Here is a 537,022-nt window from a genome sequence, read left to right on the forward strand (position 1 = left end):
AGGTGGCTATTGTGTCCCTGCATTAGTTAATGACCTTTTACAATATATCTGTTCCATTAGATCCAGTAACTTCCAAGTTGGAGCCAATAGAGCAGAGCAGTGAGCGTCCTTGTAGAGCAGCTCTGGTTCTGGAAGTAAAATAATTTTTGTCTATCGACGTTTCCTTATAAAAAGATTTTTAAGCCTGGAGCCAGGCCGAGCAGCTACGAGATGAATCGTGACCATTACACCTGGGGATTGTGGGTGGTGTAGTATTTCTCCTTGACACTGCAAATAAACCGATTGATATCATAAGAACTTGTGGCTTCTACAGGAGCATGTAACATAACTTCACAGTCTCGTAGCTTGTGGCAAGTCTTGGATGATTAAAATATTATGGCTGATAATCAAAATCTCTGTTCAGAGAACGAATGCAATGGTTTCTGAAACCACACTGTTGAGCTCTGTTCGTGTTGCAAATGGAGGGAAAAAAACAAGAGACAATAGCGATCATTGTCCATATCAGAGAACAGGCTTATCCCTGCAGCGTGCATGACTTCACACTGGGGCTAAACAATAGTCCTACAGCAATGGGAGAGGAAGTAATAACCCATAAGCCTGGAGGAAGTTATCCCCACTGCCAAGTTAATGGGAATGTGCTCACCTACTGGCTGGGTTACCTATTTAAACTTAATGAGGCTTTGCCAGATTTCTCCCACAGGTCTGTTCGCCCCTCTTTTCTTCCTCCGCAACTCTTCTGCTCTTTCATTTTCTCATGTTCTTGCCCTTTCCCCGCACCTCCAGCCTCAATGTTCCCCCTCCATAACTCTGCCCCCCCCCTCCTCCTCCACTGTATCCAGGCTGGAGTAATAGGCCTCAAGTTTTGGCTGTATAGAGGCTGAGAAATGCCGAGTTGTTGCCAGGGAGGAATCGGCTGATAGTTCGAGGAATCAGTTTGAGGCAAGCCCCTTTTTCCATTGGTCAAAAAACCCACCAACACCTGCCAACATCTGGATTTTTTCTGCAGTGAGAATGGACACAATCAGCTTTCACTCTTGGGTGAAATATTAGTTTTTATCGGCTCTGGCTTCGATTGGCAGTGATGGAAACATGAATGAACTAATTTGGCCAGACAGAACACTGACCTATGCCTTTTTTAAGCAGGTGTTTGAAGTTTGGTTCAGAAGACGTGTTTGATCGTGATGTTTGGGGGTTGAATCTGTCCTGGGGGGGGGGGGGGGGGGAGTCACAGTTGGAAGGGAAAGATGAAGACGAGACAATGAAGAAGTACAAATATGTGAGTAAGAAAACATTGTGCAAGATGTGAAGGGGGAGGATGAGCAGGAAGAAGATCGGGGCCCGGTCTCAGGCCTACCAGTGCTGTTGCTACCGGAAACCTGATTTATATGATGTCCTCTTGGCCGCTTTTCCACCCAGGTCCTGGGTTGCAAAAGAATACAAAAAGAACATTGCCTTGCCCCCCTCCTCTTTTCTCTTATAACTACTTTTCTTTATCAAAAGCGTAAACACACATTCGTCTTGCCGGTTAAGCCGTTGCTCAACGTTCAATAGGAGGTGAAAAGGAAAACAGCTAAATCAGCCCAAAAGAGGGGACTATAACAACATTCTCTCAGGGGGGGTGCTCTCCCTCCCGGTCTTGAGGCCTTCTCTGGGTCTGAAGCGAGTGGAGTGCAAATCTAATGATTGAAGTCCTTTAAGTGCCCTTGGAAGTCACTGAGGCATTAGCAATAAAACATGCTGGGCCCACGGCTTTTCCCTGAAAAGCTCTGAGTGTGCAAATGAGGGGGATGGCGCCCTTCTCTTCACGTCCCCTGTCTTTTCCATCTCCAGCCGTCTTATGCAACAAGGCTTGGCTTTTGTGCAGCAGCAGTGGGACGGGACCGATAGATTGTGTCCTTGGTCTTGTGGACTCATTCTTCTCGTGTTCCTCTGATGGTTCTTTGCCCCAGAGGAGCTGGCAAGTGCTGCGTGCACGCTGCACTGTGGCTCCACGCTGCACACCAGCGAGCACGAAAGTGGCAACAGAGTAACTGTGGAATGTACTTGACTGTAAAACAAGCTAATCCACCGGGGCGCAGATTGAAAGAAGAGGTCCTCATTTGTCAAATGAGAAAAAACGTGTTTGGATTCAAATAATTCAAATTTAAAAACAGTATTATTTTTCTCTTTTTGTTGTTTCTTTTACCTCTCTGTATTCACTCAATATCTTTTTGTGGTCGTTTCATGTCTGTTAAGCTTCATTGTAGTCTTTTGCATCTCTCTTTTTAGTTGTTTTAAATTGAACAAACTCAAACCCAAGACGAACATGTAGCTTAATGTATTTATGTTTATATTATATTGATATGTTTCTATTATACAGATTCAATTATAAACACATACTCTGGGTGAGATTACAAATTCGAGGCGATACAAGTGTTTCTGTGTGAACTCAGAACTTTAGCCTTGTCATCCAGAACCATCTCAGTCAGGATGCAAACTTTAAATGTACACATTTCAAAAACAGAGATGAGTTTCCTCCTGTTTAAAATCCTCTTTTGTGAATTCTTCAGTTTTTTGCTTTGTGGAAGAGAAGAGCGCTGCACAAACGCTGCAAATGCCTGCCACCCAGTGGATTGAAGTTGTACTACTAAGGCATGCATCTATACATGTCACGTCTTTATTGCACTATTCACCTTCCTGAGGAAAAGAAATCAAATTAAAAACTGATGATTCATATGATGAATATATATACATATATTAAATCACAATGAGGAAGGAAATCTACATATTTTCTTTTGTTATGTTCAAATCACCTAATCAGATACATGAACAAGAGTGAAAGAAATCCCAAATATATAAATAACGTTTATACATTGAGATAATGTATGTTTTGGTTTAAAAAATAATAAAAAATAATTGGATTTATATAGATGCATGAAGGGCAACATTTCCAATCAGATGATTAGAAGAAAGGGATCAATAGGTGACTGCAACTTTCCATTATTACAGGTTTATTATAGAGGTCATTGTTAAAGATGATGTTGTATTATATTACATTATATTACTTTGACCATTTATAAACATTAGGAAATACCTGTGAACATCATGCAGTCAAGTACAACACTAACTATTATCTCAAAACATTTAACTGATTTAAGCCAAATAAAGAATAAAAAAGGAGGAGGCCTCAAATGCAGATATCAAGGTTTTTACCTTAAAAACAAAAGTTTGGAGGGAAATGTTGTACTATTGCAATATTTTCATGAGTCATATTCTTACGTTTATGGGTAACATGAGGCAACAACTTTCCACTTTTTTGTGCTATCTACCCTGATGTGCCTGCATGGACTTTAGCAGATGAGCTAACAAGAATGTATAAAGTAAATTAAGCATAAAACCTACCCCAGTGGCTCCACATCCACAAACTGTCTCATCAAATGAGCTATAAAATCATCCAGGAGACATCTGTGATCCTGGATCAGGTGCTGCTGCTCCGGTAGGTGTCTCTCCTAAAGAAGTGCAAACTGTCCTCTGACATCACTGGCTGAGCAGGACGTGGGTTTGAGTTATAACACGGCGTGAATGATAAATATTACTTATCAATGATATTTCATAGTTACTAACAAACTTCAAGTTGCAGATGAAATAGCACACAGCATTTTGAAGTAAAAACATTTCAATAATATTTCGAATTTAAACAAACAAGCCACGAAAAAATTACAGGGTCAAAAAATAATTTTCTCAGTGTAGTTTTACTCCTAATAATAAAATGTCAGTAAATGGCATGTAATGTTTTTGCCTGTAATATCGCTCTGTTTTTATATTATTCTCCTTGTCAACAATAAGACAGATCCCAAATGTATTCACTTTACGAGAACAGATTCATCTTCACGTTTAAGAGTCAGAAAATTGTTCAGAAAAATAATAAAGTCAAAGAGACAAAGATAGTTTGAGTAAATTGACACGGCTTTTGTGAATATTATTGTGTTTACAATTAAACAAGAATAGTTCAATAAAAAAAATACACAAATAAAAAATTGCTATACTTTTTACAGTATTTTGATAAATTCAATGTTTATTACGTCTCATCAAATTTGAACAACTGGTCATTTGGGGCATAAGAAGATTCCAGGGTTTCACAATGATGGGACTGAGGATGTAGATCTGTGTGTGTGTGTGTGTGTGTGTGTGTGTGTGTGTGTGTGTTCTATGGGAAGGGTTCATCAGGTGTGTAGTTGAAGCTGGCATCTAAGAACATGGCCAGAGTTCCCAGGGTGGTGATGATGACAAACAACCACAGGAAGAGACGGTCCACAACCAGAGCAATGAACTGCCAGTCTCCTGTCATCTGCAGGGAAATACACACACACACTGTAAGAAGAGTCAGTATTGCACTGTACAGTATGTTTGCAATACTCGTGAACATCACTGGGACCTGTTTGAATCTCAGGCTCAGGGGCTACAGAAAGACAGACTTGGATAACAAGCTGCCTGACAGCCTGGGTCATGTCACGCCATGTTGTGCACATTTCTCACCGTGTCATCCGTGTCCTGCTTCTTCAGCTGCTCGGCCATGTATGTCACGGCAGAGATGGCCGACTTCAGGTTCGGGGGGAGGATGAGACAGTAGCTGTCAGTGTTCGGGAGCCGATGGAGCTGCACCGTGCTCTCACACCTAAAAGACAGAAAGAGAGGAGAACTTTGAGAGCAGGAGGCAAAGGAGCAGAATGAGCATGGAGACGTGGACACAGGCTGCAGAAGATATTTAGTCTATAAACACTACGTTCACATAAAATACTACAAATAAAACTGAATGGTGATAACTCAAGATTGATGTAGGAACTTTAAGGAAGATTTTTCTCAATTCATAAGAATCAATTAACTTCAAGTCAGAGTTGGGACCAGAGGTGGGGCCAAGTTAATTCTGAATCATTTAAAAATTCAATAACCTGTTTCCTTCATTCAATAACCTTATTTTAAACTTAAGTTCCCCAGTTTACAGAGTTACTAACTCAAAATTTAATATACAATTTGTAAAATAAAATGATGTACAATTATACATGCAAAGAAATAAGGCAGATGAAAATGACAAATGATGGTGAATGGATTTATGTGCAGGCTAATAGTTACTTTATCTTTTAAATTAACAGTAAGGAAATAAAACAGATTCAATGATCACTATTACAAACCTTACAAATTTTGGACTTAAAATCATGGAATATTAAGGGAGAAAAAATGTAATAGGAGACTAAGAAAGCCAGGGAAAGCCAATAGTGAAATCGCAAAACAATATGATAAAAATGGAATAACACATGAGAAAATATTACATTGAATATATTTTTTAAATAAAAGGTAAAAACAAAAGTAAAAGTATATATAAAAGGGTAAACAAATGAGACCAAAACTAGATTAATGAGGGAAATTAATAATAAAATAATAAATAAAATAAAATAAATATATTGAGACAAAAAGAAAACATTTTAATGCATATCCAGACCAGCAGGGGGCAGTGAACTTCTCAGTAAATTTTTTTATACAAGCAATCTTAAGTGTAAAAACTAGTTTAAAAAAATTCTTGAAATCACGGCATCATACTCTCAGATTGGAGCACCTTTCAGTTTTATCATGGGTGCTGTGGAGAGATGATGTATTTACTTTAGTTTCTCTTGTTTTTTCACAAACATGCAGTTTGTGTTTTACAGAAATCAAAACTAAAATAACACTGGACACATTGTTGTTGGAGAACTCATATTCTAATCTGGGAATGTCCGGCGAGTCTAGATTTTTGATCCACAAACGCTAAAATTCATGTTGTGCAACCTTCACAGCGTCGTTCACACACCAGCACTGACATTATCTGTCCCGTGGAGGACGTTCAGTATGGATGCAGGTGTCAGTGTTGCCTCTTAGTCACATACATTACGTGTTGTGTGCCCTCTGGTCACTGACGAGCAGAACTGTTTGAAGGCTCTGAGCTCTGACTGAAGGCAGCACACTCCCTCCACAGAGGGGTGACATTGACACAACACATGGGTCAACACTTGTGCGACGCTATGACCTATGACCCCATCATTCTTACCCTCGCATAGTTGTTCCATGAAGCAAAACATATGAGCGGAAAGTTAGAGGCTCTTATTGATGGCATTGTTGTAGTGCCAAGCCAAGATGCCTATAGAAAGATAGATGGATGGATAGATAGATAGTAAGGTAAAGTATGTCATAGTATAGTAAGGTATAAGTATGTCATAGTACAGTAAGGTATACTTGTGTCATAGTATAGTAAGGTATAAGTATGTCATAGTATAGTAAGATATACTTTTGTCATAGTATAGTAAGGTATAAGTATGTCCTAGTATAGTAAGGTATAAGTATATCATTGTATATTAAGGTATAAGTATGTCATAGTAAGGTATAAATATGTCATAGTATAATAAGGTATAAGTATGTTATAGTATAGTAAGGCATAAGTATGTCATAGTATAGTAAGGTATAAGTATGTCATAGTATAATAAGGTATAAGTATGTCATAGTATAGTAAGTTATAAGTATGTCATAGTATAATAAGGTGTAAGTATGTTATAAGTATGTCCTATATAGTAAGGTATAAGTAAATCATAGTATAGTTAGGTATAATTATGTCATGGTATTATAAGATATAAGTATGTCATAGTATAGTAAGTTATAAGTATGTCATAGTATAATAAGGTATAAGTATGTTATAAGTATGTCCTATATAGTAAGGTATAAGTAAATCATAGTATAGTAAGGTATAAGTATGTCATAGTATAAAAAGGTATAAGTATGTCATAGTATAGTAAGGTATACTTTTGTCATAGTATAGTAAGGTATAAGTATGTCATAGTATAATAAGGTATAAGTATGTAAGTAAGGTATCAAAACCGTTATGAGATGCTAGTGTGAACAGATATATGCTCAGTTATCCCATCATTTGCTCATGTGTTCTCCTGCATCACAAGCTGAATATCTTCACAAGCTGTGGTTTCATCCCCTCTCATTATATCATTAGTCCTATACTATATCTATATCCCTGAAACATTGGGATTTCAAGGATACATATGTGTCACCTTGTGAAGAAGCCTGGCTCGGCACCACGTCCACCTGTCGTATTGACCCCTTCACTACATGTCTACATACAGTCCATGTCGTGTACACAGGTGTGAAGTGTGTATAGCGTGTGTGTAGTGTTTATCACGTGCGGAACCCGCGGGAGCTGTCAGAGACGGAGCAGGACACGTTACCAGTGTCACAGAAAGATGGCGTGACAACAGATGGATTGCAGGACAATAAAAATGAGTGACCACAAGCTGTGTGTGTGTGTGTGAGAGAGAGAGAGAGCCTGAATGTGTTCATGTCTGTGTGTGTGTGTGTGTGTGTGTGTTGTGTGGTCCTCGATACACATCATGCATGCCATCTGCATTCCAGAGCTTGTATTCATTACCAGACACAAGGGGCACCTTCTCTCTGTGACACTCACACAAACACAGTATACACACATATGAATATACAAATACTGACTGATACATTGTCATAACACTGTACTCCCTCAAACACACACCATTGGGTATTTAAACTGATTTTCACACACCAGTTAATACTAGTGATATCAGTTAAATACACACAAGTGGTGACACGTAAGAAAGTAGCTCACATCATCAGACATCCGGAAAATTCCTATAAATGTGTTGTCAAGGGCAACAGCTGCTCTCACTAACCCTCAGAATAACAAGATGAAGAGAGGCGGATGAGGGAAAGACGTCCACGTGGGTTGGATGATGGCTCCCGGTAGTCCCGACCGCCATCTCTTCCATATCAAAAAAAATGACAGAATCCTCCCAATCACTCAGCACTGGTCTTCCCTTCCACTCATCTACCCCCTATCTATTGTTCACCCCTCCGCCTCCACTCTGTGGGATTACCCCCTAATGCCCAACCTAAACAGAGGCTTAGTGAGTGGCGACTGCGGACGGGGGCGCTGGGCTTAGCTGGGGCTGAATGTGATGCCTTTGGAACGGGATGTGAGATGCCCAGCCCTAGGACTGGTTATAATTCCAGGGCTGGGTGGCAAGGCAGAGGCCTACCAGCACATTAACCAGAGTGAGGCCCTGCCCCCCCACAATTTGCCTCATTGGGCTTTAAAACGTTTTCTACGCTTAAACCATTGAGTTCAATCGTTCTATCAAGACTGTTAATACAATGACTGAATCAGTGTCTTTACTTCATGTTGCTGTCCTGTCAGATTCTCTGAGCTGCTGTGGTGATGGCTGCAATTCTGCCAAGACTATAGCACACCGTGTACTTTACTTGAATAGCTGCTCTGGCATCAGATCCAACGTTCACACTTTGGCACAGTCTACAAAGAAGATTCATGACTGCGCTGGCTTTTTATTAACATTAATAGAAGGAGCTTGCCCCCTGGTGTAACGTCGAGATCAGCACATCTTAGCCTGGAAACGACTGAATCAGGATGGACGATGCTCGTGCTCATCACTTCTGGTCTCTGGTTTTTAACAGTTTTAACAGGTAACAGCTGCTATAACTTTTTGGCTGTTTATCTTGTTAAAGAGCTTGGTTTGTTTTGGAATTGAACAATGTAAAGTATATTGTATTTTGTATGTGCATTGACATTGTGGTGTCACTTAATTGACAGAATTGACAGAATTGATATAACTGAAAGAATTTACTTAAATTGATAATGAGCGAACATTTTATGACAGTAAGTATCATTAACGTTGATGCTTATTATTGTTATATTACTGTGATGATGATAATAGTAATGGCTATTTACTGTTATTAGAAGTAAGCATTAAGTAGTATTTTCTCCCTCTTTTTAATTAATTAATTTATCTTTATTCTTTTTATTTTCTCCAAGATTATTAATATCATTATCGTTATTATTTGTAATATCACTGTTGTTATGAGGAGATTATTGTTGTAATAAGGTTATAATTTGTGGCTGGATTATTAGCAATAGTAGTAATAAGATAGTATATATTATTTATTATTATTATTATGTAGTTGGTATTTCTCATCAAAACTTATTTGCAAATAATAAGCAGTCTTCTTCCTCCATACCCATATTAGAGCATTTGTTGGGATATTAATGCCACCAACTGTTGATCAGCAGAATAGCTTTAAACTTGGTGTCGGGATATTAAATTACATAACAACCGCGCCGCGGGTAAAAGAGTTTACTCTCTGCAAACAAAAATTGGAGCCACTTGCAATTACTACTCCATACTTTTCTTTGACCCCTGCTCGTAACCGGGTGATACTCTTGGTACCCAGGGCAAGATGAGGTTTCACTCTGTATCTTTTCAATTGAGATAATATGAGACAAAATGAAACATGCCTCGAGGAGACTCCTTTTTGGTAAATGTGTCTTTACCTGTCTCTCCAGGGCATGACGAGATCAGGGTTGATCTTGCGAAAGAAGTACTCTCCTCTGGGCTGCCGTCCGTTAAAGCTTTGGATGGGCGTGTCATCATCAGGCTTCGTTAACATTGGTTCTTCGGGGTTTGGCCTCATCATGCCGATGTACTTGGGCAGGAAGTGAATGAAAACCTGGACATTTGACATTCATTAAATTCACGATTCTCAAAAGTACAAAAAATATGAACGGTGAGTGAATCTGGACAACTGTTACGCCCACACCTCACCATTCGAACCCAGTTTGGCATGATGTGCGTGCTGGGTGAGCGGTGGTGCAGATTGAGGACGACCACGCTCAGGATGACAGAGAAAGTGACCAGGATCATGGTGAACATGACGTAGTTGACGATAATTGGGATGGCGAGGGAAGTCTCAGGGACTCTGTCCGCCAGCAGCAGCATGAAGACAGTCAGAGCGATGAGGACAGAGATGGAGAGAGTCATCTTCTCTCCTGCAGGGAACAGAGATGGAGGATTAAATATGACAAGAGCAAGTATTACTCTGCTAGCTTCTACTACATAGAAGTAGAAGCTAGCAGGTTTGTGGGGGGAGCTGCAGCCAATCCATTGGGTGAGAGGTGGGGTACATCCCTGAGGGCCAACGTGATTACTTACACATTTTTTATATGCTAGATTATTTGTATGTATATATCTATATTTCTATAGTTAGGTCCATTACTGTCTTTTTTGCTATTATTATTTTTACATATTGAAAATAAAAATAATATTAATTACACATGCTAAGTGTGAATCTAAATGTGTTTCACATACAGACAGAAAGACACTGGCGGCATTAGTAGACAGATATTACAGAATAAAAACCGACCTGAAGACACGTCTACATGCACCAAACATTCTGCACTTTCTTTGTTTTCCACGGAATCTACATTTTCCACGTGTCCCCTGTCAGAGACGCATTACTCTGAAATCTGACCACACAAGGCCAAAGATTGACAAAGTGGATTCCTGGTCAAGGTCACTTTCCTTCAATCCATAATTAATCAATAAAACAGCTAATCCCTCAAAGTTGCTCCGGTCTGTATTAGACACATGACTCTTGCTATGACATTAGACAATGAATCAGACTCGTCTCACTCCCTATAACCCCCTCCTTGACAGTGATGTGTAGTCACACTGTCTGAGCATATCAGATGTGCAGACCTGCTCCGGGAGGCAGGTAGAAGACAAATATGGCGAGCACGCTAGTGAGGATGCAGGGCATGATGATGTTGATGATGTAGAAAAGAGGCTTCCTCTCTATGATGAGATAGAAGGTGATGTCCTCATACAGGTCTTCCTTCACGTTCTTCCTTGAGGGTTTGTGACAGATGGCCCATTCTCCGTTCTCTGCGGGGAGGAGGCAAAAATAAAACACCCGACATTAGTGGATGATATGCAACCCCATAAACCTCCAGTTGAGAGGTACTCTATATTCCATAAATTGTTATCAACCTCTATAAAACTGTGCACCATTTGGGATCGGTTAGCCATGGCAGCTACTGAGGACGATAAAATTATAATAGCTAATAAGAATAAAAAGTTATTGTGTTTTGACAAGAGAGAAGTGACTTTACATATTATAGGCTGGACGATAAAAATGAACTGAAGTTTCTAACCAGTGAAAGCATTCTCATCTATGACAATCTCGTGGATCTCTTTGCCTTCATCATCCAGGAAGTACTGCAGGTCCACCTCAGAGGCGTCATAGGTGTAAGAGCTGAAAACCATGCTGCAATTCTGCCAGTCAAATGGGAAGTACGCCACCTGTGGGTTGTTGGATGTAAGCAGGCTATGCATATTTACTGTAACATCAGCTATGACGCGTCCTCTCTATGATCCCAACAAAAGAACGAGGTTGACTGTACCTCTATTGAGCAGGAGCTGCGGTAGATGGCTGGAGGAAGCCAGTTGACCGTCCCGTCGCTGTAAACCAGGACGTTGACGTACAAGGCCACGTCAAACTGACCGTCATTACTGTGGGGAGGAAAACAGAAAGACAAATGTGACGCTCAAATGTCACAGAAGTTATTTACACATTTAGTAAGTTATTGTAAATGTAGTTATTACCTTTTTCATGTACATGAACTTTAATCAAGAATATTTTTTGGGGAAATATTTTATTTTTACTCTACTACATGTACCTACTACTCCACTACATTTTTACAATGCATTTCAAGATAAGCTAAGATAAGTTAAGTCCTTATTTATCCCAAAACCGGTGAAATTTGCCATGTTACAGCAGTAAATAGACATTATACATACAGTACAGTGTAAACAGAATGTATATATTGTAAATTGCATGGACAGAAATGAGTATTGCACAGTTAAATAAGGTTAAACGGAGTTTATAGTAGACTGTGCATTAGCGAAAAGGCACAAAAGTATATTTAAAACAAGCACATAGAAAAGTTAATGTGGTACATTTTTGTTACATTATTATTAGAAATACAACTACTGCTACTACTACTACTAATAATAATAATCTTACCACTATGATACTATCTTATAATCATATTATTGCAAAAATAATCACATGTAAAACAATAATATAATAGCATTATAGTTATTATGAGTATTACTTTTATTAATAATAAAATATTGTTCATTAATCTTATATATATATATATATATATATATAGAAAAGAAATACAAACTCTCTCCCCCTCTCTGCTTTGTCATTCCATTTCAGTAACTGGCCTGTATTCACTGCTCTTGTCCTCCCTGTATTGTTCTGTCGGTGTCTTGTCTCTTGTCTTGTAAAGTAAAGTACAAGTGCTGCAGACACTCACTTGTTTATGAGGTAGATGTCGGGGCGCCAAACCTTGTTGGGAGGAATCCTCAGAACATCAATGTTGTCATATTCCTCTGGCTTCCATGACAACCTGTAGTCTGTCCAGGCCTGGAATGGATGGAGGAAGGAAGAAGGAAGGAAGGAGGGAAAGAAGAAGGTAGAATGGGAGATGGGGGGGGAAAGAACATGAATATCCCAGCAGACAAGAAGTGAAATCATTGCTGTCTCTGTCGTTTACATCCTTGTTGCCCCTGCCTTTGATAAGTCGCTCAAATCCCACTCATCTTGTCACAAACACTCAAGCCGCACTGAATTCTGATTAGTCAGGGCGAGGGACAGAATTGAAAGAGAGAGTCCGGATGAAGCGAGAAATCATTTGTGGTTATAGAAAGTGACAAGTCCATTTGAGGGCCGAGCGACAGAGCAGACAGGAGAGAGGAATCGGAGCAGTGGAGCGAGGCTCGGTGATGAAGACGAATGTTTTCACCCTCGTACCAGATTCATGAACACGTTGGTTGTCATCTCACCGTTCTTCTCATTCTGTGGCGGGATAGAGAGACACAGAGAAAGCGAGAGAGGGGGATAAATATTAGTGATGCCACCATGTTGCATGGGAATAAAGTCTGTGTGTGTGTGTGTGTGTGTGTGTTTACCAAGCTGACAAGTTGAGAGAGGGTCATCCCAATGCGCACCATCACCTTCTCCTCCCAGTACCGAGCAGGTCTCACTTTCATGTTGTAGTTCTGGAAGATCCTCTGATGGAGCCTCCGCTCGGTCTCTGAGGCTCCTGGATGGAGTGAGACAGGCTACAGTATACATGTATATGCTTTATGATGATGCTAGAACACGATTACTGACTCCAGAATAGAACTTTCACTCCAAAAAATGTTTTCAATTTAAAATAAATGCACAGATGGATTCCACATTTTCACATCCATCCATCCATCCATCCACTCATCCATCCATCCGTTGTAGTTAAAATTAGATGAGCATCAACATTAGAACACCCCATGTTGATGTGCAGATTTAAGCCTCTGACACGCAGACAGCAGCATATTTGTTGCCAGGGCAACAGTGTGTCCGGCCTGCAGTGGTTAGGGGTTCAATTCCCTCCAGAATGATCTATGCTAAAAATAAACTGTATTCTTGGTATGGACCGATTGATACTAGGGTTTTGTGATTCTAACAGTGAAGAGCAGATAGTGGAGAAATCGTTAGTAATTAATCTGAGAATAAATCAGTGCTAAAAAAAAACCGTGCCCTGAGGCAGAGCAAGAGAAAACATTGTTGAGACAAATTGGTTTCTCTTTAGTGCCTAAAATTCCGTCTTGGGAGAAGTAGACAACTAACATTTTATCACTTAGCAGAATTAAGCTTCTGTCTCCTATAATGTCTGGATGGTGGACTGACTGACTCCCATTCCAAATATGTGACTGAACAAACACGTGGAAAAGACAGAGAAGGACAAAAGAAGCAGGGCAGGTGCTGGTGGTGTACGATGGGTAGCAAAGGTGACTGAGCTAATGTAATTGATATGCAGCAGGGGGAATGGGATCAAAGGGATGTCTGGGATACCAGCTCCATCAGGGACGAAAATAGACTCTGATTAACAAACAATGATCTGTTAATATGATTCATTATATGTTCTCACAGCAGCCTCCTTTCGCTTCCTCAAAACAGGACTTCTTTCTGTGGGATTTCCCTCTCTCCGCTCCGTCGCTCTGTCCTCTGCATGCCGCTCCCTTCTCTTTGGGGAGAACAGATGTAGAATCACCCCGGAGAGGAACAATCCATCACAACCTCTCTGGAGGTCACAGCCAATTCAGGGAAGCCGTTTTGCTTTCCGCTCCCACTGAGGGTCAAAGTCAAAGCCCTTCAGCCGAGCACAGATAAGAACTAGTCATCGCAAGTCGATTCTAATTATGATTTTATCCGAAAGAAAAACACAGAGGGAGCGGAATCAATAGCAGTTTAACTGAAATGACAGAATGCAGAGGGATGCTTGTCTGTTATCTGATTATAATGTAACTGTCCTGAGAGCCTCAATCCCTAATTGTATATGTTTGTAAATGGAGGTGGAGAGGATTGTGTTCTAAGGTAGCAGTGTTAGGACAGACAGAGGAATGGAAACATTGTACAACAGGTCGCCAGCGAGCACAGGGCAACGGTTTGTTTTCAAATCCCTGACTCGAAGGGCTGGGACAGGTCAAAGGTCAAAGTCAAAGGCTGTCAAATGCTTTCGTTTTTTTCTTCCAAAGTTATTCCATCCCTGACAGTCAGTGCACTATTCAACATGTGCCTCCAAGTTTAACATTTTAATTTCATGTGCAACAGATTAACTCTAGTTATCTGAAAAATCATCCACAAAAACACATCCACCTTCATATGAAATGTCCTTACCTGTGAAAGTGAGACAAATGCTGCTGCATAGGATGAGAAGTGTGTTCAATCTCAGGTTAATGTTGAGCTGCATCTTTAGTTGTCCAATCATGACAGCTATGACATCTTCTTCCACTTTAATGTGCCAGTCAAAGGCCCCTCCCCAGGTTTTTATACAGCCGTCCTGGCACCTTCACCTGGAACCTACTGTAGATACTCTAAAGCACGGCTTCCTTAGCTCAGGAAAACAAACACACACACTGGTCAGCTAAAGGCTCTCTCTCTCTCTCTCCTGTCTCTTCTTCGCTCTGTGCCCACGGCTCCATGGGTAAAACCACGGCCTGATTGGGCGCGCAGCGCTGGGAGTGACGAGAGGGCGGAATGTTTTTGTACTGGGAGGCCTGTGGGCCAGGCACCTGTTGGTGCTCACCAATGTGAGGTTAGGAAGAAGAGGAAGTGCAGGGGGGTGGGACGGGGGTAAAGGAGTGGCAGTGGGTTACGGGTTGTGACAATGGAGATATTTTTGGGAGGGAGGGGGACAAGTGGGCGGGTGGAGCGAGGAGTTCATCGGTAGGGGAGGTTGCCATTTTCTGTGGACGCAGAATGATTGGCAGGGGTTTGGAGCTGAAGTGGTTGATACATTTACTGCCTCGCTCATCCTGTTATTGAGCTCTCCTCTCATTCTTATTCCCCATTAGATCAAATCACCTCAAAGTTCACCTTACCTTAGTCACACTCCTGTACTGTTTCTTCAGGCTGTTCCAAACAATGCCAGAATTCAAGCTTTGCATGTAAATCTCCAGGTTCAGTTGTATTAACATTTTATGAATTAATTGTTTCATAAAGTCAGATCTGAATGGGGATCCTTTAAAGAGCTGTGAGAAAAGTTAAGCCACTTAATTATTTCTCCCAAGTCGGTGCCTTTCAGTGGTAGAATAAAAAAGGCACTGGTAGACAGTACACATGCAGAGAAGGGGTGGGATGGGGTGAGGGAACAGCAATGATAGTAACAATGTCCCATGTATATGGTTGTCTATGTGCTTCTTTCAGTCAAGCTTCAGTGGGGACAAGAGTAAGAAATCGAGTAAACGTGAATATTGGAGCAGATTTCACTCATCGGTGAGATGCAGAAGTCGTAACATTCGCTTGCTTGAAGTCGGGCTGTGAAAGTGAAAAGTTGTCGACTCGATCATTTATCATCAGAAGCAAGATAAACGCTTTCCATAGAGGTTTAGCAGGTTGGCCAAATAATTCAACATGATTCAAAACTGCATCATTCAGCAGAGCGAGCAGAGAAGGAGCATCTCAGTCTTGCTGATATTAAACTTGAAGTGAGCTTGAGGGAAGAAATTAATGTCAAACATATAAAATAGAGATGGATGTTGTTGCCATAGAAATGGTGAGGCGAGACATTCTGAAAAAACATATCAATGAAGCGAGGGACCGTGAATGAACGTCGTGTCGCTTTTTATGATGTCATGCAGTTTTTTTTTATCTGTTACAGGAGATAAGAAAAAAATATATACACATGGTCCTGTCTCAATTTTCTTTTACCTCTTTTTGTTTGTATCTGAGGTCATACTATCTGATCTCACTCATCCCCTGAGGGTCTCCAGTGCACAAACACAACATAAATCAGAACCACATTGAGAGTTGAGAAAAGGAGAAGGTCTCTGACTTGCCCTGCTGCATGCCGCCACTCCTAGTATAAATACATCAGCCGGAATGGCCCCCTTGGCGTTTCCGTGCATCTGTCGAGCGGCCCATCTTCTCGATGCAACGGCTTCATGCAAGGTCAGAGAGTGAGATAATAAGCTGGGGATAGAAATGAAAGTAATTCTAAGCAGTACTGTGGCGATGCTGCTGCAGTCAGGTCTATATTATTGAAGCACTGTTGCCACAATGAGCCGTCGGGAGTCTTCGAATTCTTCGGCTGAGAGAGCTCACGATCCATGTATGCATGAGTGTACTTACACACAGGGAAACGTCAGGGAAGCCCATGCGGCAATGACCAGTGTGTGGTTGGTTATTAATAGCAGAGCGGGCAGGTGACGGAGCGAGGGTCGCAACTCTCACGGCAACAAATCTGACAACAGATGGAGCTTTTAATATCCTCCCCTCAGATCTTTATTTAAAAAAAACAAACACAAAAAAATAAAAGCACAAGATTAAAAGGGCAGGTGTGTGTTTGTGTCATGTGAGAGAATCAGTAAGGGGACATGTGGCACAGGTCTTCTGCATGATGGGAATTCCAGAGGCCATCGGTGCGACTGGTGAATTGAGTTGGCGTGCTGCGCCGCACTCACACACATACACACCGCTGCCGAAAATACAAAGAGGATTACTTCAGTGGCCAAAATATCCATGGAGCATGTGCCACACTCCAGCACATTCTGACACAGGGAAATGAAAGGCATACAGCCCGCTCATTATAGCATCTGGTTTGTCTTGGTGTTTATGTGTTAACACTTTGTATGAGTATCAAACGCAAGATCCACTCTCTACTGAAGGTAATACACTGGAAAACTCACCAGTAAATCAGATACATATTTCTACATGTTAATTTCATGCAACAGGCTAATCAATGCTATTGGATGTGCACGTCAGTTTTTGCTTGTTTAAATGATCAATGTGAAGCACTCACATTTTCATGTGGTTACGTTTTTGTGCACAGTTGCTTATTGGGCTGAAAAACCTCAAAATGTCCATTCATTTGCATCCTCTTGCACTTTCAAGTGGTCAAACAACATATGTCCCATCCACTAACATGGAGGAGGTGCGATCTATGACCTATACTGCAGCTAATGACCAGGGGGCGATCAAGATGCTTTGTCTTCACTTTTAGGGAGCTGTAATGTCGTACATCTTTATCGTCGCTATGGTTTTATTTGAGACAAATGTACGCACAATGTAAGTGTGTTATGTATATATATATATATATATATATATATATATATTATATATTCATGTTTTAAGTTATGTCATGCCTGTGTTTAGTTCATGTCTAGTCATATGTGTTTTGAGCACTCGGTGTTAAGTTAAACTTCACTCCTGTCTAGTCTCGTTGTGCACTTCCTGTTTTATTTTGGCACTCACCTTTTCCCTCTCATTTCAGACCCTGACTTCCTCCCTTTGTGTGATTTTTCCCGCCTTGGTGATCATCTTCCCCGCCCCTGATTGGTTTCACCTGTTTCCTCCTTCCTCATGTATAAATAGCCCTCGTCTCCCTTTGTCCTGTGCCAGTTGGTCTTGTTCTGTCCTTATGTGTGTCACTGCCAAGTCAAGTTTGTGTGCTTATTCATGTTTACTATCTTTTGTCTGATTCATGGTTTTGCTAGTGTTTGGTTTTGTTACTTTTTGATCCTCCTTGAGAGCGCCTTTCGTTTATGCACCTTTTTGACCTAAAAATAGACCTTTTTGTTGTATTCACTACCTGCCTTAGTCGTGCATTTGAGTCCGCCAGGATTCGTGTCTGAGGTCGTTACAAAGAGAGTATACTGTGTACACGTGTGCTACACGTATATGTACAGACTGAAGTTTCCAATTTGAGACACAGCAATTTTCTACCCTCTATTGGTTTTGTATACAAGATAACAGTCTGACACGATTTCAGAATGTTACCAATATTCATCTGCACCATCTATGCTACATTCAAATGAACATGAGAAACATCTTGAGGTCGTTTGGCAAACACCCTAGAAGCTAAATAGGCAATGTGAGGTGCACAGGGCACAATGGGCCTGTGGTGAACTACACAGAGAGAATTACTAGCAATAAAACAATGTCTCCTACATCAAGAGGAAGATTGTTGAAGAAACTCAAAAGTTCTAATGATTCAGGTGAACTTGAAAAGGGTCAGTGGGCGTGATGTTGAATTTGGCGTCGGAGAAGATGGCCAAGGTTCCCACGGTGGTGAAGATGACAAAGAGCCAGAGAAACATGCGGTCCACCACCATAGCCACATACTGCCAGTCCTCCTTCAGCTGGACAAGGCCATCAGATGGTAGAGATGGTGATAGGATGGATGGGCAGACATAAGCATAAGAAGGGGGATAAAAGAAATTATGGCCTGTGAGAAACAAAGTTACCCAAAATCAAGTTTTTTTAATTAAAGTTATGAGACATCAAAAACGACACTTACAGCCTCATAGTCTTTCTCAGCCTGTAGAGCCTCTGCGATATATGTGATGGCTTCTATGGCTGACTTCAGCTCATCTGGTAATGAAAGATAGGTACTGGGGCCGTTGATAAATTTTCTCAGGTCCGTGTACATGCCCTCCGGCTGAAACCTGCACGTCACAAAATGCACAAAACATCATATGGTCGATAAATATAACATTGGTTCAGGAGCAGTAGAGCGAGTCCACATGCAGTGTCAACACCTGAGCGGAACAAATGCACACGGGCCTGTGGAATGTGGCAACGTGCAAGCAGGCGTCAGTCCGCGCTAATTAAAAGCTGTAAAATCGTGAAGTGTGCACGAGCCAGGCTGCATGTCTCCTCTGCACTCCTCTGTCATTCAGGGAGGAATAAAAGAGAGAAGGTCAGAGGAGCTCCCGGGGCTCGCTGTACCGGCGTGGGAGTCACCGCTCTGCTTCTGCTGACTGCGCTGTTCTGGCTGAGAAACCCTGTGTGTGTGTGTCTGTGTGAAAGTGTGCATGTTGCTGTGTTTACTTGTTGACTTCCGTTACCAACTGTCAGCTACAATTGGGTGCCAGGGGTCGTGGGAGGTGATGGTGGGGGGGTGGCTGTGAAGAAAGTTGCTTCCTATCTTTGTCACTCGCAGGTTTTGCTTTTACACCAGAGTTAGCAGCTGTTTTTGTGTTTTTAAATTAAGGTAAACCTGCTAAAAAAAGGCAAAATGATTGTGTTAACATTGGTGTCCAGCACTGCCGATGGGAACCAGTGCTGATTAAAACCTGCGTCCACTGCAGAGTCAGTTGACCTGGTATTGTCAATGGAATCCATTATCATTGCATAAAAAAAGCCAGATGTGACTTGTTTTTTTTGACCGGTGGAAAAGACTGTGCAGGCAACACATTGCTGGAAACATGAAGCTTTAGGCTGGCGGTGAGGCCGACAGAGCATTAGCTTTAGTCTGAGATGTCATTGTTACTGTGAGGCAAAGAATATTGAAATAACCTTTAACAATTGGTCATATCAGACCAGGAAAAGCCACATCAACAAAACCCCTGAATGTGATATGTGATAGTAGATTAAACTTTTCATTTCAAAGAAGAGTATTTTAAAAAAGTAGTAGTGTTGCTTTAACACACAGCGACTGAAGAAACTCAAAGCATTGCTCATCAGTGATTTATGCTCTGATTTTCCCTGCTGCATTTCCATGCATAGCAGTGCGGCATGTCCTTGAGCAATGACACATGGATTTCCATTGGCTGCGTCTAACGCTCCTCTAACATTAAGTAGCGATACAGCACGACTCAGTCAGCGGGACATCACAGATAAAATGTCTGGTAGAGAAATGACTTTGTCTCAGGAGCAGAGGAATATTCTAGTCTCACTTTGAGGTGTGTGCCATCACATCTGTTGGATATAATATGGTCCTGGATCGAAATGGATCTGGGAATTATTGCAACCGACACTATTTAGTGTCCTCTGCAGAATACTTTTCTCTGTTTAATGTATACCAATTACATTATTCCATATGTATGTCTCTTACTGTGACCTTCTTCTATTTCATATATATATATATATATATATAAAGTATGAATATTTCTGTATGAAAAATATTTCTTTGTGTGTCAATTACGTACTAATCTCTGCATTTTTTAAAATTTCTTTTTTATTGTATTGCCTATTTAATTCTATTTTCATACTTTCATGTGTTCTCTTGTCTACCTCATTCTGTCTTCTGTAACGAGTGAATTTCCCTGACATGGGATAAATAAAGTTTCTGATTTAATTGCTACGATCAGATCTAAACAGCATTATCTGTTCAGTCTAAAGGGAAAGTTAGTCCACCTGGTGATTGCATTCATCGGTTATTGTGCTCTTAAAAAAATTATGATACAAAAGGAGTAAAAATCTCCAAACAGTCACAGATGAACAGCATTTCGAGCAGTAAAACCTTTTAACAAAGTTTGTAAAAAGTTATCTGCACTTCGTCCTTTGTCAAAGCAGATGTAAGTGAATCCTCTTGCAGAACAGCTGCACTCTGCTTATGAAACACCTCGAGTATGAAACACCTCTAACACATGCACTTTTTAAAAGTTGGGACATAAGTGAAGTTTGGATGAAATGCAGGTCAGGCAGCTCGACACAAGAGGGCAGTGTGGCACCATGTCTGCAAGGGACCATGAAGGGACCCATGCAGGGGACTGCTTGGTATGCAGGGGTGGGGGCTGCCATCGTTGCTGCTCGTGCAAGTGTGGCAGGTGAGGAGGCTGTGACCTGAGAGAGGTGGAACCTCATCATAAAGAGAGAAGGAAATAAGAGAGGGGGGGGAGGGAGAGACACAATTTGGCCTCTTAACCCATCCTCCCCTTTCTCTCCTGCCTGGCTCAAAGTAACACTTCATCAGCGAGAAGTAAATGACTGTTCAGGAGACTAATTCAACTAAAACTGGCTGCGTCTGGTGCCAAGACATGCACTAAACCCAATTAAGGAGGTGTGTGTGTGTGTGTGGACTCAGGAGAGAATCTGCTGTCTCATCAAACTGCTCTAATAGAGGCCCTCCCCCTCCCTTCCTCTGTCACCTGTTCTTTCACCTGGACACACAGCGTCCCGCTCTATTGTGTCAGAGTTGATTTGCGCAGGTCATTATTATTTTAGCAACGATTCTCTGCCGCCTCCCATCTCCCCCCCTGGACGCACTTCAGTTCTCGCAGGAGGTGACGGATGGAGAGGTGGGGACAGCGACGCACGCCGTGAGGGAGATTTTTTGGCGGTGTATCAATAGAGCAGGGGGGGGGGGGGGGGGGGGGCAAGCTCGTTGAGGATGTCACAGAGCAGACGACTTCCTGCGAGGACCAAAGTCTACCTGCATGCCAAGGTCATCTGTTTCCTTGTGTCTAGCGCATGGAGACCACAGTTAGACTGATGGGACAGTTTGTCACCGATTTGTGTGCCAGCATTGGCCCACATCCAGCTCCTCACAGATCCAGCTCCCTACTCAACAGCTTCAGGGACAGCGCTCTGTAAAACCTTTAATGAAACTCATCAGTCTGGGTTTCACTGGGGGTGTTTGGGAATTCAAGTCTAAATACCCCTTTTAGGTGTTTTTCTATGCACCCAAGCAAAAAAACGTCCGCACTCTATAGTTCTGTTCATGCATGATGTTCATAGACTGTGTATAAAGATGGCTGACACCTCTCAGTTTTCCCATACTATTCAGAAATGAAGCCAAAAGATAGAAACGCTGCCTTCTTATGCATCCTGAGCCACAGTCTGTGCAGTAGTGACTGAGGTTGGAGACGCGGCATCAATGTCGCGCTGTCACGTCCGCTTTTCAGCCTCTGTCTGAAACACTCTCACCCAAATAGCACAGGGGTCCAGCCACCAGGGGACGATCAAGGCACATCAGCACAACTTTATATACAGTCTCTGAATTTCACACCAAAGGTCAGAAAGTGAACCTCCAGCTTTTATGTCTCATATGACTTGTTCCCTGATCAATTCCTGGCTTGCACCCACGTTTTGGCAGCTAGTGCAGCTTTTACTGCGATCTAATAAAAAGTGACACTGTGATATTTACATACAGCGAGCGTAATATTTGACTGTGACTTTTAGGAATGCGTGCAAGTGTGTTTGCTCGACACATTTAAAGGCACCGCTCGGATGTCTGAGCACATCGCCTCAGCTTCTCATTCTGCAACAGATGAGAAGTGAGATACGGGGACGGGAAAAAAAAGTTGAGTAAATGCACGGTATTAATTCTGTCTCTTCATATTTGAGGCAACTGCTCTGCCCGGTGATTTTTATGGAGAGTTGACTATTAACAGGAAAAATGCAAGCTGTGGGGAAAACAGAAGGTGCTCAGGCAGCTGACTTCAAAGATAACCTGCTACATGGACTTATACATGAAATTCAATGAATACTAAACACAGGACATGAAAGATTAACTAATGTATTTCACTTTAAAGTGCTATCTATGGAAACACATTGGCAGTTTATTTTTAATGTGTTTTTAATCCCTTAGATATTATTCCTTTCAGAAACTGTGGTAAGATCTGGATTATTGTCATGGGAATACCATCGAAACACAAAACACAGTAGGAGGCTAGTATTAGTTACACATGCACATATAAAAATATCCACATATGTACACACACAAATATGAGAGGCCGTATGGGAGAAAACCATCATACTCTCTCAGAAACACTACTATACTCTTTTATGTGTGGAGCTCCTGCGTATTCTGGGGTAAATGTTCTGCAAATCCAGAAATAGTTTGAGTTCAGCTCTGAGATAAGTCAGAGGCTGAGCTAACACTGGCACAGTCTGTACTGCAAAACCATAAAATCACACAACACACAAGGCAAATATGTTTTCTATCATCCCAAAAAATCTGCAGGCATTCAATTACTGGGGCTAACATGCACACTCACATGCACGAGCACAAATACATACACCTTGAGGATGCCCTGGCTCACCTGTGGGGCTTAGGGAACAAGATGGATGAGTCTGGTTTGCGGATGAAGTATTCATCGGCCACTTTGCTGATGGCGACCTTGGGTTTCTCTCGGCGGGGCAGGGTCTCCAGACAAAGGGGGGTCTCCACTTTGGGACGCAGCATGCAAAGGTAAGGAGGAAGCATGTGGATGAAGATCTAGGAGGAGAGCAAAGGAGTTAGATCCACAATTTACAGTTCAGCCAAAAAAAGACAAAACAAATACCCATTCAAACGCACTGTATTGGGTTACTGTACCAATAAACCACATTAGTAAACAGAAGGTTATTTAACTGTACTTTCCGCTCTCAGTCGATAGCTTGTTGGCTCGCTCCGACCTCCCAAATCCATCGTCTCTCCTGGTATTAAAAATCCATTTGTTTGGCTCCTCGTTTTATGATTTATGGGAAAGCTGAGATTTACTCGCCTCATATTTGCCTATTAGGGTGAGAAATGACTCAAAATGTGGAATTTAGCTGTGAGATAACCTTTGAGAACAGTTGCTGCTGAATGCTGTGGGCGGGGAAACCAAATGGGTAATGCCCTCCAATTCCTCAACGTCTAATCTCAAAGTGTCCTTGAGCAAAGATCATAAACTCCGGATGCTCTAGTGGGGCTCCTCAGTGAAGAGTGTTGTACTGTGAGATGTGTGCGATTAAAACTGAAATAAATGTTTCTTAAATCCTCCGATTTTGTCTTTGTACAACCATCAGCTGGAATCCCTTGGATGTCAGACTTTCAAAAGGAGACTTGAAGATAAAACTGGACCAAATATCAGACTTGATCAATATCACGATGCTGTAAAATGGCTTCTTAATCTGCACTTTGAAGTGCTTTGATATCTATCTTTGGAAATAACTCTTGGCTTGCCTCTATTGACACATATATATCAATAATATCCCACTGGCAAGGAAAACGCTGTAGCTGCAATAGTGAATGTAACAAGAGGCTTGAAAATTAAATGTGGCTTTTATAGTGATTTTTCTTAATTCAGAAGTAATGGCACTGAGTCAAGTAGTCTCTTATGAAATCACGTTTAAATTCAACAGATCTGGATTTTAATGTGGCGGTTCATTCATTCAGATAGTTAATACACCTCAGATCCCATCCAACCACCACCAGTGTGAGGAGTTCCCTACACTACGCACAGCATCACCCCCTTTCAACCTTGATGACATCACGAGGGGGCCTAATAAGCACCAAATGGACTCTCACGTTCTGTGCACAAATCTCTCCTTCCCACGCCGACGCCGGACATCTGGAGAGTAGGAGCGCTAAGAGGCTGAACCTATAATGCTCCTGTCACCGTCAATCCAGCGCTGATCCCCCTTCACTTCACTTAAACCATTAAACCTATGTGAATCAGCCGTATGAGTCAGAGCCTTGTCACAGTGAACGTTACAGAACCAAAGTGTAGAGCTGCTGTAATTAGCTTCACATAATGTGCAGTGAGGGCAGCAGCCAGTGATGGAGGTTAATGGTGCAACATGACATTCAGGGCGTTCAGGACTGTGTGGACTTCATTCAGTGGAATGCCCGATCCTTAACTACTATAGCATACTACCAATTTAACACTCAGAATTAGCAATACATGAATTGTTCAGGCCAAAAATTAATGTCAATGACACCACAGTTACCATAGACCGTACAAAAGAATGGACAGATTCAGTTAAATTAACTAACTAATTAATTAAAATTGTCTATACTCTGCATAAGTATTTGGTTAGACGGTTGCATTGTGTGTAACAGACTTATTTCTATTTGTACCTAAAGGCAGCATAAATTAGTCTTTTATCAAGATATACTAAATCATCCAATATGCCACAGAGCTTGGTTACACACCAGGAACCCAACAAACACACATAGAATCAAACCAAATCGTTCCACCTCACCCTTCGGACCCACATGGGCATCAGGTGGGTGTTGGGGGAGCGGTGATGCAGGTTGAGGACGACCACACCGAGGATTACGGAGAAGGTGACGAGGATCATGGTGAACATGATGTAGTTGACGATGATGGGGACGCCCAGGGACGTCTCAGGGATCTTATCAGCCAGCAGCAGCAGGAAGACAGTGAGGGTCAGCAGCACGTTGATGGACAGACCCATCTTTTCACCTGGTCAGGACAAAAAAAGAAAGGAGAGTTTCATCTGGACAAAATTTATTTTCCCCCTGTGTGGGAGATAGAATTCAGCAGGATCTGGCCCATGCAATGAAAATCTTCTGCCATGTCACATGAAGATGACTGGACATCGATAGACTAATAGGGCCTAGCATGCTCCCTCAGTGAGTAACTGTCCGCCACTGACTCCATCACACTGTATCACCGGAAAGTTCAACATGTTCGAATTCTTCCTCGGCTGACAAGTTAATCCAAGAAAGTGCAGCGCATAAAATTATTGATCAGCAGCCAAAAAAACCCTATTGGATTATTACTACTTAAATGTCCTTGACTTGTCTGTGTATCAGGGATGAGGATCATACTTTATGATCAGGCACACATGTCTACAGATTGTGCAGGAGAGCCAACCTTGAGCTGTCCCAGCAGAAACCCCGAAAAGATGGGAAGAATTAAACCACAGAGACTGGAGACGACTTTAAAGAACCGACGCCACCTACAGCTAAAGGGTTCCACTTGTCCTTGTGTCATGCACTTAAATGAGCCATTTAACATGAAAATGCTATATGGCAAATCTGAACTGAGACTAAAGGAAGACAGAGGGATACCAGGGATTCGCTGCTAAATCCACCCTGAGAATATCAGAGAATGAAGGGATGATGTGTTTCTCCTTCCGAAGAGCAATCACGCCTGTGTCAAACGCTGAAGAAAAAACTGCAAGTGGCTCCAGATTTAAAGGAGAGATGAACTGCGCCGACACAAGAAGACAGGAGGATTTGGAACAGAGGCAGTTGTGTCAAGGCTGATAACTGATGAGGACCCGATTGAGGCCGACACAAGGATAGTTCCAACAGAGTCTTTAATCTAGGTTACGAGTTTTGGTATCGGTAGGAAGTCTGAAGTCTGGTGCAGGTAGTGGTTCCCCACGGATTTTTTACACCGTGATCAGGCGATTACCACGAGTGTGAGGGACAGAGTAACACAAACTCACTGCAGCTTTTATTTACTGCATTGGACTCTGGTCGGGTTCAGACAGAAAAAGCAGAATGTCTTTTTGGCTTGGATCGAACTGGGTTCAGATGGGTTTGGACAGAAAAAGCATCCCAAGGCCGCTCAGTTTTTTACAACTGATGTCCACTGAGGCGTTTCACCTCCTCCAGCGTGATGTGTCATTCTGTAGCAGGATGACACAGCAGAGCAGGAGGATCAGTCAGACTCAGCTCCTGTTCCTCTGTGTGTTTTTTTTTATTGAATGTAGTTTGAGGTTCAAAAGATCGCATTTTTAAATTTTTGTCACTTGTTAGAAGCGTCATCACCAGCTTCACTCAGGCACATCCAAGGTTGCTACTTTCACTACCATGGGAGGTGCACAGACCTAAACACTGACGACTTGATGAATCAATGTAAACCAGATTGTTGGAGAAAGTATATTGAAAGCATGGAGGTACAGTGAGCAGAGCTGATTACTCTCAGTAGTCGGTGGGCTGATTTCTACCGTTTTAATTTTCGAGGTTATCGATTCAGCTGAGTGCCAGGAAGCAGCTATCTAATCTGAAATGAAATCCCTTCTGTTCCAGCGATTGCACCAGTGTGTGACTGCCCAATTTAAACAGACCACACAAGCACGATCAGGAGAGCGGTTAAACTGCAGAATTACTGTCCAGATCACCATAGTGACGCTGCCAGGCGTTCAGTCATCTTTACCTCAGGCCCTTAACAAATCGGCTTGTGTCGTCGTACCTGCATCAGGTGGCAGGTAGAAGTTAAAGATGGCGATGATGGTGATGAGGATGCAGGGGAGGATGATGTTCAGGACGTAGTACAGAGGCTTCCTCTCGATGATCAGGTAGAAGACCATGTCCTCGTACATGTCGTCACTCACCACCTTCCTTGCCGGCTTGTGCTTGATGTGCCATTCGCCACCCTCTGGGGGAACATTTCAAAACCCCGCTTTTACTGGACAGAGCAACAAATCTGTATACCCCAGGGGGCGTCCCGAACAAAAGTGAGGAAAAACACTCTGGTGACTGATGACAAGCAAAATCAAGGGGGAAAACAGAATAAAGAAAATTAAAAACATGGAAGAACTGATTCAGCATTTACTGTTGTCTACTGTGCATACAAATATAACTTACTTTTTGCTCTAAACTGAGAATGATGAACACAGAACTGTTGCAATCAACTGAAAGTTGAATATATTCATTAATTTAGAAATGTTGTCAGTGTGTCATCACACCTTTCCCTTCATTTCAAAGAGCTCACTATCCCCTTAATTCCTCCATCCATCCATCCATCCATCTTCTCACCACTGTAGCTCTCGTCCAGTAGGATCTCCCGTATCTCTTTGCCCTTTGAGTCCAGCGCGTATTGCAAATCAATCTCCGTCGAGTCATACGTGTAAGAGCGGAACTGCATCGTGCAGTTCTGCCAGTCGAAAGGGAACAATGTCACCTGGACGGAGAGACAGGGACGTGAGAATAAACACATTAGGGGAACAATTTTAGGAGGAATTGAATGAAAAGCAAAGGAGGGTGCGTGTGTGCGTGTGTGTGTGTTCACCTCAACTCCACAGGAGCTGCAGTACAGTGCAGGAGGGGTCCAGGTTACTCTGCCGTTACTGTAAGCCTGGACGTGGACGTGCAAGGCCACATCAAACACGCCGTCATTACTGTGAGAGTAAAGCAAAACTGATTAAAAGCTTTGAATCCTTCAATCGATGGTTTTGCGTCTGTATCTTCACTCCATGTTGCGCATAAAACTTTTCTTGGGATCTTTATCTCCACACACACTGAAATCGGAGCAGCATCACGTCCCAGTCCACCACTTGTGTTCTGCGCTACATGAGGTTGCTGCTCCTTTCTCGACCTCACTGAAGCTGCACATGTACAACAAGCGCAAACATTGGACAGTCATCAATATTGCATCAAAGAAACAAGACGTAATCGCCGTCTGGCAGGAGATGTAGCCTCATACGAGCAAAAAGAGTTTGCAACAGTTTACCATAAGACTGTTTAACTCTCAGTGAGCACAATAAGCTCCCTTTCCTTTAATACCACTATTTATTAAACCTACTATAAGGTTTTTCGAAAACATTTTCTTTTAACTCAGTTGATCACACTTTATGATTATTGTTCCTATCTTTAAAAGGCCTTCTCTTAACTGTTTGTATGATGCTGAGAAACACATGGGGGGGGTTTAAGTTTTAATTGGCCATTGGATGATCACTGTTCCTCCTCTACACTCTCACCGAGTACATCAACATTTGGCTGCAGTCCCGTTCTGAGAGACCTCCCATTAAAACATTTTAATCGATGCTGGATGATAAAAGGGAGGAACTCCATACATTTCACATGACACCTCAGAGTGCAGCACTACTGCACACAAAGCAGTTTTCCCTCACAACACAACACACAACAAAGACACAGAGTCAATTAGACGCAGATTAAGTCGTCTGTCGGGATGTTGTGTTTGGTTTTTATGGCTCTGGATGATTTAAAGGACGGAGAAGCTTGCGTCCTTCATGTAGGGCCCCACTGAAACCCTCGTCCCTGTGAAGAGGCTGCATCAGTGACAAGCATTGATCACACACACACACACGAAGAAGGTTTGACATGTTTGCATTTGTGTAAGTCGGTACTTGTGTATTGTGGAACGACTCCTGAGCTGAAGAACCTGAGCATCAGAGAGTTTTAGTGTCTCCATATTTTATTTAAGGGTGCGATGTCTCAGTGCTACAAGCTGGTCTGGTGAAATAGCAGCATGAAAAGCAGTGTCGTGGAGAAAAGTGCTGACGTAGCTGTGACCGGTGGACATCGAGGGTGATGGGCCGTTAAAGCTTCACTACACTTTTACAACTCAGTGCAAACGTGTCTCCCACATCACCTCAAAACCAAAACAATAAATAGTCATAAGAAGTGATTGTGACCTTGAGTAGAGGTGGGAATTAAAGCAGACAAACACGGATGGATCTCTGTGTATCGAGAGCAGTGGAACAAGCAGCACACATCTATACTGACTCACATTCCTATACATAACATTCTTAGCTTTTATATTAATTTATAGATATCCTACTACAAAGTATTAGAGCCACTTAAAGCAAGTATAAATCATAATATTACAAGAAGAAAATGAAGTCATAATTACTAGAATTACTAGAATAAAGTCAGAATTTCAGGCTTAGTGTAAAATGAGGATTGAAATTGCCTCTTTTTAAATTTCTCTATAAAAGGTTTTGGTTCAAGATCTTGGATCCAGAAGGAATAGAACTCAGATGAGCATGTGCTTTTTTACTCAAAAGATATTATAATCTATTCTTTTAATATTAGAACTTCTCTATCACTAAGTTACAACTTTATTCTTGTAAAAGTACAACTTTTTTCTCGTATAATTATGACTTTATCCTCATAATATTGCACCTTTTTCTCATTCATCTATGACTTTTTCGTACTATCAAGACTTTTTTGCATTAAATTATGATTTTATTCTCGTAATATTATAATTTTTAATCTCATGATTTATTTATTCTTGATATCTGAGATCTTTTTTCTTTATAATGACCCCATTCCACAACTTAACATCATATTTGAAAAAGTATCTCCTCTCAGTTCATACTGATGAATGTCCTCCTGATTTCTTACTTGTTGATGAGGACGATGTCAGGCAGCCAAACCCTCGCAGAGGGGATACGCAACACCTCAATCCCATCATGCTCTTTGGGTTTCCAGGACAACCGATGATCTGTCCATTCCTGTTTGGAAAATGAATAAGAATTATTATTATTTGATATTTATAAATGCAGGGATGTGGATATTATACAGGAGTATGGGCACCGGGCTGCACACGCAGAGAAGCTGATGTGAACAGACTTACCAGGTTCATGACAACAACCGTGCTCATCTCTTCATTCTTCATATTCTGGAGGGAAAACACAAGTATCCGTGTTATCGAAACTTCTTTACTGAACCAGAGCTGATGGCAGCACCACGGTCATGTTTCACATTCACCTGTAAATAAATCTGCTCTGTTTTTCTGACTAAACACGATCATTTTCAAACAGCTGAATATTCTCCTTGTGAAAACATATTATCTAATTAATTCCTAAAAATCATAATTCTGAGGTGAATTAAATACCCATTTGTACAGCACATTTCTCATTACAATAAATTCAGTGGCAGCTACAAGTGTCTGTTAAAATTACAACAGGCGCTAGAAGCTGCTAGTGGATTTATTGCTCTTTCAACTCTCATAAAGCACTTAGGGATCTTCTGTGCAGCGTGGTCATGTGAACTCAAACTCTGGGAGAAATTCCAATATATTTGTAATTATTCTCATAATAATTGTAGCTGCTCTGATTTTGATTTCTGCACTCTGACAAAACTCTGCCACACTTGAAGTAGGTACTGACCCACATGCAGATGCACACAGGGACTTGGTGTAAGGACTTGATTAAGAACTTGTGATTTTACTTACAATGCATTAGCAGGATCAAATGTTGCTTTTGTTGCTTGTTTAATATGTTTAATAGGAGGTATAAAAAATTAAACTGAAATATATAAAATATTCATATAATTTTTCATGTGTTCTTTGAAATGTCCCTTTACATTCACACTGCATGGTTCTGCTGGTGGAGATCTCCCTGCACATGGCGGGTTACGATGCAGACGCAGGTAGAACAGCTGATAGCAGAGACACTGGCTGGTAGGCGTGATTGTCCGGCTCGAAGGAGACCGGGGCTGCTATTTAAAACGTTGGGAGGAATGTCAGGGAGACAGCTGGGGCAGGGGCTGGGAGAGAGAGTGGGGGGGAGCAAGAGACGTCAGCTCATTCCACACACACATGCACACAAACACCAAATCTCATCACCGGCCTATTGCCCACTGATACTTCCTGTAACTGTGTGAATTTCCCTCCGGGCGGATGTTAATAATAACGCAGCGGTTATCCAAAGTGGGTCCGTTTTCAAGACCGTTGCTCTCGACAACTTAAGGACCGCACGTGACTTCCCCTCCAGAGTGAGAGTGACCTTGAGCGAGACATGTTCACTGTATGTTAATGTGGCACAGTGTGCACGCATTATGTGCATCTGTTAGATTTCATACTCAGGTTTTACATTCTTACACGCAGGCACAAACACTTTAGCTGTTGCGAGCGGCTAACACACAATTTCCAGGCATGGATGAATAGAAATACAGATCTTCCCATCAGGAGCATGACTCTATGTGCTATCTGACTCAGCAGGCCAGCAAGCATTGGATTTAGCACCATATGGCTCAGATGTTTTAAAGAACATTTGCAGGTCCTGTCGTGCGTGACTACAAGGATGTGGTTCTCAGCATGGGGAGCAAGCATTCTGCTCAAAACCCTCGTAGAGAGTTAGTCTGAGTCAGATTTTGATTTTTAAGCACTGATTTTCTTCAGAGGCAAAACTACATTTTCTGGCTGACGGCAGTGAAATGTGGAGTAAGAGAGCAGGGTGGGAAACAGACCCCCAGGAGATTCTGTGTTCTACTGCTACAGGAAACCCTTCAAGAAATCTTAATTTGAATCGTCAGTTAGAGTTTATGAATTTGATTTTCTTAAAAGTAAAATGAGCTGATTTTTTTCTTTATAAAGAAAAATTCAGCTCGGTTTTTCAGGATTAACAAAGTAGTCAAGTCTCTCTTTCATGAAAGCAAACATGTCCCCTCTGTTTAATCCATTTTTATTTTGGTTTGGGGTTTGAGACATTTGGAGATACTCGTGTCTTTCCTCTGTTGACATCGTACTTTTGTCACCAACCAGCACTGTGAGAGAGTTTCTTATGGGTTGGGCTATGCAGCAACTTTAAAACATCCCTTCAACTTCAAAACATGAGCAGAACCCTTTAGTGGTGTCATGATCATCAAAAGTCCTGGTCTCTGAAACGTGTCTGTTCATTGCCGTGCAGTTGTGGATCCTGAACGTTCTCATGAACAATGTTAGACTTCTGTCGCTCACCAGTCCAACGAAGGAGGACAGGATCATACCCACGCGGACCACCACCCTCTCTTCTGGGGTGGGTGCTGGCCGGACCTTGAGGTTGTAGTTGGTGAAGATCTTCTTTATCAGAACCTGCTCCATCTCCGAGGCGCCTGGGTGACACACGGAGAGAGTTTGGGTCACGACTTCAGGCATCAAGCTGACTCATCAGTTTGATTTGTTAACGGTGGATAATCAGAAACAAAGGGCTTTCAGTCTTTTATGTAAATGTCACTGTTTTTAAAATAAAATGAATTTCCCTTCTCATCTGTGCAAGCAGCTCATCGTGACACTTATTTGTGTTTTACTGTTAGCGGCTGATGCTGTAGTAATAATGACTACAGGGGCTGAGAACAGCTCTCGCCCCTGTCTATCATGAGTCAATAACAAAATATTCATTTGTGTAACCATGACAACTTGTTTAAATGTAAATCACATTTTTCCTGAGGCTTACCAACTTGTTTTTGTGCCCTAATGTCCCCGATGGACCTTCTCCACATCCTTAACTGTGTATTTGTTATTGTTTCTATTCTGAACACAACCTTTATGCCTGCAAACTGTCAGGATGTGTAAATCTGTGTCGTTGCCTGTTAGCAGTGACAGAAATCGCTGCCAAGTTTAACTTCTACTCCATTTTTATGCAAAAAGCTCCTGTTTTATTCGCAGCCGTTTCCTCCTCTGTGCTGGAAGGTCAGAGGCATTTATAATCAGCAGCTCCGGCGACGCAGCATTCATCACGTTTGGCACCGCCGTGGCCCCAGCAGGATCTGACCTGACAGGAATAAATGACAACGATCACCCGGCGTGGCACCCCCATTAGCTAGGCGCGGGGCTGCATGGCTGCTGATGGGCTGGAGTGGGAGGTGGTTGAGGGAGGCTAAAAATGTTCTTCTCTGGCTGGTTCTGACTTGGTAAATAAGTCAAACTCGTGTATGAGCCCAGTGAGATCAGATGAGGTTGGACATTGAAGGATCATGTTGCACAGAGGAAAATCGGAATGGTCGTTTGCGAGCTTTGGTTTTCTGTAGATACTCTGATAAAGGTCAGGGGAGGAATTTATAACCCCTCCTGAAAAGACACTTTAATGTGATCACAGCCGTTTTCCCCACATGATCACTTCAGAAATGTCAATACAACACAAAGACTTGACCAGACCTGCATTAAGCTGAGCCAACTGTCACTATTACACCTTTAACACAACAACAATCCAACAATATGTTTTTTGATGGCTTCCACTGGTTCGTGCTCATGGGTTTCTGGTGCCATCAACTAGGTGTGATATCATCCACAAAAGAAGTGTTACATGACTATTACAGCTCTGTTATAGGACCTGCGTATGTTGTGTCGACTTGTCGCTTACCTCCCAATGTGCCCAGGCTGCATAGGCAACATGTCAGCAGGAGCAGATCCGACCGTTTCATATTCCCCCCCTTCTTCAAAAACAGATCGTCACTGGGTTATTCCAACTTCTGCAACTTCTCCCTCTGTTTTCCAGTGGAAGTCGACAGTGTGAGTTTTGGTTTGGACTGTTGTTGTCTGTCAGTCAGGTCGGCCTGGCCAACTGCTGTCTGCTCCAATTACCTCCTGGAGGGAGGGTGTGTGTGTGTGTGTTACTGTCTCCCCCCCACCCCTCAGTGTGAGTCAGAGAGCGGCAGCCCCCCCTCATGGTTCTCTGTATCTGTAGCTGGAGTCCCTGTGTGGGTCCATGAGAAAAGGAGTAGAGATAACATTACTTCAATATTTCCGTGGAAAATAACATGGAGGGAAAAAAGACTGGTTTGATAAAAGGGTTCAGTCATTTTAGTTCAATACAACACAAGTCAAAACATGAAAAGCTTTGAGGTTGAGATATTTTACAGCTCCACAAATCGAATCTGACTCACCAAGAAGATATGTTTGTAAGTAATGTCCTCACCTCCTTTTCACGGCATCAAGTAAATTCAAACCAAACTTACTTGAGAGAATGAGCTCTTGAACATAGAATATCTGTATGATAACAAGTACCTACAATAACAGAAACAATCTCGGAGAAAAAAACTATCTGACATGTACTTTGAGAAGCGTGCCCACTAAACCAGGCCAGAATTGGAATAACCAGACAATAATTCCTGCTGATTCCTTTATTGCCTCATATGAATAGAACAAATTGAGATATTTCACATAGACTTGGTGTTCTTGTCCATTTTAGTTACGATATAAGATTTGCTTTTACATGAAGATTTACATGGCTGTCTTCCACATGCAACCATTGTCCTAACAGGACATTTCGAGGTGAAGCAGGGGCCACTACTCTCTTTGTAAATTACTTTTATTTTTCAACGCTAAGTTAAAAAAAGTTTGATCGCCAAACACTGCTGTATTTTCCGAAGGCCCCCGCTGTAAAACATCTCCATCCTCTCTTTTATATCCTGCGTTCTCATCTCTTTATGCCGCTCCGCTCTCGCAGACGTTTGTCGGCCGTCCACGCCGCATTAATTTATGATCCACTGTCACTGCCATTTGGCCCGCCGCCAATTTAATTACCATAGAAGCTAACTATTAAAAGCTAGCGGCCAGTGTCGAGTCACACATCAAATGGTCAGGAGGGAGTGTATAAAGCGCCTGTTGGCAGTGACTCAATTTTAGTGATCTCTCCCACAGCAACTGTTATAGATCACTGTTTAATATCAGGAGTAAGACGTCAACTTAAATTACACTGATTGTTTACACAGGTAACAAGCGATCTTTGTTTGACGTGGGAGATTATCTTTAAACTTTATTCCAAGACCGAGTCGAAGTCCCCACTTTATTTCCTGCTTTAATTACACTCAAATGAATCTGTGTGACAACATGTCTGTTTTGTTTACTCTGTTAACAACCTTGGAGATAAAAGTCATCTTATCTGAGTTCTCAAATTAGAAGTCTGCCAGTTAAAATGTGTTTTCAGACTTTAATTGAAAGTCATCAAAAGAACGCTATGTCACCAAAAAAGTCACATGGTCAATACGGGATTCTTGAACAACTTATGCCCACAATAATGACATTAAAATGGTGCGGATTCTGGAATCTGGCAACTTGGATTTGATCCCATTGATAGTTAATGTTTGATTCCCATTTAGCAATCCAGCTCATCCCAAAGGGAAATCCACCTTCTATTGGATGCTCTCTGTTCCTGTAGTGGCGTTATGGAAAGTAGATATGATATTTTCTACTGTGAAACCCATTGATTTCTCTTAAACTCAAGAGAATCTCCTCCCTGTCTGTGTCCAGTAAGACGGGGCCTTCCTCAAGTGAGATTGTAAAGTAATAATGGCCGAAATATCTTATGATCCTATTCGTCCCAAAATTTTGAGAAAGATAAACCCAAAGCCAGGAAAATGTCAGTGCGACACAGAATACAAAACCATGAATATGCTCCAAATATAGAAATGTGCAAAGCAAATTAAATCAAAAAGCTGCATAGTTTACTCTGACTCAACTGATGATGTGTCCCTAACATCTGCTGGTCGTCGGAGGACCTTCATAAAAATATGTTTTTCAAATCTTCTCAGAGTCAAAGCTCAGGTAAATTTCAACACAAAGACAAACAATCATAGAGACACCCTTATATTTGACCTCCATACATTTGCTTGCAAAAAAAGATGCTCCTAATAACTCCAGAATGTTCCAGAGAATCACTACACTGGAGTCATAAGACTTTTAGAAACACGGCTGTAACTTTTTATCCAGAGGGCGATCACTGCGTGTGGGAGTAATGATCAGATGTGAGTCTGTATGTCGTCTTTGTACCACACAACTACCTTTTAACAAATCTTTGGCCTCAGCTGGAGACACCACAGACGAGTGGAGCAATGTCAAGCGATCAACCTCATCTGACTGCAATGAATTGCATGTCAAATTCCCGCAAACTGACTCTCTCATATTTTAAAAAATGTCGTTGAGGCTGGGTGGGCGTGGTTACGTATTACAAAAGACAATATGAGACCTGCAAACACTTAAATGTAAAAACGCACAGCAGGTCGTATGTCGAAGGAACAAAACCAGAACACACGCCAAAAAATCTCTCAGGAGACCAGTGTTACAATCATACAAATATATTAGTTTGTTTTATTCAATTATATCCAATAATACGTCTCTGTTGACTTTGTGTAAGTTATTATAGAAATAAATACAGATCATATTGCAAATGCAGAGACAGGGGTTTGGGGATAATCAGAGTGTCGAAGGGAAGAAGGGGGGGTGGGGGGGGTTAAGGGGTTAAAGAGTAAATATTGGGTAATGACTGTTTCTTCAGAGGTGTCCAGTAAATGATTGGCGCATGCATGCTTGTAATCCCGCCCATCAGAGACCATCTAACCCAACCCAGGAGTCTCAAACTGCAAGTCTCTCTTCGCTCCTTTCTCCAAGTGATCCATGGTTCGGATGGCGTTAAGTTGTCGTGTTGTTCCACCTAGTCAGCAACAGGGGGAGTTATTGCACCCCCCCCAACCACTCTTGCATGGATATATTTATATATAGAGATATATAGATATATTTTTTTTTGCCCCATTTGAATACAAAAATAGTGTCATTGTGGCTTTGATAGCTGGAAGACTGAAGCACTCTTTGTATTTGGAAGACAAGAAGGAAGATTAAGGTGATATCCTTAAAATCTTTTCGGTAAGTCGGATCGTCCATGCAGTACAAAGAAAGAAAAAGTCCCAAAAAAAAAGAATCCTTCAAGGATCGATCACAGAATCACACATACACACACACAGGTGGAAGAGGTGTGTGTGTTTGAGGGACGGTCGGACGGCGAATGAGCAGTCCACATGCTGCAGGTGAGCCAATTAAAATCCCGTTAAGAGATCAGAAGGGGGAGGCTGGCGAGTGGTGGGGTTTTCTGGGTAGCGGGGGGGGGGTTCATGAGGAAGAGGTTTGAGGCCCATCACTCCCGCTGCTCTTTGTCGTCCTTTCATTTTGTTTTTTGAAATCCCACACATCAAGTAACAGGAAATAACAGACACGTATATGCATTGAAATAAACACGTCAAATCAATAAAACACACGTGAACGGACTAACAGTGATTCGTAAAGGGCGTCACAATGAATACTAATAATAATTAGATTTCCCTCACATCATTTCATTACATGTCACAGTACTTCCACTGAGAAACACCCAAAACACAATCCACACTTTCTCTACTTTCTGAGAAAGAAATCGATACATTTTTTTAAGCATAGTTTACAGAGTGAAGTCCCCACTAACACATTTGAGGTGCATTAGCTTGGAAGAGGTGAAGTCCCTCCATGATCTCATTGCAAAGGTCACCTCTCCCCCCAAACCCCTCCCCGCTTAGCCACATCTGTACGTGCGTGGTGCAGGGTGCTGTGTGCAATGCAGATGTGTCCAGGGATTGTGGGTGTGTGCCTTTAAAAAAAAAAAAACAGCCAGATTTTTACATGTGAAGTTAATGTGTTGGTTTGTAATATTAACATGAGGTGCTCCCGATTCCAAAGTAAAAAAAAAATAGTTATGAAGCAGCTTAGGGGGAAAAGTGAAGGAGAGAGAGAAGAGAAAATCCGTCCGCGAACGGCGTCACTCTTTTGTCGGGAGCACGTGAGCCTCTCTCTTCCTCCCTCTCTCTTTTTTTTGTGTTTTCTGCTGCATTGCAGATGTGGTGAAGGGACTCCACCTCAAAGTAACACACTCACACACACACACACACACACACACACATAGACACACACTAGCAAACTCAGCTCCAAAAAAGGGGGAAAAGTGTTAAAAAAATAAAAGCTCTAATAAAACACACAGTTGGTTTCTATATCAATATTAATATGCCCCCCCGCCCACCCACCCACACCCACACACACACACGCACACACACCCTCTCCCAGATAATGTGGCTGCACCTTGTTAATGGAGTTTATTGCTTTCTGCCCAAGGACTCATGCTCATTGATTTGGCCTCTGATTTATGCTCTGTTTTCTTCTCTCTCTCTCTTTCTCTCCATCCTTTATTCTTGGATACACATAATGGACACACAATGTCATTCTGTCACAGTTACGCAGTGACAAAGACCAAAGCTGATGAGTGTGGAGCGTCCGTCTGATCTCTCCACACATGCACATGCAGCACATACATACATTCTGCCTCCGGGTTAAAGGGAAGTTGCAAAAGTGATGGTAGAGAGGAAGTGAAACTTCAAATGGAGGCTGTGAGGGCAAGAGTTAGCTACACTACAGTATGTGAGGGCCAGTCGCTCTCTCTCTCTCTCTTTCTCCAAGTCCTTCAAAACCCTGGATGACCCTCTCTCTGCAGTTGTAATCCGCTCAGTAAGTGGGGAGGGCCCTGATGAGGGAGGAATGGGAGGGAAGGGAGTCCCCCGGGGAGAGAATGTGTGTGTGTGTGTGTGTGTGTGTGTGTGTGTGTGTGTGTGTGTGTGTGTGTGTGTGTGTGTGTGTGTTTGTGTATCTGAATCAGATATACTGTACATCATTTAACCCCCTTCGATACACACACATATTCACACCGCTTTTCTCATACACACTAAAGAAACGGTGATGCTGAGCTCTCCAAAGGGCCGATATCTGACATTAAGATCCCAATCCTGAGACGTTCATCAGCGAGTTAAAGTTAAAGCGTAATGGCAAGGGTGCGTGTTTCACTAATCAAACACGAGCTCGGAGAGAAGGGCCGCCGACTTCTTCGCACGCTGTAATTCATGCAGAATCGTTTGAAGTGAGGCCTGAAGCCTGGAGAGCAGAAGGGCTCGAACAGAGAGTCTGATTTCACACTTCACAAAGGAGTTACGGAGAGAGAGAGGGAAAAAAGAGGTAGAGCATGAACATGGCAAAACACACACACACACACACACACACACACACTACCACTCAACCTTTTGTCACCAAAATCAACAACACTGCAAACTGATATTTCATGCTTTCCTTTTTTTAAAATGTGAAACCGGTCTCTTGAAAGGAATCCAAGAATAACAGGTTGCATCTATTGCTATTATTTAGAAAGATAAAATGTGTTGCAGCTCCTGCAAAAACACAGTAATTCTATTATGGCTGAAAAAACAGGTCATTATGTGCAGCAACATTTCATAAATAAAGAAGACGTGAATCCTGGTTGATTGAAATGACTCGACTAAAAAAAACAGTCTGCAAGCTGGTATAATAAAAAGCTCATTTATCTGCATATTCTACAGTGGAAAAGTGAGATAGTGGTGATTGATGCAATTTAAAGTGTCAGATGGATCATCTGCGATGGATTGTATCGCCAGACATACTGTGGTATGAACTTCTCAATCGAGAATCGCTCGCTGGGCGTCAGTGTCGACTGACGGCCCAGTCGCTAAAATCAAACAGAGCTTCTGATGGCTTGTTTTCAACAAAATCGTGGCTGTCGTTTCCTTAAATAACTAAAATTATTTAAAAAACGAGTATGAGGCAGGTGATGAGACTGTAACCTTATAAATATCATCTTTTTTGCATCTGTACAGGCTTATGCATCAACAAAAAGTAATACTGCATTTATCTTAGGGTTAAAGAGGCACTCCAACTATTTAGTATTTCACTTCCATTGACAGATTTTATAAATCATTTTTAGAATCAAAGCAGCAGAGGTTGGGATTATGTTTTTTTTTCTCTCTTTATACACGATGTGGTCTTTAAGTTCGAAAGCAGGACTTGTTGTTTTCAAGTTCAGATTTTGTAATGCTTTCATTTAAAACCTTGCGTTCGCACTCAAATAGCCGTTGCTTGGGCTTGAATTTCCTGTGCTCCAGCTTCAGCTCTCCTCGTGCTCACGCTGCTTCTGTGCGTGTGTGAAACATTTTTGATTTCTTCTTCTGCTCTTGGATTTTGGACTCGCTGGAAATCTAAACACAAGCAGAGTATATTTAAGTTTGAATGAAGGGTTTTTAGTTAGAGCGTTCTGAAGATGAAATCAATAACACCTGCTCTAAAACTGAAACGAACGCTCTTATAAGATGTTCAATATAAGATGTTTCAACTTTTGGTTTGAAATGATCTGAATTTGCCATAAAGCAACTCAAATACAATCTGTGCATCATAAATGCTTGGTTATTTTGAAAGTGGAAACCATAAATACCAAGCCAAAACATGACCACGGTTGTTTTCTCACAATAATCCAAAACTGTGTTGTCAAATTTAACAACTTGTGCAAAACGTGCTTCACTCTCTGTTTGAACGCATCTTTAGAAAACATTTTTCTACAGTTCTCAGCTGAAATCTATGTGTTAAAACCGGAGGAATGCCCCTTTAACTACCCTTGTGCGTATTCAAGCATTTGTTGCATTAAGCATCGTCTGTATTTTTGTATCTGTATCAAAGCGCACAAACATTTGTCATCAAATTAATAACACACTTTAACTATTTGAACTATTTTAGCCCTTAACCACTTTTTGTCTTTAAATTGAAAGTCTGCCTAAATTCTGAAAAAAACAAATAAGACGCTTACGTGAGAAAATATATCAATGTAGATTTTCAAAGCCCTTAAAATATAAAGTAGGAGAATTGAGTGAAGTTACTGCTACATCTGTTTGCTGACTTCTTCCTCTCCTTTCTTCTAACAGTATCTCTCCATCTTGTCCCACGCGCTCTTAATTCTACTCCAGCAGGCGGGAGCCTCATTTAATTAAACATTTGTGTAATTACTTTGCGAATAATAGTCAAACACTGTGTTCTGGGTTTAGTGATCCATAGGGGGTGACTGGTCAAACACACCAACCTGAAGGTCTATTTAACAGCTTAATTAAGGTCTTTGGTGTGAAAGTGAGGTTTTAATAGTAACTTGTTTTGAATAAATCTGAAACACAATGGGAGCAACTCGCTAACGCGTCACCAAACAGAAAGTTGCTTTTCCTCACCTCTCCTCCTTCCCTCTTTCTTTCTTTCCTCCATCATCAATTTCTAACACTCTCCTTCCTTCCTCACTTAATTTGTTTCTCCTCAGGAAATCAGAGGTAAAGTTTGCTTCATCATCTCAGGAAGCAGATTACTTTGCTCAGCAGCTCGCCTCCATTCTGCACCGGTTATCAGCTATTATTATTTACAACCACAGGTTACAGGGGCGCCGAGGATTATGCATAGAAGGTGAAGTGTGTGTGTGTGTTCAGGGGACGGTGTTCTCATTACCATAATTCTCTCTTAAATCTGTCTTTGTTCTGCTCATCATCACAAATTTTCCCACAGTGAAAATCTCTTGTTTCCTTTTTTGCATCGACCCTTCTCTTTCTCTCTCTCTGTCTCTCTTTCTCTCTGACTCCTAATCATCAATCTATCCTCGTCTCTACCTCCGCTACACACGAGACTCCCTCGCTTCCAACAATACATAAACATTAGGGCAGAAACAATCACCCCCGCCCGGCATATTGTAATAAATGATTACTTTTCCCACAGAATGGAAACAACAAATGGAAACACGCAAAACAGGGTGTCCTGAAAGAGGAATATGACATTTTAAAATTGCTAACTTAACTTTCTTCAACGAGAAGAAACACGAACAAAAATGTGATCGAAAATAAATATATAATACATCGATCTTTCTGTTTCTCTTTTTAAGAATCACAGTACGTACTTTAGCTGTCAGTTTCATTCTCTATACAAGACTTTGGTTTTCGTTATTTTCCTCCAGACAGAAATCAAACTTGAAACAGCACAGGAGGAGTAAATAAATAAATAAATATAAATAAAGACTGGAAGGCCTGATCACTTTTTATCCCAAAATTCATTCAAACGTGGAGGGAAAAGTTCATATTCATGTAATGACCTGTTCGATTTCAAAAAGCGCATCAGAGCCTCTGAAGTCGTTTTTCTCCTGATCCAGCAGAGGGCGATCATTGTCAGCTTGACCTATTGCCTGCCCTATCGAGCTCTCAGTCAAGTAAAACTGCAATGTTATGTTGTTCTGCAACAAAAATGGTGGATGCTACAAAAGCAAAGTCCTCCTGGGCAGATGATCACGACACCAGAGCATCTGAGAAGCTGTGTGGAAGGCAGAGTAACGTAAGGTGTAAGTAAGGTGAGGCTGTTTGTCGATTTTGTGAAACACACCTGCCCACCTGAATGTTAATGTTCAAATGTGTCATGTAAACTTGTGTAAGTTTTAGTAGCAGAAACTCAGTGCAGCTTACATTAACCACATCAGGCTGAATCTCCAACACAAAAATCCAAATGCAATGAAGGTTTGGGTTAGGCCAGTTTCTTTTGTGCTCCGATGGATTCTAAAATTGTGGCCCAAGCTGCACAATATCAGCTTTTCCTCTATAAATTCACTTTTTGCAATTGTGCATTTCAATTGTGGGAAGACATTTTGGTGTTTCCCAATGCCATTATCTGTACTGCACAGTAATTGTTTTGGTATACGATGAAGCAATTACCATGTCATTGCTAAAGGTTGAGAATCAAGCTTCACAAACCCAAACATGAGTATGTTTGCCAAAGAATCTTACTTTTTGGGGGGGGGTAAATGTTTGACAGTTGGATAGCTCCTCTATTTCCTGTGTGCACAGCTTTGTGGGTAAGGTGTGTACCATACACTCCAGAGTCAAGCACGTCTTAGGTAAAATTCTGATGTTTTGAGTATATATATTTTGAGTGTAGAAAATCATCTGAATTGAATATACCACATTAGTCAACACAGTTTTAGCAAAGCCGGTGTGTTGCATCAGCCTTCAAGTCAGGAACGAAAGAAATTAAGCAAAAAGTGTTTGCACAGGGTAATTAGCACTCTCCGCGGCATGTTTCCTGACTTCGACATATGGTGTGCCCTTTTAAAAACGAGTGAACATGAGAGGAATACAGTATGCAGAATATTTCAGGAGAAAGTTATGGTAGTAGCCATGCAGCTGCAGCAACTACTATCATATGCACAAAATGACTATATATGCATATACTTATCAACAGAAACATCACACAGGGTGACGGACAGCAACAGATACTGTGTGGGCATCAGGTGTTTGTGCAATGCATGACCACCAACAGTGAGATGCTATTGCAGTGCAAGCTACACAAGTCAGGCTCCATCAGCACCACATCTCACTGATGATGTCCTCATCATCTCCCAGAACCTGCACACACACCTCCACGTTACCATTTGTGTATGTGTGTGTTAATGCATATCATTGTGAGATCATTTTTTCGGGGTTTGGGCTTGAGGATATCAGGGAACTGAAATGTGGGCGACTACCTCCACGTGTGTGCGTAAATGTCAGAGAAATAACAAATGTGTGTGTGTGTGTGTGTGTGTGTGGTTATACGGGGTGTCAAGGGAGCTCTTGGCCCCTCGTTTAAGGGTCGAAAGATTCTGATCAGCCCCAGACTCCATTAACAGAGCCAAAGAGGACGGGAGGGGTTTTATAGTTCCGCCGAGTGGAAAATTGAGTCCATGTCACAAACTAATAAAATCGCGCCAAAGGTGAATAGAAGAAGAAGGGAACACACAGGCACACGCACACACACACACCCCCAAACAAGGCTGACAAGTATCCAGGCCATCTCACTAAGTCGCTGACACACACAGAAGACGTGGACGGAGCAGATGGCTGCAGAACAAAAGTCTGCGAGGGTCTGTGTGTCAGCCTCAGAGTATGCATGGCTCAGAACATTAGCTCAGAACCCTACAGGGAAAAAAAACACAACCCATTTTTAAAGTATGTGCTGCAGGGGGATGGATTTGACCGCTACACCCGCCGTGGTAAAACCAGGGCGACTTTACTTCAATATTTGGTTGACTGGACGGATGTCGCTGATGACACCTCAAGGGTGTGTGGGATTTCCTCGCAGCTGGTTAAACACGCCGCGGTGACATGCTTTACGATGCTCGGCGACCGTCCACCTCTTTGTGGAGTTATTGCTTTTGCGTCCCAGGCTCGGATAATCATGGAAGTTATTACATAAGAAGGTGGCGCGCTGGTGTGGAGGGTGGGGGTCTGTGAGGGTAAATGGGGGCTTCCCATTGGCCAGCTGCACTCTACCCAGGCCTGATCCTTTTTCTTCAACGTTACACTGGTGCATTGTGGTATGCAGAGTTTTCATGGGGGTCAGTGTTGCAGGCAGTAGGGGTGGTGGAGGGTGGGGTAGCAATAACAACCCTTTTCGGGTTTCCGCCGGTGCCCAGTAGCCTGTGCGCTGCACCCCGACCACCCCACCCACCACCACCAGCACCACCTCCCGTGTCTCTGAGCGCTAGGAGGAGGATGTTTTGGTTTTGGATTGAGGGTCTTTCTTGCCGTTCTGAAGTACGGGTGAGTCACTGGAGGTCTTCGGCGTTTTCCTGGGCGGACTCTGCTCAGCGACGTCGTGTAGAGAGGGCTCCCTGTACATGGCCACTGGGGAGAGAAAAGGTGACGCAGAGTTACATGAGGCCGTTCTTTTGGAAAACTCATCATTATTTCCATATCAAAGAGTTTAGAGTTAAAAATCTGTTTATGGCACAAGATGGATCCTGGTTCCACTGATAAATGGCTGTTAGCTGATCATGTGGTCGAGTGCCTGTATCTGCAGGGCCTCGATCCCGCGGCTTTACTCCGCCATCACTACGACACAGACTCTGGTCCCAAATAACGTAGATTGCGATCGGGATATTTTGTCTCCAATCTTGGATATTGGGATTAAGTGGAGACCTTTCGTCCATCTTTAAATACAGTCTATGGTACTGACCTGCATTTCTGCCAGCCAGTATAAAAATATACGCAGGGGCTTTGACGATGTGAACATGAACTTCTTTCACAATGTAAGTGCGCTTTAAATAGATAGGGAACCCCTGGTAGATAAAGCAGTGTAGAAGAATATTATGGGCTGCGGTTAAGGTTCAGATTTGTATTATCTTTTAGCATTGGTTTATAAAAAAGGTCAATTTATCACTGATTTATTTCACCAGCTGCTGTGCAAGTCACACACTGTGTTTTAATAACGTATGGGTCGACATCCACATGTTGTCTGCTCTGAGATGAGACTGTTTCATTCATTATTAATAAATACTGTGACACTGAGGTGCACATTGTCCTTTTCATCTACAGATCATATTTGTTTCATCGTTTCTGATTAATAAAAGCGTGGCTATGCAAAGGAAGGCAGCTCCATATCTGTACGTGCAAAGCCTGCAAAATGCCTTCATGCACCCAAACTCCAATTAACGATCTCACTTATTCGAACATGACTCACCTTTGCAGCAATGTTTGTAGGAGTAAATAAGGCCACAAATATCCTGGTGGGCCTTTGTTGACCTAAACCACCCACCTACCACCCTCTGCAGATTGTGTTCTTTCCCTGTTACGCTGATGAGTACAGTGAGTAAATAATCCATGGCAGCTTCATTATACGCCAAGAGGCCAGCGTGACCTTCTATATCAAAATGCTTGATAAAACTCAACTTTATTTACAGGAGCATGCACCAAAAAAAAGAAGAAGAATCATTCAAGTTTCAGCAATATTTTGACACCATTATACAAGTCAGGGAAACATAAATTAACTATCAAACGTGGATCTTTATACTGCAATTTAGTTTCCTCTCTGACCGGCTGATACTCTAGCCTTGAGCCATAAGGTCAATGATTTCATTGTACTGGACTCACCTAAAGGAAATGTAACTAGAATTCCCGCACTGTGGTTATATGCCTCTACCAACTAGTTTAGTTTCAGTCAGCACACGTTTCTTTTTCCAGATTCATAAGAGAGACCTTTGTCCTTTGGTCACTGAAATGTAATCAGTTAATCTTTGTGCCAGATCTGAAATGGTTCTTTGTAACATGGGAGCGTTTCTTGAGGTTACTGTGACCTCGACCTTTGACCTCCACTTTCTAATCAGGACATCTTTTAGTCCAAGTGAATGTTTGGAACTGAAATTCCATTGGCTTCCATCACTAGAATGGACAGACGCACAACCTGAAACTATAATACCACCAGCCACTGGGAACAATGTAAACTAGCTCAGACAGGAAGTATGACAGTACTGTACCTTCGATGAGTTTGGGCAGGAAGTGTGCAGCTCCCTTGGTCTTTTTGACGCGGTTCCCCTTCATCACCTGTCCGTCCCGGTTGATGCCGATGTACCACGCTCGGCCCGACTGGGTCTGTCTGTACAGGATGGACGAGTAGGTCACGTAGTAGTTCTCGAACACGCACTCCTTAAACTTGCACTCTGGCGTGAAGTGTTCCTGAAACACACACACACAGAAAACAGCCCCCATATCAGGTCAGAGGAGAAGAATAACACCTTTGGAGTGTTTGCCTTTTTTTTAAATTATCTGTTCTATTATTTATATATTTACTTTCCAATTCCACAGGGCTCAGCTGGGAATGGGAGGAAATGGGTCCCACATTTCATTGTGACAGGGTTACAGGAGCATCTGTGGCTGTGTCAAGAAACTGCACCGACACGCACACACACACACAAACACACATACTCATTCCAACATGTGCACACGCCCATTCACCACACGGGCAAAGTGCTCTGTGAGTCGGGATGCCATAACTCAGCTGATTCGTCTTACCTGTAACAAACAACTATCAAGCGGATCCTTCACCCCCTCCATAGTTTAACGACCTCGCCGCCGGCCTTCAGCTCCCGCAAACATACAGACGCACACACATGCCAAAACGCATTGCTCTGCATCAGACAATATGTCATCAACAGGACACCCCCCACCCCTGCTCATCTCTTTCTCGTTACAGCTCGCACATATTCCCTCTCAATCTCATATTCTGCCTCTCCTTCCCCACTTCATTCCCTCCATCCCTCCGTCACTTGGTAACCTTGTCAAGGAACAAACCAATTTGCAGGATTGATTTGGAGCCTTGATATGACGGGTGAGCAGAAAAGGCCTGAATAAGGAGTTTGCTTTCTCTTTTCCCTCTCGTCCTCCTCCTCCTCCCGTTCTCCATCTTCTGTCTCTTTTCCCTCCCTCCCGCTGCTCGTCTGCCACTGCAGGCACAGGGCCATCGCTGCCCGCCTGGATCCATTGTATCACACATAAACAAGCTAATTACATTGACTGTATCACCCATTCTTTAATTACACATCCATTCACTTAGGCAGCCATTCATTTCCTCACCCACCTATTAACTTTGTGCTATAATGACAGGAATCCAAAGGTCTGGATCGTCTGGGGAGGTGTTGCTATCATTAACAGTGTTTGCATGGCAGTATGATACAGTGCATCTGTAGCCTGCGTGTGTGTGTGTACAACTTTACAGGATTAAAGCCTGCTTTGTAAAGCCTAATCATCACCTTCCGCACCCCTGAGACAGAAATGCTCAAAGTTAATTTATTGAATAATTACTTCAATTATACCAACATGAGTGTGTATCATTATCTTTAACTAAAGAGGGCCTTCTGACCAGACAATCTCATCGAATCAGGGACTCCAGCCTAAGTATCCAACTGAGGAAAGATATGCCAAAGTCTGACTATCTGAGGGAAGCAGAACATTTTCTGTGGCCATCAACATTGTTCTGCCAAAACAAAATCATTAAGGACAATTCAGGTTATTGCATGTGTTTGCAGATTGAATACCAGATATGAAAAGATCAATTCCACATGTATGTTTAAGGCGTGCAAGCTAGGAGGTGGTAAAATATAACTTCCAGTCAGTATAGTAACTGGATGAGCAAGGAACATGAGTGCAGAATTATGATTCCATCATGTAAAATGCACCTTGAGTGTGTAATGTCAGAAGAATACTTATATTATTATACTGATATGTGCGGAATTATCACATTTAAAAATAGATTCTAATTAAATACGTATTTGTTTTGGCCAGAAGCCACTTGCTTGTACATACTTAGTCACAGAGGTGCAATCGCCATCGCTGCTTTATAGGACAACACACTGTTAGACAGTCATTTACAGAGGCACATTATTCACACAGCAGACACACAGGGGACGGATGCACATCTGTCTGCAGAGTGTTTAGTCTGACTGCACTTCAGGCTGATTTCTGACTGATGGTTTCCTCTTTATCATAAACTGCAGAGGCCTGACTCAGTTGCACCTCTGCACCCAAAACATCCGACAAGCTACTCAGGTAGAGCCTCCGGCTAATGAAGACAGTCGAAGCTATCGGTCACCCGAGTCCAATCACTCTCATCTCCAAGAAGAGGGGGGGGGGGGGTCGTCTTTGTCAGGAGTGCAGTTCCACGTGTGTTCAGCAGGGGCTGCTCCAAACACACAGGCAGTACGAGGCTCCTGTCACTGCCGCTGACGCTGCTCCAAAATTAACTTGTGTCCACTCACCACTCCATAATACTCAGCTCTGCCCCAAGGACCTTGTTTTGCACGCTGAAAGCCACTCCAGCTGTACAACAGCCATGAACGCAGAGCATTATTTATTTTGGTGCTGCTTTCTCTGCACCAGGCTCAATGTCATTGTGTATGTTTGAAATGAAACTTGCTGAAATGTCCTGTCATGTTGCATTCTGTGATTTAGGATCATATCATTGATTTTTAAAAACTGCCGATCTGCCACGTCAACTTCTGCTTTGAACAGGTTTAACAAATTTTTTTTTTTTTTTTTAACTAATAATTTTTTTGTTTTCAACTTGTGTTTGTCCTCGTACAGATACTGAGAAAACAGTGAGGCAAGAATATGGACACAGAGACAGAAAAAACTCTCTTCTTATGAAGAGAGAAAAAACACAAATCAATTCAAACACTTTTTGACACTAAACAACTTTCTGTTATACAGTTTTAGAGGAGACAACAGTGTTCTGTGTGTGTGTGTGTGTGTGTGTGTGTGTGTGTGTGTGTGTGTGAGAGACAGTGTGTGAGGGTGTGTACATCCACTCATGCGTGTCTGCTGTTGTGACAGGGAGACATGACGGATCCCTCTTACATCAGTGGGAGGCCACCGGGCACCAGATGACATGCATATACACACACACACACATATACACACACACACACACTCACAACATCAACAGTGACGGATGGAGCAGTCGCCTCCCTCATCACTCACAGACAGAGGGGAGAAAGAGGTGTGGAAGAGAAGAGAGGGAGCGTCAGGGGGGAAAGAGGGGACGAGATGAATCGAGGGAGAGAGAAAGAGGTGGAGTAAAACAGGAGAAGAAGATGAACACACGAGAGTTGAAGGAGGAGACGTGGAGATAGTACAGTGGGATTATTCCCCAGCAATGACACACACACATTAATGGCGTTGTCTCAGTTCCATCCGTTGACACCCAAAGACATTATTCAGCCCCGCTCACGGGCACATAGCTGTCATTAACCACTGAGCCTCACATGCTCTCAGCTGGGGAATTGATTCCATGTAAGACCTCTGCGAAAAGTCAATAGGCGTTAGGGCAGAAAAAAACCTGGATTAGGCTTTGATTGGACGAGCGACGCGGCCATGCAGCCGATTGTGAAGAACTTAAAACGACTTACAAGCTGCGATCGGGCAACCACAGGTTAATTCAGGGGCTTCCAGTCGCAGACACTTATCGACCACGTCCCGGGGGACAAATGTATATCGAAGCGTTGATAGGCAACCTGTGTGAGCTGAGTGTGTGTGTGTGTGTGTACTGTACATTCGATGTTCTGGGTTTTTACAGGTTTCAGCCAACGATTTTTTTAGCTGTTCCATGTGTCAGCAACTACAACTGCTCACAGGGTGGGATGGCTTCATTCAAGCGAAATGTGCTTTTGTAAATGAAGTCACTTTGACAGACATTGACCAAAGGGCTGTAAACTAAAAGTAGGGGAGAAACATGAAAACAAAAATAATAAGACACTGAATGATGGACAAATACATAACTATGGAAGGATGCATTATGGGTCATTCAATGTTGAGTGTGTAACTTCAGTCATAAGATACATGATTCAAGTTTTTTAAGTCAAGTGACCTTCATCCACACGCTTGATATTAAACTATTGATTCAAGCAGGTTTAAAGGAGGTATTTAACCGTGTGATGTCATAGAGGGGAGATACATTCCCTCCCGGTGGCTGCATCAAGGACTACAACCCATCATGGCCTCCATTAAAGAACTACAAAACCCACAGTCAGCAGGGCAGTCAGAACAAGGATCGTTGCCCAGCTGAACATATTTAGCTGATTGTCCCAGGGAGGAGGCTGAGAGTGAAGTGAACAGAGCAGATAAAGAAGAGACTCTGTCTGAGGTGGAGAAGGAGGGAGTTCTTTTGTTAGTTGACAATGAAGACTGTAAACGAGAGTTTTAGATTCAAATACGTGTTTTTTTGTTTATCTGCTGACTGCAAGAGTTAACCTGTTAAAAAAAGACTGAATACAATGGATTTAAGTTGGAAAGCAAAGCTGTCTGTCTTCATTTCCTGCACCCACACCTCAAAAGCTCCAAGAGGAAAAGATCCTGACCTCTCAAGACATCACAACCGTTTGGACCTAAGGAGCTTAAAATGAACACACTAATTTAAGAGTGGTTACAAAACAACCCCTGGCTGAATAAATGACCAACATTTACAGAAGCCTACATTTTGTGGCCTTTTAAGCAGCTAGAGACATGAAAGGAGTATTATGTGATAGCTTAAACATTTAGCTTGCACTGTAAATCATTGCCGTTTCACAAAACTTTATGAATTTTCTTTTAAAAGTCACAACAAATAATGTTAGCCGGCTGCCTGTCTGTAAGATCACAGCTTCAGCCTCTGTCTCTCTGTCCTGCCTGTCGCTTCACTTCACAGTTCAATAAAACAGCTCTTCTGGAAACTGCCATAAAAATATCCCGCAGGGGGAAAAAGTTTAAAGTGATTGCCGGTGTTATAAAAATATATTGAACTGATCGAGAAGGGAGAAATGTTTTCTTTCTTCCAAAAATTGCACGCGTTAATATTTTCTCGTACAATACTGCAACTTCCTCTTCACATGTGCACTCAGTCAATAATAGCCAGACTTCTGTCGGTGCGGAATGCTGCTGCGAGGCTGTTAACCAAAACTAGTCAGTGATATTGCTTATATAACTGAAATTTTAAGGCCCCACTCTGGGGGTCGGCCGCTCCGATCATCTGATCAAGGCCTTGTATACCTGTACTTATTTTAAATCCAAAGTTGACCGGGCATTTGCAGTTGTAGCTCAAACTTAGGTACAGCCTTCCCCAATCCATCAGATCTGCTGAATCTTTATTTTGTGTCTTACCTGTTATGGGAAGCATTTTGTGAATGTATCATCAAAAGTTCCTAGACGAACCTGTTGTTGTGAATGTTGCTTTGTCTTTCAATCAGAACACAATAAACCTGCGAGTGAAATAAACTTTATGTTCTTGTATAATGAACGACGGAATATTTACCTGCAGCTCCCATCAGAAGGATACGAATCAGCACTAAAAGCACACAGAGCAAGGTTAGCCTTGCAAGAGCGTGTTTACCAGAAGAGCTGATTATTATCTGAGCAAATGAGCAGGAAAACAACTTTAATTGAGGACAAACAGCTGAGGAAGCATCACAGGAGCTCGCAAAATAATTGTCTAAAGATAGGAGTAATTATCATTTACTAATATATGCATGGACAACATGTAGCCCCCCTGGCATTCTCTGTAGTGTTATCATCAGCAATGTTCTCTTGTAAATTCTGTCTAAACAATCACTATGCATTTGACGGAAGAAAACTCTCCAGAACGTGCATTGTATTCTCTGGTAGAAGGAATGACCTACGCCCACGGTGAAAACATCAACTTCTGCAACCATCAAATCCCGCAGCAAATAATCTGTTCAGTCTGGGTTTAAACACCAATGTTTTTCTAACTGACTCGTGCCACAACTGGTGGGCAGTGCTATTCAGCCTTATCATTTATGTGTTCAACCTTCCAGATTACAGATTTACTTTGCATACATGGTGTGATTGAGTTTGCTTATCATCCGACATTTACAAAAGTCAACGATTTCAAGACTTTTATTACGAGTATTTTCAGAATCAGAGTGAATTGAGAAACAGATGTCTGCTGTACTTTGAAACGCACCGTACTAAGAGGATTTAATCTTGAAGCAATCATTTGGGCTTGACAGTACGAGAGCGCCTACATTTTCTGTTCAGTCAGTTGCTGTTTTCAAAGTCGAGAATGAACTTTGAACCTGAGCAACGTTAGTTTCCATCAGGGGTCATTTCATGGGCCGTTTTTGGCTCTGTTTTTGGGCTCCACCACTCCTGAGGGAATGTTTTGGTATTTAGCTAACTGCTCCATTTTGCTACCAACGTTGGCCTGCTGCTGAACCTAAAATGCTCTGTAGAATAGGGGGATAACTTTCATGTAAATTCATCTCTGTGAGCACACCCTTTTCACATGCACTGCATTTGATCGTTTGTTATGATAAAAAAGGTTGAATATACCAGGCTTAATAGGCTCAGAGGAAAACATTATTTGAAATATCCCAAGTTGAGCAAACACCTCATGTGACACAATCAAAGAACAGCTCACATCTATAGGTCCTAAAGGTCTTTTTTCTGTCTGCCTCTGAGTGTCTGAGTTGCTGACTGACAGAGAGGAGAAAGAAGTTTTTAGTTTAGGCGGAGAGGGAGTCCTCGTCTGTGCCAACATTCTGGCATTTACAGGCGCCCTGAGGAGTGCTGGAGCTCGACCAAGGCTGATGGACTCACAGCACACACACACACACACACACACACACACACACACACACACACACACACATATGCACACACACGCACAAACACGTACATGTAGACCTAAAGGCAACTGACACACAGGCAGGCGAGGGAAGCATCATCCACAAACACAGAGTGTAAACACATTCATGATGTCTGGCTGCACAAAAGGATGAATAAACAAGATTTACGCATGAAACAACCCCTTGACACAAACACACGCAGACAAATGAGTGGAGAAGAAACACACACACACACACAGAGTGTAATGAGAACAGCTGGAGAGGGTGCAGGCGGGTGCACAAGGGGGAAGAAGCAGAGAGGGAGGGAGGGAGGGATGTTCTCTGCTTCTCACCTTGACTCTGCCAGATCACCTCATCGCACATTTGGGGTTTTTCCAAAGGGAACCAGAGATAACCTGCCTCACCTCTACACTACCTTTTTCATCTCTCCTTCTTTCTCATCTTTCTTCCTCCCTCCCATCTCTCTCCACCTCCCTTCCTTTTTTTCCTCTCTTTCAGTATCCTCCATCCTTCCCATTCCTTTCCTTCAGAAGAGACAGAGTCACACCTTTATGTGTGTGTGTGTGTGAGAGAGAGAGAGAGAGATGAGGGAGGGAGGTTAATCAGAGTGTGAAAGAGGGAGAGAAAGACCAGAGAGTGAAAGAGGAAGAAAGGCAAGCAGAGGTAAGGAAACAAGAGTGCTGACTCAAACAAAAAGAGACAAGCAGTTTCTGATTCGGTGGGTGGATGAGGAAGGTCAGAGTACAGGAGCTGGAGCGGTGAGCATGTGTGGGGAGTGTGTGTCCATGTGTGTGTTTGTGTGTGTAGTACAGTAGTGCTTTTATATATTATTCTTACAGGGTATACACTCATATATTATTATATGTGGCTGTTATTTGGGTATTACACACCATTGTATTCCATGAGAAAACACAATCTGAATCTATAGTACATGTGTACACAAATATAGACAGTCAAATTAGTCGTGACTATATTATAATATATATTATTACATCTTTAAGTTAGCTTTGTATCTGTCCGGCGTTGTAGTCGAAACCTGCAGGATGCAACTGTAACTGAACTGGAAGATACCCAGTGTAGTTTTAGGGGAAAAGATGCTATTTGAGGATGATCTCAATGCATGTCTTATCCTGAATAAGGTCGATAGTCAGAACATTGGTGTCCATGTAAACATTTACACAGGAGATGATGTCCATGCTCTACACCTGCATGAGTAAAATTGGATGTTAGGTGTCGTTATAATGTTACCAGGAAAATACAAATATTTCTGAACCAATAATTGTGTAAAGTATTTTTCCGACAGCTGATTAAAAATCAAGGCTTTAGGTGCTCTGGCTAAACTTCAACTGTTTTAATTTCCTTATTTCAAACTACCCAGGACTTTGTGATGCAGAGCTCTCCAAGGTGCTGATCCCGCTGCAGGCAGCAGCTCAGAAGCTACCCTGGGTTTCCTTTCTCTCTCTCTCTCTCTCTCTCTCTCTCACCCATCAGTACTGAGCAGTACTTTATATGTGTTTGTGCAACTACATGCAGAGAGTGGTAGGAACGGTGTGGTGTTTCATGCAACTTCATATAAGTGCAGCAGTGACAGGTAAGGGCCAAATAAACCAGAGGGTGTGGTAGTGAATAAATGTCAAATCACTTCTCTCCCTGCATTAAAACAACTTAATCATAGTGATGTATGATTACAACAGCTCAACTAATAGAAAGAGGCTTCTTATTGAAATTAAATAGCTGTCTGGAAGGTGTCGAGCACTAGGATTATATGGTTTACATGACCATATTAATCTGATGCGGCTGCCATCGGATGTTAATGAACAAAGGAGAAACTTAACTGTATGTTACTGCATACTACAAAAACAACATATTTAAGTTAGTTAGCAACTAGCTGGTGCACACAATGTCAAATTCAATAGCTAAACACTTGGATACTACTTCTGGTGGACAACAAGACAGAGCTTCACAGTTTTTACTAAAAATGTAAAATACATCTCTCTATGTTACTTTGCCAGTTTGCCTTTTATTATTATTATTAACACTGAGGACAATGACTTTGATGATTCTGTTTTCATAAATGAACAGGAATATATATCCTCCGTCCTGCATCATATGACCTAGTCTTCACAGAGGCACTGCAGGAAAACCACTGAACTACATGTCTTGGAGAAACCATCCCCACACACTCTCCCTCTCACACACTTAATCTCTTCCAGTCTCCACGGAGAAAAGACCTGCTCACTGTTATGCAACACAGCGTGATGATGAATGTGGTAACTCTCTATATCACAGACGACCATCCATCCCAATTAAGTGGTTTTGTAAGACATGGCAGCCGAATGGCACCGCACGAAATGTATAAAGAACAACTACACTCATAGGAATTCATTTAGAGTAAAAAGCTTGTGTACTTGAACTTCTTCTATCCATTTATGTCTTTGAAAATACCTCTACGCAGACACCTGCATATGCAGCACTGTGACGCTGTGTGTTTATGGATTGTTTGCACTGATCAGAATGCAGAACGGGGCTCTGCCCTCTCAGCTCGTTGGGACAGCTGTAACTCTTGTCAAAATGCAGCAAGGCTATTGCGTTGGCTCTGGATGCAGCTGCGGCATTTTAAGGTGGATATGAAATCCTGGCTTATATCCCCTCCTCCTCCTCGATGCCCCACATCTATCTTTACCCTTTCCCCTACCCTCCCTTTTCTCATCTCTTCCCCATATCACACTTCCCTTGCTCTCCTCCTCCTTCCCTCCATCCCATCTCACCTAAGTTGGTCATATGAAAAGAGGTGTTCCCTATTTAGCGGCCGGTGCCTCCATGCATCCCTAAAGGATTCCCCAGTGGAGCGCTTAGAGGAGGCCAAAAACAGAGGACAGGCAGGGAGGTGAGGGAGAATAACAACAGAAAGCTTCTTCTACAAGCTTGGTGATGACGTGAATACTCAGAGGTCGTTGGCACACTAGTATAGCGGGGCAAGATAACGACAGCCAGCCAGGACGGTGCATATGTTGTTCACTCTGGCTTCTTCCCAGACAGTTCCTGCTCCTGGCGTTTTCGTCTCAAGAGTCTGCATTACATCATTTAATCGAGTTTCACTAAAGAGGAGAAAAAGGTTGCCAACTGCAGTTCACACTGTTTATTGAAAATACCAGAACAGTGCTTGTTGTAAACCTGCCTGTTTGGAAGGATCTGTTCTTAATGCTCCAGTGCTAATTCAGAATTATTCCCTGTCATTAGTGAGTCCTCCTCAAACAATTCTACAATATACTGTCACTTAATTATTGTTTGTACGCTGGACGTTATGGTGCAGAGTTAAGTAAGAAAACTTTTGTTCATCCTAGCTGGTTTATCTGCAATGAAGACTTTATAGTCAAGGTTTGAATGTTGTACTTTCACTTGCTAAAGAGGAAGCGATTCTATGAATGTTGCTGCTACGATGGAAATCAGCACCGAGGACTCTTGCGAATATCTGTGTCAGTGGGGAATTATAATAATCAGATTATCCTTATGATCTGGTCGTGATTTCACCTACAGATTAATCCAGTTGTCGACTGGTGCGCAACGTGGAGGAAGTCATTTTCCACTTGATCTTCAGACTAAGAGACTGACAATAGACAGTTAGCAGGTAGATGGCTTTAAATCCTCCCCCTATGAGGACAGAACAGTTTCTAAATCACAGCAATGACAGCAAAAAATAAAGGTCAGCATGGTTAGCTTGCAGGATCACTTGCTATTTGTCAGCAGCGCACATTTTTCCCTAATAAACTTATCCCAAATTTACTTTTGCCCTTGTCAATTGTCATCAGGGGATGAAAGAGCAGCCTGGCATGCAAATGTTGGTGATCTCGTAATAAAGAGTCATAATGTTGGTGAACTCACTTTTAAAAACAGTCTGTGCAACAGGGCACATTAATATACAAACTGTTTCAACAACTCACAGGGTTGCTATTTTTGTCTCTCCCCCACAACTGCTTGTGAGAAAATGGGTTTTATTTCTGCCTCCCTTGCTCCCCATCAGTGATTCTCAGTGCTGGGTCATGAGTGGAACTGTTTATCCTCTAAGAGTAAATCCACAATGTCATCTGGCAGAATAAAGTTTTACTTTTCCCAACTTTCCCCCTATTAACTGCAGAGAGTTTGGCCAGAACTGGTCCCGGGTATCGGAGTCCGGCCCAATTATGTCCGCCTGCCTCTGTCAGATTGTTTATACCTGGCTGAACATGTGTGTTTGTGGGGGTGTGGAGGGGGTTTAAATTGCACAGGGGAGTGTGTGCTTGTGTGTGTGTACCGGTTCATTCTGTGTGTGTGCCTTTGACTACATATCACAACACCATGCAGACCCCCTCCACCCCACCACCACTCCATCCTCCCTCACCACTACCGACCGTCTCTGCCCGCAAGGCTTTTCCAGAGCACACGGCTAATAAAGTGGGCCAGGTCCACGCCTGAGCTCTATTTTTATCAGAAAGCAATTTTCAGGAGGTGCCCACAGGTAAGCGGGTCCCAGTGCGCCAGACAATGGAGCCATGACAAGGAATTTCCCCCTGCCATTAACCTCTGCTGAGCTCCACACTAACGCCCTGGTACTCCAGGAGCACTGCACAGCGTCCACAGAGGCCTGCATGGATCTGCACCAAGCCCCTGGATTAAAATCAAAAGCCATTTATTTCTCTTTAAATCACCAGGACAATATAGATACATAACTGATGACCACTGCATGTCTGTTATCTGCTCTTTAGGTCTCTCTGTGTCCGTGTTGCAGATTTGTAGAGCGTTGAGACGTGATGGAAACAGAGGCAGTAGGTGGAGAGTAAAGACAGATGTATAGTGACCAGATGAATAGAGGTACTGCAGAGGTGAAGGCGACAGGGGAATGATGAAGAGGAGGTGTGTATTATCGGGGATGTGTAAAGACAGATGGATGCACACAGTCCATCTGGCCTCTTTCTTCATTCAGCTGGTCTTTCTGGCTGCACTAAGTTTCTTGTCATCACAAAGTCGCTAATATCTGATGAGTTTCATTAACTGCAGCAAAGTGAAGATTTTAAATGTGTAGATGCAGGTCACTCAGTAACGTGAACAGTGGGGAGAGTATAGAGCTGTGACAGAAGATTGTTTTATTATTTTGCTGAGTCAGCATCGACATGGCAGAAATCAAGGGGCATCATTTTACTGGTAAAAAGCAGCAATGCTGGAATACCTCTATGACTTTTTTCTACATTTGCTTAGTAAAGAAAATGTTATACAATTTTATACACTGAGTTCATGTTATATTTAAATGTGAAAAAGAAAGGGTCTCAGAATAAATCTGATTTTACTGAGCACTGATTCTATAAAGAGACAGGGTGCAGTTTGAGGATTGGTGACATAAAACAGTGGGGTGAAAGTGCGAGAGGGTGGAGCTGACTCGGTAAGGTTTTAGGACGACGAAGCGGAGGACAAAGGGAGAGTGGGGAAAGGAGAGCAGAGAGGTAGAGGACAGAGCTAGGACAAGGACACCAGATAAGGGACACAGGACGATGGCGATATATATTCTGAATAAAAGAGGTTCATGGGGTGACAGAAAGCAAGGGAGGAGGGACGTGGTGATGGTGGCGGGGAGAAAAAAAGGCAAACCACAGGAGAGGCCAACAGACACAAATGGCTGGACAGGGAGCAAGACAGACTGACAGGCGAGTAAAAGCTGTACAAGTGAGACAGAGGGGGAGAAAGAAAGATGAGCATGGCGGTGGTTGTTGCTCCCAGCGGAGACGTTATGTTCGGTATGAGTCTGGGCCTGTCAGGCCATCTTTCTCTCTCTCCCTCCCACTTCCTCCCCTTTCTCTTCCCCCCTCTCAAGACAGCGACAACAATCAGCTCTGTTTGTTATTACCAGTGCTAAGATCCAGCACGTCCTGTCAATCATATTGCCCCGCCACGCTCTTACCCTCAAGGAGTTTGACGAGCCCTGGCCTTGAATACAGATTTGCATGTGCACTGTATGGATACACGCCAGCAAGATTTACATTTCATGTGTTGGAAGGTCAGAAATGTTTTATCTGCTTCATGTCGGTTTATTTTACACCAGCTTTTCATTCCACTTTAAACAATTTTTTTATGTTTGGCTGTCAGTGGGTGCCTCGTTTGAAAGAAAACTCCAACCCTGTCCCGCACATTTTTATGTAAATGCAGAAACGCCAATGCTTCGCAGTGACTCACTCCCCCTGTTCTCCTCCTCACCTCTATTATCGTGTTGTTTTATCCTCCCGAAACAAGAGGCTCATGTGAGGACAAAAGGACATTCGCTCCATCATTTAGCCTGTCACTCCCACACTTTTATCCAGCTTGTGCACTCACAAATCCACAAACATCCTTGTACATCTCTCAAGGCATGAAGTGAGCTGAGCGGCTCCCTGCTTCTTCACTAGAGGTAAGTGAGTTTGTTTTTTTTTATCTTGTGCTGGCAGGAGCTACTCTGACTGCTGCAATGTCTCTGGACGTTTAAGTTTTGTCGTCTGGTTAAACAACACCAAACAGGGGAGTTTGGGGATTTACTACTTGCATGAGATCAATTATTCATGGTGTGTGTTTGCAAGGGAAACACAGCTGAGCCTATCAAACTTCATCTGCATTGATATTTAGTGTGTGTAGAATTGTTCTCTTTTGTAAATAAAAAATACAATGAATGCAGCTAATGCGCAGATATTATATTTCATTTAAAACTTTTAAAAATGTGTTTCTTATTGATGCTTAAAAAATGCAGTGATCCCCTGAGGAGGTAAACCCAAAATGCTGCAGTTGCTTTGTCATTGAGCGAGGAGCTAAACCTTCACCAGCAACAGAACTGCTAATCTGAGGCTCCCCTGACCTTTGACCTCCTCACAGCCGAGAAGGGGAAAAGAGAGTTTCTCTGTGGGCATCGGTGACCTTGACCAGAAATTTCTTATGAGATTTTGTCATCCTCTCATCATCTTTTCTTCCTTGAGGCCAGGTTTACTGGATAACTTCTTCTGGCCTGCTTCAAGGCGCTAACGTCCAAATCGGTACTATTTTTTTATTTAAAACAATAACTCCTAATCCAAAACTAATCGTTATGCATCAATTAGTATTAATGGCTTTCAAAAAATAATTTAATCAAAGTTTTTGTGTGTTACTGGTCTCATTTTAGTTTTCAGCAATGATACAAAATGCCCAGAAGTCAAATGTCTAGTCTCTATAGTTTCTGAATGTGGTTCAGCAAAGTAGAAAAATCATCTTATTGATTAGGTCACAAACATACATTCTGAAACACTTCCTGTGCATGTTTCAAAAATTCTCCATTGTTTCTGTTGACTGAATCATGTATTTTTTTAAAAAAGGTTTTTATTCTAGGTGACACAGTGGCCCAGGTGGTAGGGTTGATACTGGACTCAACTGAGACAAACAGACAAATCGCAAATTCAATTTTGCCCTTGTCTCTCTCTGTCTGCTGCCCCAGCACCACCACTTCCACAAATATTTGTATGTTCGTAAGAGGTGTCTTGATGAAACTAGATGTGCTGATTAAATTATATTTCCGTCACTCTCACGAGGCAACTGCAGATGATGCAAAATGAAAAATTATAACAAAGAAGCATCGAGTGAGAATGATGCAACTGATAAATAAAGATAAATGAAGGGTCTTAGGAAGGCCGAGGCAGAAAAACTACTTTTCCCTTTTCCCTCAGAGCCATTACTGGCAAATGTACAGCAGGGAGAAGGCACTTAATTTTCAAATCCTTTAAATAAGTGTTGTAATTATCTGCTTGTGTGTGTGAGGTTGCAGAGCAGAGAGGGAGGCCCGTGAAAGATTAATGCTGAGTAGCCACTGGAGCACTGCCGCAGCCAGGGTGAGCCTTTTGTTATTGCTACGAAAAAAGAACTATAGGAAACACCTCTCAACCTTGGTCACACTTGGACACTGCAGTTGGAGAATCCGCTCTTTGATTCGAATAAGTGAAAGCAAATGTCAGCTTTGTCTACTCAAAATCATGTTCTATCTTGTACTTTGCAATAGCGTATACATTTTACAGGAAACATTATACCACTTGTTTGTTTTGAATCAATTATTGAATTGTTATTGGATTTAACGTCACAAAAGTGTTTGCAAATTATTCATTAATAATAGAGTTCATTTGTTTCCCTACATCCCATGATAGCAGCCATAGCAGCATTTAAGCCTTCACAGTTACGGTAAGTTAAAACACCAGCTTCAAGGTTAAATACTGAAAAAGTCAACAGTGACTTGAAGCAAGGACAATATTTTTTCTATTAACATTTAACATTTCAACTACAATGTTTTTTAATCAAATATTGAAAACCCTCAGGAGTCAAATCAAATGGCTGATCTGAGACTTCATGGTGTAAATGTCATGGTTATTGTATTTTTGTCCTCTTTTATAAAGAGGGTTTTCAGTTCAAGTTTAAACTGTGTTTGTCTTACGTTTTGAATTCATGTTTTAAGTTTGCTCTATGTCCCCTCTGTGTATCACTCTCTTTGTCCCTCGCTGTGTTCATCTATGTGTTTCTCTTTCTATGTTTCACCCTGTGCTTCACCCCATGTTCATCTCAGTGTTCCTCTGTTTCCTGTTTTATTTTGTAGTCCCCGCTCCTGTTGTGTCTTCCCCACTAGACTTCCTGCCCTCATCAGGCTCACCTGTTTGTCCTGTGCCACCTGTCTCCAGTTACTCATCAGTTCAGTGTGTATTTAAGTCTTTGTGTTCTCCTGGTTCTGTTGGTTCGTCCTTGTCATGTTCATGTGTCTGGTTACCACAGTTTTTTTTCATGTCTTTCCCTGCGCTACTCCTCTGTTTTGTCTGAGCGCAACTTTTGTTTTATTGAGGATTTCTTTTGTTATGTTCACCAGATTTGACTCTGTGTTTTGGTCCACCTGCTCCCTTTTCCTACCGCATCCCCTCTTCCTGACATTAAACGTATGGAGCGCTGGTTGGCCAAGTAAAACAGAGATATGATTGTATACATTTCATGTATTTACACAAGTAAAAGCATAAATGATAGGATAGTGCAGGCGTTTCATTTAACTCAATATCTTTGTCATTTTTTGATGTATTGAGAAAAGGAAAATTGTGAATCCTCTGATTCTGCTCTACAGACTGAATATAAAGGGAGGGGCAGGAGAGATATTTTTTTAATGTTATATCAGTTTCACAATCACATCTTTACATTTACAGCCTGCATTTACATTTTCAATTTTGAAAATTCTTCACTGTGGTTTTAAAAGTACAAAAACTTTTTCCATTTTATGTTTCCTGTGTATTTTATTACCATATGTTGATATACTATATCAAAGTGAAGCCAAAATAGGCCAGGACCCCAAGGTATCCAGGAGGAAATCTCTGACTTGTTAGCAGTTCAATTATCCACCAGGTTAAAATATTGTTTTTTTTTATGTAAACAGCCGCCTACTGAGTGTGGAAAGTGAGCCAAGAGAGCAGGGAGATTTTAGTACAACAGTAAAGTTCTGGGCCGTAAAACAAAAATGAACTGAAGTGAGCTGCACAGTCAGGTAATAACTCTCCATGAGTTTGTTGCCTTTTTTCTCTCTCCCTGCAATGCAGACCAAACAGCCACCCGCCAACCAACAGCCATTATCTCAAACGTCCTCCTAATTATAAAACTTTAAAGACGGCACACATAAAAAAATTAAACAACAACAGAGTTTCCTCTCATCCCACAGAGCAGTTTCCACTACAGGCAGCTGAAATCAGTAACCATGACCCAAAATGGCACATGCACCAAAATCCTCTTTAAGTATTCAACATATTCATGTCAAAATATTACCTTGAAGTTCTGTGAACCTTGCAAACATTTCTCTTACACGTCAGGGAATGATGCAAGGGCCTAGTTCCCTGCACATATACCACTTGCATAACAGGGTGTAAAGTCTCCGCGCTGCCTCGCTCAGGACCCTGAGGGCAGCACAAAACATGCCTTCTTTCTCTATTTCTGTTCTCCATCTTCTTCTCCATCTCTCACCGTGGTGCTCACATATACACAACAATGGCAGACGGTGGTAGTTGGATTTTAAAGGGTGAAAAAAAGCTTTGTCCTCCCTCCATTCTCATCTCCGAGGGATTCTCTCGAACGTTTCTCTTCTTCCCTCCGCTGCCTCTCTCCCTGTGGTTCTTTCCCTGTGTGAAAATGGGTCACCTTTCTTCTGTCTGGAGAATGCCTAGGAAAGTATAACCTCTAAATCTGTGTATAGGTGTGTGTGTGTGTGTGTGTGTGTGTGTGTGTGTGTGTGTGTGCATGCAAGCTTTTTACTGTCTAGAGGGGTTCCAAGCCCTGGAAAAGTCATGTTCAAGGACCACTTTCTGGGGCTCATTAAAGGGGAAAAGTTGATGTTTCATTTGGGGTTGCAGTCACAGTAATATTACATTTAGGTTGAAATGTGGATCGAGGCCACATTTGAACATTTGTGCAAATTCTAGTTGATACTTTAGATTTGTTTGCGATGAAGAGGGAAATTTCATTATTCTAAAACCTGGGCTTTGTTCTGATCATCACAGCCAAGAGACATGACTGTGGTGTAATGCCATATATTAAGGCAAACAGGAATCCTTACATTCACAAACAAAATTAAGATTAAGAATTTAGATTTAAAGTTAAGAAAGAAAGTAACTGGAAGCCTGCCCACTGTGTCTACATATGCTTCCCCTTGGGGCATCCCTCGGAGGGCACAGCATGAGTATGGGGTTTCAGGGACATTGTTGTGAGCCCTGTAGTTTAAAGTCATATTAAAAGAACATATTCTCAGCTGGAAGTCAAATATGTTTCTATTGGGTGATGCTTTGTCACTGATTTTGTTTGATTTTCATCCGGAAGGAACTCAATTTGTTTCTGGTTCAGGCCCCTCAGAATCATTTGAACTTAAAGGCACTAGAATTCCCTGGTTGGGGGAAGCTGTTATAGGACAGACATTAATCAAAAGATGTTCACACACTGCACACGAGGCAGGGGGAGGACTTCAGTGTATGGGTTCTTTCCAGGCAGAATTTTGATTGTTCCACCTGATAGAAACCCCGTGTCTCCCCTCCGCGTCTCTGCCGCTATGCGTGTAGTCAGCATTAGACGGACTTTGAAGTGAGGGTACCGATGCACTTCAAACAAGATCTCAAACAATTTGCCTGTGTGCCAAGAAGAAGAAGGCTGAAGAAAGAGCTTTTCTGTGCATCCTGACAGAGTGCACTCTGATCCATGCCTCTGTCTCCATCTACTCTTCCATCTGCCTCTCAAACGTGCGGCGCAGCTCTGCCTCTTCTCTCTGCACATCAATGCAAAACAACTCCCAGGAAACATCATACGAGCTGTTTCAGAAGTTGTAGCATGCAAGTGCTGCTGTGACCGATAGCAGGACACTGTTTGATGCACAGACGCACACAGACAGTACATGTCATCGCCTCAGCTTTTCACTTTTGTTGTTGTTTGAGCGAAAAGAAACCAGGTCGGGATGAACAGACACAGACTCAGACAGATGACAATTTGTCATGTGATGCTGCGATGTGTATCAGTCCCACTGTGCTTAGGTGCGTGCGGCTGCTTATTAGGTCACTCAATCGCTGATATTATAGTTATAACAAAACAATTACATTATATAACTTTTGAGTTTACCCCATTGAGAGCTTTTCTTTCTCTTACACAGTGTACAGTGCTTCCAATTAATTATAAACGCCATTTCCTGATTTGTCCTGACACTGTTTCACAAGGAACCACTTTTTTTTTTACATTTCTCCCAAAATAACAAAACATAGGAGATCTCTAACTTGGTGCGTGCAGCGCTAAGTGCCGTGTGGTTGCACTAGTGTGAGCTCCTGACTGCTCGCTGGTCCGTAACATTTTTACCGTCCATGCAGTCCGTCAGACCTCATAGACTCATCATTCACTCTTTAGTCTGTGTACCTGTCTCTGAGAATCTGTTGCATATGACTGCAACCTTTGTGCACATGCACCCAAAGCTATAGATCAGTAGATCTTATAATCACATCATCATTGAGGCATTACTTCATTGCATGTGCTGACCGTACCGAAGTGTAGAGGTAGCCCTCGCTGTTCATGGCGACATAGAGCCCTGTCTTGGTGCTCTGGATGGCCACTATCCTGAGACCCACAGGAATCAAGTTGAACTGCACTGTAAAAAGAAGTAGACAGGGAAAAGGGGTGTTAGAGCGATCATTCTTTCTCTTAAAGGTTCACAGTGCTTCCTTGTGGCATAAAAAGACAATTGCTTTCCAGCTGTCTCTTATTTCATCCTCCCTGTCGTACAGTATATCTGTCAAACACGGAAATGGGAAGTGGGTGAAAAAGAGAGGGAGAGAAGGAGGGAGGGATTAGGTAAGGGGGATTTAGGAGGAATAAAGTCTGATTGCTGGTACACTGGAAGGCAGACAAACTCGGGAGTGGCTGTACGGAGAATTCCCCTGCAGGAGAGAGAGAGATAGAGACAGCACAGCTTAACCGAGAGCTTTCGGAATACAGTACATTAGAAAGTGACATCTCCTGAGCCTGCTTTGAATTCATTGCCTCCATCCCGTCACAGTAAACAGCACTTTGCGATGGACTTTGCAGAATTCCCTCCAGTGGAACCTTGGATTTCTTATGTGCATAGCTCTCCATATAAACTATGTTCAACCTGGCCACTGGAGCAGCACTCACACAGTGTGTGTGTGTGTGTGTGTGTGTGTGTGTGTGTGTGTGTGTGTGTGTGTGTGTAGGCTACATGCATTTCTAAACTTGTCTGTGTAACATGTCCAACATGTATTTGTTTAAGTATGTGTCAGTTTTTTTTTGTTTATCTCTCGAGTGTGTGCTTTATGAGATGTGACATTCTAACTTGAGTGATGCTGAGAAAATGTTGGATGGATCCAGGCTCACGGTTTCGCCCTATTTCCAGGTGTTATGCTAATGTTATGCTTCAATCACACTTACCTAATATTACATTTACCCTATGGGAGTTCCGTATTGTATGCTAAGAGCAAGGTTAGAGGTGCAAAGGCTGATAGGTGTGAATAAATTTCAACTTGTGCATATCTGCAACTCACCGCTGAGTGAAGCAACTCTGAATCAGTATCAGGAAAGGAGTGTTAGGTAGAAAATTAACTGCTGTGCCCCACACCAACCAGTCAAAGTGAGGAGAGAGGAAATTCCCTGCTCGACATAGATAATTATATTGTAATGCAGGTTAAGATTGGCATTTGATTCTAACCTGGGTTACATTAAATTAACAGGCTATCTGTTCAAGCTTCATATTGAAAGAACAGATATGAGAGCAGAATTGATCTTTTTGCCTAAATCTCAGCAGAAAGTGTATTTCTAAATACTACATTAAATAACGTAGATATTTAACATTGAAACTGTCGGCAGAAAAACAGGAAAACCAAATAAAAAAAAGTTAAAGGTAGACTTATTATCTTCATTTGAGCTTTCTAATTCATGTCATGGTCTTAATTGAGTTTATATATTAGTGAGGTTGCTTAACTGCCATTGACAAGCTCTGCTTATAAACTCTGGAAAAAAATTCAATGTTCAAACTCCTTTTGTAAGTATACATAGCCTTTTCTGTATCTTTATCCCATTTTTATCATCACACGATGCTCGAAACAGAAGTTTAATTTGTCGTTTTTTTTCTTGGACAAATTATAAGTGTGCATTATAAAGTGGCAGCCTTCTTGTCAAAATGACAGATCTTTCATACAGATGAAAAATGTAGTCTCAAGAGCATGTTTTCAACTCTTGGAGCCATTAGTTGCTATCTGACAAATCAATTTCAAATCAGAAGTTCTGCCAACATAATGGATGGAAGTGCGGCTATCAGAGGGCGATAAGGAGCCAGTGCTGGAGATAGAAAGTCAAACTCCCAAAAAGTTTTTTAAAGAAAAACTAAAGCCAAGATCCGGTGCCACAGATTCTTCCCAAGTTACATTTCTACTTTCTTAATGTTGTAAAGCGGCAGAAAGTCTTAATTACATTGTCTCCCCACCGGTATAAACCACAAGCTTCTCCGTTGTCAATCACACCAGTGTGAATTAAATAAAACATTCAGGACAGTGATGTGTGTCCAGTTTCAAGGTTCAAATGTCAGAAATAAAAACTGCACACACATCTCACCCTCTCTCTTTCTCCCTCTCTATCCTCAGGGCCCTGCTTCTATTTGCTCGATCGATCGCTGCATCTCAAACAGTTGGTTTCGCAAATGAACAAAGTGTCACCAAAGACCATGGCTGGGATGACAAATAGAGCAGGATGCGTGCACACACACACACACACACATAAACCACTTCCCTCAACACATCAAAACCTTCTCTGTGGTGATGACCCCACATAACCCATTGCGCACCAAGACACAACCCAGCAACGACACAACAACCCCTGCACTCCCCTTGATTATAAAATGAAGATTTCTCCAATGTTTTACTTATGAAGCTGTAGTAAGAGCGATACTTTTGTTCAATTTTTTCCTCATGCTCTCCAAAACCAAAACACAAGATCAGAAAGTGTAAGACAGGATTGAAAGGTTCGTAAAGTGACCCACATTGGCCAAAGAAAGAAAAAGAAAACACCATACACAATCATTGGAAAAGGAGCAGCTATAAAATGGTAAACTAGAATTGCACTCAAGCACATAGCTCCGCCAAGGCCCATTAGTCCCTTTATGAAACCCCATTTAAATTCACTAGATCCAGAATTTTATTTAGATCTGCCCAAAATTGCAAACACTCATTAAAATCAGTCCCCTAAGCATGTCTGATCTGGTTCATTAAGATCCATGAATTATTCTCTAAGACATCAAGGAAAATGTTGAAAAATTTGCAATGTTAAAGAAAGTGTGAGAAAATTCATGGATCGGGCTCCAGGACCGGTTCTGCACCGAAATATGTAATATATATACGTATATTGTTTCAATATGTAATTGAAACAATATACGTATAACCTCCCTCTATTTGTCCAAGTATATATGCTTTAAATATTAAATGTTGAAGATGTTTTAACTTTTAGCTCAACTTAATTAAATAAACAGTACCTAACCCTGTTATTTAAGCAAACAAAGCAAAGACTGGGAAATATATTTTTCTACTGTTGACTGACACCAAGTAAAATCTGAAAAGTACTAATATTCAATAACAATTTTGCCACTTCTACCAATTTCAACTGCGTATGTAGTGGGTGATAAATATAGCACTATATCACAAATGGCTTGGCAACCAATTACTTTCCTATTCTATTATATCTTTTTCTTTCTGTGTCTGCATATATCTCTTTGTATTTCCCCTTCCAAGAAGAAGTTTGCTTTGCATTCTCGACCTCAATCAAAAAGAGCTTTGCTTATCATATAGATCACATAACTTTGTGCCTGGATAACAGCGGCATGCCACCTTCCTTTTGTCCTCCCGTTTTCCTCATCCCTCCCTCTGTCCTTCCGTTTGACTTCCTCTTCTTCTCTGCGCTACTCAAAGTGGCTGCTAGATTAATCAAAAGTCGAGGGGGAGACAGAGGGAGGGGAGAGCAGAAGGGGGGGGGGGGGAGAAATGAAGGGGAGGGAGAAGGGTGTTGCCAAATCAATCCCACAAGTCAATTTGAGACTTCAGATCATCTACACAATAAATAAACAAGGAGGAAGTGGCGGCGGGACAAAGGGGGAGGGGGGCACAGAGGTAAGCTGTGCAGAGGGCATCTGCAGGCGGGCACAGTGCACTGCTGCTCTGCAGTGTTGTATTGTGCAGCCCAGTTGGTCTCAACTGGTGTGAGAAGAGGATTACAGTCATCTGTGGGAAGTCACACAGAGTTTAACTTCTGGATAGGCACTGGTAAATCTTTATTCACTTTCCTGTGTGAATGGAACACACTGGATACGAGCACTTCGATGGGATACTTGCACGGGAATGGAAGTCTGGTGACGCAGTATATAAAGGAACCAAGTCCACATTGATTTAGTGGTGGATGGATGAGATGCCAAAATATGGGATGTTGAAATTCATGGTCAGTGTTTATCTATTTCCATAACACAGACTTAATCATGGCTTTATTATTTAAATGCAAAACAACTGTCACTGTCAGACAGGGGAAGTGGTGTTTACAGACAAACTGTGGTCTGGTCTTATTCCAGAAGCTATCGTTATCTTTGGCACCTCCCGACAACACACACTCTCTATGGGAGACACACGACTGCAGCGCCCACGCACACACACACCTGGGTAGAGGACATTATATGAAACCCAATGCTTCCTGTTTGTATCTGTGGTATTATAGATTCATTTCTGGATAGTCGTGGGAAGTGGAGATGAATCGCACAAACAAAAGTAATCTAATATTCTGATATTTAATCCTTTTAGCAAATACCAAAATCATTTTGATTTTATTATAGTTACAAGTCAACTTAAATTAACACCTACGTCTTAAAATGAGATGGTTGATTTGCATTGGTAACCAATGAAACCAACTCTGCTTTCACACGCCGTCAAGACTGAATGGTAGATTAAGTGATTTCTAGCAGAGCTTCATGCCTGATTTCCTCGGTGGTTGATGACGACAACTAACCACGGTTTCCTGTTATTTAACTTCCACCTCTTCCCCCGGGCTTTTCTCATTCCTTATCGCTCTTCCTTTCAGTCCATCTGACTTTCCCTTCCTCCTCCTCGCCTCTCTCTCCCTGGTGCTTCCTGGGCCCTTCCTTATCTCACTCTCTTTTTTAATACATCTCTCCATTTTTCTTCCTTATTTGTTTCCATTCAATTCCCCCGTTGCCAGCTGTCGTTCCCTCACACCTCTGAAACCAATACTCTTCCATCCGCATCCATTCATCTCCGTCCCTCTTTGCCCTGCAGCCTTCACTGTCCGTCTCTTCATCACTCAATCTTATTGTCTCTGCCTCCCCCCTTTTGTATCCCTTGTCCTCACTTCTCCATCGTTTGGTATTCCCCATGCTCTTCTTCACATCCTTATGAGCCTGATCGGCTACTCTTTTACCTCTTTTCCTGCTCATCTGGCTGAAAGAGCATTTCCTTTCTGCATTTGTTTCTCTTTGAATGCCGCAGCTCTCACACAGCGCAAACTTTCCCTCGTTTGTCTTTTAAGTCTTTGAATTTCTCTCCTCTGCCCTTTGTGGAGCAGCATTATTAAGCACTGAGGAAAGTTAAACAGAGAGAGAAAAACACGACTTGTTCCAGAGCACAGAGAGAGATAAGTCAGAATTTGCTCCAACAGTGGGAGATCGTAATTACAGTGCATGGAAGAGAGGGAAATCACACTCCTCCTCATGGCTTTTCCGATGTTGAGTCTACAGCTTTCATCTCTCTCTGTAGCCATCTCTCTTGTCCTTCATTTTCCTCCTCTCTTTGTCTGTCAAACGCTCAGTGCATTCTTTCTCTGTTTCTTAATTCATCTTTTCTTCAAGTGATTTCCATTCGGTCACCTGTGTCACTGTTTTTTTTCTCATGTCTGGGCCCCATCCTACAGATTAACAGATCTATTAACTCCCATGAACATACACTCCCAGACAAACGCATTTAAACATCATAAAAACCCTTTTTTCTCTGTTATCTTATGATGAGCTGTGGGATCCTACATGAACACAAGAGGATCTAGTTGTTTTAAAAATGCAATTTTGATATTTTCATACTTCTCTGCTGTTTTCAGGGGTTTGAAGTGGGCGGGCATCAGTGGGGAAAAAAAGGTCTTACTTCCATGCACCAATCAGAGCAACATTAAAATCAGTTGTTCAGGGTTTCCAGAAGTGCCAATCAAATCTCTTAATAAATAATAACCAACTGGCTTTGAGACTTTCTTATAGTCATGAATATAAAAATCCATAGAGAAGTTTTGAAAACAAGTTTTCATGGGCTTTTAAGAAGCGATTCCCAGTCCTGGGGCAGTGAATCCTCCAAAGGGGGAAATCTGACAGGTCATTGTATTATCACTGTATGTTATCATATTTATAGCTTTTTAGATGTCTAGTCGTTTCTTTTCTTTTTAAATATGAGATGTGGGGGAAATGGGGAAATCATCACTTTTCTCACTTGAAGGGAATGCCATAATACTGCGAGTTACTTGTCTTTTTCAAGTGTATTCAATCCATGAAACTTCAAGACAGAAACATTTGTACTCATAAATAGCCTACTAACCCGATTGGAGGGTGCTATAATCGTATTTATTTTCCTGATAACTTCATTTAATAGCATATGCAGACTGAAATATCTCAAAATCTATTAGTTACAGTGCCATTGATTGTGTACAGACAGCGAAGGCCCCTACGGGATATCTGTTCAAAACTACGGCTTTAGCAATGCCCTGATTTTTCCTCTAGCGCCACCAACAGGGTGAAATTTGTGTTTAATAAAGGCAACTGATAGATTCCTGTGCATTTTGTTGGGTAAAAGTTTCAATATGTCAAATACTTTATTAGTAACAGGTTGGTTTCATTTAAAATGATATAAGCAACAATTTGAGTATTTGCAAGAAGTGATTAACAATATACTGATATGCATAGAAACTTATAGCTGCCCATTCAAAAACTGCATTCAAGTGTGAAACTCAGGAAACAATAAAGAATGAGTGGTTTGTAATAAAGTAGCTAAAATGTGCAAAAAACACTAGGACAGTTCTTTAACAAATCCCTCTTCACACTTAATAGTCAATTAATCCCTCCTCCCTCACTTGACTCTCCTGTCCCTCCTTCATTCCTCTTCCAGCTTCATTACATAACAGCCTGGGCGAGCCAAGCCAATGGACGGAGGGGGGAGAGAGGAGCAGGTGGGTGAGAGGAGGGGGCAGGTAGCCTCTCTGACCTCCCACCAGAGGGGGGGAGACACAGTTGTCAAGGCGGAGTCACATCAGCTCCCTGCTCCTACTGGCTTCCCTCAATCCCTCCCTCCCCCCTCCCTCCCTATTCTCTCTGCCATCCTCACATTTCCCCTCTCCCGCTCGCTCCCTCTCTCTCCCTCTTTCACTGCCAACCCATCTTGTCTCGCTGGCTCAGTTTTTTTTCTTCTGGCATGTTCCACTGTGCCCTCTTTCTCTTCCTCTTCTTGTCTCTGATCCTCTTATTCTCTGTTTCCATCCCTTTGTCGCTTTTCGCTTTAATATTCAGTCACTTCCAGCTTCCTGACAACTTCCTCTATCGCCTAGTTATGGAAGCCCTGAGGGAACTTGGTTAAAAAAAAGTTAAAAGTATTGCAAGGCCATACAAAAAGCCGCTCTTGTCACTTTTTGTTCTGCTACATCCCCTCAGGGCTTCCACACCTCCTTCCAACGAATGTCCTACATCAGCTATAGCCCTTCAATGTCCAGCCTTACCGACAGGAGAACCAGGAGGTGAACAGGGCTGGTAAAGATATGCCAGGACAAAACTGGACCAAAGGGGTCCAAGATGTAAACATTCCCTTTGTTCATCCATACTTCCTCCTTCCTCCTGGAGGTAGATCTATCTAATAATTCCAATAAATCTCTGTTTGTCTGTATATGGAAAACATATCTTGAGGATTGTTCATCTAATCAGCTTACAATTTGGGATGTGTATTAGTCAAGGACCATCTGGTGCAATTTGGACATGTGATACATTCAATACTAATAAACATTGAATAGGCAAACGGTGCTTTGCAGTGGGGGCAACATGCAGTCTGCAGACTGAGTTGGATGACCTACAGTGATGGCAACAGTCAGACCGCAGGCCAAAGTGACCTGCCAGATTATTTTGATAATTTGATTATTTTTATTCACCATATCGGACTGACAGAGACATTTACAGCTGTTGCAGTGCTAATCTCCATCATGGCAACAACATTCATAGAATAACTTCCTGTTACGCAATTTGTCTACAGAGTAAAAGCTGCAATGCTTTATATGAAGCTGAATTACAGAGTTTAGACTTGGACTTGGATTGTGTTGATTTCTTAACAGACCTCTGAAATAGTCCTCATGCACTGTTTGAAAACACTATAAATCATTCAGAAGTGCCACACATGAACAGTAACAAGGCAAATTCGGTTTTATCTCATGAAAGAAACATTGAATATAAATGTAATACCAAAAAGAAGGAATTTACTTGATAATGTACACATGGCTTTATTGCAGACCAGGTAGGATGAACGCAAAGTTCTCCACCTTCCTGTCCGCAGCCAGTCTTTACTTGCCGCGGCTCAATTACTGCACTTTTGCAGTTTCACAAAACATTATTTATCATCCCAATAGATCACTTTGCTCCTTTAATACAGGCTCACTTGTTGAGCCTTCAGCTACTAGGTTCATCTCCCCGTAGAACCAGCTGTGTTCAGAAGCAGACACCATCTCTACATTTAAGGTTACACTTCAAACTTTCCTCTCTGATAACGCTTGTAGTTAGGGCTGGTTCAGGTGAGCCCTGAGCCAGTTGTGCTGCTACAAGCCTAGACTTCTGTAGGAAGTCTCACTTTCTCCCCCATGTATTTATATCACACAACTGCATACCATTTACTTTGTGTCTCCACTCTCACATAACTTCCTCTCACCTTGTCCTCATTCTGCAGGTATCTCTCACTACTCAATACTCTCCCCCATTTCCCAACTTTAAACCCAGCTGATTGAAGCATACAACCACCCACCCTGAGTCCAGCTCTGTCGGAGGTTTCTCTTGAACTCTTGACCTTACAATGTAAAGTGACCTGAGTAAATGTATGGTATAATTTGGAGCTATAAAAATAAAATTGAAATTGAAGGGCACTAAGCGTTATTACCTTTTTTTCTGAGGCTAGTTTTAGGCTTTCTATGTTAATGACCTAATCTGCAGTGGTCAATTCAGACCAAGAACTACATTACAGCTGATGGTTTGCTTCCAAATCTCATATTCCTAAATTGGTTTGTATTCAATCAAAATTGCTCCCAGCAAATGTGAGGTGATACATAGAACAGGCAGGAGGAGGAAGAACCAGCGTTTTCTGGGGCCCAGCGGCTCATTTTTGCCCCATGATCCCCAAAGAGGTTTGTACAGCCATCTTAAAGTTATCAGTGGACTTCTTGACGACATTAAGAACCACTTTAGTGATACAGTTAGATCAAAACATGATCCCGTTGGCTGTAAAAATAAAAAAAATGAGAATAAAGGGGAAATTTAAATTGAGTGAAACTGAAAGCAGTCTGGTTCCAGGCCACTTTGCATTATAGAGCAAGTTACGGTTACCAGGGAGACTACTGAAGATAAGCCTGACAGCTTGCGACACACACACACACACACACGCTCACACAGCAATTCTGACTCTTTCAATGTTCTGCGCAGCCAGGTATATGATTGTGCTGCTGATTGATGCTAAGTTACACTGATGTCAATCACTCAACAATTCCCGCTTGAATGAATAAAATATTTAAATGTGATTTAAAAATGTGCTCGATTTATGACTTTCACAGGACTTGCCTGTCAACTCCCCCTCGGACTGTCCACTGACAAAGCAATGAGCCCAGGACAAGATGAAACCACCTACTGGCATTGATGGAATTACCGTTGTAATAAAATGAACCATTAGTAAGAGCCACGTAATTATTTTGTGGATTGACCGCATGCTGACTGATGTTTAATACCCTGACAAGCCAGAAACACTCTTACATAACAGGAGTCTTTACATCCGCCTGGAAAAGAGCCCTGTTGGCTTTCAGATTTGCCCTGAAGTATTATGCGATGAATATTTCAAATTGGACAAGAGACTGTTTAAAGTTCAGTGTGTGGCGATGTTTGCCTCAGTGTAGGTGTGCTGTTACATAAGCAGGAGAGGAGAGAGCAGGTCTGATCGGTCATGGTGCCGCTGTGGGCCTAATTTAACCAAACAGATGTGGTTGGTGGATTCAAAACACCAGGGGACATGTACCTGCTTCCTCTTACAAGTTTCCCCAACATTTACTCATCCAAATCTAAATGTACACTTTGCACAAGCACAACTGCAAGTTTGCAATTTGTGAACACGAGTGCAATGGTCGTTCAAAACCTGCCTGTTGGAATGGGCTGTTCTCTTGTCCTGTGCTAATGATCTGGAGGTGGTTAAGAATTATTCCTTTTCATTAGGGAGTGCTCCTCAAACAGTTCTACAAAATTCTGTCACTTGTTATTGCTTGTGTGCTGGATGTTGTGTGCAGAGCTTTTTATTAACAGTCTCAGGTGCAGAGTAAAGTTTGAAAATGTTATGTTCCTCCTACTTGGTTTATCTGCAGTGAAGATTTTATATTCTATGTTGCTAATAAAGTTAAACAGAATTTATTTTACTCTCACATCTGTGGATCATATGATAAATGGCTGAAGAGAAAATGTTCTTGCCATGACGGGGAACAGCATTTTCATCTGTGTCAGTGTGATGTGGTGAAATAAAAATGATAAAATTACCAAAGTGATCTTGCATCAATTTTGACCTGTGATTTGACCCAGTTGCAAACCACTGCTGTACTTTATCTGGGGACAAAGAAGAAGATGATTCTGGGTCCATAGACTGTAGACACACCGTCATGCCACTGACTGCCACTGACTGGTTTCCTGTTTATTCAATTTTAGATAATCCAGCGTTCAAGTAACACAAAACACACCGCTGAATTTCCTTTCTTAGGACAAATACCAAGGGAAAACCTCAATATGAACACCTCAAGGTCAAATCCAGGTTATTCTTACCTGGTGCTCCTGTTGCTGTATTTATTAGTATTTTGACACCTCATTTAAATGCTGAAAAACCAACTTTACACAGGGAGCCACAGCTGAGAGTCCAAATGGAATTTTTTCCCTACCGTCCTGTAGATTGCAAATCCAAAATTGTGCTAACTCCATGTTTTCCATCCAAACTGGGGCTTTGACAGAAAAAATGCTGTCTTGCCACATCAGGGATAAACTATAATACACTATTGATCTCTCCGGGAGGTTTGGAGAGAGTCCAAGAACTCAAGGGGTATCATGGGATATGATGTTTTTGGTCAGTAATCACCCAGGTGATGACCCCTAACAAGGTGAGGTGTGTGCGTCCCACCAGCCACCACCCTTCTTCTTTAGCCATGCAAGCTGGCTGCATGACTCAATGGAAGGCAATGTCAGTTACTCCACCGCTTTAATCCAGACTGAATTATCTCAACAACTATTGGATTGGACTGTGTCAGGACATTATATATGATACTGTTACCAGTTAAACTTAAACTTCCTTTATTGATCCCACAAGGGGAAATTCTTTTTACACTCATGTTTTTTTCATTTTTTAATACATGCATTAACCCACAATCCCACACACACACAGACAGGGCTCAAAGACATGCATATTTTGGAGAGAGATGGTAGAGTGATGGGCAGCCCCCAGGAAAAGCGCCCTATGAGCAATTGGGGGGTACGGTGCCTTGCTCAAGGGCACCTCAGCAGTGCCCAGGAGGTGAACTGGCACCTCTCCAGCTACCAGTCCACCTTCCATGGTTATGGTCCATGCTGGACTTGAACCGGCCACCCTCCGGTTCCCAAGCCAAATCCTTATGGACTGAGCTACTGCTGCCCCTAAACGTAGAACATCACGGCAGCTGTTTTGACCTTTTATCCAGGATCATGGAGATTACAGGGGGCAGCAGAAGACACCAGCTGGCTCCGGTATAATAACACCTAGAGTGATATTAGTACACTGTTAAACAATTCTATAGGAATCACGATGTAGTACTCACATCTAGTGTCTGAGATAAGCTGGGATGGTGGGAACATTGTCTGCCACTGGCTGCTTTAGAGCACACAGCCACTAAAATACATCCGGCAGGATTTAAAGCACACACACACACACACACACACACACACCTTGACTATACTGAATACACTCACACAGACGAGTTATTCATAGACACATGAAGCTTGTACCTTAAAGGTCAGACTGATTGTAAGCAAAACAATTAAAAACAGTGTCTGAGAAGATTCATCCTTGCCAAGGATCTGCTGTGATTTATTGCGTAACGCGAACAAATCCCATTTAGCTGGTGTTCACCGAGCGCACTTTGCCAAGTGTGCATACATTTTCTGCCTGACGGATCAGAGTGTGAATAAAACCAGAAAGCGTGGCTGTGTTGCGGTGCAATCGTGTGCTGTTGAGATGTTCAGATATATGATAGTCCTGCCAGGAAGTCTCCTTTTAAATGTCCCTTGGTGTGGAAGCATGGGGAAAATCCCAGCGTAGCATGTGCCGCCTGAGCCAAGAAACACACACCTTCATCAAACTAAGTGACAATACCTCTGTGCGTGTGACTGTTCACTTACAGAAGGAGCTGCTTTCGTCCTTTGTGCCTTCCATGGTGCCATCCGGCAGCATCTGGAGGTAGAACCCGTGTCTGCAGTAGAGCCGCGTGACGATGCCCTTCAGCTGGGGCTCTGCAGAGCAAACACAGGGTTAAACACATGTTAACACTTGTTGGTGAGTGTATGTTAATTCGCACACCTTCCTACGGATGTGCACATTGACTAAACAACAGGCAGATCTTGATATTTACACTGGGAAATGGTCAAACAGTGAAGAGTGTGCGCTTGCATGTGTGTGACTGTGGCTTTCAGAAGGATTGATGGGCCCTGTGTGTCTGCACAAAAAAAAACATCTTTCACAGATGGATTCAAGTGATGGAGACACGCTGTTCATTTTGAGTGTCGGTGTTGCAGCAGCTGCACATCACACAAGTAGGCAAGCACTTCAAAATTGCAGACTTTGAGGGTGACCGTTCGTTTGAAGTTGACGTTCGTGGTAGCTTTCAAGTACAAACTCACTGATCAACCATTAGTCTGAACTCAATCCACTGCCTCAGACACAGAACAGGGTGTTGGGCTCTTACACATGAAATGCTGGTGAAATTTAGACACCTTCCTGGTCACAGCGAAGAGGAGAAAGTTCAATATCTTGGATGCAAGATGGCAAAAGCTCAAGAAACAAGCAACAACACGTTCATCGTCATGCTGAAAGTTTAATGAACCTTCTCCGGTCGCCTGTTTACCCCACTCTCAAATACCAACTGTCGTCATTTACTCAATGCACTCTGAGGCACCAGACTACTGTTGGTTTCCGTGAACCAATCAGGCACTCCCATCCACCGCTGCTCCAGAGTTAAGCTGACGTGTGTTTCTCTAACCTTGTGTTTGTCTTGGGGTGTGTTTCTCTTTCTCAGGCTGCACACACATGACTGCAAGGGCTCTTCCACTGGGAAGTGCTGAGGGAGGCTAAATAGTGGATCAGAGGGAATGTCAGAATGCTCAAGTGTTTCCACAATCAAGTTTTAATGATACGCATCAAATATGGATGAAGACAGAGAAGTACGGGGGCAGCTGGCAGTTGGCCCTCGCTTGACAGCAGGGATGCACGTTTGTGTGTGTGTGTGAGTGAGAGAGGGGGAGAGACAGAGAAAGAGAGACAGAGATGCACTGCAAGATATTCAGGCTGTCCCTATACAGTCTAATTCTCTATACAGAATTTTATTTTATAGAGTTTTGAAAACATTATTCATACTTCAGTATAGGCTTAACACTTTAGTTTCCAACTTTTTTATTGTACCTCAACTGCAATTTGACTTAGAGGATACTCAAGAATAAGCTCCTAAAAATCAGACTAACCTGTCACCTGTGTTTGTGTGAGGAATGTGGAGGATCTTAAGTTATACTTTAATACAAGTATTTCAAATAAAAAACATAATCAGCACCACATTTTCATGAGTATCAGGACTTTGAAAAGATTATGCAAGAGATGGAAGTGGAGAAAGGCTATCGTTGGTTAAAGAGTATTCCTAGTTTCTCAAGAAACAATGAGTTTGGTCAAGAGTTTTTGGATCAAGACGGAATTTGAACGAGCACGTGTTCTCCTTGCTGCTTATTTCCTAGAAATATATAAATATGAAACAGAACTATGTCAGATATCCTGGTGGACTTTTGGATCCATTTACAATAAGTGAAATATGTTCAACTAGGGATAAAACTGCAAAAACAGTTCTGCATAATGTCTCAAGTTGAGGCTCATTAGGATGTGAGTTAAGCCTTGATGTCTGTGAATTAGTCGAAGAAATACCAGTGTGCAAATCCTTCCTTTCATGTTGACAGGGTGACCCAACATGTTTGGAAGCTTTTCTTTGGAGGTGCTGGCCTCAGCAGCCAGATTGAGTCTATGTAACTACTAAAAGATAAAAGCTCATCCATCCATCGTGGGCTGACTAGACACAGAAGGTCAAACGTGGAGTGTGGTAATCTGTAATATCCTGAGTGTTAATCTCAAATTAAGCCTCAGACACACTCCATGCCATGTGCTGCTTAACACATCTGCCGCAGCGCGGAGCAGAGTCTAACAACGAACACACGCAGGGGAGGCTGATGTTGACCTTTAGCATGACTCCGCCCCCGTTCTGTTTGGGAATAATGCTATGATCCTGAACATTGAGAGGAAATACAGCTTGGACACAAGGACAAGCAAGACTACGGGTGCAAGTGCAATGCCAATACACACAAAATACACACACACATAAACGGCATCTCGTACTTGATCCATGTAGAGTGCCGTGGATGCCTTGAGTCATACCTGAGGCAGGATATAAAAGCGCAAGGAAAGATGGTCATTGGCTATAAAATATCAACATAAGTATAATGATTTCAGTTAACGGATTTTTTAAAATCTTTTATAAATAACTGAAGTCAATTGAGTTATATTTCACAGGGTTATAGCCTTGAGTTAACCTCAACAACTGCAGCTTCAATGCTTCGCAAAAAAAAGGCCAACACAGCATAAATGAATCCTCTTATTTTCTGATATGCTCAAACTCTGGTCAAATGGTGGCACTGGATGAAAGCTGTGTCCATCAAAGACATAGATAGCTGGGCTTTAGGAGAAGTGGTTTGCATATGATACTCTGTTAGGGCAGGATGAGAAAGTTGCACACTGTCCAGTTAGTTTGAGTTCAGTTCGAGACATGTAGCACGGTTACTGTGTGGTGGAGGGTTCTGCTCACAGAGGAAGCTTTAAAAGAATCATGGGTAGTGATGATGGTTGTGCTCGGAGAACTAATAAACCATTAATAAACACACAAATATTAATTTGAGGTCAAATCAGAAACACCAGAGGCTCAAAATACAGTTGAAGTATACCCTCGTGGTTTAAATGATATGTAATTTAAAAGTATAATGGGCATTAACATTGGGGTATTAGAGGAACCTTTACGTTCAGCTGGTAGCCAAGGAGCTAAGGATACAGACTATTAGTGCAAGTGTCTGGCAAAACACCAGGATGCCACCCACTGGTTTGTGAACTGCCATTTAAAGCTTTTAGCTTGGCATTTTGTCCAGCACCATCTTGTTTTTTTTTAAACCATATGTAACCATATTACGGGGAGAGAGGGGTGGAGCCTGGCTGAAAGCTCAAGGACACTGCACACCCTCCTTCACCTGCTGCCTGCACCCATTGGGCGGTACAAGCTGTCAGTCATAAGGCTAACATTCCTGTTAATGTTTACTCACTCTATAAATAAAGTATGAAGTAGGATCATTTTCTCATACACTTAAAATTATTTCATTTGCAACCAGAGGTGCTGCCCTCAGAGGACACAGGTTTCACGATCTGAACACACGCTACATCAATTTTTTATATACATTCCATGGAAAATGTGAATTTTTCCCCTCCACACCTAAAGTTTGCAATGCTGGCTTTTCCGTTATTACATCATCTGAGTTGTTTTCTCAGACTAGATAAAGTTCCTCCTCAGCCACATGAGCTGAACTTTGAAGTGTGAAATGACTTTGAAGTGGAGTGTTGCTTGGACCGCCCCCAGAATCATTAAGAGTTTTACCTTTCACTCAGCCCTTGTTCAGAGGGGTTCGGAAGGAAATCATTGATTCAGGGGTAAAGTTTTGAAGGCTTTAACATCAGTTAAATCCAGTCTTTGTTTTAACTGAGGGAAGCTTTAAATGCTCTTACTGACATTTGGAATTAAAGCTGCCATTTTCATTTTCACATTTTTCAAATATTACAACATTTCCCTTGGAGTTTTACTCTTGAAAGGGGAGAAAAAGCCTCTGAAATGGCATTAGGCCATGGGGACAATAACAAGTTCATGCTCGTGGGGACTGCAATCCGACTGTCACATTAGAATGTACCCTGGGAATATAATAGCATTTGTCAACACACAAAAGATTTATCAGACTGCATCGCATCCTACAGCACAAGAGCGAGGGACTGTGTGTGTTTATGCATGAGGAGGATTTGTGCTCATAATCCCACAGACATTCAACGCTAATTATGGAGTGACCTTAATAAAGAGCAGGATTAATTTTACTTATTGAGAATTTAAACCATTTAAGTCACCCTGAACCCTCCAGCTGCCTGATGCCTCATGGCAGATGACAACTGGGCAGCAGCTAGTTATTTTCACCCGCTTTCCTCACTGCACGTCTTAATGTGTGTGCATACTGGACACCCGTATAATGGGCTTGGCTGAACAAGCAGATGATCGGCCAAGGACAATATCAGTATGTCTGTCATCACAAACACACAACAGACTCACACGGTAGATATATTTTTGTCTCCTTACCCCTGTTCAGCTCAGTCTTTCTCCTCTTAAGTGTCCTCTAACCATTTACAGTCTGGCCTGGGAATAACGTCCACATTGGACAACTGCAGAGGTCGAGATTTATGTTCAGTGCCGATGTTCAGTACCAGTGAATTAAGTAGTGTGCCCTATGTTGTATGTGGTGATGCAGAAAGTAAGGGTGAAAAGGACAGGATGGTAAATGGATGTAGTGTCTTGTAAAAAGACAAAAATAGATGCCACATTTACTCTTCATGCAGTCTTATCTATTCAATGTGCTTTATGGTTCAAAAAGTATCAAAATATTACATTTTCTACATTTGATGTAAGACCTGATGAGCATACTAATATATTTATTTATTTTGTGGCCGTGTGTGGTGCACATCAATTCTGTACAAGAACACATGTAATTATAGCCGCAGGCACTCAACAGAGGGGAGCAGCTCAATCGTCAAAAATAGATCCTTGATGAGTAATGAGTACATTTCAGGTTTGAGATGGTTAGCTTCTGTTATAAACACAGTGTTGAAACAATTACACACTTATTTCATATTTATTAAGCATTTATTTAATTGTACACACAAAATTCCATCATCATCATCATTCAGTAGTCCCCCAATGCTGCATACCAATCCACCCATCTGTTATCTATCCTTTAGGGGTCTCTGGGGGACGTGTCATTGGGTGAGGAGCAGGTTACACCCTGGACAACTCACATCAACGGTCAGTTAAGAGTCTGACTGTGGGAGGAAGCCGGTGTGCACACAAAGACCAAAGTCAAGCTGGGATTCAACTTTCTGGCTGTAAAGCAACTTTTCTATTCCAAATTGAATAGAAATTGCCAGAGCGACTGCTGTGACAGACAGACAGAAAAAGGCCAATGATAACAATAAACCCATCTACTAGCATGTAGCTGGGGTATAATTAAACATCATTGAAAAAGATAAACTATGCTGAATGTCAGACATGTCACTCAGAGGAAGAGCAGGAGAAGGCAAAACGGGGGTAAAAGAAAAGAAGACAATATAGAGTTATTGAAGACAAGATTTATGATTGTATAAGTATGGATATACGTGTTTCCCACAGGTAGTCAGATCGCTTCAGCTACACTGGGATACACAAACGACTTGTTATTGATGTTTCATTTAGAGAGCACAGTAATTCATTTCTTTCTCAGTCGCTAAAGTCTGTCAAAGCACTTGAAGCTGAAGGCACTGCGACAATCGCAGATTATTACACTTCCATCTGTTTGTCGAGACGTCATATAAAATGGTCTCTGTTCAGTCTGTGTCAGCACCGACGCAGGAGTAAAACTCCAGGGAGCCCAGATGTGCTACAGCACTGACGCATCACTGATGAATTGTGGTCATTGTAGTTCACTAACTGTCTCAGCGCTTGGCAGAGTTAAAGCTCCAGCACTTCATTGGAGAGAATCAGCAGCTTCATGCATCACGGCGCCCAAAATGATTCCACAACAAACAGCAGACGGGACACTGGATATATTGTGAGTCGACATGAAGTACTGCACTTGCACTAAGTGCACCTCAAGGAGTTTTACTGCACATTGCCACCATAATAAAAATGATAATAACTTTATTGACTGATGCAGTATCAAGCATCATATTAAGAGGTTAGTATTTGTTGCAAAAATTGGTTCTTAAGTGTACAAATATTTTGTATTTAATATTAAGAAACATATTTTGTGGTCTCTTTTAGTTGGCAGAGGTCCACAGCCACAGTGGCATCATATTTATGGCATCAGGAAGAAATAGGGTCTATGACCCAATTGCAACAAAAGCTTTATAATATTCATGAAGGGTTTATTGGAGAACTGTTGTATTAGATTGCATTAGCTTTACTATATGTTCCCTAATAACTGGTAGCAGTGTGTATTTCTTGTATCCAAACCTGAAAAAACATTGTACTCTAAATACATATTACTGTAGCTTTACTATTTGTAGGAGGTATGGAATTGGGAAACTGTTTCTTCCTGTTCTGATGAAGTTGATGCAACAAGAAACTCCTACATCAGTCTCAGGGTTCCAACTCGATGATGCATGTCAGCTGCCCTAGTGTTGAGTGTGATAGAGACTAACAATTGTAAGATTTATTAAAAGTCAAAATGATTACTTGTTGGTAAAATTCCTTCCATACAACCCTGTTTAACACCAACACTTCAGGAGCCTTTCATTGTGTTCCCCTGGTGCTGCTGACATACGTTAACTTCATCAATAAAAACTCTGAAGAAACTAAAGTCACTGACATTTTCTGTGGCAATTTATTTAGTGCTGCAATGGCAGAGGGTACGAAGCCTCTACTGAATCTGGCCCTATAGTGTGCACCTCCGTCTGAGTGGCAGTAATGTTAAGGGGGTAGTCGGTGTTGTCTACTATGGCGAGTGCTGGGCGTGTGATGGCTCCGTCGTTCAGGTCTGGGATATGGGTTAGGAAAGTTCAATGATTTTAGAAGCGGTCTGATGGCGGTGGGTTTGTTTTTGTTGGTGACAGAGGGCTTGTTGTAGAAACAGGTGGAACAGTACAGCAGGATGGGTTGGACTAAAAGAGTTAACTGATGATATGGAGTCTTTGCTGTGATTTATGGATGGAAGTGATGTGCTGATCAATGCTGAGTTCATTGTCAATACTGAGTGTGAGGTATTTGAAGTGGTGAACCTGTTCTACCGTTATAAATATCGGGTGGTTTTAACTTTTAAAAATAAGTATGGAAATTAGCAGCACGAATTATAGGATGCTCGCCTGCACAAACAAATTCTCTGTCTGCACACACAGCACTCTTAGGGGGTGAGGGCTGAGAGCAGATTGCGATATTGTCAGGTTATCAAGGAGAATGAATTTTGATTTGAAGGGGATGGCAACCCCCCTCATCACCCGACAAATTGCCCACCGGTTATATTGTAACACAGGACTCTCAGTCAACTGGCTGACACGTTGTTCTTGGTGCTGCCTGACAGGTGGAAACGCAGCACAGTTGCATTTTTCAAGTAATTACTCCTTGAGGCCGAGCAACAGAGCAGCAGTAACAGACTGCGACCTTTCCAGTCTGTCTCTCTACTACTGTCACTGTGTAGCATGAGGACATGTGTGCAAACTCACAGTGCATTCAGCTCTGGTATTATTGTATATATTGTATGTATATACAGTTTATAAGTCAACGTCTAGTTAAAGCCATATGTAGCTGTAATTCTCTGTTATCAACTGCAGCACTGTGGGTAAATTCCAGCATGGTTGCTCCTTAACATGCCATGTCTCTGCACACTGGTCCGAGAAAGACTTCTCAGCTATCTCGAGAGTTAATAAGCTTGTTACTCCCCACTGACTCTAATATTGTCTTTCTCACCACTAGTGTGAGAGCCTGAAGCTATTAATCCATGGACATATGGATTTTACAACTGCTAGTATTTCATCTCCCAGCAGACTTATTGCATCCAATGGTAAATGCTCGGCGGCAGCCACAAAAGCAATAACACATCCAGTATCTAGATGAGAACAAGGAGTGTGATACTGTAGGAGGACTCTTAACATATCACAGTGAAAGCAGAGATTGTGTTTTTCCATATTTGCACTCTTAAAAACATCTGGATTGGGGATGACAGCTCTGAAAACATTTTCCTATTTTTCATATTTCACATTAAGTGCAGAGCTAAATTGCATAAAATTGGGGGCTCATATTGGCCCCAGCTGACAATGAATAATGGGATAAAGGCTGGGGAGAACGTGCATGGTAATGGCCATATTTACAGGGACCATCAATCATCTCCAATCCGCCAGCAGCCTCATCCCTCATAGGATGAAGAGAGAGAAAGGGGCGGTACCCCTTCAAAACAAACTGCTTCTCCCTCTTTTCCATCCAATCAGTTTTGTCTCCCTCCCTCTCTCTCACTCTCCCTGTCATAGTCCAACTTTAGCTTTTAGGGAAATCAATAGCGATGAAAGTTATAAAGTGCGACCTTGCTAAAAGTTTACCAGCCTCCCAGCATACTCATATTTTTGGTGATGGAAAGGATCATGTGAATGACAGAGCAAAAAGGAAATTCCCAGCCCTGGAACTGGCCAAATTGGAGAAGAAAAATAAGCGCTTAGTAAGGGAAGATCAAGTTGACATTTGTGAAAATCTAATTCCAGTGTGTCAGGGTCTGTGATCCAGAAGAGAGATCAATGTCAACACACATACAGCAGCGGAAAGACTTGAGAACTGAGAGGAAGCTGAGAATGGCCAGAGTATTCACATCAAGCTTGAGGCTCCGTAGGCTGTATGTAATGAGATTACAATTACTACACAAAAAAACAGAATGATACAACCTAGCTTCTATAGTGAGTTTATTATATGTGACAACATACTGTGAAGCAATAGGGTTTAAATTGGCTCTGAATGATCTCACTCAAGGCTGGTGTGACGGCCCATCACGTGACTTCCTGTTGATGATTGAAGGAGCCTGGGTGGGTCGTCAGAGTAACTGATTGCACCTGAGAGGTGGGAGCAGCAAAAGGTTGCTTCCCCAGTCTGTGTGCTCTCTCCCTGGGCGGCTGCCACCTGACATCATGGCCGCTGTCTTGGTTTAGTTTGTTTCTACATTTGTTTCAACACTCTCACCTACACTTCCCCTCATTTAAAAGCGTGTCTTAATATAATGAGCCACATTTTCAGATTGTGACCTAACAAATGCACTTTTAACATAAATTCAACACTGCCTACCTCTTTTTCATTTGCCTATTTTCCTCCCCACACTCGTCCATGCACTGCTGAAGTGAGTGAGCTTATTGCATTGTTGGTTAAATATATTAAAGTAAGGGGACTGTGTTTTCAATGTTCATGGTTTAATACCAGACCAGAGAGTGGGTCGTCCACTAATCAGACGGTCTGTGGCTACATTCATATTGACGATGGATTGAAATCACAGTGTGAATGTAAATCAAAACTACGTCTCACAGCATCACAGCAAATCTGATTTTTACAATGTTGAAGTGATCATACTTTAAGAAGCATCCACGATTCATTGAATATATGAGAAAAGTCTTCAAAGGGAACAAGAAACCACTTGAACTAGAAGTGACACAACATGCTGACACTTCAGGGAAAGTAAAAAGTGGTGGATTCATTAGAAAACCGACGGTGAACGTCTTCAGCCTGTGCTCTAAAGCTTAATGATTTAAAGCTCAAATGAATGGCCTGATGATTAAGTCAGAGAGAGAGTGAAAGAGAGAGAGACGGAAACAAAAGCAGCTGTCTCAGAAAATGAGTGAGGAAGCGTATATGGAGAGGAAGATAAGGAAAAGGAATAAAAAAAGAAGAGAATGGGATGAGAGGGAGAAGGAGGGAGGCAGAGATGGTGAGTATAAATCACGACAGGAGCCAAGACAAAGGGAGGGAGACACTTCAGCTCAAGAGAAAGGAAAGTTACCCTGGGGAGTTGCTGTCGAATGAGGGTTGTTTGTGAAGTGTGAAAAAAAGAAGTGGAAAAAAAAATACTTTTAAGTTTACAGAACAAACATAGCAAAGATTGAAATGAGCTGGTGTACCAGAGTACACAGGTCAGTACACAGGTCAGTACACAGGTCAGTACACAGGTCAGTACACAGGTCAGTACACGAGTCAGTGAGAGTCAGCTGGTGCAGAGGTTTTCAATATCCCAGGACCCTTCTTCACTGATTAATTACAGCAACAATCAGCAGGCAGACCCCGCCCACCCAGTGTGGATCAAGGCCCGAACCTGATATCACCTGAGGGGGAGGAAGGATGAAAGGAACAGGAGGGAGGGAAGCATAGTGGAGAGGACGGGCGAGAAGGTAGAGGAAAGGAAACAGGAACAGGGGTAAGGCAAGAGGAATGATAAGGGTGGATTGAGAGTGTAAGGGGGGAAGAAGTTGGAAGTCACTCCAGGCAAAAGAAAAATACAATGGAGGTTCAAAAGAAGCAAGGGAAAAAGAAGATGAGAAGAGGAAGGGTGGAGGGAATTAGTAAGAGACGAAGGAGTGAAGGGTGATTACAGAGGGAGAGAGAAGGGTGGGAGGCGAACGGATAGATCAATTACCAGTAGCCCTAGTGTTGAACCACTGAAAAGAGTCTATGGCGAATAATCAAACTTTCCACCCACACTCTGTTTTCACTGTTCATCAACAACATCTCTCTTTCTCTGGAATACTGTCCGTCTCCACACCTTTTCTCTGCTGCACATTCTCTCAGTTTATCGCTTTCTCCGCTAAGTGTTGACCTATACAGAGAAAAATGGGGACACTCCCTTAAGAGTCGTAAAATGTGAACACAAGCCTATTCTCTATCTACAAATGCTCTCCCAATGACAATAGCATCATGTCATCATTCTCAGTGACGCACAGGTGGAGGACGTAAACGTCACACACGAGAATGTGAAGGAAATAACACACACACTGGTCAAATTCTCAAAAGTTTAAAACTCGTGCTAGACAACAGACAGAAACGGCAAAATGAACAATGCATGTGTCATGGCTAGTGCATTATTCTCCTCTTTTATAAAGAGTGTTTTCAGTTCAGTTCAAGTTTAAACTGTGTTTTTGTTAAGTTTGCTCTATGTCCCCTCTTTGTCCCTCGCTGTGTTCATCTCTGTGTTTCTCTTTCTATGTTTCACCCTGTGTTTCTCCTGTGCTCATCTCTGTGTTCCTCTGTTTCCTGTTTTATTTTGTAGTCCCCGCTCCTGTTGTGTCTTCCCCACTAGACTTCCTGCCCTCATCAGGCTCACCTGTTTGTCCTGTGCCACCTGTCTCCAGTTACTCATCAGTTCAGTGTGTATTTAAGTCTTTGTGTTCCTCCTGGTTCTGTTGGTTCGTCCTTGTCATGTTCATGTGTCTCGTCACTGCTCACTAGTTTTTCATGTCTTTCCCTGTGCTACTCCTCTGTTTTTCCTGAGAGCTACTTCTGTTTTATTGAGGATTTCTTTTGTTACGTTCACCTTTAAATAAAGGACACTTTTTGTTACTTGAGATTGAGCTCTGCGTTTTGGTCCACCTGTTCCATTTTTCTATCGCATCCCCACCCACCTGACAGCATGATATGAGATGAGAAATTACAGTTCTTGTTTCCTGCACATATAAAGTTATACATACTATGAAGACCACATCCAGTTTGTTTGATACAAACAGGATATGTTCACCCAAACCTGATGTGCATGACATATCTGGGATCTGAGGAGAGTCTCCTCTTTCATTTGGAAGGCAAGATGTGAAGTCCACACACACACACACACACGCACACATCTAAAGGTCAAGATAAAAAAAGGGTCATCACACTTGCTGCTGTCATTTTCAAATGGCTCACATGAGAGTAAACAAACAAAAACAAGAACACAACATTCATGTGGAAGTGACACCAGCTACTTTGAGGATACTCCATGTGCGTGCGTGCACATGAGCATGTGTGTGTGTGTGTGTGTGTGTGTGTAATGAATTCATATATGTATTTATGTTTGTGTGCACATCTGAAAACCGCATAATTATCGTATCCACCTGAGAATACCTGCGTGTGTGTTTCTGTCTATGCTTGTGTGTGTGTGTGTGTGTGTGTGTGTGTGTGTTCTTGGCTGAGACTCTGACAGAGATGGATGAGGCAGAGCCGGCCCTGCGAGGGACTGGTGCGCTTTTGCGTCAGTGACCTCTGACCTCGGCGAGGCCGGCAGCGACAGACACGCTCTCTACCACCGTGCATTAGTTAATGACCAGTTGCTGTCTCCCTGAAAACACACACACACAGGGGGGGGGGGTTCAACCTCAGGAGGAGATAGCACAGGTGTGTTTGTGTGTGTTTGTGCACAGATGGGTAATGGGCTGGAGGGAAAGGGTGATTCGACAATGACTTGACGAATTTAAACAACCTAGAAGGACTCTTTGCTCGATCCTTCACTTGGATCCCACCCAGAGTCTCTGAGAGAAAGAGGACGAATCAATTCGCTTCAACATTATTATCAGAAACACTTCACAGCTCTATATGTGGTGTTCTCACACACCAGACTGGCATTAGGAAATTAACTGCAATATCTTGGCGTTAGGGTCAGACTGATACAGTATTTCAAGCTGAGTTATGATATGTTTACCATTGATTTTGTCTTCAACGTGTTCCTTTTCTACAATGATAATGAGCATTGAACTTTGCTTTGACTCTTAAGAAAACCAATATTAGCCAACAAATTAACTAGTTCAGAAATTCAGAGGTTTTCAGAAGTGGGATGCCAGTGTACAGGTGTGGGGCTGAGGTTGACATTATTTATTACATCAGAGCAATTAGGATTCTGCATAAACTGAACGGATTTCCACAATTTGGTGGAAGGATTGAACATGGGCCAAGAAAGAACCCTTCCTTGTATTTTTAGGAATTTCCTGGGAATAGTAAATGTATCTTGATGAAGAAAAACAGGTGCAGAAGCTAATTAAAAGCCTCAAAACTACTTTTTACTGTCTTATGAGATTTTATCATATATTAATATTATGCACTTTTTTATTTTTTAATTTGAGAACGTATGGGATCCAATGAATAATTATAGGCATCAGGAATTTGAGCGTAAGACAGGGCCAAGCCTTTTTAGCAAATGATTTTGTAAAATGAAATGATACTTGTAACCTGTTTTTAAGTTGTTGATTTCACGATGAAAAATATTTTAATCAAATGTTAAAACAGGGGGGAACAGTGCATTTGTTAGGGATTATTCTCAGTAGAAATTGGAGAAAGGAAACTGAGAACCTGGGAATGTGTGTGTGTGTGTGTGTGTGTGTGTGTGTGTGTGTGTGTGTGTGTGTGTGCTCTTACATTTTACAGGTCAACTGCATTCTACATGATGCAAGATGGTCTCGTAAAAAAGATCTTGATCTACGTCGGACTATGCAACCTCCATTTCAGGGCATGTCAGCTTGTGTGATGAATGGTGGTTCTGGGTATTACGATGTAAATAGAATGAAAATGATCCGTTGCACCGTTGCACCACTCTCATGTTTGTGAAGGTAATCTTAATTAAAAACAAAAGAGTAAGAGGGAAAGTCCTCTGCATAATTTCATGCACGTCTTGCGATCTAGGACAACAGATTGCAGTGTGTCTCGTGACTGTCGACTTTCATCTGGGACAAGTGTGCCGGGGCCTTTTAGACCATGTGACTAAGGAGAGAGACATTGAGAATCAATGTGTGTGTAAAAGAACTTCTCCAAACCTGTCTTAATATCTCTGTCCTCCTCTCTCCTTTCTCCTGCTTCCTTTGGCACAGTGCAGAGTGAGCACTTCTGCCTCCTTCTTCCCTCTCTCTAACTCCCTCCCTCTCTCCATGTCACGGCAGTGGAACATGGAGTACAATGCTAATCAGGCTCTCTCACTGTACATACATCTCCCTCCCTCGCTACCATTTGCCCACACGGACACACACACACACACACACAAGAGAGAGAACGCCGTCTAACGAGTGTCAGGAGTCGTAATAAGGAAACGAAACTTTACCTTTCATGTGCCTCACTTTTCCTCTGCCCCTCCCTCTGTCTCTTCCTCTCTCTTTTTTATTCGTTTTATGTCAGCGTCAGCTCCCAAATGAGGCAATCAACAGTCATGGAACTATAATGCTGTCTTTCTTTTCCTCGGGTCATATCCCTTATCAAGGTCCAGAATAAGCCGAATGTTAGTAAAATTATATGTTGGTGAAGAAAATAAATGAGGTCAGTGAACATTGGCAATGATTAGGCCAACTTCCCGACAAACGTTATTCACTACAACACTTACTAGCTCGGTTGACTGACCTTGTTTCATATTTCTTTGACTGACCTTTGCCATCCAACTTCGCAGTAGTTTAATGCAATAGATGACAGTGTTTTAATATAACGGCCCCAGTAATGTTTGCATAATGAGATTTAAAACATCAACTGTTTGAAAAAGATCAAATTAGCTTGTGTTAGGCTGGAGCATGCACTGTGTATAAAGATCAACACTGTGACATCTTTAATAATTCAAGTTTTCTTCATCACAGTGCTAATAATCTATTTGGCAAACTACCTAGTCACAATTTCAGGAAAGTAAATAAATAATTGACTCCAATGTCCCCGAAAGGTTTAACATTTTGATTGGTGTAGCTCACCAGCCATAGTTTCAGTCTTTTAAGATCCCAGTTGTAGAGACGTGAAAATGCTACCAACCTTCTCATCCAATTTAGGACAGGGAATGGAACAAGTCAAACTCATAATCAAGTCTGACGGCAGGTCAGTTAAACGCTTCCTAGTGTTACTAACAGCTTACCTGACACTGATGTGAACTGGCTGCTGGTAACCTTCACTCTGAAACTCCATGCAGGTTAATTCAGGCCAGTGACAGTGAATCCAGTTTCCAAAACACTGAATCAATGTAAACTGGCAATGCTTTTTATTTTCATGACATTAAAATATTTGCCAGGGATCTGAGAATTTTTGATCTGAGAAAGTGTGACGTGGAATTCACTGTTTTCACCAACAAGGACAGGGGACATAAAAGTTCTGTGGATGTTTTTACCTGCAGCAGTTGTGCGTCTTGTCACCAGAGTCTGTATGGCACAACTAATTAGGCTCTCAGCAGAGATGTTATACACACACACACACACACACACACACACATGCAGACACATGCAAAAGGTGCTGCATCGTCAAGACACAAAACGCCGTGGCAGCCAAAGAAGCACCATGGGACCGGCATGCTGTGCATCGCCACAGGCGACAAGCACCACTGGAGTCTCCCGCAATATGGTTGAGTTTCCTTTCAAACCTCTTGCCATCATTCACTCGCTCCCTTTGTCTTTCGCTCTCTTTCTCCATATCCAATCTGTGTCTCTCTCACTGTGTAATCATATCCTTTACACCATAGGCTCCCAATCTAATCTCATGCATCGGTACTCTTTAATTAAACTGATTTGCGGAGACTCTCTCCTCCAGTGTGTCCTCAATTCATTCATGCCCCCATACCAAAACACACACTCTCACTCTCTCTCTCTCTCTTTCTCTCTCACACACAAACACACCCTATGTTGTCGTTGGCCGCTCTGCAATCAACCGAAATGCCACGCAGTTCACAAAATGTTACTCCTAATTTGTTCTTGATCGCACTGAAGCAGCTGCTCCCCATCCAGTACAATTGCTCTTTGATTGGTGACACCAAACAGCAAGGACTCGACAACAAACAGCCAACAAGAATGTCCTAAAATGGCACCTCGGGGTGGGCGGAGTAGTCAAGTTATCGCTGGCCATTGTGCGCGCAGTTCGTTTGTCAGCTGAAATTGGCCCGAGCGAGACGGGGTTATCCTCACGGAGCAGCAGGCTGCAGCTCATCATGGAGAAAACAAGAGAAAACAGTTGTACAGTAGCCCCTGCACCTCTGAGGCTAATTTGCTGAACAGAGATAATAGGAATAGAGAAGCTACAGTACGCTCTTTTTTTCCTGCTCTCCCTCTTCTTATAATTTCCCTCTTTGTTCACCTGCTTATCTACCTCCTGCTCCTCCTCTCTCACCGCAGTACTGAGGGATTCAATTTCCCTCCAGTTAATAAACTGCACTGTAATTATACAAGCCGTTTTATTGAACTGGACGGGGATAATTCCCTTTATGCGTTCAGAGACGGGCCTTCCCCTTAAAACCCATCCGGGCAACCCCATCTTCCTCAGCTGGCTCAGTGATTTCCTCTTACATCCGTGCATCTGCTCATCTGTCGTTTGTCTTCTCCCAGTCGTCCCTTTGGTACCGCTCTTCTTCCTTTTCTGTCGGCAGGTCAGCTTGTCTGGCTTACTGCTGGTGATTCATTTATTACTGTCATGTATCTCCATTACGCTGCAGCAGAGCGGGGCTGCCTGCGAGGGTACAAAAACCCTGTGATAAAACTTGGCACGCAAAGCTTGAATTGGCTTTAGAGAAGTCTTCTGCCTTACTCACTGACGGTCTGAAAAGACTTCAGCGTGCATGTGTGAGGGAGTTACTGAAGCATTCAGGTGATATTTAACCAAGGATCAAATTAAAAGTTAATCCTGGGGATGCATTGCCTCATTCTTCATTCATACTGTATGTGCTGAAAGTTGTCCAATTATACATGTGATTATAAAATTCACACTCACATAAGTAAAAACATAAAAACGCAATCACGCATACAGACCCACTTTGTTGCTCGTGTCACTTGGAGAAATCTGACAAGCAGCTAGACTCAACATCAGCGTGCCTGCACAGGATGTCTGTGTCTGCTGGCTGAGGCAGTTAGACAAAGGCCGATGCACACATCAGACAGGAGGAAACTATATCAGATATTTTTTACACAAGTCTTGACTGTTGACTCTAATTTTTCTCAGTTGTGTTATATCTTACACATCAGTTTTTAAAACAACAACCAAACTAACAAGACAAAAAACACATCACTATGTTTGTCTTTTTAGGTAGTTCTTATCACAAGTGTTCAATTTCTGGTTTGGTTTTATTCAATTATTTGATGCTATTTAAGTGGCTGAAATGTCACAATTAACAGTTGAGATATGTCGACCTCAATGCTGCAGCTGCTTCCATGGATGGATGGGTGGCAAATAGGTATAGCTATCTTGTATATGCTGTGATGATTAATTGTACTATACTTTTTTAGTGAATACAAAAAGAAAATCTTTTTTCCCTCACCCCTCTCCACTGGGAAGTCAGAGGTTAAGGCCAGATACAGAGGGCATTTCTGGGAGTGGCCGTATTCTGTTTTTCTGAAGGACACGCAAGGTTGATGGTTCCCCGCCGGGTGGCTTAACGGGAGCTTAACTTCAGATCATCTTCCAAAATCCTCAAGAGCCAGAGATTCTTCATTGGAACAGCTCAGTCGCTGTTTAAGGAGGAGTATGCAAAGAATCTGGCAACATGACAGGCCCACAACAACATGTAAAGCCATAATGACTATCGTCAGGCCAATCATTACTGTCATGCATCAGGGAGGCAAACTAAGACTAAGAGGGTCCTTCTAAGGTCTCGGGAGATTCACTGTGTACAGAAGTGACGGCTTCTAAAGGGGTGGGGCAGGGGGTAGAGAGGCAGGTTTTCAATAACCTGATCAACTCTTCCATTTTGCTTAAATCTCTCACTCATTTTCTCTCTCTCTCTCTTAAGTTTAATTGGAGAGAAGGTGAGGCGAGCAGGGGGTAGTGGTGGAGGGACTCCTCAGCCATTTTTCCTCTCTAATTGCTGCAGGGTTTTTGCAATGACAATTAAGTCACAGCCCCTTCAGGCTGCATGAGGATTGAGAACTGGGAGGCTGAGATATGTGGAGATGGAAAGAATAATAAACGCTCACATTTAAAAGGTGAATGTGAGCTTTGAAGTTGAGTCAAAATAGCAACCAGCTGGTGTGCCGTGAAGATGGAGTTAATACCTGCATGTACACAAAATGATTTGTAACGGCAAGAAGGTTAAATAATTAAAACAATATTGCTCAGTTAGGGATGTCCATTGGTCACTGGTTTCCATTTCAAAACACTTTGATAGCTTGTGCAGAAACGGGCACATTAAGGAGGAGCATTCATTTTCTCTAGCGTGCACTTCACGTGCAAATAAGAAATCAAATTGGGTTTCAGTGAAGGGGAAAAAGACACCTCCACAAAGTTTTTTTCCCCGATGAAGACCGAATATGTCCTAGAAGTAGTCTTAGCTGGTCTTGTCATCACTCCATCTACAAATGTCTTGAGTAATGTCCCTAGCTGAGGACTGAGGAGATGAACTATTCCTTCATTTACCAGCTGCTAGCTGCCTGCCTGCTTCCTCGCTGGTTCGGAACAGTCTTGCGCGACTTTTATGTCAGCAGATGCATTTGCTTTCAATTCAGTCACAAACCTCACAACTCTGGAGGCAGTTCCACCAACCAAATCACATTCCATCTTCAATGGGTACATAAGGTCAACAACTATCAAATTTAAACCAAAAACAAATTTTAATAGCAGGTATGATTGGTGTATGTTTTTCTACAGCAACAGTCACTACTAATGTTGTCACCTATAAGATACAGGTTAACCATGTGCTTCAGGTTTTTACCTCAAAATAAAGTTACTAATTATTGGCTAAAATTAGAGCTTGTAGCTCATGTTTCTTTGCAATTGGGCTATACTTTGAGATCTCATCCATGGCGATACAGCATGTATTTGCTATATTGCTAGTTTTCCATTAAGTTGTCCACAATCTAAATGTAAGGGTCAGTCCTATTGGCTGTTATACTATAAGAAATAAAAAATAAACTAAACACATTGAGAAAGCCAGTCCTCAAAGCAATCATCTCTGTGGTTCTATAGACATTATTATATGCTATAAAAACAAATCATGCCAATAAATAGGTGAATGTGTGTCCTATACATAATCAACTTTTCTGGGTGGGTGGCCAGGAAACATTTAGCATGTACATTTATTCATTAGACTGTCTGGCACAGGACAACACCCTGGCAACGTCACAGAGGCAATAAAAAGTACTTCTGCTTTCGGCGAGATTAGAGTACTACAGCAAAGAGCCTGTTTGGATCGACAGTGTATATTCAGACTAACGCTGTGTGAGTCCACAAAGTCATAGTCGGTGAACAATCTCCAGGCTGTACATCATGTTGACAGTATAGATTACAGTCTGGGTGCCGTAGCTTCAGGCCCCCAGAAAGTAGTTGCTCGAGTGTCCAAGGCTATAACTATAACCAGGGAGTGTTCTTCAATTGAATGCCAGTCCCTTTTAAATAGCATCCACTGTGCAAAACATAATATCTGTGTTATAGCCATCTCCATTTTTTAGCTGCATATGTTATGTCCGTGTCTGAGCAGCTTCCAAGGCATTTGAGTCCACAAGCGCTGAAGGTAATTTCCATTTTAAAACATTATGAGCACGGCAGCTGGTAGATGAGTAGCAGGCGATAAAGCAGCACGAGTTCCAGCTCATCTGTGCACGTGCCGCAAGTTCAGTGGCATAGTTTGGATCCGTCCCTCTCCACAGAGGGATTCTCCTCTTGTTCCCTTTCTACCGCCCGGTGTTTTCCACGGGTGACTCCCTGCACGCAAACCTCTGTCCCAGTGCTTCGCTTGCTTAACTTCACACATGCTCAGATCTAAACTGTGATTGTGGCACACTTCAACTTCCTATGTCGCATCCCTCTCTGACATAAGCACTCCCAAGGTCCCTGACTGACAGTAATCTAACATTTATACTTCCGCTGAAAGCCTCAAATACAACCATGAGGGTGTGTGTGTGTGTGTGTGTGTGTGTCTCAGCTTCTTAATATTTTAAGCTGCTGTGTCTAAGGCTTGAGTGTTCACTTTACCTTGACATGTACTGGGAGGAGGAGGGCTCTACATTGATAAACTATGCCCAGTTTATCTATCTACACTTTAAAGTGGCTTTATATTATGTTCCACATCTTAAATGTCTGAAATGATGTACAAGATCTTTTTTTGCTCACTTTTAAACCTGAATATTTTCATCCTCAGATTAACCCAGGATTACTTGTCTTAATGCACATTGCTGATTTTCAAAGATATTAAATAAAAAGATTCAGCTCAATATGACCCATGACATAACAGCATTTACTATTTTCACCATTTTTCATTTTCTCTATCATCGAATGGGGATTCTGTAATTTGGCTGATCTAATTTAAGGCTTTGATTTATTCTATATTCAACTTTTGGGATTTTTAGTAAAATCACGTAGGATTATTGATCCCACAGGCGACATACACAGATTACAATTTATAATTTTAATTCTGTATTTAAATTTAAAACTCAAGGTGATGTAGTGATTGAATCTAATTTGTACATGGAGACATTAACCCTAAAAATAAAAGAGGAGTGATGGCACACTGTCTTACTTGAATTGTTTTCTGTGTCCCTGGATTATAATAAGATATTGGAAAAACCTATTTCTGTTAAATTAGTGGGTAGTTACTTGCACAGTATCAGTCAGCACACTGCCCTTTCATTAATAGTACATCGTTAGTGTTTAAGATTAGCATTTGAAATATTTCAAAATAGATTCCCCTTATATCGAAACTTGACTGTATATGTTAAGCAATTAATACATTATGCATATGCGAGTGTGTGGCGCACGTTGACTGTCATTGAGGGTACAAGGGCATCGCTAAAAGCCCTCTTTTCGCAAATGGAGAGAAACGGAGATGACAGTGTGTACGTGTCACAGGCAGGACATATCTTATAATGATAACTTATCTCAGCAAGCAGATACGCCCGATATGGAATATAGGAGACACCCACTGAGCGAGTGTGTCTCCTCTCTCTGCTTCACACACTTACACATGATCTCTCTCTCCCTCTTTCTCTGTTACATGGTGTGCTCATTATCAAATTTATTAATGGCCACTTAATTATTACGGCTTATCTTCTGCTAAAGCCGCGGCGCTGCCCCCAGACTCCAACCAGCACTCATGTACATGTTTGCACAAAACCTTTCTCACACAGCTTATGTTGTGTGTGTGTGTGTGTGTGTTTTGTTATCTTCCACGTGGTGCTGAGAGGGTGCACACACACACACACACACACACACACACTGAATTACTGGCATTGTTCAGACTATCAGAAGAAGATTCCTATATGAGAATCAAAAATCCTCTATCATTCATTCATTTCACTCTCTCCTCTTCATCTCCCCTTCTTGAAATAATTGAGCAATTCCTGTCTTTATCTTATATCCTCCTTCGTCCCTCCATCTTTCAGCCATCCCCTTCATTCCCTCTCTATCAGGCCATCTCCCCTCGCTCCTCCTGACCCCTCTTACCTCCCTCCCCTCCTTGCTTCCAGCCACCGACGGACTCCTTGCTCCTCTATATCCTTCCATCTCTCTATCACACCATCTCCTCCTCGCCATTTTAGAGCTGCCTTTACTTCCTCATCCCTATCTGTCCATCTCTCTCTGGCTCTATATATAAGATATATGTTATGCTCCCTCCCAAAATGAGCAGTTTTCTTTTTTTTCTTCCTGTCTGCCAAGAACATTGGCCTTAAAATAAGTTTTTAATAATTGTCTCAATCAATACTTTATTGTAAATGATACATTAAGTGGTATTTTTCTTTTTGTAGCATTTCTACTGAACAAAATTAACAATTAAAAATAATGGTCAGTATGGGGCCATTAATTCACTGAATTTCTACCACCTTCTAGCACTGCCACATATGGAATACACAGCACACACACACACACACACACACACACACACACACACTGCTGCTGGGTTTTGTTATGCCTCTCCAAACCCCTTAATAGACGTGTCTTCATATCACAGCCAAGTTAAAGTCATCCAGCACTCTATGGTTCAAGAACAGCTGACAAAAAGTTGATACTCTCCACGGGCCCCCACTTTGTAACACAGACACCTTCATAGTTCGGACATGACACGAGATGCAACCAAAATAGACTCGTGTCCAATTCATGCTCAGTGAGGGGATGCAGATTCATGCAAAAACAGGTTAGGAGGAAATAATCCCTCCATCAGCCTAATTGTCATGTTAATTTAAGATTATAAAGATAATCTAGTAGGATAGAATATTATCTAGACCTGCTGACCTGTGGCATCACACTTATATATCTCTCTCCTTCCTCCTCCTCCGCCTCCTCTACGTCTTTCGTCCTCCTCTTTTCACTTGGTTACCTCTGGCTCGAGGTCAGACTTCAGTCTGTCCTTGTCTGCTCTAATCACACCATCACCCAATTCACTTTGAGTCCCAGAGGGCTTGAGGGGGGTGAGGGTGGAGGTGAATACTTTGCTTCAAAACACACGTGTCTTCAAAAAAAAGTGCTATGTGAATTATTTACCTCTGTACGCTTGTTTGAATAAACTCAGCAGTTTCTTTTTCTAGTGGTAACTAAGAAAAAGGCCAATTTACACCAAATATTGGTATAAACATGTAAACATGCTTATCTATAGATGTTGTATCCTATAGGGCTTAATATTTGATATTAAACAACAATGCATTCACAGTAATCAGGGGTTAATTTGCCATGCGTGACGTACTTATCTATGTACTGATGTTGAATATATGAAAAATCAAGACAGCAGTTAACATGATACCAAGTCATTAAATTCCAAAACGCCCCATCTCTCTGCCAGGAAGCTAAGATGGCATCCTGGCACAGAGTCCATGTCCCTCATGGGTCGAGCAGCCACGAGGCCGACCACTGCCTGGTGAGAGTAGGTAGAGCTGATGGACAGCTGGTCTGGAGTAGGCAGCGTATACGGGAGAATCATGACTGGAGTCATTTACGCACAACAGAGTCACACAAATGAAACGTGCGTGCACATATGAATCTGAGACCTGTCTAATTGTGATTCAGCTCTCCGAATCCAGCTTGTTCTCTGTCACATCCAATTTCAGCCACTGAGCCGCTCTACGTTTCTGTCAGCTCGTCGTTTGTCCGTCCATGTTACAGCAGAGATCTGTGTTCCATCTTCTGCAGAAGCAATGTTTACGATGAACATTTAATTCCTGTTGTTTCTGCGGCATATGGCGACTTAGGTGCCGCGCTGTATGTTCGCGTACAGCCTGATGAAAGCGGTGCGTTGAGTTTAAAAACCGATCTTCTGCAATGTTGAAATGGTGGGCCTTGATTTAAGAGTGTGACATGAATTTGTGATGAGGACTGTTTGAATAAGTGATATCATCTGGTTTCATTATAAGGATTTAATGCTGCAGCCTTCTATCTCAGCATGTCGTTCAATGAATTACATGACACACACTGAACATAAATACATATGATAATATATCTATTTATGCATTGAACATGAACTAAAGGGGGAGAGCTATAGATGTTCTCTAGATATGAGTCATCAAACTAGACAGCATCATGGGTTTGAATCTGTCTTGTGACCTTTGTGAATGTCAGCGCCCAACCGCCGCTCCATCCCGTCACTTACCACTTCAAACCGTCTAATAAAGCTGCAATGGTTTAAAAATAATGATGATAAATATCTGTGAATGGCTGTCCTTCATGGCCCAACGGCCTTAAGGGGCTTGCAACGTCTAAACTCACAAAGATTTCGATCAGGACTTCCTCCCGGCTCTGTCTCTCTACAAATCCATCATGAAACCAAAAGCTCTCTAATTTGACGTAAATGGATGAAAATGATTTGAACTGACTCCCTGCAAACCTACAGGACTTTCATCTTGAAGATAAGAAGGATTAGTTGAGGCCTCTCACTCTCTCCCAATATCTGTCAACTGCTGTCAACCAGTAAATACACCTTCATGATGAAAATGATCTTAAAAACGTACTGGTTTTGTGTTCACAAACACTTCATAAAAGTTTTTTTTTCCCTATAAAGAGCTGCCAAATGTGGAAATTGGGTTCATGAGACAAATGGGATTAAAAACAATTCTGTCACAGCCCACAAAACCAAAACAATGAGCCTAAAGGTGCTAAAGTGTATATCTGTATAAATGAGGTATGTGTGATCTTTCTCTGTGAGCAGCCACTTCTATTTAATTAGCGGAGCTTTAACTGTAAAAAGGAAAATCTGTCTGCAGTCATTTGGTCTAACTTTCACTCTTAAGGCCTATTTTATGATGAGCCTACAACAATCAGGGTGGTGATAATTCCACTTTGTTTCCAGGGGCAAACATTAAACTTTATCTTGATGTTACTGTAGCTTATTATTTCATGATATAATCTCTTGGTTTAGGCAAAAGCTTACAGTAAAATAGGTTTAACAACAACAAATTTTACTTGACTAATAAGATGTTAGATTTCGAGCCAGACTTGATGAATGGCTCGAGGTGCTTTCTCTCAGTCTGTCTCTCTCTCCCTCTCTTCTTCTGGCTCCCTCTCGGCAGAATGGGAGAGTAATTGCATGATGGATAATTTAATGGCGGAGGTAGAGCCCCAGTTTTAAAAAGGAGCTTCTCCTCTCATCTGCACACAAAATCTCTTCTGAGAGCGCAACAGACATTTCTAGAGTACAAGTATGAAACGTCCTGTGTGTGTGTGTGTGTGTGTGCTGGCATGTCTCCAACTTTACAGATTGATAGCACATTAAAGTGAAGGACACATCACGCACCTGTGCTTGTGTATCACAGGGGAACAACACACAGGTAGACAGGGTGCTGCAATCAGCAAGGTGCCCCGTGTGCACACACACACACACACACACACACACACAAATGTACAAACGTGCATTTTTCAAAAAGCATCAAACACATGCCAAATCCTGACACAAAGAACTCATGTACATGCTGCAGGTCCTGATTCAACATGCACACATTTGCTTCTGAAAGCTCACCATGCCCCGAGGGGGTTGATACAGTATAGTTCACAGCTCTGTTTGCACCATGTGCTCTTTTGTCGCCACTGTTTGCGTTTACATACCGTGTGTTTACAGTCAGTGTGAGACAGTGAGGCGCTGTGAACTGCATGTAAACCGCATGCCTGTCCCTGTGATTTCCCACATTTCTCTCCCAAACAAGAGAAACTGTTAGTGTTTGCATTTGTCTACGCAGCCTGTGTGCATGTACGTTATGTGAACGCCTGAAGTGTTACGTCTGTTCCGTCTCTACACCGCAACTTAATGGATTTTCCCTATATGGCGGGAACTCTCGCCTCTGCTGTCTGTCTATAGATGCACGCAAGTTACATTATTCAGTATTATTCATGTTCTGACTGGGTGACAGCACTTTAAGTACAGCCACTGCAGCGTGCGTGTTTGAGGGCTGCACAGGAAACAGGACAGAGGGGAAATAAAAGAATGGTAGAGAGATGACCAGGGATAGGCTGACATAATAAAAAGGTGAATTGGCAGAACATGACGTGGTATGAAAACATATAATAACCTGGTCCCCTTTAAATACATGAATAAATATCTATATAATGTTGTATATACTTTAAATATTGTGTGATTGTGTGTGATTATCTTTTAAAGCCAAGAAAACTGTGCACGAGATAGATTTTCCTTCTGTGCCGCTGCACACAATAATATAATAATTTTTGCTCCATTAAGATGGTCATACGCTAATGCACTATTATCCGTTTGACGCAAACAAAGTGCACTCCCACAGTACATAATATATATTTTTACAAAAAGTGAAGCAGTAGGGGTCAAAGTCCTGGATCCTACATTTTACAAAGTGCTCTTCTTTAGTATCTTTGAAAATACCCTTTTTAAAAAAGTTTAGGCTGTGTTTTTCCACCACAAAGACAGTAAACATACTTTTTTTTTCTCTACAAGCAAAGAAAGTTAATATGAGGAATGAAAAATCTTTTGGGCCATTTGGACATGTTACCTGACACGTGTTGTATGCATAATAATTTAAAAGGGAAAGTTCAACCAAATTATATAAAAACAGCCTATATATAAGAGCCTTATATAAAAAGAGACATCCTAATATAATGGAGGTGAAAGGAAGTTTATATGTGGTGCTCACAGCAAAATAATCTCTATCAAACATATTTCCACTGATAAACCTACTTTAGCAGTTGAAGCATTAGAATTTCTGAATTCAAAATCACGACTTTGTTCAAAAACGTACACTTGCTTCATCTGAACTACAGGACGTGTATTTCAGTAAGTCACTGAAGAAGTCTGGCCAGTTTCTACTCGATAAAGTTAACCAACCATCCACTTTTACAGCTGCCAGCAGCTAATGATCTCCAATTATGCCACACACTAAAGGCTCAAGAATTTGTATTCTACTGGAGACAATTGTTGTGAGTTTCTTCATTTCTTTACAAGGAAAGTCGTATTCATAATAATAATATTTCAAAGTTCATATAACAAATATGTTTTTGCAGGGTGATGTAAGATACGTTGGATCTTTCCTGTCACAGACAAACATGGGGACTGAGGCACAGTGTGCTGAGCTGTCGGTTTGGAACACCTGTCAGTAAATCCTACACCACCCTTGGGTGCCACAGTCCCTGTGATCAAAGTACATTAACACGTAATCAGATACAGACGCAAGCAGGAAAGCATGCACACACAGGCTTTTCCCATTAGGCCGCTTTATTCTCGAGCATCACTCAACTGCAGGTTCGAAATGTTTAGGGTGGAGTGTGTGTGTGTGTCTGTGCTTATCTGTTTATTGCTATCGTGGATATATATGCTGTTTCATGCCTCTATATCGTGTCTGGAATCTAGTGAGAAGGCTTTCATGCTGTCTGTGTTTTCGCAGTGTGTGTGTGTGTGTGTGTGTGTGTGTGTGTGTGTGTGTGTGTGTGTGTGTGTGTGTGTGTCCTGAATCCCGAAACCAACATCTCCATGTGACACACGTCCAGCTCAACTCACGCAACGCTCACAAACAAATGCGACAAATTGATTGCATTAAAAAAAAATGCTAATGCAGTCTCTACTGTCCTCAGCATGTTAATATTGCGATTTGAACATCAGGAATTGATTAAAGGGACAATGCGCTCTTTCTGTGGGGAATTGTGACATTGAGGAAGGCAAGGTTGAGCGGGTGGGGGGCGGCCGCAAGATGCTGACTCAACGCTTGCCACTCGTTTGTTACTTGGATTCTCATGACAGAAAATCCCAGCAGAGTGGAAATTGTCTGATGCAAAATAAGATGTCAAGTGCCATCCCAGATAAATAGATGGGGTGTGTGTGTGTGTGTTTGTGTGTGTGTGTGTGTGTGTGTGTCAGCTGGAGGTCATTTGAAGAGCAAAGTTTCCAGATTTGAAACCCCTTCACCCTCATTGCCCTGCTCTCATTACACTCTGGTGTTCCCGGCACCGTGCTGTGGCGTGCCGTGCCAAGAACGCTCCACATTGAGTCCGAGCAGCTAACCTCATTCCTACCAGGGCACTGCAGCGCTCATAAACCCAGCATGTCCCCACCAACTCTCTCTCTCTCTCTCTCTCTCACACACACTTATTAAGTCAAACACACACAAGCAAACTTTTAGCTCACACTAAAATACAACAGAAGACACACACACAGAGGTGCTGCCACCAGAAATATTCTATTCTCTCTGATAATGATGATTGATGCCCATCGGAAAAGTGCCGTGCAGCAAAACAAATAGTGGTTGGCTCCATAAATCAATTGGTTGGGAGGGCCGACACTGAAAGTCCACATTGATCATCACAGGCTAAATGTTAGCATCTCTGAATCATTTACTCCAGGCCCCATTTCATACACAACATCTGTTGCATTGGCAGAGACAGAGACCTGCTACAAACAACAGCGGCTGTCAAGCTGCTGCACAGCGAGAGGACGTGGCAATATTTCTTTTAAGAGAGAGATGGGTCAGATCCATCACCGAAGGTTTGGTTATTTGTTACACTTCAAAATATTGACAGTGTCCTTGTGATAAAGGTGATTTCTATTGGGATCTTAGACAACATAGTTTCCATCTAGTCAAAGGTACGAGAATTACTGCCCTGAGGTTTATGCCTTTGTTTACCAGTGTTGTTTCAGTTTGCATAAATTCTTTCACCATACCCTTTATCTTTGAGTACTGAAATCAAAATTCTAGAAAGGCAGACATGAGAAATCATGTTCAAGAGACCAAAACCATGTTTTCTGAGGCCACCGTGACCTTTGATTACTTAAATCTAACCAGTTAATCTGTTAGTCGAAGAGAACATATGATTCTTGAGGCAAAAAGGGTTTTGTGAGGTCGCAGTGACCTTGATCCTTGACCTCCAAATTCGAATCAGGTTATCCTTTAATCCTAGTGAATGTTTGTCCCAGATGTGATTTAATCCCCTTTGGGTGTTCCTGAAATATCACATTCACAAGAGCAGAATAGAATAAGTCTCTGACCTACAACCTTGAAAAAAAAACAAAATCCCATCAGTCCATCTTTGAGTTAAAGTGAAGATTCGTACCAAATTTTTAAAAAATCCCCCCAAGCGTTCTTGAAAGATGGTGTTCACAAGAATGGGATGGACGGACAACCCCAAAACAGCTAGTGAAGCAGCAACTGAGGCATAAAAGGAGAAGGAACATTCTCTGTACTGTGTCATTTGTTATCTGGGTGCTACAGAGAAGACAACACTGAACAGCCAATGCATGGAGTGAGTCAGCGCAGCATGTAGAGGTTTATAGTACAATCACATCATTATTCCTCAGCTACGCATGCTGCACATTGTCCTTTTCAGAATATGTTACACAAGGCAGTAGGCCTGTGTGGTGCTACGCATGTTCATCAAAGTAGACACGGTTCGGTTCAGGGTGGCTGACAATCATCACACACACAATACAAGTTTAAATTATTGATATGTTATGATTGAAATTGCAGTTTTGTGAATAGACTCTGAAATCAATCAGCGATCAACTAGAAAGACGATGTCTCACTCTGTTGGATTTGTTGGAAATAAAGAAACACTCAGTTAATTTGACACACAATGGTGTCACAGAGTGCTGTTTAGAAATAGTTCCGTTTCTAGGTTTGAATTTGTTTTGACGCCCAGAGGAACAGGTGTAATTTTGTTAAAACTGAGAAAGAACTGAAAAAGTACTCTCTGTATATATATATGCTTCTATAATTTGATTTACAGCTTTCATGATTCCAAGAGAATTAAACAGGAATCAAAGCACAAGGCATCAATTTATCATCTAGTCATCATCAGGTTCTCAGTGAAAGTTGAGTGTCAGGTCGTCAACTCTGCAATTTACAAAGCATTTATGAAATTAACGGATATGTTAAAAAAATATTTCATCAAACGTTATTAGTTAATAACACTCACACAAATTCCATTTTGTTTCCTCTCCCAAAACTACGCTTTTCATCCATAGACAGAAAAATGCATCTCGCATGAGAAGAACAATAAACAAACTACCCTCACGTGCATCACGCTAGCTCCTGAGCCATTAACAATACAACAGCTGTTACGTAATATGGCTTCACAATAGCTACAGTATCTCTGCCATTGTATCATCCAGCGAGTAAGTGACTGGCCCAAAGACAAGATGATTGGAGACAAGGGGGATATACAGCAAGTGGAGAGAGACGGGCAGTCACACAGGTGGAGAGAGACATTTACAAGAAAGCCAGATGTCCTTGAGAAGACAAGCGTGTGGGGTGGCAAGGGGACGGGATGATCAAAGCTGCGGGGGAAAGGGAGGTGAGATAGGGAGCGGAGGAGAAAGCTGGTCAGAGGATGGACTGAAAGGAAGGAGGAGAAAGGGAAAAGCTGAGAGAGAGAGAGAGAGAGAGAGAGAGTGCAAGATATAGTCCTCCCTTGTGGGGCCTGTCCAGAGTGTCCGGTCTATGAGGCAGTAAATCGCCCCGGTTCAATGTGTGCTCTCCAAACGCTGCCACACATTATTGATAAATCAGTGTGTGTTAATGAGAGGAGCTGATGTGTCCTGATGAATCACGGCACAACAATGAGCCTCACACTCTCACACACACACACACACACACACACACAATCTCAGACTCTGGCCGAGGTGGGTGTGCTGACTACTGTCACACTGTCATTTGTCATTTGTCTCCGACTCAAACGTGCACATATTCTCTCTCACACACACACATACATACACACACAAACCAATTTGCAGGAGCTGGATGAACACTTGGCCCCGTGCTGCAGTAACAACTCAGAGTGTTATTCTATCCTGTTAACAGAAGAGAGGGGGGCTTCCACAGCAGCTCCAGCAGGCAGTCAGAGGACAACACAAGCTATTTTGGTTTCACTTTGATACCGAATAGGCGGCTTAACATCCTCATTAGATCATATCAGGGCTACCCCAACACACACACAGAGCAAGCTACACAAAAAGCCGGGGCAAAATTATCTCCCCTCCACACTCTCTACCTATCATGAAATCTCATTATTTGTTTTTGTCGTGATATTGTGAATATGAATGTGTGGGTGTATTTGTCTGTTTGTAATTGTGCAAGTGTGAGTGCATTCATAATTACACATACAAGATGTGTGTATACCTAAACTTGAAATAAGTGTGTGTGTGTGTGTGTGTGTGTGTGTGTGTGTGTGTGTGTGTGTGAGTTTGCAGGGCAAGCTGACCTTGTTATAAGCTGAGTGGACTGTAATGCTGGGGCATCATTAGTATGGGTTAGGTGAGGGTTAGAGTTTGTGTGTGTGTGTGTGTGTGTGTGTGTGTGTGTGTGTGTGTGTGTGTGTGTGTGTGTGTGTGTTTGTAGAGGTGAGAGATGGGGGATGAGAGTGTAAGAGAGGATGTTAGATGGGAAGGTATGTGGGTCATGCAGGGACACATAAAGGTGGGTAGAAAATGTTTAGGACACACACACACACACATGTTTTTTGGTAAAATGTCCCCCCTGGCTAGCCTCACACATTCAGACATCCATGATAATATCTACACACACAAACACATAATCACTGTGTTCCAGGTGGACATAAGTTTATGCAAATAGAGTGTCCAGATTTTTAAATCTGAGGCCCAGCACATGTGAGCAATTCTCAAGGTTTTGATTCTTATTCAGGTTTGTTGTCAAATATGTAATAAGTGACTCCCTGTTGTCAAGGTGAAACATTGACGTGTAGCACACACTTTATGCATTAAAATACAAAGACCATCGGATTATCTCTGCAGAATTCTCAACCAAAAAAAACCACAGTGTGTGATGGGTGGAAAAAAACAAGGATGGAAGCGTAATCTCTAAAGTGTAACTTCGCCCCTACTGAGACGACTCCAATTACCACTAGTACTACGTATACTGGTATTTCACTGACCTAGAAGGCTGCCTATTCACTACTGGTATATGGTAAAACTTTCCATAGAGTGCAGTAATATTGCTCTGGAGCTATTAAGTGTGTTTCTCCCAGCAAACAGTGAATGACACGGCCATTTTAGTACTTACTGTAAAATACTATGTGTAGGTCCCCACATTATATCATCTCTGTCCTTATTGTCATAATAAAATTTGAGTCAAATGTCAACATCAGCCAGCAGAGGGTAACCAGATCCACAGTAAGAGAATGGAGGCCATTTAAAAAACAATGGCAACCAACCAAAATACTAGACAATGCAAGAGACTGTAAGCCACCGGATGCAGAGAAAGCCAATAGAAGCCAAACAATGCTAGTAGAGACAATGGAGGCAAGCTGGAGGCAAAGTGAAGGCAAGCTGTAAGCAGGCCACTCTGAAGCCCTGCCAGGAGGATGAGGAAGAGGAGGAGGAAGAGGAGGAGGAAGAGGAGGAGGTGGAATATTTGAGTTGTTTATTCCCGGCCAGGGGTCAACTGTGGCCTCAGGCTGATGCTCAGAGAGGGAGGGAGAAACTCACACATGATGAGAATGTACACAGAGATACACCAGCTCTAGCACACATAATCATGGGAAGGGGTCAGCAGTGCCCTCCATCAGATGAATGCACAAGCAGACACTCCTTGAGAGAAAGATGAAGATGCACGTCACAGGCAAGACTTTCCTCAGACTCCTGTGATGGTAAAAGCTTGAAATCTCTAACCACAGACTCCACCTCGTCACCACAATTACCATAAAAGATCCACAAGAGTGTGAGGAACACTGAGGCCATTAAGATGAAAATGGTTTCAAACAATGGGTATGGCACAGGAGTGGCCTTTTCCCAAAGAGCTGGCACTGCCATGACCTGTCCAACATATTTTACAACCGTAATTACAATATAGAGTGCAGTAGCCTCTATGGCAGATGTTGCTTCCCACATTAGAGGTTCCCCACATAATTATCATGATGAACTTGGCACACAAAGGCATCAAATATTAAGACACACACACACACCAATTCACAGAGGTTGTGCATGTGGGTTTGCAGAAAGGCAGATGTGGGACAAGATCGTTCAGGAGGTACAGAAATAAAGATAGCTAACTTGGCAGATGCCGCTGTCACTGTGTGGGTTCACCTAATAAACAAACAGGTTTCAGTAGCAGGCAGATCTCGACCAGTCCTGCTGTAAGAGCATAACGAGCATACCATGCAGACCCCCCCACACACACCAGTACACACACGTAATCGATTAGCTCCAAAAAATTGTTATCTGGAGATACCCACCAACAGAATATTCCCACAGAGCCTGGTGAAAGTCCATCTATTGGTTGTTGTTATATTGTGCACACACACACAAAAACGCACACACACAGGGGGGAAAAAAATAGCCTGTGTAACAGAACAGAAGAAGACTGCTAAATGTGTTTACTGAATAATGGCTGCCAGCTGACCATCGGCGACCTCGCTGTTGTGTAACAGCTGTGCATGAATACACATGTCCACCCATCGAGTGTTTATTTTTGTGACTGACAATGGAACTCCACTTTCACTTGTGTTCAATGTTGCTACAATGCGTCCCTGACCTCCTCGAGGTGGTTTGGTCAATCACAATGCGATCGCCCAAAGTTGATTGAGTGCAATCCAATCACTCGGCTCTGCCCACTCATATGTTTTTGTGTTTGTTTACTGGTCAGTCCTGCCTAACCATAACTAAATATAGATATGCATTTCAAAATAATGTCAGAAAGTTTCATTGAGCCAAGAGAACGTCTGAGGAACAACATTATTGTTACGATACAATCGATACAGTATATTTGTCTGTACTGTATATGGTGATTGTCATTTTGAGCCAAATTCTACATAAATCAAATGTAATTGTCTAATTTAGCTTCAATGAACAATTGTCCAATTACATTTAACAGACAAACACACAAGATAAATTAGGCCACACCGTGTTCCACTTGCCTTGAGGGAAGCACAGGGAGAGTAATGGCTCCCAGAATTGCAAATGAGGCGCCTCTTGACGTTTTTATATCACCGTAAATCACCGTATGTATGAGACAACTTTGTTTGTGCTCACCCGCTTGTGTGTGGATGTGTTGACATGTACCTCAACAAAGTCATCAACATAGTCACAGCTCAGGATGGGTCATGCCGCTGGTACAGATCTGTCTGTAATAAAGCAGGAATTCGCTCTGTCTATTTCCTGTACTACCATAAATACAGGACATGTTGTGTACAGCCACCGGGAAGATGGACTGGGATGTTTCCCAGATTCAGATTAAGTCCTGAACTACAAATTACAAGCCGTGGATGTTCTCCATTAAGGCTTTACAGTTGAGGATTAATCTGTAGTCTGGCAAGTCAACCATCAAAATCCAGTTATCCAATGCAGGCAGAAAACGGAGCAAAGAAGAAGAGAAGATGAACAGCAAGCAGGACGGAAGGGAGAAACTGGAATACATGAGAAGTTAAGAGGAAGGCCTTCGGGAACTCACCTGGTCTTTTCTCCATTTTTCTCCCTCGACTGCCACATAGTCGAACCTTGGATATTAATATGAGGATCTGCTTCTGGCAGAGCGACTTGTTGCTCTTTGGGCATGGCTTGCGCTTGCTGGCGATCTGCCGGTTTGCTTGGGGGTCCTTGACCTCCCTGCGCTGGCGAATGAGGGAGCTGGCGAGAGCGGCCATCTTCCCAGCGCTGACCCTGCCGCCGCCTCACCAGCCTCTGGCGGCTCGGTGGCGCCCAGGTGTCGGGGGGTACCGTGGGCCACCCCCCTTCCCGCTCACCCAGGGCGACGGAGCACCGCTGAGGGAGGGGTGCAGAGCGGAGGAGGGGGCTTCAGAGGATGGACCGTAGCGGAAGGGAGAAAGGCAGAAAAAGAGGGAGAGGAGGGGAGGAAGAGAAAGGGGTGGAGGAAAGAGGGGTGGATTCCACAAAGGCCCACCCAAAACAGACAACTCTCGCTCTTTGAGGGTTGGGTGATTTGCCTTTAAATGTCTCTGGGTTTGTTTTCTGGTTTGGAGTCAGGTTCAGGTGAAGCCTTGTTATGTCGCTTTTCCTCTTTTCAGACAAGTCATGTCGTCATCAACCCGAAAAACAGTGCAATGTAAATGCTGTCCTCTGATGCCTCTGTCCCAGTCCAAGTCTACCTTCCTCTTCCTCTCTTGGCTCCTCTGAAGTTTGACTCAATCCTGTGCCAAAGGGTTCAGCAACAGAACCGAGCACCACATTGTGAAACAAAAAAGAATGAAATAAAATATAATCACATTAAGTCCTCTTAGCACGCTCAGTCCTTCAGATCAGAACCTGATCCGGTTCAGTGGGATAAAAAGAAACGCCTCAAAACCAACTCTCCAAAATAACTGTCGGGACACACTGCTGCTCCTTTTCTTTCTCTTCCTCACCTGAAAAATGTCTCCATTCAAAACAATGTCACAGCGAAAGAAGTAGAAGAAGTAGGGACCATCCGACCTGAGGTATCAGCTCTGCAAGCTGGGACAAGGATAAAGGGTTGCGGACAGTCTCTGCTGGACAGAGTGCGGCTCGATTCCTCTAAGCTCTCCTGGCATCACCCTTGTGTTCACCCACACCCTAAGAGAAGAGGGGAAAAAGACAGACGGCTTGATAAATCCAGCATTTCCCAGAGATAGAGGTGACATTCATAAACGAGAGAGCACAGGAATAGAGAGACAGGGACACTGAAAGGAAAAGACAGAGGGAGGGAGTGCAGTGAGTCTATCTATCCCCTCTGTCGGCTGGGGCTCTCCAACTCTCTAGGCAGCGCGTTACACCACAGCAGAGCGCAGCGCTGTGTCCTTCAGCCAGGCATGCCACCTCGCAGTTGGGAGAACGAGGGATGAATGAATGGAAGGAGACAGAAAGGGAGGGGAGAGGAGATGAGGTGAAGGGGGAGAGGGGAGAGAAGGGGGGGGGGATGCTGGCAGGTAGCCATGCCTTACTGTAGATGGTGTCCTGCCGGCGCTCATGTGAGAGTCTCCACCGGTGGGTGACAGTCGTCCGATCTGGTTCTGTGGTGTCCGGCTGCACAGTGTGCGTCCATGTGTGTGAGGGGAAAGTGTGTGTCTGCCCGGAACAAGACACCTCTCAGCCTCAGCGCACACGTGTGAGGGAGTGTGTACATGCGTGTGTGTGAAGGAGCAGCACAGTGTGAAAGTGTATGGGTGTGAGAGTATGTGACAGAGGCAGCATGTGTGTGTGTGTAAATGTGAGTGTGTGAGTGTGCGGCTCTCTTGCCTGTCCCTGTTCACAGTGTATTACAGAGTGAGCGCTGGCAGTGTGCTTCACACGCTCTCTCTCCCTCTTTCTCCCTCTCTCACACACACATTCTCTCCCTCCTTCTCTCAAGTCTATTTCCCTAAACCCTCCCCTTTGCTCTTCTTTCTCCCTCCCCCTCTCTTACTCAAATCCCTCCATCAACATGCGTGGTTCAAAGTCCCCTCCTCCCCAGTCTCCCGTATTCTCTTCATCACCCCCTGCAGCCGCACCAGGCAAGGCTGATCTGGGCCGGGTCGGAGCTGGGGTGATGCTCCAACATCCCTCCCTCCCGCCACACCCGCCCCAGCATCTCTGAAGTGATGTTGTCTTAAAGAGACAAACTGAGCGAGGTTGTCAGTGCTGTTCCTTCAGCGATGACAAGGACGTACAGATGCTGTGACACAGTCTGAGTCAGTCAGGACCTTGCGTCACTGCCGTCACATCACCCCTACATCTGTTACAAGAACAGCCAGTCGCACACACTTTTACATACGCGGCACGTGCAGCACGCAATCAAGTCCAACAGTCAGAATGCAGTTTGGCAAGATTACCTCACAGAACGTGATTGTGTGAAAAATTTGGAAAAAAACACATTAAGCCAATGTCAGCATGGAGGAGGTAGGACATTGAGATCCTATCCCGTGGTCACGACTTGTTTAATGCGTGGGAACGAGATGATCATGAGGTGGCCACAAATTAATAAGACGTTGCCACGGGAAATGTTTGTCATTTCTTCAGTGAGACTGTTGACTTTCTGGCATCAGTAGCTTCAGCCGCAAACATGGACAAGTTTGATCTGATTTCGTTTTATTTTAATCTAGGGATGAATTACAATGATAGTGTAGCGACCCTGCTTTCCAGCTGGACTGGCTGTCTGTCTCTCGGCCAATCAGGGAAGTTGAAAATGCTGAGTATGGGCGCCGTCGATTGGTGGGTGTGGCAGGGCCGTTGAGATACGTCTCTGTGTGCAGGAGTTCACAAAGTTTGTTCGTGGTAAAAAGAACGAAAATAAATGTCCTGAAGACATCACGCCCTGTCTCCTCATTACTTCCACCAGCGTTACAATATCCTGAAATCACTTGCGGCTCGACATGGAGTAATTCTGAGCAAGAGACACTTAATTCGGCTGCTCAAAAAGCACGGGCTCAAACGTAAACAATATGCTGACCTCTGGGACGTTATAGATTCCATCATGCGTCTTATTAACTGGTGGCCACCTAATAATTAATGTCGTTCCCACGCATTAAGCAAGTCGTGAATCATCATTTCCACTAGCTCACGGCCCAATTGAATCTGTGTAAGATTCAAAAAGTTGGGACATTGTTCCAGAGTGGGGGTCTGGACAGAAAAGGCTTGGTCAATGTGTAATAGGGCAGAAACAGCAGGTTTTCAAAGTCTTTTCCAAAGCAAAGCCGAATGTGTTCCATGTTTGTTTTATTTGTAGTTGTATTAGTGTGAATACTGTATCGTTGAGAAAGAACTGCAACATAGGGAGACATTACCAACTATGCATGCTGCCGAGACATTTCTCTTAAAAAATATATTTCTAAGTAACATTAAAATGCTAAAAAAAAGCATTTTTATGATTGAGTGCATACATTTAAAAACGTAATTAAGACATTTTTAATTAAGTATTCAATTTTGCACCTATTAAGACCTTGAAGAAACCTGATACTGCCTCTGAATCCAATTTATATCTCCATAGCTTCTCAGTTGGTGTCTATTCAAACTTCAAAATGTATAGTATTCCATTAGTACACCATCAAAACCAGACTGGAATGGTGATTTCACTTGATAAACTGCCCACAGCACTTCAAAAAAAGAGAAAAAGAATAATCCCTTCCTGTTTGTGATACAAGGTTTACATTTAACTGTGACGACAGCAGAGCAACAGTATCTCGGCCCGACAGCACTCAGCGTTCCCCTGAGAGAGCAAATGTAAAATGACAGTGGGATTCTGTGATTGCAGGCAGACCTGCTACTGGGGCTCCCCCTCTCCATTTTTGCTGGGTTAGCAGGGAATAAGAAGAGAAACCCCTGCAGGATTTCCCCTACGCACACACACACACTCACACACACACACACACACACACACACAAAGGGTCACCTATCACCACCGTATTGCAGTTTCCTGGGCTGTTAAATAATGTAATTACCTCTCTCCCTGTCCTGTCCTCTTACTGCACCATGGCCATCTTTCCCAAACACAACCCAAGGGCATCCCTCCCCCCCACAAAGCCAAAAACCCCACAATCCCCAGCTCCAACTCCGCCTCTTAATTGGCAGTCCACTAGACTGTGGGAAAAAACCTAGCAGCTTCCCTGCAGACTCACACTTCAAAACTTTGGTTTAAAGGGGTATAGGGCATGGATGTCCACTGTGTGTTCATAAATGCTGTGCTAGCAGACTTCATGGATGTATAGCAAGACTTCTACCAACAATGAAGAATATATTTAGAAAAGTTAGAAAGTATTAAATGCCCAAAAGCATTGATATCATCAATTCCATACTCTGTATAAAAAAATGGATGTTGCATCTCCACTTCCTACCAACGTGATCGGGGTAAGTAGCCGTCAATACATGACCTGACCTGCTGACCAAGGCTCAGTAGGTAAGAGATTTGAGGAGGAAGATAAAGAAAACAGGGGAATATCAGGCTTTGTTGGTTTTTAAAAGATGTTCATGAAGTTTAGGGAAATGGGAGTTAGAATGAATGCTAAAGGTTTAACCTCATCATTTGTCTATGCGCTTCAGAGGCAGAGGAATTAAACATTCTGTCAGCTCTTCAGAAAGCCCTCAGGTTTTAGGGGGTCATTTTCAAACAATGCTCAGGTTTTGGAGCGTGTTTTTATTCATCTCCATGCGCCTTAATGGATTACAGACAGGGAAAAGTCCTGGATGTGCTTCAATTTTAATGGGTTCCTCCTTTGCTCAGGTCCCATCTCTCCACAAAATATATATATATAATATATATATTTATGATACAAAGAGATAGCATCATTAGAATGTAACAGAGGCAACAAATAACTTTTAGAGTAAGGTTACCAGAGTTACCACAGACCCCCTTAATGGCCCTTACACTTCTTAGAGTCTAAGAAGTGTAAGGGCCTTCATCTCTTCCTCTTCATGTTACACATTTCATTGTCTCCACCTCCTGCCATCTCTCTTCACGCTCTTTACTTTACTCTCTGACACTGTGGAGGTGACTGGTCCTGTTTAGCCCTACATCACTTATCTGATGCTTTCCGTTTTAAAATGAGGGTGTGAAAACAATTATCAGTTGAAACTGCACGGGGGGAAAGCATAATAAGGAAATTAGGGAAATGTACATGAAAATGCACAAGAACCAAAGTGATTATTTTCTTGTGTCTTTGCTCCTTTCAGCCTCAGCTCACTCTGAAACTCTTTCTCATTATCGGATTCAAGGATCCACTTTCTACAGAGAACAAACATGCTTGTGCTTTACAAAGACTTTATAACATAGGGCTCAGGATTTGTCATCTCGACATCAGCTCGCTCATGTGGGGAGCTGAGGGCGCCAAGACATTATGACTTCATATTTCAGCCTATGTCCTGCTGAGACCTGGTGTCACAGATAAATACCCAATAAAAGGAGAAGACACACACAGAGTGCATCCATAAAACCACAAACAAAGCTGTGTCAAAGCTGACAAAAGTGCATGGTTGTCATTTGTGTGTTTTATGAACTGTGTTGACCTGAATGGGTGAGTTTGTGTGTGTTTGTGTGCATGTTGCGCCATCTGTGCGCTACCCCCTGCTCACCTCCACGTCCCCTGATACAACTGTGGATTAGAGGCTGGTAAATTATGCGTCAGCGGCGCTGTGCTGCCTCAAATAACACAATAATGCAGCGTCCCTATGTGTCAGTCGGCGCCTGATAACCGAAACAAGCCTGAGACAAATGAGCCCCAAATTGGGACTGATATCTTTCAGTGGGGAACTTTAATGAACACATATTGCAGGTGTCTGCAGCTTAGGCCTCCATAAATGCTGCAAACAAACCTCTAGGTAACAGCGAGTCAATCTGGAACAGGATGCTAATGTACGCTTAGCGTTTTAGTGGATGTTCACCGTCACACTTCTCAGATGTCAGCTAGCTTGGCCAAAAGTGGATGTGATTTTAAATACTTTCCCTTTAGTGTTACACCTTTTAAATGTACTAAAGTATTTCCAGTGAAAATTGGCAGTCAGCGCCCCCTGGGATTAGAGCACTTTTACACTTTATTGTGATTAGAAAGGTGAAAAATAAATAAGGGAAAGATTGGAATGATACAAATATCACATTAAATTTAAGCACAAAAGTTAGAATTTTTAAATACTTTTTTGATCCTTTTTATCCATAATAGCCCAAGGGCAAAATGGATACTCTAAATTTGTATTTTCTGAGGCAATTCAATTTTGCTGCTGTAGTTACAGAGATATACTCTATCCATTTTGAAATTGTAATGTAGTTATAATTTTCAACTAGGCCTCGGAAAAGGCCAGATTTTACATCTGGACCACACTGGGTACATGTGCCTCTCGTGGCGGCTGCATTGCTGATCTGTTGCGTCTTGTGCAAGTTCACAGTGGGAGAGGGAAAGGTTTCTGGTATGACTGCTGTATTTCCAGGAATAAATGTAGCTCTCAACTAAATCTCAGAACTCTACGCCGTGCATCTCACAGCAAATATTTTACAATAAAAACCATGTAAAACAGAAATAATACAGTAATTTTACTTTGAAACAGGTAGAAGTGTTGCAAATATTTATGTTTATTCCACAAATAGAAATTGACACTGAGGTGAAAGATCATTTTCATTGTCTGTTTTGCTCTGAACTGCACAGGCCATGCAGAGAAAATAGGCGAGACCCCAACTCTCTAGAAGAGAAGCGCGGCTCAAATGCAGGAGAAGTGCCAGAGACTTGCGGTGTGGGCACCAAAATCAAAAGCAAGACGTTCCACAAGACACACACACAGCACACGCATCCAGTGTGGCCCGGACGTAACCAGCAGAGTCCAATATTCCTGCACTGAATTAAGTTTGCCTGCCGCTTCGCAGGAAAAACTATGCAGCAAGCAATCCATCGCAATTTCATCTCAGTGTCCACAGGGTATACATCACAGTTGAGCGAGCTGTGATTCCCCAGAGCAGCAGATCCAAAGGCCAAGAGACGAAAGTTTCCAAACATTTCCTCAGTTCAGGTATGAAGTAAACCAAGAGCAGTTTTTTCCTTCTCCTCAAACTGCTGCCACACCACAGGAAACCCATTAGAAATAAGCCTGATTGAACATCCTCACAGCCGATCCTCTAAAAAGTTACAAAAACTCTCTGTGATTAACTCTGACTTCAGCCAATCGTAGAGCCATTCAAGCAGTCAGCCAATTCAACATCCAGAGAGGGAAAGTGCCTGCCCCGAAAACACCCCACTGGAGCCAGACCCAGCAGAGCCAGGGCTGTTATTTTAGCCAAATCCAACTCGTCAGGCCTCGCAGTTCCACTCGCAGAATGACACCACATTACTCCGCAGTCGAATGTACACAAGAGGTGGTTTGGTTTTATTGCTTCTTGTAAAGATGAGAAAACAAACATTTTCTCGCACATTTTCTGCACATAAAATGATAATGTGAGTGCACTACAGCAATCTGCTCCTCATTTCTGTGTCTGCAGTACAAGACAAGGAACAAGACAGAGGCACACAGAAACGCATGATTGATATAATGAACAAACTCATACTTTGCCATGCTGGACTGGAACCAAAAATGGCAACTAATGTGAGAACAGATAGAAATTTAGTGCGATTTTTTTTTGTCTCCTATAATAAATTGTTTTTGCGTGTCGAAACAAAAACTCTTTAGAGTAATTAATATTGCAGATATTAAAACCAATACAGTTTCAACAATAAGATGTCGTATATTGGGGTTGCGATGATGTGAAGATGATGAAGGAATCTCCGATGACACCGACTTGATTGTATATAAAGGTTTATTACAAAAAGTTCAGCATCAGTACAAGCAAAGCAATCTGCCTGGAGAAAGATTCGGGGCCAATGTGAATCTTCTCTTCTGCCTGGAGAGAGATTCGGGGCCAATGTGAATCTCTTCTCTCGAAGCAACTTCATCTCCTCGTTTATATAGGAGGGTTTGCGTAAACCTAATTAAAACACATCTAGTTACTTATCCAGCTCTTCCCGGTTATCCAGTAACGGGAAGAGAGATACTATCTCAAATTTTAGTGTTTCCCTTTGAAGTGTGTCCTAACACCCTACTATTTATTCAGGCTTACTCCAAATTCCTCAGGACCGGTGAACCTCAAACCCACATATACGTTTCTTTTATGGGGAGGACTACACATAGCATTTCAGACACCACATATTTCCCCCCTTCGAGACTACGCAGAGTCTCGAAAAACAAAAATAATATATATGTTTAAATTTGTGATTTAGCAACATTAAGTAACTTTATGGAGTGCGAGAGTGAAAAACCTGTCAGGCAGCTATCTTTCCTGAAACATCCCTCAATCAATCTAGACAGGAAAATTCTCTCACGGCCCCTCTGCCTTAGGCGGCCACACGTAGTACTCCAAACCCATCAAAAAAATGAAGAATTTAATAATCTGTATATGAATATTACTTAAACAAATATATATGGAAACCTCAGAAAAATAAAATCAAAAAATGTCCAAATTCAGGCTGGTCGACCCATCGCACCTTCCAATGGACCTGTCCTTGCCTAGCCCCAATATCCCTAGACATCAAAACAATCAAAAAATCTGAGGTCCCAATATATTCACCCAGTAACAACATCATTCTTATATTTTACTAAGATTATCATTAGCATTTTCAAAGATTACAACAATATACTCAAAAATATATATGAAAAGACATAAAAACGTATCACACTGCAGCTCCTTCGCAGCGTCGACTCTCAGTGTAGTGTCGATGGTGTGGTGACTCTAGACATGTTATCACAGTGTCCTTGCTCAGAGTCCTTCAGTCCATTCTTATTGTCCATGTTTGAGTGTCTTAATCCCTTCAGCATATCCCCCAATATTGTTCTAGGAGGAAAGAAAAGAAAACACCAAACAGTATCTTTTGCAGAAACAATCAAATGCATAGAAATGTATAATTCATAACATCATATTATTCCCAATTATGAGTCACACTTTCCATTTCCCCCCTTTTATAATAACAGTCTATATATAAAAATTCCAAAAACACAGGGCGGATGATAGACTGCACCGAGACGTTGTTTAATTCCTAGTTTTTGCAGTATTAGTTTTATCGTCTTATCCACGAACTCTTTGCCATTATCTGAAGAAATTCGGTCTGGAAGTCCCCATCTACTTATGACTTCTCTACACAAAAATTTAGCTACAGAGTGAGCATCCTTCCGCTTGGTTGGACAAGCTTCAGGCCATCGTGAAAATCTGTCCACAACAACCAGCATGTATCTTTTCCTTCAACTGGTTTTATCGTGGCATGCAACAGTTTCATTATTTGATCGTGATGTTGTATTGGAGAACCATCTGTTTTCTTAAACCCTCGGTTCTTCCACACTGATCCAAACAAATGACACACATTATGTGCATACGCAGAATCTGTAAATATTGTCACTCGCTTACCTTCCGCCAACAAACATGCTTCAGTTAGCCCTACTAGTTCAGCAAGTTGCGCTGATGCAGGCTGTGGCACTGCTTCAGCCTTCTCAACAACAAATCCCGTTCCTTGGGCTTTTACCACTGCATAGCCAGCACTCAATTTATCACCCACACGATAACAAGATCCATCAGTCCAATACTCAAGATCTGCCTCACGCAAAGGGAGGGCTTGCAAATCTGATCTAAGTCTAGAGTATTTTTCTGCTTCATGCAAACAGTCATGTGGTTCACCATCCTCTGGGGTTGGCAAACTCTCAGCTGGATTCACCGTGACACACCTGGCTAGGGTGACATCTTCCTGCTCTAAAAGCCTATGATAGTCTCTTAGCCTAGACATAGTCAATGTGTATTTACCATAGTTCAAGAGGTTTCTGAGACTATGATGTGTAATAATTGTTACCGGATAACCCATTGTGACAGATGACGCCTTATCATACATTAAAGAAACTCCCACCATTGCTCTGTAGCACAGTGGTAGTCCCAGTTCAATTTCTGAATAAGCAGTGGAATAGTAAGAAATAGGTTGAGGAGCTGAGTTGAACTTGCTTTGGTTGTCGACTCAACCATTCTTCTGAGTTTGATTTGGCATCATCCTTGAAATACTTAAGCGTACAGTGTAATGGATACTCTGGAGGCTTCGCATCAGGCATGTTTGATATGATAAACTTCTTCCACAATTTAGCTAGTTCCAAAAAAAAATCTGGACTGAGATTTCCAATCCAAAAGACTGAAGAGGCATCAGTCTCCGTTGTCATCGGTAATTGGTGAATTGCATCATCTGGTACTTCCACCAAACAACCTTCCAGTGTACAGTTTATTACACAGTTCAGTCTACATAGAGCATCTCTTCCCAAAAGTGCAATTGGTGTATGTTCTGATACCAGTATGGGTATTGTAGTTTTCAAATTTTTGTAGCAGAGCTCAGTTGGTTCTGTAAGAGGAATCAGCTGTTTCACTCCCTACCAGTTTGATTTGATTAAGTTTTCTGAGAGTCTCTTGGTCCTGTTCCTTCTGATCATGTTCCTTTTTCCTATATAGCTCCACTTGATGGGCTATGTGATCTGTATACACACCCTTTGCCATGCTTCCAAGTCCAACCACCTCTGCTAGTTTGCTCCTCACTGGTATGGGCAGCCCCTTCTGTAACTTGGCTCGCAAAATTGACTGCTCCATCTGATTTAGGTCTGGATCGTTTCCTGTTACATTTCTCCACACTTGATGGGCTCTTGACACATAGGCCCTCGGGTTCTCTTCCTGTCCCAATGGCTCAATTAGAATATTGTCCGGATGTACATTTGTTGGAAATGTGTCTTTCAATGCTCTCCACACTCGACCTCTTCTTGCAGCAAACAATTCTGGATCATTCACAGCAGTCCCCACATGTCGAGTCAGTCCTGCTTTCTGTAAAATCTCTTCCATAGCTGGGACCCCAAGGAGATTAGCCAAGAGTCTCTTAATGTCTCCTACAGCAGGTTGCGTTCCCACCATAATCTCTTCCAGCTTCGAAATCCAAGGATGTGCTCCATCTTGAAGTGTAGGCAACTTCTCAAGTATAGCAGACATATCTGTACTCTGCCAAGGCTTGTACTCCAAACTCTGTCCTCGGATTATCACCGGACACATCTTTTCAGGTACCTTCCCTTTCCTTGAGCGCAGTGAATATTTCTTTTGGGGTTCTTTTTTCTGCAAGTTTTTCTTCAGTATCTGCAGCTCCTCCAATTGGTTCTCCAATGTTTCTCTGCTCCCTGGTCTGGTGGATTTATCCAAATTTGAAAGGCATTGGTCTATGCTTCTTTCAACTTCATCCAAAACTCTTCTGTGGTCTTCTATTCTAGTACTGGATGTCCCTGGAGAAAACCCTCTTGAAGATGAAGCACCTCTGATTTCCCACTCTCCATCGCTGTCTTCGTTCTCAGTTTCATTGGAGCTAGCATCTCCCAAGTCCTTTGTCCTCCAGGTTATATCACCTCTCTTTTCCGCTCTAGCCAGCATCCGTCTGACTTCAGAGTCATATCCACCTATCATCCGCTCCGAGTCACTCTGATCATCATCACTTTCAGTTTCCATCTTTCTCATCCTCAATCCACCTTTAGCTTCCATACTTGTTGTTTTCCTCTTACTTTTTGGAACTTTTGGATACATTCTTATGGTTGTTTCTGCTTTTCCCATCTCTATCGTTCGGTCATCATCATCTCTAACACAATAGTTTCCTTCCTGACTGATCACTGGGAGCTGGGGATAGACATCCTTGAACTTCACCTCCTTCTCATAAGGTGGGGGTCTCTTTACTGGATCCTTATGTGAGAAAGGTGCGTTGATTTCTGTCATCAGTTTTTCAGTTCCTTTAGCATTTTGCCCTATTTCTTCTGCTCTTCTGTTTCTGCTATCCTTTGCAGCTTGTATCAGTTTCTGTCCCTCATTTTCAAACAACTGAAGAATGCCGAGCTCCATTTGTCTCTTTTCTTTACGTTTTGCCCCTTCTTTTCCTTTCTTTTGGTTTGCCTTATATGTAGACACAAGAACCTGCATTGTTTTAATTACATCAGGGTTAAAAGTCCCCTGAACTGGCCATGGTTGGTCAATATCAGGCCAACGCTTATGCCATTTCTCTGATAACTTTACAATGCCTATGCCTTTAATTAAAGGGTTATTTTTCTGTACTATATCAACCGGAGTGATTGCTTTTGAAGTTTTAATGTCCTTTTTAAACATTGTAATGGTGCCTTTTAAATCCCCTTATTGTATTTTAATTGGATTATTAAGACTAAGACAATTTAAAGCTAATTGGATCACTTTTTATTTTATTTGTTTCTTTAAATTTAATTTAATTCATTAATTGATTTTTAATAAGCCACTAAGTTATAACAATCAGTGAGAGAAAATGAAATTAATTTGCCAACTCTAAAGAAATCAAGGACTTATTAATATTATAGCAAGATTACCACAATAAGTCCACATAAAATGTTGACTCAGCACACAAACAATCTATCAAATTGTAAACACAATTTTCTCAATATTTTGCAAACAAGGAAAAGCCAATCAGAATTAAAGCTAAAAAAATCTAGCGTTCCAACAAGGGACAAACTATCAGCAAATGTGCTCCCACTCACAGCCAGACAACCACCTAATTGTCATCAAACTCACACACATTCACCTCAAATCACCAAACAATCACAAAATTGAATTATTTATCTAAGCCAATTTAGTGTACGAGAAACGCATGATGTAGGAGAAGTGACAGGAGTTCATAAACAAGCCATACAAAGCCAGATGCTCTACCATTAAATGTTTTAAAAGTCAAGCAAACACCAGAAGTGTCACACAAGCATCAATCACAACCAACTCAGAGCTATAAAAGTAACACTTTAACCAACTCCCAACTTGCTCAATGTATCTTCTCACTTTACTGAGGTATTTCTCCAACACCCCCCAAATTGAGAAATATCTTTATAAAAGCATTTAAGTCAAAGAAAAATAATATCTATCAATAATAATGACTATAAATGAGTGGACATACATATATTTAAATGCAGATATAAGTTAAAGAGTTTGTGGATAAAACTGCACTGGCCTTAATCAGATTGGAATCAGGAGCCACACACAGCAAGTATCGCTCCGTGGGACACACTGGTCAGCGTCTCCGCTTATCGTCTGTGTCTCTCTTCTCTCCTCTCCCTTACACACCATAGGTGGATAAGGGAAAACACAGAAAGAAACTTAATATCCCACTAAGTCCTTATAACAGCAAAAATAACAATTCAATACAATTTACGCACATCTGCCAACACATTAGATCTGTTTTATCTATGACAGGAGTCATCCACTTTTCAAACATCAGTGCACAGTCACATACCAGACATCATCAATATAAAATTTAATTCACCCTAATAGCATCTCTAATTTTAATAGTATTTTTATTATCCACAGACAGTGTTTCCCAATACTCTCTTGTTTTATCCATGCTTATGCACACAAAACATCCTTACTGATTTCTTTATTTCTCTTAATAGTTATAAACGTCCTTTTTGGGGCTCATGTTTAACCAATCATTATGTCCCCCCTTTCAGAGGCTCATTAGGTTTATTAAAATATTTGAAACGTCCCCAAAGAAGGCTCATATAATTAATCAAATCATAAAGTCCCTTTATCATCTATAGGGCTCATAAATGTATTTTAACAGATTAAAAAACCAAAATATCTTATATTATAAAATAGTAAGTCTCTTTATTACTCAACCACATGTCTTTATTCAATTTAAACCAACACAGCAACAAAAACCACTCAGATCAAGCGCTCTCAACTGATCTCACACACATACACACACAGAACTTTGGTATCATTCCAAAGACACAGACAGCATCCAATCCTAAAGTTTTAAGTCGACTCATTCATACTTTTCCTATAGCATGCTTTCAGCCGCTCCTTCCTTATCCTTTTAAATCTAAATTTATGCTACCTTTTGAGGTGTAGTTATTCAATGAGAGGTTAATTCAAGCATCTGTTCGTCAACTATTGCTGAAAACTTACAATTGAATGTTATTTCTACATCTCCAGTTTCTTGAACTGACCTGAAATTCACTTAGTGACTTTCTAGGATTTAGGCCGATTTAGAATCGCCTCCCTGAGGGCTTGGTCAAATCCGCGGCTTTTTCTTTAATTCTTACCTTTATTCCTATTTGCTTTACAAGCATTTACTCTTATTTCATCCTTTTACTTGATTCCTTTATCTTTATCCTTTCACTTTATTCCTTATCTTTATCCTTTCACTTTATTCCTTATCTTTATCCTTTCACTTTATTCCTCTTTTACCTTATCCGTTTTTACATCTTTTTACACATTACCAATTACTCCTGGGCCCAGGATTGTTACTTACTCTTTTTAAACCAAATCCGACTATTCCTTAAAGTCTATTTTCACGCAGCGTCTAATCTACACATGTCTTACCGTTAAGAAGATGAGGGCCCTTTCTTCATTAATCTCGCATGATGTTATTTAGCTCACCTTATCGTTACTAATCAGACTATTCTACACCTTTACTTTAACTCTTTACTATCTTCGGTACTTCACATTTTCTTTTACTTATATTCCTTATATTCCTTATATCCTCTATTGTACTCCCCCCTGTTGCGTTGTGCACTACGCAACAAAATCAAATTTAGAACGGAGCTCCACTCAACAGCAACACATCATGACATGCCCACACAGATGAGTCATTTACGGTGTGACCAAACAGCAGCACACAACAGCAGCAACGAACGTACCAGCGCCCAATAATGTGAGAAATGCTCACCCTTTTCATTTGTCGACGTGGTGCGGGAGCAGGTGCGCTGAAGTTGTCGGCGACGCCGCAGGACACAGCACGTCCTAAGTTCGTGACGCCAAGTCTTGTCGTATATTGGGGTTGCGATGATGTGAAGATGATGAAGGAATCTCCGATGACACCGACTTGATTGTATATAAAGGTTTATTACAAAAAGTTCAGCATCAGTACAAGCAAAGCAATCTGCCTGGAGAAAGATTCGGGGCCAATGTGAATCTTCTCTTCTGCCTGGAGAGAGATTCGGGGCCAATGTGAATCTCTTCTCTCGAAGCAACTTCATCTCCTCGTTTATATAGGAGGGTTTGCGTAAACCTAATTAAAACACATCTAGTTACTTATCCAGCTCTTCCCGGTTATCCAGTAACGGGAAGAGAGATACTATCTCAAATTTTAGTGTTTCCCTTTGAAGTGTGTCCTAACACCCTACTATTTATTCAGGCTTACTCCAAATTCCTCAGGACCGGTGAACCTCAAACCCACATATACGTTTCTTTTATGGGGAGGACTACACATAGCATTTCAGACACCACAAAGACAATGTGAAATAAAATATCTATATTTGCACAGCACATCCTTTTGCCTCTAGTCAACATTGTGTACTATTAAGAGGTTCATTAGGTTCGAGGTTTGGCAGGACTTGTTATTTTCGTGTCATAAATATTCCACTACCCTCTGTCACCATTCGTTTTAGCGAAGCCAGACCTTGGACCGTTTCTGCAACATAATACATTTACTGAGAGAGGAAGGTGTGATCACGCCTGGTCAAGGTTGTTTTTCCTGCCTGTGGCAAGGAGTTACCTGGCCAGCCAATCAGCTATCAGGCTGTGAGAGTGAAGATATGATGATATGATGTGATGTGATTTAGGATTATTTTTCTTAAGTACCGAATGTTGGCAGTGAATGTTTACCGATGCGATTTGGTCAGTCAGGCAGCGGACAGAAATGAATGCGGAAGGACGGAAAAGGACAGAGCACAGGACACAGGAGCCATTTAAAGACAGGAGGACCTTCCTTGAAAGAGGACGTGGTGATACGTTAAACAGGAAATGACTCAGTGTGACTTCGACCCTTTCAAAGAAAAATCACAATCGAATATAAAATAGTTACGTATATACGTAATAATGTAAACCAAAATTTGTAGGTGATGTGCAAGTGACTGTTTTTATTTAATGACCTGGCCCTTTACGAGAGCCAACTTGCAACACCTAATCCACAAGAATACAATTTAATCTGTGATCCGAAATCAATCTGATACACGGCTGCAGCTTTTCAGACCAAAAAAAAAGTATTAAAACCACATCATGGCTTTAGCTTCCTTTACTGGTTTTTACCTAAAATACAACACTTTGCATCTTTGCTCCCTTGAGGATCTCCTTAATACACACTGAAGAGTTGAAATACCTAAAGAATCAAGCCAATTAAGGCAAACGCTTCTCCACCAAACCTCTCCATTACAGCAAAATGAAAGCGCCTCACATCAGACGGCTCTCTGGTAATTCCTGAAACAATACATGGATCAAGGAACAGCCCTTTCCTCTCATCTATATTGCTGTGTGTCTCTGTGTGTGTCTCTGTGTGTGTGTGCCTCTGTCGGTGAGTATATACGTCCCAGAGAATTTACTCAATCCATGGCAGTAGCAGGGGTGCACGTGCGAGAACGCTGCTCTCACACACAACAGATTACAGGTACACAGATTTGAGAGAATGTTGCTGGTCAACTCCAAGCGAAGCCATGCTTCAGATACGCTTCGCCACAGGAAGGAATCGTTTTATTCACCCCCTTGCTCTCGTAGATTAAAAGTGAATGTTAGGCAATGGTTCGACACTGCTGCATTCACGAGCAAGCACGCGGACAAATAGCGCTGCACACAGCCATACAAATCAGCAACAGATGAGAACACCAAGTCAGAGATCTCTTATGTTATTACATGACATTTTTTGGTTCATTGTGAAAGTGACAAATTAAAATATGGCGGGCCGTCACAGTCTAGATAATTAGAGGGAAACACTGACGTCCAATGTGTTGAGATGAACAGCAGTTATTCTCTGTCAGAGTCACAGATGCGGTCTATATGTCTCTCTCTCACAATGAATGTTCAGATTAGAAGTCTAGACTCCTGAGCAGGGGTTAAATACAGGAAGGGTTCATGGAAGTTTTATTCAGGAGACAGGACGAAACATGACGTGACTGGACAACAAAGAAGCAACGCAGACATTATAATACATGTTTTTAAAGGACTAAGCAGACAAGAGGATATACTGACATTATGCCCACAGACAGAAAAGTGCTGATTAAGGGAAGAAGACATGCAAGGAAATGAAAGATGAAAAAAAAATAAACAGAAAGATGAGGGGAGGAAGCTGACAAGGGACGGAGCATTAGACCCGCTCAATCTGACAGAAGAGAGGAGCGGAGGAAAAGGCGTGCAGCTTTAAATACTTAAAGAGCCACAGCGGACTGAGGAAGACGGAGAGAGAAGCAGTCAACTGACCCATTGTCTTGCAGAGATACAACACCCAGTCGAGCAAGGCGGACAATCTCTCTGCAGCACAGCTCAGGACTCGGCTCTGTGGCCTCCGCCTGCTCCACAGCCTTCATTCTGTTCATTAGAAGTTTCTTTGCTTCCTGTGAGAGATGTAGGAAAAGTCAGACACATACTGTACAGCTAGTAAAACTCTGTTCTCTCACACCATTGTCAGGCGTGTCTGTATTTCGTACTTTTTAATGAAAGTGTTGACGACCTGGCGCAACGGCAGCGGCGTGCGTCGATGCATGGTTTGGTGATGTTTTCTCTCCTGGGTGATTAAGAGGGTGATGCACAGCTGCAGTGATGCCATCAATATACAGTGATGTGGGGGGTGTTTTCATAAACAGACAGCTGGGGAGACGGATGCAGAACAGATTAAATACAGGGGGGAAATGAGGATAGTTTTATGGGCTCTCTGCAACAGTGCATTTCCCTGTGGGAAAAGGTGGATCACATATTCTCAGTGCCACAGACAACTGCTGTTGTTGGTTAAGCTCCCATTGAGGGATGATTCAGGTTTATTGCAACTTGGGTATTATTGAGATCTGGGAATGCAGCGACAAATCTAAGAGCTTATTATCTATTTGGCAGTAAAATCAAAAATGTCAGTTTGTTGGTATTAAGACTTTATTGCCCAAGAAAACGGCGTGCTTGCAAATATACTAGGTCAAAGCAGAACTCGGAAGTTGGTTTAGAAACAGTGATGGATGAAAATAAGCCCACAGAATAAGAAAAAGAATAAGAAAGTTCTCGAACTTGACAAAACTTCACTAAAGAACAGTTTTCATGGGCTATGCATAAACAGAGAGGTTATTACAAAGAGACCAACTAAAGGATCCTGAATATAAAAGTCTGAAACAGCAAGACGGCTGACGATTAGTGAGACTTGCATGTAAAGACTCCTGCTAACTGATCTAAAATCAGTAATGATCTACTCTAAGCTGTCATGGTTAAATTAGAAAGCAGTGTGATAATGACTTTGAACAAAGTCATCAGATCTAAAAAAAAATAATAATGTAAAGTATAGATACCAGAACTGAAGAAGGACAAAAATTAATTGTGGGTAACCCCCACAATTAATCACACACACTCGCTTGAATGTGTACCCCAAACATGCCACTACCTAAAAACACCACGGTCATGTAATGAGAAGAATGATTAAGAGAGAGGAAACACGATGAATACCTTCAGATGGTGCCACTGCTCACTGCGATTGATTCATTGTGATGAACCCTGAAACGAGATGGCATTCTAAGAGGGAGAGAAAGTAGACACATTAGTGATTCATCAAACTATTAATTTATCATTGATTCATCGTGATTGTGGAAAACTTGCATGATCGAACGTGACTTTAGAAGAAAACCACACATGGAGGAGGAGCGAAGTTGTGTGTCTGTTTTGCCGCGAAAAACAAAATGGAAAAAAAAAACTCTGGATGAAGTAACGGCTGAGGGGCTAATACATTTTCCCGATCCGCTGTGGGTTTCTGTTGGAGCCGATCTCGAATCGTAAATATCCGACATGTTTGACTGAAACATCAAAGGTATCTTGAAGTTTTAAACACGTTGGCTCAAGTCAAGAAGAAGATGGCCTTCTCAGCCGACATAGCTGCAACACTTGCATATCACAATAGAATGTTCCCTGCACCACTGCTTATGTTTAAATATTTTGTCATTTGTCATTATAGTAGACTTTCAAATTAATGTACAGTGACTTCCTCTTTGTGGCCCAGATGCAGTTTTATGTGTGAGAGGAGGCCGTTGTTTATTTCTCCACTGAGTCTCCCACCAGCCAGTCTGTGGCAGTTCTATCCCACAATATTACCTTCGCCTGACCATGTTCACTGAGTAATTTCCACTTTACGACACACTATACAGATAAGGGGGGGAAATGAAGACAACAAAAGGATGACATGTAATTTAACATGATTTTTTTTTCTTTTGCAGTCTTCAGTGTCCTCATCCAGGGGTCAGGACAGAAATGATAAATCTCCCAAGATAAGAACAAGGGTAGAAAAGCAGGAAATATACAGAAAAGGATGTGACTTTTCTCACACCACACCTTAACACTGAACAAGACATTGTTTTAAGTGTTTACATATATTACATATTCCATTCATATCCCTGTTTAAAGACTACAGAGCATGGCTCGATTATGACTCCTGTCATTAGATCCACAACGGGGTTGATGTTTTAAAACCTCGACCTTGAGGTGCAATGCTACTGAATCCCACTTTGGGTGTAAGCTTGTTCACACTCAGAGCATGTGTCGTCAAACAGTTGGTAACTGCTGTTAATTGATGAGGTTGCAAAATGCTGCTCCAATCACATGTTTTAATGTGATTTAGACGTACACATCTCCACATAATTAGACTGAGGTCAGAACACACCACATATCTTAATTCGATTATTGCTTATTGCTTGTTCATGTATGAAAATTCTGTTTACATGGCTTTTTCAGACTATTGGCTTAATCAGGTTAATATTGAAATATCGGGGTTCACAAGCAAAAAAGGAAGTGAACCTCGTCTTACATTTTAAATAGAGAATAATACAGTGACATTATGCAACTTAAATTCAAAGTTTTTAAAATATTATAAAGTTGCAGATTCTTGGTGCAGTGGTTAAAAGGATTTTAATATAATGAGCTTATCATAATTATGTGATTGTGTTCTAATTATCTAAAAAAGCTGTAATTTCCTTCTTTCCAAAAGTTCAATGTAATTAGTCTGCAGTGGTCAACAGCTGATAGAACATAAAAAGAAATTAAAAGTGTGCACAAGTGGGAAATCCATCTGGGGCCGTTTTACAGACTGTGCTCACACTTCCAGTAAGAGACAGCCTGGATTGAGACACACTCACACACTGACACACACACACACACACACACACACACTGTAACATCTAATTAAACGGGTTTAAGCAATTGTTCACAGAGGAGCTCCCATCAAGACCTGGTTCACTGGTGATGTATTAACAGCGGCTCCAAAAACGGAAACTACCTCTAAAAACATTTTGAAAATGTATCAGTTCCAAATGTAACCCATCAAACCACATCACCTCCTGCCTGCGTCTTCATTACTGACGCTTGATCACGTGCAGTGCTGGTAAATGTACGTTCCCACCAGAGGCCGGCGTAAAAGACGTCTGCTTATTTTTTCTTAATTGATTCGGCTTGTCTTTGGGAAGTGGAGCGTGACACCTCAGTTTAAGATGCACTTGAAAGAAAACAAAAATTGGAAAGTGGCAGGAGCTGAGCGTTTGGATGAACTGTAATGTAGCGTGTGCATGGAGCGCCAGGGCTCATGAGCCAGTGCCGGCTATAGCAGACAGCCAGAGCTGGCACAGGGGGCCGGCGAGCCCAACGGCCTGGCACGGCCACAGCTGTAGAACTGTTGTGTGATATCGCAGCGAAACAGATTGAGATTAGCCTGCCATGATCCACAGAGGAGGCAAGAGAGGGACGCAAGCGGAAGCAAGGGATGGGGAGGGAAACAGAGATAGAGCTGTGGAGCGGCTTTCATCATTTTGGAGGGGTATCCTCTGAAATAGACACGGAGAGAAAGATCTTTTCCTCTCCTTCTTTTTTCTGCATTCTCCACAAACACAATGACACTTATGTTGCGGCCCAGCGCTGCCAACATCACTATGGTTGGACGATATCCACTGTATCGCTGCAGCACACATATTCATAACTCTATCTCGCTCAACTCTTTCTCCAACATGCCCTGTTCCCCCTTATCTCCCCGTCCTTTGTCTTCCTCTCGGGTTTTGCCTCATACTCTGCGTCTGTGTAATCTCACCCCTGTGTTACCTTGACAATAACGATACGCCTCCCAGTCGACCCTCTGGGTAAATTAGCCCTAATTGCAAATATGGAAGTGTCTCCCTGCTGCTCAGCGCGTCTTCGTTTTCTAAATCCAACAATTATGACGTCTCCTGGTGTGAAACCTTGTCTTCTTTTCTCTCGCTCCCTTTGCTCTCTGCTCCCCTCATGTCCTATAGGAGGCGGTTGACTGTTTTCCAGCCTGCCTGGCACATGAAGAGAGACACAGTGGCCTTTGATGGTATTAGCTCTGCGAGTGTGTGTTAGTTTTCCACGCAGCGTGATATCCTATGTGTATTCTATATTTATGTTCCATACTGTATGAAGCGCTGTATAGTTCGAGTTTTTGACAGCAGGGACTTGTTAAATTGGATTAGCCATTATCACAGAGGATTACAAATCTGATGGCAGCAGCCAGGGGACAGTCCTCTATATGGCATGACTGACGGCTCATCAGCTCCATCACATAAGGCCCACGCGGAGTGGGCGGTGCCCTGAGGCCACTGGCAGCTGATTTACTGGCTGATGAGGGTTGTAGCGTCTTGATTATTCAGGTCAGGATGCAAAGATATAAAGCTTTTGTTTTTCCTGTTTACTGAACGTATTTGTTTGCTTCGTTGCTGTTTGCATAGATTTTATTTAAACTTTTTTATTTGGATCAGATATTTTCAGTATCATGAAGAAAATAAGGGATAGTGATGATAACATTGGATGTCTATACATGTGTATGTATGTATGTACATATATATATATATAATATAAATAATTGTAATATAAAATATATATAATTTTCAGTGCATACAGAGAAATACCCTGACAAAAGGGAAACAAACTGATTAAATAATTTACAAGTGACCACGGAAAGCAACCAAAGACCAATGGAAGTCTATGGAGGAACACACCGTATAGATACAGTGTGTGAAAGTGTTGGGATGAGACGTCTTTTCGTGCAGATTCCCAATATTTGACTGTCCACTAACACTAATTACTGGCAAAATGGGAACTGACATAAAAGAGTGCATTAAAAATTGGTATAAATATATTCACAATTAATTAATAATATAAAAAGAATTAAAAGGACATTTTCATCATAATATAATAATATAATAATGGCCCATCCATGCCTGTAATGGCTCTATATGTCTATTTGGCAAAGAAGAGATTAAGTCCAGCCAATAATGTCAATTTTATTCATTAATAAAAGAACAAGGTTGGCTTTTATCGAATTTTTTAGTTTATTTAACTTGACCGGGGACCGTTTAATAAAGCTGTGACATCACGCCGCTGTGTTGAGTGTTGCCCGGGGGTTGGGGGAGGGGCTGGGAGCTGTCTGGCAGTTAAGGAGGTAATAAAAGGGTTGGAGATGAGGCGCGGCTGTGACCCCTGTCAATCTGCTGCTTGTTAGGGACGGACGATTACGGGGCGGGGTCACGCTGTCAACCTCAGCTGACTCCTGCGAGCCCTGAGTTATCTCCTCTGGTGTCAGTGTGTTATTGGGTCTGTCGCAGTGAGTGTGTTTTTATCATGCTACAGGGCCTGTATATCATTTTATACGTGTGTGAAAACAGTTGTTGGCGTGCTGGAGAAGGGTTGACTCAATGACATCACGTGTGTAACAGAGCAGCTGTAAGAAGCCAAAGGTTTTTCTTCACGTCAGTCTGGGCTTTCGTCTCCACAAATCTTCACTGACTACCACGCACTTAATATCCATAATGTGTTAGAATCAGTCGAGCTAGTCCCTAGGCGTCTTCGGGGACAAAGGTTTTGTATAGGGAGGGCACAGGTGACCCAGTGGGAGGGTCTGGGCCCTTAACACACATCCACGCAACTGGGTGGGACCAGAGTCTTAAATCATGCAGCCCCCGGTTGTCAAAGATAAAATGTGTGTGTGTGTACTTCTACCTTATTGAGGACCATTTTAAACACAGACCGTACAGAGTAAGGACGTTTTCACCAGTCCTCACTTTCTCAATGGACTGTTTGAGGGTGTGCACTTACCCTCTTGGCCAGTGGAATAAATATCACTTCTGTTTTCCATGTGCGTGTCACCTTTATTTGCTTAACTGTCTTTAACTTTGTGGCTGACACACACACAGAGTCTTCAACCTTTTACTGAGATGTTTTAACAGCGGGGTGCTGACAAGATTGAGAAGTAAATTACAATCATCACAGCAAAGTCCACCCGAGATAAAAATTCACACAAAACTCAACACAAATATAAGTCTCATCCAATCACATGGATCCACCTCTGCTGTGTCTACCAGTGAATTAAACCAATCACTTAAGAGACTATTTCCCCGTCGCAGAAGTAGAAAGTTCACTGCTGATTCACAGGAAGAGGGTAAGGGAACTTTAAGATATAAGATATATTTGCTTTTAACTATGCGTTCACATGCACGTTGTGCTTCCTGTCGACGTTCATGCCAATGCGCACAAATGCGACTAGTTGTTCAATAACAGAAGATAAAAACATGTGATTGCCCTAACATGCACCGGCTCCATCACCTCCAACCCTGCACCACCTCAAGGTGCAGGTGTATTCTGGTTGGTGTCTGATAGAGCCGAATAATTTCCATCGCAACATACTTTCAACTCCAGTGGCGTTCAGTGAGTACTTTTCCGATTCAAGTGCACAATTTAACAGCAGTACTTGGACAGTTTTGGGACTCAGCATTGACAATAGTCGATCTAAGGTGCTTTTCTACCAAACCTCCAGCACACACCCTTTATATCCAACTAGTTTGCCAAAGCTAAGTGTTGATATGATTACAGCATGGGACAGGTATTCTGCTGGAACACTTTTAAAGAGGCTCAGATGACACAGAACTATAGCAACAGACACACACGCCCTCATCTATCAAACTGACATGCTTACTGCCTCACACATACTGTATTTCATTCCGTGAACAACCCTCCGCTCGCCAAACGTAATCCATTTATAACAATGTTCAGGGAGAGAAGAGGATAAAGTGTGTGTGCCTGGAGGTTTTAACTCTCATAAAACATTGATCGACTTTCTTTTTTCCCCCTCGTGGTCTTCACCGAGAGGAGGAAGGAAACCTCGGCCCAGAGACCGAGGGATCTGTGGTACCACGCTACACACACACACACTGACCAGCTGCTGCATTTCCTCGACTTTCTGACAAAAACACACATGAAATGAATGGCTGATGAACACAGAGAATCCAACTGAGAATAAACACACAATTCAAAGAAGTATCATGGATAATATGCATGCACACATACACACACATGCAAATAAGCAGGCTGCATAGGCAGATGCCCCACAGCAAGTGACCAGCATCATGAATATTCATACATTTCCATGATTGCAGGAATGTAAATAAGTCAACAGTCGTGAAATTGCTGGCATCTGGTCACTCTGGGAGGGGGGAGGAAGAGGAGGAGAGAGGGAGAAGTGAAGGGGGGAGGTTGAGGATGAAGGAGGGAAAAGAGTTGGTGATGAGAGAGAAGCGAGTGGAAAGGCTGAAGAAGGTGTGGTGGGGTGAGTCAAATCACCCAGATTATTTTCCACTTCCAGCGTAATGACTCTCGCTCGGATTCGCGTGCAATTACTTAATGATAAATATCCTGGAGAGCCCATCCATTCTGTATTCTTCGGGCGGAGAGCAGCAGCTGTAGCGAGAGCTGAGGAATTGGGGGAACATCTGTTTTACATGAAGAGAGCTAATGTGTTTGCGGGCGCTGGGAGATCACAGGTTGGGATCGGCTCTCTCGCGCTGGTCTGGTGTCAGTGATGGTGCAGTGCGAAGCCAAAACACACCTACCAGCCTCCTGTAGAGGGAATCCATGGAGGATTATTAAGACTAAGCACTAAAAATATATTTTAGCTTTTGAAAATAAAGTTGAGATGTTGAGATAAACTTTAAATCGTTTCCTTTTTTTAAAATGATCCCTTGGCTTTGTCTTCACTGACTTTACATGGACACCAAGATTCCGACTATATAGACATTGCTTCCTGGAGGAGCCAGAGCGAGAGAAGAAGAGTGAAGCTGGCAGATGTGAGATTGGCGAAGTGGCTCGGAGCCTCTCTCAGTTTGGATCAAGTCTTTTGCTTGGTGTTTGCGCCATTGGAGACGGACTGTGTTGTCAACCAGTCCAAGTCCTTGCACCAGATGGACGATGATCGAAGCTGTTTTTGTCTCATCCAGACAGACTGGAAGCTCTGCCGTCCAGGACACTGGACCACAGGGTGCAGATGCTTCAGCCAGGTCAAGCTCTCCTTCACTGCAGCTCCTCAGATGGAACACAGCTTCTCCAGAGAGGTCTCCAGAGATAAGGAGGCAGTCACTATGCAACATGCTGATTAAGGGCACATCCTCGGCCAGACCGGACGCCGATGGGACCGTGTGCATGGATGAGAAGGTGGGAGCGCTGCAGTAGGAGATGCATGAGACAGAGGAATCCCATGTTCAGGACTGTGATTTTGACTTTGTGGAATCTAATGACTGCTGTGTCTTTAATTTTTCAAAAAATAGTCAATTTAATTTATCTAAAAAATACCCTCTGTATAACATACTGATTCTCTGCTTTTGTTTATGAGTTTAATGCATCATTTCCAACATTAATTCCAAATATCTTTAGATTTTAAAGAACATTTGGGCTCAGCTGGACACTTCCCTGCATGGCTCACATCGCCAAGAAGTGTGGATTCACAGCGCAGTGTTTGTGTGTCTCTGTCAGGGTGGGGATTTTAAGAAAAAAAACTTAACTATGAATTACCATAAGAGTATTTGCCGTTATCACGAGAAGATGGCTTCTGCTTCCGCTAAGCAGAGGCAAACTCGTCTGTGCAGCCCTGACCAGACTGTGCATAAGTAACCACACCACTGATAGTGACCTGGAAGGCACAGAGACGACTTATACAGTAGAGAACAGAGCTTTTATTACTGGTGTAAAGATTTAAAGCTCATGCAGCCCAGTCCACAAAGAGAGGTTTTGTCCTCACTGTGCATCCTTTCTTTATCTTTTGATTTATTTCCCAAATGGTTTTGAATAACATTTGGGAAATGTATTTCTCGCATGCTTTTCTCAATCTTTACCTCCACAAAGAGGGTTATGTTTTTGTTCTGTCTGTCTGTAAATTAGCAGGATTACGCAAAAACTACTGGACCACAAACCTAGCATTTTAGTTGTGTGGATCCAAGGTTTTTATTTTCACTTTCTCTGTAGCGTCACTCATAGAATTCATGGCAGTGGCGCGTTCCCACGCACACAAACGTCGCTCTTATGTGCAACAGATTCCGACGGTCAGCCAAACAGTCTCAGGGCAGGTCACACATACATGAATGCAGCAGAGGCAATCCCTCGCCTCCCATTCACTTCCAACCTGTGTGTAGTGAAGCATTGTGAAAGTAGTCCAGCAAGACTCCTCCCTAAGCCCCTCCCCCTGCCCAGGTGCAGTATAAAAGGCCTCAGCTGGCTCAGTGGGGCCTGATGGTGATTGCTTGTTGTTCTGTTCTTGTTAGGTTTGCCTTTGTTTGTCTGTTTTGCTCATTTCTGTAGTTGTGCTTTGCTTGTTGGTCCAGATTTATTAAGGATGCTTAGTTTGGTTCATTTCTGTTTGACTGTTTGTTTTGAGTCTGTATGTTTCGGGATTTTGTTCAATTAGCAAATGGGTTGTTGGTTTTCTCAACGTTTGTTTCAGGAAGTTTCTTTGTTTCTTTCTTTGATTTTCAGTGCGGACTCAGTGTCATCAGGTGGGGGGGCTAGGCACCTCACTCCTGTTGCATGCTGGGGAGATTTTTTGTAGTGTTGCACCCCAGGCTTGAGGCGAGGCACTTCTCCAGTAATCTGCCTCCCACTGAGGCCCCAGCCCACTGATTTTAGTTTTCTGTTATAGTCATTAGAGCTTTTAGCTTTGCTTTAGCCGGCTTACATTTTAGATATTGTGTTCTATCAATAAACTAATTGTCATTTACTTGCCTTATATTTGTCTGAACAATTTTTTTGATTTACATTATATCTTGGGGTGCAAGGCCCCAGGTGGCGTTGTTGGTCCCTAAGTTATTGTTACCTCATTAGTTATTTCGACCTTTCCCCTTACTTAATTTAAAACAACTCCACTCCTTGCCACATGTGCAAAACTATTACTGTAGAAAATTAAACATAATTTAGTTTTTATTGTTTTGTTCGGTGCCCTTTTTTGGCTCGCAGTTCCAACCCTACTTCCATTGTCCCTGCATAAGATGCATTCATGTTTGATATTTTCACGTTTTTAATTCGTTTTTTAGCTCAGCTTAACACTTCAATAATTCAACGTAAACTGATTGATCGGAACCTACGATGCTACGTCTTTATTTTAGATTTTTTCGTAAAATCTTCCACATTTTGATCTTAACAAGAGAACAGCTCTCAGAAATAGTAATATATACGGTGATAATATGTTTAATGTAATCATAAATACCTCCCCTAATTTTCACAGCATTAGCAATGCACAATGAAAAATCAGGACAAGTCCTTTGTGTCATTGTGCTTAAAATATGAAAGCATGTGCAGAGGTTATGGTGACAGATGAGGATGTCAAAAACAACCTTGATCTCTATGTCAAATGCTATGACATTCTCCCCTCTCAGGTAATATGGCATAACTCGCCCATCACCTCATATGTGGCCATACATGCTAACAGCCTAATCTTCAATAACACTGTGTTTACTTGCAGCTTTGGAAACAAGAGGATTGCATCACACATGATATAAGAACACAGTGTTTAGCCATGAAAGGTGACTGTTATAGCACACTATAGTACTATAGTGTTGAAGTGGAGGTGTGTGTTCGCTTGTCCAAGGTCTGTGATGATTGATGTTCCTTCAGAGGCCTCTGGGCTTTGGGGACCACAGTAATGACCTCTGCAGAGGAGAGTGGATCAGCAGCTCCGCTTTGACTGACTGCCTACCTGGAGGAACAGTCCAGATGCCTCCTGTGACCTTCTTCGCTATGGAGAAACACACGGGACACAAAAAGGTGAACTGTGCTCATGAGTGTGTGTGTGTGTATCCAGACACACATGTCCTGATGCACTGGCAGTTAAACACCAGTGCACACACACACACAAAACCAAAAACACCCGTTATCTTCCTGTGTAGGGTAATGGACTGATAACCAAAATGCACCGCATGCCCTCCTGCGTATATATGTAAGCCTCTGAAACGAGCCAATCACAGCACAGCATGTCCTCTGTGATATAATTCTAACCCAATCACTCTGATACATCTCAGGCTCTACCCTTGAGACACACATACACACACACACATTCACAGCATTTGGAGATTGTCAGTAATACACTCAGAGATATGCAAAGAAGGGGACAAATAAAAAAATTCATCACAAATTTGAACAGCCCCCCTCTTTTTAGTTCATGTGCATGTTGACACACACACTTTGAACGTGTGCGTGTGCAGCATGAGAGGCTGAGAGGCAGTCTGCATATATCCCAGCATCCCCAAGGTCAGCCTGTGTGTGTGTGATGTTAGATAACTTTATAAGACTGTGACATCTGCCTTTCCCAGTGTGAGCATCCATTATACTGGTGGGGGGGGATAGACAAAGACAGATACAGTAAAGCAAGTGTTAACAGAGAGCGCAGGGAGAGGCACCAACCCACCCACAAACACACACACACACACACATATACACCTGGGGGAGGAGGTCCTAAATCTTCATCAGCTGTGCCAGCTTGCCCGAGGATCAGCGCAGAAAAACTCACTGATGAATGGCTTTATATTAGAGAGAGGGAGCGTGTGGAGAAGAGGCAGTGGAGTGTGTGTGTTAGTGTGTGTTAGTGTGTGTGTGTGTGTGTGTGTGTGTGTGTGTGTGTGTGTGTGTGTGTCTCCATGCAGTCATCTGTATGAGGATGTATGTTAGTACTAATGTTCCCGCAGGGATTATAGCTCCAAACCAATCAGGACAGCATGGTGTGATTAACACCAGTGTGATCCAGCAAAGCAGGAGCATGTGCATCCACAAAACAAACATACTTTGGAGATGATGCACACATACACACACACACACACACCTTCAGTCAGGTGCAATATTCTTCAAGGTCTGGCTGCTTACTCCTTAAAATCTTGACCTTGAAAGCGCAACAGCCTATTCCCATGATATTTCATTCCTCTAAGATCCATCAAATCTGAAAAGCAATGACTACAATTTTTTTTAATTGCTACAAAGCCAACATTATCAAATTTGTTGAAATCTTATTTAAGTCCAGATAGCTATCAAAAAATAAGGTTTTCTGGGGGTGTATACTGTTTACAGATAAACTTTGATGATTTGAATTCAGCTTTGGGAAGCTTTTGGTTGAAAGTCAAATAAAACTACTTGTTTGATCATGTGACCTGTTTTTTTGCCTAATTGTAACAAACAGGAATTATCCCTCTATCACAAGCTGCATCATGCTTCAAGGTTTTCAGACCAGCAGTGACTGAAATGCCATTTTTTAGTCCCACACAGCAACACAGGACTGGTTACCAGAAAACGCTGAGTGAGCAGATCTTGGACGAAGCTTAATCTCCAATGCCGTCAGCCCTTCATTCCAACTTCAAAGAAATCAGATCCATAGATCTTAATCCAGCTTCAAGTTGTTGACCAGACCACTGGCTCAGCAATAGCTGTCGATTCCCCCAATTGATGCCTCCATTGTTTGTGATTTTGTCTTTGTCCACCCTGACAGATGCTACCATTGGCATTCTGATATTGACAGCTTTGCTTTGATTTATTTGAATGCATAATAGCACCACGGTATTCATTTGACTTTCCTTTGCTCTTTCTCCCCAACGCATGTTTGGAAGCCTCCCTCTTTGCAATGGATGAGAGGTGGTGAGCTGTGACAAATGACTTAACAAGTGATTGGGTCAAATAATTGATTGATGGGTTGACTGACCCAGTCATTAACCTATAATTAAAACTGGTGTACACCCAGAGGCTAAGCGTCTTGACATAAGAAAACAAAACGGCAGAAAAATTTCATTAGAATCCAGTGAAGATTTGAGTCACTGCAACTTCATGCACACTGCAGCCGTATTCGGTGGAGGACCTGGTCTATGCATCCTCCATCTGGCGAAACAGAAATGAGACGGTCTGGTTTACCAATTGCGTCACCAGCTTGTCCTGCCATTTCAACTGTGTGCCGAGCAACATAGCTAAAGATGAAAATGTTCTTTGGTTGATTCAAAGTCTTGCATGTTTTAACTGTTCAGTTGAGCGTTAAATAAAATCAATTTTAGAACAAAATAAATGTTTGCCTCGCTTCTGGCCGCCATTACCTCTTTGAAAAACAGTTTGTCACAAGTGCAATGAATCATGGGATATGTCGGGCCGAGAAGGATCCACCATTGTGGTTGTTTGTCATGTTTGTCTGCAACATTTATCGGAGCCTTTGAATTGGGACTGTCTAGACGCGACGCAAATGGTCTAGGAATACAGCCAGTGAATTGCGACACAGCTTGTTAGGCCCCTCCTCTTCACCCCCACCTGCTCTGATCTGCCTGACGTCATCGGTGAGGCACAATGCACAGTCATCAAGATGGATGACATGGCATAGCCCCAAAAGTGAAGCCACATCATCTGGTAACTGGTTGTATTATAGAACACAAAGTACATGTTATGAGAACGTTTCCCCAAAGATGATTCTGGTCATTTTGGTGGTTCTTATCACACTGATGTCACTTTGGTATTATTAGCTATTTGATACTTTAAAAACAATAACTCAGCTCCACACATTAATCACTACTACGTGGACTCAAATGACATCACCATTTAGGTATTAAGAATATACAATATAAAACTATTATTTTTGTATATATTTATTTTTTATTATAACTTGTTGCTACCTGTCAATAACTTGTTTATATGGTGTTTGTGTCGTGTATTCACTTTTATAGTATTTTGGGTAAAGCTAAAGGTACTGATGTGGACAGTAAAGTTTATCTATCTTTTTAGACACCAAAACAATGAGCCGAAAGATGCTAAAATACACCTTCAAGATGAGTTGACAATATCCTTGTGTTCCTTGGGTCACTACAGCAGATTGTCATATTTTCCATCGTAAATATAAATCAATGTGTTAGTGCGTTGCAACTGGCAGCTGTGCACGACTGCGTCAGCACATAAATGCCCCTCGATGACTCCACGCAAGTCCTGTTCTCGCCCTCCTCCCTGTGACGGCAACTCTTTCCCCCCTCCCACTTTCATTGATATAATGTGAGGTAGACGTCATGTGGTTGTGGGGTTTTTTTTCCCTCTGTGAGTGTGTAAATTAGTTTCTCCCTCTTTCACACACACACACACACACACTCTCTCTCTCTCTCCAGACACTCTGCAGGTGTCCCTCCCCGTTCTGTTTCATTCACAGCGCAGTGCCAAGCGAGATGACTCATCCTACAGTGTGAGAAGACGTGAATGGCTCTCTGTGTTCACCCCCCCCCCAGATCTTGGTTCTCTTCCAGTCTCACTGTCCTTACCCCCCTTCTCCCTCCGTCTACGAGGCACTGTTCCGTAGCTCGGCTCCGTCACATGCAGATGTTGATGGACAAGAAGAGTAAGTGGCTGTGACAAAGGAGCACATGTTATATATGCAGCTCGGGCTGTCTGACAGTCGCCTCATGTCACCTCGCCGTAGCTGACAGTTACTGTTCACATCACTGGAAGCCTCAGAATCGGAGACGGGACCAGAGCAGGGGTCCTGACTGAGAAAATCTCCTAAATAGAATTCTGCATTGATAAGAAGGATGAAATTTTACACGATATAACTTCAACAATGAGTTTGTGTCGAGAAGCATCACAAATAAATAGGGATAACTGATTTCTTAAATTGTTTCTGTGTTAGATTTATATCATGAAGTAGTGTCTTATCACTTTCTAGGGATGTTTAAAGCAAGTAAGAAAAAAATAATTAGTTTAAATAGAAATACAATAAAATGGGTTCATAATTTAAAGGTTCAATGTGGCATAAAGTGAATTAAATATCCTTGTTCCTCTTGTGGCAAGGAACTCAACGCAAATTAACAATGGTGTATTTTCGCACTGTTCACTGTGTGTGTCTGTCGAAGTATGAAGATTATTCAATGTCACACAGTCTTGTCTAATAGGTTTCAAAGAGTGTATGTGCCCTCCCACACTCATTCATATTCAATTGGTGGGATACATGTTCCTTTCTATTTAGGGGATATGCTTTTCTTCTGCATGAAAGCTCCATCTCTGCTGATATGTTCGTGTTTGATGTCGCATAATGCATCACGCTTGACTACAAAGACAAGATTGTAGGAAGCTGCCAGTCCATTACAGGGCCAACATGCAAAGACAAACAACTATTCACTCTTACATTCACAGAGACGGTCAATCGACAGTCGAGAGAACCTGGAGGAAACCCACACAAACACGGGTGGAACATGCAAAGTCCACTACTACTTGAAATAGGAAAAGGAAAACATTTGGTCCATCTAATCCTGAGACACAATTAGGAACAAGAAGTTAATCTTCTGACCAAAGAGCATGACACGTATGCATACACTACTAGTAACACTGCACATTAGAATTAAGAAAACCGACTGATCCTGAACAGGAAGAAACGCACACAAGCGCTTTAACAACTACAACCATACAAATCTCTGGAGCACCTTTGATGGAAGCAAAAACTCAAACCTGTTCCAAAACTTAGTTAACGAACAAAAGTTTTGGAGTTGGTTAATTAATTGGACTCCAGTTGTGCTAATTAACACTCCGACTAAAGTCATTTTTCCATAAATCCTTAGAACCGTGGAAGCAGCAAGGACCTACAGGGTTTTTCTTCACCTACACTTGCACAAACTGCAACATATCAACGCAAAAGTGTGTATGTCACATGTTCATGTCAGTGTGTAATCCCAAGAACATACAGTACAAGGCAGTGAGTGTGAACAGCATTCTGCACTTAGGACGCCTGAACTCTGCGGTACTGGAACAGTGTGTGTGTGTGTGTGTGTGTGTGTGTTCATAAGGGTGAGACATTGTGAATTTCTTATATCAGTGTCGTTGTGGTTTTCACTGTAATTTCTGTGTATGTTTGTGTTGTAGGAATATTTTATATTGTAAGTACAAGATTCTAAAATGATGGATTACCCACAAACAAACACAAAGAGATATGTATGTGCACACACACACACACACACAGTTATTTTATAATCATTCCTGCAGAGCTTCTATTTGCTCACAAAGAAAAATATGTTTCAGAAATAATCTAGAAAGCCAGGTAATCAATTTTTGCACGCAGGTTTTTTGGGGGGGCCGTGTGGAGGGTGGAGGGCAGAGCGGGAAGGAAAGGAAGTGAAAACAGGCTGATCAGAGGAGAGGTAGAATATAGTTCTGGGAGAGATAATGAAAACAGATGAAGGGAACAAAGAAGAAGGTATGAAATGGAATAACCCACTGAATCTAATATAAGATTCTATGTAAAGGCTAGGATGTGGTGTGAACTCAAGAGTGTGTGCACATGCATATGCAAGTATGTGCTTATATTTCTGCATGTACATGTACATGCACATGTACACAAGGGCACACAGGACTCACACACTCATTCCCTGGGAGTGAGGGTAGAGGACATCACATTAGAAATCAATTTAACTTCACCGTGTGTTGTATTTCATTCACGTGCATGTGTGTGTGAGAGAGAGAGATTTATTTATTTATTTCATTTCATTTTTATTCAATTAGGCCCCATAGTTCCCATGGGATGGACACACACACACACACACACACACACACAGGTATTATCCAACATTTCCCATTAAACTAAGTGCAATAATAAATATCCTGTTGTAGAAGTATTCATGTTGTCTGTTATCCCATGGCCTGAGTGGTTCACGTCAGAGGAGAGGGGGATGGGGGGGTAAAGAAAAGAGGATGGCCGCAGCAGTTGTATTAGTTCAGTCTGAGACCTCTATGAGTGAGGGAGAAGGGCAGGGGGCTGTGATGTGATGACTGACTCTAGAAATTACACTTTCCAAAGCTAGCGGCTAAAGCTGGGTGAGGCCTCACACCAGTCCAACCCTACAGGAAGTCAAGGACACATTTTGGCCATGAGTTTCTCTTGTCCTGCAGGATTAATGCCTCAGAGCTACTTCAGAATTATTGCTTGCCATTAGTGATCCTCTTCAAACAGTCCAACAATATATTGTCACGTTTGATTGTTCCTGTGCTGGAAGTTGTGTGAAGAGATTTTGATACACAGTCTATGGTGCTGGTTTATCAACAATGTTTTTCATAAAATGAAAGTGAATTTGTTCTACTACTGTTCAAATGTGTGGTTTATATGAGTTTGGATAATTTATTTAACCAGTGTTATTGCATGTCGACAATGTCTGTCAAGCATTCAACACAGTCTTCAGACCGAAGTTCACAGTTTTCAAAATAAAAGCTCTATAATTCAGCTCAGAATTAAAAGTCCAATGCAATTTGGAATATTTCAGCTTAGTCATGGTTCAAGTCATTATAGAGCTTCACATACCAGTCCCAGTAGCAGCTGATGAATACTTACAACCAGTATAAATGATCCAAAGAGGCTAAGGGGAAACATTTGCTGTAAGGTCATGAAACAAGGACAAACCGTGTTGATAAGCTTCCGCAGAGATGGATCAACACTCAGTCTTTATAGATCCCTATGTGGGCAACTCGTCTCTATCTTCTCAGCCGTCTCGATTTTCGCCCTCTTGTGTTGCGACCACAACAGGTGTGTAACCCAGGTAAGCCTAGTTCAAAATCTGCCATTTTCCGGGTTAAGATTTTAAGCCCTCACTTTTGCCTTGTAGCCATTACAGCGGCAATAAACTTTGCACAAGTAATTTCACTTCAAAGATACAGAGGCCGTGACCAATTTGCCTTCGCTCGCCTTAGATTCCCTTCCCAACGACAGTGATTACACACAGATTTAATTAATGTGGGAACAGTGAGGGAGGAACAGGAGGGTCTTTGAACTGTATGCTTGGAGTAGACAGAAAAAAGGATGGAGAAAAAAAAAAGAGATTAGCGAGGGGAGGCAGGGTGGGATATTTTAGATCACAAATGTGTGTCAGAGCCAATAATCTTTATCGGATCCGTAATACGTCTGTCTCTTTTCTGACTGTGCCTTTATCCATCTGTCCCCTCAGTGTAATATTTTCCTCGTTGGAAGTTTAATGTGTCCCGTGCGCTGTCCTCTCCGTCACACATGACTTTGTTAGCACGCCGTTACTCTCTCTATACGAGGCCCCTCTGGGACGATAGCTTCCCTCCCTCTCCTCCTTTCTTTTTCTCCCAGGCTGCGGAAACAAGGACAGAGAGGAGGGTGGCGGGGGGGGCAGACGGCACAAGACAACTCCTTGGTGCTGCGTCAGCACCGGCGGCCTCTGGAGAATAATAAAGCGGCGGGACAATTCAACACTGACGAAAGGCTAATGAGGGATGGAGGGAAATGAGGGATACGGAAAGAGGAAGGCGGGTGGGTGGTTGCAGGTGGTCTGTCATTCAGGTGAGACCACAATGTGAAAAAAATATTGTTGGAACAGTACAAGACAATCATTGGATTGTATTTTGGATTTCTTATTTTGGTTCAAAACAATTCATTCTGCTATTGAGCATTTACAATGATGTAGACACTACATAATGTAGACTGCAGGAGTAGGGGATCAAACCACCAACCTTGTGGTTAATGGACGACCCTCTCTCCCTCCTGAGCTGAGCAGAACCTGTTCTACCATCTGAGCCACAGTTGCAGTAATTAATAAATCCCCTAAATGCTCATTTTTCCTAAGATCTGGGTTGGAAGTGCTCTTTAGGTCTTTCCACTGAACAAGTCCTCTCTCAAAACTTGCAATCAGCATTTTTATTAGGAATTGATATGAATCATCATTATCAAGTATGATATCAAGCAATATTCTGAATTGCATGCTCACATAGAAAAAGAAAGTGTAGGTAAAGGAATGAAACATTTCCTGCAGCTTCATGCAACGATTTTCGACCAGTGACTTTATCTCCTTCACTCTCTCTCTGTCTCTCTCTCTCTCTCACACACACACACACACACACACACACTACATCTGATGCCAACAACAGCAGCGTCTGCAAAGTTGAAAGGAGAGTGAAGGAGAGGAGGTAGAGGTATAGATGTTGATCAATAAAAGTAATTGTGTCCATCCAATGACAGACATGACCACCAGCATCACAAACAACAGTGACATCATCAGGCACCTTCTGCAAGGGACGTCCATACACACACACAAACACACACACACACACACACAGATACAGTGGATCTTTCAATACCAGCAAACTAAGGACAAACCCGACAGTAAACATTCAGTGTGGGGACGACCTGTGTGCTTGTGTGTGTATGTGCGTGCTGGGGATTCTTTCCTCAAGAGCCTGAACACGACAAAAACTTGAGGCCGGTGGTTTTACGTTCCACTGGCCGAGCCACAAAGTCAACTGTATCGACTACAGTGTCAAAAATCAATAGGCACAAAAATCATTTTGGCGTCTCCACTTCAGCTCAGAGCCAAACATATGGTGGGCCTCATTTGGATAAGGCATTCACGACCTGTCACAAGGAGATTAGTTTTAGCTTAGCACGGACAGTCAGTGAAAATGTGACCCGTCGGATATTTCACAGCACTCAGGGGCCGCGGCTCAGATGTGGCCCCAGACGTCTGAGGAATTTAAAGCTGAGTGGACCTTTGATGGGACCTGTCGCTACATGGCAACGATTGTGTCCAAATGTCGACCATCTTAATCAATGCTTCCTGTGTTAAGTTCTCTTTGTGTAGCATTAGCCTGGAACAATGGAGTTTGGGGCCATTGACAGTGTTTGTTTTTAAATACACATATTTAACGTCCCCCTCTTGTGTCAGTGTTGAGGATGTGTTCTGTTCTGTTCCTCTGTTTTCTCACTCACTCAAACCCACCTGTGTCCAATCATCCCACTGCCCCTGTCTGACCAATCAGAGGGCGCCACCGCCACCTATATATGTGTGCTGCGTTTCTGTGTGAGGCCCCTTTTTTGAGAGAGAGAGAGCCAGAGAGAGAGGGAGGGAGGGAGAGGTGCTGTTGTTGGTTGGCTTGTTGGTTTTCTGTTGTTTCTGTGTTGTTCGCTGGAAGGTGGTGTGTGTGAGTACAGAGTTGTGTTGTTTCTGTTTCCTTGTTCGGTGGTCTGTACTCGGTGCAGTGTTTTAGTTCAGTTTTGCCTCACGCACAGGGGAAAGGTGAACAAGTAAGACACCCATGGGTTTACATTTCCACCAAGTAGCCTTACACTTGTTACAATTCACTAGGTAAGGGGTAGGTGCCATAGAGTGTTGCTGCACTAGATCAGGACTGCACGTTTTGATTTATGATTTCTTTGCTTGGGCACCGCTCACAGTTCCCTTGTTCCCTGTGGCGTTATTTTGTATGATAAATTATTGTTCCTTTTACCCGAACCTTAGTTTGTTTACTTGTGTTGCCACACCACACACCCTGCTCAGCGCAGTGTTAGGCCCTTTGAATATCCCTAGACACAATACCATCAGAACATAAAATAAATGGGGGCTCGCTGGCTGCTAAGTGCTTTTTAGTTAAATACAGCTAACACTGTATACCATGAGTAGCATTTTATTCAGGAGACTAACAAAGCTGGTGTTTCCTGAAGAAGGTCAAACACTTGAATTGTCAGTAGACGAAGCTCTTTACCTTAAGCAGCTCTGCAGTGGCAAAAGTAAAACGTGCAGGAGACAGTGTTGCAGGTGTAGAGGAGAAGAGTATGTAAATGAGGAGCTTCTACAACAACTTCTCAGTGTACCGGTCAATCAGAACTGAGAACTATCAGCTCAATGATGTGAGATTTACAGTCGGCTACAATGGGGGGGCTGTAATGAAGAGTCGCTGTTTTCCAGCTCAGCCAGAAACACCCGGACACCCGTAATGTGTGATCTGCACGCAGAGACAGATGCAGGGCTCTCTCTCTCTTTTTCTCTCTTTCTCTCCCCCCTCATATTACACGTGATTCAGTAATGGAGATTAATGCACACTGGCATTGGAACAAGTTCGACAAACACGTGCGTACGCACACACACACACTGATGGTCATGCAGGCAGAAAGAGAGCGTGCGTATAAAGCAATAGTGTGCGTTCGCAGGGGGTGTCCTGAGTGGAAAGAATTAAAGATTCATAAACAGGAAAGTACTGCACTGACCAGTCAACAGAAACTAGTAGGACACACACACACACACACACACACACACACACGAAAACATTATGTGTGAAGTCCGTTAGATAAGTGATGCGATAAAGAGGTTGCAGCATCCAGCTTTTCCGCCTAAACGTGTCTAGGTCAAGGTTATGAATTTATGATCGCTGCGCTGAGAATTGTGGGATTGCTTTTCTAACAATACTTTCGTGGGGGGGTGGACACACACACACACACACACACACACACACACACAAAACCTCTTAATTTATGCAGGAAGTGACTAGGAAGACAGGGTGAGTTTACAATGACCCACTGGCACTGAATACTGTTACTGTTTGTGTGTGTGCGTCTCAGGTGAACACATGTCCTCGTTCAGCCCTAGTTTCTCGGTGACAGTCCACTGCTAAGGGGTTACAGCCTGCCCTCATTCACACCAACACACACACACTGTGTGGCCACAAATGCAAACTAATAGGCTGCCCGAGGGCTGAGGTTACAGTGGCCTATTTACAAGGGAGATTAGGTCGCAATCACAGGCAAGAGATGATGGTGAGGACACGCTCAACAAGCAGGTAGAGGAATAAGGGACACACATACTTTTTTGCTGTGACCACAATATTGACATATCAAGTTTTTATTTTATTTAGACTAATTAGAGAGTGAGGGCCGAATCAGAATGAGACTGTCTTACGTACATAGAATTTTCCATTTGCGTTACCACCTTGACGCACCTTTACTATTGCGTTGTTAGCTGCTTTGAGCTATGAATCCTGCGACAGGTTTTGCAAAGGGTCCACCTGTTGAATCCTTGGTTGCTCGAGAATGGAAGGACGCATCTGTCAGCCACGTTTTAAGAAGCCTTCGAAATGAAACAGCCATAGACAGACTTCAAATTCAGCCTCTGAGGGATGTGGCCCCTGAATGTGGGTACAGCTAACATGAGGTTGTCAGCGTAGTTTCTAAAATATAAATCACAAAAAAAAGTAGTCCAATATTCACTTGGAAGTGAGTGACAATGAAACAGTCAGTGCAGTCTGGACTAAAGTGGAGGATTAGTCCAACACCCGACTGGCCAGCTGCTAAGGTTAAAAATAAATCATCCTGAAAAAGATCTAGGTTTTGCCTCGCTGCTTTCACTATGAACAAAGACCAAGAAGCAACTTGTTTAGCTCAAGCTTGAGCTTGACTCGCTCATGAGGTCAGAGCATGGACCCGTAACATCTGTAAGTCAAACAATCCAGCAAATTCCTGGTTTCATAATTGGCTTAATAGGCGTCTACAGATTGGTGCTGTCAGCGTGTGCAGCGGCAGTCTGGATTGTGTCCTCTGTGTCTGCACGGCACCTCATGAACTTCCTCTGATGAATAAAACACACAACAGCTCTTTGTTGAAGCTTCTTTCAAAAGAAGAAATCTAAGAAGGCTCAAAGTGCAGATTTCTTTATCGAGAATGATACCAGTGCTTTTTTGTAAGGACAAGTAAATGATGATCTCATAGCTGTGTTGAACTTCATGAAATCAAGCACGCAGCATTAGTATTCTGTATTATTGAGTGTGTGTGTGCTGTCGTTTACGCGTCATCAGCGATTTAACTCCCCGAATAATGAGCATGGTGTTTCATCTTGAGCCATTATGCAAAAGCAGAGACCGCCTGCCCCTGATTTAAAAGAAACAACTGATAAGCAATGTAGATCGGAAGAGAGGCTCCCTAAGTCCATAAATACTGGGTGATGCTGCAAAATATCACAGTGTGATAACAGGTCAGAAAAGATCAAGTAGGAAAAATTATTTTACTCATAGATTAGTTGTTTAATAATGTTTTTATTTTAATATTTTAATAATGTGAAGGCATTTTCTTTTGGTGGCTATTAAAAGAATGTGGTTCATTTTTAAGAGAGAATGTAGTGGTGTATGTGTAAAAATACTCTGTGGACAGATTTTGTCAATGCGAGACACAACAAAGACTTAGGTACGTAGTTGACATGAAAATGAAGGCTGAGTTTAAAGATGGACATAATCAAAGTTCACAAAAGCAAGTCTCATCACTCGGCAGCCATCTTTGTGGCAACTGGAGAGCGATTACCTCCATAAATCAGCATCTTCCATATACGTGTATTGTGACCAGAAAGACTATATGAAAATGAGGTATTATTGAGAGCTCCAAAATGTAAAGCCAAAGTATCTTGATCCCTCCTAGTGGCTGGTTTCAATATAGGCCATAAATCCCTCCTTTTAAAAAGTCAAAATACACGTCAAATACATTTTTCTCAAAGATGGGTTATCATTTTAGGAAGTTCTTATCAGACATTTGTCCAAGTGCCAGTTTTTTTCAGTAAGTTTGGTTTTAATTGAGTTATCTGATGTGATTAAAACAGGGTGAAGACATTGGTCTTGAAGTTAATGGGTTCTCTCCTGGCCCATGCACCACCCTTCTACTAAGTGTCAAATGGATTCTGTAATTTGAATGTGCTATGGTAATACAGACGGTGATAAACTTCCTGTGGTAACGAACAGCTCAATCCAGAGCACAGTGATCGGACGCCGTCAGCTCCTCCCATCATGCACTTGATCAAACGTCAGGCTAGTTCACAATAATGTGGATACAGTAACAAACGCCGCATGAGCTCAACAGTGTCACAAACCGTGTGCTTGCGAAAAAGTGCAAACAAAACCATTGGGCAGATTGTGTTTCCTGTTCTGCTGTTACAAAGCAGACAACTGGCTCATGGGTCACTTTTCCATTCAGGGTTCTTTAACTGACTTACATCATCTCTGGTGAGGGCCGGGCCATGGATCCTGACGACTCTATGTGATGGCGCAGTGATGACGAGTGAGTTCTCCTGCAGCTTCACTCTAGTTGTCCTCAAGCAAAACACAGATCCTCATGCTGACCTATGACCTTTCCGTGAGCGAGAGAGGGTATTTTATTAGACTCACATTTTCAGAATCAGCTCTTATCTACAAGCGGTGCAATTGTTGTAACTCTCTCTCGTTCAAGGCAGTTCTAACACTATCAAAGTCTTTATTTTCATACTGACAGCATGTGTGAGACATGGAGCATCCTCTTTCTCTCTGAACTGTGCAAGTGCAGAGCTGACTCACGTGCAGTGCAAACACTGTCCTGGAGCGCCCTCTGTTGGCTCAAACATGTCTTGCAAACTTTGACATAGACTCCAGCCCATCGGCAACTGTGAAAGTGCACAGAGCAAGAGCTTTTTGGACAGTGCAAAATTTAAGACACACATGATTCCCAGACAATATGAATTGAAATGCAGTGATTTATTTCATGCTAAAGCTTGATCAATATAAACCCCCAGAAAATAACAGTAATAAATACAGCAAATCATTCGTGATACAGAGCAAATTATTATTATTTTTCAAAAAGGGACTCATAAAAGAGAAGAGAGTGTAAAGTGATTCCGTTACAGATTTTTATCTTAGCACTTCCAGTTCCTCTGTGGAGATAAGGAGACTGTTCTCCGTGGGTACATTCATTGGATTTAGTCTGGTATTTTTCCCCAGCGGGTCAATAAATCGTCAGTTTAATTCGTCAGAAGTTGCAGCACATCAGAAAAGCTGTGAGAATTAGAAACTGGGCGAAAGCTGATGTTTTGGAGCCTTCTTTTAACAACTACTGTAAATCTACACACTGAAGCACAAATGGAGGAGGCGTTGCAAGTGACAGGCCTCTCCACAGGGGGCTCTGATTGCATATCTATAAACCCACGCAGGATACTCGCCTCAGCGATTTCATGTGTACAATTCCAAGAAGAACATTGATTGTTTCCAGTGTCTAGTAATCTCTAACTAGGCCCATTTAAGGTACGAAGTGAGACGCACTGCTGACACATTCTCAGTCAAACACGAAAAGTACCTTCACATTAACAACTATAGTCTCCAATAATAAACACTTGTGACTTTTTTTTTAAAGTTGTACAGTTTGAGGAACAACAATCAGGCCCGTCTTGTACAAAAGTGCTGAGAACGCCACTCGATCCTCTGACACCCGGCAGCTGGATACACACCCTCAACGTCACACTTTGGTTTCTCCTCGGATTCGAAACTCACTCGCACTCTCACACACACGTATTCACCAGCAGCACAGACAGATGCTCTAAAAAAATCCATTCAGTAGTAAGAGCATGACATTTGCAGACTCACAGCAGTGAGAGACAGAAATTCATACATGTCTGAAGGAAAAACCTTCCAACGGTAGCTTCAAAATAAAGAAAGAAATAAACTGAACGAACCCACATCACCTTGTGTTCTATGTAAACCTTAAGTTTTAGTGTTTTTTGCGGTACATCCAAGTTTGACCCAACGTTTTGTTTGCAGTGTTTTTAGACAACTTTAAGTCTCAAATTCATGAAGTAAAACTAATGTGAGAAGAATAAAGGAAATGACTACTTGTCTGGTTATACTTGTTGTCGCCACTACATCATTAACTAGCAGTACAGCTTGTAATCAAATTAGCTAAGTGGCATTAGTAGTTTGTAAACATAAGGCTTTCTGTGGCGACTACAGGACAGATTGCCTCTGTTGAGAAATGTAGATGGGATGAGAGAAGGGAAAAAATTGAATAAATAAAGGAAAAAAAATGAAATGAGAGAAACCAGCAGAGGAAAAAAAAAAAACTGGGGGAGAGGAACAGCAGCAATCCCCAAGAGAGGCAGCTGTCCAGGCCCCGCAAGGCTCATTCTCCCACTTCAAAAGTTTTCAAAAAGAACAGAGAGGCGCCCATCTCCCTTTATCCATCCCTCCATCCCCCCATGGGTAGCCTCCGTCTGCTGAGAAACGATAGGGCCCAGTGACTAACACACACCCACTGAGGGGATAATTCGACGGGCAACATCTGGGTGTCTTGTCTGCGTCCTGCTGCGTGGTTCGTCTCTCGTATTTTCGCACACAAACACACGCACAAACAAAACTCATTAAAACAGACCAACCAAGCAGAGGAGATATGGGACAATTATCAGTCAGAACCAGACACAAACTTTCTTCAACAGAAAGCAGACAAGACAAGCCGTTTGACTTTCTGGACCTTTGCTTTGTTTTAAAGGGGAAAGTACCTCGACTTAGTTGTGACTATGATGGATAAATAGACCAAAAAGCAGTGGCTCGACAGATTTTCTTTTTGCTCAATCCAGACAATGCACTACTGCTAATTTAATCGTTTCCATACACAGCGTACTTCTTTGTTCAGTATCAGCACGTCATTCTGTTGTCTTACAATTAACCATTTTTATTCACTTACGTCTGCAATTCTTTCCTTCTTTTTAGTCATGACCTGTTTCCAAAGCCCAGTTGCACCAGACAGTGGCAACATGATATTAACCTGCGGCTGTGTGTGGGACGTGTGTTTCTAGAAGCTTGGGGATGTAGTCAAGTGGGCTGAAACTGATGATATTCTTCGTCTAGTGTTTGGCGGTCTTAAGAGCTCTGTGATGGTCTGCTTTACTCGCTCAGTTACACAGTATTTTGTTCTATATAAATACTGAAAAGGGGAAAAAAACTGCCCCATGATCGTTAAGCCAGTTTGAAGGCTCAATAGTTTATTCACTGACAGACAATACGTTTATAAGACATTTGTACCATCGACTCCAGGCTCGTAACTGTAAACCATCTTTAGTGGAGCAGTTTGTACCTGGATGGTGCAAGACGACGAACAAGCTCCTCTATGACTCTCGAATTCTCTGTCCCCCTCAAATGTCGTCTATCAGTCACCAAGATGAACTTGACGTGACCGATCTGAGTTGGTGTGACCGGGCCTTTTGCAGAAGAGAAGGCAAATTAACATTCTGGCCATGATTCAAAAGATCAATCCAAATGAAGAGGTTTAGGATCACGCAAGACGCGTTTTGCAAAACTGCTCAAACATTTGATATAACTTTGGTACATTCAAATACCCAATGAAATGTAAGTGGCATTGCAACTAGTGAAAGACCTTAAAATGGAATCATACAAGTAAAAAATGATTAGTACTATAAATACCTGAGAAAGACAAAAAAAAAAGAAAGAAAAGGATCTCATTAATTGAGGCGTGGGGTCAAAGAAACAGCTACACTGTAGTTGAAAGAGCAAAGACTCTTTGTTCAAAGACTCCTCACAACATTACATTCAGTTACATCAGCCACACCTTGGTTTTCCTTTCTAATTCAGCCATCGCCAATCTCATCTGAAATAAAAGAGAAGAGAGATGCAGCAATCTTTAGAAGTTAATATGTGAAATGTACACACACACACACACACACACACACACACACGGATGCTCGCACGTCTTCTTTCTGCGTTGATCTCAGGATTTCATTCACATGTCTTAAGCCGGCCCTCGTCTCTGTAGCACCAGCTGATAAGTCTTGTTAAGGCCAGCTCGTTAGGAGAGGGCCGTCTCCGTGGCAACAGCTCGGTGACATCATGTCTGTTGTGCGATGCCCACTCGAATGGACAACATCTGTCAGTAGTAGGACATGTTTTATTTTTTGGTTTAAAGAGTCGAGCAGCAAGGCTTCGTTCGGCCTCAGGGAGGTGGTGAGGAGGAGGAGTGTGCTCAGTTTCAGGCCGCCTGCGTTTTGAGGCCCGGCCCCTCTGGTGTGACGTCTCGGAGTGTGTTTGCGAGCTAAACGCACACGTTTTTAACACGTCTTCTCTGCAGCGCGTGTGCCTCAGTAGAACTTGTCATCGATCCGGAAGTGCGGTCGAGTGACATCGTCAGGGTTCAGGAAGACAGATATGGATTTCCCAGGGTTCTCTGTGACCAGCTGCTGCAGCCGCTGCGCCAGCTTGTCCTCTGAGGGCGAAATGATACCATTGGTTGGGTGATGCCCGGGGGAGCCGTGGCCGTTGGTGCTCGCTGATAGGTCCTTCTTCAGCTGGCCTGCCTGCTGGGCTTGGTCCAGAGCCGCCCGGAGGTGCTCACTGGGATCTGAGCGCACGTGCGCCAGTTTCCTGGCGACTAGCAGCGCCTGGCTGTCAGTCAGGTGCTCCAACATGTTGCACTGGGGCAGGAAGTAGTTTGGGCAATTTTTACCAAGGATGCAATGAGCCAGGTCGTCCAGGAGACCAAGGAGGAGGCGACCAGTGGTGTCGGAATCGGAGCAGGACAGGTAGGCACCAGGAAGTCGGTCACAGGCCCAGAAAAGGAGGGTACGCAGGTGGTAGAGGCTTAGGCCTGTACGAGGACGAGCCAGGATTCGAGACAGTACTGCCTTGGCTGCTTGGAAAGCCTGGGCCATAGGGAAGGGGATGCACTTCTTCAACTGAACCTGGTCATAACAGAGAAACAACCAAATAGTTAAGTATTCACTATGAAATAGAGTGAAATTAATGGGGAAAGAAAAGAAACAGAAAAATGGCAAAAGAACACACAAACAAAATCAGATGGAAAAAAAAAATATCCTGATGCCTAAAAAGCTATTCCAAGTAAAAAAATGGACGATTCACACCTCGCTGCGTGAGAATGCCAGCCTCCACTCCCTGTCAGGCCGGCCACCCAGCGGGGAGCAGCACGGCAGCAGATAGAAGCCAGATATGGCCTCCTCCTCTGTGATTTTACCATCCCAGAAGTGGTTGGCAGTCAGCCAGCCCTGGGCCACAGCGGGCCAGCCCCGGAACGACACCACAGGAAGCAGATCATACAGCACCCGGCTCGAGCCCGCCTGCAGAGAAGAGATGGTGGGGGAAAATAATCCTCCTCCTTAAAAAATATTTTAACATTTGGCTACAATACTACTCCAACATTGATTTTGTTCTAGAAACATTCCAAAAAGAGAGTCCAAGTGTCTTTAATCATCATGTCAGTGTTCATCTGTACCTGGAGGATGATGGTGGTGAGGGGTCCGTTCCTCTCCAGTCGGTCTGGAGAGGGGATGCCTCTCTGGGGGCTGCGTCTGAGCTCCTCGATGGCCTCGCTCACCACGCCCCAGAACCAGTCAGTCACCAGGGTGGGAGAGAAGTAGCATCCATCCAGAGAGTGAGGAGAGCCCAGGGAGGGGATGGAGTCTTTATCTAAAGGGGGAGGTAAGAGACATAGACATTGTGAATAACAGCTACTGTGACATATTTTTACTGTGACGGCTTGTTTAGTGTTTAATTTGCAGAACTATTAGGATCTTTAAGAAACTATCTTCCAGGACATTTTCCAGGATTTTTATCTGAAAATTCAGGTCAGAAATCCGTGCGAACCCTCATTATGTAGTGTACTATGATCCTGGAATGGTTATTTCTTTGTTTGTATGATGGGTGATCAATATCTCTTTGCCATGCTGTCGTTCCCATAATTTACAAATGGTGGCTGATTTGGGGCCAGCCTCTTAAATCATCATACACCAGCTACAGATCCAATAAAATCTTTAATGCAACAGCCTTTTGTGACTGTGTTTCACTAAAATAAAAACACTGGCCTGTTGTCGCAGCCTGCAGTCAACCTGGGAGTAAATCCTGTGCTGGCTTTGGCATGCAGTTATTTACGTCACACACTAAGTTCTTGGTTCTGGGTGTGATTGTATAATAGTATCTTGATGATGTGGCAGCACTGGTGCAGATTGAAAAGTCAGGTTTCATTTTTGTTGAGCTCGCCTGTCGAGGCTGATGGTTCACTCTCCTGCTACACCAGCTATGTGGCTCCCTCTCTATACGACATATCCCTGCATTAACACTGCCCGTTATTGTGGCGATCTGCACTTGTTTTCCATTTTGGACGTGGATTTAGGATGTTTAGACATTATGGCTTCCACTAAAAGTGACCTCAGAATGTTTTAGAATTTAAGTAGACTACAAAAATAATCCATGTTGAATGATAATAACTATTTTCATTCTCCATTAATCATGTGAGTGGTCTATCCAGCGAAAATAGAGTTGCTGATTCTACCAAATTGTGAGATTTGTTATATTTTTTCATAGGTATTGCAAATAAATTATATTAGGATTTGGAACTTCTGAGAAAAAGAAGTATATAGTTTACTTATAATGCTGAAGAAAGGTGAAGAAAAAAATTGATTTCATAACACTTCTGCCCCCTTTTCAACCTTTAAGTCGCATTTGGGTGTGATGCGTTTACACTAAACCACCACTTCCCCGCCACCACAAACACAGCAACATAAGATCCTGTGGGAAATGTATTACACCAATTGTTAGAAATTAAAAACATTAGTATCAATAAATGTCATTACTTTTTCTCATCTTGCAAGTTTCCCACCCACCAGCATGTGGTGGATTGATGTTGTTGTGTAATAGCGGAGCTGCTGTGTAATCTTGAACTTTTGATTCTTCAACCCACAAATGCTTTAGTGATCATTTCCAGTGGGTTTTTTTTTCCCTATCTGAGGAACAGCGGGTCCCCTGCTGCAGTGCACAGGGCAAAATTGCAACCACAACATCATGCATCAAATTATCTGAGTGAACCATGAACGAAATCAGAACGAATCAGTCCCCCACCTCCCACCCTGCACTGCTACAGTACCCTCAATGTTGTCTGCTCCACTCCTCTTTCCTGTCTGCACCTAATCTTTATATTTTACCCTTTCACTTTGTCCTTTACTTTTCTTCCTATCCCTGCAGCTGTTATTTCAGTTCTTACGTCCTTTCACTTTTTGTCCCCCCTTTTCCTCATCTTCCTGACCAATTTCTCTGTTGCTGGTCGTCCTCTGTCCTTGCATTCATTAGCCCACTTTTTCTCCTCACCCATTTCGCCCTCATCCTCCTCATCCTCCTCGGGGGGAAGTCCATTCTCTTCCTGGCAGCAGATGCTCCAGCGGGATAAGATGTTGGAGTCGCAGAGGCGGAGGCTGAGCCATGAGTGGCAGGGTGGGGAGTGTCTCATGTCCAGGGTGACAGGCTGGTTGCGGTCATGGAGCTTCAGGGCAGGCACCAGCAGGGTGAAGTCCAAGTCAAAATCGGCCCCTTTGGCATAGTCCCCCAGGTCCTCAGGGTTGAGGTCTAGGACTCCCTCCCGGGCCCCGCCCGACAGCAGCAGGTACTCGTTGGCGATCGGGAGGCGCTGGTCCACTTTCTGGACTAAGCCTGGATTAGAGGATGAGATAGAGATACCAAAATATCAAGCGCACAAATCAACATTTATATATAGATCTGTTTTGATGTGTGGAGATGCCAGCAGAACTGTGGCAAGGTGCAATGACTGGAAAGGTTTTGAGAAGTGTTGTCTCTCGCATATTTTCAAGCATAAGAAAGCAGCTCAGGCAAATTCACGAGGACAAAAAGCAGCAGGTCCATAAGCGAGGGAGCCTACAAAATGTTGTTTTGAGAGACACTGCATATAGTTGTGAGTTTGAGCCAAAGGAATACTGAGAGTGAAATTGTCCAGGTTAGACTCTTATGATAATTTCACATTTGTGCCCAGCCAAGCCTTCATATCAGTTTCTATACCCTCTCTACAAGCAGGAAAGAGGCAAAGAGAAATGACTCAAAGGATAATTCCAGCTTATAACACCTTGGGTGCTATTTTTGTAGTTTTGTTACTTAATTTCCAAGTACTGGGAACATTGCAATATCACTTAAAGGAAGTCTGATGGGGCAAGAAATACGAGCACTACAACAATTATCTTATTATAGTCTTATAATATTTTAAGCCTGGCTGCACCATCATTTTCCCAAGTGCTAAAAAGCCTTCCTCGCTCTCATCTACAGCTGCCTCTACAGTTTATATGAAAGAAACCTGCCTTCAAATCCCTTTATGGCTACTTAGCCGTGTTGTAAACTTCCCAGGCTGTAGACCCATGGGAAACACAGCACACGAGTCAAGTATGTTATGTTTTGACTGCGAAAAAAGAGCACTCGAGAAAGGCATGATCCTAAAGCCAAGCCTGTGCTGGTCCAGAGGTAAATGCTAGCTACTGCAGGTCAACTGTAAAGCATTGGCACTTCAAAACACTTTGCAGGGAAAAGATTGTAAGAGCCTGAGCTTGAGTGTTTATCCCCTCTGGGGCAGTTAAGTGGCTGGAACGGCGGTATCAGACCAAGCCGGCAGGACATGGCTGGGGGTTCAAAGCTACTAACATGATTCCTCTCACCCAATTACATGGGCATCCAACCTTGTTGGTAGGACGCCATGTGATGTTTTCATGTGAAGGCATGTGTGAGTGAGCAAGCACAGACATTTTTTGGATGTGAAAATGTGTGAGGATGAGGTCTAAGTAGAAATCTAGATCCTGGTCACACAAATATCTCATCGATCAGCAATAGTGAGCAATTTACAAACAAAACATTCAAGACTTGAATTGTTCATCAACAAGCCAAACATGTAGCCAATGTCTTTTTTGGATTATAGTTTCTCGTTTGTCTGCATTTATGATATGAATGATAATTAACAAGTAGAGGCAAGATTTAGTTGCATCAAGTACATCACATTTAACTCATCTCTCCTCTGTCTGAGGTGAGTATTTGTGCATTCAATGTGCGGAAGAAATTATGGCCAATCGAACATCAGAACTTGATATCTGTTAGGCTGTAAAAGAGGGAGAAATGCTGAATGGGAAGATCAAAGCGAAGGAGAGAGGGGAAAAGACAGCGTCAGAGAAGAGCGGATCAGACGCCAGCCAAAGGGCAGCGAGTTTGAAGCTGTGACTGCTCTGATTTGTTTGGGTTTTTATCTGCCACTGATAAATTGGGTCAAATAGGCAAGGAAGAGGAAAAGAGTGATGGAAAAAAAGAGAATAAAGAACATTTTATCTCTGCAGCAGGGCCTTCAGTTAGAGGACTGAGGGGAAACTGTATCAATTAGAAAGGCCTTTCCAATCTCCACACTGGCTCACAGGAAGTTTGAGGTTGTTCCAAGGAACACAATCTACTTTTTAATCCAAAACGCCCAAATCAGCAGTCTCATGCTGCTTAACTGGGCATGGGCAAGCAAGCACGCACACACGCATGGATGTGCACCTGAAGACAATCCAACTCATATGCCTGTAGACAGACACAGCCTGAGAATAGAGCCGGGTTCACAGCGTCAGATTAAACCTAATCCTATAAAACAGGTCTTTTAAGGTATACTTCCATTAGAGCGAAGTTTTGGTTTGGAGCTATTTTCAAACTAGACCCAATTTCAGTATCTGTGAAAACAACTATTGGTTTCTTCATAGGTCTCAGACTGGGCGAACAGGAAAGCCTCCAGTGTTTCCAATAAAACAGACAAATGTTGCAGATGTGGGAGCGGTTTTCCTTCACCCATTCATTGTCGGGGTATTTAACAACTGTGATGATAAAATAAAAGCTGGGGGAGGTTTGTACGGTCTGATGGCAGGTTGGCTGAGGAAGTGGTATGTCAGAAAGGATTTTAACAACTTTAAAAAAAGGCATAGTCCAGTAAGTGTTAATTTCTTTTAGTGTATTTTATTATAGTTAGAATATGATTTGAGGAGTTATGGCCAAAAATCTGCTTTGGGTCCTTGACATTTAACTATCAAAATTGAATTCTTGATCCTTATTCATCCTTGAGCCTTAATGAATGTTTGTACTAAATTTGAAAAGATTCCCTGAAGGTGTTTGATTTTTGCTCTTTCAGGCACGGGTAAATCCCAAATCAACCTTTCAAGGTTAAATATCATGTGTATGCTGCAATCAAGGAGCAACCACGATCCTGTATGTGTCTTTGAAATGACCTGCTCCAATAAACCACCACAACCTAATTTACTGTACTAGCAATTCTACTAACGGCAAATAATGCGACATAACAAGAAGGTCATGTAAAACACATGTCATGGGCAATGTGGTCCAAACATTGAGAAACAAATGCATTTAAATAAAGCATGACTTTCTCTTTAACACATTCAGAAGGATTGACCAACCTGTCACTCTCTCCCCTGCCTGAAAAATACCTATCATGAAAAAGTCATTTTCTTTAAAACTAATTTACTATGACTTCAAAATCAATAAGTTTGTTTGCACAAGAGCACTGTTTTATCATCTGTCTTGGGAGTGTGTTGACAACTCAATACATCATTGTGATATTACAGACCAATGTACTGAGCAGCATCAATACAACAGGGACTCATATATTCGACTGTTAAGTCTGAATTCCCCAAAAATTAAGCAACTGCGAAACACCTATAATGAACATGCTGAGAGATCCCCTAAAGCAATCATGGGAAAGACGTCCTCTCTCATCAAAGCCAGAGCAGAGCAAGAGTATCTTCACACACCTCTGGTTTGATAGACTCCAAAATAGCTCCGTAAATCTCCCTGGAAAATGGGATTCCTCAAAATAAACTGATGACTTCTATGTGCGGCTGTTGAAGGGGAAGACAGAGAGAGGGAAAGAGTCTGAAAGCTGACTTCTAAAAACTAGGCTGTGTTCACAATTGTGATGTGAATCTAATAATCAGTTTATTTCATTTATTTCCTTGTGAAGAAAGTTGAGTGTCATTGTCATTTGCACAATTTCACACCCTATGCTCCACCTAACAATATATAGCTAAGCTTAAAATAAAGACTGAAGCCTAACTCTGCTTAAAAGTTTTTAAAAAACAATCTACCTACCAGCACCTCTACCGCTCACTAATTATCACGCTAGATCTGGTTTATATTGCTATATCTTGAATTTGAGTGATGATCCCTGCCCAGCTCTCTGGGCTGCTCCCTTGCTCATTAATGGTTCGAAGGCTCTCTACTGTAAAGATTCTCGATTAAGCAGCAAGGACAGAATTGGCAGATACTTTGGACAGATCCCCCAGAACAGACGCCAGTTCTTGATTCAGGGCCTCTTGAGGGAGGGCATGTCGTCTGTGTGGAAATGAGACTCGCAATTGTTATTTCACATGGCCTACCTCTGTGTGACCTCTTTCTTTTTTTCCTAGACAATGAAACTCTGATAGAACAGCGGAGCCTGCCATAACAATAATCTTAAAAGCAGCCAATTCCCAAAAGGAGCTATTCAATCCGTTACAAATGACTCCTGACTAATATCGTCTCAGCTGGATGTTATCAGTGCTTTCACAACCGGCACGTCTCTGAGGCTCACCTCGCACGCTAATAGCAGGATTAATCCCAGTCAGCCGAGTTGCTGAAAGGTGAACCGATTCGCCCGCTTTTTGCTTATGATTTCATACGAAGGCAGGAGATTAGCTAAATAAAGGTCTTTTAGAAGAGGAGGAATGGAGAGGTTCCAATTCAATCTGATTTGAGGGGAGGTTTCACAACACTGAGCCAGGTGGAAAATCCAATAGCTGCCCTGACATGCATTCATCAGTTAACTTTACACGGTTATCAACAATATGCACATGGTATTTATTAAGTAACAGTTAATGCATGGTGAAAAACGCAAAATACTTAGAGTTTAAAGTGAAGATTACTTTATTTAGAGTTAAGCTCACTTGCAACAATAAGAAGCCAACACAGTCTCACTCCCACTGCACATTCACAGAAGAAGAAGAAGTAGAAGAAGAAGAAGAAGAAAAAGAAAAAGAAGAAGTAGAAGTAGAAGAAGAAGAAGTAGAAGAAGAAGAAGAGTGCATGCGCAGTAGCAACATTCAGTCTCTCCCGCTCAGCAGCCAGCACACACGCCGGGTCACTGAGGGCGGCCTGCTGACTCCACTGCTGCGCCGTCTTGTTTATTCTTTTGAAACATAATGAGGTAAGTTATCAAGCAAGTGTTTCTGTTCATATGTTTTAATCACTGCCACGGCTGTTAGCGTTCGCCGGCTAACGCTAGCATTCGGTTAGCTAGCATTCGATAGCTAACTCTAGCGTTAGTTAGCTAGCTGACGAACCAAACATAACGTTAGCCTGTTCAGGCCATGGCAGAGATGGGGGACTCGAGTCGAGTGACTTGACTTAAGTCAGACTTCAGTGGCCAGATTGAGGACTTGTGACTTGCTTGATTAACAGTGATAAAAGACTTTCCTTGACTTTGACTTGCTGTTCATGACTTGAGACTTGACTTAGACATCCATGAAATGACTCGACAAGTCATTGCTGATATTTTTTTCCGTGGCCGGATAATTTCATACGTCTATAATTAATGGCCCGCCGGTAAATCGCACTCCCACCACTCATACTACAAATCCCACAATGCACTGCAGCAGCTGACCCACAGGTCAACCTGTTACCCCCGCTGCTTCGTTCTTTTATTGAGGCTGTATATTTAATGAGAAACTAGAGATGACAGCTTAGTAGAGAAGCATGGACAACATTTTCAAATGTTAACAACTTTAATTGATTTTGATGAAAAAATATTTTAATTACAATGTTACCTATGTATTTAATGGAATACTATGTAATGAAAACATGAGCCATAGACATGGACATAGAAGTCATAGTTGTTCAAGTTCATTCTATGATGCAATGTTTTATGATTATAGCATTTATACACAGATAGACTAGGCAGACAAAAAATAACTATGACTATAACATGACTAAGGGTTCATCTCCAGGAGGTTTACTGTACGACCAAACATTTGTTTCAGTGTCAGATGTTGGTAACTTGTTTGATTTGTGTAAATTGCTCAGGATGCATGACAAGAGCCAACTACACACTACACAAATTTTTTGGGGGGCCACTACATAGAACATTTCCATCCATTTGAATTACATTGTTTTAATATTAATAAACTAACAAACTTAATATGATGCAAGTAATAAGATTAATGTAAAAGTACTAATAAACTCAAAATGACTGCATTCATTTTCCATGTTGGGTTAGGGCAAACAAATTGTCTTTATTAATATTGAATGCATAAACCTTGATTTACATAGCTGGCTCTGCCTTTTGACCCTCACATCAGAGAAGAGAAGGAGAGGAGAAGTAGTTTTACAGAGTACTTTTACCGAGTACGCACTGACAAAAAATGTATTGATCATGTTGTCTCACTCTGACAATGATAGAGAAAGGGTTAACTCCCAAATCGTTGAAGTGTTCCTTTAATGCACAAGGCTGGAAGGCAGTGTCGGGCAGGACACAACAACTACCAACAACATTTCCCTGTTGTAATGTAATATTTTTGTTTGGTTTCATCACAGGAGTGTGACACTGATGAGACCTGGGCACAAGTATCTGTCAGCGTGCTGACTGTTCTCCGTGAAGATCTGCAACTCCTTCCAAATCAGCTCCACCTTCACCCAATGTCTACTGCCATCATTGTTGAAGGAGGTATTGTAATGGATGATCTCCAGAACTTACCTGAGGCACTTTGCCTTTTGTTTGGACTGTCATACGCTTTGCATTTAGACTACCCTAAAGCCATGAAAAACACTTTCTGCTCCATTCAGAGAGTGATACTTGGCTTGGGAGAGAACAAACTCCCACCAAAATTGCAAAGTCTTAAAAATGTCTTGTTGAGTTAGAATGCAAATGTATGAGTGGATTCAGTTATTTTTTATTGTTCACTAAATTAACACACTCCACTCAAATTGTCAGCCCATGGGTTCTTCAGCAAGTTACTAGAGGCTGTAAATGTATTCATTCACCCATATGTGAGGTCCATTGCCAGTTATTACCCTGTCAGGTTTTGTCATTGAATAAAGCCACTTTGCACTTTTTTTTTTTTAAACACCAAAATGTTACCAGTGAGTAAATTAACATATGTTTCGCTAGAAATAAGGTCCATGTTAAAAAAATGTGAACTTTCCCTTTAAAGCTGTGTTTGTGGATGTCTTTCAAGGCAATCTTTAAGAAAAAAAGTTGATATAAATGGAAGAAAAATAAAAATTTTTTGATATAATTGAACTTTCAACAGTGTTATTACCTTTTATTTATTATGTTTAATTGTAATTCAGATTATTTTAGGAGATTGGAACCTGAAAAAACCTGAACGGTGCCAGGTATTTAGTGTCGAACCCACCTGCAGAGAGAGTGAGAGCATGAGAGCGAGAGGATGTAGGAAGCTGTCAGTGTCTTCCAGCTCCTCACTGCTGCTTTGATGCCAGCTACACTGTGATACCGTGTCAGCTAATTATCACTTAAAGAAAAAGGTGTCACCGCTGCTTTGCTCTCACATTTTACTCTTTCTGGCCTGCAGGCCACCCTCGTCTTTCTCAAAGAACCTTGTACAAGCGGATCCTGACTTTTGATGTTCTGATTAAGGAGAGGCCAAAGAAGTGAGCAAACAGATCAATTAAGTATCACTTTAGGTAATTAATAAGTAATTAACCCATACCCTTAATTTGACCTGGTGCCCAATTATTGCTCCATTATAAGCAATTAGAAGGCAAAGCAGCTGTAGAGGTTGCAGATCAGAGGCTGGAAGAACTATATCACCATTATAATTATCAGTTCTTCAATTACGCTGAAGGTCAAGGACAAACAAACTCTATTTCAGTTGATTTCACCTATTAATACATCTGTAGTGAGGAGGTATAACACATAATTGACTGCTGATTAAGAAGAGTTTAAAACCATAGCCTTTAAACTTAGAAAGAATAAGTTACATTTTCACATGTGATGATTATCGTTATCAACTTAAATAGACATTTTCATGTTGATGTAATTTGTGTCCATATGGTCCAAACCTAAGCTTGACTTCTTCCAGTTTTGTAATTCAGCTCAACTGTTTCACATCCACAGTCATAGTTTGGGTTCAACAATGGGTGAGCAGGTACAGACTGAATGAGTTCAGTTAGTTGTGACAGATGCAGAAAACAAACCTGAATTTTACATTAAAGCTTAGTCACACTAACACCCTGCATTTGTAAATGCTGCTATTTGAGTGTCAGATTCTGAGGCATGAGGAAAAGCTTTATGGATTCACAGACAGTTGGTGAATGCAGAAAATAGATTGGTCAAAATAGCAATGTTTGAACGGGGAAATGTGCGTCAGTTTGTGATGTTTTTTTCCGAAACAGCCACAACCTGCACACAAGATACTGTTATCAGTTGACAACTACGACCAAAAGGATTCCTCCCATTTTGCCCCAGGAATAGAAGTGTGATTGTGAAATTTAAAAAATCACCACGTCAGCCTGGGTTATTGAAATGAGCAGGATGGCAGGTAACATGTCCTGCAATGTCAAAACACTTCTCATTTAACATGCCATATTGGCAAAGTCATATTTAATTAACAATAATTAATACGATGAAAGATGCTTAATGATTGGTACCATGTGGCGTAAGTCTTTGGCTGTGTTCAGGTCACATGACACTGTTGGGTTTAATAGCAGACAGTTGCTGGTTTATTTGTTACGGAGGGTGTAAAATAAACTTCAGCTAAATTATGTTTCCTTCATTTCCAACAATTAAGAATAATGCAGCTAAATGTAGCAAAATGGTGTCAGTGAACAACAATGACCAGGACTTATGGCAGGCAAGATGCTGCACATCTGTGCTGCTTGGCACTGGCGTCTTTGCGCAGATGAGAACTGAAGACAAGCAGAGCCTAAGTAATCAAAACATTTCACTCTACTGTTGCAGAGCCATGAATCTGGCCCGGCTGCCAGATGAAGACAGACTCTCAAATCCAAACAGGCATTAACAGAGAATTAGTCAGCCACAGAAGCCATGCTGGCCCCGAATACGAGCCCCCGCTAAAAACTACACGTCAGCTCTGAGCATCGGAGCAGGGGGTGCTTCCAACAAGCAGGAAGTCAACGCAGCGGGAACAGCATGCAGCGAATCCATCACACATAAGTCTACCAGTGTTAATGGGCTGGAGTGAGAGAACGGCCAAACACTGTTTCCATCCCGAAGGCCAACAACAGTCCAACGGCTACATGAGCTGCTTTCCCAAAAGGGATACAGTTTTACAAATTTCACGACAGGAGCTTCATCAACCAGGGTTGGACAATATGACGGTAAATACCATTAAACACTGGAAAATGTGTCAACTAGGAGAGATTTTTCTGTACCATTCATACCAACGCAGCTAAAGCATTCAAACGTCATCACAACAATTCATTATAAAATAACCCATGTTTGCAGACAGCATCTCCTTATTTTGGCAGGTTAAACCAAACGAAAAGTCAGTCTTCACGAGACAAAACAATCACAGAAGAATCTGAGATCCTTTTGAAATTAGAGTCAAGAATACCGGAAAACAAAAGGGGGCTGATGAGAGTAGATCAACAGGAAAGCACAAAGTGGAGGTTTCTGTACATCTGTGTCAGGGGCGGCTCATCTTTTATCTGTTTTCACTGATCAGCCACTGACAACGTGAGTGAAATGCTCCGTACAGGTTATTTTTTCAAGTCTGACAGATAAAATGTCAAAATCCGAGCTGAGACTGAACAACACTCATGACTCTTTAAACTTGGATCAAAAGTTTCTCTTCCCCCTGACATCAGGCAGGGGGGTGAACTCTGAACTGAACTCGGCTAGCAAACTTTAAGATCTGAAAAGTTGGGTTGAGGCTATATCTGGGCCTAGCTCCAGATCTTCTGCTTCACAGACAGATCTATTTCTGCCTTCATCTGACTTTTGTTTTTCAAAGGGTATATACAGTAGCCCCCACTCCGCTTGCCTGAAGGCAAACCACAGTATTTACTCAAACGCAGAGTAAATAAGAGCCTCTTCTTGGATCTATCAGTGTGTAAAAAAATTCACTGGGTACACTTGTGTGCATGTGTGAGTGTTTAATCTCTCCCTTTCCCTGACAGTGTGCAAAGCCCAGTGGGGATCCCTCTGCAGCTCCCACTTTATAAAAGCCTGGCAAAATACATCCACAGCCACTCGTGTCACACACAATAACACTTGCAGCAGTGACGAGGCTCCTTCAACCAGGCCGGCCTGCTGTAGCAAAGCCTCTCCACCAGGAGGATATTTGCTTTCCAGTGCTGCCTTGACATCCTCTGCAAGGCCTCGACAGGCACAGAGTCGCAGCAACCACAACATTCTTAACTCCATGTTCCTGAAATCCTTCACGTACCATCTCCTTTTGCTGAAAGTGCCAATCTGTTTTTTCTCCCTTTTTTTTTTTGCAGTTGTCACAGTCACAGCAGGCGGGGAGGCACAGGGGATGAAAATATCAGCAAACCAAGGGTGATTATGCCGCCAGAAGCAGCCTCAAACACTGAAAAAGCTACCAGGAGACTCTCAACCAAGAGAGAGGGGAAACAGACAACCGAGCATTGGGGCTTTGCACAGAAAGCAGCAAAAAAAACTAACCACAAAGGTAAAAGTTTGCACAGAAAAAGAAATCTGTTTTTGCATGTGGTGATGGAAAAAATAAGGGAAAGAGAGGCCGGGGTACTGTTTTGATTTATGCGAATTCTTCCCGAGGTAGAGGTGGCCTTGTTTGACGAAGCGACTGCATAGTGGTGAGAAGACTGAAGCAGTGGAGAAGCATGAGCCGTCTGTCAGCCAGTGCACAGCGACTATTTTGACAGAAATAGTACAAATGTGTGACAAATGGAGAAAGAACGAGGACTTGCGAAAATGTGAAACCAAGATATTTTTTTAAAAAGTGAGCCGAGATAAAAATACAAAAAACTTTCAGGACACGGACCAAACATGCTCCGTTTTCAGCTTTCAGGGGACATGAGAGCAGGGACGATAGAGGACAGCAGGGAGGGGGCAGAGTGCCACCTATTGGACAAACAAACACACTTCACTCTTTGCTCACAGCTAACAACAAAACAGCCACCAGTTTGAGCTGGCCTTGTGTGTCACTCATTCTCAGCATATCAGATCACTCGTGCAGAATGAATATATGAATTATATACAGGATGTTCTTGAACTCAAACAGTTGCATTTGAAAGCCTTCAACTATGCAAGGTACACATCGTTGCATCCACAGACTGGAATCCTTGCATTTTACATTTAAGACCTGAAAAAAAACCAACTGCCTGACAATGTGTTTGTCAGAGGATTAAATTTAAGTCTTGTGTTAATTGCGTTTGTCACGCATGCCGTCTAACACAGCGAGTCATTGAATGGGTCTGTTAAAAAGAAAGTGTTTCATCTCATTTGCATTGGATCTTGTAGCTTTGTCCTTTTGCCTGAAATAAAATTCAGTGTCAGGAATAAACACACAGAAATGTCACATCACATTTTGTTTCCCTTTGGCATCAGTTTGCATTGAGGATCATTACTACATATGTTTCATTCATTCACTTAAGGATACGATAAAGGCTTCATGATAGAGAAATACAGAGGGATTTAGTTTTCCCCAAACATTTGTTGTGTCCCTGGATTAAGACCTGCCCAGTAGCAAATACATTGGACTGTGGTCGTACTGGGCAGTTTCCAGGTGAGAATGTGTGTAGTACTTTTGAGAAGGGAGCAGGGCGTTCCTGGAAAACACGGTTCATTTATCCCAGTCACATGGCGCTCTGTAAATAGATGTATGTGTGCCTGCTGACAGCAGCAGTGTCAAATCTATACCGGAGAGAAAATGTGATTCATACTGTAGCCAATTTAGTTTTATCTGTGTCAGGACGGAAGGATAGATCTTGTGTGTATGGTGAAAAATAATCCTGGCACTGCCCCTGCACACAGATGTACACAAAGCATCAGCTGTGAAGTGGGATACACCCTGAACTTCCATCATGCAATTCTGTCTTCACAGCCACTGTCAAGTAAATTAATAGTTAATTGATAGTAACTTTAACTCCAGGCAAAATCCTGTCCCATAGGCTTGTACTGCATTAAAATCACATTCTATTAAACTTAGGATGGAATATACAGATATGATATAATGTAACACACTGTTAACTTCCAATATCCAAGATACACTGTGATATATTATGTGCTTGAAGTATTGAGGTCTGAGGTCATGCTGATGGTCTATAGTGAAAAATGATCATCTACAGTGAGAGAATGTAGTGGACCAAGTTACAAGTTTCTCATCATAGGCTTCACTGCATTTTCTGTGGTTAACATCCTACCGGCCATCATAACACTAAAGTTAAAAAAGCTGGACTTATCCAGTGTGATTTGTTTGTGGGAATACCTAGCATGTTGAAGATAAAGTCCTTAGCTGTGTGAACCTCTAAGGCGGTCTGGTCTCCAAACTCCCCTTGCTCCGCCACCACCAGCTCCGACACCCGTGCCGACAGCTGCTCCAGGGTGGCCCCCGACCGGAAGTCCACCTCTGACAGCTTCTTGGCGGGGGCTGGGGAGCGCGGCGCCACCGCACTCATCAGGGAGTCCATCTCTATAAACCTGCAGCACGAGGTCAAAAAACAGAAATTAGGTCATTTAGGTTTGTTACATGTCTGGCCCTATTTTAGAAAATAGGACACTATGCTGTCACAGTGGTATTAGTAACTACTGGTGTGGTTGCTGAGCCTTCATGTTTTCATTACTGAATAATACTTCCCTTGTTTTCAGCAACCTTGTGTGAATCATGGGACTGTGAGGGGCACTTGTAAAGGAGCATATGACATCAAAAACGTTCACTGTTAAAAGCAGAGAAAGGGACGCTGATGCAGCAGAAATTACACTTGATTTTCAAGAATATAGAGTAGAACTAGTAAAAACCCCAAAAAGCATTGATTAATGAGAGCATGTGTGTGTTATGCATGCCATTAATCTCTAACCTAAAGTAACACCACACAATCAACACTCAAGAAAACTACTGTAAGTATTTGTTTGTTCACATGCACAATCAAAAAGTGTGCTATTAAGCAGGATGATGGGAGTACATCATAGAAGTCTGAGTCATGTGTCAGTGTTTTGTCATTGATGCTTGAATCGCAGCTATGAACTACTGCTGCAACAACATTCCATCAGTTATCAACTGCCACATTTATCGCCATTGATGATCGATTAATCAGATTGTAAAACATCAAAATTCTCCAATTTCAGCTTCCTAAATGTGAATATTTCTATTTCTTCACTCCTTTAATTACAGAAAAGTGAATATCAGGTTTGAGGACAACACAAGATGTTTTGAGAGGGAGACTTTTTCTAAACAAACAACTAATCAATTAATCAAGATCATAATCAACAGATTGATCAACTATGAAAACAATTGCAGCCCTACAAACCAAGGGTAAGGGTACGTGTTGGTTCAGTCAAGCTTATAGAAAGGAGTTATTATAACGTTACAACTTTAGGGAATCTGTTGCATTCCAGAACCAGAGTTTTAAAGCATTTCGAATTAAGTGTTAGGGTGCCCTGCTAAGTAGGCTAATGATTTAAAGTGACTTGTTTCTCCAGGTGTTGAAGTAAAGGAGTAAAACGCTGTGTCCTTAAAGTAACAAACCAAGAAGTTGCAATGTAAACAAAGTTGAGTGGAGTGGAACGACAACATGGCCTCTGCCCCACCAAACTGGGTCAATTACCCAGCGAGCTCCGCTGCCACTAGCTGCTAAGCTAATAGCCAGGCAAATTAGCCTGCCTTCTGTCTGACAGCTAACCCTAGATTATGATAGAACTCATCACACATGAACAAGACACCAGGGACCGTCCTGGACAGATTCATATAAACCGTGTAGTCGGAGCGTTACACTTGCAGGGGGGGACGGGGGTGAGGTGCCTCGCCCACGCTCAGCTAATTTGTTTTATTAGCTAATATTAGCCGACTAGCTTGATCAAATTAGCACGCTAGCTAGGATGACAGGTGGGGACGGAGAAGGCAAGTGCAGGCACGCACGCATACACACAAACATACACATTCACACTAAAATCCATACGTACACACTCACGCATGCATTCACCCACATGCTCTCAGCTCGCCTCTCGTTAGCAGCGAACCGTTAGCCGTCGAGCTAACAGCTGACAAACATCACAGAACAGACACACACACCCTTTCCGCGGCGCAGCGAGGGGGCTCCTCTTCGCTATCTTCTCCTGCGTTTACTGTGACTCCGATCCCCGTGTTTGTATCCGCCTTCTCCAGCTGTCATTTCCAACAGGTCCCAGACGCCACTTTTCCCCCCGGCAACACCGTCCCAGTATTCACGGTCCTACTCAGAGGATCCAGGGATTAGTGTGTGTGTGTGTGTGTGGCACGCACCGCCCAGCATTGCAAAACTACAAACGGATTTGTGAGGTCATGTTTGTGATTTAAAAAAAAAAAAAAAAAACTGTGGCCGTGTCCTCGCAGAGAGAAGATAAGGCGGAGTGGTTTCAGGATTCACCGCTGCACAGTTGGTGCATGAGCATGGAGGCAGTGCTGTGTGATCCCTGCAGCAGAGAGAGGTGAGTCCAGAGCTGCTGCTCTTCCTCCTGCATCTGCTCCTGCTTCTGCTCCTGCTCCTGACCCTGCTCTTGCTCCTGTTCCTGCTTCTGCCCCTGCCCCTGCTCCTGCTCCTGCTGCTGCTGCTGCTCCCTGCTCATCCCACAATAACAATCCCTGTGGCTACACAGTCAGGTTATGTACACACACAGCTGAGAGAGGGTTGCAATATAACAGTTAGAGGTCATGAAAAACATTTGCTAGCTCCAGCAACATGTTATCTTTCACTCATCAGTGGTAATTATTACAAACAAACATTGTGTAAATCACATTATTATTGTTGTAGTTCGAACATACATACACACTTGGTTTGGTTTGACACTACAAGTCCATCAAAATGAAGCATGCATGACACTACAAGTGTGTGTGTGTGTATGCATATATTCATATCTGTATAAATTGTTTATTTTAAATATTGAATCCTGCAGCAAATATATATATTTTTACTTTTTATTTTAGATACTATTCATGGGCCTTAGAAGTGTCCCTCCACCTGATAATGTTTAAACAGAATGAACAGCTCCGAACTACATGTAAACGGATATTCACGCATGCCCTGTTGCGGAGAAACGTTTTTACAGTGGAAGTAATTGCCGTCCTCTTCGGACAGCCTGGGATTCCCAGCTGTTCCCACCGTAAAATAACCATTTGCTGTTTAATATACATCCATAAACCTCCTTGATTACACTCAGAGTTATTCATTCCTCGCATCACTGCTGAACTGCTCTGAGCTGTCAGGCCTCCTTCTCGGCCCTGCGGGTGGATCATTGCTACCTTACACACTGCAGTCACACTGACTGTGAGAAGAGCCGTCCATACAGTGCCATATACTGTGTCTGATCCATCAGCATAAACTGTAGTGTAAGTGGGACATCTATCAAGATAATGCTGTACCAAACAGCCCTTAATGAGCAAGTTGAAGGAGCGATGCTGCCCGTCTGCCAAATGAGATGTAACAGACAACCCTGGTCCTCCGCAGACAAAGTGAGACACTTGGAGAAATGAGCTCAGCGTCTCCTAAACTCGTTGCTTTTAACTTGCCTTCTCTGTCTTTGATCTCATTTTAACCCAGAAAGGGGAGAAATGGAAAAAGATTGAAAATTCTCTCCACATCCCTCCATGCATCACCCACTCCTTAGAATTGGTGCCGCACCATAAAAACGTCCCCCTTTGAAAGTTGGATCGTGCTGAAATTGCAGCTGTTTGGTTAAAATGTTTCAGGTCAATTGATGGTCCGCTGGTCGGATATCCAAAGATTCAGTCTCTGGCACCAAGTCAGTGCTTGCTCAGCAGAGTCAGTAAAAGAAAAGTGATAAAAGAATGAAATGCATGGGAGGACATTAGAATAACGGAGGTGAAGGGAATATTAAGTAAGGGAAGATGGAAGAGCTCAAGGAAGGACTTATATTTATTTATATATAAACCAAAAGGTTTTCAACTGTCTTGCTCTGGTTAAGGTATTATCTGAGGTTGTAAATTTCATATATATAATATTAACTCTGATTATATATATTTTTTAATCGTGGAAAGGAAAATCTAAAACTACATGAATGTTATTTCTGATTTCTGAAGATTATAGGATTATATGTCACATGATTAGGTTCTTAGTACTGATGTGTTGAGGCAGAAGCCAAATTCTACTGTTTGTGTGATATTGGATTAATTTGAACTCTCTGGGCATCTGGTAGTTATTTTGGGATGGAGAAATAGATAACAGGCCAAGAAAGGTTGAAACCCACTGGATTCAATGCACTGTGTTTTATAAGCTCATTATATGAGATAAGATAAAATAAGATAAAACAGGGTAATGTAGAAAATAAGGCCAATATGAGAAAATATAAAAGACAATATAAACACAGGTAAATATAAAATATAATGGCAATATAAGCATAAGGAAATATTTAAAAAAAAGAATCAGGCAATATAATAAACATATATAAATGTAAAAAAAAATACGGGCAATATAAACATAAGGGAATAAAAAAAATTAAGGAAATATAACAAACCTAAGTAAAATTAAACTAAGAAAATATAAAAATACAGGCACTATAAACGTAAGACAACATTACAAAATACAGGTAATATAATGAATTATAAATAAAATACAGATATCATAAATATATGAAAATATAAAAACTGTTACTGTACTCATGTGCACACTGTGTCTGTTCTCAAATAGCAGCGATGAGTGCAGCACTAAACTGTCATTGCTATGGTCACAGGAGAAAAGGTTGTTCGTCACTTCTAAATGTTATACTTCATTGTAAACTTTCATGGTGTCATTATAGACAGATTGTTTCATGTCACTGTCTAACCCCAGTCACTGTCAACCATCTCCCAGCTGACTGTCGACGGTCCTCAGACGTCACATTACTGAGCAGAGACGGCTGCTGCTGATAGTGGTTATGGCCACATGGTAACAATGGCGGGTCCCTCCGGTGTCCTCGCCTCGGCTCCTGTGATGCGCGGGCCGTCAGGCGCTGTTTCGCAGATTGAAGCGAAATGATTGGGTGTAAAGCTGTGAAAAGTGGGCCGCAGTGATGGGGCCTCAGTGTCCAATGAAGTGAGGGAATAATCTATCTGAGGGTGAAATGGCACTGACCATTATTTAAGTGGCTTGAAAGGGTCAGCCGGAGGACCGGGGATGTGGGAACGCTTGGGTCGGCCATTACAGTCATTCCGCTTCAGCGTGCGAGCTGCCGCCGCCTGATTGATGCCTCGGATGGGGGATTTGATGCTGCCGTGGTGCGTAGCATGCACTTTAATATATCGCCAGTGTGTGTGTCTGTAGGTGGATATCTGTGCATCCCCTGGTCTGTGTGACAGAGCGGGTGGAGGCCCGGGGTAATCATGTGAGGAGGCCTGGGCAGAGTGTTTCATTCCAGGTCTTCAGGAGAGGATCTGGAGAGGCCTGGCCGTCCACAGTCCAGTCCATCAGCCCCCATAAGCTCTCTATCACCTTTCTCGTTCATGAAGGATCTCTCTCCCGCACAAACACTCTGTTCATCTTTGACTAAAACAGACTCCGGAAAATCCTCTGAAGAGGCTGATGTAATTAAATCCGTCTGCTGGGTAAGACAAGAAATGGGCAAGAGAGGGAAAAGGGGGGAAATCTTTAACTAAATAATATATTCTCAAGTGGAGAAATAAAGGAGAGGAAGGCTTGTGAAGTGCAGGGGAAGTCCCTGGAGGTATAATTAACAATATCTACCGATAGTATCTGTGCTTCTTCTGGCTCTGGAGCTCACAACAGTGCAGACTGAGGCAGAGCAAAACCCCCAGACAGACTTTCTGCCAGTGGGTCTGCTCCTGTAGATCAAGCTGCTTTAAGTTCTGTATATTAAACAGCAACATACAGTGCTTATAAAATGATATTCATCACACTTCAAAAGCTCTGTGTTTTACTGTTTTTCAATATTCAAGTCGATTTAATGTGCTGATCACTCAGCACTTTGCGAAAGCCCCTTTTTTCTAAAACCCACTCCAGTTGGCAGTGAAGGAGACACGACACCCGAGTGAATGAGCTGTAAAACTATATTTTTCAAGGTCAAGAATGAACTCATGTGTGAAAGTTAGTTGAGATTGTGTTTATGTGATGTGTGTTCCTGAATGAATTTGGGATGGGGTGCAGAACAGGGCCTGGAAGCATTTTCTTGCTTTTTCTTCACATTACCTCAACCATTAAATGTGACCCTTGATATTGAACTTGTTTAATGAATGTTATAGAGTTATGTGGAAATGTAATATCTAATTGAAACATTTTAAGGTCTAATAGTTTTTTGAGTATCTGGAGAAAACACACAGACACGGGGACAACATGCACACTCCACACAGAAACACTAGGACCAACTGTTCAGTTTGTGATCTGAAACACACATTGAAAGTGTATCCCTTCTTCTCACTTTCCATTTCTCTGTCTCTCATGTGCTCACAGATTAAATGTGGTCTGCCCTGGCAGAACATCCTGATCCCGTTAATGGAATTTTACAAGGAGGTGACATGCTGATGGCAACAGCATCCACACATCTGAGTGTCATCCTAAAATAAGACAAGTTTTACTCCTCCCAACTCCCAATCACATGACGAAGCTGTAAATGAGCCAAAGGCCCCTGTAACCTTTTCAGTGAGTTTTCTCCCACAAACTTGAAAGTTGAGAGTGTGTGTCTGGGTGTCAGATCTTTTTCTGCTGCGTGATCGCTTAGTGCCGGTGTAGCAAAACGCGTCCCAATAGCTACTTAATTCTAATGAGGGTTTTATGAGTCGTGATCAAGAGCTCATTGGCAACGTGATCAGTCGATAGCGCCTTCTCATTTGAGCGGAGCCTCAGCTTATGCGCCGACCCCGGCAAATTGACCCGCAGATTTATACAGCTATTTTCTAAAGGTTCCCGTCCGTGGGCCTACAGTCAGGAAGGCGAATTAGTGGCTCAATGGATTTCACTTTCAATTTGAATGCCGAGTGGTTGGAACACGGCCCCGGCTAAGGGGAGGCCACGGGTAATGAACTCCTTTGTGTTCTGCCACTTAGAGGATCAAATGCTCGCGGCTGCGAAGACATTCAGAGCTGCAAGAAAGATGATTTCCTTCAGCTGCCACAGGTGGTGAATCCTGTGGGTTTAGCCACCCTTCGCTGAAAACCACTTGCTAAAGTGGGATACTTAGTTTGTGGTTTGTGGCACTGACTTTATTCAATTGTGGCCTGTATGCAGTTTGGTATTACACTATCTGTAAATCCACCTAGGAGGGATTGATTTAGCTAAATGTTGCTTTATTTGCTAAAAGTCAAGTCAAGGGAACCATTCAAGAGAAGTTTCTTATATAAGAGGGTCTAATTAGTGGCTATTGGCAAGAGCTGTGGTTTTACAATAGCTGAACAACTGAGTGGGCCATGGCATTCAGATGAAGACACAGCCACAGTTAAGTAGCCTGTACATATATGAAGCACACTGTGTTTGCCTTTGCCTGTATGAAAAGTGCAATGTGAATAAAGTCTGATTGGTTGTTGCTTGAATGGAGAAACAAGCACAATATTTTCAAGTGTAGTGGAGTAGAAATATGGAGGAGCACAAAGGTACTTAGTATCTCTACAGTCCCTCCAATATCTAGAAATACAGTAAACACAATGTAAATAATGAAATAAGAAGCAGATTATAAAATTGAGATAAACTTGCGTTTTCTTTTTATCTGCACCATTTTTCAAACTTTTGTCCTCTTTCTGGTTAGAAGACATGATCCGAGATGGATCATTTGTTTGCTGTCTGAAATCATGTTTGTCCTCAGGAAATGCAGGAGCGACCTTGAATCTGATGGAAAAATTTGGCAGTTTTTGAGATTTGGTCATGTTCTTACTCACGGACATTGAATAGATGGAGATCAGGCTCAGTATGTGCGATCACTTGAGGACTCAAACAATCATCAATGTGAAAGAATCAAGCAACAGAATATAGGAAAGACTTTTTATTTTATTCTATTTTAAATCCCTTACATTCCTTTCTTCATTGTTACTGCATTTGCCACAACATGCATTATAAACATAAAGAAAAACTGGATTTACTGCAGTGGGGAAATGTTGTAAAAACAAAGAAATACTGTATCTTTCACAGTCCCATCAATATATTGATGTTGTGACAAAATGCGCTCATTAGCTTAACCAGTTTAACTCAACAGTCAAGGGGCAGCGGTCAGAAACAGACAGCAGTGGCTTAAAAGTGATAATCCTGTTGTGACCTTATCACCTGCTGACACCCATAACCCGACGCAGGGAGCGGTTCGAAGGATGACATTATATCTCGGCACTTCAGCACGACTCCTCAGACAACTTTCACAGGCTCATCAGTTCTTTCTTTAGTAGTTTGACAGTTGACAGGCCGCGTGGAGGTGACGGGACGTGATGTGAGCCGTTTCACTTCAGAGAATTATTGCCAGCCAGCCGGCGATCATAGCCATGCCCCCCATGGGAGCCACCTTCCGCAGACCAGGGTCCCCCGTCATAGCCTGGTGGTACAGGGAGCCACAGAACATCCCCATGCCGGCTATAAGGAGGGTACCAGCCTGTGAACATGCAGAGAAGGGAGGCACAAGAGCATTTAACATAGAGGCTGTTCACACATTTAGTTTAGACTTCAAAAATGAGATAAACCTTCCCTGACAATTTTATTTGTCGTATTGTAGTAGAACCAACACACATATTAATGTGTTTAACAATTTCAGTGCTTAACTGCTGGCTAGAAGGAACAGTTCTTCTCCAAGACATCATCCTCTTTAATTACAGCCTAAAGAATAATGATTTTCTCAGTGGGACGGAGAGGGAATAACAGAGTGACACTATCACACTGGTTCCATTTTAAAGGACACTCAAGTGCATCCAGCCTAGAGAGTTGCTATTAAGCTTCCATACTCACCACAGCAGGTTTACCACAGTGGGCAGCACCCAACAGGGCCAGGCTGTGGTAGAAATGGTACTTGTTGGCTGTTTCAAAGAGCTGGAGAGGAAAACACACACACACACAGCTTTCAGAAAATAATACTGCACTCTCCAATCAGTCTTCATTTCAGAGGCTCCAAGACTTTCTGTAAAACTGACGAAGCGAGAGGATATTTTATAAACCACTAGTGTGACAGAGGATGGGCAACTACCGAGTGCATCGTTTTCGATCAGGCTGAGTTCTCCAATGGCACAAGGTAAAGTTTATCAGATCCGACCACAGACGGTATATAAAGATGGACGATGCATTTCCATCCATTGTACGAAAATGAAGCCAAAGTATCCCGGATACAGACATTGCCATCTTGTCAACTATGACACCTCACCCCCTATTTTATAGCATAAAATAACTAAATGAAACCAAATGAATCTATTTTATTGGGTTTTCTTGTTGCTCATGTTTAATTGCTTGTTGCTGATCGGGAATGTTTCTTGTTCTCAGGCCTCTCTTGGAAGATAGATCTTCATCTCAATGTGGCTGCCTGATTAAATTAAAAAAAAACATACTTTAAGTAAGAGAATTAGACATTTATGAGTATTTACATACCACTCTCTGGTAATCATCAGGATCAGAATGTTTGAAACCTGAAAGGAAAGATATGGATCAGAAAAATAACACATGCAGCTCATAGTATATCGTATTTATCTTAACTACAATCTGAACATGACATTACGATTGCAGTGGCAATAATGACTTCACTTTTATGATGTTGTGAAAATCACCATGACTCTGTGGAGGCGGGTCACCTTCATTACAAAACGGGTTATTCACATCTGTTAACGCACCGAATTAACCACTAACCTATGGAACACTGGCAGGATGTGTTTGTGTGTCTGTTTGAATAACGAGAAAGCATTAATAAGGGAGTGAATCTTAAATCGGCATGTTTTGGGACGGAGGCTGGCGCTGACATAACAGTCCTCCCAGGTTGTGTTTACTGTTTAGCTGAATGAGAAGCTAAACCGGGAAGCGAACGGAGAGTCCCTACCGTGAGCCCCGTAAGCCCCGGCTGCCACCGCCGAGGCCCCCGACACGGCCGCCAGTCTTCGGACGATAGCAGAGGCGGTCATGTTGTGTGTCTGAGTGTCTGTGTCAGTGTGTGTTTGTGTCTGTGTTAGTGTGTGTTTGTGTGTGTGTCCTTCAGCCGGAAGACTGACGGCTGCGCTGCCTTCGCTGTCCCTTTGCTAAACTTCCACTTCCCGGCGTTACAGAGTTTGTCTTCCCCCCCTGCGCATTAACGCCAAACTAAAATAACTCCACAAAAAAACAACGGGGCTGAAATCAACTGCTGGTTATGCTGGAGGGAAAAACGATCATTGTCCTTGATTAATTCCAAACTCATCCCCGTCACTTCCTTCCTCCACTTCTGTGTGCCGTCCCGTGCGTTCTTAAAGAAATTACGACATTCCTTGTAGTACCTGAAGGCAGCTGCGCAGAGACGTGAAACTGACTGTGCGTTCAAGTGCTGTCGGAATAATCGGAAAAATTAAATACAGACTGGGAAAATTTTCGTGATCAATTTAGAGTTATACAGATATTGTAGAAATGTGCACGACGAATGCATAATGTCCAGCTAAAGTGAAAATACAATTAATTTAGATGAATAAATAATAATTCGAAAAAATACAGTGCATGTAACAGTATTTAAAAAGGTTATATTTCTCATAGCTATAAAGGAGAGAAAAGGAAATAAAAGAAAATGAGGGAACGCTAAACTCAAATATATGTTTTACAACTACAAATATATATATATAAATATACAACTGCTCAAATAAATTAACGGAACACATTCAGCATAGTAAATTTAGTTGAATTTAACTTCTGGGACAGCAAACCTTCCATTTAGGAAGTATAAGCGATATTAATTTAATTTCACCTGGTTTGGTGCGAATTGAAAGTGACATGTGGACTGGAGAGGTAACAGCAAGACAAACCACACAAAGGCCACATTTGATCCTTTCAAATATTAAACATATTGTTTACAGCATCCATATTTTACATCCATACTGCAAAGCACGTGAATACACCTACTTCAAACTGGAGGTTGCACGTGTATGCAATGTAGGTCTCTGGGCTGTCAGCCTCTTTCATTACCAGGCCTGAACCAAAATGGACACTGCCGTGCAGTTTCTGCCCACTGGGCAAATTTCACGGCTCTTCCAAATGGATGTGACACTGACATGACACCTCAGTTGTCGAGGCATTGCTCAGACAAGTCCATGGCTGGTCAGCTGTGACGTTCGAAGCTCATGTAATAGAAGACACTGCACCAAGGTAAAAAAAAATCACATTCATAAATCTTTTTTGTTGGGTTAGTTTGTGTTGAATATGCTGATATTATGGCTATTATGACATTATTCTGAGTAAGACATTATTTCAATTATGCTGTTGTTGTTTGAGTTGTACAGTATTCCATTCATATTCCTGTTTACCTGTAACAGAACATAATCAAATGATGACTCCCGTGCACTACACCATTACGTCTGACATTGGTTCAATGTACGATGCTACCATTTTAGTTGTTTTCTGTCTAATTTGGCAAAAGCTACAATCCTCCTTTTTATTATATATATTTTTACACCCAGAGCATGTTGCATATGTCGAATTTCCAATAAACCAATGAGATTAAGACGTATACATGTCTTCATAACGCAAGTATGACTTTATTTGGGTTAAGGTGATCTGAAAATACTGTTTACATCTATTTTACCTATTTAGACTCTTGGTTAATATCAGAATATTGCTGTCCATGTAAATGTAGTCACTGTTACACTGTACCTCTGCTTTGTTCACATTTGAAGTACGTTATTCTCGACAGGGCTGAGTTATACTATTGTGCAGTTGTTTTAATGAATAATTGTTTTTCCCATAGAGAGGTTACTTGGCTTTGGTTTTCAACTACACCACATGCATCAAGTTGCCACATAATTGTGAGTGACAGGCTCGGCGATGCAGAGGGTGCATTAGTGTGTGCAGCGCTTTTGCAATCTGTCCATCAGTGCAATTTGGGGAACACTGGTGGGTTTCTCTGGCGGATTTAGTGAATTGGTTGTAATGTTTGATGTATTTTTCTGCAGGCGGTTGTTTTTCGAGGGCTCATGTTGAGTTACCCCTTTGATGGAAATATGCTAATCCCACCAGAGATTCCACCAAAAGGGGGTGCTGTATTTCTTTCTTATCAGCCAGAGTTTGTGCAGAGAGGGGGTGTGTGTGTGTGTGTGTGTGTGTGTGTGTGTGTGTGTGTGTGTGTGTGTGTGTGTGTGTGTGTGTGTGTGTGTGTGTGTGTGTGTGTGTGTGTGTGTGTGTGTGTGTGTGTGTGTGTGTGTGCATGGAGAGGGCAGAGGGACTTCTTCCAATTATCATATTGAAATTACACAGGGTCACACTGCATTACTGCAGAATCGCCAAAGCACAGTTTCCGCCGAGCCTCGTCCTTAGCTGACTTTGACATTGCATTAACACAATGCTTACAATTAACACATTTTAATGACCATGTAGCCAATTAAGAATAAGCCTTATGAGTCCAGGCTTCATCATCAACTGTGAACTGAACCTGTAGCCAGTGTGGGTTTGTTTGTGTGCTGGCGTCTGTGTTATGGTCCTAGTCTGCCTCCATGATATATGTACTTGTGCTGTTGTAGACTACGCTCTGTCATGATGACATGTCAGGTTGTATGCGGGAGGATGCAGCCTTAAGCTGTACACTGAGTTTTTAGAAATATTTTTACTCATACTGCATGACTGTATGAGTACAATGTCTGTGATGGAAAACACTGTACGATCCGATCATCTGGTCTGGCTATTGTCAAAGAAGAAGAAATCAATTTGTTTGCTTTCACAATACGACGTGCAATTCTGTGAAGCTGACATTTCATTCTGGTATGGTTGGTCTGAATAGGATAAGGAGAAAATATCAAACAGGCAGGTATGTCGTTGCCTCAGCTCAACCAAAAATGGACACAAATTGTAGATAAAATGCAAACAATTCATAGGCTGTATTTGCAGATCGATTTGGTCATAGCAGCACAACTGTCCCATTTTGAAAGCTTCAAGTGAAGCCGACAAATGTGTTCTTCAATCCCAGAGAAAAGACAAATCCAATGGGTGGGTCCTATCCCACAATTCATAGCACTTTGGTGATGACCCGAGGTAATGGTACCATCAAGTCACAAGATGTCCGATGCTTCAGTATCAGGCTTCAACTCGATCAAACAGCTAACATTACACATACTTAAAAAAAAGAATAATTAAAACTTTCTCATCGTGTCCAACTGTAGCTTCGTTGCTAAGCGACAGCCTTAAGGGCGGGATAAGCTGGTCATTCCAATAATGAAAAAATCCTCTGAAGACCAGACCGTCTCATTTTGGTTCGGTCTACGCAGCTCACAAAGACCGGCTCCTTCGTGGGTCAAGTAGACCCCCCCCTCTGAAGACGGACAGCCTAACCAAAACCTTATCCCTTACCTTAAACTTAACCAATCTAAACTTAACCTTAACCAGGACCTCAGAAATTACATTTTGCTTCATTAGGACCACACTTTACTCCCCAGAAATCTCCTACAGAGGTAACAAAAACAAATACACATATAAACCATAGACTGTATGTAAAGATATAAACTCACATACACACACGCACACATTAAAACACACAAAGGTCATTTTCATCTCGGCCTGTGGCAGATGGGACCACAAGGACAACAATTAAGTGTGGCTTTACATCTTGTTTTCACAGACAAGCAGCAAATTATCTCAAAGTCCCAGCAGCTGTGTGCTGTGAGGTTCCTCCAAGAGCAGACATCCATCTCACTTCAATCGGCCCGTCCGCCTGTCCTCTCCCCTGCTCTCCGGTGACTGTTTCGCTCTCAGCCAAACCGCGCTGTGTTTCAGCAGAGGCCTGTGCATGTACGTGTCTGATCCCCTCAGATTGTTTGAACCACCCAGCTCTTTGAGAAGACAGCCAAGCGCTCCGAATGAGGAGAACGTCGCTCGCATTAAACAAGGGAGTGAGTACACCTCCTGCAAATTGGAGCTGGTACGTATACATGACATTTACACGACGGTTGCATGCTCACACTTCAAAACTAATGTATGCACACCTGTGAGTTTCTTTCAACTTAATGTATCGCCCTGGGTTGTTTTGAAAATCCAATTTCCTTCTCTTGTTAGCGACAATGTCAGGTTTATCTGTTGGCAATGCATCTTTGTTCTGCGAGGGACTTTTGAATGCATGGCAAGAAACAGCCTGTCTCATGTTTTTCTGTAACTGGCTGCAGGATGGATGGAAATCACCACAGCCAGACATCACCATTTTAAGATATAAGCCTAATTCTGAATGATGCTGTGTGAAATGGGAAACTTGCATGGGAATTTCAGCTGTCTGCTTTCTCAGAGTGAAAATGCAGCAGGGGGAACAGCAGGGATGGCTATTCCTGCAAACAACGGAATATCATTTGTGCGCCCAGAGCTTCGCCTGCTGGGTGACTTGATCCCCTTTCCCCTTTCAGATTTTGTGGATTTAAAAAGAAACCAAGCATTTCTGAGACTCCCCATTTACTGTGATGTGTTTTGACGGTTGCAGCCCTTCGCTGTCACAGCCGTAGCCAATTATCCATCTGTTGGGGGCGCTTTCATGTCTCCGAGGTGTTTAGTCCACAAAATGTTGGTATTGTTTGCCCTGGTGTCGCAGCGTTTTTTGCCGCGGAGAACGAGAGGGTGAGGAAGGGAGCGAGGAAAGCAAGGTAAAGGGGGAGATATACAGAGAGACGGGCCTGTCGAGTGACATTTTGTCTGGGCGTACAAGCTATTGTTGTTGGGGGAGCAACACCAGTCATTTCCATTACACTGGCTGGCAGACCCACACACAAACACACACACACACAATGGTATTTGTCTCCACTCTCATGTCAACACTGAAAAATATTGTTCCGTGGATGTTTTCTCCAAAACAGCTCCATTTTCTCCCTTTTGTTGACAGTGTGGCAGGTCGTCTCTGAAACTGAGTCGATTGTGTGTAGCTCGGAACAATACACTCGCAGCACATTCCGCCTCCGATTGGAACTCAAGTCACTCTTGTTTTAATGTCAAGTTGTTTGTCCCCGGCATTTATAGGTGAACAAAAAACAAACACTCGGGCATGCACAGGCGTAAGATCTCAAATATGCATGCACACACACACACACACACACACACACACACACTCACACAAAGTTGCAGGAACAGCAGGCTCCCCACGCCGAGCGAGCATAATTAGCACACTCGTTAAGCTCATCTGCATCTCTCTTCAAAGGAGATCGATGCAAATGGATGGGATTTAGCCGCTGGCAGCAATTAGGCCAAAAAATATCCTATCTGGAGAAACCTGGTTTCGGCGAGGCAAAGTCGATTTCGTCATGGGGGAATCAAATGCATTTTCTGCATTTTCTGCCCCTGTGCAATAATATAATAGTCAAATTAGGTCGTGTTTAATCGGGTTCGGCAACCAGCATCACCACAGACCAAACAAACAGCCCGTTCCAAACAGGCTGATGTAGAACGGCCACTGCACTTGTTTCTAGTTATAAGAGCTAAAACATGCAAAAAAACATTCAGTCCACTTAAATATGTCATCAGACATTCAGGCACTCATTCATTACCGTGTCATTGTATGCTTGTTAGCATGCTGACGTCAGCCCTACAAGGCCTCGCAGAAACCGAGCTCTGCATGTAAAGTGTTGTCGATTCTGGCTGAGGGCTGCTGAGACATCCACTTCCAGCGTATTGCTTGGGTTCTTGTTTGTGTGCGAGCGTCAGAGAGCGAGACGCAGAGCCGGAGCAGAGGCAGCCAGCGAGCATCTTAATCAAAGCTGTCACACAACATGTACAGCAGTCACATCGCAGGCGTCAGGAGGACATCCATCTCTCTCGCTTTACCTGGCTCATTCCTCATGTCTTCTGGCTCCATCAGTCTGCCTTCATGCACCTAATGAGTCCCCCTCTGAATGCTTGTTTTTCTACCCCCACGCTCCTGATGGAGACTCACATGCTAAATTCAATGCAGAAAGTAGGAGCGGAGGGATGCAGGCTTGTGTCCAGACGCTCAACAACATCACACGGCCTATACTATTCCAACAAGGAGAGTGTTGGCTCATAAAGGTGATCAGCAACCACAATCAGCAGTACAAGGCTTTCAAAATGTCCCAACCAGTAGAATGCCAGGTGTTCTGTCCTCATTGGTGTGTTAGCTCTATGTCTCTTAGAGTCCTGTACGGGCGAGTATTTATATGTCAGTGTATGACACCTTTATGGCGCAGGAGTCCAGCAGATTGATGAAACATGGAGTGGCAAAGCCAAGGATCTCATGTTGTTTATGTTAAATGCACACTGTTGCGAGCAGCTATAAAAACTAAATAGAAGCCGCCCAGTTTCCTTTCCTCTAGTATTTTATGGGAAAAGCAAAAGTAAACAAAACAAGGGAGGAGCAATATCATTTGTCAACACCACTCGTGGCATTCTATTGGTTGGGGAATTTTTTGCCAGACGGAAAAGAATCCAAGCGCATAAGAAAAAAACGTGAGCCTGAGGAGAAGAGCTGAAGCTGCACGCAGGAAATCTAAACACAAGCAGGGGTCTGAGTGTGAGTGCAGGGTTTTGAGTGAGAGCATAACAAAATCTGAACGCAAAATCAATAAGTCCTGCTCTCAAACTGAAACACCACACTGTTGAATAAAGATAAAAACCACCACAGTAACCTGGTGTCTGTAAAATGTAAAGACGGCAGCATCAGGGCGTCTACGTCCCACTTCTCTTTGTCATGAAGACAGCAGAGCGGAGACGAATGAAAGAGCAGCAGCAGGTTTAATGTGATTCTGAGCTCATTAGTCATTAGCACCTGAAGAGAAGTTACATTCATGGTGGAACGTCTTTATACATGAATGAATCAGATCCTTACAGGTGACTGGCAGGTCCCTCATTTAATGCTGCTCTGCTTCACATAATGGAGAGTGTAATGACGCCTTTTTTTTTTTACATTCCAGCACAGTCAGATGAAAGCAGACAGGCTTTCATCTGGAGGAATACTGTCCTACCTTCATTTTCATTTTCGACACTCACCTCAAAAATCTGCCTTACCTGAGTTAATGTGAATGCAACCTTCACAGTAAGGGTATGTTCTTCACTATGATTGCAAAGGAGAAAGGAAATAACTAAAGACGTCTCTTACTGTTTACTGTTGTAAAAGTAATATTTACAGATTTGTTTTTGGGGACACAAGGGTGGGAGGTTTGTGAATGTTTTATGAAAGCAGAAGAAAAATATGTCCCTCTGCATTATTCCGTATTACTGTAAATAACCAGGGAAGCAACACTTTAATGTTAAAATCATCAAGTGACAGATGAGATTTCTGTGTTGAGTTTGATCGTTTGTTTGTGAGCAGGAATCCGCAAAAACGGATTTCCACAAAACTTGGGGGAAGGATGGCGGGAAGACAGTGGCAGACATTTTTCATTACTTTCTTTTTCACCAATTTCCCAAGTAATAATTCACGGAGCTTGATTAAAAACAGGCATATTTACCGACACTGTATCTATGAATGTGTGCACTGCTGAGCGTTGGCTCTGCTGAGTTAGATTGGCTCTAGTGTACTTCCACTGTTGTGACCGTATCTTTTCTTTTCTGCCATTTCCATTTTCCTTTCTTTTTAACAACAGAAAAAGTTAAACCTTTTTTTGAAGACAAACTTTCTGTTGTAACCCTTTGTGTTGTTGCCTTTGGTTCCCCTCCTCCTATAGAAACATATTTTTACATCAAGGAGGTTATGTTTCTGCCTTGTCTATTTGTTGATTTGTAATCAAGATTATGCAGAAACTACAGAAATGATGGATCTTGATGAAAAACAAACTCAGGCACATTTAGAGTGAATGAGTTCATGTCAGTGTGTTGGTCCTGTGATACCCTGCCGACCTGTCCAGGGTGCACCCCGCCTCTCGCCAGGGATTGGCTCCAGCACCCCCCACTATCCTCCAAGGATATAGATGATGAATTAATATCTATGAGTGTGCACAGATTGGTGTGCTCTCGATTTAGGGGCATTCTAGTTGGAGGATATCCTATAGCAAAGCTGTTTGGTCTAATTTGCTCTTGTTTTGTCTGTCTCTGAGCTTCTTGCCTTCACTCCAGTGCAATGGAGGAGAATGGATTCTGTGGCGCTCTGAGCATCAAAGAACGTCCCTTTAAAACTTGACAGCAAACTCTCTCTTCTGATGGCGAACATTGCGTTGGAAGGCATCAGCGGCATCATTTGTGCTTGTTACTGTTCTGCGTTACAAAAGTTTAAAGTGGAATAAAGCCCCAGGGGAGGTGTGTAGATGGAGAACCACAGCTCTCGACATATTTCCTGATATCCACACCCTTTTAAATGAACTAGCTGCTGCTCCATCTTTCCGTGTCCATTGCAAATCAGCTTAGTAATCTGTCAGCCATTATGCTCACTTGTTCAAATTACAAGTAGCATTATCTTCAATACCTTCTATTTGTGTAACTCTGATCAACATCCTTCTCCTTCCTGTTGCTGCAACAAACCCAGTTTCCCCACGGGGGCCATTAAGGTTCCATCTAATCACCTAATCTAATAATGCTGAAAAGTTCAAGTGTTGTGCACATTGCAAGCAAAGTACTGCTCCACGTCACCCATCTGGAACAATGATGTTGCTTGTGATAGAGTCAAAGAGATGTCTTGTCATTTGGATACTCCTCCCAGAGGATCCACTTTCCACTTTTCCATTATGTTGATTTAGCTGCGTTCCTCATGCTCCGTCTCCATTTTCAGAACGCATCGCCCACGAGTCATCGTATGGAACAAAAACAAAGGGAATGTGGTTGAATTAAATATATTGAAAAATAATTACAGTCAGCAAAAACGTCAGGCTACGATAAGTCTGCCTAATAACCTGTAAAATGATGTCTCCTTCGGGTTATTATTTATAATGGAGCGCACACGGGGACGCAGACACACACAGAGATGCAAGCACACTCACACTCACAAGTGTTTGTACCGGTGCTGGTGTGTGTAAGATAGATAATGATTGTTGTGTTGAGTTTATGGATAATTCTGCTTTATTGCAACTTTGATTTTGTAGTTTTGGCCGTCACTTTGTGTGTGTGTGTGTGTGTGTGTGTGTGTGTGTGTGTGTGTGTGTGTGTGTTACATCACTAGTAAAAGGAGGGCTCATATCAAAGAAACACATTTTCCCCTCCTCACCATGAATAATACATCATACATCAGTCCCCTCGACACACACACACACACACAGTACATTAACCTATTACTGTTAAAAATGACTACACGTGTGTGTATATGACAACAAGCTCATAAAGCCAAAGTTTCTGGGGCAGAAGAAGTTATGAAAAAAAAAATCCCCCATCTTTCTTTATACCTCAGGGTGGCAGCTTGCATCGAAGGGACATGTGGCACCGCAATTAGCACTGGCCGATTCATGGATGTGGAGACCATGCAAGTGCTCAGATGGGTACAATTTAAAGCAGATGCCACTCCAGCTAATGGGCTGTGCATATGTGTGTGTGTGTGTGTGTGTGTGTGTGTGTGTGTGTGTGTGTGTGTGTGTGTGTGTGTGTGTGTGTGTGTGTGTGTGTGTGTGTGTGTGTGTGTGTGTGGTACGGAGATGCTGAGTTATATAGACAGCAAGAGACGGGGTGGCATATGCTGGAAACCAATGCAAGTGGAGCTACTTTAGCACTAATCTGGCGGGCACCCTGCTGCGACAGATCAGAGGAGAGGGTTGCGATGCCCTACCTCAGGGGGCTGGGGGTTTGCTGAGGAGTAGAGATACCGAAAAACAGGAAGGAAGAGAAGGAAGGAAGGAGGGAGGGAGGGCAGCAGATATAACTGTGCGAGTATAGTGCGGAGTGGGAGAGCCTGGGAAAACAGAGGGCAGGCTTAGAGTAAGTAAACAAGTAGAGAAGGGATGGAGGTTAAAGAGCAGGCTTACTGCGACAAGAGAGTGGATGTAAAACAAGAGGAGAAGGTGGAAGACGTCCACTGGGAGAGATTTGCTGAAGCAGGTGGAAGGGCTGGTGCGTGTTGTGGACGTAAAAGTTTCTCTGACAGGATGTTGATCATCTCGGTAAATTATCCTTTTTTTAATTTGGAGAAAATAACTTTACTTAACTACTATCAACTACTAAAAAACTGCGTCCAGCTCTGTTCTGTATATACTCTGCTATTTTCTATTCTTTCAGTTCTCATATCCCTGAAGGAGGATTCCCTTTAGAGACACAAGTGTTATAAAGTTGCAAGTCAGTAAAATACCAACAATCTTTACATATTTTAAACGTTGTGGATGTATCACTTGTGACGAGTGAATCAAGCTGAAACACTGATGTGTTGTTGATACGCTGAACGTGTCCGTGACAGCAGACATGAAGCAACATCATCAGATTTATCTGGATCATGGATTGTGTTTTTGGCCAACTGATCAATTGTGGTCCAATATTCGCTCTCCCTTTTAGCGCTGTGTTTCTCCGCAGCAACTCCCAAGTGATATATCTGGCTCTTCAGCTGCCAGATGCTCCACCATGTTCACAACCCGGTTCGTCAGCTGTTTGGCGCCAGGCAAGTCTCGTACATTGTGTTAGAGCTTCATAAAAGAAAACAGCTGCCTGCTGCAGAAAATGCGGTTGATCAGAGTGATGAGATTGACACTTTTCACAGTATGTGTTATTATTTTGATTTATTTTGATAAAAAAGAATAGTGATAAATGCAGATAAGTAGACCTAGTGAATGCATTTGGAAATGTTACTCCTGCTGTGAATAGAGAGAACGACAGGTGTAGTGTTGAAAAATGAAATTGGAGCGTGGATAGAGGAGGAGAAACAAGCTGGCACAGTCAACAGTCTAACATTAAACACAATTTTGTATGGAACAGATGTGATATAATGTCTGAGTTTGTGAATTGAAGTGGTATTAGCAGGAAGATTTTTCTTTGAACTTTCTAATCTTTGAACAGACGATGGCTTCGCTAACTACCTGCAGGCTGAAGCTTCATATAAACAGATGTGAGAGTGACAGCCAATGTTTTATCTAACTTCCTCTGAAAGTGATAAACTTGCTTCAATAAATACTTTTCAGATCAGTTAAAGCCATAGTTCTAATGCATGACACAGGTAATAAAAGGAAAATGATTTTTTTTTACGACTTCTTAACATTTACAACTGCAGTCTTGGTGGCTTATTGGACAGTGATAAACTGGTTTCAACATTTAACAGCATGGAGGACAGACCTACACCAGCTAAGGGATCTACTACTGCACAATGAACAGTAGAATGAAATATGAACTTGAAAGAAGGCACTTCAGGGGAGCTGCTCCAGAGACGATAATATATCCATACTGAACAAAATCTGAACTTTATGGACTGGAAAACCAGCAGCACCTCCTGCTGCACCTCTCTCTAACAAGGAATAAAAAGAGGGGAAGGAGGTGTAAAGATGGATGGAAGTGTCTGACCACTGCCATGAGTGGGCATGCCACAACAAAGGGTCAGGAGGTGGCTTAACGGGTCAAGGGGTCACGATGTGCAAATAAATCTTTAAATCTCTACATAGATATTAATGGCTGTTTGGTGTTTTGCTAAAAGAGTTGGAAATAAAAACTTAAAATCATTATGTTTCCTCATAGACAGCAGCCATCATGCCTTTTTTTTTGTAACAGAACATGAGAAATGAGATAAAAAAATCTGCAGCCTCGTTTTGCATACCTCAGCTCAGGGTAAAAAAAAAACATTGTGTTAATACGGACAAAAAACAGCAATTTCTTTTCAAATCTGATTACACACAGACAGACAGAGAGAGAGAGAGAGAACAAAAACACATTTTCAGATTCCTGTACACATTTGCAAATCTAAGCATGTATTTGCAGATTATTGGACACATTTACAACCTGATTACACACACGGATTGAGATACAGTCACACAGCTCTCCATAAACACACACACATAGATAATGTAGCTACAATATTGGTCCCATGTGGGATCCTCAGCTGTAATTGTTTACCCCTCAAATAAAGCTTCATGAATATGTGGCTGTTGTTTCAGGACCATGGACAGCTCTGTTTGTTGGCTGTGGGATGCACCGAACACAACGTGGAAAAACAAGAAAATGAAATATCCAAGATAGTTTGTTTGCTCATAGTTCAACCGATTGCAGATGTGCATTACCTTTTAGTTTGTTTACTTAGCTTTAGGTTCGCCATAAAATGCAATGGAATAAGAATGTGCCTGAAGGAGATGTGGGGTTCAAACAACAACATTCTGAGGTGGTGGGTGACCAACTCTACACCCTGAGCCACAGCTTGGATGTAGAGTAAGGTAGTGTGCACAGGAGCTGTTTATTATTTATACAGAGGGGTGTTTCAAACAGGAATTAGAGTGAAAATAGTAATAATGCAGCATGGAAACATGAGAAATGTTACAGATGAGAAAAGAGTAAACACAAGATAAAATAAAACCTTATTAAATGGTTAAATAAGATCAAATCTAGGTAAAAAAATACACAAATAAAAAGGTGAATTCAGACTCTAAGTTCAGAGAGAACACACCTATAAACATGTGCATGTAAGTGGGATTTTAAAGAGGATAAGGAGTTTGACTTACAGAGAAGGCCCTGTCACCCTTGGTGCTCAGCTGCGACTCTTGAATGGAAAGAACGGCCGTCACCGAGGACTTTAGGTGACTGAAAAGTATTCAAGTGCAAGTCCAGATATTATATATTCTCTCTTTGAGAAGATTTAGTGGGAAGTCTGGCTTCTGCGTGATATCATGATGACATCATTCCAACATGATTCTAAATAATTTTGTAATCTTTGTATATAACATATGAGCTTTAGGTTGTGTCTACAGTCTTATAAATAAATACACTACTCTAAATAAATACATGATGTAATTTTCTGACTAGTTTGTTACTTCATTGTGTCACAAATCATATAACATCATATGACAAGGAATAATTTGATGATAAAATTATGATTATATAATTATATTTACATAGCACCTTTTGAAAGACAGTTACAATGTGCTTTATAAGCTAAGACGATAAAGATGTTTTACATTCTCTCTCTAGATCTACTATTAAATGTTGTTTTTGGACTATATTTAGTTGACCTTGACCTTAGACTCTTGACCAATGACCTCTGAAAATGTATCCATGTGTTGTTCGTGTCGTTATGTTGCACACACACACACACACACACACAGAGAGACAAAAACAACACCATGCACCCTGTGTGGCTATGCCGGCGAGCAGGGCAATAAATAAAACTGCTCACACATAAATCCAACCTCACAGTGATAAGTGGGTTATGTGAGAAACACAACACGATGCCAGGAGGTAAAGAGCGAGAGAGGGGGAGGAGGAGGGAGTGATGTTGGGAGAACACTAGTTACTGACCTCGCGGGCAGATGCCTTCCTTGCGGGCCAAGGAGGTATAGAATGAGAGGGAGAATAAATGTGAAGCTACAAGCGAAGTCAAGAAAGATTACTAGTGAAGAAGTTTGGGGAAATCAGCGTGAGAAGCTCAGACATGGTGCGATGGGTGAGAGGTTGAAAGGTGCAAGGGTGAGAACCAGGAAGACAAGATGAGGGCAAAGTGGGGATGAGAGTGAGCACATTCCATGTAATGTGTATTTGTGCCATGCAGTTCCTCTCCCTCTCCTGGAAAGCTACAGTCCAACTATACCACAGCCCAAAACAACTTTGTAAAATAAAAGCTCCTGGCATCCGCTCGCTGGAGTTTGTCCCCAGCTATTGGGAATAACGTCTTTGCAGGTGTTAACTTTGACGAAGAAGTGATAGTCTTTAATTATGCATATAATGAGGATATTGGGACAGGTTAGCGTGTGCATTAACAAGGCCCTTGTAATTAGTCCTAAACAAACAAATAATTGTTTCTCTTTGATATTCTCCCTTAATCTCTGCAACAGTGCTGGCTCTCATCGTCTGCAAACACAGGGGGATTTGTGGGCATGCTCAATAGGTCAGGTTTCCAGAAAGTAAATTAAGTGGAGAGAGCGTGGCCTTTCTGCATAGTGTGGGTGCCTCAGACGTAAAGGTTAATGCCTTTATGAGATTGCGATGACATATTATTTCAAACACCTCAGAGCAAACGAATGATTTGACTGTATGATTGCAGAATGTAGCTGTTGCAGCCTGTTGTTGATGGAATATTAAAATCCACAGTGTTGGTGTATGTGTACATGTACTGCACATGCTTATGCTTATACAGTATATTCATTTATCAACGTTTGTGTGTGTGTGTGTGTGTGTGTGTGTGCACATATGGAAGCCTTGACCCCTTACCTTCAATTGCAGGGTGCTCTGTTGTATCGTTTTGGAGCATGTTCTCATTTAAAGAGCTGAGAGTTAGGAGCCTGGGGCGAGTACCTGGAGGGCCCCCGGGGACTCTAGGGCCACATCAAAGGGTCTTGTGACTGGTCACTTACGTGCAGAGCTGTGCTTATCATGCAAAGTGAACAATAATGGTGTTCTGGGGGCGTAAGACCGCACACAAACACAGCAGACGCATTCACCACAGACCAGCAGCCCCCCCTGGGGCTCCACACAGGCAAACTGGACTCTAGCGCAACATACAGCATATCTTTGTGTGTGTGTGTGTGTGTGTGTGTGTGTGTGTGTGTGTGTGTGTGTGTGTGTGTGTGTGCGTGCGTGCATGCTTACCTCTACAGGACCTTTTCCAGCATAAGTGCTGACCTTGTCAGGACCAGTGTACCTCATGGGGACCAAAGCCCGGTCATTTCTGAGGTTGTGATTGAGGTTAGAGGTAAGACGTGAATTGTAGTTAGGTTAAAGGACCAGTGTGTAATATCCAGTCCTCCCCTCACCCGTGCCTTTCCCAGTGTGTGGGAGAATATACAGTGGCCTGCAGGTAACATTAAACGTGAGAGGAGCAGTTCGGAACCAGTGTTTGGTTTGTCCCGTTTGGTTTGACCACAGACATGAAGGGCTCATTCTATGGTAACATAGGGAAACCAATTCTTAGCTTTCTGCTGACGTTACATTTGTGAAAACACAATAATGAATTATATTACATAATCGATTTTTGAAAGTAGATCCTCCTAAATTCTACACACTGCACCTTTAAGGTTAGGGTTTGGCATGAATTGGTCATAGTAAAGGTTAAAGGGATAAGGTTGTGGTGAGGCTGTCCATCAATGGAGGTTAATGCAAAGTCCAAATAAGGATAGCTGTGATAGCCTGTTAGTGTGTGTGTGTGTGTGTGAGAGAGAGCGATAAAAAGAGTAGGGAGGGAAATGGGTCATGACATATGTGTTTGCAACTGTGTATCAACGTAATGCATTAGGGACAGACAAGAAGGAGTCATGTGAAACAGGCAGTGATGAGTGAGTGTGTGTGTGTGTGTGGGTTTGTGTGTGTACTTGAATGTAGATGCATATACTGTATCTTGGTCTGGAGGCTCAGGTGGTCCGGGCTCCCTTGTGGGCCATAAACCTCTGATGCTTGGCAAACGTCTATCAAGTGGAGGACATCAACATCACCCCTGAACAAGCACACGCACACACCACCTTGGGCCGATGGGATATCACATGGAATGCACATCCACCACCACACAATTTGTCTTGATAGCTGAGATATCGCAGCCCCACAGCGGCCTCTCTCTCTCTGCCTCGTCTGTGTCCCTCAGCTAGTGTGAGGTGCTCAAAGGTAAAAAGGCAGGAAGTGGCCGACATAATGTTTTGGCTGATATACGACAGCCCGGCTCACCGGCATGAGAGAAGAAGCAGCCTGTGTCTCTGCCTGGGGTTTCTAGTGAGTATAAAACCGGCACATGGATGTTAGGGCAGTAAATCGTCTCCACAATGAGATGAGACCTGGGAGCATCATCTGGACGGGCCAGGGTGGGATGGTGGGGGGGGGGGGGGTTACTGAATCCTGCTGTGAAGATCACATGTTTTGTGGAGGATCGCCGGCTCTTTGGGACATTCTCCGGAGTTTTTACTTGGGGGCTGGCAGGAGAAAGCATGGAGCCTCTCACTTGGAAATATGCGCTCTCACGTACAGCCCCTCTGGAGAATATCCGGAGATTACCCGGAGTTCAGTTCATGTCTGAAAGCAGCTTTAAAGTCACAGCAGCAAAGTGGTTTTTGCTTCATGTTTTTTTTTTTTTTTTTTAAATCCTGCGAGCTGGGACTTCCTGGCAGGCATCCTCCCCTAGCGTGCAATGCCACAGATAGATGGCTCTGCAGCGGGAGAGTGACTGAGGCAGATGTTTGGCCGTGTTACGACCCGGGTAATAAGACAGACATGTGGCCGTGTGGCAATCGAGAGGGAGCAGGTGCTGCCTCCGCACAGCCATTACCATTAGCATTGATGAGATTGGGGACTCGGCCGTGGTGGATGTGAGATGCTCAGTGTCCCTTAAAGCAAAAACATAAATAAAAGCTGGCCAACACTCCCTAGGAAAGTCAGAAGGCCTATAAAAGTGTAGTGGAGTGTTGCATCCTCAATTCATTGTACGGTGAATCATTCTTATCTTCTGTGACACCACTATGAAATTCTTTTTAAAGCCCCATTTGGCGCTGAGAACAGTGTTGTGATATTTATCCTCTGGTGATTAACATGGTTAGCCTAGCGTGGGGGGGGATTAGAGAAACAGAGAATGACATGCTCGCCATGTCGTGAGGTCAAACCACACGATGGATGAGGAGGTGGAGGGCAGCGGCGAACGGAGGGCTGCTTGGATGAAAAGGTGGCGGCAGAAAGAAGAGATGCAGGATTAGAGGAGGAGGAGGAGGAGGAAAAACACAAGGGGTGGTATCACTTTAACTTCCTGTGACGTCATGCTGATGCAGACGTGGAGGAGAGGGATGCCGAAAAAAAAAACAAAAAAACATGAAAGTCCTGAGCAGTGATTTCTCCACATCCTCCTCCTGCAGGAGAAGATGGAGACCCAGCCTCTGAGGAGACTCACACATGTTCTCGCTGCGGACGTAACGTGACGCTGCGGAGGTGAACGCGTTTCCTCTTTTATTTATTTCTTTTTTTTAAAGAGATATTGAGGTCAGAAGAAAGCGTTGCCAAGGCAACCGGCACTGCGGCGCGCGTCCCCGATGTGTGACGTGCTTGTTGCGGGCGCGTGCAGAGAGAGAGAGGGAGAGAGAGAGAGAGCCAAGCGCGGTCACGGTCGCCGACCACAGCAGCGGCAGGCAGCGGCAGCAGAGGCGCAGTCGTCCCGCAAAGACTCCACCGGAGCACCGCGCCGCGTTCGCCCGCCCCCGCACCGAGGCTGGAAGCGCTGCTCGGCCCGGAGCTTCCCCTTCATCCGCAGGGATTTAACGAGGATTTATCGAGCACGAGAAAAAACACCGAATAATTATCCGACTGCAGCTGCGAGCCCTGGCCCAACACAGGTGCCACGAGCCGGGTGATTTCGTGGATAGAAAGAGCAGACTGTCATCCTGCAGAACCGAGCTATCGGTCCCGTTTCACCGTGTTTCACCGCCTGCTTCCCTCGGATGGGGGATCTCTCCGTGTCCTGCTGTGTGTGATGCAGCAGAGCAGCTTTGTTTTTAGAGAGTCTGCCTCCACCGGCTGCATGGACTGAACCAGCTGCAGCTGCAAGCGGTGGCATTTTTTGGTCACTGTTATTATTTTTCTTATTTTTTTTAATTTTGTGCTTGATTTTCGTCTTATTTTTGGTGAATATACGTGTTGGCACAGTTTTTGCTCACTTGACATTTACTGGACTGCCCTGAGGAAGGTTTAGTGAAGAGGAGGAGGAGGAGGAATTGTCAAAAAGGAAAGGAAAGGGGAAAAAAAATCCAGGAGGCATCAGTGGGAATCTGGCATCCATCCACCATCCAGTGGATCAGGAACAGGTAGGCTGAGCTTTAAACATGGTTCTTATTGGAAAATCCAAGTTGCAAAATAAAACAGTGTTTCTGCATTAGATTGCATTTTGAACAGGATTAAGACATGCAAATGTTTTTTTACACACCTTCACTGTTTTTGATTTATTTCCCTACACTGTAATCTATGTTTTGGGGAAATTAATGGACACATATATTGTCTGCAGTAGCACCTTAAAAGAAAATGCATTTTCAGTTGCCCCGAACATGCCATTATTTCCCATTAGTTTCCTACATTTTCATTCTAAAGTAGATTTTTTGGGGGGGAATGCAGCAGCAGCCTAAAAGTTAAAGCATTATCAGTTGCAACATTTTTATTTGTTTCCGTTTTAATCCTAACTTAGACTATATTTGTTCGGAAAATAATGGAGGTAAATGTCGCAGCTGTAGCACCCTAAAAGAAAATGCATTTTCAGTGGCCTGTTATTATTTTGTATCTGTGTCCCTACATTGTATATACTTCACACTTTGTCAGGAGCAACACTAAAACAAAATGCATATTCAGAAGCTCCAAAACCCCTGTAGGTCTACAGTAGACTAAATAAATGGAGATACATGTTGTCAGCAGCAGCAGCACCTTTAAAGAAGATGCATTTTCAGTTGCCCCAAACACAGTTTGTTGTTCTCTGACAGGTTTTCTTTTTGCACCATGTGTTTGTGTGTGTGACTTTGCTGAGTGGCGATGTTAGAGCTGCTGTGAATGAGTCGTGCTTCATGCAGGCAAGCCTCCATCCTGTCTATGAGAGAAGATGCGCCCTCCCTCCCTTGTACCGCTAATGAGGACCCTGGACTCGGAGCTCCTCTGGTGAAATGAGACAAACAGAGGCTGCTATTCAGTCAGGCCCAGGCTCATTTCTCCGTGCTCCTAACAGGCAGACTTTGTAACCCATCAATCAAAGGCCCTTCGCTGAGATTGCATTGATGCTCGGATCACTAGCTGGTGATCATTTCTGTCATTGTGTGCATTTGCCTGGAGTGAGAGTGGAATGGACAAGAGTGAAAGGGAGATTTTGCAAGCAAACCCGCCTGTGTTGCAGACAGATGTTGGGAGTGATGCACAAAAGTCCCCCTTCAATGGTTCAACCATCCCTCAACTTAATAGGAGCATCTTTCATGGGGTCGTTATACTCAAAAGACCCCAGGAAACGCCATGGCCATGAGAACATATTCCCCTAAAAGCAACCCTACACACACACACACACACACACACACACACACACACACACACACAGAGCAGGAAGAATGGGCCGCATTTATATGCTGTGGCTGGTGTTGTGGGGCATTCGGATCGGCAGGCCCTGCTAGATGATAGAATTCAGCAGGGACAAGAGGACCTCTGTTCTTATCTGCAGCGACGAGAAAGGGAGGACAGCTTTACTCAGCTCAGCTCAGCTCAGCTCAGCTCACCTTCTCTCCTCGGTTTAGGCAGTGAGCCTGTCCTGTAAAGCAGATAGGGACATCTCCTCTGTGGGGAGGAAGCAATTTAATGGAGAAAAATGTGCGGCTGTCCTCGTGCTAAATAGATGTTGTCACAGAGGAGCTGTTATTTATCTTGATGGCGGCAGGCTGGAAACTTTGAGGACGCGTGGAGATGTTTAAGGGGGATGAAGATGGCACGCTCATGCATTCGTGTCTGAAAGACAGAGGGGATAAAAGATGGAAGAGGAGGGGGGACATTGTAGAGTAAAGAATTTCTGCAATAATAAAATATGCCATGTTTGGTTAATATATTTGAGGTCAGTGGCTGATCTGCTTTAAGATTACAAAAACTCAAAGAACGGTTAGCCTCGGTGAGGAGGCCTGAAAACACCATTCGATGTGTGTGCTTGTGTGTGTGTGGGTATGCTGCATGCAAACATTTGGTCATTTTCTCTGTCTCTGTGTGTCCAAACAAAAATGCACCCATGGCCCCTGAAACCAGTGCAGAGTGCCATCCATCCTGGGCAAGGTGCAGCAAAGCTGGAGGCAGATGGGGCCGAGGCGTTCAGAGCGTGTCGTTGGGTAGATTGATGGCTCCCAGCACGGGTCACTAAGCAGTCAACAGATGCAGGACGGTGTTGTGACAGGATGGGATCTAAATGGTCATCACAATCCCACACATTCACACTTCCACAGTCGTCAGCAGCCCGACTTTACTGCTGCTAATTTTGTCCCTCGCGATTTATTTTTATCGCAGGTAAATCAGCGACAGCAGGTTCCCGAGTTGGTCAGGATGTTCTCTGACTGTGGAGCTAATTTTAGGCGAGAAATGTCAACCGGTGTAAAAAAGATAAAAAATCCTCAGGATAATGGCAGCTGACTTGTTGACTGGAGACTCATGTGATAAATGCTGGTGAAATTAAATGTTTGTTCAGCAAAGTCGAAATGAATCAGTAAAGCCAAGGCTGGCTGAACATACAAGTCCTCAGGGAGGCGCTGTTGATCACATCTTCCCTCTGTGACACAAATCTGTTTGAAGGTGCAGAAATGTATTTCCAGAGCTGGCAGGAGAATTGTATTTTTTATTTCCCCCACCTGCGTGAATTAGTCTTCTACTTTTCAGCTGAACTTGAAGGATCCAGTGTGACAAACTGCACAGTTAGCACTTGTATAATTGGCAGAATATTGAGTATTTGTGGGAACCAGAATTGAGGGATCTGTTTAGGAGAGGTGACTGGGAGCAGTGTGTTAGACAGACACACACTTAATGAACACACAACATTGGGAGAAAAACTTTTCAGTGAGACTAATTTGGCTGTGAGTGGATGTTTAATGTTTTGGCAGAATCTATGACATTTGCTTGTTGCTGTGAAAACATTTTAATTTTTTCTGCTTCACAAGTAGAAAATAAAGCAAATTAAATCTTAAATATATGAGATTTTACACAATAATATGGCACTAAACAGCTATTTTGCATGTGTGCATGTTAGCACATGTGAGTCCCTCCCTGTGAGTCCAGTGTGAAGTTTCCTCCACTATTGTAATTCCTGATTTGAATGAATTGCCAAATTTCAATTGTTGCCTGCAGTGTTGTGGAGCAGAGCATGGCAATGCTAGCACAGGCTAATGGCTGTGGCTTATTTTTTTGGCTCTCGTTCTACTTGATTCAGTCATGCACAAAGAAAGCGGGGAGCTGTGGCCTTAGAGAGGCATTTGTTTTGGTCCAAGACGCTGTAGTGAGACATCTAGTGGCAGTGAATATCAGGTGTATGACCTTTAAAGATATTATACTTAACAGTTCCTTATTACGACTAGACCTCGGTTACATACTTTTTTGACTCTGGGAACTTTTATTCAAGGTAATGGGTTTCATCCGTCACTCGTAATGGTGCACGATTATTCATCGCTGTCTGCCGCACAGCATGAATAAAACTTTAACACTCAGGCGTCAGGTAGATTTTCACCCATGCTGCTTCACCACATCGTCAATATGAGTCTTCTGTTATTGTTTTGACTGAGAAACCCTTAGTGGCTGAAGTTATACATGTACTTTAATGGAATAACTCCATAATAGATGCTCCTTTTTATATCGTACAGCTCAGGTAATTGACAACAAGCTGTTCTTCTTCCTTTTGGCCCAGTGTCCCCATGTAACCATGTAATTGCCCAGTCTTTTACATGTGTTTGTTGTAATGTGCAAGAACCAATCTCCCCCATTAAGTTTAATCGACTTGTGGACGACTTCCCTCCACCGCGAAAAAAAAAGTGTACATGCTTGTTACACCATATACTCTGCACGACTCCTTTATTGCCTTTATTCCTCACTCGTGTATTCATTTGTCTCTCTTCACTATCCATTTGTGGCCGACTCATTTATTTGGTTCAAAGGAAGCCTGGCAGCTTTTTTTTATTGCCAGGAGTGTGTGTTGTTGCTATGGCAGCATCTTTTTGGACGGATAAGCCCTGCAAAGATGCTAAACCTCAGGCTCGTGTTTTGTTTTTATTGGTTTGTGCGTGTGCTCCAGCATGTTTCCTTTTATATTAAAGCTGCAGAATTAATCAAAATACAACTGACATCACCATATCGACTGCTGCAATGTCCAAATTGCTGGAGGATGCATTTTTTCCCTTCATGATAAAGCCCAGTAAACAATGTTCTCTGGTGCTGTGCAGAATCCTGACGTGAAATCGTTATCATCAAATATTTTATTACTGTCACAATCTGCAGACCTAAGCATTTAACATGTCTTATTTACTTTTTCTGCAGTGAGGAAAAAAAAGCATTGGGAAATACTATGTATTCTTTGCGTATATTGCATTGAATGCTATTGATTTGCTTTTAGAGTTATTGAAAGACGGAAGCTAAAAGATTGTATTATATTGTTGAGGATTGTTGTCTGAGACAAGTACCTCCATCTTCCCTGCTCAGTCTGTCAGTGTATCTGTTTTGTTGAGATTCTCTTAGTGTGCTGGTCTCCCACAGTCCCTCCACAGTGGCCCATCTCTCCTCTTTTTCTGTGCCTATTGAATGAGATCTTTGCTCTCTGGGGCGCAAGATGGAGACGAGGGGTTAGAGCCATTACTTGTTTCGGCTCCCTCCTTCCTCCCTCTTTCTGTCTGCCTCAGTCTTCCTCTATTCTGTGCATTGTGGTAGTTTCTCTGCTTGTCGCTCCCAGTTTTTCTTAGACACTCTCTCCAAGCATTTCTGCAACCGTCTTCTTTTGTCTTCAAACTCCCTTAGCGTCCCACAACCAGAGGTGAACAGTGCTGTAGTGTCCCCCGGGGGCTCATTAAGGTTACCTCAAGGTCGAACGCTTTCTGACACGTTTTGATTAAAAGGAAATAAAAAGAAACACCCCCGATGTTTGCTTCCAGGCTCTCCAACCAACTGCAGCAGCAACCTTCACATCACCACCCCTCCCACCCTCTGCTAGAACCAGGCTGACCACCAGCTAAGATCAATGAACATTTACTCTTTTCTTCAAAGCGATAAAACTAAAGGAAGACACAGAGACGGTGAGAAGACGAAACCACCCAGAACATCCACCAGCTGGCTCAGGACTGCTTTAGCTCCCTTCTTAAGTTTGACATTGCACGATGTTGGATACAGCGCCACACACAAAACCTGGAAAGATTAAAATCTCTGCTGGGTGATTTTTTTTTAACAAATAATTCCATTTATAATAGAGGTGCAAGGCTTCAATGGGATTTCATGCTTCTGTGTTGCAGAGTCTGGCCCTGAATAGAAAGCAAGATATAGATTTGATGGAATCAACAGTGCTGGAGTCAGCAACAGCCGGGATTAAATATATCCTGCTTTCTGGCAAGTCCGATTGACTGACAGTCAGAATCCATGTTGCTCTGAGTGCTGCAGCTCATCCCCCTGGCATAGTGGAGGTCTTCCCTGCATTTCTCTTGTGCATCCGCAGGAAATGTACCTGTGTGCTTAATTTTCTGCCCTTAATCCCCGTCTGCAGTCCTTTTTATAGACCAGGGATTTTATACTCAAAGCTCACAGCAACATAACTTTGGAGATCAATGCGTTTATGAAAAAAAAGTTTATATTCCTCTTGTGTTGTTATTACGGTGTCTCACAACACAGCATTGCGGTGCATCTTTGACTTACAACCACTCACCGCATGTTACATTTCACCATAGACGGGGATGCAGACAAATTGAGTGAGTTACAGCATTGACAGCATCTCAAGGTCAGGAGTAAAGTACACAGCAAACCCTCAGCATCGCAAACAAGCTCCGGGTCAACGTGGCTGGAGGCGGGCGGCCTGGCGAGCCACTATCCCTGCCCTCTTACCCCAGACACTTACACAGAGAGGAGGAGAGATTGTGCTCTGAAAGGCAAGTGGCTGCGGATGTCACAAGAAAATCGAAAAGAGCGGAGGAGGCGAGCCGAAGAGCAAATAAGAGGGTGTTTCAGAAACGCAAGCTTTTGAAGGAGTGTGCCCGAAGAACAGGGAGAACGAAAGGGAGAGGGAAGCCACAAACATTGCAGCGCCATCTCTATTTTCTACTCCTAACATCTGCTGTATGCTTCCTCTTCCCTGCTGTTGCACGTACATTAGTATGGGCTGACACACCGCCACACATATTAGTATGTGCTGTCAGCAGAAGCCCTAACAACTAGCTAGAAAAGGAGCAGTTTAATGGTAATGCTGCCAAAGGAAGTAGCAGCAGTAGTGGCTGTGCTGGCCAACAAGCTGAAGTGTTATCACTGTGGCTGCACTGTATAATGATGAGGGTTGTTATAAAACACAGATATCCACACACACACACACACACACACACACACACACACACACACACACACTGAGCGCTGGTCTCAGTCAGTCAAACATAATGAGCCTCCGTGGTGATATAGCCAGTGGCTGTCCCATAGTACCGGCTAGGCTGTTATGCATTTGATGTCCATGTGTTGACATAAGTGACGGTGGGTTGCAGTGGTTGGGTTTGAGGCACGGCCAGAGCTGCCGGCTAATGGCAACACTTGAGGATGCTGAGATACTCGTTGCTGCTGTCGATCTCCCAGGGGTTAGTGCCGCTGTTAAGACTGCAGCCCGGAGGAGCTATGGATGAGCTGTTTTCACCAACATACCCCTCTCCACCTCCTCTCCTGTGCAGATATTTACTGTGAAGGCATGCATGTGAGTACAGTTACACGTCACCTCTTCAACCTTGCTTTAATAATTGAGCTCCGGCCCCTCCTCTCGACAAATGGAGCGTTTCAAGTACTTCCGTATGCCGTCTAGCTCCAGTTGATGCATTGTTAAGCTGCTGGGCTTTAACTGTCGTGATGGCTGATGCTAATGAAAAGAATAAGGTTGTTCTTATGTACTGAATTAGGATGTCTCGTATTTGACAGGCCCTTACGAGACTATGGATGTGTTTGTGTGTGTGTATTGGTTTGGAAACGAAAGCGCGACAGTGATGAATGAGCAGCCGAACGGCGGTGTTACGCTTTTGCGCTCGATGATGCCAAGCAGGCAATGATTGTCCCTGTTACTGTCGCAATCAAACAAAGAAAACATGAACCCTCCGGATGAGGAGCGTCACACACTCACATGTGCACATGAACACACACTGCAGGGAGAGGTGCTGCAGATACCTCAAACCTTCGCCACGCCTTTCTCCTATGATTTATTTTAACTACAGGGACTTTCCTTTTGTCTCAATATTTAAGAATGCAGCTCTTGTATTCTCCATCCTTCATAGAAAACAATGCATGCTGGTTGAATCATTCATCTGTGACTCTTCACACTGTCTCTCAAGGCTGAAGCAATTCTTCTGCTGACAAATGGCAGCAGCAAAGAGGGGCTAATTTCCAATCTGTGTGGATCCCTCCTGGGCCAGACACCCCACTTGAGCAGATTTTCAAAGGCTATACTTTCACAGGTAGCGGCTCACAGCACTGTGGCTATAGGATATAACATCAATGACATAAATGTCAGTGTTCTGACTTGTACCGAACTTTATTGAGTGCACTTATCTGCCACCCTCAGGCTACAGTATCTTGGTGAAAATGACTCACCCTCCCTGTGCAGTGCCCTTCATATGTCCCCTCGGACTGCCTGGTATCTACCTTAGGAGTAAGAAGGTGCAAAAAAAAGAAGACTGCATGTTTTGTGGTAACAGATGTGTGAATTTAGAGGGTAATATATGAATGTAAATGATTTGAAAGGCAAACTATCATGTATTGTTATTGTAAATAATTCAGGAATGTACGGATGTAAAGAAGAGAACTGCTCTCTATTACAGGAAGAAAAATAGGGTCTTGTAACTTTAATAAGCCAGAGTAAAGGAGTGTCACCTTGATCACACACTAGTGCTAAAGGCTAATGAGTGGTGAGATTGCTCTGCTGGAATATATGTTTGAGAGTATTGCTTGTAGATGGCTAAATGGGGCGGGCTGCAGTTGTTTCTGCAAAGACCTGGGAAGAAAGCAACTGGTGCTCCCCTGGTACTGACATGAAACAATCTATTTGCATTTGGGCTGAAACTCCAGGGACTTGGAAATAAGACAGGGAATGGGAGAATTGGGTGTCGATTCAGAAGGCTGCAAGTCAGCAGGATTTCCTGGCCCTATCTTTTCCTTAACTGCCTCATCCTCCACTTTTGAGGGGAAGAAATACATCTCAAGGGATGAGTTCTGTATTCCCCAGAACTGCTACAAAGGTGTGTGTTGTGTCCGAACCGTTGATGGGTATATGTGAGCTTGGCACATGTATTCCTCGTATCAAGATGTTGTTGACGGGTAAATATCTGAATTGATTTTCCAAAGGTCTCTGCTGGACTGAAACATAGATTGTGCTCTGGATGTCTTATTTAGAAAGACTTTGACAAATCTGAAGAGGTGGTGTTGTATTGATCCTAGTAGGTGAGCCAGAAGTCCAGAATCATCACTAACTTTTCATTACCAGATGGTCAATCAATCAATTCATTTAAGCAGACACCAGGGAATTTGAGTCCCAGTGGGCTCCACATCTTAAAATCTGTTTACCTCTCTTATTGTCACCCTCCTCACCTCCTCCCACTTGGCCTCTCCCCCCTCCTCCTTCCCTCTTGGCCACTGGCTGCTCAGACCAGCCCCTGCCCTCTTCATTTTGTCCTCGCTCCACTTAATTAACCAATTGATCAGGATGCTCATAAATTAGTCCAGTGGACTGGCCCTCATAGAGCACTCTTCTCTCACACTCCTCACCCAGAGCCAGTCTTTCATTGGCTTCACTGTTACAAATAAGATCCCTGGGCCCCCTAAGCCTCAGTTGTGTTATCGTCAGAAGCCAAATATATTTTTGAAAATTTCAGTCGATTCAGCCTCAAAATTTACAAAAGGCTAACGCAGGCCAGAGTGTGGAAAGACGAATTATGGTGACTAGGGAGCGGGGAGTTGGGTGGAGGTCAATACTGCTCTTGTAGAACCCCTCAATTCATTAGACTCACAAAGCTCAACCTTTTCATGGCACCCCCCTTGTGTCTGTAAATGTTTCCCCCTTCCTGCTCTCTGTCTGACCTGTTCTCCAGAGCACGGGGCAGGGAGCCTGCTCAGAGATTTGCCCAATTAGGAGGATCTCTGAGATCATTATAGAGGGAAGCCTCTAACACCATCACCCCTCAGCATTCTCTTGCCTATTCCTTCCCTTTCCATCCTGTCTTTTGACTCTTTTTCCTGTTTACATCACTTATACCCCTTAAAATTTCCGTCCTCTCATCATCCTGTACCACAACCACTTTCATTGTCCCTCCTTCTCATTTGGCCCCGTCACGCTTTATATTATCATCAGACCTTATTTCTTCCATGTTTGTCCCTGAATCTCGGGGTTGTCCTCCTCTTGGCAGCCATTGCTTTACTTCCTCTGTGCTTACTGTAAATCCTCCTCACCCTCATCCTCTCCTGTGTCTGTAATGTTTTATCTGAGCCTTGCCTCATGGTGCATCACATCCTTTGCCCCCTGTCGAGTTTTTTTCCTTGCCTAACGGAGTGTTTAGCAGAGCTAAATGGATCTGAACTAAGAACATGTGCTAGCAATGATCTGATTCGGGGTGGGTGGTTTTATTTAAAGGGTTGGCTCACTGGTACATGATTCATTCACATCCCAAGGTGTCCTGCTAGGGCCACAGCCAGGGATGGGAATATCTGCTGAGCCAAAAGCTATGTTTGTGCTTGTGGAGGTCAGTTAAAGACAGAAAGCTTTGGCAAACTACAGGGTGGAATGCATATATAAGAGAAATATTTTATTTCAAGAGTACAGTGACAAGAACATTTACACTGCAGTTTGTACTAACTGCAGTGTTTCTGCTGGTAACATTTAAATGTAGCCGCATGGCAAAGTCCTAAGTAATTGAAAGACAAAACCAAACCTGACTTAAAATACAAGGTTTCCACTACAGACATTTTGCAGCTGCTGCTTTAGGATTAGGGCAGAAGCATATATAATAAGGCCCAGTTGTCTTTGAATGTGGTGAGTGTCCTCCTTCCCCACTCCCCTGCTGGCCAGTGCACAAATTGCACCTTAACAATAAACACCAACACTAATCAGAAGTTATTAGTACCTGAACTGTTCTGAAGAGATACTGTGTTCAATTCTCTCCAAAATTTACGAAGCATGCATTTCCCATACATACGTATAATTATGGTGTGGAGAAATGCACCTCAATGCAATGAAGAAGCTGTTCACTTGCAGGTGAAAAGAATAAGGACTCCATGTGTATATATGTATGAGCCCCACACACAGCATTCCCCCTAATGCACCCAATCTAAAATGTCTAAATCACGTGTGTGGTTCCTGAGTCGCTTTTATCACCGGCTCTTGATATCTGGGGGAGTTTCAGAGCTTGAAGCTCCGTGGAGGAAAATTGTTCTCATTGTTTTCTGCCCACACTGTGTTGTACAATACAGGACGTTTGACTCCAGTGTGCCCAAGTGGCTCCCATGGCTCAGCCTGTCATGCACATGCACACACGCAAGCAAGTTTTACCAGCCTGTGGCGTATTTCACTAAATCTGTCACTGCACTTTACATAAGAATAAATATGTTTTAGGGAATAATCTGATCCTCCAAGTACCCTCTCTCACTCACAAGTCGTCTCTGTACAACTGTTATAATGCTATTACATTTCTCTTGTCAAAGCCAGACTTCAAGGTCGGTCACGACAGACAGGGATTTAGAGTCAGAGCCGTGCAGCGAACAAGTTTAACATTGTGGTTCTGCGTATTAGAGTCAAATTGTTCCCGAGGGTTCCACAAGTCAAGGTCAGTGATAACACCGTCACATGGGGCTTGTCGGGAGGAGGGGGTGCCGCGTTTAACACCGACCAAATCATCCCGGGGTGACAGAGTCTACAGAGAATAGTCAGCCCCTCACCTTGTCAGCATGTTTGTATGCATTCTAACCTATAACGAATGTTATTTATAGCCATTATTTACCAGGTCACTGTTAGTAAGAGTTATCCTAATGACATCCAATGTTTTCATCACCTGTGCAATTTTGTTTCCATGGAAATTATGTCCTTTTTGCACAGCTCTGCAGATTCTGTGATGCTCAGAGCTGTAATGATACTTCCATTCCTCTTGCACCAGTTTAGTTTGGTAAGCAACCTCTTTGATTGAAGACCCCATATGGAAAAAATATAGATTTATTATTTTACAGTTAATTGGCACATAGCAGAATATGAATAGCAGTAATCATGTAAGATTCACTTAAAAGCCCAGCAGTGCAGTGCATCCTTGAAAAATCTAGATTATCTCAAAGCTGCGTTTTTAGGAAAGAAAGCATGACCTTCAAAGGACCATACATATTGAACCTTTGCACTACTGGAAGGTGCATATAAAGAGCTTATCTCAAATAAGACCTTATGTCATGTGTGAGCTTCTGTATGAAGTGCCATGAGAGATCAGGCTTCAAGACGCGTGATTCTTTGAAAACCTTCCCCCTTCATCTGGGGTACCTTAATCCCCACCATTATCCTCAACCTGGAAGCAGTGAAGCAGTGGTAAATTATGACTTGCAGCCAGTCATCATCATAAAGCTCAGTTCAGCTGACGTCAGCCTCACAAACTGAGCTGTAAGTGCTGAGCATCGGTACAGGGGGAAGGGCTTATTCATTGCAGTCTTTTCCCTCTGGTGTTCCCTATTTTTCAACACATCTGAGAATATCCTCTCTCAAAACACCCACATTAGCAATACAGTAGCATCTGATTCTTATTTCTCTCTTTTCTTTTGTTCTGCCTGTGTGGATTTCATTCCTCTTTGTTTGAAGAATATCACTCAACTTATCATCTTGACTTTTTCACCCTGAATCCCATTCACACAGTTTTAGAGTCAAACCCACTGTGTGGTTACGTAGGAGATTAGATAGATTAACCCTCTACCACCCCCCTGCTGTGCTCCACTGAATGGTGCCACACTAAATTGGAAACAAACATCCACTTTACCATGTTATCTAGAACTAATGCATGATGGGTACAGACCCTGTTAGAAGCCATGAATCATCCTTCATTTGATGGAGTAGCTGGTGTGAGACAGTTGTCGGCTCTTTGCAGCCTATTCTGGACGACAAGCAAAGCACCATCAACATACAAGGAGACTCTGTATGTCTGGATGGAGGAATGTATGAAAGAATCCTTGTGAGAATGATGGAAAGAAAGGAGAGCCAGAGGGAAAGCGATGGTCGTCAGGCTTGAGGGATCGATGTCTAGGCCGGGTTTCGGACAAAAATTTAGAAATTATGTTTTTGCTCGGTCATGTCTGCCGAGCTGCCGGCAATAAATATTTGACTTTTGCATTTTAAATCAATTCACCTGGGGTGTATAGAAAACAATCAATTTCACTGTCATTTACAAGATGCCCACTGGTGTAATCAGGAAACCTGTGACCACAACTACTGGATCATTTCTTTGCCGGACTTGGGTCAGGTTTAGACATAAAAACAGAATCCCTGTTGGGTACGGATCAGACTCTATTACTCTCTCAGGAATATACATGGGTAGAAATTCCCTATCGATCACATGTACTAACATGCACTCTGACAATCAATGCCATGGTGTATGATTTAAATCACACCCTTCTTTCTGCACAAAAGCTCAGATGCATTTAAACACCATGATTTCCAAAGTGCTTCCATGAGATCATTTAAGAATTTGTGAAGAAACAAATGAGCGAGGAACGTGTGCAGACGCACAAAGCATGCTCGCACACAGTCTGCACACATTAAACTCACTCAAGCAGGAACGAAGCTTTCTGCAAGTATTATATGATGAAATTACCATGTACACACACACACAGATGGATGCACTCGATGGGCTAACACACTTGACACAGTTAACCACATACCTTCACATACACATTTTAAAACCACATTACAACGATCTCTTTTCAATGCTTTTTAAGTGATACAATGAAGTCATGCATCTCTATTCACCGCTTTGCGGGATAAAAGTCTCATCAATGGCTGGTTTATTAAACATTTGCATGAATAGCACTGACAATGCATTACACCTCTGTACTTTTGTCATCAAGGAGAAAATCAGCGTTCTCTCTAAAAAAAAGTCACTTCCAAACCTCCACCTGATGTGAGGCGGAGTGTGTTAGCACAATCACACATGTTAATTCTGGTTGACTGTGTGCATTCAGGTTTGTCATCTTTGCTACTACCACCGCTCGTTATCCATCTGTGTTTGATATATCGTGACCGTTAATACAGTACGTCACCCTGCGAACAATCCGCAAAGAAATGAGCCAATTACGCAGCAATTTTATCGAGTGATGAAAGATGTAAATGCTTCGTCTCAGGAGGTAATTTCTCCAATGCGAGACTGTCCTCACTTGAAAAATGACAGCATTGGACTTTGTTTCAAACACTAAAATGAATTTTATACCATTATGTTTACATTATTTACATATTTACAAAGTACTTTGCAAATACTACGACTTTTCATGCGTTTGTCAGAATTCCTTCCATATTTCTTTGTGATTCCTTCATACAAATGTCCTGCCTGTTTATGTGCCATGTGGAAGAACACAAACAAATGAGAGTACAGGATATTAAATGATAGACTTTTATATGCACAGTAATACAGCATCATATTGCAGACTCCTGGTAACGTGCTCCACTCTGGCTCAGGCTATATATTCCCTGATCCATTTCGCCTCCACCTCCTCCATTCTAGCTGCTCGTTTTTTTGTGTGGTCTCTGCTTACAGTTACATAAGGCCCAAAGCAGGTGTTGCAGAGAGATTGTGTTTTTCAAGCTATTTCTGGGCACAGGTGGACACGGAGAGTCAAAGCAACACATCAACACTCCCCAGACGCTGCTGCCATTTGTGGGCCCAGATGTTTCAGCTCGGGCAGGAATAGATCAGAGAGTGTGTTTTGTGTGTAACTGTGTGTGTGTGTGTGTGTGTGTGTGTGTGTGTGTGTTTGTGTGTACTAGCATAGGTGTATCAGGGTTATAAACACTTTACACTGACGCTGCAAAAGCCACAAATGCACGGCTGGAAAATAATGTGAGCGTATCTGCACACACGCTGTCACAACTGCATTTATCTTGCACTTAAAGATGGATGCGACTGTAGTTTAACGGCCTCGGGATGGATTTCTACCTTCTGCAGTATGTACATTTTTTGCTCTATCATGCCACACAACATACATGCTTCTTGACAAATCTTCAGTGAAGATAAACATCCCATGGGCTACATGTTAATCTGCAGGTAAATGCGGCGCAGGAACATTCTGTGATAGCGGCCCTCAGCCGATAAGACACAAAATGGGATCTGGAGTGCGGCTGGGCCTTGACAATGAGACATTTGGTCAGTCTATGGATATATATATATATATATGTGTGTGTGAACATTTTGGCGCATGAATGCTGTGTGATGCAGAGATTAAAGCCCTATTTCAACGATAAGGATGGCTTTTAGAGAGTGACGTGTAGCCTGACTGATGCAACCGCTCCGATGTAAAGGATTATCCCATTACTGAGACCTGGGCATTAGCACTCAGCCACTCACCTCAGGGAATGACAGACGGACAGAAAGGAAGAGAAAGGGAAGAAAAGGAGGGACATCTGAGATAGAGAGGGGAGGAGGGGAGGAAAGGGAGGAGGAAGGGGGTATGTATGTTTGCTGTTGGATGAAAAAGATGAGGAGGGGTGGCTGGGTGAGGAAGAAATGGAAGAGAAAAGTGAAAGTGATGGAAAAGGGAATGAGAAGGAGATAGGAGGGGGGAAGCATAAAAGAAAGGGTTGAAAGAGCAGGGATGAAGTGAGAGACGGAGCTTTGCTGCATGGATAGAAATAGAAAGGGGCAAGACGCATGCAGCAGCAGCAGCAAGAGAAACCAAGACAAGACATTACAGGGGGGGGGTGAGGAGGGGAGGTGGGGGTGAGGAGGGGAGAGCTGGAACACCAGATAAAAGCCGATGATGAAGATTTGATAGTGTGGCTGTGAAAGAGATCCAGAGTGCATTAGGGAACAAAACCATGAATGATGCATCAAAGAAAGGACTGTTTGAATTATTGGGGCTGGAGCTGGGGTTGCTTGAAAAGAGAATTTTATAAAAAGGGAAAAAGAAAGGCGATCTGCAACAAAAGAGCAATGAAGGATGAGTGTGGATGGCAGTAAAATGAAGAAAGGATGGAGCGAAGGGGAAATATGTGAGATTAGAAGGCAAACAGAGAGGAGTTATTCCTGGACCAGTGTGGCAGGACGAGGGAGAGAGAGAGGAAAATATGAATACATGAAGGATGACTGAAGAGGGAGATGTGTGTACGAGCAGAAAAGGAGAGCCAATGGGGGGAATGGAAACAAGAAGAGAATATGACCACAGAGGGAAAGAGAGAGGGAAGGCTGATGAAAACAGAGGACAGGTCATTATTCTGTCAACCTCTTCTCTCTGTGGATTGATCCAGTGATCAGGCGCACACACACACACACACACACTCACTCATACACACACGCAGACACACACACGCACACACCTGCATTGATTTGATTGGTGTCCTGTCTGGTCCTGTGTTGCCGTGTTGTTTATGATTACTGTGTACAGCACATCAGTGCCTACACACACACACACACACACACACACAGCACTGTGGTTTACAGCTTGACTCCAGCATTGCCCTTGAACGTGTCCACATTGCAAACACAACCTTCTATCAGCCGTACCGAATCTATAAATTTTGGGCTCTTATTTTGAAAAAAAATGCCAAGTAGAAGACCTTAGACGGACTATAAAACCACTGGTCAAACAAACATAAGATTATGGAGGTGTTTTATGGAGGATACTTACACAAGTGTGGCCTTTGTCACTAAAGTAGCTAAAACAATTTGTCCAAAAATAGAGCAACAAAAAAAAAAAAAAATTAAAATATAGTAATGTCCACAGTCAATGGTAACATAATACATAACAACCATTAAGTACAGCCTGTAGTCCAGTTATAGTGAATATGAAACGATGAGTGGCTTTGGGCTTGGCTGCGTTAGGAGACATCATGGGGATCATTAGGGTTTTCTATTTTTTTTTTTTCAACAAAGAGGAGAACTGAAAAATGCACACTGAAGCTTAAATTGACTTGAGTGGTTTGGGCCTGTGCCAGAGCAGTAAAAGTCAATAAAGTAAAAGAGTAAAAGTGAATACAATAAGAAAAACGGAGAGGAGATGAAATAACATCCATTTTCTCTGATGATATCTTTACAAAGTAGCGTATCAGAATCTCCCACCCAGACATGAGTGGGAGTTTGTGAGTTGAACAGTGGCAGAGCACAGAACATGTCACTGAAGTAAGAGGCTGTAAACATCCAAGAAGCTGTGACTGGACATGATTACAGGCAGATTCATTATATTATTATATTTACTGACATTTATTTTGCCTTTTTGGAAATGTTGAATTTCTAGCACTGAACTAAAAGCAACATGCTTCTTTGCATTTCCTTTAGACCCAGAGCTTTAGATGTAATGTATTAAGGTTTTGCAATTCATAAAATATCACAGGTTGTTTTCTGTTTAGGTCCTGTCCAAGAATTTGCATGTCCTGTTCTTCCCTCTTCCTCATTTTCCTCAGGAACAGGACATATTCACAGCATTAATTAACCACAATTTATTGTCTTCTAGATTTAATTTTACATTTAGAAAATTGACATTTTCGTCCCATTAATCTACAGTCCATACTTCATAATGCCAAAGTTACGTTTTTTTAAATCTGCACGCCTGGATTTGGGCAGATTATGTCATTCTTCCTGGAAGAACCTGTCAGGCTCTGTCATACTGGATGGGAAACGTCTGAATCTTCAGGTCTCTCCACAGATGCTCGATCGGCTTTGTCTCGGACACTCAGGGACTTGTCCCTGAGCCACGTAAGCGATGTCTCGGCAGTATGCCTCAGGTCATCGTTGTGCAGAGAAGAGAATCGTTGCCCCAGTTTCAGGTCACGAGCACTCTGGAGTTGTGTTTGCCTGCATTCGTCCTTCCCCTTATTCCAACCTTTCTCCCTGTCCCTGCCCCTCCACCGTATTATGATAGTCCCACTGCCATGCTCGACTCATAGGGATGATATAAGCCAGCTGATGAGCAGTGCCTGGTAAGAGTTCTGCTCAAAGGAGAAGCTATACCATCAGGCCACCACAGTAATCTTTTTCCTCAGTCTTTTATGCACTGTTTAACAAACTCCAAGGAGGCTCTCATATGCCTTTTACTTAAAGCACCTATCTAACCACTTTACCTTAAAGGCCTGATTAATTGAGTGCTGCTATGATCATTCTTCCAGCAGGGTCCCCCACCTCTGCAGAGGACTTCCGAAGCTCTGTTACTGCGACCATTTGGTTTCAATCACTTCCATTGTTCTAGGAAGAATCCGGATGCTTCCAAACTTCTTCCATTTCACAATTATCGAAAACACTGCGCTCCTGGGAAAACACCCACAGCTTTAGTAATGACTTCATAACCTTGCCCCAGTCTGTGACTTACCACAATTTTATTGCAGTGGTCTACAGAGAGCTCGGTGGACTGCAGGGTTTGGTTTTTGTGCTGACATGCAGTGTGAAGAGTGGGGCCTCAGATACACAAGTTTGTGCCTTTCCAAACTTTGTCCAATCAATTCTGTTTGCCACAGGTGGACTCCAGTCACATTCTAGACACATTTCAAGGAGAAGTAGAGGAAACAAGACCACAATCTGTTGAGCCACAGCAAACGGGCTGGAAACCTTTGTGAATGAGAGGTTTGATTTTCACGACAACATATTTTCTCTCTTTCATTGGGGGCAAACATTTCAATTGAACCATTTTAAATTAAAATCTACAATCGAGTAAGTGAATACTCTCTGAAGACAGTGTACATTGGACCGTGACATTTGATGAAATGGCGCATAAATACTGAAAAGCAAATAATTACTTTGCATAGGACTGAATATAACATTACAACTGTACTCTCAGTTTTTCTTCTGGGCTGTAACAACCAGCACTGCTGTGCCTGCATGTGAGGGCAGAGGGTGCTGATGACAGAGAGACAAAGAGAACATGTGGCAGATGTCAGGCCCGTGACGATGCTGCATGTTGAACCGCACATTAGTAAGTCCATATGTAAAAACAGTAACAGCTTTGAAACAGAGGCCCACGTGTCATCTGCTAGTCAGTCCAGCGACTACCAAGCAGGATGCTGTTGTTTAACCCCCACCCACCCATTGCCACATCCGCCTCTGCTGATTTTCTGAGAAAATGACAGAGCCTCATTTGTCTCAGAATTATCCCTCCCAGCCAGCGCATGTTAGCCAGTTCAGAATTTGGTATTTTTTCCCCACAGAGGCAGTGAGAAGGGGAATGGCCCGGGCCAGTCGATACAGAGCTGATGATGCTGGGGCGTCCATCGTCCTATGGGGTTCATGGAATTAGTGTCATCACTTGTCTGTGGATCAATTAAGCCATCTAAGGGACCAAATAGAGGGCTGTCTCAGGGGTGGGGGTTCTGGGTACAATGCAATCAGAAAGTGCCAGGTAGAGATTGACTGGAGACTACAAAGATTGAGAAACACTATCCCCACCAGCAACAACTGCATGAAATAGGCACATGGCCATATCACCGCCCTATAAACTGTTCCGTCCTGTTTTGTCACTCGAGTAATATTATGTCCATTCTGTAATCTCACTTGTGACAAAGTATTGGGTCTATTTTTTAACTTGCATATTTCCCAGGAGACAATTTAACATCCAAACGTTTCAAGAGTTGAAAAGATACACAAGGAGCGGAGAGATTGCGATATCGAGGTGGAGTTAAATTGCTTTTGAAATAGCTTCTTTTTAAAAAAAATAAAATGCAATAACACGTTTAATGGAGAGACAAACTATAGCAAGATTGCAGTGAAACAGCCAATGTTGCAAAGAGAGCAGGTAATGTAAATGTTATCAAAAATAAATAGAGGCATCAAGTGGAGTGCATGTACATAATGTGAAAGGCCACATTGAATGTATTAAGAGAACGCTTCCCTTCATGCTGAAGTGGAACACGTGGAACGTGCAGCACATTTCTGATAACGCGGAGCAGTGGAGGTTTATTATACTGATGTCGTAGAAGAAGAAAAAAAACTGCCGGGAAGAGCTTTTAGATGTCGGTGCAGTGAAACATCAGGTTGTACATGCTGTAGTTTGTGATCATCAGGTCTGTCCGCACAGTGCAGATGATATTTGAGCAGTACGATACAGCTCAGCATCACAGGTTGATTGTTATGCGCTGTGAGCTTAGCATTTAGGTACAGCAGTATGGTTCTGTGATGTCAGTAAGTGAGGGAAAAAGCAGCCATGACTTAGAAACCGTAAAGATTGTTTTTAACTGTCCTGAACTGGCACACAGAAAAGAAAAGATTGCTTTATGGATTACCTCATCACGTGGGCCTGCTTCTTCATAACACTTTTATCATCACTGATATTAATTGTTCTGTTTTTTATGTCGTTTTACGAGTTGCAAGGCTCTTTGTGGCTCTGCTCTATTAAAATAATTGAGCAGCATGCTTTGTTTATGAGTTTTGGATGAGCCGACCGCACCAGCTCGTCACTGTGGCGCCTGGGCGACCAAATGCTGGTGGCTCCAACAATAACCTCACAGTCAATCAAAGTGTTAGGGGATATAGACAACTGAGGAAGAGGTGGTTGTATAAGCGCAAAACACACACACATTTCTACTGAGGACATAAAAAAGCCAAATGTGTGTAACGTCTTCTTGGCCTCTTCTTGGCAGTGTCACGTTTGACTTTGAAACATTTTCGGTGTCTGATTAAAATTGGGCCACATAAAACAGATGTCTCCAAATTGCGGTGTAGTGACCAGAGTGCTCTCATGAAACCAGCTCTGCCTGCCAGTCTCTGCGTTAATTGAGACAAAGCTCTGTGTTGCTCAGCTCAGACAAGGAGAGAGGAGCTGGATTCATGAACACTCGTATACAAGACGCACGCATCCATGGCACATGTACAAACAGAGGCATCCATCTATCAATTATGTGGGGGCGCAGGGGCGGCTGATAATTGGGCAAGAGGAGGGGTACACCCTGGACAAGTCGGGCCAACATGCAGAGACAAATCTAACCAGAATCTGCATGACCTTGGAATGTGGGATGAAGCCAGGGTCCTCAGAGCAAAGCTACGCAGACAAATCGTAATGTGGTGGAAGGGAGACAAAGAACAAATACTATACTCACCAAAATACCTCTTACCCTGCTCTCCATGCCAAACCTGTCGATCCACAAGTGGCTGAGAAAAAGAGTTAGAGAGGCACGGAGTCAAGATGGCCCCGGTTGATTAGGGAAGAAGCAGGCGTTTACCTCCTTGTGTAAAGATGATAATGACAACTCCAGCAGCCCCTCGGTCACAGTGGACTGGTATTGAGGACCTGTGGATAGGAGCCAGAGTGGCTGGTGGGCGGAGGTCTGGCTCTTCAGGTTTAAGGACGCTCAGCGACAGCAGTGATACAAGCTTGCTGTTACACCAACTGTGGGTTGTTTGGGACTGTCCTGGGAATAGCGGAAAGAGAGTAGAGGAGATTGCAAAAGAAGTCTGATGAAAACCTGATGAGGATGCTTTAATTACTGTGTTTTCGCAAAACAATTCTTAAGCCATTGAGTGCACGGTGGCCTCCTCCTCCTCAGCTCTGACTAGTTGTTATAACACTAAGAGTGATAGTTATGGTTGTAAAGATGTTATTAACGATAGCTGCAATGAATCATACGATCACAATAATAATAATAATAATAATAGATCATCTCAAAAGTTATGATCTGCAGATATCTGTATAAAACCGCATCTGTATTTCATCGTTTTGCTTCTTTTAGCTCTCCATCAAGTAAAAGCAGGTCAGATATCAGTCCCTTTTTTCCTTTCCTCTTCCCCATAACTTTTACAATGTCCAGGTTTCTTCACTGCCATTATATACTCTTGAAACAGAGCTAACCATTTGTACAGCTGGTTGCTAAATCTGGCTATTAGCTCCTTGGGGTGTTGGTCAAGGTGCACTGCACGATACACTTAAGTAAAAATACAATATACTATCAAAGTTATTGTAAAGATGTTATTTTAAGGTAAACAACTACATTGTGTTGCTTTACAGGAGCACTCAACTGAAGTTTAGTTACTTGTCATGGAGAGCACTGCTCAGGCTGTAAAAAAAAAAAAGTCCCCTAATGTTGTCTGTTGCTCTGGAGGGAGCTTTACAGAGTCTGATAAAATATGATGTATTAAGGCTTCAGAAACATGCATGATGTGCAGTACATTTTTATTAAGAACTTCTCATCCATTATCTCTTATGGTTATCTCTCCCAAGGGAGATACCATTTCTTTGATATCCTCTCCCTGGCAACTATTTCCTTTCACATAGCAGCATCTATAGTTTTAATTTCCAAGAAGAAAGCTATAAGAACAGTTGGTTACTGTAAAGTAAGTAATGCCCCTTATAGCACATTTTCATCCATCTGATATCTTTTCTTTTCACCCTCCTGGCCAAATGATGGCCCATGTTTCTTTTTGATAAGGTTCTTAAGTTTATGGTTCTCAATAAAACAGAAATAAATAAAATTGTTGCCATGAGTGACTTTACCTGCTCCTTAATTCATTGTCATAGATATATAGATGTTTTCATAAAACATCACTGTCAAAAGACTCATAAACTTGTCTGTCTTAGCAGTGTAATGATTCCCCATATGGCTTAAACGTACCCGGGGGGGTCTGCAATATCACGCTTATTATCCATTTCGAGCTAATTACACAAGCCTAACTTTTACTGCATGTTTGTTTACTCTCTCAATTGGACCAAATATCAATGTGATAGAAAGCAATAAAATAGGAGTATTGTGTAATATTTTCTAAATGTAGTTTCCCTTAACATTACCTTAAATAATAATGTGATTATTATAGCGAAAAATGAGCTCTGCATAGTACTAGGAGATCAGCCAGTGATGCTACAGGAAGTAGAATGTGTCCAACTTGACAGCAGACATTTTCTACTCCCCCCTGCAGCCACCGGCTGCTCATGTTGACCATCACCTCAGTGCCAAAGCCAAACTTCAACTAATATCTGTGCCGTGGTGTCTCTCCTCTCGTGACGGACAGCTTTTACCTTCTCCTCTCTGGATGACTTTATTATTTTGGCAGCCCTCTCTCTCCCTGATGGCTTCCATTTCTCCTGACTCGGCATCTCCCAGCCAGATATAACCAATGGTCCCTGTGTCAGAGCGCAGTGTGGGAGTGAGATAAGCAGATATTAGCCGGTCTTGCCATCAGCAGAATGGGCCTGGGGGGGGGCGGCTTGTGCAGGGCTTGGCTGGGCATCATTAGGCACTGAAGGGCAGACAGGGGCGAGGACAGCTGAGACCTGCCTCTGCCAGGTCGGGGAGGAAATTGATCCCATGTCATACTGAGGCTACAGTAATCTGATTTCAGAAAATCAATGTCAATAATCACATATATAGAAATGTCATCAGACTGGAATGAAAAATTTGAACTAACAAATAGACATTTTGTTCTGCACGTGATTCTAATTAGGTCATGGAGTAAGAGCGGAAACTTTTGTTCGACGTTTGTTAGATGTACTCCCACTAATTCACATAAGACTAACAGATGCCTCATCAGTTTTTGAAATAAATCATCAAAGTTTGCCACAGATTCATAGGTAATCTAATTCTGACATCATTTGAGTCATCAGTTCAATAAATGTAAAACTCCAGGTCATTATTTCAGACCAATACCAATATTTATATTTGATATTGTAAATACAAATTATACAAACACAGAACACTCATAACACAAGATTTACAAACACTCCTGTGAGATTGAACAGTGGAATGAGGAACAAAATATTTGTCACAGTCAAAGACATTTTTCAATAATCAGTACATTTTCTGCACGGATGTAGAGAAGAATGCTATTGGCAGACTGTGATGCAGACAAAGTGGTGAAGAATCATGTGCACAAAAGATCCTATTATCCTCATAAAAATACATCTGTATACATTTTTTTTGCTACGAATCAATCACCTTCTGTGCAGATATACTGATATTTCTGCAATCAGCTAATATACGATGATGATATGGGAATGAAGAGGCATAGAAAACATGTTCGTTCAGGTTTATTGATGGAAAGGATGTTTTTCTATTGATGCCTGAAGCCGGAACCAAGTGTTTATTCAAAATAAGAACTTAATCTGAAGAAGAACTACTTGCAGTAGAAGGGTGTGCATGTAAACACTCTCATTATTCTTCCTAAAGTCGGCACTGGTGGATGAAATAGACTCAGAGCTGTGGTCAGCTGGCAGGGAGCCACTCTGAGTGGCACCGTGTTGCTCTGCAGTTCCCTCATCACTCTATCCCTCCATCTCTGCCTGTCCTTAATCACCTCTCTGCCTCACCCACTGCCTCCCTTGACACACACACACACACACACACACACACACACACACACACACACACACACACACACACACACAGACACACACTTTGCAGATTTGTGTGTTCTAACCAAAATTCTGGAGTGAAGAGGCTGATTATTCCAATGAGACTAGTGACTCCTGAGCAGCCACACACACACACACACACATCCAATAAACACTGTGAAAAATCCACAAAGACCAGTGCCACACATACACACTGAGCCACACACACACACGCACACGTTCAATTTAAATCACCACACTGCATTCGCATACGTCCCAACACTCCACTTTTAATAGACCTTTCCTCTTTATGGCTTTCCGCCTCCTAAACCCATCAATACTCTCCTCTCTTCCTCCCTCCCTCCCTCTCTGTCTCTCTCTCTCTCACTCCCTCTCTGGGTCTCTCTGTCACATCTGATTGGAGCTGTGACGCAACCTGCCTCTCTCATCCAGCCTCTTTCTTAGCCCGCTTTATCTAGCTCCGTTTTCTGCTCGACTGCAATCATTTTGTCTTTTTGTTTTACCGCGATTCTGTTTTTTTTTCTTCTTCCTACATTGCTCTTTCTGCTGCACCCCCCTTGCCCACCACATGCCATCCACTCGCTCCCCCTCTATTTTCCCCTTTCTGTTCTGCTGCTAAGAAGGCTGGAGCCAGTGCAGCAGTGCATGTGCAGAGGGATTAGATAAAAAGAGAGAGAAGAGAGAGAAAGATAAGTGGAAAGTGAGTCAGAGAAAGAGACCAAGGACAGCAAACAGGAGACGGATCGACTCAGAGGCTGTAAATGAGTGTTGGGGAGGGATGGGCGGCTGAAGTGAACAAGGCCAGATGCTGCATGACCCACGGTGCGATAAAGATATTGACTTGCATCAGATCCCATCTGATCTGATCAGATGTCTTCATCTCATTTGTTTCACTAATGAGGCACCAAACTCTTAACAAAGCATGTAAAGAACAGCTACACAGTTTATTGCGGCAATCCACACTAATTGGTGATCAATGCAGAAATATGTTCCCTTGCCATGTAACCCCATCAGAAAGAATTTGCATATTAGAGGTAGGGCTGCTAATAATAGTGATCGTACTTTATTTTGCTCGTCGTTTAAGCTCTAATGGGGAGAGATAGCGTTGGCTACGTCTGTGTAACCATGTTCATGTTCAAAGCAGGAATGTGAATCTTCCTCATCATAAAAAAGCAAAGCTGAATGCCTAAGCAGAAGGAAGGCTGGTTGATTGGTCTGTGGCATTGCTGGTTGCAGTTTTCTTTCTGAAACTGTCGGACTCAGTCCCTAGAACCCAGAAACTGCCCTAAGGCACACAGAGTACTCCGATCTGGAGAATCAGTTGTTGTTGCAGATGTTATGAACGCACTGCTGTCATGATGGACAAGGTTATTTACGTATTGTATTTAACAATACACGTTTGAAACCATGGTTCGTAAGATATGTGTTCCATATACAGACAGACAGCGATATCTGGAATTATTAGATAGATTCTAGTATTCACCAGTATCCTGTAATCTGTGGCTAAATTATATAGGCTCATTTTAAACTTGCACATTTACATATTCAGAAAATAACTAGCAAATTCCCAAATATTCAAATGACCTGCTATAACCAGAGGCCTTCATTACCGGGCTGTAATGAAGTTTGGCAGTGCTCAGGTACAGAGCACTGCAGTGTCTCACCCCACTGGACAGAGCTGAAATTAGCTCTGAGCAAATAAAACAAGAGTAAATGAGAGGGAAAGGGGTGGTGGTGGTGGTGTGGTGGTGCTGCAGCAGTATTGGCTGGCTCAGGTGGTGCTGATGGCAGGGGTCCTGGGTGAGGAAGCAGCAGGGCTTGACCAATACATCGGCACACCTGCACCCTGCCTCCCACATCCCACCCTCTCGCTCCTCTAAACAACTCCCAGTGCGGTGATGGCGCTCCCTCACACCGCTCCTCATGAACGGTTACACTCTTCCTCCATTCCTCCATCCCTGTAAAGCACACCTGGCTTGATTATCTGCTCCAACTTCATTCTGAGGCCTTTTTAGACTATAATTGAACTTGCTCGCCTCATAGGTTCAATTCTGGATCTTCCCCACTTTGAAAACAAATCAGATTCATGAATATTTAATAGTTAGAATTTGAATAGCTCCAGCATCCCCACCAGTGATGTTATACAGGCGGGCTGAGTGAAGTTTAGTGTGTGTGATGATTAAGTCATTAATCGAAAATGTGCGACAGCCATTTCTGATGTATGCAGCAAGGTTGAGTAAGACAGGGGATTTTAACTAAATTAATAATGACCACTGCCATGGTCTGACCCAGTACAAGCCTGCTGTTATAAAACACCAGTTGTGGTATATAGTATATATATAATAGAAACTGTGGTCGCACTCCACACATGGGACGTGGGGTGGCATGGTGGGGCTCATTACTACGTCTGATTTGGTTTCACTTTTGGGGAACTGTCATGTGGTCCATCTTATACAGTCCATGTTGTGGACACAGTACCTTCATCATCAGCAGTCGCACAACACCTACCTTCGTGGTCTTGTTCTGTCTTGACGTGTTATGCATGTTGCATGTTCTGTTGCACTATTCTTTGCACATTTCGTTCCACCGTATAATCCAGGGAGGACTTTTAGATCAAAGCGCAACCATGCCTGCTCCCATTGCTGTAGATTAGTTTGGCAACAATGCAGCATGGAATAGTACCTTGCCCATTTTTAAAGGATATTTTTCTGTTGGAGGGCACTTGATTGACCCCTTTAGTGTGCAACCTCTTAGCCTTAGCCTCAATTAGAGCAAGAGCAGTTGTGAATATGTGGCTGGGGCAGTTTGCTGTTGAGGGAATATAATTTAAAGTACTGTATTACAAAACCTGTCCGTCAAACTAAATCTCTCAATCTCTCTTGCTCTCTCTCTGAGAATCACACACACACACATGCAGACGCACACACAGAAGGGTGTTGAGGTGAACTGTGACGACTCGGTAATACCTGTGTGCACAGGGGTGTTTCAGCGGTGAGTGGAGCCCTCCTCGGAATAATAAAGGCATGGACAGAGGTGAAGAGGAGAGGAAGAGGAGGGCAGGGAAAGAAAGGGGAGGGAAATGGAAGGAGGGAAGGACTAAAAATAGCTCGGAAATCGCCAGCCTTTCTTTTCTAAGCCTTTCTTCAACCTTTCCAAGCAAAATATTTGAAGTCCCCTGGAATGAATGATTCATGATGGAATGATAAATTGATGGTGCGTTTTTTTTCGGCACAACAAGACCTCCGGCACAACTGAAGCCCTGACATTTGGACAAACCGACAGTGTAATGTGACAGCATAGCAAACATAAACACTCATCTGTTTCCAAGTTGATCCAAAACACCTTCATCTACCCCAGAGGTTCACAATTTTTTTCTCAGCCATAGACTCCCTACAAGAGAGAGAATATTCCAGGGACCCCCTCTTGCATGTACCTTGGAGTAATTCGACATTTCCTGTTTTTTTTACACTATATACTTCTACTTATTAATGTGAGAAAGTGCTAGACTGATAAGCATATTTGACATGAATTGAAATATTTTCACAATGCCAGCACATAATACCCATATTTCATGTATTTAAAAGATGAATCTGGACACTTTTCACGGCCCCCTGGCTGTGGGCTTCAGACCCCCATATGAGAACTACTGATCTATACAGTGACAGCTTATTGTTAGGTGACTGTTATCGTACTCGATAATGATCCCAATTGGATTCCAACAGTGCAGCTCAGGGCTGCAAGGGACAGTTTGCAATGACTTTGCTTTAGTGATAAAATGTATTACACAGCCAATCAAAGAACACATTTGCTCAAGAAATAAGTAAGTGCACAGAAAGAAAATTGTGTTCAGCCTTTAGCTTTGGAGTTGGACATATTAATGGTGACATGATATTCCCCATGTCCTGACATTACTTTAGGGAAATGTCAAATTATAATATCCACCAAATGTGGATACTCAAGTACAAATAGTTACAAAACATAGAGATGAAGAAAAAAAACAATCTGTGTTGATTCCTATGGGGACATTGTCTCAGTGCTCCTCTCCACGCTAACGAGAGATGTCTGATCGACAAAAAACAAACATCCCGAGGCATGTAGGGATACAGTGTATGGCTCAAGGACAATCCTGCAGATGCTTGCTGGTATGGATCTTGAAAGGTTAAGGAACATCCCGCTGGCTAAATAATTGATTGCAGAAGTTTAAAATGAGGATTGGAAAGCAGTGCAGGTTATTTAAATCCTCAGCTGACAACAGTGTCACAAACTGTTGTTGCTGGCCGGTTTGCTATCTGGCAAAATAATCTGATTGGGCATTCTGTCAGGAAACAGGGAAACCTTTTGGGACCGCAGCAGCACAGCCATAGCCTCAGTCTGTCCAGATAGATTCTCTGGTTGGGCCAAAGGTCACTACTGCTGATAAGCAGATAAATCTTGTGCAGCCTTCCCACATGCTTAAAAAAGGCTTGAGGTTATTGTAATAATATAATAATAATCAACCCTTATTGTAACCTTAAATAACCCTTATTTAAGAACCAACTTTTTTATTCCGTAATGCAGTCAAAGTCAAATTGGGGACATCAAAACCATAATGGGACTAAAATTATATACACACACAGATCGGGACAGTAAACATACACATTCTTGCCATCCCTTGTCTGCAATCCGCCTCGATCCACCTCGATCCCCAGCGAGTTCGTGCCTGGGTAGCACAAGCGTAATCAAAGTGTTGTTGAAATATGGCTGAGGTTTGTTTTTAGGGGAAGGCTTTGTTTTCCCTGGCATGCATGCAGACTGGGGGATTTAAGGCTCCCTGTTGGAAAGCGTACAGATTAGCTGCGAGTGGAGCTGCTACCGCACGCCGCTTTTTCAAATTTGTGGCATGGTCAACTCAGAGGCCGCCCATGTGTGGCGAGAAAGGGGGATAAACATTTGATAGTCTTCCATAATGGCTCCCGGTGAGTGGAGAAATGGTCGCATTTGCAAATGCAGCATTTGAGCAAAAACACATTTCTTGGAAGGAGGGGGGGAAAGGAGAGACCGGAGTCAATATAAATAAGAATAAAGATTTCTCAGATAAGCAGTTGTTCTATTTAATTTGCTGTCACGTTTATGACTTTAACTCTAAGATGCCAGAGGAAAAAATATATATATAAACTCCCCCTATTATTGTCATTATCCTGTCCCACTTCACTGCACTGGATTGGTGAGCAGGAGATGAAAGGGAATTACTCATGCGTGCTAACGTGGATGGAAGATGCTTTTTGAGACATTCGCTTCTCTATTTTTATACGCTCTGTCTCTGTGCATATATGTGGCAAAAAAGGGAACCTCTAGCTCAAGGGCATACAACTAGGGACATGTTGAATACGCACTTAGACATGCTAAGAGCTAGTATGTTAGCACGTGTGCACGAACTCACACATATCCACACTATACACGCCTGCACTCAGGATGGCTTTTGTGGCTCTGCCGTGCTGCTATCTTTTATTCAGGGCAGCTCCATATGTCTATTTTCAGCCGTGCGTGTGTATAGATGAGTTGCTCTCTAGCAACGGGATTTAGGAGAATGGGATCGTTACGGCACATTTTTTTCCTCCACTGCCCCTTTCGCTCTTGTAAACACACACAGACACACACACATACGCAATACACACATTCTGTGTAAATTACACATCATTGTAGCTGCTCTGCATATTCATAGAGCTGCTTTGTGCCAAAGCTGTGGCAGCATTCCACATCTAACAGCAGGGTGACACAGTCATTTAAATACTGCTCTCCCATACTGCACTACACTCTGCTTTCTGCCTACATCAATTTACTATATATAGACATGGAACGAGCATTTAATGCCATGTGGAGACAGACAGACTTAAATAGACAGAGAAGGAAATGCAACGAGAGATTGTTGGAGGCAGTTTCTTGCTCGAGCGACAGGTAAAGCACAAGGTCATGGGTGGCGTCTATGGAGGGGAACAGAGATGGAAGGGGTGGGGGGGCGAGCAGGGGTGAGGAGGTTCTGTGGAAGCAGCCGCAGCCCCTGTGGTTGCCTCGATGACTCAGCAGTGGCGACCTGAATAATTAGAGCCGTTCTCTGGGTCTCTGCCATCATTAGATTGGTGCACATATTAAATATTCAATGAGACATTTTGGGCAGACATGCACAGGAGCGGGCAAAAGGGCAACTTTATTTGAGGAAGCGCCATGTGCCGACAAAGATACGTAAACGTGTGTGTGTGTGTGTATGTGTGTGCTCTGCTTTTTACCATAGATGTGTATGTGTTTTTGTGAATGAGCACTTACATCTCAAGGCTTGAGTGTGTTTTGCTTAGAGAGACACCCGGGTGAGTTTGACCTTGAAAGTCATGGACTCCAGTTCCCTTAAAGATACAATGAAGTATCAGTGACCCCGTTCAGACCTGGTTCTAGGATTCGTCCTGAGTGATCCGATCACAAGTCAAATTCACACATTCACAAGTGGTCTGGGGCGCACATGACCACTTTCTGTTTGCTATCTGAACGCAAATGTGTCCCACATTAGAAAAAACACAGAGTCAGCTGACCCACCACAGTTTAAATGTATCTCTATGCTTCTTGATTTGTTTGAAGCCACCGCCACAATATCACCACTGATCAACACATAATGATTGATACATTTCTTAAATTGGTCAAATCTTTCTTCAAAGTTGCCCTCATTTCCTCACTCTGCCTGCTCTCATTTAAACCCCAGGTGCAAACACATGTATTTAACGCTATCCACGTGTGATTGGATCTCTCAGGACGGATGTTGATACCAGGTCTGGACAGGGCCACCCGATGACCACTAAAACTTTAATTTAAGTTCGGATGAACAACATGAACAGTGCAGCGTCGCATATGCTTTAAGTTAAAAAGCAAGGATAATGTCAAGCTATTAGACCCAAAATGAATAAATATAAAGCGCAGGGAAACTCAGATTGTCGAAAATCATCTCAAATGTCTAAATATCGACTGGGTTATGTCGTCATTGCTTGAGGATCATCACCGGGTGTAAAATCCACCTCTGAATCTGAATCTAACTCTTCAGATCTCAGCAAATATGCAGCACTTTTCGAAAAGGTTCAAGAGAAGTGAGGAAAAAGTCAGTGTGTGTAGGTGTATCGGCGTGGGGCCATCCTTTGTAGTAGCACCAGTTACTGTGCTGAAAAAGGAACAGAACAAACACACACCTACATTCACGCGGACTCATCTGGACATGGGCGCAGATGGGGTTGCGCAGACACCTGCCCAGGTGCCCTGTTAAGGAGAAACTGCCCATTGGCCGACATAACCGGCAATATGGCAGTGTTAGACTTAGGTCATGTCATATTTCTCAGACCAGATGCCGAATGGATCCAGATCACCGGTGGCGCTCCAAGGCTGTAATAGATCTGCACGCCGCTGACAGGCGTCTCGTACATAGGGTTTAGAGTCAGTAAATATTGCATCATGTCATCGCAGTAGGTGATGTAGATCCTAATCAGCCCTCTGAGCGGGTGACTTCTGTTAACTGCTTCAACACAGTTAATACGCTTCAATGTGCACAGTCTGCAACGAAAAATGAAATCAATAACTGCAGATTTGCACCATAACAAGTGCTCTAGTCTTGACGCTTAAGTCAAATTGTCTTTTTTACTGCCTCGACATACGCTGGACCTGTTTTGAATGTTAGCAGCTGGGTTTATCAGCGGGAGTGTGGACCGTAATATTTCATTCTTTTCAAAAAACAAGGTGGAATTTGCTCTGCATGCTCCCAGGAGTGTTGTGTGTGCAGTGGAAATACAGATAGGTCTAATTAATTTCCTATTTGTTTAATCTCTTGAGCTGTAAATGTTTAGTTTTTTTACATGAAACTATTTTGCATGATCCCCTGAGTAGTTCACGTACCTTGATTTTAGTTTTTGTCACAACTGAAGTGCTAGGACTTGTGAAATTCCACAGTATTTAGATAAAGGTTTAAATTATATTCAAATAATTAAGTATTAAGTAAAAAATTATTAATTATTAATACATAAGTGTTTGTTCTATCTATCTTGAGAATGTATTCAGATTTTTAAAAGGAGTATATTTTGTTTTCTTTCCAGTATTTGTATTTGAGTTCTGTTCTGCATCTTTAATTAATTTATGCATTAATTGTACTCAATACTGTTATTTTGGGTAAGGTCCCTCTTATCACAGACCAAAACTGCCAAATAAATAATGAATGAATTAATAAATAACTCAAAAATACATACATAAATTAATAAATGTAGAAATAAATAAATACATAAATGAATGAAAACGGTATATATGTATTTGTACATGTATATATGTACTTGTATTAACTTGCACATTTATTCATCTATACATATGATTACACATATTACAAACATTTTTAGAAATGCATAAATTAATTAATGTAGAGTACTTAATATTTCATAATAGACTGTATTTTCTTTTTTATGTATGCATTAAGGAATTTATCTTTTTATATTTACTCATTGATATGTTATTGAGTTGTTTATTTCTTTAGTTATCATTAATATTGTCAATTTCAGTCCTTCCTACCTGCTTTTTTTTTTTAAAGTGCAGGTTCAGCCACTCTTGATCCAAAGAGGAACTCATTTAATTTTAGAGCAGATCCTGATAAGCAGGTGGATCTGAGATTGAAAGGCTTCTAGAACATAATATGACGCCAACAGTGACTTTAATAAAAGGTTGGCTGCACAGTCTTGCATTAAAGCACCTGCTGAATTAGGAGTCGGTGCACAGGCTCTCTCTAACACACACAGTTTTGTAAAGGTTAAAACCTCCCATTTCTTTTTCAAGAGTTTTGTGTGGTTTTTTTTTGTCACAGTTATTTTTGTATGAAGGTCTGTGTCCGACAGGCTGGCACTGTGCTGTGCAGGACAGGCACAGTAATGAAGGAGAGAACAAATTCCACACAGTTTTCCCTATCCATCCTGCTTTTGGACCAACATGCCTGCTGCTTGTGCCTGATGCATTGTTACCGTGCATTGCGCGCCGTGGTCCATTTGTCTCAGTCACCACATTCTTCTGTTATCATTCCAGCTCAGTTACTTTTGGGAATGTTACCAAGCATAACAAATGAATAATACACCGTATTCATTACACAAATAAAATATGAGACGTGCTCGTGCCAAAAGTCTCTTTTTACAAATGGCCCTTGGGCTGTGTTTAAAGAGACCAATGGTGCATTTAGCTGAGGAATAATCACAGGCATCAATGCTAGAATTGAGAGTAATGGCCAGTGGACATCTACAAACAAATGTTGCAGTGCACTAATTACTACTGAGAACTGTTGTATAGCTGTAGTATAAGTATTCCGCTCATGAGTGGAATATTAGGTTAAAAAACAACAACATAAGTCTAAATGCTAACAAGACATAGGTACAAAATGCACTCCATCTGTGCCTCGAGTCGCCAAATTGCATTTAAATCTTCCAATAACCGCAGCCCACCTGCAGAATGCATAACTCTCCTCTGTCCTCAGTTTCTTCCCATCAGCCCATCTCCGCTGTCTCGTCTCTCCCAAGTCAATAGTACCAAACTGGATTGACGGCTGTTTATTGCACGCTTCTTTATGACCCAAAGCGTGAGTGAGCGAGTTAGCCACTCTGCAGGGGGGGAGAGAGAGAGAGATAGAAGACAGCACAAAATGACATGCTAGTGTTTCACTCCCGGGCCTGGCTCTGTCACAGCTTGCCTTATTAATCAACACATGTCTGTAAAAGCGGCATTTCCTTGGTTTTATCTCCAAGTTGTTTTGAGTGTTGTATGAAAAGAATGTGGGACATTTTTTTTATTTGGTGTGAGAGTGTACCACCATTAGATGTGCCTATGTGGCTCGGTGCAAGTGTGCACATATTAAATTATGTTTGCACACTACGGCCTCTAACATGAAAAAGCCAGTGAGAATTACTATGCTTCATCTGTTTGAGTAGCTACTTGTTTAATTTTGAGCGACATTATTTTGTTTAATTTATGATTTGAATAATTCACTTGTGTGTATTTAATTCAAGATTCATACATTAGAGTATAACGTGATGCACTTAGGGTGCTGGGTAAGTTGCCCACATAAAGGAAAGAATCAATCTAGGAAAAACATGTATTTTATATTTTATGAGCCTTTAATGGATAATAGTTGATCATATTAAAGGTTTGAGAGTTGTGCATTTATCAGCACAGGTTGTTGTGGCTTTGAGATGTGCGTATTGTCCAGATGTGATGTTATTTGAACGTGTGGTGTCTCTGTGACCAGTCGCAGTGAAGCGACTGTGGTCAGTGGTTTGGCACGTCCGCACTTCCGTGTGACCACTGATCCACAGCGACAGGGAAGCAGAAGAGATGAAGAGAGAGAGAGAGAGAGAGGGGAGTGGAGAACGGTGGAGGTGCAAGTCGTGGGGGTCGACAGAGAGACAGAGAATGATGAGAGCAGTCACGGAGAGAGATATAAGGTCAAGATGCTCGACAAGGTGGACCGCAAAGAGAAAAGGAGGACACAGGAGCACCATTGAGGACACAGATACAGTCAGAGTAAAGTCTGAAAACCTTGTAGTGCTGATGTTGTGAGAGTTTTTTTCCTCACCCAGTTTGCAATATATGCATACAAATTCCACACAGATAGAAAAAACTAAAATATATAACACAAAGTAAAATAATGTGATTTATTTTGTGGACATCTCAATTAAGATTAGGACACAAACACACACACACATGCAATAACCCAGCCACATGATTACACACTCTTGATAATCCATCCTCTTCACACAGTTCACACACAGCTACCATCTAATTGCCCCCCGTGTGTGCGTATGTGTTTGTGTTTGCACGCATGTGTGTGCTGAATCAGCAGGCCGTGTCACCCAGTCAGAGTGCGAGTGCAGATCGCCAGTGTCTTGCACCCTGAAGTCTCAAGCATGTTGTGCACGCACATGCAACTGTTGCATTGCACATACATGCAGTATATTTTCATACACCTCACACTGAAAATACCATTTTACCAAGTTTTTGCAAAAAAGACAAGTCGTGAAACAAACACGTGCCGCAGCGCTACATGAGTTATCTCACAGGGAGCCCTGCTCACAGTGGGTCGCAGTTACTTCAGCTCTCTTTGGCTCCTAAATGGTCCAGCGGTGACATTTGCTCCAATTAGCTTCCTCCTATCAGGTTGTTTTAGATCAGTGCTAAGTGGTTGGAGATAAGAGGCAGGGTGCTGTCGCCAGAGCCTGCGTCTCCTGCAGATGAGCCATATTCTCCTGAGCCGTGACCGCAGCAGTCATTTTAAACAGCCCCCGTCACCGCAGCCATTACACACCTCGTTGGATTAAAAGCAAGCGGCGGCCGGCGGTGTGATAAAAGATGGGCGGGGAAGGATCTGTTTGAGCATGTATGTGTATGTCACCACATGTCCGTGAGGTGCTGAGTGCATTAGAATGTTTTATGGGTAGTTACTCCACATACTGTGTGAACACGAGAGGAAAGTCACTGAATCCTGAAATGTTTTTTCAAAATGTTTTTCTTTAAAAGAAATTACATGACCTCCAAATGGGCCGAGATAATAATAGCTCAAATCTTTCTTTTGAAAAATGCTCTATTTAAAGGGTGGAGAATATTGAGATAATGAATATTGCAGTCTCTGTCTCATAGAATTGGCTCGGTGTGTATATCATTTTATAGCAGCAGTGCAGCGAAAGATTTTTTTTATAGTTTAAGGACATTCTCCTACTTCTTAAAGCTGTAGTAACTAATTTATGGCAAGTTTTCTGCACGGAAATAGGCTCAATCCTGGCATTTTATCAGCTCTTATGTTGATACTTTGGTGGTTAAACTTAATATACAGTTGCTACAACATTTTTTTGTCGCCATGTTCACTCTGTTTTAGCTCCGTTTTGACTCCTGGGAGAAATATGTAGGTCTTCAGCTCACTATGTCCCACTATGTTGTATTTTTCAGTCTGCTGCTCAGTGCAGGTTGTGGGCAGTGGGTTTGTTAAAGCTTTATGGTCTTTGCACACCAAGTCTTATCAGTATTTTTCTTCTGAAATTGGCGCAGTTAATTAATTTAAAAATAAATACAATCTCACGTTGTGTCTCTTTTTTTGAACAGGTTAGTTATGCTGTTGTTTTGTCAAAGGCTTCTTAGAGACTTTTTTGAGTTGTTCAAGATCGGTTGGCGTGAGAGGACAAAATTATCCTCACTGCTCAGTTTTCAGAACAAATACATGAACAAAACTCACCGGACTCGGTGTGCAAGGCTTTTGTGCGTGATAATTTTTATTGGATTATGGATTTAAAGAGACGCATACAAAAAAAAAAAACGGTCTTGATGTGCAAAGACCTTTACTGCAGTAAACGGCTGTCAGCTGTCTGAAAGCAAAAAAGAGAAGTGGGCCAGAAATAAAAAATAACGTGATTTAAAATACGAGAAAATGCTCCACACGGCTGGGGATTAGTGCATTTCAGCTCTCGTGTGGTGGCATGTTTCGCTAAACGGACTTATTAACTTAGATCCATCAACCGTTTATAGCTAACAGGAGCATTTTTCATTAACACGATGAATGGAGGGAGATTAAATGATAATGGCAGTGGTTTTTATTGCTAATTAAATGTATCTAGTTAGCTATTAAAAGGAAGATTGTTAGCAAGAGAGTTGTAGCAGTAAACATACAATTTCATCCTCGACAATCTTTTCCCTGCCTCTTCCTGTCGACTTTCTAGTAAAGGCAGAAATGCCACATGTATAATGAAGGAGGGTGTGTAATCTGTGTCCGTGTGTGTGTGTGTGTGAGAGAGAGAGAAAGGGGAAGAGAGAGGGCGAGAGAGCCTTGCAGCATTAGAACAGGTAGCCTCTTGCTGATGCTGATGTGGTCTCAGTTTGCATTTTGAAGAGGTTATGTAACACATCACGCCGCGTTGCTGGCGAGAGGTGTTGCTACTATTTATAGAAACGCTTTGATGGAACAAATTCAATGACACACAGACACAAAAACATCAACCTGTGTGTGTGTGTGTGTGTGTGTGTGTGAAATCATTTGCGAGCTACACAAGCATGATCTTGAAATACCTTTTTACCCCTAATATTATCTTCTGCTGTATCTCATGCACACACACATTCACACAAACAATAAGTTGATATCCAATAAACTGTAATTGCAACTATTAGAGTGATGAAGAGGCTATGCTGGATTTTTAGGCAGCAGCGCAAACAGATAATTATGGATGTGTCCTGATCAGTCAACGCCGTCCATGGGGCCCGCTCTCTTCCCGTCTCTCTTCATCTGGATGAGTCAATCTTTCAGATTGGCTGCAGCTTCCTCCATCTCTCTCTTTAGCATGCATGTACTTCAGCGAGAGTGCGCAGTCACAGTCTGGCTCGGCATTTTCCGTTTGTTAATTTAAATACCAAATAAAAGAAAAACCATTACGGAGCGCAATGTGGCGTGACGGCTTTTTGATCAGCTGGGAGAGAGGGGAGAAATGTTGGGGGCATTACCGCTCATTTTCTCGAAGGTGCCCTGATAAACGTTTCATCAGCTGATTGCTTTGTTTCGTGCCCCGTCTTCCTCAGCAACAGAGGAGGACTTGTTACTGTCGCACATCTTCGGCACACATCGGTTCAACTGCATAATAAGCATAAATTATTTTCATCCTGAATTTATGGGGAGCTATAGGAGCTGCAATGCTGAGATTTCCAGATAAGGTAGTCTCCTCAGTGGTGTGTGGAGACAGGAGGTGTAGTGTTGTTTTGACGATAATGTTGCAGCGGAAGTATCTCAAAAACATTTGGATGGCAGAGACAGTGGTGGCTAGCTTTATGGGATTCTCACAAATGGTGTCCGTTGTGTGGCTGTTGTTTTGTAGTTTGTTCCACGTTGTGTCTTTTGTAGTTGTGTTTTCCATTAATACGCTTGTGTGAGACATCTTGGCAAAAATAGGATTGTCACGAAACAGGTATTCATGGTCCCCAGAGGATGATTTTAATGACCCCGAACTATTTGTCTTGCACTTCCTGCCACAAGGTTGGCATTTTTGTTTTTTGTGAAAATGAAATTCCCCCAGGGTGCATTGCTATGAAACTTGGCTCCTGCTGCAAAAGACTGCAGCAGAGAGCCATTAATCGCTTTGCGTTATTTTGTCTGGTCATGTGAGCCACATGCTTTCTTAATTTCCCTGCATGCCCCTGCCATATGCTACATTGGCCCCCCACATGTTGTCTATATCTTCGAGTCAGCAGCAGGCTTTCACCTTAACAGAGGTGAGCAGGGCGTGACTGGGAGCACAGAAGCAACTGAAGCATCCCCCTTCTGTATGCCACAAAATCAAAAACTCAACGAGGGAATATCTCCCTACTTGCCAGCAGCTGTCACAAACTTCCTGATACTGCGTAAACAACAGCCTCAAATAGATAAATCTCGATAGGGTTGTATCTCAACAGCTGGTCAGGCTTAGATAATGTGGCAGGGACTGACATCAAAAATATAAAGTCTTTTCTGGTAGACGTCTCACATTTCTATCGTCAAACACTGAAATATCAGACATTCACAGTTGTAGATTGACTTTGGGTCGTAATTTCTTTTTCCAATGGGACACATTGAACTGCGTAGTATGAGCTGAAAATGTGCAATTATTTACTTATCACGTTCCTGCTTGCCTTGTTTTGATCTGAATGATTGAAAAGGGTGAGAGATGGAGACAGATAGGGAGATAGAGAGAGAGAGAAAGTGAGGAAGTGAGAAAGGAGCAGGCATTGACAACTGCCCAGAACCGTGCTGCTTTTTCAAGATATCTGAGCAACTGCAGCCCCTCAGCAACCCGACAGATAAGACTCCAGCCAAGATATCAAACAGCATCAGCAATAAGCAGCTGCCACAAACAAACACTTCTGCAGCCAGCCACGGGGCTCCTCACAAACCTCCACCGAACCGCCCCGAGCCGCCTCAGGAGGCGAGGGGTGGGCGACGTCAAATGGAACCCCGGTTCCCCTCGCTATGCGCTCCCTCATCAACAACCTAATAAAGACACTAAGGCGTCTTAGAGCAGCGAGTGTGCTTTAATATGTCTGATGTGTTGTTGAGCAGGAAGTAGGACAGGTGCGACGGGGGCACAGAGAGGGGAGAAGTGTAAATGAATGAATTGCTCATCATTTCATCATCATTTCACTGCCTTTCCACTACAGTACCAGGGGGCAGTTAGAGGTGACGACCTGGGGGGGTATGTAAAAGTCAGTTTCTGCTTTGAGACAGCAAAAACACACATCCGTCATAGAGAAAATGATATATTTTAAAGCCTTTGTGACTGATACGCATCCATTATGTCACATAAAGTTTTTAGCACGGTTTGCTAATCAGTAATTACATTTTCTTATCTTTGCAACAGACAAAAATGAGGAGATTTCATCTTTTGACACATCAGCACAACGTTATCAGACGTATCAGGACTCAGGAAAATATTTTGTAAGAAACTGTGTCTATTCTGAAGACAGAACCACACAAACCCAAGGCAGCTCCAGTGACATTAATTGAGACAGTTCTCTTCAAAATTCATGTAAATAGATTCACCATTGGCATCCCTGCTTCATGCAGTCAGATTCCTGCCGAAACACAGATACACTGGATTATTAAATGCAGAAAGTTTCATGCTTTCATAATAAAATAGACCCAAATGTTAGCTCTTCAAAGATTAGAATATTTAAAGTAATTTTTTATGGTAAGTATTATTAAACTTCAACACTGTTATGTGAAAATCATTGAATAATGCTAAAATGCTAAACGCCACAGTAACAGTAGCACAATTGGAAAAGAGCCATGGAGGCCATTGAGCACAGCGATTTCTTAGCAAACACACCGAGTTTGCTGAATGGAGTGATCTTGAATTATTATTTTCCTGAAAACCGCACAGCTGCTTCTATATCTAGAATAATTTTAGAGAGCAGCACACTCCCAGGAATGAAACGTCCTAGTCCCTCCTGCAGGATTCCGAGTAGCTCCCTGACCAGATGGGATGTATAATCCCTCCTGCAAGTTCTGGGTTCCTTGACATTTTACTAAAAATGTAAAAAAAACCATATCATTTTGAGGAATTGCTCGTACAAATATCAGTCGGCTCTTAAATAATCACAAGCAAAGACTGCAGTAGTAAAATGCAAGTCCCTACCTTTCTTCCTATTTAGCATCTGGTAATTTCTGTCGTTCTCTTCCCTCTGGAATATTAATCCAGCAAAATAGGATGTAATCCAGCGAGTTTTGTTTCTCTGTAATGGCTTCCATTTTGAATTTCAAGTTACCCCTTGCTGTCATTTATGTGGCTATCCTTTACAGCTTGCTTTGGATGTAGAAAATACTCCTTTATGCCGAGCTGGAGACATTACATTCCCGACGGCAGTAGATTCATCATTCTCTTCATAATGCCGGATATGAATCATGCTCCCCGTGTTGTCCCCCACTGAAGGAATTAGTTAAGAGTTGTGAGGCTGTCCCATTCCCCATCCATTTCCTCTGTCTCATTTATCTCTGTCTTCTTCAGGTTGTTGTTTTTTTTTCTTTTCTTCCTAACACTCAAATTTATTGTCATCAGCACAGAGGTGCAGAGAAGATCCCATTTTACAAACAAGACCGAGATTAAAGCGCACAAAGAGAGGGAGCAGACAGCTGAGCCCATTATGAGAGGAAAATGAGATCATCAGCAGATCAAGTGCCACTCTCACTCTCATTCCAAAACCAGGCATCTTTATCCCGTTTACATTCTCAGGGTGGGTCTTCTATAATTTCCTGCTAAAACAAACAAAACGTGTCTTAAAAATGTCTAAAGATTCATGAACAAATATAAAACACCACCAATAAACATTGTGCTCTACCTATCAAATAAATAAACACACATATTTCTAGTACATCAAGCTTCAGAAACAAATATAGCATTTCCTACAAGTACAAAAAAATGTATCCCCCCCAAACGGATGAATTGATTAAATTGATCAGACATTTGAAACATTCCCTTCCTCTGTCGAACCAAATCGCAGAATATAGTTTAAATTCTGGTGATTTTTGATCCACCCTATATATTCAGATGTGAATACCCCAAACAGCCTTACTTTTGTTTGCTACTTTGCTATCTATGGTGTAGAACCCAATATACTTCCACATGTTGCTTCTTTGCTTGCTCGCCTCCTCCATTTTTGTTGCAGAACATTTCCCGGTTTACGGCCCTGATAGGTCCAGAGGGCAGGCAATAGGTCAAAATTGTGAGCGCCCTCTGCTGGGTCGCCAGGCAAACAGCTTTAGAATTCAAATTTTATATTGTACCCAGACGAGCGACTTGGCTCTGCACAGTGAAGACTCTAGTCTCTGGTGTATTTAGCCTAAATTGAAAAACTTTCAAGAGTGGAATAAGGGGTTAGTGTGAAATATTTATCTAAACTGAAAGCAAGTGAATTTGTCTTCCAGGGTGGTCCCACCCAACTTCAGCCAGTGTGTGTTAAACACTGTGAACAGAGCTGAGATGGATTCACTGCTCCAGCTCCTCCCTGCCGCTCCTTCGCTGTCAATCTCCTCTCAATCGCTTCTTTATCAATCCACCTTTTCTCTGTTCGCTCCCTCGCTTTCCTTGCTTCCTTTCGTCCTCCAAAGTCTGTCTCTCTCACATCTTCCCTCCTCTTCTCCTCCTGTCCTTCATTTGCCCCTGGCCTCCATCCCTCCATACCTCCCATCAGCCGACCCCTCTCTGCTCATTCCTCACTTCCTTCCCTCTGCAGCTCCTCCATCTTAGCTCGTCCTTGCAGAAGAAGCAGGGTTTTTTTTCTTTTTTCTTTGAATGCCGGTGATGTCACAGGTGTGTGTGTGTGTTTATGTGTCTCAGAATGGCACCGCTCTCCCTTGGACTGCGTGAATGAGACGATCCACCCCTCCACCCCCCATGTTCCACCCCACCCTTGCCGCACACTTCCACTCGCATAAAGGAGTCAATTTGTCAGAGATGTCAGGGGTGCTAACGAACAGTCAGCTTCTCGCCATATGCTTCTGTCTGTGTGTGTGTGTGTGCGTGTGAGCACGTCCGTACTGTCTCTGCAGCATGGTGAGAATGAGTGTGTGCCAAGTGTACTAAGCAGACAAGTACATGTGTATATATAGCTGCTGAGTGTAGAGCGCTATTGAGACATTTTTACAGGTGTGATAGGGTGTGTGTGTGTGTGTCAGCCTTCAGAGGTGGAAAATGTGTTAATTAATACATGACAGATGTGTGTTCTTTATGCGCCCCAGCTTGCTCGTCTCGTTGTGTGTACGTGAGTATTTTTTTTATCTGCGTGTGTATGTTTTCTGGGAAGGTGTGTGAAGGATCCCCTTCATCCGGTGCTGCCCAAGGAGTGTGATGACCAGTCTATTTGACAGACGTTTCAGGCACAGTGGTTGCCCCATCCCTGCAGTGACCAGGTCACCGGAGTTAATTATTCTCAGCGCCAGTCCACACACACACTCACACACACATTCTGTCACAGCTAGACATGTAAAGTGTAAACACACACTCTCCGTGCTTTGACCTATAACCGAATGATGCCTTTTAACCAAACACAAACATGGCAGTGCTCTGGTGAGCCAGCGGTCTCAGGTGCATACTGTGTATAAATCACACTGAACCAATCCACACACACTTTGAGAACCAGGATGAAATGTATAGATTCCTGCAGGAGAGTATGAATGACAGTGACTAATGTGAGGCAGTCTTCCTGCTAATTAAAGCCTAGTCATACATTAATTACTATGAGCTGCAGACTTAAAGTTTTTAATTGAGAGCTGGAAGATTCTTTAACCTTTGCTTCACCAGCATTTCCTATTGTATCACTTTATCCTCATGCAAAAGATAAATGAGAAAACATAGATTCTCTTTGTTTTCAACACACAAATCGAATTTCTGTTTGACCTTAATTATATCACAGGTTAAGTTGATGTGTGGATGCATGTGACATGCATGGCTATTTTATTTATCAAATAGTGAATGTGAACTGTAAGTGCATGGCAACACATTTGTCAGATATGAAATAACAAGTATGGCCAAAGAATAGCTATGTCCTCTGAGAGTAGTGACAAATTCATCTTGATCACTATTCTTTACTGCCATATTTAACGGAGCTGCCTTTCTTGGGCAGCTGAGGCTCGGGAGAATCTCCTCCACTCACCAGAAGGTTAGCGGTTCGATCCCCGGCTCCTCCATTCCACATGCCAAACTGTCCTTGGGCAAGACTCTCAACACCAAATTTCCCCCTGACAGCTGTGTGTGTGATAAATATCTGTTCTGCTCATAGATACACTGTGTGAATGTGTGTATGAATGGATGAATGGCTGAACTGTGCTCTAAAGAGCTTTGAGTTGTCGATAAGACTAGAAAAGCGCTAAAATAAATACAAATTACAAGTGTGATCTGATTTTTTATATTTTATATGTACAGTAGAAACCAGCCAGCCATTATTCTAGTATCAGTTATATGATGAATATTATTGTCCTGGCTGAATTATTTGGAGCAGAAGGTAGCCATGTGTGAGTGGGTGGGGTAAAGGCAAAATGCTCACACTGATACACACACACACACACACACACACACACACACACACACACACACACTGTTGGTTATGCATGCAGTGCTGTCCAAGCACTGTCTGAATTACATTATTGCACAATAGCGTTCGCACAGCAAACCAAATGTTCCACATGTCTCTGGGTCATCCCCCACCCCCGCTTCCCTCCTCAATTGGTTCACCACAGTGGGATCACAGCTATAAACGGGCTAAAAACAGAATCCGAAAAAAAGGAGCACAACAAAAACAAAACAAAGCTCCTGATTTGGCAAAACAAATGAGCACAACAAATGAGCACCCTCGTGACTGCGAGCACATCAGGCGAGTGATATGCTAATGAGCGCACCGCGTGCCTTCGAGCAAGCTACTGCCAGATGCCGGTGAGCCCGGCCTGGGCGGTCGGGTTGTGGAGGGAGGGGGGGGGGGATCGCACAAAGATTGGCAGGAAAACAAAGTCGGGGGGGGGAGGAGAAGAGCAGAGGGGATGATTTAAATATGGTGTGATGTTTCAGGAATTGTCTCAGTGCTGTATCGAGGTGTGGACGCTACATTTAGAGAACGAGGTGTAAACCAGCTGGTCTTTTCTAATCTGGAGAAAGTGATGATAAAATATTTATAGACCACGTCGTCTTAAATGTTGGAGTTTCCTTTCAGAGAAGGGATCTGCAAAACTTTTAAAAAAGCCCTAGCAATTATAATCAGCCTCCTCCCACTGATTGGAGGAGCACTAAGAAGAACCAGGCATGCTGAAACCAATGTAAATAAAAGAATTCATAAAAAAAAATGCAGCCCCAGATGTGACAGGTTTACAGGTTACAGCAAAAGTGCCAGTGTGTTCCAGGAGCCCTTCACATAATGAAATGTACAGATGGAATCAGGAGAGTAAACGGAAGTGTGCAGATGTGCAAACTGCACATTAAACTACTGCGGTTTGTCATTTTATTTTCATGTGTGAGCATTGGCTCATAAAATGATGAAATAGAAATAGTTATTTAAGGTTGTAAAAATGGAGTGAAACGTGATTGGTCCAGCGTAGACTCTGCCCTAAGTGCAAAAAATGGCAGCATTCATATCTGGGATAATTTGGCTTAATTTCTGGAAAGTGGGAGTAAAGTGGAGATGCGATGTCCCTCTTTACATACGGTCTATGTATGGAAACAATAAACAACTACATTTGAACTTGTGCTTTGAGGGTTGTGCGATAAATCCAAATCAGTGTGTCGGGTCAAATTGTTCATCAATTGCAATATAATAAATCGATACAATGCTTGTTGTGCAGCAGAGTGAGAGGGTATAACAACTTTACAACCACAACCTTCACTCAACAGAAAATGAGTCTCTTTAAACCTGAAAGAAATAATAATGTGACATTTGCCATAACAATAATTGATAGGCCTATATGGTACAAGTAACTTGTCCTTTCGAAAAGTAAATTTACCTTTAACAGGATTTAAAAGTCACTCGTCAGGGTGAAAAAGACAATACATCGTTTTTTTCCCAGATTATTTTGCAGTCATTTTTATCGTTCCTTTTATTTACATTACAGGGCCATTATCCTTCCCTGTTCACTTGATACTGAATTACGGAGCCTTTTCTAAAGTCTCTTTCACAATGAGCTCTGTAGCTGAATCATTGATCACCCTTCCGACGTTTAATTATGATGATTGAGATGTTACCGCAGTGAGGTATATGTGATGAATTAGTGCTACAGGCGCCATAAATAGCCACAGTCGTGTGTGACGGTTGCGTGTAAGAGTGTTTCTACATCCATTTGAATGAATGAATGATGGTTATTCGTATGACAAATGAGAAATGGGAAAAATAAAGCAGACCTCAGTTGTTGTTCACAAATGTCTGTTCTCTCTCCGTGAACAGTTGTGACGTTTCTTCTTCTTTGTGCTTTACCTGGCACGAGTTCTTACTCTGTGGTATACTTGGATCGACTCCTGATTGGCCGGTCAAGACATTCTGAGCTGGATAGAAGACCTTCCTTTCAAATGGATACTCTGAACAAACTAGTACTAACTCATTGATGAGAGTTGTATGCAGGATTTTAGGAAAAAAACTGAGCTTTGTTTGATTTCCTTGATCTAAGTTGACATTTTGAGACCTGTGGAAATTGGATTTTAAATGAAGTCAATGAGAGTTCTATGTGTCTCAAAGATAGATACAAGAAAAATGTGTTTATTATACAACAATGTAATAATACAATTACATTTTTAATAGTTGCTGATAGGTGGTGTTTTTCAATTTGAGACTGTAGGTTCCAAAGTCTTTGTGGTAATTAAGTTTATATTGTTTGAATGGGCTCTGAACCATCAGTTTTTGTTTGTGCTAAAATCACATAAGCGTGAAACCAAACAACTGCTTTGTGAGGAGAAATGAATAAAAAAACCTTGATTTAAGATATTTAATTTTTTCTTAGATTTCAGTTTTTGCAGTGAACTACTCCTCGTCTCTCATCACCATCATCCTCTCTTCTTGATTCTTTCGAATTTGGTCTGTCTCAGTGAATAGAGTAAATGCAGGGTGGGTATGGCCGTGACGCAAAGACTTACATTTTTAATTTTGTGTCCGTGTTAACAACTTTTAACTTGTCCAGCGGGGCAAGTAAATGTCTCTTCCATTAGCCCCACAAAAACTCCTCTTGTGCAGGACAAGCCCTAATGTCCAGGCCTGAAGCGCCTTTGTTCCAGTCATAAAGCTATCACATTTGAATCACAGTTCCACAGTTCACTGAGCCCAAGAGCCTATAGTGGCTGACGCTAGTGTATTGTTGTAAAATCAACCACCCTGTCAGAGCACACTGTGCCCCTCTTCCCTCCCTCTCTTAACAGCCTGTGTCACCCAGCTATGTTGCCAACACCCACATGCACACACACACACACTGAAATCTGTTAGATGCCGCAGTTTGAGAGCAGGTGCTAGCGTGGCATGGCAGCGCCCGCAGGGCTCAGAGGCCGTAGACAGATAGCAGATCAGCTGCCAGTTTTCCAAATTTTGTGGCAAGCGCTCGCTGGTGCCCAGTCCTAATTATTACTGGCCCCTGTAATTAATTACAGAGCCTCTGAGCGGCCAGCAGCCATAATCCAGATCGCTCCCCGACTTCAGTGGTGTCATTGGGTGCTTCGAACTGCGTCGGTGTGGCTGCTGTCGCTGAGACTGGGTGATCACGCTAGGTTTTGTACCAGGAAGTGTTTGCAGTCAAGCACTTCATGCTGCTCAGTCTTGATTTGGCACAATTCTGCAGACTAGCATATGGTCATAGGTTGGAATGACTGATTTAACTTAGATTTTACATCAAACAAATTATTTAGCGGTGTAATTAAGTTGTCAATTTAAACTACGCAGTCAAATATGGGAGTCTTTTTTTTATAGTCCGTGGTAGCGCCTACTGTTGGCCTGAAAGGGCAATTATTCTTGTCCTGGAGCTATAAAGATTATGGGTTTATGAGCAGAGGATTTGTCCTCTCCTTGTGGTCAGAGGGTTGCTGCTGCCTGCCCACACACTAAAAGGGACTCACAATGCACACACAGGCGCCAAGATTTAGGAGAAAAGTAGATGAGTATTGAGTGTGGGATATATCTTAGTGAAAACCACACCCGGGGGAGAAAAGGGGAGGGAGGGAGAGCTGAAGTAAAGGCAAAATAAAAGAAGCCGGCTAAAATCCAGAAAAAGCGGGCCAGAATTTAGGCTTGATGGCTGCCGCTGCCATGCCATGGCCTAAAAAGTGGGTTTATGGTTTTGCTCGTCACACCCCCACCCCACCCATCCCAAATTATGGCAGGGGGCTGTGAGGGGATCAAACAAGCTGCACTGTCTTATAAATTTTTCATGCTTCTGTACTGAGGAAGCAAAGGCAAGAAGGAGTGAGGGGCAACAAAACTGAGAGGCTGAGGGAATTGGAGAAGAAAAATAAACCAGCGTAACCTACTTTTATTCCCCGCACTGTGTCTCTGGGTGCTTATGTGGAAGCTTAACGAGAGGCAAACACACGTGCAGACGTGAAAACCCTTCGCTTGTAATTGTTCCAGTTGGTGCACGGAAACAGTTCAGCTTGGATCCCAGAGGTGGGAGCAACATGCAGGTTCAGAAACAGAGAACTGGAGATGTGAAGAAATGGGGATGTGTGTCAATATGGCATCATGCACACACACACACACACACACACACACACACACACACACACACACACACACACCTATAGCCCTGGTGTTCCGCCACCAAGGATTAAGTGTGACCTTCCTCCCCTTCCAAACACCAAGTGGAACAAGTCTCCCAGGCCTCCTCCTCATGCTCACGCCTCACTTGTCTTCAGTCACCACCATTCTCCGCTGGAACCTTATTATTTCCTCAGGACCCAGTTGGCAAAGGCTGCCAATTCCTTAGATGCAGAGATAAGCAGAGAGAAAAGAGTGATGAGCAGAGAGAGAGAGGGGTGGTGGCGGAGTCCCACTGTGCTCCGCCACACTGCGGTGACACCTCAAACATGCTTCAGACTCACACATGAGCACAGATTGAAGTACAGTAGCAGCAGGGGAGGGGGGCTGAAGAAAGGCGGAGGGGAGGGAACAGATTATAGGAGCCGTAGCGTAGCGGAAAAAGCCAAACTGTTTGAGATAGAACCTGGGAGGGAGAAAGTGCAGAATGAAAAGAGAGAGCGAGCAGAGGAAAATCGGGGAAGGAGAGAGCGACAGAGAAGCAGGGAGACGGTAGAAGTTTTTGCGGGCAGTGAGCGCTGCAGTGGCTGAAGACATGTAGGTGTCTATCTGTTCTCTGCTGCCAGTCCAAACCAGCAGACCTCATTCAGTCACTCAGACTGCAGGTATTTCAGTCCATACTTCCTTCACCACTTTTATACACACATACAGAAATACAGATACTAAGAAGGATACCAAGTATAATGGAATAGTGCCATAACTCAGAGCCATTACCCATGAGTAAAGTGTTTGCCAGACAGAAATAAAAGCAGCCTGATCATACTCAACAATACAAGTGCTAACCAGTTGCACTTTTTCATTTTCATGTCTTCTCCGTGGATGGATGCTTATTTCTTTGTCTGAGATATTAGCAGTGTAATAATTCAGGGGCTGCATCCTTTGGAGGACTCGGTGTATGTGGCCTACAAAGTTGGTGATGTTTGTGGGCCGTGTTGTCCGTGAAGGTCAAACCATAATTAGATGATCTGGTCTACAGAGGCTTTTTGTGATTGGCGTCACCAGCTCATCCCACCTTCATTGCTGTTGCCTGGCAACTGACCTGAAGTTGGAAACGAAGAGGAAGTTTAATGCCTCCTGTGTTTACCGCTGTTTGACGGAGTTGAAGCCTAATACTTAAGCATTGTACATGTCTTCACTTGCCCGTGCCATTATGTCTTTGAAAAACTACTCCTCACCACGATGAATCATGGGACAGGTTTGGCCGGGAAAGAACCACCCATTGGAGCCTTAATTTCTTGGGGACAGGAGGACGCATTTGTCAGCCACTTTTGAAGGAGACTTTGAAGTGGGACAGTCTGTCCAAGGAGCCCCCCTCCCAATGACGCCCAGTCCACTCTGATTGGCCAGCTGGCCCTCTCTGTTGTGATTGGACAACCGCCTCCAGTGTGTATAGGACGAGTAGACCCCCACCCCCACACCTGGCCAGGTGAGCTGCGAGGCTAGCATTATGCAAACGTACATTGTGATGTCATGTTACATCACGATGATGTAGAAATATTGGCTGGACTACTGACAAGACTGTTTTGAAGCTTCAGTGTTTTCCGTGGTGGAGACGAGTTTTCCTTTACCACAGACTTTGGACCTTTTAACTTTGCAGAGCCTCAAATACACAAAAACCTATAACGCAAAAAAAGCTGAAAAATATGTGTCCTTTGTTACCCTTTTACTGGTTTCTCTTTTAATTGCGATCTTTTTTGAATCACCATGCATCATGAAGAACAGGCTGTACTGTACTGCCAGTTCAACAACATCATCATGCACATCAGATCTTGCACTTGAAAAAAAGCAACCAGTATTTACTCTTTATTATCCTGATGATCATGTACAGTATATTTATGAGCCCATCTTCCTCCTCCAGCTCTCCCCCACTTGTAAAACAAACACAGCTCTTCTAGATGAGCTCAGCTATAGATTAAAGGACGGGATGAATATTCATCGCTCATGTTAATAGCCAGCGGAGAGGAGGAAGAAGACAGAAATGAAGAGGGAGATAAGGTGGGGGAAAAGATCTGGGGGAGGAAGAGGAGGAAGATTTTTTTTTGCTGCTGCAATTTGACAATAATAATGCTGATTATGATCTGGGGATTATTCTCTCCTCACTGTGCCCTTTTTTGTGATGTTTATCCCTTGTCCTGTCCTTGGCTTCTGCAAGATGCAGCACAAACTCTGACTCGGCACTGAATTAAATCAATTGAGGACAGAAATAGACAAGGTAGCTGGATGAGGACAACAGGTACAAGGGGAAGCAGCGAGTGCTGACATGTCCTCTTGTTTGGGAGAGAATCATACACATCAGCTGCTCATGTGCTTCACAGGCCATCTGTCAGGGACAACTAGATCAGGGTGGCAGCTCTCCAATCCCTCCCTCTTCCTCACTCTCTGTGGCATTCATATTTATGTACATCGCTCTCGCTCAAGTTCAACGCTGGTCATTACCAGTCTAACGCCACTGACTTCATTTCTCAGTGCCATGTCCTTAGGTGGCCACTGCCATACTCAGGGTCCTAAATAGAATCATATTAAAGTCTTTACAGTGAAGCTAATGTGGCACCGTAGCCACAGCTACAACAATCAGTGTTTTGCCATCTCTTGTATTCCTGTTTCACTGGTAGAACAAAAATACTTTTTGGAAGATGCATCAGCAGTTGAAGCAAGCAAATAAAGCCACCTGATATGTAATCGCTGTATTGCACTCTACAAATAGACCGAACTTTTGATTAATCTGTTGATGTCGCAATATCTCTGTGCCCTAGAGCCTTGATGGGATCTCAATCAGAAAATTGCTTGGTTTATGTCACTTTACACAAGTTCCCTCACCTTCCTAATCCTCTCTGTCAATATTTAAATGGAAAGCTTTTATCTCTATCAGTTAGCGAGTCCCTGTCTGACTGTAAACAAAATCCAAGTTCCTCTCTCCTCGCCAAGTGAGCAGCTGTAAGCTACGACTATTGGCTCAGAGTTAATGGTGATCACCATCAGTGGATTTCTACTGTTTTAAATCTTGACCACGGCGCTGCAATAAACTCACCACAAGTTAAGGGACAGAGACTTACAGGACCGTAAATCTGCTTTGCAATAATCGTTGCAAACCAATCACGTAAAGATCCTGCACATTGAAGGTGGTTTGAGCGTACAAGTTATACAAACTTTATACAAATCTGCTCAGTAAACGTCAGACATCTCAGAAAGAGTATGCAGCAAATGGTGTTTGACTACAAAGAAGGTAACAAGGTAATGTCGTTTTTTGATCACATCTGCAAAGACCTTTAAAAAGGCCCATTTCAACCCCATTTAATTACCACTGTAAGAAACTCTTAAAAGTTTTAAAACTCTGCCTGTGTCCTCCTATACTGTGGTATATAACCTAAAGTAGTTTGATCCAAGGTCAAAACCACTTAGCAGACGGTAAAATATTTATGATATATGGAACATGTTTAATGGCGGCGCTATCAGCAAAGTGTTATAGCCCCCATCCCGCAACCTCCACACCTTGCTTTCACGTTTCATTGAGCAGTGGCAGTGCCTTCCAGCATGAGGAGGAGCTCTTCCTCCCCCTGGTGCAGGACCGTGCAGGCCTCTGCCTCTGCTGGACAGTCCCACCGGATGATCGCGGCTGGCGAGCGGCTCAGGATCTGTCCTTATATGCAAGGGGAGTGGGGATATTTAGAGCCAGTGATTTATATTTGAAATGCAGGCGGAGGGAGCAGAATTTAATCGCAGCATGACGGCAGTGAAGTTGTTCTTAACGATTCTGTGCACGTGTTTATAAAAGAGAGAAAGGTATGCACTCCAGAGCTGGGACCCTCGTCATATGGGCGAGAGGGAAAATGTCCTGAGCATTTCGCCACGCGAGCCACTAAGTAATGGGGCTGCATCGGGCCTGATGTGTTTGTGTGTGGCTGCGAGGCTCTGCTGTCAGCCTGTGATTAATCTGCCACTGTCTGTCTAATTACCACCCGTGCCCCTGCATGTTCCTCAGCTCTGCCGTAGACGCACTGACCCACACCGGAAACTCACTGCTCCCAATGCAAATTAAAGCCTTGTAAATATTTGCTTTTAACTATTGCTGACACATTGTTTCCAATTTTGCGCTCCGGTGGTCCGCAACCCCAACACCCCCTCCTCTACACATATACACATACACAGTGCTACCCACCTCCGATGTGTGTATGTCTGTGCGCATATCTATGTTGTCAACAAGTTTATGGACAGCCACAAAGCCCTCCTCTTCCTCTGTCTCCCCCCTCCCTCTGTCTGTCCGTCCTCCCATTGTGTCTGTGTTGTAGCTGGAAGTCTATCAGCCCATTCTCCTCCATTGCTCCATTGTCAGACCAGTGTACTCTCCACGAGGAGGTGAATTGAGACCGGGCAGGGAGGGAAGACAATGTGTAATGTACAATGAGAGAAAGGCTGAATAGAAAAACTGTACATTTCAATATGATTATTAAATATGGTTTGTCCTTGCAGGGAAAAGTCTCTTACAGACATGCATTCAATAGGTTTTAGAACTGTAAATAATTAAGAATTGTCTATATCTTAAATAGTTCCTTTTCAAATTCGTTATTTTAGAATATAAAAAAATACATTCACATATTCATCATCATTTCACAAATGATTCTCAAATTGCGACATTCAAGTTTAAAAACCTTGCAAAGATTAGATACAATCGGTGAAAATTAACATTAAAATAAATAATAGTTCCATAATTTGTTCTTTTTATTTTATTTGAATGGAAGTTTTTACAACAAAAATGTGTTTTTCTTTCTGTGTGTTATATTTATAAGCATTTTAAACTGTCAGTTTTCATCTTTTAAAATGACAGAAAAGTATTAAAAATAGAAATCCATTTGCAGATATCCTATATATATATTTATTTTTATTTTTTTAATTAACAGGTATTCAGAAATCTAATGAGGTTTTAAAAGATATGTAAAATCCCTAAAAAATAACAGGTTTACTTGATTACAAATGAATTATCGAGCGTCATTTTACAGAGTACAGCTCTATATTCTGCTCCATGAAGTCCTTTGTATGAAATATTTTACAATTTTATTAAATTGTGTATTTTAATTTTTTTATTGATCTTAATCAATATAAACTCATGTATGTTGCCCAATTAATTAGCGAGGAAATTATACTGAGTTGGTGGAAGTAAAGTGAGACTATTTTCTCTCACATCAATATAGACACAATATAGTGTTCAACTCAAAGTCAAATCAACTCCATGACCTAAAAGTGTTTATTCTATTATAATTTTCCTGAAGAACTAAATGTTATTATCTTGCTCTGCTCTTTGCATGCCTTCATATTAATAACTTACCTTTCCCCCTTCAGCGATATCTGTTGAACTCTGGCCCAACTTACCCTCTTTCCGACATGGAGAGAGAGATGATGGGATGAAAAATTATTTTAAAAAATGAATAAACACGGGATTGACAGGAGGCCGAACGAGGAGTGACCTGCCCGTCGGCTCTTTTCTATCCGGAGCCCACTCAGAGGCTGTCAGTCGGATGGCAAACATACAAACACAAACACGCAAACTCGTGCCTGCCCCATGTACGGCCCTTCATGTGACGTCTGCAGAGATTAGGCAGCCCTTTTCTGTTGAACCACTCAGACTGTCTTCAAAATTACTTCAGCAATCAACACATCAAAACTGCTGCCAGGCAGATAAAAGCAAACACACACTACGACTGTGCAAAGAGGAAACACAATTGCAAAATGTATATATGCATGTATGTGTGTATAGGCTCACGTGTATAATGTCCAATTTTCCCGTCTCAGCCACGAAGCCTTCATTATCAAATATGGAAACAAATGAGATGTGCTGGCTCAAAGGCCGTCAGGCTGTGAAAGCCTTGAGATGATAATGAGCATGCACGTGGCTGCATGTGTGAGTTTAAGCTTGGCTGCACACTGACATGATAATGTAAAGTATTTAATCTTTTGCATCTGTATAAATTCTTGTGGACTTTTTAGTTTGTTTTCTTCCATCTTCTGATTTGAGCCTAATTTTGACCTGACCCCATCTGTCCAGCTATTAGCCTGCGCCCCGCTGCCCTGGCAATGTCAGGTTATTATCTATCATTAAGTCGGACCCAGTGTACTGGCTGGCTGACTGGCAACACAACACGGAGGGAGAGGCGGCAAGCAATTACAGGTGAGGTCGTAGTGGGTGAGTCTGCGGCTGTATTAGAGTAAAATTGGTGGGATTGGTTTTAGTGGGATCTAGCTTGTGCTGGGTAAGCTATGAGGCAGAATGGCGATAGATTTGTGTCTGAGAGTGTGATCTCCAGGCTGGTTTGACTGCTGCAAAAAATAAAATGGGGGAAAAAGCACCTTTTTTTTTTACAGCAGACTGCTGCTGTATGAATGTGAGAAGGAAACACAACAGCCTGAAGGCCTGTGCACACCAGGGGAATGCATGGAAATACTCGCCTACCAATATTTCTCCTCAAGACAGCAGCAATGCAAATTTGAACAGCTGCAACACTTTCTGAATAAGAAGGTTTAACAGATTCACGCCAGCTCACACTTAAGAAATAGCAAATTCAGTGTCACCTAATGATGATGAGCCTCCCCTCCTCACTTCATAAAGAACAGATTTTCCATTTTTACAAGGCAGAGAGGAAAAGGCGAGTTTCGCTGCCTCATGCAGGAGCTGACGCTTGACCACGGCTCCGGTTTCAGACTATTCAGGATGTTAGAGTAGTTTCTGAGGAGGCAGGGGGTCATCTGGGCCTATAGCAACACCTGGTAGTCTGTATTTGTGTAGCCTGAAAAGCTCCAGTCTTCGGGGATTGGTCTTTTATTTACAGTGTGAAAGCTCAGACAAAAATGACCTTTTTAAGCATAGTAATATTTGTAGTCTGTGTAAAAACACCTAGAAAAACTTAACCCCAATGTGTCAACACCTTTACTTAATATCCTCTTGTTCACATATAGGTTCTCCTGGTTTCTAGTGAGAGAGAACCTGGAGGAGAACTGCCTTTTCAGGAACCTTTTAGATCAGCCCCTCTTTTGTGGAAAATATGTTTTATTGTTTGACTAGTTTTTACATGCTTTGGATTTGGTCCATAATTTTGGAATAATGAGGATCTTTATATGTATTGTTTATTTTATTTATCTTGTTTAAATGACAGCTTTATAAAAGAAGTAATTGCTGTGCATTCAAATATTTATTTGCTGTGCATTCAAATATTTATTTGTGTTCTTTCTTAGTTATAAAATAAGTCCTATGTCATTCATTATTTTTATTATTTCTTTTTCAAGGGGTTTAACCTGAGTTAGGCCGTAGTACTTCCTTACATGATTATTAGCATACAGCTGTCTGTATATGCCGATACACAAAGTCCAGTATTGGAAACTGCATCAGGGAGGGAAACATGGTGTTGGAATGCATTCTGAACTCTGTCTCCTCACCAAACCCTCAGTCAGAAATCAAATATGTGCAATTCCAAAAATGTCAAACCACTTCTTTCAGGAAAGGAATGCGACGGACTCTCCTCAGCGTGATAATCGATGAACAGTGCTTTTGTTACAACAGAGCAACTCACTGCCTCAAGGTTAATTATGCAGCGTTAGATGTATTTGTCCGCAGCTTAGAAAAAGAGAGTCCTCTGTGGGGGGACTGGCACAACGAATGGGGTCACCAAAACAAACGAGAGGGACACCACCTATTGATGAAAGTACAAGACAGTAGAGCAAGTAACACCCCGGCATTTCTTTACAGTAGCATTGATCAGGGAAGCTCTGTGAGGAGGTGCGTGTCGATGCTTGTTGTGAGGGTGCGCGGGACACTTTGCAGTAATAGAATCCGACAACACAACCACAACCTATGACCTGAAATTAGTCTCGCAGTCGACAAGTAAAAATGGACGATTATGAGCTTTACAAGTTGCTGCACGGATAATTAGATCGCACATCACTTTGCAGGTGTTTTTATTATTATGTCCTTCTCTTGCATATGTGTGAACAATTTTCTCCCTCATTAATTACGACGAGTCTCAGCAGAGATCTTATTGCGCAAATTATTTTCATTCCGTGGACCTCCACTTCCAAAGTGACACCAGACTTTGACGTCGTCGCCATGGGGAGGGGGTTCTCAGTGCTCATGTTAAGGCAAGAATTACATAGGATGCTTATGATTTCATGTTTTAAAAAGCAAGCCTACTCTATTATCTTGGCTGTGCTGTGAGGAGCATCGGGAGACTCTTTCATGTGCTGTGACAGAGGTTTCCTCCAGTTAAGCTGCCGTTAATCTTCCATGTGAGGGGCCGTGTCTGTGTTTGTCGAGGATATAGTGAGATCTGTCAGGGCGATTGAAATTGTGCCTCATCCGGGGGAAAATTAGCATTATTCCTCTATGTTTTGTAAAGGTTGAATTACAGTGGATCAGTCTGTTTATTTGACTCAGAGAAGGAATCACTGCTGTACAACTATCTGTTTGATAATTATTTATGATTCAGCCCTTAGATCCCTGGTGACTTTGAGAGCTGTTTTGTGCCTGTGATTTAAAGGAAGGGTGTCGTTTAAACTTTTCGATAGCAGGGCTGAGTTCTGATACCACGACGAAAGCAAGACTTTTCGTCCAATTTCAATTTCAGATTCTCAAATGGGAAAAAACAAAGAAGTCTGAAACCTCTATTGCCTATTTCAATTATATTCAGGCATTTCAGACAAGAAATGAATAATAACAACAATTTAAGTTGATCTTTTAATTTCCAAAAGGAATAAGAATGTAGTGAGAACTTATCGAGTCCTACCACCTCTTTACATTTTGTCCTCAAAATTTACATTAACATACTCCTTCAAACTTTCTGCTTTGGCTACCATACACCCCTCAAAACAAGTCAGTCTAATCAAGCTACAAAAAAAGTAATGAATAGAGCATTCAGAGCAAAAAAGGAGGAAAAAAGAAAAACAGAATGAGACAGACAGATAGATGGATAGATAAATAAATAGATAGATAGATAGATAGGCAGACAGATAAAAGTGACGCCATGGAGAGAGAGTGACACACAAACAGAGCTTCGCTGTCGTGCACTTCAACGTGTGCATGTATATGACATGTTCAGTTGTGTCAGCCCAAAGCCACAGTGTAATTCAAACACTGCCCCTTGCTGTTGCAGCCTAGTTAATATAATATCTATTGGAATTTGTTAACAGGCAGAATCTACTTTGGGTCCGCAATTGAAGCAACACTGACAGATTTGTTGGTTGAATTAAAGTGGTTGACATTGGGAGGGGGGCTTCGATGAATAGATGAGTTTTTAGAGAGTGCACGAGAGCAAAAGGTTGCAGGTTTTAGCAACTTCCAGATTCATGAAGCATGACACCGCACACCTCTCTGCATGCAGACTGTTCGTTGCAGTAGACAAAATATGTCTGCTAAAGCCCGGTGTGTATCTGATTTGAATAATGTTTAGTCATTGAAAAACATTTTTGCGATTGTTGTGCACCTTTTTGTGCTCATCCTCAATGGTGCAGGGTCACACAGCCCTGTAGCGATACACTCTGCAGTAAACAGGCTGGTCAAGGAGTGAAAATACAATGTTTTCTTTTATTGTCCTCAAGAGGTTCTGAAGGTGCAGGTTCAGATGAGAAATACCAAGCGAGAAAGTGCAGCGTGAAGAAAATTGCGGAAAAAGATGAGGTTTACGCTGACGGTCTGCCACCGAGCGACCTACATGATGACATGAATCATGGATGAGTGTGCATCAGCGTATGTATGTGTGATTGTGCTGCGCGGATGCGCAGATACAGTATTTCTGGAAAACCTGTTCCTTTAAATCTGTGTCTGTAAGCAAGAAAGCCCACTACCTGCATTCCAAATACCACACACACACACACACACACACACACTGCCATGGATGCCTCCTATATGGCGGCGTTGCCATGCTCTGCTCCACATCGTTTCTCCCTTTCTACCTCATCAATCACTTAAGCTCTCCCACTGCTCACAGCAAAGCTGGACCAATTACGTCCTCTAATTGAGCCAATTAGCAATGAAACACTAAGATGCACCCCCTGAAATTCTGGTGGACCCTTCAGGCACATTTACACCTGCCGGGGACTTGGGGTTTCTTGGTTGTGTGGGCCTCCACTGCCCTCTGCGCCCGCTCAGGCTCGAGGTGCAAGTGTGGAGCAAGAAGAGTTAGTTGAATGGGCCCCATGGATGTGTGTGTATAAGATTCCAGGGTTAGTGAAGCAGCGCCTCAGGTTTCCACGAGGACTCGCTGAAGGGTCCAAGCCTACCCAGAGAGTCTGAGCTAATCGATCAAATTTCATTGTTTAGACCATATTCGCAAAATGACAATTTGTCTCATAGAGCTTCAAGCAAGGTGCGACATGCTCTGCCCTCAACCTTCAACAAGAGTGTGGAAGAAAAACAAAAAGAAAAAAAAATCATTTACCAGAAAAAGAAATTCCTCCCATGATGCACAGAGGTGCAATAGATTCCGCGTGTAACAGCGCGTCACTAAAACAACAATATTTAAAATTCATGAGAAAAGACTGTCTATCATACATGGAGAGGTGTATCAATGCTTGAAGTATTTATATGAAAGAAAAGGAGAAGAGATGAAGGGAGCAGCTTTTACAATTGTTATGATAGTGGTATCACCAATAATGTGAGTATGCATATTGTATAGCGAGCAATCTAGTTGTAATCATAATCCGTGATCAGCTGCCACCAAGATCCACGATGTACCTGCCGCCACGATTATGGATCCGCACGATAAAGCTCTGTACTTACATGTAATGGTGAGACATTAATGTGATGAAGAGGGAGAGGAGGAAAGAGAGACTCCATGTTTCATGTGTCCCCTGACAATCTAGCAGCAGGTCCAAGGCCGACCTGAACCAGTTCCAAGTATGAGCTTTTATCAAAAAGGAAGGTTCCTTAACACCTGTTTTCATTAACACCCGTTTTCTATTCATCTGCATTCTGTCTTTCTATCCGCGCACCTTCCCTCCTCACTCTTTCTTCATCTGCCCTCTATCTCCCATTTTCCCATTTTTGATGTGCTTGCCTGTGTCCGCGTGGGTGGAGGGCTCGGCCTTGTGTGCAGTGCAAAGCAGGCCGCCCTGTAGACTCTCCGTGGTTTAATTAGAGCACGCCTCGCGCTGCCCGCTCCTCCACGAGAGGATGCACACCCAGACACACACATGGGTGCGTGGGCAGCACAACAAAGTCCACACTGAGAGGAACAAAGGCAGGCACCAATATATTAAGGCTTAACACACTGTGCCGAGAGGAGACAATGAGCCATTTCAGACGCTAGTACGGACATGCTCGCAATTACGGCTCTCTGAGCGGAGACAAATCTGTTTTCGCTACGCTTTTCCCTGTGAGTTGGAATATTTCCTCCGCTCAAAGAGCTTTTTTGTGCAGAGGAAACTTTATTATTACATGAACGGATCTCCTCATTTATTCCCAACGTTGTGTTTGAGACTGCTCGCCCGCTCATCAACCTATACGCTCTAATTATGTGCCGTCCTGCCTGAGGAATCTTAACTTGCATACTTTTATATTTAAATTGCTTTATTGGCGGTGGGAGAAGGGGGGGGGGGCAACAAAAACATGGAGGCGCCTCAGTGGGTGCAGGCCACGCAATAACACGGTTAATGATGACTTTAAATGGGACAATTATGGCACGGTGATAAAGCGAGAGGAAGCATGAAAGAAAGGAAGAGGTAATGGTGAATTTTAACAATCAGATAAGACCGAAATAGTGCACGAGATTTTCCAGATTTTTTATTTTCCCCACAGTGCATTGTTACTGCTCGCGTCTGAGTCCTGCGCCGTTACATAACACCACCCAACAATGTTAATCTCCGCCATGCCTCGTGCATATCTGGTTCTGGGTCTGTTACATGAGGATTTGCACATTTCCGCACTAGATTACATGAATGAGCGTACAGTGCGGAGCCACTCGTTCATGTGCGGGTCAATTAAGGCTTACTGCATGTGTGTGTGTCTTTGTGCGCTGTATGTTGCCACAAAGTGTCCAGGGCTGTTATAAGCTGCTTACAGATGCCCATTAATGACCCTTGACTTTACTGGGCAGTGAAAGGCTCACCCTAATCTCAAGCCTCTCCTCTTCATCCTCACTGTCTGCTGTGCTGTTGTTCCTAAAATCGGTAGTGAAAACGTTAATAATAAGAATGCTGGGCCAGTTCTACACCTTGGTTTATGATGGGCTGTTCTTGGCCTTTGGTAATTCCGTTTTTTGCTCTGATTTTATTGGCCCTTTAGTTACTCAGCCTAACTGGTGTTATTTGCATAAATTGCATGTTGACTATTTCACACAGACTTTTCAAAATAAAAGCCCATTCAGCTCAGTATAAAACATTCCTGCTATAAAATGGGCAGTGAACTCCTTTATTTTGTAGAGAAACTGCTGAAGGGGAAGTGATTTTATGAATATTGTTGCCAAGATGGAGATCAGCAGCTGCAACATCAGTGAATGTCTTTCTGTCTGATATCATGAAATAAAAATAGATTATAATAAGTTAAGATGAGATAAAAATAAAAACTGTATACAGCGTTAATGTAGAACCAGTGCCTCATAAAAATAACATTAGAAATGAAATGAAAATAAGTTACGTGAGACAGTAAACTAATATTAAAGTGGGAGTAAGTAGTGATGATAATGGGAATAAGTTATATAGAGTTTAGCATAAGATAAAAACACACAGTACACAAACCAACCTGAATAATATTGCACATAGTGTTATTATTTTTACATTATTATTTTAATATTTTAATATTATTTATTATGATTAGGACTTTTGAATATATTGCAAGTCCAAATAGCACCAAGGTAGACACAGCACTTCTCCGGCCACTAAAAACACACATTCCAAGAGTGAAGCTGATATGATGAATGATTTGCGAAACATAAAAGTGTGAAATGTTGTGGAAAGTCATAGGTCAATAAATATTGAGGCATCAGCGTCGGCGTTGTCAGATGTGTGCATGTCAGGAATAAGCCGGGAGGCAGTTTGCCAGGAGGGATACGGTGCATGTCCTCACACAGGTCAGACCGAGACAAGGTGAACAAGTCTGATTTTGGCTTTTCATGCATAATAGAAAAAGGAATCATGTTGACGTGTGCAGTCAACATGGAGTACAGATGAGATTTCAGCAGGTGAGATTAACCACAGGAAGTAAAACGTGAGGATTTTATTCCTCCACATGGTGCAGAGCTGCTGTTTTTCACAGTGTGATAAATGAAGTGAAGCAAAACACATTGATCACCACATGAAATGTTCCCCAAATGAAGCCTATTGAATTGGTGTCAACAACTCTGTCTTCAGATTTAGTCATTTCATCTCCGCTGCTTTTTCATTTCAGGAAACATTTTTTTTGCTTGGCAACAGTTGAAGGGAAAGTGTTGCGCCGACAGCATTCAATGGAATATATTTCTGTTTCAGATAAGCTGTAATCGCGCTTATCTTTCTCTGTCCCTCACCCCCCCCCCCCCTCGCCACCTTGTCTGTCTTTCTGTTTTTCTCTCTTTGTGTCACCGTCCATCTTTAAATCTCCTTTCCCTCTCTGTCTTTTTCTGCAGGATTCAGTGGCTGTTAAAACATCTAATCAAATGATCTGGATAATAGAAGACCAATAGGGATGGAACGTAACAGAGCCATGGCTGGGGAAGTGTTACGGATCGCCATCACTCAGAACCAGCACTGACCTGGCACCAAGACCGAGATTCGACCTCCTTCTTCAGCACCCTGTGGACCTGACTTTACCCCAACAACTGCTTCGTCCTACATCTCACCTCCACTCAGCGCTCCTGGTGATTGTACCTCCAAAAAGGCTCCTTTCAGTCTTTCAGGGCCAGTCTGCTTTTGTTCTTTTAATCCCTCTCTTCTGCTTCAACACATTGTTAGTTGTAATCCACATTCCCTCATAGACTCCAAAACAGACTGGAAGCAGGTGGCTGAACAGTATGAATCCAGTCATGTACCCCCTTCCACTTGCTCCAAGCAAACAAAGTCGGCGGGGTTTGTCGTCCAGGTCACGCCCCCTGACTCTTTTGACAGACTGGTGCCTGATGGGGGCGCTAGGTCTCATTCTATTCTTCAGCCTGGCCTCGAGCCAGAAGATGGACCCTTCCAAGCACCCCATAGTCACCACCAACTATGGCAAGCTCCGAGGTGTAAAGAAAGACTTGAACAATGAGATTCTAGGCCCGGTGGAGCAGTACCTGGGCGTGCCCTACGCCACAGCACCCATTGGCGACCGCCGCTTTCAGCCACCCGAGGCCCCGGGATCCTGGCAGGAGATCCGCAACGCCACGCAGTTTGCCCCTGTGTGCCCTCAGAACGTCCAGGGGGTGCTGCCAGAGATAATGCTGCCCGTGTGGTTCACAGACAACCTGGATGTGGCAGCGGGATACATCCAGAACCAGAGCGAAGACTGCCTCTACCTCAATGTCTACGTGCCGACGGAGGATGGTGAGTGGACAGTATTAAATAAAGGGGGGGGGAGTTTTGGATTGGTTGGTTTTAAATTCTTGACCCTTTGCTAAGCCCTAACGCAATGCCTGTCAAGCACACAGTAAATATTCAGTTTACGTTGACAACAGGGGCCGTTCTTTTACATTTCTTTAAAAAATGGGTCCTGGACAGAGGTAATGTCTGTCTGACAGATTTTACCTCCAAGAGTTGGTTGGAAATGGCTGACTGACCTTTTAACATCTCCAGCTAACTCGGTTTAAAAGGAGCAGTCCGTAAATGTCCTGTGGTTAGATAGCTATACACACACAATGTTGTGCTTAAACACTGAGGGTATAACTTCTCTACTTGTCCTCACCAGTTGTTAAAATATGCAGATGGCAAGAAAATCAAGGCACAACATTTTTGTGTTGTAGTGTGGTGTTAGGCCTGGGCCACACTGGAGGCGTGAGCGTCAACATATTCCGTGTTGCGTAACATCTTGCTTTCATTTTGATGCTCATGCTCTTAGGTAAGAGCGGCTCCACTCCCTGCATGAGATCAGCATCTTGTGAGTGTCTCGCCTATTTTCTCCACGCAAGGTTCACAGCAGGATAGACATTGAAAATGAGCTTTCACCATAAGTCATAATACGACCCAAACATAAATAGTTGCAACACTTCCCATTCCTTCTTTCAAAGTAAAAGCACTTGTCAACTGAATCTATTCATATATTTTAACAAGTTTTTTAGTTTTAGTTTTAGCGTCATACTGTAGAATTCTAGCATTTAGGTTGAGAACGCACAACGCAGCAGAATCGAGACACAGCCATCAAGTCCTGCACATGCATCCATTGTGGCCCAGACAGTTTTAGTGGAGTGTTTAACAAATGACAATTAAAGAAGGTAGAGAACTATTATTTCAAATACTACCCCATTCATCTGCTTTGCTTGCATTGACTTTAAACCAAGCAGCTGCTGCTTTGAACCATTGCTGTTCATGGGAGGGATTCTGGAAAAGACAATATGTTCATTCTTCTCCAGATGAATGCACTACACTACCACATCATAAATATTGCATAGAAGCTTCTCGTAGATTGTGAATCTAAGATTCAGAATGAGGTGTGTGTACAATATGCAAATTATTCCATTTATTTTTTTTATTTTTTTTTTTACAACTACCCCTACCTGTTATAAAGCAGCACTGGTGCTTTATGGGTAAAGGATATGGTGATGTTTGACTTTTCCTTTTTTTCCCTTTTACCTTCATGAACCCTCTTCTCTCTGCTCAGATCATACTGCAGACGTTTTTTTCTACCCAGGCACGATTAGGTGAGCGAGCAATAAAAGAGAAGAATTCCACATTTTGTTGGCAGGTGTAATATGAGAGACTTCCATCACCCTCCACCTCCTCTTCTCTCGCTCTTTCTCCCTCTCCTTGCCTCGGGTGTTGTAAGACGTGTTTCCCATTTGTCTTTTGGTTTCTACATCTCTTATATAAGCTGCTCTAAGCCAGCAGAGAAAAGGTGGGTTTCACTTGCAGAAAGAATACACGTCGTTCTGACATGGGAGATGACAGGAGGTATTAAAAAAATTGCACAAGGAAAAAAAGATCATCCTCATTTTGGGAAAGATGTCTGCTTATCTTATGTATGTTTGCATTTATTGATACTTTTTTATGTGATGAGGTACTGATTTCATTTTTGAACACATCCCTCACTCTAACATATTTCAGTCTCCCTTTCAGCACTTCCCTCACTTGCCCGGACTTCTTTTCTGTCTTTTTTTTTTAAAGACCTCCACAGCTCAACATCCTTCCCTCCGCCTCTCCGCTCAGACACTGCAGCCTCAGCCCTCGACACCCCATCATTGCCACTTAAAGCTCCTCGGGCACATACAGAACACAATAGATCAGGTCTTGAGTCATTTCCCACTGTCGTGCAGGTTGTTTTTCCCTGTTCCCTGAGATGAACGACTTTGTGGAAATGCAAGTGCCATAACACAGACCATTTAAACACAAACACACATTTATTTACAGGGCTGTATGTTCACTTTTTTTGCACATAGCACTGGTGCTGCTTTACTGCATATGATGCGTTTAATCTCATGACAGTGAGATGATCAAAATCTATTTTAAAGGGTAAAATGGATTGATTTAACTCCTTATTGCACCCTAATGGACTTGGAATTTTGTAATCCATAAAATAGCAGTCTGTTCAACAGCACAAGACCTTCGGGCGACAAAGAAGGAGGACAGGTTTTTGTTAAAGAGAAAGCCAAGAGAGTTTGTACTTGTTTTTTTTCCCACAAAGTCAAAAATGCTTCAAATCAAGGCTTGAATTGACACATTTTTTATTCTATGTCCGAACAGCAAAGTACACAAGACCTGAAGAGTACATCTCTTAATGTATGTAGAGCTCTCCCAGAAAACCACCTTTGATTTCCTGTCCATTTACCAAATTGTTATGTCAAAGATATCATTGCATATACAGTTACAAGTAGCCCTTGTGATGTATGTGGCCCACTTTATAGCCCTAATGAATTAAAAAAGATATCAACATTTAAAATACCCATCACTCGATACAGACTTCAATGCCTTGGTTTATTGAGGGGAAAAAAAGCAGGCAACATATGAACTTGATTCATTCCTCATCCTTCATCATCATTGCTGGCACATTTATGGTGATCAAGTCAGGCATATCATTGCTCAGCGTTCCTTTAGCTGCCCTGGGGTTGTCTTTGTTTTGTGCTCCTCCTTCTATACCTCCTCCGCTTCTCCTGCATTGATTTTTTTGGGGGACGTGTTAGGAGAGGAGGAGAGTGGGATGAGGAGAGGAGAGGGGAGATCAAACAACTGCCACCATGTCCGTTGGGACTATATGAGCTCAACTTGCTGTCACACACCACAAAGTTAAATCTGCTCACATAACGAGACATGCACACACAGATTCTCTCCCATTTTCTTTTGCTGTGCCACTCATCTCCTCTCACTTCTGTTCTTCTTATGTGGTGTAACATGAACGGTGCATCTGTCAGAATCTCCAGAGTTCTTTTAACTCGTGTTCAATTGGTGGAGCTAAAATCTTCTTTTTTTTTAAAAAAGGAAAACCTTAAGTGGATTAATCCTGCAGAATTACTTCTTAATGCAGTCATCAGTGCAAAACATTTGTTGGTTACTCACGGCTCCTTAATTCATATACTTCAGTGCTGAGGAAGTCGCAAGGCTCTGCCATGTGTTGTCATATATTTTTCGTGTCACATGAATAAGCGTGTTTGTGAGTTTGTAATAAATGAGAAACAAACCAAGAAATGAAACACATGCAATCATCTTACAGTAATAAACAATATCACACTTGTTACTCTCTAATTAACAGGAGCTTAATTTAATGTGGAATCTGTGATTTCTCGTGTTTTGGGGGGAATTTACCTCTTCCAGTATTAAAGTTAAAAAATAATTTCAACATCGTTCTTCATCATCACATTCTCTACACAGCGTGACCTATTCCTAGACCATCCTGTAAAAAACAATCCCATAGGTCGCCTGGACGCCGATTTATTACGACCCATACTTATGTTTTATTGGTAGGTGACCTCTAGTAGCTGTAGTAATTAAGAAAAGGAGGAAGTACAGGATGTTAAGAGGCAGCGGGTCGTGTTGGATGGATGAAGATGACAAAACGTGTCCTTTTATTCAGCATCCTTAACAGTGTATGTGCATCACTGTAACTATGGTGACAAAGGTCCGGTGAGCCTGCTATTGTTAGAGGACAAAAGGTTCGGACAAATACTCTTGGTTGTTCAGGTTGGAGGACCTATTTGCCCTTTTTTGAGTTATTTAACATTTATATTGAAGGATAAATGACTAATAACTCAACTGGAATAAACTGAGTGAGAGTTAGGATGTCACCACAATGTAAACTATAAAGCCAGCTTGAACTCTTTGTATAAAATATCAGGCCTAAGGACCCAGGGGGTTTTTCTGCCCTCCAGCAGGTAGCTTCCTTACAAAGCACAGGGAAGGAGGGGGCTCCACTGGTTCCCCAGGAGATGAAATCCCATAAATCATAGCGAGAGGTTTTCATGTGGCTCCTGCAAAGTCACGCTGGATCGATGGACGAGGGGAAAGGAGGAAAGGACCGACCTCCGCCACCGCTGCTGCCGCCAGGCTTACAGACGCACAACATTCCTCTCTCAGCAGTTGTTAACGGAGCAAAAGACGTCATGGCAAATGAGTTGGGATAGCTGGACTCAGCACCCCCTAAATGGGAACTCGCTGTAAATGTTTACCCGCACACTCATACAGCTGCGAGCTGTGGGCAGAGGGCATACTGTTGATGTGATGAAGAAACCATTGCTTTGATGTTAGCAGAAAGATGATGCATCTCCACTGACTGTCCAGCATCCACACCGGAAACCGAATCCAGCCCATTCAAGGCAGACAACCTGAAACAGTCCATCTAACAACGGGAGCAAGCACCATAGAATCAACCTAATCCTGAAAAAGCTTCTAAAGATCGTATACATGAACCTAGACTGAAAACAAAATGCACATTTCTCGCTATTTTCATCAAAATGTATTTAAATGCAGAGCATTTCTTTAAATATTACATTTTCCACCAAGCAGCATTTTGCTTTATGTAGCTGCAGGGGTTTGCGTAGAGCTCACTGGTCGTTAGTATTACTAAACATTGATCAGGTTATGGATGAAAATTTGTGCATAACTTTTCCAAAGATGCCATACAAATCTTTTAATGAGAATAGGTGCCTGATAACAGACCTTCTGCACCTTATGGTCTCCTTGAACAATGAAATAAATGGGTGATAACACCCCAGTAGTAGATTTAGTGGACCCTTACTAGCCTAAATATATAGGACAGATAACAGCCCTTCAGTTACCCTTTGTCCAACCATTGTACAGAACCAATATGTATGTCACTCCTCAGACAAGTGTTCGGCAATCAAACAAGCATGGGTCTTATATAAACTGGGACAGACACCAATAATGTTGAAAGAACTTTATTGGTGGTAGGCCGGGGTTTCGCCCTGATAAGCTGTTACAAAGTGCCTTTTAAGCTGCAAGTTCTTCCCAATTAATCCTGCTCTGGAAGGGTATACATCGGTTTTGCTAGATAATCCTCTGGGAATTGAACCGCTAACCTCAGCGTTGTCAGCACTGTACTTCTTGGGCTGAGCCTCAGGGTGCCTCATAAATTATTCCATCCAATACCTCATCTATCTCCATGCATCAGACTCAAACTCTCACATCTCCCCTCTGTTCTGCAATATTTCAATTTTCTGAGCAGATTCATCAAGAGCGATTCGATACTAACACAATTCTGCACGCAGTGGCCGAGGGCTGCGCTGCGACATCGCCAAAGGGCTGGAGATGAATGAATAAATAAAAGTGATAAAAACAAACAGATAAATCATGGAGGGAGAGAGAGAGGCGCTGGCATGCAGCAGTGGAAATGTATATTGCTTCTGATGCCAGAAAGAAACCTTGATTATCCTCTTTATGTCGTCTCTTTTTCCTGCCAGCCCCAGCTGATACCCTCTGAAGAACAAAAAATGGATGATGGGGCTGAAAATACTGTAGATCACCATCTTTCTGCAGGCACAAGACAATCCACTTCCCCCACAATGAACAATTGCTGTTACATACACTGTGGTTGCCTGTAGCTCCCAGGGGACTCATGAAATATCCACTCTCTTTCTCCCAGCCTCACGCACACCCTTTATCTTATACCCCAAAATTTTGATCTGAGCATGCTTGCCAGAGCTGAAGGGATCCAAACAGAGCCTCTCATAAAAAAGACAAGGACACAGCGAGAAGCAGAAAGTTGGACTTGGAAGTTTAGCAGCTCCAGATCATTGTCATTTCATGGAAGAAGGAGATCAGAACAAAAGGCCCCAACCAGCCAGTGGTCCAACCCTTACAAAGAAAATCTGACAGTCCATCTTTGCTCTGCACCTCCTCTCATGTTTCAGCTCGCCCCATCTCCCTCTCCTCCGTCTGCTGAAGCACATCGGACAGAGACTGACCTGCCTGGTCAAAGGCTTTGTCTTACTCTGGGATGTCATTAGGGTTAAAAGCAGAATTATATCAGCCAGGGTCACTGACTTTGAACTTTTCCATCCATCCGTTGAGGAGTGCTGAGGACACTGAGAGACAAGGACACAACCGTTCTACAGTAGGGTGTCTACGAATTCAAAGAAAAGGACTATAAGATTATCGAACTTCTCAAACAAAGATGATACTGCTTCAGTCACATTCTTTCGCGATAACATATTAGTGAAACCAGAAGTGAAGTTTGTGGTCTGTGGTGTAGAACTCAAAATATTTCCACATTTCTCAGTTGTGACGGCTTTGCTTGCTAACGCCCTTTATTTTCATTGCAAAACAATGGCACATTACTGATTTACTTTGTTGATAGCTCTGTTGGATCATTTCATTATTTAAATTTATTTCGAACAAAAAACACAAGCAAAACTACTTCATACAGTCTGTTGTATATATTTTGAATTTGAACTGGTCATTACAGTTGGAGTACTGCTGTTCCTCAGTGGACAAGTATTCACAGAGCTGTGCACGGTGAAGCCTCTAGTCTCTGCTTATACTGCAGTGTGCACAACTCAGAGACGTATGTGGCTAAAAACTAGTTTGAAGAGTGAAATAAGGTGTTGTGATGTAAGATTTACCGAAGCTGAAAGCCATTGATTTTGTCTACCTGGTTGGGCTCGCCAGAGTACAGCCAATGTGTGCGAAACACCGTGAACAGAGCTGAGCTGCAATGCTGATTAAAAACACTGACAGGACAACAGCCTGCGGAAAAAATCTGAAATCAACTTTTGACTGACGCATAACAACGGTGCTATGTAACACTGCAGAACAGTCTTAAAATACTCAGTGCTTCCATGTGTCAACACCAATTACTTGCTCTTTTATTAGAATCCTAACTGTGAACGTGAGGGAGCTACTGTTGACTTGCAGTGCTAGAGCACACCACTCTGTGTGGTTTATGATGGGATTGATGTTTTATGGTAGTTCATGATGTTAACATCAAATGATAAATAGTCAATCTCATTGTGATTGTATTATCTTTTTATTCATATGATTGCACTGTAAAAGAAAAACATTTTTTTGGATCAAATACACAATACATACATTTCCACTCTCAGGATTTAAAATATGAACAATTTTAACTTTAACTGGTAAACTGGCAGAGTAGCATAATTGCTTATAGTCTCCAGAAACCTTTGTGAAGCCACTGTATATGTGGTTGCACGAGGTCTTATTTATCACTGTGAAGGACTGAAGGTTGTGTGAGTATAAGGTTATTGTTTTGTTGACAGCTCACAGAGCATAAATCCTGTTTGCAGACAGCGAACAAAAATAAACTCGAAAATAGACATTAAAATCAGGAAAGCCAATATTTATTAAGACATTTGGTGAGTCAGAGTAGGGAAGGAGAGCCGTTACGGAGATCGGCACAGTTAAACAGTTGTGTATGACATGTAACCGACTTGCTTTTAAGGCAGGATAATTACATAGATTACATACACCCCTTGGAACTGATAAAGTCTTGGATGAGTGGTGAAGCATCAAACCCAGTATCCTCTTATGTTTTACCTTTAGATAAACTCTCTGCTATTAATTTCTTATTTGATTCTTTTTTTTCAATACATGAAAAATGTCCCATTTTGTAGGGTTTTATTTAAAGGCAGAAACTCTGTAAAGATTCCCTGATGGTGTCCAGGCATGACACCATCAGCTCTATGAATGTTTGATATCTGCACACACACAAAAAATCTGGGCGGCAACATCACATCTTTCAGGACATACCTACAATATCCAATGTGAGAGGTGAAGCAGGAGGAGGAGAGGAGCGGAGAGCTAAGCTGGCAGAGCTTGTGCGTTTGATGGACTGTTGAAATCGTGGAAAGGTTATCAGAAATGTGTCCAGAGCTACTGAGGCTAACATGTTGTACAAGACAAATCTCTACAGACAAAGAGGAGACTCCACATCAGGTGTATGAAAGGGAGTGAGTGAGGAGAGTTGAGGTGTGTTATTTTCAGACCTTACAGGATGTGCTGGGATGTGAGAGCAGATCATCTGTGAAATTTCCTCCAGTGCGTGCGGGACGCCGTCCAGTTTTATAGTTGGCTTTGCTTTTAAACGTTTTGAAATCTGAATGTGGACAAGGGCACTGCTTTGGCAGTTCAGCAGAGAGGAATTTGTTGTCAAGTTGAGTGATTTCATAAACCCAAGAGAAAAGTAGAGAGTGTCTGTGCACAGGATTGTAGCTTTTAAACTTCATGTGACTAAAACACACCTCTTAGAAAATGATAACAGCAAGATACGCTTTGAATAGTCACTCAATTTACAATATCCTGTTAATGTCTAATAAAAGTAAAAGCCACTTGGCCTATATTTGCCCTAATAGCTTACAAAAATGTAGGAAATATCCAGTTGGTTTCACATTGAAGAAGCTGTTTTTCATCATCTTATTGTTTCTTTCTCTTTTGTCTGTTTTTTCATACTTTGAATTCATCGTTGTTAAACCCTCCCCCCAACCAAGCTGTCTGTTTTTGTGCTGCAGATTGTATGCACAGTAGTTTATTATGATAATGTATCCGGTTTTCTACTTTAAACTTTGCAACTTATATTATGCTTATGCTGTCTATACTGAACGGCTCATCAAATAATTAAATATAAATAGACGCACATGTTCTTCTTTTCGACACACTGCCTAGCTTGCACACTTCTTGGTATTTTCAGACGGGAAGGATGCAAGAGAAAAGAAACTCACGGTGGTGTGGACCAAATGATCGGCCTTGATCTTAAACTTTGGACTGGTGTGAATCTCCTTTTGTTTAAGTCACATTTGTGCATGTGTAATATCTGCATTGTGCAGATTTGACTGTAACTAGACAAAGTATTTGCATATTTCACTTGGTAGCTGTATTTATTGTGGTTGCAAGCAAATGCAGCGGTTTCCCTAATGTGATTACGTGACTGAGACGGAGTCCACTGCCAGATTATGATATTGATCACATTTTGAAACCTTGCGGTTCACCTCTGAAGCCACAGTGTAGTTGGTGACTGACGCTGAAATGGAGGGAGGATGAGACCCGGTGATGGAGGGACGTTCGAGCAGTGCAGAATTTAGATTGAAGACACAGCACAGGGGAAAGTGGGACGGAGGGGTTGCCTTGGCAACCATGCGCCACTTCCTGTATCCTCCTGTCAGGGAACGCATCAAAGGCCACATGCATTTTGCCTTTCCACTAGACTCTGAATGAAGGAATTAGCAAGGGCTCAGTTACAGCTATTTTTAGCCTGTGAACCAGGGAGATGGAAAGAATGAGGGGGAAGTTGGGGGGGGGGTCCTATGGGTGTGTGCTTGATGTATCTGCGTATGTGTGCAACATCACATCAATGTTTTTACGCAATTGTTGCATTCATGGGGACCATCTGTTTGTTTGTTCTTCTCATTCAGCTCATATTATATCTCTCTCCTTCATGCGTTGCCAATCTTTTCATCCATCCTCTCCTAGCCTTCACAATCCATCCATCTTTTGTCGTCCCGTCCTCCTTTCTTTTTCTCTTAAGCATACTCCCCACCTCCTGCCCCACATTCTCACAGCTTTCCAGTCATCACCATATGCTTTGGATGAGCAATGAAGGCAGAAATAGTATTTAGCTGTAGACAACCTATTTAAATGCTCTTAGCCTCAGGAGAGTGAATTGACTTTACAACAGTACTTAAATAATAAGCTCTCAGGCTTTGACTATTCATGTTCTTTTGGCTTGGCTTCCTGCAAGCAGCGTTCCAGCACTATCTGGGATATGATCTGATTTAACTCGGGGGTTGATGGAGTACGTCTAATTGGATTTGATGAAGTCTGATGTTACCTGTCCAATCAATTAAACTTTCCACATAAAATAAGCTTCCATCCTCCGGTGGGGCAGCGGTTCTTTTTTGGCCATGTTCCTGACACAACTACTCTCTGTCTCCAGTTTCCATTTTCAAAGTGTAAATGAATTGGCCCATGGTGTTGAATGCATCTTTAAAATAATTTTCGCAAGTAAAAATTCCATTAATTTTCTCCATAGAGATTTAGATTTTTGCGATGTCAAGGAGAAGTACTACACTTCCCACAATCCTCAGGTGTAATAGCATGTATCTGATTGGTGGAGCTTGCTGTTTTCATGGATTATATGACCACAACTGGAAAATAATTTCGGCTCACCCATGATTCCCCTTTCTTACACAATGCATTTAGACGCGATGGAAGCTGTGGGAAAAGGGATCATTTGCAATGGTTTATGGGATGTGTAGTTTCTTGACACTTAAAATTATTGTATACACAGTCTTTATACCTTTTTTTCCATTCCATTCATCTCACAGCTGGTCGGCCTCATTCCAGGCTTGTAAGGATTTTCTGAAACAATGAATGGAAAACTTATTTCCAGAAGCAGAGCCATTTTCAAAGTGGGTGGTCACTGCTATTTGGATTAGGTCATTTCTAACCTTTCTATTTGTGCTTTGGTTTTACTTTTCTACGGCTTCGACTATGAAACAGGATTCATGTTTGTTATATAATGGACAGGGACTGGACAGTGTATTTGCCTAATTGTATCTCCCTTTTCATTGATACTGTTCACATTCTGAGCTGCTGAGTCGGCAGCATGGCCAGTCACCCTGTCGCCGTGTAGTTGACGAGAGCACCAGCATTTGAAAATTACCAAGCAACGCTGTGAAATGGAGATAAGCTCAAGTATAGAAACAGGGTAGTGCGGTGTTGCAAGAATTTATTGAATTGTAACACTGAAGCGTGCGAAATTGATATTAGACATTGTTATTTAATTTTTAAATAGGAATCACTTTTACACATTTATCCTAAATATAAACCTTTTTCAATTTAATGGAAAAGCAACTCGGAGAGAGAAGAAAGTGATGTAGTGCTGCTTATTTAAAACTGATTACGACACAGAATGGGCCCTCAACAGGATCGAATTTACTTGTGTATCCTGCATCCGTGGAGCCTGGGAACAGATCATGTTCTCAAACTGCAAGTGAACTTGTGATTGTATAGTAACCTTGAGAAAAGAAGATTTAGGAAGATCGAAAATTCAGGAAACCTGTGAGGTGCACAGAAAAAAAATGAGAATTCAGCTGTCTGGGGATTAATAATGGCTCTGGTTTGACTGGAGCATAAGTTACCGGAGATGCCTGTTATGCACGCGCACGCACACACACACACAGAGGGAGGAGGGATGTGCAGACTTGTTAGACACATACAGTACATGCACATGCACATGCACTGCTCATTCTGCCGGCATGTTTCTTTTATTTGAACTATCTCTTTTTGCTCTCACACACACACGCACACTCTTTCAGTGCAGCTCAAAGGGCCATCTCTTCAGTGCTTCTGAAGCTGAGGTGGCCAGTGGCAGTGAATGCAAATTACCCCTCTTGCACACGCATAGACACACACACACACAGAAAGCATGCTCCCTCTGCCAGATCCTCACAATGCCCCCCCAACACACTGAATGGTAAGGGCAGAGAGAACAAGAAAAGTGAGGAGAGAAGAGATTAAAAGAAAGGAGGGAATGGAGGGATGGAGAGGAGGAGGTTATACAGGGGTAAGGCCCCCTCTTTTACTGGACTGCAGATTCATTCATGTAGGAGAAAGTCAATGCATCAGAGAAACGCCGTTCATCACTAGCCGCTGCTGGGTTCAAGCTGCCGCCCAGTATTAATGACTGGAAGTTCAATTTAATCCATGCAACACACACACAGACACACCACACATGTTCCCACACTTAATTGAAGACATAAGACACTTTATTTCTCATTGTAGGCATTGAACAAAATTATGTTATGTGACTCCCCAGAGGCCAGCAGCCAAACAAACAAGATACAACAACATATATGTGATGAGGTTGCATCCTGCATTAGATTACAGCTACATATACTGTGTTTACTGATGTACACAAATGCACTCACGCAAGAAGTTGATGTGTGTGTGCAGGCTGAGCACAATCCTTGCACAAAGCAACGATGCGGCAACACACTAAAGTGAAAGTACCAAATTTAACACACAAAGGTATCTGATACAGACACATAAACAAAGGCAGACACAGACTATCATCACAGGAAACATTGTCAGGGTGTTTTGACTGACTGGTCTTTAAGTTAAAATAAATGAAAATCCAAACTGGAAATTTCTGCTGGTCTACAGAATGTCCCCAGCCCCAAAATAATAGGTCAAATAGAGATTTTAGTAAGGAGAGAGACACAAGCTGTACCTTCTTTACACCCAGTGTTCTAGCCACAAAAACAAATATATAAAACACAACATGTCAGATGACATTTGAACATTTGTAAGTAGCTAATGGGAAATGCGGATTTGTACAATTATCATCATTTGAATTACAGATCATAGACCATAAATCATACTCAGTTTTCACCATTTTTACCAAAATTCATCTATATATTTTTGAATTACTCATAATATGTGATTACATTTTTATTATGCAGATGATGCACGACTTGAACTTGCCGGTTTAATTGCATTATCAGCGGTGAATAACCAAGAGTTTAATACCATCATGCATTGGACAGTCAGTCAGGAAATCCATCAATGTGCATGTGCTGCAGTTTTGTATTAGGCAAAAAAAAAAAAAAAAAACAGAAAACACATTGCATGTGATTGTCCAGCCCGATTCAGCACCATGGACAGCGTGAAAGAACAAAGTCCTGAAATGTGCACACACCGAGGATCTGTCCTGTTTATGGATCTTATCATTAGTGAGTCCTCCTCAATCACTTCTACAAAATATTATCAATTTCCTTATTATTTGTCTGCTGGACATTCTGTGCAAAGCTGTTTTATAAATAATAATAACTTTATTTGTATAGCACTCATCTAAACAGTTCAAAGTGCTACACAAAATCCATGTCAAAAAATCAATGAACTAAAATAAAAGGCAGTCAATTCAGTTTCATTTTAAGTGCCTAATCACAACATAATAAGGTCAAGACAGAATTTTGTAAGAGAAAACCAACAGTTCCCACGATGAGCAAGCACTTTGGCGACTGTGGAGAGAAAAAAGTCCCTCAAACAGTCTATGGTGCAGAATGAAGTCAGAAAACGTGTGTTCATCTGACCTGGTTCATCTGCAATGAAGATTTCTTTAGTCAATGATTTATAAAATGGAACTGAATTTTTGTTATTACTGTTCACGTGTTTGGCTTAAAAGAAAGTTTGAAAGATCAACTGAACTAGTGATATTTTTTAGAGATCTGTTTAACATTAGACACAATCATCTTTGACAAGTTAACAAAATACAAGCCCTGTAATTCAGGTCAATATGAAGCCTTCCAGCAATTATACAAATGTTCCAAGAAATTTGACGCTGCACTTACTCGGGCACATAAGACACATGCCAAGAGGGAAACTAATAAGATGAATGATAGATTTAAATTTTATATATAGACAGACAGATGTTTGTGGAAATAGTGGGTATATTATTCACTGATTTGCTATTTACTGCAAACTGTACAGGAGGAAGGCATCCACTGTCCTCCTACTCAATCAAGGTTGATTTTTAATTGAAAATTCCAATCAAGATCCTTCAAGTCTGCAGAGCAGAGCTTTAGGTATGATGTAGCTCGAAGGAGATAAGGTGGCTTAGTGAGAGAGATGGCAATTGAACTGTCCAAAAGCATTAAAATAACATTTTTCCTGTTTTAACACTGTTTTCGGCACTGCCTTATTTCCCTGGGGTGTTCTTTATTTTTGTGTTAACACGATTTCAGTCCCATTTTGAAAGATGTCCGTGGGACAAATTAGTATAAATGTAACGTCTCTCATGGTTTCATAAGCAGGAATATTTAAGAGCAGATTTCTCCTAAGTATGAATATGCACAGCTGGCATATATGAGGACTTGAAAGATGAAGAGTCCAAGAAAGGCATGTAGAAATTGTAAATGTATATTGTCATGTTTTTGTATCTTGGTGTCCCTTCTGGGCTTTTGACCCAAATTACTCCCCGTGCTCCATCTCGGCACTCGCTCAGTGTTTCACTCTGTCAGCATTAGGAGCTCACTGGTTAGTAACGTGCCCGCGCTGCAGCCGGCCGCAGCCCGCGGTGGAATAAGCTCTTACGAGGCTGGTCGTGAAGGAGGAGATGGATGTAGATGGGGGCTGGGGGGAAGGATGGCAAAGGGTCAGCCCCCAAACAAGCTTTGTGCTTCGCTTCTTTGTGTGTGTTGACAAGACTTTTATAAAGACACGCTGAAACTGCTATTTGCACTGACTGTACACAGTGTTAAAGAGTTTCAGCGTGCCTCATCACTTACATTAGATGTTTAAGCCAAAGGTATGAAATACAAAATCAGCAAATCCTCATATCTATGTGGTACCAGTCAGTATTTGGTATTTTCTCTAATAGATGCCTTAAATCATGAACATGATAATTGTTTTATTCAATTTCTTGAATATTAAAGATTTTCAAAAATGTACAAGCCAAACATTGCATCTAGTATCTGGTACCATTAGAGAAGAAGACCTTTGTGTTACATGTGGTGGAAGGATCTTTGACATTAAAGCAGCGAGATGAGTTCAAAGCCCCCCATGACAGATGAACAGCAACGGTGATCAAGGGTCATACTTTTTTTTTTCACAGATCACCAACGAGCCTTTGTTCAGGGCAGGAATAGCCCAGGGGTTGAATGACTGTTTAAACACACAAACACAGACTGTGTTCCTTCATGGACAACGGCAAAGAAAAGGCAATACACCGCAGAGATTACCTCAGAGATGAAATAATACATGAAACAACAACAGAGCAGCTGAGCCTGTCAGTATTTTGATCACTTAACACAACGTCCCAACATATTTTTTCCTTTACCTCCTCCAACCCCCCCCACCCCTCATATGTCAGACAACATAAAGACTGTTTGCTCTTCAAAGGTTAGAGCGATGAAGACCGCGCACAGACTCACAAAGGCTCTGCTGACAAACCCGCAAATGTCAGAATGGTTAAAAAGTAGACTCGACTGAACGCCACCCTTATCTTTAACATGGGAGACAAAAAGAGGGCGCTGTTCTGACAGACCCAGGGTATCATGGGAGATGGAGTGAGAGAGTGATCTTATCACCTCTGGGCCAAAGGGAATCACCCTGTTGGGACTGGGAATTGACTGGCTCTGCACACACACACACACACACACACACACGATTTGAGAAAAATGTAAGCCTGAGATTGAAATTCATGAAAATCTAAATACATGGAGTGGTATTTCTTTTTCAAATAAAAAATGAGTTTTTTGTCGTTTGCCAAATTCACACATTCAACATTGATTTGCTTCCACTATCAGTGTAACTTTGGCTGTAGATAGGTGATAAGACAGCACGTATACCTCAGACTCATAATCATCATCACTTCATCACGATCCTTGAGTTATCTCTGAGAAATCAAGTTGAAAAATCTCACAATGCTAAAGGAAGTGAAAAACAATATATAAATCCTGGATCCGCACCAAAAGTAAACCGATTCTTTTCTGTCCCATAATGCATTCCTCCAGCACGTTCCCTGGTAATCTGTTCATTAGTTTTCTATAAAATCCTGCGAACAAATAAATAATTAGCAATGACAACATAACCCCCTTCAGGGAACAACGTGATAGACGTGCATTTACTTGACGAGCGCCTTGGAGATCAGACACACTCATCACCATTGAAACACAGTTGTTAAATCGATGTGTAGAATCGGAGGTGTTTTTCATTAAAAGTTTTATGCAGTGTTTACACTGGGGATTCAACGTGACATATGTAGTAATGTAACTATCGAATTTCTTTTCTCTATTTGGCCACCTTATAAAAAGTTAATGCAGCAGCTCCCTGTCTCCAGTTAAGTTCGATATTCTTGGTTGAGAGGAGCGCAATTTATAGTCGACAGTGTGTGAGGTCCCTGACAGTCCTTTGCTATTTTTATTCTGTTGTACTGTGTATGAATACAATCTAATAACTCCGATTCACGGTGGAATTTAAACAGCGGAGCACACATTTGTTGATGAAGTGTATGCATGAATGCACAAAAAAGACAAACCTGGAAGTGTGTGTGTGTGTGTGTGTGCGTGCGTGTGCGTGCGTGCGTGTTCGGAGAAAATGGCTTTAACCTTCATGCCTACTCGATCACCACCACTTCGTAAATGTCACTCCATCCGCCTCTCCGGCACTCTCTCTACATCTCTGTTTACCCCTTTCTTTCTCTCTGCTTCACATAATCTCTTTATCTATTTTTTTTTCCCTCCATCAACTGTTTATCTTTAATTCTCATCCCCTCTCTTCTCCGTGTCCTCCTTGTCCCTCTGTGCTTCCCAACTTCATCCTCCTCCCTTAAATCCTTCCTTTACCTCCTCCATCACTCCAGTCACATAAATACTTCTGCCCCATTTTTGTGCAAATGGCGGCCTCTTTCGCTTCCTCTTTTAGCCTCCCCTCTTTCTCTCTCTCTCATACGCGCATTGTTTTGAAAATCCTATGTCAGCATCCCTCTCCATCCTTCTTTTTCCTCTCCCTTTCTCTCTGTCTACTTGATTCAGGCCCTTAAGCTAAGTTGGATCGATAAATCTCAGCCTCTCAATCTGAGGCTTCAGAATGAGGCACCGGGAGACTGAAAGGATGGAGAGAGTTGACACAGGGAGAGAGAGAAAAAAGGATGAATGAATGAAAGTACAAGAGGTAAAATGTAGGGAAAAGGCAAGAACAGGAAGAGTAGGAGGGAGGATAAGTGTGAGAAAGACAGATGTGGATATAACACATACACATCATGTCTTCTCTTAGTGTCATTTCTGGCTTTGCATTGTCTTTGCACTGATATATATTATAGTAATACCTAATATCACCTATTGAAGCTCAGCACCACTATTCTTCGGTCTATCCCTGTAACCTAGCAACAACTTATCGATGGCCACAGATGCTGTGAGCCGCACCGAGTCAGTGAGTTTGCAGGAACAAAAAGAGAGGAGAGATTTTGACAGATGAGTGCATGGTAAACATCCAAATGAGTGTTCTGTTAGCTAAAGTTGGAGTTTAATGAACGCCTCAGTTCACACGATTGATACGAGGCGGTGGCAGTCGGAGTCAACCAGCTGTCAGATATACGTTGCCTCTGGGAAAAGCCAGTGTATCCAGTGTGTGCATTAACCACAGCTGCTATTACTATAGAGTCTGAAGCTGTATTAGAGGCACGGACATGACTGTGAGTGAAAACTGATTTGATAACTAAGGCTGCTTTCGCCTGAAATAACTAAAATACTTAGTGAGGTGTGTAAATGCTCCAATTCAAGACTTACTAAGGATCGTAAGCGGAGGAACACAATTAATATGACTCTTGAAACTGAAATGGAAAATTAGCCATTTCTAAAAATCAGTCAGAACCTTGAAACCTTTTTTTTTTCATGTAGCTATTTAGTATTTTAACAGCTAATGATACATGGAAGGACACTTGATGTCATGTTGTATGGCTGCTATAAATACATAATATACGTAAAAGCAAATATTTAGCTTTTACAGAGCAACATGCTTGTTTATCCACATTGATTATTATTTTTACTGTTCCAAATATTTCCAAGTTACTACAGCTGGCATAAGACTCCTGCTATTTATTCCAGCATGTTGACAACTCAGAAAACCCCTTGTGGTTTACAGATTTAACTACATCTAATAAATTTGCCGAACCTTCAACACATATTTAATTTATCCCCTTTTTTATGTGCACATACTCTCCAGAGTAGAATGTAAAATGAGATTAAAGCAGGCCAAAGCCAGCACAATCACAACACTCCCTCTTATAGCCCAAATCTAGGATGGAGCGGAAGCAGAACTGAGTTTGCACTGGTCTTATAAATAATTCGAACATCTGAAATTAGGAGATGGGCAACATAATCCCAGAGCGTTATAAAGCACTTCTAATGTATGTAGATGAAGCCAACTTTATTTTTTGTTTTTGATTTATGCAGCTTCACCTCATTTGCAGCTCTTTTCCATATTTTCTTCTTTTTATGCGGCAATGGTCCAACAAACAATCTGACAAATTTGAGCCAAAACTTCCAGTTGAAAAGAACCTGCTGAAAGTGATAAGTCAAAACTTTTAAGATCATGCAACCTCAGCATTTTGCTGCTATCTTGCCTTTGTTGCCCTGTGGTAGACCTTGAGTCAGGTTGGTTAACTTGAGTGCGCTGGTCATTTTCCAGCTGCTGGCATCAAACTGGCAGCATCATGACAGTCTCATCTGTCCTTGTCTGTAACTTTGAAGTCCCCCAAAAAGCCTATTATTCACCTAATGTTGCTACAGGCAAGGTCACTGTGCAGGGAGTGAGATGGACAGGAGGGAAGGGGGGGGGGGGGGTCATCTTGTGACTCAACAGCAACACAAAATACGCCAAAATATATCTGGTAAAGAGCAGACGAGGCACAGGCAGTACATGTAGTAACCTTAACTCTTAGGACTTCTGGGCTATTTTGGTTGTTTTTCAATGCTTTAAATGTGCCTTTATATAACATATAAACAATGTTTACCAGGCCATTTGTTGGTATCGTTTTCTTCAGCACACCATTGCCTTTATTAATTTTTTTTTCATTTCGATACAGTATATCAACATTTTGGACTGAAAAATACAAAATAACCATGAACATGTAAATATTGAAGAATCGAATGTAAAACTAAAGTAACATCAAGCAACATACATCTGTTTGAAATGAAAAGCAGGTGTAGTCATTTTTCTTTAAAGCTATACAACTGTTCAAAACAGTTTATGTATTCAGTTAGACAAATATGTACATCACTTTGCAATCTCATAGTGAGGGGAGTTCCTAAGTAATGCAAATATAACATAAAAGATCAAAATCTCAGCCTGTAGAACAGAATCTGCAGAAGATTCCTGTGTTTCAATGAGACAAAAAATGATGAAGATATTAAGTAAAATGCAACTTCTGCTTAATCCTAAATTGCATACTTTTACTTTTTTTTTTTGCATCTAACTGATACAACCATATATCTCTTGTACTTGGCCCACCAGCTCCAAACAAAGCACAAAGTTTAAAGTCAGTACTTTGAAACCAGCAAAGTGAAATATTGTCTTCTAAAGACATTTAAATTGTGTCATGTAATATAAATAACTGAGAGAGACTTCATGACACAAAAGAGCAGCAGAAAACTAATTGTGACCGAGAGGTTAATTACAAAGATAGAAATCCGTTTGGAATATTTCTTCGGAGCGAATGTTTAACATCACCTGAAACACCCTGTTCCCCCTGTCATTCAGCTGAAAATGGACTTCACAGTTGTTTGCAGTGTAGTCACAGCTTACTCATCCTAGCTACTCATCTGTGACCTGCCCACGCAGACACACACACACACACGCAGGGTAGAGTGACTGAGGGAGCAGCAGTGTGTGATAATGAAGCAGCCTGGTATGTCTGCCTGCCTGATTGTCTGTGCATCTAACAACATGTATCACAGTCTCTCTCTCTCTGTCTCTCTCTCTCTCACACACATACACTTGCACACACTCACCAGAACATCCACTCACAAAGAGAGAATGTGTGTGTGGGGTCTTTGAGAGTGGCAGAGTCATATCTCGCTCAGTTACTCATCTACAACACACACACACACCTTACTGAGTTATTCATTGCGTTTCTGATGTGTTTTTTTAGCTCCAGGACAATGCCAATGTCTCCATTTCTTTTCTTTCACACTCTCTCTCTCTCTCTCGCGAGTGCGCATCTATCATTGGTGGTCAACGCTCACTCACAAGTTGTCAAACACAGTTCCATTGCCTCGTAGATCATGCCAGACTGGCACACACTGCATAAATGAGCTACTCAACACCCACTTACCCTTGTGGCTGAGCGCAAACATTACACACAAACACACACTCCCTCATATCCACAAACACACAGAAATAAGGCTCTTTCTTTATGTATCTGCATCAAATCACATCATGGAACAGATCTGTGTTGTAATAAACTCATATGTTCATGTAAGGACAACTGAGACTCATGGAGCTGATTCTTTTTTGTCACCACTGTAAAGACCAGTTAGAAATTCAGATGTGTGCAGAAGATTTGTCTTTACATTGCATCGCCTCGAGATGCTGTTCACACCTCCAGTGGAGCTCTAGACACTCGGAGAGTCAAGATGCACTGAAGCCGTTCTGGAGTCCCCTGGTGGCACAACGACTTATCAGGGTGTCTCAAAGTGGTTCTGCCTTTATTTGGCCATTCATAAATAAAAAGTGAATGAGAAACAGAAGAAAAAGACTGTCGCTCTTCATCGTTCTGTTTTCTCATTATACGATTCTTTTTTTCTTGCAATCTTGTGTGTGGACAAATTTGCATCTCCACACCAAATGCATACCACTATATATTGTTTGTCTGTTTTGCATGCATGTGTACTGTATGACAATCATGCAATTGTGTGTGCGTGTGTGTGTGTGTGTGCGTGCGTGTGTGTGGCTGTCGGGGGAAGCCAAGTGAAGCCTTGCATAACTAGCTTCAAAGCGACAGACACAGCGAAATGCAAGGAGGGAACTGGTTACACAGAGAATAGGGGAAAAAACATGGTGCTTTGCTGGATGATTGGTTGTAATATCATCATTCGTCTTTTTATTTAGTCCTAAAAACTGTAATCTGTGTTTTATTGCCTTTTTTAGCCCTGTTTTGAATCCATCAATCATCGATCCATCTTTACTCTCTGCTCTGAGTTTGTTCTTGTATTTGCCTGTTAATTTTGGGATGTATAGCACATACATGTGTGTGTCTGCGGAGGGGGTTGATGGGAACTGGGGTATATGGTCCTCAAATTGCCCACATTCCTGTTGCCTCTGCTCTTTTTCTGGAAAAAAGGAAGGCTTAAAATGTCTGAAAAAGCAGCTATTTTTCTTCACTCAGCTTGATTTACCCTCCTGGCAAACTTGTTTCAAAAAGAGATGTCAATCAAGAAGAAGTTTTTCTTTCGTTCTCCCTCAGCATGTGGCCAGCCCAGTAATGGTTGCTTGATTTTCAGCTTTCCTCATTTCGCCTTCTCCCTCCCCCCAAAAACACACATGTTTGTTTCATAAGCGAGTTACAATTTAAACTTGTATTTGATTGACTTTGTCCTTTAATTGATTTGAAATGGACTAATCGTCAACATGTCTGTAGTTGTTTCGCTCTTAGTTTAGCTAATTGGGTCATGAGCTGCAAAAATGAGTCTGTTTTTATTGTTTCAGTCAAACCCATGAGACAATAACACTGCATCATCTGCATACAAACGAGAGTTGATAATTGCTACTTACATCTGCCTGTTTATAAAATCTCAACTCAAGGTCTGTCCTTCCTCATGGCTTTCAACTAATCTTAGAGTCTTCCTCAGCAAACAGAAGTCTTCATCTCTGAGTATGTGTGTGTGAAGATTTTTCTTCTTTCTCTCTTTCCGAACGCAACCCTCTCTTCAAGGTCAGGAGTGAACTTTCATTCTCAGTTATCGATCTGATTTTTCAGTGGTAAATCCTGAAAAACACCACAAACCTCAGCTCTCAGGCTGCAGCTGCGAGTGTAACCTCTGCTTTCAGGTTGTAAATACCAAAGAAAATATTGTAAATGTCAGTTTTCATGTTCATGTCTTCAAATATCATGAGAACATCAGCTTTTATCCTGTAAACACAATAAAAAATATCATGAATTTTGGCCTTCGGGTTGTAAATTGATGGAACTCTTAGCTTTTAGAATTAAAAGTAAATCCACCTGCCTTAGCTGTACTTAGTGATTGGTGCTATTTCTTAAACCTCAGCATGCTCATGGTAAGCTAACATGATAAACACCTGCAAAATGCCAGCATGTCAAAAAACATAGCAACATGGCAAATTATGTTTCCTGAGTCGTGGCCACAGTTTCCACCGGGTTGTCAACGAATTTTCAAAGCCGAATCCTTCTCGGTTTTCACCCTATCTACTTTTCATTCATCGGACCTTTGCTCTTTTTCCAATACTAACCCTAGACAACAGTCTTTTTCCCCCTTTGTCAGATTTCTGTGTGAATTATTATTCAAGTAGTTAAGACACCTCTTGAAAACACCAAGTGGTCAAGGTCAAGCTTTTTCAAGAGCTTTCAGTGTGGGTTGAGTTCTCTTAAAGGAGATATGCTCATATTCAGGTTCATAAATGTAATTTGTGTTGTTACTTGAAAAGGTTTTCATGCTCTTATTTTGACAAAGACCTGAACTCTTTCCTCAAACTGTCCATTGCTGCAGCTCCTCTTTTCAGCCTCTGTCTGTCTCTAAGAGACCCCCCTCCTGATAAATCCTAGTCTGCTCTGACTGGCCAGCTGACTGACTCTGTTGTGATTGGTCAACCGCCTCCAGCGTGTGTAGGAAATGTCGGCCTGGTCTCTGGCTTTTTTTGGCTTCGTCAGCAGGAGTGCCAGACTCGCCGCTATGCGTGAATTATGCAAATGTTGGGTTTTGTGATGTTATGACAATACTCTGGAAGTATCCTCCAGAAACCTGACGAGGCATTTCAGGTCTTCAGGAGTCAGGTCTTTGGGCTTGCTTAACTTTGCACACCTTTTCCATACACAAAAAACTGTATCACATGCAGGAGTAAAAAGAAGAAAAGCATAAGATGTCTCCTTTTAGTTCTATTCTTTTTATTTTTGTGTATTTTGATGTTAATGCACTTTTATTTTGAAATCTCTTTATTGGAGGTCCCTTCAGAGGTTGCATATTCATCTTCCCGTCTTGTTTGTCTGGTTTTCATTGGATAAATGACAAATATTAGTGTGCGTATAGGCTGTGTGCATTCTGTATGTCGCCCTGTTAAAAAAAACTTCTATTACCTGCCTTTTGTCAAGTCAGTTTCTAGTCTTATGTTGTGTAAGCTATCCAGTTTCTTTGCCAAAACCTCAAGTGAATTCATCAGATGAAAGCAAAAGCGATGAAAGGTGGAGTTCTTTTGTAGCAGTACTGACTTTCTGAAAGCTGAGGTGAAGAGCACTCTCTATTCACGTTCTCCTCTTGAAAGATGAGGTGAACAGTACACACCATTCCATTTTTTTTCTTACAACCAAAACAGTCAACTTATATCTTTTTCACTGAAAAGTGTGTGTGGGGGGGGGGGGGGGGGTGAGAGTGATGAAACAGGACCCGGGTCGAACTGACTCTGCGTTTTCTTTAAATGCCACACTTAAGAAGGATACGGACAAGAAAACAAACTAAATCCAGGATGAATGGAAGGAAAGAAGTTATTCTTCTCTGTTTTCTCAATGTTCACCTCTCCCCTCTTTCTCTCTCTCTTCTTCTCTTTCTCTCAGCCAATCTTTTAGTTCACCAAAAACAGCCAGTGGGCAGATGGGGATCAAATTACATTCACCTTTTACCTGCACTCCTCTGCACAATTAGCGCCACGTGTACTCGTCATTTCAAATTGACACACTGCTGTTGTGCAATGTAATTATTTACCCGCCTGGGGAATAGCTCTCTGGTTTAACCACTAAATAATGACACACACACACACACACACTTCACAACAAGAAGCACCTGTGCTCTATTCTATCTGAAACATGTTTAACATGCCTTTTACCCCTACAGGGGTCATTGTCTATTTGCTTACCATTGATTCTCTCTTTAAAAAGGACTAATTGACAAATGCTGCCTGTACGATTTCACTGCCGACCAAATTTTGGGGTTTGAGCATCAGGACCCGAACCTCCCATGCTTCCTATAGGTGTCCTCTGCTTTGCCTGTTCTTCTTCTTTTTTTAAAAATGTGTCTTTTTCCTGCTCGCACGGAGGGAGGAAACTACTGGGTCCTGTTCTCCAAACCGCAGAGGCCTCACTGCTCATGCCCCTCACTCCCTTCACCTCCCACCACAAAATCTAGACAACAAAACAGGGGTTAACGGAGAGAAAGAGAGAGAGAAAGAGTGAAACATGGCAGCCGTTTTCTTCTGCAGGGGGAAAGAAGGAAATCACGTCCCAAATAAAACCCCAGCTTTCTTTGATCTCGTGTCTTTTCTTGTGATAAATCTGTGTCTGTGATGCCTTTTGTTTTTGTACTCTTTTTAAAGGAAAAAAGAAAGGAAAAAAAACACAATAAGCAAACATGAACTCTTGCTGATTTGTCCTTTTTGCTCTTGCTTCTTTTCTTTTTTTGATATTCTTTTTTTTTCTCGTTTTTGCCAGTAATCTTTTTTGAATTTTGTCTTTTCTCTTTTTCCCCCCTTTTTTTCTTAACCCTAGGTCCGCTCACAAAAAAACACGATGAATCTTCAATGAACAAGCCTCGAGACGAAGGTATTTTTGTTGCATGTTTTTCCTTTTTTCTTGTTTTGAAGTCTTTTTGGGGGATGTGTGCACATACAGTGGAGTGGAAAACACACACACATGCACACACGCACACACACACACACACACACAAGTCAAATAGGTGGGACTTTGGATATGAGATGCATAGCGATGTGTTGCTGTAAGTGTATGTGCTGACCGTTGCAATTAAAAAAGCTGCCTTTACTATGCAAAGCCTTATGTAACCTTGGAGAATCACAATACCTGGCTGATGGAACCCAGGTACCCTCCATTAAAAAGCCATCTACAGGCTGCTGTGTGCATTCTCCAGAGGCGCTTATCTCGCTCTGGAATAACAGAGAGCCTTGGACATCATCATCATCGCCACGGTGCCCTTGAAAATACATTGGCCGACGCACAGCATTGTCCTCGAAAACAAAATTGTTGTCAGGATTTTGAGCAACAAAGCAACCATTGAGAGCCGCTCACACAATGAGGCGCATTGTTATTGTGCCTCAATCTCCGGCTCGAGGATGAAATTGGTATCGAGTGAGGACCCACACAAATGTTAAGGTGGCCTCGCTCCAAGTCAGCGGCGATAACATCGACTCAAGTGAGGCAAAAGTAAAAGAAACATTTTCAAATCGGGTGTCGGACATCCGAGGACGCTTGTGCCCCTCTCTCACAGACAGTCTGTTAATTTATCTCCTACCTGCAGCACCATAAGCTGCAGAGATGATTTAATCTGCACTTTCATCCCCCAACCCCCCTCACCCGCACCCCCCTTGTCCTTGTTCTTTTGGACTTGTTTCTTGGAGGGAAAAAAGATGACTGATGGTATTTTGATACATATTTCTCTTTATGCTATTTTAAGGGTTGTGCTGGTGAATCTTCTTTTTTTTCCTTCTTCTTCTTCTTCTCTCGCTCCGTGATGCTCTTTGATTTGGGGTACTTTTTTGAAGTTTGTGAGTCGGAGGAAGTTTGACACAAGAGGATTTTCTTGGTGATCAAACGCCATGGCACAGACACCACTTTTTTTTCCTTTTGAGCCGCCGCAGTCGGCGAGCAGTCAAGAGGCCCCACCCCTTGCACCCACACTCCATCTTAAATATATCTTCCATCCCTCATCATGACGTATAATTAACCCCATTTGGAATCGCAAATTCTGCTACAAAATCAGATCTGAATCCATCTCTGTAACTGTACTGTAGTCCCTGGACTAAAACCAATATGGAGACTAAACACCTATTCATGCTTAAAACAATTCTTAAGCTTTGAGATATTGTGCTATTTCATGGGAATCACAATTAAAAGAAGAGAAAATACATAAACTGTAAGAATGCAAACTTCAAAAAAAATGCATTGCATAAAGCGAGTGATGATAAATGCTGTTAGGAATACAACCTGCTCTCAAAAGAAATCAGTTCCATTACAGTCCCATTAGTTGCAAGGCTTGTCAGGGCCGTAGACAAGACTTCAGAGTGCCCCAGTACAGGACAGAAAAAAACATTTTCAATTATCAAGCAACGAAAGGACAAATTCTCTTTGTGAGACCTTCCCCATCCTCCTGGCAACTTTGTAAGAAAAATACAATTTTGCGGTATCACAGCTCCTTTTGATGCCTGTCATGGTCCAATATACGATGTGGTCACTTAAAACCTCCAGGGTAGAAACTCTGAGACTTTTCAACGAGGTCAGAAAAATCTTGTGTCGAGTAAAGTTTTAAAATGAGCAATATTTGCACATTCAGATCGCACAGTTTTCAGTGAGAGAAAAGTAGTGGAATTAACAATGTTTATTTGAAATTTAATTGTGGAAAAAACTCAAATAGCAATGAGTAATGTCCCACCCCTTACACGTCAATTCCGCTCACGAACAAACAAACTAACAAAAAAACCATAAACAACATTATTGGCAGAGATAATAAAAATAATTCAACAACATAATCTGTTTACTTGCAGAACTTCCTCTTTTCCAAAGTTTGTTCAGTTGTCATGTGAACTAAGTATGGAAACTCACGTCAAAGCTGACACTGCATGTCATGTCACACCCATTTTACAATATTTAATGGAAATCAGTTGAGTAGTTGTTGTGTAACCCTGCAAACAATCAAACACACGCAGACGGAAGCTTTGAATAAGCACAAATAAGAGTTCCAGTGTGAGATTGCAGACACAGTTACAATCTTCCATTACCCTGGTTTAAACCCTCCTCCGTTAGCTCCTTAATTGTTATTTTCCCAACCAAGAAAATAACAACCTCAACACGCCAGACAGAGAAGAGAAAAACTACATGGCCGGCTTTTTATCTGATAACAGCCACAGCGAGCACAGTCGGTTCGTCCATTTTGTCCTCATTCTTTCAGCCGTGTATCAACAGCCTTTTCAAATTGGCATTGCTTTTAAGCTGTATAATCTAGGCCACGCAGAAACACATTCATAAGCTGTTCTATTCAAGTAAAAAAACAACTACTATGTAACTTATACTCGAGAAGCGCAACGAGCAATTAAGGCGGCATCCTCCGCCCAGCAAGATGCCTTAATTCAGCAGCAGTGGCTCACTCTCTGCTTCGGCATCAGGTGTGACAGAGAGAGCAAGGGTTGGGCTGCAGTGTTGTTCAGCGTCCATGTTTGAGGAGATTGAATGTGCGTGTGGGTGGAGAGGGGAGGGGATTAAAAATCAGAGCGAGATTGAGCTAAATTAAGAAGGAGACGGTGAGTGTGCGTCCCTGTGTCGTCCAGTGTGTCAGCTCTGATCAGAGACAAATCAGAGACACCTGAGCTCCAAAACCTGGAACATATTTCTGCCGGGACACATACACACGTGTCTCCATGATTTCAGAGGACATTACAATGACTTACATTGCTTTCCTGGAGGCTTAACCTTAACCGGACTTACTACTGGCCTAACCCTTACCCTAACTTAAACTTAAATTTAACCCAAACCTAAACCTAATCTTTACCTTAACCGAACCATAAAACACATCTTAAAATTTGATGATTCACGTTATGGAGACTTGCTTTTTGTCCCCATCAGGGAGACAAGTCCCCATAGTGTGACTTTGTAAATAGAAATAGGTCCCCACAACACAAGTAATACCTGGACCACACACACACACACACACACACACAGCGTAATATAAACAGGGCCAAATAATACAACCCCTCTTTAAAGAAAATACTCCATCAAAACCATGACATATTAATAATTAGTAATAGCAGTCTAGTTCACATTACATTGAGCAATGCAAGGGGTAAATAACCATACACATGTTTTTTAAATTTAGATTAAAAAAAATATATTTATGACTCCAGTAATATTAGTACTTAAAACTGTAATATCGTACAAGAAACTACACTCTCTGCTGGGTCATTATTTTTTATTTAAACAGTACAATTGAAGGAAAAGGTTAGTATTTGAAAAGTGACAATATGCACTAGTTTATTAAGATTTTGGTGATTTTCCATCTGCGGCCGTCAATTAGGACTCCTGATGATATCAGGTCCAGCTCTTTTGGTCTCCGAAATCAAAAAATTCAAACAATTGGGATCCAAACAGAATGAGGAAACAAAACAAATGCTGCTGTAACCAGTGGAATTGCTACTTTTATTACTGTATAGATTATTACTGTATCCCACAGCTGATTGAAATGTTTATCGACCATTCGAGGCAGAGCGTCGCTCATTGGTCAAACATTAAGCATGTCGATTATGCGACGGATCGAAAGACTCTTTGGCTTCTTCCAATAATGCAGTCAATTTTCTTCATGACTAGCGGTGATAAGAATATGAACCACCCAGCTGGGTATTTAATTACAGTGTAATATTGGGTATCATTAATCAAACAAAGCACACACCGAGGTTTTATAGTGGTGATGTTCCATCCCCTGACTACAGGAATTATAGAATCCCTCATTTATACATTTTTATTTTTACACTGCGTAAAGCTTTCTGCTTACATGGACAGAGATAGAAAGATATAAAATGTATAGATTAAATGGAGCTGTTGATTGGATGAAGTTAATGCATAAATACATGACTGTCACGTAGTGTTTGCCAGTTTATTACTGCAAGCACCTCCTCACGCAGCAATTAGACAGAAATATTTTCTATTTTACGACAGATTGATTGTAATTTCTTATGATGGAGGAAATCACAATTGTTAAACAGTAATGTATATTTGATTCCCATCAAATAACATTACTCTAAGTGTTATTGCGAATCTATGAGACTGCATCGTCTACTAAGGTGCACTTAGATAAAGTGATTTGTTTATTCAGAACGCTGCTCGCTCTGAGTGAAGGCTGCAGTGAAATGAAAACTCCAATATTCTCAGATCAGTTGGATTTTGTTATACAATAACTGTATTTTTAAAAATTAAGTGCACTCCATTATCTAAATTTCTGCAAAAAGGTCACTACCATGGCTCTGGTTCAGGAAGTAAATGTCTCATTTCATTAATGTTATAATAAGATTTTAAGGTTGTCACCAGGTCGACCAGCAACAAGATGAATCAGGAATATAAAACATTTGATTGAGCCATCGCAACTCCTTTCTTGTTAAATGCCCGGTGTATACAGAGTTAATTACCCAGTTGGAAAATGTCCACACCCTGGCATCCCTAGTGTGGATGTGGCCTCGCTCTGTTTTGGTCTCTGGACGCTTCACTATTTTTACCTGCATTTTATTAACTTTGTTCGTTGGCCTTTAGGTGCTGCATTGGTACATTACAGTGGATTTATCAAAACCTTATCACTAAAGAAAGTTGGGCTAATTATTATTATTTGACCTCTCTCACATTGCTCATAATAATATGAACTATTGCTGATATATAAAAAAACGGCAGCTTTAAAGGTCTATATTCTCGCACAGTTTGATTTTGAGGGAGATGGTTCATTCTAGGACAGAATAATATGAATAATAATATAAATATTCAATAAGAACGTATCTGCAGCATCCATCGCAACTAACTACTGTGGTGTGTGTAGATGCGGTGATGGACGGAGGCTTCTGTCTGTAAACTTTTAATGGAGCAGTATCGCCGGAAATCGTGGGGGGGCAGTGTAGCCAACAGTTGAAGAGAGAACAATGGCAGAAGCTTTAGAGGAGAGGCTTTTTCAACAGGTACATTATCACAACCTATTCCACCGTCGCCTTGTTTGTTTTGTCGTAAGAAAAACACTCTTGACTCGGTGCTTCCCTCTAGTGGATGTATTGCTTAACAACCATCCCAACGTGAAGGACACATGGGAGAATGGACAGTGACGATTACAACGTTTGAAGCTGACAGATCTCTATTCTTACGTAAAGGCAGAATATATGAGCCTCAAGTGTGGGAGTAATTCTACACTTTCTCTGCCTGATGATATGATATAATATATGAAATAATATGATTAGAGCCTGACAGACATGGATGTTTGTTTCTTCACTCGAGCTGGATTTGCAATACTTTACGTCAAAGTACAGGTCCTTCTAAAATACGTGCCAGTGAAGAGATCAGGTAGAAATGTTAGATGACAGAGCAGCTCCCTCTTCAGGATCAACTTTGAATTGACTAATTTGATAACAAAATAAGTCTCCACTGCTATTAATAGTAATACTTACCATATGATCAAACTTCTGGCCCATTCTGACACCCACCAATCTAAAATCTATGATAGGATACATTATCTTACACTCTGTGATACGATACATAACATATGTAATATGATAATTGGAAACAGCCTATGATTTTATTCTAGCCTGTGATCAACCCTGTCAAAGCACCAAATGCTTGTAAAAGTTTATGTGTAAAATTTACTGTCCCTGCTGACCATTGTCTGCTCACAGCAAAACAATGGCTCTGCATCAAACAGGCTTTTGATTAACGGCCTGTAACACTGGCTTTGCAGAGAGTGCTTCTCCACGGGCTGGACGAGCGAGCACGGTTTACTGAATCAGCATTTAATGAATGCCTTGTAACTGAATATGTCGCATAGTAAAGCAGAAAATTACTTGGATGTCACAGACCATATTCACATGGAAAAAGCTGAATTTTTTTGGCTGACAGTGATTATTTATAGCTGCTAATTTCTCAGGATTATTGAGAACCAGGTCTCCGCAGAGACAGAGGGGTAAGAGGACAGAGAGAAATGGAGGGATGTCGGTTACAGTAGCAGAATCAGAGTAAGTCGCTTCTTAATACGTTGTGTCTGTTGATGGCCAGCGAGACGAAAGACGAAGAGGGAGAGACAAAGTGGCTTCATCACAGGGACACTTCAGTGGGATACAACAGAGGACATTCACACTCCTGGATGGTGTGGAGGAGAGTTTGTCGTTGAGCCAGATATGAGCTTTTGTCTCCGCTCTATTTTCGTCTGCATCAATGCATTTAGCCACGCCGTTTCCGCTGTGGTTACAACTCCGCTAACAGACGCTTGTGGGCTGTGGACCACGCAGCATCTTTTCACATCGGCTTCTCCATTCTGTGCTGTCGGAGAGATGCTCGTTTGTCCATTGCAGCACTCGCACACAAACCCCTCATCTTTTGGAAAATGGCGCCATGCGAGGATGGAGACTTTTTTTTTTTTTTTTTCATATAATGAAAGAGGCTCTGTAGGCTTTTCACCATGGACACTGAGTAATATTTAATGGAAGCCAACTTTCTTAGTGATATCCAAAAAGGACGAGGAAACTGTGAACAATCAGTTGTGGAAAATGTGCAGACCGGCCTCCGTTCTATTTTTTTTTTTCTTGCACAATTTTTACATCCTTATGTGCTGAGTACAAATTACTTTTTAAGAGGGTTTTGAATAGAATGAGGTGGCACAGTGACAAGATTGAGAAGTATATTGAAAAATGATGAAAGGAGAATGGAAAGAAAGAAAAGGCAGTAAGGAGCAGAACTGAATAGCTCACAAAAGAAAATGACAAAACACGACAGGCTGGTGAAGAACACCATACACGCTGGCGTGACAAAGAAAAATAAAGCACTCTACAAGACAGCCCAGCGCAGGACAACAGAATCTCCTCCAGTGAAGGATCAACAGTACCGTCAAACCAACTTTACTTTAACATTACATCAGAGACTCGAATCTCTTGTCTCCTTCTATCTCTCCGTCTCTCAGCGGACCTGTCAGTTATTTGCTGCTGAGGCTCCCTGCCTCCCCATTACCTCCACGCTCAGCCCACGCCGTGTCAAGGTTGTGTCAATATCGTGTCGAATACACCTACTCCGTTGCGCGCTGACAGATAATATTTCATTGAGCGTGAAACCCTTTTGACAAGACAAAGAAAAAGTGGAGAGGAGGGAAGGGACGGGGGATGAAAAGGATCAGGAGGTACCGCGAGATAGAGTGGGACTGCGAGTGAGGAAGAAAGAGACGAGGGGAAAGAAAGAGCTATTTGGCGCCGTGTCGCCTGTCAGCTTGCTCAGAGCTTGGGAAAAAGGGCTCAACACAGTTTTTTTTTGTTTTGCACTTGGCTGGGTTTATTGCCATGTGTAATGGCTATAAGGGACTGAGGGAAGCAGCAGTGAAGGCAGGCTCAGCTCCTCGCTCACTCCTGGACCTCAGTGAATACCCCAGTGTCGGCTCTGAGCTAGCCAAGAGCTATTGTGGGTCTGTTTAATCCAAATCAATAAACTTTAAAGTGCTCACTGAAACAAATGAAGTTTGGAATTTTCAAATTGCATTGCAGAGAAGGCCTCCCAGCAGGCACTCGTAAGACCAGTAATACTAGGGAAGTGTAGTAGAATTACTCTCTAGATTAACGATTGGGTGGTACACCGATCAAAACCAGAAATGCACATTTAAGCACACTGCATAAGATAGGAGCCAGGGAGCATTTAGATATACAATCTCAATGAAGTTGCTCTACTTTGTTGCTCTGCCTGCTTTAGTGCTACAGCAAGAAAAGATGCTGCACTACTAAGGCAGGATAGATTTAATGTCAGTAGCAACAGGAGACGTTTCATTATTATATAAAGCCGTTTGCAGACATGAACGCAGTCTGAATCTTCGGAGCGTTCAGGTGAGGGGTGGTGCAGCAGGCAGAGGCAGGATGTAATGTGAGGAGATCTCGTGTTTTTGTTTACAGCACATCAACACCGGTGTCGGCCCTTATCATCAAAAGATCTCCTGACATCCTCTTCGGCATCTTCTGTGTGACTGGCACCTTTTTTTCATCCTGACATATTTTGTTTTCTGTTATCTACGGAGACATGTCTGACTTCTGGAGTCATTTCTGAATAATCTGACTCTTTTTCATTCTACACTCCCGTGTGAGAACTAGAGGTCATGAAAAGTTTCTTTACTCACAGCGGCAGGATGAAAATTATGATCTGGAATATCACTCAAGAGACTGGCAAAACACGATTTGGTGTTTATTCTTAAAAAAACACACCATCAATCATCTAATTCTGTCTATTCTAAAAGAATGAATGACATCAAAAGTAGACAGTAACATTAAAACAGATATTTGCAACTCTATCTCCTCGAAATAAATTCATGTGCCATAATATAATTACAACAGCAAATATGCAAAGAGAGAAATAAACTGCCGCTGGCTTGTTTTTAATAAGCATATTGGGGAAATCTTTTTATGGAGTATCTGCAGTGTCATCAGATAACATCAGCTCGTGTCAAACATGTAAGTAGTGTGGCCTATTTTTATGATGTTTCTAAATATTTAAACGAGCAGCTTGGCAGCTACATTTATTTCCCAGTTTGTGGAATCAAAGAAAAGCGAGTGGGACTCCAAGTGGAAGAACTCCATCAATCTTATTTCAAATGGTTGTACAGAACAAGGTGTTGACGTCTACCAGCAACGGTTTTGGTTTAACTGCATAGTTACAGGGAAAAGGTGGGTGTGGTGACTCCAAGTTGGAAAACCAATCAGAGCAAAGGGTCTGACAGCTCTGGAGAAAAAAGCGAATTTACTTCTTCGCCATCAGATTATCTGTCAGGACAGACGAGATGAGTGAGCTGCTGATAAGCCATATTCCCTCCCCGGGGTGACGTGGAGCACAAACAGGAAGATCTCCATGCATGTAACAATGTCTGATTATAGATGAGCGGCTGAACACACACACTCTCACATCAGTACACACACCCCGCAGTGGAGTGTAGCCAGGCTCCTGGCAATGCAGATCCCAGAGATCACAGCTCAAACGGCATGCCTGCTGAGGATACACACACACACACACACACACACACTGCACTGACGTACACTGCAGGAAAGATGAGTCACTCCTCTGACTGTGCACACACATGCAGTTCTGCGAGAATATGTTGAGCTAAGCTGCTGTAAGTTATAAAAGTTCCTCTCTCTTTGACCAGCCACAGCTTTCTTCAGCTTGTGTTACCTCTACTTGTGCGCGTCGTTTCCACCTGGATTGTATTGTAACTGTCGCAGTGGCATTCCAATTAAGGAGGTATTGTTATGTATGAGACGGAGAGCAGTGGGTAGCGGCAGAGCTGACAGCGTTACTTAATGGGAACGCTGGTGTCTGAATGGAGACAACAGAGGTGACTCTCTGCACCCAATTTATTGTTCCTCTGCTCTTCCTGCGGGAGCTCACACTCGCACAAATCGAAAAAGAATATATTACTTCCGCGAGGTGATATACTGCAAAACACACAAACAGCGAGCGTTGGTGTAACTCGCACATGATTACATTATCAAGTTTAATACAAACTGTTTTTAAAGTCTGTAAGCGAAACCTTTGGAACCATTAATCAAGACGATAAGTTACAACGAAAACACAATATATTGTGCACTTATATTCATTTGTTCATCAGTGGGCTTGCGTGTGCTGGTGTAAACAGGTATTGCTCCAATAAAAGCTTATCTCCTACACATGTAAATAGTTGTATCGTTAGAAAATACCGAAATGTTACTGCACAACAGTTGTTAGCAAAGACGGGGTCAGCAATGATTGTTATTGATTATCCATGTTGCGTTCTTCACTGGTAGCTCAGTCTAATGCTGGTTGTTTTCTTCAGGAAAGTAGTCATGTGATAGGAGACTGACCAATCAGCAAAGGCTACATCATGACCAAAAAGACCCAATCAGCAAACAGTTGTGAGTGTCTACATCATAGTTTTTAAACATCTCCGTTTCTGCTCGTCCAGACTAAAGCGCAGCCCCGGTGTTTTCAAACTAAAACTTCTTTTAAAAAGAAAAATCTATTTTAGACGCTTTTCTAGAGCAGTGGTGATGCACAACAGTCACTGCTCTCAGTACACATATCAGTGCTAGTAAATAATAAAGTTGATACACTTATGTCGCTGCTTAGCAAATGAAAGGGAGGTTTTGAGTTGTCCAATTAAATTCCAATTTCACTATGGAATGAAAAAGGCACAGGGACTGCAATTGTTTTTCACCGTGACAGCACAGACATTTCTTGTGGGTCTTAAAGATTGCAGTCATTCTAAGGCCTGTCTACACTACTGCGGAAATATATTGTTTTTGGACTGATATTTCCCCCTTTATTTAAAAAATATATTCCCCACAACCGTTTTACATAATTTCTCCATCCAAACAAGTGACTTTAAACACCTTGTGGTTGCAGACGAGGCCCAAATGCAGAGAAGAACATTTATTTTACTAAATATCTGCACTACTGGGACAAAGTGTGAATTTGACATATTTGATATATTTACATATGATTTTAATTCAAAATCAAACATAAAGGTGAAAAATGCATGTTGAAAGTGTGGGTGTAATGACATGGATGGGCGACTATATATAAAGACTCACTCAGAGTGCACATTTCTGTTGGGACAGGCTGGACAAACCAGCCCCTGGATCCCTGCCAGTGTCAAGGAGGCCTCACAGCAACAAACCCTCTCACTCATTCAGTCCCAATTAGACCCCAGACACCCCGTGAAACCAGGGCTTCAGTGGTCGCCCCACTAATGGCCAGATCGTTCTAGAGAGGGCAAAGAGAAAGAGAGGGGGGAGGATTGGGTATAATGGGAGGTTGCAAGAGGACAGACAGGGAGGGAGGGAGGCGTGGAGGGGAGCGTTGGAGCATGGTTGATTACATTTTAATCAAAGACAAACCAGAGATGTACCAACACAAAGTAATACATATATAAAAATCCATATTGCTGCTCTATCAGTTCTCCAAGAAATTCAGCACAACTGTGACAAACCTAGTTCAGTATTTGAGCTCCGAGCCTTCGCAGCCTCACATCTTACTCTGACCAGATTTCAACCAGATTGATGTTGCATAATGTTGTCAGGAAAAGTTAGAGAGTAGAAGCAAACAAAATGCTAGTCTTTAAGTAAATGGGCACAAGTATAGTCCATAATGAGCCAGGACAACCTTAAAGCAACAAGGACTAAGGATAGTTTTAGAAATCAGAATATTCTTTAAGTATTAAAGAGCTATGGTTTTCTTCAAGAAATGGGCTTTACACAGTGCTGGAGGAGGTACTCAAAAATTTTACTCAAGTAAAAGTACAAATATATGCCTGCTGGATGTGTGAGTACCGCGTGTTCCTTGCGGAACAGTTACAGCCGCCTCACTACCTGCTGGGGCCACGCTCTCCGGCGTGTGAGCAGATTTGATCAAAACAGGAGCAATATTGCAGCAAATGCATCAAACTGGGATTAGAGGTATAGCGCTATTTGTTTGTAGTAACTGGTACATATATATATAGTAGCTTGTTTAGATCCACTGTTCTACGATGGCACAAACATTAATCAACGAGGAAGTTTCATACTTTTGAGAATATTATCAGCAGAGAGCCAAACATCTAGGTATGTTGCATGAGACTGTTCCATGTATGTAGTCGGTAAATTCCAGTGGGCCTAATTGTAATTTCAAATATGTTGCATTAAGGGGACCATTTGGGTACTTTTCGTAGTATTTTGCATTCTACCTCAAGTGAGACTTTCATATCCACATAGACACACACACAGAGACAAAAGTTTTGCATATCCTGTTGCCAGTCAAGCATAAAGAAAAGAGGAATTAAAGCAAAGCAAGGAAGAGGAAGAGAGGGGGTCAAGTGAAGTCCAAAAGGCTTGAGGCCAGAAGAAAAGGATGTGGAGAATTGAAGAGAGGAGGAACGTTATGAGAGGAAAAGAGAGCGAGCCAGCAGTGGAGAAGCAAGGACAATGCCTGTGTCTGTGTCGTCACTGTGGCATTTTGAAGACAGGAGGGCCGTGTGTGTGTGTGTGTGTGTGTGCGTGCGTGTGTGTGTTTGCCTCTCGATTTGTGCAATTGATCTGCTCCCTAATAGTGAGCAAAACAAAAAGTCAGCCTGATCCAACCATTATTTATAACACAGATGGGAGAGAGGAGGGGTGAGGGATACAATTTACCAGTAGAAGTGCTACAAAAGCCTATGATGGAGAGATGAGAAAAAGATAGAGGAAAACAAACAGATAGAGGGAGAGAGAGAGATGAAAAGACAAAGGAAGACGACTGAGTGCAATTGGAAACTGAGTAAAACAAGAAGCTTGGATATGCTGGGCTTGTATCCGAGGTAAGAGAGTGGTTACGAATAGACTCTCACAGAAAGAGGCTCGCCAGCGCTTGATTAAGACAGAAGAGGAAAATAGCCAGAGATGAAAAGAAAGGGGAGGGGGGTATCGCAGAGAAAATGGAGATCAGAAAACAAACAAGTGGAGAAGATGAGCGAGGCCAGGGTGGTGGCTGGCTGCTGGAGAGGACGAGGGTGGAGAGAGAGAACGAAAGATAGAGATTGTGAAATAGATCGAGAGCAACAGGGAGCGGGAGAGGAGGCGGAGGGGAGAGCACTTGCTGGTGGCGAGAGGCGAAGAGGTGGTGTGAGCGGACGGAGAAAGAAGAAAGTGAGATGGATGGACAGCCAGGGAAAATTAGAGAGGTGTAGCTACTTGTGTTTTTGGAGATGTTATTGAGTCTGATAGGAATCAAGTAGTTAGGAAGAGGCTCCTTCTATTCCCAGTGGTCGTACTTGTCTTTTTCTCTCCTTTGCTCCCCTCTTTTTTCTCTAAATCTGCTGCTGTTTGATTTAGAATCAAAAGAGAGTAGATGCAGGAGGCGTTGAGTTTCAAATACAAAGGATGATGCCCACCACATGTAACAAGTATCTCTGACTCCAGAGCTGCAGGATCCAGATCTGTCACAACTCTGTTATTGTTAGGGCCAGAGCACTAACAGTGCGAGGATCCTATTGGAATTGCCTTGATTATTATTAATGATGTTGTTGTTTTTGAGTCTGGTTCTGTTAGAGGGTTCTTCCTGTCTCGCTCCCCAATTGCCGTTGCAATTACAAAAGCTGCTTTCAGACACGCGCTGAACTCTGCAGTTCCAGTTTTTCAGCAGGAGGGGCTTGTGTGAACACACATGTCCGAGCGAGACGCTGACTTTATCCGCCTTGCATCCCAGAATAATGTCCGTAGAAGTCCAGGAGAAGAAAGCAAATATCTCCCGGTGAAAAAGTGGTGACACACGTAGAAGACACAGACAAACATGGTAATAGAATTTGTGGCGATAAGAGCCGACGAAAGTGTCTGTGTGTTGTGAAGAAAATCATGTGATGTCAGCAGCGGAGTTAATACATAACTTCCTGTCAACTGCCTGCTTCACCTGTCGCCTGAATAAAGCATGTGTGCAGAGCCTCCCGCTGCGTTGCGCATGTGTGAACGGTGCCGTAGCCAATTCTCCGGATTTGTCTGAAAACGGCTCATGTGAAGTGCCTTCAGATACTTTATGTTGTGATTTGGATGAATTGGTTGAATTGAATTAAAAACCACAATAACAACAGGCTTGTCTCTTTTAATTGCTGAACACTCAATATTTCTATATGACCTTCCACTGTAGGATGGATTCCATAGACAGAAGCTGTCTGCTTGTGTTCAGGCTATAGGGTTTGTTGGTTTGTTCTGTAGAAGCATATTGAGCTGGGAGGTGGATGTTTGCTCACTGTTGCTGGAGTGAAGTTGGTGTAGACGGAGTACAAATAGTGCAGGATCATCCAGACTCCCTGCTGGTCCCTACAGCCCAGAGAAAAGCTCAGACAGAAATGAGGGGTGTGTTCTGACTGTGTCTGTGAGTTTCTTCAGTGGTGATTTGATGTTAAATAGGCAAATGGTGGAGTTTTTATCATCTCTTTTTATTCATTTATTTGGGGTTATGTTAATGGATTACTCTTAATTGAAGGTGTAAGAGACAGACAGAGAATGTCAAGAGGATAATGGATGAATGAATATTTGTATTATTTCAATATTGGGTCCGTCTTGTGGTAGAAATGTCCACTCGCCCACTCGCTCGCTTTTCCGGACATTTCCCCGCTGTGTTCTCACACTGGTTCTCCTGGATATCTTTTACAGGGAGTGCTGGCAGGAAACAGCCCCTTGGACACACATGTGAACCTCAGTGCCATCAAAAAAAATTCAAGTCCATGTAAAACTTTCTCAATGGAAGACTCTGTGGGACGAGCATCTCCTGTTAGCACTTGTATCTATTCCACCTAATATGATTATCCAAACACCCCAGAGGCAAGCACATGTCATATGTCCATACACAAAATGAGATAACGTGTCAGAGCACAGGTTTTGATTGTTTTACAATAGACCTGTCAAAAACAGCTTGACAGTGGAAGAGATGTTTTACAATGCAATATAATTATCTTCATGTAATTATGCAGACTTTAATCAGGACGTTAAGAGGCTCACATTAGGGCAGACGCTTGAGAGGCAGCAACCAAACAGACACCTTTGAATGGAAGAAAATCACGGCCTCCCACAGGACACGTTCCTGTGTGGTTCCTTTATTTATATGCAGAGTATGAGATTGGTGAGAGATTCTTCTTCTTCTCAATGCAATACTACCCTGCAGCAATAAACTACCAGGTTCAGCAACTGAATGCACATCAATTGGTATTAACTGCATTCATATTGTTATATGAAAACAAACAAGTGAATTCTTTCTGAATCGATGTTAAGATGTATAGCTGTATGAAATTAATGTCAGTGAGTTTTATTATTGAGGAAGAAAACAGTTAATTAATGTAATTCATGGATGGATAGATTAATGGTTACTAGATAGACAGACAGGCAGACTTGAGACCAAAGAACAAGCTTATTCAGTAGTGCAACATCGATTAAGAAGAATAATCTCAGAGCCCATTTGGTTTTGAAGGATGGCTTCCACTTCGTAGTCATCACATATGGGATGTAATTAGTCATTTTTCTCATTATTGTAAAATTATTTAATCAAACCCAAACTTTTTTTTCTTTAAAGTTAGGACTATATAACATGCTCCTACTTCCATCCAGTGGCCTCTCACATGTATTATAATGCCAATGCACACACACACACACACACACACACACACACGTCCCAGATGCAATCAGTATGGCCTTTGCCTTGATCCATTGTGCTCTAATGATTAAGCCTTAGCCCTGCCTGCTGGCCTGTAGGCCGCCTCTGCTGCTGTGCATCTCATCACATCCCATTCATCACTGCGCGTCAGTCTTAACCTCCAGCCCTCTATCACATGAGCCTGCCATTGACCTCCTATTGACACACACACACACACACACATTCATCACATCCTGTCAGGCAGCCACACAGTTAGTTGGGAGAGCACGGTTTGTAGGTTTTTCTCTGAATGTGGATGATTCCAGTGGCTTTACCTACTCAAGGTTCATGCAAAAGCACAAGTCTATATTATTTGCATTATGAGATTCTTGGTGGCCAGACAACCATTTGTAAAGGTCCATTGATATTCATATTTATATACTTTTCATTTACATCAACAGCTGAAGGCTACCACATGTTCTCTGTCAGGTTGGGGGTATTCAGCTGAAACATGCAACATCACCAGAAGATATCACTACATTCTACACACTGAAGCTTTAAATGTAACTTCTTTGCACTAACAAATGAATATTGTCTTCTGAATGTGCAGTAGAAAAAATTCACTTGCACAGTGGTGGCTTGGTTTGGGGCCTTTTAGCAAGAGAAATAATTTCCCATGCATGTTTTCGTAATGCAGAGGATGAAGCCTCACAGAATAAATACAGCTACATATATCTGGGATATCTATCCATGTGCGGCTTATTGAAAATAAGCTTTTTGTACTAATTTTAGTCCATCGTGTCTAAAATTGCACATCAAAGGAATTCAGAAATATCTAAAAAAGCATTTCCTCCATTACACTGTTACAATATTCTCACCAGTCCGTAACCTTTGTGTTAATTGGACCACTAGTACAAAGTGCCCGTGTGTATTTGCACAAAGATGACAGTTCATCATTTGCTGTGAGCAATTTCCTTATTATTACTGCTCGGAACCTCAGAGTAAAAGGTCAATATTTATCTATCTCATGCCTGCATGTGCACGTGCACACACACACACACACACACACACACATTCACAGGCCTATCCATACTAATGAAAATAAAAATGGTGGGGGAATGCACAAATCTTGAGCCTCTGCAGGAGAAGTGAAAAATACTCATTTGTAGGAAGTAAAAAAAAAAAAATCTGTATGCTATGTTATTCCCCCATGTGTTGTCATTTCAGCCCAACGTGATTCAATATGCTTTTAATTATTTCTCTCTGTAAGGAGAGGGCCCTCTCCGCTCCCATCTCTCCAAACTCAGTTTATGGGGAGATCTCAGCAGGCCCCTTTACTCTCTGCTCTGTTAAGAAGTGTTATATGCTTTTTAAATGCAATGTCCGCCACACGCATCCCTCACACACACACACACACACACACAGCTGTTGTAGATCCTATGGAAGCTGAGTTGGGGTAGGGCAGGGTGTGGTTGATGTCAATCCATGGTTCACCCTCAGCTGTAATTTAGTATACAAACAAGAAAACATAATGTAGACTTTATAATCTGGAGTCATGTCGACCCCCCTGAAGTTCAGCTGAACATATCAGGTACATATCAATCTTTCCACTCTGCTGTGCTGAATTTGTCAAACATCATCTCCCCCAAAAAATCAACACCTGACAGCGGCGTACACAGCACAGCAGACCGCACTCCGTCCCTGCGACTAATCAGCCAGACGATAAACGCAGTGGAGATGAAGACCCGCGTCTCGTCGGGACACCAGAGGGTGGCATCTCCTAGGGCAGCAGTGGGTGGCGCGCTAAACTGGAACGCTCGACACAAGTTTAGGGCCTAATCGTCTCATTGTCTCCGTTCTGCTTGAAAGGATCAGCAGCCATGCTAAGCTCCTCAGGGTACCAGTCCTCAGCTGCTCTCTGCCATCTTGCTTTGTCTTTGTTGCTGTTGTTTGTGTTTGATGAATAGAGACATTTTTTTTACTGCCATCATTCAGGTATTTTATTCTGTTCACTTTTCAATTGTTTTTAGTTACTGATTCTGTTTATTTTGTGTTTTTAGGTGTTTTGTGTTGTCAGCAAGTGCTTAATTCTAGTTTTGTATATGTTTTATGAGCAGCAGTGGTGGAGGAAGTATTGTAATCCTTGAATAGTCATTGTAATAGCACAATGGAAAACGTATATAAACTTTACTCCACTTCTTCCCACTGTACAAAAATATCTGATTGCGACATCTCAGTCCCTTTTTACCAAATAAACAATTAAAACAGGGAAAATAGTAAAAAAGCTGTTAAGTGGCATAAAATGCAAAACATTTTTCTTGAATCCTGCCGCCCTGTAGTCGTACATGCAAACAGTAAGTCAGTGCCATGTCATGATGAGTAAGCCCCCTCTCTGTATCAGCTCATGCCTGTGAGGAAGTGTTTACCATCTGTCTATAATCTCACGATGTCTAGGATTTGTTGAGGCTTTGCTGTATGTATATTCTGGACACTGTCCCGTTACCCATACTGCCTCCATGGTACAACACATTCACATCATGCTGTCATGCAGCTCCTGTTTTGTTTCTGATTCGTGGACAAGTTGTGAAAAGTATTAAACATACTCCACAGATTCCCCCATTAGAGCTGATGATCTGATTAGCCTTCTGCCTAATAAATAATAAAGGAACCATAGGTGGGTCAGTGTTTACTTTATTGTGGTCTGTTAGGAGTTTATCCCATTTGAGGATAAAGTGTGGTTAAACACTGGCCCTTCAGTGGGCATCGCATGCTAAAGTTTAGTTGTGACAGAAACACAACAGAGCCAGGGGCAGAGAGTGGGAGACAGAGCGCCTGAGACAGGAAAGGAAGAGAGAAAGAGAGGGGGAGCTTGTAGCCCCCGAGGGCCCCGGTCCTATCTGTCACTGTGCCAGAACGATTCGCCCTGTAACTGATCCATGGACACAGAGTCTACAGGTCAACTGTGACAGCCTGCTTGGTGTGTGTCTTTGTGTCTTATGTGGGTGTGCGTGGGTGCATCAGTGCATCTGCATCCTGTCTCCTACGATGTCAGTGGCTGTCAGTCTTCATCTATTGACGCAGAGCACAGAGATGTGTGTGTGTGTGTGTTTCTGTGTGTGTACGATGTGTGTGTGTGTGTGGTCATTGGCCGCTAACGAAATGAGATTCAGGTAGGAGATGCGGTGAAGGGCACCATGGGGTTAGAGCTCCACGAGAGCAATATGTTGCCATGGCAACAGTCAATGAGACTTTGTCCACGTGAGGGTGGCTCATGCAGGGAGGTTGAGAGAGAGAGAGAGAACGGGGCGGAAACAAGTTGGAGTGAAGCAGTTGCCATAGCGACTCTCCATTGCAGCTGCCTGCAGATTTCTCTCTCCCAAAGTGCAGAGTGTGACGGCCTGACTGATGCTCTGGTTTTAGCATCATGGCCATGTACACGTATGACTGCGTTTGTGTGACGGCCCAGTGGAACCGCTGGTGTTTATATATGCACACTGTTTATTTGTATATGCAGTACATGAGCAGGTTTCGAAGGGAGCCAGACACCCTCCATCTCTTCCCGACTATCAGATCCTGTAGCTGCGATATATACGTATGTGGTTGTCCTGCACTGCTGCTCTCTCATATCCCCAGGCTTATACACACACACACACACACACACACACACACACACATACAGGAGCCAACAGGGGTTGTCACTGTGCCACAGTTCTAAGTCCTGTGTGCCATATGCTACCGTGGGCTCCTGGCAGGCAGGAGTATCGCTGCTCTCAGTCAGGAGAGACTGGTTCAAAGGCCAACGAGGGCCCATCAGGGACCATCCTGCACACACACAGCTCTGCAGGAGCAGGCATATGCTGGAAACTCAGATGACTGACGTTGACTGGGTGTATTTTGGGAGTAATCTGCATGCATTTATTCAGCAACGATGCCAATATGTAGTTTCGGTTCTCAGAAAGACTTATTTTCTGAGATGTTTATTTGTTTAAATGTAAAAACAATTCCAATGTGATTAGAAAGAAGGAAAAATGAAAAGCTTCTAAATTCAAAATAACTCAGCATAAGGACATGACTGACCAATAACAGATGATTCTGTTTTTTAATTAGACGGTCTGTAACTGGTCTGTATTTCCTCTCAGTCTTGATGACCATTGGAAGCTCATTTTAATACAGTTTTGCCATTCACCTATTCACACAGACTCCATACAGTGCATCTATGTGCAGCACTTTCTCTATCACACATCACTCACACTCTGCCAGCACAGCCGTCAGGGGCAACTTGGGGGCAAGTATCTTGCTCAAAGACTGGAGACTTGGATCAAACCACTAACTTCTGGTTAGTGGACGACCTCCTGAGGCACCCACCTGGGAAAAGATGACGCTAAATGATTTACTTTTCAAGTTAAAACAGGTGGTCGAGAGATTGACAGTGTGTGTTTCACCAGAAGCAAACTTTTTGTTGTGTCGTCAGATGATAGAAATGACATTTTTGTGTGAAACCTTTCCATTATCTTTCCTTTTTTTCACCATGAGGCAGGATCCGCTAACAATTTGTGCCAGTGCAAAAAATATGATCGCGTCCAAGAAAACTGTGTTGTCTAGAGATTTCCCCACGGGGGAGTGAGGACCGAGAAATTGCTTGCTACAGCCGTCCCTGCAGCTCAGGGCAAGCTGCAATTTGCATTCACGGGAGATTTGAGTTCTAAGGTGTAAAATAAAATGGGGAAATTATAGAAATTCATGACGGACATGAGGAATTAAGAGCCACAGGCCTTTCATTATCATTATGTGCCAATTTTGCACAGAGTGATCCTCAGACATCAGCATCACCCTACAGGTTTTAATACGTGTCCACATGTCGTCCAGGGGCCTTTTTTTTTACCTTTGAATTGTGCCTGTGGTGCCCAGTTACTTTCTGTCTTCTGTCGTCCCAGAGTGCCTTTCTGCATGCAGTTACAGCGCCTCTGAAAATGAGAGACTGTTGTTTGCATGATCCTGTTTAAATCATTCTCAAATAAAAATCATAATTGCCAGAAAATACTTTGTCCATGTTTCAATACATAGGAATGTTTTGGATATTTACTAAACTTGTTTTTTAAATTATTTTTTCATTTAACAGATTATTTTATAATAACTTTGTGTGATTTATTATAGTTTCTTGACTTACATAACCGTGTAGCTGAGGTAGTACAGAGTTTACTGATATGAAGCTTTTGAAGATACCTAAAGAAATGACATCACAGTTGGCAAGAATAACACCACGCTGGATCAATTGTGTTGCGGAGTTCAAATGGTTAACACCAACATTTGACACTGTCACAATACAAAAGCTGTTGTGCAGATGATTTGCTCCTCACGTTCTCCGTTTTAACCATCAGCTCGTGTCTGACCAGGCTTTCATTGATAGGAGCGCGTCAGTGCAGGTCAATCCATGGATCCTCGTGAAATAAAGACTGTCAGAGGCCGTGATACACGAGTTGGCTCTAATACGCAACACTACCCAGTGATTTTCTTCAGGCGTTATTGCTTTAATCAGGAAACGTTTGATTAGATTCTTGCAGGGGTGTCTCTTATTATTGCCTGTTGCTGGAATCATTGCCTGAAATCTAAATTACCTCAAAGTCATTTTTTAGAAATGACTCCCAGCTGCAAGGAACAGTGCAGTTATTGTGTTTTCATCCAGCCGAGCAATTTGCTGTTTGCACAGTATATTATGAGCTAACACAATGTGTGATCAAAAAGAATATGAGAGGCATAAATACAGTTATTGACTTTTTTCCCCCTTTCTGCTTTCTAATCTTTCTGTGTGTGTGTGTGTGTGTGTGTAGATATCCGTGACCGCAGGAAGAAGCCTGTCATGCTGTTCATTCATGGAGGCTCCTACATGGAAGGAACCGGAAACATGTTCGATGCCAGCGTCCTCGCCGCTTATGGCAACGTGATCGTGGTGACCATGAACTACCGGCTCGGCGTACTCGGTAAGTGGCCTCATTAATGGGTAAAAGGGCTATACACACATAAATTGCATTCGGTCTTATTTTGTAAAAGATTAATACAGATGAATGTGTCAGAAAAAAGCCAAATTAATTATTTTTTGTTAAAATAATTATTAGTAGCACACATTTATGGTGTGGATATTTATGAGTCTTGAGTCCTTTCGCATCTTGTCAAGTAACTGCACGATCATTAAAGTTTAATTAGATGAAGGTTATTAAGTCGTGAGAGGCCTGTGGATTCTCTGTATTTCATCTTTTATCAGTCATATCAGTGCAGCCGGTAGACACACACGACTTTAAACAGATTGATGGTGTCGCCCCACCTTTGACCTCTTTTTCCAAGTGACCACCGCTATGTTATTCATTTTTATTCTGGTTACACCAAAAACTGACTGATCTGGGATTTCTGCAGAAATGCACATCACAAGTCTGGATTTTAACGGCACGCCCCTTTGTTTGAAAAGCCGACCTCGAGTCGTCTGTTTTGCAGCATCATCCTTTCTATAGAAAGCAAGATTAGTAAAAAGAATAATGTGAGGACTGGGTCACAATGCACAATACCGAAACAGTTTCCCTACTTACAGGGAACATGAAATCACACCGGTGCCGTTTAAAAAGTATCAATTCACCAGCGATTATTGTAGAAGGTCCAAACATTACCCAAACTTTGTTACAATGCATTTTGAGTCACAGTGATAGTGAAGGATTTGCAAAGTAGTGTAGGTGGCTTTACACGCTGATGCCCGCTGAGCTCTGAGCTCTGCTGTAGACAAGTACAGAGGAAAAAAATGAGGATCATCTTTCACATCAGCTCTCCAGCACCAGCCTGTCAACCTTTTCCTGGAAATACACTTCACTTCTCCCCTCTGTTACTCTCCGCGCTCCGTCTCACTCCATTGAGACCAAGTCATTCAGCGTGGAGAGGAGGAACATGCCTCTGTGGAGGCAGGTGCTAACTAAAGGAAACTAAGTGCATTAGATATTTCATTAGCTATAGAGAGAGCGGGCGTTTGGAAGCTGCTTCAAAATAGGCTCCTTCACTTTGATTTGTTTTTCATTTCTTTCCTTTTTAAGATGTCATTTTGTTGTTTTTTGCGGAGCTCTTGCACAGCTTTTACAATGGGGACAGATTTTCATTTGCATATAATTACTTTAAGGGTTTGCTATTCAATGCATCTTTATTGAGTTCATCAGCAGTTCTTGCTTCGAGTGGATAAGTAAAATGAAACCTAAAATGTGACGATTACCAGAGATCCATGAAGCTGCCAGGAAACCAATGTGTGACAGGAGTGTGTGTCTTCGCCTTTAGATTTCTGTGCTCTTACTCAGCTGATTATTGGGATCATTACCCCAAGGAGGTTATGTTTTCAGTCCTGTCTGTTTGTTTCTTGGTTGGTTCGTGTGTTTGTGAACGAGATTATACAAAAATTATTTTAGTGTTGTGTTTTTATTGTGAGATAGGCATTTTGCTACTGTTTAGCTGTTTTCCCAGTAAATAATTCATGGATCATGATGAAAAAAAATCAGGCACATTAACATTAACAGTGCTGAAGCTTGATTGAATTTAAGGTGATGAATGTTGGGCCTTGGCAAAGGTATGCACTCTACTGTGTGTGCACCATTCTAGTTTTGTTTGTTTGGCGTATTTCCTGTTCATAAAAATAAGAGTGACTTGCTTTAGAACGCGAGCACCTCCACCGAGCTTTACGACTTACGAAAAATCCTGAATTCACCTGTTTGTCCAGATCCTAAATAAAAAGAGTTCTTCCTTGGGTCAGTCCTCCACTAAATTTCATGGAAAGAAAAAAGGAAAGAAAAAGGAGACCTGCTGACAGACCTGCATCCCACGTAAATCCAGTTATTTTTATGGACAAAACTGACTTTGTGCTTCATGTTTAAGCTGCTGGACTCTCTGTAGACCCACTGCACTTTTACTTGCCTACAAGCCTGTGTTTACTAGTTGTAGTTTCGCAGATCTGGGAATGACTGGTGACTTTGATGAGTACAATGTCTTCAGAGGTGATCGAATATATATTTCAAAACTATGAAAATAAGCCCCAAGATGTAATACACCTAAATTCTCCTTTAATGTGGTTTAATGGGCCACATGACGTACTGTCAAGGAGGCTGGAAGTAGGGGTGCTGAGGGGGTTGCAGCACGGGAATTAAAACTGAACATATGAACAGAGAAAGTTTGAAACTGTCATCTTCAAATGAAAACAGTGTAGTATGGATGTAGCCTGACTCTAAAATAAACTACCGTTTCCATGTGCATTTTAAGGAGGGAACAGGTCACAACAGCGTGTCTCATATATATTTCACTTAGAATCATCATTATTTTCTTTAGAACACTAGAGCTGCACCCCCACACAGAGGAATAAGCTCTGTAGGTATATGTCTGACGATACTTGTCGTCAGGGCCCATTTAAATGTGGGATTCCCTCTTTTTGGAAAATGTATTTGCGAGTGGAAAAGATTTTTGCGGCTTGAGAAGCCTGGTCTAAAAATGTCTTTGCTTCTCTTCTGTCACTGACCCTGAGGCAGGCTAAGAAAAAATAACCTTGTGCAGCGTCTTCCTTCCTTTATCTCTTTAAATTTGAATCTGAATCAAGAAATAAACACAAACTGACTCTCCACCTCACGTCCCTGTTGTTGGCATCCGAGGCGACTACGTCAGCTGCCCTACTATTCCTTCATTCCCCTTTTCCTGCCCAGTGCTTCGCCATTTTATGCCACCTATTTAGATCTCCCTCTCCCCCCCTCATGGCAGCTTGGCCATCAATCCATCCATTCCAAACCCTTTCACAGCTTAACACATTTAGTGCATTACAATACCAGCCAGGAAAGCAGGTGTCTCTTTGTATTCTGTGCTACTAATGGCTCCAAAAGTCAATTCTCCAGTTACCTTTTGTAAAGATTTTAAGTTTAAAAAAAATGAAATTATTGAGTAAAAGCATTGTTGGGGTGTGTTTAGTCACTTTGGATTCATGTTTAACACATGAGTTAAATTCAGTCTCTATGCTAATCGTTCTCTTTGCGTCATTCACAGACCTCATACAGGAGCATTAAATAAAAAAACAAAAGAAAATAGCAGAAATAGAGGTAAAGTGAAGAGAAATCCACACTCTCTCTCTTTTTTTTCCATCTGACTGATTGAGAGATGTGATCTTTTCTCTCTCTCTCCATTTCCACTGACATGCTGATTTAACAGCCACCCTGCCAGCCCCTTTTCCAGCTACACAAAATGCTTAACACCGAGGAGTCACTGACATAGCAGGACACGCCTGCTTCTATCCATATACTAATATGGAAATGTACCTTTCTGCACCCCAGACAGCTATTCTCTCCAGCAGCAGCAGACATGGCTGAAGTGGCGGTGGACGAAGCAGCAGGCGCTCTCTGCGGGGAATTCTGACGAGTTAAATATGTAATGAAAGGCTTCACCAGGCCACTGAGTACTTGACCTTGCCTCGGATGCCTTAGCAACAGACATGCTTACAGTAAATGCATCACCTCCACCCTGATGGGCTTTTAATATCCCTGTGCGGCCTGAGCGCGAGACAGGAAAGGGAGAACAAGAGAGATGAAAGTGAGACAATGAATTCATTCAGACGTTAACTGTGGTGATGAGAGCAGAGAGGTGGAAGAGCGCAGAACAAAGCTTGGAGCGTCGTTTGGAGCTGTATGTGGACATACTGTATGCACTGTGTGCGTGTGCGTGTGTGTGTGTGTGTGTGTGCGGGCCGAGATACACACTCATGAAATTGGGTGAGAGATTTTGAGAGATGAGAGAAGTGACAGTGGGAGAGAGATGAGGGAGAGGGCAGGGAGCAGGGGGAGAGAGAGGGGCTACGTTCGCCCGTGATGCTAAAAATAACACCTGCAGAGCTGTTTTTGAGTGTGCACCAGAGCAGACATTCATCTAGCGCACAATTCTGTGCACATGGCACACATTAGGCCGACCCATCTCTTCATTGCAACGACTGCAGCACACACACACACACACACACACACACACACACAGAGGATTGAATGTCTTGAGGTTGGGATGAATTCTCTTTAAAAATGCTCAGCCTCACACAGTCTTACTGAGTGTGTGTTGGGTGATATCGACTGTGACTTTGAGATAGAGGACAAGCTGGTCCACTATTTTCTGAGAGGGGATTAGCACCTCTCTCTCTCTCTTTTTCACACACACACACACGGCGCACATTCCCATGGGCAGGTGAGATGGCAGCAGACGCCCTCCTGCACTGACACACACATTAACACACTCACAGACATGTATTCAGACAGCTCTAACAGATTCCTTCAAACTCCCCAGACGTTGTTCCAGTTCTGTTTGTCCGTAGCTTTGATTTCTTACCCTACGCACCTTCTGCTTTATTACCTCCTGGGGATGAATTGAATCCTCTAACACCCACTGTTAACCCTGTATGTTTAACTTAGATATAAAGATTTACACGAACATAAACCTGTAACATATGTATTGATAGATAAGGTTGACCCCACCTTTAAAGCAGGCCGGTGAGAATGAAAACATTTCAGCTTTTGCGGCCGTGAAAGGAAGCTAATGTGTGATTGCAGTGAAGAGCATTTCAAGTTAGCACTCTAATGTTGACACATATTTAACTGACCAAAAAAAGCTCACCTCCAGTTCTTGCTTAGCAAGAGCTGACAATGTAAAGCACAAGCAGGGTTTATTTGAGTGCAAGCTTTGGATATCATGAAAAGCTAACAGAATCATGTATCCAAGTATAAAAGTAGATGAATTCCCTTTTTTGTTTTCATGTTCTCCTGCTTTTGTTGGTCGGCGTGGGGTCTGGTATGATTGTGACCCCCCCCCCTTTTTTTTTTTTTTTGAGGGTATTCTTTAAAAAAAAGAGTGATGGGACAAATTATGCTGATGTATGTTTCACATGTCAAACAATCAGCTTTGTAAGTGAGGAACCAGGGGCTGATAATAGCCACGGATGCATCATCATTACGAAGGGATGACAGCCATTTGAATCATCGCGTGGCGCTGTGCGGCTGGGACCACTCAGTTCTTCCACAGGAATAACGGAGTTGTCTGGGGGGAGCTAAAAGTACCATTTCATGAATCTTTACGTTCACTGACACTCACACTGGCTGTTGAGTGAGTGCAAATGCATGTGCAACAAAAAAGTTGGTATTTGTGCAGGATTCCAGCAGCTCAGTGACATGATGTTTGTGCCTCAGGACCAACACTAACACTGCCTTTGAGCTCTGTGTGCAGGCAGCCACAACGCATGGTATCAGCGTACTAGAGTATTTCTTGTGGATATAATTTACATTTTTAGTGTAGAATATGATGAATGAATGATACATAGCTCTATGACCTGTGTCTTGACCTTCCCGGTTCTTCCACCGCGGCGTTCCTGAGGGATTTCCTGCATTTTCCGAAGCAATCTTGAACAATCCAGAGAGAGCAGGTGTGAAGTTGATGCTGTCACCTGTTTGGTTTATGTTGCAGAGACAGGAGCGACAGACGAGGCCTGTATCCGTTCAGTGAATTGAGCGGTTTTTCATACCTTTCCATCAGAAATTGCGTCGTGAGCAGCTTTATTACGTCCCAGTCTTCTGAGGCTGCCGTCAGTCAGTTTCAGATCCTCCTACTTCCATCTTATCACACGATTAAAAAATACATAAAGTCTCCTGGAAATTAGCATTGAATTCTAGCAAGGCTATATTATATTATATTATGTATTTTCTGGACGCATTGTCCAGAGTGAACTTCAGACAACCCACAGTATCATATGTCATATGTGATGGATCCTGGGATGTGTTTTATATATGACAGTGGTGATTTTCCATTTTCAACGATTTCTCTTAATATCATGTCAGTTGTGTGAAAAATTGTTAAATCTGTGATGGACCCCAACATTCCATACATACATTCATAACAGTTTGAAACAGTTATTAAAACAGGTGAGAAAATGGCTGCTTGAATAGAGAAGGGAATCAAGTTGTAGGATGTTTGTCCTCGATGTTCCACTGGTCCCAAGAGGCCAAGACATCCATTATTGCAGCTTTAGTCGTGTTTAAATGGCATTTTTAATGTTGCAAAGTCAGACACAAATCTATTTATTTATGCTTTCTGTTAGATACGCATCTGGAAATGAAGGGAGCATGCTGTCCGTACTCCAGTTCATTTTTGTGCAATTTGTACAATTTGTGCTTCTGAAAATGCAGCGGTACCACCTGAAATCATGGGGGGGCAGTGCCAGTAGTCAATGTCAGACAACTGCAAAAGTGTCCACAATGATGGAACTTTTTGAGGAGAAACTTGAGCCCCTCAACTTGCGTCAACATCTGGCTTTTGTCTGCAATGCGATTGTGTTCATTTCTCATCGACTCTACCTCTGGCTCCGATGCGCAGTGATGGAACAATGACACCTTAATGATCATTTCTTCTTCTTCTTTATCTTGGCAGTCGAGACCATGACCCTGCACCTTTTCCTGGCCTGACGATATAATGTTAAACCTCTGGGTGTTGTTTCTGGTGCATTCATGACATCGAAAATGATTCAAAACATAAAGGCAAACTGGTTGTGAGATGACTTCAGATGCAGAGATCCAACTTCTATTAAATAGGCTTTATTGCAGGAGCCACCACGTAACATTTTAACATGACCAATTGCAATGCCTCAACTCCACCTAACCCCCCCCATGCAAATACGTCTAGAGCCCTCCACTGACCCCGGAGTGTAATAACATACAGTCATTTCATGACACTACTCTAGTAGCAGTGGGGAAGGAGTCAATCAGCTTTTATTTTAGCAAGTTTACACAAATATTGACAACCTGTGTATAATCACTCAGTCTGACTCTGCGCTGCCTTCTAGTGGATGTATGACGTATGACTTTAAGGACTCATGGAGGTATCTGGTGACAGTTTCGTAGTCTGAAATGGACATTTTCTTTTTTCCGTATAGTCAGCATAAATGAGCCTCAGCCCTAACCCACAATCCTGTGTTTGGGCATAGACATATTCATATGTAGTGTTTTTTATCATGCTGATAAGTGTAAACCCTCTGCGGGATTTCTGCACACAATATGAGGGAGAGGACATGGCAGCCCCAGATTCAGCACCATGGACAGTGGTTGGACAGTATTTTTGAATTTAATGGCCGCCAGTTTCTTGGATGAGCATTTTGTACATCATACTTCCACCACAGTGTGTGGAACATCCCTTCTTCTCTTTGGCTCCTCTCCATTGCGTGTGCCTCTCCATGCCAGCCTGCTCCGTTGCCACCCGCCCCTGGTTGCAGAAAGACAGGATCATTCCACAGCTCCAGCTGTTGAACCCTCGGTCCTTCTCCCTTGGAGGATGCTTTGGGCGGGGGCACAGCTGGGCACATCTTTCTCCTCTTCTCCCCTGGATCTCCCTCACTCTTCCATACCCCCACCTTACCCTCACTGCTACATTAACCCATCAAGCCTGACTAACACAGCACCTGGGGCCAGGAGGGAGTGTCTGTGCACACTCCATTACTAATGTCAGATGTTCACCTCCTTTCCTATCTTAAACACAAACACACATGCACTATGAATGGTAATACAAGGCATTTGCATTTTACAGCAGAGGTCAAGGACAGGACTGCTTGGTGTCAACAACATGGTTGGCCAGGGCAGCCATGATTGACAGGAGGAAAAGCATGATAATGACAGAGGCAATAGGACACCTGACATAATCGCACACACACGCCAACACACACAGTTGCACCTCCACACATAATAAATTGAGACAGGAGGACAGAAAGGAAAACTGAGGGGAGGAGAGGGAGAAATTGACCTCACTCATCTGTGCAGGCCTGCACGCCCACACACACGTACACCAAACGCAGGCTGGCCATAATAACTTGCTGGCCCAGCAACAGATGTGGAGCCAGGCCACACCAGCTCACCTCTGCTGCTCCCCCCCATCTCTCTCGTCCACTACCTCCACATCCAAACCCAGATATAGTTCCTGCCCCTCACCTTGCCCATCCAGGCCACCTCACACATATGCACACACACACTTTTTTCTCCACCCAGAGGCAAAGTTATAGAGTACCCCAAACACACATGTATGCATATCAGGTTCTGTTTTACAGTATACGTGGTTAATATTTGAAATTCAAATATGTATTTTACGCTGTGTTACATATGCGGGATCTGCATTGATACAGCTACACAAAAAGGAATTGTCTTTTCTGATTTATTGTCCATTTAGGTTATAATCCATCTTGAGATTGGGAAGGCAGCGCTCGATCATAAGAAATAAAATTAATCTGAGAATATCCTTAAATGCATTAATTCTCATCTAAACATCATATACCTGTAAAATCTACTTAAGTACAGTAACAAAGTATTTGTACATTGTACACTGCATAATATATATATATATATATATATATATATATATATATATATCTTCACACTTTCAACATCCCACACACCTGAACACCACACAAAATTTCATGAAAGTTTGCACACACCCTCCATCCCTCCCAACCTGTTTCAGTACCTGCTCTGTTAACTCAAAACCTCACATATCTACCTGTGCTACTCCAGCTTTCCAACTTTCAAGGGTGGAGCGGTGTAGGCACCTCATTAGAAGGCTGCTGGAGCTAATCAACCAGTTTAGCAGCTTATCCTGTGGAGCCTTTGGCAAGTCAATGTGCCTGAACGAGCTGCGTTCAAGAACCTAAAAGGAATTCTGGGCCGGGCTGAGTATCCTTTCTCCACTCACCATGTTTGGTTACTGCCATCTTGCCCAGCCTGCTCACACTCACTGTTACTGACGGTAACGAACGTTCGTTTGTACCTCGGACAGTGGGGCCTCGTGGACAGATGGCGCTCACAGACACGCCGAAAGCTGCTCACGTTTTCATATGGAAAGTCCTGTAATCTGTTGGGCTCTGAATGAGGCAGATGGCACCTCTAAAGTGGTGCTACAACAAGCTTTCGCTGCTGTGTCAAAAAGGACCTTTTTAACGTCAGTGTGAGGCCATTTCCTGAAGACTTCTGGAACATAAACGCATTTCAAAGTGCACCGAATGAATGACTGCTTAAAATCAGCGCACAGACACGCCTGGTTGTTCAACTATAATCTGTTAAACATGAATGAAATGCTAGAAGTTATTACAAGTTTTCATTTTGATAAAGTATGTGTTTGAATATAGCGCTGAACTTGCACATAATCTCAGCACTCAAGGAAGGAATGAGGGAATGTGTGCCACATGATTGCATGCACCAATGCACCAGTACAGCATGTTATGGCCTCTTGTGCCCTCTGCATGGCTTTGGTCAGTATACGTACAACAGCAGCCCATAACAACTGAGTGCTGAATTAGTAATGAACACACTTGTGCAGCCACTTTGTCCTTGTGTTTATGAACAGTGCTTGACTTGGGGTCCCAAACCAAAAACATTAATATCGCAATATTATTACAGTATAACAGTTCTCCATGCCCGTCCCCTGAACAGCCATTTGGGCGCCTGTGGCTCAAGTAGTTAGAGGTCGTCCACTACCCAGTGGTGGTCGGCGGTTCGATCCCTGATTCCTGTCCGCATGTTGAAGTGTACTTGGGCAAGGTTCTGAGCCCCAAACTGCCCCTGATGATGTGAACTCTGGAGACCGCAGTATGCAGGGGACAGGATGTTATATATTAAGTATCACAACACTGGCGTCGGCCCTTATCACCAAAAGCTCTTGAATCTCATCGTCTTTTCAAGTTGACATTTTCACTGGAGTCTTCTGTATGTGTCTTTCTGTAAGGTACCTCTTTTTCATCCTGAGATATTTCCAACAATAATTTTAAAAAATGTATATATGTATATTAACAGTTACTATGGGGGTAGGGGCTCAGTGAAATGTCGGCCGACTTGAAGTGCGACTAAAAGCGAGGCTCTCTTGGGCACATAGCTCGATGATGATGTGTGACTGCGAGCTAAACTAGACTAATGCCTGGCTGCACATGGTGTGAATTCGCTGTGCCATATACTTACTGTATGAGCGTTAAAAAATTCAAGGCACCGTGCAGAGTACGTATAGGTGGCTGCTTTCTTGCATTTATCGTGAGTCACAGCCGTCCACCGAGACTCAGAAGAAAGTTGCCTGTGATGTATTCCACCCTGCAGCTATGTGACCATTCGTATACATCACCATCCCAAGCATTAGTGCTACGGCACCCTGGGGTCCAACTCACAAGAAGACTGTGTGATATATGATTTGCTGACTCCCACGCTATCCGGCAACAACGCGGCACCAGCTTCCCTCTCTGTGGGAATTTCCACGATTAAAGGACCAGTTTGTCAAATATCTGGTCCCAGAGCTGCACCCGACAAGTGAGGAAGAGATTCATTTGCACTGTGGTGTTTTTTAATGTCAAGCGTGTTTTGATGAACTTCAATACAACACAAGTGCTTTGACAGATCTTCTTAACCACGTTCGCTCTCTGATCTTTGCCTCGGTTCTCCTGTGCCCCCTCCTCAGAAGCCACTTCTCTCTATTCAGAATGCAGGAGAATAAATTGTAATCATTGGTGGTTGGAAATGTGAATATAATTATGTTTGCAGACCACATACTGGCCTTTAAAATCTCTTAGTTGTTGTTCTTACTCACAAAAGCGTGACTTCTCCTCATCTCTCCGCACATCATCCCCTAAAAGCTTTAGCCATCTCCATCTGACCTTCCTCACCACTCCGCACGTTTCCCCTCTTTCTAATTACAACATAACAAACTACTAATTAATTGGTGGACTATATGAAGAAGAAGAATTCAGAAAGACCCCTAAAAACATTCTGCTGATGAGGGAAATGAATAAAATACTACGACTGCTCGCACACAGAGATATCCTAGATATGAACAAAGTGTTTTGGCTATTTGTTGCACTTTTTTTTATAAATGGAATGGGATTAATCGGCGGGTGCTGCCTTACACATGTAAACATGAAATGTCTGGGTGACTTTGCAGGAAATGAGCTGGCTCCGTTCAGGCTTTGAGCAGATGTGAGTGGTGGAAAAAGCAAATTGGAATTGGCGCCCGATCTGACAACTTGGCAGTGTTTTTACCTCCCGTCCTCAATATGAGTGCGCTAAATTGAGTGCGGCCCGATATGGGAATAAGATGGGGAGATTTAAAAAAAAAAAAAAATTTTAAACTCCTCCTTTGACTTGCGTTCAGCTTTGTAAATGGCAGCAGATCCTCAAAATACTAGGGTGATGTTTTACACACACACACACACACACACATAAACCATTTATGTGTCGTGCAGCACATTTTGTTTCCATACAATGTTAGCTTACTACACACTGTTCTGTTATGCATTAGATATACCATGGGTAATGCATGAAATACTACTGAAGCCCCCACAACTCCAATGTTATTTCTATACTGTGTGTGTGTGTGTGCGTACATGCTATATATTCATGCTATAAAACATCTTGACTCCCAAACTGATTTCCGAGCAGGTGGCTCTTGATCATCCCCCTCAGCTCTTTGCTCTGCATCTCCCAAGGAAGATGGATACAAGTGCAGCGGAGGGTGGCATCTAACACTATGATTATGTACTGTTCCATAAGTGTTCATGAGTCTTAAATAAAGTCTATTCACACGCGTACACAATATTGCCTTATGGCAGATCTGCTGGCAGAATAGACGCTTGTTTGTTTGAGAGGCAAACTGCATAAAGCTCCATCAGGATTTCCTTCCATCCTTGATGTGTCTGTTCTTGTGCATAAGCAACTCCACCACAGTTCTCTAGATAAATGGTCCGCCTGTGGAAAGAGGAAATTAAGTTAGTCTTTTTTCTCAGGGTGTCTTTATAGGTCAGTCATTAGTCATTAATATGAAAACAGTTGTTATTGTTGTTTTCAGCCACCAAAAATACCAGATTGAAGTTGGGATAGGAAACGAGCATATCCCACCATTACCCCCCACTTTTATTTTCCTCATAATAATGATTCATTGTTCCTGTAGTTAATTTATGTCTATAATTTAGGATACTGAGTAGATTTTATCAAATGGAAGGAAGGATGACAGTAATAGAACGGTTATTTGTAAGTTAATTGAATATTAAAAAAGCTTCCCTGGTGAAAAACATTTATGGAAACTCCTGAAGCAGCTGTTTTTACACCTTAGATCAGGCTTTGGGGCTTTTTAGGGATAAAAGAGGAAACTGTTAGCAAATTTGATCGTTAATGTCTGTATTAGAACAAATAGTATCTTGCAGCTCTTCATAGGACCTGACTGTTCACATTAAGTGCAATAAGATTCAGTGAAGAAATTGTAAGGATTTAAAAAAGCCTGATGAAAAACGTACGTTTTCCAAAGTAAGGAAGCGCGCACACGCCCGGGGTGGAAGAAACAAATTGGTGTTTCTTCTTCTTTTGCTTCTTTGCTTTTTTTCCAGCCGTGTGGTTGTATTTTTCGCAGCAGCGACACCTATTGTTTAGAGAAGAGTCACAGTGCCTCAAGCCCCAATCCATCAATCATATCAATCACAGCTTTACCCAGAGGCTCCCTGATCAGATGTAAACACCACTGTAGCCATGGTTACAATAGTGTTGTTTGCACCATACCAATCTCGGGCATGTTGAGGTGCTGTTCGTGAAAAAGCAACAAATCAAAGTGAGGTGTTTTAGGCAATTCAGCGGCAGTGTTTCCTGGAGAGAAGGACTCTGTTTTTCTGCAGACGTGGACTTTTTTGTAACTTTGTAACACTATTTTCTCCAATCCTACTTTTCTTACCTCCAACAAACCACTCCAACTCCTTTCTTGTCCGAAATGAAAGAAATCTATACATCTCTCCGGGATCTCTGCGGGAACCTCTCACACAGTTTGCTCTCCATCCCCACTTTCCTTTCTTCCCCATCTTCCTCTCATCCCCCATGTCCACGCCCTCCCTCCATCCCGCCACCCCCTGCGTCCTCTGCAGTGCGGGTCAGGCAGGTTCAAAGTGTCAGGGTGAGCAGTCAGCTTCCGTTATGACAGCCTGTCTGACCGAATACACCTTCCTCTCCTCTCCTGCTCCTCCTCCTGTGACCTTTATCCCCTCTGTCTCTCCAAGAGGCAGCTCCCCTCAACTCACTTCTTCCTCCCTCACTCTCTCTCACTGCGATCACACTCCCACCCTCCTCACCATCTTCTTCCGTCTCATGCTCCCATCCAACTATTGTCATCTTCCCTTCCTCCCCTGTAACCTCTAGTTGGTCCTCCCATCCATCATCGGCTCTTCCTGTCCTCTCTCGTTGCCATGCATATGTCTCAAACCCTAAAAGCTGTCCCTCTGTCTCCGTCTCGAACAGTTCATCTGTCTCCTCTTCTTTACACACCACCATCACCCTTCCTCCGTCACTCACCTCTTCGTCTTTCTTTTCTTCTCAATTCCTCCCGTTTTTGTACTTTTTCCTAATGAAAAGATCAGTTCGTTCTGAACCTGGGGATCGTTCATCTTCATTTTCCTGTGCTGCAAGCGGCACGTCTGTTCATTAATCTTTAGCACTCCCCCTGTCTTTCTCTCTCTTATCTATCATCTGTCTATCTCTACATCTAATTACTTCAAACCTTTCTTAGATCACAATCATTTCCATCTGAAATATATTTTCAATTGATTTTTATGTGCAGGTACAAAAGTTTTCCACAAGTGCTTATAGCATTTTGCATTTAATGTGACACTAAAGCTATGTTGCAAAAGTGACTTCTGTTAGCTCACATATTACATCTGATGAAGAAAATGATAACTGCAGAGTACATCAGAGAACATGATGCATGTAACATTTAATTCTTGCCCATTATTTTTATTTAACCTGAACAGCGACAGTGATTCAATTACATTCACATGATTGGTGATCAGTTCCTCTTTGTTCATCTCTCTTCAAAAGTCCACCTCAACAAAGTGATAAAAAAGCAGTGAGTGCACTACTTTGTGCCTGACTGACCTCTGACCTCTTGATAGGGAATCAATAACACTTCATACTATGTTTGTTTTCACGTTAATTGGTTTTATCAGCAGTTCTTATTGAGAACAGTGCTTCTGTATTCTTTTCAGTCGCATTAGTTGGCAAATATCACATTTTTCACGGTTAAACTCTGACAGTGTTTGTTTTTCTTCCACTGGTTTTGTGTTAGAATTACCTCATTACCTTGAGTTAGTTGTTAGCAGGAGTTGTTGTAAGTCTAGTCAGGACAGTGTTAGGTTTTCTTCATTGGTTTGCATTAGTGGTTAGCGAGGACGGTGCAAAGGTTTCCCGAGTCATCTCCCATTAGCAGCCGTTTAGCCACCGCTTTCCCCTCCCATTACTGTGACTGACGGGGTGGAGGAGAGCCAAGAACTCAGAGGACAGCAGGCCAGTGCACATTTTATGCATTAACACACACACACACACACACACATGAACACAAACCAATCACAATCCCCACATTTCTACACACACACACACAGCACTTTTTTAATAATACAAAACTGAGATCATATTTGCATTTTCTCCAAACACTTAATATTTGCATCAGTTCATCAACAATTTATACTGGATTCCCTAATGTATTGACTTTCTGACACTATATCTCCCAAAATCTCAGATTCACTACGTGCATCTAAATTTCGCCTGAAGAATTAAAAGGTCTGGTTTTGTCGATGTGGTGGCGTAATGGGCCTTCAATTAGAATATCCAGCTCACAACTTATAAAGCACACACATTGAATCAGTAGCTCAGTTAGTATCAGGGCCATCTTGACGGCTTTATTTCAAGCAGGCAGACGCTTACATACGCACACTCTGACGCACACAGCGGATCAATAGCCACCAGTGGAGCTCGGGTGTGAGCCCACAGGAGGCTGAGTGTATCCTTTGTCAAGTGTTTCTGGGTCATGCCTCTGGTCCTCGTCTTCTGATGCTGCGGCTGCCGCATTGAGTGGCCTTGTGATTCCACTTATTGCAGTCATGATCAAAGGTTTTTGTTATTTTTGTGTCAGGCCTATTTTGGAAATCTGTGTTACTGAGTCTAAAGTTAAATCCACATCTGACTCATGATCAGTGGCATAGTATGTTTTTACAGTTAATATTAGAAGCATTTTATCCTCATGTTAAGTGTGTTTAAGGTTCCTCAGAAAAACAATGATGCACTTTTTGTATTTTAATTATAATTAAATCTATAATTAATTTGCTGCCTGAATTGCATAAATTCCGTCTTCTTCCTCCTCCTCTTCAAACAGATCTCTTACCAACTGAGTCTTTCCTCATTGTTGTCTTCATCAATCAAACACCGCTCTCTATGCCTGAAAGATGAGTTTAGCATTTAGTAGACACTAAAGAAAGACTCATTTGAAATGTAGTTGTTGCATATAAATGTTTTGTAGTCATGATTACTCTGAGGTAATCTACCTGGGTTAAGCAGGTTTCTTTTATTCACTGGATTCTTAAGTAACTTTGACTGTCGAGGGCCGTGAAGCAATAGTCCTTGAGCGTTGCAAGACGTGAGAGACCACACAGTAATGGGAGAAAGAAATTCCGGGTGGAGGGAAAGAGAAAGAGGCGTGCGAATTGGAGAGAGTTATCAGAGTGATTGCAAAGTGAAAGAGGGTTGATGAGGGATGGCAATGAGAGGTGGAGAGTTGGAGAGCAAGCGAGTGCACATGAAGTATCTTGGTTGACAAGAATGGAAAGGACGGATCGGGCAAGCTAAAGGGACACCAATCAACACCTCTTGATTGCCTCAGGTGTCCCAGCGGAGAGATCGATCTGCGGGGAAGGGGAAGGAAGAGGGTAAGAAGGACGGAAAGATAACCGCTCCAGACACTTGTCAAAGATTACAAAGGAGTGTCATATCTTCCGTTGACCCTCCATCTCTCTGCAGGCCACTCGGAAAGGAGCCGAGATGGCCCGCTGGGGTTTATTATCAGCTCGGTGAAGTTGTTGTGCAGTAAATGAATGCTACGACACTCCTCTCCCAAATACATGTGCTAGTCGGTCTGTCCGCCCATGAATCCCTTAATGTTTGTGTGACTCATTACCTAAGCAGAAGCAGTACCATGGAACGATAGGAGAAAGATCACCGATTGCCAGAAGGACAAGGTTAAAAATTAAAATTGACTTACTGTTTCATCAAGTCATTTTCCAAAGATACCTTTACCATGGAGCTCTGTGAATACAGTCACATGTTGTGTTTCACATGTTGTGTTTCACATGTTGTGTTTCACATGTTGTGTTTCACTGCACACTCCTCGCCCTTCCTTTCTTCTGTCACGTATTACTGATTAGACCCAGAATTGTAGATCTGTAATACGAGGAAAACTATGACATAGCATAATATTTTCATTCACTTCTTAAACAGTTACAACTTTTCAAGAAAGGGAAGCAGAACAAATATTTGTGAAGGCCTGTTAAATACTGTGCATGACACCGTAAGCCCTTACAGTGAGTTAAAGGCTGTAGAATCCAAAAGACCAAAGAAGCTAAGTTGAGTTTGACTGTGCCTATTTTATTCAAACGACAGAGACATGCCTCCGAGTGCTTCTTAATCAGAGCTCAGTCATCCATGCTAAGAGTGGGTGCAATAAAGAGGAAAGATTGACCCAATTATGTGTACCCGCTGATTACCTTGTCTTGGACTCACCAAGAGGCACTCAATCTGCGTCGCCGCTCTGTGCACCGAAACTGTATCTCCCACACACATCCTGCGCACATACCCACCTCTGGCTCCTTGTTCTACTTGTGACATCCAATCACAAAGACGAAGCTGTGATGTGAACTAAACCAGCCATGGCTGAGTCACGTTCGTGTTCAGCTGGCCCTAACATGACGGAAATCAATGTCCTCTAGCCCTGCTTCGCTCCTCCACCCTCACTCTCTCAGTCTATCTCCCCTCTCTCTCACTCATCACCTCCATCCAGCCTTCTCAAGGTTGCTAATGAATTATGAATCGCTTTAATTCATATCCTCGGCGAAGTCCTGCATCTCTGCGGCTTCGATGGCTCGGCTCGCTTTCAGTGAGAGTGAAAGCAGAAGGAAAACGAAGGTTACCTTATTGTTGTGTTTTCTCCCTGCTGGCATTGAGTAAATACAGATACAGATATAATGGAGTGAGTCACCAGGACATTAGAATGGAATGTATCGTCCTTGTAAATAAGACTGAGGTTGAAAAGCCATGTTTGTTGAATTTCAGAACACTCTGGGTTCCAGTGTGCCAATGCTCATCAGCATTATACAAATAAGCAGGAGCCTCATGCCTTTTCAAGTGGTGATAATTTACCAGTCCTCAGTTTTCTTTTGTTTATAGAGAATTAACTTTCAAAATAAATGGATGGATTTATTTGTATGATGAGATATTAATTCACCAAATTCCTTGAATTAGCATTTATCATTCAACTCTATTGTTTGTCCAGAGTTATTCACCTGACAATGAATTTGAAACCAGGCCTCTTGGCATGAGATCCTTTCACAACGTGTCTTCAGAAGAACCGGGTCACACTCACCAGCAGAGATATATTTAAGAATGTATTTCTTATTTCTGCATGTGGACCCAAGGAAGAATAGTTGTAACCATGGTAAGAACCAATGGATGTAATAAACTCAATAAACCTTTTCAGTCTTGCTGCTCTGTGTCGATTGATGTCATAGTTTGGTTCATGGAGTTCCGTCAGATTCATATCACATCCTCTAGATTTGCATTGAGCCCTTCAACATGGAAAGATCCTTGGAAACTACATGTGAATTCCTTATAAACTGAAAATATCTCCTACACTGATGGGGGTTAGTGATGGAGGAGAAACATCGTCAAAAGTAATTTCCTATTAGGAATACAAACCTGTCCGGCCCAGTGCAGTGAAAACAGTTGCTGCTTTCCTGTTTAACTTCTGTTAGCGAACAAAGCTTGAACTTTGCCCTCAGCGGCTGACCTCCTCCCTCACTGTTTAAGAGACATTCAAACAGAGGAGCAGAGGACAGTGACTTCATTAGCCGCTCTGTAGATGGTGTGTGTGTGTGTGTGTGTGTGCATGTTTAGTCTATGCATGTGTGTGTAAGTGTGTGTGTGTGTAAATGTTAATGATATTAAAAATGGAAGGATGGCTAAATGAACACGGTGTAAAATGTCAACTGTGTGTGTGTGTGTTTTTCAGTTTTCATTACTGCTACCGTCTCTCACTCGCTGTCTGTCTCTCATGCTCACACTTTGCAATTATAACCTCCATTAATTATGAATCAGGCCCCGGATGAACTGGGCGAAGCGGCTGCCACTGTCGATCCAGCCAGGCGTCAGAGAGACCTGGCAAACTCCTGAGTTGTTGACGACGCCTACGGAAGCGACATGTTTTAATTTTCGATTTATTAATTCAGGTCGCTTGAGTTTGAGCAGCGAACGGAGGGGTGGAGGGAAGGAGGGAGTTGCTGGAGGGATGGTATATAGCCATGATTATCCCACATTATTAGTAATGATTATAATATTGCTGAGAGAGTGGGACTCGCTTGCCCCTCAGCCTTTCCCACTGCCTTATTTCGGAATGTGGAGTGAGTGATGAATTAATAACAAAACTTTCCAGTGGCTGGCTAGTTGAGTGGCATATGACATCCACGTTCTCTCCCTCCAATGCTCACTCTCTCCATCTTTTTCCATGTGACCGGGTCTCTCGTTCGCTGGCAAAATAGCATCACAGAGATGCACTTTCATGCAAGTGATTGTAGGAAAGAGTGTCATCAACAAAATTGAGGGAAAGCACTGTACTTTGTCCACTACAATTCACTAATCATGAGCCGTGTGTCCTGACATTTTGCTAGTCGGTGTGTGTGCACGTGTGTGTGTTGCTCCACAAGGTGACTGCTTCGCAATCAAGGCAGAGCGTGCTGACAGGTCGGGGTGGGAAACGCCCTGCACTATCTGTCAAAATTTCATCACTATTTGCCGCGAACAGACAATAGATCACCTCAAGTCACCCTAAGCTGTGTGACTTGACAAATAGAGAGGGGGGGTCTTTTAGAGGTGTTTAGTACAGAGAGGTAGATGTCTATCATCCAAATACCGGTGGAAGACACATTTTTTAAAAAGTACGTCTCAGGAGGAGTGAAAAGAGGAAATGTTCTGGAACTGCAACAAGTTGGGCATTAATGTTTCCCAGAGTTGTCGACAGAAGGAGTCTTTTCAGGTCAAAATGTTTTCCTAATTAAGTCCCGATCCTTAGATTCAGAGAGGGTGATTTGAAAAATGAGCCACATTTTTTTCCCTCTGATGTACCGTGTTTGAAATAGTTTTGCCGACCAAACTCTCTAACCCCCTGTGAGCGTGGAGTTGACAGTGTTCAGCACCAGCCCGTCTTGTTTTGTTCTATATGAACCCGATGAAGCTTCCCTTAATGAGACACAACCATGTTTATTCCTCTTAATTCTGAAAAGCCTTGGCAGGTCGTCTCATTAACCAACGTGTGCGCCTTATTTCACTTTGCCCGTTTATCTGTCTCATGTCCTGATTCTCTCTCTCTCTCTGGCTGTCCCTCCTGAGCTTGGCCGTGTTGCTACGTGTTGTTGTTGTGTGTAAAATGACACCTATGAGACCTTCGTTGGCCTGCAATGACAGATCGGATTCTCACAATTACTAGGCAACTCGAGAAAAGCAATTAGCACGTTAAGGGGCTCTGTGTGTGTATGTATGTGTGTGTGTGGGCCCTTTATTTCCACTTCTTTTCGAGAAGTATTATTGTGTATTCTAGCTGGAAGGCTTGTTTTGGTCCACTCCAGATTCCCTATTGCGATAACTTCAATGGAGGCAAGCCTTGTTGTGATCCACAGGTCTTGTTTTGATCCCCTTCTGTTTGCCTTGTACAAGTTACTGCATTACATCATTATTGCAAAGTCAATACTTCCTGTTAGCGTTTCAAATTAAAAGCCCTTCAGCATGCCAGTGGTCAGAATCCATTATTTTTTACAGCAAGTCCCACTTTAAGCTACCACGCTTTTATTGTGGAACATCTGCAGGCCTGTGTAGCATATGCAGCAGCAGCCAGAACAGGATTAGAGAACTACAAATACAACTGGATGCACCAACTTTGATACATGCATACTGTTATAGCTAGTTTAATCCAGAGGTTCTCCACCTAGGGGTCTGGCCCCCTCCAAAGGGTCACAAGATAAAGCTGAGGTGTCATGTCCAGAGCGAGGGGAGTGGAAAGAAAACATTTTTGTAGTTAACTGTAAATAGTTTAAACAAGCCAGGCGTATCTATAACAGAATTGTTTTCAGATGCGTAGTAGTGTGGATGTAGCCTCAGCTTGTGCACACAAACACATGCCTCCAATCTGTGATCATCTGTGCTCTACTGCTGATATAAGTCAGGCCTGGATACAACGATAATTAGCTCGTCTAATTGCGAATTGACCGCCTCTCCGTCCTGTCATTGACTCGGCCCTGTGTCCCTCCATTCAGCATGCACAGCTCAACATCACAAGGCGTCACCGTGTAGCAGTCCATACAGTGAGGTCAACACCCCTTTTGCCGCATTGTCAGGCAACAACACTGGAAGTGTTTCATCCTAACCTGTTGCGGATTAAAGGCACTCAATTGGTAGAGCACGAGATTAATGGCCGCTGTCACAGACCATCGCCAACAGATGGCTAGGCTATCATTAGCATCTTAATCATCACGGTTATCTGCTGCTGATAGCCGTCACAGTGCAGGAGCAATTTCGCCAACCGAGCACTGAATAGCCATCCGATTTTTTTCTCACTGAGCGTAATCGTTCAGAGGCCGGAAATCATTTTGCAGGCAGGAAATAAAGAATATATATCATATCTGGCACCTTTGCATCACTTTGGCATGTTGTGTGTAATTGGATCCCCACTGTGTATATTTAGAAGAATCTGCACACAGCTGAGGTTATCTTAATAAGGTTGATGCTCGCATGCAGTGTAATCCTATGAAACATGCCAGTCAAGTCATCTTATCAGCACTGACATACCATCCACACAACACCTAATCCTGCTTATGTGCTAATGGAAATGTGGATGTTCACTGTTCACTGCAAACTCCCCAAAGAAAACAACAATATTAAGATGGCTTATTGCTCTCATCTTGCCCCCTCTCTCTCTCTCTCTCTCTCTCACACACACACACACACACACACACCACCTCCAGTTCCGGTTGGAGAGGGATATTATTTAATGGAATCGTGCTTTTTAAAAACGTATTTATTTATTTTTGCTCTTATCGGCCTTTCCACAGACACCCAGTTTGCCCTGCCAGGAAAACAATGAGAGCGCATAGCCTTTTGTTAGGACGAGCACCAGGCATTTCCACCTCCGCCACCCACCCATTCCCCCAGAAAAAACAAAGTGCACTGCATTCACACTTCCCCAATGTCCTCTCAGTGTTGTCTCACTTCCATTTGCCCTCCCTCCTTTGCCTGCCTGCCCCCTCACCCTGATCTTGGCAACATGTCTGCTGCAGCAGGATTTTCAAGTTTTCTTCCTCATCGCGGCCAAGATGCAATAGGATAAAGGCCGTGTGAAGGAGGAAACGAGTTGTGAAGCATTGGGAGGGCTGTGTAATATGCACGTCATAATCATCTGCTGTTAACATGGCAACTTCAGCAGGACGGCGAGGGGGAGATCTAAGATAGCCTGAAGAGTCTCCACTGTGTGAGCAGCTTTAAAAAGAAAAAGTTCATAATGTTTATTTTGATTCAGACCTGAAAACATACACACATACAACTCCTCACGCTTCTGTCTATCTCTCCTGAGCACACACACACACACAGACACACACGCCTTCTAACCTTTTTTTATTACTGCCGCCAGCAACACCGCCGTTTACTCCTACCTTCTAGCTGCTTCCTAACGTGGACGCTGTCATTAAAAACATGATTAAATTCTTCTGAGCGGCTATTGCAAACCTTAATCTTCCTCCCCAGGTTCATTGTAGAAACACGCCTTTCTAATATCACTCCCCCCCCCCCCACACACACACACACACACACAAACACACATTTAAGCCATGAATTATAGAATTTAGAGATAACAAACTCTCACCATCGTATGGGAAACCTAGACCTTCAGGGAGAAACGTGTGTGTGAGGGTGTGTGTGTGAGTGTAACCCCTCCCTCATGAATATGGTAAATGTGTAAGCCCTGCCAATAGCCAGGATAAAGGACCATGCGTGAATACATTTTATATAATTATATGCTGCAATTAAATAACTCTGACCATTCCACTACCATTTAGTCCCGAGGCCTGAACGCACACACGGTCACATGTACTGTATATGAACATTCTTTTATCTCTCGTAGTTAGACATTTTTCTATGGGAATGTGATGTTTGCTACTTTTTAGGCTGATGGCTGGTTATTTCTGCGTTCTTTCAACTTGAAGATGCAGCTTCTTGCTGATTGTTTTTCTTTCCGGCCGTTCTTTCACTCCGTCCAATCCAATGACCCACCTTTCATTTCTCTCTCCCCTCCCTCTGATGCCCCCCCCCCTCCACTTCTCTCGCTCTTTCCTCTCGCCCCTCGGTCTCATTGGGGACCAATCAATCCCATATTCTATCTTTAATGCGGCCTATCATCATTTTCTCGTTATAATCAGAGAGTGATTGGATTCTGGGGGTAAATGAGGGATTCTGAGAGGCAATTAGCAGACTAATAACTCCAAGTTCTGATGCGTCGAAATAAGAGACGGATGGAGGGACTTTGAGTCTCTCATCTGCAAGAGGAAGGGAGGGAGGAGGAAAATCAGCCTCTTCTGAAAGCTCTCTGCACAGATTCATCAGTAGCAAGCCCAATATTATTCAGTGGAAGTGGGAAGAAGAGAAGTCGGAGTGGATATATTTGTGGAACATGAGGCACGTTTGTCTGAATGTTTAATTCTTCTTCTGGAGTTTCTGTTGCAAATTAGGCTTGGATCAGAGTTTCGTATTTACTCAAACGTAGAAAGACGAGACAGCCCCCACACACAACGACAAAATTAGCATGTGGAATCATGAGTTGTGGCCAAAGACATATAAAATGAGTTTATATTGAGCTTGACCTTTGACCCACAAAATCATCCTTCAGTCCAAGAGAACATTTCTACCAGACTTAAAGAAATTCCATGATCCTCGTCTGTCAGTCGTGTTATTGCAGCCGTGCAGATATGTATGTGTGCCATTATTCAGAAGGAAAAAAAAGCCACGATAGTCCCAGATAGATATTAGTTTCTCAATCATTTTTATTTACAGTATTTCTGTTGATATTGTGTCTCTATATACTTACATATAAGTTGTATTTACCGAACATGCACACGTGTCCTCAGGGTTGGAAAGCTTCTGTTAAAGCTGTATTCGTACATCAGCCTCAGGTGCATGTGTCCCGGCCAGCGGAGCGCGGGATTGGCCAGCACTGCCGGCCATCCATCTTGGTTGGTGGAGTTGCATGGGAGGGGCAAGGCTGACTACAGACCTGCACCCCCACTCGTCCCTTCACCTACTGACCACACACACACACACACACACACACACACACACACACACACCGCAGCAGCAGGTTAATGACTTTGACTCCTGTCCACTCCATCTCTCTCTCTTGCTCCTCCCTGTCATTTTGTTGTCCTATAATCAAATGTTTGCTGTCTGCGTCTTTATCTTCCCCCGTCTTCTTTACCCCAGTATCCCCAAGCTGCCTTCCCCATCTGCACCTTTCTTTCCTGTTTCTCCATTTGTTTCCCCAATTACCTCTCCCATCTCCTTGTTAACTTCCTTTCTCTCCGTCCCATTCTCTTCCTCTCTCGCAGTTTCCCTGTCTGCCTCACCTGGAGTGTGTAATGCATATGTATGAAGGACGCGACAAAGTGCCACCCTCAGCACAAACACAGGCAGGTACCCGGAGAGACGAATCTAAAAGATGAGGGGGGGGGATAGACAGAAGGAGGGTGTGTAGGGAGAGAAATGTGGGAGAACGAGAAAAGGAGAGGGCAGGTAGGAAGGAAGGCTTAAGGGAAATCTTTATTATTATTATTATTATTATTATTATTATATGTTTTACTGTGAGCTACTTGGCTGTGGCTCAGAGAGAATGTATAAAACAAAATTAACACCCACATATTCTCACAGCAAGTGGAAAGAGCTTGTCAATTTTAACGGTTGTATTTTTCAGTAAACGTGAATCAATGTTGCATTGTTTTTTAACCCGTTCATCTTGTGATCCAAAGTAAAGCAGCTTGGAGAGGGCGGTGCTCGTATTTAAGAGCCAAAGTGATGGATGATAAAAAAAGTTAAACAAGGGAGAGACAATTTACAAATTATTTATTACAAAAGGAATTATCAACTACAGAGGAGAGCAGGTAACCCAGCAGTGCCGTGTGTCATCGGTAAGATCAGCAGAGTTGGTGGGTGCTGGAGGGAAAATGACGAGACAGACAGACGGCGATGTTCTACCTTTGGCCAGTTGCCAGGCAACAGTGTGCTTGACAACAGCCAAGGGTGAGTTGATGTGGCTCTGTCTTTCTTTGCAAGAAAGTCAAACAACCAGCCAGAGTCAAACAACCTTCACCCCAATACACACACGAGGTCAGTGCAAGGTCACTCAGCCTTTAATAATGGGAGAAGATCGAAAAACAGCACGGCAAAGTTGTGCGTCTTTTTCATGGACGTGTCAAGAATTACTATCCTCACTCGCCGCTCTATTGGAATACTACAACGTGCACAGAAAAACACACTTGAATAAATACAAAATTGCATGCTGACACACTCCATGTGACCATCTGAGGGCACTGATGACAGCGAGGCAGTAAGTTGCAGTTTTGTGTGTACACAACTCCACACGGCCCACCTACCCATGTTATGCTCCCTCTCAGTCCCCAAGCAAACACCTTGATCGAGACCTCCCGCTGTTTACACCTGTATCTCATCTTATGGTAATGCTGCCACAGACACACACACACACGCTGGCATTGGAGGAAAAAGACCTCCTGCATCAGTAGATGAGCATCTGACTTGGTTCAGCAGTGGGTGAATGGATGGATGGTTTTTTTTAAGGTTTTCATTTTCACAGACAAATGGTATGAGAATTTGACAAGAATTCAGATATATTCAGATGCACTTCTTTTGGTACTGTGGAGGTCACACACCCGAACGTGAGGGAGAGGTTAACTCTGCTTTTTACCCAATTTTTCTTTTCTTTACCCATACCTGTACTTTTATAAACAACTTAACATGTGCATGTACGGATAAACCTGTGATAGATAGGGATAGACCTGGTATCAATTTAACCCAGAAGGAAAATGAATGAGACAACAGTGAGCGTGTCGTCCTGAGACTGAATGCTCTGCTCCTCCGCAGTTGCCAGTCATTTACCAATCTGTCATATTTCTCCAACCTGTAATTTGTTCCTTTTTTTTTTAAACATTGAAAGGCAGTGCCCAGATACATGATTTCCTCACCAGGATTCGGTACTCTCTGAGTTATTGCATGTGACAGACGAATGGATAAACCAGCAGACAAGTCAACTGAAAGACCAAAGTCATCAAAGGGGACAGTAACAACAGGAGAAAGACAAGTTAAACATTTTAACGGCTCAGTTTCACTTGTATCCCTCTGTTTCATGTCTATTATATGTTGCAGGTGTGTGCTCTGCATCTCTTTGGTCACGTCAGTGGTAACTAATGGCAAGAGAAAGAGGAAGTACTCAGTTTGGCCTGTCTGGCTGCTCCAAGAGTTGACAGAGAGAATATAGTTTTCTGTGTGTCTCTGTGCTGTGTGTGTCTGTGTGTGTCTGTGTGTGTGTGAGGAAGAAAATATATGGATTGAACAGTTTGTGTGTGCATGTGTTTGTGTGTGTTCCCTCATGTTTATGCTAATTTACAATCCAGTGTGTCTGTTCTGTGTCATCAGCCATCCTGTTTTGTGGTTTGTGCGTATGCGTGCATGTGCGTGCGTGTGTGTGCATGTAATTGTCCTGACAATACACTGAAGGACAATGAGAAAGATAGAGAAAGAGAAGGTACTAGTGTGTATTTGTGTAAACACACCTTGCGTGCGCGTGTGGCGTTTGTGTGTGGCATTAATTTAGTAGACCTCTGCAAGCGCCCAGGCAGACCAGTCTGTTAGCGTAGCCGCTCTGCCACTACTTATTAATCAACCTGGCAGACAGACAGTGGTGGCACTGCCTCTCTGCCTGCCAAATAGGGAGCTGGCCTCACTCTGATAACTTTCAACACACTACACCCTCTGCTCTGAGGCTGCCAAATTAGGAGCAACTCTGGCTAAGATAACTCTAATAGTCCCATGCTGTTGGAGCATGATAGAGTGGCTCGCCTTAAAGACTGATGGTTTTGGGTTGGAGCTGTAGGGTGGGGGGTTGAGGGGAAGAAAGCAAAGGTAGGAAGGAAGCAGAGGAAAAAAGAAGCGTCTTTTACTGGTTTGTCCCAGGGGACCTCACCCTGCACACTTGCTCCGTTTCCAAGCTACACTCAGGTTGGGTGAAAGTTGTTGTGCATGCAAAGTGGAGCAGAAAAAGATGATGTTGGTTTCCAATTTCCATCCATGTGGTAATCCAGCACAAGCTACGCCACGCCGTTCTCTGTGGGCAAAACTTCCATGAGGCACAAAAAGGCGAATTGATCGGCCAAACTGTGACTTTGGACGTGTCAGGAGATTAAATCCCTCATCTCTGTGCTGAAGTGTAAATAACTGTCAAAGACTCGAGCACAGCAGCGATGAGTGTGCACATGCTTCTTTTTTTTTTTGTTAATTCAGTTCTTTTATGGTTTGCTGAACTTAAAGACTTCATAGCTTGCTTTCTGATGAATGTTTTGTGGTGATTTGAATTCATCGGAATAATGGATGACTCTTGTGTGGGGAACCATGAAATGTGTTGCAAAGAACATTTTACTCTGTGAATGGTTTACAGGTTTTCCTTGCATCTTTTTACATTGCTGTATGAATTATTTATCAAGGCCTTGGACATCCTCAACATACCAGTGTGGGGATTCATAGAACACGCACATCAACATTTACTCTTCTCTCCTACTCCCTCCATCTCACTTTTTTTTTTCACTATTGTGCTCTGTCTCCAGTTTGTCCACCTTACTTGACTCAACATGTTATTTCCAACATTTCTTCTCTCTGTCAGCTCCTCTGTCTCTGGAGTCTCTAACGCAGTCAGACCAACTTTGTGCCATTCTAACATGTAAATCTAATAATTCCAATCCTCTGTCTGTCTGCATGTGGAACCCACATCTTGAGAACACTTCATTTTTTGTGCTTCAAACTCGTTGGTTGATTGGCTTGTTTGAATGGATTTCCACAAAGGGACGGATGTGGGTTTTTTGCTTTGTTTTTATATTTTACTGAAATATATTTATCTTTTATACTTTACATTTTTTGTTATAAAACACACAACCAGCGTAAAGTATTTCAAAGCGGCTCGGTCAGCTGCAACATTAAAAGGATAAGTTTTGTATGCTGCATGTGTGTTTTATCAGTCAACTCTGGACACACACGCACACACACACAAATACACGCCATTAGTGTAGGAGAAGGTGTATTTTGCAGAATGTTGTTTGTCTAAAATCTTTTGTTTTTCACGACGAGGCAGGAGTCCAATTGTTCTCTTTGTGCTCAGGATATAAATCTCAGGAGTCCCTTTTCATCTCACACACAAACACATATACTCTGTGATGTCATCCGCAGTTCTGATGCGAGATGGCCTTATCTGACAGTAACCTTCCAACACTGAAGGCTTTCAGCGTGAAATGCATTTATTATATCATCTGCATATTTTAATTAAGATGTGATGGAAAGGAAAAACATCTGACATCTGGATGAATGTAAATACTTGTACACTGTGTGTGTGTGTGTGTGTGTGTGTGTGTGTGTGTGATGACATTATATACTGATTAGTTTTGTAAAGGTTCAGATTGAACCCTGCGAGTTGAGCTGGAGGTTAGATGCTGAACAATAAATCCAAACACAACAAATGGTTTTAAAGCTGCAAACAGTTTTATAAATACTGTAATAATATTGTGATAATAGATTTTATTTAAGCTGATGCTGAAACTGGGTTTTAACTTCAGAAATAGATAGTTCTTTTCTTTCAGTGTAAGAAAGCGAAAGGGTGTTGCAGCAACCTTTTTAACTGTATTTGAGTATGGTGATGTCCTATGGTACAACTTTATATATATATAAGGCAATTCTGGGCCTGCTCCCTCATTACCTGTGTGACTGCTTTATGCAGAAATGTATTGGGCATTACTCTCAGCGTTATCCGAACTTCTATTTGCTCTCTGTTCCAAATGTCCGCACAGAAATTTGGAAAAGGCCTTTTGCTTATTCTGCACCTACAACTTGGAATCTATTGCAGAAGGAGTTAAAGCTCAGCAAATTAATCTCACTGAACGCCTTTAAAACCAGAATGAAAGAACAGGAGGCAGATGCTGCTGTTTTTAGATGCTGCTGTTTTTAAGCTACACCGGTTGTGTTGTTCGTGTTTGTTGTTTTTATTTGTGCTATATTTTTATCAGTGCTGCTTTATCTTGACAAGGTCTACTGTGAAAGAGAGATTCTCAATCTCTATCTTTCCTGGTTAAATTTAAAAAATATTATAACACCTTTCAAGCTTGAACACTAAATGCTTATCAAAAAACATTTTCCCATTCATCACTGAATTGATATACGAGTATGATACTGTATGAATAAATTAAGATAATTTCAAGATAATTAATTAAATAAATAAATAAACAACTATAAGAAGATGATTAACATAATAAATGTATGAATAAGTACAATATTGTTATCAATAAAATAAATGAATACTAAGTGTGTTTGAATTATAAAAGATAATTATAAGATAATTAATTATGATTGAAAGATAATACTAAGATAATAAATTGATGTACAAGTGTGTTTTTGATTGTTATAAATAAACTATATAAAATAAATAATAAATTATAGGGTAATCTCATATGTAGTAAATTTGATGAGAAAATTATTTATAGTAGATTTATAAAAAATAAAAAAAAAGATATAATAGATAAAAATGATTTAAACACCATAAAATCATAAGGGATAATAATAGTCAATGTAGACAAATGGCCAAATAAATTGATTTAGATAAAAGCATGAAGCTTGGCACCAGAACAAAAGCCCAAGCTCGGCCAATGTGAACGTTGTGCGCTAGCTACACTCGGTGCCATACAAACGTGAGGAGGAGTTCCAGTATCTAGGCCAGCCCAGCATGGGCTGTGTTTGAAGTGTTGCAGCACTTTTGCCAGCTCGTAGTGGTGGAGCAGCAGAGGACTACTTACAGACACAACCTGCTGCAGTGGAAGGCAAAAAACATGAAGCTGCTGTTGCTGCTGCTGCTGCTGCTGGAGGAAAAGGCACGGGCGGCAATTCTGGGGTTCATTAGCTCTCTTGTCTCTCTGCACCCCTCCACCCCTACTCCACCGCCACTATTTTCCCTCCATCTTTCCATCCCTGCTTAGGAACATTGAGACAAAAATAAAAATGATCTGAGGAGTTAAAGTGTGAGCGATTGACACAGTAGAGTCACTAAAATGGAGGAGTTTGGAAACACTTCTGGCCCCGTTTAAGTTTGGAAACTCAAGTGCTGCGTTTTAGTCTGGACAGAATGAATAAAGTCATAATATTATGAGAATAAAGTTGAAATTTTACGAGAATACAGTCAGAATTTTCACAACAATGAAAAAATTGAAATATAAAGAGAAATCAAGTCAGGATTTTACAAGAATTAAGTCAGAATATTACAATGTTGTTGTTGTGTAAAGAGGGAACATCAGAAGATCCGCCTGTCCCCAGCGTTAGAATAGATATATAGATACTTTATTCATCCCCAAAGGGAAATTAGGTTAGAATAAGTTATACTTTAGTATAACTTTCCCAAATAACGAAAAACTTTTTTTTAATTCTCGTAATATAATGAATTCCTTAACAATCCGTCATAATAAGTAATTCTAATGCAGAAGTTTCACACATTTTAAACATGAGAGGTGGTGTCCATGGAAGGCTGCTTGAATAATGGCTCTGATCACAGGTGTTGAAGTCTTCACGGTAGACGTCAAACACAGCAATGGAGAAAAAACAATTACAGTAGCTTTGTACAAGTGCCCTCCAAACACATGGTGCCATACATCGTGTCCGATCTGGCCGGTGGCACCCCTATTTCACCCGCCATTACCCTCTGACTGGATAGAAGACCCCCGGGACTGTACCACTCGAGGGAGCCAATTGAAGGATAAACAGGAGTGTGGCGAAGGAAGTAGGCTGAGGAAGAAATGTGAAAACACAGGGGGCTTTTCAATTCTGAGCGCACACACACACTTACTGTACATGAAAAGGCTCGTGACTGGAGTGTGTGATCGGACTGGTGAGCTATTGTTCCTTGGGGCTGTGAAAGTGTTCACATGGTAACAAAACCTGATCGATAGACACACACCACTACTCTGTAAAGGTTCTAGTTAAAGTAGGAGAGTGAAATAGAAACCAGTCCCTCTTCTTCTCATCCCCACGGACACGCACACACCTGACAATCGATCATCTCACTTCCTCTCGCCGTGTTTGTCCCTTTGCGACTCATTCTGTCTCTGTCAGCCGCCCTCTCTCTCCGCCGTCTAAGAGAGTGTGTGTGTGTGTGTGTGTGTGTGTGTGTGTGTGTGTGTGTTTGTGTCTGTGTGTGTGTCTGCATCCCTCTGACACACTTGGACCCGCTTGTGACAAAAACAAGAGCAATCACACTCCTCTGTTCTTAACACTCGCACATAAACATGCGTGTGCGGGCTGAGGCATTGAGAAAGACTCTCGCGTAGTCTGCTGGGAGCTGGCCTGGTTTCGCTCTCACAAGCATCCTCGCACACATGCTCACACACACACACACTCTCTTCCCACACATCCTCTCTCGTGTTGTGGTATCTCTGTGTTGTTGTACCACCCAAACATAGGGCAGTATGACAATAGAGACAACATCAAAACATACTGATGCAGGCATACACACACTCACAAACACACACTCACAAACACACACACACACAGTATTGGCTCTGCAACTTCATTAAAGTCTGAGTGACAAGGCTTGAAAGACTTTCCAGTGCACCCACTACCCTCCAAATACACACACACACACACACACACACACGGGAGAGGACTACGGTGGCTAGCAGCCAAAGCCCCGGAATAAATCCTGAAAGATGGAGGGATTGAACAACGGGAGACCAGGGAGATGAAAGAATAAACGAAGGAGCATCCATGAAAAGATGTACTAGTGAAAGAAGAGAGAGGAAAAGTGTAAAGTAACTCATGATTTGGCGGCACCATGTGGTTACATATTCACAGTGATTGTGCAAACGATGAAAGCCATACAATGAACATTGCTTAAAAAACGACAGTAATAAATAGTTTTACAAATGGGGTTGGACTTAAACTTAACTCGAAAAACCGTTTTTTTTTTTTTAACAGTTTCAGAAAGTGTCTGATATCACCCACTCATTCACTACCCTTACTCACTATATAGGAAACTCATCGCCAAAAGGCAAAAATACTTCCAGACACCACTCTGTGCCTTTTCTCTCTTTTTGATTATTCATCATTGTTGCAGGATAAGGACGTACAACAACAAAACCTGGTGGTAAATCTCATAATCAATTTTAAATATTAATTTCATGCTTTAGTAATAATACGTTTAGCTCAAGTGCAGGTTGAATGACCATGTTTAAATGAAGTAATAAACTTGTATGCTGCTCTGCTCTTTATACTCTTATTACTCTGCCACAACTCACAGATTTGTCTCATGCCAGTCATAAAAAAATGTACCCTGCAACGGTGTTTGAAAATCAGTCGGTGAGAATGCTGACAAATAACAATCTGTATGGTTTTAATCCTCACAATAATTCAGTTATTTTCTATTAGAATAAGAAGGAATTGCCAGATTCTTGTCAACGCAGCAAGTGCAATGCATGATGGTATTGGTTAGTGACCATTTGTTGTACACTTCTTTTCATAGTGCATTTTGGGAAACAGTGAGGTCCATTATATAGGGTATTTGAATTTCACCTGACATTCGGAGAGAACTACAAAACTGCAAATTCACTAGAAAGTGAGCAGTGAGCAATTTCGGACAGAGCCGTAGATGAAAAGATGAGAAAGAGGGTAGGGAGTCAAAAGGAGAAAGAAGGTGATTTAAAGATAAATAGGAAATAGCAAGAGTAAAAGAGATTAGGCTTCCAGGTATATGTCTTCATTCAGCTAATTGCTCACGTCTCAAAATGTCACAGTTTTCCTGCTTAGGAAATGGATCGCATCACACGAATATATACGCACACAGACACACAGCGAGAGGGGTCCTCCCCGGTGTACGAGGGCATGAAATCTGAATCATTTCACAGATAATTTGGTTGTCACGGCGCAGCAATTGCAAGAACAACTTTCGAGGGAGAAAGAGCACAAAGAGGAAGAGGGAAAGGAGCGGAGCAAATCACCCACGGCCAATCGTTGGGTCTGAGCTAGAGCTGTGTTTGTGTGTGGGGGGGAAAGACCCTTTTCTTAGCTCAATGAAGAAAAGAGGGATGTTTCTCATTTCCCCATTTTCTCCAACTTCTCCATCCCTCTTTCACCTGGTGTGACCTTAATGTTTAGTTATGCACCATGTCTTCGGTGTTCTAAACAGAAAGATAGACTGATCTAATTGTAATACCAAGGGCAGTGCCTGGTCTAGAATGGGCTGTTTGCTTGGTCTCTGGCCATGTTGGTTGCAGCTTTTCTTTCTGTAACTGTCAAAGTAATTGAGCCATGGCAAGTAAAGACCAATCGCAGAACCCTGAAGCTGCGCCACCACTGCTGCACAAAGAGCTGTTCACCTGTTTATCCAGAGATCAGTGAAGCTCGACCCCATATCTCATGTTCAAATTCAACCCTTTACTTTTCTGGGCCTTTAACAACACACAATTCCACTGGACACTGGAAGGAGCTGCAGCACCCCCCTGTGGCAAAATGCTGCAGCTGCATTTTACAAAAAAAACCATTAGGGGAACTTAGAGTTCAATGATATTTGATTTATTTTGGAACATTCAGTGTATTTTCTGTTCTTATGCACAAGTGTAGAATGTGACAGGACTAGTCGTTGAGAACATATTGACAGATCAGGATTTTAGTGGTGGTAATAGCAGGTTGGATGTTGGATTATTTTTGTTTTGTCTGCCTGTGAGAGTTTTGGTCAAGATGGGCATGATTTGATTGCCTGAAAAACTGAATTTGTTCTCTTTTGCAGTGTAAAATGTTCTAAAACTGATACAAGGGTATTCAAAATGATGAACTGGGATTGTGGGTTCAACATACAGACAGATGGATTTTTGGAATTTGCATTTGGGAACGTGCAGTTGATCAAACAGGCAGAATAAAGTAGGCACAAAGTAAGGTGTGAATCCCATTCATTATTCAGATGCTTCGAGCTGCTCACAGCTGTTCAATTCTCTGGACAATGCACACACTCCTCTGATAGACAATAATCCCTGTGTTGCCAGGAGCATGCTCACACAGAGCTCTGGCACCTATGTCATTCTCCAACAATGACTTCACTTGGGGTTTGGTGTGTCAAGCCCAATCCATGCTTCTGCGTCAAAGCTATGCCGTAGCCTACTCGTAGAAATGTACCCTGACGTGCACCTCCCCAGAAATGTAACTACACGTTGAGGAGATGTAGACTGCAAGAGCGGCGGTTGGTCCGCTTGGTAGCATCGCATTTCCGGCAGACTCGGCGCCATTTTTGGTTTGAGGTGAAGGAACGAACACTGACAACATCTTTCTTTTCTTTGTTTCAGTTTTTCAAGAAAAGGTAATTGCATTTCAACATCTATCAGCCCAACACGATCGGCTGAGTACAAACAGAGACACCAGAGAACTTGTAAATAAGCAGAACAGAAACCTGAAGACAACCAACACCAGCATAGAAACTCTACCGCCACTAGCATTTCGGTGGTGTAATTGCAGTGTGACTCACATGCACCTGCACACAACTACGAACACTCGGCCCCGTGCCTAGAATACGTGCTTAACTATGCATTGCTTTGACGCAGAAGCATGAAGTGAACTTTAGAACCTTCGTTTGTCATCCAGCAGCCACACACAAATCCTAATCAAAGCCCCATATGCCCGCAGCTGTAGATGCACACACACGACTGCACACACACAACAAAACACAACAAACCTGTACATGCACATTGGTCCTATGTAATCTCAAGGCTCTCTGATGACACATGAAAGGCTCATTGCTGCTCCGTTGTGAATGTGGGAGAAAAAGCATGTGCTCGCTCAAAATAGACAGGAAAATGGGCCTGCATCAGGTCTGTGTACATGCTGGCTTGTTTGTATGATAATACGCAGGCTCTTTGTGTACTTCCTGTTTACATGAGCAAGTATGCATTCGCATTATCGCCCATCTTGGTGTGCCCACATGTGAAAGTGCGCCTGTTTCTGTGTGTGTGGAAAAGAGAGGGAGAGGGAGAGAAAAGGAGGCTGTCTTCTCTGTAGTGTCAGCCTTTGATCAGTGTCCCTATTTGTGTGTGTGTGTTAGTGTTAGTGTGTGTGCGTTTGCGTGCACGCACCAACCCCTGGTGTCTTGGAGGCAGATGAAACACTGTGCCTCTATCCGGGACTCACAGAACACCCACTATCTTTCTCTCCTTCTCCTTTACTCTCCCTCTTTCTCTCTCCGCCTCTCTCTTCCCCCTCACCCCTTCTAACCACCACTCCTTACCACGGCCATTTTAAAGGCAATTCATGCAGCGCAGCGCTTTCATCTCGCTTTGCCGCATTTTAACCGGCTCCCCTGTTTTCTCAAGCCTTTTATCAGATTATAAAAGAACGGGTGAAATGGCCTGCTGCTGTACACTGACTCATAGTCAGACGGACGCAGTGTGAAGTTGCAGGAAAGACAAGATAACGTCAGGATCCTGCATGTCTGCTGGGTCTGTGTAGCCCTGTTCAGTCACTTCCGTAGTTTGATGTCCCACCAGCACGGCAACTTCTTTTGCAGGGACATTCACTAAAAAGCAAAGCATAGCAATAAATAATCTGGCTTCATTAATATGATTAATTCTAATAATAATTACTTTTATAGAGCACTTATTTTGCCACACAAAGTCCAAAGTGCTGCACAACAAGAAAACAAATGGTACAGAAATAATAATAATTGAGATTATAGAACAGTGATAACCTGGAACCCCAACTAAATTCAGGAATATTCCTCCTGAAAAAAGTATGTTTTTGGAAATGCCTCAGAACTCCTCATTTTCTCAGGAAAATCTGAAAATCAATTCTAAAACAAACAGGGATCCAGTGTAAAAACAGTATAAAACAGGTGTGATGTGATCATGTCTCTTAGTTCTAGTCAAAAGCCGAGCTGCTATATTAATCACTGCTCTGTATATTTTAAGCAAGAAACAATGCTGACATGGAAGTATTGCTATGCATTGCACTAATTATCCACATTCCTGGCCTTTTTAGCATAATGATGTATCATGGTTATTTCATTGGGGGCATTCGGCAGCTCATTTGCCTTTCTTGTGTTTGCCTTGATTGATGCACCCAGACATGCATCCTATTTGTGTGTGATTGTGCTGTCAGTAAATGCATGATGGGCTCACAACATGTGCTTCGATCCCTTTTGTTTGTATGGATCATTTGAGATGATGACTATCAGTGGCCTTTGGCTGCAGGATGAAGAGTAATTGTTCCATAATGTTGTGGTATAAGCCCTTAAACACAAATGCAGCATATTACAGCAAAGAGGCAAAAGCAAAATCATTTTTGAACAAGTGAAACTGTAAATCATTCAAAATGTCAACGGCCCAAATCAACATTCATATTCCTTTACATTTTATAGGCCACTTTCAGATGAGATAAGATAAACTTTATTCTTCCCATGCTGGAGACATTCACCTGTTCCTGCAGCAGATAGTCAGAATGAGGCCAACAGCAAAACAAGTGACAGTATAAAAATAGAATAAAAAAGGCAATAAAAATATAAAATAAGATAAAACACATAGAAACTGTATGTAATCTACACCTTTTCACCACAGATTTATAGAGAAGTGTACTTGGGTAAAGTGCAGTGGCACACGATGATTGCTGAAGGATATATTCTGCTGAAGGATATATTCTGTATTTGTGCATTATGTATAAGGAGATATAGTTGTATACATATATATGCATATATAGACTGTATAAGTATATATGTATATGTTTTAAGGATATATATTGTTGTATATATCGTTGTCAGGGCCACAGTGACAGTCATTGCATCATGTCATTTTCTTAATGCATCACCCTTTATCTATTTTATTGTTATTTGCATTATAGTTTTAAGGAAAATGTGTTCAATGTTGGGGGAGAGTGTAAATTGTCCACAATGACTTTGCCACAAGGTGGCGTCTTATCCAACGATTGGCTCTTTCTACAAAGTGTTGGTATTCTGTTTTGTGAAGTGTGGCCATGTATTTTTGTAATGGTTCATCACCACGAATTAAATGTGTGTGTGTGTGTGTGTGTGTGTGTGTGTGTGTGTGTGTGTGTGAGTGTGAGAGGCAGAGAGATTGTGAGACTGTGTCTCATTCTGTGTGTCTACTAGATTCACAGATCTATGCTTTTACAGATTTGTCTACAAATATATGAATCTCACCGCACTTGCATATTACACTTTTACAGATTCTTTACACATGTACAAATCTGAGTATGCACACACATATTCAGTATGTTCACATTTCCAAATGTCAGTATGCATTGGTGGATTCTTTTGCACATTTACAAATCTTATTTTACCCACAAGGACTGAAATCTCTACACACACACATACAAATAATATTGCTACAATATTGGCCCCATACATTGTACCCTACACATTTCCATGTCTTGGCAATGCAATATGAATGAAGGCGCATTTTGATCCACTACTGTTGGATGATTGGTGTGGTTTGTCAAAATTAACAGCTGGTGGCACTCAGTCTCCAGTCAGGTACCGTTGAACCACTGCAGATGACATAGATGACATAATTAAAGCAGTGAAAAAGAAAACATGGTGGAATCTTCACATTGCATTGCATCTGTTTTCATTGCATGTCGTATTTTGCTCAATAGACACATCAGCATTTTTGTGACACATATATATTTATATATGACATTATATATGTGCTAATTGTGATGCATCGTATACTAAGAAATTCCTGTGACTATATCTTGGGTTCTTGTTGAAGTTCCCACGGCAGTCAACATACTGAATATTTGTGTTAAGTAGATGCTGGGAGCTAACTGTTCTCAAGTGTGTAACCTCAACTGTAGCGGCTTAATTGATGAGCTTACCAGTGTACCTGCCTTTAATAAAGCTCTAATCAGGAGTCCCATTAGGATCCAAGAGCCTTTCAGTTAATGGGCACTTAAATAGAAAAGATTTCGGTCTTTGGTGGAACAATTGAAGATACTCAGCAGTGATCATGAGAGGCAAATGCTGGCTAACCTACAGTGTCCCTGCTCATAGTAATGAAGGAACACGTCTCTGATGTGTTTTGAATCTTTTCTGGATGACGACTAATACAGAAGAACAAGCTCAATCCACACAAAACCCTCAGCGATAGAATCAGCTCATTGTTGGTTGTAGTCTTTATCTGGGATTTGTGAACAGTAAGAGAAATGGAGAATATTTAAAGAAGGCTTTAATACCAGGCATCATGTGTCATCACTTGTAATCCAGTTACGGGTGTGATTCAGATTAGGGTCACCTATTGCACATAGGTGACCCTAATCTGAATGCTGCTGTTACTGTAAGTGGTTTTCTGTAACATTCCAGGCTCAACGGCATAAGACAGCATAAATTTCATTAAAGCCCCTTTCCCACTGGTCAAGAATCTAACACCTGACAGGTGCTAAAGCTTCAGATGCTATTTTTGATGGAAATGGGAAATGGGCACTGTTGCCTCCCAGCAAGAAGGTTCCCAGTTCAAAGACATGCAGTATGGTGGATAGGTTAATTGGAGACCAAATGGACCTTAGGTGTGAATGTGTGCATGAGAGGCTGTTTGTGTGTGTTTGGCCCAGCGATGGGGTGTACCTCTCATCCAATGTCAGCTGGGATTGGCTCCAGCTCCCCCCTGGTTTCTGGATGCCAGATGCATCAGAGAGACTGGGCAGATGAGCCGTACTGACATCAACAACTTATACTGCCACTCCCAAATTCAATTCAATTCAATTTTATTTGTATAGCGCCAAATTATAATATACATTATCTCAAGGCACTTTACATAGAAGGTCAAGACCTTAAAATCAAATCTATGCTGTCTTTACAAAAAGGCGTATTATAAACTTACAAAGTCTTAAGGTGCTCCTCTATTAGAAAAAAAAGAAATATATATATATATAACTTTGGCTCTTTCTTGAGATCTGTCTCCAAGAGTCCAGTCTCACAGATATTTTGTACCCACCTCCAGTTATTACTCCACAACACTAATGTCATCTTGTCTCTCTCTCCTGTCTCTTTATACCCAGGCTTCCTCAGCACTGGTGATCAGTCTGCAAAGGGAAACTACGGCCTGCTTGACCAGATCCAGGCGCTGCGCTGGCTCAATGAGAACATCGGCCACTTCGGTGGAGACCCAGAGAGGATAACCATCTTTGGCTCCGGAGCAGGGGCATCCTGCGTCAACCTCCTCATCCTCTCGCACCACTCAGAGGGTAATTGAAGATCCTGTGTTATTTGCTTGTTCTGGTAGAGCATCCATTTTTATTCATCTGTCACCTCAACCATCCATTTGCTTTTTCTTCCTGTCTGTATCTTTATATTCAGAACATATGTTGACACAAAAACGTTGTTTTCAAACCAAAACAATCTCTGTCCACACAAGCATTTTGTCTCTGTATCATTTGTAATCCCTGTACATACTAACATGTCTCAAAACGTGTTACCCTTGACTACACTTGACATGCGTGTGCCGATGTACACAGGAAGCATTTGGTTGTTGGTCGCAGATTGCTCGAATAATTGCTCATCTCCTGCACATGTCAAGAGACCTGAACTGCACAACAGTAGTGTTTCCAAACTTCTCCATTTAAGCAGCTCTAAAATTCCAGAGAAGTATGGACACCAGGCGTATCTGTACTATTGATGTTTTTTCAAACTAAAAGGTAGTAATGTGGATGTAGGCTCAGTATTTAACTAATCTTTACTTACACAGCATTATTGTTCTTTATATAAGCTGGAAACTGATGGCAAGGCGTGTCTGATTCAACCTTAACAATGCATGTATGTTCATGTATTTGCTGTTGGAATTAAATTTGTTCCTTTCCTTTGGCCATGGTGGGGTCCATGGTCAGATGGAAACTCAGCTAGCAGCATCCAATTTAGAAATCATTAGGTCCTGACACCTGTATGCTCAGGGTTAAACACTGCTCATCCGTTGAGTTGTGGCGTGGCATATGAGTTTGTCCGGATTTCATCTAGTTGGATGTCTATGGAGGATAAATGACACGGGAGCTCCCGCATTACCGCACATTACCTGACTTGACAAGCGCTCTCTGTTAACGGTCCACTGCTCTACAGCAGAGAGGTTTTATCCTACATCTATCTGACCTAATGCTCCCCATTATCAACAACACACCCTGAGGGGCTAAGTGTTAACATTGCACCACCAAAGGAGAAGAGGCCTGTGGTCCAGTCGACTTTGATCTGAATTGAGATCAGTGTGGCTGACGACCCGCAGCCAAATGGTCACGCACTCATTGCTTTGATCATGTCGTTCTTAAAGCTGTCCTCCTCCGATCGCATCTTCTCTGTTCTCCGCACCACTCGTCGACTCCCACTCACTATCTCTCTCCTCTTTTCATCTTCCATCTCAAACACGCGTAAACCGCAAAGGACAGCAACAGGGAAGAAATGGTGGGTGAAAAGAAAGAGAGATTAGAAGGAGTATGTTCACACAACCGCACATCTATTTCAATCACCGTTCAGTCTGTGCGTGTGTCTGTGTGTGTGTGTCTGTAGCACCAAGCAGAAGTCTGACATGTCTCTAATTTTAACTCATTCTATCTGCATAGATGTGCCCTGAAAACAAATGTGTGTCATCAAAGCTTGAGTGAGCATCTGTCCACTGCCATCTCACAGTGTCCATATAATACATACTCATTAATTAAACTGATGTCTGTTAACCCTTCATTTTAAACCAGGCCCACCCAACCTTTATCCTCTGATTGGTTAAATCCCCCCTAAGAGCCCTCTGGTTATATATTAAGTATGACAGTGGCTATAAATTGCTTTTGACTTGTATCTGCAAAGAGCAAATACAAATAAAAAACTGAACATTTTTACAAAAGAATTGCATCGTTGAGGATAAACAATTATGCATATATTAACATTGCATGCTCTGCTCACCAGGCTCAGTTGACAATATTAGCACATTTGGAATGAAGAAGGCAAAGTTGTGAAGAGTAAAGAGTACATGCAAACAATTGTGGAGCATGAGGAAGAGTAGTGCATAAGACAGGTTAAGTTAAAAGCTAGCCTGACTGAATAACAGATCATCCATCCGCCCTGTATTGCTGCACTGCCTCTTTGCTGTGGGAGTCCACTGCCCCCGCCAAGAAGGGCAGCACCACAAACATCTGGCTTTTGTCTGCAATGGGAATGGCTTCAATCTGCATTCATTCCCGGGTCAAATGACTCTGCAGTTGACACAGGTTTTTATTTGCACTGATGGAAAGATGCCATCCAGTTGAACGTGCTGAGTGTATTTTTTACAATGCACAACTTTCAGATAAGTTATCTTTATTTTCACTTGATCAGACTTGATCCCAAAAAATCTGAGCTTATTTTTAGATGGTGACAAAGAACGAAACTGTTCTAGTTGAGCAGGAACCGTAACGGAAACCTTGTATTAACCCCTTGTCTTCTGTCACTGACACCCAACCCCCTCTGCTGCCTGTCCACTCAAATGGCTCTGCTTTGTCATCACCCCATCATCATCGTCTTCGTCATCATCAGCATCTAACGGTGTAACATCAGCCCACTAGACGCGGCCTGTCTGTCATGCAACCCCCACCCCCCCACCCCTCTCCCCCATCAGCGTTGCCAGGTAAGGAGGCTGTCATCTGCACCCGCAAGGGACACCGATCATGTCAACAACACAGCATCACAAATCAAGCCCGACAGCAGACATGTGCAGGATGGATAGCAGGATGGCAATGGCAGACAGGATGGAGGGAGGGACTATAAGTGATACTGATATGATGGAGGGTTGGGGATTAGAGAGGGGATGTCGGTATCCTTGGTATCCAGTGTTTAGGGAAACACTGGGAGAGGAGGGAGGAATGGAAAGGTCGAGGTTTGCTGAGGTAATGTTAGAGAAAGAGAAAAGAAAACTCTCTAACCTGGTATATTTTAGAACAGAGAAGTAGCTAGGAAGAGGGAGGTATTGAGAAAGGGAAGGCAAGAGGCACATGGACAAAGAAACTTATTTTGAATGAAATAATATCCAGCTCCCACTTCTCTGTGTCTGTCTCAATGCAGATATGTGGGTATAGTTGTCTCCGAGCTACTTCTTACTGTAATTGATTTCCCAGGGAAAGGGGGGCTCTGCGGCTCTGCTTAATAATTAACTGACCGTTCTAGCGCCCATGAGAGGCTAGAGAAAGAAAAAATAGAGCGCAAGCTGAAACGAGTCAGGCAGGCGGCCCCTCGGCGGCCCACTTGAGTGGTTTAAACAGCTCAGGACACGCAGAACTAACAAGACAGAGAAAAAGAGACACCAAGAGAAGGAGACAAACAGCGGAGAGAGGAATGAGGAAAGAAAGAGGGAAAAGTGGTCTTTCCAAATCTCAGCTATAGGCTTACTCTCTGCCTCCATTTTTCTGAGTTACAGCACCATAGCAGGCTCTTTCTGTGATATTTTCTGTAGTTCCATTCCTGATCTGCCAGTTTTGCTCCAGTGACAGTGATGAAATGAAAATAAATTGACTGCATCCTTTCTCATTCAAAAACTGACGTTCAGTCAAACAGCTATACAGGTCATCACCCTGCCGGCAAAAAGGCAAAAAAAAAGTATGATGTTCAAATTTTTTGCATCACTAGAATAATTTAGCTTCTTTTTCATCTGTCCTTTTTAGGTCTGTTTCACAGGGCCATAGCCCAGAGTGGAACCGCCATCTCCAGCTGGTCTGTCAACTACCAACCCCTAAAGTACACTAAGATCCTGGCCCGGAAGGTGGGCTGCACCTACACAGAGACGGCTGACCTGGTCGACTGCCTGAGACGCAAGAACTTCAGGGAGCTGGTGGACCAGGACATCCAGCCAGCCCGCTATCACATTGCCTTTGGCCCTGTGGTGGATGGCGACGTGGTGCCTGACGATCCTGAGATCCTTATGCAGCAGGTGAGGGAACATAAAAAACAGGGCCTCAGTCTGTATGGCTTCGATGGTTAAAATCATTTACCAGCAGCTCAACAACACAATTGTGGGAGGGCAGACTTTTCATATGCACACATACAGAGTGTGAGCATGAGTTATGCTCTGGTGGTGACATTTACCAGTTGGTGTGAACTCCTGCTAAAACCCCATGAAAACTGCTGTGGTCATGTACACAGGCCTATGGTGCACAACCTTTTTTGCTTGTGATCCTTCAATACAAGTATACCATCACCGGGGGGTGCAAGTACACAATGTGGGAGCAGTTCTCAGCTTCACTGATATAGCTTAAATGTCTGGAAAGCTTGTTTTTCAAATAATGGAAAAAACGATAAGAAATAGTCCAAACTATTTTGTATTGGAGAATTTCATTGTATCTTTTTTCCTTATTTCCCACTTCATCTTCTGACCTCCAGGGTTGGCATCCTCAGTGTCACAGACGCTGGATGAAAAATCAAACAAGTGTCACTTTTGCAGATATTTTATTACATACATTTTTCAAGGGACCAAAGGAAAATTGAGGATCTCTGAGAAATAATTAGACGTGAGCATTTGAGGGCCAAAAATGAAGCCTGTCCCAAACAGAGCTCTTGTGCATTAATTAACACTGTGAAAAACTCCATGCTGAAACGCTGTTGCCAAAAACCTGCAGAACGATCTTTAGAGCTTATGTTTGAGGTATTTATCCTCGTGGGATGATGGAGTCTGGTATTAAAACATAAACTTATGTCTTATTCATGCAAAGAGATGACACGGTGCAGGTTAACATTTCCTGGCATGAATATCACATAAAGCTGACTGATGATAGATTCATGTAATCAGCATCATCTGCATCAGCACTTATTTCCCTTATTGCACCACCAGGGGGAGTTCCTCAACTACGACATCCTAATAGGAGTGAACCAAGGTGAGGGGCTGAAGTTCGTGGATGACAGCGAGGACAACGATGGCATCTCAGCCGCGGCGTTCGACTACACCATCTCGAACTTCGTTGATAACCTCTACGGATACCCTGAAGGTCTGGAACGCCAACTCATTCATTTCTGTTTTGACTCATTTGGAAATAAAGTTGACTTTTTTTATTTATATATATTATACATATCCATGAAAAATTTACTTAAGAACACTAAGTAAATTTGTTACATCCTACCCCCTAAAGTAGATGTCACAAAACACACCACAGTTCTACTTTTTAAATAGGAAGTGCTTCTTTTTTGCTATGAATATAGTTACATTACTATATGCTCTCAACAAGTATACATCAACAGCAGCTTCCTGTCGAAACGAACAAACATGAGCCCCGAGAACGAATCAAGCCAGACAAGCATACTAAAGATACAGCTTATCATTGAGATTATCCGTCACTGTGGTGGGTCTGCGTTGTGGCCTTTCAGGCTCTGTGGGAATTAATGCTGTCTCTCATCATCCCCCAGGCAGCCAGCTCCCAATCACAGTGCTGTTGTTCCTCACAGATCAACCTGCAGACCCTTCACAGTGGGCCACAGTCAAAATACAGGCACATTTGGATAATGCAGTCACGCTCCATCTCAAGTGCACGTCACTCATTCTGCTCTCCGAGAGGCACATCCGCCGTTTTTGTCTTTTCTCTTTTTCTCGACAAAACACATACAGCACTTGCAAACACACTCACCACTGATATATTCATTTATATTTATATCAGTCATTCCAAATAATTAACAGGTACATGCAGGTTTTTTAAACATGGGTAAAAAAAAAGAAGAAAAAGGCAATTGACTGGGAGTGAGTCCGATTGCAGACAAAAGCCAGTTGTTGGTGGTTGTTAGTGGGTTTTTTGACCAGTCGTAAAAGGGTTTTACTTTTCTTCCACCTTCAGCATCCAATCTCTTTAGTCCTCTCCCTCAAAATGTTTCATCCCTTTCATTACTTTCCTCTGAGCTGACCACATTTTCTCTATTATTCCTTTACCCTTATTCTTATTTTTCTTTCCCTGTCACTTTTCCTCTCCCACATCTTATCCTCCAGGCAAAGACATCCTGAGGGAGACCATTAAGTTCATGTACACCGACTGGGCGGACAGGGACAACGGAGACATGCGGAGGAAGACCCTCCTCGCTCTGTTTACAGACCACCAGTGGGTGGCACCAGCAGTGGCCACCGCCAAGCTACATGCTGAGTTTCAGTCCCCGGTTTACTTTTACACATTCTACCACCACTGCCAGACGGAGACGCGACCTGAATGGGCTGACGCCGCCCATGGAGATGAGATACCGTACGTGTTCGGTGTGCCCATGATCGGTGCCACAGATCTGTTCCCGTGCAACTTCTCGAAGAATGACGTCATGTTGAGTGCCGTGGTCATGACTTACTGGACCAACTTTGCCAAGACTGGGTAGGCCTTGCTGATCATTTTATTTCAGACTGATATATGTTTTTAATTTATTCATCCTTTGTGGTGCTTCAGGGTTTACCAGTTAGCACCGCGTCTCATCACTAGTAGAGTTAAAGGGTTTGTTAATAAAGATGCGCGTCTACAGCTGTTTTCAGACATGAACCCGGGAGAACTCCACATTCAGGCAAGGGGCGGTGCAGCAGGTGGAGGCAGGACTTAAGTTTAAACTCCCCAGCAGATCATGTGTTTTAGTTTAACAGCATCAGCTCTTATCACCAAAAGCTCATGAATCTCACAGTTTTTTGTCTGTGTCTTGTACACACCTCTTTTCCATCCAGAGATTTGTTTTTACATTTGAAAAGTCATCAACACACCTTGTAGCTTGTGGTGAATCATCTGGAGAATTTCCTGCTGTTTGATCAAACAGACTCATTCTGAAATTCTCTAGAGTTTTTAGTGACCGGAGAAACTCTGGAGATAATCCTCTGTGGGCACGGCCGTGGGAGGGCGGAAAAAGCCAGAGCCTCTCACTCGGACATTTGTCTTTTCACATACAGAGAATGTCTGTAGGATCTCTGGAGTTCGGTGCATGTCTGAAAGCAGCTTATGATTGGGGGCTGATTTCTCAAGTAGACTTATGAATAGTTTAAATCTGACAATCTTGTTTAAATCTACACAGTGAAGAAATCCTTATACCAGATTGATTAAGATCTTGACCTGAAATATATAACTGAGATTCCTCCTCTGTTGTCCATTAGGGATCCTAACCTGCCAGTCCCGCAGGACACCAAGTTCATTCACACCAAGCCCAACCGCTTTGAGGAGGTCATCTGGACCAAGTTCAACTCAAAGGACAAGCAATATCTCCACATAGGCTTAAAACCTCGTGTCAGAGACAACTACAGGGCCAACAAGGTGGCCTTCTGGCTGGAATTAGTTCCCCACCTCCACAGTCTACATGAGGTGCTCTTCCCCACCACTACCCGCTCACCGGCAGGCCCTCGCACAGGAAATACCGGACCCTGGCCCAGGACACCGGGCCCTCGCACCACCCGTCACCCCTACCCTACATTCCCCTCTGAACTGGAGCCCGAGGGATCTGAGCGTCCACACCAGGACCTCTTCCCTGGAGACATGCGGGACTATTCCACTGAGCTTAGCGTGACAGTCGCCGTGGGTGCATCACTCCTCTTCCTCAACATCCTGGCTTTCGCCGCCCTTTACTACAAGCGTGACAAGCGACACGAGATGCGACGCCACCGGCTGTCTCCCCAACGGGGCGGCCCAGCCAACGACCTCGCTCACAGTCAGGAGGAGGAGATCATGTCCCTGCAAATGAAGCACTCAGAGCATGACGCGCACCACGACATGGAGCCTCTCCGGCCCCATGACATCCTGCGACCCGCCTGCCCGCCCGACTACACGCTGGCGCTACGCCGCGCCCCGGACGACGTGCCACTGATGACGCCCAACACCATCACCATGATCCCCAGTACCATTACCAGCATGCAGCCTCTTCATGCCTTCAACACCTTCCCCTCCACTGGCCACAACAACACCCTGCCCCACCCCCACTCCACAACCAGGGTATAGTAGGGACTGCCCTGACACAGCACCACCCGAGGACCAGGAAGACTGGCTGTGCTACTGATCCAGGAGGGAGGCCTCTAGACACAGGCCTCTCTGCTCTCTTATGCTCTTACTCCTCATGTGCTGTCAAACTTAGCAGCTCCCTCTACTGGCGCCGCGGGGAGAAGCAACTGAACTGCACGGCAGCAGATGATCAGTTGGGGGCGGTTTAGATCTTTTACAGATACTGTTTTCAAAGAAAGTCTGCTGTTTCCAGACTAAAGCCCTCTGACATTTGTCAAAGGGACATGTGCTTTTACTTTTGTGTCATCTCTCTTTTCTCTCACTGGTGTATTACGTGCATATATCGTTCTCTTTTCTACATCTGTGTCTTATCCCTGCTTTTGTTCCTCTCATTCAAAATGCAACTATCTCTCTCCCCTTTGCTCTTCTGTACTGAGCTTTAGGAGGAGACATTGAGTGCATACAGTTGGCATAAAGCTATGAAAAGACAGATATCTGATATTTTGTTCTACCAGCATTCTTGGTGCCAAGTATGTACTTCTGTGTTTGCTTTCTCATCAAGGGAGGGAAAAAAACAAAACTAAAGAAAATTCTTGACTATTCCCATTTACTGTCAACTAACAGATGCTGTGTGTTCTCATGACAAAGTGCCAAACTGGCCCTGGATTGTGTTTTTATTTCTTTTTTTCAATCATTTGTTTAATCGTTGTTTTTTGTGGAACGAATTTTTTCTGAAAATATAGATATAGAGAAATGATATTATATATAGTTATATATAAATGTGTACAAAGGAGAAAGTATATAAATGGGGTTTTCTCAGTGGGGATCTATGCATGAATTATTTTTAAAGATGATGGCGGGGGATAGGACACTGTATCTGTCAATGCACGTTTCCCAAATCTACTCAAAAACCACATCGGTCCGCTTTGGATATCAGTCTGTTTAACCTCACAGAATGAGAGCATCACAGGAAATCTTGAAGTAAGTCAAAAAAAGAAAGAAGAAAATCCACCTCTTCACCTCCCGGCAATCATTTCTTATTAAAGAATGAGTCATTCCTGCAAATCTCAGAAGATGTTAGAGTCAAAGCAACAACTGTGAACACATTCTTCCGTTTGTTCTTTCCTTCATAATCTCATTCAGGGGAATTTCTCTAAACCGGGTGATGCAAGGCTCCAACAGCTATCCCATCATGCAACTGTAGCTACTTCCTCTGTCCATCTGCTTTTTTTTTTTTTTTTACTAAAGTAAGCAGATCTGTTGTTGAAGCTGGCGTGATCGACATTATTTTTGTATTTCAGCGAGCGTGAGAAACAAAGCGGAGCCCGACAGCCCCTTTGCCCTGATACGTGCACTCTTCTTCTCCTGTCTGTGCCCCTGATTGCAGCACATGCATATTCTCCTTTACATTGGCATAGGTGCACCCTAATTAGACAGCAAGGAGATAGAAAGGCAGGAAGATCCCCATGGTAAAAACGTTGACTCCAGAATGAGCTCCCTCCCGCTGCCTCCACTCTCTCTCCCCCTCTTCCTCCATCACTTCTTCCCTCCCTCCCTCCCCCTCATCAGGACTCTAGCTCTGTACATCAAGACTGACACCCACGCTGCAGTGATCGCCCGCAACTACCCCACTGTGACCACGAAACTCCTGACTTCACTGTGTCAGCGGCGCACCACACGCCATTGCCGACCTCAGTTCGGCTCCACGATTACCCTCACACCCGAGGGTTGGCTCACGAGGGGTGAGTTTTCGTGAGCTCATGGGTTGTAAATGAGAACTCCTAAGCACACTGAGGGTAACCGGTGGGCCTTCACAGCCGCTGCAGGATGAAAACGGGGCTCAGATCTCCGACACAGGGTAAAAGCAACACACTTGATAACTGATGTTTCTGATTCCTTTCTTTTTGGGGGGGAGGTTAAGGATCTCAAATAAAACTGGAAAATGGGTGATTAAAACAATTAGTTGACTGAACTGATGTGCTGTCATTTGAGCCCACAGGAAACCAATGATAGCTTCCATCCAGTATGAGAGAAGTTAGTCACCAGTGTTGTCTTGTGTTTGTTTGTTTTCTATGATATTACTGCCTACCAGGGTGGTGTGGGAGAGATATATACAGTGCCCGGCTGCTTCTGTCAAGAGATTTTGTAAAAGGGAAAAATGTGCACAATGTTAAACACAAGACAACTGCCTCAGGTGTGTCGCAGGCAGTGCTCTGGAATAGAGGACAGGACAGCGGCGCAAAGGAAAGTGCGCGCTGTGGGGACGAGACATCGGGAGGAGATTGGATACAGACTCACAGCCTTAAATGTATCAGTTAATATCGGAAGAATGAAAGGAGAGGATGAAGCAAGTGAGGAAATTCAAGGGCATGGTCATCTTTCTACCCACAAAGTTTGCCACATCGCTACTCAGTCTGATGGAGGATCTGTGGGATCAGATCCACGTGAACCCTTTTCTAATAGCTCCGGGGCGTTGTGATGAAAACTTTGCCACAGCACGGCTACAACGACACGGCTGGAGGTGAAAACCAGGTGTTCAGTTTGGTCTGTTTTAATTCCTTTGTCTATTTTGTAAAGCAACACTTGAGGGCGCTATTTTGGCAGATTCACCACAGGTCTGCCCAACAGGAAACAGGAAGAAAAAAGAAACCAAACTGGGTGGCAGGACAGAGACACACAACATCTGGTGGAGGATCCAAACTGTACATTTTTAAGTGTAAGAATCAAACAGACAAAATATTTGTAAATATTAAGTTTCTTGTTTGTTTTTCTTTTGTTTTTCTTTATGAGTGAATGAATGAACTGCTTATTTTGTGACGACAAAAGACAACAGGTGCAGTTTGCAAAAAAAAAAAGGCGTCAAGCTCGAGGCTTCAGATTAGTTGGTGAGTAGAAGATGCTTGCCACCAATCACTTTTCATTTAATTCTAATTCTTTCTTCATTGCCCACTACGACATGGGCATTCTGTAGCACCGTCAGACACTGTAGCAGATCACCCCCACTCCCTTGCAGAGAGCACATGACAGAGGGCCTGATGCTATAGTTAGCATTAGCTTTTTTCCATTTAATATTACTATTTTAAATTTGAAACATGCTACTAAAATCTGTGGTTTGCGATCAGCGAAGCGTCGTCTTGTTCTTTTCCCCTCATAATTTTGCATCATTTTATTTTTCAACGATCCACCCCTGATGAATCTGTGCTGCGTGATTGGTGTGGCATCCAGAGGCTGAAATACTGAGGAAAGCCAGCTTTGCCTTTTGCCAGCTCACTGATTGCCAGTGTCACAGTCAGGACTTTTAAAAAGTGGTCAGTTAAATGTCAACTCACTTCACATGTAGCAATGTTTACATGTTGCCACTTAACCACTCGTGGGACAGACATGAGGGCTTTGATACCATTAGATGCCTCATATCCTCATAGAGCGACGCCATCACACATGCCGCCCAGCGTCTCTCTTCCACACACTCTGTTTGCGATGTTTTATGGAGGTTGTGTTGATCTTACACTGATGCGATGTAGCAGAAAACAGTATTGTGTTCCAAAAAGTTGAGGGAAGGACAAATTAGGCCAACAATGATGCTTCATAGTGGGTCTGGCCGTATGTATGTGGACACACACTGGGCCTATGTAGCTCACTGCGGCCCTGAGGCTCGCACCGCTCCAGAGCTGCGGTCGTCCAACTGAAACCGTTTCAGTGAAATGCGGAGACTTAACGCATGTTAGTGACTTCTAGATCCTGTGTCATGTCAGTGATGCGTGAAAGCACGTGGTAAACAACCCACAATTACAAACACACACACATAAATCCTCAGCTTGCGAAGTTGCACCTGTTGTCTTGTTTTTAAATTCTTTGTTGAATTCAGATACCCAAGACGAGACGAAGAAAATGTTAAATAATGGAGTTTAAGAAAAAAAAGATGATTATTAAAAAAGTACAGTAAAACTATATAAATAAATGAGGTGATGATATTTCTGTTTACTTTAGAAGTTATTATACACTGTATGCTGTGATTCTGATCTGGGAAACATTAAAGACATTCATAGCCAGACTGCTGATTTGGTTTCTTTATTCAGTCAGTTATTAGATATGGAAAAAAATCCTATAGATCCATCCGATTCCCTTCATTATTAACAATTTGACAAGTTAACATGAATCTGGTTATTTACACACCCAGAGAAAAATCATTATTATTTTTTACACAATTATTTTAAAAAGGTGTATCAAATGCTACAGAAGTCACTCCAAAATATTGTTAACATTTCTGCAACTGCAACACAGACTGTTTCAATAAGTGTTGTCTGCTGCAACATTTTACTTCACCACTAGATGTCACTAACTTCTACACACGGAACCATGAATGTCAGCAGCAGTGTTCAACTATGTATTAGGGCCTGAGTGCGACAGTGCAAAAACTTTATTGAAACTCTATGTATTCGTGAAACATGCTTGATGTCTGTGGTTATTTTAACTTCACCCCTACAGCCACTGATAGATCACATCCATCTCAAACCCACCTAATACGCTTTGTTGGCATGTGCAGTGTCGTTGTGACGCAACTTCTGCTTGTAATTTCCTCCTGAAACACCTGCAAACGGATTTCCATCTGGGTGTAACAGCTCAGAACAGCCTTGAGACATCAACAGTTCCCATGTGTCAACACGAATCAGCTGCTTTTTGTTAGGATCTCGACTGACAACGACAGGGAGCTTCAGTTGAGTGTATCCATCGACTTGTAGCGTGTGTGTGTAGCATGTTAGCCTGTTGCTTGTAATAAAAAAACAACAACCAGAGTTTATGAGAATGGTGTCTATTGTCCCCAAAGTGCTTTTTATATCATCATATGAATTTTCCCCTACAAAACTGCTAATGGCTAAGCTAGTTGCTCGCTTGGTTATCAGCAGTGATGTGCAAAATCATATTCCTTCGATATGAACATTGAATACATCAAAATGGTGAATATAAAAAGATTATAAAAGCATGTGTTGAAAAAAAGTGTAATAATAATTTATTGATACTGCTAAAATATCCATTTCATTTTTTATGAAATAACTACTAGATTGAATCTGGGGGATCTGTGGTGATGGGCCTTGCCTGTGAGACTGTGGAGATGTGGCCATCGGTCAACAGTCAGTCAACAGAAGACGTCAGACCAGCGTGATCCAGTCAGTCGGACACCAGACAAGAACATTTGCATCTGTACCCAGGAGGTAGGGCACACTTATTCACAAGGACACATAATGGAAGTCTTGGATCTCTAGTACTGGATCTGAAAATTCAACTGTGAAGGCAGATTTTTTTGTAGTTATTGTTTTCTATTAATGCAGTCATAACAAGAGATTATGACAAAACAATTACTGTGGCCTAAATAATTTATGATTACCAGGGCTGCACGATTTAAAAAAAAAAAATCATATTAACTATTTCCTTGCTAAGAATTGAGATCACAATTGAATCAAAAATGTTTTCAATATACATGATTTTTGCGCTCATTGGTCTGCTCAAGTACATTTGAGTCAGTACACAGAACCACAAACTGGAGAGTCGGTGGTTGCCGTGAGCGTGCTGTTGCTAGATTGATGAGTCCCATCCGCCGCTACAAAAGAGTGCTGGTCGCCTGTTAATTTAGAGTTTATTATTATTGAACATATTGCATGTCCATATCGCAGCAAATTCAATGCAGTACTTAATTTGGTCCTTAACAATACATATTCTAAGTGTAAAGTCGATAAGATGAACGGTTGGTGAGATATGTATTCCACATACAGCCAGACAGACAGATTTCAAGAATTTTAGATTGATGTACAACTTTAACCTTGTCTTCTGAAAAGTAACATTACATTGTGGTTCACAGAATAGTGTCTGAATTCACTTTATTGTTGTTTCAACACACACTACAATAATACAAGGTATATTTATGTTTAGAGATTCTGTTACAACTCAGTGCACATACACAGTGCACTCATAAAACTACAGCTTGGTTGAACCAATTGTCTTGTTCCACATTCTTTGTTGAATTCAAAAACTCTCAAGATATGACACGCGATTAAAATTTACTGTTCTCTTTTGACCAGATCGCTTGTTGTCTCTCAGCTCATATTAAATGACTCTTTGAGACTTTTTTCTGCCTGCAGATGTGTGATGGTTTTCCAGGTTGTAGGAATATCAGCAGGCTTTGCATTGTAAGCTTCTGCAAACTCATCATTGAACCTTGCCATTACATATTTCCAGTAATCTGATGCCTGATAGCTTCCATCTGGAGGAATTTTCCAGCCTGGGAAAATGAATCTGTAGTTATTGTAAGAGTGCCATTTATTGCTTATAGCATCACAGTCAAAATGGGTTAGATTGAGGAATCTTAAACGAGAGAATAATTGGACAATTTTTGCATTCTCAAACTGTTTTCTATGCATTGTAGCATAGGAGTCCCATTTACCTTTTGTAGCATCACAGTGAAAAAGGTTGTCACTCACCACAGATGACGAGCAAATGTCAGTGACTAGCTTTTTGGTGTCTTCCCACCTGTATCCATTCAGACCCTGTGGCCTATGCAGTTGAGCCGTATGCTCAGAATGGTCACCACCTCCTGACACACAGGCCACTGCACAGAAAGGACACTGTTTACCACATCCAATCACACTTGTGAAGAGCTCATTCTGGGGCTTGGCATCAAGGTGTTTAAGTATCTTCTCGATGTCTCTTTCTTTAAACTCTTTCCTCAGAGCTTGTTCCATTTCATCCACAAACTGTGTGAACCAGTCAGCAAACTGTTCCTGGTTTGCTTTCTTCAGGATCATGAAAGCACCAAGTGCATCCTGGGAAATGACCAGTTTCTTACCAAGTTCCTGACAGAAGTTGTTAATGAATGTTTTCAAGTCAGCACTTGTTTTCCTTTTGGCCTGGTAGATTGCATCCTTTATGCTGCTGCTACTTGAGTCAAGATGCTGTTCCACTAGCTCAAACAGCTTAGAACCATTTGAGAAGTGTTTCACTATTTGTTCGTGTATCCATTCCTTTACATAGCTCTCATATGAGCGGATATACCTTACATACTCCCTAAAGCTATCCTTTGAGAGCAAATCCAGTAAAATTTCATACTGGGAGTAGACTCTTGCGTTGAACTGCGATTGGTTCTTCATTTCACCAATGATATGAGGACCCAGTTTACTGTAGACAAAGTTCTCAACTGCCGGCTTCAAACATTGTTTGGTGAATTCTTCTGCCTTCTTCTGGGACTGGTCTCGTTGATGGAACACATCTTTAAAACCATCACAAAACTTTTCTTTGTTTTTGTTCAGGCATACATAAGGGTCATTCTCGCATAGGAAATCATCGTGCATGATCTGGAAGTGTCTGGCTGCAATGCCACAGATGTGCTGTTTTAGAGAAACTTCAAATTCAATGCCTATGGTTATATCCTGATTCTTTTGCAGCCTCTCATCAATTATGCGAAGGATCTCCTGGATGTAAGCATCAGAGTAGTTTTTAGTTGTTTTTGTATCTGCTTCAGGTTTTTCTGTTTTGACTTTTTCCATCACATACTGAGTGCATTCAGCTATGATGTTGTCAGCGGTATTCTGCACCCTGATTGTGGGATCTTGAAAGGGTAAGTAATCGCTCATCGTCTTTTTAACTCTTTCCATCTTTCCTTTGGCTTCATATTTGAAAGGCGTTCTGCCACAATCTTGCAGGCTTCTTTGACTCAGCAATTCACAAGCATGACTCCCTTTGGATGAGAGATTTTGTCTTAGGTAGTGGGAGACAGTGGTGAAGACATTTGTTGGCTCTTGTTTGGAAAAAGACAGTTTCTGTACTGTTTCATTCCACATCTTATCAAATTCTTGGTTCAGTTGTTCATCTCTCATCTGGACTTTTGTCTGTCGACATTTATCGATCAGTGCACACACTGCTTTTTCAATTTCTTTTGTGTGATTTTCCTTGATTTTCTGAACTTCTGTCCGTCCCTGTTTGATTTCAGCCGCTGCTGTGAGTTGGCTATACACAGAGTTCTGCATGTCTTTTCGAAGAGTCTTTGCACTGTTTGCAAATTCCTCTTTGTATCCTTCTACCAGATGGACATTGCCGTCTTTTTGCTTGAAATAGTTTTTCAGTTTTTCAAGGAGCTCTTTCTCCAATTCCATCAGCTTTGTGGAGACTTCACTTTTCAAACTCAAGATGAGTTCTTTTAAGCCAACTCTTTGAAATTTGGAAGCAGGTGTTCCTAAATTTGAAATGGTTGTTTCAGCATATGTAATCCACTTGTATATGGATTCTTTGAAGTCCCATTCCCAGTTGTTGAATTCTGTGCATAGCCTCATGTATGCATCAGCCACGAGACTGTTTCTGAAGCTGAAGATGAAGTTTTCATGCTTGACTGCTTTCCACAGGCTTGACATCCACTCTTTAAACTTCAAGATGTCATTAGCAGAGGACTTTCCTAGTATTTGGGTGATGTTTTTCTTGAGCTGATATACAGCTTCGCTGTACCCTGCATTGACTGGTGCCATTGGTGGGTTTCCATTCCAGAGTCCAGGAATGTACCAGTTCCCAGTTTCTGGATTGTACTCCATGACATCAGTGAAGCACTTGTTCTTTTCTTTCTTCTCCATTTTGGCCGCTGCCTGCGTCATCTCGTTTAACTGTTCCAAGAGCAGTTTCCTCTCTCGTAGGGTGTTCTCATTGGCTGCAACATCTGACACATTCTGGTGAACAAACTGACATTTAGGCTTTTTGCCCACCTCTTTCATCCTGAGAAACGCATGCACAACTATTTGGAGGATGTCCTTCATTTGTGTTGAATTCTCCATTGCAATATTGATAATGGTGATATCACTCAGCCCCACAACAAGTGTTGCCAACTCATTGTCATGCTCATGGCTATCATCCAGTTGTGCAAGCTCTGGTGACTTTAAGCCCTCAGTGTCAATGATAACCATGAAGTCACAGTTGAGGACTTCTCTGACATCTTCACTGATTCTGATGAGCAACATAAAAGCACCTCGGGTGCATCGACCACTGCTGACTGCAAACTGCACTCCAAACATAGTGTTAAGAAGAGTGGACTTTCCTGTGCTCTGAACTCCAAGAACCGTGACCACTAGTATCTTGTTCTTTGGAGACACCAGTTCATTGAGCTGAGAGAGAACATCACTCACCCATGTGAGAGGTATGTTGGATGCATCTCCATCTACAAGCTCAAGGGGAAATCCATCAAGCAACAATCCTGCACAGATTTTGGGCAGATGCTGTAGTTGTTTACGCGACAGATCGTGCTCTGGAAGGGAAAGTGAAGCTTCATAAATCTGACCCATTTCACGGAAGAAGTGTTCAGTTCCCAGTGAGCTGTTGGAGAGCTCTTTATCAATGACTTTGATGGCCTCTTTGTTCTCAGCATCTTTGCACTTTTCTTTGTACTCCTTCCTGAGGCCAGACAGTTTTTCTCGAGACAGGTTATCAAGGTTCATTCGCATCCATTTCAGGAAATAACGTCTCTCAATGCCTGGACTTGATATCGCATTGATGAAGCATGTCATGGCATCTGATATGTTTTTAGAGCTCTGTTTCTCCCGAAGTTCTTCTTTCTTTTTCTGAAGCCCTCCTTTGTATATTTCTATGTCTTCAGATCCAAGATTTTTAAGCCGAAATTCTTCCTTCTCTAAAATTGTCAATTCCTTCCATATTTCGCCATGCAAGGGAAGCTGATTGGTTTTGTATTCAAGGGTGTTCTGAATTTTTGATGTTACGGCATCTGCATTTTCCTTGGCAGTTTGAAACTCTGGACAGTCTTCATCAACCAAGATTCCCAATTCATGGGCAATGTCAGCCATCTTCTCAATGCACATCTTCTTCTTTGTGTTCTCAATAACACTGTTGACCATTGTCCGCAGATCGTTGACAAAGTCTGCATAATTTTTCTGCTTGGTCTTTGTAATGATGTTTTTAGTCAAGCCCAGCTTTGTTGCTACTGTTTTTAGAGCATCCATCCTAAAGCATTTGCTTTGTTGGTTACTGACCAAAAACATCTTCGCCTTGTGGTGGAGGTTGGTTAGCAGCTTGCACTCAGGGTCCAAATTGTCAAAGAACACAAACACTGCTGCAGATGTCTGACACAAGAAAGAAAACTGAGTTTCAAATGAAGCAATGTCCCCACGAAGGTTAGCTACAGCTACTGGCTCACTGAATATATCAATGGTTTTTTTGCCACAAGGAAGGTACCAAGCAATTTCAGTCAGTCCATTGGATATTCTTCTTGGGGTGTTACCACACCTCATATCATGGTGAATAAAATAGTCATGGTACTCTTCAGAATTGCTCAAAAGCTTATTGAGAATCTCTGACTTGGACATGGAACATTCCCCCAGTCTCACAAAAGATATCATTGGAAGTTCAGAGAGAACAATTCTTTCTTCAGTAAAGCCTTTGGATTGTAAAAGTGACTGAGGTCTGTAGGTTTTAACAATGTCTCTCATGGCCCAAAGCATGAGTTTGCACTGCTTTGTGTCACAATCTGGAAGCAGGAGAGGCACAGAAAACTGACACATGGACATTTTGAGGGCCATTTCCTGTTGCACAAAAGCATCAGAACACAGGAAGAGAGCAGTGATTACGTCAAGGGGGTTTACCATTTCACCTGAGTCTGGAATGTCACTCTGATTGTCAAAGTCAAATTCAGTCATTTCTGTTGCTCCTTCATTGGATGATTCACATTCTGATTGTATAGTTCTCGCTGTCACATTAACCATCATTAGTTTCTTGAAGAAGTACCATGGAAGATCTGAGTTGCACTTGACAGTTTCATCAGTGATTGCCTTCAGGTCAATCTGAAGTATTTCACTCAGTGATAGCTTCTTTGTGTAGTGCTGCTCCAAGCCCAGATCCTCCAACAAGCTCTGCAGTTGTCTCTCTGTGGGCATGAAAGCAGTTATTATTCAACCAATAATTAAAATGGCAATGGTATTCAGGTCATTCCTATAACTAGAGTTCTCTCAGAGCACATACCTCCGCCAAGGCTAATGCTCTTTCTTGTCGTGTTAAAGAGAGTGAAAATCTGGCTAGTGCATTTGGGAGGTTTGTATGATATGTGTTAAATAATTCATTATGTATATATGTCAAAAAAGGACAAAAAACTTGAAACCACTCATGAAAAATGTTTTCCACCCCTTTGCTGGAGCACCTTTTAAAGGTACAGTGTGTAGAACTTTGTGATATCTACTGTTGAAGTTGCATGTTGCAGCTGAACACCCCTCACCTCACCCTCCTCATCCAAACATGAAAAAGAACCTGTGGTAGCCTTTTATTGTCATAAAAACTCAAAAGGTGTTTAGTTTGACCAGTCTCGACTTATGTAAAAAAAACATGGTGTCTTCGATGTAAATAGGAAGTATTTGAATATAAAGGGCCTTTTCTGGGGTAAAGAAAACTACAATTCATATAATTTAGATGAAACGAACTAGTTAAAACATCATCAAGACCCCTACCACCCTAACCATAAACTGTTCTGTCTGCTGCCATCTGGCCACCGGTACCTCAGCATCCGGGCCCGCACCTCCAGGCTCAGGGACAGTTTCCTCCCCCATTTTTATGTCTTTCTTGCCAAGATTGGAACAAGTAGATCAATACCAAACACATTTCTGTACACTTGATTGGCTGCAATTGACCTTGAGGGCAGTTGGAGTTTATATAGCTAAAAGAATAATCTAGACCTAAAAGAATAATCTAGACCTAAAAGAATAATCTAGACCTAAAAGAATAATTTACACCTTCCTCGAGACAAAAAGGTCCACATACAATTTGAAATTGAAATTAAAAAAATGAAAAAAAATTCTAACATCCTTTCACTTCTCCTACTGGGATTTTGCCCATTTCATGCAAACATTCTGCATTTCTGCATCTGATTGGCTGATCAAGGATTTGTGACACATTGCAAAAGAAGTCAAATAGCCATCTAAAGGAGAAAAGGAAGGGTCATCCTGATTGACAGCTAAATGTACATCTAAAGTAGAAGCGTCTAATAATTAATAATAGTAAATCATTTTATTACACAAAAAGCAGGCTCTGGTGAAGCCAAAATGGCGAAGCTCGTGTCACTAAAACGAACAGAAAGGTCACATCAGGCAAACTGACAGAGTTGTAAGGGTTCTTTTCTTTTCTCCATGAATGTTTTTCCTTTTGGGGCTACACATTCTGTGCAACCTTGCAAGCGCCCCCCCACCACAACCAGGAAATTGTGAGAGTGGACAATCCCCCTATATTAGAAATTCTCTCGTGCAGGTGTAATGGCAACTTTTTACCGAATACTCTGCATGCCACAACGTTGCGTTGATTGATTTGGTTGAATGCACTTATCGCTTAAGGTATAATCATCACAACAAGCTTTAACTTGATGATGTCACAAAAAAAATAAAAAATTCTTACTGCTAACCCACAATATTTTTCATCAGGCAAAAATAACCAACCACCTCTGTGTTTAATATAATTGCTTCCTTGTTTTTATTTTTCATTTTACTTACTTGTGTGGACAGACTTGTTACTGCTTTAATAATAATAATAACTGTATTTGTATAGCACTTATCTGAACAAAGTTACAAAGTGCTTCACAAAAAAATGAAAATCCATGGCCAGAAGAAGAATAAATAATAATAAATAATAATATATAATAATATATAATAATATATATTATAATTATAATATTATAATATGACAGGGAGGAGTGGCTTGATGCAAATATTAACAACTGCTTTAAACTACTTACAAACTGCACAGTAAATGATGCCTTTCAATCAGAACAATAGAGTGCATGAGGACTGACCTTTGTGGCAGTTTCTATTGCTGCCAAGGTTATGATCAACAGGCGGATCTCCATCGCCGATTCCCTTGATAAATGAAAAAAACACATTTGCAAATGTGACAAATCAACTCATTATCCCATGCACATGAGCTTATAGTGACATATTTCCATTATATTTGTTTTTATCAACACAAAACATATAGATTAGCTGTTTACCTCCATTGTGGCTGTACTCCCAATCCTCTCACTTGTGCTTCTCACTGTAAAATAAATGTAAGACAATTCTGTGAGGCTTCAGTCCCCATTTGCAGTAAATATCCCAGCCTACAGCCGACTTGGCTGCAGTAGTGCCGAATCGGGTGTGTGCAGATCACATCAATAATCTACATCAACCAGTCTTTAAAATGTGTTTGTACCCATCTCACATCACATAAATGATTCTTGAAAAAAGAAATAAAACATCACAAATTTGTATTAATTCCGAACAAAGCTGTGTTATTTGTGTCATTATGCAGGTCCTCCCATCAGGCACATACGTAAAAAAAGACAATATAAAACAAATAAAACAATATAACTACCAAACTCTGTAATAAGCAACCTACCTTTTAAAGGAATTTACCAATGGCACGATTGCATTCTTTTGTCCAGGATGTTCTTTTGCAGTTACACCCGAGTTGCAGGTTATGTATTTCTGCCGATGAAAACACCACTCCCAACCACACAAGCCAATGCAGTACTGCTCTGCAGACAAGCTTTTTATAGTCCTCAGTGAGGGACTTTCACTTTCATTTTGACATGGTCACATGGTTTCCCAGAAAGAGACCGTTTATAGTAACTTGAAATCCAACTCTTCAGAGACTTTGATTGAAGACTTTGATTGTGAGTGCATGTGAAAGCTAGAAAATGTAAAACAGTCCCTCTCAGGTAGTACATGGGGCGTTGTTCAGGATATACAGTGAATGATTTACAGATGATGTATGATAAGGTCAAAGAATAGACTTTAGTAGCTGTCATTGCCATGCAACAACAGCCAAACCAGCTCACTAGACCCTGGATATTGTGTCAGCGAATGCATTTATCATAAGTGGTGGGGTCTTCCAAACTACCACAGTGCAGCTTTATTTGTGCAGTGCAGTTCATATGTAACTGAGAGGATGCCATGGGGAGAACCCAGTTAAATGTGTTCTGGAGAATTTGCAGAATACATTTGCTTTCCAGGATGGGAAGTTGTAAAATATAAATAATTGCATGATGGGTATTCATTCACTACAATAAAAAATACATCTATAATGTGGACATTGCAGTTGATGGAGGAGGTGAGCAGTGGTGTTCATTCTTTATTTCACTTAGATTTACCCGTCTAGAAGGTTTCTTTTGTTGTTCATGATTCATACATTCATCAACCTGTTGCTGTAGATAGAATGAATGGAGGGATGAATGGATTAATGAATCGATGGATGAATTGACGAATGAATGGAGGGATGGATGGATGCATAGATGAATGAATGAATGGAGGGATGAATAAATGAATGGGGGGCTGGATGCATAGATGAATGAATGCATGGAGGGATGAATAAATGAATGGGGGGCTGGATGCATAAATGAATGAATGAATGGAGGGATGAATAAATGAATTGGGGGGTTGGATGCATAGATTAATGAATGCATGAATGGATTGAGGGTTGGATGCATAGATGAATGAAAGAATGGAGGGATGAATGAATGAATTGAGGGTTGGATGCATAGATGAATGAAAGAATGGAGGGATGAATGAATGAATTGAGGGTTGGATGCATAGATGAATGGGACTGGAGTATTTCTGACGGTGTTTCCCACAATTCGCTGCGCAACTGATTGTGACGATGCGACTCCAGCCTTCGTTCGCTAACCACGCTGCCTGTGTGAAAATGGCCGTCCTGCTACAATTCACCGGGCTCCAACTCGACTCTCCGTCGGTCGCGCTGTGCGCGAGCGCCGCTTCTTTCACCGTGGGAACCCGGGACAGCGGCGGACTCGAGATCCACTGTGGAGAGGCGGAGGTGAGGGTCACCGTGCAGCGGAGGCTCCTCGAGGAGAGACGGGTCCCGTTCAGACGCGAGCACCTTCGACTCGGGCCGAAGGCGACGCGGGGACAGGAGGCGTCGTGTGGACCGCGGGGACTCATGTCCGGCGACGCAGCGGTCATCTCCGCGGGGCTGCAGGACTGTGGGGCCCAGTCCAGAGTAAGAGGAAGCCGCAGAGCCAAAGTCTGAGCACTCTGCAAAAACACAGTGTGCTTATAAAGCACGTTTCCTTCACCGGATTCAAGGCGCTGCACTGCCACATGAAATACAACAACAGATACCACATTCAAAGACCGTTTCAAATCTGAGAGCACAGTTTACAAGAACTTTCAAACTAAATAAAAGAGAAGTACAAAAGAGATTTTAAAACAAAAAGAGTCAACGAAATAAAAAGGATAAATTGATACAAACATTTTTAAATCATTTGAAACAGAGAAATAATTCAAGTAAAATGGAAGTGAGAAAATATTGAAATTGAATAAAATGTAATATGACATGGCATGACTTTGCAAAATGGCTTCATTAAAGGGGTAGTTCACCGAAAAATAAAAATTCACTCACCACTATGCCTATGGAGGGGTGGGAGAAGTGTTTGTGTCCACAAAACACTTGAGGAGTCTCAGGGGTAAACAAGCTCTGACATTTGAATTAAAAACTCAACGTGTCATTTCCACCATGTTCCAGCCTCAGATATTCTTCTCTAGAGCTGCGTTCACGCGTGGTTTACAGTGGACATCTAGGCTGAAAACATGGTGGGAATTACAACTCAAATTGTAATATTCCATGCATTCATTTAGTTATTGCTTATTTTGAGTATGACATTATTTAGGTAAAGGTAATTAGACAATGCTAGTGGCAATGTCTTTGCTACTTTCCAGGTTCATGGTGAGTGGCTTGTGTATTCCAACACGCTCTTTCTATTTCCTGCTGTGATTTCGACCTCTTCAGGCAGTGTAATAGTTAGAGCAGCAACGACCGTCGTACCTGTTGAGTGCCATTATAACAGGTGAGGTTGATGCAATATTGTTTATGTGCAGTGGAAACTTTTCTTAATTCAGACTCATGCTGTCCCATTTCATTGGCACACCTGTATTCTTATTCATTCAAAACCCACATTACCATCCACTTTTACCCCCGTTCTATGGTCGCTCTCCTTCACACTGGCTGTCAATCAAGGTCTTCGATATGTCACACACTAATAATTCTGAAGAGTTCCGAAGGTTTTTTGGGGTAAGGAATGTGTTGAGAAATGAAATATATAAAAATAATAATTTAAATTAAAAAATAATCATACAACATCTTGTATCAGGGCTCCAGACTAAATTGCTGCTTCTGCTCTGATCCTGAATCAACGTTGTCCCTGGTTTTACAGTGTTGGTCTGTTTCCAATGCACTCTGGAGCCCTGAAGCAATCATAATATTGTACATTTCTCTCAAAATCCCACAGTGTTTCTGGGCTTATTTCATGGCACACCAGTGTGCACACCATTTGAGAACTACTGGATCTGAGCAATGTTGGTTGTAATAAGCTGCCATCAGCACTTTAACTCTATAACCCATGCCTCGTTTTTTTGTCAGCGCAGAAAGCAGACAGTGAATGCAGATGCATTAACTCCAACCTGGCAACCCATGACATCCACTATCGGTGTATTTGGCCTTCTGCACTTCTCCCTACGTACCATGGCAGGTGAAAACTCACTCTCAATTTTGACTGTATCAGTGGAAGATTTCTCTGTCAACAGTATGTGTCAATATTTCTTTCTAAATAATATGAAATTGAAACAGAATTTTAAAACAAGTGATGTCCTCATACAGATGACTGCACCTCTCTACGTAATACCTCAGTGTACCAGCAGGGGGAAGCAGTGTTTTTGGAGGCCAGCGTGGAGGCGCCGCTGCACCCTCCACTTACTGTATATGTGGACTACTGTGTTGCTACACTGAAGCCTGACCCTCTCTCCTCGCCAAGCTACAAGTTTATCACCAAATATGGGTCAGTCGGACCTTCTGACTCAAACATTCTATGCATTTGTGGCTGGTTCAAAGTATTAAACTCAACACAGAATGGTACTCTGTAGAGTGCATAAAGGCCCAGCAGTCCCCTTAGGATATAATTTGTAACTTCATGAATTTTAAATTGGATCTGCACCAATTTCCTCAAATATCAGTCCCCTAAAACTTTTTTATTTTACGTCAAGATCCATGAATTACAATAAATTATTGTAAATATTGTGATATCTCGTAATGTTAAAGGAAGTGGGGAAAAAACTGGATCCTCACCCTGATCCAGATTTGCACCAAAATGTAATGGGTTCTCCCCTGACCCACCAAGGCAATCCCTCCTGTAGTTTTTGTGCAGTGCTGCTAAATAACAGATAAATACACAATTGCCGATGAGAACATAATCTTTTTGGCGGAGGTAACAAAAGTGTTTCATATTGCAAAGTGTTCAGCCCAAGAATTCAAATGTGACATTGAGTCTATTGAGTGGATCCTCAGCCAGGTTGGGTCATCTTTCAGTGTTTGGGACCGGGTTGGAAGCAAAGCTCTGTTGGAATCATCATGTCTAAATTAGATGTGTTTCTTCATCATTCCAGATGTCTTGTAGACAGTGTATTACCAGGGTCTTCATCTAAATTCCACCTGCGGGAGCAAGAAAACAGGTTGTGCTTCAGTGTCCAGGCCTTCCACTTCAAGCAGGATTCTGGGGAACAGGTAACAACACCTCATTGGGCAGTTGCTGTGTAATTACTTTCCGAATGACAATGGTTTAACTATTTTAGCACAAAGATACTATTTGTGGAATTCATCTCTCTTATTTTTGAATTCATCCTATAGCAAGTGTTTTTCATTTGCATTATAATAAATCGTGCACAAGTGTATTCATCACATTGCTGAAATCAATCCTGGATCAAATGCACTTTTATTCATTTGGCTTTGTTCTTCAAGATGTTCATCAGCTGCCACCTGAGGGCCACTCCGAAACAAAACTCCCAGAGCCACCTTAACAAAGCCTGCTACTTCCATAGGCCCTCATTCAGGTTAGGCTGCATCTAGCGGAGTTCAATGTTGAATCAGTTCGTCATTGGTCTGAACTAGTGCTGCACGATTGGACCAACTTGGACCAAACAAACACTTTAAAGGCTAATTATCACTGGAGTAGTCACAATAGACAGGCTTGAAAATACTCACTGGCCTCGCAACATAATTACGCTACATACAACCCGTAATGCATAATGTGAGCTCCATTGTTGTAGTGAACTTATTATTGTCTGTACTAATCCTGTCTTATATTGGAGTCACTGCAGTGTGCACTGTCTCCAGAGCAGTAGAGAACTGTCATCATGGTTTTTGTTCATTCGGTTTAGTCACCTGGCAAAAATACTTTGACCTCATACGTCTTATGATGAAATATACCTTAAATAATCAGTGAGCTGTGCATTTTCTTTGAGAACCAAGCACTGTTATTCAAAACACCATTTATTATATTGTCATTGCAATACCGTCCACAATAATCGCAATATGTCTTTTCATATCAAATTGTGCAGCACTAGTTTTATCTTAATGCGTATAAAGGCATCACAGTATTATTCGGATGTTCCTCTGTCACTCAGGTGGCGTGCCACAGAGGGGGACCATGCTCTGTGCGAATGCTGTGACTCTGAGGACTGCTTGAGACCCACTGGAGTGGGGAATACTGGCGACACTGTCCACAAGACTTCACCCCATAAAGGTTTTCCTATGAACTTTACAGGTTTTTTAGGTTACTTTTACCAGTTGTACTGAATGCAGATGGTAGCCATAGCAACCTTTATGGATGTGAAGCACATGCAGTTATATGGTCTCTAAACTAGTTGTGTGTGTGTGTATGTTTGACAGAAACAACGCATGAGGCGGACACAACAGTCGGACCTCTTCACACCCTGCCATCCTCCCATTGGACTGGTCATCTGTCAGTCAGTCACTGAAGAGCATTTTTCCAACTTGACTATTAGGTGGGTACAGGGACTGCTGAGAGCTGGGGAGTTGACCAATAAAGCATTTATCACATATTGTTTTTCTTGTTTCTAATCCCTCAGAGAAAATGCAAAGCTCAAAGGCATGAATAGCCTACTACTGCGTTGGCTCTACAGATTTATACTCCTTCTAAACACATTTAAAGCCCCTTCATGTGAGGATTTATTTTCTGATTACTCTGAACCCTTGGAGGCCGTTTACAGCAGTGATTTGCTTTAACAGTATATGTTGGATTATATGCAGAAGAAATGAAAAGGCAAACATTGGCACATGATGTGTTCATTATCTCGCTGTCAGCTAAAAGTTACAACCCAAATTTGTTTCTTTAAACCACATGTAACTTGTGTCTATATGTAGTAAAACAATTCCATGTGTATGCCAGCAGAGTGCGCTAGTGCTGCTCCTTTTTGACTGAGCAGAAGATGCCTATTTTGAGAAAGCTTTATTTAGCCCCAAGAGGAATAAACAAACCAATTTTTACTACCATGATTACATTTTTCTATAAAATACTAGAAACATTCCAAGCTGCCACGGTCTGGGTTTTTATTTAGTTGGCTCAGCGTGTCTGTGAGCTGACTTGATAGAAATCCTGTTTGTAAATATGTCTCTCATCAGACTGACAAGTAGTAGTTTCAGCCTGACTGAAGAATGAGTAGTATTTCTTTCAGCCATTAAAATTAATAGCCAAGAAAACAAACCCATGAGGAATTTCCACAAAAAGGCTGAAGCACCACAATGGACCTTAAAATATCTCAGAGGCAACAAGCGATCTAGAATAAACAGACATCAGGGTAAGAAATTGTAACTAAAGCTAACTTTCTACTCCTGTGAGAAAAAAACTATTGAATGTATCAGACTGATACGCAAATTTAGCAGGTTCACCTGAATGTCATTTTTCCATTATTGTGAATAAAAACACATGATTTACCACCGTAGCAAACCCACACAAAAGCCATGACTTGAATTATGAAAAGTAATTTAAAAAAAGAAAAGTTAAAGGAGATAATATTCCTGTTGTATGCTGTATGCTGTGATTGTGCTTTGGGAAACATTGAAGGATTCATGCTCAGACTGCCATCGCTTGTTTATTGAATCTGCTAAAATAAGTAATTCATCCATACAAGTTAACAACACCACAAATGAGTGAATGATCTTTTAGTTCCTTTAAAAGTGTAAATAGTTACCACAAGATAAAACTAAAAACAAAGAACCCCTTCATTCTGAGGGAGCAAATAAAAAGACTGCTCAATTTCAAGAGAAAAAATCTCAACAACATATACATGACATGACATATACACTTTATCTTTTCCTACATTGGATGTCAGAGGAACAGGAACAGATTTTTAAATTCTGATTTTATGGCATATTGTACCAAAAGAGTTTCTGCTCGATAAAGATGATACCACACACAGACTTAGTCATGTTTTAAAGAGAGACAATACAATACATGGACATATTTAACATCAGGATTGTCATAGAAACAAAAAATAGCATCTCACATTAAATTTGATAAAAGAAAAACCAACAATTTCTTTCTTGGATTATTTGCATGGATGTTTTTAGAGGCAACACATAAAATTAAGTTTAGATGTTACTTAATTTGGTACGTTTCTGAACATGTGCTCCTAGAATGTACGCAGACTGTCAAAGTATTTCAGTGTGCTCATCAACAGGGTTAAAGCAGATTACTTTGTTAAAAACATATTTTTTTAAAACCTCAGATAAAGGTCAACATGAATTGATCAAAAATATCCATGACAAGATAATGAATCAGTGTAATGAGGAGAACGTGCACTTCTCTACCCAGATCGCTTGTTGTCTCTCATTTCATGTTAAATGTCTCTGTGAGACTCTTTTCTGCCTGCGGACGTTTGATATCTTTCCACGTTGAAGGAATATCAGCAGGCTTTGCACCATGTTCGTCTGCAAACTCATCGTTGAACTTTGCCATTACATATTTCCAGTAGTCTGATGCCTGATAGCTTCCATCTGGAGGAATTTTCCAGTCTTTGAAAATTTCTCTGTAATTTTTGTAAGGGTGCAATTTACCTTTTGTAGCATCACAGCGAAAAAGGATGTCACTCACCACAGATGACGAGCAAATGTCAGTGACTAGTTTTTTGGTGTCTTCCCACCTGTATCCATTCAGACCCTGTGGCCTATGCAGTTGAGCCGTATGCTCAGAATGGTCACCACCTCCTGACACACAGGCCACTGCACAGAAAGGACACTGTTTACCACATCCAATCACACTTGTGAAGAGCTCATTCTGGGGCTTGGCATCAAGGTGTTTAAGTATCTTCTCGATGTCTCTTTCTTTAAACTCTTTCCTCAGAGCTTGTTCCATTTCATCCACAAACTGTGTGAACCAGTCAGCAAACTGTTCCTGGTTTGCTTTGTTCAGGATCATGAAAGCACCAAGTGCATCCTGGGAAATGACCAGTTTCTCACCAAGTTCCTGACAGAAGTTGTTAATGAATGTTTTCAAGTCAGCACTTGTTTTCTTTTTGGCCTGGTAGATTGCATCCTTTATGCTGCTGCTACTTGAGTCAAGATGCTGTTCCACTAGCTCAAACAGCTTAGAACCATTTGAGAAGTGTTTCACTATTTGTTCGTGTATCCATTCCTTTACATAGCTCTCATATGAGCGGATATACCTTACATACTCCCTAAAGCTATCCTTTGAGAGCAAATCCAGTAAAATTTCATACTGGGAGTAGACTCTTGCATTGAACTGCGATTGTTTCTTCATTTCACCAATGATATGAGGACCCAGTTTACTGTAGACAAAGTTCTCAACTGCCGGCTTCAAACATTGTTTGGTGAATTCTTCTGCCTTCTTCTGGGACTGGTCTCGTTGATGGAACACATCTTTAAAACCATCACAAAACTTTTTTTTGTTTTTGTTCAGGCATACATAAGGGTCATTCTCGCGTAGGAAATCATCGTGCATGATCTGGAAGTGTCTGGCTGCAATGCCACAGATGTGCTGTTTTAGAGAAACTTCAAATTCAATGCCTATGGTTATATCCTGATTCTTTTGCAGCCTCTCATCAATTATGCGAAGGATCTCCTGGATGTAAGCATCAGAGTAGTTTTTAGTTGTTTTTGTATCTGCTTCAGGTTTTTCTGTTTTGACTTTTTCCATCACATACTGAGTGCATTCAGCTATGATGTTGTCAGCGGTATTCTGCACCCTGATTGTGGGATCTTGAAAGGGTAAGTAATCGCTCATCGTCTTTTTAACTCTTTCCATCTTTCCTTTGGCTTCATATTTGAAAGGCGTTCTGCCACAATCTTGCAGTCTTCTTTGACTCAGCAATTCACAAGCATGACTCCCTTTGGATGAGAGATTTAGTCTTAGGTAGTGGGAGACACTGGTGAAGACATTTGTTGGCTCTTGTTTGGAAAAAGACAGTTTCTGTACTGTTTCATTCCACATCTTATCAAATTCTTGGTTCAGTTTTTCATCTCTCATCTGGACTTTTGTCTGTCGACATTTATCGATCAGTGCACACACTGCTTTTTCAATTTCTTTTGCGTGATTTTCCTTGATTTTCTGAACTTCTGTCCGTCCCTGTTTGATTTCAGCCGCTGCTGTGAGTTGGCTATACACAGAGTTCTGCATGTCTTTTCGAAGAGTCTTTGCACTGTTTGCGAATTCCTCTTTGTATCCTTCTACCAGATGGACATTGCCGTCTTTTTGCTTGAAATAGTTTTTCAGTTTTTCAAGGAGCTCTTTCTCCAATTCCATCAGCTTTGTGGAGACTTCACTTTTCAAACTCAAGATGAGTTCTTTTAAGCCAACTCTTTGAAATTTGGAAGCAGCTGTTCCTAAATTTGAAATGGTTGTTTCAGCATATGTAATCCACTTGTATATGGATTCTTTGAAGTCCCATTCCCAGTTGTTGAATTCTGTGCATAGCCTCATGTATGCATCAGCCACGAGACTGTTTCTGAAGCTGAAGATGAAGTTTTCATGCTTGACTGCTTTCCACAGGCTTGACATCCACTCTTTAAACTTCAAGATGTCATTAGCAGAGGACTCACACTTTCCTAGTATTTGGGTGATGTTTTTCTTGAGCTGATATACAGCTTCGCTGTACCCTGCATTGACTGGTGCCATTGGTGGGTTTCCATTCCAGAGTCCAGGAATGTACCAGTTCCCAGTTTCTGGATTGTACTCCATGACATCAGTGAAGCACTTGTTCTTTTCTTTCTTCTCCATTTTGGCCGCTGCCTGCGTCATCTCGTTTAACTGTTCCAAGAGCAGTTTCCTCTCTCGTAGGGTGTTCTCATTGGCTGCAACATCTGACACATTCTGGTGAACAAACTGACATTTAGGCTTTTTGCCCACCTCTTTCATCCTGAGAAACGCATGCACAACTATTTGGAGGATGTCCTTCATTTGTGTTGAATTCTCCATTGCAATATTGATAATGGTGATATCACTCAGCCCCACAACAAGTGTTGCCAACTCATTGTCATGCTCATGGCTATCATCCAGTTGTGCAAGCTCTGGTGACTTTAAGCCCTCAGTGTCAATGATAACCATGAAGTCACAGTTGAGGACTTCTCTGACATCTTCACTGATTCTGATGAGCAACATAAAAGCACCTCGGGTGCATCGACCACTGCTGACTGCAAACTGCACTCCAAACATAGTGTTAAGAAGAGTGGACTTTCCTGTGCTCTGAACTCCAAGAACCGTGACCACTAGTATCTTGTTCTTTGGAGACACCAGTTCATTGAGCTGAGAGAGAACATCACTCACCCATGTGAGAGGTATGTTGGATGCATCTCCATCTACAAGCTCAAGGGGAAATCCATCAAGCAACAATCCTGCACAGATTTTGGGCAGATGCTGTAGTTGTTTACGCGACAGATCGTGCTCTGGAAGGGAAAGTGAAGCTTCATAAATCTGACCCATTTCACGGAAGAAGTGTTCAGTTCCCAGTGAGCTGTTGGAGAGCTCTTTATCAATGACTTTGATGGCCTCTTTGTTCTCAGCATCTTTGCAGTTTTCTTTGTACTCCTTCCTGAGGCCAGACAGTTTTTCTCGAGACAGGTTATCAAGGTTCATTCGCATCCATTTCAGGAAATAACGTCTCTCAATGCCTGGACTTGATATCGCATTGATGAAGCATGTCATGGCATCTGATATGTTTTTAGAGCTCTGTTTCTCCCGAAGTTCTTCTTTCTTTTTCTGAAGCCCTCCTTTGTATATTTCTATGTCTTCAGATCCCTGATTTTTAAGCCGAAATTCTTCCTTCTCTAAAATTGTCAATTCCTTCCATATTTCGCCATGCAAGGGAAGCTGATTGGTTTTGTATTCAAGGGTGTTCTGAATTTTTGATGTTATGGCATCTGCATTTTCCTTGGCAGTCTGAAACTCTGGACAGTCTTCATCAACCAAGATTCCCAATTCATGGGCAATGTCAGCCATCTTCTCAATGCACATCTTCTTCTTTGTGTTCTCAATAACACTGTTGACCATTGTCCGCAGATCGTTGACAAAGTCTGCATAATTTTTCTGCTTGGTCTTTGTAATGATGTTTTTAGTCAAGCCCAGCTTTGTTGCTACTGTTTTTAGAGCATCCATCCTAAAGCATTTGCTTTGTTGGTTACCGACCAAAAACATCTTCGCCTTGTGGTGGAGGTTGGTTAGCAGCTTGCACTCAGGGTCCAAATTGTCAAAGAACACAAACACTGCTGCAGATGTCTGACACAAGAAAGAAAACTGAGTTTCAAATGAAGCAATGTCCCCACGAAGGTTAGCTACAGCTACTGGCTCACTGAATATATCAATGGTTTTTTTGCCACAAGGAAGGTACCAAGTAATTTCAGTCAGTCCATTGGATATTCTTCTTGGGGTGTTACCACACTTCATATCATGGTGAGTAAAATAGTCATGGTACTCTTCAGAATTGCTCAAAAGCTTATTGAGAATCTCTGACTTGGACATGGAACATTCCCCCAGTCTCACAAAAGATATCATTGGAAGTTCAGAGAGAACAATTCTTTCTTCAGTAAAGCCTTTGGATTGTAAAAGTGACTGAGGTCTGTAGGTTTTAACAATGTCTCTCATGGCCCAAAGCATGAGTTTGCACTGCTTTGTGTCACAATCTGGAAGCAGGAGAGGCACAGAAAACTGACACATGGACATTTTGAGGGCCATTTCCTGTTGCACAAAAGCATCAGAACACAGGAAGAGAGCAGTGATTACGTCAAGGGGGTTTACCATTTCACCTGAGTCTGGAATGTCACTCTGATTGTCAAAGTCAAATTCAGTCATTTCTGTTGCTCCTTCATTGGATGATTCACATTCTGATTGTATAGTTCTCGCTGTCACATTAACCATCATTAGTTTCTTGAAGAAGTACCATGGAAGATCTGAGTTGCACTTGACAGTTTCATCAGTGATTGCCTTCAGGTCAATCTGAAGTATTTCACTCAGTGATAGCTTCTTTGTGTAGTGCTGCTCCAAGCCCAGATCCTCCAACAAGCTCTGCAGTTGTCTCTCTGTGGGCATGAAAGCAGTTATTATTCAACCAATAATTAAAATGGCAATGGTATTCGGGTCATTCCTATAACTAGAGTTCTCTCAGAGAGCACATACCTCCGCCAAGGCTAATGCTCTTTCTTGTCGTGTTAAAGAGAGTGAAAATCTGGCTTGTGCATTTGGGAGGTTTGTATGATATGTGTTAAATAATTCATTATGTATATATGTCAAAAAAGGACAAAAAACTTGAAACCACTCTTGAAAAATGTTTTCCACCCCTTTGCTGGAGCACCTTTTAAAGGTACAGTGTGTAGAATTTTGTGATATCTACTGTTGAAGTTGCATGTTGCAGCTGAACACCCCTCACCTCACCCTCCTCATCCAAACATGAAAAAGAACCTGTGGTAGCCTTTTATTGTCATAAAAACTCAAAAGGTGTTTAGTTTGACCAGTCTCGACTTATGTAAAAAAAACATGGTGTCTTCGATGTAAATAGGAAGTATTTGAATATAAAGGGCCTTTTCTGGGGTAAAGAAAACTACAATTCATATAATTTAGATGAAACGAACTAGTTAAAACATCATCAAGACCCCTACCACCCAAACCATAAACTGTTCTGTCTGCTGCCATCTGGCCACCGGTACCTCAGCATCCGGGCCCGCACCTCCAGGCTCAGGGACAGTTTCCTCCCCCATTTTTATGTCTTTCTTGCCAAGATTGGAACAAGTAGATCAATACCAAACACATTTCTGTACACTTGATTGGCTGCAATTGACCTTGAGGGCAGTTGGAGTTTATATAGCTAAAAGAATAATCTAGACCTAAAAGAATAATCTAGACCTAAAAGAATAATTTACACCTTCCTCGAGACAAAAAGGTCCACATACAATTTGAAATTGAAATTAAAAAAATGAAAAAAAATTCTAACATCCTTCACTTCTCCTACTGGGATTTTGCCCATTTCATGCAAACATTCTGCATTTCTGCATCTGATTGGCTGATCAAGGATTTGTGACACATTGCAAAAGAAGTCAAATAGCCATCTAAAGGAGAAAAGGAAGGGTCATCCTGATTGACAGCTAAATGTACATCTAAAGTAGAAGCGTCTAATAATTAATAATAGTAAATCATTTTATTACACAAAAAGCAGGCTCTGGTGAAGCCAAAATGGCGAAGCTCGTGTCACTAAAACGAACAGAAAGGTCACATCAGGCAAACTGACAGAGTTGTAAGGGTTCTTTTCTTTTCTCCATGAATGTTTTTCCTTTTGGGGCTACACATTCTGTGCAACCTTGCAAGCGCCCCCCCACCACAACCAGGAAATTGTGAGAGTGGACAATCCCCCTATATTAGAAATTCTCTCGTGCAGGTGTAATGGCAACTTTTTACCGAATACTCTGCATGCCACAACGTTGCGTTGATTGATTTGGTTGAATGCACTTATCGCTTAAGGTATAATCATCACAACAAGCTTTAACTTGATGATGTCACAAAAAAAATAAAAAATTCTTACTGCTAACCCACAATATTTTTCATCAGGCAAAAATAACCAACCACCTCTGTGGTTAATATAATTGCTTCCTTGTTTTTATTTTTCATTTTACTTACTTGTGTGGACAGACTTGTTACTGCTTTAATAATAATAATAACTGTATTTGTATAGCACTTATCTGAACAAAGTTACAAAGTGCTTCACAAAAAAATGAAAATCCATGGCCAGAAGAAGAATAAATAATAATAAATAATAAATAATAATATATAATAATATATATTATAATTATAATATTATAATATGACAGGGAGGAGTGGCTTGATGCAAATATTAACAACTGCTTTAAACTACTTACAAACTGCACAGTAAATGATGCCTTTCAATCAGAACAATAGAGTGCATGAGGACTGACCTTTGTGGCAGTTTCTATTGCTGCCAAGGTTATGATCAACAGGCGGATCTCCATCGCCGATTCCCTTGATAAATGAAAAAAACACATTTGCAAATGTGACAAATCAACTCATTATCCCATGCACATGAGCTTATAGTGACATATTTCCATTATATTTGTTTTTATCAACACAAAACATATAGATTAGCTGTTTACCTCCATTGTGGCTGTACTCCCAATCCTCTCACTTGTGCTTCTCACTGTAAAATAAATGTAAGACAATTCTGTGAGGCTTCAGTCCCCATTTGCAGTAAATATCCCAGCCTACAGCCGACTTGGCTGCAGTAGTGCCGAATCGGGTGTGTGCAGATCACATCAATAATCTACATCAACTAGTCTTTAAAATGTGTTTGTACCCATCTCACATCACATAAATGATTCTTGAAAAAAGAAATAAAACATTACAAATTTGTATTAATTCCGAACAAAGCTGTGTTATTTGTGTCATTATGCAGGTCCTCCCATCAGGCACATACGTAAAAAAAGACAATATAAAACAAATAAAACAATATAACTACCAAACTCTGTAATAAGCAACCTACCTTTTAAAGGAATTTACCAATGGCACGATTGCATTCTTTGTCCAGGATGTTCTTTTGCAGTTACACCCGAGTTGCAGGTTATGTATTTCTGCCGATGAAAACACCACTCCCAACCACACAAGCCAATGCAGTACTGCTCTGCAGACAAGCTTTTTATAGTCCTCAGTGAGGGACTTTCACTTTCATTTTGACATGGTCACATGGTTTCCCAGAAAGAGACCGTTTATAGTAACTTGAAATCCAACTCTTCAGAGACTTTGATTGAAGACTTTGATTGTGAGTGCATGTGAAAGCTAGAAAATGTAAAACAGTCCCTCTCAGGTAGTACATGGGGCGTTGTTCAGGATATACAGTGAATGATTTACAGATGATATATGATAAGGTCAAAGAATAGACTTTAGTAGCTGTCACTGCCATGCAACAACAGCCAAACCAGCTCACTAGACCCTGGGTATTGTGTCAGCGAAAGCATTTATCATAAGTGGTGGGGTCTTCCAAACTACCACAGTGCAGCTTTATTTGTGCAGTGCAGTGCAGTTCATATGTAACTGAGAGGATGCCATGGGGAGAACCCAGTTAAATGTGTTCTGGAGAATTTGCAGAATACATTTGCTTTCCAGGATGGGAAGTCGTAAAATATAAATAATTGTGTGATGGGTATTCATTCACTACAATAAAAAATACATCTATAATGTGGACATTGCAGTTGATGGAGGAGGTCAGCAGTGGTGTTCATTCTTTATTTCACTTAGATTTACCCGTCTAGAAGGTTTCTTTTGTTGTTCATGATTCATACATTCATCAACCTGTTGCTGTAGATAGAATGAATGGAGGGATGAATGGATTAATGAATCGATGGATGAATTGACGAATGAATGGAGGGATGGATGGATGCATAGATGAATGAATGAAGGGAGGGGGAATGGATGGATTGATGGATGGATGAATCCATGGAGGGAGGGGGAGGGATGGATGAATGAATGAATGAATGAGGGTTAGGATGCATAGATGATTGGAGGGGTGAATGAATGAATGGGGGGTTTGATGCATAGATGAATGAATTAATGGAGGGATGAATGAATGAATGGGGGGGTTGGATGCATAGATGAATGAATGAATGAATGAATGAATGGAGGGATGAATAAATGAATGAGGGTTGGATGCATAGATGAATGAATGAATGAATGAATGAATGAATGGAGGGATGAATAAATGAATTGAGGGTTGGATGCATAGATGAATGAAAGAATGGAGGGATGAATGAATGAATTGAGGGTTGGATGCATAGATGAATGAAAGAATGGAGGGATGAATAAATGAATGAGGGTTGGATGCATAGATGAATGAATGAATGAATGAATGGAGGGATGAATAAATGAATTGAGGGTTGGATGCATAGATGAATGAAAGAATGGAGGGATGAATGAATGAATGGGGGGCTGGATGCATAGATGAATGGGACTGGAGTATTTCTGACGGTGTTTCCCACAATTCGCTGCGCAACTGATTGTGACGATGCGACTCCAGCCTTCGTTCGCTAACCACGCTGCCTGTGTGAAAATGGCCGTCCTGCTACAATTCACCGGGCTCCAACTCGACTCTCCGTCGGTCGCGCCGTGCGCGAGCGCCGCTTCTTTCACCGTGGGAACCCGGGACAGCGGCGGACTCGAGATCCACTGTGGAGAGGCGGAGGTGAGGGTCACCGTGCAGCGGAGGCTCCTCGAGGAGAGACGGGTCCCGTTCAGACGCGAGCACCTTCGACTCGGGGCGAAGGCGACGCGGGGACAGGAGGCGTCGTGTGGACCGCGGGGACTCATGTCCGGCGACGCAGCGGTCATCTCCGCGGGGCTGCAGGACTGTGGGGCCCAGTCCAGAGTAAGAGGAAGCCGCAGAGCCAAAGTCTGAGCACTCTGCAAAAACACAGTGTGCTTATAAAGCACGTTTCCTTCACCGGATTCAAGGCGCTGCACTGCCACATGAAATACAACAACAGATACCACATTCAAAGACCGTTTCAAATCTGAGAGCACAGTTTACAAGAACTTTCAAACTAAATAAAAGAGAAGTACAAAAGAGATTTAAAAAAAAAGAGGTCAACGAAATAAAAAGGATAAATTGATACAAACATTTTTAAATCATTTGAAACAGAGAAATAATTCAAGTAAAATGGAAGTGAGAAAATATTGAAATTGAATAAAATGTAATATGACATGGCATGACTTTGCAAAATGGCTTCATTAAAGGGGTAGTTCACCGAAAAATGAAAATTCACTCACCACTATGCCTATGGAGGGGTGGGAGAAGTGTTTGTGTCCACAAAACACTTGAGGAGTCTCAGGGGTAAACAAGCTCTGACATTTGAATTAAAAACTCAACGTGTCATTTCCACCATGTTCCAGCCTCAGATATTCTTCTCTAGAGCTGCGTTCACGCGTGGTTTACAGTGGACATCTAGGCTGAAAACATGGTGGGAATTACAACTCAAATTGTAATATTCCATGCATTCATTTAGTTATTGCTTATTTTGAGTATGACATTATTTGGGTAAAGGTAATTAGACAATGCTAATGGCAATGTCTTTGCTACTTTCCAGGTTCATGGTGAGTGGCTTGTGTATTCCAACATGCTCTTTCTATTTCCTGCTGTGATTTCGACCTCTTCAGGCAGTGTAATAGTTAGAGCAGCAACGACCGTCGTACCTGTTGAGTGCCATTATAACAGGTGAGGTTGATGCAATATTGTTTATGTACAGTGAAAACTTTTCTTAATTCAAACTCATGCTGTCCCATTTCATTGGCACACCTGTATTCTTATTCATTCAAAACCCACATTACCATCCACTTTTACCCCCGTTCTATGGTCGCTCTCCTTCACACTGGCTGTCAATCAAGGTCTTCGATATGTCACACACTAATAATTCTGAAGAGTTCCGAAGGTTTTTTGGGGTAAGGAATGTGTTGAGAAATGAAATATATAAAAATAATAATTTAAATTAAAAAATAATCATACAACATCTTGTATCAGGGCTCCAGACTAAATTGCTGCTTCTGCTCTGATCCTGAATCAACATTGTCCCTGGTTTTACAGTGTTGGTCTGTTTCCAATGCACTCTGGAGCCCTGAAGCAATTATAATATTGTACATTTCTCTCAAAATCCCACAGTGTTTCTGGGCTTATTTCATGGCACACCAGTGTGCACACCATTTGAGAACTACTGGATCTGAGCAATGTTGGTTGTAATAAGCTGCCATCAGCACTTTAACTCTATAACCCGTGCCTCGTTTTTTTGTCAGCGCAGAAAGCAGACAGTGAATGCAGATGCATTAACTCCAACCTGGCAACCCATGACATCCACTATCGGTGTATTTGGCCTTCTGCACTTCTCCCTACGTACCATGGCAGGTGAAAACTCACTCTCAATTTTGACTGTATCAGTGGAAGATTTCTCTGTCAACAGTATGTGTCAATATTTCTTTCTAAATAATATGAGATTGAAACAGAATTTTAAAACAAGTGATGTCCTCATACAGATGACTGCACCTCTCTACGTAATACCTCAGTGTACCAGCAGGGGGAAGCAGTGTTTTTGGAGGCCAGCGTGGAGGCGCCGCTGCACCCTCCACTCACTGTATATGTGGACTACTGTGTTGCTACACTGAAGCCCGACCCTCTCTCCTCACCAAGCTACAAGTTTATCACCAAATATGGGTCAGTCGGACCTTCTGACTCAAACATTCTATGCATTTGTGGCTGGTTCAAAGTATTAAACTCAACACAGAATGGTACTCTGTAGAGTGCATAAAGGCCCAGCAGTCCCCTTAGGATATAATTTGTAACTTCATGAATTTTAAATTGGATCTGCACCAATTTGCTCAAATATCAGTCCCCTAAAACTTTTTATTTTACCTCAAGATCCATGAATTACAATAAATTATTGTAAATATTGTGATATCTCGTAATGTTAAAGGAAGTGGGGAAAAAACTGGATCCTCACCCTGATCCAGATTTGCACCAAAATGTAATGGGTTCTCCCCTGACCCACCAAGGCAATCCCTCCTGTAGTTTTTGTGCAGTGCTGCTAAATAACAGATAAATACACAATTGCCGATGAGAACATAATCTTTTTGGCGGAGGTAACAAAAGTGTTTCATATTGCAAAGTGTTCAGCCCAAGAATTAAAATGTGACATTGAGTCTATTGAGTGGATCCTCAGCCAGGTTGGGTCATCTTTCAGTGTTTGGGACCGGGTTGGAAGCAAAGCTCTGTTGGAATCATCATGTCTAAATTAGATGTGTTTCTTCATCATTCCAGATGTCTTGTAGACAGTGTATTACCAGGGTCTTCATCTAAATTCCACCTGCGGGAGCAAGAAAACAGGTTGTGCTTCAGTGTCCAGGCCTTCCACTTCAAGCAGGATTCTGGGGAACAGGTAACAACACCTCATTGGGCAGTTGCTGTGTAATTACTTTCCGAATGACAATGGTTTAACTATATTAGCACAAAGATACTATTTGTGGAATTCATCTCTCTTATTTTTGAATTCATCCTATAGCAAGTGTTTTTCATTTGCATTATAATAAATCGTGCACAAGTGTATTCATCACATTGCTGAAATCAATCCTGGATCAAATGCACTTTTATTCATTTGGCTTTGTTCTTCAAGATGTTCATCAGCTGCCACCTGAGGGCCACTCCGAAACAAAACTCCCAGAGCCACCTTAACAAAGCCTGCTACTTCCATAGGCCCTCATTCAGGTTAGGCTGCATCTAGCAGCGTTCAATGTTGAATCAGTTCGTCATTGGTCTGAACTAGTGCTGCACGATTGGACCAAATTGGACCAAACAAACACTTTAAAGGCTAATTATCACTGGAGTAGTCACAATAGACAGGCTTGAAAATACTCACTGGCCTCGCAACATAATTACGCTACATACAACCCGTAATGCATAATGTGAGCTCCATTGTTGTAGTGAACTTATTATTGTCTGTACAAATCCTGTCTTATATTGGAGTCACTGCAGTGTGCACTGTCTCCAGAGCAGTAGAGAACTGTCATCATGGTTTTTTGTTCATTCGGTTTAGTCACCTGGCAAAAATACTTTGACCTCATACGTCTTATGATGAAATATACCTTAAATAATCAGTGAGCTGTGCATTTTCTTTGAGAACCAAGCACTGTTATTCAAAACACCATTTATTATATTGTCATTGCAATACCATCCACAATAATCGCAATATGTCTTTTCATATCAAATTGTGCAGCACTAGTTTTATCTTAATGCGTATAAAGGCATCACAGTATTATTCGGATGCTCCTCTGTCACTCAGGTGGCGTGCCACAGAGGGGGACCATACTCTGTGCGAATGCTGTGACTCTGAGGACTGCTTGAGACCCACTGGAGTGGGGAATACTGGCTACACTGTCCACAAGACTTCACCCCATAAAGGTTTTCCTATGAACTTTACAGGTTTTTTAGGTTACTTTTACCAGTTGTACTGAATGCAGATGGTAGCCATAGCAACCTTTATGGATGTGAAGCACATGCAGTTATATGGTCTCTAAACTAGTTGTGTGTGTGTATGTTTGACAGAAACAACGCATGAGGCGGACACAACAGTCGGACCTCTTCACACCCTGCCATCCTCCCATTGGACTGGTCATCTGTCAGTCAGTCACTGAAGAGCATTTTTCCAACTTGACTATTAGGTGGGTACAGGGACTGCTGAGAGCTGGGGAGTTGACCAATAAAGCATTTATCACATATTGTTTTTCTTGTTTCTAATCCCTCAGAGAAAATGCAAAGCTCAAAGGCATGAATAGCCTACTACTGCGTTGGCTCTACAGATTTATACTCCTTCTAAACACATTTAAAGCCCCTTCATGTGAGGATTTATTTTCTGATTACTCTGAACCCTTGGAGGCCGTTTACAGCAGTGATTTGCTTTAACAGAATATGTTGGATTATATGCAGAAGAAATGAAAAGGCAAGCATTGGCAAATGATGTGTTCATTATCTCGCTGTCAGCTAAAAGTTACAACCCAAATTTGTTTCTTTAAACCACATGTAACTTGTGTCTACATGTAGTAAAACAATTCCATGTGTATGCCAGCAGAGTGCGCTAGTGCTGCTCCTTTTTGACTGAGCAGAAGATGCCTATTTTGAGAAAGCTTTATTTAGCCCCAAGAGGAATAAACAAACCAATTTTTACTACCATGATTACATTTTTCTATAAAATACTAGAAACATTCCAAGCTGCCACGGTCTGGGTTTTTATTTAGTTGGCTCAGCGTGTCTGTGAGCTGACTTGATAGAAATCCTGTTTGTAAATATGTCTCTCATCAGACTGACAAGTAGTAGTTTCAGCCTGACTGAAGAATGAGTAGTATTTCTTTCAGCCATTAAAATTAATAGCCAAGAAAACAAACCCATGAGGAATTTCCACAAAAAGGCTGAAGCACCACAATGGAACTTAAAATATCTCAGAGGCAACAAGCGATCTAGAATAAACAGACATCAGGGTAAGAATGGGACAGCTCCGCAGCCATGTACTCGATGTACTCTGCTTCCACTGTTTCTCTGTCAGTAGAAACCCTTATCTAGTCCCGTGAGAGGAAATGTGACAGACCAAATGGGAAACCTGGTGGATTTTAATGGCGCAGTGTCTTATTCCATGACATCAGGACAACAGTTATTCTTGATCTTTGTCTCTGAGAACAATCCACTGTATTGATGTAATTAGCAATTGTATTTTGTGGGGGATCTTACTGGTTTTGGAAAAGGCTGACCTTTCACTCATCACTTGTTAGTCAGAATTGTTGTGAATGGAAGAGTTGAAGCTGAGCAGTCTACATTTATAATGTTTGGCTTTGTGGTTTTACCTGTCAGGAGAATTCATATCTATGCAATGGAGAGAGGTTCGGACGCTTCTGTTTAAATACTATTGTAAAGTTGGAGTTACTCCAAGTATTTACGTGTAAATGTGAACCTTCTCAACACTTTTGCTCTGGTAATCTTTTCCATCAATTGTGTGCTGCATCTGTTGTGAGCTCACACACATGCAAGGGTTTTTTTTTGGTAAACCAACTTTAGTTTCATACAGATTATGAGGTAGTATAGTATTTTGGCAGCCTTGCATGAGTTATTAATAAATAGCTTCTTAAATTTAAGACATCGAGCATGCTTGACTTTTCCCTAACCTCCATTGTATTAGTGCGGTTGATGTTTTCCCGTGCTGTTGCATCAAATGTTCTTATGTATTACACTGGAGTGTGTGATGCATGGCCCATCAGATAATGTTTTATTTATCTTTTCAACATAGACATTAATTAAAACCAAAGTCTTTTGGTTTTAATTTTGTTGAGGTTCGTTTTTAAAATATTTATCTTTAACTGATTCCAGCTGGCAATCTTTACTATCTCCACCCTTCCACTGCCAATAGGATGTGATCGGGATATTGATTTTTTTTGTCAGTTAACATATCTGGTGCATGGCAAAATGTTTATATAGAATAAATCTCTGCAACACTGAAAACCCATTTTCCCCTACAATATCCTCTTGTGGTGGAATATTTCCCTCAATATTTTATGGGTATGGTTTGGGGAAAAATAATTAGCCAAATTAGACTTGAAGCATGAGACCAGTGTTTGGCATAATTTAACCGTAACAGGACCTTTGCTTATAGCTTTTACCAAATTAGATTTGTTGCCTAAATCTAACAACATGCTACAATCAGAATATGAACCCCTTTCTCCAGTGTTCCCACAGTTGCAAATCCACCCCGCCATATTACTCCTACTCCTGTGCAGTAAACATACGTCCCTCCATAACTCAGAAAAATCCATTGTTTAAAACATCCTTTCTAGGAAACATTGGGGAAAAACTGATGTCATACAACACTATAGACTATATATAAAGTGAAGTAAAGTGAAGTGAAGCCAAATCGTCTCAATCACTACTTGATAGCTGGCTACAATATAGTTCATAAACCCCACCTCCTTCATGTTAGTGGATGGGACATGGACCAAATTAAAAAGTCAAAGCTCATATCAAGATGTCACAAAGTGGATTCTGACATTTGAGGTCATTCTTATCCCACTGCAGTATGTTCAAGTGGTTTGGTTGTAATAAGTTGTGATTGACACCTGAGATGTATGATGTATCGACACGCCTTGATACCAAGACTCCACCCCTAGATCGCTACTGTGCAGACTCTGGCTCCAAATGTGCAAGATGGCAGCATTCATATCCAGGATATTTTGGCTTTGTTTCTTGATAGTGGGAGGAAATAGAGACACTGTCCATTTATATACAGTATTTGTACAAGACACTGGAGTTGCAATTGTTGCAATTGGTCGCGGAGTCCCCCGCTCGTATATGTTGTCGGTTATGCCATCTTATCACGCTGTTCTAATATTCTGATGTCTGTTCTCAGAAAGGTTAAGACCCATTCCCACGTTGCCTTGTGTGACTCTAGTGACTGACTTTTCTCATCTTAAATGCCCCCCCCCTCCTTTTTTTCAATGCAGCCAGGAAGTTGTGAGAAGCTTATGCTGTGAAGAGGAAAAAAAAAACTCAGAGGTGGATTAGATAAGAAAGCAACAGGAATTTTTGTTGGATGCAAAACAAGACACAGGGGGAATCCACACGCTGAGGTCACGTTGGAACAGGGGTGGTGAACCTTTTTTCCTTCACGGGTCATTTCAATTCTCAGGACATGCATAGAGAGCAGAGGGCGGTTTTCCTGAGCTTCGAGACAGGAACTCCTTCCTTCGGTTAGTCGCACAAAAAAGGCTAGTTGGGCAGGATTTCTCTGTTTTATGGACATCTTGTATTCTTCAGTGTCTTCATATTGTCATTAATCCGCTACTAATTCAACTGCATATTTTCAACTGTATTGACACTCAAGATCCTTTTTTAAATCACTGCTATATGTCCCTTTAAACTACACACACTGGCTTGTCTTTTATATGTCAACAAAAATAGAATTTTTTTTTTTTTTCATGTCGACAAAAGCTAGGCATTTCGCACCTTCGTTTTCTTACCCATCTTCCTTGTTGCCACTATGTTGGGATCACCGTGAGCTGGACCCACAGCCAGATGGAACCATGCTGAAGGGGGTGTTAGTTTACTTTTGTTATTTTCTTTAATTGAAGAAAAAAGTCATTGTTGGTATGAGAATAATTTTATATTTTCTGAGGTTTTGTATTAGTGAAAGTTTATGAACAGCTTAATGGAACACATCAAACTGTCTGGCAGGCGACATTTGGCCCCGTGGCTGGACCCCCCACCCCTGCATACAGTATGTTGTTGTTTTCTATGGGTGCAAATGGAGAAAGTTAAATTAGAGCAAAGCATGGGGGAGACATTGAGCCCTAGAATAATGCTTCAGTGTTTGTACTCCACTTACCATGGCTGTAAATTTCAAAAGCACACATATCCTGGAGTAATCAGATTATCACTTATTGTTAGATAAATGTGTAATTGTCTGTGAGGCTTGTGCTGCCAGTACAGTTGTTTTGCTGGAACATGAAAGTGGAAATAACCCAATTTGACAAACCTAAGAGAAAGTTAACGTGTGCACATTTAAGGAGAGAATTTTACATTTCTGCAGGCATACTGTGTGGGTGTTAAGTGGAAATGACGAATGATAACAGAAGGTGTGAGACCAGGGGCAACGAGGCCAGAAAATAAAACCACACAAGGCAGCTTGGCAACAGGGAGAACTGAAGAGACCATATAAAAAGAGCTTTTCTGGTTCTGATGACCACTCAAAGTGCTTTACAGTACAGTTTTCCATTCACCGCAGCACTTTTCTCTATAAGAAGGGACAATTTGGTGTTCAGTATCTTGCCCAAGGAGACTTCAGCATGCAAAAAGGGGAGACTGGTTAGAGGACAACCAGTCTAACCCCTGAGCCACAGCTTCCCTTGTTGGGTGGCAAAGCTGAAAAAGGGGGAACATATATTTGGAGAAGGGTGATGTACAGATGCCGTGTAAAGTGCTAAAGGTCAGTTTTCAAGACCGGTATGGTTCAGTCCTTTTCAACGGCAATGCTTTGTAAATGAGCCAGAAATATGAGAATTGTATTCTAGATAAAAACAGTGTAAGACACCCACTGAGCGGGGATATGATTGTATAAATTTTTTTCTCTCCCGGTGGGTCATGTTCGACATCACGAACACAGAGTTGCTCTCTTTCTCTCTTTCGCTCTCTCCCTCCTTACTGGAGGAGTCATGTTTCCTATCAACGTTGATCGGAGCTGATTCAAGCCAGTGTCTACTGCAGAGTCATTTGACCCGGAAGTGAATGCAAATTTGTATCCAATCCCAGCCAGATGTTAGCGAGTGTCAGTGGGTTTTTTGACCAGTGGAAAACAGGCTTTTGTCCAGACTATAGCTTGTCCTGAATTATTGTCATGAAATTTTGGAGAGGATTAAACTCACCAGCTTTGGTGAACCCTGACGTTTTCTAAAATGCACGTGTGTGAGACAACTATTGCATGGACTGCAGATGTTAAGAGTGCCCAGGGAATGATTGACAATGTTTTAAAGTGAATTCTGTGATTGCCGTGACTTTGACTCTGGTGCTGCCAGCAGGTTAACATATATGGTTGTGAGTGAAAATTCTAAAGCACAAATGGATTTTCTTGAAAGCTGTTGCAGACATTTTGGGTGGATTTGTCATACCTAACCTTTCCTACTGCGCCACAATCAGATCAACATTTTAATTTGAGTTCGACGTACCCATCACCCTGTGTGTACTTGTATTAATTATTGTCATCATGGTAAAGTTAAACTAATATGATTAACATGGTGGCTGGTATATCCACTAAAAATCTATGTGTTGGCATTGTCATTTTTTGCATAGGCACATTCTGGAAAAAGCATAGACTGTCATTTTAGGTCACTGTTATCACACTGATCTGATGTAAGTTCAAGTGTTAGGTTTTGTTGTAGTTACAGTAAAACAGGTGGTGTAATATCATGCTTGACAGCTGAGACTAATTAAAGCATACTGTATATGGCAAGTTTAAACTCTAGGATATACTCTACCTCTATCCGAGTTTAGACAGAAAAGTTGAAAACTCTCCTTACATTTGCCTATAAGAGGAGTTGTCTTTACAGTTACACAACTACAGTGTGTTGTTGGCCACCAAGTAGCTCAACTATCAACTCCACTGTCCTGGAATGCTCTCCACACTCGTGGCCATCACTATGGGATCACCGTAAGTTCAATAGAGTGATAAGATTCTCGTCACTGTGGATGCCTGCAAGCTGAAACAATAACTTCCGACGTCGTCAGTGGCTACTGTCTTGGCTCCTGCGTCGGCTCCTGTGTCCCTTACTCTTTTATGTCAGCTTCCTGTCTTGTGTCGCGCCCTTTTATATACAGTCTATGGTCGCGCCAGAGAGGTAGACCTCGCTGGCAGCAGGCCCAAATCCTTGAGAGAAAGAAAAGCACACACGGTGTAAACAGCAGGGCACTTTCACTGCCTTCTATAGTACAATAAAGCCTCTCCCTCAGTAGGTTCTTTGCATCACCCGTAGCCCCATTTGTTTCATACTAGTGTGGTACACAGAAAGAGCATTTGGGTTCATCCCCAAATTTACATCGCCCGTCCGCTTTTAAATCACCTCAATAACTGTGTCCCATTGCAACCAAGGAGTCACTGAGACTGGACTCCCCTGCCCCCGCACTCCCCACACATCCCTGACCTCCCCCAAACCCCTGCCCTGGTCACGGAGCATGGCTCGCAGCACGTACCTTGTCTCCCTCTCTCCTGTCTCTCTCTCTCTCATGTTGGCTCAGACATAAGCAAACAGCCCTTTGAGCAAACAGTGCAACAATCTGTCAACATTGTCCTCAGCATAGTACTGTGGTAACCATATAGTATTCAAGCTGACTCATATCAGAAGAACACTAGATATGTAAACTTAAACTTAAAAATTACTTACAAGAAGAATATGACATATGAAAGTGCCTGTTAAAAGCTTATTGTTCCTGGACTTATAGTATTACGTTTTTCACATCCATAGGTGCTTTAGAGACTCCTTTGGTAATGTTCTCATTTAAATAATCACTTTGTCCTTGGACTTTGATATAGACATTAGTCACACTATAATGTTAATGTCAGCATTTCAGATATTGTCAGTATGTTGTGTGTACACTTGTGTTAGCACATGCATGTGTACATGTGCGCCGCACATGCACTTCACGTAGGCGTTTACCATAGTAAGAGCGGTACTGTGTAAGCCTTTATCGGCGTTTCCAAATATTTGTGTCAGAGGCCCCTGATAATGCATATACAAACATATTTTTACTTCCCTTCAGATTGGAAAAGCCTCCTGTAACTCCTGTAAGCCCCCCCATATGCCCTCACTCTCACCATGACACACACACAGACTTCCAGGAAATTTCAATATATTTCCTTTGCGCTGGCTCCAAAAGGGCCGTCAAAGGTCAGGATGAGAACATGGGATATAAGCAGGCCTGTGCAGAGAATAGAAATGCTCTTTTCGCACATCTGCACTGAATGGATGAGCTTCCCCAACTAGATATTTATAATTTACATTGCATTACATAATAGTGGTCCTTTTTTTTCATGGAATTATATTAAAACATCCAAAAGTCTCATAAGATTTTAAGGTCTGAATAAGAATTTAAGGTCTTCTATGTAAAGTTTCTGCAGCAAATGTTTTTGATGATGGCACATATTCAAATAATTGTTACCTCATCTTTTCCTCATATCTACTTCACCCCAATATTCCAAAAGGGTTTCAAATTTTTTAATTAGTTCTATTCACTTGTATTTCTTTATCCAATATATTTTTGATCAAACATGCTATTGTAAAGTTGGTATCTTTGGAGTTCCATTCAGACCGGTCTGTAGTTCCCTGTACTTCACTAAAGATACTCATCCTGATTTTAGAGATGAACGTCGTCATAACTTGAGAAGTCATTTCATAGAACCAGTGTTTGCCGGCCATCAGGCCAAGCATCCACTAGAGGATGTCAGAGAACATCTCATCAATAATCCATGCTGATAATAATCAGGATTTTCTAGAGGAGATCATGGAAGGAAAGTGCTCTCGGCCGAAGATTTGCAGAACCTGGAAAGTTAGAATGAGATGTCTGTTTGACATATGTGATTTGATGTTTTAAATCAAGTTGATTGCCGTCTTGCAGATTTTCTCTTGTCTCTAGCATATTCTGAGATGTCCTGATTAGACACCTCAGTAGCATAGTGGGTACTAATCTGTCCTTTTTCAGTTTTCTGTTGTTTATCAGCCTCCATCTAGTCATATACAGTACAGAGAAAAAGATAGGACACAACACAGATTACAGAAAAAGCACATTTATATGAGAAATATAAAGAGGTGACAGATTAAAGGGGGAAAAAACTACTTTAAAGGTGCTATATGTTTTCTCTGCCACAGAACGTGGGATCTCGTGGTTGGAGGTGATGTTGGGATATTGTTGTTGCGTTTAGAAGACAAGAGGTCATAATACGCTCTCTGACTCGACATGACGGTGCAGTCAGGAAAGTGACGAGACAGCTAGGACAGGGCTAGCTGGTTAGCTCGCAAGTAGGGAAATTGAGTTCGATACTGGGCTCAATTCATCTCGGAGCTGGTTGGCCTGGTTCCAGGGCTTTAAACTCATTTCATCAGGATTTTCTGAAATGTCAGTAGAGGAAAATAAATGGGAAATTTACTTCCGGGAACCAGAGCTGTTCTAGAAGTGGGTGCTCACTGTCATGCTCTATAATACCATGTGATATCATCCGAGCACATACAAGAGGCTTCCTGAGGACAGAATGAAGAATTATTACTTTTGCACTTCTCTCAGACTCATGATGTCACCAACATCTTGGTACAGCTGTTAACAGCATTGAAGTCCAGCATGGTTGGACGATGACTGTAGGAATGCACTTCTCTTCTGACACACCTCTGTTTCTTATTTAACTCCTATGTTTTTTTCATCTGCTGCCATAAACCCCCTGAGATTTATTTTATTGGAGCTGCACACTAACTGTGTTTCTGTGGCTGTGGCCACACCGTGGATTGTGATTGCAACTACATTGATTTAGATATACAGTGTGCCTGCCTATATATCCTACTATAACTGGCCATACCACCATCATCACAGTGGTCATCGCTGCTCCGCCTTCCACTTTTGTCATGGATGCACCTCTCCATTTATTTATTAGACACTGTCTTGCCTCATAAATGTAAATATTGATTTCCGCTGTTAAGACAGACAGAGATGTATGTATTTTTTCAGCCCAATGAGACAAATTGTAATTTAGGTGATACAAAGAAAATTGGTCCATTGTTAAAACTAGGAGTCATTTTTAGTTGAGTGGCAATCTGATTGTTTTGTTATTTTTTTGTTGAACACACTTTTTTCCCAACCATACAATACTACGTGCTGTATAATGAACGGATCCATCTCGCTCCTGCAGTACCTTATTGACCTTGACACAGCTCCCATAGTGTTTGAGGCTGGTGTTGTGAAAAGGGGGTGGTGGGGGTCTTTCAGTCATGTGGTGTACTGTAGTGTCTGGATTGGCAGGGTGGCACCTCATCACGTTACAGATTCCACACAAGACTACAACTCAACATCCACATTGATCCGCACAGGCTCTGTAAATAAAGAAATCTCAGCTCATAGAAAACTTTAAGAATTGATCGCCAGATGTCTGAGCTCCCTGAATGCACCATGTGACAGATGCCGGTCATATTGTTGAATAGAAATTGTGATTTTGACAATCAAGACTGAATGACTCATTTGATCATAGCCAGATATCAGTTGTTTATCTTTTTTAATATACCACTGTAATGACTGTCTCTGAAAATCATCCGAACAATGGATGGGAAGTCTCGTTTTCCAGACATTATTTACTTTTTAGGCCAAATGTTTTATAAACAGGGATGGCCTATTATTTGGATAACAATGAAAGAAAACTTCTTGTTTGCCTTTAGGGGGGGGGAGGTAGTTTAGATTGTCGTCATAGAAACAATGCGACATTATTTTCAAAGTCATCAATAAAAAAAATCAAACGGGATCAGCATTTAGAAACACCTACCGGATAAGTGCAAGAGATCCACAAAAGAGCTTCGTTTCCAATTAATGGGCAATAGACGGACCTATGGGCCAAACCGCGAGGAGCCTGTGAAGGGCTATGCGGGGAGACGCTATGGAGTTTCCCAGTGAGTTATGGACATGCCTTCATTAATTTTTCCTCTCTAGATTGTCTTTAGGCTTAAGTCTATTTTCAGGCTTTGCGCAAAGGGCGACTGCATGCATGGGGTGGTGTTTAATCGCTCCCTGTGGTGCGCACTCGTCCTTGACGGGCTATCATCACGTTATCGCTCGATCCGAAGGGGAGGTTAAATAAAAGGCTTTCGCCAAAGCTCAGCAGTGATGCACAGTCTGGTGGGTGACCGCTGCACACATCTATTCTGACGCGGACCCCCACGCCGGTCGGACTGCAGCGCCGGGTCCCGCGCACTTGGCTCGCATGTTGGACTTACTGGGTTCGACCGGCGCCTCTCACTTGAGCTGCTTGCGTTTCATTCTCTCACGATGTGTCTGAAAGATGCGGCAGCTGTTTGTAGATGTTGCAGAAAACGGGTAGAGGTAAGAGCGCTTGTCACATCATCCAGTGTGGTGCGTAACTTTGGTGCGGTGCATTGCCTGCGCGCTGCGTCCGTCTGTGCGTTCAGAGTTTTTAGAGGCTGTTTATGGACATGTGGATTGTCAGTATGTTCATAGATGCTGTGTGTGGGTGAGCACCCAGTCTTGACTTCACTGGAGGCGTCTCTGGAGGTCTGCGTCCCTTGGGATCGTGCTCAAACTCCTCGCTCCTCTTGTTGTGAGAGCTGTTTCTGCACGCCACTGCATTGTATTTGTTTTACACAGATAATGGAAATAGTGTGTGTAATGCTAGTTCCTAGAAAACTGCTGTGCATAGGGCTACACTGCTAATCTGTGATCTCCACTGTGTCATTTAACTCCCTATAAATGAAGACTTTGAACCAACTTAGTAATGGATCGACTTCACTTTAAAGCTGCTGCAGAGGTTGATGCAGGGTGTCATGTTATGTAGAGCATGGCACTAAATGTTTTGGAGTTGCAGGGTTTATTCCCACACACACACACCACAGATGTAGTATTTCCTCTAAACCACTGAAGATAAAATGGTCTCTGAGAATTGATGAGTTTGTTTTACTCCCTCGCTCAGAGAGAAAACAGATCTCTGGTCGTTCTCCTCCGGCATGACACAGCAGAGTGGTGAGCTGAGGGCACCGAAGGCGAATGCTGAATGTGCAGTTTTTGGCACAGTCGTCACATACTTGTGTCAGCTGCAAAGTGTACAAGGTTATTGACGGCTGGCGGCTATAAGGGATTCCAGCAGAGGTGCTGAGGAAATTATGTCACACCTGTGTCATCTGATAGCTACTTATTTACAGCTCTGTACTTTGTCATGGGGAAGACCTGCTCAAAAACGCGGGAGCCTTCAGCTGTCTCCTCATCAGCCCTTTGTGCCATTGAGCCACTAGAGCCCCACCAGCTAGATTCTTCTTTTGTGCACCTGTTGGACACGTGTCCGTTAAAATAGCACTTGTCAAAGGCATCATCTCACATTAGCATCTGGTCGCCATTCCAAAGCATCTGTCTCATGTCAAGCTTTCCAACATCCACTTGTGAGCGACTGCTTCCAATTCAGAATAGCGGCATGGTTTTGGCAGCTAATGTTAGCAGATAAAGCGGTTAACTTTTTAGTTTGGCCACAGTCCTGGACTGCAGATTCCACCACCATGGTGAGAATGTAGAGAGGGAGAGGGAGAGGGGGGGTGTAAATGTGTGTTTGTGTGTGTCCACACGCAGTTTAGATTGATGCATTCTCACGTAGGCAGTGGCGGAGGTGAAAAGGTCACAGTTAATCCTCAAGCTGAGTCACACGTGCTTATTTAGCAAAGTGTCCGCGTTTTGGAAAGTGTGTTGAAAGGAGGCCATTAGGCCCGTCTGCCTTTGAAACTCCCATGTTCATTTGATGTATGTCACAAATGATTTAAGTGAGCGCGGTTCACAAGTGCACGTGGGACCACAGTGTTGCTCTGCGACGAGCGATGATGTAGAAAGACCCCCGAGGCTTTCGTAAACCTACAGTATCATAGGAAGTCTGAAAGGGACCACATGTCCAAAGATTTAGAGTTTGTGATTTACTCTTCAGTGGACACGTGCTAAAGTCGGCCGGTAAATTTCACCGGTGTCAAACTCAAGTGTAGCAGCCACTTAACAGTCATGAGGATGGAAGCAGGCCCAGTGCAGTGCAGAGGAGTCTCTGTGTGAAAGGTTTTGTTATTAGTCCCATTCAGTATTCTTTACCTGTAATGTTTACAGCTTGTGTTCAGCGTGAATAAACAGTCATTTCCAATGAACCTTTAAATTAGTCTTTTAAAATGCAATGAGCACCTGATGAGTCTGCAGGGTTTATAGGTGAGACTGCTTTGCCCTTACTAATGGAAACGGAGCAGTCACTACACTGCCACTGTTATGTACATTAACAGAGTCTGCTGAAACATGGAGAGTAGTATGAGTAGGATGTGCAGTGTTAGACACAGACTGATGCTGTGCGTCATTGAGTCTTATCTATGACCCTATACTGCAGAAGAGGGGGCATGGACTTTAAATTGATTAACTATTGACCTCTTAAAGCAACACTAGTAATGTACTACTAGTAGCGGTATTATAATCCTTGACATCATCTCGTCTGATCAAACCTGCAATATAATTTGAATATTATATTTGTGTTTTGGTAGCTTTCTTTTTTTTTTTGCACTCGATTTGTGCTAGTTACTGGGAGTCTTGGAGTTCAATCTAGCCTGTGCCTGACCTGTCTGCCTCGGAAGGTCGTCTGTATTTTCCATCGTCCTTTTGCGTCACACATTGAGGCCGCTGTGAAAGGATGCATTCAGCATGTGGCATGCAGGGAAACGGCCGGATGCCCACATGACATGACGCGAACAGTAGAGCCACTCTGATTGTCAAGAATATCCTGGAGTTCAGAGTGTGCTAACTTTTAACATTAAGATTTCCAAATCAGTCAACTCACACCCAATTATAGAACACACACACAGATACGATAACATGTCATGTCATGTTTGCAGATGGGTGGTTGAGAGAAAATGAATGAGATACTGCTGAATCATGCTGCAGGGATGATTATTTTCTTCTACATCACACAGCCCTCAATGCCATCTGTCAGTCTGCACGTTCTGAGGTCATGAGGCTTACAGGCATGTAAAATGTGAAAAATGATGACGGTTGATAAACAAGTTGCTTTGTTTTTCCCCCAGTCTGAAATTGTATCCCGTGGAAGATTGTGTCAGTCTGTTGTTTTCTCACATGTCTCGCAGCCGCTGCTTACTGAGCTCGTTTGCACTCAGCTTTGACTTAAACCACTGCGTTTATGTGTCTGGGATGTGCAGGACTGCTTGCCTTGCTCTTGGTGGTGTTGGAGTTGACCCGGCCAAGCCTACCGTCCCCACTGAAACCCATCTGTGACCTGAGGGTCCTGAACCATTTCATTAAGGAGGCGCAGGACGCAGAAGTCGCTATGGTGAGAGGAACACGTATGCATGCACTAAAAGACAGCTGCTAGAGAGACACAGCGGCCCTTGAGTTACCCCCACTGAACATTTCTATAAATGTTATACCTGTCTTGTTTTTCTAGAAGTCATGTAGTGAAGGATGCGGCCTGTCCTACTCTGTCACTGTTCCCCCAACCACAGTCAACCTAGATGTCTGGGAGAAGAAAAATGTAAGTGAGCTAACAATTTAGATTTGCCATTTGCATGTCATAGAAATGTCCTGTTTCTATGTGCCACAAACTTTTTGGGTTATTTTTTGTTTAACTCTTTGTAATGGGAGAGCTGATTAAATTGTTTTGGCCCACATTTGGCCCACATCCCACATTTTGTCCAGGCCACATGAAGGCCCTCATCCGTTTGTTCCTTCTCTCTCCCACGATGAGACTCTTCAACTCTTGTCCTCTCTACATTTTTCGACAAGGCACTGGAGCAAAACGAGGAGGTGCAGTCCGGCCTGCGGCTCCTACAACAGGCCCTCAGATTGCTGAGAACCTCTGTCACCAACACGGCGCTACACAGCCACATAGATAACTCCATAAGAAACCTGAACAGCATCAACGCTGTGGTGAGCCGTCACAAAATCCAGGTGAGTCCAACACCGTCAACCCCAATAGTGTGAAAAGAGCCAAATAGTATAATTTTAATAAGCAGGCTCTGAAATGCACTTTGTTTTGAAGGAACAGTTTCAACCTTTTTTAAATCAGAGACAGGAAAGTTTGTCATGTACACGCTTTCTCCAATTCTTTTTAGAATTAGTTACTGGCCGATATGAGCCTCACAGACACATCGGTATCTGCGTTTGTGTTTGTTGATGTGCAGAATAAACAATATAGAAAAGATGTACATTCATGTTTACAATTTATGTCAAAAAAAATGTATTTATTTATTCTACATATGTGGATGTGTTTGTTTTCTTTTTATATCAACTCTCATACATTTCTTCCTCCAAAGGGTTTCATAACGACATTTTAGTATCTCAGGGACGACATACAGAGATTAACAACCTTTCAATCTCGCATTCACACCTACAGTCAATTTCGATTCTCCAGTTAACCTAACCCCGCTCATGCATGTCTTCGGACTGTGGGAGGAATGGGAGTAGCTGGAGAAAACCCAAGCAAACGAGGGAAGAACAACACAAACTCCAGGCAGAAAGAACCAGGCCAAAATGGGATTCAAACCGGGAACCTTCAGTGGCAACAATGCTAACCACTACACGTATATGTATCACTCGTGCCTCACTTGAGATATCTATAATCTTTTCAGTCAGGCGCTTCAACTCTCTCAGCTTAAATAAAATGGCATTGAAACTGAAGGTTGTCATGGGACGTTCTCTGAGCCTTTCAGGAATAGGCTGTGGGCACTGGAGCTGCCGTGCGAGCTTCCTAGTTGGCTGCAGTTATGACAACACAGCCTTTGAAATGATGTTTGGGTCCAGGCTGAGGCCTTGTGAACAGACAAAGTAATTATGAATGAGCAGTCTGTGTCCAGGCTCAGGATTCTTGGAAGTAAAAAGGTTATTTTACACCAGTGACAACAGAGGAGAATGTTAAATAAAATGAACCAAACCTGGCAGCATTACTTATTGTGTCACTGCCAAGCTGATCAACGTGAGAGAGTTATAGTCGTTTTCTACTTTAACTAAGATTGCTTGAGTCATTTTTTTGTGGCTTTGTTGACGCCCTCTGGGGTAAATGTCGCTGGATGCAGCATATGTTTTGAGATTACATCAAAAGTTGAGGAAACACAAAGAATAAATAGATTTTTCAAATGAATACGACACCAACATGCTTCTTTGTCTTCCCTTATAGGAATATACCCCACCAACGAGGGCAGCTGGGCTCGAGGGAACATGGATCGTGTCCTCTGCAGCAGATTTGCTTAAAGACTATGTCAATTTCTTGCGGGGCAAAGTGCAACTCCTCCTTTCGGGCGCACAGGCTTGTCAGACGGATGTCAGCTGATCAGCTGCTGTCCCTACTCCGGGCGAGACGAATGTGTGTTTCCAAAGGCAAAGAGGAGGGACTTGACACTGTTGACCTGCACCCCTGGCTGGTTGATGTGGCATGGAAAAAGGAAAGATCCGGCCGTCCTCACGTGAGCGGAAGAGAGGAAAGGACAGTTCGATCCAGGCTGCGGATGAACTGGGAGACGATAGCACCTTGTTATGTAGATGTGACACATGAACACGGTGAAGAAAAACCTGACCAAAAAAAACCCAGAGAGGCCTTTAGGAAGCACTGCTCCAATAGCTGTTCTACTGGCACTCTCTTGCACTTTTATGTGTGGATGTACTTCTGTCTAAGTTAAGACTACAAGTTGAAATCTGTTTGTTTCCAGTGAGATTGACCCCCTCACACTCTTCTCATCGGAGTGAAACACCCAGCAAATATTGATTCCACCTGGAAATTGTGTCTGAGAGGTCACGACATCCGTTCCCAATACCACTGCAAAAAGTAGAAAAAAATTCACGTGGCCTCAGCCATCAACCTTTTAACTTGGCCTCACAGAAACACTCGTCTTCTAAGTTTGTTTTTTGTCCACAGAATATTTTAATATATTTTTTAATGGTTGTGTAATTACTATTTATACAGATTTTCTACTTTTAAAGCTCAAGTCGTTGTATTTTTGCTGTTGGATCTTTAATACTGTAGTTGGGCTCTCCTTGCCATGTTCTCTTGTAACACTGAACACATTTGCAAAGGTGTTTGACACCGTTTGCACTGGCACGCTGCTGTCTTCCTTTTTATAGACTGGATGTACCCCATTTGCTGTTACGGTTTCTTCCTTCAAAAGTAGCAGCCAAAGACTGAGACTTCGACGCTGAGGCACGGAGGCAGTGAGCGTCAGTGAGCGTCAGTGAGGAGGAGGAGATTTACATGAGAGCTGTGAAGCCGTTTCCCAATCAAAACTCAACTAGTCTCTACACGCTGATGGCGAGACTGTCTGGGGGGAAAAAGTGTACGGCTCTTACATTTAACATCCTGTGAGGCTCTAATTGCTAATTGTTTCCCAGAACGTGACGCTAATGCCTCTGTTGTTCGTCATCAAACGGCAGACAGGCAATCAGTTAGTCCTGGGAACTTGAGGTTTTCTATTAAATGGAAGCTCAACTATTTCAGACTAGTTAAGTGGTCTTCCTTGTTTTTTCCCGTATTTTTTTTATCTTGTTGTGCAAGTGCAAGATGTTTTTAAGGATGTTTGTACATGTTTTCTTTCCTGTTATTTTTTTTCGCTGTTTTGTCATATAACTGTATAATTTGCTATTTAAATACAAAAATATTATTCTTGGATAAAGAAAGGATAGATGGAAACACAACAAGGGGAAGTCTGTCCATTTCGTTGATTACGTTTTTGTCTTTCCAGGTCAGTGGAGTGAGCGAGCTCAATACAAGCTGCTATCTCAGACCTCGCAGCTCTTACATGCATCTCGATCAGATTTTCCTGCCCTTGATAAAGAGGTAGCCAAAGAAAGACATACTCGCAAGCATATAGTTTTTTTTCATCGTGTTCTAGATACCTGTCTACTACATCCATTCTAATCAAAGTAAATAACAGCAGTTCAATGACACAAAGCCAAATATAAATCAGATTCCTTGACCCTCAGCTGAACTCATGTTATAAAACAGGTTTGAGAATAGACTGTGACTTGGTGCCATAGATATTAGTTTGCAGAGGGATAACATCCTACTTGCCTGACTGATGACATCTAGTGGACACCGATAACACCTGCTAGAAACGTTAACTCATGGTGTCTCAGTTTTTGATTATTTGTATCTGTGAAAACCTGAAACTAAATCCTTGCGCAGACCTTTGGCTATTCAAATTATAGATACTCTTACGTGTACATTTCACATGTATAAGTGCATGACATGAACACAGGTATTAAATTACATTGAGGTTTCACCTTAAGAACATCACCGCTGCTTCAACACATGCAAACTTAAAAAGGCAGGACACAACACAAAAGTAACAGCTCTATAAATTCAGACAAGTGAGGCTGTCCGTGCCCACATGGGTTAGTGATACAATCACACACTTAATGCTTGTCTGCTCCATTCTGCACTGCTCTGCCATTAAATGTCCCCACAATAACAGCCCCCACCGACAATGTTTTCTGGTCTCCTGGGGAATACTGCCACTCTGCCACACACTGGGCAGTCCTCAGTTCATGTCACTGAGGGTCAGGGTAGTAAACCTTGATATGAATAGCCGAGTTGTTGCGTGTACGCGTCATGGGCTCCCCGGCCTCGTCGGGATCCTCGGGTTCCAGGTCATCCACCAGCTCCACCGTAGACGTGTTGGCCGCAAGCTGCAGCGCCCCCTGGCTGCTGGCCTGCAGCTGAAGGGCAATGTTGATGGCCCGGTTGATGGCGAGGCCCAGGCCGTGGACACAGATCTCCCTGTGACCCCCGCCTTCCAGAAGCTTCTGACAGCGCGCCAGCTGAGCACGGAAATCAGTCTTCATGTTGACATAGACGTCGTTGCGTCTCTTTGGGAGTTTGCGGGGGAGGCGCTTCCTGAGGGTATACTCCACAGGGTCCATCTCGACAGCAGGCGAGGTGGAGTCTGCGTGTACTGGGGCCGACTGCGGGAGGGAGGACGTCCCTGGATTGCGCGGCTCTGTCATGGTTTTCTGTGTCAGTTACAGCTGCAGCCTAATGATGAAGCTGAGGGAACAGAGAAATTAATTTAAAGTGATGAAATTATATGATCGAAATAACATCTAAATGTTTTGATATACTCTTTAGCTGTAGACAACATTATTCTGTATTAGCTTAGAAAAATGCTTGAACATTTGTTTGCATATAATGAGTCTATACTATGTTAACTCTTCTTACTCTTTAATAGCTGATGATAAATGTTGAGATGCACCCATACATCCTGGAGAACCTGCAGGAATGATTTGGCAAATTAAAAATCAAATGCATTTATTAACAAGCCCATCAACAGAAGAAAAAAAAAAACTACAGATATATTAAATTAAAAAAGTCGAAGATCAGCCTCTGCTGTGATTATTTGCTTCTTATCTATTTCAATTAATCGATCATTAAAAAGAGCTGCAGCCTAATGAATGAATGATTTTTAAAATATGTGACAACTGCTACAGCATTACTTCTTCTTCGTCTCGTGTCACCATGTTCAGGTGATACAACACAGGTCTTCTGTCATTCAAGGTTGTGATAAACACGTCCGGGCTTCTCACACGTTAGCTAGCAGTAGCTCAGGCTAACTCGCCGTGCGTTTTGTGCGTTATTGCGGTGAAGCGTCCATGCTTGTGTTGGTTTGTGTGTGTGCAGAGTTCGCTCACCTTCTGAGGAGGGAGTCAAAGTGACAGAGCTGCCTTATCTCTTCACGCACAGTCTGGGGTGCGTGGTTTTCACGCAGCTGCGGCATTAGCTGCTGCGTTAGCCGAGCGGATGTTTGTCGCCTCCGTGCGCCGGAAGTTTACGATGAGTTCACGTGGTGTCGGGAATAATCGGGAAAAACGATTCTTCTTGTTATGGTGTTCTTCTTGTGTATGTGTTTATTGCTGGCATAACTTTAAAAAAAAATTAATATAATGTTGTTTTTATTATTGACAAGTTTTACCACAATAAGCATTACTATCGATGCTTATTATCACTGTTTATTGGTAATTGTAATGATGGTATTTTATTCTTCTGTATTAATTTTCTCCTACATTATTGTTTTTGTATTGTTTTGTCAATATCTTGTCTCTTGTCTTGCAAAGTTAAATCAAAAAAAATATTTATACGCACATGTCAAATATTCTTTTTCTTTGCTCTTCGTTATCATGCAAAGAATGGAAATAGCTGTCGATGTGTTGTTCAATCGAAACATAAATACTAAACAGTTTGTTTATGTTTCTATTAGTTTTATTTTTATTTTTTCTCCACACACCGACCTCACAACTCGGGGAAATGGGATCCTCCGAGCAGCCCGTGAACGCGCACGGGTATTGGAATAACATGGCGCCACGGTTTTTACACGTGTGAGTAATGGTTGCGTGTTCTCTGTGAGATAAAGGTCAGAGATGGATGAGAGGGTTGTGGCAGCGGAGGGGATTGACTGGGGAGGGAGTGGAGCTGGAGAGCAGATGCCTGATCAGGACAAACCTCTGTCAAAGAGCGTCCACACTGATCTTCCTCTGCCACTCTCAGGTCCTTTGAAATGCACCATGATCACAGGAGACTATCTGTACTTCCATTATGGCTGCGATGGACAAGATGACAGAGGCTGGGGATGTGGCTACCGCACCGTTGAGACAATGGCCTCCTGGATTTGCTACAACTTGTCTCCACCGAAGCACCAGAGCAGACCCCCACCCAGCCTCCCAGAAATCCAGAAGGCCTTGGTCGCCATGGGGGACAAGCCGGACTCCTTCTTGGGCTCCAGGGAGTGGATCGGAACATTCGAGGCCTCCCTGGTTCTTGACCATTTCTATGGAGTTCCCTGTAAGTTGGTGCACATCAGAGGTGGAGAGGCACAGCTGGAGCATGTTGCAGCGGAAGAGCTCCATCAGCACTTTGAGAAGCATGGGTCTCCAGTCCTGATGGGGGGGGACAGGGACAACTCCTCTAAGGGCATAGTGGGGGTGTGCACTGGGGACGAGGGGAGTTACTTGCTAGTCATTGACCCTCACTACTATGGACGTCAGCTGGAGAAGACAGATCTGCAGAGACGAGGGTGGGTGGTGTGGAGAAAAGTGTCCTCTCTGGATCAGAGTTCGTTTTATAATCTGTGCATGCCTCAGACTGCCAAAAACCTTATGTAAACTGGATTCCAGATCTTTGACACACACACATTAGTTATTTGTGTGTGTGAACTAGAACAGATCCTGGGATTTTCTCATCTAGGTGCCATGGAAAGTGTCCAGTCAGTTAATGTATTTTCAGTATGTTTGTTGACAAAGGGCTGCAGTGCCACCCTGTGGATACAATTATCATAAATTATGGTGTGATGATCATCATTTATTTGTTACTGTTCCATTAATATCACGTTGAATCTCAGATCTTATTTGATACATATGAAGTATCTCCCTCAGTGGTTTCTCCCATTGAGTCAAAACTAGATGCATTTCTTTGGATTTATTTGAATTACTTCTTATTATCCATGTTGTAAAGATGTAAATTGAGCCAGATGATTAAAAATGGACTGGACGCTGTCAGTATTTACTTAAAGGCTTTGTAAATGTAGAAATAACTTTCTTTGGTGCCAGTATTTATAATTATTTTACAGTGTTTAGAATATGGGACAAAATGGTGAACATCCCTTGTACATTATGGGACTTTCACCATTTTGTCCTATATTCTAAACACTGGATTTTATTGGAAGAATAATTTTACTTTTGACCATCAATTTATCGCAAAAATAAAAAAGATTCAATGGTTCCAGCTTCAAAAATATGAGGATTTGTGGCACATTATCTTTTTCATTTGAGCATCTTTTTCATTTTCAGCAAAACCTGCATTTTGTATGTGAAAAATAAATTAATAAAATAAAAAGTAATGAAAATAATCAGGGACATTTAGACCTGTCGATTTTACAAATTCTCCTTTATTGCTCACAATATGTTATTGAGCCTCAAGAACAATAAACCTTTCTAATGTTAAATGCTAAATTCAAGAGACATGGCAGCCATTTGATTTTATATATCTGGCACACAGTCCTTGTAGAAAATCTGGAAGTTCTTGTCCACATCCATCCTCCCTTTGAGGAACTTCTCCAGGTTCTTGAGAGGAACCTCCACCATGTGGTTGTTGACGTGATCATTCAGCCCGTAAGCTCCGAATGCGGGGAACTTGTAGCGCTCAAAGAACGGTGCATTTTGGTCAAACTCGGTGCAGCAGTAGGCCGACCACATGTATTCTGGCACAGCCACCCGGTCCAGGTTGTTTCGGCGGATCGTGTGCCCGGAGGTCGTCACCCCGGTGACCACGAAGGCCTTGCCGCGACAGTAGTTGTTGAGGCGCTTGCGAATTAGCTCCTGGTGCCCTAACCAGGGGCCCAAGTTGAACTCCCTGCTCTGAGGTACCACATTTGTCAAGCTGTAGGTGGAGGCTTTGTCTAGAGGGTCCGCCTGATGCTCATCTGGATTTAGTTGGCCTCGCTCATATTGAACGACATCAGCATAGTCCTCGAGGACAGCTTGGGTGTCCTCAAAGTTCATATGCATGCTTGAGGATTGTGGGAAGGGCTCCATGTTGCTGCTGCTTTTCTCAGAGGCCAACTGTAGGGGGAGACAGAGGAGAAGCGGTACAGTATTGCTGAAAATGTAATTTTTAATACTTTAGAAAACGATGACTGACATCATTATTCATATCCAGACAATTTACCACGTTCACAAAAACTAAATAGTGAATCATTAATGATGAACACTAAAATACTGTTCATAGCTTACTTGTAGCAACAGTGGTGTTGTTGCCTCAGGTCTCTAACTGCAGTTTAAGGTGTGAATGTGTGAAATATTTCATATACTACCTCCACATGAACAGGCAAAGTCTACATTGACTCTAGATGAAATCAAATGTGACTTAATAAATTCAAACTAATCATATCGATGCAGATAAACATAGAAATAACTCACCTGCGGCTCAAACATCCAAGGGAAGTCCACCTTCTTCTCCCCGTCCGACTTCTTGAACGTGTAAGCAGAATAGATGGGAATGTGTTTGCGGGGGTCGTACAAGGTGACATACCGCGGTTTGTCCTCGTACCTCTGGCAGATCTTCTCAAAGGAGTTGCCGAGGTAGCCTTGAGGTGGAGTGCCCATGTACAGTGAGTCTTTACAGCGTTCCACATGGTTGAAGTCCTCCACCACCCCTGCTCGGGCCCCCTGTAGCAGCACACAGGCCAGCACAGTCATGATGGCACCCTTTGTAGGTGTAAGTATAATCTTGGCTGCTCCTTTTTGCTCCATCTCTCACCTTTTAGGTCCTTTTAGTCTCTTCTCCCTTTTTGTATGTCTCTCTCTCACCTGTAATGCACCACTGCAACTCTGCTATTGAACAAATACAGCCTCTGTCCCAGCCCTATCAGACCCAACATTTCCCTTGTCACCTCATCTTTGCCTCGAGCAAACTGGCCTCCCATTGTAAAGTCTTTTGCATGTATTCAAAGTGCCACGATTGTCGGAGCAGCAATTCACAAGGTCTGAACGAAATCTCTTTATTACTGGGTGAAACCACAGAGGGAAGAAATTAAAAATGAGACGTAGTGCACATAGAGATGTCGTTATGTTTTGTATTAATTCAGTTTTGCATACCATTCTCAGTGTACTCTTCCCAGCATAGATACCAATGGTCAAGAGTTTATATGTCTCAGCGACAAAAGCTTATGAAAAGCTTTGTTAGTGTTAATGTAATTACTGTACAACTGCTGGTGCTGTAAAAGTATGTCTAACAATTGTCTTTCAAATGTTACCAATAACCAGTGTGTGAAATATCACAGAAATGCTACACAGACTGTTCAGTGAAACTTTGCTTAGGTTTATTATTGCAAATTAGACAAAGGTTCTTCTCAACATTTTCGGTGATATTTAAACAGTTACCTCTCAATCAAATGTTCAAAATGCAGTCAAATCACAATTCATGATACAAATTCCATGCTTTCTGCAGGATTACAGTACATGCTTTCTCACCTCCTCACTATCATGACTTACTGGGACAGTAATTATTAAAACATGTGCCTTTCATATTATGGCAAATACAAATCTCTGCTGTGATAAATAAAGATAATTAAGCCACACAGCGACATTACAGCTAAATCTGTGTGGGTGGGGTACAGTCACCAACAAAGATCTGAAAGTTCTGGTCTACAAAGGTGGTCCTCTGGAGGAACTCCTTCAGCTTCTGGACAGACGTTTCCACCACCTCATTGTTCTCCGCATTGAGGCCGTAGTGGGCAAAAGATGGGAACTTGTAGCGCTCAACATAAGGAGCATTGTGGTCGAAGTCAACACAGCAATAAGCCGACCACAGGTATGTTGGCACTGCAATGCGGTTGATGTTTTGCTGGCGGATCATCTTCCCCGACGTGGTGACACCTGTGACAATGTAAGCTCTGCCACGGCAATAGTTGTTAAGCCGTTTGCGGACAACATGCTCCCATTTGCTCCAGACTGTGTTGTGGAAGTCGGGCACCATGGGCACCACGTTGGTCAGGGTGTAGGTGGAGGCCTTGTCGTCAGGCTCACCCTGATGCTCGTCTGGGTTGAGAGAGCCACGTTCGTAGATGACGGCGTTCATGTAGTCATCCAGAACAGCTTGGGTATCTTCAAAATTCTTGTGAATGTAATCATGTGGGAAGGGCTGCATCTCATCTGTATCAGAGGATGTGGATAGCTGTGAAGACAGGGCCAGGTTAATGATATTACAGCAGAATGGTGATTAGTCACCATTGGTTAACTCCAAAGCTTCTGTACAACAGTGCTTACATGATATCAGCAAAGAAAAGACATTCTTACTGCCTTGTGTCCAACCTTTTAGTTTTTCTTTACCTGAGGTTCATACATCCAAGGCACATCGACGCAACCCTCCCCCTCGGAGCGTTTGAAGGTGTAGGCAGAGTAGACAGGTATACGGTCCACAGTGTTGTACAGCGTCACATAGCGTGCCCTCTTGTTGTAACGTTGACAAATGAACTGCAGGGAGTGGTGCCCCAGCCCTATCGGTGGTGTCCCCATGTAGAGGAATTCTCTGCACTCTGGAGACAGCTCTTTCTCCACTCTCCCCCTCACCACTGACGTTATCAAGGCGACGAGCTGGACGGCTGTTTGCACCCAAAATGCCATGGCCAGGGGGTGCCTTATGTCAGGTGTCTTCCTTTAAATGACGTCTCTGTTTCTGCCAGTGGAGCTGAGTAACACAGCCAACACAGGTTTCACACTCTATTCTCTATAATCTGGGTTCAGTATGCAAAACTATGCGCCTCTTACACCTCAGATCCACCCACAACCAGAGGGACGGTTATAGGACACAGTCATAGGGTTTTCAAAGATTACCTGTAGCCTGTGCCTTGCTGAATTACAAGTAGTTTTGATTGGTTTAAATAGCAGCATCTTTTAGAGGAATCGAAAGGATTATATTGTGGCATTTTCTGTTTGAGTATAGCAAGATGTGTTTGTATAAAAGGCCAATAGCGCATTCTTAGAGACTACTAACAGGACTGAAGTTCTGCAATACATCGGTTGCAACTTGCAAAAGAAACTAAATTAATTAGGGATTTTTATTTACATTCATATTTCATTACATTACAGTACTATTTAGCTGGCGCTTTTATTCAAAGCAACTTACAATAAGTGCATTCAACCATGACAGTACAAATCCAGAACAGCACTACAATTCATGTAATTCAAGTACAATTAGCTTCAAAAAAGCCAAACTAGAAGGTGCATAATCCATTCAGAATCAAGCCCTCAAACCTGTTTCTCTATTTTTTGATGGTATTGAGAAAATGTTTCTTATACAAATCATGAGAAGAAAAAAAGAAAAACCATAGAATGTTGAAGGTACTTGTGGTTTTCATGCCACTAGTTTATTAACTAAGATCCCAGCAGTGAACATAATGGAGGGATGTGTTGGCAATCTCTTCTATGACCCACTCATCCTCACTGATACTGATGGATCATCTAAATCTGTTGAAATTAAGGGAGAACTAGTACAGTGTTCATTCTAAAACTGGAATGGGCTGTTTTCTTGTCCTGTGTAATTGCTCCAGAGCTACTTCAGAATTGTTCCTTGTCATTAGTGAGTCCTTCTCACACAGATTTACAATTCATTTTGTTTTATTTGTGTGTTTGATGTTGTGCAGAGCTTTTGTATATTTGAATTTGCAGAGTGAAGTTAGAAAACTTTGTGTTGATCCTACCTGGTTTATCTGCAATGAAGAACTTATAGCCAATGTTTTTCAATTTAAATTTGCTTTATCACATGTGGCTTGTATGTTAGTCTGAAGGATCTATTAAACAGTTTTATCTTTTTGTACAATGCCTGTCGGCAATTTCAGAGGTCTGTCAAGCAACCGACGCAATCTTCAAGTTTTCAATTTAAAAGCTCTGTAATTTAGCTTGATATGAAGCATAACAGCAAAAAAACAAATGTTGTGCTTTTACTTTGAAGACAAACCGCTAAAAAGGACACGATTCCATGAATGTTGTGTCGAATCGATACTCTAATAAAAATAATCAGAATATCAAAATTATCTAACGACAGTGTGACACAGGACTGATCACATGTTTATTCATATTGTATTTATAGTTAACGCGTTGCGTGTACAAATCGCGCTAAAATCAGCACAGAACTTTATTCGGCAATTTACAGTACAAATGCCAAGTGTGAAGCTGATGAGATGAATTGTTCTTGAGATATGAAATCCACATACAGGCGGACAGATGTTTGTGGAATTAGTTGCTGGATTTCAATCTATTGAAGATTATCTAAGTTATTTCTATTTCCTTGGGACATGTCTCTCTTCTTCTTGAAGGGATTTTCTGACAGACAGCCTTTATAGAAAACAGTCAAGTCCCTAAAGATGTCTGTCTGGCTCCTCAGGAAGTCCTCCAGAGTCTTCAGAGGCACCTCCATCACACTGTGGCCAGTCTGTCCATTCACTGCATAGCCCCCATAACTAGGGAACATAAACCTCACCTCATATGGGGAGTTGCGGTCGAACCAAGGGCAGCAATATGCCAGCCACAAGTGTTTTGGGATCGCTAGGCGGTCCCTTTTATCTCGCTGGATAGTCGCCCCTGAAACAGTCACCCCTGCCACCATGAAAGATTTGCCATGGCAGAAGTTATTGAGGCGCCGGCGGACGGTGTCCAAGTATGGATTCCAGGAGGTATGCAGGAAGTCTGTGATAAATGGCACTACGTTGGTCAGGGTGTAGGTGGAGGATTTGTCATCCGGCTCCGCTTGGTGCAAGTCAGGATTGAGTGGGCCACGTCTATACCCAACGGCGTCCGTGTAGTCCTCCAACACGGCCTGGCTGCCCTCAATCAGAGCGGGGGTGTCATCAGTGAGGGGAAGGGCTCTCATGTGTGCACTTTCATCACCAGAGAGCAACTGTAGGAAAGAGATAAACAAACGAGGCATTATTTATTTTGGAAATGGCTGAAGCCCAGCACAATTCCAGTATGCAGTACCACAGTTGAAATATTCAACTGCATTTTTAATTAATGATCTCAGTAGCTTATTTTCATACCTGTATAATAAAGCTGAAGAGTCACTTGTTTAGGGGAATATTTGAGGGACTAACAGGTGATTCAGCCTAACAGGTAGTGGCTCATTCATCTTTGGTGTGTTCTGCTGATGCTTTTTCTATTTCTCTTCTTTTGTTTTCAAAGGGAACACCTTAAATACCAAACAGACAGTCGTGGACAGCCGAACAAAACCTTCTTTTTTTTAAATAAAGATTTACATTCAACTGCTTCGGTGCGGCCTTGGACCAGCATCGTACGTGTATATGCTGCTACAGTCCTCGATTGTCAGGGGACACATGACACATGGAGCCTCTTTTTCCTCCTCTTCCTCTTCATCACAATAATGTCTCATCGATATGTGTAACTGACTTGACTTCTTCCAAGGAGAGATTCACCTTATCGATGCAGATCCAGGAACGTGGCTGAGGACATATTGTGGATTATGATCGTGGATGGTGGTGGCAGCTGATGGTTACATCTAGGTTGCCTGGATATACAAATTTGACTACTCACATAAACAACCATTATTGCTTATATTGATGTCATCACAATTCATCTCATTTTGGTAGTTTTTGAAGGTTGAGGGCAGAGAATGTTCCACCTTGTTAAGCCCAATGAGACGATTTGTGAATATGGGCCATACAAATAAAATGTGATCAACTGATTAATTTATGCTCTGTACCTGAGGTTCATACATCCAGGGTGTGTCCATCCTTCTCTTCCCATCAGACTTCTGAAAGATGTAGGCCGAGTAGAGGGGTAGACGGCGGCTGCTGTCATACAATGTGGCATAGCGCACTTTGTCTGCATACATCTGGCAGATCCACCTCAGGCTCTGCCCTCCGACCCCTGCAGGTGGGGTCTGCATGTAGAAAAAATGACTGCAGTCTCTAAAGCTGTTTGACACAGTAGCACTCACCAGGTGGTAGGCCGTCAGCAGGGAGAAGGACAGGGCCCAGGTGTGGAACAGAAGCATCCTCACTCAGCTGGAGTTGATGGAAAAACAAATGATTTCCCCCTGCATGTCTGGGTTTGACATGTGCTGCCACACACCTACATGAAGGAGGAAATTCTGCATTTTCTGTGTAACATATAGCCTTGTATTGGTTTTGCCTTCATATTAAGCGGCTGTTGGATAGAGACTGAGAATGCAAAGCAGCAGCAGCCCGGAGCAAACCCATTGGCTGGATCATTGACTTATCTGCTTCCACAATTTCTGTGTGGTGATGCATCTCTGCACAAGCCGTGTCCACATTCTAACTTATCACATAAAGTCACTGTCTTCACTGTATTTACTCATTTAACAAAACATTTGAAACATCTGAGAATACTAGAAGCACCTCCAGGGCTGGACTGACCTGCTTTGGGGCCAAGAGGCCAAAAGTGACACTGATGTCCACTGTCTGCACATTATATGGGCTGGTTCAATTTTATAAGAAAGGAAATTCTACACAGTATAGAAACGATAGAAAATAAAATGATGGGCTGCATTTTGACACAGGGATTTTTGGGGGCCCCTGGTTAATAATACTGCCTTATTTACAAAATTGCTATTGCTCTGATGATCCTTAACACAGTGCAATTATAAAGTAGGCTGATTTTAACTCCATTTTATTAGCTTTGTCTTGGACTGTGTGGTCCCCAGTTTCTCCCCTTGACTGGTTTGATCACCTGCAGGTTCAAATGTGCCTCTAGATCTTTTTAACCATCATTATTGATTAATTTTCAGAAGTCATGTCCAATCAAACTAACTCCAGTTTTAATAGACACGAGACACAACTGCAATTATAAAGCTTTTTCATTTCCTTAAACACTTTCTCATTTGTGATCACTGCCTGGGTGGACGGACATGTTACATGTTATTCAATGTAAGCAGTGGAAATTTCAGAAAGGAGCACTTATGTTGAATCCAATGGCTTTAATTTGCAAACAACTTCTGCGTAGTGATCTTAAGGATGTGAATTCCTTTAACGATGCATGACACTTTTTTTGCATTTGTTTATTTGTTTTCAACATAAGAAATCAAAGGTGGAAACAAATAAGTAGTGAAATGGCGAAAAGAAAAAACATGAAAAAACCCAGCAACAAACCAAACAAACTGCACAAAAGGTTACTTATCCTCCCTCTTCACAGTCATCCATTCTCCCTTCACTTATCACCTCTTTCTGCAGACTCTTATAGTAGTAGAGCCATATCTCCTTTTTCCATAAAGTGGATGAAAGATTCCCAAAATGAATTGAGAGCTTTAAGGATGTAAGTAACAATTATGCATGACACATTTGATCTGATCACACGTTCAAGGCTCATCTCGCAGTTGGGGACAACAATCATCCGTGCATGCGGTGCCACTGCAGTTCAACAGCGCCCGCTGTCGATCAAACCCCGCTACTACATCCTACAAACGCAGGACATGCCCTGAGCATCGATCACTTCTACTCCGAGGTTAATGAGACAATAGCTGAAAAAACATCAAGCACCCCACACTTGAAGCCACTGACTGTGTGGTTTTAGTAAACAACTTTGCAGGAGGTAAAGTTGCTGTGTGTGTACAGAACAAGCTGTTTTTGCCGATGCCTTCCTCCTCTACAGCCCCATGCTGGAGTTAGCTTGCCCCCGCAGCTCGCAGGATATTCACCGCCCTCCATCTAAGACGGAAAAATCCGTCTCAAAGTGCAAAGTGGACGCGATCTGTGTCCGGGCTGCTCGGTCGGTGTGTGCTCGCCCCACTCCAACGTTGGGTTAGGGCGCTTGTCAGTGTCCAGTCACGTGGTGTCACACGGACGGCCATGTTTCCGAAACACAAACAACAAGAGGAGCAGCGACTGGGAGCCAGCAGACACACACTGATACGCAGCAGCGACCGTCGGAGGAGAGGGGGGAAATAGTGAACACAACGCGGAGCACGACTTTGTGGAAGTGCGATTCTGTCGAATGAATACGTTTACAGTGTTTAAAGAGACCAATGCAGGCGACATATTGGCTGTAGCCGCACCGCGCAGACCAGCAGTCTGGTAGCTACACACAGTGAAGGTAAGCCTCTCTGCAGCTTGTCTTTTAGCTAGCAGGCTAACGCGAGCTAACGTGCTAACCTCGCGTCGCGGGCTGCGAGGAGCGCATCTCCGCCGAGTTGTGTCGCGACAAGGAAACCAAGATTGTTGTTTTTCCGTCATTGTGTTTTTTTTTTTTTTTTGGCCCACGTCGCTTCGGTGCCCCGCTGAACACCGACGGTGTAGCGGAGGTGGTCGTCCGCACACTGGCGTTGCAGGCCGGGTAGTCCGAGCCCAACACTCCGCCCCCCTCCGCCATCATATCTGGTGTCATTTGAACCTACAAGCCAAGGCCTTTACGACTAGCGCATACCTTGTGCTAGGTTAGGTAGCAAGTTAGCAAGCTTCATCTGTGCTGCACATCGAGATAACTATATTTTTAGTCGAAGTTAGCCACTGTTTTTTTTTACCTTCCTTTCCTTCTATAAACCGATCTATGCTAATTGGCTCGGAAGACGTTGGAGTGCATGTACGAATGTGGTTAGCAACCACTGACGGCAGCTAACGTCAACTCGAGCTCTTTTCTCTTTAAGTTAGCGCAACCAAACAATTAGCTGTTATCAGTGTGTTCGAAGTAACGCAGCGGTGTGCGATTAAAGTTAGCGTTAGCATAGCTTCTCAATCTGCGCCTCCCTGAGCCCGAGATCACGCTGTCCCGCCACGTTTTGAAATGCACAAACATCCACATGCACAATACAAGTGGCTTCATTCCTCAGTGATCTTGTCTCAGTCTGTTCAGTACAAAATGTTCACTTCACACTAAAACAATTCTCGGTCAGTTGTGGCCATAAGTCTGGAGTCATCTTAGAAACTCTAGCGGCCTGAACAGGTTTGGGATAAAGTTATATATTCCCAATTCTTCCTCCTTCTGTCAAGTCAACAAATCGCATCCCCTCCATTATTGAGCTATGAGCTTGTGTGATCTCACTGTAATTTGAATGCTCTACAGTAATCTGTGCTGTCATTGAAATATACTGTCAAATGGGTTACTTTACCTCATTTATACTTAACTTTAAAGTTACAGTTGTCACCAAATTATCATTGCTTTCATTTTGATTGCCAATATCACAGTATTCCCACATGTGCATGAGAGAACTCCGTCAGTGGCATAAGGGAGTTTATTGTGGTTTAGCAGGTCTGAGGAGATCTGTGCACTCGCTTTTCAAACCCCGTGGCCTTATTTTCCCAGTTTAACACCACAATGACGGGAGAGAACTCTCACTCTCAACACCATCTCCACCAGATGACCCCCAAAACAAAGAAGCATTAATTTATAAATGAAAAGCTTCTAAAGCCTATCCTGCTGTCGAATGCAAACTGGACCAAATGGCAATTTCACCTCTCATCTAAATGCCTGGCACTGTCAGCAGTCAGTTAGAACTGAAGAAGCCACTTGGATGAGAGATGAAATATCTTCCAGAAACTCAGCCAGGTCCAGTTGACCTGTTTTTTAGCACTTGGCTATATAAAGTGTATTTATTGCCAAATTTGAACCCACAAACCTCCACATTAAACAAGACCTCTTACGTGTACAGGGTAGTAAAAAAAAGATATTAACTAAAATATCAAAATTGAGTAAAACAAAACAGCAAAATTGTTTTATGAGTATACCACTGAAGTAACTTTGAATTCTTGCTTTACCTTAGACAAGGTTGAACTTTTCTGCCACAGTCTTCAGTCATCAGGCGCATACACGTCACATAAGTATTTATGATTAGAAACCTGAATCAAATCAAACATGGTACCGACACGGATGTTCTATCATACAGCTGCTGAAGTTGGAGGCAACTATCAAATCATTTGTGACAATCCCCTTAAATCCAGCCCACCATATTGGTTACATTTGATTTAATGTGTTAGTTAAGCTGCCTAAATCTATAGTCCCCTGATACTGTCAACATTTAAGACATATAATTTCAAACACGTGTGTCTGCTAGCTCCATGATCCAATAGTAATTTTAGACTGGCTGTGTCCAAAATCACCCAATCATTCTTGAACCCATACCCACAGTAGAGGGACTTCTGTGTAGAGCGCTGTATAGTGAGCTAAAGAGGAAGAACTAAAAACATTTTCGGACTACTCTGTACTTTTTCCTGTGCCGGTAATTGCGTAATTGTTGCAGGATCATGACGTGCAAAAATTACAACATCAGCCGATGGAAGATCCTGTAATAAATCTCAAATGTTTATTTCACCCTTTAGTATTAATACTTTAAGGTAAAAGCATGTTAAATGTATAAATTAACTTGTAAGCTGCACTTTGTACTGTGATGCGCTGCTTTGCTCGTATTACATGTTTACCTTCACAACTCACAGATTTGTCTCACAATGCACTGTGGGATACAATGAGTCCACTATATAGGGTATAAAAATGTAACTAAACTTTCGGACAGCATTACCAAATGGTGAATTCACTATATAGTGGACTACTCAGTCCTAAGTATGTGATTTTGGATGTCGTGTTGAAGTTGTTGTGTCAAAAGAGAGGAAAAAAGAAAACCTCTCATATCTTTGTTTGTCGATTAGGTACCATGTACAGAAATCTAGAGCAGTTTTTAAGGCCAATGTTAAAAACGGAAACCCACAAACTCATCAGAGGGCTGATCAGTGGCGCAAGCTAATGCTAGTAAATGCTGGAAATAATATTAATGTCCCATCTTGTATTCAGCCAGTTGAGAAGTACGTGATGGTTAAAAAAAAAAGTATGACCATAATTTTCCATCAAACAAATGTGGGTAACATTTGCCATTAACTGCTTGATGTGAAGTTTTGCAGAATGGGATTTTTTTGAATATCACAGAACTGCTTCCATGAATCCTGATTATCTGTTGAAATGCAGTTCCCAGGTTATTGGTTTAGTTGCCATGACATTTTCAAGAACCGTCCCCAACCAGCTGCATGCATTTAGAAGCAGCTGCTTCACAACATCACTGAAATGGACTCCCTACATTTCTGGATGGAAAATCTCCTGTGAGCGACAGGAACACTCGCCCATGGTGGAACAGTAAACTCGAAATAGTTTGCCGTTTCATTTATTCAGTGAAGGAAAACCGCAGTGTTTTCTCTCCCGGCTCAGTGTGCTGTAACGGATTGATCAAATCTGGCTGGTGCCATTCAGTGATTCCCAGGCATGCTGCCTCGAATATAGTATGTCAAGGCTACACAACAGAAAATCAAATTACATTTCCTTTCCTATAACAAGAAAGACACACTACCAAGCTGTGAAAATGCATCTTACCACCGGCTAATTTATTGAGTGTACACCTGCAATGGGCAATATCACGATTATTCCCAACTTTTACCTCAGTTATGATTAATGATATACATAATGATATATACCTGTCCTAAAAACTTCTGACAGTTTGTGAATGCACTCATCTGGGAAAGTATTAACCGACCTGAGCAAAATTAGGACGTTTAGAGGTTAAAAATGTCAGTTTCGATATATTTTGGTTTAATTGCCCAGCCCTAACCTCTAACAATATTATCCATGTTTGTTTTAATTGTCTGATTTCTCTGATCCTCTTTCTCTCTCTTTTTTCCTTCCCCAGTGGTGCAAAGGGAGGTGGACAGGAAATAAAGGAGTTACCTGGAGGGTGTCCGTCAATCCACATTTTAGTTGGAGCGAGAGAAAAAGGCACGACGGGAGAGAGAGAAAGGAGAAGAGGAGTGCGTGTCGCGTCTGCTCTTGGCAGCTGTTCCAGCAGCCTGTTTCATCCTTTCGGCTGTTTTTTCGTTTTTGATGAATCAGTTCATATTTTTAACTTTAATGTGAGATATAACTGCTGTAGTAAAAGAAAGAAAGAAAGAAAATATTATTAATAGCAAGAGTGTTTTTATTTTGTTCCATCGTTGTTTTCTGAGGTTCTTTTTGTTTTTTTGTGTTTAACAACCTTTTTGGGCTGTGAGTAGCAGGAGCTTCCATTCTCCAAACTATCGTCGAAACCCCTTCCTTACTTAGTTAGGACCTGATAACCTGGTATTCCTCAAGCACCTGAAACTGGCAGCTATTCTCTTTGTGTCTGTGTGTTTGGGGAGCTCTGTGACCACAGCTTAAGCACCACTCAGCCTTTTTGTCACCTAAGCCTAACTAAAGCCAGCCAGCTCTAGCCTGGTCCAGCCCAGTCCAGCCTGCTCCGATCACTTGGACAGGGTAAGGCAGTCAGAGGCGCATTTATTCTTCTGCCAATTCATTACATACAAGTGTTTCTTTTTTTTCTTCTTTTTTTTTTTTTTTTATAAACCCTCAAACGAACTAATCATTGGTTTCTCCTCAGATACTCAGTTCTGTGTGGACGTGAGGAATATGACTGCTGAGACTCTTAACTTCGGCCCAGAATGGTAATTTATCTGATTTCTTTGCAATATTTTGACATGTTTTGAACAGATCAAGTGAACTGAGTATTTCCTGAAGAACAGTTTAAGAAGTTAACAGCACTTAAATTCCGCTTCAAATTTCCATCATTCTGAGCATTCTTAGGTTACATCCACTCTACTACCTTTTTATTTGAAAACAAATCAACTCTGCTACAAATACGTCTGGCGTCCACAGTACTCGTAAGAGTTTGGAAACACTGCTGATCCTTTTTAATTGTGAAAGCTGTGCCTTAGTCTTTACGAGCAGAAATTAAGTTGTTTTGAAACGATGATGTAGACAATCACCACCGCTTGCTGATTGTTGTCTTTTCGGTCATGACCCTCCCCTCCAGAAGAAAACAACCAGCATTAGCTATTTGAAGACCTCATCTTTTTGTCGTTGACACCTTAAACTATCAAGTGACCAAAATAATCAGTATATCATCAATGGAAAAAACATTTGTATGTTTGGCAACATCGTAAAACCCTCTTGACATCTTCGTTGCTGTCTCCTATTTGTATGACAATGCCTTTTCATTCTGAGATACTCTTATTGTTTTTTTGCATCTGTCAGTTTTTGAAATGCCATCAACACACACACACACACACACACCCACACACACACCCACTCACACCCACTCACAGGTGAAGCATGTGGAGAATCTCCTGTTGTCTTCTCCAATTGGGTCATTCGGACATTCCCTGTAGTTTTTATTAGGGGAATGATTATCCGGAGTTCAGTGCGTGTCTGAAAGCAACTTAAGACTGTAGGTAACTCAACATCTTAGTACAGTTTACAGGATGTCTGATTTTAGAATAAGTGAAGCCAGATAAAGAAAACGCTTCTCATACAGGCTCTTGAAATCAGAATGTAAGTTTGGTCATAGCCATGTCCTGTTCACTGCTTTCTGTCCCTCTGTTGTTTCTCTTCTTCCTCAGTCAATGTTTGTGTAGCGCTATATTCAGTGGGCGGGGGGAGTTGGTAGCTCTCCATCTCTAACAGCCTGTGACTGCTGTGTGCATTCTTGGTGAAGTGCCAGCCTCGCAGAATATTTCTCTCTTTACACATCTGCAGCTGCTTTCCTCTCAAACAAGCCTTCCAGCTCACGTTTATCCTCATGCCCTTGTAACATAGCTACAGAGCACAGCACATACAGCTGTCTGGCCAGCATGTTAACACATCTTCTGAGGCATGTTGGCCTTAGAAAGTTGTTTTGACCATTTGAGGTTATGTTGGCACTAGGGTCTGCAAGTATAGTACACTTGGTGATCATGATAGAATTCAAAGTGTAAAAAGAATCTGCCACTCTTTAGGATGAGGATCATGAACATACAGATAATTTTAATGATTGGTTTTATTAGGGAGAGAAGCTAAATATAGCATAGGTAAAGCAAGTGAAGTCGATACAAATAGACACAAATATTTCTTAGCACTCCACCCACTGGCATCTTACCTCTTATTATGCATATTAGTTGCTGCTCCACTTATTTTTATCCTCTTTGATATGGCACATGCTACCAACTAGTCTTTCATGATGCTTTCCTTTACCTTTTACTGCCCACGCCCACCTCCACATCTCTGACTTACATATGGTTTTGATGTGGGGCTGTGAGTCAATGACACACTTTGTAGAGGCATGTGAATGGAGCCATTGTTAAACAGCAGGGGTTTGGAAACCGGCCTGCTAGTAATAGCTTTTTAAAATGAAATCTGGAGATTGGAAAGCTATCTTTGTTGAGCCAAGTCTATTCAGGGGGACCCGCGTAGGAGGATAGGTGATTTGTTACAGAACATTTAGTAAATTCCTTTTTTCCCCTGCTGCAAAATGGATTCTGTTTTATTTATATGTAATATTTTTTCTCCTGTTCAGATGCAAATTACTTTTTTGGTTACACAATAGTGCTCTCACTCTTTTTTTGTACTATGTGCTAACAGGGAATTTGCAGCAAGTTATTAATAAGTGATATTTCTCCAGTATATGTGAAGTCAGTCGTTTTGGAGGAAGTGCTGCAAACATTTGGCTTTCAAGGTTAAACCTGCAGTTGTACCTGTTGAAACTCTGACACCTGCCCAGTACCTATGGTTACCAGTTTATTAGATTTCTCAAGCGTTGATACTGTTAATTATTTATACACACTAGCAATTTATACAGGGGCAACAAACGCTTTCCACCCAAGTCTCACCTTCTGTCTGTTTGCGATTCATGCAAGAAACATTGATGTTAGAAATTCATGACCCTGATTTTTTATATCTTTTTTGCTCTTCCTCACACAGGCTCCGTGCACTGTCCAGTGGGGGGAGTGTGACGTCCCCCCCTCCTTCCCCCGCCATGCCAAAGTACAAGCTGGCCGAGTATCGCTACGGCCGAGAGGAGATGTTAGCACTTTATATCAAAGACAACAAGGTAAGTTGGCTTCTCTTAGAACTCCATGGATCACAGAATAAGAAGATTTAAATCAATCTGAAAGCCTACATGTATATTTCTTATATATCTTTCAAATTTAGGCAAATTTAACTCTGTTCAGTCATTTACCAGGGAGTGAATTGAGAATCTCTACCTAGGTTAGTTTTTTTTATGTAATACTTAAAGCTATAAGGATGATTTTGATGCCCAACACCTTTTGTTGTTGCTCATCTTAGGTCCCAGAGGACATGCAGGATAAGGAGTTTGCTGCTATTCTGCAGGATGAGCCCATGCAGCCACTGGCACTAGTGCCTCTCACTGAGGAGGAGCAGGTCTGTCACAAACAAGACTCTCACAAATGCACTGATACCTGCTAACGTAGAACGGTTTTAGCCCCCCACAGTATTTACAATACAACCTCAGCTTCGGCGCTGCCGTTGCTTGACAAATGTGGCTGTTAGCTCACATGCCTCACATTCCTCCCTTTTGCTTTTTCAATTCTCTCGTCCCAGAGGAACTTCTCCATGTCTGTGAACAGTGTTGCAGTGCTGAGGCTCATGGGAAAAGGGGTCGGTGGGGCTGCCCCAGCTGGAGTGGTCCGAGGACGAGGAGCCGCACGAGGCGGTCGAGGTAAAAAACAAAAACAAAAACACAACAGAAAATCATCCTGCACACCCATCAGAATGGGGGGGAAATAGCGAAGAAACAGCTACATAGATTCAGCCTGACTGCAACCATAAATCCACCACCACTTGCACTGAGACTCACATGAGTCTAGCAGCAACAGGGATGCTGTCCAAATGGCTCGAATCCAGGGAAAGTTAAACTGTTTATTTAAGCCAACCACTCAAGTGTTTATTTCCCCCCTTTCTTCCACCATCTTGATGCAGCACACTTCCTCTTGGCCTGTCTAAATAGTCCTCCTTTTGTCCAGCCACACCTGTCTAAAACGTCTGCGCTCATGAACCTACCTTGTGCATGATCATCGCTCCACATATATCAATAGCCAACATAAACACAAGCTCTCCGGTTCTGGACAGCCAAGGAAACAACTGCGTTGCTGTGTGTGGCTGTCTGTAGCTTAAAGGGGATGTAATGGAGGATATGAGGTGCTGTTTGTATTATTTTAAATTAGATGCATAGAGAACTTTAACAGATTATACTGAAGAGAGTCAATTAGGAGTTATTTCATTAAGGTGATGATTGTATTTTATACTAACACCCTCTCTGTGTTTTTGTGTGTGTGGTTAGGACGAGGTCGTGGTGAAGGTGGATTCTACCAAAGAAGTATTGAGGACGTGGAGGTTGGTTTTGGCCGCAGCGTGCGAGAGATACACCGCAGCCAGAGCTGGGATGACCGGTAAGAAAATCCTCCTGCAAACACAACAGAACTTTAAGAAATGTCCTTAGAAGTATTGAAAATACATTTAAAAAAAATAAATCATACATCCTAGTACTCCGGAGTGAAAGGTTTATATCTCTAAATGAGCTGTAATGCAGTTTAATAAACTTGATAATCTGCTCTGGTATTTTACTTAAGCACCTGTTGTTTTTCTTCAGCAGATTTTTAGTCATTGATAAAAAACTTAATTTGCATCTTTTTTGACAGATGTCTGTCTGGATGTCTCTCTTGCAAAAAAAGTTAATGTTTTGGGATTGTCTTCCTTTGTTTATCAGTGAACTGATACAGCTCACTGATACTGCCATTTCCCTCAGGGGCGAGCGACGATTTGAGAAGCCACTGCGGCGGGAGGTTGGGCGTCCTGGCTTTGAAGACCCTGTAGGTCCCGTTGTTCCAGGGAGGAAGGAGTACACAAGGGCTGACAGCGATAACTGGCGCACCCTCCGGGAGGAGCAGGAGGAGGAGGAGGGGGAGCCAGGCACCAACTGGAGACTTGCTGTATCCCGCAGAGATGGTATGATACATATAAATATTTATTTGGTGTTGTACTGTTTTAAACTTTTGTTTGTTGAAAACAAAACCTATGCACAAAACAAGGGCCCGGGGATTAATTTTGTTGAAACCCATTAAGAATGGATGCAACGTAGTCTGCATATCTCCAATTTAAAGACCAGAAGGAGGTGTGCACAGATTCTATGTACTGTTTTTAAAACAATGGAATGCACAGTGTGTTGCTGAAATTCATGTTTGCAAGGAGAAACACATTATGGGAGGTGGATTTCCTTTGTTTTTTGGCAGCCTTAGCCTCAGAAAACACTTTTTAAATCGCTATTTATAGCTATAGTTGAAGTGTTTTCAAATGGAATGGTTGTAGTGTGGATGTATTCGTAGTTGATTTAAGATAACTAATTGAATGATGAACCACTAGCTAACGCTCAAGGTGAAAGATGCATTTGAGGAGAAGGATTTTGCAGAGGAAGAGCCAATATCACAGTGATCCAGAGGTAAAAAATGTACGCCATTACAGGGTCACTACAACCTTAAATTGTCATCCTCGAAAGCACATTGAAACATGACATAAAAATAATTTCAGAACTAAAACATTTGGCTTTTATTGTAAACCATAATCCTACATTTGACCAGGAATAGACCAGCCTGTAAAATGTCCTTTTTGTTTCTCCATGTAATCAGCAATACTGTGGTTTTCAGGAAGTTTAAAGCCAGATGTGATAACTGGAATGAGTGTAATTACTTTTGGTTCATACTAAAGTTAGAGTTGCTCTCAAAACATCATACCATCATACATGTAAAGGGTTTGAAATATTAGTTTAAGGGACTACATGACCTTCTTTAAAGATCATAACAAATCCCGAGACTTGACCACATGACTGCCATTACTTGGTTAACTTGTTTTTGTACGTTTTTTTAATGTGGCACCTACTCTGTTTGATCTACATATTAATGAGTCCTGTCATTCCTTCATAGTATCATCAGTATCTGTTCTGTCAGATGGTGGTCCTCGCTCAGCAGGCTGGCGGGAACACGTCGGCCCAGGTGAGAGTCGTCGGAGGAAGTTTGATTTTGACTTCCGGGAATCGGATGGTCATGGCGGTGGCCGCCGGCGTGCGGGCAGTGAGGGACTAGAGGACGACAGGGACGGCCTGCCAGAGTGGTGTACAGATGAGGAAGATGGGGAGATGGGCACATTTGACTCCTCTGGAGCTTTCATGCCTTTGAAGGTGTGTATAGTGTTTATTTATTTGTAAAAATTCTTTCATGAGGGAAAGTGGAATATTTTCCACCCTTGATTTAACAAGCTCTTTTTAATTCAGGTTCTTACATGAGGTTTTTTTTTGTATTTTAGTCAGTACCATAAAATCTTTTATTGCCTGCCCTCATTGATGTCTATGAGCATTTGTTACATTTTCACATCCTCTACATCTCCTGGTCTTTTAGAAGGGTGACAAGGAGACAATCCTGGAGGATGAGTTTGAGTTCAAGGGGATAGAGGAGGAGGAGGAGGAGGAGGAAGAGGAGGAGAGCCTCACTGACACTGAGAGGAACAGCGCTGAAGGAGACAAAGGTGAGGAAACATGTTTGCACCTTGTTTCATCCAGATACTGTGTTGATAATTGGCCCATAATTAATTAGAACATTGGCCATTTATTTTATTTTAATTCCTCTCCTCCACTGTAACCCCACAGAGAATAAAGAAACTGGCTCTGCTGCGGTTGATGGTGAGGCAAAGCCAGCATCACCCACCTCTTCTCCTCCAACATACTGTACCCCTCCATCCCTGGAGCTTCAACCCAGCAACGCATGCACAGTTGTGGATAATACTCAGCTGAGCAACAGCCACCCTGTCAAGGCCAACAGCACGCCTGGTGAAGGTATATCAAATTCTCAAACTCTCTGTAAGGGATGGGAATATCAGGGCACCTCACCATTCGATTCAGAGAACCCCCACACCCCTTAAAAAAAAAAACAGAGGTTTGTCCTGAACCATGGCTCAAAAACTGAGGACATAAACTTGTAGTGGTGGAGTTTCGTTACATCCCTAATATTCATGTTCCTTTATAAATGTGCCATCGCTTCTTCTGCAACAAAGCGTTGTGTATCTGTGGGAAGAACTCTCCTATCTTCAGCCTGTGTGTGTGTGTGTGTGTGTGTGTGTGTGTGTGTGTGTGTGTGTGTGTGTGTGTGTGTGTGTGTGTGTGTGTGTGTGTGTGTGTGTGTGTGTGTGTGTGTGTGTGTGTGTGTGTGTGTGTGTGTTAGAGATTTGTTCGAACGACATCCAAATCTGCACACATGCATGACTGATCTGTCCATCACCCAGCTGAAGGAATTATTTTCTCCAATTTAGAGACCCGTACCCGCATAAACATTCCACTCCACCGCTACTGGTAATAATATGGTAACCTATTACGCTTAAGAAGGCTGGATTTAAGCACCATGGAGTAGGGAATGTGACACGATGCACCCGGTGCATCTGATAACAGGAAGACATTGAGATGCACTGGGTGTGTTAGCGGTGGGGATCGACTTAACCAATCAGACAGTGTTTTATATTTCCCTTATCCTTCCCTTTTAAGGAGAGTGCCCAACAGTGTAGTGCCATTTTGGTGAGGGCTGACTGCGCAAGTCTCAGAGGGGGATGGGGTGTCTGTAACAACGTAAAGCTGTAACTCTCTGCCAATACAAAAACAATGATTTCAGAGGATAAACGTACCTAAAGGAAGGATAGAAGTAATAAACGAAGTCTGGTTATCCCGCCGCTAACACACCCAGTACATCTCAATCTTTCCTGTCAACAACATTCCAAATGCACACAGTCATGCTCCCTGTGCACTGGACACTGAACTGCACCTTGCACGGTGCGCCTTGGTGCAAAAAATAGGGCCCTATGTTTTCATTGACTATTGCAAACTACACAAGTTGTTATATTCTGCACATAGACTGTGTGTGTGAGGGCAAGAGATTTGACATTCAGTCATGTTGATATTTTAGTTTGATATACAATATGTTTATCCCCAGTAATTTAATATGTTGTTTACCAAATCTGCTGTACCTGCTGTATCAGAAACAGAACCAGTAGGTGGCTCAACCCCCCCCCCCCATATCCTCAACATCATCCCCATCCCATTAATAGAGATACTTAAAATAGGGCCCATTGTTTTCCTAATGTTTGTTCTTTCTGTTGTTTTTGTCAGACTTGGCTCCTTTAGGGGGCTCCAAGGCCCATTTGAGCCCCAGCACCACCTCCTCCAGTTTGCCTCCCCCACCCCCTTCCTCTGCTGCTCCTCTCCTCCCTCCATCTGGAGGAGACAATGAGGATGATGAGGGCATGAAGCACCTGCAGCAGGTAAGAACAACAGGAGGCATGTTTCAAGCTGCTGTCTCATATAGAAAACTGAATTATACAGTGCAGAACAGTTTGTTGGTTTTTTGTAACATTTTTACAGCTACTGATTATGTTTCCCCAGTATATTTTGGGTCATTATGTTGAATGTAGAATGAAGCTTTTGACTGTTTGTGTAGGAGGCAGAGAAGATGGTGGCATCACTACAGGACACCTCTTTGGAGGAGGAGTGTTTCACCCAGGCTCTGCAGCAGCAGGAGAGCAGGAACACTGCAGCCGCTCTACCGCTGTCTCATGAAGCCGCTATGAAGTGGTTCTACAAGGACCCACAGGGAGAAATCCAGGGTACTCTCAAACTTTGAAATGTATACTCTTGTATCTACTCATATATGCAAGCATGGCATATTAGTTAATAAATATTCCTTCAGTGGATTGCAGCAATCTTTTGTAAATCCAGGGTTTGCATTGTAAACTCATCTGTCTGCTCCACCCTCTTCCAGGTCCTTTCACCACAGTGGAGATGTGTGAGTGGTTCCAGGCTGGCTACTTCACCATGACCCTGCTGGTGAAGCGGGGCTGTGATGAGGGCTTTCAGCCCCTGGGGGACGTCATCAAGATGTGGGGCCGTGTGCCCTTCGCCCCAGGGCCCTCCCCGCCGCCCCTGCTGGTGAGACAGCCACCACCAACGCAGCGCCCGCAGCCCACCCGGGGGCCCGCAGGGACTGTGAGTCAGAGCTAAGCCAACATAGAGGGTTTTGAGGGGGGGATGTGAAGGAGAAGGATGATTAATAGACATGTTGTGTTGGATTTACAAAATAGTTCAAATAATGTCATTTTGTGTTACACTTAATTGATTCCCATCTGTATCTATAGTCTCTGAGTTGGAGAGAAGAAGAGATGAACAATCAATAATCAAACCTCATTTATTAAAATTACAATTTGCAATGTCATCCAGTAATAGTCACTGGCTGTATTTGTTAGAGTTATACTTGTTGTAATTGTTGGGGCAGGGTAAGGCTCCATACAATATGTTACACTCAAATTATGATCATTTGTCCCTAATGCTCCCTTTAAATTTTGGCACAGTTGATGTGACAGCCTGGTGTACATCATTTTAAGTTTGTAACATGACTGTGTATTCCCTGTTAAATGATGATACGCATGAATGCCATTAGGAAAAAGTTGAACATAGGCGATTATCTATTGATATGTGTCCTCAGTGCTAAGATGCACTTTACTGACTGGAGATCTCTCCCTCCCTCCTTCCCTCTTCCGTCCTTCTCAGGGAAACCTGGACCAGGAGCGACTGAAAAAGCAACAGGAGCTGGCGGCAGCAGCTCTTTATCAGCAGCTCCAACAGCAGCAGCTATTCCAGCTCATTAACAGGTGTGCCAATGGGGGAGTGTGGCAGTTTCAGTTTACATATCTCAAATAGTTTCCATGAATTTGTTTGTGTCCTAGTTTCTGTCATTTTACATCAGAGGAAATTTCAAATTTTTTCAAAACTTGAAATCTGTGCCTGCGTGTTTTCCAGGTGCAGTGAGCAGGGTATGATGCCTTCGATGAACAGATCGATATCAGTGCCAGATACAGGGTCCATGTGGGACATGCATACCTCAGCTTCACAGCCGTCCGGTACTTTTTCAACTGCAGCTTGTTACCTTACACACACACACACCCCTACACATGGAGTAAAAAAACTCAGATGGTGAATCATGAGATAATAAGATGATCCAATTTCATTTCCCTGCAGGCAGTGAAGCCAGTCTTTGGGACATAACAATGAATCCTACTACTCAGGGTCCAACTCTCGAACAGCTTCAAAAGGTGGGTAACATCATGAGCATTTCAAACTTTGAACACTAATTCTATGTACATTTGAAAAATTCCCACATATACTTTCACTATTTATTGTGTACATAAGTAACATTTCACACAGTTGTTCATGTCAGTTTCATTGGATTTAACTCTCAGCAGAAACATTTTAGCTGTATAAGCTGGCTAGACAAAATAAGAAATCATGTGTGCTGCCCAATAACTATCTGAAATTTTCAGCAATGACTATTTTTTTCTGAGAAATGCTAAAGAATTGAGTAAAAACCATCCACTCGCTCTCTCGGATGTCAGTTTTTGACTCTTTTTGTGTTGACTCTTGCTTAAGCTCCAGCAGGAGAGGCGAGACGCTGAACTCAGGGCGAAGCGTGAGGAGGAGGAGCAGCGTAAGAGGAGAGAAGAGAAGAGAAGGCAACAAGAGGAACAGAAGAGGAGGGAGGAAGAGGAGCTCTTCAGACGCAAGCAGGTGAGATGCGGTGTTAACACAAGTTGTGAAAAGGGCTTCATTATTTGTCGTTGATTTAGAGATAATCATGAATACTGAATTATGGCCTGGCCTGTAAATTTGTCAGGTAGCTTTCGAATGCTCTTTGAATGTACATCACCAAGTTATTAAAGGACTATGCCAACTCAGCGTTGACATCTTATCATTTCTTCCTGTAGTGTCGTCAGCAGCAGGAGTTAATCATGAAGTTGCTGCAGCAGGCCCCCCAGCAGCAGGGTCCTGGGGCCGGCAGCTCGGGCTGGAGTGGGGGTCCTTCCTCTGGGCTCACCAAAGCAGGTAAATCCCCAGCTCTGGCTCTGATGGAAATGCAGCAGGAGGCAGAGAGGCTTCTGAAGCAGCAGCAGCAGCAGAGAGCCCAACAGAGAGAGAGAGATCGCGTGAGTTTCAATTATACAATACTCAGTCTTCATTAACAGATAATGTCTTTATGTTTTATTAATTGAAAATAGAAAGTGACAAATTTCAATTTGCCATTTTCGCCATAATCAACCTGGTGTATCTCTGCATTTCCAGCACTCCGGCATGTCAATGGGGAGCTCCTCAATGGGAAGTCAGTGGGTGGATGGTGTTGGCATGTGGGGTGGACCTGGAGGTATGGAGGGTAAAAGCAGCAGTGGAAGCTCTTCAGGCAGCATGGGCATGTGGGACGAGGCTGTGAAGAACCAGACCGGCCTGCGTGGCAACAGCAACAACAACATGGGCTTGAAGAACAGCCGCAGCAGCCCGTCACTCAGGTATGTAATGTCAGATAAAAACTAACTTTAGCCGAGTTCACATTACACAATTTTTAGCCTGATTTTCCACTCAGGGACAATTTATGGAAGTTGTTAACAAAAGCCCTTGATCAGAAACGAATCTGCATTCGATAAGCAACCGATCACTAAATGTCATCTCTTCAAAGACTAACCCTAAGTCGAGGAGGCGACAACCCCAGCTAATCTGAGTGCAGGCTGGGGTGAAGGTACATGTCTTGGTGAGACTTCCTATGGTTACACTGCACATGTCTGTAATTGGGGAAAACAAGCATAACTGTGCATGAGTGACCAAGTAACACAAACATTAACTGCATTGGGCTTGAATTGGTTTGGGTCCACCTTGGTTAGATTTCTCTGTTGAAACGGTTCAGACAGAAAAATGTGACCCAAGCCGCTCTCTTTTCTTTACAAATGTGATGTCCACAGAAGCCTTTCCTCCAGTTTGATGTGTTATTCTGAGAAGGATGACACAGACGAACAGGAGGAGTACTCGCAGTATCTTTTTGTGATGGAATGTAGTTTGGAGACCACACATACCAGTCAGGTTTCTCTTGGTGTAAGATCGTGTGGTGTGATTTTGCAAGACAGCGATTCAAGATCCCTTTTTCTATACACCCACCACTGCAAATAGCATTGCAGAATGAATCTACTTAATGTTAATGTCTTTCAGTTGCTCACTATTGTTGTTGCTCTCATGTCCTTTGCAGTGAGCAGTACATGATGCGCCGTAAGCGGACAGAGGAGGAAGACAAGCTGCTGAAGCTGCTGCAGGGCATGAAGCCCCAGGATGGCTTCACCACCTGGTGTGAACAGATGCTGCATGCTCTCAACACCTCCAACAACTCCACCTCTTCTTTGGATGGTAGGCTGCTCAGCTTTAATCTCTTTAGCAGTGGCAAGGGTGAGGGAAGTTCATCCTAATTATAGATAGTTACATTATATTTACATACATAGATCACTATATTTACGAGTGTATAAGTGTGTGAGGGAATTTCCTTCAATCTCTGTACCCCTTGTTTTCAGTATCACTAAAGATTTAAATTTTTTGTCTTCATTTAGTTTCCACAATTGTGGCATACCTGAAGGAGGTGGAGTCACCCTATGCAGTGCTGGACTTCATCCGGTCCTACCTAGGGGACACAGTGGAAGCCAAAGAGTTCGCCAAACAGTTTTTGGAGCGACGTGCCAAACAGAAAGCCAACCAACAGAGACAGCAGCAGCAGCAGGTAGGCCTGACCTTATAAAGTTATTATCCCCCCCAGTATAGAGTGATCAGAATGGACATCGGTCCATCTCTAAATATTGCATTGAATTTGTTTTCTGGATTTTCATGACGAATTTGACTCTGCAAAATTGAGAATCGGCTCTCAGAACTTATTTATTTTTACTTAAGTATTTTATATTATATTAAACTTTTTTAACAGAGCACATTTCATTTCAGCTGGACACACACTGTGCTGCACAGAAGTAACAGCCACAAAACATTTTTGAGCTGTTTTTCTCTGCTCCTCTCCCGCCACTCTCTGGCACCACCTCACATTATGCCCCACACATAACGAAATGTCATGATGAGGCAAAAGTGAGAGGCCTTTGGCTCTCTAGTACAAAAAGAATGAATGTTCTAGCTATTTAGATTTTTATTTGAGAATGATTTAAACAACAACGTGCAAACAACAATCTCCCCCGGCCAAGGGGACGGCTGTTTTCAGAGGGTTAAAACCTTTCATATAACAAACTGGCTGCGAAGTTCTTTGTACCTCTTATGTTTTGATTTACACATAAAGAGTGGATGCTGTTTTTAATTTGTGCAAACCAGCGTTTATATATTTGTCTTCAGTCTTGTAGTAATCAGCTGTAAAGAAATGTGACTGAAGAAACTAGCTATGAGCTGCAAATGACTTTGATAGAAACCTTTTGAGTGTGACCTGCTTAAATGCATCCTCTCCTCTTGTTTATGATCCCAGTTATCAAAGGAAGTGGCTGGATTGAACATGAACTTCCCTCTGCAGGTACACCACATGTCTGTACACAGTACACATGAAAACTGATGGGTCTGGAGTTGTTATTATTTTAGGTTAGGTCTCCTACAGACAAGGAAATTGCTGTTTTTTTATTCACAGTTGCATTACCTCCAAGTCTCATCTTGTTAGTATGAAATATTAAAATTAAATGAAGCAAGAGAACTAGTTTTCATTTCAGCAATTATCTTTAGCATTGTTGGGTAAATTTGTCATTTACTCTTCTTTTAGGACTCAATGCGAGGTATGAACCCAAGCACCCTGCAGTCAATGTTTCAAACCAATCACATGGGCAAGGCTGGTCTCTACGACAACCAGGGGGGAAAGATGAAAAAGAAACAGCCCATGATGCTGCACTCTGACCCCAGCATCTTAGGTATGTGACCTCACTCCAATTTAATAAGCCTGTTTTTTAGATATGATTCATCTGTAAATGCTCTCAGAATCCATGAATAGTTAAAAGAGATTAACTACAGATTAGCATTGTGATTATGCAGAAGGCATCCTCTCATCAGTAGATACCAGTGCCACACTCTCACATCAAAGGTAGACACACAACAAAAAGCTGAAATGGAAAATTAAATCAGCAGCAGACATCAAATGAGGTCGAACCATAAATGACAAATGCATGTGTACAGCCTTCTAGAGCAGCAACAGAAGGTCATACATCTTCTTGATTGCTTGTTTGCACCCAGTCCAGGTGGTGAGTAGGATGATGGGTGTGGTGTCTCACTGGTGTAGCTGAACACAGAGATATGGCTCACTCCTTAACTTGGATTGAAGCAGGTGGCCAAACAAATGTCTCAACAATAAAACTGGATATAAAAATGTGGTGAAAGTAGGATAGCCTGCTGGCTGAGATCCATCTCAAGTTATTTGCACCCACAATGCCGAAGCTTAGCTTATTTAATTGCAAACCTATTTTTTTTTACTGTAAAATGCAGATTTTTGTCCAGCAAATGTGCTCTACTTGGCTTAGAAAGCATATTAACGTGTATTGACATCAGATCATTATCCTAATCCCCAACAAATTGCACCTGAAGTTATTTTTTCTTTGTCCATACCCCACCTTTCCAGCAAAATTCAATAACATTGGTTTGGTAGTTTGTGCGCAGTTTTGCTAAAAAACAAATGGAGATGAAAACATAACCTCATTGATGGGGGGAGGTAGGTATATGCTCCAATATAAATAAGGGCTTATTTTTGGTTTTTGATAAGTTCTTGTTTCAGAAGATATTACTTAGATTTTAAAGCCATTTAGACCCTTTTAGAGCTGGTTGATCACATCCTGCCTGCATTGTATAAGCCCGTGCTTCAAACATATCCCACCTGCCTCTGACCTCACTCTGCTCTCTCTGCAGGGTACTCATTCCACAACACGGGCGAGTGTTTGAGCCTGAATGAGATGGAGATGGTGGAGGATTACTGATGTGACGCAGCGCAGCAGCAATAGCTACCTGAGGCCTTCTGTCTTTTAATCAGACAAACCTGATGACGAATGTGCACTGCTGGGGGAAACAAGGGTTGGGGGTAGGAGGGGAGCAAGCGCGAGGGGAGGTGCAGGGTGGAGGCGCCTGGATCTGCGCCTCCCACTCTTGGCTTCCCTCTGGAAAGACGCAAAGGGCTCCCTGCTGCACCAGTTGATCACTTGAGCAGGGGAGAAGGGGGGTGAGGTTAAAAGGAAGATGGGTATCCTCTGGCACTCAAAAGATTAAGCACCTTATACTGAACTAATGCACTTTATTGAGATGGGATTTGAATCGTTTTTTTTTTTTCATGTGTGAATGTGAGAGCGTTTGGAATCAGTGCGCATACAAGATGTGTGTTCATACACAATATCTGTGTGCATGTGCATCGGAACTGGAAGGGGCGGTGAAACAGTCGGTGGGTTGAATGGTCGGGCTGTTAGGTTTTCAAAGTCAGGGGGACCTTTAGTTGAAACCTTATCAGAGAGCAAATCCTTTCTCAAAAGACAAACACTGTTGATATTTCTCTTGTTTAGCATTTTTTTTACGTTTATATAAAAAGTAAAGCTATTGAAAAATGGATTATAAAAAAACTTGAAGATTTGCACTCGCCTAAAAAAGAAATAACAAAACAACAAAAAAATTAAACAAATGGGGTTAGTTATAGAAGTGAATATTTTTTTATGAATGTGTATGAATGACTGAGTGAGTGAGTGGTGTGAGATGGTTGGTTTGTGTCAGTAATATACCAGTCTGCACAATGTTTCTTTTTCTTTTGTTGCTTACCAAGATGTATGAAACATAAGAGGCCATTTTTGTCTTTTTTTTTTTTGTTTTGTTTAAATGGTAATTTTGTATTCTCATGTTTAGAGCGTGTGTCCCTTCTCCAAACAGGGACTTGATCTCCATGTTTTGAGTGAGTATGAATGCAAGAGAGAGAGAGAGAGAGAGAGGGCAATTGCACAACACATCCTTTCTCTCACCAGCTCTTCTTCCCCAGATAGACAAATTCGAAAATGCATACATTTGTAAATGTCAGCTTTCGCGCTCATAACCTGATGACCACCACTAGTTTATTTCCCTTAGCTTCTCCCTATGGGGAGCTGTCTCTAGTCCTGTGAGGACTGGTAGACAGGGCGAATCATAAGGGACATTACTGTGTGTGCATCTGAATGAGATGTGTGTGTGTGTGAGAGAGAGAGAGTGCATGTTCATTTATTGTTCATAGAAATGAGTTGAGACTACAGGTACTCATTTTGAATACATGTGCTTTTTTTGTATGTGTATGAATGCACATTTGTGCCTAAGAACTTGGATAGGGTGCATGGCCATTGAGACATTAACTCTTTTTTGAGAGCAGGTGTGACGTGTGTCAGTGCTCAGCACAGTGTATGTAAAGTATGAAAGTTTGTATCGTAAATAATTCTAGTTCAGTCTTGGGGTGATCCATCGGAAGGTTAGTCCAGTCTGTTTTCCTGGGGTGTGATCACGTTGCCTTTCGTCAGCTCTCGAACTTGTGAATGAAAGGTGTCGAGTTTCTGACTCTGAAAAAAAAAAAAAAAGCATCTTAATGTGCAAGTGCACAGAATGGTGCATGAAATGTTAGCATATTGTGTTACTTATTCGTTGTTGCAATTTGATAATGACGAGTTTTCTTTTTTTAATGAAAAATATATATGAATATATACATTATATACAAAGTTTAAAAAGTATTTGGACTAAGATAATGAGCACTTGGGGCTGCTATTTTTGTTGTTTTAAATTTTTTTTTTTTCCTTAATTTGTTTTTTGTTTCATTATCGCCATGTGAAGTGTGTGTATTATTTCTTTCTTAAGAAAATATTGAATGTATTCCAAAAAAATGACAAGAAACCCGTGCTGATACCAGATATTGTGTTTTTCCTCAGAAGATTTCAAAAATGGAAACAATACAAAAAAGCTTCAGAGTTTAGCGAGGTCTTTTTTTTATTATTTTCACAGTAGAGATGGAAAAAAAAAAACTTGGAATGGAAACAGTTGAACACACTGCCTCTACAATCCTGGTCGTACAAATAGTGACTAAGAATTCAAAGAAAGGACTCTTTCTATTCCATACTGGAGCTTTGGTTGTTTACAAACCACATGGATATCTGTGGGTGCAGTTTTTGTTTTTTTCTTGTTTGTTTCTATAATTTTGTTGTTTTGTTTTTTTTAAATGAGACGGGTGGGGTTTGCAAGTGCGCTTCTGCCATATGGACATTGAGTGGCTTTGGATTTTTTTGAGGAAGAGTGGCAGGCATCACAACAACCACACGGACAAGATCCTCTAACTGGACCTTAGTGTGTGGCCGTGGATCCTGAGACTCAATGATCAACCGTGGAGTGGAGGTGGGAAAATCAAGGATTGCCTCTGTTATGTGGCGAACAGAGTGCAGGGCTGCATAACCCTAGAGGGAACTGCGAGGGTTTGTGCATTTGTCTTCACCTCAACCCTCATAAGCACTCACACCCTGCCCTCAACAACTCACCTATGCACTTTTGTTCATTCAAGCTGTGAGGTACCATTTCGGGGATGGGAGCACAATTACAACAGGAGGATTGCTACGGCTTTGACAAAGTCACTGAAAAGATATTCCCAAACTGAAATAAGAGACTCGAAGCTCGTCTTCTCTCACCTCCTGTATATAGTCATATTTTTGTATTACCTTTCAGAGTAGACAGAAAATTTACAAATGGATGAAGGAAAACTCATGAGACATTTGATTACATGGAGTGAATGTTCTTCAAGAAAACCAATCTTTTTTTTTTTTCTTTTTTTTTTTGAAAATAGTTTGTGAAAGACTGAGTCTTTGCTGTGAATTTCCCTTAGTTTGCCAGTCACCCTGAAATAACCGGGGATGGAAGGGAAAACCACACGGACTGAGATGCTGGACATGCTGCAGTGTCTCCAAGACTCACTAATGGTTACTTTTGGAAGTGGATGTAAAGCTCCACCGAGTGTTTGCCGACACACACTGAAGCAGCAGACATTTGTTGGAAGAGCTTTGGACTAGGATGCTTCCACTTCGTCTCCTGACCCAGTGATTGCCTTGAGAGCTGTAGCATGACTGCAGGAGGAAAAATTCTTGACATTGGTGAGACATGTTTTCCTTATTACTTCTTTGCTTGTTGTTGCCGTGTTTTCATGACTTCATGTGATCCGGATAAACTTTTGGCACTTTGCCTCGAACAGGATTGTTGCGGGGAGTGACGGTTGTGTGTTCTTCTGTTTGTCTCTTCGCAGGCTTCTGGCTGTGCTTTATTTGCTGCCCTCCGCAAAGAGGATCTAATCTACAGCCAAGCCACGAAACCAGTCAACCCTAAACCTGGTGTTTGAACTTAAATCCTAAGAAACTTTTCTGTCTTGACCTCGGACTGGGCAGGCTATTGGCATTATCAGTTGGACAGCGGCCAGATGAAGTTACAGGTTTATCAACCATGGATTCCATCTGCACTGGAAGTGTTAGGTTGGGCATTTGATCAAGCGCTCTTTGGCAAGAGTATAAATGAAACGCAAGTTGCCCAGATGTCATCATCCACCTCGGCGTGAAACTCTTGGGCGGTTTGGTGGAGGTCTTTTAAACAGAGCGGATAGAAGAGCTGCCCTCCTGCCCAGACGTCACAGACCGGAGAGCTGGGTCGGGTTTCGGCAGATGTGGCTGGATTACATCTAAGCCACTGTACATCCCTGCAGCTGTGGAACTGGATGAACTGAAAGAATTGTACAAAAAAAAAGACTTTAAAACATGACAAAACACAAACACGTAGCTACATGTCACATAGATTCAAGAGTCCAAAGGAGTGGCAGACACTACATGCACACTTGGAGCAAAAGCAACGTACACTCAGTTACATTGGCTCTCCTCTGGAAGCACGTCTGCATACAGGGCTACATCAATAGCAAATCACACAAGATAAATACGGACTCACAAGCATTGACGCTCTTCACTATAAATGCTGAGCTTTGTAAATAATGTAAACGTTTGTGTTTTGATTTTCCTCGCTAGGTTTTGCTTTATTTCTCTGTTCAACATGCCTTAAATTGTATAGTTCAGTCCTGAGCGGCAAACTGAAAATGTTCTCGAAAAGATGAATTTGAGTTGGAAACCACCTCGTCAACTATCCTCTAAAGTTAAAGAAAGAAGAGCTTTCGTCAAAAACTGTTTTCTGTCGGCTAACAGAACTGTCCATTCTGTATTATATTGAGAAAAATGTACATCTGATCACCATGAAAGTTCTGAGTTAGCTACAGAATAACGCGGCAAAGCGCTCTTTGATTAATCTGATTGTGCTGGTGGTTTGCTTACGTTGCCCTTTTGGTTTCCTTAAAAATTAAGAGTGGATTTGTTTAGATTTTCTTTGTAGATTAATGCTTAAAGTGCAGGCTGAAATCTGTACTGTGTGGAGCTGAGCTGACGGGGTGGGATGCACAGACACGTTGCTGTCCGATGACTATTGTTGGAGACACCGCTTTAGGCTAAACTGAACCAGAGTGGCAGGTCATCCGGAAAAAATTTGGGGTTTTTTGGATGTTTATTTTTCTACACTCCGGGGATTTGAATCATTTGGATGCAATGAGGTACTTTTTTGGCAGTATGGAGAGTGCGATTCAGGCTTGTAAGAGAACATTTCTATTTGTGGGTTTGGACACTAAAACTTTAAGTGGGTCACTTCATGGTCCAGACGGCCTTGGGTCGTGCTGGTGACCACCACGGCTGGCACTGAATAGAGAAGGACTCGGCCGGTTGCTTGTGCATTATCTGAAAGGAAATTCTCGCAGATATGGATAGTGTTTTATTCTGAATATGTATATCAAATTAGATGTGCAGGATGAGCGCTTATAGTCAACGAGTAGTTTTCTCTTTTTGTGTCTTTGATTACGAAACAATATGCAGTTTTTAAGTCGAAATGTCAACTGATATTCATTGAATACTATCCGCTGAGTTGTACATTTTGAGTAGCTGAGGTTCTGGTAGATTGTTAGCTGCCATTGTTGGCTCCAGTCAGTCATAACTGATGAATTGATACTGAATTACTTTAAAAAATACCAAACGTTTGACGATTTCAAAAGCAATTACTGTGTGGGATTAGTCGTCAGTCAGACGGTCTGTCTTAAAGGAGTAAACTGTAGTTGTCTGTGGTTTATTTTACTGAACTAAAGCTTTTACGATTAGATAAACTGCAGCATTGTCGTCAAAAAGCCCCGGGTGTTTGGTTGCTGTCTTTTGAAAAGATCCCGTCCTCTGATGAAGTTGATCTTCTGGTTCAGTGTATCTCTGGAAACTGTAGCTCCAACAATATCAGCCTAAAAGACTTAATGAAAGTTGTTCTCCCTGTCAGTCTCAGCTCCTCCTGCTTAATAATAAGTCTTTTGAATGTTGTTAAAATAACAGCATACATTTAATGAAACTGTTTTGGAAAAGAACAACTGAAAGATGTGTAAATAGTTTGGCTTTTGTTTGTTTGAAGAACAAAATAAATCCTGAATAAATAGCATTTAGCAGTGAATGACTCAGTGTTTTCTATTTCCAAAATGTTGTGTGTTTTTCATCCATCCACGGATCAGCAACAAAAACCAGCCATGTGCCCACAAAACGTAATCGGCCCAATTCTCGCGATACTTCCGAGTCGCATGGCCGCTCACGGTGTTTACAACTCGTAATGAGCCGCTGCATGGAAACAAAGTCGTGAAGTGCAGCTTGGTCGCATGGTTTTCTTCGTTCCTCGCACTCTCCGGCTGTAGGCGAAGCCTTGACACCGGCGAGGAGAAGCGTCTGCGCGGCCGAACTGCGAGCGGAAGCAAAGGACGAGCAACAAGCCCCAACACAGGTATGTAGCACCGGACAGCTAGCTGCGGCTAATGCTAACGGGAGCTAGTGGCTGTGTGTGTCGCCGACGGAAGGTTTTAATGAGCTAAAGCGCTTTTTGCTTCTTCTCTAGTGTCGTCTGTCGTTTTGTAGAGCAGGAGCAGGACACACGGAGCGACACGCACGGTTTTATTCATGTTATAACGAGCCTGCTAGCTTGAACTGAGCCAGAGCAACATTAGCGCTAGTTTGGAGTGGTGGGCACGTCACTAGCCACAGGTGTCTGTCAGGGATTTATTCCTTTGGAACAATGGCTGCGTTCGAGTACTTGTAAAATCTGCCCCGCGCTTCCTCTGCCAGTGATTTGCGAGAACTTACGTTGGTGTTTGCGTAAAGAAAGAGGCACCCGGAGACATTGTGTGTTACAGAAAGAGCCATGGTGCTCTGTGATGTTTGGCATCTGGTCCACAGAAGAACCGGAGAATATTAAACATCTCAACATGGCATTATTAATCACAAGGGGACGTTTGTGTTTGTAGACTCTGTTTCCTCCACAACTTAACATAAGCTCACTTACTGTTATGCGGTTTACTAACAAAAGAACATGGTCATCACATGTTTTACACCATCAAATCTCTGAACTAAATTGTTGTACAGATGAAGATCAAAACTTTATACTGTGTAACTGACGAGCTGCCAGAAGAACAAATATATCCGATTCTCTTGAGTTGGAGTTACACAGCACATCATATATTTAATTGATTAAAAGCACATGTCAAGACATGTCATGCATGACAGTAAAGCCTTCAGTCAATCAGGGCAAAGTTGTGTGTTCACATAGGAGGTTCCCAGGTGCTGCAGCTGCAGGAGAACAGCTGCTCGGTCTGAATGCAGCTGACATAAAGATATTTGATGGTCGTGTGACATGATGACAAATGTTCAGACACAGGACACACAGTCAAACGCACCTACTGTAACATTGTTCTGACGTGTGTTTTCCATCTTAACCACTGCTTTTCCAGGCTAGTGGGTGCTGTGATGTCCTCGACCTTCAGCAGACTCAAACACCCTCACTGCAAGAAGAAGCACTATCCCAGTAGCACCTATCTCACCCACGTCTGACAGCCAACCAACACAAGGCACTCTGACCCTTCATAAAGGACTTGACAGAAGAGATTGATACACACAGAGAGATGTCCGACACGGCCGGAGATGGCGAAAGCGGAGGTGTGGCAGGCACAGGGCAGGATGCAGAGGCGGACAATGAGCCCCCCCAACAGGCCCCACCTCTACTTGAAGGGGATGTTTTGGAGATCAGGGAGACAGCAGAAGAAGGAGCCCCTCCATTTGCCAAGCGGCTCAGGGTGAGCCAGGCTCCAGAGGAGGTTGCAGAGCCCGTCGAGACACATGGAGAAACACCAGCACAGGCTGGTTTGCTGCTGGAACATCCAGCCCCACCAGCACAAAGTACTTGTTTTAGAGAAGCTGCATGTATTAAATCAAATGCAAGAAAAACATTTATTATTCAAGGTCTGATTTTGGATGTCTATCAGAGATTATGATTCAGGAATAACTTTTCAAATGTACTCTTTAATGCTAGGCACAGGAGAACCACCACAATATGGGGAAAAAGGTCAAGGAGTGGAAGAGGTCCCTGTCAGTCGGGAAGGTGAAGAAGATTGCCACGAGAATGGAGATGGAGGGCATGATGCTGCCTTAGAAGAAGAGACAAAAGCAGAGGAGGAGTGCGATGCTAACGGATCTGCAGACAGCCCCAGTGAAGGACAGCAGTAAGTGGAGGAAGAAGTCATGTTTATTTTTAACCTCGGGCTCTACATAACTTGGAGTAAAGATACTTAGTAGGCAGACCATCAAGGGAGCTATTTCGAGCAGGATTTTGCAGCAGGTGGTGATCTTATGCAGTGAGCGTGAGGAAGAGTTACATGTGTGTTTGTGGAACAGAGAAAGAACATTTGTGAGTGTACTACAGAGCAATAGGTTTTCATAAAGGCAAGTTGAAAGAACAGTCTGAACGAGTAGTTGAAGTACTGCTGACCAAAATGCAGTACTCATACCAGTGTAACTTGATCACACGTTTTGTATGTGAGGTCACCACACTAAACAGTAGGAATCATCTTAAAAGGTCATGCCTGTTATTTTCGCCTATTATTTTTTCTCATTTGTACAAATTAATACTTGCCCTTGCTTTTATTTACTATCAGTACTTCCCCCTCAGTAGAAATTCAAAGCAAACTATGACTGACAGTGGGAATAAGAATACCCATAAAACCTAATTACATTACTGAATATATATTTGCAGCTATTTGAACATGTGAAGTTGACTCATGAGTGTCACTTGTGCAAGATAGTACTCAGACTGAAGTGGGCCAGCAAAAACTGCTCAAGCATTAACTGATTAGATAGATTTGACATCTGTAATCATTATAATGGCAAAGAAAAGCAGATGGAATGGGGGTAATGGAATTAACCTGTAGGAGTGTGAAATGTTATTAACAATCCCCTTCACAGCGGCTCAGAACAAATCTTCCCTTTGCTTTCCTTTAGGTTTTGTGTGACTCTACACTGTGTAGCAGCAGTTTTGTCCCAGGTGGTGAAAGTATTCAGAAGTAAATTAAACCAAGATATGTTTTTTTTTGCATTAGTTTTTTTTTTTAAATGAAATGGGAAATTGAAATTTCAACGGAATGGATGAGTTTGTTGTGTGATTTATTTGCTCTGACTTTGCAATTATTTGACCAAGGACCTGTCCTTCTCTCTATCCTGCTTCCAGCCTTGGCTTAGAATTTACTCAGAACCCCCAGATGCTGACTGGTTCCTGGACTGAGTATTCCAGCTTCCCAGAGAATTACCTGAAAGGCTGCAAATGGTAATCTCCTCTCATATAAACATCACACAAAGTACACCACAGTTGAGGTTTTAAATATAAAAAACATTTGAATTACTGTCATAAATAAGACTACAACTACCCTGTGGTAGATATCAAGGCCAGCGATTGATCTGCTGTGTTTAACTTCCTGTCCAAATGAAAATAAGGCAGCTCTTCCTCTATGTATGTATGTATGGGAACACTAACACCACAGTAGATACACAGTAAGACTGTATAATAAGTGTGACTTTAAATTTTGTCACAAATATTCACTTGTAATAAAGGTTGAACTGCTTTTGTTAAACATCATGTTCTAATTGTGACAAAATTTAAGACAAAAGCCGAAGAGATTAAAAACCATTAGGCGATGGTATTTTATATCTTTTGTATTTGCTGCGACATCACTGGCTGGTGGAGGCGTGCAAACTATTTATATACAAATCATTCAACTCAAGTGTGTTCTGTGTATCTTTACTGCAACTTCAACATGAAACAAACCCAAGTTCATATTGTTCTCAGATCAAAGCAGTTTATACACCATCCTCTCTCCCCCCCCCCCCCCTCTCCTATCCAAGGGCCCCTGATGGTTCCTGTATCCTGACCAACAGTGCAGACAATGTGCTCCGAGTGTACAACGTCCCTCCAGAGATCTACAGCTACAATTGGGACATGCTTCCAGAGATGGTAAGGACACAGATCGCCCTCCATAGGTGCTCTCAGACATGAGAGCATCAGGGTATTTGAGGCTTTCTCCGCAAGAGAACGCAAATGTCAGAGTGAGGGGCTTCACCAAAGTTCATGTCTGAAAATGGCTCATCAGTAACTCTCCTAAAGCTTTATTAGACCATAGAAAAAGGAGCCAGCTCAAGGAATGTTTCATGAAATATATAAAAGCAGATCTTGAACAAAGTTCCTCAGTAGAGCCTCCAGTTCACTTCTGTGCAAACAGTATCTCCAGCGCCCTCATCAGGCTCAAGTTGTGCTCACACAAGAACACAGTTGTTTGAGATTTTTTTGGGGTGTAATATGTGTTAAAACATCAACTCAGAAAACAACAAGTTTAATATTTATCAGTTAAAATAAAACAGGAATTCTGTCTTTTTAGGGCCTGGGAAATATTGAGCGGCGAGCCAATCTCTCTGTTGCTTTACAGTCTGGTAGATTAAAATCACTGACAAAAAATAATTGAAATCTAATCAATTTTCGAATGCTACAGAGATCTCAGTCTTTGTGAAAAGAGAAGAGAATTGAGCTTTGATCGCTCCATTTCACACATCACACTATTGACTTCTGATAAGAATTTATCCACTAGGAAAAACATGTGACAGTGTCTTGTAGCCAGCATCAGTACTAATAGATCCCAGTGGTCAGCTGACCTGCTGAGGCTGACTGTCTTCTTCTGCGCCCATTATTCTGTGGCAGAGTCCGGTGCTGAGGATGGCAGAGGGAGACACCATCTACGACTACTGCTGGTACCCCAAGATGAGCTCTCTGGATCCAGACACATGTTTGTGAGTTGAACATGATCTCTGCTGAACTATTCTTCAGTGTCTAATGAACATGAAATCAACGAGTCCTGCAAGTCGCGTTCCGATTCTGTAACAAAGTGTAGTGATGATGAATGAAATTGTCTCGCCCTCGATGTGGGTGTGTTAGCGTCACTTCTTTGAGAGTCCCACAATGGATGTTACATTAACCTGGGTTCCCTCCATGGCTTTATTATTACACTGGCTTCCCATCTATGTGCTGGAAGAAAAAATCATGGCGCCCTCATGGAGCAGGAGTCCAGCAGATCGATGGTCAACATGGAAAAATCAAGAATCTCATGTTTTTTTAATGTTATGGAAGCACTGTTGCTAGCAACTATTGTATATAAACAAGATTGACAGCACCCTATTTCTCCCTCCCTGTATTTCATGGAAACAATATAACCTAATACCAGGACAGGATTCTTTCATTCGTTATCACAACACCTGGCATTCGATGGGCTGGGGAATTTTGATGACTTGTTGCACATAAAGTCCAAGAGCAGAAGAGGAATCTGAGAGTAGACATTTCACACAAACAAGCGTGAGCACAAGGAGAAGAGCTGCAGCTGGAGCGCAGGAAATCTAAGCATAAGAAGGATATATATGAGTGCGAGTGCAGGGTTTTGAGTGAAAGCTTTACAAAAGAGTGTGAAATCAATAAGTGCTGCTCTCAAACTGAAAGACCACGCTATTGAATCAAGACACAAAAAAATAAAATTACTCTAAGCCTACACATTTAACAGATAGATTAGACATTTGAAGACTTTAATCATCAACTTGCCAGATAAGGTGAAGTATATGCACAGAAAAAGTGCTATATTGTGTATAGAGGATATTTTCAGTCGTTGATTGATTGTAATCTAAATCCTAGATAGTTAGTTCAGGACACTGTGTTTATGTGTGAGAGTAGGATTTTCTATATGCGTGACCATGTCTAATAGGCTACCTGAATATTGAAAATGTAGTTGTATGCTTGTGACTCATTCTTTGATCCCTGAGGTATTTGCACTCGTTGTGGGGGCCGGCTGCCAGCGTGGAGAGAAGCTGTAAAAGCTTTCTGATGTCTCTCATTAGGAGTAGAGAGCTGGCCTTTGTCTTGTCTGCCTCCGTCGCAAGCAGCGCGGCTGTTTGAGACCCACGGTGCTTTGCAGCATGATTCAGCCAACTAACACCACTCCAGAGCCCAGACAACACCTAAAGGGCCTCATGATCCCCTGACTCTGAGACTTCTCCTTTTGTCTTATTGTCCTTTTTTCTCTGCGTGTGTGCAGGCACGCGCCATGGCAGACTTTTACAATGTGGCGATTATGACATCACTGTGACTCCCCGCCATCACTGTGGAGAATGTAGATAGTCTGTGGCGAGAGACATAGGGCCAGTTGTAGCCTCCTTCCTCTGATCAAGACACAGTGTTGGCACCGCTCCACCTCCAACATCAGACGGACTTTACAGAGTAAGAGGAGTGGCGGGGGGTCAGGATGCGAATGTCCCGAGATGAGAGTTGTGCAAACAGCAGAACGATCAACAAATGATTTGTGTGGACAATGAACCACTTCAGGGGCCCTGTGTGTATCTGCCAAAGCCGAACAAAGACCTGCCTGTCATGAGGATGCCAGGAGGCGCTGACAGCAGATACTCTTCATCTTCTTTAGATCGGCACCACGTATCAGATAGGAGTTCCTGCAGAGCACAGCCAGGTGGTCAGACAAACTCAGATTGGATTGTTAAAGGCCGAGGCAGCCAGATGAAAGGTTACTTTAACACATCTACAGCAAACTTGTTTTGCTTGTACCTTTTCTGTCTCCCTCCCTCCTCCCCCTCCTCACATCCCCCATTTTGTCTCTTGCCCCCCAGCACTCCTTGAACTCTCCGTCTGCCAGAAGCCATTTGTTGTGGATGCCCCTCCTGTAGAGAGGGAATAAGGGCCCCTGTTATGGCTCGGTTAAGTTGCACTGAGTTCTAGGCTTTGCTCCAAGCTAGCAGCAGTCTAGCATTATAATTGGGCATTTCCCTGCTCTGGAATAAAGCTGCGGCTCAGAGGGGCTATAACGAAACACGGCAGCATCGGTAGGGGCTAATTTCCTTTGTCTAATTGAGCCGCAGTGATGTTTTGGCCTTTTTTCAGTGCCCAATAATTAGAGTTTAAAGGGAACAGCGCAGTCTTTGGTCCTGATTTGAATCAACGAGAACGTGCTGTGGTCTTGTCTCCATAATGAGGCATCGCACAAAACTGTGTATTTGTTTTGATGTATTGATACACTCAGGTGGATGCTGTGCAGCAGAGGACAGGAACTGGAGTATGAATCAAGACATGTTTGGTCATAAATAATTTATATCTCAAAAGAATCTCAGCAGCCTATCTCATTTGAATCAGTTTCTTATCCTCTGAGATGTAATTTTACAGTTGTAACAGTTTTATTTCACCAGTTACTTTGTGTGCAAATAGTTTTTTACCTGTTTCACTGTACACTAAATATGTTCCTTGGGTTTTAAACTCTAAAGTGAGTCATCTGTTTATCATTGTAACGGGAAAAAAAAGGCCAATAGAGAGTAACTTAATTAAGTATTCTCAGCATTTATTCACTCTTTTATAATATGCCTCATTCACTCTATTCCCTGTTGTCTCTCTGCTTTTCCCATAGCTCACTCTCACATTTGCCATGCTTTCCTTCTCGTCACTTATCTTCCGCAGTCTAGCCAGCAGTAGCCGTGACAACCCAGTCCACATATGGGATGCATTTTACGGGGATGTGCGAGCCAGTTTCCGACCCTACAATCACCTGGATGAGCTGACAGCGGCTCACTCCCTCTGCTTCTCCCCCGACGGCACGCAGCTCTATTGCGGCTTCGACAAAACCGTCAGGGTCTTCTACACCGAGCGTCCAGGCAGAGACTGTGAGGAGCGGCCCACAGTAGGTCAGTCATTAACTACTCCCACACAGTTTCAATGTAAAGCATAATAATGGTGGTTTATACTTTACATTACAAGACACGGTGGTTTCTGATTTAATTGCTCTGAATTCATCTTAAATGCTCATTGAAAGTGGTAGAAGGTTCATGTTCACAAAGATGGAGTTCATCTTCATGAATATCACTTGTTCTAAACCTGCCTCGTCTGAATGGGTTGTTTTCTTGCCCTTTGTTAAATATCCAGAGCTACTTCAGGATTATTCCTTGTTATTCATGAGTCCTCCTCAAACAGTTCTACAATATACTGTCACTTGTTATTGTTTGTTTGATGGATGTTGTGTGCAGAGCAAAGTTAGAAAACTTTGTGTTCATTCTACCTGGTTAATCTGATTTCATAGTCAGTGGTTTCCAAAAAATGAAACTGAATTTGTTTTATCCCTGTGTGGTTTATATGTAAGCTTGAATGAGAGATTTAACTGGTGGTGGTTTTTTTATAATACATTTCAGAGGTCTGTTAATCAGTCGAAACAATCCTCAGACCCAAGTTCACAACTTTTCAAAATAAAAGCTCTTCAACTCGATGTAAAGCTTAACTGCATTAAAACGAGCCTTGTGCTTTTAGTTGGAAGAAAAATTGCCAAACAGGAAGTGATTCAATGATCTTGTCATGATAGAGATCAGCACCCGCAACAGCTGTGAATGTCTGTCAGTTCAATATGGTGAAATAAAATCAGGTGGCGATTGGGACCTGTGGTTTGACCCAGTTGTCGACACTTCTAGAGTTTATTCGAGGACGTAGACGGAAACTTGTTCAACTCCATCCGAAGGGACACGGCCCCGCCACCACTGACTCTTACAGAGCTGGTTGCTTGTTAATTCAAGTTGATATTGAACATATCACATGTCCAAATTTGATCAAACTTGCACTTCCCTGGGCCATTAACAACGTGCCAAGCCTTTGAGACAAATAGTTACTGAGATATGTATTCCACTGAGAGACAGGCGTTTGTGGAAATACTGTATCAATGTTCAAGGATGCTCCAACTGCTAGTGTCAAAAATGATTAACAAAAATAATTGCTCACTCACAAGCTGTGTTTTTGGAAAATCCACCCCACAAGAGAAATGATAAGTCAAAGAGGAATTGTGAAAATGATAATATAATGTAGACTGTTGGCTGTCAAATCACTCAGGTTTTTATTATGAACTTCTGACCAAACTGGGAAGAATTCCTTATCTCTGTCACACGTTTCATTTCACCAGTTTTCTTGTAGTTATTGGGCTTATGTATTTCAATAAAGGCTCAGAAAGGCGACTCTTCAGGTGGCAAGAAACAAACATGGTAATACATGCATGAAATAGTTTTCTTTATTTTTAGGTCATGAGTAATCCCCAGCCCGATGCGCTGGCAACTCAACACTGCTCTGGTAGATTATTACTGTCTTTGGTTTCTTGTGTGTTTGGCTCCTTCATCTCTGCTTGATAACTAATAACCGCAAATTATGCAGAAATTTATGGTGAGTCTCAAAAACAGGTTATGTGATACATGTGAGGACCCTGCCAGACCATTGCCTCTGCTTTTACCTGCCAAAAATGTGTCTCCTTTTAAAAGTAAGGAACAGGATGATGATTTGGAAAGGAGTGAACCGTAAAAAGAAACAGATGATCCAATATGTGACTATGTGACACTTGAACCTTTTCTCTGACAGATGTAAGCAGGAGTCGCCAAAAACATCGACTTGGGAGAAAACGTGTTTGGAAGTTGTGTCTAGTGAACGATTTTTTGTTTTAGTTTTCTATTATTCTGACGGCTTTGCAAAGTGTCACTCTCTTCTTGTCGCTGCAGTGAAGAAGCAAGGCCAAAGTGGCATCATCTCCTGCTTTAGCTTCAGCCCCTGCCAGTCTGTTTACGCCTGTGGCTCTTACTCCCGCTGCGCTGGCCTCTACTCCTGCCAAGACGGCACCCTGCTGGCTCTGCTGCCGACCCGCCACCACGGAGGCCTCACCCATCTGCTCTTCTCCCCCGACGGCAACTACCTGTATACCGGCGGGCGCAAGGTTAACACATGCACACACACATCCACCTGCAAATGGCAGCATGCATTCGTTTGAATGATCACACACACACACCATCAGTAGGTTTTGTGTGTCAAGAAGGTAGCTTTGGTCAGTTGTGTTTGAGGAGGTGGTTTACACAGGCAAACTCTTCCATTATACTGATGATGACCCTGTATTAACTCACATATGACAAATAAAACTGGAAATGTTTTATTTGTTGAAATCCTTCCTCAGGTCTCAATAGTCATCAATAAGTAAAGTTGTGTGAAAACAAAGAAAGCCGGTTTGGTTCCGGTGTCAGTGGCCCTCACAGGACTGTATTAAACATGACACCATATCTATTTTATTCAGCATGTTAGCTGTATGGCTATTACTCTTTTAAATCAATGTGTATTGCATTTGTCATTATTCTGACAAACTATTTTTGATCTCAAAGGAATTACTAATTTGTTTTGCACGATCAGACAGAGTTATCTCTGACACTTGCTGGCCTCTGTAGCTCTGAATGTGCCTGTGTGTGTCTCTGTAGGATCCAGAAATTCTGTGCTGGGATTTACGAGAGCCAGGAAAGGTTGTGTTTTCACTAAAGAGGAACGTCGCCACTAACCAGCGCATCTACTTTGACCTGGACCTGTAAGTTTTCTTTGCTAAAGCTGTTTTCAGTCACTCTGGACAATGTGTGAACATCGGGTGCAGACTTTGCCGTTTACATATGAACAATGCAGCAGGAGATTATAATGTGGGTCGAGCACGCAGGAGGCAGGACATGTGTAAATTCTACTGCAGAAATCACTTCTTTTACAGCACATCATCACTGCGTTGACCCTTGAATTTCGCTATCTGAAGTTGACCTCATCTCCTGCATTTTCCTTTTTTTATGGCACGTCATTTTCATCCTGGGATATTTGTACTGTCTTTGTTTTTTTTTCTTTTAGTCTTGCATCTGTCGTACATTAGAAATATCAACAACACGCCCGCTCGCCGTGAATTTTCCTGATATTTTCCTGCTGGCAGGAAAAACTCCAGATACTGTCCGGTCAACAGATTTCACACAGTTGCGTTCGCACATACTGCCCCACAGGATTATTTCAGCAGCTCAGTGTATGTCTGAAAGCAGAATAGTTAGAAGTCTACTCAGGGATGTGTTTGTGAGCGTGAACTGTGACAAAGTAGTGATGCTGCCCTGAAATCTAAAAATAAAAAATAAATACAGAGATAAGGGACATTCATCCAGTGCAGTTTGCTGCCTGTGTAGTAACATGGCCTGACCATTCTGTGTGTGTGTGTTTATATAGGTCAGGCAGGTACCTGCTTAGTGGTGACACAGAGGGAGTCTTGTCAGTGTGGGACACCCAAACAGCTCCCCCTGATGGTAACGAGGAGCTACTGCAATCCCAGCTGAGGTTCCAAGCCCACTGGGACTGCACCAATGGCATCAGGTATGATTATTGAAAGGTGTAAACCATCACATTGACTGGCCACACATTTATTTCATCATACTGCTTTAGTCCTGGTGGATAAAGTTCACACTGAACGTGGTTACAAACAGAGAACATTAACTGTAAACAGGAGAAAGAAAGAAGAAAATACAGGTACTTCTCCTGTTTGGGTCCCACGATCATTTCACAAAAAATTTTAGATTGGAGGAGGAGCAGTCCAATTACAGAGCTGCAATATCGTGAGTACAATAACCACAGCTTCTGTATGTGCCGAAGAAAAATCCAACAATTCACTTAATCTATTGTCAGCAAATCCTCAACAGAAGAGATAAAGGCAGCTGATGAAGATACACTATGACCGACATTGAATCTGAAGTTTTTAGTGTCGATTGATTCAGTTTTTATAATATTGTGCAATGAATCAATTGTACCGCTGCCCTGACAAAAATCCAAATTGTCTTTGCATTGGCATTCCTCCCATTCCTAATTTTCTTCCTGACCCACAGTATTCATCCATTCATGCCGTTGTTGGCGACCTCCAGCGGCCAGCGGCAGTTCCCGTGGCCCAGCGACAGCGATGGTGAATCGGCCTCTGACGGCGAGGGAGCTGAAGCCGTGCTGACCCAGCAGGAGATGCGACGAGACAACGCCCTGACTCTGTGGTGGGCCGGACCGCTCGGCCCCGCTACAGAGGAGAACCTGGAGCCCAACACGGCGGCAGAGACCTGAGGCTTTCTGAGTTCAGCCAACTGACAAAAATTAAGTTACACCTGCCAATGTGAGGTTTATTTGGGGAATTTTTGATGTGGACAAAACAAATTATGGGTCAGTTAAATCCTTTTCTCCATCAGCAACATTAAGGCCTGATGTGGGCCATAATTACTGGGTCTTGTACACTCACTGTTCAAATACATCTTTGAAATTAAATCTAAACATATCACCTACAAGTTTACAAGTAGTACAGTCGCAGAAGTTTTCTTTGTTCCAATGCCAGTGTGGTAAGAATTTGAGCTTTATGCATCGACGATGGTCAATGACAAGTGGGTTGCATTAGTAATGGACTGCGGCTTGATATTCCTCTTCTTTGTTATTGAATTTGTGAGAGAAAGGTATTTCCCTGTATTTTTTATCCTTTATGAATGGTTTGGTTGGGACAGAGTTGAGTGGTTGTGGTGTGATCGCACCTCTGATTTTGATTTGTATTTGCGCGAGTGTCCGTTTACTTGCGTGTGTGTTCGTGGCTGTAACGCTGCCCTGGAGATTCTTAACTGCTCTTTAGTCACATTAAGTGCCATTTGTTCTTGAGCTTTGCTTTTGTAAACTGATGGGTGTCTCCGCTTTTTTTAAACTCTTGGACGCAAAAAGTCGTCACGTCTGCTCTGTGCATGCCCACAAAATGTATATTTTTGTAAATCCTTGATGAATCTTGTTCACCCTATCCTAATGTAAACTCTGTAAGCAGCTGGCGTGATCACCGTAACCTCATCACAATCTGTGAAAATGCCATTCATGGGTGCACATGGAAAATGAGCGTTGTCACTTCCACTGTTTTCCTCTACAGGATGTGCTCAGATTGTATTTGTACTGTGTGAGTAGTGATGTGGAAGCACAAAACACATTGTATCGGAGTAATTGCATTAATAATGCGCTACAGTGATTTGCTTCACGCTTATGTTGCCATCAGTGGGGTGTACTTTGCTGTAGGTTGGTCAGAGGCTCGGCATGCTCCAACCAAAGCCTGATATTTTTAGATAAATCGATAATGAATCGATGTCCCTGCTGATTCAGGTTTTACTTTCTAGAATTGTGTTGCCAAGCAATAGCAGCTGCTATCTGTCGGCTATTATTACAGAAAACAACACAAATGTATGCTCTACCAGTAAGTATCTGCAACAGGTGGTTTTATTCAAGCAGCAGTGAATTAAAAGCATATGTCCTCACATATTCACGCTCTTGCTGTTTTTGTCTCTTTTTTTGTTGAAGAAGGTTCAGAGTTGGACGCCCTGTAATAAATCCCCGACGAATGCAAAGAGCTGTTACACTCGAGTCAAGAGGCGGCTCTTAAAAAGCTGAAGGGACTATTGGCTTTCACTTGGAAACTATTCATCACTTTCACCTTTTCCCACACACGCGCCGTATGAATGCGCACACACTTGTGTGTTTGATTGTCTGAAAACCACAGGGGCGCCCTGAGCAGGGAGCGAGTTGGAGAGCTGTTGTGTTGTGCAGGTTGCCTAGCGACCGTGTCCGCCTTGGGAGAGGAAAGTATAGGTGGAAGATTGGGGGCAGAGACGGAGGGGAAAAAATGAGTGCAATAAATAATCCAGCAGTGCAGTGATTGCTACTTGTTTGTCTGATGCTCCGGACTCATTGAAATCTCAGCCCTCCCAGAGTGTGTGAGTGAGTGATGAGCGATATGCAGGTTCTTATTTTCTCTGGTGTCTGCTATTGGCCATTAGGGATGGGGTGTGATAATGACACAAGTTTCTTTGGTTTGCTGATTTATTTTCTGTCATGTAAAATGAACTGTGAGACTTTTTACAGACACACATGAGATTTCCTTGTATCTAGGAAGTAGAACTTGGGGGATGTGTTAGAGGGAATGCATAAAATAAGGTGGCACTGGATTTTTGGGATCACCGTTCCCCCTCAGCTCCACACATCATCATTTTGTGGACTCCGACTTCACGGCCTGGGTCATTAAACCTGCATCTAAAAAGTCCTGCAGTGTATTTCCCTCCATACCAGAGCTGGAAGTTGCTTTATCTATGCATTATCTCTTCGACCATACTATAGTATTGAGAAACCCAACAGTTCCCACAATGAGCAAAAACTCCCTTTTACTGGAGCAGGAACAGTTGTCACCAGCATATTTAAGCTCTCAGACAGTTTTCTGAGAAATTAAAAATAAAAAGAAAGATGTTCATTTGAACAGCACCAGTAATGTTGATAAATGTCGTTGAGTAGTGTGAGATCCTGCAGCTCTGGAGTCAGAGATACCTGCAGAATAAGTGAGAGAGACCAGGAACAATTGTGCACCCATCATATCCGAACTCTCAGACCGGTTGTTAGAATTAAAATGAGACTGATTCTTATAAATTCAATGATGTTATTAAGAAAGCAACACGAATAAATAGTAGATTAGTAGTAGATAGAATAGTTAATAATTGTTGTCAGCTCTGGAATCAGATACCTGCAGAATGAGGGAGAGAGTTTTACTCTGAAGTGAAAAACAGTTTTGTCCTATTTGGGGATGTGGGATGTAGATTGATACCACAATGTGTCTGCTGTCCTCCGGGCATTTAGTGAATCAGTGCTGCTCAGCTGTAGTATCATGGCACAGCGTTTGTTCCCATCAAATTCTGTGCCTCAAGGCTAACAACTATCCTACAGTCCAGTTATTCCACACCAGGCAACACTCGGTAAATCCATTACTGTGCACCTCTGAGATGTAAAACTATTCCTCAATGTTAAATTAAGCTTGTGTTTCCCTTGTCATAACAGTTCCGCCCCTGGGCTAAAAACCACAAATTGCATGCGATAGATATTGATTTCAATATTTAACATTCAGCGATCAAGTCCCTTTTATCTAATAGAGGCTGCAAAGTGAAGTGTCGTGTATAGAAAACGTTTGTCTGTGCTGCCTTCCTAAAACCATGTTGGCGAAACCTCAGCACCGTCACACAGATGACAGCAAAGCTATTATCTTCATCCCAAGGTGGTCGCGGTGTCATCTTTCCACTTGTGCAGTTAATGAGCCAATCCACATCAAGTGTTCTGTGTTTCTGTGCTTCCATTTACGCTGCATCCTCCATGGCCGTGCATAAGTACCTCCCCTTAGACTTACACACACACACACACACACACACACACACACACACACATACATATCACTCATGACAAGATAGTGTTCAGAATGGTAAGTAATGGGATGTTGATATTAAGAAAGACATTTGAAAACAATTATTCAAATAGCTGTCTGCTTGTTGGATCTTCTAATCCCACAGTGAAGCACTCAAGCAAACACTCAGTGCTGTGATTTACCCCCCACCCCCCACCCCCCACCCCCCCGCTCTCTGGTTTGTCGCTCTCATTCCGCCTTTGAAAGAGAAAAAAGGCTTTATAGAACATGGAGCAGAGGGAACAGATTTCCTGCTTTTAGAGGTTGTCATACATGGCATTTCTCAGAATGTCAAAGGGAGGGCTCCTTTATCTCCCAGAGACTTTTAATGGGTTTGGCAGACGCGTGGCACGGGACTTCTCTCTGACCCGGCTCTGACACCCCACTGTAGCAGAGTTGTTGTAGTTAATAGATTATCTGCTGTATATACACAACAGCCACTGTAATTGCTCTTCTCTCGGTTTACAGCTCAGGCTCTGAGAAATGTGACACTTTCCGTGTGATGTGATCTTGGTGAATCCATTCGTCCCAGGTTGGATTGTATTAGTGATAAATACCTGCTGTACATGTGGAGCCTCAGTTAATAAACTGGCTGCGGTGCGCATTTATCTTCAGTATCAATGCTCCTGAGCGGGATGATACTCATGAGATCATTTCAAACCACAAACAGTAAATAAAGATGGACGATGCGTATCCACTTCCTCCCACTGTCCAGCCAGGTCCCGCCCATTCGCTCTCTCTTTAACTAATGCAAACCAAACTTAGCAGAAACATGGATGCTTAAACCCAAAATGACAGGAACCATCTTTGAGAAACATTTATTGAATATTTACTTTGACTTTTTATTTTGGTTCGTGCCCCATCCGCTTACATGGGGGAGGTAGGATTCACAACCTACACTGCAATGCTTTGGCTTCACTTTGGGGGACTGTCATGTCGTCCATCTTTGGACTGTTGACGCTGACTTTAAGTAAAATGTATCTTGGCATGAAATTTGGAATATTAAATATAAATTATAATAACTTAGTGGCCCTTTAACTTTTCATCAGAAGTTCTGATCAAGTCAGAATTCCAGTTTGTCCATTGTTTTTTTTTTATGATCATATATCTGAAGAATGAATGATGTTCTTTGTGTTTGATTAGCAAATCTTAGTGAACAGAGAAAATCTTCTTAACAACAGCATATAGGCATTCAGACATTTAGCTCACAGAGCCATGACTGCAGACCGTCTTGTTTTAATACTCCACGGTGGTTCTTTGGACGTTATTGTTTGTAGATGATCAGTTGCTCCTCCTGGTAACATTAGTGAGGACGCGAGCAAAATCCCCAAATAGTACGTCTTCATGAGCATGCATCAAAAATGAAGCCCGTTCACAGGCACTAGTGGAATGTCGTTTTCCCATCACCGCATTTTCTACTCATTATCCACCGTATGCGAACCAGTCTGCAGTTCAGATGACTTGAGGTTTTTGCTCTCGGAGCCAGAATCTGCAGGAATATTTTCGTAAGCTCCGACCTAACCATTTCATCAGCTGCCAAAATAGCCGCGTTCCTGTGAATACACCCCCCATTTCCATTCCAAAAAGGGCGGCATGGGTGATTGACGCGTCCTTGTTCTCTGGTTTACATTAGATGTGGAAATAATTGGCACCTGTATCCCTGCACATGCTCTGAAACCAGGGAGCAGCACAGCAGCGGAGGATTCCTTTCACTCTGGAGTCTGATCCCGACTTATTCGCTCCAGATGTGGAGGCACACACACGGATATCTATCAAATATAGCTGGGAAGATTAACACGCAGTAAAGATCTGTCACATCATCATATTCTGCTGCTGCTGACACGGAGCAGCTGATATTTCTCTCACTGATGCATAAGCCCTCATCCATATAGAATATCAACTTAAGATAGGCGACGCTCTCTCATATATATAAGCCCCTACATCCCTCTACTCTTCATCATCTCTTCGCACCCTCTCCTCTTCCTGCTCTCCACACACTTCCCCTCTGGCAATTTCCATAGCAAGTTAACATGAGGGTGAACCTATTGATGTACATTAAGCATCCAATATCTCAGCCGGCCCTGACAGATTGGATTTGATTTTGGCAGTTTAGCAGGGTATGCATTGCCCAGGGAGAGTAATTGCACTCTGGGGAAAGGTGGAGCAGCAAAGCCTAAATTCATCCTCCTACCTGCCCTCGGGCTGCATGGACCCCTCTCGTCCCCCAGCATCTGTCCGCTCTGTACACCTGTCCATCACCTCTCTCCCTCACGCCCCTCTGCCATGGCTGCAGGGGAGACTTACGGGGGAGTCGGCGGTTGAGGGAAGGCCAGAGGGCGAGCGGTGGCAGGGGGAGCAGGTGGGGCGGCGTGCCAGGTCAGAGGAGCTGTGCGAGGGGCTGAGGAGACAGATGGAGGAGGAGATTATACGAAGCGAGGAGGCGCCCTGGTGATAAAATGAGACGGGAAGCAGAGCAGGAGGCCACGGAGACACATAGAGGGTATAAAAGCCAAAGTCCGAGCACTGTAAGTTGTGTGAGAGCTTCTGTTAATGAAACACGTCTGGATAATTTCCCAAAACAGTGTAGATTTTAGATAATAGAGCATTTGTTCAGGACTTTCAGTGACAAACTTTGAGTATTTAAAAAAATATTTATCCTTTCTCTGACTTTTCTGTTTTATTTCTCTGGGAAAGACTTTTGTTCCTCGGGCCTCCAACACAAACCAAGACATCTAGAGGACTCCCTGTCTCTTCCAATCCAGACCGTTGGGTGTTCATGGTAATCCAATCAGATTTTGCCATGATCTCAAACAGCCAATCATGTCATTTCTGTCAAACGTAGTGTTTTCTCCTCCCTCTCAGAGTCAGCTGACCCTCCTCCTCCCCGATCACCTCCAGTGTCCACTCATCTCATTCAGATCCTCAACATTCTCTCGATCCCATCAACCGCCACTGATGTCTAGACCCCTGGGTGTTTCCTATACTGTGCAGCCACGCCCCCTTTCAACATTGATGACATCACAAGGGGTCTGCGCGCCAAATGGATTTTCATTTATATCCCAAAAAAGCTTAATCTTCTCAAGGATAAACCCTGAAAACTGAACATCGTATTTCCAACCATTCCCCACAGATACACCTTCATGTGTTCTACAGCTTGAAGGTTTTAGGGATAGAATTGGAACTAGATTGGGATAAGTTAAGAGACGTGCTGGCGTCAGGATGAATGTAGTCATGTGGAGAAATCCTCATGAGCGTAGCATGAACGCAAATATGAAAATCATGAGTCGATGTGAGACAGAGATCCACTGTCAGGTACAAATGATTTACTGAGTGGCCGTCACTGAACGATCAATACCTATGATCTGCACATCACATGTTGCACAGCCCCTCACCTCTCCTCATTTAACCCACCCCCGCATCTGTCTTTTTCGTCAGAGGATGTAAGAGTTGTGTGTGTGTGTGTGTGTGTGTGTGTGTGTGTGTGTGTGTGTGTGTGTGTGTGTGTGTGTGTGTGTGTGTGTGTGTGCCATTCCAAAAAGGGCGGCAGGGGTGTGTGTGTGTGTGTGAGAGAGAGAGAGAGAGAGAGAGAGAGGAGGTAGCTCACACAGGGACAGACAGATGCTGAAGGATAAAGATGTGGAGCTGAAATCTATCACCTGTGAGGCGGCCAAGGGTGCCATGGTCTGACACCCGCCCACATCCTCACACAAACACACACACACACACACACACACACACACACACCCAGTGTACCACCCTCGGTGTGAATTTCATTCCCATCAGGGTGCATGTTTTCCTGTCTGAGTTCTTTCCACTGCATGGGTCTGTTCTGGTCTGTGTGTGTATTGTACACTTAACCCTCATGCTACATATGATGTTAACTATGCACTTTCTATAATTGCCTATGTTTACATCTACTGTGTACATGCAGTGTGAAAGTGATGTGCATGTCTGTTTTTTGTGTACGTGCGTGCGTGTGTGTGTGTGTGTGTGTCTGGCAGCTGGAGCAGACTGCAGTGAGAGTCACCAGGGAGAAGATGCAGTTATGAAAAAGAGTTGAAGGTCGGCGCAGTAAATGAGGTCAGCCTGAATAAATGAGCACTAATAAACACACACATAGCAGCCAAGGGTGTATATTATCTGTCTGTCTATCTATCTATCTGTCTGTCTGTCTATCTATCTATCTATCTATCTATCTGTCTATCTATCTGTCTGTCTGTCTATCTATCTATCTATCTGTCTATCTATCTGTCTATGTATCTATCTATCTATCTATCTGTCTATCTATCTGTCTATCTATCTATCTATCTATCTATCTGTCTATCTATCTATCTATCTATCTATCTATCTATCTGTCTGTCTGTCTGTCTTTATCTCTACTCATCCACCCAGTGCCGATGAAGACATGTCAGTGGTGCGTTCAGTTATTCAGCAGATCAGATGTAGGTGTTTCCTTATAGCACTTCACTTTTTAAAAAACTGAGTCATCTCCTGCACAAGCTTTCACGCAGATTCCCAGACAGAGCTAGAGGTTTTGTTTTTTCGTGCCAGCTCCACCTCTGAACCGCCGCTGTCTCTGAACTAGTCTGCCTTCCTCCACCACATTTAGCTCTGTCATGGGCCCTGCCAAGGTTTCCAGAGGTCAGCGTACAACAACCAGCTCCATCTCTGCTCTCTTCCACTCTTTTTTTTGTCTTTCTTTCTTTCTTTCTCTCTCCTTGTCCAGCTCTATAAAACCTCCCTGCTGTATTTGTTTCTCGTTTGGATTCTCTAACCTTCAATTAGGTTTCTTGTTGGAGGCATGCTGTAATTTTGCAACGCAGAGGAAACCTCTACACTTCTTTAAATAATACTTGCGGACGATCCTCCAGCCAGACAATCCTGGTTTTAGCCCCTGTCAATTCAGTCACCTGTGCTGCTGAGGTGCTCTTCAGCAAGACACTGAATCCGTGCCAGCTGCACGTCTGCTCCTCTTGTAGACGTGACTTTCCTCTAATAGTTTTTAGTATCCTGTCTCTCTGTGCCTCCCCTGTCTCACTTTCATTTATTTCCTCTCCCTCCCTGGCTGTGCAGGAACAGCAGGAGGTGTTTGGTGCATCAGGTTTTTTTTCCACCGCTCTGTTGTTTTTATGGGAAATATTTTCAATGAAAGATATTACGGCTCTCTTCCTCTCTTTGTTTGTATCTCGCTTCACCGTGTGTTGGCTGTGTACACTTTGGGGGAAGTGACGGATTGCTTCACAAAAGTATTGCATGCGGTGGTGGAAGCCAAGTAAGGACAGAGGCCTTTGCGCTGAATGAGTCACACTATTTGGTCCTTTAAATCACAAAATCTGAATAATTCAATAGAATGTGATGTTTTGTGTCAGTTTATGTCAGTAAAAACATTTCCATGCTCCAGCAAAATACGATGATTTAGAATTGCTCCTCCATTTGGTTGGGCGACGATCAAAACCAACGGAAAAAAATCATCAAAACTAGAGAAGCAGAAGCCAGATCCTGACTTTTGAGCTGCTTTCAGATGTGCACTGAAGTGAACAAGAGAAAATGTTGCCAGTACATTCTCCTGAACGTTTCCATCCAGCCTCCTGGTACAATTTCCGGAAAATGACGGAGTGAGCCCACGTGAGGATACAGCGGGAAAATGTCCAGAGAATTCCCATTCTCGATGACGTTCCTAACAAGGAGCGGACATGAACCTGGAAGAATTCAAATATCTCAGGATGAAAAAGAGATTTGTGAGCTTTTGGTGATAAAGGGCCGACAGCCGTGTTGATGAGCTATAAACTAAAAGTGTTTTCCGCTGCGGAATTTATATGACACGCCCTGCCGCCTGCATGCTCTACCCAGATTCCACCACTCGCCTGAATGTTCTGGAAATGTTTCTGTTAATGTGAACTAGAATCTCCCACTGCCTTCTGCTTATTGTCTGAAAACAGCTCAAGATCGATACCACTCTCATGTCTACGTGCTGCTTATGGATCAGATTGAGGAAGAGTTAGCGTCTGAAAACACTTTTATTCTCGACTGTGGGTCAAGCTCCAAAAATGCTAGCTGCTATATTTCCCATAATGCCTTTCTCTATAGCCAGTCTCAGCCCAGGATGAGCCTGATGTCACCACAATGACGTGATCAGGGCTTTTCTGGATTTCATTTTCAAACCTTCCTCCAGAGCTAGACAAGTTCTGATTCAAGTATGAAGCAGTCCCTGGTCTATCAGTGTATTCTACATGTATTGTAGTCTGAATCATGCACTCTGTCTACCACATGGGGGCAGCACAGCCACAGTATTGGTAGTCTTCCAAACACAATTTCAGATATGATTCTCTCTTTTTCTGTGTTGTCAGTGTTCCCAGGGCCCCAGCGTAAACACTGGTGTATGTGTGTGTGTGGCCCTCAGCAGGAGCCTGTCACCCAGCTCGTCCTGCACATCATCAAGCTGATCGGCCCACTTTGAAGTGCTGGATGCTGGGACTCACACACACACACACACACACACACACACACACACACACACACACACACAGAAAGGGGAATCTTTTTGTTTAGTCTGGGTTGCAGACATATGAGGTGAGTCCAGTCTAATGATCATGGGTGTCACCATGATTCTTCTCTCTTGGTCTCTTTCCCTCATTACTATGTTTTGAAATGTGCTACAGTTACCCACAGTGTAAATGTGTAACTGCACTTTAAAATAAAACCATAATATTCCTTTAGGGTTTCCATGGAGATGTGATGTGATACTCTCATACTCATGCCTTACATACCTCATAGGGCTGAGGTTCTTAAGGGAGGTATTTAAGGTTCTTTACTGTGTTATTTGTGTTGTAAAATTCCAAACATAGATTCCCATTAATTTGACAGTGCTGTAAACAGGAAAAGCTGAACAGATAACTGCAGACACCTCAGAGCCGAGGCACTCAGAGTGTGAGCTGGTCTGGGCATCGGGTTCAGGGACATTTAGTGTTTGTGTACGATGTGTACGATCTGCTCTCTGGTGTTAGTTAGTTATTTATACAACTTATTTATACAACTGCCGTACCTGTCTACCTACGTACTTGTTGCACTGTTATACTGTATGTCTTATATGCTTTATTCCTTGAATGGTGTTTTTGTCATGATCTATCTATCTATCAATCAATTTATTTATCAATTTATTTATCTATCGGTCTATGCTTTGTTATTTTATTTTATTTTGTCATGATCTATCTATCCATCTTTCTATTTATCAATCTATTTATCAATCTATCTATCAATCTTTCTATCTATCTAGCCAATCCTCTTCCAGTGCCACTTGTAATGCCCAGTATATCCATTGGGGGCGCTCTTGCTCTTCCGTCGTGGAGTTGAGCGCGTTGCTGTGCGTTGACAGGGGTGAGTTGAGGAGGGGGGGGGGGGGGGGTTGTACTGCTTCTTCTTCGTCGTTTTAAATTGAGGCAGAACAGACCTCCGGGGAGTCCAGAGGTCCGAGTCTGTGAACCCCGGAGAGGAGGAGGAGAGAGGAGGCGCATGAAGGGGCTCCACACCCCCCCCCCCCCAGCCCCAGCCCCACAATAAAAAAAAAGGAAGAAATGCGCTCCTGCCAGTCTGAGGATGGAGGATTTGTCCCCCCCTCCCTTCTCTCCATTCATCCACGTCCCCCTTTTTCCCCTCCTCCTCCTCCTCCCTCTCTCCAACGAGCCAGTCGCTGTGTCAATGCGCTGCGAGCGTCAGGACCAGTCAGACCTGCGGGACTGCGAGGCGCGCACACGGATGAGATAACGCGCTTTTTTTTTGTTACTGCGAAAACCATCCAGCTCACCGAGCGACGCACGACACCACCGGCACAGACCGATGCGCACAATCTTTGCGTTTCTTTCCAAGTTTCACGTCGGCCTTTGTGCGGCACCATCGCAGTGGAGACGCTTTTCTAGCGCTTTGGTTTGTTGCTCTCTCAGTTTCCTTGCGCGCATCGATCCTTGGATTTATCGTCGATTTTAATTTGGACCCTTATTTGTTTTTGTGTGTGTGTTTTTTTGTTGTTTAATTCTCAATAAGAAGGATTTGCGGATTTACCACCCCGAGCGAAGAAGGATAAAATGCGCACGGACTGAAACCCACCGAGCATCAACACGTATTTGAGGATGGAGCTGTGGACACGAGTGACATCGTTTCCTTTTTAAACCCTTTCACCTCCACGGGTTGTTTTTTTTTTTGCGTGATCGTGACACACACGAGACAATAAACCTCTCCCACTCCACACTGCTTATGTCGGGACGTGGATCATCTTGCGAGGGAACAAGGTAATGGGAGAGAAATCGCGCAGAGTCTGTGCAGAGAACAAGGGAACATTGTTCGGGGAGAGACAATCAAGGCGCACGGAGAGGCAGTAGGAATAGCGCCTGCTGGGTGGCGGTACCTCTCAGAAAAGAATCCATACAGTGGAGTTATATTTGTGCTTTGCAAGAAAATAAAACACAAAGGACTATTGATTGCTGGGAAAGTCATGGCACTGAAATAGTTTTTTTTTTGGAGACGCGGACGCACGGATTGGACAAGTTTCTCCTGCACATTTGCGAGCGTGTTTTTGTGCATTTCGATGAATTTTGGATGCACGGCAGCCTCCGCTCTCTGACTGTCTCTACCTACAAGCCTGGCTCGGCTGTGCCCGCTGTGTCTCAGAGTCTCCCCGCGGCAGCAGCAGCAGCAGCGCAGAACACAGAGAAACAACCCTCGGCTTCTGTTCTTTATCTGTTATTCTTTTTAAATGGGGCTACGTAGGCTGGGTGTCGGGGTTGAGATGGCGAGTCGAGGGAGTGGGAATGGTTTGGGGATCCTGCTGGTTTTCTTACTGGATTTACTGGGGACGACGGCCAGCAACATGGAGCCCATCTACTGGAATTCCCTGAACGAAAGGTAAGAGCAGCTCCCACATGCAGCCTCTTCCTTTTCTTTTTCTTTTTTTGATCGGTTGCCTCATTTGCAGGTTTGAACTCGAGGGAAGGAAGCTGAAATAATTAGTTTGAAGTGCATGTGCGCGACTCGTGCAGCCGAGGATGGGATTTAGACATTTAATGAAGGTTGCTCGGAGTGACTTTTAGCATGGAATAGAAAACACAACAAAGTTAGAGAGGCCTGCAGCAGACAACCCCCAGAATATCTTTTTATTATGATAATTTGGTCAGTTTCTCTTCTCCACCATTATTAAGTTTATTAGTTGAAGCCAGTGTGATCTGATGAACACACAAACACACACCTGCTTACACACACAGACACACACACCTTGATGAGCTGCTCTGCTCCACAGCTGCTGTGAGTTTGCCAAACTCGCATTGATTACTGTTGATAATCCAGCCTCACTTCTTCTGAACGGTAAAGTCCCTGTAAACTGTGTGTGTGTGTGTGTGTGTGTGTGTGTGTCAGGTAATAAAGATGTGTGATGCTCTAAATTGCTGTAGCTAGATGACCTTGATTGAAATCCAGTCCCCCCCCCCCCCCCCTGCAGGCCTCTCCCAACACCCTGTGAGCCCACTTGGCCACGACTCATTAGCATTTTTCTCCCTCTGTCCTCTGGAGAAGGTGTCAGGCATTAGCCGAGGAAATGTCATTTTAAACACCTCTCGGCTGTCCACCACTTTTCTCACACCTCTGCCAATTTTTTTCTCTGTTTCTGAATGGACCCAACGCCTGGTGGCGGTGGGAGCAGAGGAGGGGGCTTGTATGCTGGAGAAAGAGAATGTTAAAGTGATTTTTACAAACCCTGACTGCAATTTGTGGACGATAGTGATATTTTCAGCTTGATTGTCAAATCCTTAATTCACCTTTCCTTTCACGACCTTTCCCGTATTGTTGATTTTAAAAAGAATAAATTGTGGCACTTCCTGTACCTGGGTCACACCCACGCCACCGGCTTTACCAGAGACCTACAGGTTTTTAATGTGTCCGTGTCGGCTCGAGGCTATGGCCTGCCCGGTTTCACCCCTCTCCACAGATGTGACTGTGCGTGGGCCCCTGCTGTGGAGCCAGGCATGAAGCCCTTAATGAGGGCTTATTGTCAGCAGTGGGTGGATTCACCCAACGGGGAGCAGGACACGGGAGGGTAATTTTCACTGAGAAGCTAACAGCCGAGGCTTTTGGGGCCTTACAGGTGAATCCACGCCATTGTCTCCTAATGGAGTTTGGTGTTAGGTGGGTGTCGGGGCTTAGTGAATGGGCCTGGCTGGTAATTAGAGGGGTGGTGGCTTTGACGCCAGACTCTGTCGTCATTTTCTCAGATTCTCTCACTCGTACATTGAAAATACAAAGCCTTATTGTATACTATGAAGCTTATTCATAGTTAATCAGCTTAGTCATTCCTCCAGTTCCTTTTTCTTGGCCCTTTTACACACTTTCATGTATTTGTTTCTTCTTGCTCTCCACACAACAAGAGCTCCAGCGGCCTCAGGGCAAAGTAGGTTTGGGCCCTGGGCTGAAATAGGATCCCATGCTCGTTCAAATCCTGCACATCCTCCATGGACGCTGTCCAGAGCCCACCCACATCTGGTTTGTTCTTCTGAAATGAGGTGAAAAGTTTGCAGAAGCGGTTGTCTGAATCAATCAGGTGCCGAGCGCATGTATGGTTCACATCTCGTCTGTGTAGCAAATGGAGTGTCACGTTGTTAACCTCCAGACCTCCGCTGCATGTGCAGCTTTGAAGTTCAGACCGTCCACCTGCAGCCGCCCTCCACCTCTCCTCCTCCCATCGTTCCTTCCACCTCCGTGAGCAATCTCCAGCTCCCTCAACTCTTCACCCTCGCACCTTCCTCTCACGCCGCCCCTCATTTCTCTCTTGTCCTCCTCTGCTTCCATCCCTCTCATGCCTCACGTCACCTTCTGTCTGTCTCCATCTCTACCTCAGTCCATCTCCCCACACCCGCCTCCTCCGGCGCGGTGAACAGACGTAGCAAATTGGAAACATGTGTCACATCCAGCCACTAATTATGGCCCTACAGCAGCCGCTGATGCTCCCAGAGATGTGTAGAGGTGAGGAGGAATAACAGGCACCCATGGGTGTAGTGGAGAACGCAGACATCTCCCAATACATATCAAACAAAACGATCTGGCTGACGTAAGTTACAGTAAAAAATACTATTTTAAGAGCTTCTTCAAATGCTGCACCCACCCTTTTATTGACTGCTCCATCAGCTGAAATCACTGTTCCTGAAAGAAAAGGAACATAAACAGAGAGAGGTGGCAGGAGGGGAAAGAGAAACAGGAGTGGGGGGTAGAGACTGTCCTAACCCTACGTAAATCAATACAAGTTAAGACTTAAGTGCCAATACAGGTTCTACTTGAGGAAGAGAGAACTGAACCAGAACAGTCACCTTGGGGAGAACGACACCCCCCTCCCTCCCTCCCTCCCCCATTATCCTTATCTCAGCATCTGCTATTATTGGCCTTACACGGCCGCCCTAATGAAAGATCGAATCTTACATTACCGCTCAGGAGTCTGGGGGTGGGGCGGTGAAGGTGAGAATGGAGGGGACGCCGGGGGGGCAGGTGACCCACACACCTGGGTTCACACTGCGAGTCGCACTGGTGGACAAACACACGCAGAAAATGGAATAAGTGGAGAGAACGTTGGCCCGGGCCACTTTTTCTGATCGCAGCATATGGAGTTTTGTAGGTTTTGGCCCTTTTGCAAGCTCGATTTCAGCGTCTGTTCTTAAGGCCAAAGCCTCCCATTCACCCCTCCCTCTGCTCTCAGTCCCTCTTTTCCTCTCTTCCTCTCTTTCCATACTTCAGTAAACGGCTGTAGATTATTGTAAACGGCTGCCGAGGGTGGGCGTCTCTGCACTCGGCGCTCGCGGTGACTTGTAATACAACTATTCCCCCTAAGATCCACATTAAAATTTAATCCCCCCCTTCCCGTTTCTCAATAATTCATTAATCGCTGGCTAATTGGCGCCGGATAAAAGACTAGCTAACTAGGCTAAGTGTTTCGACTACAAAAAAAAAAGAAAAAAATCACTGGAAATGTTCTTGGTGAGGGCATTCTGGGACTGGAGAGTGGAATAAGTGTTAGTAGGTCAAAAGAGGTGCCATATACCAAAGGAGCAACATTTTATAACCCGTTTATCGGTTGTTTGTATGTTTGAAACACACAGCCAGTTTCACGTAGGTAGGTAAACCCACACCCACCCACCCCGCCACCTACACGTACAGTGCATGTGAAGCCTTTGCAGGCCGCGTGGACAAGCGAGCAGGCGCCTCGTAAGCTCTTCACGCATCCCCCGGGCAAATGATTAGAGAATATCCACCGGGTAGTTTTATTTAAATGTGTATTTTTTAGGGACGAGCGCGTGTAGGAACAAGAGGAGGAGGAAGAGAAGGGACGAATATGAACCATATATTGCTTGTTTGAGCTGCCTGTTAAAGCAAGTGCCCCTCACCCACCCTCACTCCCACCCGTCTGTCTCCCTCTTTCTCTTCCTCCCCTCGTGTGTATGTAAGTTTATGAGCTGAGAGCAACAGGAGCTGTGAAAAAGAGGTTTCAGCTGATGTGGCAGAATGGAAAGGCCACAGAAAGGAGAGGGGACCCGAGCCGGCTGCATTCTCCTCTGTTCTCCTCTTTTCTCTTCTTTTCTCTTCCTTTCTTTCCTGCAGATGGACACAGGTATGCAGCTGGACTGTGAAAATACAGACATGCGAACAGACAGGTCTATTCCAGCAGCCGCACGTTCTTAACAGATGTCTGCACACATAAACGAGCCTCGGGGGTCTTGACCTCCCCTCCCATCTCTGTCGGACACGTGTGTTAAGAGTGTGTGGGCCCTAATGTATCTCCTGCGTTGCATGTGCAAGTGAGCATTAAACACACACTGCTACCACTAGACAGTAAACAGGGGAGGGCAGATGTGTGCGCACACAAATTGACACACACGGGAGAGGTGAGGAAATTGGCAGGCGTCACGGACTGTTGTTCCACTCGGAATTCATTCATTATTTTATCACTCGATTATAAGTTTATTTGGCAGGGGCAGTGCACATTCATCAACATCATAACAACTATAAAGCGGTGTTGTAAATATGCTGGGGTTGGCTAAAGAACTAATTTACTTCCCCTGGCCCTTGGGCTTTAGAAGTGACTTTGGGATTTTGGTAATGGTTAAAAGTGCTGATGATTAGGATGAAGGAGATTAAAAGCGTGCGGCTGGTTCTGTGTGTTGCAGAACATGCAGAAACAAGCAACTCTCTTCCCTCGAAACAGCCATCGCACACACACATACACAGCGGTAGTGGTGGTAACAGTAATCCAGGCCGTGGGGCTGAAGGGGGTCACATGTGTCCCAGCATCACTGGGCAGATTGCCCTGGGTGGCTGAACCCAGAGCCCCTTAGCAAAGCCAACCAACACACACACACACACACACACACACACTGGCCTCTCATTAGCTTGCTTCACAGCACACCCTGCCTAAGCAGGATCATCCAATCCTCCTGGCAGCATTTGGACTGGGCCAGGTCAATCCTCCTCCCTTGGGTGACACAGAGAAGCAGACTGGCGTACTATAAAAGTGTATGTGGACTCTTTTGGCCTTAGGAGTGTGCAATATGGGAGCAACCTCTGCCACGCTGTTCATCACCTCCTCTATCCATTCCTTTGCTCGCCCTCCAGTCTCTTTGCTCTGCATCACGAGAGTCCCAGCTTTCCCGCCTCTACCGCTCTGCACATCTCCACAATATTGGGATGGGCTCATATAGCTACTGTGGCTTCGGCGTCCTTCCAGATGAATGGGATAGCTGTAGGAGGGAGTTGACGCTGCTGTCATTTCGTGTGTGTATGTGAGTGTGTGGATTCTGGTTTGTGACAGAGGATGCGCTGGTATGTGTGTGTCTGTGCCTTGAATACTAAACTGTGTGTCAAGATCTCCAAGCTCTAAGCCGTTCGAGTATGTCAAGTGAAAAACAAATCCTCCAAACCGAACCGTTTTTTGGGTGTAATTAAGTCCTAAAGTCTTTTTTACTCAAAACAAATGTGCCACGAGCATGCCACTGTAGTATGATTATTTTAGCCCGTCTCCAATACAAATGAACTTGTTTCAAGTATTTGCAGCTTTTTGCATTATCCTCCAGATACAGAACATTGTTGATAAAAGTAAATTTCAAGTGGAAACAAGTTGATAAATTCCAGAAATATCGATTCTAGGACAGAAATGAATGGATAGGAATAGAATTTTTAGCAGTGTGTGTTTCCAGTTCCCACTCCTTTCACCTTAAGCAACGTCAAGGAGGAGTCCTCGTTTGCATAGCACATACACACGGCTATGCAGAACTTGTAGAATGCAAAACTTAAGTCAAATATTGTGTCCTCTTATGTCCCAGTAACTTCCCCTGCAGCCAGAAATCATTCCAGCTTTCAGCCTTTACGTCCTGACACTTTGATCAGCGTTGAAACACCGTCACTCTAGCCCGCCCCGTCCATGCCAGTGGACCTCAACACAATGCTTTGATGGGACACAGGCCTGACTCAATGTTAGAGAGAGAGGGAGAGAGTGTGTGTGTCTTCACAAGAGAGACAAATGAGAAGCTACGCTGACGGACAGCTGTGCCTCGTCAAATGTGAAGTTTTGGCAAACATCTTCGACCGATATGAGCAAGAGGGCAGCGAGAGAAGAAGTGGGTGCTGTTAGGGCGAGATGAGGGAGAGATAGAGGGGGAGACGGGAAGAGAAACAAAAGGCCTGAAAGATGGCGACGGGAGGCGAGCTAAAAGAGAGATGGATGGTTTTCGGGAGCATGGCCGGGTTTGACAGTGGCACTGGCTGATGTGACGAGGCCCAGTCAGAGAGTGACTGATGATCTGTAGGTCACCGCCGTGACTAGCTGCTTCCTGCTCACATACAGAAGAGCCGGCCCCTCATTGCTCATTACTGACACGTCCCATAATATTTATCCCTGTGAAGTCCAGCATGAAACCTGGTAAGCTTTAAAGGAATGCATAGACTTTTTGCGCAGAGTGAGCTCTTTGATCAACTTAGTGCAGAGCAGTTAGGAGACTGGCAGCTGTTTCCTCTCTCCGTACTTGCTGCACTTAATATAATAAGATGAGATGCTGCAACTACACAGTGCTTAAACTTGGGCTCACAGCAGCAAAATGGAGCCAACTCATAATAATAATAATATACTTTATTTGTATTGCTCCTTTCATACAATAAATGCAGGCAAGACAGTTTAAGTGCCCCTTGTTTTTTTTAAAACGTGTGCCATAAGCTGTTCGGTTAAGTTGAGGTGTGATAGGTGTGGCCTGGAAGGATCCACCCACCCCGTTTCTAGAGGAGGAAAAGACGCATTTGACGACCGTGTTTTAAGGAGCCTTTGCAATGTGAACAGTTGCAAATGCAGCCTCTGAAGGATGCAGTCCTTGAATTAAGACACAGCTGTTGTCTCCCACCACAGTATCTCCTCCTTTAATTTTCCAAAAAAGAATATGAAAAGAGACAGTACAGTGTATTTGTGTCGTGCTTGTTTTTTTAAAGCGAGCTGGCCTTCTGGTGTATTGTCAAATGTAGTCTGCCCTGTAACACCGTTCCAAAACCGGCATTCATGGCTACACTCTTCTTTTCTTTGTGCCATTGAAGCCGAGGAGGAATTTGGTCTTACTGCGTCACGACAGAAATAACAAAAATACATCGTCAAACAACAAAAATGGACTCATAAATGCAAGATTCGTAGCCCGTAGCTGCATCTGCAAGCAACGAGCATTTGGGTTTTCTTGTAGTTTTCTTTAAATATCTCATATTACATTTATATTTTTGGCATAAGAAGCTTTTATCCAGAGATTTGCAGAAACACACAGAGCCGCTAAAGTAAGCATACATGAATCACCCTGCCTGCAAGGAGCCTGGCAACAAAGCAGAGCAAACTATTCACTCGCTCGGCTACAAAAAAGATACATGACTTTTATTTGTGCGGTGGGAGTGGTGGGAGGGGGAGCGGATCCTCTGGCTGTTGCCGTAGATGTTTGGTCTCTTGTGTGGGAGATATGGAGACCTGTTACTCCAAAGCATCTTAGCTTTAAGATAATCTTTACCCATTGACTTACGATTGGTCAGAGATGATCCTAATGCTAAGAGGCTTTGGTGGGGAACCCTGTCCTGCTCTGCCCCGCTGCAGTAACAGCCAGTCATCTCGAAACTTGGCTTATTAATAAACGAACACATTTATTACCCCATCTGAGCACACAGGCCCACTTCTCTACCTCTGATCCTTTGTTATATTCTCCGTGCCCAACTCTCGGCACCTTGATTATTTTTCCAGGCTTCTCGCTTTCGTCTCCTCAGATGTGTGTGCACGCGCGGGCGTGCACGTATGCATAGTTCTAATTAGGAGTTAAAAGACTGTACAGCGAAAATAGTCCATCTGGCTTTGGCATTAGCCATCGTTGTTACGGTCTATGGGGAAACTGACCTTGGCTAACAGCGCAGGGAAAAATCATGCTCCATTTCCTGGGTTCTGCATTAAATATAATTTAAGTAGGATTGACATGCAAGATTAACATGGGAAAAATAGACAGAATACTGATAAACTGAAAGAAGTTGTTCATAGGTCGTAGCCTCAAGTATAATGCCTCAGCCTCAGACCCCCAGAGTCAGTCTGTGACTTTCTATCAAAAGACATAAATGTATATAATTGGGTATGTACAGATAATTAGTTATCAATCTATTCATTCACCCTCAGAGGCAAAGTTCAACATTGTGAACCAACTCCATCACTCTCTAATCAAAGCTGAAATTTTCATTAAAATTTTGCAGAGGAATTGGAGCCAGCAAGTGATCTGAGCTTAGCATAAAGACTGGAAGCAGAGGGGAACTGTTAGCCTGGCTCTCTGCAAAGGAAAAAAAATCTCCCTATTGCCCTGAAAAGCCAGCTTACACAAACACTGCACTTGAACAGAAATATCAACAACTAGCACTAATAAATAGGTTGTTAGTTAGCTTAGCTCTGTAATTAATGCCACTACACTGTTGATTTTCTCATTTTAAAACAGCCTGTGCAACAGACTCTCCTCCTAAACACCGGCTGGCAGGTGGTCAAGCAGATCATCTGTTAATCGGAAGGTAATGGTTTGATTCCAGTCCGCATTTCAAAGTGCCCTTAGGCAAGAAGTGGAACCCCCTAATGGCTGTGCCGTGTGTGTGTGCATATACATACATATATATGAGAGAGAGAGGCTCTGTATGAATGCGACTGGTAGTGTCAAGTTCTTTGAGTGGTCGTTAAAGACAAGAAAAGCACTATGTAAATGTAGTCCACTTAGCATTTACTGTGCCCACAAGTGGCAATTAAAGGATAATCGTAAGTGTAAGTAACAGAAGCAGAGAAGAAACATAAAGTTGAAAGTTAGCATCATAAAGTCAGCCAACTGGCCCAGTTATATGTATTTAAGTTGGCTTACATTAGCTAACTAATGGTCATTGCAAATCAAGACAGGCTGTAGCAACAAAAGCACCAAGCAAGGGCTCATATTATTGTCGAGAAGAAAATTCACTTTCTTTTCAAAGTTTCAACATGTCACTTTGACTTCAGCTGAAGAGTTGCATTCTTCTCTTGGATGGAGGAAAGCATGCAGCCTCCTGGGTTTATGAAGCTCTCAAAGCTTCAGTGGTTAGACTCAAAAGTTCATGGTTGTCAAACTAAAACAAGGCTGTTTATCCCACTTCCCGAAACGTTCCTTCAGCAAATAAGTTCTTCAACCTGAAGTGATGATTTAAAACTATTGGAAAAGCTACAGACCACAGAGACGGGGGAGTCACAGACAGCTTCAGCATGCCTTCTTCCCCCTAAGTGCAATATCTTGCAAACATAACCCTAACATATAGCTCAATATAAAATCTAGCATGAAAATATGTGTTCATTTGACCTGGGTGTGAAAACTGATTGAATCCATTCCGATTGCAGACAAAAGCAACATGTTAGCGGGTGTTAGTGGGTTTTTACCCGTGGAATAGGGGCTTAAGATCAAAACACCTTACCAACCTTTAAGGAACGAGTACAAATTAAACGCCGTCTCCTTTTTTTTTGCAGCGCATGGATTTCAGTGCAGTGCTTTGTTGTCTAGGACAAGATCTATCTTGTATAGAGCGAGTGAAGTGGACTGTTGTTGCCCCCTCCACATGCCATCATCTGATACCCCAGTGCTGGCTATAGGACACTAAACACTACACGACAATACTCCGCAGCTCTCTGGCTTCACCCTGTCTCTCTTGCCTTTGTCCTCATGTCTTGCAGTCAACATTAACACACACCAGCGTTCACATCCGTGGGCATACACACATCCAGGCCTGCATGGACACAGTGGAGAGCTTGTATATACACACACATACTCATGCATGCACAGATGAAAAATGTTATTGCTCCCAGTGCTGGAAAAAATCCAAGTGGAGGGGTAGAGTTTCTTCCCTCCCCACTCCCTCTCGTTCTCACTCCCCGTCGGTAGCATATCCCTCACTCCTTCCCGTTCCCCTCCTTCCTCCCATAACTTCGCCCTCCTCCCTCTGCTCCCTGCGAACAAAAGCTCCCCCCCCCACACCTTCTCAGCGCTTCCACTGAAAGCCCTCACACTCACTCGGCTCGCTGGCTTCGCGCTCTCCCACACGCACTCTTACCCCTCTCGTCGTCTGCAAAAACCAGTCCACTTCTCCGCGCTAATCCCCCCCTTCATTTCATTTGTCTTTTCTTTCACTCGCTCCCTCTTTGCCTGGCTTACCACCAGTGTAAATTTCCTTCCCTACATATCCAAGCTGTTATCATGTTACAGCTAGTTGGCAGGCAGTAAAAATTATTCCCTCTTCTTCTTCTTTTCTTTTTTTTTTGAAATTGCTCTCCTCTTTTTCTGTTTTTTTCTCATCAACAGCCTCTTTTGTCTCTGTCCTTCTTTGTGGGTGGTTTTTGATGTGCAGTGTCTCTAGTTTCTCCTCATTCACTCATCAACGTCCTGCAGTAAATAGGTCCTCTGTAGTGACGACAGGATGAATAATCGTGATTGCCTATCACTGCTGTGTCAAAGTAATTTGGGAGAGACTGTGAACCAGAGCACACGCACACGCGCACACACACACACACACACACGCACACACACACACACACGTTTGCATTAGCAGATGTACCACTCCCTCAAAATTCTCTGGAAATCAAGAAGTCTTTCCTCATTAGCTGCCCCATCTTCTAACCTCCCTTCCTAAAATCTTTCTCCCTGTCGTTCTTTTCTCTTCTCTGTATCAGTCTTGCTCTCCATTGGAGTGCAGCTGTATTGCAGGTCCCCAGCCACAGGAGGGGGGAAAAAACAGATGGAGTGCCCTCCTTTCTTTCTTCCTTTCTTTCTTTCATCCTTCCTTTCTTTCTTCTCTCTCTCCCTCCTTCCCCACAAAGAAAATCAAGCCCGAAGAATGCTGGTGTGTAGGGAGGCAGGCGGTGGGGGTGGGTGGTGGTGGGGGACAAAAGCCTCCCTTTGTAGACAGTCCCCCTCTTGTGTTCTTTGGTTTTCAGTTGATGGATGGGTGGCACGGCTGTGGGTCACCGTGCCGCATATACGCAGCCACGTACCTTGTTGTTGGATATGCGGGAATGCATATTTGTGTGTGATGCTTATTTCCGTTACGTGGCGCTGATAACCCTCTGGCTGTGTGGTCTTTGGGTTTTGAAGACAGTGTGTCTGTCCCTAGCTCACACACACACATGGTGTTTGTGTTTACTTCCCTATTTTGTGTGCTGCGGCAAAGCCACTGGTCCCACTCAGGCCTAGCCCATCTGGAGCCTGAGTCCTGGGTGGCCAGTGTGTGTGTGTGTGTGTGTGTGTGTGTATGTGTGTGGCGGGTGTGTACACAGCTGAGCGTTGCAACATGTCCAGTTTCTAAGGTGTGTTTACTCTGGCACTTGGAAAAATCATGCACAATTATCCGATTTCTCAAACGCCTCGATCCTGCAGCCAAATAACGGCTCTATCTTCATGCCCGAGTGCTGCAAATCAGCTGTATTTTTTGGAAGTTATCTCTTTTTGCTTTCTCCTTATGTTTCCTCTTAAATTTAATCACTCTTGTGATGGGCGAGCTAACTCTATTATGGTGGTACTTAGCTAGGACAAAAGAATTCACTCAAGGTCTTGTTTAAGTGCTCCTGTACCCCCCTGATGCCCTTGCATGCTGAATAGAGTGAGTTTTATGTGTGTGGTGCCTGTTTGTGTGCGAGTATGATTGTGTGGATGTCAGGCATGCGTCATGCGTGGGTGCATGCGCTTGTGTACATGCCCTGCGTGGGTTTGTATACACCCCCCCCCACCCCTCCACCCTGCTGCTTACCACCACCACCCCTCCATGGCCGCATTAAGCATTATTTGCAAAACAACACAATCATGCGAGACAAAGCACGGTTCCTGTGCGAGCGTGTAAAGAGAGCGGCGAAAACAACGCAAAGCTGGCCTGTACCTCTTGACCCTATCGAGGGGGGGGGGGTGGTGGTGATGATGAGGCAGTGTGTTGAGGTGGTGGTGGTGGGGGGGTTGTAAACCAGGGGAGAGATAATCCCTCCAGTCATGGCAGCCCCCCTCCCCTCCTCCCTTTGCTCAGGCTCTAACGTGGCGCGCTGGGCTGTCAATCACTCAACAAAGCTGTCTGTAAGGGGATTATGAACCCGTGGACCCTCCCTCCGCTGCCTCACCCCACTCCTTTTCTCCTCCGAATGCCTTTTCCCCTCCTCTCTCTCTCTCTCTCTCTCTCTCTCTCCCTCATCCTCTCCCCATTCGGCCTTCCCTCTCTTTCTCCTAGGCCCTCTCTCACATCCCGCCCCTAGTTTTCCACCTTCAAACCTGCCCGTCACTTCCCTCGTCCACTCACGACAAAGTGCGTCTGTCTCCCGACACTTTTTCTTCTTTGCTTTGCTGTTTGCGGCTTAGTTTATCTTCAGCTTTCCACCCGTCCTCTCTCTGTCCTCTGTAAGCCCTGTTTCTCTCTCTCTCTCTCTCTCTCTCTCTCTCTCTCAAGCCATTCTTGCTCTTTCTCTATCTTTCCGTCCCACCCGTGTGTTATTTCTCACCTAGACAAGGGACAGGTTATTCTGTGTGTATCTCTGTGTGTCTGTGTGTGGTGACAGGTGTCCCAAAACTTGCGCAATCGCGATTATTCCGACAGATAAATATGGCAAATCGAGGCTCTAATCAGTCGGACACATATGCAATCCAAAAGATCCTAAATTGCAGAAACCCCCCCGAAAATGCTCGCCATTGTGACCTTTGCACTCGCAAAACACACACACACACACCAAGCTGTCATCCGGCTAAATGTCACCTCTCCTATAAATGTGATGCACAGCCCCCAGTCCTATCTTATCTCTGCGTCCTTACACTCAACCACTGCTTCCGTCGGCTCTCGCAGGTGGTGACAGAAACCCCTCCTCCCGCCGTCACCCTCCATTAATTTCCCGTTTTTCCCCCGCCGACAATCTCTCCATCTATCTGTCTGTTAAATGTCTGTTAAGCTTAAACGTCTGTCAGCGCTCGGACGAGCTTTCACTCTTCACCTCCCCTAACAGGTTCGCCCACCTGTGGTCCCGTCTTATCTCTCGCTGTCTCCTTTTGTTTTTACAATTCCCTCACTCTCTCTCTCTCCACTTTGCATGCGCCACACTCTCTCTGCTCCCCGATAGTCCGACCAGTTTGGCCAGCAGGTCACGCTACGTTGCAGGACGTCAACTGGTTAATCTGCTTCAATCCTGTGAATAATCACACAGCTTTAGAAGGAGAGCGAGAGAAATAAAGATTTGTCTTTGTTAGTTGTGAAGGGAGATTTAAGGGTCAAGGTTTTTGCAGATTCGCACCACTTTTAATTAAAGTTCTGCTTTAATGCAGGTTGCGATTGAGTGTTTTTAGATCAATTTTTCTGTTCATTTATTTCTTTATATAAAAAAATCCTTCTATAGACCTGAGCACCTTTTTTGGATCATCATCCCGTTGTATTCTGCTAAAAACAGTAGTGCTTTTATTGAATTATTGAATTTTGTTACAGGCAAAAAAAATCCTTTTCCAATTTCACTCCCTTTTTTTCCAATCATAATTCTCATTTGAGTTTATCCACAAGTGTTTTTCATGGCTGGATGTAGAGTTCTTGTTAACAATAATAACCCTGAAGGAGGCTATGATGCAAAGAGACTTCAATTTGAAAGAAAAAAAAACTGAGAGTTTGAGAGATGCTGAGATTTAACAACCATTTATTTCACCATTAAGTGAACGAGATTAGAAAACGACGCGGAGTGAAAGTGAGGGAGAAGGGAGAGAGAGAGAGACGTAATGTGGGTGACAGGGTTGTTATCTCGCAGGCGGCTGATGGTTTTAACAGCTGCATTATCTTGTGTATCTCGTATTGGATTAAGCGTCATTCTCTTGCATGCGTCGCACTCTGATTGACGCTCTGATTAAAGACATCCACTGGCAGAGATGCAGAGACCGGGGGGGGAGAGAGAGAAAGGAAGAAGGAGGGTAGTCGGGGGGAAAAGGGGAATGAGGAGCAGTACTTGAACTGGGCTGGTACCCACTTTTAGAGAGTTGGTGTCTGCACATTTTCCAGATATTTTCATATACCACGTCCCGCCTCTTGCATGCTCTACCCAGGTGCTACCCCTAACCGGAATGTTCTTGACATTTTCCCGTTGCTCTGAATGCGTCTGACCCCGACAGTCACCTGCTGCGTTCTTCATATGTGAATGTCTGTACAAGTCTGGACCTAATTTTCCAGCCCCCCTCCAGTGTTCATGTCTGAGTTTAGTTACTGCAGTTGTTCTGATGTGTTTTTATTTTATGGGTGTGGAAAGTCAGGCCATGCTGCCACACTTTGAATATTTTTGAAGAGAGTTCACCTTGAGGACAGGAGCTGTGCCGGTTGACAAAAGGTGCTGTAGAACCTGTTGTCTGCAGCTCAACAGCTTGCCGTAGATGTTTCTGTTCCTATAGCGACACTTGCTAGAAAGAATCTGGTAACTAAATAGCATACATGTTGGTATGCAGACCTGTTTTTATTGAAGAGTAGACAGTAAACCTGTCTTGCACTAAACTGATGCGTCAAAACACGAGTGGCTGAGCTGTTAACTCGAGTGAAAAGCATGTGTTACTTTTCTAGCTTCTTACTGAATCTCTGTGGTTTGGGGTTTACCTTCCTTTAGGGTTTATTGATCATCAGAGCTGCTCTACTTATTCAAACTGAGCATTTCCTTCTGCTGCTACTTCACTTGAAACCTATTCCACCAGCAAACCGACAGGAGACTTATTGTGAAGCAGCTTTGGGGAAGAAGCAGTGTAGTACTAAAAACAATGAGCTGTGAATTTGAATAATTGTATTAAATTATTTTTATAATTCAGGGAGAAGACAGGATTTTATAGGACGCACAAAGATACTTAGAATGACTCATTTACACCTTCAAATTAATAAGTCTTGTGCATGTTTTGTTGCCACGATCGCTCCATGGTATGAGTAGCGGCAGCTTTGTCACTCCACCTTAAGTGCTGGTGGGGGAAAGAGAGGGAGCTAACAAAGGCGGAGGGAGGAGAGAGGGTTACGAATATTTAAAAAAAAAAAAAAAAGGAAGGTGGGAGATGAAATGTGTCATAGCTCTTATTAGAAACTGCGACTCTGATCTGTTTGGTCTCATCTCACACCTCAGCCAGAGAACGCAGCTTTCTCTCCCACTTCTTTCCTTACCTACCCACCCCTGTTCCCTCCCTATTACTCTCTCCCCCACTCTTTCCAAATCTCTCCCTCTCACCATCCGCTTTCCCTCTGTCGCACTTGTATCTACCTCTCTGTTTCTCACTCATTCTCTCCATCATACCCTGCAGTCTCTCACTAGCAAAAAAAAAACTTCTCATGCTCAGTTTGGTGCGCAGCCTGTCAAGCTTGCTTTGAACACACACACACACACACACACACACACATACACACACGCGGGCATATACAGCCATAACTCCAGCATACAGCCAAGGGAATAATAGAATCAAGGAATACTCTGAGATAAAGCGGAGAAGTGGGGGAATAAAAGGATAAAGCAGACTGAGAGGGATAGAGAGCTTCATATTATTAATTTAGCTGGAGAAAAAGAAAAAGAGGGAATTTCTTTGAACCCCCCCCCATCACCGCTGCTTCCACAGTGTTCTTTAGTGGCACACAATGGAGAGATTGGAGCAGGAGGATGGGGGGGAAACAGAGAGGTAGAGATAATCCATCCTGCTGTATAAACCGTGGAGTTAACTGTTTCATATCAGCTTGGCCTGCTTTTATTCCTCCGTCATCGTGCCTCTTGATCTAATTTCCTCCCATCTCAAGCTTTCATTTACTCCATCTTTTTCTCTTTCTTCCAGCCCTCCTCCCTCCGTCTTCATCTCCATCCTCCCATCCCTCCCGTAGCTCCTCCATCTACCTCTCTGTGGGCTCTCTCCCTAATCCCCCCAACATTTTTTCCAGACCTATACACTAGAATAAACCTGCCCACATCACATGCAGCCAAGTGTGTGTGTGTGTGTGTGTGTGTGTGTGTGTGTGTGTGTGTGTGTGTGTGTGTGTGTGTGTGTGTGTGTGTGTGTCTGCACACACACAGCTTTTTTGTGTCCTATATGTAAGCATCACATTGCCAGCGCGTGACTTCTGTGCGTGGTTGAGAGTGTATGTTCGCGGTTGGCAGCTCACTTGCCCGTCAAATTTGGCAAAATATCTCCTCATCTGGCAAAGGAAGAAGGAAGGGCATCCCATAGCGAGGGATTACACCGATTTACACACACACACACACACACACACTTATTGGCACATAGTTGCACATTAAGAAATGCAAAGCCCCATGCTTTCCAGCCACACACAGGCTTATTTGGGGTGGCTCACTCATTCATACACCAGGATATCAGTTTTCTGTAAATTTATTAGCAAGTATCATGAGCTGAAAAAGTTTCAAGAGAGGGCCCAGTCACTCAAAGGGAAAATAAACGCTTGGAAATGCACCCCGTCTCTCTGCTCGATGCTTAATATGCTGGAGAAAGGGTAAATATTTTCTGTCCACACGCAGAAAGAAGTCAACTCTTCTTTATGTTGCTATAAACCGAGCTGTCTCAGCAGGATGTGTCTGGTGTGTTTTGAAGCAGCATTCTAGCCTCCCTGCCCAACAAGAAGTAAAATGCCAATGAAATGCATTTCTATAATGGGCCTGCTGACAGTGCAGCAGCTACAAGCAACTGGGAGGAAACGCTCTCCTGAAGCCTGTTACTGTAAAGTGTTTCTTTGTCTCAGAGGAGAGGTGCAGGGACCTGGAAGAGCAGAGGGGAGAAGGTGGAGGTAGCCAGACCCAGCACTTTGTCTCGAGTTAAATCCATACTGCTACGTTTTTTGTTTAAACGAATCCCTGAACAATCTCTGTCCACACGGGCATTTCGGCTCCTATTCAGATTTAATCAACATCAGAAGTTGCGGCAGGTAAGCAAAGACAACAAGGTCAGCAACTCTTGATAACTGCCGTTGCATTCTACACTGGTGGCTGAAGCCAGTGACGGGGTCAAGTGTGTTTACGTCACAGTTTCCAAATGTCTCTGTTTCTACAAGTCCAGACTGAACATAGCCCCGGAGTTTTCAAACTAAAACCATCCTTCTCCATTTTAGCAGTTTAGCAGTGTGGACACCGGGTGTATCCATTGAGTTGATGCGTTTTCAAACGAAAGCGTGGTAGTGTGGATGTAGCCTGAACTTGATTGATAGGTGTGCTTGACCCTTAGCACCTTGTGAGTAATCCAACAAGTCACTTTCTCACCTTATATTTAGTCCCTTCTGTGTCTGCTTCACACACACACACACACACACATTTTCAGACAGGCCCTAGATGGAAACCTAATTCTGTCTCTTCTTTCTCTCCTTTTCAAAAACCTCCCAATTACAGCTACTCCATTTTCCACCACCCTTCCTCGCTCTCCTTCCCTCCCCCTCGCTCCTTTCTTAACGAGCAATCTCGTTAATGTCAGCGCGGCTCTTTCTCTCTCATTCTTTCTCTCATTCAGGATTTTGGCCAACACAGACAGAAAGAGAGAGCGATGAAGAAGCAGAGGTAGAGAAGTCAGAGCTCGGCTGAAAGGACAAGTGGCGGGTGAGAGAGGTTGAGGGAAGGCAGAGAGGGTGTGGGAAGAGAGAAGCCAGAGCCTCCATAATAATGGCCAGACAAGTGTGTGAGATTACTGCCCTGGTTTCAGGGGGGACATAATTATATGCTGCACCGCCTGTCAGAAAGAGTGAGATGAGGGCGGCTGTATTTAGAGATGCACCACTGAGAGACTGGTGAGGCGAAGGTGATGACTAAATCTGCACCACAGCCTGGGTGTGTGTGTGTCTGTGTGTGTGTGTGCGAGTGGATTCGCGGGATGACTGATGTTAAGCCATTGAATGCAGTAAATTATTCAGATGCTTCATGCGTGGAAACATTATAATTCCATGTCTGGGTGTGAATTACCCTCCGTTTTACCCCCAGGCACATATCTCACTCTTGCCCAAGGCCTTCTGGGAGATTAAGGGGAGTAAATACTATGGAAGCTGGACCAGCATGTTAATCACATGGAGTGGCCAGATATATCTCCCAGCAGGATGTGACCAACTCTCGTCTGCTCCAAATGGAGTCGGTCTGAGTCCATCTCGCTGCTCCTCATCTGTGTCCCCCGCTCAAACCTGGCATTGACGTCCAATCACAAGCGGACCGCTCCAAGTATGTCGGTTCACATGTGGCGTCAGAATCCCTCTTCATGAATATCTCGACCGGTTATGATCCGATGTCAGCAAATCAATGAAATTACTCATTTCAAATTGTAAATAGATTGAAAATCGATATGCAGCATCATTGTGGTTGTGGCCACAAATAAGTCAACGTGTGTAAAAGTGTAAAAATATTTTCCTTTTGAGGAGGTCTGCTGGGTAGACGATCCTTCAGTGACATGGACAGCAATATTCTCAATAGTCTGAATAACACACTGTCATGTAAAAAGAATTTTCTGATTACCTTTAGCTGAACTAGATCATACTCCAACATGTTGAGTATTCTGACCTTAGTCGCTTTATGTAGACATGAATGCCTCTTATCACATTAAAACGACCATCAGAGCTTTCAACATACCCTTTGTGTAAAAAAAGAGTTCTTTCAGAATTATAACGTAAACACCCAAAATGATGTAACTGTAGCATCATATATTAAAGTATTCCAGGGGATTTTCAGCAGGATTCTGGAGGGAGAGAGCTTAGAAAATCTGAACGGAAAATCAATAAGTCATGCTCTCAAACTGAAAGATCTAAGTCTTGAATAAAGATAGGAAAAAGAAAGACATCACCTGCATTTTGTAAACCAAAAGATTCATCTCAATAATTGATGAGTTTATCAGAAAGGAAAATAATTCCAAGTAACAGCCATAATGAGATATTTATTTCCATGCCCTTGCCACACTGGAGTAGAAAAGCAAATTTTCTCTGTGCATTCATGTAAAGCAGCTGACAGCTGACTACCAGCCCTAAAATGATACTGAAAACAATATAGGTGCTAAATCAATACTTTCAGTAAGAGTAACGGTTTCAGAAACAATACTTTTCAACAGCTTTTTTATTATTTCCATGGGAAATGAACCATATCAATTGTTGACATTAGTAGGCCTGAGCAATACAAATATAAATAAGTACAAAATTCTTCACATATTTGCATAATAAAAACGTAAACCCTATGGATTCAGCATCACAGCACTTCAGGATATGCTTTTAAAATCAGTCTTCAGAGTGGAAACAATTACCACAGACTTTTCAGCCCATACCCTGCTTCTGTAATACCTGCAGTACCGTGATCCCCACCTGCGCATACATCCTGTTTTATGGCCGTTCATTAGTGGCTGTTGAAAATACATTCAGGGAGATGGACTGGAACAAACCACTGACTCGTGTCAACACGACAAGGAGCGGGAAAATGGGTTCACCAAACATGTACCGTTGCAACACGAGACATTAACACATCACAGATACCTCACGGCAGAGCTTCCATTTAATCTGCAGCCGGCGGTTAGTCTTGATGCTCTCCTCCAGTCATATTTAAACTTTAAAGATTCGCCTCACAAAGTCTGTTTCCTCCTCGTCGCCTACTGGAGCTGGGGTTTGGTTTTGGATTGGTTTGCATGGGTGTGTGTGTGTGGGTTGGCGAGTGTTGGGTGTGAGTGGGAGGTGAACTAGCATGCAGCATTAGTTCTGCTTGAGCTGATGTGTTAATTAGCCAGCCGGGTGCATAGATAATTAATGAGAATCATGATTAATGACTATACAGTACGCACGGCTAAGGCGGAACGCGTCTTTCTGATAAGGCGGAAGGATGAGAAGGATCACTGGCTATTCACCCTCTGCTGAGTGCCCGTCAGGGGGGGTGTGTGTGTGTGTGTGTGTGTGTGGCATGTTTGCCTGTAAGTGTTTGCACATGTGGGTATGTGTATCTAACCGTTGTGTGTGTTGCCAAGCGTGGGCGTTGACAGCAGTGTGAGTTAGCAGACCTGGCATTCAGTAGGCCTAATAACAGACTGCAGCAGGTCAGGGGGGCATTTAACACTTCTAAACACACTGGCAGAGCGGCCCACTGATGCCAGATCAGAAGGAAGACCTCACACACCGATCAACAGTGAAATGACTGACGTCAAAGTTGGTCTGTCATTGTTCAGCATTCTTTCTCGAGATGCATTTCTCTTTTATTTCTCACAGGAAAATGTCCTTATTATGAAGTGATTTTTTTTTTCTTAATTAAATCCACACATCCAGATACAATCTTCCAGTGCAGCAATTCACTTAATTCACCTTTTTTCCAAAATTGAGTAGGTTTTCTTGACTCTAGGATAAGATAAAATCCAAGACACTGAAAAATTATATAAATATTTTACAATATAATATTTTGACAAAACGAGAAATCTGTCGACAGATCTCTGCGCTCTGAGGAAACTTGATGGGAATATCTAATTTATAAGACTAAATGATAAATCAGAAACATAACAGAAGGGTTATTCAGAAATATACTGTTTATAAGCATCCATGGCAACTATATATAATACTATGAAATGTATTTAACAACGTTGAGTCCCTGTGGTCCCAGGGCTGCAATTCCATCAAATCAGTTCCCACTAAGGAGATATAAAATATTAAATTATTGAAGCTGTTTGCATTAACTGAGTTTGCATATCAAGCATTGTTTAGTCGTATTTGTGTATTTACTTTCACAGTGTGGTCATACTAGATGAGCAAGTGATTTTAACTGAGAGTTAAACACTGCCTAGATAATACATGCTTCAGATTTCTCGAGTTTAGAGATTAAACTGAAGATCAGTGAGTGGAGCATGGCACCGGCCAGTAGTCAGTATCCATCTGCCCTATGATGTATGGATAGATAGAGATACAGATAGACAGTCAACTTTGACAGGGAAATACTCAAAATGTGAAAATATAGGTTGCACCAAAGACCCTGAAAAGACAGATGGACATGTTCACTTAATAGCAAACATAACAGTCTGAGGTGAAGAGGAATGTTTGAGAACAGACGGAGAATCAAGCCACAAAAACAAACAACGGCCATGTTTATTTGTAATCAGTCTCCAATGAATACCAACTCACTTGTGACATCACCGCCCGTGGCAAGAGGTGGTTTGACCATTGACCGCACACACAATCGAGGCCTTGACCTCCTATTGGTTCAACTCGCAACATATGATACCATCTCGCCCAATGAGTCGGAGGCTTGTGGAGCCCGCCGGGAGGGAGGGTTAGAGGGGGTGACATACCACCGCTCACCCAGTGTGTGTGCTTGTGCTAATCTGCTTTGTCTGGCTGGATGCACCATCAGCACTCAAGCGTGACCCTTAACCTCCAACCTCAAATACGGGGTACGGAGGTCCCACCTCCGGCGTCAGGCCAGAGGGTGAGAGGTGTTTGGGTGCATGGCCTGCAGAGGGAGAGAAGCTGTGTGTACATGTGAAAAAAAAAATATTTTTACATATTTATATACCGTATGTATATATATACTTTATATGGATGGAGAAAGGAGGAGGTTGGGGACAAAAGTGAGACTGAGAGGCACAGAAGAGACGTGAAGAACAATGTATTCTGTACTTTCTTCTCTCCTCTCTCTCTCTCTATGATGAGGAGACAAATGGCTATTGTCATCTAAGAGATGCTGGAAAAAGCAGCTCGCGCTCTCGCTCTCTTTGTCTTCCGGCTCTGTGTTTGAGAAGGGATGACAAAGGCCATTTTCATGCTCTGCGTCTATCTCTGTCACCTCCTCCTCCTCCTCCCCCTCTTTCTCTCCGCTGTCCTCCAGGCTGCCCTCGGCTCCTTTCTTCCTTCCTTTCCTCACGCTGAGCCTGCCATCCCTTTAGTCATGCCTTAGCCTTCTCTCTTTTTCCCTTTTCCCCTTGCGATGTCACTACTTCCTTGCCTCCGCTCCTGCCCTCCTTCATCTCACCTTGCCGTCCATCCATCTTTCTCCTTTGCTTTTCCTCCATTCGTTCTCTCACCCGCAACATTCCTCTGCCGTGGAGGTCGGCCTAATTATTCCTCACGCATCCTTTCTCCGTCCCTCCCACCGTTTTTTTCTCCCCCTTGTCTCCCTGACACACACCTGTAACTCAGCATGACATCTTGCACTCTTTCATCCATTGCTCCTTCTCTTTTTTCACTTTTCTCCTCTTTTTTCAGGCATAGTTTTCACCTTTGCTCAAACTTGCTGAAGGACCTCTGTGTTTTCCTCCAACTCTGTTTCGATCTCTTCCTGTTTTTGCTCCGCTCTTCCTCTTTGTTTTTTTGATGTTGCACCTGTTTACGCGCCGACTGCCTCTCCTTCTCACCATCTTCCCTGTCACTTTTAGCCGCCCCCAAGGCCCCCCCCCACCGCCAAGAACGTAAACATGCACCCAATTTGAACTAGTGGCACTGCAGCTTGTGTCATAAAAGAGGAGCGTGGCTATAGAGGGAGGTGAAGCAGTTTCTTTCCTCCGTCTCTCTCTCTCATTGTCAGCCAGCTGTCTCTCCAGAGTTCCTGCTGAAACAAAGGGAGGAATAAAACTGTATTTTTAGATCCTTTCATTTTTCATTAGAATAATGATTCGGGCTTTGTAGCATCTTTTCATGTATATTTGACTGTGTTTGTGTGTGTTCAACAGGGTGTGCAGGGTGTTACTTTTGCTGCACTGCCGCTCCCCCCACTCGGGAGCCTAGAGGTTGAAAAAGAGAGCATGCACACACACACACACACACTCTGCGAATCAGTCATACTCATCCCCAGCCGTGCCTCCTGTCTATTTATTCCTCGATTCATACGATTCTTTATTTATTTTACACGCTGCTTCCTAATGCAAATAGGTTTGTGTGCTCCCCGCTGAACTGTGGGAGCAGCATGGGACCCAGAGTGTGTGTTTCTGTGTGTGTGTGTGCGTGTGAGCTAGTGAATCCGTGTGCATGTGGGAGGATGTGTGAGAGTTTATATATATATATATATATGTGTGTGTGTGTGTGTGTGTGTGTGCGTGTGTGTGTGGGACCCAGTGAGTAATAGAGCCAAAGTCCTTATCTGTCACCAGAGAGCTGCCTGGCTCTCTCTCAGCTGTCAATCATCCAGCCCTAGAGACAAACACTCTGCTTCAAACACTATGAGAGACAGAGAGAGAGAGAGAGAGAGAGGGAGGGAGTATGAGGGATGGATGAGGTAAAAAGAGAGCAGGAGGGAGGTGGGGAGGGAATGAGGGATAAGAAAGAGGAGTGCAGCAGCAGCAGCAGCAGGAGGAGGAGACAGGTGTGGGGGGACAGGAGGAAAGTGAAGGACAAAAGGATAGAAGTTGTGATAAAAGTGAAGAGGGGAGGAGGGGGGGTGGGCAGGTGTTATTTCAACACCTCTGCTGTGTGTTCTCCAGGCCCCGCAGGTAAAACGGAGGAATGGAACTTTAAAACACTTCACCTGCATGAATTAGACAGGCCCCTTGAAAATACCCGGGTGACTTTTGAAAAAGCCGCTCTTTAGAAAATAAAGTGGGAGAGAAGTGGCGAGGTGCACACGCGCGGACGTGCTCAAGCACACACCCACGCGCTGCCACGCACTCTAACATTCTCTCTCGCCCGCTAACACACACACACACACACACACTGGCAAAGCTATCAGCACTGAAATATTGGCATGACACACTTCAATATCCTGACGGGAGTGAATAGGATTTTTGATGACCTGGGGGGCTTGTTTGTGTGTGTGTGTGTATGTATGTGTGTGTGTGATTGCATTTATGTGTGTCTATTTGCAATTGAGGCAGACATCAGCTCGCCCAACACCCAGTCTGTCCTACTTTCATGGATGCAGACCCCCCTCCCCGACTGCTCGGACTCCCTGCTCCTCTGCCGGCTAACTGTTGATTTTACCTCGGGGCTGCACAACCCCTGGGTCGAGTCGGGACTGCCGCTCCAGCGCTTTCCCCTAAGCCCTTAAAGCTTCCCTCAGCTGAAAATGGGAGGGGTGGGGGTGGGTGGGTTGCAGAGCCAAGGGGGGGGGGGGGGGGCAGCAAAGGGTTTGAGCCCCCAAATCGCTTCAAGATGCGTTCCACTGGAGTCGGAGTAGCTGAGAGTCTGGGAGTCGGGTAGCGCCGCTCAGAGCCTGTGGGGAAACCGAATGGAAGCCAGGTTCCCATTTCCAACGGTGGATTAAGCACTGCTACGGATACACAAGGCCCCTATTGGGATACACACATACTCTTGGACTGACATCCAGATGAAGACCTTCTATGGGGTATAATATTTCCTTTAACATAAATGAACCTCACTGTTAACTTAAACAAATGCTGTAGCAATTTCTTAAGAATGACATAAGAATGAACAATTTAAAAAAACAAAAAGAACTCAACTGGAATAACAACAAACAACTTCAACTTGAGGAATATTTTTGGAAAACATGATTGTTTCCCACTCACTTCACTGTCTTGTACACAAACTTTCATGCGAGTGCGTTCGCCGGGTGTCATGTATCCATCACTGCCGATCAAAACCAGAGACGATCAAAACCGTGTCTACGGCTGAGTCATTTGACCCAGGAGTGAATATTGATTGTAGCCATTCCCATTACAGACAATCGCCAGACGTTAGCGAGTTTTTTCGACCAATGGAAAAGGAGCTTTATCTCAGCATCGAGGCTAAAAGCTGATATGAAAGCTTACATTTAAAAATAATCACGTGGTTTTACAATGGGCTCAATGACTGTTTTCAATTGTCCAAAAACCCACAGTAGTGAGCCCCTCTGACATGTTACTACTAACATATGCATGCTAGTTTATTTTGAGTCTTGCCCTGTGTTTCTTCTATATATCATCTTTCTACCTATTATAGCTGTGTATTAATTGTTGTTTGGTAAAAGCAGATTAGGTCCCTGGAGTGCTGCATACTTGGTGGCCCCCAGGGGCCTCCTATGGATTACATTGCTCTCCTGACACCATGGCCTGACTGGGCTTAAGTTGAGTCACCTTTAGCTAGAGTTTCAGACTCCCTGCACCCTGTGGCCCCTCCAGAGCCTGAACATACACACACACAGGCCCTCACAGGTCACAGATGGGGAGGGCGGACCCTCGGGAGAGCCTCTACATGCATGAACGCATGTGGATGCAGTCAAACACACACACACACACTCGTACAGGGAGCTTTGGAAATGTAGATGCCCCACTCTGTGGCAGGTCAGTGTCTCACCTCACGCCTTCACTCCCAGAGGGACAGCTCTTGGACGGTTCTCTTTCTCTTTGTGTGTGCGTGTGCGTGTGCGTGTGTGTGTGGCATAAAGAATGAGACTGCATGCATTATAACCTTCATTCCTCCAGAGTTCTGGGTGACCTAATTAAATTAGTGAGGTAGTTTGAGTGAAGTTGAAGCTCAAATACTTTTCCGGCATAAACACCAGCTGCCATTATTTACATGTATATGTGTGATTATATGTGTACGTGTGTGTGTGTGCTCTCAATCTTCCCTCCCGCTCTTTTACACACACACACACACACAGATGGAGAGAGAGCTGTCAGGGCCTGCGGTGCTCTATCACCACACACCTCAACCAGACCACCTTAATGGGACCAATCTAGACCGCTGCAAATCATCCAGAGTACACGCTGAAAACAGGGGAAGACGGGGAGTGGGGGCAGGTGAGAGGAAAAGAGACACAGGAGCTCGAAGAAATAATGGTTCGAGACGGCTCAGGAGCGAGGACAGGGAAAGAAAGAGATGGGGTCAAAAGTATGATTCTGGCTTCATATGATCACCCAGAGGAATGGCTGAGGTTGCTCTGTGGAACAATTCATCCAGTTTGGACTGAAAATGTCTCCTCTGTGGCTTTACGGCTGCTGCTCAGCGCATGTCATCAAGTTCATTTTCAGACGCAGGCATGAAAACACTGGCAACGTCGAGAGAGTGTCGAGCAACTGCAAAACATTCAAGGTCAGAAACAAAGACGGGTTCAGACAAGGGAAACAATACATACAGCAATGTCAATGATTGTTTCGTATGTAGTTTACGTCTTTAGCTGATATGTAAAGTGTGAGGTTATTCTCCTGGACATCCTGTTAATCATACAAAGCTGTTAGGTTTTGCTATTTTGATTTTGTGATTAGTCTGAAAACAACTTGTTTCCAAATCTGAGGGTTAGGATAAGACGTGAATATATAAATGTGAGATAATCTTACATTTGCGTTGTTGGACACTAATAACAAAAGGAGGTGGAGAAACGGAGAGCGAGGATGACACGAGAGATCGATCATGAAGTTTCTTCACGAAGTCGCTTCAACATAGTGAATGTTTGGAGGAGTCAAAAGAAGCTGCAAACAAACGTACCGAGATGCAGGAGCAGAAACATGACACACAAAAAAAAAACAGGAACAAGGATGCAAATGAGAAAGATGGTGGGGAGGAAAGAGAGGGAGGGAGATGCTTGCCTGAGAAAAGTTTCTGTTGACCTGAATATGGCTGCGTCGTTCAGCTTTGTTCAAAGAGGAGAGGAGTTGGTTAGTTAGCTCTAGTTTCTCTTCGCAGTGCAGCTACAAGTTTCAGCTCAATGCGATACGCTCGTCCACTGCATTGTATCGTATGGAATGTATTGAACACGGCAGGAGCTCGGCAGCAAGGGACGCGAAGGGCGTGCGCGGTCTGTGCGTGTGTGTGTGCGTGCTCTTTGTAAATGCCAAAGCAGCTAGCGTGCCTCCATCCCGTGTCTCTGTGGTTACACGGGGTGTGATATGTACAGGATGTGACACCGACGCTGCAGCATTCTGGACCGCCTCCGGACAGCTGTGTGTGTGTGTGTGTGTGTGTGTGTGTGTGTGTGTGTGTGTGTGTGTGTGTGTGTGTGTGTGTGTGTGTGTGTGTGTGTGTGTGTGTGTGTGTGTGTTGACAAGGACAGAGTTACCTTCAAAGTCCCATGATGCCAACTAACTATTCAAACAAGGCTCTGCAGCATCCCTACCTGCTGACTCCCACCTCCTGTCTCTCTCTGCCGCCTCAGTCTCATCATTGTCGCTCTAGCATCCTCCTCACCACCTCCTTTGTCTCTCATCCCCACCTCTCCCTCCCTCCCTCCCTCTCTCATCATATGGAAACCATTACCGCTGTTGTCGTTTCTCGCCACCGACATTCCTGAGGGCTTTCCAGTGTTCGCTGACTTTACATCAACCTTCTGCTCCTCTTTCCTTGTTCACACTGTTCTTCATAGTTGGCTTATCCCTCATTCTTTTTCTTTGTAACCCTTTACCCCCCCCTCCCCCTCATTCAATTTCACATATATAGCTTTAAAGCTGCGTAATTGATTTCTGGCTGCTCTGTGCCAACAAAGCAAATTGAAAACACTGACATACAGCATTATCACCTAATTGTTATGTATGTGAGTCGCAAATTACCATATTCAGACGGAGCCACATTAACATTGATTTGAAGTCATGTTCTGTCCTCTGGCAAAAAATATTTTTTCTGTTCTAAGGGGAGGAGGTTTCCACCTGACTGCTGAAAAGCTGTTTTCCCTCTCCATCCTTTCCATAGCATGAAGGCTTTTGGGATGGGGTTGCTGCTTTCAGACACCAGATAATCTCCTGACACTCTCTGCTGGGGCTGAATGTGAGAACACAAAAGTCAGAGTGAGCGGCTCCGGGCACAAAAAGATCATAGATTAACAAAAAATATTTTTTTGACATCAGACTTAAAAAAAAAAAAGAAACCTGAATAAAGAAAACTAGCAGCAACCAGACCCTTGTGCCTTTCAACAGGTGAATGCATGATATAGACAAGTGTTTGATGAATGGCAACGTCTGCTGCTGGAAAATAATTGAATCTCCAAATGTAGACAGAGACGGAGCTTCTCTCACATTCACCTTCTCTCACATTGACACAGTCGTCAATTTTCACTTCAACACACTCCACCCACCTGCAAGTGAAGCACGAGCTGCCTCTTGATTCCCCCCACCCCCCCTTCAGACGACAGGTCCACCAGCGGCCTCGGGGCGGCCTGTGTCACAAGAATACAAAAAGCATTGATTAGTGCACGTACGTTTTGGAGAAGAATAAAATAGATCGAGAGAATTTTATGACACTATGATAAAATCTCTCTACTGAAATAATAGCGCGTTTTAGACCCAAACCAAACGAATCAGTGGAGGAAGGGATGTTAAACTTTTTGCATCATAAAGTTCCTCTTTCTCACAAAATAAGTGGATATGTGCAGTTTTTTTAAATGTCAATAAACCTGCTAAAAAGGTGATGAACTCCTTTTCCATTGCCAGTGGAGGATTTCAGTTTTTTGTCCTCGGTGTCCCATGTTGGACGTCAGGAACGCACCGGCAACTGAGTCGCTCTCTCACGTTTCTGTTAATAAAACTCTTGCAGAGTCATTTGACACAAATTTTATCCATTCCCATTGCAGACAAAAGCCAGATGTTATCGGGTGTTAGTGGTTTTTTTTTTCACCAGTGGAAAACAGGCTTTAGTTGATCAACATGTCATGTTTGGAAGCAGCTATAATTCTGCCTAACTAAAGAGACGATCATTTACCAAACAAAGATTTCCAGCTTTCTCTCTCTTCTTCCATGTCCTCATCAAACTCTCATCCATCCTTCTATTCCATCTATAATAGAGATGTTCAGCGGTATCTGGGTATCCACGCCTTCCAGAGAGACTCAAACTCTCATCAATTCACATTACAGCTCGGTCCATATGCTCCCTCTCTGTCTCCTCCTCACCATTCTCGCTCTCCCTCCATCTCGCACAAATGTTACACCCCCCCCCCCCCCTCTCTCTAGCTCTATAGAAACTGTCAAAGACCACTTTCTGCAGCTCTTCTCCAGGGTATATGGTTCTTTAATGAAGACAGTAATAATGGTTATGGGTATTTTAAAACGGTCTGTCTGCCCTTTGCACTGACGGGAGCATGCAAAGATAATGCTGAGATTCTATTAACTTATGATCATTGGTTATTAATTTCTAGAACAGTTTAAGATGACAATTATTCTGCCAAAGATAATACGAGAATTGGATAATTTCCTGATAGATTTACTGTCTTTCCGATATAAAGTTATATAAATTAAAGTATTATTAAAAAAACAGGAACAAAGTATTGATTCAGTAATATTACATCGTAATATCATTTTTTTAACTCTATACCTCAAGTTTAACCTGCTAAATGAGCTGCAAACAGGCTTTGTAGCAGCATTGAAGAAGTCCTATTCGATTACAGGGCTGATCAAAGATTGGGTCAAGATGAAAAGAACACAGCAGGAGTAACATTTAAAAGCTCCTGAATCTTTTATTCTAAAATTCTTCAGATGGAGCGGCACTCTGAAGATTTAAGTGAGACATGCCGATGCAACAGGTCAACCTGATGAAGCTGCTGCTCGTACAAATACTCCGGCCAAGCCAAGGCTGAGTTGATGTTTTATAAACTCCTGAACATGTGTTTTACATTACATACAGTTGGGTGTTTCTGGGCGACGCAGCATACAGGGGTGATTGCTCCAGCAGCACAGTGGAAAACGATAGCCACCGCAGCCCGTGCGCTGTGTGGGTGCTCTGCAAAAAAAACATCCATCGTAGCAAGTGATTTAATCCAGCACCGCAGCTTGAAATAATATTTTCCTTAAAGTAGGTAAAACAGTCTGTCAGCGGGCAGGATGAGATAGATTTTCTTCACAATAAAGAAGCAGTTTTTTATTCTTTGGAGACTTGATCGCACCAAATGCAATCAGAACAGAGATATTTATGTTGCAGAATTAAAGCTGAAATGTACATTTGTTGCTTTTTGTTTAAAGATTCCTTGTGGGCGTAAATGACTTGTTCAAAATTAAGGTTATCCGCAGAGTACACGTGTGTGTTTGTGTGTATGTGTGTGTGTCTTTGCTCATTGTGGCATTCTTTGGAAAGCACCTCTCCAACAAATGAGACCCAGCGGATTTACTTTAGACAGCTACTAGATGGCCTGCAGGTGTTGCAGCTCAGCGGGTGTGTGTGTGTGTGTATGTATGTATGTGTGTGTGTGCACGCTTGTACCATACGGAGTGTGTATTGCTCCCGTAGCCGATTGGTTTGCACACTGTTTAGTGTGCGTGCTCCCCTGCAGTGCGTCTGACAGTGTGTGTACATTAAAAAGAGGCGGGTGGGGCAGGGCCGGTCCGGGTTGGAGGGGTGGGGGGGACTCGGGGCCCCTGTCTGTGTGATTACGCAGTGTATACCATGAGATTAGTGCAGACAGCTTTATGCACAAGGCCCCCAATAAATCTCCCCCCGCCACAGAGTCGAACACCCCCGTCGTTTATTATTCCCTAATAGATCGGTGCTGTGGCGTCTCTCCTCGGTTTCCCGCTCGCACCAGGTCGTGGTCAGCTCAAGGACACAACCCCCCTCAGTGGGGGGAGGAGGTCAAAGCTTAGGATAGTTTTGAGTAAATCTTTCACACTGATTTCAGTTTAGTTTTTTACTCTCAGCCAGCTTCCAGTATCCCTCCATTTATTCTTTCTCCTGTCTGGTGGCGATCATACCGAGTTCTTGATCTGTCTTTGTCTGTATGTGTGTTTGTTTTGGTTTTGATGCTCCACCTCTCCCTTTTTTTTTCCTCTCTCGCCTTGCTCTCTCTCTACCTCAGTGCTTCGTCCTTTTTGTGATTTGTCTCTCTCGGACTCTGCGCCCACACTCGTCTGCACTCCCTCACCCCGCCTCCGCTCAGTATTCTCGTGCTCGCGCAGACGTACACACTTGCACACACACACCCTCCCTTGTCTGCCCCCCCACTCACCCCGTTGCTGCACCTGTGTGCCCGCCATTGGTCCGGACACGGCTCGGGTTGCCCCTGTGGAATCTGGGAAATGTTAGAGCCGTCCGATGCGCCGCCCAGAGCAGGTACAGCCGTAGACAACATGCAGATGGACAAGAGAAAAGAGGGACACATGCAGGTCACACAGGAGCACACACAGTCTGAGCACATACTTGAGATTTGTTTCACATAAGTGCATGATCTCAAATTCCTTAATTTTTCTATTATTGGGATTTAGATATAGAAAAGAACATTTTTTATAGTGTTTTAAATGTAAAAAGTGTATCTGCCACATTGAAAGAGTGTGATGGAGATGAGGGGAAGGGTACACGGGGGATGAGTGAAGGGTGGGTGAGAAGCAGAGGGTGTGAAAGGTCTGTGGGGGAGGTCACGGAAAGTGACACTCGAGTCTTCTCAGCGCAGCTCGGGGGTCACGCCGGGCCGCCGCCTGGGTTGAGAAAATGATGTTTCTGCTTTCATAAAAGAGCTGCAGTGAAAGAAGAGAGGGTAACCCCCTCATCTCCCTCTCTTCCTCCCCCTGCTTTTTCTCCTCTCCCTCCTTGGTGTCACCTCTGGCCCCCTCCAAACCCCCCACACCATGTTTCAAAGTGTGGCCACATGAATGACTCTATTGTTAGCGGCTGAGAAAAAGGGAAGGAGAGAGAGAGTGGACAGCTACATGGGTGAGGGAGAGGAGGAAAAAAAAAACAGACACGGAGAATGTTTCTTGGAGCGAAATGCAGAGGCAGAAACGTAATGTTGCTCAGGGCTGTGTCTGAATGGGATGATTTATTTAGATGTGGTCACAGATGAACTCTATATAAAGTTGTGAGTTCACTTCACTTCCCTCGTCCCTCTCTCCCTCCTGCACTCATCTGCCGGAAGTTGGATTCACAGACCGTCCTGCACTTTCGGAGCAAACTCTGAAGGTGGATTTGATACATCAGATACAGAGTGTATGTCTAACTGAGGTTTGCTGACACAGAGAGGGAAACTGTGCATTCCGGGATAAATACAAACTATTTTTCTTGCAGCTATGTGATTAGATTGGGTCTCTCTACCCAATCCTATTTACAGTGCACACACAACACACACACACACACACACACACACACACACACACACCATCATTCACTCGGTAGGTTAACCTGGGTTAACGCCACAAATCTGACACCCTGAGCATGGGACCTATCAGCAAATTGAGTTCTGTCGCAGGAATGTGCTGCAATTCACTCTCACTTTCTTTTCTCCCTTTCTCTAATTTGTTTTTCTCGTGTCTTTTTTTTTTTTTTCTCTTCGCCTCCTCATCCTCCATGTTACATTTTAATCCTTCTGTGGAGCCCTCTCTTTGCCTATGTGTTTCCTTTCTGCTTGTTCACCACTTTTCTTTTGTTGTTGCTGCATACCTCGCCTGACATGTTCAATACGTTTTTTTTTCCACACACACACCCCCCTCCTCCCTCTCTCCCACTTCTTCTCCCACCTCTTTTCTCTTTCTTTCTGTCATTCTTTTTCGAGCACTGCACCTGCCCAGTGGCACTTTACCTAAACACTCACCATCGCCTCTCTCTCTCGCTCCCCTTCTGTCTGTGCGTGTTTGCTCTGCCATTCTGCAATGCAGCTCGACTGTGACTCAGGGTACCATCAGATACCACTCACAGAATGCGTCATGCAGGAAGCAAAAGGTGCTTGTTTTTGTAAGTGTGTGTGTGTGTGTGTGTGTGTGTGTGTGTGCGTGTGCGTGTGTGTGTGTGTGTGTAGGGGTTTCAGTGTTCATGTTTAGGGAAAAGATAAACCTGTCTGTTTGGATGTGGGTGGATGTGTTTGGGCAAACCTTTTGTGTTTAGCAGGAGACCATTCTGTATGGGACTGTGTGTGTGTGTGTTTTGAAAAGATTTTTCTGTTTAGGCTTTGCCGCAGGAACCACCACCATGTTTACAGTTCATACTCTATAAATGGTGTGAGTGCTCGCCTGTGTGAGGCAGACAGGAAGGTGAAATGTGTGTGTGTTGAGTGAGGCTGAGTGCTTACCTCTCCAGTCTGAGTACGGTCTGATAACCCCGGGTGACCTAGGTAATGAGAAGTGGAACAGTGGCTTCCCAGCAGGCCTCTGGGCCTGCCTCAGCCGATGCTCTTCCACCGTTCAGTCTGCGTTCTCCGGTTCCCCTCGGTGTGCGCCGCCAGCCAAACACGCCAACAAGATAAAGCTTACATCTCAGTTTACTGCAGGTGTGAGGCAGTCAGTGCCTGCAGTGCGAGGAGGTGGATGTAGCCCGCATGGAGGCAAAGGATGTGGTCAGAAGATGCAGGTACAACAAGAGACTTGCAAAATCCCTCCACCTCTTTGTATTGCTGCACTAAAGTCTCTTTTACCTTGAATTGATCACCTTTTTTTCAGTTTACCTGCATATATCCGCTTATTTTGGTGTTTAAGAGGTATATGCCCATATTATGCTTTTTAGTTTGTTCCCTTTCTTTTTATTTCATAGCTTTTTAGACCAAGGTCTGTGGTAAAGGGTCCTTCTCTTTCTTCCTGAAAGCATCAGGAAATAACATGTCACATGCCTGCCTACTATCTTGTCTGGCTCGAATTGGTGTGGCTTCAGTGGTGTTTACAAACCTGTACCACGAAGCAAGTTCAACATACCCAGGAGGATATCTTTTCATTATCCGACTTGACTTAACCTAATATCAACCAACCTTATGGCCTGTACCCCCAAGCTTATCAGCCGTTTTAGTTAATCCTGGTTTTGCTCACCCAGCCATACGAGCACGTTCATGTAGAAGAGTTGGAGACGTTAATTATGAACGACCCTGTCAGAGCCATGAATTAAGTCTTTAAGTTAATCCTGGAGTTATTGATAACCACAAATCCTATTTCACAGTAGAGGCCACAGGAGGCCTATGGGTAAAGGAATGCGACAGCTGACCAGCATAAGACACATAATGCATGTTTTGTACATCACAGCTGTTTTAACTCTATAGTCATGTATCACTGTTTGTACTGTGGAACAACTGTGTGGCATTCAAACCATTTTACTCATGCAGATCAGTTTATGTCTGCTGTGGTTCGTGCTGCACATGTGGAGGGGTCTGAGATAACTTTGATGATGTCACTGTGATATCATCAGGTTATCTCTGCTTAGATTTGGACGCCTCAATATGTTAGTGGAACATCTGTGTTAGAAAACTGTGGGAGTAAAGTTTTATGGCTGTGGACATTTACCTTTAACTGTCCGTGAGGGTCTAACAAAAATACTGCAAGGTTGCATTTATAGGTAATGTAGAATATAGTGTTTTTGGAGCTATACCCACACTAGGGCCTCAACGTCAGGCTCTCTGTGTCTTTCAATCGTAACTTATTTTTTATATCTATCTCTTGCAAGTCCACATCTTTATGGAAATACAATATAAATTTCATAAAATCCTATAACAAATAAAAACATGCGCTAAAAGAAATTTACAGTCTTTTTTACCTGTTTTTGCTTTTTAATGTTTTAGTAGAAAGATAAAGAGAAAAGAAAGATTAATTGGAATGATTTTTTTCAGGGGAGGCCTGAAAGAAAGTCTATTTGTAGCTGAAAGGTGGACAGAATTATTTAAGGGACAAATGAAAGTGATGTGTGAGTAGTATTTGTCCCTTTTTTTTTTTTTAAATGGTACAATTAAGCAACAAAATTCCCAGTCTGCTCGTGCTTTGTGATCCTGTGTTGTTTATTTTTTTATGGTCAAACAGTTGCCTGACAGCAGAACACAGAGAATAATTAATCAGGTTTGAGCGTGGCGACTCCCGGGTGTTCATGTGCATTTGATGTTCACAGAAACAGCGTTTTGAGTCAGATGTAACAGAAAATGGGCTTCTTCACATTACAGGCATTAACTTTCACATCAGAGTGTTTTATCTTTTGCTGCTTTAAACACTTTATTTATTTATTTCCATCAGTTGTGGCATCTATCTACTAATTCCACAAATGTCTGTCTGTCCGTGTATGGAACGTTTATCTTGCGAACCATTCATCTTATCAGCTTGGCATGTGTATTGGCAAGGGCCAAAGGAAGTGAAGTGCGGAATCTGGTGCGACTGGGACACGTGATACGTTTACTATCGATAAAATTTGAATAAACAGCGAACCTCTGACATGGCAAACAATTTATGAAGAATTAACACCAGTCCAGTAATCATTCAAATTCATAGGTAAGCTGCACACGCGATTTCCTGGAAAACATTTATACACATCATAAAAGCTTAACTTCAGATAAACCAGGGAGGATGAACACTTGTAACACTAGAAACTACACTCTGCACCAAAGACAGATAACAAGTTATGCACACAACCTCTCGCACAAACAATAAAAAGTGATAGTATATTGCAGTATATGTCACTAATGACAAGGAATAATAATACAGGCCAAGAAATCAGCCCATTCCACACACTGGGCCCCGCACTAGTTTATTTCAACTGTGTGCATAGACTGCTGCTTCCCCACTGTTAGCCAAGCATGCTAGCACTAGGTCAAAGTTAAAGTCATCATCAGTTTCAAGAAGCAAGTTGATAACTCATAGCAGTTGGCCTTATCAGCAAGAGACGGCCCTGTGCTGTGAGGGGACTGACAGGGTGTCTGAGTCATTTGTCAAGTTTATGCCGCTCTGACGGCCATACTTCATGTTCCCTGCTCCGGAAAGACCTCTGGAAGCTGTGCAGACCACGGTGAGTCCAGCACCCCGCCATGCTGCGACACCACTTTCCATGAATGCTTCTGGCTGCGGGGCTTCGTCCAACCCGGTTGGATCTGTGCAAATGAATTCATTTCACTTTTCACGTGAAATATCACCAGTAAAACCTTCTCTGGTTTACGTCTAGGAAAGCAATTTAACGAGATTGAGACTTTGCAGCATCGAAGCTCTTCACTCAAAGCGGGGGTTGTAATATTTTATGATGGCAAAAATCAAACATGCTCAAGCAGAGTTTGTTAAATGGAATAAAAGTCTTGGATTAGAACCACTGCAGACTGCAGACTTCTCACAGATGACAGGTGTCGCATCATGAGTTGGGCTAGACGAGCGAATGGCACATCCCTCATATCAGAAGAGGATGACACACTGATATCAAGGCAGCTAATTAGCAAAGTAATTAACCGCGTATATACCTGAGATGTGCATTGGCAACTTCGTTCCACTGATCTGCAGCGATACCCGTCTGCGTTTTCCTCTGTAGACACGCCTCAGTTCTCATTTCTGAATGTTTGGTGAGAAAATTTGTATTGCAAAGAGAAAAAGTTTCTTTCTTGTTGTTTACAATATTTCACTCTCATTTTTCCATGCATACGTTCACATTTTTGCATACATTCCACAGTCTTTCCGTTGACTTAATCACTTCACATTTGTTTTCAGGGTTTTTATTGTCTTGTTTTGGATTCTGTGTCGCCTCAAATTTACCCCAGGCTTTTGTTTTCATTTTGCATTCATATAAAATACATGTAAGTCTCGAAATGTACAAGATCACTCACAACTGTGTGAACAGAGGGTACTTTTTGTGGGGCGGCTCACAGGAAAAACCTTATTTAATGCTTCTCATTTTGGCTTTAGATTGGTGGTTATTTTCCTCATGTGGATCACACCTCCGTTTTTTTCCCCTTTCTACTTCATGGGGTCAACAGGGGATTGCGTGAGCTTGTGAGGTAAAATTTTATTTGTGCAGTTGACTGCACAGCAGTTACTCTGTAAAGCACCTGTTCCCCACGAAGGAGAGAAAATAATAATGAAGTAGTAGAAATAAGAGAGGTAAAGGACCCATCTGTTGCTCATTCAGCAGCAAGGACAGGTGGCTCTGAACTGGTTTATATTGCTTGTTGCAGGAAGCACAAGACTTTGATGAATGATTCTCTTTCCTTTCTTTCTCCCCTGATTCCTTCATTTCTTTCTTTCTATTTTCTTTCTTCCTTTTCTTTCCTCCCTCCCTCCAGGTTCAGGGACGACAAGGGCTACATTCTGTACCCTCAGATCGGGGACCGGCTGGACCTCATCTGCCCACCGCTGGACACCGCCAGGTCCACGCCGGAGTACGAGTTCTACAAGCTCTACCTCGTGTCGACGCGGGAGCAGGCGGACCGCTGCGAGGTGATGGGGCCCCCCAACATCGTGCTCACGTGCGACGAGCCCACCCGCGAGCGCCGCTTCACCATCAAGTTCCAGGAGTTCTCGCCCAACCTCTGGGGCCACGAGTTCAAGAGCATGCACGACTACTACATCATCGGTGAGTTCAAGGAAGCAAAACCAGCACTGGAGATTAGGGGATGAAGTGTGTGTGTGCGTGTGTGTTTATGAGCGTGCGCTGTGCTTTATTGCAGTGTGTGGGAGGTGATGAGGGGGTTGTTATGATTGCATGACTGATTTCTGATTGTGCCTGAGTGTGTTTGTTTATTTCACTGATGGCGGTGATGATTGGGCGGGTGTGTTCAGAATAATTAGGTTTGACGATTGTGTGTGTGATCCGGTCCATGGGCGGATACAGTATGGGACATGGACTGCAAAAAAATGTCCATTGCAATAAGATGGAATTACTTTTTCAAACGTTTTAGGGTATCATTTCAGACACACTCACATTTAATCCCATGGTAAACCAAAGGCAATAACACTGGACATTATTTTCATTTTTTGAAGTGTCCCCAGGATTTGTCCTTTGCTCCTTGTGTGGGATTTTGTGTCTGGAAACACTGTAACATGTGCATGTCTCTTCGCTGTTTCTTTGTCCCACTCAGCTGCCGCGCAGGCCCCGGGGCCTGTTTATTGTTACCACCATCCTGGCAGTGACCGCAAATAGCGAGGCACAGTTTGTTTTGGTTTATTCAGGAGGTTTGTTTGGAGTTGGGCTTTGTCAAGACCCGATGAGGTCATCAAGGCGAGCCGGGCCAAAGCATTTGTATCGGACGGAGCAATCTGCGAGGAAAGGTCGCGTCAACCGAAACCTGCGGGCTGTTTTTAAATTCAGACTGAGAGCTGAGAGCGTTCAGCATAACTGGAGCAGCACACACACACACACGCACACACACAAACAAACACACACACCGACTCACACACTCACACGCACACAAGTTTCCAGTGCAAACACAAGCAGCTTAAAAACACCTCAGGAGTGAGAGAGAGACAAAGAGAGAGAGAGAGACCCTGTTTGATTCCCATAGCTCTCCTCCCACGCACCTGCGAGCTGTATTCACTCAGGTGTGCAAATGCTCTTTTCATTTCTTTTCATCTGCGAGTGGGAAAAAAAAAATCTGAAAACGAGGGAACGGGTAGAGCCAGGAGGAGGAGGAGGAGGAGGAGGAAGCTGGGACATAGATGGGGAGACAGACAGACAGACAGACAGACAGATAGACAGAAAAGAGACAAAGAGAATATGAGATCTCCTGAAGTTTGAAAAGTCCCCCGTGCCTGTTCGCTGTCTATATTTGTTCGGCCCTTTTCAGGTGCGCTCATTTTTTCACGATCAGTCCTCTCATACCTGGCGTGTTTGTGAAGAGAGGTGAGGCACTGGGCATATTTCTCCTGTATCATTATCGGCGTACAAGTATTTCTCTCCGATTAGATATGAGGAGCTGAGAGAACCATATGCTATGCTGTGTGTGTGTGTGTGTTAGTGTATTGTCCATGCACCCAGGGACCGACTGAGACAGGAATTTTGGCCCGATAAGCCGCAAGGAAAACTTCATGCCACCTGATACCTGCTGATACCTGATTCAGTGACTGACAGATGTTAAACAGCAGAACGAGAAGAGCCATCAAATATGTCTTCAAGACTCCGACACCTGTGGGATGCTTTAAAACAGACACCCGATAGCTAAATTAAACCATTTCTTGGTTTAAAATCCATTTTATGTGCAAGGACATTTGCTGACAGATTGGATTTTTGTATGTATTTGTCAGAGCTGAGAGATTATCCCACTGTTATGCTTGTTTGGCACATTATAGCATGGTTTTATCACATTAACATAACATTAACATGCACCTAACTACAGAACACTGAAGTACAAGTACAATAGAGTTGCAGCACAATTCTCCACCACATTTTAAGTTTGAAAGGTTGACAGATTTTCTTGATGTTATCCATATTTAGAATTCACAAAAAGACCCAAAAGACTCTGGCAGAAATCTGCTACTGGGCACCCATACATTAGTAATAACTCAGCAGGTTTGAAGCCGGTTATATCATCCAGAGATTTTCTTATTGCCTTATTTCTCATTGACTGAAATGAGCTCGACCAGTGTTCGTCGAGAAACGTTCTCGTCCCGTCGCTGTCCCCACGAGTTCTGTAGTTTTATGTTTGCTTTCTCCTCGGGCATCACCCAAGTGACCAGGGTTCAAAGTTCTAATCTTGCACATAGTGATTACACGCCCAGAGGATTGTTTTGACTGTTTATCATGCACTTGTCCTTGAGTAAACAAGCCTTTTTTCAACATCTCGACTTTGCTGCCTTGCAGAAAAGTAAATACGCTCTCGAAACACTCGCAGGACCAAAAACATGTGGAGGCAGAGAAGCCAGATGCTGTCCACAGTCTCTGTTCTGCCCATCTCTCTCCGCACTCCCACTCGGCAAACAGCGTCCAGAGATAGAAACACCTTTATCTCCACACGCAGGCCAGACTGATCGATTGACAGCTCCAGCCCAATCAATGACAGCGGCAAGGTCACACACACACACACACACACACACACACACACACACACACACACACACACACACACACAAACAAACAGATAGACACAGACTGACAGACACATACAGGTTTACTCACACATTTGATGAGAGGGAGAGCTGCAGAGGTGAGGAGGCTGCAGAGAGCATTCAGTGCTGATAACTTATCGATAAAGACACCAGATAGCTTTGTATATAGTGAAGCGGTGTGTCTTTGACTGTGTGTCCTCAATGAAGAATTGTATTGAGTCTTGTGTGCACTTAATGAGGCTGTGAGATAATTAATAACTGTTAATCCTGCTGCTCATTTGAAGCCACGTATCTGCTGCAGCTTGCGTGAGCTCAACTGGCCCCTGCAGGGAGGATATCGCACGCACTGAACACTGCGGACTATAGTGTGTCCCTGAATTCAATTGCTGTATATGTTCCTGCATGTGTGCGTTAAGGGCAGCGATGTATGCAGAAGCCTCAGGGAAATCTTGGTTTAATTAATCTATAGCATAGTGTGATTCAATTTGCTCACTGTGCAGACCGGGCAACACACAGAAAGTGGCGTTGTGGAGTGGTTGGATGGCGAGGCAGCAGCAGGAAACAAAGTAGCGGAGGTTAATTTCAATGTTAAACCCATTACAAGCCGCCAGTAACTCGCTTAAAGTCCACCGGGTAATCGGTTTCCGTCACACAAAATCTTTCATAATTTGATTTTCACATTGTGATCGTCAACAAGTGGTATGGTAGATCATTGGGAGAGAAAATAATCTTTGTTTCTTGAGAAAATCAAGTAATCCAAACAAAACCCCCAAGTTTCCTTTTTCTGAGCTGGCTAATGCATCCCAGATGCCACTGTTTTGTAATCAGATTACTCGAATCCCATTAAATGTAATTCGAAATGTCCGCGTCCTGGGGAGAGGAGAGAAAGGCTGGGGGAAATTGATTAGTTATACTCATTGATTGATGTTTTCATTCATAACGTGAGGTCAAAGTTCATGTAACCCATTTCTCTGTCAAACACTCTCTCGCTCTCTCTCACCCTCTGTTTTGTCTATGTCTCTCTCCCCAAGTCTCTCTCCCTCCCTTATTTTCTCCTCATCTCTTTTACCATTCAAATCTCAGTGCCACACACACAGAGAGAGAGAGAGAGACATGCTCAGTACATCAACCCAAACCGCAGATCAAGCCTTTCACTGCTCTTAATGAATCCTTTGAAAGCAGGCGCCAGGGCCTTGTGTAACACACACTCTTTGCATGCATGCACAAGAACACTTACTCATACACACACACTCACATTCACAATCAGAGTGTGTGTCTTGATGGCGTGTCTTATTAATGAGGACTGCAGGAGGAAACTGTCTCCGTGCAGCTGATTGGGCTTGCAGCTTAAAAGACAGTGCACACATGAGGAGAACAGAGGAGCTGTTGTTAAAACTGGCCCTGGATTAGTTCCCTGTAAAGGGTGAGTTCACTGACATTACAAAAAAAATGTAATTTCTCACTTAATCTTGGAGCAGTCCAGCTGTGCAAATGGTTTTACTTTGGTTTTTTAGATTTTTGGTGGAAAAAAAAAAGTCTCCAGCTATTTCACAATCATCCATGTAAAATCTGATGAAAACCTGTAGTGTAGATTGTCTAGTTTTTTTTTTACTATCATTATTGTTATGTTTTTTGTGAACATGTCCCTGCAGCGTTTTGAAGATTAATTCTCATGCACAAGGGGCGGTCGTGTTTTTTTTTATTTTTGTTTACAAAGCAACACTATGTGATATTAAAAATAAATGTGCAGAGCAGGATGAGGGACTAAAAATCACAAAATATAGTCTGGAAACATTTCAAATGAAAGTGGCATCAAAGTGTTATTACATGGTACTTAATGCTGTCCTGTTAATTCTCTATATTAATCCTATTTACTTTATTGTCCGAAGTTGCAAACACACACACATTGTGCAAAAATGGGATAAAATACATCAAGTAATGGCTTGCAGTCAAACTTGTGACTCGAATAATGGAAGTGGAATCTGCAGAGAAGCTGAGTCACAGCAGGGAGGAGGGTGGGGTGTGGAAGGAGAAAGAAAAGATGCATGTATAGTTATGGAAGGAAAGAGGTGGAGGGATACGGAGACAGAGAATAAAGGAGGGTGACATCGGACAGAGGCAGGTTCTGTGTACTCATGTGAATGGGATTTGAGTGTCAGTTGAGACACAGACACAACATCTCGTCTGAAGGGTGACACTGAAACAGCGCGGTCACTTTCAATCACGGTGGCTAATGTCAGGGGAGGAGGACGCACACACACACACACACACACACACACACACACACACACACACAAATGAATACATGCACATACCTAGACACACATGTTTGAACACACACCACCCTGCAGCAGTGAATGATTGCATGCTCACAGTCAACATACATATGACCTCATATGTGAGTGATTCCTACCCCTTCCTCTTTCTCTCTCTCTCTCTCTCTCTCTCACACACACAAACATTCACATCATCCCTGGTGCTCACACTAACATATGCATGCTCACGTCGCCATACGCAGGGGCTTTCTCATAATACATGCACTCACACAGACACTGGTGTTCAAAGCAGCCTGTTGTTGTACACATGCACACATTGCTTGAATACACACACACACACACAAGGATTGGTCAGATCTGTTGTGGTGAGCGGGTCAGTCACCGCGGGACTGCAGCGTTGTTGTTGTTGTTGTTATCGCTCGCTAAGACAGATGGCAGTGTTGTTTGTGTGTGAGTACCTGTGGGGCGGATACAGGTACGAAAGTGTGCAGGGGTTTTTTGTGTGCGGCTCCGGCGTGCATGCATGGATATGTAGGATGGACATGAAGGGGGCCGTGTTTGCGTGTGCGGATGAATGGCTCCCAGTGGTGTGTTTAGGGAGCAGCGGCCCCCGGGGGGCTTTGCAGAGAGCCCAGCGCTCGCCGTCGCACAATGGCAGAGATAAACATCCACCCCCCCACCCCTGCCAATCCCTCACTAATATGAATAATAGACGAGCTGACTGGAGTCTGCACACCTAGAAAAAACTTTGTGTGCTTGCATATTTGTGTCTTTGGGTAAGGTTGTCAGGTTGTGCAGAAATGTTGATGGTGTGTTGTTTCGTGTGTGTGTGTGTGTGTGTGAGACTGTAAATGTATTTAGATGTGTGTTTATTTGATTATTGTGTGTCACCTTTTTGGTCTATAAGAACAAGTTATTTTCAGTTTTTACAGTCTGTGTGTGTGTAGGTAGTCTAATTGTCGGACATCTCGGGGGCCTGTGCAGCGCATGCAGACATCAATGTGTTCAATAATGCAGGAGTATTCACTGGTTTATTTATCAGGGTTAAGCTGAAATAAATGACACAGAATCCAGTTGAGGGCGGAGGGAAGGACAGAAGAAGGGGAGGAGAGGGGAGGGGGAGAAACAGCGAGAGAGATGAAGAGAGAGAAAGATGGGGAACGACAGCGAAACGCAGAGTGAAATAGAGGAGAGAGAAGAGACAATGAAGGAGAGGAAGCGGAGAGAAGCACTGCACTGCAGCCTAAATGAGCTGCACCTCTCCGCCACTCTGCGTTAGGCTGTGATTTTCCCCCTGAATCCCCGTGTACATACGTGCGCGGCACACAACTTTGTTTGCGGCGAGGAGTGCCAAAGTGCAAGACTTGAGGAAAGGATGGAGGAATAGAAAGCAGCTGGGTGGAAGAGACGGGGAGAATCTAGGGACGCAGAGAAATCTATATCTGCTGAATATTTGATCAAGTTTAAGCCCTCTGATTTGAGTCTCCTGCCAGGCTCTAAAGAAACCACAGACACAGGGGAGAGTAGAGGAAGAGCTGCAGGGAGGGGATGGAAGAGAGGGAGAAACAAGATGACCACAGTGAGGGGATTAAGGCTAGGCCCGTGGTTTGTTTTCTACAGAATAATCCCTCTGAAATGGAAATGCTTGTGTGGCACTATATATCTCCTCCTTACTTTGGGCATAGATAAAGAGATAACCTTGAATACCTGTTGAGAAAGTGCTGAAGCAAACATGGGGAGTATTCAGGAGTTCTTGTCTTGATATTAGAATTGTGTTCAAACCCTTTTTAATGATGACTTGTCAGTTCTTTGATTTTGATCACTTCTTGATTAAGAAGGAAGTGGAAATCCCACACAATGTCAGAAACAAAGTAGTAGTGAGGGTTTTGATTGCTAGAGCTTCATTTGCTAAAATTCTTCAAACTCCAGAGTAAGTCTGGAACCATTTGAGTGGATACTCTGCGGTGTTCGTGTCTGACAGCGGCTCTTTACAAACCAGTTCCCTCTCATTCCGACCACCCTTACTGTTAACAGTAACACGCTAGAGAAGTTGTTACACATTCTCAACTTTATAAGGCTTTCTCATCTGTTGTGGCCCTCACGGGACGTGCCTTGAGTTCGCTCCAAGCCAACCCCTGACAACTATTTTGAGCTGGACCTGAGAATGCTTCACGAGCCCACAACACATTTTTCACACTCCACCAAACACATCACATTCCTTGGGCAAACGGCCTCAGTTAAACTCTCATGCGTGAAAATAGCCTCAAATAAAGTGCAAAAGTGGAAAATGGAATAGAATAGGTCAGCAGGGGTTTGGTGCAATGGATCCAACTAATTTCCCCACTAGAGATAAAGTACATCAGCAACACTCAGTGAGAATAGTAGAATAGATGACTCTATTTTAAAGAATAGAGCTCAACTTAAGTGTTTTTGAAATGATTAAGCCTGAGATTCCCCCGAGCTTCGCCATATGTACCTTTATCATACACACAAGAATACTTACATGCAGTAGACGCCGCAACAAATGTGCAACATACTGTATATTGACATCTTTGTTGCGGGATACAAATGAGGTCAAGGCATTCCTGGCAAAGATAATAGGGGAGAGGAGAGGGACGAGAGTGAGCTGATGTAAAGTGACACTGGAAGAGAGCGAGGGATATTTTGGCAAGGGAAAAAAAAGAGGAGAGAGAGAGAAGAGAAAGAGGAGGGTACAGCTGAAAAAAGAGAGATGTGTGCTGGGTGTGAGTAAAAGAAAGTGACAGATCGCCTGGCCGATTTAGGTCAGCAATCAGCCGCACTACTGTCTGCGAGATTGGGTGTGTGTGTGTGTGTGTGTGTGTGTGGGATTTTGGTTGACTGCTTATGCATACTTTGTGTATGTGTGCGAGCGGTCGGTGCATTTGTGTGCGATTGCGTGTCACGTTTGTGTGTGGGTCTGTTGGAAGGCTGACTGTGTAGTCTGTGAGAGTTTGTGTTTGTAGTTGTGTTGGCAGGGTGGGGGTTGATTGCGTGAGCGAGTGTGAATACGTCTCTCCTGTTAAAGGTCAGACAAGAAGAATCCCTTCCTAATTGGATTGGGCCTGGTTAACATTGTATGATTCATTTAACCTTCCTACACTGTCTGTCTCACACACTAACACACACAAACACACAGATGCACAAACTTTTCTCATCCCACCCCCCCCATCGCAGCTTGACACACAAAAGCATCATTGTGCCGCTGCCGTCTGCCGAGGAACCTTCTGCAGAGGGATGTGTTTCCCTGACAGTCAGACATAGGGGAGTTCAAAACAAGCGCACCTCTCAGCTGACCTCTGCCATCAGTAGAACGCATTAGCCTGCTAATATAGCCTTGATTTAGTGCCCAGGTTCAAGCAAACATGACCCCTGATCAACATAGCGAACGTGGTCACATCTGTGTAGCCCCACACAGGCATGTGTGTGTTTCTGCGTGTGTTTGTTTACACAAACTAACTTTGTGCAAAAAGTTTTCCATCTGTTCTCCCCTTTTCAGTTAATGGAATGTTTTAACGATTTAGGTAATATACACTTATTCTTTGTGGGTGTAGAGTTTAGGTACTAAAAAACATGGGTATTTTAAGGTGGAAAAGAGGCGAAGAAGCCAATGATGTCAAGATGTCAACTTGGAAAGACGCTGAGATTCGAGAGCGTTTGGTGATAAGGTCCAACGCATTTTCATGTCTGAAAATCTCATTCACACAATATATTCAATTCTTTAACCTGTACATGAAGAGACATTGAATTTTGAAAATTAATTTTACTTTGGACTCAATGGTAGAGATCTCAGTTTGTGTATTCTTGAGCACTGGGCAGGCTAACTGTTTCCCTTTGTCTTTATGCTAAGCTAAGCCAGTATATTAGATATGTTCTCTATTTTACAGGCATGCTCTAAGTGTGAGAGAGATTATGGTGTTGTTGGAGCAGGACTGAACCTGGCAGCTGTTCAGTAGAAGATGGAAATGAAGAGGGCGAATGGATGGGAGAGAAGAAGTAAATTACAAGGAAAGAGATAAGCTAGAATAACTTGAGCACGCAGGAGAGAAATAGAAGAGGAAGGGTTGGCAGTGCTGCGAGGAGACAGTAGAAGAAGACAGTGTTGACACTCGGCAGAGCGCGAGGGCCCACGGCTCAAAGATACAAGGACAAACAATCAGTGGCAAATCCTTTTTAACCACCATTTAAGCAGCCCTAATTACCCCAAAAAACTGCACAAAGAACATCATTATCACTCGGCGCTCGTGCACGTGCCTGTTGTGTCTGTGCGTGCATGTGCGCTCCACTTGTTTATTGAAGAGCGATTCATTAGCGGACTGGCTGTTTACTTGTTCTTGACTAATCGTCATTGTTGGGAGATACTTTGGTTGGATTTCACAAATACAGCCAGGCAGTTTTTTACCCCCCACCCCTCGCTGTCAGAGCCATAATCTTTCACACACACACACACACACACACACCCCACCCTACCTTAACTCTCTCAACCTGGCTTATTTTACCCTCGGCTCAACTTGGGCCAAAAAAAACTTAATCGGATGCATGTTGTCCGCTCAGGAAAGACCAAGGGTTTGATAATCATTTAGAATGCGGCGGGCGTACAAGCCAAAAAAGCTGGGGAGTGGAACGAGCGGTGGAACTAATGATCCTGATGTTGTCACGGTCCAAGTAAGTCTGTGTGGACGTGCTGCAGGGCCAGACAGGGGCGAGGCCTGATGGTCGCGATCCGGCGGCAGGGTTTAGCGCGTTGAATGTCACAGGGAGCGAGTTAGTGATACAGTGAAGAGTTTCGGCTAAAGACGACTTCAAGTTGCCCCAGTAGTTCAAATATTAATCCTCTCTTTTCCCTCTGGAGGGGCTTATCGTCCATATTAGTACCACACATCGGGCTGCCGCTGTATGCGCTGATTATATATTGATGGGGTGGGGGGTTGGGGTGGGTATATAATTGAATACCCACCTCGTGAAGGGGAGTGCTCGGTCTCGTTTCTCCACTTCAAACTACCTCAAGTGGGAGGGGGAAGGTGAAGCGGGTTTGCCACCTCTGTGTGCGTGTGCGTGTGCGTGTGTGCTTGCATGTTTGTGTGTAATGGCCTTTTGTCCGCCTGTACCCACCCCCAGCCTAAGCTTTAGATCCGGGCCCCAACCACGGCTCCAGCCCTGCTAACCACTGGTTTAATATATGCAATTAAGAAGCTAATTAGAGTAATTAATTCAGCCAGGGCCAAGGCCCACCCTGGCCCCTATTCACAGCTTAGGAACTGCCATAATCCCCCTGCCTACGCACACACACATGCACACTCAAGCTACACAAAAAATAACACACACTCAGACACCACCAAACCCTCATTATGAGCGGGGTCTTTGTTGACTGTGTGTGTGTGTGTGTGTGTGTGTGTGTGTGTGTGTGTGTGTGGTGCCAGAGAAGTCGGAGATGAAGAAAAAGGGTGTAAATAAAGACAGAAAAAGTGAGGCAGTCAGTTCAGCATAATGAGTAAAAACAGTGAACTAATTCATTGGCAGCACAAGCCTCGCTCGGCTGCTCTCTTGGTGGCGCTGCGAGAGAAGAGGGCCCTGTTGTGGCAAATGGCGTCTTACCTCATCCGTAGCAACAGCTCTGCTGTCATTGCTTCTGGAAGCCAGCCGGCTGGGAGGAAAGAAAAGGTTTAATGTTGAATGCCCTGCCTGTTTTATAGGTTTAACCTTTATTTATCCGGGTTTGTCCCTTTTGAAGATTTAAGATCTGGTTTTACAAGCCTGACTTTGCCAAGAAAGCACTATTACATTATTGCAGATCCATTTCAAATTATTTGGAGCTAAAATTAAGACTAAGGTGCCGTTTTTTCTTATATTTTACAATATAACAAGGCGAAGCGGGTAGTTTGTTAGTCTTTAGTGATTCATACGCACGCCATAAACCTTTGATAGCTTGCATTTGGCTGCGCTCTTTCCTGAGGAAGAAGAGAGCGAGTAATTCCAGGTTTGTTATTTTTGGAGCGTGATTAAGAAATGCATGATGAATCGAAGATGAGAGGAGCGGGGCAGATTTACGGTACTTGGTGAACGCCACTGTAAACGGATTACCGGTAAAGAAATCTAAGAAGTTTTGGCGACGGTGCTCAGAAAGAAAAAGGTCGCTCAGCCCACAAATGTGACACAGAGTGACAAATTAGTCATCGTTTATTTGGGGCTGTTGTGTTGACACGAGGGATTTGTGCTACCTTTTTTTTGTTTGTTTTTTTTGAGTTTCTGTTTTTTGAGTGAGTACTGCAGAACTGATAGTTTTTAGTGCCCCTCCCTGACATGGATGTTGAAGTGCACTCTTTTTGACCTGCGAGTGTCAGGAGCACATCACACTTATATCAATCCACACTTATATCATCCTCTGCTCATGTCATGTGAGGTTTTGTCAGTTGATGAGCGGAACACTGCTCCCATCTGCCATGTTTTGGCATGCTGTGGTGGTTTCTTTTAAAGCCAGGCCTCTAAAAGAGCTGCGTGCAGTCCTTGGAGGTAAGAGTAGTTGGCTTGTGATCCTGCGGGAGCTCGGTGTGTTTGTGTGTGTGTGAATGGCACGTTTGAAATATGAATTATCCTGAGCTGTTTTCACACTAGAACCTCACACTTGACCCTGTTAAAAGTTTCACCCAGATGGGAAACTCTGTCTCTCTTCTACTTTTCCTTGTGTTATTCTGTTTCTGTCGCTCTGCATGTGTGTCACTCTCCCCGCTTCCTGCATGGCGCTCTTATGACTTTTTTAGTTGCTCTCTCACCCTCTTTCAGCTCAAGACAGCACTAAAAAAAAGTGAGCCAAGCAAAGATACATGCATTCCTTTTGCTATCAGATATGGCAGCGGGGAAGAAAGACTTCCTCTTGCTAATTTCACATGCAGGACTCCCAAGATGAAATCTGAAAAAGATATTTTTTTCCCACAGGTTTCCAGATCAAGAAAAAATGTGGAAGAATACACTTACAAGAGAATTTTAGATTCCAACTACATACAATCTGATTTCTTACATAAATTACATGTTGCGGCAGAATGTTTTCAAATTAGATTTTCACTTGATCGATCAATGAGATTATCTTTTGCGATTCTGTCTCTGCGCTGGGGATAGCTGTGAAATACATTTTCGGGTTGGCCCTCCATCCAGACTTGGGTGTATGCTGCAGCCTGACTGGTTCATGGCGGGAAAGAACTGTGAAGCAGTAATTCTTGTTTTTAATCTTCATTGTGGATGAGCAGGTACGGTTCAGTGTCTCCCTCACGTATCCAACCTGTGACCTTTTTCAGTTTCAGGTCAGTCACTCATCAGTCGAGTTCTCTCAGAATCTCCAATCTTTAATAAGTATAATTTTGTTACAGTTTTTTAAGAAAGCACGTACCTGTGAAATACTTATAGCTGTTTTTAGATATGAACGAAAAAATGTCCTGACATTTGGATCTGGACATTATCCTGATGCAGCAGGAGATTGTTGACATCAGATGGGACAAGAAAATGTCCGCAACATTCAAGTGAGGAGGAAATTCAGAGGCGGAAATCAAAATTTTTTGGTTTTTGGCCCTTATCACCAAAAACTCTTGTGATTCTAAGTTGAAATAATCGTCTGTGTCTTCTCCGTGTTTGGCTTCTGTTTTTCATCTTGAGAGATTTGTCTTGTTTTAGAAACGTCATGAACACGCCTACTGAATTCTCCGGACATTATCCTGTTGTATGGGCTCACTGACTCAGACATTTGCGCTCTCATTCCTGGACAATGTCCGGAGTTCAGATGTCAGATTGTCACATGTTCTACCATTAAACTTACGACAGATTTGTTTAAGCATTTTTTTATCTACCTTGACAGACTTGGTGTTGTGTGATCTACTTTGGTAGTGTGAGAATGATCTTATCAGGCAATAAAGCTTGTTGAACTTGAAAACCAAGGTGGCAGAAAGAGACAGACGGATATCTCTCAGCTGCCAGATGAAATAAACTAAATCAAACAGCCAAGTATGCAAACAAACCTCAGGACAGCACCAGAGAAACCTTGCACTAATGAGCACACACACACACACACACACACACACACACACACACACACACACACACACACACACACACACACACACACACACAGGTTTTTCCAGTCCCAAATGCACCAGACATCCGCGGATGATTTCACTTAAGCAAACAAGACGAGCAGATTAGATGCTAAAAACACACATTTGAGGAGCAGACTGCAATTACACACACAAACACACACACTTGCATGCATCAACCTAAAGACACACACCATGATGGGAAAATGAGATTCAACGCTCACATAAACGCACTTCAGAACTGAAGACAGAATGATGTATACGGCATGCAAACACACCCACCTCTCTGAGAAGCAGAGACAAGCACAAGCATGCATGTAACACAGACACACACACAGACACACACACACACAGTGCGAAAAAGACAGAAAGCCATACAGCTAAGCACACAGCTTCTAGCAGGCTGCTTTAATCAAAGAGAAGCTAAACAAACACAACTGTCATCACTCTCTTTCTCTCACTGTTGCACACATATAAAGATATACACACACAGTGTACACACACACTACGCACAGTATATAATTGCCCTATGCTTTCTGCTGTCCATCATCTTCCCCTTCATATCTCACCCTTCTTCTTTCCACTTTCTCTTTCTCCTATCTCTCCCTCGAGCAGTATGCAGGCACAGATGTCAAGATGTATTATTTCGGCTGGTTGGCTCCCATGTTCTCTCTGTGTGTGTGTGTGTGTGTGTTTTTTTTTCCTGCTTTCCTCTTTTGGAAACACGCAACAATGGTGGTGAGGGGTGAGGAAGACAGAGGAGGCCTTACTGGTAAAGATGAGTAAAACAAAGCTGAATTCCATCGTATATGTCCTCATGGACTAAAGCATACATTATAAATGGCACACACTCATAGACACATGACTTCAGTGTTCCAGTATTGCCGTCATGGTTCAAGGACATTTAAGGCAACACACACATGCACTTGTACTTTGTATTGAATCTGTGTTGATCCATTAGAAGGACCTCCATGCTCGTCAGGATTGTGTTGTAGCCCAGTCTTGGCTGGTGCATTTAAACACTGAAATGCAGCCAGGTTTAAAGTGCCCTGTGTGTGTGCGCTCGGGTGCGTGCACAGTATTTACAGTGTATGCAATGAGAGATGGAAACTTGAGAGGAAAAGAAAGGAGAGCCTGCTTTCTCGGTCCCCCAGTGTTTTCACGGTCTGTGAATTTGGGCCCCTAAAATCTAAAATGTATGGTGGTTGTGGAGTAAGAGAATAATTGTAATATAGTGACAGTGTGTGCCTCCAACAGATCCGTTTTTACTCAGTATCACATGGTCATTAGTCAGTGTTGGGAGAAGCTTCTTTGAAATTATAGCCCCTGAAGTCGTCCATTAACAGCAATGCTATATTTATCACACCTATATAATTCTGACATACTTATTTATGAAATAGAATAAAACTGATTGTTTTATTGAAATTAGTAAGCTACACTACAAACTATTCAGTTAAGTCCTTTTAATATATTTGAGTGGACATTTTTTAACACACAAGATGAAATATAGCGATTTAGCGTTTGTCTTAGCAAGATGATTCACTTTTCTATTAATCTTGTTGGAGCATAGGCTATACTTTACAAGTACTTTTAATACTTCCTATTAGTACACTTGAAAGCAAGTATTTAGGCCATTAACCTTTACTCAAGTAGAAAAGTTGATGTAGTACATTTACGGGAGTACATGTTTGTCTATTTGTACTTTTACTCAAGCAAAATGTTTGAGTATTTCCTCCACTACTGTGCCCAACACCACACAACAATCCTACTACTACTACTGCAGTAACTGTAGCCTATTTGTACTGCATGTTCACATTAATACAGTTGTTTTACTAAGTAGTAACATACAAGATAACCAACTAACTAGTCCTACAGAATGACTACATCCTGTAGGACTAGATTTATTAACAACTCTGTTCCATCATTATGTATAATTGAGCTTCTTCACCCAAAGGTTGTTTGATTTTGGTTCCTGCTCGATATCCTCCACTAAATCAAGACCCAACATTTTCCCCAGTCTTCGATTAACATCTATTTTCCTATTCCTGGCCAACCCACAATCAAGCTCTGCCAAGAGTTTAAGCAGCAGAGCCTAATGATGTATAATGCAGATTAGGCTTTTACTGTGAAGCATTTTAGCTAAACCTTGAATAAAGTTTTCCTTAATGGAAAATCCAATTGTTTCAAAGGTCTCTCCTATTGGACACGACTCTGCAGTGGGCAGGGCTTTAACACTTTGTCAGCATAGAGAGTATGACAGGGATGGTTAGTTAGGTGTGTGTGTGTGTGTGTGTGTGTGTGTGTGTGTGTGTGTGTGTGTGTGTGTGTGTGTGTGTTACAAGTATGCATGTTTATTAGATGGACCTCAAAGCTGCAAAACGCTCATTAGAGTGTTTGATTGTTTTTGCGTTTACGTGCATGTTCCTCCTGAAGCGCATCATTTATCACACACACACACGTGCACGTGTTCCTGAGGTTGGCAGTTTTTGTCCTTTCTCAGCTCACATAGAGTTCATTAAAAGCCTTAATTAGACTGACAGTTATGTGTAATTACAGTCTTTAAGATGTACAGCTTCTCTGCAGGCCCACTCCTTCACTGCCTCCTTTCAAAAGTCCTCTTCTGAAGGGAGAAAGTGTGTGTTCGGGAGCGTTCACACGTGTTTGTGTTTATTTCGGAGACCTAACCTTCCTCAAAGTTCCACGTCTTTGACATTTTCCATTAATATCAAAAGGGAGTGACATTTATGAGGCCCTTCTCCTCGACAGCTTCTGCCTCCGTAGATTCTGTGTTTTTCCCGTCATTCTCTTCCATTTTCACCCTCGCTCTTCCTCCTCCTCCCTCACACCCTTCTGCTTCCCTCCTTCTTAATTTAGAAACCCCTCCTCTCTCCCCGCCGCCATCTTCCCACTTGCTTTTGCTTTCTTTCTCTCCTTCTCTCCTGCTACATGTCACAGATCCCTGTTACGTTCCTCCCCTCAGACTGCTGACCCACTTCCCTCTTTCTCGTTCCCCGCTTCCTGTTTCACCAGACGTTTGTCCTTCAGTTGCGCAACTTCTCTCCCTTTCCTGTTCCCCCGCTCGCCCAATTTCTATTTCACCGAAAGTCGTGTAACCTACATCTCGAACCCAAAAAAGCAAAAAAGTAGGCCCAACATTATTCGACTGCCTGTCCTTCAGAGAGGTCTTTAAATAATCTCAAAAGTACTTGGCTTGTGATGTTTAGACATGACAGAGCTTTTTTAGGTTTACTCCATAAATTAGTGTGATTGATGTTATTAAAAAAGGATTGTGGGGTTTTTCCTGCATATCTTTTCAATCTGAAGGAATAGAAAAATACCAAATATAATAAAAAATGTCTGCCAAACAAAAATAGAGGTCAAACAAATAAAATAACCGTGGGAGTCAAACTGTATTCCTGATCCCTGAACAGTATCGTGTACATTTTTCTGCAATATCTCCATTGTTTATTGAGTCACCATCATCTACAAAGTTAACTCAAAGTCACTTATATTAAGACAATCTGACAGCTCAGTGTCACGGAAAGAAGTTTTGGCCTCAAATACACACAGTGTTTCATGAGTTATGTTTCTAGTCGAAGGGTTTGTGCCCCGTGGCAGAGCAGAAAGCATGCAGCGAGGGTCGCCTCCTCCACGTCTTTGGCATGTCGGTGGCGAGGCTCCAACACTGTAATCCTGCAATGACAGACAATGTCACAGCTAGGTTCTGCCTGAGAGGAAGCCCCTCACAAAGACGGGGACGGCAGGAAGGCTGGAAACATAAAGGCAATAATTGAAAGGCGAGGGAGAGGGAAATGTCGGAGAGGAGGGGAAGCGAGAGCTGCTGGTGAAGAGAGTGATTGCTGCAACAGACGACTTGTTTTTTTTTTCCTCTACCCCCTCTCCCCGGTGATGAAAGTATGACAAAGTGACAGGAGACGTGGAACTGCGAGTTAGGTGTAGTTGTCTCCTGTTTTCCTCTTCACTGCACAGAATTCATGCCTAAATTGAGACAGTAAATCAGGCTAATGTGAGACTGGGGGCTTTTATTCGGAGACGCTGCGCTCACACAGGTGTGTAAATGTGCAATCCTGTGTGTCGGTGTGTGAGCACATGCGGGAGGGGGAGGGCTTAGTGGCCCCAAAAAAGAGGAGGATGAATGATGAGGGCATTAACGTGAGAGAAATCACATCAACTCTGCTACTCTGGATACACCTGGTGTCCACAGTACTCAGGAGTTTTAGAGCCGCTAAAATGGCGACGCTTTGAAATGCTGCTCACCTCGTTTTAATTTGAAAACTGCGCGGCAGCATTTCAGTCTGGACGGGCAGAAACGGACATGTTTTAAAAGAGTTGACGTTTGCTGATTGGGTCTTTTCAGTCAGGACGTAGCCTTCGCTGATTTGTCAGGCTCCTGCCATATGGCCCTGTTCTGGAGGAAACGACAAGCATTAGCCTGGGTACCACTCTAGAATGTGGTATCCAGTTACCTGTCTTGTGTCTCACCCCCTCTGACTGGTTTTGAAACAGGCGTGTGGTGTGTGTGCATGTGTGTGAGATGTTTTCAGGAGATAAAAAGTTGACACACACTTAAAGTCAGGGCTGTGAAAGTAGATTTGTTTGTTTTAATTAAAATCATCAATGCAGATAATGATTATATCAAAACTGACTTCTTAAGTCTTAATATCAGGGGACAGCAAGTGCGTCACCACACATGAAAAGCACAAATTCGATGCTTTCCTCCTCTGAACACGCATCACACAGCGTCTCCTCTCATTCCCTTTACTCAACGGAGAGAAGAGGAAAAGGAAGGACGGAGCAAAGGAGGGGACAGAGTTAGTGAGTGATGGACTTCTCTGGTTTAACCCAGATCCAGGCAGCCGCAGGAGGAGTGGACAACCGGAGGTGTTTCGTTTTTATTCTCGGAGCAACTTGGGAATAAGAGAGGCTGGTAAAGAAAAAAGAGAAGCGTGAGCAAAGAGCAGGAGAGACAGTGAGAAGGTACGACAAGGCTGGCGCTGACCCATTTCTCCAGGCCTCCAATCTAGTGGGCTGATATAATGGAGGACGGCTGCCCACATACACGCACAAACCTTGAGACGGACACACGCCAGCAGACAAGAACGCACAGAGACGGACATGCACATGCGCACATACTGGAGTCCTCAGACAGCCCCCCCCTCCTCCACGGTTGCTTCAAGTGTTACTTCTCATCCTGTGTGGCTGCAGCAAATCTGGCGTCACCTCAGCCGCCACTGGAAAATATCGCATTCAGACACTCAAGCGCAACCGTGAACTCGCCGGCCCACTGCGCCGGCTCAGCCTCCCTCTCCTCTGCCCCCGCCGGCGCCGGGGTAGCGCTAACGTACCGAGCCACATCTAAAAAGGCTTTGCAGGGGTATTTTTTATTATTTTTAAAAAAAAATCTGTGCCGTAGAAGTCACTCAGGGATTCACTGATAAGTATTCATTAAGTATTGATAAGCAGTCATTGAAGTTTTCATTCAATATGCATGGAGGTCCACTCAGAGGTACACTTGACAGGGATTGCAGGGATAGCAGTTTCCAGCAGGTTTGTGGAAGTTAACGGGTAGATACTTAGCACACACACATACACACACACAGGAAAACAGAAAAACAGAAAAACACACAGAATGCCCTCGCTGCCCCAGGATGGGAACATTGACCCAGATGTAAGGAACATTGGTCGTGACTGTCCTACATGGCCCGCACTTTACTGACGTTACACAAGGCTCATCCACCCAGTCACTAGGACTGCTTTTAATGGCCCCTGCTCCCTCTTCTCTTTTTCTTTTTTTTCTTTCTCCTCCCTCGCTTTGTTCCCTCTTGCCCGTCTTTCTTTTGGTCCATTATGCACGTCTATGCTCGGGCGCTCGCATTTATTTATCCGCCGTGGATTATTTTCCTGAATGGGGCAGTCAGACTTATTACGTCTGCTCCACCGCGATTTGTTCCTCGTCGTTTAATTAATTGACGTGAGAGTGAGCGGGGGAGAAATCGGCCTCTGTGTTTATGCCTTTTGTTGACCTTATTTATGCCCCGCCCCTCCATCCCCCCATCCCTGGGCCTATACACACACACATGTATATCTCTTATAGAGTCTATAAGCAGCTTTTAGAGGTTGTGTGCAGATCTTTTATTAATGCGTAGAGACACTGTGGCTACACTGTGTTGCTGCAGCCGTCATTGACCCGCTGTGCATCACATCAGATTATGAGGTGGAGGATCCCTCACACACACACACACACACACACACACACACACACACACACACACACACACACACAACATCCCTGACCTTTGCCGTCTACATGCAACATTTAGATGTGTGAGAATTCTCAATTAAGGTCATACCACACGTAAAACACGACCATACTCAGCTGGATGATTAGTAAAGCTAAAGCAGTGTGTCTAACAAATGGTATGGATTCAGTCAAACGACAATGTGACATCAGACAGCAGCACTTTAAGGCCTCCAGCAATATTTTAGCTCACTGTCTCGAAACGAAACCATAAAATGGCAGCGGGTCTGTCGCATGAAATCACACTCTCGTTCTCGGGGCCGTGCACATGTGTGCGTTTTTTCAAATGCAAGGATCAGGTGCGTTCCCCGCCCGCAGTCCTCCTGTTTTTGGAACTGTTTGATGGGAGGAGGGAGAGGGCGGAGGGCGCTGAGCAGTGGCCCAGTTTGTTGTGTGTGTGTGTTTGGATGCTGGAGGTTAATATGAAGTGATTCTGAGTCGCCCGCCCTCCGAGTGCGCAGGACAGCGGAAGACGGGAGGGGTTAGAGGAGAGAGAGGGCGAATAGAGATGTAGTGATTGTGTGTGTGTAAGGGGGGGGGGGGGGGGGGTGATTGTAATAGAACAGGATGGATGGAAAGCGAAAAACTGCTGAGAATTAAAATGTCATCGAGCACAGAGTGGAGATCAACCACACGGAAGCAAAGACACTGAGATCATTTTCCTGTGTGTGTGTGTATGTGAGTGAGAGAGAGAGAGAGAAAGCTGATGTCAACGTTTTGAGGTAATATGTCTCCTCCGTAGAGGTATGTGTGAAATTGGGGGCTTTCGTGAGATCCTCCCTGTGAATTTATGTGTGTGTGTGTGTGTGTGTGTGTGTGTGTGTGTGTGTGTGTGTGTGTGTGTGTGTGTGTGTGTGTGTGTGTGTGTGTGTGTGTGTGTGTGTGTGTGTGTGTGCGTGCATATGTGTGTCTGTGTGTTCGGCAGCATGTGATACATCATGTGAGTTCAACCTGTGACCGTGACTTGGCTCCCAGCGTTGGCCGGTCCAGGTCCCATCGCCTGTACTTCTCTCCTACACACACACACACTGTAACTTTTGTTAAGTCATGTTTTCCCCTAAATTTCAACTTGTCTGCTTTATAAATCACATTATTACAGAATACAAATTGCAGAGAATTCCCCTCTGAAATCAGCCAATTCTGCTGTGAGCGGAAATGAGAAATGTTGTTTTAATTTCTTCATGCACTTTATCTTACCCTTTCAGAATTGCATGGGTCAGATTAAACACCGTTAAAAAAAGATTTAAAAACTGTAATTTGTAGCCAAAGTAACCAGAGTATCCTGAAATCCCTTTTCCTCTTTTTTTCGTGCTCTTTCCTCTCACAGCAGAACAGGCAGCGTCATGTAGTAACATTACTGCTATGTGAAAAAGTGGATGCTTTCTTCTTTTACTTATTTAAACCTCTATCAGCACCCATCTCCTCCGCATGCGACAGACGCATATCATATCATCCAAGATCTCTCACATACAGTCACTGCACAACAGAGGCGCCGAACACGCTGGCGTCCGTGTTTGTGGCCGGTCCCGTTTGTGGATCAAGTGTTACCACAACACAGTCAACAGTGTGTCTTTGTCCGCTGCAATTGAAGAGAAACCTGCGCTCTTTGCAGAAAAACAAGTTTGGAAAACCCTAATGCTGCGTTGGAAGTGATAACGTATTGTGCGTTTGGAGATGGAATGTGAAAATAATACACGGCTGGTGTGTTTTTTTCAGAGGGGGAGCTAAAATAATGCCCGTTCTGTCTCAGTACACAACTTAATGCTCGCCCCCCTGCCCCCACCCTCCCCACCCCTGCCACCGCCGCTAGGTAATGGCTTGTGATAGCTTCGTTAATGCGTCATAGCAAGGTCATAAAAGCGCCATAAAAGATTTATGGAGACGTTTTTGGTTACAGGAAATTTGGATGGCAAGATCCAGATTCTTTTTTTGGGGGGGGGGGGGATTGAATCCTTCAAATGAGAAGGGCTCAAGTTATATGCTCCTCTTCATCTAGATGACACACATGGAGCTCATAAAGCCTCTGGAAAGTGCGGGCTTCAAATTTAAACAGGAAGGCCTCGGCAAACCCCATCCCAACGTCCCCCCCACCCACACACACAAACACACAAGTCCAGCCGAGTGACAGACGTGACTTTTGTGGTTGTTTCTGGAGACTGTGGCTCAAAATCCAAACATCCACCCACCCATCCGTTTACTGCCGCTTATCCGGGGTCGGGCTGCAGTGGCTGCAGGTTAAGCAAGGCAGCCCAGACGTAGTGCAGCGTTTAGTCCCTGGAGGAGGGAGATCCGGAGGCATTCCCAGGTCAGATAGGATATATAATCTCTCCAGCGCAGTTCTGTGTCTACCCCACAGTCCTCTGCCCATTTGACGTGCCTGGAAAACCTGCGGGGGTCTTGGAGGTCTTCCGGGAAAATCCAAACAAGTGGAACTAAAAGGAGGATTTTAAAGGCAAGCGCTGCTGCCGTGAAGCAATACATCGGTTTTAGGTTGATTTGCACAGATGGGAGCACTTTGCACACACACACAAACACACACAGAGGTATACACACTGAAACCAATCCAGTCTCGGTCTTCACCAGTACGCCTGCAGCAAAACAAAACACCCACTCGCATTTGAGTCTTTCACGTGGCATTTGCATCCGTGATTATGGCGTTCGTTAACCTGACACACTCATTACGTGGCTAACGCTCCATCACAGAACAGAGGCTAGCGGGGGTGCCGGTGGGCTCGTGGAACGTGAGATAGCAAAATGCGAGGAAACTTTGTTGCTACCTGGTCTCTTTCCTTTTTTTTTTTTTGCTTGATTATTCTGTTTGTTGGTAAATCTCTTTACTGTGCTCCACATTCCCAGTTTTACTCCCTTTAATCTGGCTGTCATCATGAAATACGTCCGTCCTCATGCTCAAAGCGTGTGTGTGTGTTGTTCACTAGCTGACGTGTACAGTTTTATGCAACAACAGCATTACCTGCAAACCTCCACCTCAACTTCATTATTAAAAAAGAGGCATGAGGGACGTACATCCGCCTGGAGGTCCGGCGGGTTCTATGAGGGCCCTGCAGGAAAATATATCTGTCTCTCTTCATTTATCATCTTCATCTTCAATTGAAATCCATAACAGTGCATTTATTTGTATTATGCACCATAAACACTCAGAGTTGACACAGTCTAGGCACTGATGGACATTTACTCTCCATTTAGTTTAATTACATCATTTTTTGTTGATACTGAAATCACTGTAGAGAATCTTCTTACTCTCAAGAGTCATTCAGAGAGAAAATGTTGTTCTTCTGCTCATCTCCATGTGACTTCAACTTATTTCCTGCCATTTGCAGAAGCTTGAAGCTTTTAAAGCAGCAGCAACTGTTTTTATTTGCCCTGTTTGGCTCAGACTGCAAGGCACAAGTCTTAAAAAAAATTTCAAGAGGAAAAACCCACACATTTTATTTTATTTTTTAAAGGTAAAAAAATGGCGAGTTAATTGCAATTTTAATTGGATTCATTAAAAATACTACAATGGGCATATATATATATTTTGTCTACTTTTCCTGATTATTACTCCAACCCAATGTTTAGCAGAACATTTTAGGTTTAAATGCCGTCAAAATATATAAGTATCAATATGTATTCATGGTACAAAATACAATTTTTTTCTCGGGACTTTTGAGTGGAGCAAAATGCGAGACGTGTCCCGAACTAGAGCGAAGGATGTGATGGAAATGACAAGTTCAGTGTGTACACAAATTCACATCACTCACAGGAGCAAGTGTTTTGCTGCGGGAGGCCAGCTGTCACTCAGCATGTGTGGAATATATAACCAGGGCAGAAAAACACACCACGGGGGAGAGGAGGTGCCGAATAGAGTGGGAGGGCAAACACCCGGGTCCAGGCTGCGTGTTGATGCAAATGAAATAACTGCACAGTCCACTGTGGCGAGTGACGGTCAATATAGAGCCGAGAGGCATGAGGATGTGGGGATGGGTACTGAAATCCTACATCATCTCACCTCTACGTGGCTCTGGCAGGACGTAACTTTAGCCCACAGCTAGCAGCTGCCTCCAGCTCGAGTCGACACGAAAACAAAATGTCTAAAGCTAAACTATCGAGAATGTGGGGCTGTATTTCACACCAAAGCATTCCGACACCCGTGCAGCAAATATGCGAGCGATAACCGAGAGCCTGGAGCAACAGCTTGTGGAGCTGGTGGGGGTATGCACCTTGTTTGGGATCCACCAGTAAACGAGAGAAGAAGAAGGAAGGGAAGAACATGACAAACTTAATGAAGCGCAGGATGCATTTGAAAGCTGCTCTGTGCACGAGTGCTTGTCTGACAAGCATCAGGCGGCAGTGGCGGTGTCTCTGGCCCAGGCGCTGGGGAGACAGTTCATTACGAGTTTGGAGGTGTGTCAAGGGCTATACAAATAAATAAAGTTATTATTTTACTGTATTAAGTGCTGAAACCATTTAGTGTTTAAATGATTATAGTTGTTATGTAAGAGTTCTTGCACCTATTTTTATTGGTATATTAAATTTAGGTTTACTTGAAACTGTTAATGTGCTATTTGCATTAACAATAAATAAGCTGTTCTTATCGTCGACCATCATTTTGTGTTTGTTAGTTTTTTTTCCTAAAGATAAAAGTATCCATTCTGGCACAGTTTAGGCACCGGTGCTGTTTTAAAAATATCGATTTAGCACTGGTATCGGAAAAAAAAAAAAAAAAACGTTACCCAACCCTGTGCCAATGTGAGGTTGAAGCCATCGAGTCTGTGAACGATTTGTCATATTCCTCCGGTGGAGTCACAGTCCACTTCTACGTAACTGTGGGCAGGCTTCAGCAGCCATAATTGAAGCAGAGAGGAGGCTTGGCCCAGCACTGACCTTGGTAATAACAAGAGAGACACAGAGAAAGACTCTCATCCACTCTGTGATCTTTTATATGGAGTACGTACACACTCCCCGGGCCCACTCGCCCGCCTGCCTCCCTGTGCCGCCACTACGCAGCCTGATCGAGGTTGACTGCAGTATTATTTCATTAATTAAGTTTCTCCACTTCCTCCTCCTCTCCCTCTTGTCTTCCTGTCGAACATGGGTGTCAGAGCGACGCCCTTCCTCTCCTCCGTCCTCTGGCGCCTCACTGTACCCCCCCCTCCATCACTGCTGATCATCGTATCAATTACTCATCCCTCCTCTCCCTCTTGTCCCTCCCCGTTTCACTCTCAGCGCTCGTCCCCCTTTCTCCTCTTATCTCATCCCAATTTACTGCGTACAGCCTTCCCCTCTCTCTCTCTGTCTCTCTCTTCCTCTCTCCATCCTCCCCAAAGTGAGGTGGGAAAGATTTGAGGCACACCAATCCCCCTACACCTCTCCCCCCTATCTCTCGCACTCTCATCTCCGACTCGCATCAGGATTTCACAGATGTTCTGCGATTATTTCTACCTTGATGTTGCGATATCTTCCCTCCCTCAAGTGTGGGAAAATGTGCAGCATGTTTTTTTTTGTTTTTTTTTTACAACTGAAATTTGGAGGCAGAATATTTTCGATCCAAGGACAAATCAGCGATGATCTCTTTGTTCACTTTGTTCCTGTGAAATTGAGATTCTCAGAAATAGTGGCACCTGCAACATGTGTCATGCTTCTGAGAGGATGAGTCGGGAAACAGTTTTCTGTCACAGCAGTGATATTTGCGACCTGTTGGTGATGATGTTTTTTAAAAAGTAGTGGATTGCATTTGCAAAAATCACATTTGTGGAAGCTCTCCTGGTTCATTTTGTCTCTGTCTCTCTTTGTGTCTCCCTCTTCTTTGTATCCATTACTGCTCCACTTTCCCATAATGGAGACATTAGAGTCTTTTACCTCTCCACTATCAATCATGTAATTTAAACTCTTTCCTTACTTTCTGTTTTTAACTCCTCCACTTTCCCCTTCCTCTTGTCGTCCCTTCTCCTCCTCTTCCTCCTCCTCCTCCTTTTCTCTGTGTCCACCGGGCTCTAGGTCATCTTCATCGTCTCACACAGTCTCCTGTCCCCATCATATCACCAACAGCTTGTCACAGGCAATCAGTCTCTCCGCCTCGCTTCCCCGCACGACCTCCTCCTTTCCTTGCCCTCATCTTCCTCACCTCCCTCGTCTCCCGTTACTTTCTTGTCCTCCTTCGTGCGTCAGTAGTTATTACTCTCAGAAGTCATTTCCTACCCCCCCGCCCTCTCCTGTAGGACCAGTTAAGGTTATTTACTCCATCCTCCATACATTCCTTCATCAGAGCTGCTATGTATTTGCTTTTTTGCCCCGCAGCTCGTCTTTATCACATTCTCTGACCTCATGTCCTGGGATGTTGTGGAGGGTTAAACCGTGTAATCTCTCTTATGTCACCTTCTTAAGTTTCTATTTAAGGTCTCTTGTACAGGCGTATGTGTTTTTTATGACGGAGATGGAGAGAAGGGATTCTAAGAAAATTATGCAAACAAAATTGTGTTAAAGGTTTTTATTCTGAACATGCAAGTCTTTTCCAATTTGAATATTTTTAATAATAATAATAATCTTAATTTATATCCCACTTTTTCAAACACATGTTAACAAAGTGCTTCACAGACATAAAAACTAAAGATTTAGTGGAATTAAAAATTTAAACAAGTTATTGCAAGACAATGGATAAAATCGTCTGGTTAAAAGCAATATAAGAAAAAAACAATAGAAGTAAGCAGTTAGTCTAACAAAAGTTATGAGGCATTTTATAAAAAGTAAGTAAGACAGAAATCATTTTAAATAAACTTATCATTATTTCCATAATAAATGAATTTATGCTGAAAATCTGTTAAAACTTCACATCAAGGATTTTTGTATATATATAGAAGAAAAACATCCATAGAAATACTATTTTATATTTGACTCATTGTTCCAAATCTGACAACTTCTGAAATGTTTTAATTTTCACACTGGGTTACACTTGTATTGTGTTTGTCACTTGTATTGTGTTTGTCACGTAACCTGAATGACGCAAACTTTGTGGGTCCAGTTTGTTGAGAATCTTCCGATAAAGTGATTTTGATTTTGTACAAAAACTAAATAATGCTATATAAACTCATATGAAAAGTCTAATTATTGTGAGAAACATATGAAATGGTGCCTCTCAGAGAGAAGTAATAAGGAAGTGGACTGTAAAGCTCATCCACAAAAAATTTGTATTCAATGCTGAATCCAAACTCAAGCAGATAAACATATGAAGTATTTTTCAATGGCACAATTAAGCTCTGATAAAAGAAGAGCTGTATTTGATTTGGCACTCCAGCTTCATTAAAATAAATTAGACTGTCCATGTGCATTAGTGCAATAAAAAATATTAAACAGGCCACATCAACAGAAAAAAATCATAAACGGAGGAATGTACAAACGTTTTCACGGCACTTTATTTAAACCGTCTCGATATATCCCTGCATCCGTCCCTGCATGTCTTCTGGCTTCCCCTCCATACTGCTGCTCGCCTTGACCTCCGCCCGCTTCTCTCCTCCTCTTTGCTTTCACACCCTGCATGCAGGGATGGAGGGAAAGAGAGAGGGAGGTGTTAGAAGTGAAGCTGCCTCTTTTTCACACCTCGCTCTCTCTCTCTCTCTCCTGAGCCATCCGCCATCCCTCCCTCTCTGCTTTACTTCAGACGGGCTAATCTGCAGCCTGAAGGGTAGTGGCAAGGGGAAATGATTTCTTATATATACGTAGGTGTGTGTGTGTGTGTGTGTGTGTGTGTGTGTGTGTGTGTGTGTGTGTGTGTGTGTGTGTGTGTGAGAGGAGAAGAGGTGAGGGTTGGTTCCTGGGGGCTGTGGATACATTCTTGTCTTCTATACTATTCACTGTGGCTGCACACCCGTCCTTCTACTTACTCAAACTTTAAAGACGGACGCTGGCGTCATGTCGTAGAAGCCGTGATCTGTTGAGTGAGGTCACAGCTGGGAACATCTGTACATAAATGATTGAGACGGTGATGGTGCAGCAAAGGTGTGATTCTCACTTCGAAAACCTTTTTCACCTGTCGTCTCCTCTCTATCTCTCTGTCCCCTCTCCTTTTTTTATCTTTATACTTTTATTCTTTTTCTTCACAGTTCCTCCACCTCTCCCTCCAATCCCTCAACCCTGACTCCCCACGTGCACGCTCCTTCCTCCTCCTGCAGCCTCCGTAACCTGCAGACCAGTGATCTTTAATGCATTCACTGACATGCTTTATGTAGGAAGGGATTCCTGTGCATTCACACACACTTTCTCTCGCCTGTGCACTCTGTCAGCACCGCTTGACCTCCTTTGGCCCAGCGTATCTTCACAGGAAAGAAACCTGTTTGATTCCTGAGCCGCTCATTTGAAGCATCTCCGCCGGTTTTACAGCTTCAAACTGCACATTTATATTAAATCCCTTATTGCCCATAAACACATCACACCCTTAATATGAAATAAAACAATTCTCTTTAATTCACTTCATTATATCATGAGCTAGTAATGGGATATTACCACAGTCTGTATTCCAACCAGTCTGGTCCAGATTCTCTCTACACGCAGCGTACTGTGTCTCAGGGGCTCCATTTTCTTTCATAGGCGCCCATGATTGGATTACCATCCCTTTTTTTCCCCCCATCAACTAGTCTGCCTCTCCTGGTCACCCCCCTCTCCTGTTATTTCTCCAGACCCAGCAGCAACTGCAGCTGAATGAGCGCGGTGGAGTCCATGCGCAGCAGCAGGGGTGTTAATGAATTCCAGCGGACTGCTAAATGAGGGCCTATTAAAGCGCCGCCGCCTCGCACTTTGACATTTCAGAGCTTCTGGTGGAGTTTAAAATCGCTGCCTCTGCAAATGTCACTCGCAGACTCTCTGGAACGGCTGACCGAATGAATAGAAGCGATTGTTGGCGTCGGCTGTAGATTGAGAAAGGGTTGAATTTGTGTGGCTTTCAAAGATGGGTTTCCAATGTGCGTGTGGGTGCATGTGTGTTGGTGTATACCACCCAGCTATTTGGGTAATTGTCTAATTTTGTGTTTTCCATCCCTCCAGCTACGTCAGACGGGACACACCAAGGCCTGGATAGCATGAGAGGCGGAGTGTGTGCCACGCAAGGCATGAAGGTGGTCCTGAAAGTGGGACAGAGTGAGTCCTCGCACCCTTCTCTCTCTCACTCTTCATTGTCTCTCGGCCACCCACACATGAGCTCGCCCATATGTCCAACTGCTGGAGTCCACCACACATGGACTCTTCTCCTCTCACTCATTCACAAGACACACATTGTTATTCATGCATTACACACCACCGCTCACTTAACACACTAACGCACATTGGCTCCAGTCCGCCGCCTCATCTCACATCATCGCCACACATCCACCACCGCTCCCCATCTAACACGCTTTGTGTCTCTGTGTGTGCGTGTTTACAATGTGTGTGTTCTTGCTGAGCCTATTAGGGCTCGTTAAGTGGCGAGAACGGCGGCGAAGTGCGGGATCAGTCATCTCTAATGAGCCCTGTTGACTCCCCTCTCACTTTGCCTTTTAACTCCCACTGACTCATGCTGGACACTCACACGCTCCGACACAAACATTGAAACTCACACGCGTCCCTCTGCGGCGTATACATGACAGGTGAATACGCATCAAGCTCCCGCATGCAAGGACATGAAACATGGACGCAGGCAACACAACCTGAGGCGTCCGGACACACACGTACGAGCCAGAACACACACACCCCCCCCCCCCCACACACAGCAGACCTGCCAGCAATAGCACGATAACAAAATGACTCCATTCAGCGTTAAAGAACACATTCAGTGATTTTTAATGACTCATAGCTGCACACACGTCTAATCTGTTTGCAAAATATTCACAGGTAATGACCCTCACATGCAGACCCGTCAAAAAAAGCCAGAAAAAAAGCCCATTTACCCGTTTTCACTGACCTGCACATTCCTACACATAATAGGCACCTGTCCTTCACACGACCCCCCCTCCACACACACACTTACGTCTATTTCTTTAGCTGATGCTGTGTTATCAGGCCTTGTGTATTGTCGGTGCTCTTCAGCAAAGAGCCAAGTGGCGCTGCTGCAGCTCTATCAGCCCATAACATCAGCAAAGTCAGCTCGACTCAATAGAAATACCACCACACACGTACACTTTGTTTCCCCCCCGGCTCTTTCACCAAGTGAGCAGTGGAAATGCTACCTTCCTGTCTCACACACACACACACACGCTCTGCCACTTTCACACAACTGTATGAAGTTCTTAGGCTCACACGTCTTTTTTATTTTGTAATTTCGCTTTCCCTTTCCTCTCTGTGTGTTTTATCTTCAGTCTCTTTCTTTGTCCCATCCGTCCTTCCTTCACCTCCTCTCTATTCCATCTCATTTGTCTTTCTTCTTTCTTTTTTTAAAACCTCTTTCCTTTTCAAATTCCCCTTTTCCCTGTCCTCATCACCCACCCACCCACATCTCGGCCTTCACTCTGCATGCAGGTCATCTCTCCTCACAGCTCTCCCTCTCAATCCCCCCGTTATTTTCTCTCCTTCCTCTGTCTCTCCGTCTTATCTGCTCCGTGGCTGAAAGGTCACGTCTGTGTTGTTTGTCGTCTAAATAAGCGGCGTGCCGCCTCATAGGGATCTCAGAAGAGATATGGCGCTCTGCTCTGAGGAACGCACATGCAAGCACGCAATCACGATACACACACTTGCACCACTGGCCCAAACGCATACAATGACCTGTCTTCTCTTATTTTATTCTTTATCTATCTTGCTTGCTTTCTGTCTCGGTCCTACACACAGGCACACACACACACGCAGTCTGAACATCCCTCTTCTCGCCCCTGGTGACCACACAGCAGTTCCTATTGATCCATACAGCACCACCCCTAACTTCTGTTTGGTGGGCTGTCATGAGGGAGCCGCCAGCCAATAGCCTTCCACTTCTCTAAATGTCAGTATGTATAGGATGATGGCTGTGCAGGATCTCACACACACACACACATACACACACACTCACCACTTTGTGTGTGACTGTGATGCAGTGTGTGTCACTATAAACAACCCATGGCTATGTCTATTTTGCCCTCCCCTGCTGCCACAGTGACCAATAACAGACCTTTTTAAAATGCTGGCTAAACTGCAGAAATGAAGAGTCACATCCCAGCTCAAAACTCTATTCCTGCAGCCGACTGTTGTCCAGATGGCTCAGGAGTGAACAAAGTCAGGGTTTTCCAAACCATCTCTTTCAGCTGCGAGGAGTGGCACCTCCACAATGGCTGCATCTGTGTGTGTGTGTGTGTGTCACATAAACGCGCTTTAATGCCATCACCATTACTGAGGGCTTGCTAGACAGATGGCCTGATTTAGCGACTACAGATTACAAGCCGTTATGGCCTTGTGTAAATTCACTCTGGCCAAAACAACAAACAGCCTCTCTTTAGTTTCCCATTCCCATTGGAGAAGTGCTCATACACGCTGCATTGAGGCCCAATCAATATGTGTTCTCCTATAATGGGAGTGGAAGGGAGGGGAAGCCTGTGTCAAACCTCTTCTGCCTCCATTTCTCTCTTTGCTAATGTCACTTATTGTCTTTATGTCTCGTATCTCTGCCACCCCGCTTATATTCCACCCGTCTTTTTTTTCCTCCCCAGGCCCATATGGACTGCCTCCGAAGAAGGAGCCAGCGGGACGCACCACCAGCAGAAACCCAGGTAAGCAGGAGACCAAACGGAGATAATCCGCAGAGGATCCGTCCACAAAATGGATGGAGGAAATAAGCAAAGACTGGAGGATAAAAAAGAAAAAGCAGCGGGGAGAGGGAGGGGAGGAGGCGACAGATGGAGAATGTGCAGCGGTGACATCTGTGGATCTCTCTATTTAATTCCATATCTTTCTCTCTCTGCTCTCTATCCCTCCTCTCATCTCTGCGCCCGGCCCTCCGAGCTAAGTGCTGCAGGCGGGGAATGGATGGCTAATAGCTACCTTGGGAGAAGGGCAAGAAAAAGAGAAGGGGAGGAAGAAAAGAGGCAGGGGGAGGAAAGAGAGAGGGCAGAGGGGAGAGAGGGCTAGACTGGCGGCGACGTTTCGGAGAGTTATTATTGTCATTAGTTTGGCCGGCCTGGATTCTGTAGTTCTGTCAAGAGAGAGACGGAAAGAGAGAGAGAGAGAACGATGGGAATTACGGAAAGATGAGGGCTGAGAGGACGTAGGGGAGTGATGGAACAGAGCGGGTAGAAGCGGGAGGCACATCAGGAAAAGAAAGAGAGGAATAATTGAAAAGCAAAGAGGAGAGGGGAATAGAACAAGGAGATGAAAATGGAGAGAGGCTCTACCTCAAAGTCTCTCAGCGGAGGAGAAAGAATATGATTCCCTCTCAGTCACGTTCATCTCTCCCTTTTCTTCTTCGGTGGCATATTTGCGTACTGTAGCAAATGTGCGAATCAGGGCATTTGCACATTTGCCCAACCGCTGGTCCGTACCTCACATAAGAGAAGGTGAGAGCTGTACGTGTGAAGTACGCATCAGCGGTATGCATTGGTTTTTTGCCTGAATGATTTACATCACTCAGATATAATGAGGGATTTTTCACATGTTTAACACCCAGACAAGGATATATTAACACACTTTACCGCATATCTGAAATAACTGGTGTGACAGTTATGACAGAATTTCTAATCCTCCAGTGAATGCACTTGGAATTGTCTCAGTCAGTTGAGTGTTGCTGGTGATTCAGCTCCTCTTTTGTCTGTTTAGTCCATCTGATCCTCTCCAGGGATGTAAACAAATATCAGAGAGCACTTAGGATCGAGACTCAAGACCACGAGAATCAGACTTTTCTCATCCTTATCAAAGTAATCCAGTCGATTGTTGCCTGGGCGAAGCAAAATAGAAGGATTTTCCTAAAAACTGCAATGCTGTGTGGGATTTTTCTGCAATATACTTTCCTCAGTCTTCACTAGAGGTACAGGGTGAAAATGCTTTTTTTAATTACTAATTAGACAGAAAAACCACTAACACCCTTACAAACCATATGTAATTTCTGCAAATATCATCAGGCCCACTAACTCACCAGACATGTAAGGCATTCAAGGGTAGTGAAATGATTCGATATATACAAAAATACCTCACAGATCAGTATAAATAATAACATTTAATACTACATTTTTTTACAGGTCTTCCATTTTGATAAATCTTTCCCATTTCTTTAAGAATAAAATGATATTTCTCCTCACAAAATGATCAGGTTTCTACCTGTTTTGTTAACATCGCCTTGTACAACAGAGAAGAACTCTATCAGCTGAACCTCCCTCCAAAAGGCCGACAAGACAATAACATGAAAAATAAATATACAGTTGACTCAGATTCTGTAAAACAAAAAACAATGTTCATTTGACTCTGTTACACCCCAAATATTTACCTTTTCCTTGGGTAAAGATGTTTGTGCAATGCTGTTACTCTCACCTCTTGGTCTGATATTGCAGCCAGGCATCATGTACAAGTCGGTGGTTATAAGACACACAGAAAAAGGGCTACGTTATGAAAAGATTTTATCCATTCCCATTGCACACAAAAGCCAGATGTGAGTGGGTTTTTTCACCAGTGGAAAAGGGGCCGCTCCTGTACCTGGTGCAAGCCCACCCAGGGGCCTTTGGTGCACATGGAGGACCCCTCTTATGTCACTGTGGCAGTTTATAACCCATCAGTACACATGGACAGGAAGAGACAATTTAAGTTGTGAAAAAACACATAAATGGCATCTTATGTGGGAAGCTTCAGAGTTACTGGTGGTAATTATGAAACCTTGTCACATCCTATTGGATGCTTTATTTACAGATAGCTGATGGGAACACGCACTGATTCACTCTGTTGCATAAAACATGAGCAACAGTTTAGAGTTAAATCTTATGTATGCAGCCCAATATCACAAATCACAATTTTTTCTTCAGGGGATTAAGAATATTTTCAGAATGACAAAACCCTCTGTCCTTAGATTCTTGATTCAGACAAGACAAAACAAGGAAATAAGACAAAATGCGAAAGAGAAGGGAGCGGCCTTCTAGGATGGAAATATGATAGATGTGTGCACAGAATGGAGACATAATACTGTCCCGAGCATGATAAAACCATTCCAAAGCCGAGTATGTCCTCCTGATATGGGAATCAAAGTCTGAACTTGTGAGACAAAAAAGGAGGGTATGAAATAGGGGGAGCAAGAAGAGGACGCAGAGGAGGAGAGGTGAAGGAAGAGGATATAATAAAGAGAACGGTGAAAAGCAGCGGCCATAATGGAGATGGAGAATGAGGGATGTTGGGTTAATGGAGGGAGGAAGAAAGCAGAGGAGGAGAAGGGACTGTAATCGACGTCCGGCATTAGCGCTTTGTTCCCAGTCAGCCCAGCGCGACGGGAGGCCTTAGCAGCCGGGGGGATGAGGTGTGTTTGCGCGCACGGTTGCGTACGTCCACAACGCGGCGTGCGTGTATCCATATGTGCGCGTGTGTTGCTAGGCGCTGAGCTCAGAGCAAGGTAGGTCATTACAGCTACAATAACCCAGAAGATAGAGAGAACGACAGAGCGAGGAAGCGGAGGAGACACGAGAGAGACAGACGGGGAGCAAAGAAAAGGATGTGTGCCACGAATAATGATAGACCAATCCAAATGCTCTGTATAGCTGGGACTGGCATTACTGGCCTTAACCAGTTTGCCACAAACATGCACACGGTCCGGTGCCAGAGAGCGCCACCCGCATCCGTGACTCACACACACACAACTCCAGACCATCATCCACCTGCTGGGTTCTGACCCGACCTCCTGCAGAGAAAACTGTGAGTTCGGAGGCTGTGAGGATCTTAGGTTTCAGGCAGACACACAACAGACACACAGTGTGACAGACAGATGAGAAGACAGACAGACAGGCGGGCAGGAAGGCCAGCGGGCAGGCGGGCTGTGTTGCTTGGTGGTCGCAGCAGAGCGGGGAAGAGGCCCTCTTCATGTGGTGGGCTGTAGCGCTAAGTAAATACAGTTGTTAGGGTTTGGGCAATAGTGTGTGTTACCTTGATACATAACTGCGGCTTCGCCAGGCTGTCCAGAGTGTATAGTGTACAGCTCACTCTCACACACAGTCTGCGGATATGCCTCTTCATTTTATATGCGCTGCTGTCCACTTTATCACATCAATAAAGAAACCACATATAAGCTGCTGTGAGATTTGCTGCATTCCGCTGGGTTAAGTCTCTGCAGTGTTCCCTCGCCGAGCCAAAGCAGCACCATCACTCATGTTATTGTGGTGCGGAGCCGTAAGGATTGGTATGTTTATTCAAAGGCTCGTGCAAACACAAATTATGAAAGCCAACTGTGTTATTGCCCTGATGATTAATATGCATTTTTAAATCATTTAAATCTGAAGGGAATGACTGGGAGAAACTTGTGATGCTGTGGCTGTTGCCCTAAGATACTTTTGCGATGTGTTTCAGGCGCCGCAGGGAACTCCACCCAGTCTCAAAGACCCAACAGCTTCGGGGGCGAGGGCGGCGGCGAGAACGGACCCCTTCAACCCTCCAACATCGCCCTCATTGCTGGCGCCGCGGGAGGCTCCGCCTTTCTCCTGCTGGTGACGGCCGTGATCTGCGTGGTGTGCTACCGGCGACGGCACGCCAAGCACTCGGACACCCACCACCCACCGCTGTCGCTGTCTTCGCTCACCAGCCCCAAGCGGGGAGGCGGCGGCGGCATGGGCCTCACCAGCTCCAACAACAATGGCTCGGAGCCCAGCGACATCATCATCCCCCTGAGGACGTCGGACTCGGCCTACTGCCCGCACTACGAGAAGGTGAGCGGGGACTATGGACACCCCGTCTACATCGTCCAGGAGATGCCGCCTCAGAGCCCAGCCAACATCTACTACAAAGTATGAGACGGCCACTTCTCCGGCCGACTGGACACACCCACCTCCCTCCACCCATTACCAACAAATCCCCTGCTCCAAATGAAGCCACAGCGAAGCTTGCCATCACAGCTCCGACCCTGAACCCCTCAATACGACTAGTGTTGCCCCTCTCACTGCCCCGTGAGCCCACACCCCCGGCCACAGTTGTGTTTCTCGCTGAGTAAAGCACCCCAACCCCATCCTCACACAACTGGGCCACACAGTGTGTGTTAAGGGCGATGTCGTAACCGTACACAGCCCTTCTTAACAAGGCCCTCACGAATGGGTGAGAGCCTCTGAGTGCCCCCTTCTTGTTAACTCAGAGCTAAACGAGCCCCACCCGTGCTGAATAGAAGAGTTGTTCCCCAAAATGCCAGTGTGGTGTGCAGCACACACTCTTTTTCTCGGAGTATGGACCTGGCGTTGGGACCCGCGATGTTTTAAAAAAGAAAAGAACTACAACAGCAACAAAAAAAAAAAAAAACTACACCCCTGAACCCACTTAGCACCGGAGAACTCTGATTCCCGGAGGCCATACCTGCCTATTCCACCATCCCGCCCCTCAGAGCTCCATCAGCCAACCAGAGACCGGCCCCTGCCACTAACTCACCAATAGGATTCTAGTTTGTTTGTGTTTGTTTCTCCTGAGGAAACAGGGGCCTCAGACTCAACCAATCAGCAAGCCTGGGCGACGGTCACATGAGCGGGCCGGGGCCTGAGGAGGTCTGACCAATCGGTGACACTCAGAATCTTGTATATTTTAATAATGTGTGTGTGTTTATGTGTGTGTATGTGCTGCTGAGTGAGTGTGCATAGGACTTGGATAATAATTATGGCGTTGCTGCTCCACATTAGACGTGTGCGTGCAGTTAGCGCGCTTCAGTACAGCAGGTTTGCGTACGCGTGTGTTTAGCCGGCGTGTGTGTGTGTTTAAGCTTTGTGTGTGAGCGACTGTGCGTGCGTGCGTTCTTTAGAATTGTCTTAAATACCAAAACACAAAATAGTGAGCGAATATCAAAAAAAGTGAGATTTTTTATCACTATCAACACTTATAGATTATATATATGAATATCCAGTAAATAATTTCTAGATGTTTTCTTCAGTTTTCTATTGTTTCGTTATTTTTACCCACTCTGATAAAGTACACTTCTGTTGATAGACATTTTTATCTGCTGTTTTCTTTTCCACAACTTAAAACGACCTTCTTTCCTTTATTTTCTCCTTCGGTTGTATATTAATTTAATCCCTTTTTTTAAATTTCCTGGCGAACAGAGGTTGTTTCTTTCTTCCTCTCTTCCCTCTCTCATTCACTCCCCCACCTCCCTCCCTCCCTCCCTCTCTCTCCCTCCCTCCGCTCTAGGGTCTCTGAACTCTGTGTATATTTTTATAGCTCCTTGTACTATGCCGTAGTTTTGAAGTTTAGACCTCGTTTGTGGAAGTGTTGAGGTAGAACCATCTATGAAAGTTTTTATTTTTTTTCAAACGCTTTTTTTCAAACTGCAGAAGTGAAAAGAAGTGAGGGGCACGGGGGAGGCGGTGATGGCGGGGAGGGTGCGTGTGTGCGTGGAGGGGAGGGGGGTGCAGCGGCGGCGAGAGGGGATGAAATAAAAAAAAAAGAAGAATAAAGGAAAAAGAACAGGGCAAGAGAGAGTGCTGTCTGGGGAGGAGGAATAAAGCAGCGTCTGAATGCAGAACTTTAAAAAAAAAAGGAGAGGAAAGGGAGGGAGACGAGGGAAGAAAAGACTGAAGGAATGGCCCGCCGAAGAAAAAGAAGCAGAGAGGGAGGGGAGCGGCAGGAGTGAGAGATGAAGGATCCCGAGGAGGGAAGGATGGTGAGAGCAGATAAAAGAGTGGCTGTTGAAGGAGAGACACCTTTTCTTCAAATGGAGGGTCTGAGCCGCCCGGACTGAGGTGACGGATCGACGGCCAAAATGGATTTTCAGAGGAGTAGGACTCTAACCGTGGAACAGAGAGCTCCCATCACATACTCTCTCTCTCTCTCACACACACACACACATCTGCTGTCACACTTTACGTTAACGTGAGGTGGCACATTTCAGATTTGCGTTCCTCTTTTCCGCCGAAATTAGTTGTGTTGAAACGCATCTCTGTGTCACACAAACGCACACACACTCTCATTTATTATAAAAGCACACACAGTGCACTGCTAGCCGCGGACCCACACAAGAGAATCCCCCCCCCCAGGCAGTCAGTACACTCTGTTCGACACACACACCCTCCCACACACCCCAACACAAATTTCACACCTTCTAATGACTGTCACAAATGCCTACTGATTGCATTGAATGACATACATTCTTTCTCGCTCCCGCTTGCCCCCACACAAACACACGCACGCACACACTTTTCATCCACACTCGACAAAAAAATGCTTTCACCTGACTCTGTATTTCTGTGATTAAGACTAACCCGATGGACATGGGAGGGATGAAAAGAGGGCTTGTGCGCAGCGTGTGATTTCTTTCGCGCACCCTCACGCCCTCGCACAAACGCACACACA

At 42.8% G+C, this 537,022-nt stretch overlaps 19 protein-coding genes across 40 annotated transcripts; 8 read left to right on the forward strand and 11 right to left on the reverse strand.

The window, feature by feature from the left end:
- Nucleotides 1-3,919: 3,919 nt before the first annotated feature.
- On the reverse strand, nucleotides 3,920-16,892 carry chrnb1l (cholinergic receptor, nicotinic, beta 1 (muscle) like). Its single transcript, XM_020103290.2, has 11 exons — nucleotides 14,620-16,892; nucleotides 12,873-13,006; nucleotides 12,715-12,759; nucleotides 12,218-12,327; nucleotides 11,294-11,402; nucleotides 11,045-11,192; nucleotides 10,590-10,775; nucleotides 9,657-9,880; nucleotides 9,386-9,561; nucleotides 4,516-4,654; nucleotides 3,920-4,327 (listed from the first exon to the last, which is right to left on the reverse strand). The coding sequence occupies exons 1-11, from the start codon at nucleotides 14,708-14,710 to the stop codon at nucleotides 4,187-4,189; spliced, it is 1,503 nt and encodes a 500-aa protein (XP_019958849.2). The 5' UTR covers nucleotides 14,711-16,892; the 3' UTR covers nucleotides 3,920-4,186.
- Nucleotides 16,893-17,522: 630 nt separating this feature from the next.
- On the reverse strand, nucleotides 17,523-33,945 carry chrnb1 (cholinergic receptor, nicotinic, beta 1 (muscle)). 2 transcript variants are annotated; one of them, XM_069518475.1, is made up of 12 exons: nucleotides 33,703-33,945; nucleotides 32,797-33,114; nucleotides 32,322-32,455; nucleotides 30,216-30,260; nucleotides 29,984-30,093; nucleotides 27,906-28,014; nucleotides 27,653-27,797; nucleotides 27,087-27,272; nucleotides 25,120-25,343; nucleotides 23,211-23,386; nucleotides 18,740-18,887; nucleotides 17,523-18,581 (listed from the first exon to the last, which is right to left on the reverse strand). In XM_069518475.1, the coding sequence occupies exons 2-12, from the start codon at nucleotides 32,840-32,842 to the stop codon at nucleotides 18,426-18,428; spliced, it is 1,479 nt and encodes a 492-aa protein (XP_069374576.1). In that variant the 5' UTR covers nucleotides 32,843-33,114; nucleotides 33,703-33,945; the 3' UTR covers nucleotides 17,523-18,425. The 2 variants fall into 2 exon arrangements, with proteins under 2 accessions (XP_069374576.1, XP_019958845.2); XM_020103286.2 differs by lacking the exon at nucleotides 32,797-33,114 and having other exon boundaries at nucleotides 33,703-33,941.
- A 3,350-nt stretch (nucleotides 33,946-37,295) lies between these two features.
- On the reverse strand, nucleotides 37,296-154,651 carry fgf11a (fibroblast growth factor 11a). The gene is made up of 12 exons (XM_069518484.1): nucleotides 154,528-154,651; nucleotides 151,986-152,071; nucleotides 151,649-151,782; nucleotides 129,051-129,116; nucleotides 128,057-128,216; nucleotides 127,830-127,963; nucleotides 112,042-112,165; nucleotides 110,577-111,673; nucleotides 77,156-77,266; nucleotides 64,971-65,074; nucleotides 46,291-46,489; nucleotides 37,296-44,662 (listed from the first exon to the last, which is right to left on the reverse strand). Exons 8-12 carry the CDS (start codon nucleotides 110,767-110,769, stop codon nucleotides 44,520-44,522), a joined length of 750 nt encoding a protein of 249 aa, XP_069374585.1. The 5' UTR covers nucleotides 110,770-111,673; nucleotides 112,042-112,165; nucleotides 127,830-127,963; nucleotides 128,057-128,216; nucleotides 129,051-129,116; nucleotides 151,649-151,782; nucleotides 151,986-152,071; nucleotides 154,528-154,651; the 3' UTR covers nucleotides 37,296-44,519.
- tmem102 (transmembrane protein 102) lies at nucleotides 152,144-172,762 on the reverse strand. 3 transcript variants are annotated; one of them, XR_011239835.1, is made up of 7 exons: nucleotides 172,508-172,697; nucleotides 170,708-170,919; nucleotides 158,562-158,900; nucleotides 156,694-156,887; nucleotides 156,326-156,538; nucleotides 155,020-156,145; nucleotides 152,144-154,651 (listed from the first exon to the last, which is right to left on the reverse strand). XR_011239835.1 is itself a non-coding variant. In XM_069518474.1 (7 exons), exons 3-7 carry the CDS (start codon nucleotides 170,907-170,909, stop codon nucleotides 155,546-155,548), a joined length of 1,548 nt encoding a protein of 515 aa, XP_069374575.1. In that variant the 5' UTR covers nucleotides 170,910-170,919; nucleotides 172,508-172,667; nucleotides 172,718-172,733; the 3' UTR covers nucleotides 152,144-155,545. The 3 variants fall into 3 exon arrangements, 2 of the variants coding, with proteins under 2 accessions (XP_069374575.1, XP_019958860.1); XM_069518474.1 differs by adding an exon at nucleotides 172,718-172,733 and having other exon boundaries at nucleotides 152,144-156,145; nucleotides 172,508-172,667; XM_020103301.2 differs by having other exon boundaries at nucleotides 152,144-156,145; nucleotides 172,508-172,762.
- Nucleotides 168,884-356,884, forward strand: nlgn2a (neuroligin 2a). Of its 4 annotated transcripts, XM_069518471.1 has the most exons (11): nucleotides 168,884-168,928; nucleotides 172,808-172,902; nucleotides 184,156-184,455; nucleotides 259,082-259,973; nucleotides 284,251-284,304; nucleotides 305,406-305,555; nucleotides 344,076-344,261; nucleotides 347,685-347,950; nucleotides 348,848-349,001; nucleotides 349,988-350,354; nucleotides 351,113-356,884. In XM_069518471.1, exons 4-11 carry the CDS (start codon nucleotides 259,466-259,468, stop codon nucleotides 351,945-351,947), a joined length of 2,520 nt encoding a protein of 839 aa, XP_069374572.1. In that variant the 5' UTR covers nucleotides 168,884-168,928; nucleotides 172,808-172,902; nucleotides 184,156-184,455; nucleotides 259,082-259,465; the 3' UTR covers nucleotides 351,948-356,884. The 4 variants fall into 4 exon arrangements, with proteins under 4 accessions (XP_069374572.1, XP_069374574.1, XP_069374573.1 ...); XM_069518473.1 differs by lacking the exon at nucleotides 284,251-284,304; XM_069518472.1 differs by lacking the exons at nucleotides 168,884-168,928; nucleotides 184,156-184,455 and having other exon boundaries at nucleotides 172,797-172,902.
- Nucleotides 178,381-180,831, reverse strand: tmem256 (transmembrane protein 256). The gene is made up of 4 exons (XM_020103302.2): nucleotides 180,412-180,831; nucleotides 179,970-180,007; nucleotides 179,340-179,420; nucleotides 178,381-178,989 (listed from the first exon to the last, which is right to left on the reverse strand). Exons 1-4 carry the CDS (start codon nucleotides 180,491-180,493, stop codon nucleotides 178,846-178,848), a joined length of 345 nt encoding a protein of 114 aa, XP_019958861.2. The 5' UTR covers nucleotides 180,494-180,831; the 3' UTR covers nucleotides 178,381-178,845.
- LOC138406370 (up-regulator of cell proliferation-like) lies at nucleotides 356,000-366,403 on the reverse strand. Its single transcript, XM_069518466.1, has 4 exons — nucleotides 365,337-366,403; nucleotides 364,951-364,994; nucleotides 364,756-364,819; nucleotides 356,000-362,850 (listed from the first exon to the last, which is right to left on the reverse strand). The coding sequence occupies exons 2-4, from the start codon at nucleotides 364,954-364,956 to the stop codon at nucleotides 358,037-358,039; spliced, it is 4,884 nt and encodes a 1,627-aa protein (XP_069374567.1). The 5' UTR covers nucleotides 364,957-364,994; nucleotides 365,337-366,403; the 3' UTR covers nucleotides 356,000-358,036.
- Nucleotides 366,404-366,596: 193 nt separating this feature from the next.
- Nucleotides 366,597-376,206, forward strand: LOC109646896 (zona pellucida sperm-binding protein 3-like). 4 transcript variants are annotated; one of them, XM_069518477.1, is made up of 9 exons: nucleotides 366,597-366,956; nucleotides 367,676-367,803; nucleotides 368,381-368,484; nucleotides 368,613-368,790; nucleotides 369,395-369,512; nucleotides 369,747-369,838; nucleotides 370,412-370,530; nucleotides 370,677-370,792; nucleotides 370,877-376,206. In XM_069518477.1, exons 1-8 carry the CDS (start codon nucleotides 366,597-366,599, stop codon nucleotides 370,763-370,765), a joined length of 1,188 nt encoding a protein of 395 aa, XP_069374578.1. In that variant the 3' UTR covers nucleotides 370,766-370,792; nucleotides 370,877-376,206. The 4 variants fall into 4 exon arrangements, with proteins under 4 accessions (XP_069374578.1, XP_069374577.1, XP_069374579.1 ...); XM_069518476.1 differs by lacking the exon at nucleotides 370,877-376,206 and having other exon boundaries at nucleotides 370,677-370,847; XM_069518478.1 differs by lacking the exons at nucleotides 367,676-367,803; nucleotides 370,877-376,206 and having other exon boundaries at nucleotides 368,376-368,484; nucleotides 370,677-370,847.
- Nucleotides 371,881-379,939, reverse strand: LOC109646225 (up-regulator of cell proliferation). The gene is made up of 4 exons (XM_069518467.1): nucleotides 379,802-379,939; nucleotides 379,416-379,459; nucleotides 379,221-379,284; nucleotides 371,881-377,336 (listed from the first exon to the last, which is right to left on the reverse strand). Exons 2-4 carry the CDS (start codon nucleotides 379,419-379,421, stop codon nucleotides 372,637-372,639), a joined length of 4,770 nt encoding a protein of 1,589 aa, XP_069374568.1. The 5' UTR covers nucleotides 379,422-379,459; nucleotides 379,802-379,939; the 3' UTR covers nucleotides 371,881-372,636.
- A 1,377-nt stretch (nucleotides 379,940-381,316) lies between these two features.
- Nucleotides 381,317-385,564, forward strand: LOC109639679 (zona pellucida sperm-binding protein 3-like). 2 transcript variants are annotated; one of them, XM_069518480.1, is made up of 8 exons: nucleotides 381,317-381,676; nucleotides 382,395-382,522; nucleotides 383,100-383,203; nucleotides 383,332-383,509; nucleotides 384,113-384,230; nucleotides 384,465-384,556; nucleotides 385,131-385,249; nucleotides 385,394-385,564. In XM_069518480.1, exons 1-8 carry the CDS (start codon nucleotides 381,317-381,319, stop codon nucleotides 385,480-385,482), a joined length of 1,188 nt encoding a protein of 395 aa, XP_069374581.1. In that variant the 3' UTR covers nucleotides 385,483-385,564. The 2 variants fall into 2 exon arrangements, 1 of the variants encoding a protein (XP_069374581.1); XR_011239836.1 differs by lacking the exon at nucleotides 384,465-384,556.
- A 9,357-nt stretch (nucleotides 385,565-394,921) lies between these two features.
- Nucleotides 394,922-402,300, forward strand: epoa (erythropoietin a). The gene is given in 6 exon segments (XM_020103297.2): nucleotides 394,922-394,993; nucleotides 394,995-395,016; nucleotides 398,302-398,432; nucleotides 398,547-398,633; nucleotides 398,885-399,049; nucleotides 400,275-402,300. Coding segments are annotated over 6 exon segments (615 nt in total). The 5' UTR covers nucleotides 394,922-394,936; the 3' UTR covers nucleotides 400,428-402,300.
- pop7 (POP7 homolog, ribonuclease P/MRP subunit) lies at nucleotides 401,956-403,915 on the reverse strand. Of its 3 annotated transcripts, none has more exons than XM_020103299.2 (3): nucleotides 403,775-403,910; nucleotides 403,305-403,356; nucleotides 401,956-403,133 (listed from the first exon to the last, which is right to left on the reverse strand). In XM_020103299.2, the coding sequence occupies exon 3, from the start codon at nucleotides 403,091-403,093 to the stop codon at nucleotides 402,638-402,640; it is 456 nt and encodes a 151-aa protein (XP_019958858.1). In that variant the 5' UTR covers nucleotides 403,094-403,133; nucleotides 403,305-403,356; nucleotides 403,775-403,910; the 3' UTR covers nucleotides 401,956-402,637. The 3 variants fall into 3 exon arrangements, with proteins under 3 accessions (XP_019958858.1, XP_019958859.1, XP_019958857.1); XM_020103300.2 differs by having other exon boundaries at nucleotides 403,580-403,779; XM_020103298.2 differs by lacking the exon at nucleotides 403,305-403,356 and having other exon boundaries at nucleotides 403,775-403,915.
- A 467-nt stretch (nucleotides 403,916-404,382) lies between these two features.
- Nucleotides 404,383-405,875, forward strand: ufsp1 (UFM1-specific peptidase 1). Its single transcript, XM_020103277.2, has one exon. The coding sequence runs from the start codon at nucleotides 404,501-404,503 to the stop codon at nucleotides 405,239-405,241; it is 741 nt and encodes a 246-aa protein (XP_019958836.2). The 5' UTR covers nucleotides 404,383-404,500; the 3' UTR covers nucleotides 405,242-405,875.
- Nucleotides 405,876-406,114: 239 nt separating this feature from the next.
- On the reverse strand, nucleotides 406,115-407,332 carry LOC109639673 (endonuclease domain-containing 1 protein). The gene is made up of 2 exons (XM_020103275.2): nucleotides 407,054-407,332; nucleotides 406,115-406,696 (listed from the first exon to the last, which is right to left on the reverse strand). The coding sequence occupies exons 1-2, from the start codon at nucleotides 407,330-407,332 to the stop codon at nucleotides 406,115-406,117; spliced, it is 861 nt and encodes a 286-aa protein (XP_019958834.2).
- A 767-nt stretch (nucleotides 407,333-408,099) lies between these two features.
- LOC109639674 (endonuclease domain-containing 1 protein-like) lies at nucleotides 408,100-409,258 on the reverse strand. Its single transcript, XM_020103276.2, has 2 exons — nucleotides 408,965-409,258; nucleotides 408,100-408,809 (listed from the first exon to the last, which is right to left on the reverse strand). The coding sequence occupies exons 1-2, from the start codon at nucleotides 409,256-409,258 to the stop codon at nucleotides 408,228-408,230; spliced, it is 876 nt and encodes a 291-aa protein (XP_019958835.2). The 3' UTR covers nucleotides 408,100-408,227.
- A 709-nt stretch (nucleotides 409,259-409,967) lies between these two features.
- LOC109639680 (endonuclease domain-containing 1 protein-like) lies at nucleotides 409,968-418,081 on the reverse strand. 3 transcript variants are annotated; one of them, XM_069518482.1, is made up of 5 exons: nucleotides 416,356-418,081; nucleotides 412,587-412,653; nucleotides 412,350-412,516; nucleotides 412,063-412,089; nucleotides 409,968-411,530 (listed from the first exon to the last, which is right to left on the reverse strand). In XM_069518482.1, exons 3-5 carry the CDS (start codon nucleotides 412,479-412,481, stop codon nucleotides 410,889-410,891), a joined length of 801 nt encoding a protein of 266 aa, XP_069374583.1. In that variant the 5' UTR covers nucleotides 412,482-412,516; nucleotides 412,587-412,653; nucleotides 416,356-418,081; the 3' UTR covers nucleotides 409,968-410,888. The 3 variants fall into 3 exon arrangements, with proteins under 3 accessions (XP_069374583.1, XP_069374584.1, XP_069374582.1); XM_069518483.1 differs by lacking the exons at nucleotides 412,063-412,089; nucleotides 416,356-418,081 and having other exon boundaries at nucleotides 412,587-413,750; XM_069518481.1 differs by lacking the exons at nucleotides 412,063-412,089; nucleotides 416,356-418,081 and having other exon boundaries at nucleotides 412,350-413,750.
- On the forward strand, nucleotides 414,439-438,839 carry gigyf1a (GRB10 interacting GYF protein 1a). Of its 8 annotated transcripts, none has more exons than XM_020103305.2 (26): nucleotides 414,439-414,697; nucleotides 418,266-418,867; nucleotides 418,992-419,055; nucleotides 421,346-421,475; nucleotides 421,712-421,807; nucleotides 421,988-422,105; nucleotides 422,727-422,835; nucleotides 423,153-423,391; nucleotides 424,363-424,616; nucleotides 424,834-424,960; nucleotides 425,082-425,267; nucleotides 426,588-426,739; nucleotides 426,916-427,081; nucleotides 427,237-427,460; nucleotides 428,022-428,122; nucleotides 428,271-428,371; nucleotides 428,490-428,563; nucleotides 428,898-429,035; nucleotides 429,233-429,451; nucleotides 429,588-429,808; nucleotides 430,537-430,691; nucleotides 430,889-431,055; nucleotides 431,794-431,838; nucleotides 432,079-432,223; nucleotides 433,209-436,426; nucleotides 436,576-438,839. In XM_020103305.2, the coding sequence occupies exons 3-25, from the start codon at nucleotides 419,021-419,023 to the stop codon at nucleotides 433,274-433,276; spliced, it is 3,270 nt and encodes a 1,089-aa protein (XP_019958864.2). In that variant the 5' UTR covers nucleotides 414,439-414,697; nucleotides 418,266-418,867; nucleotides 418,992-419,020; the 3' UTR covers nucleotides 433,277-436,426; nucleotides 436,576-438,839. The 8 variants fall into 8 exon arrangements, with proteins under 8 accessions (XP_019958864.2, XP_069374569.1, XP_019958865.2 ...); XM_069518468.1 differs by having other exon boundaries at nucleotides 427,237-427,403; XM_020103306.2 differs by having other exon boundaries at nucleotides 424,387-424,616.
- Nucleotides 438,840-438,952: 113 nt separating this feature from the next.
- On the forward strand, nucleotides 438,953-451,904 carry wrap53 (WD repeat containing, antisense to TP53). The gene is made up of 11 exons (XM_020103303.2): nucleotides 438,953-439,160; nucleotides 440,161-440,605; nucleotides 440,739-440,928; nucleotides 441,930-442,025; nucleotides 442,601-442,709; nucleotides 443,448-443,536; nucleotides 446,247-446,470; nucleotides 448,310-448,521; nucleotides 449,051-449,154; nucleotides 449,817-449,960; nucleotides 450,467-451,904. Exons 2-11 carry the CDS (start codon nucleotides 440,332-440,334, stop codon nucleotides 450,687-450,689), a joined length of 1,665 nt encoding a protein of 554 aa, XP_019958862.2. The 5' UTR covers nucleotides 438,953-439,160; nucleotides 440,161-440,331; the 3' UTR covers nucleotides 450,690-451,904.
- A 9,630-nt stretch (nucleotides 451,905-461,534) lies between these two features.
- On the forward strand, nucleotides 461,535-535,965 carry efnb3b (ephrin-B3b). Its single transcript, XM_069518514.1, has 5 exons — nucleotides 461,535-462,756; nucleotides 499,145-499,434; nucleotides 527,627-527,719; nucleotides 530,230-530,289; nucleotides 534,050-535,965. Exons 1-5 carry the CDS (start codon nucleotides 462,608-462,610, stop codon nucleotides 534,487-534,489), a joined length of 1,032 nt encoding a protein of 343 aa, XP_069374615.1. The 5' UTR covers nucleotides 461,535-462,607; the 3' UTR covers nucleotides 534,490-535,965.
- The last annotated feature ends 1,057 nt before the right edge of the window (nucleotides 535,966-537,022 follow it).

The sequence above is a fragment of the Paralichthys olivaceus genome, chromosome 22 (assembly GCF_024713975.1).
Source record: "Paralichthys olivaceus isolate ysfri-2021 chromosome 22, ASM2471397v2, whole genome shotgun sequence".
In the NCBI taxonomy this organism is placed as follows: domain Eukaryota; kingdom Metazoa; phylum Chordata; class Actinopteri; order Pleuronectiformes; family Paralichthyidae; genus Paralichthys; species Paralichthys olivaceus.

Coding starts and splice junctions, on each gene's coding strand:
- chrnb1l (XM_020103290.2), bottom strand. CDS start 14,710: ATGATTGGACAACTAAAGATGCAGCTCAACATTAACCTGAGATTGAAC. Junction 9,562..9,656: donor TGCCAAACTGGGTTCGAATG/GTGAGGTGTGGG, acceptor TCAAATGTCCAG/GTTTTCATTCACTTCCTGCC. Junction 4,328..4,515: donor AGCAGGACACGGATGACACG/GTGAGAAATGTG, acceptor ATTTCCCTGCAG/ATGACAGGAGACTGGCAGTT.
- chrnb1 (XM_020103286.2), bottom strand. CDS start 33,763: ATGAAACGGTCGGATCTGCTCCTGCTGACATGTTGCCTATGCAGCCTG. Junction 30,261..32,321: donor TGTCCTCCTTCGTTGGACTG/GTGAGCGACAGA, acceptor TTTTCCCTCCAG/AATATGAAGAATGAAGAGAT. Junction 23,387..25,119: donor TGCCCATGTGGGTCCGAAGG/GTGAGGTGGAAC, acceptor CTCTCCTCCTAG/ATCTTCATCCACATGCTTCC.
- fgf11a (XM_069518484.1), bottom strand. CDS start 110,769: ATGGCCGCTCTCGCCAGCTCCCTCATTCGCCAGCGCAGGGAGGTCAAG. Junction 77,267..110,576: donor AAAAATGGAGAAAAGACCAG/GTGAGTTCCCGA, acceptor TTTGCTCTGCAG/AGCCCCAGCTGAAGGGCATC. Junction 65,075..77,155: donor GGACGAAAGCAGCTCCTTCT/GTAAGTGAACAG, acceptor TTCTTTTTACAG/TGCAGTTCAACTTGATTCCT.
- tmem102 (XM_020103301.2), bottom strand. CDS start 170,909: ATGGACTCCCTGATGAGTGCGGTGGCGCCGCGCTCCCCAGCCCCCGCC. Junction 158,901..170,707: donor CTTTATCTTCAACATGCTAG/GTATTCCCACAA, acceptor CCTCTAATCCAG/GCTTAGTCCAGAAAGTGGAC. Junction 156,888..158,561: donor GGAGGATGAGGGCGAAATGG/GTGAGGAGAAAA, acceptor CTCCCCCTTTAG/ATAAAGACTCCATCCCCTCC.
- tmem256 (XM_020103302.2), bottom strand. CDS start 180,493: ATGACCGCCTCTGCTATCGTCCGAAGACTGGCGGCCGTGTCGGGGGCC. Junction 180,008..180,411: donor CGGGGCTTACGGGGCTCACG/GTAGGGACTCTC, acceptor CTTTCCTTTCAG/GTTTCAAACATTCTGATCCT. Junction 179,421..179,969: donor CTGATGATTACCAGAGAGTG/GTATGTAAATAC, acceptor TTTCCTCTCCAG/CTCTTTGAAACAGCCAACAA.
- nlgn2a (XM_069518471.1), top strand. CDS start 259,466: ATGAATCCAGTCATGTACCCCCTTCCACTTGCTCCAAGCAAACAAAGT. Junction 259,974..284,250: donor CTACGTGCCGACGGAGGATG/GTGAGTGGACAG, acceptor TCTTAACCCTAG/GTCCGCTCACAAAAAAACAC. Junction 344,262..347,684: donor CCTCTCGCACCACTCAGAGG/GTAATTGAAGAT, acceptor TGTCCTTTTTAG/GTCTGTTTCACAGGGCCATA.
- LOC138406370 (XM_069518466.1), bottom strand. Junction 362,851..364,755: donor CAATAGAAACTGCCACAAAG/GTCAGTCCTCAT, acceptor TCATGCCCACAG/AGAGACAACTGCAGAGCTTG.
- LOC109646896 (XM_069518477.1), top strand. CDS start 366,597: ATGCGACTCCAGCCTTCGTTCGCTAACCACGCTGCCTGTGTGAAAATG. Junction 366,957..367,675: donor ACTGTGGGGCCCAGTCCAGA/GTAAGAGGAAGC, acceptor GCTACTTTCCAG/GTTCATGGTGAGTGGCTTGT. Junction 368,485..368,612: donor CTCCCTACGTACCATGGCAG/GTGAAAACTCAC, acceptor GTCCTCATACAG/ATGACTGCACCTCTCTACGT.
- LOC109646225 (XM_069518467.1), bottom strand. Junction 377,337..379,220: donor CAATAGAAACTGCCACAAAG/GTCAGTCCTCAT, acceptor TCATGCCCACAG/AGAGACAACTGCAGAGCTTG.
- LOC109639679 (XM_069518480.1), top strand. CDS start 381,317: ATGCGACTCCAGCCTTCGTTCGCTAACCACGCTGCCTGTGTGAAAATG. Junction 383,510..384,112: donor AAGTTTATCACCAAATATGG/GTCAGTCGGACC, acceptor TCATCATTCCAG/ATGTCTTGTAGACAGTGTAT. Junction 385,250..385,393: donor CAAGACTTCACCCCATAAAG/GTTTTCCTATGA, acceptor TATGTTTGACAG/AAACAACGCATGAGGCGGAC.
- pop7 (XM_020103298.2), bottom strand. CDS start 403,093: ATGACAGAGCCGCGCAATCCAGGGACGTCCTCCCTCCCGCAGTCGGCC.
- ufsp1 (XM_020103277.2), top strand. CDS start 404,501: ATGGATGAGAGGGTTGTGGCAGCGGAGGGGATTGACTGGGGAGGGAGT.
- LOC109639673 (XM_020103275.2), bottom strand. CDS start 407,332: ATGACTGTGCTGGCCTGTGTGCTGCTACAGGGGGCCCGAGCAGGGGTG. Junction 406,697..407,053: donor CTTGGATGTTTGAGCCGCAG/GTGAGTTATTTC, acceptor CTCCCCCTACAG/TTGGCCTCTGAGAAAAGCAG.
- LOC109639674 (XM_020103276.2), bottom strand. CDS start 409,258: ATGGCATTTTGGGTGCAAACAGCCGTCCAGCTCGTCGCCTTGATAACG. Junction 408,810..408,964: donor CTTGGATGTATGAACCTCAG/GTAAAGAAAAAC, acceptor CTGTCTTCACAG/CTATCCACATCCTCTGATAC.
- LOC109639680 (XM_069518481.1), bottom strand. CDS start 412,643: ATGCTTCTGTTCCACACCTGGGCCCTGTCCTTCTCCCTGCTGACGGCC. Junction 411,531..412,349: donor CCTGGATGTATGAACCTCAG/GTACAGAGCATA, acceptor TCTTTCCTACAG/TTGCTCTCTGGTGATGAAAG.
- gigyf1a (XM_020103305.2), top strand. CDS start 419,021: ATGACTGCTGAGACTCTTAACTTCGGCCCAGAATG. Junction 421,808..421,987: donor CTCTCACTGAGGAGGAGCAG/GTCTGTCACAAA, acceptor CTCTCGTCCCAG/AGGAACTTCTCCATGTCTGT. Junction 432,224..433,208: donor CTCTGACCCCAGCATCTTAG/GTATGTGACCTC, acceptor CTCTCTCTGCAG/GGTACTCATTCCACAACACG.
- wrap53 (XM_020103303.2), top strand. CDS start 440,332: ATGTCCGACACGGCCGGAGATGGCGAAAGCGGAGGTGTGGCAGGCACA. Junction 443,537..446,246: donor CTGGATCCAGACACATGTTT/GTGAGTTGAACA, acceptor TATCTTCCGCAG/TCTAGCCAGCAGTAGCCGTG. Junction 448,522..449,050: donor TGTATACCGGCGGGCGCAAG/GTTAACACATGC, acceptor GTGTCTCTGTAG/GATCCAGAAATTCTGTGCTG.
- efnb3b (XM_069518514.1), top strand. CDS start 462,608: ATGGGGCTACGTAGGCTGGGTGTCGGGGTTGAGATGGCGAGTCGAGGG. Junction 527,720..530,229: donor GGTCCTGAAAGTGGGACAGA/GTGAGTCCTCGC, acceptor TTTCCTCCCCAG/GCCCATATGGACTGCCTCCG. Junction 530,290..534,049: donor CACCACCAGCAGAAACCCAG/GTAAGCAGGAGA, acceptor GATGTGTTTCAG/GCGCCGCAGGGAACTCCACC.